At 45.6% G+C, this 575,768-nt stretch overlaps 2 protein-coding genes and 3 pseudogenes across 2 annotated transcripts; 3 read left to right on the top strand and 2 right to left on the bottom strand.

Moving 5' to 3' along the window:
- Positions 1-14,797: 14,797 nt before the first annotated feature.
- LOC116755064 lies at positions 14,798-18,205 on the bottom strand (annotated as a pseudogene).
- PALLD (palladin, cytoskeletal associated protein) lies at positions 17,314-402,458 on the bottom strand. The gene is given in 22 exon segments (XM_032634913.1): positions 17,314-19,258; positions 20,344-20,477; positions 20,878-21,043; positions 23,100-23,307; positions 27,700-27,832; positions 29,757-29,851; positions 38,304-38,453; positions 42,430-42,651; positions 44,251-44,349; positions 47,336-47,471; positions 210,187-210,526; positions 212,524-212,643; positions 227,292-227,315; positions 227,911-228,052; positions 232,151-232,225; positions 233,539-233,644; positions 240,931-240,997; positions 252,756-252,934; positions 401,555-402,275; positions 402,278-402,358; positions 402,361-402,397; positions 402,399-402,458. Coding segments are annotated over 22 exon segments (3,468 nt in total). The 3' UTR covers positions 17,314-19,085.
- LOC116755442 lies at positions 188,401-188,768 on the top strand (annotated as a pseudogene).
- A 1,464-nt stretch (positions 402,459-403,922) lies between the features above and the next one.
- Positions 403,923-405,084, top strand: LOC116755065 (annotated as a pseudogene).
- Positions 405,085-457,962: 52,878 nt separating this feature from the next.
- Positions 457,963-540,465, top strand: DDX60 (DExD/H-box helicase 60). The gene is made up of 38 exons (XM_032635905.1): positions 457,963-458,062; positions 461,942-462,044; positions 462,220-462,289; positions 463,862-464,051; positions 465,966-466,307; positions 468,116-468,232; positions 469,140-469,301; positions 470,631-470,789; positions 478,796-478,937; positions 479,899-480,054; positions 482,819-482,924; positions 483,375-483,490; positions 485,093-485,253; positions 489,000-489,252; positions 491,303-491,469; positions 492,014-492,172; positions 493,773-493,922; positions 496,188-496,307; positions 497,635-497,730; positions 500,769-500,884; positions 501,721-501,863; positions 501,963-502,072; positions 506,899-507,003; positions 507,551-507,679; positions 508,725-508,849; positions 510,765-510,923; positions 514,885-515,032; positions 516,405-516,557; positions 518,600-518,704; positions 520,263-520,463; positions 524,701-524,805; positions 525,582-525,723; positions 527,366-527,487; positions 532,825-532,972; positions 534,276-534,418; positions 536,542-536,693; positions 537,848-537,910; positions 539,742-540,465. The coding sequence occupies exons 2-38, from the start codon at positions 462,041-462,043 to the stop codon at positions 539,839-539,841; spliced, it is 5,139 nt and encodes a 1,712-aa protein (XP_032491796.1). The 5' UTR covers positions 457,963-458,062; positions 461,942-462,040; the 3' UTR covers positions 539,842-540,465.
- The last annotated feature ends 35,303 nt before the right edge of the window (positions 540,466-575,768 follow it).

Below are 575,768 nucleotides of genomic sequence, written 5' to 3' on the forward strand. Positions count from 1 at the left end.
ATTCATTCAGCTACACTTTGCCTTTTGATTGGAGAATTTAGAATATTTACATTTAAAGTAATTATTGATAGGTATGTATTTATTGCCATTTTGTGTGTTCTGGTTGTTTTGAATTCCTATGTTCCTTTCTTCTTCTCTTGCTCTCTTCTTCTATGATTTGATCATTTTCTGTAGTGTTGTGCTTAGATTCCTTGATCTTTTGTGTATCTACTATAGGTTTTTGCTTCGAGGTTACCAAGAGGCTTACATAAGATATGTTTCTCAGTCAATTTTAAGTTGATAGCACCTTAAATTTAAATGCATTTTAAAGATCTGTATTTTTTCTCTCTCCCACCCATTTTATGTTTTTAATGTCACGATTTACAGCATTTTATCTTCTGTATTCCTTAACAATTATTGTAGTTATATTTATTCCTTTTGTCTTTTAACCTTCATACTAGCTTTATAAGTGGTTAACCCACACCTTTACTATATGTTTACCTTTACTGGTGAGATTTATACTTTCATGTGCTTTCTTGTTACTAATTAGCACCCTTTCTTTTCAACTAAAAGAAGTCCCTTTAACATTTCTTGTAAGGCTGGTTTAGTAGTGATGAACTCTGTTAGCTTTTGGTTATATAGAAAACTCTTTCTCCTTTAATTCTGAATGATACCTTTGCCAGGTAGAGTATTACTGGTTGGAATTAAAAATTTTTTTTTCTTTCAGCATGTTGAATATGCAGTGCTACTCTGGCCTGCAAACTTTCTGATGGAAAATATATTGATAGTCTTATGCGGGTTCCCTTGCATGTAAAAAGTTCTTTTTCTGTTGCTGCTTTTAAGATAATCTCCTTTCTTTTAATTTTTAACATTGTCTTTATAATGTGTCTTGATATGGGCTCTTTGGGTTCATCTTATTTGGAAATCTCTGGGCTTCTTCCATCTGATTTCTTATTTGGAAATCTCTGGGCTTCTTGCATCTGGAGACTGGTTCTTTCCCTAACCTGTCTCTTCCCATCCCAGGTTAGGGAAATTTTCAGCCATTATTGCTTCAAATAAATTTTCTGCCCATTTCTCTCTTCTTTCTGGGACCCTTGTGATGTGAATGTTGGTCCACTTGATGTTGTCCCATAAATTCCTTAAGCTATCATCACTCTTTTCATTCTTTTTGTTGTTGTTGTTTAGTGGGATATGTTCTCTACCCCGTCTTCGAGTTCACCAGTCTCCTTCTGCCTCATCTAGTCTGCTTTGAATGCATCAGTCATAATTTTCAGTTCAGTTATTGTATTTTTTCAGCTCTGTGAGTTCCACTTGGTGCTTTCTTATACTTTCTGTCCCTTGCTGAAGTACTCACTTTGTTCATTCATTGTTGGCCAAGAGGGTAAGCATACTTGTCTTTTTTTTTTTTTTTGGCATTGCAAAGTATGTCTTTTTTTTTTTTTTTTTAACTGGAGTATAGTTGATTTACAACGTTGTATTAGTTTTAGGTGTACAGAAAAGTGAATCAGGTATACATATACATATGTCCATTTTTCTTAGATTGCTTTCCCATATAGGTTATTACAGAATATTGAGTAGAGTTCCCTGTGCTATATAGTAGGTACTTACACATTTTATATATAGCGTGGATATGTTAATGCCAATATCCTGATTTATCCCTTTCCCCCCTTTCTTGTTTGTAACCAGAAGTTTGGTTTCTACATCTGTGAGTCTATGTCTGTTTTGTAAATAAGTTCATTTGTACCATTTTGTTAGATTCCACATATAAGGGATATCATAGGGTATTTGTCTTTCTCGTTCTTACTTCACTTAGTATGATAATCTCTAGGTCCATCCATGTTGCTGCAAATGGCATTAGTTTGATATTTTTTATGGCTAATATTTCATTGAATATATGTACCACATCTTCCTTATCCATTCCTCTGTCCATTGATATTTAGGTTGCTTCCATGTCTTGGCTATTGTAAATAGTGCTGCGATGAATATTGGGGTGTATGTATCTTTTCGAATTATGGTTTACTCTGGATATATGCCCAGGAGTGGGATTGATGGGGATCGTAATTTTGTTCTATATTTAGTTTTTAAAGCAACCTCCATACTGTTCTCCATAGTGGCTGCACTAATTTACATTCCCAGCAAGAGTGTAGGAAGGTTCCCTTTTCTCCACAATTTCTCCAGCATTTATTGTTTGTAGACTTTTTATGTTGGCCAATCTGACCAGTGTGAGGTGGTACCTCATTGTAGTTTTCAGTTGCATTTGTGTAATAATTAGTGATGTTGAGCATCTTTCCATGTGCTTTTTGGCCACCTGTATGTCTTCCTTGGAGACATGTCTATTTAGATCTTCCACCCATTTATTGTTTGGGTTATTTGGTTTTTTATGATATTGAGCTGCATGAGCAGTTTGTATATTTGGAGATTAGTCCCTGTTGGTCACTTCATTTGGAAATACTTTGTCCCATTCTATAGATTGTCTTTTTGTTTTGTTTATGCTTTCCTTTGGTGGTCAAAAGCTCTTAAGTTTAATTATGTCCCATTTGTTTATTTTTGTTTTCATTACTTTAGGAGGAGAATAAAAAAGATATTCCTGCAATTTCTGTCAGAGAGTGTTCTGCTTATGTTTTCCTCTAAGATTTTTATAGTGTCCAGCCTTACATTTGAGTCTTTAATCCATTTTGGTTTATTTTTGTGTATGGTGTTAGGGAGTGTGGTAATTTCATTCTTTTACATGTAGCTTTTACATGTAGTCCAGATTTCCCAGCACCACTTATTGAAGAGACTGTTTTCTCCATGTGTATTCTTGCCTCATTCATCATAGATTAGTTGATCATATGTGTGTGGGTCTATCACTGGACTTTCTATCCCATTCCAGTGATCTATAGTTCTGTTTTTGTGGCAGTACCATACTATTTTGATTACTGTAGCTTTGTAATACAGTCTGACGTCTGGGAGCCTGATTCCTCCAGCTCTGTTTTTCTTTCTGAAGATTGCTTTGGCAATTTGGGGTCTTTTTTTTTTTAAGGGTTCTTTAAAAATTGTGTTGAATTGGAGTATAGTTGATTTACAATGTTGTGGAAGTTTCAGTTGTACAGGAGAGTGAATCAGTTATACATATACATATATCTACTCTTTTTTTAGATTCTTTTCCCATATAGGTCATTACAGAGTATTGAGTAGAGGTCCCTGTGTTATACAGTAGGTCCTTATTAGTTACCTATTTTATATATAGTAGTGTTATATGTCAATCCCAATCTACTAATTTATCCCTCCCCCCATCCGGTAACCATAAGTTTGTTTTCTATATCTGTGACTCTACTTTTGTTTTATAAATAAGTTCATTTGTACTGTTGTTTTTTGTTTTCTAAGATTCCACATATAAGCAATATCATATATTTGTCTTTCTGTGTCTGACTTTACTCAGTATGACAGTCGCTAGGTCCACCCATGTATATTTTGTTCTTTTTTATGGCTGAGTAACATTCCATTGTATATATGTGTCACATCTTCTTTATCCATTCCTCTGTTGATGGGCATTTAGGTTACTTCCATGTCTTGACTATTGTAAATAGTGCTGTAGTGAACATTGGGGTGCATGTATCATTCTGAATTATGGAATTGCTGGGTCATATGGTAGTTCTATTTTTAGTTTTTTAAGGAACCTCCATACTGTTCTCCATAGTGGCTATATCAATTTACATTTGCACCAACAGTGTAAACAATACACTGTTGAATTGTAGAATTCAACAGTGATTGTAGAATTCTTTAGTGATATTCTGACTGGTGTGAGGTATCATTGTTGTCTTGATCTGCATTTCCCTAATAGTGATATTGAGCATCTTTTCTGGTGCTTTTCAGCCATCTGTATGTCTCTTTGGAGAAATATCTATTTAGATCTTCCACCCATTTTTTGATTGGGTTGCTTTATTGATACTGAGCTGCATGAGCTGTTCTTATATTTTGGAGATTAATCCCTTGTCGGTTGGTTCATTTGCCAATATTTTCTCCCATTCTGAGGTCGTCTTTTTGTTTTCTTTATGGTTTCCTTTGCTGTACAATAGTTTATAAGTTTAATTAGGGCCCCTTTGTTTATTTTTCTTTTCAATATTCTATTTTTCTTATATCTTTATTGGAGTATAATTGCTTTATAATGTTGTGTTAGTTGCTGCTGTATAACAAAGTGAATCAGCCAGGGGCTTCCCTGGTGGTGCAGTGGTTGAGAGTCTGCCTGCCGATGCAGGGGACACGGGTTCGTGCCCTGGTCTGGGAAGATCCCACGTGCCGCGGAGCGGCTGGGCCCGTGAGCCATGGCCACTGAACCTGCGTGTCAGGAGCGTGTGCTCTGTGGCGGGAGAGGCCACAGCGGTGAGAGGCCCGTGTACCGCAAAAAAAAAAAAAAAAAAAAAAGTGAATCAGCCATATGCATACATATGTCCCCATATCCCCTCCCTCTTGTGTCTCCCTCCCACCCTCCCTATCCCCCCCATCTAGGTGGTCACAAAGCACCAAGCTGATCTCCCTGTGCTATGCGGCTACTTCCCACTAGCTATCTAATTTACATTTGGTAGTGTACATATGTCAGTGCTACACTCTCACTTCGTCCCAGCTTACCCTTCCCCCTCCCCGTGTCCTCAAGTCCATTCTCTAGGCCTCTGTCTTTATTGCTGTCCTGTCCCTAGGTTCATCAGAACCATCTTGATTTTTTTAGATTCCATATATATGTGTTAGCATATGGTATTTTTTAAATTAAATTTTATTTTTTTATACAACAGGTTCTTATTAGTTATCCATTTTATACATATGGACATCCTTGTCTCGTTCCTGATCTTAGAGGAAATGCTTTCAGTTTTTACCATTGAGAATGATGTTTGCTGTGAGTTTGTGCTATATGGCCTTTATTATGTTGAGGTAGGTTCCCTCTATGCCCACTTTCTGGAGAGTTTTTATCATAAATGTGTGTTGAATTTTGTCAAAAGCTTTTTCTGCATCTATTGAGATGATCATTTGGTTTTTCTTCTTCAATTTGTTAATATGGTGTATCACATTGATTGATTTGCGTATATTGAAGAACGCTTGCATCCCTGGGATGAATCTCACTTGATCATGGTGTATGATCCTTTTAATGTGTTGTTGGATTCTGTTTGCTAGTATTTTGTTGAGGAGTTTTGCATCTATGTTCATGAGTGATATTGGTCTGTAATTTTCTTTTTTTGTAGTATCTTTGTCCGGTTTTGGTATCAGGGTGATGGTGGCCTCATAGAATGAGTTTGGGAGTGTTCCTTCCTCTGCAATTTTTAGGAAGAGTTTGAGAAGGATGGGTGTTAGCTCTTCTCTAAATGTTTGATAGAATTCACCTGTGAAGCCATCTGGTCCTGGACTTTTGTTTGTTGGAAGACTTTTAATCACAGTTTCAATTACATTACTTGTGATTGGTCTGTTGATTGGTCTGTTCATATTTTCTATTTCTTCCTGGTTCAGTCTTGGAAGGTTATAGCTTTCTAAGAATTTGTCCATTTCTTCCAGGTTGTCCATTTTATTGGCATAGAGTTGCTTGTAGTAGTCTCTTAGGATGCTTTGTATTTCTTTGGTGTCTGTTGTAACTTCTTTTACTGACATCTTTTACAGAAACTCCTTTTTCATTTCTAATTTTATTGATTTGAGTTCTCTCCCTCTTTTTCTTGATGAGTCTGGTTAATGGTTTATCAATTTTGTGTATCTTCTCAAAGAACCAACTTTTAGTTTTATTGATCTTTGCTACTGTTTTCTTTGTTTCGATTTATTTCTGCTCTGATCTTTATGATTTCTTTCCTTCTACTAACTTTGTGTTTTGTTTTTCTTTCTCTTGTTCCTTTTGGTGTAAGGTTAGATTGTTTGAGATATTTGTTGCTTCTTGAGGTAGGATTGTATTGTTATAAACTTCCCTCTTAGAACTCCTTTTGTTGCATCCCGTAGTTTTCCATTGTCATTTTTCTCTAGGTATTTTTTTATTTCCTCTTTGATTTCTTCAGTGTTCTCTTGGTTATTTAGTAACTTATTGTTTAGCCTCCTTGTGTTTGTGTTTTTTACATTTTTTCCCCTGTAATTGACTTCTAATCTCATAGTGTTGTGGTCTGAAAAGATGCTTGATATGCTTTCAATTTTCTTATTTTACTGAGGCTTGATTTGTGACCTAAGATGTGATCTGTCCTGGAGAATGTTCCGTGTGCACTTGAGAAGAAAGTGTAATCTGTTGTTTTGGGGTGGAATTTCCTATAAATATCAATCAAATCTCTCTGGTCTATTGTGTCATTTAAAGCTTGTGTTTCCTTATTAATTTTCTGTCTGGATGATCTGTCCATTGGTGCAAGTGAGGTGTTAAAGTCCCCCACTATTATTGTGTTACTGTCGATTTCCTCTTTTATAGCTGTTAGTAGTTGGCTTATGTATTGAGGTGCTCCCATGTTGGGTGCATAAATATTTACAATTGTTATATCTTCTTGGATTGATCCCTTGATCATTATGTGGTGTCATTCCTTGTCTCTTGTAACATTCTTTCTTTTAAAGTCTGTTTTATCTGATATGAGTATTGCTACTCCCACTTTCTTTGGATTTCCATTTGCGTGGAATATCTTCTTCTTTCCGCTCGCTTTCAGTCTGTATGTGTCCCTAGGTCTGAAGTGGGTCTCTTGTAGACAGATATATGGGTCTTGTTTTTGTATCCTTTCAGCGAGCCTGTGTCTTTTGGTTGGAGCATTTAATCCATTCACATTTAACGTAATTATCGATATGTATGTTCCTATTACCACTTTTTAAATTGTTTTGGGTTTGTTTTTGTAGATCCTTTTCTTCTCTTGTTTTTCCCACTTACAGAACTTCCTTTAGCATTTGTTGTAGAGCTGGTTTGGTGGTGCTGAATTCTCTTAGCTTTTGCTTGTCTGTAAAGCTTTTGATTTCTCCATCGAATCTGAATGAGATCCTTGCCGGGTAATCTTGGTTGTAGGTTCTTCTCTTTCATCACTTTAAGTATATCATGCCACTCCCTTCTGTCTTGTAGAGTTTCGGCTGAGAAATCAGCTGTTAACCTTATGGGAGTTCCCTTGTATATTATTTGTCGTTTTTCCCTTCCTGCTTTCAATAATTTTTCTTTGTCTTTAATTTTTGCCAGTTTCATTACTATGTGTCTCGGCGTGTTTCTCCTTGGGTTTATCCTGCCTGGGATTCTCTATGCTTCCTAGACTTGGGTGGCTATTTCCTTTCCCATGTTAGGGAAGTTTTCGACTATAATCTCTTCAAATATTTTCTCTGGTCCTTTCTCTCTCTCTCCTCCTTCTGGGACCCCTATAATGTGAATGTTGTTGCGTTTAATGTTGTCCCAGAGGTCCCTTAGGCTGTCTTCATTTCTTTTGTTTTTTCTTTATTCTGTTCCGCAGCAGTGAATTCCACCATTCTGTCTTCCAGGTCACTTATCCATTCTTCCGCCTCAGTTATTCTGCTATTGGCTCCTTCTAGTGTAGTTTTCATTTCAGTTATTGTGTTGTTCATCTCTGTTTGTTCTTTAATTCTTCTAGGTCTTTGTTAAACATTTCTTGCATCTTCTCGACCTTTGCCTCCATTCTTCTTCCGAGGTCCTGGATCTTCTTCACTCTCATTATTCTGAATTCTTTTTCTGGAAGGTTTCCTATCTCCACTTCATTTAGTTGTTTTTCTGAGGTTTTATCTTGTTCCTTCATTTGGTACATAGCCCTCTGCCTTTTCATCTTGTCTTTTTGTGAATGTGGTTTCTGTTCCACAGGCTACATGATTGTAGTTCTTCTTGTTTCTGTTGTCTGCCTTTCTGGTGGATGAGGGTATCTAAGAGGCTTTGCCAGCTTCCTGATGGGAGGGACTGGTGGTGGGTAGAGCTGGCTGTTCCTCTGGTGGGCAGAGCTCAGTAAAACTTTAATCCGCTTGTCTGATGATGCGTGGGGCTGGGTTCCTTCCCCGTTGGTTGTTTGGCCTGAGGTGACCCAACACTGGAGCCTATGGGGCTCTTTGGTGGGGCTAATGGCAGACTCTGGGAGGCCTCACACCAAGGAGTACTTCCCAGGACTTCTGCTGCCAGTGTCCTTGTACTCATGGTGAGCCACAGCCACCCCCAACCTCTGCAGAAGACCCTCCAACACTAGCAGGTAGGTCTGGTTCAGTCTCCTATGGGGTCACTCCTCCTTCCCCTGGGTCCCTATGCACACACTACTTCGTGTGTGCCCTCCAAGAGTGGAGTCTCTGTTTCCCCCAGTTCTCTCGAAGTCTTGCAGTCAAATCCTGCTAGCCTTCAAAGTCTGATTCTCTTGGAATTCCTCCTCTGTTCCGGACCCCCAGGTTGGGAAGCCTGACGTGGGGCTCAGAACCTTCACTCCAGTGGATGGACTTCTGTGGTATAAGTGTTCTCCTGTTTTTGAGTCACCCACCCAGCAGTTATGGGATTTGGTTTTACTGTGATTGCGCCCCTCCTACCGTCTCATTGCGGCGTCTCCTTTGTCTCTGGATGTGGGGTATCTTTTTTGGTGAGTTTGTGTCTTCCTGTCGATGATTGTTCAGCAGTTAGTTGTGATTCCAGTGCTCTTGCAAGAGGGAGTGAGAGCATGTCCTTCTACTCAGCCATCTTGAACCATTCTCATGGTATTTGTTTTTCTTCTTCTGACTTACTTCACTCTGTATGACAGACTCTAGGTTCATCCACCTCATTACAAATAGCTGAATTTCGTTTCTTTTTATGGCTGAGTAATATTCCATTGTATATATGTGCCACATCTTCTTTATCCATTCATCTGTTGATGAACACTTAGGTTGCTTCCATGTCCTGGCTATTGTAAATAGAGCTACAGTGCACATTGTGGTACATGACTCTTTTTGAATTATGCTTTTCTCAGGGTATATGCCAAGTAGTGGGATTACTGGGTCATATGGCAGTTCTATTTTTAGTTTTTAAGGAACCTACATACTGTTCTCCATAGTGGCTGTATCAATTTACATTCCCACCAAGAGTGCAAGAGGGTTCCCTTTTCTCCACACCCTCTCCAGCATTTGTTGTTCGTAGACTTTTTGATGATGGCCCTTCTGACCGATGTGAGGTGATACCTCACTGTAGTTTTGATTTGCATTTCTCTAATGATTAGTGATGTTGAGCATCCTTTCGTGTGCTTTTTGGCAATCTGTATATCTTCTTTGGAGCAATGTGTGTTTAGGTCTTCTGCCCATTTTTTGGATTGGGTGTTTGTGTTTTTGATATTGAGCTGCATGAGCTGCTTGTATATTTTGGAGATTAATCCTTTAATTAATCCTTTACTCAGTTGCTTCATTTACAAATATTTTCTCCCATTCTGAGGGTTGTCCTTTTGTCTTGTTTATGGTTTCCTTTGCTGTGCAATAGTTTTTAAGTTTAATTAGGTCCCATTTTTAAATTTTTGTTTTTATTTTCTGTACTCTAGTAAGTGGATCATAAAAGATCTTGCTGTGTTTTATGTTAGAGTGTTTATCTTTTTTTCTAAGAGTTTTATAGTGTCTGCCCTGACATTTAGGTCTTCAATCCATTGTGAGTTTATTTTTGTGTATGGTGTTAGGGAGTGTTGTAGTTTCATTCTTTTACATGTGGCTGTCCCATTTTCCCAGCACCACTTATTGAAGAGGCTGTCTTTTCTCCACTGTATAGTCTTGCCTTTTTCATCATAGATTAGTTGACCATATGTTCCTGGTTTATCTCCGGATTTCTGTCCTGTTCCAGTGGTGCATATGTCAGTTTTTGTGACAGTACCATACTGTTTTGATATATTACCTTTGTAATATAGTGTGAAGTCAGGGAGTCTGATTCTTCCACCCTTGTTTATCTTTCTCAAGATTGGTTTGGCTATTAGGGGTGTATTTTTTTTTTTTTTTTGTATAAGGGTTCTTTTTTTAAAAAAAATTATTGGAGTATAGATTTACAATGTTGTGTAAGTTTCAGGTGTACAGCAAAGTGAATGAGTTATACATATACATATATCCACTCTTTTAAAGATTCTTTTCCTATATAGGTCATTACGGTGTATGGAGTAGAGTTCCCTGTGCTATACAGTAGGTCCTTATTACTTACCTATTTTATATATAGTAGTGTGTATATGTCAATGCCAATCTCCCAATTTATCCATACCCCATTTTCCCCCCTTTTCTCCAAACAAATCCTAGGTTTGTTTTCTACATCTGTGACTGTTTCTGTTTTGTAAATCAGTTCATTTGCACCTTTTTTTTTCTCCCGCTGAAGCTGTGTTTGATGCTGGGATCAACATTAACTTCCCAACTTTTGAAGTTGCAGGTTTCAGGGGCAGACTATGGGGTAAAACTAGGTTAGGTACATTAAAGGGGGTGGAGCTGATATAAATCCTGGTCAGGGAGATACAGGGATCAGCTGATTGATTTAAAGGCCAATCACATGACTTAAAGGGTGGTTGAGTGGAGGGAGCCCTAAAATGTTTCTTTTCTTTCTCTGGCCAAGGACATCATATTATAACTTTGAAATTTTTATGACCTGTAAAACTAGAGCTGTTTCTATTTGGAAACAAAAAGAAAAATACAGTATTTCAATTTCGTTCTTGAAACAAACTTCTCATGGTTAACATGTACTGATTAAAAGATCTTCCTTCTGAGTAAGTCAGAAAGAAAAAGACAAATAGCGTATGCTAACACATATATATGGAATTTAAGGGGAAAAAATGTCATGAAGAACCTAGGGGTAAGACAGGAATAAAGACGCAGACCTACTGGAGAACGGACTTGAGGATATGGGGAGGGGGAAGGGTGAGCTTTGACAGGGCGAGAGAGAGTCATGGACATATACACACTAACAAACGTAGTAAGGTAGATAGGTAGGCGGAAGCAGCCGCAAGGCACAGGGATATTAGCTCGGTGCTTTGTGACAGCCTGGAGGGGTGGGATAGGGAGAGTGGGAGGGAGGGAGATGCAAGAGAGAAGACATATGGGAACATATGTATATGTATAACTGATTCACTTTGTTATAAAGCAGAAACTAACACACCACTGTAAAGCAATTATACCCCAATAAAGATGTTTAAAAAAAAAAAAAAAGATCTTCCTTCTGGAGAGATCCTGAAACTCTGTAGGTGACTTTATTGTGATTACAAAAAGAAGGGGAATGTAATCAGGCTGGAAGGTGCCCAAGGCCAGTGCAGCCAGCTGGGGAGCGGGGGGGCAGGAGGAAGGGTTCAAAACTGCAGTTAGAGAGGACAGCCACTAGAGGGTGACAGAGCACCGGCATCGTGCACATGCAGCTCCCAGTTTGGACCTCCAGAATGTGAGATGGGGTTGCTCTAACCTTAGGGAGGTGCCTGGACAGGAGGGGTTGGTTGCTGTGCGCCTGTGACTGGCCCAGTTGGCTCCCTTCTCGGAGGGACACAGGTTGGCTAACTATATCCTATCCGGAAGTTACAGACAGATCGAGGGGCACAGTGGCCAGACAACCTGGCAGGCTGTCTGTGCTCTGACTGCATTTTCTCTCACCAGAGGCAGGACTCTGGGCAGAGAAATATTTTGCTTGACTCTTGGTCTTCAAGCTGTAGGCCTCCGTGAATGCTGGCATCTGGAAAACAGAGCGGGTGGTTGTGAACCTGGAGTGTGTAAAACCAGTGGTATTCTGGAGGGCAGGCTGTGCTCCTCTCTGTGCCTTACTGTCCAGAGTTCTCCCCAAACTTCTTTCTTCCCTGAGTCTCTTCTACCTGTCTGCACTCCGGTAACCTGAGCCCTGAGTGATCACAGCCTGTATGCCCAAGAGACATCATACGGTGTTTGTCTCTCTCTGTCTGGCTGACTGCATGCACTATGACCGTCTCTAGGTCCACCCATGTTGTCTCAAATGGCATTATTTCATTCTTCTTTATGGCTGAGTAATATTCCATTGTATATATTTGCCACACCGTCTTTATCCATTCATCTGTCGATGGACACTTAGGTTGCTTCCATGTCCTGGCTGTTGTAAATAGTGCTGCAATGAACATTGGGTTCATGTGTCTTTCCGAATTATGGTTTTCTCCAGATATATGCCCAGGAGTGAGTTAGCTAGAGTGTATGATAGTTCTGTATGTAGTTTAAAAAAAAATTTTATTGGAGTATAGTTGATTTACAATGTTGTGTAAGTTTCCGGTGTAGAGCAAAGTGAATCACTTATACATATATCCACTCTTCGTATTTTTAGATTCTTTTCCCATATAGGTCATTACAGAGTGTTGAGTAGAGGTCCCTGTGCTGTACAGTAGGTCTTTACTAGTCATTTTATATACAGTAGTGTGTATATGTCAATCCCAATATCCTAATTTATCCCTGCCCCCTCCCATCCCCTGGTAACCATAAGTTTGTTTTCTACATCCGTGACCCTATTTCTGTTTTGTAAATGAGTTCATTTGTAATTTGTTTTTAAGATTCCACATATAAACAATATCATAGGATATTTGTCTTTCTGTGTCTGACTTCACACAGTATGACAATCTCTAGGTCCACTCATGTTGCTGCGAATGGCATTATTTTGTTCTTTTTTATGGCTAACATTCCAGTGTATGTGTGTATATACACATACACACACATATAAACACCACATCTTTATCCATTCATCTGTCAGTGGGCATTTAGGTTGCTTCCATGTCTTGACTATTGTAAACAGTGCTACAGTGAACATTGGGGTGCATGTATCATTCTGAATTATGGTTTTCTCCAGGTATATGCCCAGGAGTGGGATTGCTGGGTCATACGGTAGTTCTCTTTTTAGTTTTTTAAGGAACCTCTATACTGTTCTCCATAGTGGCTGCACCAATTCACATTCCCACCAACAGCATAGGAGGGTTCCCTTTTCTCCATACCTACTCCAGCATTTATTGTTTGTAGATTTTTTGATGCTGGCCACTCTGACCAGTATGAGGGAATACCTCATTGTAGTTTTGATTTGCATTTCTCTAATAATTAGTGATTTTGATCATCTTTTCATGTACCTCTTGGCTATCTGTATGTCTCTTTGGAGAAATGTCTATTCAGGTCTTCTGTCCATTTTTTGATTGGGTTGTTTGATTTTTTGATATTGAGCTGCATAAGTTTGTGTATTTTGGAGATTAATCCCTTGTTGGTTGCATTGTTGGCAAATATTTTCTCCCAGTCCATAGGTTGTCTTTTCGTTTTGTTTATCGTTTCCTTTGCTATGCAATAGTTTTTAAGTTTAATTAGGTTCCATTTGTTTATTGTTGTTTTTATTTTCAGTACTCTAGGAAGTGGATCAAAAAAGATCTTGCTGGGGCTTCCCTGGTGGCACAGTGGTTGAGTCCGCCTGCCGATGCAGGGGACATGGGTTCATGCCCTGGTCTGGGAGGATCCCACATGTCGCAGAGCGGCTGGGCCCGTGAGCCATGGCCGCTGAGCCTGCGCGTCCGGAGCCTGTGCTCCGCAACGGGAGAGGCCACAACAGTGAGAGGCCCGCGTACCGCAAAAAAAAAAAAAAGATCTTGCTGTGTTTTATGTTAAAGAGTGTTCTGCCTATGTTTTTTCCTAAGAGTTTTATAATGTCTGGCCTTACATTTATATCTTTAATCCATTTTGAGTTTATTTTTGTGTATGGTGTTAGGGAGTGTTGTAATTTCATTCTTTTACATGTAGCTGTCCACTTTTCCCAGCACCGCTTATTGAAGAGACTGTGTTTTCCCAATTGTATATTCTTGCCTTGTTCATCATAGATTGATTGACCATATGTATGTGGGTATATCACTGGACTTTCTATCCTGTTCCACTGATCTGTATTTCAGTCTTTGTGACAGTACCATACTGTTCTGATTACTTGAGATTTGTAGTACAAAGTCAGGTATAGTCTGATTCCTCCAGCTCTGTTTTTTTTTCTCAAGATTCCTTTGGCTATTTGAGGTCTTCTCTGTCTCCATAGAAATTATAAAATATTTTTGTTCTAATTCTTTAAGAAATATCATAGGGATTGCATTGAATCTGTAGATTGCTTTGGGTAGTATAGTCACTTTCATAATATTGATTCTTCCAATCCAAAAATGTGGTATATCTCTCCATTTGTTTGTGTTGTCTCTGATTTCTTTCATCAGTGTCTTGTAGTTTTCTGAGTACAGGTCTTTTGCTTTCTTAGGTAGGTTTATTCTTAGGTATTTGATTCTTTTTGTTGTGATGGTCAGTGGGATTTTTCCCTTAATTTCTCCTTCTGATCTTTTGTTGTTAGTGTACAGGAATGCAAGAGATTTCTGTGTATTATTTTTGTATCCTGCAACTTTACCAAATTCACTGATGAGCTCCAGTAGTTTTCTGGTAATATATTTAGGATTTTCTACGTGTAGTATCATGTCACCTGCAAACAGTGACAGTTTTAGTACTTCTTTTCCAATTTGTATTCCTTTTATTTCTTTTTCTTCTAATTGCCATGGCTAGGACTTCCAAAACTATGTTGAATAATAGTGGTGAGAGTGGACATCCTTGTCTCGTTCCTGATCGTAGAGGAAATGCTTTCAGTTTTTCACCATTGAGAATGATGTTGGCTGTGGGATTGTCATATATGACCTTTACTATGTTGAGGTAGGTTCCCTCTATGCCCACTTTCTGGAGAGTTTTTATCATAAGTGGCTGTTGAATTTTGTCAAAAGCCTTTTCTGTGTCTATTGAGATGATGCTTTTTTTTGGGGGGGGGGTACCAAATTACTTTATTTGAAGGAATGGTACTAAGGAAAGGACTTGTAGATGTTTTGGTACAACTTACAGAAAAGGTAAATGTAACCCAAACATGCATGCACTGCCTTGGTGACCAGGGAAGTCACCCCCTGTGGCTACGGGAAGCCAGCCTAAGGCTTAGCTCTCATTATCACTATTTCCCAGGGTGTGCTTGTCCAAGAGATACTGTGCCATGCCAGATTCGGGGGCCCCCATCGTGCGCAAGTTGGTTGCGTGGTCACCCAATTCTTTAATGGATTTCACCTGTTCATTCAGATAATGAGTCTCAATGAAATCACACAAATGGGGGTCATTTTTCTCCGTGGCCAGCTGGTGCAGTTCCAGTAGTGACTGAGTCACACTTTTTTCCCAGTGTAGCGCACATTCCATTGCATTCAGCCCATTCTCCCAGTCATCACGGTCTGGTTTCTTGATATCCCGAAGGAAGATTCGGCCACCCCGTTGGTTCTGCAGCTTCATCAGATTCTCAGCATGTTCCCTCTCCTCACGAGACTGGTGAAGAAAGTATTTGGCAAAGTTCTTCAAAGCCTCATCATCGTGGTCAAAATAGTACGACACGGACAGGTAGACGTAGGCGGCGTAGAGCTCCGGGTTGATCTGACGGTTGATGGCGGCCTCCGAGCCCTGGTGGTAGTTCTGGCGCACCTGCGAGGGGGACGCGGTCGTCGTGGCCGGCGGCTGAGGTGAAACGGTGGCGGTGGCTGCGCGGCGCTGTAACGGCGGCGGGGACCTTGGGGCGGTCGGAGGGCGCTGTGAGGTGGCGGCGAGGGCTGGCTCTGAGCGGCCGGCCGGAGCGGGGGACGAGCGCCGGGTTGCGTCCAAGCACTGTTGAAGCAAGAAACTGCGGCGACTCTCCGCGAGGACTGTCGAGATGATGCTCTTTGTTTTTCGATTTGTTAATATGGTGTGTCACATTGATTGATTTGCGTATATTGAAGAACGCTTGCATCCCTGGGATGAATCCCACTTGATCATGGTGAATGATCCTTCTAATGTGCTGTTGGATTCTGTTTGCTAGTATTTTGTTGAGGGTTTTTGCCTCTATGTTCATCGGTGATATTGGCCTGTAATTTCCTTTTTTTGTGATATCTCTGTCTGGTTTTGGTATCAGGGTGATGATGGTGGCCTTGTAGAATGAGCTTGGGAGTGTTCCTTCCTCTGCAATTTTTGGGAAGAGTTTGAGGATGGGTGTTAGCTCTTCTCTAAATGTTTGATTGAATTCACCTGGGAAGCCTTATGGTCCTGGACTTTTGTCGGGAAGATTTAAAATCACAGTGGGTGGCAGCCACACCTGGTTGCTACTCATGTACCCACTCCTTGCTTCGAGACACAGGTGAACTGGGACAGGGCCCCCCTCTGGAGAGGGTTGCAGTCGGCCCCTAGGTGTGTGTTTAATTAGAAGCCTGCCCCTTATGCCATAGCTGTGAAGACCACTGCCCTGTGTCACAGAGAGAGTGGGGTGCTTCAGTGTGCTGCCTGTGTGCTCTGCCCCGGGGGATAGCAGGGTAAGAACTGTTTCTCTGTTATAGACTTATGGGACTCGCAAATGTAAGCCCCCCTGGCCGGCAGAGCTAGGCCATTCAGGTGTCCCCTGGGCCCCAGGCCAGTGCACGGGCCCCTTTACGGGAGCTAGTGGCAATCTGGAGGCAGAGGGATGGCGTGAGGACAGCGCCTGCCCTTGGGGGTTTCTGGAGAGCACTCGGGTTGGCCTGACACGTGTCCAGCTAGATGTCTGTCCCTCAGGCTGAACGTAAGCAAAGAAGCCTCTTTCACAGAGGGTCTGGGCGCTTTTCAGTCGGCGGCCTCTGTGCTGGCCCAGTCCATGCAGCCCTGGAAGAAGCATCTCCCAGTGCCCCACAGCCTTGTCTCATGGACAGAAGCCCCGTTGGCTTTCCAAGCTACACGTCTTGGGGGCTGGTCTCAGAGGCAGGCCTTAAAAGGTGGGGTCCTGGTGAGGGGTTCAAACCCTTCACTCCCCGGGGAAAGCTTGGGGTTGAGTTCCCTCCTCACTGTGGGTCACCGTGCCGGGCAGTGGGGGTCACAGTGAGGCTGTGCCTCAGCCCCTCCTGTTGTGACGTGGGTCTGTTCTCATTCACCTGAGGTTTCTTTCGGAGGAAATGGGTCTGTATGTAGTAGCGGATCTGGTGTGTCTGGGGGAGGACCTCTTGAGCCAGAACCCCGTATACTTAATCCCTAAGAGAGCGGCTATGGTGTGTGGCTGCAGGACGCTTTCCCGGGGGATCACAGGATCCAGTTACTCACGGGCACGTGTCTGGTAAACTGCTGAGGCAGGCAGGGTTCTGAGCCGGCTGCCAGCGTCCCCCACCCTGGGGTGCACCCCCCTTCTCTCTCACCCACACGCAGATCCCAGATCAGATGGTCCCTTAAAAGGCACGGGACTCTCCCTGACCACAGTCAAAGCGTGAGAGGGATTTGTCCCCAGGGAGATTCTCACTGCCGGTTTTGGTGAGGTAGGGGGGGTGACGCGGCCGGTAGCAGCCCAGTGCCCCCGCTGACAGACCACGTGGGACCCCGTCCTACGGCCACAAGGAGCCCAGTTCTGTCCCAGGCGCTTGCGCTCGGGTGAGAATGCACCTGCAGCAGACACAGTGGTTCTAGTCTGTACCAGTTTATTACAGCAAGCAATAGAAAATGAAAACGACTGAGTATTTGCTTCACAAAATTGCAACTATTATTTGTTAAATATTTATTGATGTTAAATCCACAACAATCCAGAGTGGTAAGATCGTACTTGTTTCTTTATAAATACACGAAAGGTGGCAAAGTAATGCTACTTAATCCCAAACCCAGCAAATCAGCAAGAAGTCACATTCAGAAAAATTTGGCAAGTAAGAGATGATGTTAAGTCATAATTCTACACTATAGAAAGGTCCAGGAGAGACTTCGCACGGTGTCTGAAATCCGACATCAGCAATGCACGTACGTGTGGTCAGAGACACGTGTGCCACTCTGCTCCGAACGTGGGCACCGGAGCTCCAGCCTGGCATTTAAAGCTCGCTTGGTTGGTGCTCTTACAAGGAAGTAGAAAGCTGTCCATGTGAAGCAGTGCGATGGGATATACACGGTGGCACACAGATACAAAAGTACTTAAAAAATACTACGTATTGAATGGAGTAACTGAGCTAAGAGAGTTCAACATTTGTATTATAAATAACGAGAGAGAAATGTGTTTTGCATAAGGCATACAGTGTGTGTTCTCTTCGTAGGAAAGTACCATTAAAGACTCAGGTTTTATAATATCAGCCCAAATTTGCTTTTTTCTCCTTTTTAAAGTTTATTGGTTCTGACTTAAAACCGTCAAGTCTGGTCAGAATCCACTCCATCTAGTTGATGCAGAATCACAGGCATTCAGAATGCAGTCTTTGCCGAGATGCCTTTACAAACTACTTGGAACCCAGCACCTTCTTAAGGCAAAAGGTCTCGTGGCAGCAGGGAAGTGAATAGTTTCCACCCACCGTATGGCGGTGCCATGGAGAAAATGCATGCTGGCACCCCCGTCTTTGTCTCCCCAAGTAGACTAGCGCCCACAGGCTGTCTCTGATCCATGACAATCTCGCAGCTCAGCCCATATTCAACTTGCAGTGTGCACCTCAACCTCCCGCTGCGGCGCCAGCTCCGACACTGCAGTGTCCCGAGCACGAGGTTCCCTCCGGCTGACCCTCGAGTTCCCGACTTGGGAATGGCGGTGTCTTGTCGCTTCTATTTTAGGTTAAGTGTGAAGAAAAGCAAAGAAAAGCCTGGCCTTTGCCGTCTCGTGCTCCGCCGCTTTCACCTAAGTGAGCGCAGTCTGTCTGGTCGTGCTTCCTTTCCCTCTCCTCTCCGCCCCTTCCAGACCCGTCTCCTCCAGATACTACACACCTCGGTCACTTGGGTGGTTGGGATGCCCTTCGTGGAATGGACTGCAATATGCCTCTTCTTTATTCAGAGTACTTCGCATTCTTTTAATATGGTTTGTAGGTAAGCGCCCTACCAAGGTAACAAGAAAAGAAAATACTACACGTAAAGAAAAAAAGGTTAAGAACGAGGGTCTTGACCTAGTTAGAAGACACTCGGGACAACACAGGTCGTGGTCACCTTTTTTCCGTTAGCACTTTGGCATTTCAGACCCCCTGAACTGCAGCACTTCCCAAAGTTTAAAATTGGCTGATGAATGTGAATTCTCCGTGCAAGGTGTGCATTCCTATCAATCAGCATCGCGTACGCAGCCTCTACGTCTGCTTTACCAGGAAGAAAAGTAGGATTTTGGTGTCCTTTTGTTTCTTAGAGCCAAAGGTATGTTTCTGCCTTTTACGTCCCGTGACAGAGGAGGGTGTGGGTCAAGGCAGCAGTGGTTTCAGTGTCTGGGCTCCGCGGAGAGCGCCAGCTCACAGGTCCTCGCTCTCCACCAGGCCGGGGCTCAGCATCAGGTGGGACGGGCTGGCCTCGGGCTGGAACGCAGCCCTGATGTCGAGTCCCTGGTCCGAGAGCGCGGCGTAGCGGCTGGCCGAGGGCCGCACCCGCTTCGGCTTGGTGCTCGGCGGGGGCTGCTGCCACTGGGCTGCAAGACACAACACGGAACTCAGAATCTGTAACCAGGCAGCAGGGCTCTGGCTGTGTACCAGGCACGCGTTCTTTGCAAAAGACCGAACACGTCCATGGTAGAAGTCCTAAAGTGTACGGGTGGTTCTGCCGTCTCCTCACATGTTGCAGATTTACTGCCTACACAGGGCGGTGGGCCTACAGCAGCTCGGGAACAGAGACAGCGTGTGGTTTATCTTGATAGTCAGTGCTCACTGCATGCAGCTCGGGGAGTCCTCTGAAATGGCGGCTACACTTCCTGATTCTCACTTCGAAAAAAACTTCAAAGCTCAAAATGTGTAAATGCCACAGTAATGGCAGTCATCAGGTATTCTGGATGGGTGTTCTAACACAAATTGTTTGAAAGGAACCGGGCGATAGGGAAGGTTGAGGCCAGTCCTTTCTTATGTGTGAAACCAGTTCTGAATTTTTCCTAGTGGTGTTCTTGTCACTAGATCACATAATGCTACTGGGCTAGTTTGTAAACTTAGTAAGAACTTTCTTCTTTCAACCTGGGATGCATGTACACAAATACACGTACACAAACACTCACAAACCGACTGCTGAACTGCTTAAGATATGTTAACACAAAGCACTGAGCCACAGAAAGGATGCATTCCGGGTTCCACGGGCCACACGTTCAGAGTGAATTAAGATGCTGTGACAGGATCACAGCTTAGGGAGAAATGTTAAAAGGCAGTCATTTGCACAAGGCAGTCACAAAATGTGAAAAATCTGTGCTTATGCCTTTGCCTGGTGTTAACCCCTAAGGGTGCTGGGTAAGAAAGCCACAGCTGGGTAGCCGACACCAGAGAAATCCACATGCACGTTTTGCTAAAAACGCAAAGTTCCTGAGTGATACTTGGGCACTGTTCTTCTGGCGAGGTTCACTATTAATGTTGAGAAACTATAAATAGAAAGAGAAAGAGCAGTGTGAAATTTCTGGCAAATGAAGCGCTAGAGTTGTTGATCCGATCAGAGTAACGTGACTAGGTGTGCTGACGCCCGCCTTGTCGTAACTGAAGGAACCAATAATGCATCGAGGCGAGAGGGAGGGGTACTCACTGTAGACGTCCAGCCGGGCCGTGCAGGACACGATCCCGGCCTCGTTCTTGGCCGACACCGTGTACCAGCCAGCGTCGTCCTTGGTGGCTCCCTGGATGAGTAGACACACGTAGCCGTAGTTGTCCTGGTGCAGGCTGCAAGAGACAGACACGGTCATAGGGCTCGAAATGTTTCAGGACACGAAGCATCGCTTCTCATTAGCTCATGAGCAACAGAACTGTGCAAGCAGCGGATAACAGGGTCCTCCTAATTCTGCAGAGGCCGCCAGCCCGTGACAGCTAATGAGAGAGCGGAGAGGCCGGGAGGCTGAAGGAAGCCGAGCACTTAATTCCCAGGGGGAGCATCTGCCCCCGCAAAGCACTGCCTGCGTTAGGCGGGGAGCCGCCGCACCACACAGGCGGGGCAGCCTCCGCAAAGCGCAGGCGCGGGGGCGGGGGCTGGCCCGGGGGCTGCGCCCACAGGCGCGTGCTGTGCACCTTCCTTTGGGACCATCGGGACCCCCCGCGGGTGGGGGGCGGCCCCGTGGGCTCTCACCTCACGCGGTCCGTGCTGTGAGTGAGCGACTCGTTTTCCTTCTTCCAAAATATCTGCGGCGGCGGCACCCCGGACACCCGGCATTCCAGCCGCACCGGGTACCCGTCCGCCACCCCCGTGTTCTGCAGCTTCTCGAGGAACACGGGGGGCTTGTGCGCTTCCTTAGCTGCAAAGACACGAGACGGATTACCTACCCGTGACGGGCGCAAAAGGTACCACAGAAGAACGGAGGTGCTTTCAGCAATACCGCTCAACTTGGCTGACGTCGTTGTCCCCTTCCGGTGGCAGGATGCTGGTCCTCTCTCCAAGTTACCCCTCCTCCACCAAGAGGGGTTCCTACCCTTCATTCCACGCCTTTCTCTCCTCAATCAGTACAAGTCCGACAGGCCCGCACCTGCTCCCCAGAGCGCCTGCCTGCGTGCTCTCGGGGGACCTCCGTCAGGCTGGTGACTGATGAGGGTCCCTGCCTCAGCCCACCGCTGCCACCTAGCGGCGCTGATCCCTTAGATTCCCACCCTGCTGGCCGAGACACTCTGAGATTTCTAGGTCCTGGCTTAAGAGAGACATACCACAGGCTACAAAGGGGCAAACGAGGAGAGGCAGCTTTAACTAGTTACCTCAACACTAGGAACGTGCATTCTACACAAGTTCCAATTTGTATTTCTTTGAAGAAAGCTATGAAAACGACGACTATTACCCAGTCTGGACAAATCAGAACTGTTAGTAACACTCTCAGTGTTCCCTTGGATCTGCGGTGGCAACAGTCCCAGAGGAAGAGGAAGCCTTAGCTACCATCATCCTAGCTGCCAACAATGAGTCTGAGTGCGGCCTTCTGCACTCCCTCCTCTGTGACAAATAATAGCAAAGCAAAGGTGAACGTTCTACCTGAGATTTTTAAAAACCTACGGCCCTCTATGACCTTGAATTACGTAGAGGGTTAATTTTTATTGGACCTTCTGTGGTCACTTGACCTGGGCTACTCTGGGAAGAGACCTCACTCGGTGCTCTTCCTTGGGTCCCAGTTTTCAAAAGAGCATAAATGTGTAAGACGGGCCTTGGGTCGCAGCCACCCTCCACAGTAGTCTCACAGCTACCTCTGGAGCTTGGCTAGGCAGGCGCGTGGGCACGCAGAGCTCCACAGGATTTCGTCCTTGTGCCACGACTTAGTCCTTCAACTCTGAGCATCACGGCCCCCCTTTTCCTTTCGGGGACGCTCAGCTGCAGAGGCGGGCCTGCCAGAGGACACAGCCGGAAAACGAGGGCTGGGCTGGGAGCCGAGCCCCGACTTCCCCCGGAAGTGCCGACGGGGGCACCTCGGGCGGGGGGACCCCAACAGTTGAGTTTTGAGGCGGGCGGGCTGGAGGAAGGAGTGAAACTGAAGCGGGTCTGACACACAGGCTGCACGCTGCCCATGTTTTTGTGTGAACACGTCTGGGTGTTTGTTGTCACGAGAATCCCCAGCCCGGACTGTAGCCGGGCCGCCCGCTGCGTCCCCGCTGCTGCTGTCTCCCCCAGGAGCTCGAAGGCTCCCGGCACCAGAGGGGCACCGCAGCCTGGCCCCTGGGAAAGTCACTTCCTCTCTCCTAATTCCCACTGGCTGGCTGCCTCATGGGGCTGCCGTGGGGACCAAGTGAGCGCTTTGCGTGCAGTGGTGAGAAATAAACGCTGTTCTGCTGTTTTCAGATGAGCACCGAGAACAGGCTCTCAACTCAGGCTCAGCTCCTGCGGACACCGAACCTTTCCATAAACTCATTTCCCATACCTGAGGGCAGAACTTTATTCTGGTAGGTGAATTTCGTAAAGATATATAGTCAATTGAAAAGCAAGCCTGAGTTGAATCTGTCCATGACGTGCGGGGTAGATGACAGTGTTTCAAAGTTTTGAATTCTGAAATCACTGCACATGGCTTCAAAAGCTAGGTCTACGTGCAGAACTTGCCACGTGAGCACATTCTCCCACCTCGTCTGGTTCCTGGGGGCCCAGGAGAAGGGGAATGGCCCAGAAAAACTGCTCAAACCCTCTTCTCTGGCTGCCAGGCTGACGGGGGAAGGGAAGAAAAATAACTATGGCTACAGCGAAGAAAAAGTGATGTTTCTGACTTGCCAGGTCTTAACACGTTGATGATAATGGTCTATTTTTTTCAGCGGTTTGATGTACTTTCCACATGGGTTAGTTTGCTTCTACATCTGACGCTCACCCTGGGAGAGGTTCCCGGGACTTACCTGCGACCACGAGTTCCAGGCTGAAGGAGTTGTGTCCAGCCCGGTTGGTGGCCATGCACGTGTAGACACCGGCGTCCCGGGCCGTGACGGGCTCAATGATCAGAGAGTGCACCCCGTTCTCTCGCACCAGCATCTTGTGGGTGCTGTCCTGGCGGATGGGCTTGCCGTCCAGCAGCCAGCTGAGATCGGGGGTTGGCAGCCCACTGACCTAAACCGGGAAGAAATGCGAATGAATTCCTCTGCTACAGAAACAGAGCGAAGTCACGAACACCTAAGACACCGGCACAGACTCCTCCTTCAGGACATGAGGCTCTTAGCATCAGGTCACGTTTCTTACTCACTTATTTATTTACTTTTGGCTGCGTTGGGTCTTTGTTGCGGTGCGCGGGCTTCTCAGTGCAATGGCTTCTCTTGTTGCGGAGCACGGGCTCTAGGCGCATGCGCTTCAGTAGTTGTGGCACGTGGGCTCAGTAGTTATGGCTCGTGGGCTCTAGAGCACAGGCTCAGTAGTTGTGGTGCACGGGCTTAGTTGCTCCGTGGCATGTGGGATCTTCCCGGACCAGGGCTCGAACCCGTGTCCCCTGCATTGGTGGGCGGATTCTTAACCACTGCACCACCACCAGGGAAGCCCACATTTCTCTTTTGCTTAAAATCTTTGAATAGTTTCTCGGCACACACGGGCTCACTTCTAAACATTTCTTATAGAGCAACCCAGAGAAAAGTGAGATGGGGACTAAAAACATTCGCCATCGTCTTTCCTCACCCAGGTTATAGATGCTGAGGGTGATGTCAGCCCAGGGCTCTGAGCCCTTTGGAAAAAAGATGTCCAACCATGACAAGGACTCACACTCAGCTCACACGGTTCACGACAAAGCCTCTCATCAAGGCTGCTGTAGCTGCGGAGACATTAGTTAATGCAGCCATTAAGACACAGGGCTGTTATTATTTTATAATCCTTGAAAGTAATAGGAGCCATACGAAATTACCCAGAAAGCCATCTCAACAAATAAGCCTCACAATAGAAACGTTAAAAAAAAAAAAAAAACAGAAAAACCACTCTCCAGACCATGACAGTCGTGCTGACCAGAGATCAGACAAAAGCACGTTTAATGGCTAATAGTATGGTGTTCAGTGAGGGGAGGGGTGGCCACTGTCTGTCAGCTCTTTACTCTAGGGCCCTGCATTCTGAACGGGAAGAAAAGCACCAGTAAGGAAGGCCCTTTCACCCCTACCCCAAATGTACCAGTGGGAAATCACATACGGAAAGATGTCAGTGGGACTGTAAAGCAATTCTTCTGAGAATCAGCTCTGCCAAAATCAGCCAGAGAACTCACAAATTGCACTCGTGCTGTGTGACGCTCACGTATACTGCCCCCAAGATGCCTCACCCCCAACAAACACACACAGCAAAGGCCTAGGGATTTACAGAAAACAAATCACTGGCTAAAAGCGGGCCAGGCTCTGCAGCCTCCCATCCGTCCACCTGCCGCCCCGGCGCTCCACGCCCGCTCTACCTGTCGGGCCAGCTCAGGTGCACGGAGGAAGGGAGTGGGCTTTCCCGCCCGGGGCTGCACACCTGGCCCTCCTGGCCGGTCAGGTACCGGCGAGGCCGCAGCAGGTTTAGGAGGGAGACGCCGCACGCACTCTGGGCCCACCTGGGCCAGAGCTGCGCGGCCGGGCAGAGGGGAAGGCCGAGTCCTCTCCCTCTGAGGCCCAGCAAGGCGAGCCTGACCTCAGGAACTGGGTCACTGTAAGCGGGCCCCAGCCTGGACAGGTGGGCGGCTCTGGCTGCCGTGGGAACGGGGGGAAGCAGAGGCGTTTACTCCCGGAGGCTGAGAGCCGGCCGGGGCAGTCAGTGTCCGGGGAGCGAGTCGGGGGCCCAGCAGCTGCCTTAGCGACTGGCCTGTTCCCATGATTCTTTTTTCCCTCTTAAAGCGTAAATACACTGGAAAAGATTTTCCACATTTCTCCTGGTCTGATCATAACAGTAAAATCAACAGATTACCTTTTGTTTCCAATATTCTTTTAAAGGCAGGCATTTCAAGGACAGCTGTGTCACTCGCAGAAAAATTAAGTGCTATGATTTCTTTCTTAAATGCGATCAAAAGTAGAGCCGATAATATTGTGAATCTCCGTGTAGCCATCACCTAGATTCGCTCTCTTTTCTAATTTTTCATATTTTAAAAATAGACCCCAAACTTTATACTTGAGACTTTATGAAGTATCGTTCTAAAAGAACAGATTTTTCTTACAGAGTCACAGTTCCCTTTTTATACCTAAAATTAAAATTAATAGTAATCCCTTGGTATCATCTAATTTTCTAAAAGAAAATTTCCCCTGTGGACTCAAATGTCATTTTACGGGTGGTCTGTATGAATTCTCAGTTACAGACCCCAAATAAATACACACGTATAAATATATACACGCTGTATATATATAAACTCAATCTGTATACTTATACTGTAAAAAGAATTGTTGCAAACACTGCAGCTGACAAGGAATTAATCTCCAAAATGTACAAGTAGCTCACATGGCTCAATAACAAAAAAAACCAAAAAACAAACATCAAACAACCACCCAATCAAAAAATGGGCCAAAGCCCTAAACAGACATTTTTCCAAAGGAGACATACACAGGCACACGAAAAGATGCTCAACACTGCTGATTACTAGAGAAATGCATAATCACAACTACAGTGAGGTATCACCTCACACCAGTCAGAAGGGCCATCATCAAAAAGTCTACAAACAATAAATGCTGGAGAGGGGGTGGAGAAAAGGGAACACTCTTGCACTGCTGGTGGGAATGTAAATTGATACAGCCACTATGGAGAACAGTATGGAGGTTCCTTAAAAAACTAAAAATAGACCTACCATATGACCCAGCAACCCCACTACTGGGCATATACCCTGAGAAGACCATAATTCAAAGAGTCATGTACCACAACGTTCACTGCAGCTCTATTTACAATAGCCAGGACATGGAAGCAACCTAAGTGTCCCTTAACAGATGAATGGATAAAGAAGATGTGGCACATACATACGATGGAGTATTACTCAGCCATAAAAAAGAATGAAATAATGCCATTTGCAGCAACATGGATGGACCTGGAGATGATCATACTGAGGGAAGTAAGTCAGACAGAGAAAGACCATATGTGGAATCTAAAAACTGATACAAATGAACTAATTTACAAAACACGCTCACAGACTTAGAGAATGAACTTATGGTTACCAGGGGGGAAGGGTGGGGGCAGGGAGGGATGAATTGGGAGACTGGGGCTCACATGTACACACTACTGTTTACGAAACAGATAACCAACAAGGACCTGCTGTACTGAGCACAGGGAACTCTGCTCCACACTCTGTAATAACCTAAATGGGAAAAGAACTTGGAAAAAGAATAGATACATGCATATGCATAACTGAATCACTTTGCTGTACACCTGAAACTAACAACACTGTTAATCAACTATAGTTCAATATAAAATAAAAATTTAAAAAATTACGCTGGAGGGACTTCCCTGGTGGTGCAGTAGTTAAGAACCCACCTGCCAATGCAAGGGACACCGGTCTGATCCCTAGTCTGGGAAGATCTCACATGACACGGAGCAACTGAGCCCGTGCGCCACAACTACTGAGCCTGCGCTCTAGAGCCCGCGAGCCACAACTACTGAGCCCACGTACCACAACTACTGAACCCGCACGCCTAGGGCCTGTGCTCCAAAATGAGAAGCCACCGCAATGAGAAGCCCATGCACAGCAACGAAAACCCAACGCAGCCAAAAAATAAATTTATATTGAAAAATTACGCTGGAAAGTATTTTATACATTTCTACAAGCTTTTTATACATTTCTACAAGCCCAGAGTTAACCCTCTAAGTGCCTTACATCTTGCGTTCTGCAATTCCAGAGACAACCGGCAGAGAGAGCCCAAATTGCTTTTTTAAAAGCGTATTCATATTTCAGAGCTAAAATTTAAATTTAAGGTCAATAAATAATGGGGCAAAAACACAAAACAATCAAAAAATTTCAGACCAGTGATTCCTACACATTTTTGGCCTCGAGGTCCTCTGGGAAGCTGATGGCAGGTGTACCACATACAACCTCCCGTGTAATTTCAGGCCCACACACCTGATGAGACCTGCTCACCCCAGGACCTGGTTACGAAGCCCTACTGTCGATGGAATGAAGGTGCTGCTTGGATGTCTCTTAGAAACAGGAAATGGGAGGCCAGAGATAGTAGGTGTGTGCATACAGAATTTGTATGAAAACAGAGTAAATATAAGTAAGATCAGGACAGAGAACAGATTCAACACAGTCATTACTTCAACAAAAAGGGCGACTCAGAGATAAAACCTCCCAGTTCACTTTCTGGAGTATGGTACACAGGGTTCTCGGTAAAGGACATATTCAACAAAAACTTAAAAATCAAGGAAAAGAATGATTTGAAACATATATAAATAATTAGTATGTTCCGCTCATTTTCTCTCCTCTTCTGCTAGGAAACATTTTAAAGATGTATACTTTGCATAATTTCCCCAAAAGGAACTAAAGGGAAGCGGTATTGCAGGGAGAAGGGAGGCACCCAAGCCCCTCACCTTACAGTCCATCCTGCAGAGCCTGCCCTCCTGGACCGTCAGGTCCCCGGGAGCCTGCAGGAAGTGCGGTCGGAAGAATCGCTCCTGAATCGGTTCACCTTCGTCGGCACTGTCCCTGGATCTCGAACGAGACCTTCGGACGAGAGAGAAAACCAACAGATGGAAAGAAAGATGGGGGAGGGGAGGGAGAACGCCACAAAGACAGACAATATAGACAGATGGAAAGAAAGATGGGGGCAGAGAGAGAGGGAGGGAGAATGCCACACAGATACACACAGAGGGAAAGATGGGGGAGGGGAGGGAGAATGCCTCAAATATAGTTAAATAGATGGAAAGAAAGATGGGGGCAGACAAAGAGGGAGGGAGAATGACACATAGATAAATACAGACAGATGGAAAGAAGGGGGAGGAGGAGGAAGGAGAACGACACATAAATGATAGGTAATATACATAAACAGACAGTAGGTATTGTCAGGTTCTTAGCTATCTCTTCTCTGTAACACATGGGGCAATAATATAATTTCCTTACCTGCTTCCCTAGCTCCTAATCCCAGGGTTCACACCATAAAGAAAGTTAGTAAAACAAAATCTTGTTTCGTTCGGAAGTTTATTATACATTTAATAATCTGCTAATTGCAGACTTCAAATAATCTGCTATCCTAACCCTTACAGCTAGCATAAATCGTGAAAGGGGGAAATGGGGAACTAACAGTAACCTATTTACTTTTTGCTAAATAAATATTTTTAAAGCTGTATTTGAAGCGGCAGCAACTGTTGCTCATTAATTACCGACTATTTTTCAACAGAAATCAGGACAGCTTCCACTGTGACTGTAAACTTGCAGGAAATTAAAAGAATGAATATCATTCTAATAAAAATTTCTTTTCATATTAACCAGGAAAACAAATCACACTTCAGGCAGGTTTTCTTCTGTATCCGTTAACCATATGCCTCAGGCAGTCATTTTTCTTCTTTTCTTTTGCTTTAACATAAAATTGTGCACATCTCCCAGATTTTGTGCACCTTTCTTGGTTTTGAGTGTGCTACCAGAGCCGCCTTTAAGAGCAGTATGATTTAAAGTGACTGCAGGGAAGACTTAGGAGTGAGGGGTGGAAACGTTATAACCCTGCCGGAGATCACTGGGAGGTAAGTTAAGAAACACTTCAGTAGCAAAAGTAGGAGCAAAGCAAATGAAAAATTCGTATAATACGCTAGTAATCACCGGCCTTCACCCATCAGGTCTCATTTACGAGCACAATGCCCTTTCGGGAGTCAGCGGCCCACAAAGGGCTGAAATGCACGGAAGGCCCCGAGTGAGGCCGGAGAGAACGGACCTGCTGCAGCTGTGCTGTGCTCACAGGCGCGGGGGCAGGTGATGCCGTGCGCCAAGCCCCGCCCCAAGAAGCCTGCATCAGACCTGCGAGTGCTGAGGCCGGAGCTGCCTCCCAAACGCCGGCACAAGCCCGCGTGGGGCGTGGGCCTGCCCGCTGCAGCTTGCCGTGTCCTGCTCCTCCGGTGGCCTCACTGGCATGTCCTCCCTTGTGCTAGGCCCAGGGGCCGGATGGCCCAGTCACCGGCCCCATCTGTAGCCACGTGTGTCCCTGAGAACCACGGCCCCGCTGCCCATCCTCACGTGCACTCGCTCGGGGGCACGGGGCAAGTCTGACCTACGAGGCTAGGGTCTGAGACAAGCTTGTGACCTAAGCGACCGGACAAGGAACCTTCGCACACGAGCCGATCTTAGGAAACCCAGGGGGCAGCCCACGTGATGCTGGTGAGGAAAGCGTGGCTAGAGCCTGGGTGCCACCGACCAGCGTGTCCGCGGTGACGTGGCTGCCGCCCGCCCACACGCGGCACGTGTCGGAGGGCGCCGGGCCCAGCCGGTACGTCCTCCACCCCGCCCCCAACTAGAAAGGAGCCACACGCCACCACGCTTCCTGCTGTGTCCCCATCCCGTCCCCCAAGTACGTTCTCTCCTGTGGTGTCCCCGAGATGCTGGCAGCGCTGGGTTATAGTGACAGTGAGGAGCGGCGCCCGGGAAGGGACGCGAGAGATACCTTCTGCCGTGAGGCTGGCCGGCGGGCGAGCGGGGGCTGCGGCCTCTCTGGTTCACGGCCTGCACCATCAGCCGTCCCGTGCAGCTGACGCGGCCCTGCGGGGACAGAGGGGACCGACGGTTAGCGGCCAGCGCCCCAGCACCGCCCCCGTCACCGCCACGGCTGCCCTGGTCTCCACAGGGCGCTCTTCCCCGCAGACCTGCGCGCCGCAGCAGCGCGCCCCCAGCCTGTCTCTGAAACACGCCCCCCGGGACGTCTTGGGATGAGGCCACTTTCAAGGCTACATACCTACTGCGTGGAGCTAACTCTGAAATCAAACCAGATCATTTCAGTCTTCTTTTTAGTTACATGTTTATTAAATGTTCGTGGTATCCCTTCCCAAACCGCACACTGAAAGGGCGGCCGGCATGAAAAAAGAAGCGTTACGTGACAAGCATGCCTGGGGCAAGGAGCATGACGACTATGGGACACCCTGGCCCCATAAAGTGAGAATATTTGAGCTTTTTTTTTTTTTTTTTTTGCGGTATGTGGGCCTCTCACTGTTGCGGCCTCTCCCATTGCGGAGCACAGGCTCCGGACGCGCAGGCTCAGTGGCCATGGCTCACAGGCCCAGCCGCTCCGCGGCATGTGGGATCTTCCTGGACCGGGGCACGAACCCATGTCCCCTGCATCGACAGGCGGACTCTCACCCACTGCGCCACCAGGGAAGCCCCAATATTTGAGCTTTTAAAACCGGAACCAGTTAATGCCTGAACCCATGACGGTCACATGATAAGGACCTAATTCTAACGAAAAGCTGTATTTTATAATCTTTAAAGAAAATTTTTATTTGAAGTATAAAGTCTACAGCCACCCCACCCTGAACACACCTGATCTTGTCTGAAGTATCCTTCACGTAACAATATTATATTAGTTTCAGGTGTAAAACACAGTGAGTCAATAGTTCTAGAGATTATACCCCATATAAAGTTATGGTAACATCTGGCTACACGCGCTGTCTTCTCCCTCAAATTTGTCGACTGGGAATCGGATAAGTGCCGTCTCGGGACACACAGCAACACTTAGAGGGGCCGGGCGACAGGAACCAATGGCCCTGCCACTTCGCCTTCTGATCTGGACTCATCTCTCCCTGCGTCCAGCAGAGCAGCAAAGCAGATGGTCTCCTCCGCTCGCTCCTCGCCGGGCCCCGGAGGACGAGCAGGAGGACACCTAAACCCTGACGATGACCGAGAGGGAGTACGCGGGGCGGGGACATGAGACGCAGACTGATTCTTCACCCGAGTTCTATAGCTCCAGGCTGAAGGGAGCGCTTCGAGTCAAAGTAAAGTTGACCCCTGACCCCCACTGCCACTGCAGGTGGCCAAACAGGTGACCAAAGCAGAGGGGTTCTGTGGGTCCTGAACCGCCTTCTGAGTCCCCCCCCTTGAGAGGACGCTGGCGGGGACACGGAGGGGGACCCCACGGCAGGATGCAGGGAGGCGCCCTCGGGGTCTCCCCAAAGCCTGGACCTCTTCAGGCCACAGTCACCAGGAAAGGCAAAGACACAGTACCGGTGCGGACGGGAGGGTGAGGAAGGACCCAGGAGCTGTTGTCAACACACAGACTCAAGCGGTCTTGTACCGCGGGACACGCACCTTCCTCCACTGAGGCCACAAGCGCTGCCTTTCCCGAAAATGTCCAAGTATAATGAAATATAACTTTACGAGGGGAGTTATTTCCAACTCAGATCAACTGTATCTGAAGTTCAGGCCACACGATACGAATTCTCTCACGCTGAGCTTACAAACACTTGGGATTCCCTAAAGTAGCTTGAAATCTGTACACCAATTCCATCGAACCCCTCCCGGTCTGTACTTGCTACAGAAAATCTGGACATAACTTGCTTAGAAGAGCCCGTTATAAATTACACAACTGATGTGTCATACGGCTGGGACACGAAGACCCATGATTCCTTTTGGAGCTTGAGGACAAGGGACTGTATGTTTTGTTTTCACACAAACAGCTTCCACTGAACTGATGATATGGTTTCCTTACTATCTGCTTCGGCAAATAATTTTAATTTGGAGAGATTTAAAGAGTTACGTCATTTGGGTGGATTCTTCCTTGTGGTATAAAACCCAGAGGATCCACCAAGGCAGTTAGTATTAACTAATGATTTATGTAGTCAGATAAAGATAAAAGTTATATTCAACCTTTAACCTTGAATTTGGGGAAGCAGATAATGGTGCTAAAAAAAAAAAACTCCTCTAACCTGGATTTGAGTTTTGACTTTTCTCCTAAAGCTTTGGGCAAATCCTAAATTTATTCAAGCCTACATTTCTTCTTTTGTAAAAGGTGGGGCACTATACCTCACAAGGGTGCTGCAAAGATTAAATGATATAATCCATGATGATCTTGTTAGTAGTAGACGTACTTGATGTCATCATCACTGCTAACTCTGCCGCCACTAACTCTGCTGGTACTGTGTTTCTCTGGGTCTGTGACATCAGGTGTGTACATTAAGGTGATTTTTATGGGCCCAGCAGCTTGTCTGACTCCAGTGAAATCTTCCAAGTAGACGTATTTTGCTCGCGGTATGTTCTTACCTTGTTTGGTTCCTTCAGAGGCCTCTTTTAACCAGTGTCCCCTGGCCCCTCAGGGCTCTCAGTGCTGGGATGAGCCCCAGATACCTGCCCTTGGCTCCTTCGCCCTGGGTTTGTAACCAGCTCTGTCCCTTACGGTGGAAAGACGAGGCAGGCGACATACCCCTAGGTGAGGGTCCTCACCTGCGGAACAGGACCCTGCTGGTCATCCTGCAGGGAGGGGCTCTTATGATGATTCAACGAGTTAACAGGGGTCAAGTACTTGGTGGTGTGTCTGGCACATGCTAAACGCTCAAAATGTTAAATTTTTATAGCACTGGATACAGATGTAACCATAACAACCACCACATGGATAGGAACTGTTTTGTTCAACACCATTTTTTTCCATACGAATGGAGTTTCCTTCCTTCCCTCCTTCCACCCACCCTCCCTTCCTTCTTTCCTTTTCCTTCCTCTCGTCTTTGCTCTCTCTCTCTCTCTCTTTTTGGTATTAGGATGCAGTTTACTCCAGAGGAAAAGCCAAGTACTCCAAGCGTAGGAGGGAGACTGTGGAGAGCAGACCAACCTTTCCCCACCTCACGCTGGTGCCTGCAGGGCGCCACACACACAGGTACCTCCCAGGTGTCTGACAGCTGCGTCCGAGGCCCAGGAGGAAAGGGGTCCTGCCCAACCCTAAGCACTGCCTGTGCCTGGGATGCACTTTGTCTCCTTTCCCCGCTCCCAAACACACGGTGACAGGTCGGCGTGCCGCTCCGTGAAAAGCACACACTTCCAGCACGCTTTCAAGACCTTTACTGCGATTGCTTAGAACCCTACAAATCCTGCCCCAGAATCTTCCTTAACTTCCCGAACTTAAGAAAACGGCATATGTTGTCAGTTATCACCTTTTTATTCCCACACCGTCCTCCACTTTGGAACAGAAAGGGGAAAGGGCCTGGAATTCAGGAGGCAGACCTGTGAGTCTGATAATATACCGATACTGGCGAACTATATTACTAATAACAAGTGAACAGGACTACTTAGAAAGCAACCAAAGTAGCGAGTGGTATAATTCTGACATTTTCAGTCCAGAACCCAGGGAAGCATTTTTGAAAAGATGCCTCCAGTGTGCACGGCAGGAAGCTGAGATTTTCGAGTCTGAATGTTTTCTGAGGAAGGTCATCCAAAACGAGCATTCGGTGATTTTAATCCTACAACCGCCGTCACTGCAGGCTCAGGGGTACACTAACGCTGTCTGTTCGCTTTCAACCGTCTCGTTTCTTTTTGCTTTATCATTAACACATGAAGGAATAACGGAAGTGAATGTCTGAAGGGAAGCTTGGAAGGTGCCAGAAAACCTTATAACGTTGAGACACACACAACCGACAAACCAGCCTTTTAAATTGAACTCAGCTGCTCACTGCTTTTCTATTCCAGACAAGTCCTCAGTGTTTAAAGCTATGGCGCAAACCAGGCGTTTGAATTCTTAAGGTGGTTCTCTGTTAACCGTCCAGCTTGTAATGCGTATCTGAGGCCTCCTGCAAGGCCAGTGATTTATGTGCTACGGACAAAACATCTGCATTTCCCGGTTGATGACATCTAACTTGCGGCCCGCAAGCCTCAGGGAAGCCGGCCGCTTGCACACACGATGCAACTGGAGGACCCAAGTGCACGACAGCCGTTCCAGACCAGAGGGCAGGACAGGGGAACCTAGCAACGCAGCAAAACAAAGTCAAACATTTGTGTTTCGATTCCGCCGCCGTGTCTTCAGGATGGGATTAGAGGCGGACGTAGGCGGAGCCTGTGGCCCGGGTTCGGCGGCCGCCTGCTGTAACGCGTCACAGTCCCTCACGGTCCCACTCAACTGTGCGCCTGTCTCCCGGGAGCTGCCGGGCTGAGGATGCTCCACGGCCGGTGCCGGCCCAGAGCAGTGTGTTCTGTCCCAGGGGGAAACTGCACGCCATCAACGACGTCTAACGTGTTCCTTATTCCCTGAAGACTGACCCAGGTGGAAAATTATTCTATAAACTAACCTGCTGACCGTGTTTTCCTCTTTCCGTGCTTCTCACCCCTTCTGTTGGCTCTCGGGAATTACCTTCCGCTGCTCTGGAGAGCTCGGCCGTCCGTGTTTCATTACCGAACTCATTTTTCCATCAGCCCTTTCCTCTTTCCCTCGGTCACTTCACATCGTGGAGGCCACGGTGCACCAGAAAAGAGATGGAGCTGTCTCCCTCCCAAACCCACGTCCTTCCATAACGTGGGAAAAAACGAAGGTATCAAAGGGCATCAAGGAAGCAGGGAGCCCAGGTCAGCGGACCCCACGCTATGCTTCTGGGACTAACGCATTTTGAAAAACTTAGTGTTTACTTTTGAGATTTATTTTCAGTGCCTATTTACATCATGCTTCTTTTAAACCGTGTTTTCATTCACAAATTACAAGAATGGCCAAGTCCTTTACTATATACTGCTTCTGAAGTTGAGACTATGGAGCGTGAAGCATTTCTGTCACCGTGTTCCTACAGCAACAAGCGACAACCTGCAGCACGGAGCAGGTAGAGCAACAGGGCGTGGCCCGTCAGGGCTGAAATGCCACTTTGTTTTCCTAAGTGGGTAGGAAGTTCACTCCAGTTTCTCGGTGATGACTCACAAAACCCACACCTGGCAGGTGTGGACACACCTGCTACTGAAGAGCCGGCTGGAGGAGGAGTCTCACCCCTGCGCGGACATCAACCAGGCGACTCACTCAGAAACTTGCAAGAGCGACTGCCAAGTACCGTAAACACCAAGACTCACAACCGTGTCAGGCTGAGGCCCAGCGCCCACGCTTAGCATGTCCTCAGATTCCCCTCGGGAGCCTCGCCTCAGACGCCTGCCTTTCGGTCATTTCAGTAGGAAAGGAGACGCTTAGTTCCGAGAACGCACCCCGTTAATGAGGATCCTCGGGGGCCCGACCTCGAGAGCCAGCGGGATTCTGGCATCAGGACCTGCCCTGTCCCGGGGCCTCGAGGGCTCTGGGGCCCAGGGCGGCCACACCGCTGCTTGCTTGACTCACAGACAGGACGGGCGAGTCTGCTAGAAGAGCCGGGCTTCCGGCGAGCTGAGGTAAACGGCCGCTCCTCATTTCTCTGTCTCGCCTCCGAAAGGTGAAGGGCGAAGAACCAGACGGGGCGAGCCACGGGGGGCGTGGCCACGACTCCGGCGAAGCGGCGGAGCGCACGGCCGGCACGAGGGCAGCGCCCGCCGTGGGTGGTCCCCCTCCCGGCCGCGGCGCGGCTCCCGCCAGCCCAGCTGTGCACGTGGAGGAGCGGAGCCCTCCTCCCAGGGCCCGGGCCGTGCAGTCGCGACCGGGCCGCCCCTGCCGGGAACGCCTCTCCCAGGGTGGAGGCTGGAAGCGCCCGCGCCAGCACCGCGCTGGGGAGAGGTTCCAGCCCGCACTGACTTCTGGACTCACGGCGCTGAGGGAGGGACACAGCCGGGCTCCACGGCCCCTGCCAGCTCAGGGTGCTGCTCCGAGAAGGGGGACTAGCGTCCTCGAACTTCAACAGTGGCAACAACCTGCGCTTACTGGAAGCCGGTCACACGCCAGGTAAACCAAGCGCTCTACATGCATCGTTTAAGTTCGTATTATTTTTCTCACTTCATGGACGAGGAAGCGGGCGCAGAGGTTCAGGACTTGCTAAAGGCCACGCGGCCAGAACCCAACTCAGACCTGCCCGGTGCCGGGGGCTGGCTCTGCACCCCCGACTCTTCCGAATTGTCCCTACGTCTCCACTCCTGGTCTTCGTTGCGTCACTTCCGTCTTCTGACTTTGCCCCTCCTCCTTTTCCATGTTGAACGGGCATCTTCAGCCCTCCTTCACCTGGTTGGTCAGGGGTTTAATAACCATGCAGAGACTGCCACCCTGGAGCCCAGCCGCCTGCCCGCTGCCACGTGCCTGGTCCTTCCCGTTAGAACTTCCCCACACGGAAAGCTACGTCACCTGAAGAGACTAGAAGCAGACTCAGAACTGCAGTGTGACATTTCTCTTGTTCTATCTATAAAACCGCTCACTCCAGTAACAGTTCAAAACATTCACTAGGAAAAACGCCTTGAGGTGGACAGCGGGACCCCAGGAATGGTGAGCACATAAGGAAGGAACACAGTGAATGTTCTAGCTCCATAACCCACCCTAGCCTTTCCAGGGCACAAGAGAAATAAAGAACCCAGGGCGAAGAAAAATTCTGGATTTTGTTATGCACTCCACTACTTTTTTAAGAGGCAGAAAACTGAAAATCGAAATTGCTTAATAGAGTTGTAGTAGTAACATCAAAGATCGCAGACCACCATAACAAATGTAATAATAATTAAAAAGTTTGAAATATAACAAGAATTACGAAATGTAACACAGACATGTAAAGTGAGCAAATGCTGTTAGAAAAACAGCAGTGATAGACTTACTCAACACAGGTTTGCCACAAAACTTCAATTTGTAAGAAACGCAATATCTACAAAGTGCAGTAAAGATGCAATTAAAAAAAAAGCAGTCAAGGAAACATACTAAAGATATGATTAAAAAAAGAGAAAGTTCCACTTTCGTTCCCTCAGATACAAACAACATGAACACAAATAAGCATTAAAATGTAACTTATTAGCAAAGGTTGTGATTCTGACTGTTTTTCAAAGGGATGGTCATGTGTTCGTTGGTTGAAAAGTTAGAACCTCAAGAAGGCGTTAACTTGGAAACTTTCTTGTCAGTGCAGAGTCAGCTGTCCTGTATCACAGCCTGATTTGTGGGCAATTTCAGTTTCACTCTTACCATCACTGCAGAAATGTATCTTTACATGACAATGTAACCCGAGGACAGTATAACACTGTACAAACTTTCAGAAGTCTGTACGCTTTGCTAAAATTATTTGTATCGTTTTCTAACACTTAATATTTCCTTCAAAAGAAATAATGAAATAGGGAATGATATAAATAGATCAGAGATTTTTTAAAAAGATAACTTCTGGGCAATCTTCATCAGTTACATAATAAAACTGTTAACTTTAGCTTTCTTTTTTAAAAAAGAGTGTTTTTTACCAAACTGGGAAAAGAATTTGAAAAAGAATATATATATATATGTGTCAGTGAATCACTGCTGTACAACTGAAGCTAACACAACATTGTAAATCAACTATAGTCTAATATAAAAGAAAAATTTTTTTTAAAAGTGCGTCATTTACATGATTTCTGCAGACTTCATAAAATACCCAGTCAGATGTTGAGCTCGTAAGGCACAAAATCACTTCTTACATATTTGTGTACCCAGTATAGCACCTAAAATATACAAGATACTCAATAAAAAAGAATTTGCAGGCTTGAACTGGGAACATGGTACCCAGTAGCTGTCTGTTAAATTCTAAGTAGTCAACCGATTTTTTGACCCTAAATCTAAGGGCAACTACAAAACATCTGGGTGTAAACAAACAAAAATCCTGAATGCTGTATGTATGTTCTATCGAAATTATAATTTGTCCACACTTACACATTACTTAAATTCCACTGAATTAGGTGTGCGTGTATTTCTTCTAAATATTTTCCTTTCTGAGTTTTCCTACCACAGCTTATCCATACCCCTCACTCTCCTTTCTCCTGAGAACATAACCCTACCTGCAATCACATGGTTTATGCATTTGTTTACTGGCTTATCTTCTGTCTCGGGGCCTCATCCCCTGAAGCACTGCAGCTCCATCACCCACATGACAGGTGTACATATCAAGCTCTCAATAATATTTATGGAAAGAATGCACATCTGCACCGGAACTATTCACGTAGACAAACATCTCACGGAATAGATAAATATTAAGAAAGAATGTTTCTATCCTGGGAAAACACGCTGGATGGAGAATTGGGAAAACAGTTTCAAGTCAAAGAGGCATGACTCCCCGTCAGCCAAGCAGCAGCTCCTCTGCCCGGGAAACCCCACCACCCTGGACACAGGCCCGAGGCCACCGCGCATCCCCACCTGAGGGCTCGAAGCCATGATCGTGTAATTCCCGTCATCGTCCAGGGTGGAGGCCGCGGTATGCAGAGAGCAGGTGCCGTCAGGGTCACTCCGGATGCTGTAGTGATCGTTCTTGGGAGAGATCTGCTTCCCATCTTTAAACCAGTAGGTCTGAGGGGGAAGGCAGAGATGAAGGTGAGGTCCTGTGAGTGGAGGGGCACGGGCCGCCCTGAGCTCCCGAGTTAAAGCGCGAGGCAGGACGTCAGGGCAGGACCTTGGCTTCTGAGGGAAAAGGGTAGGTGGCAAGCAAGTTGAATTCTATTTCAGTTTTAGAAGTTACATAGCTGCTTTTTATTTTTAAGGAGACATCTATAAAGCAGGCATTTACATTCATCCACTATTTACATGAAGGACAGTGATGGTTTCAGCGCTGGCACCCAGTTTGCTTTTTGCTTCTATTTCAAGTGTCCCGAATGAAACTGTATTACTTGTAAAGGTAAAAAGGTTGTTGTAGACAACAAAACCACAACCTAAACCCCAGCGATTCCTTGGAATCGTGTCAAACAGAACAGGGTGTGAGGACCTGGGGCAAGTGAGGGGGGTGATGGGGGAACCCTATCACTTTAATTCCCAGCCGAGGGGCACAGGACGGAGGGTTACAGTTCCTTAGCTCCACTGCGTTAAAGAAAACACAGTGGTATTGAAATGTGTAATAATTTTCAAATAACATTTTAACTTGGGGTGATGGAAAATTAAATGTGAGAAATAAAGTAAAAATCTTAACTAAATAAGAAAATTCTAAATGGTCAAACGAGCTTTTCTACGGGTCGTCCTTCCCTCCCTCACGTTTAAGCAAGATCCTGGGTCCGTGGGTCTCTCATGGTTTGGTTATTATTTCAGACTTGATCGTGAACTGCACAGCTGAAGGCGGGCCACAGTTTGGGTCACAGAGCCGGCAGCCCTAACACAGCCAGCATGCTGCACTGGCCCCTCCACACTTGCCATCGGGAGGGAAATACATCCTCCCTTTTCAAACCATAGCAGGCTCTCTGTGGTCACTTTTGTTCCTTGCAACCAAAAGCATTCCTGATTCCCAACAGAAGAAACTTAGTTCCGAGCTTGCAGTTTTTTTTTTTTTTTTTTTTTTTTTTTTTTTTTTATGCGTTACGCGGGCCTCTCACTGCTGTGGCCTCTCCCGTTGCGGAGGACAGGCTCCGGACGCGCAGGCTCAGCGGCCATGGCTCACGGGCCCAGCCGCTCCGCGGCATGTGGGATCCTCCCAGACCGGGGCACGAACCCGTGTCCCCTGCATCGGCAGGCGGACTCTCAACCACTGCGCCACCAGGGAAGCCCCGAGCTTGCAGTTTTAAAATGAAATTCTTCCTGCATGTAAATCAATATGTCAGTTGAGACCACAGCTGGCCTTCCAATTCCACTCCCTGTCAAAGCCTCTGAATCTGAAAAATCTTTCTTGAAACTTCCATGTCTAAGATAGGGAAAGGCTAAAAATAGATGGCAGGAAATAAGTGCAAGAACAATCAGGATCTGACCGCTGTAGCTTTTCCTACCCTTAGTTTTCAGTCAGGTCGTTTATAGGAACTATATTATTAATCTCCAGAACCTAAAAGTTCACCATCGAACAGACTAATAACTTTCAGTTCTAAAAGTTACGTTACATAAGGCGTGATACTCTGTAATTATCATACTCTTAGTGGTTGGATTATTTCCAATGGAACAAAGAAGCTGTGATTAGTACATAATATCTCCCTTTTGCATTCTTGCCTCTATGCCAGTTCTTTAGAATTAATTTTCTCCTTTTTTTTTTTGCAGTACGTGCGCCTCTCGCTGTTGTGGCCTCTCCCGCTGTGGAGTACAGGCTCCGGACGCGCAGGCTCAGCGGCCATGGCTCACGGGCCCAGCCGCTCCGCGGCATGTGGGATCTTCCCGGACCGGGGCACGAACCCGTGTCCCCTGCATCGGCAGGCGGACTCTCAACCACTGCGCCACCAGGGAAGCCCTATTTCTCTCCTTTAATCATATTTTTCACATCTATTGTACTTGGAATACAACTTTCAAATGAGATTAAGAGACAGTTCCAAAACTTGACCAAGACTGCTAAGAGACAGGACAGGAAGGGTACAAGAGATGAAAACAGGGTGAACTAGAAATTCTCTTCCATCTTCTCATATCTCAATGGAACAAGCATGTCAAGGGCAGAATAAAAAAATTAAAAAAAAATAAGCTAAAAAAATATTTTTAAACACGATGAGTATTCCATACTCCAACAATCCTAATATAATTGCTAGAACATGTGCAGGAGAAACAGGTCTCAATAAACCAGGGAGGGAAGAAAAAGAATGGCAGCCAGGAAAACAGAAGAACATCTAACAGGAAAAAGCTCTGGAAAATCAACCTCTTAACGGCCGTGAAACATCCAAGGTTGTAGGAGAACAAGACAGTCACGTCAAAACAAAAGCCCGCCTCTCGGGCGAACATAACGTTCTTTAAGAACAGGATTCAGTGATCTTAGAAGCCCATCAGTAATCGTGCCTTGAGTAAGGCTGAAAAAGAATGTGGGGTTCTTTTTTGACTATTTTGGAAGTTCATGATATAATTACGAGTTCCACTCGTAAGCTGCATGTTTATTTTTAATACGTGCATTTGATATCATGTTTGTGAACACACACCAATGATCCGATTATGTCAAGATAATACAGACGTGTGTTCTCTGACAACAGTTGATTTGTGAAATCTCATTAGGAGGTGGCAATGGCTCTGAAAATATAAAGCTAATTTTTCTGGTCTATGTTTTTCTGACTGTGGGGCTGGGATTCGGTTTTAGGGAACGAGTACGGTGGTAAAACTTTCCTTACTGTGAAAACAGAACAACGGATGGAGCTACGGAGCATGAGCCCCTCAAAGTTTCAGGTGTGGTACTGGCCCGGCCCCTTCTCCTGTCTCACTCAGTCTCTTTCCGGCTCTTTTACACCAGCCCCTGTTAAAATGTTAATTTCAGGGAGTATAGTTTTCATTTTTGCATGCTTATTTTTACATGTGCCTTGTCTCTGGTCCTATTCTTTCACTAAAGTGTCTATTCCTTTTAGAATTGTTTCCATCACTTTAAACACAGTGATTTCAGAGGAGTCCCCTCAAGACGGCTCTATCCCGTGTGGCACCGTGGCTTCTGTTCTCCCGTTTCTTTTGCTGTGGACCCTGTTTGCTCGCAGGGTCTGTGAGTTTTTCTCGTGAACTCGCTTTTTCCCCCTCCTGCCCCGTAGATGTCTGACAGGCCCCAGTGTGGAAGTCCTTTACGGGGCAGTTTTTACTTGCTTCTGCCAGAAACCTTAGGATTATAATCATCCTGGACTAAATCTCATATTAACTTCTCAGCTTTGGGCTCTGTATCCTGTGAGAGTGTGAATCTGGAGTTTCAGCTTCTCATGGGTGCCTCTTTTATTCTCTTCTCTCAAGTTCTAGGGCAAAGTGTAGTCCTGTTTGCCACTCTGCGGGGCCAGCGAGCAGTGATTCCAGTCTCTCCTTAAAGAGAGGGCCACCCTCCCTCCTTCCAGCATCCCCACATGCTTGCAGGAACCGGGCTCCGGCCAGGCCGGCCTCATCCTCGGTACCGGAAGCTTCTCGAAGGACCCTTTCTCACAGTATTCCTGCTTCCGCTGCCTCTGTAAACACAGGAGGCCTTGGTTTTGCAGACTGAAGATCTGCAGTTTCCATCACCTGTGGTAGCTTTATTCCTCTGTCTGGTACAGAGCACGGGCGGATTCAAGTTCAAGCCTGGCCACTCACAGCTTTCTGACCCGGGGAAAGTTCATTAACCCCCCTGAGCTCAGCCCGGTCGCCTGCAATTTGGGTGTAACAATGGCAACATCATATGAGTAAATGATGTGGGTCATGAAAAGCTCCTTGTCCATTATCCTACTATTCTATTCTGTCCTGTCCTGTTCTACTCTTCTACCCTCGCTGGTTTCCAGTGCCTCCTGAGGACGGCCCTGAACTCGAGCGTTTTACACCACGGGTACTGAGAAGCTCAGTCTGCACCTGTTCCCCCGAACGCTGCAATGGCGTGTGGCACGCTGGAAGCCAAACTCATCCTCGGGGAACGTAACTCTTAAGAAGCCTTGTTGCAGCTCACCTTCGGCTTTGGATTCCCGGTCACTCTGCATGTGAAGGTCACGGGCATCCCCTCAAAGATCTTGAAATGCTTCAGCTTCGTCTCGAAGAATGGGGCCACTCCGCTCTCCACAGACGCGTCCCCACAGGGAGCCTCTTCCCCTGACTCCTCCACGGGGGACCTTTCCAGCCTGTACTCGATTTCACTGATGAGCCTCTGCTCGCAGCTGGAGACTTTGTACTCCTAAATCAGAGAGAAGGGTCCCGTCACCGACCTCGGTCCACGCGGTACCAAGTCCCCCAAGCCCCACGTCTCATTATCCCCTCTCCAGCAAGGCGCCCAGAAGACAGTGATGTTTTTACCACAGAGCCCTCAGCTCTGCGGCTCTGAGCAACCATTCTCCTCCCGAGGACTGACGGTCCCGTCAAAGGTTTGGTGAAAAACACAGGAGCAGAGCAAAGTCCCCATCGCCATCCTCTGGTGGTGAAGGGGGAGCCTGCAGACCTCTTGCTGACAAAGTACAGTAAAAGACAAGGCAGCCCATTATGGGATATTCTCCATTTAACATTAAATGAAAGGTTGTTTTAACGAGGTTTTCCCTTAAGGTACTCAACCTTTACAAAACAGTCTGTGGCCTTGAAGGAAGAAATTCAACGGTATGAATAAAACTGCAAAAAATACACAAGTTGTCTTGTCCAAATAGTATCAAATCGGTCAGTTTAAGAATTAGCTCTTTTTCCCCTACAAAGGTTTAACAAATGAGAAACTTTGCACAATTTGAAATCCAGAGTAGCCACAAAGGACAGAATCAAATTCAAGTTTGTAAATAAATGACAAGAAAATCACACCGCAGTTCATTCTGTCCATCTGATACTAAATGAAAATAGACACTGGTCGGAGTACTTAGAGTTAATGTGTGGCAGTGAACTATATACACAGGTAAACGAGGAAGAAGAGAAGAAACAGATACAGGGAAAGACTGGGAAGAAAAGAAAGGTGAAAGCGTGACCTTTTGACCATCCAGAGGACTCCCTACAGAAGCATGAGGAGACCCAGGGTCCTGTAATGGTAGAAAAAAAAGAAGTGAAGCCCAGTACAGAAGCAGCAAGCATCTCACAAGATTTCCAGCTTTAAGTGAAGCTGTGGTGGCAGCAGTATTTAACACAGAGCAACTTTCCGATTTTGAAGGCTGATCCATTTCTTAAGAGATACGAGAAAGAGTTTACTTGATCCTTTAAACTTGCGTTACAAAGCTTTCTTTTATCTCAGAACTACATCTGCAGACTCCAAACAGAAGCGGTGGAGATTATAAAACAGTTTATTTACATCACGTCCACGAAGTGGCTTATTTTTTGGTGTTAACAGGGGAACAAAATGTTAGCATTTTAGGTTCTCTGCTGATGAGTGCTTTATAACTACATCCGTGAAGGAAAACAGAGTCTTTTCTGTACATAGGTATTTTACCTGGACGAGATATTAAGAACATAATTGGAAACAGTCACTAGTGATTTCAGACAATGTCAGTGAACATATGTTCCTCCACACAAACCTATTCTGCACTACAGCCCAGGACAGGAAAAACAGAAAGATACTTGAAAGGAGAGAAACGAATCGCTAAGAAGATAAAACGAACAGGTGTCACCAACTGAAATAAATCCCATCACTCACTCAGCACAGTACGTGCTCAATAAACGCTGGCTGGGAGGCTGACTTGATGACAGTGTCCTTCCTCTGACCCGCCCTCTGCTCTCCACAGAGCTGACCCCAAGACTGTCCGTAAGGAGGGCAGGGAGAGGGGACAGGGTAATCTGCTTCCCTGGGGAGCCAGGAGGAATGGGGTACCTGGCTGGCCGCCTCCTCTTCAGGCTCCTGGACGTTGAAGACGGTCGCGCTGTCGGCACCCAGCAGCCGCCGAGCCATCCTTTCCTCGTACGTCAACCTCTAGACAAAGCAAGTCACAGAAATCAGAAAAATCACAATGCTACCACACCTTAAGAAAAAGAGTTGAAAAAGGAAACACGCTGGCCGTTCTCTGTAGCTGCTCCCTCTCCGCCTTGACGCCTGTACGCACAGGAGTCCTCTCCTCCCCTTGTTCAGCTGCTCTCACCGGCCCTTCTGGTCCTGACCCTGGGTTGGGAGGTGGGGTGACCCATCCTGAGAGCCACCAACTGACAGAGCACAGACTGAGCAACAGGGGAGAAGTCACTTAAAAGTACGAGTCATATATTTACCCCTGACGATAAACCCAGAGACAAAAGATATTGAAACAGCAAAATGTTCTTTTTACAGGAAATGTTATTTTCATAGCCATCCACAGGCTTCAGAACTGCCTGATGAGGGAGTTTCAGGCCAGCGGGCAGTGACGGTCCTCTCTGCTTTGACAGCACTTCCCAGGGGCTGGGTATCCGAGGTGAACACAAGCACATGCAATAACCCACAAAGGATGACTACACATGTGGACTCGGCAGAGGGGCCGTGACAGATGCCTGCTGAGCTGATACCCACGACTCACGAGCCTACTTGCGGAGACTGTCTGCAAAGAGGGCTGTGAGGCTTCTGCACTGACCGGCCGGCGCTTTGGGCCAAACACGAGAGAAATGTCCACGTTCGTGTTCTGTCTGCTGGGCGGATGGCCGCTCTTGAGCGCTGGCTCTAATATGACCATCGGCCCATCGGGGGCATTTTAAAAACAAGCATTTGATTCAAGACAGAGAGTAACTAGCATGGCAGAATCAAAAAAAAAAAAAAAAAAAAAAAAAAACCCCAAAAAAACAACCCCCCCCCCCCAAAATCCTGCACAAGTTATTTCAGATAAACTTCCAAACTTGTGAATCTAGACACAAATTCTACTGGAAACGATCTCATCAGGAAAATATGTTGGGTAAACTGCTGACTTCCAGCAATTGCTGGTTCCAGTCCCAGCGGAGACCGGGAAGAGAAATGAGACAAGTGCCAGACGACAGAAGACCTGAAGTTCCAGTTATTTCATTTTGTAAAGAAGGGGCCGAGGATGAGAAGAGGCGGGGGCCGCGTCTGCTACATGCAATGTCTCGTGCAGTAGGTGCTGTTTAATCTTCTCACGTGTGTTAAAAAATCATGAATTCAGTTTTCAGAGAGAGTTTTAAATACCTGCTCTCTTCAAAAGCCTTCCTAACGTCTGCAGGGACGACTACAGCAGCGTCCCAGCGAGGACTGGAGCGATGTCACCCCGTTCCTTTGGAGCAGAAGCATCGCCTGACACCCAGGCCTCCACCACATGTACCTGCTCCCGCCAGGAAGCAAAGTCACTTCATAGTTTTGTCTCTAAACTACTACGCTGTTTGGACAGACGAGCTCTAAGAAGCCAGAAGCAAGTACGGAATGATGTGCAACATCAGGAAAAGGCTATTTCAGTGTCTCATTTTCTAAGAAAGGAAACCTTACTTTTCTTGTCTTTTTTAAACTCTCAAATGTGGAAATCTATGGAAAATACTGGAAATGTCATTCACTGCTAAACAGACAAATACCAGAAATATATATTTATACGCGAGACACATGATATATATATAACAAAAATAAATACACATAGTATAACGTAAGGGCTTATAGAAGTCTTACTTTTTAACCAAGAGTTAGTCCATAAGGAATATTTAAACAAACAACCAAAAGAAAAAGAAAAAAGCCTGGAGAGATGCCTTTACCTGGATTGAAGAAGTTCCCTTAAGTATTTGTTTTAATCTATCAAAGGCTCTGGTTGACAGAGCCAGGGCAAACCTCCAGAATATGTACACTTACACGTGCAACCACTTATTTCAGGGAGAATATATTCTCCCTGGGTGGAAATCTTCTCTTCGAAATCACTAACCAATACAGGAACTCATTAGCATTTTAACCTTCCTGAGCTCAGGTCAGGATCCTGAGAATTAAAACCAGCATCCAGCACCCTCCTCTAGTCACCATCTTCCCGGTCAGATGCAGCCTGTGCTCACACTTTTATCCATCAACGCTTGATAATTACAATTCCTAGAAAACTTAATTAGTACAGAGACTCTCTCTCCTGAAAAAGGTGTGTGAGGGAGATTTTATACAAAGAGGCCCTTTTCTGCTTCTACTTAAGAGCTGCGCAAATTTCCCCATAATAAAGCACAAAAGGCTCCTTTCCCCTACCTGAGATCTCCTTTGCTAGACTTGCTTTTCCTGTCCCCTTGAAGTACTCTGATGTGATAAGAAAAGGGTCGGTAACCCCCAAAACCGAACAAAAAAGACTGGCAAGGAAACACTAGGTCCACTGGAGGAAACATCTGTCCACACTGTCACCAGAGCTACTCTGGTCGACTTCACAATTCTGCAGCCTTGAAACAGAATTACTATTTTCTCCTTGAGCTGAGCTGTCCTGCCCTGACAGGCTAGAACGAGGATGGGAAGCAAGCCTCCTCTTTCAGGTGACGGAATCCGTGTCTCCTAACACTCTAGACTCCAGCCATGGTCTCCTAAGGAAAGATACTTTTTCTGCAGAAGCATTGCAGGGCCTGGAATCCAAATTCTGCTTCTGGAACTTTAATTCCGATTCACTGCTTCCGGCAGACAGGTCACCGGGGGGCATGGCTCTCCCCACACCTACCCCTCCAGTGGGATTTGTTCCTTTTTCTCTGTAAGGTTGCAGGTCCTCACTGCCCTACCCCCGGCCTCACCCTCAGTCCTTCCTCCCTCCCTTCCCTCCAACCTGCTGTGATGCCCCAGGAATGGTCCATGACAGGAGGCAGCAGAAAGCAGCCTTCTCCCCTCCCCACTTCCCGGACCCAAGCCTCAACACGCAGTGGAACGTTGGGGGCTCGGGGTACCGGGCCAGCGGCGAGGACGTGCGACTCGGGACCCTAGGCCTGGGGGAGGGGGAAGGGCTCGGGGGCAGCTCCAGACCCCGCCCACCCCAGCACACCCCGCCCTGTACCGGCTGCCCGTTGTTCAGCAGGTCCTCCTTGAAGCGCAACTTCCGCTCCAGGTCCTGGATGACGGCATCCTTCGAGCCCTGGATCTCCTCGTCCGAGGCGATGCGGGCAGTTCTGCTGGCCTTCTTGGGAAATCCCCTGTGGGCAAGCACACAGCGCGGTCAGGGTCACGGTCAGGGTCAGGGCCGGGGCCAGGCACGCACACCCATCCCCCCCAGCCCAGCACCACCCACCCTGATGGCCACGCCTGTCCCGCTGGGTGTGGGACCAGTGACGCTGACGGCAACCAGTCCCCAGAGAAAGTCCGTACACCCAGGGCGCACCCGCCAGGGTGAGATGAGGGCCAAGGCCGGGGAAGCAGCAACAAATACGTGGCACTGTTTATACCCAGACCTGGGTTTCCACCGTGTTAGGTCTGTGACTTTGTGCAAGCTTCCCAGCACGTGTCATGAACAGGTGTAACAATACCCACCACCACATGAGACCATCAAGAGGGTTTCAGGAAGAACAGACTTCTGCATCCTTTCCTCAACTCAGCCCTCTGGTCCTCCGCTGCCAGTTTATTCTGCATCAGTGCCCCGCCCGCCCTGAGCAAACGTGAGTCCTGCCCACTCCGCCCTCCTCTTCTGTCCTGGTCTGGCTGGGCTGCAGGGTGCAGGCCTGACTGGTGGACTGAAGCCACGTGCTGCCTAGTTTACTTCTTCCTCCCTCACAGGGCTGTGGGTAAAGATAAGTGAGAAACGAACACCGTCCAACAGTGGAAAAGAAGGATGCGTATCACCAAAGGTGAATTTCAAAGATATAATGTCAAGGTTAAAAAAGAGCAAGTTAGAGAAGAATGCACACAATACACTTTCAGGTGGGAGGTGTGAGGATGCAGGCGGGCAGGGTCACGGGTGGGAGGTGTGGGGATGCAGGCGGGCATCACAGCAAAAAGGGTGAAGAGGCCAGCATCGCCCTTTACAGAAAGACTGGGCCAGTTAGCAAATGGCTCGTGCTTCCACCTCCTCCTCCGTAAAGTGCAAAATGTGGGAACTAAAGGCACAGGTCTCCCAGGATTATGGGGAAAACCAGGGCCTGCAGGAGGGGCTCTGGGGCAGTTGACAGAGACCACCCTGCGGGGCGGCGGATCATGGAGGGACTGGCCAAGGGAGGCCGGGGGCAGTGAAGAGGACCCCAGGATGCTGAGCAGAGCCCCCAAGAGCTTGCCCACACCCCCGCAGACCCACTGGTCAGGGCCCTGCTCGGCTCTGGGGGCCAGGGACACACGTAGAGCAGACTGAGGTCATGACTCCTGCAAAAATCAGCTTCTACAGTGGGGACGGCAGAGGGGGAGGGAGGGAGGACCCGGTGGGAGGCCAGGTGACAGAAGCGGGTCCACAAGGAGCTGGACCGGGGTGACCACAGGGAGGGCCACCAGAGCCAGCCCGGGGGTCAACAGGGCACCGGGCACCTCGGGGAGACGGGTCCAGGCCACGGCGCTGTCGCTTAGTTTAATACGGAACCTTTTTTTCTGACAGTATCTCATTTGGACTAATTATTAACGCAATTCAGAAAACACTAAGAAACTTTATTAAAAACTGAGCACACAGTAAGGGCGAAGATCTGAGATCAGGGCAGAAACCAAGATGGAGCATTTGGAAAGGGGAGGCGCCCAGCAAGAACAGCGGTTACAAACTTTTGACGCCAAGTTTTGACAACGGAGGGCTATCCTGTAAGAGGAATCCTGTTGTAAACGGCTGTGGTCTGCTCCCCAGCGTGGCACCAACTCTGATGAACAAAGAGCAACTCGTCAGGAATAAAAAGAGCATCTGGTGACAAACAGATGCTTTCCCTTCTTTAAAAAAAAATTTTTCTTTTTCTTTTTTTGCGTGGCCTGCGGGATCTTACTTCCCCGACTAGGGATCAAACTCAGAGCCCTAGAAGTGAGAGTGCCAAGTCCTAAATACGGGACCGCCAGGGAAGTCCTGAGATGCTTTCCCTTCATAATGGTTTGTACAGTTAAAAATTAAAACGCCTATTTAACGTAAACTGTTACCCAAACCAGAACTGTTCACAAAACCCCGCGCTCAGCGCACAGGAACCAGGGGCATCCCTACGTGTCTTACGTGCTGACTGCTCCTGGGCTCAGCCCAAGCATGCAGACGCACCCTGTCCTGTCTACACCAGCTTCAATGTGACGCCACTGACTATGTTAAATAAAACTCACGTCGCTGGGGGTAAAAACAGCTCAACCATATACACACGCATGTGGAAAGTAAAACCCTCCAGATTCAACCACGCCAAATCCCAGGAAGTTGTCTTCTTTTTCCTTGACTACTGAATGACCTTGAGAGCATCCTCCCTTGATGGACTGTTCCAGGTCAACACTGTCCGTGCTCAGAGACGCAGCGCAGAGCACATGACGTAGGAGGTCCTTGGCCTGTCTGGCCACCGGAGAATTTTTTAAACGAAGAGCCCCCGTATGCTCCTCTTCCCATACTCAGCGAAATCGAAGGGAAACTAAACTTCACACAGTTGAAGAGTGAGCAAAATCAACAACATGCTGTGAGGAATCCCTCACATCCAAGAATGTAACTCAGAAATTAATGTATAAAAGAGGGAATTCCCTGGCATCCACTGTTTAGGACTCCGTGCTTTCACTGCCAAAGAGGCCCAGGTTCAATCCCTGGTCGGGAAACAAAGATCCTGCAAGCTGCGTGGCCAAAAAAAAAATTAATGTATAAAAGAGCCTGAGAGATGGGCTTCCCTGGTGGTGCAGTGGTTGAGAGTCCACCTGCCGATGCAGGGGACACGGGTTCGTGCCCCGGTCAGGGAAGATCCATGCCGCAGAGCGGCTGGGCCCGTGAGCCATGGCCGCTGAGCCTGCGCGTCTGGAGCCTGTGCTCCGCAACGGGAGAGGCCACAACAGTGAGAGGCCCGCGTACCGCAAAAAAAAAAAAAAAAAGAGCCCGAGAGAGATTGGTTCAAGATGGCCGACTAGAAGGACGTGCTCTCACTCCCTCTTGCGAGAGCACCAGAATCACAACTAACTGCCGAACAGTCATGGACAGGAAGACACTGGAACTCACCAGAAAAGATACCCCACATGCAAAGGCAAAGGAGAAGCCACAATGAGACGGTAGGAGGGGTGCAATCCCAGTAAAATCAAATCCCATAACCACTGGGTGGGTGACTCACAGACTGGAGAACGCATACCACAGAAGTCCACCCACTGGAGTGAAGGTTCTGAGCCCCACGTCAGGCTTCCCAACCTGGGCGTCCGGCAACAGGAGGAGGAATTCCTAGAGAATCAGACTTTGAAGGCTAGTGGGATTTGATTGCAGGACTTCGACAGGACTGGGGGAAACAGAGACTCCACTCTTGGAGGGCACACACAAAGTAGCGTACATAGGGACCCAAGGGAAGGAGCAGTGACCCCATAGGAGACTGAAACAGACCTACCTGCTAGTGTTGGAGGGTCTCCTGCAGAGGTGGGGGGTGGCTGTGGCTCATCGTGGGGACAAGGACACTGGCAGCAGAAGTTCTGGGAAGTACTCCTTGGCAGGAGCCCTCCCAGAGTCTGCCATTAGCCCCACCAAAGAGCCCAGGTAGACGCCAGTGTTGGGTTGCCTCAGGCCAAACAACCAACAGGGAGGGAACCCAGCCCCACCCACCAGCAGACAAGTGGATTAAAGTTCTACTGAGCTCTGCCCACCAGAGCAACAGCCACCACCAGTCCCTCCCATCAGGAAACTTGCTCAAGCCTCTTAGACAGCCTCATCCACCAGAGGGCAGACAGCAGAGGCAAGAAGAACTACAGTCCTGCAGCCTGTGGAACAAAAACCATTCACAGAAAGACAGACAAGATGAAAAGGCAGAGGGCTATGTACCAGAGGAAGGAACAAGATAAAACCCCAGAAAAACAACTAAATGAAGTGGAGATAGGCAACCTTCCAGAAAAAGAATTCAGAATAATAATAATGAAGAAGATCCAGGACCTCGGAAAAAGAATGGAGGCAAAGATCGAGAAGATGCAAGAGATGTTTAACAAAGACCTACAAGAATTAAAGAACAAACAAACAGAGATGAACAATACAATAACTGAAATGAAAACTACACTAGAAGGAATCCATAGCAGAATAACTGAGGCAGAAGAATAGATAAGTGACCTGGAAGAGAGAGTGGTGGAATTCACTGCTGTGGAACAGAATAAAGAAAAAAGAATGAAAAGAAATGAAGACAGCTTAAGAGACCTCTGGGACAACATGAAACGCAACAACATTCGCATTATAGGGGTTCCAGAAGGAGAAGAGAGAGAGAAACGACCCAAGAAAATATCTGAAAAGATTATAGTTGAAAATTTCCCTATCATGGGAAAGGAAATAGCCACCCAAGTCCAGGAAGCGCAGAGAGTCCCATACAGGATAAACCCAAGGAGAAACACGCCGAGAACCACAGAAATCAAATTGGCAAAAATTAAAGACAAAGAAAAATTATTGAAAGCAGCAAGGGAAAAACGACGAATAACACATAAGGGAACTCCCATAAGGTTAACAGATGATTTCTCAGCAGAAACTCTACAAGCCAGAAGGGAGTGGCATGATATATTTAAAGTGATAAAAGAGAAGAAGCTACAACCAAGATTACTCTACCCGGCAAGGATCTCATTCAGATTTGATGGAGAAATCAAAATCTTTACAGACAAGGAAAAGCTAAGAGAATTCAGCACCACCAAACCAGCTCTACAGCAAATGCTAAAAGAACTTCTCTAAGTGGGAAACACAAGAGAAGAAAAGGACTGACAAAAACAAACCCATAGCAATGAAGAAAATAGTAATAGGAACATATATATCAATAATTACCTTAAACGTGAATGGATTAAATGCTCCAACCAAAAGACATGGGCTTGCTGAATGGATACAAAAACAAGACATATATGCTGTCTACAAGACACCCACTTCAGACCTAGGGACACATACAGACTGAAAGTGAGGGGATGGAAAAACATAGTCCATGTAAATGGAAATCAAAAGAAAGCTGGAGTAGCAATACTCATATCAGATAAAATAGACTTTTTTTTTTTTTTTTTTTTTTTTGCGGTACGCGGGCCTCTCACCGCTGTGGCCTCTCCCGCTGCGGAGCACAGGCTCCGGACACGCAGGCCCAGCGGCCACGGCCCACGGGCCCAGCCGCTCCGCGGCACGTGGGATCCTCCCGGACCGGGGCACGAACCCGCGCCCCCCGCATCAGCAGGCGGACCCTCAACCACTGCGCCACCAGGGAAGCCCTAAAATAGACTTTAAAAGAAAGAATGTTACAAGAGACAAGGAAGGACACTACATAACGATCAATGGATCAATCCAAGAAGAAGATATAACAATTATAAATATATATGCACCCAACATAGGAGCACCGCAATACGTAAGGCAACTGCTAACAGCTATGAAAGAGTAAATCGACAGTAACACAATAATAGTGGGGGACTTTAACACCTCACTTACACCAATGGACAGATCATCCAAACAGAAAATTGAAAAGGAAACGCAAACTTTAAATGACACAATAGACCAGATAGGTTTAATTGATATTTATAGGACATTCCATCCAAAAACAGCAGATTTCATTTTCTTCTCAAGCACACATGGAACATTATCCAGGATAGATCACATCTTGGGTCACAAATCAAGCCTCAGTAAATTTAAGAAAACTGAAATCGTATCAAGCATCTTTTCTGACCACAACGTTATGAGATTAGAAATGAATTACAGGGAAAAAAACACAAACACATGGAGGCTAAACAATATGTTACTAAATAACCAAGAGATCACTGCAAATCAAAGAGGAAATAAAAAACTGATCTAGAGACAAGTGACAATGAAAACACGACAATCCAAAACCTATGGGATGCAACAAAAGCAGTTCTAAGAGGAAAGTTTATAGCAATACAAGCCTACATCAAGAACCAAGAAAAATCTCAAATAAACAATCTAACCTTACACCTGAAGGAACAAGAACAAACAAAACCCAAAGTTAGTAGAAGGAAAGAAATCATAAAGATCAGACAAGAAATAAATGAAACAGAAACAAAGAAAACAATAGCAAAGATCAATAAAACTAAAAGCTGGTTCTTTGAGGAGATAAACAAAATTGATAAACCATTAGCCAGACTCATCAAGAAAAAGAGGGAGAAGACTCAAATCAATAACATTAGAAATGAAAAAGGAGAAACTACAACAGACACCGCAGAAATACAAAGCATCCTAAGAGACTACTACAAGCAACTCTATGCCAATAAAATGGACAACCTGGAAGAAATGGACAAATTCTTAGAAAGCTATAACCTTCCAAGACTGAACCAGGAAGAAACAGAAAATATGAACAGACCAATCACAAGCAATGAAACTGAAACTGTGATTAAAAATCTTCCAAAAAAAAAAAAAAAAAATCTTCCAACAGGGCTTCCCTGGTGGCACAGTGGTTGGGGCTCCGCCTGCCAATGCAGGGGACGTGGGTTCATGCCCCGGTCCAGGAAGATCCCACATGCCACGGAGCGGCTGGGCCCGTGACCCATGGCCGCTGAGCCTGCGCGTCCGGAGCCTGTGCTCTGCGGCGGGAGAGGCTGCAACAGTGAGAGGCCCGCGTATGGCAAAAAAAAAAAAAAAAAATCTTCCAACAAACAAAAGTCCAGGACCATAAGGCTTCACAGATGAATTCAATCAAACATTTAGAGAAGAGCTAACACTCATCCTTCTCAAACTCTTCCAAAAAATGGCAGAGGAAGGAACACTCCCAAACTCATTCTATGAGGCCACCATCACCCTGATACCAAAACCAGACAAAGATACTATAAAAAAAGAAAATTACCAACCAATATCACTAATGAATATAGATGGCAAACATCCTCAACAAAATAGTACCAAACAGAACCCAACAACACATTAACAGGATCATACACTATGATCAAATGAGATTTATGCCAGGGATGCAAGGATTCAACATACACAAATCAATCAATGTAATACACCATATTAACAAATCGAAGAATAACAAACATGATCATCTCAACAGACACAGAAAAGGCTTTTGAGAAAATTCAACAGCCATTTATGATAAAAATTCTCCAGAAAGTGAGCATAGAGGGAACCTACCTCAACATAATAAAGGCCATATACGACAAACCCACAGCCAACATCATTCTCAATGGTGAAAAACTGAAAGCATTTCCTCTAAGATCAGGAACGAGACAAGGATGTCCTGTCTCACCACTATTATTCAACATACTTTTGGAAGTCCGAGCCACAGCAATCAGAGAAGAAAAATAAATAAAAGGAATACAAATTGGAAAAGAAGAAGTAAAGCTGTCACCGTGTGCAGATGATACTATACGTAGAGAATCCTAAAGATGTCACCAGAAAACTACTAGAGCTCATCAATGAATCTGGTAATGTTGCAGGATGCAAAATTAATGCACAGTAATCTCTTGCATTCCTATACACTAACAACGAAAAATCAGAAAGAGAAATTAAGGAAACAATCCCATTCACCACTGCAACAAAAAGAATAAAATACCTAGCAATAAACCTCCCTAGGGAGACATAAGACCTGTATGCAGAAAACTATAAGACACTGATGATAGAAATTAAAAATGATACAAACAGATGGAGAGATATACCATGTTCTTGGATTAGAAGAATCAATATTGTGAAAATGACTATACTACCCAAAGCAATCTACAGATTCAATGCAATCCCTATCAAATTACTAATGGCATTTTTTACAGAACTAGAACAAAAAATCTTAAAATTTGTATGGAGACACAAAAGACCCCGAATAGCCAAAGCAGTCTTGATGGAAAAAAACGGAGCTGGAGGAATCAGACTCCGTGACTTCAGACTCTAATACAAAGCTACGGTAATCAAGACAATATGGCACTGGCACGAAAACAGAAATATAGATCAATGGAACAGGATATAAAGCCCAGAGATAAACCCACACACCTATGGTCAACTAATCTATGACAAAGGAGGCAAGCACACACAATGGAGAAAAGACAGCCTCTTCAGTAAGTGGTGCTGGGAAAACTGGACAGCTACATGTAAAAGAATGAAATTAGAACACTCCCTAATACCATACACAAAAATACACTCAAAATGGATGAGAGACCTAAATGTAAGACTGGACACTATAAAACTCTTAGAGGAAAACATAGGAAGAACACACTTTGACATAAATCACAGCAAGATCTTTTTTGATCTACCTCCTGGAGTAATGGAAATAACAACAGAAATAAACAAATGGGACCTAATGAAACTTAAACGCTTTTGCAAAGCAAAGGAAGCTACAAAGAAGACGAAATATTTTCTCCCCTTCCTCAGAAGGGGAGAAAATATTTGCAAATGATTCAATGAACCAAGGATGAACAAAGGATTAATCTCCAAAATATACAAACAGCTCATGCAGCTCAATATTAAAAAAACAAACAACCCAATCCAAAAATGGGCAGAGGATCTAAATAGACATTTCTCCAAAGAAGACATACATATGGCCAAGAAGCACATGAAAAGCTGCTCAACATCACTAATTATTAGGGAAAGGCAGATCAAAACTACAATGAGGTATCACCTCACACCAGTTAGAATGGGCATCATCGGAAAATCTACAAACGACAAATGCTGGAGAGGGTGTGGAGAAAAGGGAACCCTCTTGCACTGTTGGTGGGAATGTAAATTGATACAGCCACCATGGAGAACAGTATGGAGGTTCCTTAAAAAACTAAAAATAGAACTACCATTCGACCCAGCAATCCCACTACTGGGCATATACCCTGAGAAAACCATAATCCAAAAAGAGTCATGTACCACAACGTTCACTGCAGCACTATTTACAACAGCCAGGTCATGGAAGAAACCTAAACGCCCATCAACAGACGAATGGATAAAGAAGATGTGATTCGTATATACAACGGAATATCACTCAGCCATAAAAATGAACGAAATTGGGTCATTTGCAGAGATGTGGATGGATCTAGAGACTGTCATACAGAGTGAAGTAAGTCAGAAAGAGAAAAACAAATATAGTATATTAACGCATATATGTGGAACCTAGAAAAATGGTACAGATGAACTGGTCTGCAGGGCAGAAATAGACACACAGATGTAGAGAACAAACGTATGGACACCAAGGGGGGAAAGTGGTGAGGGGGTGGTGGTGGGATGAACTGGGGGATTGGGATTGACATGTATACAGTAATATGTATAAAACGGAGAGCTAATAGGAACCTGCTGTATAAAAAAATAAATAAAATTCAAAAAAAAAAATAGAGCCGCAGATACGTAAACTAAGTTTGTGTACATCGATTCTATTATTTTTACTGATTTTTATCGTGAAGCCAAAGCTGTTGGCGTCCAGTTGGGCACCTGAAGCTCATGCTTCAAGGAGAGCACGTAACTTTACACCAATGTTACACCCTCTCCACGTTGCCTTTGGGCCCTGGCACACGTGTGTGCACTGTGCCCGCCCGCGCACCCTGTGCAGGGTCACCCAGGACCGAGGTGTTCTTCCAGCGGCTCCTGGGGCAGGTAGCTGAACAGAACCATCACCCGAGACCCGGCCTGCTACTTTCTGGGGAATACTTGCTTGGGACTGGACGCGCGTTTTTGTGGAATCCTCTAAGATGCTGGACCCCAGTGAGCCCAATGACAAGACCCTCGGGGCCTCCGCCTCTACCTGTTTCCTGTGGCCAAGTCCACTGCCGGTTCTGTCTTTTCTGTTAGTTACTATCTAACCACGGTCCCGATTTGTACACGTCTAAACTACAATGGAATCCATTACAAACTTTTCCTTAAGACTTGGGGGTTTTTGTTGGTCTGCAGTCTTTAACCTCAGTCAAAAAACATTAGACATCAGACTGATTACAGATCAGCCTGGGCCACACCCCAAGGCGAAGTCACTCCTCGCTCGGGCTAATTCCAGAACCCTGGGAAACCCGCCCCCTCCTGGTCTCTCACCTTGAAGGGAGAATGATGGCGTTGTCCCCACCTACCTGTTTCCTATAAGTCAGGGAGGAAGAGAGGACAAGGAGATACTGCCTATCAAGAGCTGAGAGGCTGCAGGATAAAAGCTCTCAACGCACGTGCATCACAGCTCCTAATGACACATGCTTTTCTGCTGACAAACGCAGCGAAGCCTGCTTATTATAAAAGAGGTAGTTCAGAGTATAAAACATTGGAGCACCGTGGCTACCTGCTGCCTGAGGGCAGGTTCCAGGAGCGTGAAGGTGGGTGAGCAGTGCAGTGCCCAGCGGGCCATCTGGGTCGGGTCTGATCTGATCCACCTTGAGACTTGCCCAGCCACTCGGGACCGGCTAAGGCAGAGCTGCCGCCCTCTTTCCGGGCAGGGGGTGGCACTCCCAGATGCCCTGGATCCCCACCGCCTTTCGGGCTGATTCACTGAGCAGGGGACAGGAGTACAGCAATGGAAGCAGCGATTCCGAGAGGGGGGGGGATACATTCATTTTATAGAAGTGAGGCCCGTGCTCTTCCTCACGGCCTCCGTCTGAGAGATTTAGTCACCTGATCATCTGTGTCCGTCACCAGCTTTGAGGAAGCAGCATTTTCCCTACAGGTGACCCCACGGCCCGGGGAAGAGGCAGCAGTCTGCAGGAAAGGCACGAGGGGCCTGGATGCACAGAAGTCCCCCAAAGCCCACCCACGCGCGAGGACGCGTGCCGGCAGAGGCCGCTGTCCCGGGCCTCCCTGCCTCTGCCCCTTGCCTTGCCCTCCACTGCCCAGACGCGAGGAGCAGAACCTTATCTCCACAGACTACTTAGACCTACTCTTCGACAGATGAAAACAGGACGATGCTAAACATACAAACAACAGCCAGTACTACGACTGATGATTAGGAAAATTGAGGTATCTGAAATTTATACTCAATATTTTGGTACAACAGGTAGGCAAAAAAATACAACTACAAAAACCAACCCAACTACTGGATTTCTACTTCACTGAGTCACGTGTGACCGGTCCATTTAGTAGCACTTGACGTACATGGCAAAACTGTTCGACCAGAGAAACGACGTGTAAGTGAAACTGAGTGTGCTGTCACAATCACCACGAGCGCCCAATAACATATAAGTAAGTAATTGAAGAGAGTCACTTGACAAGAGTTCGGCAGTTCTGACAAATTCAAGGACGCCAAATGGTCATGGCAACCCTGAAAGGGACACTCGGTCTGCGGCAAATTATTTGAATGATTATGACGGATAAATAGCTACTTTTTTGTTTTTAATTCAGAATGCAAAACGAGAGATGCCACAATTCACCAGAGGAAAAGAATGTTTTGAAGGTCACACGTATCAAACCAAAAGAAGGAATTCTTCAAGTGTGTGCGATTTGGCAACAGGAAAACTTCTTGAAGACAAAAGGGTAACCACACAACAGCGCCTTCTGGGCTGGCACAGAGCTGGAAGCCTGGGGTTGCCACTGAACCCTGGTGTCACAGCGCCTACCTCCCTCTAGGATACGGTTTCCCACGGCACAAAACCAGCGTGATTGCTCCATTAACTTTTTCTTTTCTTCAACTTTTTATTCTGTATTGGAGTACAGCTGATTAACAACGTTGTGATGGTTTCACAGTGACTCAGCCCTACATATACATGTATCCATTCTTCCCCAATCCGGTAACTTTTAAGAAGCGGCAGGAGCTGCTGGACCCTCTCTGGGAACAATTATAAAATTATTTTGACTCCGTATGAGTAACTACGACAGATGCTGATAAGAGGCCAGCGCTTCTATGACTCGAGGTAAGCCCTTAGAACTGCTTAACGCGACAGAATTTCGAAGTCAAAAACCAGAATAAACCACTTTTTCTACTTGAGATGATAAAAGGTATGACCCCTCCACCACCAAGGCTTTTGGTAGACTCACCTTTGTTCAAATTCCAACTGAGAACTAATAGGCGGATGATTTATATAGGACTCGTCTTCCGGGAAGCAAGATTTGGTGCCATTTCTTAGTAAGGGAGGAGGGTGTCAGGTAACAACCCCCTCCCTTTCTAACAGCTAGCTTCTTTGAAGCAAGGTAATATTCATTCCCCAGCCGCCAAATAAAAGCTCAAACACAAAAGGAGGGGAGAGAGACAAAGGTTTTCTCAGGCCAGCGGACTGACTCAACTCTCAGCAGATGCCCATGATACATCCTTACCACCCAGACTCTCCTCCCTGATTCGACGTATTTATGTTGTCATTTGACTGAGCTTTTTCTAATAAAACTTTGACAAGGAGCCAGATTTCAAACATAGAATTCCCGCAGCCAGCATTTAGAAAGTGCCTAACAAAACAGGACGCAGCTAACAGGAGCTCCTGGACGCACCTTGTCGTGGGCAAAGAGCACACCCCAGGGTGGAAAGCGCGCACGTGAATGAGGAGGACTGGAATTCTAAGGTCTTCGCATTTTTATTCCAGTACTAAACCCTCCTTAGGATCTCCTTCTTCTCTCTCTGAACACTATTGGGATCCTGGCGAGCCCTGAAGCAAGATTCCAACAGGAAGGGCTGAGACAGGGAACTGGCCTGACCATGGCTAGCACACATTTCTGAACCCCTCAGTCAAAAGGGTGAGTTCTAGCGCTTACTCATTACACTTTACACGCACAGACACCTGCCCGTAGGTTTCTTTTGAAGGCCTTCCTCTACTTTTGTGGACATTATCTTATTTATCCTCAGAGTTTCTAAGTAAAGATTTCAGAAGGCTGTCATGTCACCGCTGTGACATAAAGAAAGCCATCCAGAAAGACTGGGACAGAGGATCGTGCAACTCCTGCAGAGATCATGGCTCCCCAGGGACAGGGCTAGCTCCATCATTTGCGGCTGGGGACAGGGCCGGCTCCATCATTTGCGGCTGGGGACAGGGCCGGCTCCATCATTTGCGGCTGGGGACAGGGCCGGCTCCATCATTTGTGGCTGGGGACAGGCCTGGCTCCACCATTTCTGGCCGGCTTGCACAGGGTCTCACTTTTTCTGCACCAACGTGAAGCTACTGACATGCCTGTCCCCTCCAGTCGGTACGTGTAAGATCTCACGTGTACGACATGTATGTGGGTGAGCTCATTTCTCGGTCCCGCGGACGCACGGGTTGCAATGCCCCTCAGGGAACCCAGCCCGGCTCCCCGCCCAGCCCTGCCCCGTCCAGTCCTGGCTGCTGGACCCCGCTACATATACACGAGGGCGGGCACTCACGTGGCAGGGGCGGCGCGGGGCAGGCCGAGCGCAGAGACGCTGGTGGAGACGCCGGCGGCGGCGGCGGGCGGCGGCGAGGGCAGCAGGGCGCGGAGCAGCGCGGCGGGCACGGGGCCGGGGCGCGCAGCGCGGGTGACGGGGCCCGGGCCGGGCGGCGGAGGCGGCGGCGGCGGCGGCGGGAAGGCGTCGGGCCCGGGGGCGGCCGCCGGCGGGCTGAGCGGCGGGGGCGGCGGCGGGAGCGCGCTCCACGGGGCCTCGGGCTCGGGGGGCGTCGGGGACGCGGGCGTCGGGGGCCGGGGCGCGCCGGGGCTCAGGCTCTGCGCGGCGATGAACTGCTTGGGGCGCGCGTAGCTGAAGGAGCCGGAGGCCTGCATGGCGGGCGCGGGGCGGGCGGCGAGCGCGCTCATGGGCTCCGAGCGCGGCTCCGGGGGCTCCGGGGACGCGGGCGGCGAGGAGCGCACGCGGGCCTCGCGCTCCAGGCGGATCTGCTGCTGCAGCTGCTGGATCTTGAGCGCGTCCCTGCGGGGAGAAAAGGACACCTTCAGACGGGCCGGGAGAGACGGGAGGCCCTGCGACCACCCCTCCCCATGCCCCCAGCCCCCTCCCCGCCCCGCGGGAGCCCGAGGTCCACCGAGGACACCGCTGATCTCGACGTCGAACTGAACTCGTACCCCAGGTGAGCCTGACCGGTTCACAGATGCCAGGGATGGACATTCTGTCTGACCCGCGGAAGCTGCACTGCATTTTAACAGAACCAGAAATACTAAGAGAACAGCTTCTGACCTGAGTCCTCAGCCCTCTCACCCGCAGCCGAGTTTTGGAAAAGTTCTATCACAATGGGGAAGTTAAAAGAAAGAAACACTTGATTTAAGTTACTTTGGGCAGATTTAGGTGAATCCAACTTCCCTACTTCGTTGCTGTCAACTCTGTAGTCAATAAATACCACAGGCGGATGCTGGGGGGGAAGACCTACTTTAATTTCTGCCTTTGCTCCCTAAAAAACATATGCAAAATCTACTCTACCCCCAATTTAGTAGGAAACCCTGAACTGCCCATCATTTCTACAAACCGTAGTACAAACTGACATTTGGTGCCATATCTGAAGCATGCCAACGACACCCATCTTTCACCTGCAGGGTTTTACAATAAGCAATAACGAATTATTAAGTTTACAGGAATGCAGTTTTAATTTCCCAAGTGTTTTCCATCAGGAAGGGACAGTTTGAATTTTAATTTTTGATAAAGAGGTTAGCAATAAAGCAGTTAGCAATCGGCTAAAACCTTACTCGTATCTTAACTCAAAAGCTTTCCCGTCTAGCTGTATTTTACATCTGAGACGTTTTCCTTTACCCACATCAGATAGTGACCCACAGCTGTGAGAAGAAACTTCAACGGAAGGTGGCACTAGAACAAGCGAATAAAATAGGAACAATCCGCAGAGACGCAAAGCTATGCTCCTAACTTGAAACCTTATAAAACTCAGAAGCAAAACCCCCAAGACCTCCTGTCCATAGGTATTTAACCTCCAAATTCAAAGCAATAAAAGGAACTGAAGCTGTTGATAAAAAGGTAAAAAACAAACAAAATAATCTAGATCTGTTACCAAGTATCACTGGATATGGCAGTATCTGTCAAGGAGTTCTAAATTCCTTCCCTTGTCTCTGATTCCCTGCTGTAATGATCCAGTACAGTGGTAACATTTAAGTCCGTGAAAAGACGCCTTCTTGGGAACTGAAAAGGGTAAGGGGAACATGGCTGTAGATGCTTAATCCAGGCAGAGCATCCACGATTCCAACAGCAATGAACCCTGGGTGGTCCTCTGGAGCTTAACTGGAGTCTTTTAAAAGCAGCTGTGCCAGTGCTAGGATCCATGGGATGCTGAAGTTCCACATGTCTGTGTGGTCTGGCAAGACTGCCCAGCCTTCATGTGTTTAGAACCGGCCCAGGAACAGGACTCATAAAAACCACCCACCAGTGCTCTCATTTTGAATCCCCAAATGCTCCTTTCTGATCTCCCTGCCTTTGCTTTCTCTTTCTTATTTCCTACCCACTGCAAAATGCATCCTATTCCTGGACCGTTTCTCCCCAACATTCAGCTGACCTGGGCACCGGGACTGGAAGTGATCTGTAGGGCCCTGCGGAAGGCACTGCTCCCTCCTCCGGGCCAGCAGGGTTCACCATGGCCAGAGCCTCAGCTGTATTTGCAGGTATTTCCAGCTCGGCTGTACGAAGCTGTATGGCTGTACGGCTCCAGACATCACATTGTGCCCTGTGTCTGCAGGGGGTTTCCTCTGCCCCAGGATTAGGGATGGCCCCGGAGAAGCCAGTCTCCAAAGAAGCCACACCAGGGAAGCTCTGACCACCACTGGTTCTAACTTTGTCCATGGGGTCAAGTCTACTCATTTGGGCATTAAAAAACCCATCAAGTTTGCTAGCTCAAGAGAGCTTAAAACTGCAAAGGAACTATCATCGAAACAAAAGGGCAGCGTACTGAATGGGAGAAGATACTTGCAAATCGTGTATCCCTTATACAAGGAGTTAATATCCAAAATATATAAAGAACGCAGACAACTCAACAACAAAAACACAAACAACCCAATTAAAAAATGGGCAGAGGTTCCGAATAGACATTTTTCCAGAAAAGACATGCAGATGGCCAACAGACACATGAAAAGATGCTCAACATAGCTACTCACCAGGGAAATGCACATCAAAACCACTATGAGATATCACCTCACACATGTCAGAATGGCCATCGTCAAAAAGAAGACATAACAAATGCTGGAACGGATGTGGGAAGGAGGGAAAATTTCTGTTGGGGGGAATGTAAATTGGTGCGGCCACTACGGAAAACAGTATGGAGGTACCTCAAGAAGTTAAAAATAGAGCTACAATATGATCTAGCAATTCCACTTCTGGTTATTTGTCTGAAGAAACTGAAAACACTAATTTGAAAAGATATATGCACCCCAATGTTCACTACAGCATATTTACGATAGCCAAGATATAGAATCAACCTAAGTGTCCACTGATAGGTGAATGGATAAAGAACATGTGATACATTAATATCTCTCTCTCTCTCTCTCTCTCTCACACACACACACACACACACACACACACACACTGGAATGCTATTCAGCCATAGAAGCAGAAAGAAATCCTGCCATTTGTGACAACATGGATGGATCTGGAGGGTAGTGTGCTAATAAGTGAAATAATTTAGAGAAAGACAGATACCACGTGATCTTACTCATACGTGGAATCTAAGTACACAAACACAACACAACACGGCACAGAGAGATTAGTCTAGTGGTTACCAGAGGGGAGGGGGTTTGGGGTGAGTAAAATGGGTGAAGGGTGAAGGGGGTCAAGTGTATGGTGATGGACGGTCACTAGACATGCGGTGGGGATCACTCTGCAGTGTGTATGATGGGGAACTATAATGCTTTACACCTGAAACTCACATAATAAAAATAAAATATTTAGTATTTGTAAAACACCTTTAAAAAAGTTATCACTTTTTTGGTTTCCCCATTTCTTTCTGCTGTCCTTTCTGAGAATGAAATGAGAATGCGAAACTGACCTGAATGTCTTGGAGACACTGTGTAAAGGTGGGAAAGTCAGGTTAAGAGTGCTGAGACTCAAGCAGGACAATGCGGTCCTCGTGTTAAAGTTGCCTCCATCTAGCCTCTCCCAGCTTTTTTCTCCTCTCCCCGCCAAACCCCCAACTCAGAAAGCCTAAGAAAACCTGCTCTCACCCCTCCTTCAATTCTCAAGGCTTCAATACCTCAGGGAATGAGCTGGCTAGACTCTTTGTGATGCACCTGCCACAGTCCTTTTACAGGCCAGGAACCCGTTAAGTAACTTGTTCAAGGTCACAGAGCAGGTACCTGCAGAGCCAGTCAGGTCAACATAAAAGAACCCGGACCTTCAATGTGGTTTTTAAAAAGTCTGTGGTCATCTTTCCCTCCTGGGGACCTCCGCTCTCATGCCTCTTTGCTGCCACAGCAACCAGGGTCTTTAGGATTGGAATCATCAAAGTTTTAAATACTTACACATTTAAGAATATATTTAAGATCTCTGACTTTGAACTTGATTCTTTCCAGGGTGAAATGGTGCAAAGACGAAGATCCTGGCAACCCAGGAAGGGCATGTGTCAGGACTAACTCAGGGGATTCCCTTCTTCATGACAGGAAATCACAAATCCTCGTCCTCCCACCCCGATGGTTTGGACACAGCTTTTAGCAACAACAGTTTCATGCTGGTTGGATGGGGAAGGTTCAGATTTGACAGGGATAAGTAGGGCTGTAGAAACCATTTTTACTTTCCAATTTGGTAATCTCTCCTGCCACCTGATTAAAGCAGTCTTGGAGAAAGCAGCCAGCCGGGCAGCAGTGTAGAGCAGGGGGCAAAGGCTGGCCGGGCAGGGGGACGGCGCTGGCCAGACGCATGCTGTCCCCGGGGTGAGCTCGACCGACTCCCAGAGACGAGCACGACTACATCCACCTTGGTTACCTTACAGAGCAGACCTTAGTGACGGAGATCACGTGCTTCCTGCAGGGACCTCCCTCTCCACGGGCAAGGGGACAGCAGTGGCGCATGGGAGGGGGGCCTGGAGACCGGGCTGGGGCCGGGCGCTGAGCCTGGGACCGGCCCCGCACCTACTGCTCACAAAGCCACGCGGGGTGGCAGGCGGGGGCCGACTCCTCCCCCACCCGGGCTGGCCTGACACAGCCCAGCAGCCCTGGGAGGATGGCTGAAAAATCCCCCATGGGTCATGTTAGCGAGGTCAGGGCAGAGCCTGGGGGCAAGGGCTCGTGCTATTGCCCATCACCCTGTCCAAAGTGCTCAGTAAACAGAAAAGGTTTATTAAAATGTTAGTTACGATTTCTACAGTTCGCTGTTGTCTCTGGGGACCTGCAGCCCAAGCTTAAAATGAACGACATGAAAGTAAACTTCTGGAAAACAACTTTTATGTAACCTGGAAATTCCCAGCACGTCCCTGTGGATCAAGGGCTGGGTTGCCAGCGTTCACGCTGACCAGGACGGAGCAATTACAATTGTCCGAGAGACTCTTGGGGTCGCGAAGCTGGAAAACATTCATGCTTTCAGGACAGATAGGCTGTGGGCTTATATATTTTCTTTCCCTTTTTACTGGCTGATACAGAAGCCACTGCACGGTGAGTTACAGACCTGCGCCCTCTGAACCGGGTCCTGCAGTTCGTAAGGACTCCGAAGGCAGGGCTGTGACCTGCAGCGTCCTCACAACACCCCGCCGCACACAGGCGAGGGACGCGTCACCGCCAAGCACACGCATCTGGTCAGTCCCGGCTGCCGTGCCCTGCCGGGTCCACGAGGTGTGCCCCGTCGGGCCGCCCTGGACTGCTGAATTCCCACCATTTCCACATGTAGGAAGGTAAGCGAACGACAGACAAACTGCTGGGTATTCCCACAAGGGAGTCCTCTCTGGATGGGATTGGCTCAGCACTGTCTGTATGAGAGCTCAACACATGAATTCTGGGAGCTTATAAACTAGACAGAATATAAAACTCCTACAGGGGCTTCAGTTCAAGAAGGACTAAGTTCCCTCTACGACTTTATGACGTTAGTCCCTCAATGGCCTCGTTCTACACTCAGGCTTCAGCGTGCGTCTTCCCAGCACAGCAAACCACGGCCGCTGGGTGAGGGTGGAGATCCAACACCTGACTATTGCCCCTGGTAACAGGTGCACAGATCACAGTCCTGAAGGCAATCATCTACACGCTCAAAATGAGTTCCTAGGAGCCAAATGAGGGTGTACTGCCTTGGGTTTAGGGGGGTCACAAGTGCAAAGACAACTGTGAATTTAAACGCACGCCCCTAAGGTTGGGGGAGAGAGCAGGGATAAAGATTTGGATGTTCTCTGAGCTTTAACGTGCCTTTAAGATCGTCAACACAGAACTTCTCTGAGATGTTAAAAGAATTGGGGGGAAAAGGATGGACAGATGCTTAACTGTCTGTCTTACAGTGAAATAAAGCATTTGGCATATTTTAAGGTTCCATGTGGTTCATGTTTCCTCGAATTACCATTTTATGATCGAGAGGCCCGTGCAGCCCATCTGGTCATTTTCACCTCAGGTATGTTTGCTGCCTTGAGTATCGGAAGCAGGGCTGTGCAGCCTGGCCCTGTACGAATAAGTTTTGACCAAGGGCAAAGTGTCCTGTTTTTCAAAAGAAACAACCATTACCCACTCACCAAATGGCTTTATTCTCCTGGAAGAACAAAAGGCATTCTCCCACTTCTCTCCCCTTCCAAACATTTTCAGTTTGGTATCTCCCTCTCTGCTCAAATGCAGGCACTCAACTAAATACTGGCTGCATTTAATTAAAGTCCCAGATTTCTGTCAAGTGGAAAACTAGCTGCTCCATCAGCCTCGCTGGCACTCGGGGCACCGCTGCGTCTTTCTAAGGGGTAAAGCCACCTTCTTGCAGACAAAGCCACTGCCACACAGGCCATTTACAAAGAGAAACAAGCAACCAGAGAGAGAAACGGTCAAACAGTTCAACGGCTTGGCCTCTAGCTTTCTAAGACTTTGGACAATTCACTTATCCTCTCTGGGGCCCAGTTTCGCAATCTTAAAACGGAAATCTATAGTGTAATATCTGCAAGGTCCTAACAAACTCTCAGATCTTATGATCCTTACTCTGAAAGCCCAGCAACATTTAAACATTATAAAGAACCTACTTTTAAAGGAACTTGTAAAGAACTAACCAAGTCCCAGTATGGGTTTATTTGTATTCATGTTAACCTCAAGCATCTCCTGTCTTCACATCCATTTCAAGGGGTTTGGAAACATGAACACAGCACGTTTTGGTAAACAGAAATAGATTTTAAAGGCATCAGAGTGGCAAACTAAAGTAATTCCACAGTACATCCTTTTCTAAGAGGAAAGACAGTTTTATACTGAATAATCATCACTTATTGGTTAACATTAGTTGCATTTCTTTTTCTTAAGACACATATACCTATAGATAAACTCCATCCAAAAATTAAGCAAAACAGCTTTTGGGTATTTTGTGGCTGGATGCGTTTCTGCTGTGATGTTCTCTCCTAGGGAAGTGTGAGCTCTTTCAGTGACTCAGTAGCCACTGTTGTGTTAATAAACCTTTCTCCTCGTCTTCTTTGTCCTCTGACCCGATTTTGTAAGCCTTCTACCAATTAATGTAAGGGGTTCCCTCACCCTAAAGGTAGGGCCTCACTCCGGCTGCCCTGCAGCCCCCGGCCCCGACGGTACCACCCTCCTTCCTGGAGCCATCTTCCCCCTGGCCTTTGACACCAGACCCATCCTCGCTCCCCAACCTTGGACACCCCGCCTCCCCCATGGTCTTGCCCAGCTCTCTGACTGTGGGTCCCACCACGATCTAGGGCTTCCTGATTTTCTCAGCATCACCCTCACCCCCCTGAGCCCAGACCTCAGTCCGGAATCCCAACTGGACGACCCACTTCCATGTATCAGAAACACGCTGCTTCACTTCCACTCAGCGTGTCTAAATCAGAGTCCCTCTCACCCCTTACCCACTGTCTCCCCCCAGAAAACATCTGATATTCAAGGGTAAATACGTGACCGGGCCAGGCCATCAGGAATCCACGCCGAGGATGACAGGAAGGCGTGTCCTCGCCCTCTGACAGCTGACTGACCACACGGGTGGGACCCCCCAGAGGGAAGGCAACAAAATGGGAGCCAGCAGGTAAAAAGAAGCCCAGAGAGAACAGCCTAAAGAAAGACAGTGACCACCGCCTGGGGCCAGATGACCCGAAGGCCAGTCTCATCTGAGCTTCACGTGCAGAACAGCTGCCTCCTCCACCCCCGCCCTTTCTACGGCTCACGTTATTTCAGACGCCCTCTAACTCGCTGAAGAAAGGGGCCTGGAGACCGACCAGCCCACTCTCCTTACTGTACAGGCACGCGAGACGTTACGTGGCCGCACAGGTTTTCAGCCGCTCGGGGCAAAGGCCTCATGGGAACATCTTGCTGGTGAAAACAACACTAAAGGTAATCTAGCTGCACCGTCTTTAGCTGATAAACCAGTGAGTGGACCGATATGTCCATTGTTCCTCAAGTTGTGGAAGAAACCATCCGAAGGACTAAAAACACACGGTCAACAGTGCTGACCTCTGGAGACGGAAACCTGAATGAGGTAGGGGGAAAGTCTTGTTTCTGCATTTTACAGTCTCTTACACTAGTGGTCTGATTACTTTTTAACCTTGTGTATATAAAAATATAGTGGGAAATTATAAAGTTCCCAAAACATAAATTTTAAACGTAAAAGTTTTAAGCCATATAAAACTCCAGAAGCTAGTACTTTACAGAAGGTCACGTCATAAAAGAAGACACAGTGCTGGCTCTTAGCAAATGCGCATCCCGGAAGCCTGAGGACGTCCATCCTGTGTACTGAAGCCACGGGGGCGGGGCTCATCCAAACAACGCGCTCAGTCAGGGCTGTCAGGGCTGCTGCTGGCACCTCCTGCATCCCTGCTAGTGATAACGGCTGTCACTAAGTACTTACTATGCACCCAACACGGCTCGAAGTGCTCAGTCTATACCGACTCATTTAATCTTTACAAAAACCACAGAAGATCTTACCATCTCCACTTTACGGATGAGGAAATGAAGGCACAAAGATACACCGAGTTGCTCAAGGTTACACAGCTGGGAAGCAGTGCAAATGGGCCTTGAACCAAAGAGGTCTGGCCGGTGGCTAGGATGCACGGCCTGGCCTCTCTCATCAAGGGAGCAGGGTTTGCCGGGACTCCACAGGCACTGGGATTTCTCCAGCCACAGAGGGCCTTTCTGATGTGGGTTCCGCCCACCTCGGGCTTGAACTCTGTCCCTCCTGTCCCCTTTGCTTCGTTGTTACTGGGATACAGACATTGCACTGGAGCTCCAAACAGCCACACAGACATAACCTGCTACATCCTGAAGACATCCCATGTGTACAGTGGAATTATAATGCCCAAGTAGGTAATGTTTACGTCTCCTCCGCCAGGCTTGACGAACTTTTACTCACTGGAGAAACTGTAAGAGTATACAAAGTAACTCAAAGGAGTTAGTTTAGAAACTAAGAAATTAATTTGTTCCCTGAATTTCTTATTCCTGTATTTGTATCATCAACCAGCAAACGTTACACCGAGAGACTAGTAAACGCTCAACCCCCACTAAGTAAACAGCTATTTACAGCTATACAATCTAAGTCGAAAACACAGAAGAGGGACAGGAAGATGAGACAAACTGGTGAAGATTCTCAGTGCATACTTCACAAGTTAAAAGTGAATCCAAATTTCTAATAACATTCAAAATACACACCACATAACAGTAATAAATCCCAGCATGGAGTTTCAGCGCACAGAAGTTCTCACATACTTTTAGTTCTGGCCTTTAGTGTGCTCTTTGAAGAAGATGCTCATTGTAGAAAAAATAAGAAGTACGAGAAGAATAATGTCGTACACAATTGGAATTGAACCCTTAAGGACGGCTTTGTTTCGGAAATCAGACAGCCTCCTCTGCCACTGGGCTGCAGAAGTGAGCGCGCCACCCACGACTTGGGTGGCCTTGACTGAGAGAGCTCTGAGCTTCCTCTTATCTGTGAAACGGAAAGTTGGACTATTTTTAAACCGTCCCTTTAAACACGTTTTTAAATGCTTCCAACTATAAAAGGCACTCTCTAGTCTTTCGAGACAGCAATCTGAACGTTACTCACTTGCTGCGTTACTCGATCTCGAGAGACTGCATCACTGAAGATGCTGGATTTTTAAAAAATCGTATCTTCTACATGCTGGCGGACAACACTAATTTATAAAGATGACTTCCTAGGTTTCTATTAACAAAGGCCCGCCACTGAAGAACTAAACGTTTCTGAATGAATAACAGTCTGCCGATACTTAAGCCCCCCAAGGGTAAAGCAGTGAAAGGAGTGCACAGCTGGACCCGGGTACCTGGCGTGATTTATCTCCTAGAAGTTGGCCGTCGCTAGTCTCAACGTTAATGGCCACAGGTTCACGGTGTGGATGCAGCCTCACCTGATCACGAGGCCCCAGTCCAAACCTCCCATCCAAGAGGGAAAACGTCCTTGAAACAACTCAAAAGTGCTCTTTGGCAAGCTTCGGAGATGTGTTCAATTAAAAGACTGGTGACCGTGTCAAGAATTGTCAGTTTTAAGTGGCTGTGACCTTTCTTACTTTGACCTGCTGACCCTGACATTCCTTAGCGGCTGGGGAATGAGACGCAGTGGTGATGGATCCGACAGACCCTCAAGAGGCAGACCCAACCCTTCCAGCAGCAAATGAAGTTTATCCAAATGTGTCCTGGGAAGAACTAATAAATGACGTTCCCTCCCTGAGAAATGACTGAAACCACCAAAATAATCCTTAGATAAAAAATCCAATTATTTACTGTAATGACTCTTAAGATAAATATGAGGTCAATTTATTATAGTTGCGGGATGTTTCCAACAGGGCTACATATAACTGTGTATAGTGAAGAGCCATTCATCCGGGCTTCCCTGGTGGCGCAGTGGTTGAGAGTCTGCCTGCCGATGCAGGGGACGCGGGTTCGTGCCCCGGTCCGGGAGGATCCCACATGCCGGGGAGCGGCTGGGCCCGTGAGCCGTGGCCGCTGAGCCTGCGCGTCCGGAGCCTGTGCTCCGCAACGACGGGAGAGGCCACAACAGTGAGAGGCCCGCGTACCGCAAAAAAAAAAAAAAGAGTCATTCATCTGGTATTCTAGCAAATGGAATTTTCTATATTATGGTCTTTAGGACCATCTCCAACACAACAAAAACCCTGCAACATCTTGAAATGCCTTTTGAAAGAAGAAAACTTTGCAGTACGCAGAGCTGTTGCACTTATTTTACCGAGCTTTGTTAATCTTTTCTAAAACGTACACACACACTGAAGTTCGTTACACACGTTGGGGTTTACGATTCTACTGTAATGCTTTATACACTAGGTGCCCTTCATCTAGGGAAACAGTATATACACCCGGATGTGCTGCTCCTTCCTTCTTTCCATTTTTTTTGGCCGTGCCACACAGCTTGAGGGATCTTAGTTCCTCGACCTGGGATTGAACCTGTGCTCCCGGCAGTGAGAACGCTGAGTCCTGACCACTGGACCACCAGGGAAGTCCCACAGTCTTTCTAAGATGTAAGACAAAATAATGGAAAAAAGCCAGTGAAGTGAGTACAGCATCCATGCGATGATGCGCACGGATCGGGTGAGGGATCACGCAGATGGAGGGGGGCCTGGATCGCCTCGTCCTACAGAGCAAGAAGCCACTCTGTGCAAGGCTGTGGGAGCTTAGGTGGGAAATGGGATTCCTCGCTCCAGCCTCTCGAGTGAAGACACCGAGGTACGAACGTCTTTCACTAGAAGGTTTTCACTAACAATTAAACCAAAAAGTCATTTCTAACAAGAATATACACAAACATCCCAAAGAGCAAAGGAAAGCCAGGGTCCAATTCAGTTGGGTTCCATCGAGGGCCACCTCTTCCCTGACGTGTGAGGGGTCAGCCCCACTTAGTAATGTAGAGCTGACTGTCCAGTGGGTCTGTGTCCGAGCCACACAGCCACATGGTCCGTGTGTGCGTGTGTGTGTGTGTGTCTGCATATATCCACACATGCGACTAGATATGGTAGTATCAGCATACTGCATATTTTCAGGCTCGAATATGACATTATTGTCTAAAGACTACAGTTTTGAGTAAAAATGATGCAGAATATATTTAATGACACTTTTATGCCTAACCTGACCTTTTAAGTATGATCTCCTACCTCGACTGCAGCTACCAGTAAAGAAAATGACATCTGTGAACTCAGAAGCATAAGTGATTCATACCAGGGAACAAGAGTAATATGTATTTTTGTTGTTGATGCCTTCTGAATAAACTCAGATTAATGTAATAGCTGTTAAGTACAGAAACAGAAAAGTATGAATTGACTAGTGGCTTTTTTCTTGCTGTGGAATTTGTCAATCTATAAAATTCGTTGTAAGACATTAAAGCCACTTGTGATATATGTTAATGACCTAATAAACTAAATTTTAGCAAGGGCACCACGCTGTCATCTTTTAAAAATTGTTACTATGTAGTATCAGGAGGACACCGGGACGCTGAAGGGGCAGGCGCTCCATCCTCCACCGTTTCCGGCGGGGGTGGGGCGCCCTCCTTGCCTGTATCCTTACCCCCCCTTCAGTGAGTGTGGGAGGTGGGTCTGTACGACGCACCTGTGAATGGGCAGGGAGGCCGCTCACCTCCAGGGTGTAGTATCAGCAAGCCCCCTCAGCCCGGCGACACACCCTTCTCCTCTAGTACAGACTTGAGGCTTCTTGGATTCCCTCTCTGTCTCCTCTGTTCATCACACGAATGGTCCCAAACTTGAACAGGGAGAAGGGATACCCCCTCGAACATCCATACATCGTTCACGCATTTCAAAGGTCTGAAAGAAACTGAGACATACGGGCCCCCTTGCGAATTAATAAAGCAGCTCAAACCAACAGTCATCATTTGTTCAGATTTATCACAGTGGCTATAACCCCAACTCTGGGAAAGGGCGGAGAAGGCGTGGGTGGGCTCAGATCGACTCAACGCAATGACAAAAAAAGCTTTAAACAGACCCACTCCCTCGTGGAAGGCAACTGGAGGACCATCTACTGATAATACCACACGTGCCTTCACGGGCAGGTCCCCCTCCTCACCTAAGGGCTGGGGAAGGGCGCGTCGTCCTCTCTGGCAAATACATGTTGATCGACATCTTTTCAGACCCGCCACAGTTCAGCATCCCTCCCCTCCCCTGAGGACAGAAAGGTTGTCTTTATCAATCCTTTTAAGTTCAGCTGATCTAAACAGTTTAAATTTACTGACACAGGGCTTGCAACATTTTACCTTTCCTGCCCTGTAACAAAATACTGCCATCAAATTTTGATTATGAAACTGGTGAAAACACAAGCATAAACATAATCTTTTGGACCGACAGAACCTAACTTTTATGGCTTTTAGTGTTAAAGCACAACAAGAGCTCCTACAAATGGATTCAGTCAAAACTTTTTCTCTGTAAAACTGAATTCATAACTGTAACTAACAACTGCACAGACTGCTACACAAGGTTTCTTTTTATCTCTTTTAAAATTAAACCCTATTTCCTTTTTCTTTTTTTTGGCGGTACGCGGGCCTCTCACTGTTGTGGCCTCTCCCGTTGTGGAGCACAGGGCCCGGACGCGCAGGCTCAGCGGCCATGGCTCACGGGCCCAGCCACTCCGCGGCACGTGGGATCTTCCCGGACCGGGGCACGAACCCGTGTCCCCTGCATCGGCAGGCGGACTCTAAACCACTGCGCCACCAGGGAAGCCCTAAATCCTATTTCTTAAACTTCACATGATAAAAAAAAAAAAAAGCCAAAAAAATCCTATTGGGTTTCCATATGCACAAAAGAAATAAACCCTCTTGACCCGCAATTCACACCTCATACAAAACTTAAATATGAACCTCAAACTATAAAATTTCAAGAAGAAAACACAGGAACATCTTTGTGACCATAAGTTAGGCAAAGATTTCTTTGACAGATACCAAAAAGTGTGATCCATAAAAGAACAAAAAACTTGGTAACTTGGACTTTTTACAATTAAAAACTTCTGCCCTTCAAAAGGCAAAAGGGACCAAAAGGACACCGTGAGAAGGATATTCTCCCTCTCCCTCCACTTTCTCTCCCCAGCATCCACCAGACACCCTGCCTATTGGCCCCTCCTGAGCCGCCCTGCAAGCAAGCAGCACACTAAGACGTGGTGGTTCTACTGCTCTTCGTAACAAGGTTGTTTTCAGAACACGAACTTCCACACTCGGTACACTTATTAATCACTCGGGTGCCACACTGCCTTCACTGGTCATGAACAGGATGGGGACCAAATGCTTTGGAAGTAATTTGTTTCAGAGTTTACTTAAGCAAATACGGAAAAGGAACAGATACAAAACTTTAGTTTGCCTCAGTTAAAACAAACATGAAACTTTCCTCAAGTATCCGTCTCCCTGCATTTTTGAGGCCATGCTCCACAGCTCAGTCAGCTGCTGGATCCTGGGGAGAGATGCTGTCATCTGGGCCTGGTACCAAAATGTTATTTGAAGTACACAGAAACCAGTCTCTTCAGTGGCTTCCATGTCTTTGGGTATGGGTGTCCTCCAATAACGCAATCCTCTCAAAGAAAACTGAGAATCTCTGTCGTCACTTTGATAATTAGAGAAAGAATTTGCCTCCGGCTGAACTGCAAACATGTCAACACTACAGAGCCCAGTTCACGCTTAATGGCCCATGTGATACCTAAGTGGACTAGAAGAGGACTCACGTCACCCTGGAACTCACCGTCCTGCTTTATGTCTTCACGGCGTTTACCACTGACATGATGGATCTTTTACACTCTCCGCCTGAATGCCAGCCCTCCACCCCACTTACTGCAGCCCTGGGAGGGCAGGGCCTTCCAGCCCCTTGGCCGTGGCTCAGGGTCTCGGGCAGGCCCTGACGCACAGTAGGTCCTGGGCTGATACTTCTGCACTGAAGAACCTCCATTTCTCCTACTGGGATTGGCCGCTACAGGTTTGCAAGTTCAGCAGATGTGACACAATTGGGATGGCCATTTAGAATATTTAACATTGCTTCTGCTACACTGATTTGGGGTGTAAAGGGCTGTGGGTTCCCTGCTTTACACCCTCGAGACCTGTGCTGTCCAAACACGGTGGCCACTGGCCAGATGTGGCTGCTGGGCCCTGGCCACGTGGCTGGTCCAGCCCGAGAGACGCTGTGAGTGTAAAAATGATCTCACTAACCATGTTTATGTTACATGGGGAGAAAATAATATTCTTAATCCTCTGGGTTAAACACAACGCATTAGTAAATCTAATTTCACTGCTGCTTTTTCCCTTGTGGTATGACTACTAACTGATACACTGAACCTCTGTATGTGGCCTGTGTCTGTACTTCACATCCTACTGCTCCTGGAGGCTTAGTTCTAAACGTTCCCTGCACCTCCGCCTGAGGGGACTGCCTCTCTCCCGTTAGATATGCACCGGGGTGGACACACTACAGGGCCTTGGGGTCTGAGGGCCCAGCCCTGGAGGCGCCAAGCCAGAGGCAGCAGACGGAGCTGCCACGACCGTGGCACAAAGCTGGCCGCCAATTTCTTACCCATCTTCTAGTTTGCCGACTTCCTGGCAAACGGTACCAGAAACTACTCTGACACTGTGTTTCTGACCCATTCCACTCTCTAAGACATTCACCCGGCTGCTTGGGGCCCCTGGTCAGGACGGGTGGGAATCCCCCCTCACCTCTGGCCCAGCGCCCCCTTCAGGCAGAAAGGGAGATCCCCAACTCCACAGAGAGCCTTCTACGCCCAGGGTCACACTGCAGGGCCTCGGGACGTGGCATCATCGGGGTGCGGGGCGGAGCTGCGAGGCAACAGGCCCGGGGCTGCGGGCTCGGGGAGTGGGGGCAGATGAACTCCACGGAACAGAGCAAAACCCCAAATGACGTAACATGTCAACCAGAGAGGGAACGACCGAGTCACGGAGCCGAGCTCTTATCTCAGATTTGATTTTTCCCTCCAGTTCATACAAACGTTTAAAGGAACATCACGCAGAAGCACAGAAACAACACCCTCCGCCTTGACATGCGCAGACTGTCATTACACTTGGAGTAGGTCTGGGGCGGGGGGAGAATCTAGATTGCATGCTGTGGGCAGGACAGGCTGGTCAGCATGACCTGAGAGACACCCTTGCAGTCGCTTCCTGCTGCAGTGTGTTCTGAAAAGTTAATAGCCTCCTCAGCGCTGGTGCCAGTATCTGTCTGTTGACCTGAAACACTGCATCTCAGAGAAGAGCTGCCAGGATAAGGAGAGATCGCAAAGGATACTGTTTCCATCCTCTGCGTAAAAGTTACAATGTTAATAAAAGTATTATTTATGCTTGATCAAACAGTATAAAGAGAGATGCCAGGAGAAACATCTTACAGTGCACCCAGGAGTGTAACACTTGGAAACATGCCTCCTGGTGTTACTAAGGCAGTTTGGCTACAAATAGCAAGCAGCCCCCAGCCCCCCTTGGCCGCCCACTTCCCCCTGGAATCCGGCTGATGGAAATAAAACATGTGGAGGGGCCTGACCCCCTCCACGAACATTACATCAGTCTTCCTTATTAGGAAAACTTCTTCCAACCTAACATTCGGCCCACCACAATCAGAGTTTAATTCTCAATGAGTTCTAGGAGAGCTGCCCTAACCAGAAGGGTCTAAACACCGGGAGGAATGTGGGCGTCAGGCAGGCTCCCTTCTACCACGGCAATTCTCAATGAGCAGTTCTAGGAGAGCTGCCCTAACCAGAAGGGTCTCAACACCGGGAGGAATGTGGGCGTCAGGCAGGCTCCCTTCTACCACGGCATTTTAACTCTCTGCACGGTGGCACCGTGATGGAAAGCATTAAGGAAGTACATGTTTCATGTTCCCTGAAGAAGGCACATTTAAAAAAGCACATTTACTCTTCCTCAAATGTTTCCTTTCTATATTCTTTCTGACATATGCGTGTTTACCGTGAACAGAGAGAGGAGAAATCAGAAATTCTTCGATTCTTAATTTATCATAATTGCAATATTGGTTCTGACCAAAGATTTTGGTATCTGACCTTAAGATGATGAGAAGATGATGTGGAAGTTAAGAAGCTGAGAAAGACCTCCCTCCCTCCCCCTCCCTGAACCTTTACTGTTATGTCTGATTTGCTAGACAACTCTGGGCTATCCTTTGGGCTCTGTTACCATATTAACATGTTAACCTGGCAACAAAAGCAAAAATTAACACGTGGGACTACATCTCAAACTAAAAAGTTTCTGCAGCAAAGGGAAACATCAACAAAGTGAAAAGGCAACCTATGGAACAGGAGAAAATATTTGTAAAACATCTATGTGATAAGGGGTCCATATCCAAAATACATAAAGAACTCAAAACAACTCAGCTGCAAAAAACACCCCAAACAGGGCTTCCCTGGTGGTGCAGTGGTTGGGGGTCTGCCTGCCGATGCAGGGTACGCGGGTTCATGCCCCGGTCCGGGAAGATCCCACGTGCCGCGGAGCGGCTGGGCCCGTGAGCCATGGCCGCTGAGCCTGCGCATCCGGAGCCTGTGCTCCGCAACGGGAGAGGCCACAACAGTGAGAGGCCCTCGTACAGCAAAAACAACAACAACAACAAACCCTGCCCCCAAAACAATCCAATTGATTACCAGCAGATTAACTAAATAGACATTTTTCCAAAGAAGACATTCAAATAGCCAACAGGCATGTGAAAAGATGCTCAGCATCACTAATCCTCAGGGAAATGCAGATCAAAATCAGAAGGAGATCTCACCTCACACCTGTCAGGATGGCTGTCACCAAAAAGAACACAAATACTGGGGAGGGTCTTTACTAAGGCAGTTCGGCTAAAAACAGAACACAAAGACTGGAGAGGGTACTGGATGAAGCCTCCTATATTGCTGGTGGGGAAGTAAATTGGTGCAGCCATTATGGAAAACAGCATGGAGGGTCCTCAAAAAATTAAAACTAGAGCTACTATATGATCCAGCAATTCCACTCCTGGGGATCTATCCAAAGGAAACGAATCTACTGTCTTGAAGAGTTACCTGCACACTCATGCTTACTGCAGCACTATTTACAGCATCCAAGACATGGAAACTACCTAAGTGTCCATGACCAGATGAATGGATAAAGGAGATGTGGCACATACACACGATGGAGTACTACTCGGTCATAAAAAAGAATGGAATTTTGCCATGTGCAGCAACATGGATGGCTTGGAGGGCATTATGCTAAGTGAAGTAAGTCAGACAGAGAACAACAAATGCTCTATGTTACCACTTACATGTGGAACCTTAAAAACAAACAAACACACACACACAAAACACAACAACAGTAACAAAAAAACACCTCAGGTTAATAGAGAACAGATTGGTGGTTGCCAGAGGTGGGGGAAATGGGTGAAGGTAGTCAAAGGGTACAAACTTCCAGTTGTCGGATAATAAGTCATGGGGATGTAATGCACAGCATGGTGACTATAGTTAGTAATACTGTATTGTATATTTGAAAGTTGTTGAGGGTAGATCTTAAAAGTTTTCATCACAAGAAAGAAAATTTGTAATGATGTAAGGTGATGGATGTTAACTTACTGTGGCGATCGTTTCACAACATGTACTTGTATCAAACCGTCGCATTGTACACCTAAAACTAGCAGTGTTATTCGTCAATTGTATCTCAATAAAACTGGAAAACAGAAAATCATACTTTAAAATGTTATACTATAAACTTGTTTTCAAAAAAATACGTTAACTGATCTAGACTTCTTGTTATGAAAGGTAAGACTTAAGAAGTTAAGATGTGCGTGTAAAATAAAAGTTAACGAAGGCAAACCTCTGCCTTCAACAATGGCCTTTCCGTGAGTATAAATAGGGTTATTTAGCAGTGTGCTGACATCCTTGGTATTCGACTTTTCTTTCATCTTGACATAAGAACTATTTTCATCGGAGAGAAGAAAGGGTTACAAAAAAGTCCTAAGTCTCCAGTCCACAACGGGGCAGTGGCGTTAACAAAGGTAACAGTACATCCTAAAGGGATTAATTTAGAAACAAGCAATTCTGAGCAGCAAGGGTCCAGGGCGTCCTGCTCTGTGTACAGCGAGCCCCTCTTGACAGGCAATCACTAACAGACTGCTTGCCCTCTCCCCGGCTTCCAGGGTGGGTCCCTGACGAAACCCAGTGAGTCACGTGTTCATGGAACCGGGGAGGGAAGAACGGCTTTCAGAGGAGGGTTGTGGACAGAAGGAAGACGGGCCTGGAGGGTGGCTGGGACAGCTCCAGGCTTGTACTTCGACAGCTAGCTCATGACTGAACTTTTCTAACTTGAATGTTTTCAAAGGCAAGAAAAACAAATACACCCGAATCTCTTCTGCTCAGGACCTCGACAGTCCTCACTGTTTCCATGATGGGCCGGGCACTGGTGCCCTGGGAAAGCAATTCCATTTAAGAACTCAAAGGGCTTTCCATCTCTGGGGAGTTTTCTCCACATCCTTCTTACCGCTTTAGGGATTAAAGGCGGTGTGTCCTTCTCAGGAGTGAGGCTCTGGGGTCAGACCACCTGGGTGAATTTACTGGCCGAGTGTCCTTGATCCCTTAACCTTCCTGAGCCCATTTCCTCATCCTGGAGCAGGGCTTACAACGGGATTTCCCTCCTGGGCTGCGAGGGTGAAGTGAGTTAGGACATATGGAATGCTTAGAGCTAAGCTCGAGCAAACCTTCAAGAAGTGTAGCAATTAATATCCAAGATGACCATGTAATTCAGTGTCCAAACGGGGACCTTTTTGTCCAGGAAAGACGTGACCTGGACAGGACTCGCCCCCAATAGGCAGACTGACAGTCCTGGGAAAAGTGGAACCTACGGTGATCCCAGTAACACTCCATGGTGCCGAAGCCCCACAGCGCAGATGTGAACTGATTTAGAAAATTAACAAAATGTGTGTGTCACTGGTACCAGACGGTCTGAGATCAGAAGAAGAATGCCTTAATTTTAAGAAAAACCAGTAACTGTAATGTAAGAGTGTTTATCTTAAAACAGACCTAACAGTTTTATGTGAACCACCCATTCTGCTGACCTCAGAACATTCCTTTTCAACATCATCCCAAATGCACTGCAAAGATTCATTTCAACGGTTTTGGCAACGTGGTCACTTCCTCAGAGCCCCTCCCCAGACATCAGGGAGCCGCGGAGGAGTAACCCGAAGAAAGAGGTGATGAGGGCACAAGTTCACATCCACAGACTCAGGCGTGCTCCACAGGTGTAGCTCTACGGGGAAGTGGGCCACTTCCCTCCTACCTGGGCAAGAGCCAGCACAGAAACATGTCTGTTAAAAATGAGCTTTTAACCTCACGCCGGTCAGAATGGGCATCATCAGAAAATCTACAAACAACAAATGCTGGAGAGGGTGTGGAGAAAAGGGAACCCTCTTGCACTGTTGGTGGGAATGTAAATTGATACAGCCACTGTGGAGAACAGTATGGAGGTTCCTTAAAAAACTACAAACAGAACTACCATACGACCCAGCAATCCCACTACTGGGCATATACCCTGAGAAAAACATAATTCAAAAAGAGTCATGTACCGCAGTGTTCACTGCAGCTCTATTTACAATAGACAAGACATGGAAGCAGCCTAACGGATGAATGGATAAAGAAGATGTGGCACATATATACAATGGAATATTACTCAGCCATAAAAAGAAACGAAATTGGGTCATTTGCAGAGACGTGGATGGATCTAGAGACTGTCACACAGAGTGAAGTAAGAAAGAGAAAAACAAATATCGTATATTAATGCATGTATGTGGAACCTAGAAAAATGGTACAGATGAACCGGTTTGCAGGGCAGAAATTGAGACACAGATGTAGACAACAAACGTATGGACACCAAGGCGGAAAAGCCGCGGTGGGGTGGTGGTGGTGGTGGTGGTGGTGGTGGGATGAATTGGGAGACTGGGATTGACATGTATACACTGATGTGTATAAAACAGATAACTAATAAGAACCTGCTGTATAAAAAATTAAATTAAATTAAAAAAAAAAGAGCTTTAGTGGAAAACGTTCAGCTGGCGTCCTCTTTCCTCCCTGGGCCCTTTGCAGCAGCTCCGTTATGGAAACTCTTTACTATATATAGTTGAGCAGGACTCTGGGACTTGACCTGTGTGCAGGCCGGCTGCCCGGGGCCCCCCCACCGCCTCGGGCCCGAGGGGGCCACACCCGCAAGACAGGAGAGCAGCCGGGACGGCACCCTGCTCTCTTCCAGGCCCCGATACCGTGGTGCTGTCTCCCCTGGGCCTTCAGCCTCCCCGAGGCCCACTTCTGACCTAACTCACCAGGGCTGCCTGTGGAACCTCGGAGAAGAACATCCGGGAAACAGTTTTTGCCCACTCAACAGTGTGCATCCTCCCCCGGACCGCGCCCTGCCCCCCACGTATCCATTCAAGAGTAATGCAAGAGCTAGAAGTCTCACGTTTCTGTCCAAGGCCCCAGACCTGCCGGCAGCACCCCCTGACTGGCCTGTCCACGCAAGGCCACTGCTCGTTTAGTTACTGTCTGTTTCCTCCTGAGACCGCGATCTCTCTAAGGGCAGGTCCACGTCTGCTTTACCCTTCAATCTGTCACCTGAAGTTCAGCACACCATCCATGAATGAATCCTTGAACCCGGAGAGGCAGGAGGAGAGGATGGCTATGGAAACTTAACAGATGCCAGACACCGCCCCGCTCTGCACACAGGCTTCCTCGCTCCCGTGTCTGTCTCTGCATCTGCAGGGATGCGTCACATGGCCCGTGTGTGTACGTACCTGTTCTCTGCAGTACCGACGAGCTGCACCAACCCTCCTCTCACCCGTGTAAGGGGAGGCAGCCAAGGACAGCGCTTGGCACACAGGTGTGCCGGGAGCTGCGGTCATCTCTCCTCCCCCCAGCAAACGGCACCATCACCGATGCAGCTCCTCCACCCAGCACCGCAGGACTCACCCCGCCCGGCCCTCCCTGGCCTCACCTCACCCGTCACCAAGCCATCTAACCCCACCACCCCTGCCTCTCCCGCTCCCAGACGACCTCCCACGCGCGCTGCCTCACGCCACCCAGAGGGGTTTTCAAACGGCACGTCTCATCTTGTAACTTCCCGACGCACATGGCCCCGGTCGCTTCGGCCTGCCCTCGGGACAAATCCTGAGTTCTCCGACCTGGGCCACCAGGCCTGGTGGGCTGGCTGTGGCCTCTCCCCACCACCCCATTCTCGGGGTCCAGCCCCGCGTCCTGGGCAGCAGCCCTTCCCCGTGCCCCCGAGCAGGGTGAGGGTCTCCGGCCTCCTGCCCTCACCCTGTCACAGCATCACCTGCGCGAGCACTCCCCGTGCGTCCTGCATCTGGTCTCTGAGACCCTGCATCCCCCTTACCCGGCCCTGGGGCTCTTCCAGCTCCAGCAACACGAGGACCAGGAAGCAGGTGATGGAAGAGACACGAGGGCTGGGCCAGGGGACACCCGGGTCTGCTGTGGCTCCCCAGGGTAGCCCTGTCTCCACTGCGTTCCCGTCTGTGACAACCGGTACCAGACTTTAAGGCCAAATTTTCCACTGAAGAAAATCTCTGTACACACAAGGAAGAAGCTCCCGATTACGCTGCATGACAGAAGTTACTACGAGGGGCGCTCGTCTGTGAGGTTCTCTCTCATCGCCCGTCTTCCTGCTGCTGTGCCTCCTCTCCATTCACACAACAATGTGGTCTCCCGTTTCACCCAAAAGACTAGAATTACGAAAACTCATGTTATGAATCCTAAAAGACTTTTTCTGGCAAAGTTTAACAGTGGATACAAACAAACGACCCAATCGAAAAATGGGCAGAAGACCTAAATAGACATTTCTCCGAAGAAGACACACAGATGGCCAACAGGCACATGAAAAGATGCTCAATATCACTAATTATTAGAGAAACGCAGATCAAAACCACAATGAGATAGTTTTGATTTTTGATGATGGCAATTTTGACACCGGTCAAAACTGCCATCATCAGAAAGTCAACAAATAATAAATGCTGGGAAGGTATGGCGAGAAGGGAACCCTCCTACACTGCTGGTGGGAATGGAAGTTGGTGCAGCCACTATGGAGAATGGTATGGAGGTTCCTTAAAAAACTAAAAATAGAGCTACTGGTAGCGCAGTGGTTGAGAGTCCGCAAAAAAAAAATAATAAAAATTAAAAAAATATAATAACAAAAATAGAGCTACCATATGATCCAGTAATCACGCTCACGGGCATATATCTGGAGAAAAACACGGTCTAAAAAGATACATGCACCCCAATGTTCACAGCAGCGCTACTAACAATAGCCAAGACTTGGAAGCAACCTAAATGTCCATCAACAGATGAATGGATAGAGACTTCCCTGGTGGCACAGGGGTTAAGAATCCGCCTGCCAATGCAGAGGACACGGGTTTGAGCCCCGGTCCGGGAAGATCCCACATGCCGCGGAGCAACTAAGCCCTGCGCCACAACTACTGAAGCCCGCACGCCTAGAGCCCGCGCTCCACAACAAGAGAAGCCACAGCAATGAGAAGCCCACGCACCGCAACGAAGAGTAGCCCCCGCTCGCCGCAACTAGAGAAAGCCTGTGCGCAGCAATGAAGACCCAACGCAGCCAAAAATAAATAAATTTATATATAAAAAAAGAAAGCTATAGTTTCTTTTTTCCACATCTAGCATTAATGGTTTTTGACCAATTACTTATTGAAGTGCTAAGGTATGAGTCTTTCAGTAGAAACTGGTTTGGGAGGAACACAAAAAGCCCACAGGGATTTTCCAATTTAATACAAGAGTTTGGACAACTGTCCTATTAACTTATCAAATAAAGTTTTATTGTGCCTCTTTCTTCTGTTTGACAATGTAGGTCACTTCTGATATATGGGGACGGGCGGGAAAAACGTATTCTGGGGACAGAGACAGGTCAGCAGCCTCTGGAGTAGAGAATAATGTTGGTACGACTGGTGGGGAAGACACATCTGGGAAGAAGGGAAGAGAGGGTGCGGCTCGAATGGAACAGAGGAAAGACAAGGAAAGAGGCTTCAGGAAGCAGCACGCATGGCAGGCCTGCCGGCCAGCTGGTGACACACCATCGACGTGTGGGCTGAACCTCAACACTGCCGTTCACTTAACCTCTGCAGGCCTCGGTGTCCTGTTCTTTAAAAGAGGGAACAGTAACACCGGCTTACGCGGCTTCTCGGCAGGTTTAAGCGAGGTCATGGATGTAAACATTTTAGTTTCCTGTCACTTTCCTTCAGTATTCAGAAAATATGAACATTAAGTTTGGTTTGTTCTGAGATCTCAGAATCTAGTGGAAAGCTTGAGGCAGAGGTTGAAAAGCAGATCTGAGCTCTCCACGGGTGTGTCAATGAACCCGTCGTGACCACGGGAACCGTCAGGACCCAGGACGGACAGCGCCCCGTGCGCTGTCCTCACATCCCTCACACCTGTGGGAAGGGGTGAGAAGCACCTCCCCGTCTGTCCTGAAGGTGGGTGGTGGCCTCATGGTGCATTTCAGGAGAAAGGCCATGTGTGTCTGCAGTGAACATACAAGTTAATCATGCTATGAATCAGGGGCAGAAGGAATGAATGAACATTACTTCTGTCGCGAAATCAGAGCTCCAAGTAGCTTTGGACACTGACTAAGTTAAAAAATGAAATATATTCACAAAGCTGAATCTTTCATTACTTTGCTAAAACTAGAATTCAGGCTATTTCATAAAATCAGATAACTTATCGATCAGGATATTTCAGGGAGAAATACATTTTGTGAATCCAAGCCTTTCCTTCCCACTGTTTACAGCACAGAATGAAAGTACACTCTGCTTGGAGAAAGCTTTCGACAAAATTCAACACCCATTTATGATAAAAACCCTGTAGAAAGTAGGCATAGAGGGAACTTTTCTCAACATAATAAAGGCCATATGTGACAAACCCACAGCCAACATCGTCCTCAGTGGTGAAAAACTGAAAGCATTTCCACTAAGATCAGGAACAAGACAAGGTTGCCCACTCTCACCACTCTTATTCAACATAGTTTTGGAAGTTTTAGCCACAGCAATCAGAGAAGAAAAGGAAATAAAAGGAATACAAATCGGAAAAGAAGAAGTAAAGCTGTCACTGTTTGCAGATGACATCATACTATACATAGAGAATCATAAAGATGCTACCAGAAAACTACTAGAGCTAATCAATGAATCTGGTAAAGTAGCAGCATACAAAATTAATGCACAGAAATCTCTGGCATTCCTATATACTAATGATGAAAAATCTGAAAGTGAAATCAAGGAAACACTCCCATTTACCATTGCAACAAAAAGAATAAAATATCTAGGAATAAACCTACCTAAGGAGACAAAAGACCTGTATGCAGAAAATTATAAGACACTGATGAAGGAAATTAAAGATGATACAAATAGATGGAGAGATATACCATGTTCTTGGACTGGAAGAATCAACATTGAGAAAATGACTCTACTACCCAAAGCAATCTACAGATTCAATGCAATCCCTATCAAACTACCACTGGCATTTTTCACAGAACTAGAACAAAAAATTTCACAATTTGTATGGAAACAGAAAAGACCCCGAATAGCCAAAGCAATCTTGAGAATGAAAAACGGAGCTGGAGGAATCAGGCTCCCTGACTTTAGACTATACTACAAAGGTACAGTAATCAAGACAGTATGGTACTGGCACAAAAACAGAAAGATAGATCAATGGAACAGGATAGAAAGCCCAGAGATAAACCCACGCACATATGGTCACCTTATCTTTGATAAAGGAGGCAGGAATGTACAGTGGAGAAAGGACAGCCTCTTCAATAAGTGGTGCTGGGAAAACTGGACAGGTACATGTAAAAGTATGAGATTAGATCACTCCCTAACACCATACATAAAAATAAGCTCAAAATGGATTAAAGACCTAAATGTAAGGCCAGAAACTATCAGACTCTTAGAGGAAAACACAGGCAGAACACTCTCTGACATACATCACAGCAAGGTCCTTTTTGACCCACCTCCTAGAGTAATGGAAGTAAAAACAAAAATAAACAAATGGGACCTAATGAAACTTCAAAGCTTTTGCACAGCAAAGGAAACCATAAACAAGACCAAAAGACAACCCTCAGAATGGGAGAAAATATTTGCAAATGAAGCAACTGACAAAGGATTAATTTCCAAAATTTATAAGCAGCTCATGCAGCTCAATAACAAAAAAACAAACAACCCAATCCAAAAATGGGCAGAAGACCTAAATAGACATTTTTCCAAAGAAGATATACAGACTGCCAACAAACACATGAAAGAATGCTCAACATCATTAATCATTAGAGAAATGCAAATCAAAACTACGAGATATCATCTCAAACCAGTCAGAATGGCCATCATCAAACAATCTAGAAACAATAAATGCTGGAGAGGGTGTGGAGAAAAGGGAACACTCTTGCACTGCTGGTGGGAATGTGAACTGGTACAGCCACTATGTAGAAAAGTATGGAGGCTCCTTAAAAAATTAAAAATAGTACTACCATACGACTCAGCAATCCCACTACTAGGCATATACCCTGAGAAAACCATAATTCAAAAAGAGTCATGGGGCTTCCCTGGTGGCGCAGTGGTTGGGAGTCCGCCTGCCGATGCGGGGGACACGGGTTCGTGCCCCGGTCTGGGGGGATCCCACATGCCGCGGAGCGGCTGGGCCCGTGAGCCATGGCCGCTGAGCCTGCGCGTCCGGAGCCTGTCCTCCGCAACGGGAGGGGCCACGGCAGTGAGAGGCCCGCGTAACGCATAAAAAAAAAAAAAAAAAAAAAAAAAAAAAAAAAAAAAAAAGAGTCATGTACCACAATGTTCACTGCAGTTCTATTTACAATAGCCCGGAGATGGAAACAACCTAAGTGTCCATCATCGGATGAATGGATAAAGAAGATGTGGCACATATATACAATGGAATATTACTCAGCCATAAAAAGAAATGAAATTGAGCTATTTGTAATGAGGTGGATGGACCTAGAGTCTGTCATACAGAGTGAAGTCAGTCAGAAAGAGAAAGACAAATACCGTATGCTAACACATATATATGGAATTTAAGAAAAGAAAATGTCATGAAGAACCTAGGGGTAAGACAGGAATAAAGACACAGACCGACTAGAGAATGGACTTGAGGATATGGGGAGGGGGAAGGGTGAGCTGTGACAAAACGAGAGAGAGGCATGGACATATATACACTAACAAACGTAAGGTAGATAGCTAGTGGGAAGCAGCTGCATAGCACAGGGAGATCAGCTCGGTGCTTTGTGACCGCCTAGAGGGGTGGGATAGGGAGGCTGGGAGGGCAGGAGACGCAAGAGGGAAGAGATATGGGAACATATGTATATGTATAACTGATTTACTTTGTTATAAGGCAGAAAATAACACACCACTGTAAAGCAATTATACTCCAGTAAAGATTAAAAAACAACAACAAAAAAAAAGAAAGTTCACTCTGCTTGAAGGTTTGAATTCTACCAGTGTTGACGGCTCAGAACGCAAATGACCGTAGTTCTAAGCTGAACAAGTACCTTGACTTTTTGTTTCCAGTACTGTCTCCTTTTATGCCCTCAGTGGTTTACATTTTGTGCCAAACATCTTATCAGTGATGGTGTGAGAAGCTTTCTTTTAAGAGAGAGAGGGACTTCCCTGGTGGTCCAGTGGTTAGGACTCTGTGCTTCCATTGCAGGGGGCCTGGGTTCACCCCCTGGTCGGGGAACTAAGATCCCACAAGCTGCATGACATGGTCAAAAAAAAAAAAAAAAAAAAAAAAAAGTAAAAAAGAAGAGAGAGAGAGAGAGACAGAGAGAAACAGAGAGAGATTCCAAGGACAGCCAGGCCCAAATTGCATGGTATCCTTGCTGGGTTGAAAGCCAGTGAACGACGCTTCCTGGTCAATATCCTCGTCTCCAGGCTCTGACCGCAGGGATGAGCACATTCAACCCCTAAACCGTACAAATGCCCCGATTTCCTTGTTGTCTCCGAACCCACAAGACAGGCCCTAAGACAAAGTGGTGGCTCCCAGCTGCAGGAGCGACCCTGGGTGATGATTCACAGCAGAAAGCCCCTTTGAGCGTGATTCCCTTTCACTCATGGCGGGGGGGTGTCTCTCTTCTTACTTCTCTGTCACAACCTGGGGGGTGCGCTCTCCCGTCTCAGCCCCTCGGGTTCAGTCTCCTCACAAGCAGAATTGGTAGGTGAGGTAACATTCTTGCTCTAAAACTTGGACTAGCTCTGCTATAGGGAAGTGGAACATAATCGTGAATAACACTGACCGGGAAATAGGAGATCAGGGTACCCGTGTCAGCTCTACTACTAATGAGCCGTCTCTTAATATTCCTGGAACTTAGTTTTCTTCTGAATTTTTTTTTTTCAAAAGGAATAAATATTCATTGTGGAAAACTCGAGTCCCAGAAAATCAAAGTACTAGGATAATAAAGTAAAAGTGAAGCTTCCTCCCCCAAACCACCCTTCCTCATAGGGTGCCAGCCCCAGGGAACAGCTCTGCTTGTGTCCAGCGCTCTCTTCCCAGAGCTTCCACTGTGCGGACACCTGCACACACAACACACGCATGTTTACAGGTAGGGCTTCTGTGTGATCACAGCAGCTGGATCACACGTGTGCATCTTCCTCTGCGATGCTTCATCCCCACGACCGTCACAGACGCCCCTCCCCGTCGCCACCCTGAACCCCTGCCCCAGCTGGGCTGTAGCCCACGTGTGCCCGGGCACAGACAGGCCGCCCCTTATCAACGACAGACACAGCCCCCTCAAGGACTCTCCAGTACAAGCAGTGGAGCAGCGAAGATCCTTGTACAACTCGAGTACGTATTTTGACTTTTCTGTGGGAAAAATTTCTAGAAATTGCGGGGTCAAAGGGTGTGTGAATTTCACATAAAATGTGAGGGCCACACTGCCCCTGAGAAGATCTTATGACCTTATCTATCTGAAGAAGGAGGAAAGAAGAGGTGATGCGTTTCCAATCTTTATCCAACTGAACCTTGAATTCAACTCAATTAAAGCTTTTCAAACCAGAATGGAAGATGGGGCGGGGCTCTGAGATCCAGTTGCCTTTCAGCAAGTCCACTCATTTGAAGCCCTGTCTTCACGAGCAAGTACTGAGACTTTGTTTTGCTTTGGTCTCAGTTGCCAAATTACACTGTTTTTCCCGTGGAATAACACTGTCTTTCGAGGTGGCAATACTGCTAGCCAGAAGTGAAAGTGCCGCTTACTTGTAGAGGCGGGTAGGAAACCATTTCCTGGCATTTGCTACGTCATCAGTTGCAAATCTCACTTATTTAAGGGTCAAAATACTCCCTCGCAGGTGTGGGTCTCAAACTTTAGTGAGCACGGCAGTCATCCAGAGCCTGAAAAAGCACAGACTGCAGGACCCACCCTCAGAGTTTCGGATTCAGTAGGTCTGGGACGGGGCCAGAAATTTCTGTTTCTAACAATTTCCCAGGTGATGCTGCTGCCGGTGGTCTGGGGAGCACGGCTTTTCAGAACGCTCTGTAATCACTGGGCACGCATTTGCAATTAGAGGGCCACGGTCTTACTCCGGGGAGACGGCGCTTGACATGAGTTGTCACCCTAATTACTACATGGAATCTTCTCTCTGCTACAGGTCACCACTGCGCAGGAAGGGGCAGGATGCCAGGACCACACGGGCGGCCCCAGAGTCACCCCTTCTGCCCAACACCTACTCTCGCACAGGAACCGGTGTTTAAAAGCACGTAAGACGACTGCAAGATAACTTCACCTTGTTCTCTGTCTTATAAAGGAGACTCTATTGATCAGATGGTGAAAGATACTGACGCTGATGCCTTCTGATAATCCCCAGGGACTTACAGCCACTTAAGTGACACACGTCAAACGGACAAATACAGCTCTCAGTTACCCAAGTTCTGAAAGCAAACACGAGAAGACAGACGACGTGAACCTGAACATTCACTCTGACTGCAGGCTGTGGATCTGCAGGGCACTGCCAACGTATTTCCTGTCCTAGATCTTGTATCCGACAACGACGGTAGTACAGTGTGCGGTGGGGGTAGAAGTGAACAAAGGAACAGGTTCACGTTTACATATTCGTGACGGGACAGTGAACTCTGCTGGACACGGCAGAAGGCAGACCACAGGAGAGAGAGCCGGACCTGCCGGGCGCACCGTCAGGTTGGAGGCTGTTCACTGGTCAGCTGTGATACACCTGGTTCACGGTGTGTTTTCAGAGTTGAAGTCGGAGCATGTTGAATTCACGTCAGAGGAGAGAGTTATGCAGTGACGGAAAGGAGAGAAGAAAGAGCAAAGACAGTGTCCTAGAGCAACACGGCGCCACCTGCGGTGACAGGCACAGGGAGCCTGCGTTCACCGCCGTCCCTCAGCAGCTCTGAAGGGGGCTCGTTGAACCGACTAGAGCTGTAGGCATGGGCAGGACCACCTCAAGTCCTCGGAGGCACACGTTACGTTATTCCCTAAGACCAGGCCTCTGCTTCTGGCCGGCCCTTTCGAAGTCTTGACTAGTCAAGTTCTTTATTTGAATAAATCTTTCTTAAAAAAAAAAAAATTATGATTTTAGAGGTTTTTAAACTCCTGACAACCTCTCTTATGGGTAATCAAAATCAGATACTGCTCCTGAAAAAAAGAACAAAGGGGTGAGGAAGAAGTGACAAGTAGGTCCCCAAATTCCTTTTTAAAGCGCCTAGAGAGATTCCACGGATTATACAGATATCCGGGAAGCGCTGCTCAACCTGTGAATGTATCCATTCAGACAAAGAGCTATTTGCATATTTTCCATGACTCTCTGCGTGGGACACAGTCCAGCCAGGCCTCCCTCACCCGCTCCCCGCGGGCCCCTCTCCGGCCAGGAAGCTGGACGCCCACCGTCCTGCAGAGGCGTGGCCTTCTGTCCACCCGTGTGGCCCAGTGGCCTTCTCCACCCAGGTTCACTTGATCAAACCTCCCCCCTGTCAGGCCTCGCTCGCTGTCTCCCGAATCTCCCCCCTGCTCCCAGGAGGGCTGGTCACCCCTCCCTGGGGTCTCCTCACCACCTGCTTCAACCTCGGGCCTCACCAGCCCTCTCTGCTGCCATTCCACGAGCCCACTCATTCGGGGACGCCTAAGTGTTCTGTGAGTCAGTGAGTGTTTGCTGAGTGAAGCAGTGACACTAATTTGTTTGCTCGCTTTTTAAAGTGTCAGGAAAGGTTTCCCAGCATGTCCTCCCCCAGCGGTCACGGAAGACAGGCCGTGGGCCGTTAAAGCTCCATTTCCGCGGCACAACTGTTTTCCCCTCATCGATTGTAAGAAATCTTAGATAACCGGAGAACTCTGTGGGTTACAGAAGGCCTCGGCCACCGCAGGGCTCTGTGCAGTGACAGCATGCTGCTTTAGGGGAGATGAACCCAGAGCGAGAAGCGCCTGCCCGCCTGGGGACGCCCCACCTCCGCGAGGTGCGTTTTCTTCCTTCTGGAAAAAGGAGATTTTATAATGTTTAAAAGGACAGACGATGGTCTCCCACGACTGTTCTGCAATTCAATAAAGTATGTATGTAAAACACTTTGAAAATTCAGTGTCCTTAACTATTTGTTGAATAAACGGATTAAGCAGTTCATGGGGACTTGAGTATGGAGAGAGACCAGCCAAGAGCAACCTTTACTACCAGGCATGTCCGATCATGAGCGCTCATTTCTGAAGGTGGTCTAGTCATGGTTTTCTGCAGGAATGTGCCCTAGGACAGAACAAAACAGAAGGGAACACAGGGCTCTCTGACCTCTTGGATACCCGATTTCCCCGTGGACGATGACTCAGGGTAAAAGCACTGCTGAGACCCAGCAGGGCAGGGCCTGCCCTCCCCACCTGCACAGACGCCCCTGGGAGACGCTGCGAGGACCTCCTAAGGCAAGAGGAGGGGAAGCAGGACTGGCAAAGCGCGCAGATTTGGCAGGAAGTCTGGATCTCCGCATCGCGGCTTCCGGCCCGGGGAGCTGCAGCCAGTCCCTCGGCCTGGGCTCACTCCCCGGTGACATCATCTGATCTCCACGCTGCAGCCCCACAGAAGCCTCCGCATCCGATGAGTCCCCACCTTCCAGCTCAGCTGCGTCTCCCCGAGCCTAATATGGAAGGCCCCTGAGTCACGGGAGGGACCTCCGCGGTTGTTAAAATAACAGAAGTGCTTATTAATCATAGTGGGAAACCGGTGCACGTACCACGGGGATGGCTCTCCAGCTCCGCCATCACCACTACCTGGAACGGTGGCTCTAAATCCGACCAGTGGACTCCTACAGCACACAAGGCCCACGTCAAATCTGGTCACCCTGCGGTCTAAGACAGGAGATCACTGAAAATCAAATGTAAACCTAACATGCTCTTCTTAAACTCTGTGAACTTTTCTCTTGAGCTCAACAGAGATCAACCCCTGACCACGTGGAACTGGTGATTTCTGTAACCTTTGTCCTGTGACCCGGCTTAGAGGTTACAGCAACTCATTAATTATCCCGTTTCCCAGATTACACTGTATCCGAAGGGCATTATCTCCCGAAATGTAAATTAGCATAAAACATTCCAAAAGGTTTGGCGGTCAGTCTCTTCCTTTTCCTACGTTGCCCTCGGTGGTAAACCTTGCTGCCGTCAGAATTCCCTTCTGGCAAGGACACAGTGGCCAAGCTGAGAAGCTGCACTTGGGTCAGATGACACCATACGTTCCCTGGTCTCCGTATACTAGGATATATATGCACAGCTAACGCAACTACACATTTATAAAGCACCTCTATCATCATTTTTGCAGGTCACGGGCACTTGGGATTTTTGTGAAGCTTGTATTTCTAATATAGTTTTGCGGACGACGCACAGGCTTATAATTTGAACGAGTGTGTGGCACTGCCTGCCTGAGATCCATCGTTGTACTTCTCCAAGGCCAGGGAACCATATCCCACAGAGTCACCAGCTTCCTGAGTGTCTCAGCCCAACCCTCCGTGAGAGCAGGCAAAGCTGCGGGGGAGGAAAGGCAGGGCCGCACGGGACGCCCTTCATCTCCCTCCCTACACGGTACGCAGACAACTCAGCTCGCCTCATCCGGTCTCTCACTTTATGGGAGGACAACAGAAACCCGGGGGCAACGCGGGTGGCCTGGGAAGGGACAGCTGGCCGTGCACAGCCCGAGCCAGGACCACCACGGCATCAGAAGACAGGCTTGGGATGACGGCCATTTCCTCGGCTGGTTCAGAAAATAAAGGAAGGCGGCCGAGAAAGACACGTGGGCAAGTCACAGATGCATCTAGCCTGTACTACATCATCATCGCAAGAGATCTATACCACATGCAGCCTTCCGGGTGGCCCCGGCCAACACCAGGTGTGTGCTGGCCTCGTCAGAAAACCCAGAGGTTCAGCCCGACCCTGTTGTTTCAAACACTGCAGCCTTTAACCTGTTTGCTGGGAGCTGCAGTGCCCTCACGATTTTCCTGCCTCATAATTTCAGCTGATGCCTCCTGGCAACAAAAGTGATTGCTGTTATTTATTTTTTTTAACGAAAATTGCAGAAGGGATATTGTATTTGAAACCAGATCTAATTACAGTGATGAAAGGATGAACTAGTTATCTCAAAGTCAGAACAGGACCCAAAAGCCATTTTGTAAAACAGACTCGAACCCAAGGGTCAGAGCAGACCCCACCGTACGACCAAACTTTGTTTTGAGATGTTCAGTCTTCACTATATTTTTTCCTGTTCAAGTGGCTGAATACTGAAAATGTAGCTGTACGACTCTGTGGTTGCACGTCATTATTTGGCTTACATAAAACGCAGTGAACCAACAATTGCTGTACTACGCACCATGACACTTCACGATCAGTGTGATTTTGAAATATATCCTAATTATAGATTTAAGTAGAAGGCTGTAGTAAAATGAAACTACTGCCACCATGAGAACACTGAGCGAACATGTAGGCGTCCAGTTTGATTATCCTTCTCTTTTATTTTCAGATTGGTGTTTGGCTTAATAGGTAGACAAAATCAAAAGGATCAGAGAGAAACTAAGCACGTAGGCAGACTGAGCTCTGAGCAGAGGGGCAGAGCCTGAGAGCTACAGCAGCAGAGACACACGGCGGGGGAGCAGCCGGAGCACCCGGGACTCGGCGGCCACCCCCCAGGGCTGGGCCGTCCACGCAAGGCGGCCAAGGCAACCCAACCAGATGCCTCCACTGGGATCACCTCCCCAAGTAAACTGGGCCTCAAGATTCTAAACATTAGCATTTACCCTTAAAAGCTTTCCTCCTGAACCTGCGTAATCAGCGTTCTCAATTTGACTTTGCCAGATTTGTCATCTGTGCAGAAGCTGCTGGAAATCCCTACAGCTGCCCTGGGTGCACATTTCCAAGTGTCACAATCCCACTGTACTTGGAGGGGAGGCCCCAAGGGCTGGAAAGAGAAACCAGCCAGAGCCTGAAGGCCCCGGTCCTCCTGTAACTGCACCTTCGGGAAGGTACAACCAAGTGCATGCTTTATACGTTTTCCAATCTGTCCAGCGGAGGGGTCAGGACACCCGCCCTGGAAAAGGCCCTGGACCGGCAAAGGCCCCGAAGTGTTAAATGAACGAGAGCTTGGCCCGGGTCTCACACTCTCGACCTTGATATGCCTGTGAAGGACGAACACTCTGGCTTTTCGAAATCTCGAAGTATAAAAATAATTCCAAGTAACTTTTCCATCGTTTGTACCCTGGGGCAAGGATGCCGACCTGGTAGAGGAAAGTATGGCTGGTGTTGGAGGTTACTGAGTGTCCACAGTGGCTGCTGAGTGGTTCTGAGGGGAAGCAGTGCAGTTCTGTACGTCTGCAAACTGACAACTCCCGCTGGCTGTGCACGAAGAGGGGCCAAGGATACCTGGACTCGGACAACTTCCGTCTCACCCCTGGATGATGTTTCTGCCTTTCAGAGAGATCGGCAGGCTTAGATACCGTTCTCTCTCGCGCAGATAAAAGCTCTGCTTTGGAGAGGCAACGTCCAGCCCCTCGTCCCGTCCTGGGTATCCTGCCCTCACCTGCTGGGACAGGCTTACAGGTGCTGGTGTGGACAGTGTGTGCTCAAACCTTCTGCTATGTGACACAACCTCATGACACGGAGGGCATCTGTTTTTGTTTTCTCTCTTAATAAGTGCCTCAGATAGAAATTTCTACAGATCCACACGTCACTTTATACAAACACATCTATTTATAGTTAGGAAGACAAGGAGAGAGGCTTTACCAAGAAAAACCACACATTTTTCCAACTCCAGCTATGAGTTAGTTCATCTGTGGTTTTACTGGGGTATGCTTTACTTCAACACTCTTTCACTGGGCAGGTTTTTCAGACCTTAACTTAGTCAAGTGACGTCACCTTCAAATAAAGAGAGTCAAGCTTCCTCACTGTCTGCTCTCCTGTGGGGCAGAGCCATCTCCTCCCAGGGCTTTCGCCGTGGTGATCATCCCCTCAGCTCTGTCCCCACTCTGACCTCTCAGAGCATCACACTGGGGTCCACCTGCCTCCCGGCTCACCTCTTTCTGGCCCAACACCTGAGCTGCCTCGCCCTCAGGGCCGCTCCACTTCCTGCCCGCTGCTCGGCAGGACCCTGGACGCAATCCCCCCGCCTCCCACCTCAAGACCATGAACGCCAAGGGCAGTCAAGTCCACCTTCTAACCCCAGTAAAGGGTGACTCCAACCCCTTCAATCAGTTCCTCTGCCACCAGCTTAGCTGAGACCAATGTCCATTTCCGGCATGATTCTAACCAGCCCGGTGGTTCTCCTGTCTCCCAGCCGACCACCTACCTACACCTGCCCCGGGAGGACGCCAAGCAACCAGGAGAGAGAAAGCAGAAGCAGAAGGCATCCCTGCTGTCCTCAACCGAGGCACCACGTGGAGCAGTGAGGTCTGAGTTAGGTCGCTGCCGGAGGGTGACACAGAAGAGCACACAATTAAGAGCTGTCTCATAGCCTAAGACTCGGGCTCAACACTGCAGAGACGAGATGAGCTGAGGAAGTAACGAGCCGTAGGTGGAACCGCTGTTTTAGGGAGTCCCTTCAAATAAAGAGAGTCAAGCTTGACTCTTGCACCCTTTTTAAGATGGGGGTGCTGACGGTACTTACTACATGGGACTGTGGTGACGACGAGACGACGTGAAGTGTGTTGAACATTTTTGCACATTTTCTGGTAGGAGGTAACTGCTCTGTGGTATTTATCCTGTCCTTATTCAGGATATGATAGGTGTACATCAGCATCTGAGTGGACCTGAAGTCTGTCCAGTCCCCAGGAGGTATTTGTTTGGGAATTTCGTGCACTGGCATCAAGGAGAAAAACAAAATGCCTGGAAGTTTGCTTTCTTGCTATTATTTAAGATTCCATTTAAAACCAACCCTGACTTGAAAAACACCGAACGGGCAGCTCACGGTGCTGATGCTCAGGTTCTAGAGTACAGATGATGTTCAGTACTTTAGTAAGGAAGTCATGTCACCCAGCAGGCAGCCCACGTCAACCGGCCACCAGAGCAGGTTCCCCGGCCCGGCTGATGGACCACGGGCCTCACCTCGGCCCTGTCACCCGTGTCCCTCCCCCTCTGGTGCCAGGTACTGCTGTCCCCACCCCCCAGCTCTCTGGTTCCAGGCTGCGGGGGGGGGGGGGGGGGGGGGGGTGTGTCTCTGTTAGCACGGGGGCAGTAGGAAAGGAAACGTATCTGTGTACCTTTATTTTCCCTTTAGGGTTTACACGGAAAAAGACAAGGTGGGGTCCTTCTTGCCATTGTTGCTGGCATTAAAAGTCGTCTAAAAAAAAAAATCAAGTTGGAGCTCTGAGTGCATTTTCCCACAAAACCATGTTATATATAATGGCTCTTTTCGATGATACTATGAGTAAAAGCAGGATACTCTGACCTGTCCTGGAACCCAACCACAAACTGACATGGTTTCAATGAAAGGGCGTGTTCGGAGTTCCCAGCGAAGGATTTACAAACGCACATTCGAAATCCAGCCCAGGTGAAAGCGGAGGGTGCTGACCCTCCGGGGTCTGACAGTTTCACAAAGGCAGCACACGTGTCATGACGCGGGGTACGATGCCTACGAGTCTCATGCACGGTGGTCCAGGGCTACTTCCTTCCAATGTGGATGGGCACCGGGTCCCCGCTCTCTGATACCAGGAAACGTGGTAGAGGATGCGGCACGCCCTGCAGGGTCTGGGGAGTGACAGCTGCTGAACCAAGGTTCCTTCTTCCCTCCCTGCCCACTGGTGAGACTTCCGTGTCTATTCTTCTTACTTGGTTTTGTCTGTTTTTTGTTTTTTTTTTTAATTAATTAATTAATTAATTAATTTATGGCTGCGTTGGGTCTTCGCTGCTGGGCGCGGGGCTTTCTCTAGTTGGGGCGAGTGGGGGCTACTCTTTGTTGCGGTGTGCGGGCTTCTCATTGCGGTGTCTTCTCTTGTTGTGGAGCATGGGCTCTAGGCGTGTGGGCTTCAGTAGTTGTGGCGCACGGGCTCAGTAGTTGTGGCGCACGGGCTCAGTAGTTGTGGCGCACGGGCTCAGTAGTTGTGGCACACAGGCTCTAGAGAGCAGGCGCAGTAGTTGTGGCGCACGGGCTTAGTTGCTCCGCGGCGTGTGGGATCTTCCTGGACCAGGGCTCGAAACCGTGTCCCCTGCCTTGGCAGACAGATTCTTAACCACTGTGCCACCAGGGAAGCCCCTTGTCTGTTTTCTTATGAGTCTATTTCTAACACTTCTATATGCAAAAAAAATTGCAAAGTTTTGCCAAAAAAAAAAAAAAAAAAAAAAAAAAAGGTCATTTCTTCTGGCTGACACATTTTGCCTGCAAATGGCAGCTTCTCCCTTAGGAGGAAATCTTTTCCATCAAGGAAGCCCTTCTGCCTTCCAGATGCCCAGGCCAAGATGGACACCAGCATCGTCGCTTCCCAGAGGGGGAAGCTCTGGCAGCTGGTCGCCCTGCACTCTGTGGAAGAACTCGGAGCTGCATGAACCAACCGCCCGAATTCTCAGCCTGCCTTCCGGTCCCTGTGATCCAAACACACAAGTAAGAGAGGCTCACCTAACCGGAACTGCGCGCGTCACCCGTCATGGTTGTCCCTAAAGCACACGAGAAGCAAGCAGTGAAGACGACTGCTCAGGGTGAAAGGCACCTTTAGGGGTCAGTGGGGCTGGGCCGAAAACTGTCCAGGGCACTGGCTTCAGGGGCCGTTTCTCCTTCCTGACCCCTCAGGCCCTCCTTCCTTCCCCTGTACCTCCCCACCTTCCCTACAAGGCGGGGCTAGCTCTCGCCAGTCCTACAGTCTCCATGGAGGAAGGCTTTCTCATCCAGCATCGCTCATTCTTCATCCTTTGACACAATCTGATACAGAGCTTCCCAGTGAGCGAGTGCAACCCCGTGAGCGAGTGCAACCTCGCTTTCGTAGAGCAACCCGAGAGGCGGAAAGGGGATGGCCCGAGGACCTCACTCGACCTCCTACCACCCTGTGTCTCAGAACATTTGCGGAGTGAGCTACTGTGTGTGAACGCAAGAACACGTCCACAGGAGACTGCAGTGCTCGTCAACGTATTTTTTTGGTGCCTACCTCCCCCATTTACTTGAAGAAGAGAGTCATTTTGCCAAATAAGAAATCGTATAGGCATTTTGAGAAGCACACTGAACTTCCATCACCTGATGTTTATCTGGATCTTCTGAAACAGCTGCTGAAAAAGCACATCACATGTTGATATGAAACTGTCTACAGGGAAATGTACGCAAAAGAGAAAGCAATGTCTAAAACATATTTTTACCGTTCCCAGTGACTGTGGAAAAAAAATCCGGAAAGTGGGGGAAGAAAAGCAACAGCGGTTTGGACAATCAACAGCTGTGTGACCAAATTAACAACTTCCTTTTGAAATGATGACTCCAGCACCTTGAGCAGTATGGACTCCTTGATAAGCTCCAAGAAATACTTTATACTTCAGTAATAATGCGGGATTTCAAAGATAGTAGAGTATAAGATTTACTACAGTCTAGGGAAAATATTTTGGGGAAAAAGAGCAACTATGCTCAAAAATAGTACAAAGATTACAGCTCTTGAGAAAACAACACAGTAAAGTTTTTTAAAGCTCAACTGCAAGGCAACGCAGTAGGTGGTTCAACTCTTACCAAAAAGCTTTCAAAGTCAACGAAAACCCAGAGCCCACAAGCCTATAATGAAGCACCCCAGGGCTCCTATAACCAGGACACCGACCTCTTGCTTTCCAAGTCAGTGTTCTCACCTGGGAACACACTGGGTGTGCACTTATTACACCACTTCAAGCATGCAGGCTACTTACTGGACCACACCAGCTGTCAGAACGTTATGATTCACGGGTTTCACAGCCACAGAAAACAGAGCCGTGTGATTGTCGACCACCTACCCCGAACTCTTCACCCAGAGCACCGAGTGTTCACACAGCCAAAAAGACGGTTAGGATGCTGGCGTGCTTGATTATTCGCTGTACGTGCCTAGTTTCTTAGTAATGGATGTGGTGCGGGCACCCGGCAACCCAGCCCAGTCCTTATTCAAAACCCAAAAACTAGAATGAGTGTCAGATCAATCTTATTTTATATAAAATAAATAGAAGAAATAAAAAACATAGCTTAGAGATTAGCTGGAAAATGTGTTGATTATATATTGATTATATACCTCTTGCCTATTTGTGATACACCCACTGTTAAGGATGGACTAACCACGTGACTTCCTCTCTCTTCAGGTCGGACTCCGGACTCTTCCAATCGCTCCAAGGCACGGGGACCCCTACTCTCACCCGCAACGACGCAAACCCACGTGAACAGACCAGGGAAAAAATAAAATTCACTCAAACCTCTCATCACTAAGTCAAAGTCCCCCAGCTCTTGAAAGAAAGAGTCCTCTTCCGCTGGGGATGGAGGAAGAGCGCACGAAGCGGCTACCTCTGCACCGTGAGCTCAGAAACATCCCCTACCGCTCTCCCCGATGACCCCGGCCAGTTCTCCCTCAGACAGTAGCAGTACTGCGACGGGACCCCTCATAACACCAACCGAGAAAATGTCCTCCACGGCAGAGCTGGGCAGAGTTTCCGAGTCTGCTGGGACCGCGGCTGAGCCTGGGGGGCGGGGCGTCGGGGGCGGCATCCCGAGGGCAGGTCACCCGGCAACCGAGCCTTCCCGCCTCCCAGGCGAGGGTCTGTCCGCTCGGCCCCTCCCTGGGGCCGCAGGGCACACGCAGCTCGGGCTGGCTCGGCTCCCGGGGACCGGGGTCGGGTGAGCTCCGCGCGCAGGGAGCCCCGGGCCGCCGTACTCCGCGCCCCGGAGCCCCGCACGCTCGCCGCCCCGAAGGGAAACCAGACCCGGGCGGCGGGACCGGAGCCGCGGGGGGCGCTGCCCGAGGGCCGCCGGCTCCGCGCCCCGCGCGCAGGCCACCCGGCCTCGCCGCTCCCCCAGGCCGGCGCCCACCCCCACTCCGTGCGCGGAGAGCACCAGCGCCCCGCAGAGAGAAGGGTGTGGGGGTGCGGGGCTCGGGAGGGACGGACCCCCTCACCACACTCCGCCGGCGGCAGGAGGAGATCACCGCCCGCCCCCTCCCCGCCAGCTCTGCCGGCCGTGGTCTGGGGCAGCCTAGCCTCTCCGGCCCCCGCACGGTCCGAGGCGCCCAAGCCCCTCTGGAGCCAAGCTCTCTGCGCCGCTCTCCAACCGCAGGGCAGGGAGGGCTCCGCCAGGGGCCGCGGCGGGGCGGGAACGCGGGGCTGCTGCCCGCCGGCCCCCTTTTCCTCCCTTACCCCACCCCCACACCGCCCTACCTGCCGTCCGGCCGTGCCCCGCCGCTCCGGGAACCCCAGCGTGCCGGGAGGACCCGCCGTGGACCGCGCGCCAGACCGGACGCCTCTGCGACTCTGGAGGCCTGACGCCCCGCCCGTGCGCCGGGGCAATAAGAGTCCACGGGGCCTCGAGGGCGGGGAGGGGGCGGGGCAGCCTGGGCCGAGTTGGGGGGAGGGGAGGGGAGTGGGGGCGAGAGGAGGGGGGAAGGGAGAAGCGGGCTGCCCGGCAGGTTGGCCTCGCGCCCGTCCCCAGTCCCCACCTCCCGGGTAGCAGCCCCCGCCCCGGGCAGCACCTGGACGAACGGGCTTTCCCGGAACTTCCAGGAGGGATGGATAACGGGAAAGAGTTTAACTTTTTTTCTAGGCCAGTAGGGATGTTGGCTGCATGTCGGATGATTTGCCCCAGGTTTTGGGTTTTCTCGTTTCTGGACTAAGAAGGAAAGTCCAGGACCTCTGCTCCAGGGCAGCATTCCAGCGGGATGGAGTGAAACCCGGCGGAGGCGGGGGCGGCCCGGGAAGAAGGGGCTGCGGGCGTCGGGCCGGGCCGGTGGGTCGGAGCCCAGCTCCTGCGCGCCATCAGGTACCATCAGAAAGCCTGTGCAGCACTTAAATCCCGAAGCGTGCTGATCGTGTGGAATGCTTCTTTCTTTTTTAAGGAAGAGAGAGGATAACTTCTAGAATTCCACGAAGTTTACTCTGTTCCGCTTGTCAACGAGTAACTGAATTGCGGGGCCCTGAGGGTAAAAGAAGCGCAAGGCGTTCTGGTTTAGCAACGGTGCCTATCTTGTGCTCTTCTGTCGTAAACTTCCAGAGACCCTGAGTCACTCGGAAGTTTCTATAGAACTGTTTTCAAGGAGGAAATGGACTCATTAATCCCACAATTAATTTCTTATGTAAAGTGTGCGACTTCCTGTGGGCTTAACCCTAAGTCCAGGTCGGCGACTTCTCCTTTCACTAACCCAGCTCAGGACGCCCCTGGCTCCGCACATCCCCTACAGTTGGGTTAGCAGTTATTTCTGGCCTGTTCCCCCTACACCGCGTACTCCTTGACCATCAAGTCCATATCTCCTCTACACACCACGAACTGTCACGAACATGAATGGATGAATGCTAATAGATCGCATATATTGAACACCCATGGTTGTGTCCAGCCCTTTCTGTAAAATGGTCACCAAGAAAACGCTAGTAGATGTCATCTAGGTTTGAATGCCAGTGGCCACAGTAACTAGTCTAGTAATTCTATCCCCGTCTTCAGTATTAATATCGAACAATAGGGTTTCTGGGTTCACAGCCCTGAGACAGAGACTCTACGTCTCTCTCTCTCCCAGAAATAGTGTTAATGATTTTTAGATTAAAAATGATGTCTGTAAAATACTCAAAACAGTAAACCCAAAGAGGATGGTTCCCTGTGATTCAACCCTCAGAGATAAACATTGTTAACAGCCTGCAGTATCCTCTTCCAGACTTTTCTGTTTGTGCATTTCAACACGTATTCAACACACAGATTAGATCATCATTTCCACATGATTCTGTAAACTACTTCTTTTTTAACCTACAATATACCATAGTCACCTTTCCAGGTCTACTACAAGGCATTATTCTCTTTTCAATTTCTGCAAGGAACAGGGGTAAAAAGCTCAGTACATCACTGTTTAACTTTGCTTTTCTTTCAAGTTTTGGTGTGCTCACTCCCGGGCAAATGGCCATTAGGGCTGCAAGAATGACATCAGTGGTGCCCTGCAGGGTTTTCCAGAAGGCTGCACTTGACAATCTGAAGTGGGAATTAGGACTTAGTGGTCTGTGCCATTAACCGTGGAAGTCTGTAGTCTTAAAACATTTTCATAGCAAGGGGATTGATTAATCTGATGAATTTTAAAGCTACAGTTCTTAAGTGTTGTGAGTTTATGATTTAGGAGTCCGTTCTCAACGTATGCGCAGAAAGAATGAAATGGATAAGGCTGAGTGACCAGCACCACAAGCTTGGGAGAGTGTGTAGGAGGAACTAGACCCAGGGGGTTGGTGAACTACCAGGAAACATCCAACTCCTGTCCTCTCCAGAGGCAGCAAGGAAGGATGACCCAGAGATCCGCCATCACTGCCTTACTGCTACCTATTATAGGAGCCCGGAAATGTCAAGCAGTTTCTACTTCTCACAGGTCAGATCCGGGAGGATTTCAGAACTGGTGCAAAACACTTAAGTGTTTTAATGCTTTCAACTTTTTAAAGATTTTAAGCGTGCAGTGGGGGAGGTGTGGGTACGTCTTATATATCACTTTGGCAAGTCCAAGATTTGTGACAACTGTTATCAGTACTGACAGCAATCCTGCCAAGCTTGAAAAGAACATGCATCCCCTTGTGTACTCCGAGGATCCTGAGAAGCAACCCTCTCCTTAGATTTTCTCCTCTCTCTCCCTGAGCTAAAACTTAGAGCTCTGTGGCTTTAGGGCAACAGGAAGGGGTGGAGAACGCACCTGCATCCACTCATACCCCCCAGGGGCTGCACTCCGGGACTCCCACTGGCCCCCGGGAGCATCTGGCTGAATCTCCTCTAAGGTTCCTGTCTCCAGGGTCACTTTTGCACACTTGGGCTCCAACACCTATGGCTTCAAACGTGCACATTTAATCTGAGATGAAGTCATTTGCTCAACTGTTTGGGGAGGAGCGTGGAATGGGTGAAGTTAATCCTTCAAATCATTCCTTGTTTCTCCTTTTCACATTCTCAGGAAAAGAATGAAGCTCAGGGTGGTTAAAAACTAAAACGGCAGCGAAAGACAGCTCAAAACAAATGGTACTCACTGAACAGACAAGGGAAGCCAGCCGCAGAGACCTGACAGCTGGCAGGGAGCACACGGCCCCTACCTCAAACATGCTCGGCATCGGTGACATAAAGTGGATACAATGAGCAAATCAAATCCATGCCTTCTCACCAAATGTCCACTAGAAAAACTACCACCACAAGTCACAGCGCCCAGCCAGGCTTTTCTAACATGTAAAGCCAAAATCTACATTCTCCTTCCTTTTATTTACAGGTATTAGTATATCTTCAGGCATTTTGCTTAAAATAATATTTTAACGAAAAGTACCAAAACCTTGAGATTTTCTCAGAAGATTCTTGGCCAGTGGGCTGGCACGTATTTCCGCCGAGGGATCGATGGTGAATATAACAGATGTTCTGATAGCAGTTCAGCGTAAGGGTCTATTTCCACTCACTTCTGGTGCTTTGATATTATTTTTAAAAACCTGTGGATTTAGCTCTTGCTGTATTTTTAAAAGGTACAAGATCTTGTCTCAGTGACCCATTTCTTCAGTTGTAGACATTACTTTTGCAAGGAATCCCAACCCCATTCAGCAAACAAGAACAGACTAGGAAAATGGTAGAGCAGTTACTGACTTTACCTGATACTGGTTCCAACTAATATTATTTTTCAGAAAATGTTTCTGAGAGGAGAAGGCTTAAGATCACCTTTCATTCTATTCATGTTTAAAATGAGCACCTTCAAGAAGCCTTGGACCACTTTGAATCTGCACTCTTTGTAATTAATTGCAGCATTTTTAAAGAAACGTATCTGTTTCCGTATCAACAACTACCAAATTATTTTAACGAAAGTGCGAAATCTTTAAAAACGTGGGTCTTCTCAGGAGGCTCAGCCCCGTGCACTATCTGACCATGAATGTGGACTCCTGGGGGAGAAGGAAAGGGCAAACCTCCAAGGACAATTCATACTTTCAACATAAAAACAGAGTGTGTATCCCTCTAACCAAGATAACTTTCTGGCTCTTTGGTTTGTACATAACTTTTTATTAAGGGCAGGCAGAAAGGCCAAGGGGAAAACAAAGGGGATTGTTTGTACTTGTGTAGAAGTGACTAGAGCCCAGTGGACGTAAAATACTAAGTGAGAGGGAACATGGTCCCCAGAAGGGCTGCAATCATGGAGGTTAAAGAAAGATCGTGAAGTTGTAAACAAAAGAACAGGTTGAGTTTGCCAGAGCAAACTAGGCCTTGAACCTGCAAAGGACTCCAGGGGAATCACAGATTCAGACCAGCGGGGGCCTGAGGAAGGGTGCCCGAAAGGGCTGGGCTCTGGAGACAAGATGGGCCGGGTCCATCCGAGGCTGCTGCCATGACCTTGAACTCACAGAGCTCCTGTGTTCTCATCTGTAAAGCGGAGGAAAGGCATTTCCCTTGGCCTGCCTAAAAGAAGATAAATGAGATGCTGCCTGGGCAACCGTAACACAGTGCTCAGCACATGGTGGGTGGCCTTGGTTTTCTTGCCCCTTTAATGTGTATGTTTATATCTTTACAGTATCTAAGGAATTTTTTTTTTTTTTTTTTTTTTTTTACAAAACACAGTACTTAGGAGCAGAGTAAAAGTAATAATCTGACATGACGCTGGTCATTTCACACACATTCTCCCATTTTATATGCCTGTACAACCCATGGGAGCTATGGCTGTTGCCATCACGCCCCCTTCATGGAGGGCAGTGACCACAGAAAGGTTAGTAACCTGCCCAAGGACACAGAGCAGGTCAGGGGAGGAGTAAGAGCATAAACTGTTGAGTCCAGAACCCAAACTCCAGGGATTCTTAACTCTGGAGTGAAAAGTACATACACACGGAAAGTCCCTTAACAACCTCGGGACACTAAGATCTCCATCAGTGAATCGTTCTCGCCAAGTTGCTCTGCGCACAAGAAGGTCTGCTTGACTTGAAATAGTTCAGGCAGCTCTAAACGTGTCCTGCTTCACCCACAGAAGAATCTGACTCATTACTGAGTATCCTCTTCCAAATCAAATGAGCTATGCTGGCTCCGATGGAATCACCACAGATTCCACACGGATTACTGAAAAGGCAGAGTGAAAAGTAGGCATTCGCCTTTTTCTGTGACCCTCCCGAGTGAATGATGAAATACTGCTATGAGCTGGCTTGTTAGTTTGACTCTATCCTGCATAAGAAAACCCTTCAGCTGAGTCCTGTAAATGTAGTCACTAATGACAGACACACAGGCCATAATGTCACATTTTATATTAATCGCAGTGGCAGTTCATGAAGTTACGGGTGAGATTTCTCTTAATACTGTTACCTCTGGTGACACCCTAACAAGGAATCTTGTGTTGCTTTTCGTGCAGCTTCCTTTGGATGCTTCGATAACCTGCGGACCAGCCATCATTCAACTGTTGCTCCCAGGAATACAGGATGTCAAACAACCTGGTGACGGATCTGCTGTGGGTGGTGCCATGGAAACCAAGGAGCCCAGCAGGGTGTAGCCGGGGCCACGTGTACAGCGAGGAAAAGACGGCTGTTTCCCACTCCTGAAACCCTCACTCTACCGAATCTGTCACTTCCTCAACTGGAGTATCCATCCATTCCCTTGAATTAATAAGCTAATCTTCTGGCTCAAATGAATGGCATTATGTTATCTGAAGCGCTTAATTTTCCTCCTTCGGGAAGTACACAGGAATTTGCTTGGGTGCTGCAGGGAAAGGCTTTCTAGCAGAGATTTCCACCTACAAAGAGGATCGTTGAGATTATTTTATGGCACAGATCTTTGACACAAAAAATGTGCAAACCTAGACTCTGGTACTGAAAAGGACGGAAGAGAGAGCGATAAGGGTAAGTCAAATATTCCAATTAAAGTTTCTCTAAGAATAGAAATTTAATAGATACATTTTATACTGGAAAATCACCTGACTGTATACCCTAAGACACATAGAGCAAATATTTGGTAACATCGGGAATTTAAGAAATTAACTTATCTGTATATAGTTTACGTGACTGATCGTTAAAACAACTGACTTAATATTGATACTGCCTGTTATGGGCCCCTGATAAAACGAAGTACTAGATTTCAAGAGAAAAAAAATCAAGACTTTTCCCTAAGATTCCATTAGGTATAAGGAATATTCCCATTGTTCAAAGAATTGAGATCACTGTTCTATATCAGTGTATCATCTTTTTCGCTTTGCTGATACTAACCTTAGAAAGAGCTAACCGATTTTGAGGTAATTTGGTCACATAATGGGATGATATCGTATCTTCAAAGAACGGGTCAAAGAACCGAGTGGCCCAGCAGTGTTTTCAGATGGACTTTTCTTTTTTTTTTTTTTATAATATGCAATGAATTGTGATGAAATGTGGCACATGAAGCACCCAAACAGAGAAGGCTGTGCTGACGGAAACTGGAGTTTAGGGCGCCCGTTTTAAAGTTGTACACAGTGCTCTGTGTGAAATAGATAACCAACGAGGACCTACTGTACAGCACAGGGAACTCTGCTCAATACTCTCTAATAACCTAAATGGGAAAAGATTTTGAAAAAGAATAGATACACGTATGTGTATAACTGAATTATTTTGCTGTACGCCTGAAACTAACACCACGTTGTTAATCAACCAGACTCCAATATAAAATAAAAAATTTTTTAAAAGATTAAAGGGTTTCCCCTGGTGGCGCAGTGGTTGAGAGTCCACCCGCCGATGCAGGGGACACGGGTTCGTGCCCCGGTCCGGAAGATCCCACGTGCCGTGGAGCGGCTGGGCCCGTGAGCCATGGCCACTGAGCCTACGCGTCCGGAGCCTGTGCTCCGCAATGGGAGAGGCCACAACAGTGAGAGGCCCGCGTACCGCCAAAAAAAAAAAGATTAATGAGAAAGAAAAACCTCAGTTTTCTCATCTATAAAATGAAGACACTATTATCTTCCTTGCATGATTGATGCAAAGATTAAATGAGTGTAAGTAAACACCTAAAAACAAACAAACAAAAAAGTTGTAATTTCAGAGCAAAGTTGACAAAGTGAGATTTGGAAAGTAAAGTTTTCAATGCAAGAAAAGCAGAAAGATAGCATCCACCATAAAGACTAACTTCAGCCCTACCTCCTTCAGACCAAGCCTCTGCAGAGCACGACCTCAATATTAAAAAGCCTCGCTGGAGATGGATGTATTAGCGACGGGTCTAGACACATCTCAGCCACTGTTGCTCTCAGGTCCTGAGCCGGCAGTGTTAGATTCCGCCTTCCCTTGTGCGCGGCGGGCAGAAACCTGGCCCAACTTTGTTGCCACTGTGTCCTCGTGACACCCTACAAAGCCTCTGTCCCAGCAGTGGATGGACTGGCCGGACAGTTCTCCTCTCAGATCGGCTCCATTTCAGAGCTCAGAGGCGCATCGCAGGGGGATTCATTTGGGATTCAGTGCCCTGCCTCGGGGTCAACGTGCCACGGCCCAGTGAGCAGCCCAGCGGGGCGTGCTGGCCGGGCCAGGAGGTGGTACTTACGGAGAAAGGGATCACCCAGTCCTCAACCCCCCTTTTGCTCGGAGAGAAGCATCTAGAAAAACAGAAGTGGAAGGGAGCTAGTTCTGGGTTACAAGGAGGGCAGCTGTGGTCAGGACGGTCATTGTCTGTAATCTTGGGCAGGGCCAGCTCATCCAACAGTGGGTGCCGGGGCTCAGGACCACACACTTGTGGCAGCCACAAAATTTTTTTAAAAATTTATATAATTTTAAACTCGGAAGAAAAAAAAATGAACATAAATGACCGTCGTCGTGATGACTATATAATAGTGAATCCAGCCTGGATTCCATCCATCTTTATGCCAATGCTGTTATCAAATATAATTCTATTTTTTTTTTAATGGAGAAAGGGACCCACGAAGGCAGAAGAGTCTGGGGCCCACGAAAGTCCCAGTGTAGCCCTAACTGTCGATCGTCTGCACCCTGCACACTTTCATTGGTTGTAAAGCACGTCTGCCCCCTCGCCTCCTTTCAGGGCTGTACTGTGTGTGAACCTAAGGCAGTAGGTGTCGCACGTTTTTAAAAGAAGAAAACAGGTCCTATGTTCTCAGGCTCCTTACCATCTAAGCGGGCGGACAGCGTCAGCTGTTAACAACTGGTGCTTTGCAGCCGCTCATTCATGTGAACGTTTCTCCCACTGAGAGTGAGTTACTGGCGTGTAGGTGAGGCCCAATCGTCAGTTCATTGGGACACCCTTAAAAGGCTTAACTGAAAGCTTGATGCGTTTAGAAGCTGGACATCCTTGGGTCTTGTCTGGAGAAGGAGGGAGGGCCAGGCTGAGGGTGGCGGGCGTGCCCCAGACCCCTGCGTGGCCCCCGATGCCATGTCTCCTGGAAGCCCTACCCATCCTGGGTTGGTCCACCTCATCTGCAGATGTTCTGCTTTTCACTTTTAAATCCCTCAAGAGTCCCTTTTCAATTTCAACTTGTTCGTGGTGTTAAGAGAGCACTTCCGCTACCAAAACACCACCTCTATTCGGAAAAACAATTCTAAGCTTGGTCCCTTGTCACCATGTACCTATTCAGATGACTGATTTATTTTATCTTTTCCAGCTTTATTAAAGTATAATTGACAAATAAAAAATTTTACTTGCTTAAGGGGTACAATGTGATGTAACTGTGTGTAATGATGACCACGATCAAGCTAAGTAACACACCATCACCTCGTGCGTGTGTTTGCACACATGCGTGCGCAAAATATACGTACACCAGGCTTTAAATATAACAAAAGATCTCATCCAGTCCTAAGTCCTCTTGGAAATGAGGTCTTTAGGGAAAGAAGTCCCTTAGTTTCCTGGTCTCCTTGTCTGCTCAGTGGAGGGGTTGGATGGTATGATCCCTAAGGGCTGTCTTCAGCGGGATGGTCCTGGGGTCAGGCCAAGGTCAACCCACTCTGGCCTGGGTGTAGGTAGGACTTTTGTAGCAACTCTTCCAGGGGGTGTTGGGGTATAGCAGAGAGCAAGGGTCTTCAGTGACAATCCACTGAGAAGTGACAGAAAAAGACTAAGACCTCTCCTTATGTTTATCTGATCCTTTAAATATTTGCATCTTTGTGTATATTTTTAATATATGCAACATAATACACGTATGTATTTTACATATACAGGTATGTGTACATATGCCTATATACGTATATATACGCACAGACAAACCTCAGAGATACTGTGGCTTCGGTTCCAGACCTCAGCAATAAAGTGAATGTTGCAGTAAAGCGAGTGACAGGAACCTTTTGGTTCCCCAGTGCATATACCAGTTATGTTTACACTATACTGCGGTCTGTCAAGCGTGCAACAGCATTGTGCCTCGCAAACAATGTTCCTACCTTAATTTAAAAATACTTCATTGCTAAAAAAGGCTAACCATCACCGGACAACGCAGGGCTGCCACAAACCTTCAGTTTGTAAAAAAAAAAACAGCCTACCTATGAAGCACGGTAAAGCAGAGCACAATAAAATGAGGTCTACCTGCACATACAAAGTATTTTACGAAAGGGGACGAACGACCCAAAAAACTTAGTATCCCGTGGTGTGACGGTACAAAGAAATATGGAAGCGATGCCATCCACCAGGTGACACGTGGCAGAGGGCTGGCTTGGAACACCCATCTCTAGGGTCAGCTTAGAGCTTCAAACGTGCAAATTTAATTTGAGACGAAGGACTGAGGTCGCTCTTCCACTACTCCGGGGAGGGGGATGAAATGAGTACAGAGACTTCCTTCAAACTATTCCTTCAGATGGAGATTCCACTAAATACCCCAGATAGCCGAAGACTTGAGAAGGTCACAAACCTGCCCCGCCTGGACCCCTGCCCCGTCCTCTAAGTTACCGAGTTGATTCTTACGGGTGCAGCTCCGGATGACCTATGTTTGGAACTTGGATGTTGTGGATAAGCAGAGCATCTGACCTGCCAAATCTCTGTCCCTACTGATGTGGAAGGACCCAGAAGCCACGAAAATACAGACATTTATTACTCCACAATTTTCACTGAGACCCTCACTTCATACGCAAGTGTGGCATTATCAGATTCCTTACTGATAACGTACACAACGTTTCAAAATTTACATGTCTGTCTCCCAAATTTTTACTGGTGCAGGTGATTTTTGGAGCTGCTTCTGTAACTATCATTCTCCTATTCGAACAGAGATTGCCACTTGGATACCTGGCTTCATTTTCTCAATGAAAGTGGACCTTCTTTCTCATACCTTCAGACACGTTCAAGAGAAGCGTCAGCTACTTGTGATACTTAGGTGTACCCTCCAAAGCTTTCATTCACACCTACTGAAGGAACGCATGTTCACGTTTAGGGGCTCGTGCTCTGGGTCTGCATCCCGATGTTGTCACTTGCTAGGATGTCTCTGGGCAGGTTGTGTAACCTCTCTGAGCCTCAGTTTCCCCCTCTGAGAAATGGGAACAGCAGTGCTGCCCACAACACGGGGCACAGTGAGGATTCACGGAGATGCCCAGGGTCACTAACAGCGCACAGGACACAGCTGCCAACACGGTTAGCGATTCCCGTTGTCACTGCTCAGAAACACGGCCACGTGCGGCCACTGAGGAGCTTATATTCTAAATGAGTAACTGGACGAAGCAAACCGCTAAGGCATTGCCTCAGCTGAGTCAAGAACATGGATTAAAGCTCCTTTAAACTCATAATCTATCAAAACAAGACTGATGGCAGCGCTCTCTGGGTCTCCACAGGAGGGGGCAAGTAGGGAAGGGCAGCAAGTGGAGCCCTGATAGAAAAACCTCCTTTAGGGACCTAAAGACAACATTCAACCCAGGTGCTGGCTACAGCATGAACCCACTGTGAGACCTCGCACAATTCACGTCAAGTCCTGTGTCTCAGTGTTCTAAACCTGCACCAGAGGGGGCTGGAGGAGATTACATCTAACATCTACAACTATTAAATAACTACTGTAAGTCATCATAGGAAATTCCGTCAAGATAGATTTATTTCTTTGCTCCTCCGCTTTTTGATACCAGGGCATGTAAACGATTTGTGTATTGTTCTAAGTCTGCATTAGCTTTTCCCTGTAAGTAGAATGATTCCAATGAGCTGACTTATGCGAAGTGCTTTCTCATCATTCAGAAGTCCTTGGAATTCCTTTCAGTAGTGGAGGGACCGTCCAGGCTGAAGCACCGACTGGAAGATCGGATGAACTGCTCTGGCTGCGAGCAGAGGTTTGCTACCCGACGCCGGTCAGCGCTTTGAGATCACCCTGTGCGGGCAACCTGTACCCTCTCCTCTTTAAACTGGGAGGGCTGCTGGCGAGGCTGGGGAACCCTGGACGGACCCCCAGGCCTGGTCACCCCACATTAACCAGATCACAGAGACATGGCCAGAAGTCTCTGCAGTTACATTTCCTTTGTTTTTCTCACAGACAACTACAGCTAGCTTTGTTTTTGTTTTTACAAATAACTGACATGTTATTAGTAAGTAGAAATCACCGTTCTCAAAATCACAAAGGCTGTTACAAGATCGTTAAGGACACACACAGAACTTTGTGAGCTTATCTGCTGTGCAGATAAAGTCTGAAATTTCAGTTCTTTCTTACCCTAGAAACTCTTGTTTTTTTTTTTAATGTAGTCGGTGTTTATTATGAAAAAGTACAACTCATAAAGGCAAGAAACACGTATCCATGTTCATAATGCTCTAACACTAATATTTTCTCCACGTTCTTTTCCTGTTTCCCGTCTTCGAAGCATAGCTGCGTGGATCGTGGGTCATTTTATAAACTTTTCAACGTTGTTACGTCTCATAAACGTACTTGCCTTCATGGTCTGACCCACAACTAGTTTTAGTGGCTGCGTAATATTCTATTCTTTGAGGACAAGGGAAGTAACATTCCACGTCTTTGCTCTAGTTTGCTTCTTTCTTCGAAATCGTAAAAAAAAAGCTATACAGGAGCCTTTTTCAGGTTATATGTTTATTTTCCTTTTTTGAATTATTTCCTCAGGGAACATACCAAAAAGTATGACTTTGAGATCAAATACTGTTTTGTATGACTCTTGACATTTACAGCTAAATTGCTTTTTTAAAACAAAAAGAAATTCACTTCTTTGTTTAGTGATGGTAAACATGTTTCTCACAAGGTTGCCATCTTCCTGAATAGGGAAGGCTCATCCAGTAGGGTTCATTCCTGAGTGTGGAGCGGTTATTTCTGAGACCAGACGTGCCCCTGAGCCCAGCCTGAAGCAGCGCTCTTGTGCCCTGGGGGGTTCCCCGCCCTTTTGCCCTGTGGCCAGCTCTCTCCTCAGACTCTCCCTTCCCACGAGGGCAGTGTTCTGGAAGTTCCAAACCAGTGTGGGCTGTCCAGTTGTGTATTTGGGGTGGGAGTGGAAGGGGGGGCTCCCTCCCTTGCCTACCTTCAAGTTGCCAACAGTCAAGTTACGGAGGATTTTTTAAAATTCTGATCCAGGATCAATGCCCTACATCTGTTCCTCGCTTTGAATATAAATATAGTGACTGTTTGGTGAACAGAAATCATTTCTCCGTGTTGGTTCTGTGGCACAAAAAGGTGTTTCTCAATCTGTTTAGGATTATCCTGAAATTCCTCTTCCAAAGCTCCGCCCTCCTCCACCCACACTACAAAAGGTGTCCAAATCAATGTTCATTCATATTACTAAGTAACAAAGATCATTGAACACTTTGGAGGGTCCTGGGAGATGAGGCTGAGGGGATCACATGAGGCTCCGATGCTCTCTCTGCATAATTTCCTTCTTTGACACCTTCACTACCTACCAACAAACACACCCTGGATCAAACGTTTCCCTCATTTGTGAAGAGGTTCGCTTTTTGCTCAAGGACACAACTAACGCTCCGTGTTCAGGATGCGTCTGAAAATGGGGGTCGAGATATCTTTGTGACGTCTTGGAACTTTCATCATCTTTGGCTAAAAGTTTCATGAACTATACATAAAGGAGGGCCACGGTGCTTCTAACGCACAGCTCGCGTTTCTTCCCCATGTTTAACGAGGGGATGCTGATTATTTCAGCTGCTCAAAGCGTTTCTAAACGTCTCTCCGTCGCTGGTCTGCAAAAGGGGAGAGAGGCAACGTGTATTTCTCACCCTGCCGAAAGACCAGAGATCCTGTTTTCCCCGATGTATTTTGTATAAGCAAGTGCCGCCACAATCCTGTGACATTTTTCTTTGCTTATTTTTCCTCTCCCAGATTGCCTCGGATCTCCGCTCGCTTCTATTCTGAAACCCTGCAGAGCCGATTTTCCTTATTTGGTTGCTAGAGCTGCTCTTTGTCTGGGTCAAACATTCTGCTAAGCTTGCAGCCTTGCTTCAACCCCGCCCCGCCCACTGCTCCACACACACACACACACCACACACACACACACACACACACACTCCCTCTCTCTCTCTCCCCACACCCCGCTCCCCCCCTCCCAAGCAGGTCACTGACTCAGCCTCCTTCGCCTTTACTCTCCAAGCATCCAGCACTTATGCCCATTTAGGGAGCGCCTTTTGGAAATCGTAAGGGGCCGGAGAGCCTGCAGCTGTTCGGAAAGTTTGCTGTTGCACGCGCTCCAAGTCACCGCAAAGCCTGTATCTCACACGCGTGCCCTCCTCATGGGGCCGGGCATCTTTCTGGAAAGAACAAAAAGCCCAGAACACTCCTGGTCGCCTGATTTGGGCTCACTGGATTCCTCAGTGTCCTGGCTCCTAATCTGGCTGAGGGGCGGAGTGGTTTTGTTTTGTCCGCCCCTTCCCCAACCTGGGGTGCCCGCGGGACACTCCCGTCCCAGATTTGAAGGAACGTAGTACTCAGGCCCAGCTGGACAGGCCGGGTCCTTCAGTGGAGGGCACGGGCTCCCAGCATCTGCCGTCTGCTCCGCTCTCTGGGGCTGCAAGCAGCTGGCGTCTCGAGGGCAGAAGGGTATTTTCTGCTTTCTGTACTCAGACGCGTGTGGGGAAAGCACAGCTCTCTGCATTCCCTATTTAAGAAAGGAGCTGCCAGGGCCCATCCCATAAAACACAGCCGTGTTTCTTCACATGTAAACAAGGGAGAAATTCCTTGGGCGAGCACACAGCCTTTTGGTTCCTGGAACAAAGCGGATGGTGGTATTTATTATGTCAAATAAACACATCATCCACGCTCCAAAAGGAAACCTGAAACAATCAGCTGAACAAAGCAGTTTTCAAGGTTTTAATCCTTTTGCAATTAGCTCTTGTCTAACTCCACAGAGAAATTCAGACTGAGCTATTTTCCCAGACAGAGGAGGCTGAGTGATTCAAGTCTGTTCCCAAGACTTGCTCTGAAAAGGAATGAGAGCTCGTTTCCCAAGGTAATTAATATAAACATACAGGATATCCTATCACTTGATATTATTCCTCATCTAGCACCAAAAATAGTCTGTACTTTCCTTTGTCCATTGTGCTAGTGATCGAAGCCCCGTTTTCATCAGGCGTCAGACTCGACGCTGTCACCAGGCTTCACAGTGGCCACGCTGACCATCACAAGGGGCAGACCAAACCCCACAGAAAGCACATTGTCTCCCGGCCCCTCACCATTCAGTCTGCTTATTCTGTTCACCATGGTGACCAGTGTGGAAATAGCATTCAGCTTAACAGAATTCCCAAAGTGTATTACCCTCTTTGTTCAGGACCGTCTTGACGGCTGGGATGAATTCTTGTTGGGAGAAGTCCTGATCCTCCTAGGAGATGGACAGGGTATGGATTATAAATATACTTTTCAATGACCTCCACTGGTTGTAACCTCAAGGAATCAGACGGGCCTTGAACACGGCTGGTGGGTTCAAACTTGTCCAGGGTTTAGAGCACAAGAAGTCACGACACTGTTCTACTTAATTCCATCACTGAAACGCCACAATGCTACTAGAAGAGAATGATTTGTATGCCGGCGATCGTGAAGCAGTCGCAAGCACATGTCCAAGAAAAAGAAATCTGTGAAAACCTATTTCTGAGCTTTTAAAACTAACGTTAACATTGGTGCATCCATCTCATTATCAAGAAGAAAGGTGGTAGCAGTCACTAAAAGATGAGAAAGTTCATTGTTTTAGAGGAGGAAAATTTTAAACTGAGAATATTGTACCTGATTGGGAAACACCATCCCTGTTCACTTTCAGCCCAGTGTTCTGGGAAGCGTCGTGCAGGAACAATGGCATCAAGACACTGGCCCCATATGCGTGATACCGCTTAAGTGCAGACCCAAAAAAAAAGATACAATGAACTTATTTACGAAGCAGAAACAGATTCACAGACTTAGAGAACGAACTTACGGTTGCGGGGGTTTGCGGGGGGGGGGAGCAGGGGAGGGATAGTTAGGGAATGACGTGTCCACACTGCTCTATTTAAAATAGATAACCAACAAGGACCTACTCTTCAGCACAGGGAACCCTGCTCAGTATTATGCAACAACCTAAATGGGAAAAGAATTTAAAAGAAAGAATAGATACATGTATAACTGAATCACTCTGCTGTACACCTGAAACTAACACAACATTGTTAATCAACTATACTCTGATATAAAATAAAAAGTTAAAAAAAAAAAAAAGAAAGTAGCCCAAGACTGGGTGTCCAGACCTGTTTTTGCGTCAGTTTTGCTGCAAAGCGGCTGTGTCACTTTTAAGTAAGTCATTTCATCCCTACGACCCTTATTTTCCACATCTCTGAAATGTGGACACCGTTTTAAATCAGAATTCCCAGTGTGGTGAGGTTTCCACATTCCCCCAAAGCCCAGCAGAAATGGTATATTTGCTCAAGACAGACCTTATAGGCTATTGCGTAATGGATTTCCACCCCCAGTGACCCTGCTCTGCTGGTAAATAAGTGGAGGAATCTGAAATATGAGCTCTTAGTGAAAAAAAAAATCGGAACAATTAGATTAACATAATTTCCAATAATTTCCCCAAGCCTAAACTGCTAAACTCTTAGAAGGAGAAAGGTGATTGGCTCTTAAGCTTTTATCCATGGTTCCCAAATTTAGCCAGAAATTTAGGCTGACTTACACCCATCCTTTCTCTGAGTGTTCTTGGGATCATGAAGTTTCTGAGGCTGGTTTACAACTTCTCAAAACTGCGGGCAAAACCTATTATTGACAGATTCTAAGTACATTTTTGGGTTGTTGCTTCATCCCACACTCTCCCGACTGAATCAGGAGTTCACTGGAGCTGGTTCTTTCTAGGCCGCGTGCCTGAATCTCCCTACCCCTCATGCCACACCGTGTCCGGGACACCGTGTCCGGGACACCTGAGGGATGCTGCGGGTCCCACGGTAAGGTGGAGCTCTGAGATGGGGAGAAAACTGCTGATGTGCACGGTACGTGATCCTAACAATAGCTTTAAGAAACGGAGAGAACGATCTGGGTTTTGTACTGGGGTGTCAAAATGGGATATAATCAGATTTACCAGTTAAAATAATCCTGACTATGCTTCAGTTTCCTCATTCTAAGTAGATGGTAACTGCCTTGTTCTGAAGCAGGGGAGGTTTCTCCAAAGAAGCCCTGCTTTTATGTCCCTGTACCTGGGAAAGTGCTGGTAGCACAAAGCAGCAAGAAGGGCACTGACTGGGAAGGGAGAAGACAATTAAATTCTGTGATTCTGGTAAAACTGATAATATTTTCATATCACCCCCCCTTCCACAGACGTGAACCTTTACCTGGAGTTAGAGTTCCCCTGAGAAAAAACAATGCATCATTTGGACCTTCAAACAGGAGTCAGGAAATAGATTCCAATTCCCTTTTCTTTTTTTCAAAATGATTACCTTTTTCAAAAGAAAAGAAACCCACACTAAGAACTCCGGGGCCAATGAGGCCTTCCGCACCAGCATTCCAAGCCCGGATTTGCTTCTGGGGAGGTCCCTCCCTGCCAGGCCCTGCATTCTTTCCGAGGGCCTGGCATTCAGGCTGGCGAGACGATGGGGGGCTGGGAGCCGGGGCCATATCCAGGCTTTGCTCTAATTTCCACGCCCATGTTTATACTGCAGGGTCTGATGGGGAAGAAGGAAAATGCTTGCCAGATGTTTCCCCACATTTGTTTCGAAAGCAAAAAGGAACCCCGACACACACTTCATGACAACACTGCAAGCGAACGAGTATAACAGAAGGGAGACACCCATCCCGGAGGCCCGGCTGCGGCTGCATGCTGCTCCCAGTGTAGCGTCTTCACGATAAGCTGCTCTTAGGAGGAGTCCCCCCCAGGGATGGAAAATCTTCGCACAGCAGCAGGCAGGAGAGAGCCTGCAGCCTAAATGGTGACCAGGAGCGTCTGGACACGTCCTCTCCCCTGGTGGCCGTGAGCCAGCCCGCCACCCTGGACGCGCGCTCGCTGGAACCCCTGCCCGGCTCTCTGTCCCCCAGACTGTGGCCCCCATCCATCAAGGCGGCTCGGCTCTCCACACCGCAGGCTCAGGGAGCGACCGCGGAGGCCCACGGGAAACACTGTCACGTGCGCTGTGCCCGCCAAGCCAACGTCAGCTGCCAACCTTCACGGCAGGGATGCCTAGTGAGGCCTGGGCCCCCCAGCAATGCCTGTCCTGACACGTTTCCAGGGACGGGAGGTCTGGACCAGAGGGTGGGGAGTAACCCTTATTTGGCCGGTACCGAGCTTCGGGTCCCAGGCTAAGGTTCGTTTCTCTGAACCCAGGTCCCTTCTTTGTCTCCACAATCGAAGACCAAGACAGGTTCTGTAAGGTCAGGGCTGGTGTGTGTCTCACCCAACATCAGAACACCTCTCACCGCAGCTCCTCCCCCCTCCGACAGGAAGATGCTGCTTTTCCGCACTCTGCTGTCCTCCTTCGAACCTCTGACCTTTTCTAGCTCCACAGTACCCACCAGTAGAGCTCCCAGAGCAGATCCGGTGGGACTGTCACCTCCCTTCTCTATTTCTCTCGGGCTTTCACGCTGCCGTTTCACACCCCGACTCTGAGCTGGACAGAACCTTCTCCCCTTAGAGCCTTCTTCATCTTCTGGGTTTCCTGTTTCTCCTCAGTTCAGTAGACATTTTTTTCTTTAATTTATTTTATTGAAGTATAGTTGCTTTACAATGTTGTGTCAGTTTCTGCTGTACAGTTATACACATAACTGTGACTCAGTTATACACATACATACATGCTTTTTCATATTCTTTTCCATTATGGTTTATCCCAGGGTATTGAATATAGTTCCCTGTGCTGTACAGTAGGACCTTATTGTTTGTCCATCCTATATGTACAAGTTTGCATCTGCTAATCCCAAACTCCGGGTCCATCCCTCCCCCACCCCCACCTCCTTGGCAACCACAAGTCTGTTCTCCACGTCTGTGAGTCTGTTTCTGTTTTGTAAATAAGTTCACTTGTATCATTTTTTAATTAGATGCCATATATGCGTGATTTCATATGATGTTTGTCTTTCTCTGTCTGACTTACTTCACTACGTATGATCATCTCCAGGTCCATCCCTGTTGTTGCAAATGGCATTAGTCCATTCTTTTTTTATTTACGGCTGAGTAATATTTCATTGTATACATGGACCACATCATCTTTATCCATTCATCTGTCGATGGGCATTTAGGTTGCTTCCATGTCTTGGCTATTGTAAATAGTGCTGCAGTGAACACTGGGGTGTATGTATCTTTTAAAATTACAGCTTTCGGTCTTTTCCAGATATATGCCCAGGAGTGGGATTGCTGGATCATATGAGCTCTATTTTTGGTGTTTTGAGAGGACATAACATTTTTTGAATATCCATTAGTTAAAAAAGACTTCTCCATATACTGATGACAGAAGAGAACCAAGGTATTTACCTTCCCCTCCAAGCAGAGGCAGCCACAATTCCATGGAACAGACACGGCTGCAACTGCAGGGAAGGGATCCGCGTGGAGCCCGCGTGGGGCTGTGGGACCCGGGGAGGTGGGGCAGGAGACCCGAGAGGCACCTGCGGCACGTGCTGGGCGGCCACGTGACTTTCCATATTCGCGGAGCCCCAGATCTGGGTGTGTCTGTCTCTTTTCGTGGCTCTTACTTTTGGGGGAGGGAGACAAAGCGCTGGTTCCTTACAAGGGTCCCTGCAATAAAGGTTGCTGCCCTTTCCCAATCTGCTCCAGCCCCCAGCTCTCTCCCCGTCTCTCACCACCTCTCTGTCCCGAGATCTCTATCGTCTGACCTGTGGTCGCTCAGCCTTCCCGTCCTCCACCTCTGACTTGGGAGGGGAAGTGCTTCCATCCGCCTGAAATACTACCCAAGCCCAACGTGTGTTCAAGACTCCTCTCCTTCCAGGCTCCTCCCAGGCCCACAGCCCACGGCCGTACTTTTGCTCTCCTGAACTTCCAACCCCCAAATCTCCTCCTCTCGTCAACGGGCTCCGGACAAACGCCTTTTGTCCTCAGATCACCTTCCAGTGACCTTCCCCCATCACTGAGGTGCCATTTTCCCCGTTCCATCACCAAATGCTGCGCAAGCTCAGCCTCCAGCCTCACTGTCTTCGTGTTCTCCTCTTCTCTTCCCTTCCCACCCTTCCCAGTCTTGCTTCGTCCCCTTGCACTGTGCTCACACCAGCCTGAGCAGGCCCTTAGTGGTCACTGGAGCACCAAACCCCAGAGCCTCTTTCTAACACTGCTCAGTCCCCAGCCCCCTGGGCCCAGCCCTGGCCTCCCCGGAGGCTGGTGGACCACACTACTCTTCCGGGTCTCTCCCACTGCCCTGGCCACTCCTGCTTGGTTTTGTCCACTAACAGCCCTTGTTCCTGCGTCTGACCCTAACCTGTAGGCACTTCTCAAGTGTCTGTCTCCTCTCTTCTCGTCCACCGGCTACCCCTGGGGTATTTCTCACACCCCATGTGTGCAGGGGGCGACTAGAATGCATCTCTTCTCAGTTCCAGAAACTTCTTTCCAACCCCCTATTATGACACATCCACCAGCACCTGGAGCACAAGCCCCAAATGGAACTTACCCTTCCCTGGATTCCACTCCAAGTGCCCGGGTTCAGATTTCCATCACTTACCCTTGGTACTATTACAGTTGCTTCCTAACTTTTCCCTCTAATACTCTATGTAGCTAGTTTCCTAAAACACAAATCTTGTTCTAGAACTTCTGTTTCATGTAAGAGGGCTGGCTAGGTATCTCGATCCTTCACTGAAAACAATTAAAAAATGAATGATGAATTATAAAAATCATTTTCTAACACACTGGAACACTGTCAAGAGTTAAGGATTTATAAAGGTGGGAACACAGAGTGGAGAGCAGAGCTCTGAAAGCTGCTTCACCCTGAGGGAACTTTCCAGAAGCTAGAGAATGAGCTTCAGGTTTCATGGCCTCATAAAAACAAGAGACAGAAGAAGAAACCCCACGCTGGCTTCAGGTGAGGAGCTCATAGACCCTTCCCTGGAAAGCTGAGACCTCTCCCCAAAAGGCCCCCAGTGTGGACCAGACATTAAAGCCGTCCACCCATGTGTGCTGCTGGGTCCTTGCAAAGGAAGTTACCTTGGTTTCAGGAGAGCAGGGGAGAAAATCAGTCCAGAGAAGGTGAAACCACAACTGACCTTTTGTGCAGATTTACAACCCAGATTGCCATCATCAGGATGATTTAAAAAAGGAAAACAAAATAACCCCCAGGCCTTGAATGCAGTTTAAAACAGCCCCAGAATGGTGATTTCTTTAGACACCTGGCAGAGCAGACCCTCTCTGGAAGAAGCCACCTTCATCTCAGGCCTCCAGGAATTCTTAGGAACAAACTTCCAAGGAATACCAGTGGTTTACAGTAAAAAAAAAAAAAAAAAAGCAAGTAAATAAAATCACAAAGGACGCATGGACACAAGGTATCGTGAGCAAGAAGCAGCAGAAATAACAGAAGAAACAGACCTATAGACCCTTCCAATACTGGATGTATTAGATACAGGGTATATAAAAATAATATGATGTTTACAGAAATGAGACGCATTTAAAAAAATTTCCTTGTTCAAAGCCCTTTAGTTGCTCCCCAGTGCAAATTGTAAAGACAGGCTGAGGATCTTCATCTGGAAACTCATCTGGATGTGTCTCCTCTCATGCACCTACTCAACTTTCAAAGCCCGGCTCAAAATGACACCACCTCCATGAAGTCCACTCAGATCTGCCCAGAAGGAATTGATGTATTTTCTCCTACGTTCTCACGGACGTGCCGCAGTACAGTGTGCGCATGTCACGTTACAGAGTGCTCTGTTTTCCTCACTGGACTGTAAGCTCTTGAGAATCTAAAGCTTCTCTTCGAAAAAAAACCTCTGAATGTGCCCGGTACTTTCTATACAATCGAAACCAACGAGTGTTTGCTGAATTTGGTTCAATCGAAAAATCACTCCCCAGGCTGAACGGTCTCTGTGGCCCTCAGATGCTGGCAGCGTAAAGTAACATTTGGTATTCAAGCTTTTTGCTGGCCCCCAAATCTCACTACGAAGCCTTCAGTCTCCTCACTGCCCCTTGTGAAGTCCTTGCTCACTTTTTTTTTTTTTTTTTTTGCGGTACGCGGGCCTCTCACCGCCACGGCCCCTCCCGTTGCGGAGCACAGGCTCCGGACGCGCAGGCTCAGCGGCCATGGCTCACGGGCCCAGCCGCTCCACAGCATGTGGGATCTTCCCGGACCGGGGCACGAACCCGCGTCCCCTGCATCGGCAGGTGGACTCTCAACCACTGAGCCACCAGGGAAGCCCCCCTTGCTCACTTTTTAACATCTGACTCTGGTTCATTTGTTTTCCCCTCTTTGAAGCTCCTTCCCTCCCTCTGCTCCTGGAAACGTTATCTTTTCCTCATTTTGCTTCTGGATCTGCATAAAAGTTTTACTCTGTTAGAAGCAGACAGTAATCAGTGACTAGCAGCCCGATTCTGCCTTTAAAAATGATAGGTGCCTGGATCTCTCTCTAAGGATACACAGCTAATGTCAGTAAGCATCTATGACGCTGTGCTGGTCGCTGGGCCAGACGCAAGAGCTGCAAATACAATCAAGGAGATCCAACTCCCTGACTCCCAAAATCTCACATTCCAACAGCGAATCAGAGATAAACGAGGACCTGTGATTATTAGGCACTAACGGCCATGACTTCCCAGGAGCTAAAGCAAGTGAGGCCACAGCGAGGACGTGAGACCGGGTGGCAGGGGGCGGCTTCCCGGGTCACAAGGCCCCTTTCGAGCTGCCCCGAGGATGAGTCAGGAGGAGTGTGTGGGTGGTTGGCGGCGAGCATCCCCGCTTGTGGGAAGACCGTGCCCAGAGGCGTGAGGTTGTGCAAGAGCCCTGCACACTCAAGAGCAGGGAATGAGCTCTAGCAGGAGCCCAAGGGGATTTGGGCAAGTCCCGGCACTGGGCTGAGGCTTGGGGCCCAGGACGCGAGATCAAAATTCCCTAAATATTTCCACTTTTCCCGCTCTCAGCCTCGCTTCCTTCCAAACCGTTCCCATGCTCAGGCCTCTGCTCCCGGAGCTTCGAGCTCTCCTGCATCTTCTCCCCGCTGGAGGGAAGGGCGCCAGGGCCTGACGCACCAGGGCTGCGTGCGGCCCCAGCGCTGACCCTGCACGCACAGCACGGCGGGCTCAGCCCCGCCTCGAGCTTTTGGTTGAGGCTTCCACTTGGGAACCTCTTCAGACAAAGTGAGAAGTCCTGGTGGCTTTCCTTTACAGAGAAAATACACACCTGCCTCTCTTTACCCTACATACAGGACTCTTGCCACGGAAAGAGCCGTTCCTTTTAGGACACACACAAGTTTGATGCTGTGGACCATAAAATATAATATTTACCTGATAACAGCCTACAGAAAACTAAGCAGTACGCTTCTTCAGTAAGAGGGCGGCTGCGGCCGCTGGAGACAGGTACTGTGACTGTTTAACCACGGCTGCCCCATAACTTAAAGTGAGGACCCCGGTTATGTGGCTCCGAGTCCACATTTGTCTTCACCATGAACCAGAAGTACCCACACGACCAGAGCTATGGAATCTCACAAAAGGGTCTTCACTACCACAGAAGCTCTTAACCTTACTCTAAACTGAGACATAACGGTCTTCAAATTCTGAATACCGTTCTGAAAAACATGTATTTGTGGGCCCTCCGCTTGTGTCCAGACAGTACCAGACCGGAGGTAAACCAGCTAGTTTCTGGGTTACACCAACTTCCGGACAAATACAAGGGGAAATGTCCCAGGTACTTCACCTCTGGGCTGTGAAGTATGGCGCGTTATTTCTGAGTTAATGTTATTTCCAATCTGCTTTAGGAGTGACATACTTCCTTCCTGACTTTCATCAGAAAAATCAGATCTGCACGGATGACTCTTCTCCCCGGGGCTGTCTGCGGCACAGTCCTCAAGAGCCATACATGTGTCACTAACACACATGGTCCCATGCACAGTGAGTCATCATTAAGAAGCCAAGCCCGTTCATGATGGTAACAGTTCGATACTATAAATGGAAAAGATGGCAGCACTTCACCAGCAGAGACGTGCCCGGACAGCCGTCCCAGGAGCCCTTCAGCTCAGGAAGACAGCTCCAGACAGCGGCCCCAGCCCCCCGTGGCTGTAAATCCTGTGCCGAGGCCCCCCACGAGGCCAAGGTCAGCAGAGGGCTCCCCCACCACGAGGCCAAGGTTAGCGGAGGGCTCCCCCACCACGAAGCCAAGGTCAGCGGAGGGCTTCCCCCACTCTCCCTGAACAAGCCGGTCCTGAAGCTGATCTATGAACCTCCCCAATCACAACCGTGACAGGTTCATAAAGAAAAACTAAAAAATCTCTGGAACAATTTCCAGCTGGTGGGAAGAAGCTGGTATTTCCGGGGGAGCCAGAGAGCGGTTTCTTGGGTCGGACGGATTCTTCCGGCAGAGCCCCACTATTGAGTACCTTTTGTGTTGCTTGTTCTCTGAGAATCTAGAATTAGGACCAGGTAGTACTTACTACACAGGTGAGTGAGGCAGGAGTCTTCTCATGACTAGGGATTCCCAGTAGGACTCCCCACTTTTGTAGGCCATCAAACACGCCCTAAACGGTGAGCGGATGGAGGGAATAAAGGTTTTGTGCTGACGTTGCTGGCTGATGCCCACTCAGCCAGACTACTCAGCTTCTTTTGCAGTTGAAACACTTACAAATCGGCCAGAAAAAGGAAGCACCGGGCACCGCCCAGATCCCACCCGTGCTGCACCTACCCTCTCCCGGAAGGAGAGTCTTCATTTGCTCACATGGACCCATTTCGCAGCTGGGGGCGGTTCCTGGTGTCAGCAGAGGGCTTGCCGGGGAGCGGGGTGTCTCGCCGGGGTGGGAATTCTCCGTGCAGCCGACTTCATCTGGGAGCTTTGGGGGTGGCTGTCTCCTTCTGTCTTGCAAGTAATTCTTAAACAATTTTTCTATCTGTATGTTTTTAAAAAAAACACTTACAGCTTAATAAAGACAAAGCAAATGTAACCAATGCCTGTAACCAATGCCCAGGTCAAGCCAGAGCAGGACAGGCCCTGCAGGCGTGACCCCTGGGCCCTCTTCAGCCTGACCTGTGTGACGTCCTTCATGCTCCGTTGTCCTCAGAGGTGGACTAATCTCCGGGTGCCCCTCTCAACAGTCCACTTCGCCCCCTTTAGCTGTACTGAAGGGGAATCATCCTGTATGTAGTCTTTTTCTCTGGCTTCTTTTGTTTTGCATTATGTTTGTAAGATGCATCCAGGTCGTGCTGGGCTATGGTTCATTTATTTTATTGGAAGCGTGGAGCCTTATCCACTGGAACTACCAGGGAAATCCCTGGTTCATTTATCTTAATTGCCGAATAATACGTCACTGGATGACCCTACCCCAGTTTCCGGGTCTGCTCTACTACTGACGGGCTTCTGAGATGTTTCCAGTTTGGGGCTGTTGTGAACAGGCCTCTTGTGTCCTGTACGTGCCCCTAAGAGTGGATTCTAGGTCACAGGGTGTGTGTAACATTGGGCCTATCGAATGATGCAAAGGTCTTTACCACGTGGTTTTTACAATTTCTACTCCCACCAGCAGAGTATGAAATAGCCTGTCACTTCAATCCTTGCCAGAACTTGGATTCGTGGGACTTTTTCATTTTTTGCCAATCAGGTGGGAAGGGAAGGTATCTCTCTGTTGTTTTAATTCATATTTTCCTCATTACCAATGAGGCAGAGTAACTTTTCTAGTTTATCGGCGATTTGAATCCCTTCTTTGGTGAAGTGGCTGTTCAGGTCTTTCACCCTTTTTTTTTTTTCCTTTCTTTCTTATTTGCCTGACTGCCGTCTTCGTACTGATTTGTGAGCTCTTTATTTCTTTGCAGCAATTGTTTATTTTGTAACTTGTGTATTCAGGTAGTGGTCCAGCGCTGTCTGTATGAGTTGAAAATATTCTCCACTCTGTGGCTTGTCTTTTTACTATCTTCATGGTGTCTTCTGATGATCAGGAGTTTTTTATTTTAATGAGCTTAAATGTATCACACATTTCCTTTTACGTCCTGCTTAATCCATCTGCAATTAATTTTTGTATATGGTGCAAGGAAGAAATTCGTTTAAAAACTGGAAGCACACAAGCTAACAAGTATCATTTATAAAAAGAGGAACCTTCAGAGGGAAGGCTTTATACTGTCCTCTTTTACTGCAGTTGCATAGCCTGCCTCTGATAAGAGGCAAACAGATAGAATATCTTGTTCAGGGACAGCAGAGTGTCGATCTGTAATTCCCTTGGGAAGTAAGAATACATATGTCAAAGGCTCCATGTAGGGAAATGTTCCCAAGGGTGCATATGTGTATGATTCACACTCATGGACAGGCTACACAAATGCTTGAAAATTCACGGACCGTTTTTGGAAAGATGCACAGGAAGCAGTTATAGTAGCTACCTGTGGGGAATGTATTTTTAAAATTTTGTGCCTTGGGGGGAAAATAATAGAATGTTTTAAGATTAAATTACTAGAATCGTTTAATAGGAAAGTAGCATCAGATATACCAAAATTTATTTACATATGTTCTTTCAGGAATCCATCAGACAGACATGCGGGTTTTCAGTGATTTCACATGTGCTTTTTCCATAGACCCAAAATACTGGCTACTTAAGAAGCACAGGGAACTACACTGAATTACGTGCTCCATCTTCCTTGAATTCCAAACACTACTGCCAAATCCATCCTCTGAATAAAAGATGGGGGAGACCAAGAGATAAGCAATTTGGTGAGTATGTAGCGTGATTTACACATTTGTGTTAGACATTTTTTTGATGTTAAGAGGCTCTGGTTGTCTTTCAATCAACTACCCTGGTTTAAGCAAGGAATAATGGTTCTTTTTCTTCCTTCTGCATTTTTTGCTGAACAATTTAGTTGCACAAGGAACCAACTGTGATTTCCCTCACCCTTTAACAAATGGGGCAGTTTACTTCAAGTCTGAACAATGAACAGCAAGGAGTTATTTAAGTATTATAGTCACAGCAAATACGTCAGAATATATACACGTTTAAAAACTTTAAAACATTTCAGTAGGTATTTGCTATATGTGATTGAGCAGGAAAAAATCACTATACATAGTATGGTCCTACCCTTAAAATATTTATATTTATGCAGTTAAAAAGTTAACAGTGATCACCTCTAGAGATGTTAGGTTATAGGATATTTATAATTTCCTCTTTGTGCTTTTCAGTTTCTGAAAATCTAAGGGAGATATTGTAGTAGAAACAAGACGGAAATTTTAACATGTGCCTTAGTTCTAAGCTAAGAAGCTTTTGCTTCTAATATTCTTATGAGAAATGAATGAATCTTACTGTATTACTTACTTCAGAAAATGGCATTGCAAATTTTTAAGTTCGAAACCAACTTTCTAAAACAGAAAACCTTCATTTTTAAGCTTTTATTCCTCTAAGTATAATTTAAATTTCTTCTAATGGCATCTTGATTCAGAGGAGTTTAGCAATTAGCCGCCTTACCTTTTACACGGGGGAGTGTTTAGGTAAACAAAGGTTCCCTGTCAGGGGAAGAACACATTTAGAAGTCTACTATCAAAATCTATTAATAATAGAGATTGTTCTGGAACATGGCCCACACATCACCTTGACCTCGGCTCTACTAGAGTTGTGACAAAGCAGGTGACCAGGCAGCCTTTTCATGAAGATATAGTGGACTTGTCTGCATACGAGTCTGAACTTGCACCCTTAATCAAAGTGTCTTTGGTTCTGATTTTGTAACACTGAACTCAAGAAAAATAGCCAGATTCAGAGGGAAAGTTCCTTGTCTAACTCAACATGTTGCAAAATTTCACGAGAGATTTACTGACTGTGGGATTAACATGTAGGGGTTGTGCTCTGTGGTTGGGGGGTGGGAAGCGTGTAGAATACAGCTGTCAAACAACAGCAACGAGACACAAATCTGATGGCAGCTACATCTGGAATTTGGCTGTGTGTTCGACTGTGAACTTGGTCTGGTTGTGAGCTAACATGAGGAGTGGTTCACCTCACCATGGAAACCGGCCAGTCTGTCTGTATCTGCCACTCCTTCCTAGCTCTCTCTTCAGGGTAAAGCTGAGACAACAAGCCAGTTCTCACACCTCTGGTTTCTTTTCCTTAAGGCACCTGCTCTTTTCCAAGGCGAAAATGCCTAAAATTTCCTTGGTCACGAAGTTATCTCAAAGTAACATAATTTAGGGTGATCTGATAAACTATATCAGGAATTACACAATTTCCTGCAAAGGATGAAGATGGACGGACAGATGAGTAGCTCTGTGTATCCCGTTTGGTTGTCTGGTGGTCTAAAGGTACAAAGTTTTTGGATGAGTCACAAATTTTGCTCCATAGTATTTGGTAAAGAAGGTTAGAATCAAAGTCAGGATCAGTGTGGTGTAGATACAGGGATTTCAAAACGAGCACACGTTCCTTCAAAAATATCTGAAAGTCATTTGATTCGTTCTTTTTTCTTTGCTAATCCAACTATGTCTTCTTCAAGCCAAGCAATTTTTCGGAGAGATAAAAATGTTAAAAATCTTCACAGATTTGACCAGATCAAAACCACAAGCAAGCTGACTGTGTACAATACCTACTGTACTGAGTTATGTTTTTGTAAGCCAAGTAAAGACAACCCCAACTTATCTTAGTGAGTTCCTTGGGAAGTGAAGTTTTCTCCTTGAAGTGATGCCCTGGCTTTTAGAGAACAGGTCAGGTGCCCACAATCATGTCCACTAGAAAACGCTCCTGCAGAACAAGTGGACTTTGCCCCTTGCGTTCTACGACAGGGAAAGTAAACCACGGTTTTTGCCACAAATTTACTGTCACCACCGAAAGGTGAGAGGAGGTCCCCTTGACTTGGTCAAACTGCATTGTTATGAGAAATTCTGTGATCTCATCCCCAGCAATATGGCTGTTTTGAAACTTCTCTTCAAATATCACATTGCTACTTTACGGCACAGGCAACTCTGGTCAATATTATATAACAACCTAAATGGGAAAAGAATCTGAAGAAGATACATGTATACGTATAACTGAATCACTTTGCTGTACACCTGAAACTAACACAACACCGTTAATCAACTACACTCCCATATAAAATTAAAAGTTCAAAAAAGAAAATAAAGCGAAGCGCAATAAAAAAAAAATAGACAGGAGATAAGCCATTTGAAAACCCGTCCGCCACCAGTAATTTCCACCTCGCGGATGTAACCCCCACTCACTCCACAGATACTTATGAGCAGAGGCTACGGCTCAGACCCCGGGTGGATGGACTGCCGTCTGGCCTCGCGTGTGTCTTGATTATCACGTGCTAACGCAGCGACATCAGTTAACTCCTTCCAAAGCCCTCACGGGACAAACAAAGCAGCCAACCTGACGGCAGCCGCGAGCCGTCACCCGGCGATGCCTCCCCTGCTAGCCCGCGAGGAACCCTCGGCCACGCAGGACTTGGGCCCTGTTCCTCACACGCCTGGGCCCACAACGCTCATTCCTGAGAATCACTTAGGGGAAGGCAGGGAACGGCCCAGCCAGTGTCTGGAGATGTCCTGCATCCCCTGCAGAGAGCAGGGGAATGGTGCCGTGCGCCCCTAGGATTCACTGCGCGCATGCTTCTTTCGCTGACTCCACATCCACTCACTTGTGAATTGTCGAGGAGGGAAACCTCAGACGCTGCGCTGTAGCCTGGCCGCTTCCAGCTTTTTTGACTGTAAGCAGTAACAAATACTTTTTTTTTTGGCACTCCGCGCGGCTTGTAGGATCTTAGTTCCCTGACCAGCGTACAATGGAAGCGTGGAGTCCTAACCACTAGACCGTTAGGGAAGTCCCAATAAACACATTTTTAATCTCAACATACACACACACACACACACCATGTGTACTTATTAATTTTAAAGCAAAAATTTCACAAAACGATACCCATTTTGAGACACGCATTCTCGATTTTCCTATGCTTTGATTTAAAAATTGCCACTTGAGAGCCTTTACTCTGACTTCCCAATAACTAGTGGTTCTAAAGAACACTCCTGCGGACTCTACTTCTCAGCTGATGAGAACGCTCTGTAGAGGCCTTAGGAGCCCCTAAGAAAAACTGACTTCTGCTACTGATGGGACGGACAGCCGAGTTTACTGAGCATTTACTATATGCTGAACATGGGGTCACACGCCTTCACGTTTGTTACCGGTTGTTAATGGCAAATCCTTCAGCCTCAGTTTTGACTGAGGCCTCTCTGGCTCTGGACAATAAAATCAACACCAGGGATGCCGCACACCTGCAGGAAAGTGCTGACCCGCCAGGCCAGAGACCAGAACAGGACACAGAAACCAGCTCTGTCTCCCTTGCCTGGATTACCCCTCCAGCTGAGGAAGGAGTAAGGCCTAAGGCCACTGAGGGGTGAGGGGTGAGGGGTGAGGGGTGAGGGGTGAGGGGTGAGGGGTGAGGGTGAGGGGCGACGGTTGAGGGGTGAGGAGTGAGGGGTGAGGGTGTGGGGTGAGGGTGAGGGGTGAGGGTGAAGGGTGAGGGGTGAGGGTGAAGGGTGAGGGGTGAGGGTGAGGGGTGAGGGGTGTGGGTGAGGGGTGAGGGGTGAGGGGTAAGGGGTGAGGGTGTGGGGTGAGGGTGAGGGTGTGGGTGTGGGTGAGGGTGAGGGGTGAGGGTGAAGGGTGAGGGTGTGGGGTGAGGGGTGAGGGTGTGGGGTGAGGGGTGAGGGTGAGGTGTGAGGGTGTGGGTGTGGGTGAGGGTGAGGGGTGAGGGTGAGGGTGAGGGGTGAGGGTGTGGGTGTCCTCAGACTCCGCCCTGGGGAGGGGAGGGCTGGAGAAAGTGCCCTGGAATCCAGGCTGCCAACCAGTGGCCTAGCCTGGCCTGGGAGGGAAGAGAGCCTGCCTGAGTCACTAGGAAAAGAACCCCACTTGTGAAGGAGGCCCCCTGAGAAGGCGGCTGGGTGGAGGGGCCCAGAGGAGGGGGACCACCCCATCCAGAGGAAAATGGGGAGGGGGGAGGAGAGCCCAACGGAGCAGGCCACCCCCACCCCTACTCCCCCTGCAGGTGCCCAGGCAGGATGGCCTTGATTGGGACAGGCTATAAGAGACGGGATCCTCAGTACTCTGGAGAGTAACGAGAGGAGAAAACCATCCGAAAGCTACTAGAAAGCTCTGGGGTCTTCTGGAATTTGGCCCAGCGCGGGGGGAAGAACAGAACAGCAGAGCAAGGCCTGCTGATGGTGGGGGGGCGGATGGGGGGTGGAGAAGGTTACTGCATCCTCGCGGGACTGAACGCATCTCGGTGTCAACCCTTTGACGACCCCGTGACACAAGTGCTTTGCTACTTGCTTTTTACGGACACGGACCCTGATCCTCAGGGAACAGTTCACTAATCTCTCACACAGGGGACTGGGGGTCGGGAGTGTGGCCTGGGCAGCCTCACGGCACACGCCCTGCCCTTCTGGCCGCACAGGATGGGGTGGGTGAGGGGGGCAGCAAGGTGGAGTTAGATCACCGAGGCAGCACGTCGCGAAAGCACTGGTCTCCATTCGGTATACTTATTTACCTGTAAATTATACACCCATATTCCAGAACTAATATGTGCATTTAAAACAGCGCCCTCAGGATCAATTTTAGAAGAATAAGATGAAATACATTTTTTTTTTCCCGCTGAGAACACACACTCGAACACAGACACATTTTGGAAGAGAAGCCCTCAACTGTGATACCACTGTAAACTCTGTCCCCAGAGGCCAGGAATATAAGGGTTTACCGTCCTCTTCTGTTTGGGTTACGTTTGTGGGAAAGCTGATGACCGGGAGGTTGGAGTTGAAGGGCAAGGAAACTTCTTGGTGTAGAGACGACTTAGGTTGGCCCGGAGGAGACCCAAATTTTGGGCCAGTGACGGGAAGCAGAGGTTGCCACTCAGAAGAGAGACTCAGAAATGGGGGCAGGGGGCGGGGAAGCTGCTGAGTGCAGACAACTTCCTTCCACTTGGCAATATTCCTAGGTCAGTTCCAACAGTTCTCCTCAACTCCCTGGGTACCATGTACAATTACTCTTATTTTATTTGTGTACTTTTTTCAGCAACCCTGTTGGTGAAGGAATATTTATCCTACAACAGGAGTGTGGTGACTTTGGGGGTCAGGTCCTGCACAGAGGCCTTTGCTCTGTGAGGTGACATGAGGTGTGACAAGGAAGCTAAAAGCACCTCAACCCGCCAGCTTCACGGAGCCCCCTTCCTTGAAATTGTCAACAAAACTGTATCATGTGCATGTGTGCATTTTCAGGGGAAAGGATCCACAGCTGTCATCAAATTTCTGAAGATTCCTTAATCCCAGAAGATAAGCATCGCTGAACTTGGCACTCATTGGATTAGCTCCTCCTTTAAAACAGATTGCATCTTGGGAGGGTGAAGGTGCTAGGAAAAGACTTTATGTTATAAAAGCAACAACTATTTGGAGAAAAATGAAACAAAACAGCAGGGAAACGTATAAAGTATCCCGATCCTACTGTCCAGAGGCATCGTTGTTGACAGTTTGGTGTCTAGGAGCTTAGAACAATCTCCAGAGGAATTATTTCAATCAGACAATCTACACTTAGCTTAAAACCTACAAGGGTCCCAAAGGGGAAACTGGAGCCTGACGTACGGTGGTGCTGGGAGAATCAAAAGGGGTCATTTTGAGAAAGGACTGTCCTGGAGAGGCACCCCTGGGTAGGACGTCCCGTGGGGTCTTGCGGGGGGGGTCACAGCATGCTGGAGGAAGTGGAGGTTAGGTCGGCTGTAAAGACAGATGCTCTGAGCCCTGGGGCTGTTCCTGTAGCTTCGATGCCAGTAGTTGATGGAAATGACAGGTCTGGTGGTCGCAAGAACATGAAGTAAAGATGCAAGGTCTACATGATGACGATGAGAAGACGTTACTGAGGGGAGTTAGGAAAAGGAGTGGCGGGACAGTCATCTTTGTGATGGGAAGATTCAGTGACCTAAAGCTGTCCATTCTCCACAAGATCAATGTTTAATTTGAAATCAATATCTCAAAATCGCAATGGAATTCTTTTCTGAAACTGACACATGTATGCGAAAGTTTATCTGAGAACAAACAGTAGAGAAGAAGGAATGCAAGTGTGTTGTTACATCTGTACTCACGGATTCAAACAGATTTTAAGGGTACAATAATCGAAACGGTGTGATACTGGCTCAAGTGTGGACAGAGAGGTCCAAGGAAGAGAAGAGAAACTCAGAAACATCCCCAAGCACGCATCCTTCACGGAATGATAAATGTGCCATTTCAAATCAATAAGTGTGGATTATTCAATAAACTGCAGGAAAACACAAATGCCACTCCATACCTCACACTATATTACAACATAAATTCCAGATGGTCTAAACTCTTAAACTAATTCTTAAACTCTTAAATTAAAAAATTAAACTACAGGGCTTCCCTGGTGGCGCAGTGGTTGAGGGTCCGCCTGCCGATGCAGGGGACATGGGTTCGTGCCCAGGTCCAGGAAGATCCCACATGCCTCGGAGCGGCTGGGCCCGTGAGCCATGGCCGCTGAGCCTGCGCGTCCGGAGCCTGTGCTCCGCAACGGGAGAGGCCACAACAGTGAGAGGCCCGCGTACCGCAAAAAAAAAAAAAAAAATTAAACTACAAAAATTTCAGTTTAGAGCTGTAATAGGATTTTGAGGTTTCCACATTCCTGGTCCTCACAAAACTGGAAAGAGCCAGGCCCACGGTTATTTTACAAAATTCCATTTTTGCCCCTAGCCAGGAGCACCCCCCATCAATAATAAGATATTTATGTATCAGTTAAATTCATCACTGAAATATCATTTAAATTCACTTATTTCAAAAATCGTGCTTCCTCAAGGACAGACAGGAGAAGGTAGCACATTAATTTTACATAACAATTTAAAATGGTACAAGTTTTAAAACCCTCAAAAGGAGAATTAAAGGGCTTCCCTGGTGGCGCAGTGGTTGAGAGTCCGCCTGCCGATGCAGGGGACACGGGTTTGTGCCCCGGTCCAGGAAGATCCCACATGCCGCGGAGCGGCTGGGCCCGTGAGCCATGGCCGCTGAGCCTGCGCGTCCGGAGCCTGTGCTCCGCAACGGGAGAGGCCACAACAGTGAGAGGCCCACGTACCACAAAAAAAAAAAAAAAAGTAGAATTATAACCACCAGCTCTCAGTGCCAGTTGCCTCCAGATCTGCCTGCCTCACCACACCTGCATAATAACGCCACTTGAATTTCAAGAAAAAAAGCACATGGGACTGCCCTGGTGGCGCAGTGGTTAAGAGTCCGCCCGCCAATGCAGGGGACACGCGTTCGAGCCCTGGTCCGGGAAGATCCCATATGCCGCGGAGCAACTAAGCCCGTGCGCCACAACTACTGAGCCCACGCTCTAGAGCCCGCGCGCCTAGAGCCTGTGCTCCACAACAAGAAAAGCCACCGCAATGAGAAGCCCGTGCACCGCGACGAAGAGAAGCCCCTGCTCGCCACAGCTAGAGAAAGCCTGCGCACAGCAATGAAGACCCAATGCCGCCAAAAATAAATAAATTAAAAAAAAAGAAAAAGCACCTGGGTCTTCACTTTATAATTATTTATTAAACTGAACATTACTCAAATGAAAGGTGGAAGAAGGTCATTTCACCTCCTGTCTGCTGCTGGAAGTCACTGAGATCTGGAGGGATTGTTTGCTACTCAGCAAAACCCAGTGAAAGCCAGCTCCTACAAAGGATGTCCGATTCATTACAATTCAACAGTTTAACACAACTGAGCATGGTTTCAACAAACTTTTCTGGTTGTGTTTTTGCAAACCTCATTTACAGTCTTTTCAAATCCACATTTAACCGAATGCACCTACACACACGAGTGTGTAAATGGGCTGAGTTGGCCCTTTGACGCCTGCCCTCTGGAGCACATGCTAACGTATATTGAAATTATCAAAAGCTTATTGCTTAGCTTAAAGCAATTTAAAAAAAGGTAGTTAACTACCAAGAAGCATCTGAGTTTTTCATAAATGAAGAGAAACATTGTGAAAAAAGCCTCCTTGCTCACAAGCATTCTCGGCAATTCTGTTCAGACCCCACCGCCCAGGAGACCTTTTTGTGACGGGGTCACTGCTCTACCCACAATGTCCACCGTGGTGGCCACAGGTGACTACTGAGCCCTTGAACTGTGGCTGGAGTGCCAGAGGAACTGAATTTCTAATTTAATTTAAGTTTAAATAGCCACACACGGCAAGTGCTTCTACACTGAACAGCGTAAGTTTAGACAGTGTCACCAATTCTGAAACATCACCCTTCTGGTCTCGAAAAAACACTACATTTTAAGACGACCACCTCTCTGGCACTTCTGGAGAAACTGCAAATATTATCAATCACGATTGTAGGTGGTCTCTCTTGACCTCTCCCATTGTAGACGAACATACAGAGGATGATCTGAAACAGAAAATGAGCAACGAAAACCATTCTAGCAATTTAATCTTGGGATTCCTACCGCACAGTATAATATCTGGCTCATAGTGGGTTCTTTTTTTTTTCAGTACGCAGGCCTCTCACTGCTGTGGCCTCTCCCGTTGCGGAGCACAGGCTCCAGACGCGCAGGCTTAGTGGCCATGGCTCACGGGCCCAGCCGCTCCACGGCACGTGGGATCTTCCCGGACCGGGGCACGAACCCGTGTCCCCTGCATTGGCAGGCGGACTCTCAACCACTGCGCCACCAGGGAAGCCCTCAGAGTGGGTTCTTAATAAATATTTGTGAAAAAGGGAACAAATCAGTTCATGAATGAATTGGCAGGCAACTTATTTCACTCCCTGACTGGGGGGAAAAATCTTACAGCAGAGGATAAACATTTCTTTGAAATTTAGAGCCCTTATCTCTCATCCTTTGACAAAGGGGTTTAACCAGACACACGTGTTAGAGTTAGATGGGTGGAAAGAAAGCTAGATTGACAGAGTGACAGGTAATTCATTTGATATGCGGACACTGGGAAAAGATGTTCCAGTGAAAACACACAACCAGCTCAAACTGGCCCCATCCTGTTTCTAACAAGATACTGAGTCGTTTTCCAGAGACAACGGAACAAAACCGCAAGTCAGACAGAGGAGAAGATTCTGACCTCAAACAGCACCCGGAACCAAAGGTCCAGGGTAGGACCGGAATCTGCACCAGGAGCCCTTTCAGAAGCGAAGGGTCCTGTCCAGGAAGATGGTGCTGAAGGCCCTTGACCACGTCTCCCCGTAAACGGCCAAGATCCAAAGCCCTGCGAGGAAACCAGCTGGTGTTCCCACGCCAACCCTCCTCCCTAACTCGTGAAAGGCCTGACCAAACCCCAGATGGGGACAGGAACCCTCGCTTCCTGACTCCCTGCTGGTTGGGCCCCCAGTCGAGCGTTTTATTTGGTCAAAGCCTGTGCCCTGGAACTGGCTCCTGTTCATCTCCTGGGGGCCCTCCATCCATCTCGCTTTGGGACCCTCTAAAAGGCTGCAGCCGAGACTCTCCTTGCCCTAACACCTACGTTGTTTTTTCCTGCTTCAGGAGAAGACAGTGCATTTTATGGAACGATTTTAAAATTATACACGTTAGTTTTTAAAACCCTCAAAATGAAAATGAAAACCGCCTGCAATATCACTGCCTGACGGAATCGTGGTCGGGGTTCTGTGGTCTATTCTATCCAGCCAGCCTTCTTTCTATTTTGCTGACTGTACAGACGTGTGCATGTAATATTCTAAAATACTCGAGAATTAAAATTGGGCTGTACTTAACAGTATATTCAATCTGCTTTTCAAATGTTCCAATACTGGTGTGCATATTTCTAGGCCAGTCAGTATGCCCACACCATGCTATTTTAATCGTTCTTATTGGCCTCACGGTATCCCAAAGAGTAATCTAATGTCATTACCAGATATTAATACTAATCCCAAACACTAATGTGGTTCCCCCGCTGGCTCTCCCAGTCTGCGCCAGTTTGCCTGTGGCTTTCTGATGCAACTTTATCTGTTCACACTAGTTTTAAAACGCTCCATAAATCTCCACGATTTATTAGAACTGACTCTACCCCCTCCTCCTTTATTTCAGAACCCACAGGGCAAACACTGGATCTCAGTTTGGTCACCATCGTGCTTCGAGATGGTGGGACCTCAGCTTTGAGAGTGAGATGGCTCATTGCAGGGCAGGATGCAGGACCTGGGGCACAGCTGCAGATCTCCCGGCCTGCAGGTGGGGTTTGGGAATTAGCAGGGAGACAGTTTCATCGCTGAAGCAAATATGGAAACTTCTAGAAGACTCCTGCAGAATTTCCAAGTAGTTACTGCTCCGCAGGGTATGGGGAACCTCCGCACGAAAGAGTACATGTCCAAACTCCCCACTATCGTTCAGGAACCACTGTTTTGTCTAACTCTGATCATTGGTACGAGAAATGAATTCCCACTGGATTAATTCGGTAATCCAGACGCATCTGCAGAGGAGATAGGGGTCCAAGGACGCACAGTTTGTTCCAGCCGAGGCACCAGCTTGGCACTCAAGGCAGGAGAGGACCGTGAGTCACCCCATCTTCTGGACAAAAAGCCAGTTCCTCATCCTGCACGTTCCCACGCCGGCAATGAAAGCACACAGTACCCCCCGACCCCGGTTAAAACGGAGCCCCCCGCCAGCTAGCCAACTGATTCACGAGGCTGCTAACTAATTCCAGGCTAACAGCTTAAATTAAAGGTTAATGAAACACAGCCAGTCCCCATTATGCTTCACTTGTAACAACCTTTCTTAAAAAACAAAACAAAACTGAGAGGAAGAAAAGAGCTGCGCCTTCAGTTAGAAGGAACAGGCTGGCACTTCATCCTGGGTTGGCCCGTGCCTCTAGCCGGCAGCATCCCTCAGCCGCCCCCCGCCACGTCCTGGAAAGTGCTCCTCTGAGGCGGGAAGGTGCCCGCACGGCGCTGTGACCAGACGGACCATGTGGCAGCAACGCTCGTGGCTCTGCAGGTCTGCTCTGGACCGCAGCGTCTGACCGCACGGCCCTCTGTGCCCTGACAACTCCACAGCCCTCCTGCATTTACAGGGAAGGGGGAGGGCACTCCTGGTCCTGTCTCCCCTCCAAATTCACACCGATCAGTGGACGTGTGAGTGAGTCGAGACCCAGCGCCCTGGCGTCCTCCTGCCTAGTTCCCTGCCTCGGCACTCAGTGTCACCCCTGTGCTGGTGGATCCCGAGTCTCTGTCTCCAGCCCCCTCCTCATGCAGCCGCGGCCTCCAGGCTCCTCCATGGGTGTTCCCAACAACAGCTGCCACATCCTTGCTTACTTCATCCCATGAGACAGCTCTCCTGCTGGCTTTCTTCCACGTCAGGGCCCCCGGATGCTGGAACCTGCGAGCTGCCTTTTACTCTCCTCCCTTACTCATCACCCTGAGGGCCAGGGACCATCACAAAGGCCCAGGGCGGGAGGTTCCCAGTGTCCTAAAACCAGTGGACACAGCAGGTTCTTGGCTCTGTAACTACGTGGCCAAAGTGCTTTTGGAAAATTGCTCTGCCCTCCATCGAACTCCACCTTCACGGTAATTTATTAAGTAATCTTTTCCTCTCCCGCCAGCACTTAGTTATCTGACAAATACTTGGACACTTCCCAGGTGCCAGGAACAGCTGCAGGTGTTTCAGCAACATGACCCTTTCTGTCCTCACGACAGCCCTGTAAGGAGCCCACGGTCACTGTCCCATCAAGGGATGAAGGGCTCCGAGGTGCAGACAGCACGACCCTTTCTCGGGCTGCCTGCTCACCCAGCCTCGCTTCTAACACCCGCCATTTTCTCCGGACGTGTCACCTGTTCACGCGCCCCCCTGCCCCACTCGCTGCCCCCAGGCTCACTCAGGGCTCCCCCCTCCCCTCACGTTCTGCAGGACGCTTGTTATTTGACTGGCGCGTTGCCCCAACTAGACTCCTAGACGTCAGAGGTCACCAAGATACTCGTTTATCTTTCTCGAGTGCTGAGTAAAAATATAGCTGGTACTCAGGAACTACTATTTAATGAAAGCAAAACGATACCTATCTATTGCCATTAGCCAAGATAAAAGAAAAAAGTTACCTAGAGTGCCTTTTGCTTTTCTATAGCTATGCTGAGTACGTATTTTTCTCTCTTCACTGGGAACAGCATACCACATATATCTGCGGGTAGAAATCCTGTTTTCTGGTTCCTCAGACGAGAGGCCGTGGTCCACATCCTCCCTGCCGCTGGCTTTCGTAGAGGAAGCTTCACTGGCACGCCACGCCCGCTTATTTATGTCGTGTCTGGGGCTGCACCCTCACTCCAGGGGACAGCTGACGGTTTGTCACAGAGCCCACGTGATGTGCAAACACCAAAGGATTTACTGTCTGTCCCTTTATGAGCAAAGTTGCTGACTCTTGTTAAAGACAAAACAAGCATTTGAATAGGAGACACTACTGCTCACTGTTTTCATTCTGAACTTGAATTTCCTTTTCTCTATGAATTTTCTTGACACTATTTGTGTACTTTTAAAATTAACCATCTACCTATGCTTTGGGATCAGAACCCAAGAACACAATTTACTCTGCATCCCAACACAGGTACAAGGGTACCCGGGAAGAGTGGACAAATGTGGTGAGCACTGAAAACTTTCTTTCCTTTTCGGAAAGCTTCTTCTGCATCCCAGTCTCCCGCTGTGATCCACATCTCTGAACGATTCACAAAGGCGTACAAAACCGTAAGTCCCAGTGACTGGTAGCGCTCTGGCCGAGTGTGCTTGTTGTCACCTAGATTTTCCGGGTCGAGGGAGGTGAGAAGAGGCTTGGTGATGTAAGCAGGTCATCCCCAAGCACCATCCCTGGTTCCGAGGGTGCAGACAGCGTTTAGCTCCAGTGGCTGCTCTAAGGCAATGACAGGACAGAGGGCCTTCTCATCACTCACGATCCATCACGTAAAGCCGTCAGGTGATGAATTAAAATCACACACTTTCAGTGTGAAGGTGGGGTGACGTCCAGGTGATGAGTTAAGATCACACACTTTCAGCGTGAAGGTGGGGTGACGTCCAGGTGATGACTTAAGATCACACACTTGCAGCGTGGAGGTGGGGTGACGTCCAGCTTTCACTTGAACTTGTCTGGGTCCAGCCTCATTCTTGGCTTCTGGGAACCACAACTGTCTGTCCTGGCCCTCACTTCTGATTCCACTGCCCGGAACCTGCTTGACTCCCTGCCCTCCCAGGACGTGACCCCAACAGCCCTCGGGAGCTCTGACTCTGATACCGGGGGAGGGTCTCCGCCATCTGCCGACAGCCAGCGCGGCTCCCTCTGAGCTCCAGCAGCACATGCCCCGGGCTCCCTGTCATCGTGGCCCCGGGCCCACTGTGCTGGGCACCCGCGCCCCTGGCTCTGGGGTCCTCCTGCCCGGGGTGGCAGCCACAACGAGACCTGCACGCGTCTCTGCTGGAGCCCGGGTGTCTCTCCACCCGCCCCGTCTCTGCCCCACTGCATCAATCTGCTCCCAGGAGATTGGACACAACTACGGGGTGGAGGAGAGTTCAAACGCTCACTCACCTTCTCGAATCTCGCACTGCTCCCTCCTCCATGGGGAACCACCACCCAGAACCGGCTAATTTTTATTCCACGCTGGCGTTAGGAAAGGCCCGGGGACCAGCGGCCTCACCTCTCGGAACCCACATCCAACAACTCGGTCGCCACGAACGCTAAGAACAAGGCAGCAGAGTATCGGTGGCTCTTTCTTCTGGGTAAGTTTCATTATGGTGACACTGAAATTTCTGAATGTTTTCAAATGCAAGTCTTGTCAACGGCTCTTTTTGAAGCAACACATATGCACGTATGCGTAGCCGTGTGCACACGGGGGTGTGTGCGGGTCACAGGTGTCATCTTTGGCACTGGCTTGTGGATAATCCTCACGTCTGACTACCCGGGGTGTCCGTGGCCAGTGGTCTCACAGCAACTCATTACGGAAGGGAAAAGGACCCCACGTGTGAGCGAAAATCCCAGAACAACCAAGCCGCTGATGGTATTACAGTAATATGTCTCAACAAGAAATAGGAAGATATTTACCTCGTCGCTAGTATTCCATAAGGTAAGGGAAGAGTGGGAAAGCTGGGTTAAGATCTTCAGAGGGGAAGCCAGCGGCAGCCAGGACCGCGGCTCCCGGTCAGCGCCCACCCGCGGTGCCTGGGGACACGGTCGGCAGGAGAAGGTCGTGCTCCGCACAGGATGGGGAAAGGACACCTCGACCGGCAGACGCGCAAAACCACGCTCAGAATTCACAGGACATCAGAAGTGAGGAAAAGGGGACAGGGCAGAATTCACGCCAAATTAAAGAAGGAACTGGAAGGGAAAGTGATAACGGTCGGAAAAGAGGAAATGAAATTACTGAGTCAAGTCATGACACTGACAATATTACGGGAGGTATTTGGAGTCTGGTACTGGTCTAAGGATGTTCCCCTAATTGGAGGCTCCGGTAAGTGGGTAGGAAATAGAATATATGACAGAGCGGCAGGAGTTTCGCCAGGTGGTGCATTCAACTCCAAAGTAATCACAGACTCTCATAACACGTGTTCATGGTTATCCCAGAATCCGTAAGGTTATGAAAGGGGTGTGTGGGTATCAGACACTGAAATTGAGTGTGTACTTCTAAACGGTAAAACTAGGCAATATTCCACCATCGAGATGAAAGAACCTTTTCTTCCCAACATTCTTTATATTCGAGAGTTTCAAATAAACAGTTCCTCAAGAAGAAGAGTGATTACAGGTTTGTAATGCAGTATACAAAAACTGAAAAACAAGATGGCAATAAGGTCCTTTTACTTCCATATAGAAAGAAGAGCAACAATGCTCTTTTAACCCAAAGGGTAATTCGGGGTAAGGGCTACAATGCAGTAAATATACGACTCCTTATGGATCAACTAAAATGGGACCATCAGCAGCGGGTAATTTAGGAAGAGGAGATACGGTCTGACGTCGCGCTTAACTCATTTAGATCAATGAAACCCTTGTAGGACCCCCATTTTTCTTGCTGAATCATATCATGATCTCGTAAGTGTTGATAACATTAAAAATTCAGTATCAGTATATTCTTAGCAAGTGTTAAGAGCCACTCTGCCTCGGTCCAGTGCCAGCTCCTGGCTTTAACAACTCAGACAATTTGTTCAGTCTCTCCTGGTGCAGTTTTCTCAACTGTAAAATGAAAATAATAGTGGCATCTTCCTTCCAGTGAGAGAGGAACAAATGAGCTGACATTTCTGAGGTATTTAGGACGGTGTCAGCACTACGTCGATTGAGTATCTACTGCCCTGAAAGGATTCAACAACAGCTCAATCACATTTAGGACCGAGTGTGCAAATATAAAAGCTTAAGCCTCTAGACTGATTCTTTAAATTTATATTCGAGTCCCATAATGGGCCAAGCACGCTGGATGCAGTGATTACGCGAGGCGCTTCATCTGTCTGCCCTGAACATAGCATACTGACAACTGGATCGCTTCTGTAGAGATTAGGACGTCCTTTCGGAGATGGCTGGGTGATGATTACATCTGCTAAAAGCTGTCCAGCCTCCCATGGTCTCCCAGGGCTCAGACTCTGTGAGTTACAAACAAGAGATCTCACTTTTCTGGAGAAAAAACACAGAAGAGATCAGAGGAAGGACGAGGTCCCTGGACTGGCGTCTCGCGCCCTCCCCCAGGCACCCCAAGTTCATCCACGAGGGAGAAAAGAGGACACGGAAGGATAGTCTGAGGTTGGGTGAGCCTGGGACCCCCTCTGGGTTCTTCGAGCTGACTGTAAATAGGCTGAGATTACTCTAAGCCTTCAGCAGAGGTATTTCCTTTCGCCCAAGCCAGCTGACTCCCTGAGTTTAGTGCAGGATGGAGATTCCAGGAGCGGGCGGGGCCCCCAGAAGTAAGTGCTAGTTAGACCCTGTCGAGTGAGAAGGTGATGAGCACCCCGGGGTGAGGGGGTGGGGAAGAGGGCAAAGTGAGCACCACTGAGACCTGTTCTCCCAGGAAGAAATCACTGCCAAACTGGGGCGGGGGGACTTGGGGAGAGAAAGGAAAGTCTGTTCTTGGATTAACAACTGAACCGTCTAGTCTTGGTTTTCTCATCCGTGAGCTGGGTGGGTCTCCAGGGGCTGACGGTCTCCAAGCCCCTGCCACCACGGGTATTATCTGAGTCGAACACACAAAGCCCTGGAAACCACTGGGTTTCTCTCCTTCCTGACCCCTCCAACTTCTGCTGTCACGAAGGTGTCCTGTCCTCACTCACCCCTTCAGACTGAAAATCTACCAGCCTGGAGGCCACATCTGCTAGGCTGAGCCTGAGGGATGTGAAATACACTGCTTTTCGTTGATGTGCTAATGAAGATGGCCAGAGGGCAGCCCTCTAACTCAACGTGGCATTTGTACATTTTCCTAAGCCCTGTCTCCCCTGACACGTTTATCTTGGGGCAGAGACGCTGTCTCGGGCCCAGGCAGCAGGAGAGCTTCCGTCAGGGCTGGCCTACGGAGCAATAAAAGAGACAGAGCAGCATTACAGCGTTCCCCAAACACACGGTGGCTGTGCCTTCAGCTGCTCCTCTGTATCTGTCCTCCCCAGGCTGCCCTGCGTCCTACTGAGCCATCTTAGTCTTATATTAACACTACTCGGAAGGCTGAAAGGCTCCTTGGCCTGTCTCCTCTCTCTCCCACTATTTTCCTGATAAACCTCCATCAGGACCAATCTCTGTGTGAGATGACAGACACTGTGTGTGTGTGTGTGTGTGTGTGTGTGTGTGTGTGTGTGTGTGTGTGTGTGAGAGAGAGAGAGAGAGTGTGTGTGTGTGTGTGTGTGTGTCCCTCTTTGCTTTTTTTTTTTTTTTTTTTTTTTGTGGTACGCGGGCCTCTCACTGTTGTGGCCTCTCCCATTGCGGAGCACAGGCTCCGGACGCGCAGGCTCAGCGGCCATGGCTCACGGGCCCAGCCGCTCCGCAGCATGTGGGATCTTCCCGGACCGGGGCACAAACCCGTGTCCCCTGCATCGGCAGGCGGACTCTCAACCACTAGGCCACCAGGGAAGCCCCCTCCTTGATTTTTCAATGATACTCGGCCAAAGTCATATGAATATTTAAAATGGAGGAAAAAACTATTACTTCTCGTCATCAAGTAAGCTGTGGCTAGCTTAACTGGAATTTAGTGCACAGAGATTAAATCTAACAGATTGGGAGTCCAAATTTTCAGTGTACTAGGAATATTTAAAATGTAAAGAAACTAAGCAAAATTTTAGCAAATCAAATCCAACTGTGTATATAAAGGATAAAACATCATGATGAAGTGGGGTCATTTAATACTTGAAAATCAATCAACATAATTCACCATATTTTAGAAAACTATATGATCATCTCAACAGAGGCAGAAAAAGGCATTTTACAAAATCTAACATTCTGATAAAAGTTCACAGTAAACTAGAAATAGAACGGGACTTCCTCAATCTGATAAAGAGTATCTATGGAAAACCACAGCTAACATCATACTTAATTATGAAAGACAATGCTTTCTCCTTAAGATCAGGAACAAGCCAGGGATGTCTGCTCTCACCACTTCTATTCAATGTCTTCTTGAAAGCTTGGCCACTGTCATATGGCACGAAAAAGAAATAACAGGCATCTAGTTTGGAAAGGAGAAGTAAAACTGTCCATTTGCAAACAACACTATAGCCTATGTAGAAAATCTGATGGAATTTATTTTTAAAAAGCTACTAGAATTAAGAAGCAAGTTTAGCAAGTTGCATATTATAGGATCAATATACAAAAATCGATTGTATTTCTATATACCAGGAATGAACAATCAGAAACTGAAATTAAAATACCCATTTATGACAGCATAGAAATACAAACCACTTAGGAATAAATCTAACAACAGATGTGCAGAATCTGACAACTACACACATAGCTCGGAGAAATTAAAGAAGACCTAGTAAATGCAGAGGCTTACTTTGCTCATGAGTCAGGAGACTCGATGTTTAAAAGATGTTGATTCTCCTCAAATTGATCTACAGATGCAACACAATCTCGATTCAAACCCCAGCAGGCTTCTTGATCGAAATTGACAAGCTCATTCTAAAATTCATATCGAAATGCAAAGGACCTAGAATAGCCAAAACAGCTGTGAAAAAGAAGAAAGGTGAAGGATGGATGTGATCTGTTGCAGGATGTGCTGTAAAGTGTCAGCAGCTGAAACAGTGTAGGATTGGCAAAAAGACAGACAGACTAATGGGACAGAAGAGAGTCCAGAAACAGACCCACACATCTATGGACAACCAACTTTGACACTTACAAAGGCAATGTAGCAGAGAAAGATAACCTTTTCAACAAATGGTGCTGGATATCCATATGATAGAGGAGAAGGAGAAGAAGGGGGTGAGGGGAAGGGGAAGAACTTCAATTTATACCTCACACCGTACACAAAAATTAACTCAAAATAGATTTTAGGTCTAAACCCAAAACATAAAACTATAATCTGTATGCCTGGAAGAAAACATAGGAGAAAATCTTTGTGAGTGGATTAGGCAAGATTTTCTTAGATATAACATCAAAAGTGTGATCCATGAAAGAAACTGATAGATCTGACTTCATCAAACTTAAAACTTCAGCTGTCATTGTTGGGAGAATTAAAAGATAATCCAGGCTTCCCTTGTGGCGCAGTCGTTGAGGGTCCGCCTGCCAATGCAGGGGACGCGGGTTCATGCCCCGGTCCAGGAGGATCCCACGTGCCGCGGAGCGGCTGGGCCCGTGAGCCATGGCCGCTGAGCCTGTGCGTCCGGAGCCTGTGCTCCGCAACGGGAGAGGCCACAGCAGTGAGAAGCCCACAAAAAAAAAAAAAAAAAAGATAATCCACACACAAGGAGAAAAAAATGTTCAAAGCACATATCTGATAAAAAAAACTTGTATCTAGAATATATAAATAATAAGAAACTCGATAAGAAAAGAATGAGAAAGCAAACAATCCAGTTAAAAATAGGCAAAAAGATTTAAACAGATACTTTACTAAGAAAGATATACAGGTGGCAAATGCATCACGAAAAGATGCTCTAATCATTAGTCATTAGGGAAATGCAAATTCAAATCACTGTGAAACACCACTACATACCTATTAAAATGGTTAAAATTAAGAAAAATTGATGATACCAAATACTGGCAAGGATGTGGAAGACCTGGAACTCTCACACACGGATTGCGGGAATGTAAAGTGATATATACCATTTTGGAAAACAGTTTGGTAGTTTTTTAAAAGTCAAAAAACATTCACCTGTTATACAGCTTAGCTGTTTCACTCCTAGGATTTTTTTTTTTTTGCGGTACGTGGGTCTCTCACTGTTGCGGCCTCTCCCCCTGCGGAGCACAGGTTCTGGACGTGCAGGCCCAGAGGCCATGGCTCACGGGCCTAGCCGCTCCGCGGCATGTGGGATCCTCCCGGACCGGGGCATGAACCCGTGTCCCCTGCATCGGCAGGCGGACTCTCAACCACTGCGCCACCAGGGAAGGCCCTTACTCCTAGGTTTTTATCCAAGAGAATAGCATAAGTCCACCTAAAGACTTGTAGACAGCAGGTTTCTTTTAATAATAAAAAATTGGAAACAATTTAAATATCTATCAACTGCATGTATAAACAAATTGTGATATATACATATATCATGTGTAGAGACGTATCACATACATTATATATATGTGTGTGTAGATATATTCCATTACATCTGTATTCCATGATATATATATGGAATCCAATTCATCAATAAAAAGAAATAAACTATTACACATGCAATATGGATGAAGTTTAAAATAATTATGCTGAGAGAAGGCAGACAGAAGAATGTTAGTACTAAAACATATAGTATTACTGCATTTATATAAAACTCTAGAAAGTGGAGGTGAATGTGTAGTGACAGAAAGCAGACGAGTGGTTTTCTGGGAGGACTGGGGGGCCGGAGGGGGGGTTCCCCAGGGGTGGGAAGACACTTTTCAGAATGGTGGGCGTATCTGCTACCTTGATTTTGGTGATGATTCCAAGGGTAAACACACATGTCAAAACTTATCTAACGGTACCCACTAGACACATGCTATATTTATTGTTTGACGATTAAATCTAAAAAATGTTAAAAATTACCTGAAATGAAAACAATCCACCAGGATGTGAATCCTGTAAGTTAGAGCAATGTGATCACTTTTCAGGGTGGCAGGGAAGTGGGGTGGACACATGGCAAGAGCTTTCTTGACCTGAGGGGTGATACCAGGGCACTTGTGTTATAGGCATTCATAGTCTGTGAATTCAGTGTATATTCAAGGTAGACAATGACTGTTTTTTATAATTATTAAGCCCTATATTTGTTTTGCATGGTTTTCTGTATCTGTGTTTTATTTAACAATAAAAAGATTTTTTAATCCTAAAAAAAAAAAAAAACCCAGCAAGTTAAGAAAATAGTGGCTTGAGAGGAAGAGACGCATAAAACGTTGACCAAGCTGATGATAGGCACATTTCCAGCCTTTATTCCCAAGGCTGCACAGGACTGAGGAAAAGGAAACTGAAATGATGTGTGGTCCAATTGAAAAGGACTTAAACAGACGTGTTCCAGGGCTGAGCATTTAATGACCATTTCCTCAGTGTGAGGGGAGCTCAGTAAATGCTATCTGAAGCGGGTGTGTCCCTGTGACCTCTCCGACCTGAGTGGGGACAGGCAGTGGGAGGGGTCTGCAGGGACCTTATCAGGGCTGAAGGGCGAGGGCAAAGAGAAATGCAGATCAAAACTACAGGGAGGTACCACCTCACACCGGTCAGAATGCCCATCATTAAAATGTTTACAAATAACAAATGCTGGAGAGGGTGTGGAGAAAAGGGAGCCCTCCTACACTGTTGTGGGAATGTAAATTGGTGCAGCCACTATGGAGAACAGTATGGAGGTTCCTCAGAAAACCAAAAATAGAGCTACCATATGATCCAGCAATCCCACTCCTGGGCATATACCTGGAAAAGATGAAAGCTGTAATTTTAAAAGATAAACGCACCCCAATGTTCATGGCAGCACTATTTACAATAGCCAAGACATGGAAGCAACCTAAATGTCCATCGACAGATGAATGGATAAAGAAGATGTGGTACGTATATACAATGGAATATTACTCAGTCATAAGAAGAACAAAATAATGCCATCTGCAGCAATATGGGTGGACCTAGAGATTATCCTACTAAGTGAAGTAAGTCAGACAAAGACAAATATATGATATCACTTATACGTGGAATCTAAAAAAATGATACAAACGAACTTATTTACAAAACAGAAACAGACTCACGGACATAGAAAACAAACTTATGGTTACCAAAGGGGAAAGGTGGTGGCGGGGAGGGATAAACTGGGAATTTGGGAATAACCTATACACATTACTATATATAAAACAGATATGCAGCTCAATATTAAAAAATCAAACAACCCAATCCAAAAATGGGCAGAAGACCTAAACAGACATTTCTCCAAAGAAGATATACAGAATGCCAACAAACACATGAAAGGATGCTCAACGTCACTAAACACTAGAGAAATGCAAATCAAAGCTACAATGAGGTATCACCTCACACCAGTCAGAATGGGCATCATCAGGAAATCTACAAACAACAAATGCTGGAGAGAGTGTGGAGAAAAGGGAATCCTCTTGCACTGTTGGTGGGAATGTAAATTGGTGCAGCCGCTATGGAGAACAGTATGGAGGTTCCTTAAAAAACTAAAAGTAGAACTACCATATGACCCAGCAATCCCAATACTGGGCATATACCCTGAGAAAACCATAATTCAAAAATACACATGCACCCCAACGTTCCCTGCAGCCCTATTTACACCAGGTCATGGAAGCAACCTAAATGCCCACCGACAGACGAATGGATAAAGAAGATGTGGTACATATATATAACAGAATATTACTCAGCCAAAAAAAGTATGGGTAAGCCATACTTACCCAACAAAACTGGGTCATTTGTAGAGACGTGGATGCATCTAGAGACTATCATATAGAGTGAAGTAAGTCAGAAAGAGAAAAACAAATATCGTATATTAACGCATGTATGTGGAACCTAGAAAATGGTACACATGAACCGGTTTGCAGGGCAGAAATGGAGACACAGATGTAGAGAACAAACTTATGGACACCAAGGGGGGAAAGCCGCGGCGGGGGGGTGGTGGTGGTGGTATGAATTGGGAGATTGGGACTGACATGTATACACTGATGTGTATAAAATGGATGACTAATAAGAAAATAAACAAACATTAAAAAACCAAAAAAAACCAAAAATAAAACAGATAAACACTAAGGACCTACTGTATAGCACAGGGAGCCCTACTCAATATCTTGTAATAACCTATATGGGAAAATAATCTGAAAAAGAATATATATGTGTGTATACACACACACACAGACACACATATATAACTGAATCACTTTGCTGTACACTAGAAACTAACACAACATTGTAAATCAACTATACTTCAATAAACAACAACAACAACAAAATCTAAAAAAAAAGGGGGGAGCAGGAACCCCCGCACTGGCAGTGTGTGACCAGCTGGGGTCGCAGTCTGATTCCACCCCCCGGAAGAGCGCTTGTCTGCCATCTGCCTCTCTTCCCTCATTCTTCACACGGTGACCCCGTATGAAATTTTGTGAGAATCAAGTGAGAAACGTCTATCCAGCACTAAGAGATGATGTCTGACATGCAGAAAACAGGTGACTAGTATCATAACTGAATTTTAAACTCACAAGCTTCACATCTTTGTAGCTAAACCAAGGAACGTGGTTTAAAAAGACCTCACTGCATCCCAGCCTGTTTCTAGGGCCGTGATAGGAACCTGCCAGAAGAAGCTCCTGCCAGGACATCCATTTAGAGCATGTTTCCACTGCGGCTGCTCCAGACACAAGGACTTTGGCAGACGGGGCAGCCTGGGCTGAAGTTCACGGCGCAGTTACACTCCTCACGCAGCAACTTCTGGGATTCAATCCTAAATATGGGTCTGAAGTTCAGGCAAAGAGAGGGTAGTATCCTTAAGTTCTAATTCTGCTTTTAAAATCTGCCATAATATTGAGGGTCATGCTCTGAATATTAAATTTGAAAAGCTCTACAGTAGGAGGTACGAACAAACATTTGTTTTTACTGTATTTTGCATACTTATGTCTAGGGATTCACGCGAACACGTGTCAAAGTAATGTGTTAACCATCTCTTCCAATGGAATAAGATAGGTACTTTTGAGGTGAGAATTCTGAGGATTACCTATTTGCATTTGGTTTCAGAGGCTGTTTTGGTTCTTAGGAATTTGTTCGTTGGTCCCTGAAGCTCTGGCTTTATCTAAGTGTATACAGAAAATGGGGCTTCTGGAGAACTTTGGAGATGTTCATGGAAAGTCATGGAGAATCACTTGATTGAGGGCTGGTTTGGGGAAGAGCAGAAAGGTCTGCTTCAGTGGAAAGAGAGAAGTACGGAAAAGACTCAGCACTCCGTGAAAACCAGAGCTGCTTCCTTCTCCAGGAAGGCAGAAGTGAAGGTGAGTCCTCTGCTTTGCTGGAATCGGCTCTGAGGGTCCACCTGCTGAACAAGTGGGCCGCACCGGAGAGCTCTGGGTCTGCGGCTCCCTGACTGCTGGTCGCCTACCTCCCGTGGCCCAGTACCGCGCTCAGACCTGGGGAGGGCCCCGCCCAAAGACACACAGACGTCTCTGCCCTGAACATCTGAACGAGGACCAAATCCCCGAACTAAGAAGCTTGTGGGCAATCAAGTTGGAAAGTTCCCAGCAAGGGCCTGACTCTGCACACCGGGTTTGGGAGCCCAGGCCGCTAGGGACGGGGCAGGGGCGCCGGGGGGTGGAACCACAGTGACTGGTTCTCCCTCGCCCCTTTTCTCTGACCCTGCGCCCCCCAAAGACCCTGGAAGAGCGGGAACAGACGGGGGGGCCTGCCTACCCCGTGAGAGCCCTGCACGCGCAAGGAGGCGTGTGCGGGCCGCAACTGGGAGGTGACAGGCGTGGACGGCGGGATGTATGTTCTCAATCTGGGATAAGTCAAGGCCGCAGGATTTCACACCAGGTTGTGCCACGAAGAACATCACCCACTCAGTGGAAACGCACGTGTCCTCCCCTGAGCCCTGTGGCTCCCTCAGTGCCCTCAGCCTCTTCTGGCTTCCTGCTCCCCTGGAGATCTGTCACCTGGGAGGGAGCCCCAGGGTCAGGTCGGGCCATGCATGGCAGATGTGAAGGGCTTCCTTCCGTCCCCAGGCCCCGCAGCGTCTGGAGCGGAGGCCGCCTCGGGCCGCGAGAGGCTCAGGCCCGGAGCAGGCAGGGTGCGTGGAGGGGCCCAGTGGCCTGCCGCCCAGACCCAGGGCCTCTCCAGCCTCCATGCTCAGCCGTCACCTAGGGGCTCTGCCCTCTCCCAGAGCTCACACGGACAAAGCACATCACCCAGTGTCGCTATGAGGACAGTGTGAACCAACGTCTCTGGACGGTGCTCGCTCGCAGGCAGATGTGCACATCCACGTGCTTCCAAGACTGAGCGAGCTTGAAAATCTAATTTATACGAGCAAGGAGAACAGCTTGTCTTTAATGATGGACTGGGGTAAAATAGATGTTCCTTACTGGAAAAGTCACCAACAGACACACAAAACACACGCCATTCAAATTAGCTGCCTTGGCCGCACTTATTTTTATATTAATGTAGTCTGTGTGCTCCAAAAATAAATCATGTCTGTTACACATTCTTAAGGAAAACAATTTTAATAAACAGAACGTATGCCTGTGAATCATGAACAGACAAGCGTATAAACGTTTGTAAGAAACTTTGCTCAAACCCATTGTCTTGAGTCTACCAAAGACTCTTCCTTCTATTGTTAACCTTGACCTTTATTCCAACAGCCCACCTGCCCTGTCTTAGAGCAAAGCGTCCCAGGTACAGGGTGATTAATCTGAGCATCAGAGATGAGCCACTGCCAGTACAGCGGCTGACGTAGCTCATCCTTTTTTGACCAGGACTTCAGATGCTACAGTTTGGCCAACTAGACTTTGCCCGTTGATGTTTGGCTCCCGGGGTGGGAACCCCCTCAGTTAGCACAGCCAGCTCTGTACTCTCACATGTTATAAATGATCTGTGTCCAAGAGCGGCAAAAATACAGCGAAGGGAACGGTGAGTTCTGATGGAAGGGGGATGGGAGAGGAAGTCAGGCAGGCTTCACAGAGGAGGTAATGTTTGAGGTGTGCATTGAAGGGTGAATAGGAGTTTTTAGGGAATAGGATGGGTAACAGCTGGGCAGTGGTCAGAGACAAGGCTGGAAAGCTTGGCCGTTGTAGGATGAAAACCAGCCCTCGACTGAGGTCTGCTTTGGGTACCAGGATGTTCGGAAGGGAAGTGACATCAGATACAGGGAGTGTCGTCAACATCAGCATGTAGGAAGACCATACACGTTGACATTTTTGTAAAAACTATTTTGTGTGAAGTGACATAAGCAAAGTTAACTGTTCTCTCTGGGTACTGCTACTCTGGAAGCTATTCTTTTAGTTTTTTACATTACCAGGAGTATACACTATATGTATTATGAAAGGGAAAAGTCATTAAACGTGCATGTATGGAACAGGGGACAAGTGAGTGAAGAGTAGTTGGCAATGGATGGAACCCGGTGGCATCAGCTGACCACTAACACGCTCTGCGGTCTGTGCCACACGGTAGCCGTGGCAGCTGAGACACTCACCTAAAGGAAGCACAGGGTCCAGATGACAGGCCCAACTCTTCTCACGTTCCCAAGGCTCCCACCTAGTCCTGGGGACAATTTAAAGAGATGGAGCTGTTTGTCCGGAAAAGGGCCGTCAGGATAAGGAGGCTGCCAGAAAGCCAAGTCATAAAAGGAAGATTTGTGATGGCCTGAGGTGCTTACCCTGAAGAAGGGATGGCTCACGGGGTTCACGGCCATGGTCAAATACTTGATGAGCTGCCACGGCAAGAGATAAGCCTCGGCCTCGATGAGAACCGACACCGAAGCGGGAACTTAGAGGGAGGACAGTTTTCGCTGGACACGGGAAAAACAAGGGTAAATCACAATATTACGGTGAGGGGAGACTGAGGTCATATCCCACAGCCTCATTGAGGGCAAAAGGGACTCATTTTGAGGCCCAGTGACTTGTCCCCAAGACCCTTGAGCGGGTCAGTAGGAGAACAAAGGCCAAAGCAATTCCCAGGCCTCCAAGGCCAACGCTCTTCTCCCCCTCACCCAGCCATGCGGCCTGCTAGCCCCTGCAGACACCCAAGAAACGGCTTGGCTTTCCCAGGAAGTGGCTCTCGGACTCCAGGTGTGTCCCAGCACAGGCTGTACGGCCACTTGCCAAGACAGCCCCCAGGTTATGTCTGTGATGGCGGAACGGATCTTCTCTAAGAGCGCTTTCAAGTCTAGCTGCTACTGCATGAATTTTGGAAATAACCTGACGATTAGGGTTGTGTTTAACAGAGCTCTCATGTTCATTAAAGAGCAGTCTAGTTGACTTACGATGTTGTGCTAATTTCTGCTGTACAGCAAGTTGACTCAGTTGCACACATACATACATCCTTTTTCATATTCTTTTCCATTATGGTTCATCTCAGGATACAGTTCCCTGTGCTGTACAGTAGGGCCTTGTTGCTTGCCCATCCTATGTATAATAGTTTGCATCTGCTTTCCCCAAACTCCCAATCCTTCCCTCCCCCTCCCCCTTGGCAACCACCAGTCTGTTCTCTATGTCCCTGATTCTATTTCTGTTTCGTAGACAGGCTCGTGTGTGTCATATTTTAGATTCCCCATAAGTGATCTATTTGTAATTCAAATATACTTCAATAAAAAATAAATTAAACAATAAAAAGGGAAGTCTAGGAACTTAGGAATGGTGGTTGGCATACAAAGAAGGTGGAGGAAAGGTCTTAGTAGTCGCCGGTTTCTCACCAGGACCCAACACGGTTAGGTTATCATCAGGACAATTATGTCGGTACTGCACCCCCATGCCTCACATTTGCTGGGAGCCAGGGGCGTGCTGAGTGAGAAGCAAACTGCCTTTCTGCTTCGCTCCCCGCCCTGCCAACTAGAAGGCATGACGTCCCTGCGGAAAGGGAGGGAGCGCAGATGGGCGTGCCCCGAGTGATGGCAGAGGGCCACCTGGAAATCGCAGGGCAGATTATAAAAACACTCCAAGTGGTTTCATTCACTTCGGCCCCTGCTGTCCTCTCCCCCTCCACCGTAGCCCCACACCCATTAGTAATTCAGCCGTTTGCCTGGCTCACAATCCTAGGAAAAGGGCTGAAGTGCTGACCTCACCAGCTGCCTATCCAGACCCTGAATCTACCCTTAAAGAAGGTCCAGCCCAGGATTTCCCTCCTAAACAGTGAACTGCAGATGGCAAGCTCATTCACTGAAGCTCTTTTCTGGCTCCCAGTATGTCTGTTCTCCAGGAAAGAGACGACGATCTTGGTGCAAAGCGAGCTGGCCCGCAAACCGGAACTGCTTCCGCGGCGTCAGCTGGCTCCGAACTTAACGTCCGAGAGCACGTGACGAAGTTCATCTCAGGCAGACGGTTCAAGAGATGCTTTTAGAGACGCTGGCACCTTCCCTCCAGGTCACTCTGCGTCCCGAGCCACCAGGCTCACCTGAATTGCCCTGAGCACCTCTAGATGAAACTCCCAGAGCATCCCTAACCCCGCCTTCCCTGTCCCTGCCACAGTGCGGCTGGTCCGCAGCTCGCGTCCTGGGGCCATGATCAGGCAGCCTAGGAGGCGGCAGCTCTGGTTACTGAAACCCACTTTCTCCTCTTCTGCAGCCTGTGCCATCACTTCCACATACTGAAGAACCTGCTTGTCAGATACCGCGCTGCCTCTCTGACACACGGTCTCTCACAGGTTCATCACCGCTTTTACTCTCATCGTCCAGATGATTAAGATAACTCACCCGAGCCACCGCTACCAACTGCTGGGGGTGGAGCCCAAACAAGCTACTTTGACTCCTGTGCCTGTTGCTGCAATAGACTGCCTGCCGGGAAGGACAGTCCTCCTCCTGTTTACACTGGACACTGTATTGAGGACAGTGTATGAAGCCCTGCTGCAAACGAGGAGAAGCTGTCATGCGGGAAAGCAAGTCTGGATGTGACGGAAACTCCACCCGAGAGGAGGGTGGTGGGGAGACGGGGCGGGATATGTGAGGACCCAAAGGTAAGGTGGAGAGAAAGGGCCACACGGGGGTCAGAGGGGCTGGAAGGCAGCTTTCTGCCCGACACATGCACGGCAGCTGCAAAGGGTTTAGGGTAAACGTTCCGAGGGGGATTTTTTGATCCAGAAAAAGAAACATACAATGTTCCTAAGGGCCAAGGTATACAGGGAGGCTTGTGGCCCAGAGGTGATATATTTACAAAATATATTTATATTAAATATCATGTGTAACATAGATAAAGTACCTACAGGAAAAAGAAAGAAAGAAAGAACCGGTCGTACATTAAATCATACTGCTCTAGGTCCACTGATGAGAGGCCGCCCTCACTGCTCCCTTAATTCACTCATCTGTTTATTCTTCAGCCCATCTCCCAGCATCGTTCCTGTAAGCCTGGGACTGGATTAAAAAGTCTGCCTTCGTTTCTGACATAGGCAGTATGCATGGATTAAAAAAGTAAATCAAAAATCACAACAGGGGCTTCCCTGGTGGCGCAGTGGTTGAGAGTCCACCCGCCGATGCAGGGGACACGGGTTCGTGCCCCGGTCCGGGAAGATCCCACATGCCGCGGAGCGGCTGGGCCCGTGAGCCATGGCCGCTGAGCCTGCGCGTCCGGAGCCTGTGCTCCGCAATGGGAGAGGCCACAACAGTGAGAAGCCCGCGTACTGCAAAAAAAAAAAAAAAAAAAAATCACAACAAAAGCGGGACTTGCCTGGTGGTCAGGGGTTAAGACACTGCCCTCCCAATACAGGGGGCCCGGGCTTGATTCCTGGTCAGGGAACTAGATCTCACATGCATGCCACAACTAAGAGTTAGCATGACACAACTAAGGAGACTGCATGCCACAAATAGGAAGCCCACGAGCTGTAACTAAGGAGACCACGAACCGTAACTAAGGAGTCAGCCTGCCACAACTAAGACCTGGTGCAACCAAATAAAAATTAATTAACTAAAAAATTACCAAAAAAAGTGATTCCCAAACAAAAGTGATTATATCTTTAAGTATATATAGGAAGGGTCAGATGCAAAATATATCCTTGAAATAGAACCAGAAGCAATAAAATCAGTTGATAATACAAGCCTTTCAGGAATTAGAAGCATGGGAATAAAACAGGCAAAGATAAACTGTTTTGTTAAAACTCTATTGTCTTAAAGGGAAGTGAAAAGCAGTATGATTGTTTTATCGCTCATTTAAACTGTTTATTTATTTTTGGGGGGGCTGCGTTGGGTGTTTGTTGTGGTGTGTGGGCTTCTCACTGTGGTGGCTTCTCTTGTTGCAGAGGATGGGCTCTAGGCGCGTGGGCTTCAGTAACTGTGGCACACAGCCTCAGTAGTAGTGGCTCTCGGGCTCTAGAGCACAGGGCTTCAGTAGTTGTGGCGCACGGGCTCAGTAGCTGTGGCTCGTGGGCTCTAGAGCGCAGGCTCAGTAGTTGTGGCGCACGGGCTCAGTTGCTCCGCGGCATGTGGGATCTTCCTGGACCAGGGATCGAACCCACCTCCCCTGCTTTGGCGGGCGGATTCTTAACCACTGCGCCACCAGGGAAGCCCCAATTTTTTAAAGTTTTAAGTTCAAAATGTGTAAATGCTCAATGAATCTTAGCATTGATATTATGGAGCAATTTAAAGAATCAGAATGAGTGAACATATGTGTTTGAGCTTTAAGTTATCTCACGCTGTTTACAATTATTATGAAACAAATTTCTACTGCCTCCTCAAAAACAGACCTGTCCTTCCTTCTTTCCCTGAAAACAAAAATCATAGGGAAATAAGACTTTTAGTTTCGAGAATGGAATAGAGAGCATTACACGGTAATAAGGTCTAAACACGGTTCATTAGGAAAGAATGCCTAGAATTATAACCCTTGGGCATCCAAGACAACAGGAGAAATAAAGAGAACACCACGGCCCCTGCAGACACGAGGGCAAAATGTTTCCTCAGGCCGTTTCCCAGGCATCTCCCGAGAAAGGAGCCACATGCCATACTGTCATTCGTGGGGAACAGTGAATGTGACCTTAACTGGAAAGAAAGGAGCTCAGAGTTTTACATGCGGACAAAGCGGGGACTCGAGAGCGTCCCTACAGAGGAGCACAGGCCCCGGGACTCAGCGGGGAAACTTCCAGTGGGAGGAAGGCTGCTGCCTGAGAGCCAACGGCGAAGTCCTTGGAAAACACGGTGGGAAAAACCCAGTCCACGGAAATGGGTGCCCTAAAGCTTTTCCATATGAAAAAGCAGAGACATTTCTTCTCCCCACAGGGCTCTAACGCCTAAGATGCTCAAGAACAAGAACTGCTGAGAGATTCGAGGTGACCTCTGTGACACCTGCACGTCCAGCAGCTTCTCTGGTTAAAAGAATGACTGAGAATAAGAAATGCGTCACATAATGTTCTACACGTCACGCCGCCTGCCTTCCTTCTGGTAATTCCCATTGCCCTACTGAGGCTGAGCCATTCACGCGTCCCGGGAGGTCAGAACTCAGAAGGTAGCACGGAAATCATTTAAAGTTATAGGAAAAGCAACAGGCACGCGTGTGTTCTGGGTTTCAATGTCAAGGGCCAGGCACCCAAGGGAGGAAATAGAAAAGCCTCCCCCCAGCCTCCCGCAGCTGGGCAGTGGGTGTCCAGCCTCAGTCATGGGGCATCAGAGAATTTCCCAACATGCTCGTGGGTGGGGCATCCTCCCTGCTGCAGCCCCTCGTTCCAGGCCTTCCTTTCCTCACAGGTGCCCCCCGCCTCCCAGGAGACAGACCCCAGGTAGGCAGGGTCTTTCAAGACTGAGCATCTACCCCAGAGACAGGAGTAACCTGGAAAAGCTGACGTGTGCATGGACCTAGAGATTATCCTACTAAGTGAAGTAAGCCAGACAGAGAAAGACAAATATCATATGATATCACTTATATGTGGAATCTAAAACATGAACTTACTTACAAAACAAAAATTGACCCACAGACGTAGAAAACAACCTATGGTTACCAAACGGGAAAGGAGGGGAGGGGGATAAATTAGGTGTTTGGGATTAACATATACACACTACTATATATAAAAGAGATAAACAACAAGGACCTGCTGTCTAGCACAGGGAACTCTACTCAATACTCTGTAATGGCCTATATGGGAAAAGAATCTTTAAAAAAAAAACAGTGGATATATGTATATATATACAACAGATTCACTTTGCTGTACACCTGGAACACAACATTGTAAATCCATTATACTTCAATTAAAAAAAAAAAAAACAAAAAAAACCAGGAGGAACCAAGATGGCGGAGCAGAAGGACGTGCTCTCGCTCCCTCTTGCGAGAACACCAGAATCACAACTAGCTGCTGGACAGTCATCGACAGGAAGACACTGGAACTCACCAAAGAAGATACTCCACGTCCAAAGACAAAGGAGAAGCCACAATGAGACGGTTGGAGGGGTGCAATCACAGTAAACCCAAATCCCATAACTGCTGGGTGGGTGACTCACAGACTGGAGAACACTTATACCACAGAAGTCTACCCACTGGAGTGAAGGTTCTGAGCCCCACGTCAGGCTTCCCAACCTGCGGGTGCGGCAACGGGAGGAGGAATTCCTAGAGAGTCAGACTTTGAAGCCTAGTGGGATTTGATTGCAGGACTCTGACAGGACTGGGAGAAACAGAGACTCCACTCTTGGAGGGCACACACAAAGTAGTGTGTGCATCGGGACCCAGGGGAAAGGATGAGTGACCCCAGGAGAGCTGAACCAGACCTACCTTTTAGTGTTGCAGGGTCTCCTGCAGAGGCAGGGGGTGGCTGTGGCTCACCGTGAGGACAAGGACACTGGCAGGAGAAGTTATGGGAAGTACTCCTTGGCATGAGCCCTCCCAGAGTCTGTCATTAGCCCAACCAAAGAGCCCAGGTAGACGCCAGCGTTGGGTTGCCTCAGGCCAAACAACCAACAGGGAAGGAACCCAGCCCCACCCAGCAGCATTCAAGCAGATTAAGGTTTTACTGAGCTCTGCCCACCAGAGCAACAGTCAGCTCTACCGACCACCAGTCCCTCCCATCAAGCCTCTTAGATAGCCTCATCCACAAGAGGGCAGACAGCAGAAGCAAGAAGTACAATCCTGCAGCCTGTGGAACAAAAACCACATTCACAGAAAGACAGACAAGATGAAAAGGCAGAGGGCTATGTACCAGATGAAGGAACGAGATAAAACCCCAGAAAAACAACTAAATGAAGTGGAGACAGACAAGCTTCCAGAAAAAGAATTCAGAATAATGATAGTGAAGATGATGCAGGACCTCGGAAAAAGAATGGGGGCAAAGATTGAGAAGATGCAAGAAATGCTTAACAAGGACCTGGAAGAATGGAAGAACAAACAAACAGAGATGAACAATACAATAACTGAAATGAAAACTACACTAGAAGGAACCAATAGCAGAATAACGGAGGCAGAAGAACGGATAAATCACCTGGAAGAGAGAATGGTGGAATACACTGCTGTGGAACAGAATAAAGAAAAAACAATTAAAAGAAATGAAGACAGCCTACGAGACCTCTGCGACAATGTTAAACGCAACAACATTCGCATTATAGGGGTCCCAGAAGGAGCAGAGAGAGAGAAAGGATCCAAGAAAATATCTGAAGAGATTATACTTGAAAACTTCCTTAACATGGGAAAGGAAATAGCCACCCAAGTACAGGAAGCACAGAGAGGCCCACACAGGATAAACCCAAGGAGAAACACGCTGAGACATATAGGAATCAACTTGGCAAAAATTAAAGACAAAGAAAAATTACTGAAAGCAGCAAGGGAAATATGACAAATAACATACAAGGGAACTCCCAAGAGGTTAACAGCTGATTCCTCAGCAGAAACTCTACAAGCCAGAAGGGAGTGGCATGATATACTTGAAGTGATGAAAGATAAGAACCTACAACCAAGATTACTCTATCCAGCAAGGATCTCATTCAGATTCGATGGAGAAATCAAAACCTTTACAGACCAGCAAAAGCTAAGAGAATTCAGCACTACCAAACCAGCTCTACAGCAAATGCTAAAGGAACTTCTCTAAGTGGGAAACACAAGAGAAGAAAAGGACCTAAAAAACCAAACCCAAAACATTAAGAAAATGGTCATAGGAACATACATATCGATAATTACCTTAAATGTGAATGGATTAAATGCTCCCATCAAAAGACACAGGCTCGCTGAATGGATACGAAAACAAGACCCGTCTATATGCTGTCTACAAGAGACCCACTTCAGACCTAGGGACACATACAGACTGAAAGTGAGGGGATGGAAAAAGATATTCCATGTAAATGGAAATCAAAAGAAAGCTGGAGTAGCTATACTCCTATCAAATAAAATAGACTTTAAAAGAAAGACTGTTACAAGAGACAAGGAAGGACACTACATAATGCTCAAGGGATCAATCCAAGAAGAAGATATAACAATTATAAATATTTATGCACCCAACATAGGAGCACCTCAGTACACAAGGCAACTGCTAACAGCTATAAAAGAGGAAATCGACAGTAACACAATAATAGTGGGGGACTTTAACACCTCACTTACACCAATGGACAGATCATCCAGACAGAAAATTAATAAGGAAACACAAGCTTTAAATGACACCTTAGACCAGATGGATTTAATTGCTACTTATAGGACATTTCATCCAAAAACAACAGATTACACTTTCTTCTCAAGTGCGCACGGAACATTCTCCTGGATAGATCACAACTTGGGTCACAAATCAAGCTTCAGTAAATTTAAGAATATTGAAATCATATCAAGCATCTTTTCTGACCACAACGCTATTAGATTAGAAATGAACTATAGGGAAAAATACATAAAAAACACAAACACATGGAGGCTAAACAATACGTGACTAAATAACCAAGAGATCACTGAAGAAATCAAAGAGAAAATAAAAAAATACCTACAGACAAATGACAATGAAAACACAACGATCCAAAACCTATGGGATGCAGCAAAAGCAGTTCTAAGAGGGAAGTTTACAGCTATACAAGCCTACCTCAAGAAACAAGAAAAATCTCAAGTAAACAATCTAACCCTACACCTAAAGGAAATGGAGAAAGAAGAACAAACAAAACCCAAAGAGCAGAAGGAAAGAAATCATAAAGACCAGAGCAGAAATCAATGAAATAGAAACAATAGCAAAGATCAATAAAACTAAAAGTCTGGTTCATTGAGAAGATAAACAAAATTGATAAACCATTAGCCAGACTCATCAAGAAAAAGAGGGAGAGGACTCAAATCAATAACATTAGAAATGAAAAAAGAGAAGTTACAACAGACACTGCAAAAGTACAAAGCGTCCTAAGAAACTACTACAAGCAACTCTATGCCAATAAAATGGACAACTTGGAAGAAATGGACAAATTCTTAGAAAGGTATAACCTTCCAAGACTGAACCAAGAAGAAACAGAAAATATGAACAGACCAATCACAAGTAATGAAATTGAAACTGTGATTAAAAATCTTCCAACAGGGCTTCCCTGGTGGCGCAGTGGTTGAGAGTCCGCCTGCCGATGCAGGGGACACGGGTTCGTGCCCCGGTCTGGGAGGATCCCACATGCCGCGGAGCGGCTGGGCCCGTGAGCCATGGCCGCTGAGCCTGCGCGTCCGGAGCCTGTCCTCCGCAACGGGAGAGGCCACAACAGTGAGAGGCCCGCGTAACGCATAAAAAAAAAAAAAAAAAAAAAAAAAAAAAAAAAAAATCTTCCAACAAACAAAAGTCCAGGACCAGATGGCTTCACAGGTGAATTCTATCAAACATTTAGAGAAGAGCTAACACCCATCCTTCTCAAACTCTTCCAAAAAATGGCAGAGGAAGGAACACTCCCAAACTCATTCTATGAGGCCACCATCAACCACCATGATACCAAAACCAGACAAAGGTACTTTAAAAAAAAGGAAAATACAGATCAATATCACTCATGAATATAGATGCAAAAATCCTCAACAAAGTACTAGCAAACAGAATCCAACAAAACATTAAAAGGATCATACACCATGATCAAGTGGGATTAAACCCAGAGATGCAAGGATTCTTCAATATACACAAACAAATCAATGTGATACAACATATTAACAAATTGAAGAAGAAAAACCATACAATCATCTCAATAGATGCAGAAAGAGCTTCTGACAAAATCCAACACCCACTTATGATAAAAACTCTCCATAAAGTGGGCATAGAGGGAACCTACCTCAACATAATAATGGCCATATATGACAAAGCCACAGCAAACATCATTCTCTATGGTGAAAAACTGAAAGCATTTCCTCTAAGATCAGGAAAGAGACAAGGAGGTCCACTCTCACCACTGTGATTCAACATAGTTATGGAAGTCGTACCCACGGCAATCAGAGAAGAAAAAGAAATAAAAGGAATACAAAATGGAAAAGAAGAAGCAAAACTGTCACTGTTTGCTGATGACATGATACTATACATAGAGAATCCTAAAAATGCCACCAGAAAACTACTAGAGCTAATCAATGAATCTGGTAAAGTTGCAGGATACAAAATCAATGCACAGAAATCGCTTTCATTCCTATACACTAATGATGAAAAATCTGAAAGAGAAATTATGGAAACACTCCCATTTACCATTGCAACAAAAAGAATAAAATACCTAGCAATAAACCTACCTAGGGAGACAAAAGACCTGTATACAGAAAACTATAAGACACTGATGAAAGAAATTAAAGACCATACGAACAGATGGAGAGATATACTACTATGTTCTTGGATTGGAAGAATCAATAATGTGAAAATGACTATACTACCCAAAGCAATCTACAGATTCAATGCAATCCCTATCAAATTACCATAGGCATTTTTTACAGAACTAGAACAAACCATCTTAAAATTTCTATGGAGACAAAAAAGACCCCGAATAGCCAAAGCTGTATTGAGGGAAAAAAACGGAGCTGGAGGAATCAGACTCCCTGAATTCAGACTATACTACAAAGCTACAGTAATCAGGACAATATGGTACTGGCACAGAAACAGAAACACAGATCAGTGTAACAAGATAGAAAGCCCAAAGATAAACCCACGCACCTATGGTCAACTAATCTATGACAAAGGAGGCAAAGATATATAATGGAGAAAAGACAGTCTCTTCAATAAGTGGTGCTGGGAGAACAGGACAACTACATTTAAAAGAATGAAATTGGAACCCTCCCTAACACCATACACAAAAATAAACTCAACATGGATTAGAGACCTAAATGTAAGACTGGACACTGTAACACTCTCAGAGGAAAATATAGGAAGAACACTCTTTGACATAAATCACAGCAAGATCTTTTTTGACCCACCTCCTAGAGTAATGGAAATAACAACAGAAATAAACAAATGGGACCTAACGAAACATCAAAGCTTTTGCACAGCAAAGGAAACCATAAACAAGACGAAAAGACAACCCTCAGAATGGGAGAAAATATTTGCAAACGAATCAATGGACAAAGGATCAATCTCCAAAATATGTAAACAGCTCATGCAGCTCAATATTAAACAAACAAACAACCCAATCCAAAAATGGGCAGAAGACCTAAAGAGACATTTCTCCAAAGAAGATATACAGATGGCCAAGAAGCACATGAAAAGGTGCTCCACATCACTAATTATTAGAGAAATGCAAATCAAAATTACAATGAGGTATCACCTCACACCAGAATGGCCATCATCAGAAAATCTACAAACAACAAATGCTGGAGAGGGTGTGGAGAAAAGGGAACCCTCTTGCACTGTTGGAGGGAATGTAAATTGATACAGCCACTATGGAGAACAGTATGGAGTTCCTTAAAAAACTAAAAATAGAATTACCATATGATCCAGCAATCCCACTACTGGGCATATACCCAGAGAAAACCGTAATTCAAAAAGGCACGTGCACCCCAATGTTCATTGCAGCACTATTCACAATAGCCAGGTCATGAAGCAACCTAAATGCCCATCGACAGACGAATGGATAAAGAAGATGTGGTACATATACACAATGGAATATTACTCAGCCATAAAAAGGAACGAAATTGAGTCATTTGTTGAGACGTGGATGGATCTAGAGACTGTCATACAGAGTGAAGTAAGTCAGAAAGAGAAAAGCAAATATCGTATGTTAACGCATATATGTGGAACCTAGAAACATGGTACAGATGAACCGGTTTGCAGGGCAGAAGTTGAGACACAGATGTAGAGAACAAAAGTATGGACACCAAGGGGGGGAAACTGCGGTGGGGTGGGGATGGTGGTGTGCTGAATTGGGCGATTGGGATTGACATGTATACACTGATGTGTGTAAAACTGATGACTAATGAGAACCTGCAGTAAAAAAAAACAAACCAACAAGAAAAACGACTAATACTAAACTTTCTTTGGGTTATTTTTATGGAAATATCTTAATATAAATGTTTCAGACATTACATAAAAAATGTAAAAATCTTATATGTTCTGGTATTATGTTATAAATCATAATTCTAGTTATTACTTTAAAATGTATATCTCAGAAATAACTAAATTTCCTTGTCAACTGCATTATTATGAACTTTCATCAAACCTTTAACCGTGGTCATTTTTAAGTCTTGTCATTTACAGACAGTTCTGGGTGTTCTCTGATGCTTTTGCAAAATTGTTCCTATAAAAGGGTTTCATCTTCAAGGAATTCATGGAAAAGACTCTGACAAGGAAGTTAACTGACTATACTGCGAATCTGAAAGAATAAGCATTTTAGAACTCTAATGGAAAACTGATGAATTCATAGAAGTGCTAACAAAAGAGGAAGATACAAAAAATTAATTACATGGGACTGAGTGAACGGATGAGGATGATAATAATTTTTGTGACTTTCTGTTTGAATAAAAAAAATAGAAAAAAAAAAAGCCTACAACTGAAGCAGGAAGGGACTCAGTTACCTGGAACATGTGAGCTGAGGTCCTCCTTCCCAACGAACAGAGCACACTGAGTTCACATGCTGTAAATAAAGGTGCTTTTCTGCACATGAATGGTCGTGTTTTTTAAAAAAATATTTTATTTAAAAATTTTTATTTTATGTTGGGGTATAGTTGATTTATGTGGTGGTGTGTTTTAACACCTCCCAGACACGAATACACGGTGGAATGTTGAACTGTGGGTGGAAACAGGATAAGGCTGGTGGGTCAGCATCACTGAGCACATGGCGTTTTTACACGTTGCACCTAATAATGCATTTGCACAGGTAGATCAATGGATCTGCAGTCTAGCATTTATTTTTTTGATGAGAGAAATGACTGACTGAAACGACATACAAGCAGTGGATGTGGGAGGGAAAAAAACATTGGAAACCTTTTCAATGTACTGTTGGTGGTTACAAGTTTCCTTAGGAGATATCTTTTTTCCCCGTTCTAAAAAAATAATTTGGACTAACCTCAGAAATCTGGGTTTCATGTTTCTCATACTTTTCCAAGCTGACTAAAATAGGAACAAGTCCATACCCACAGGGAGAGAGAGGTTCATGGTTCTCCAAGTTTGCATGATTCATGCTGATGAGCGTCCATGTATGAGATGCACGACGTGCCTTCTGAGCACAGGAGGGAAGGGGGGGCTCACCAGCCAAGGCTGCCTAACCTGGGGTCGCCTTCAAGACAGAGGAGTCGCCGGGGACGGCCGTTTCCCCATTCACTTCTTTTCTTTTGTATCTAAAATACATTATTTTATTTCAATTAATTAATTAAACATCTTTATTGCAGTATAATTGCTTTACAATGGTGTGTTAGTTTCTGCTGTATAACAAAGTGAATCAGCTATACATATACATACATCCCCATATCTCCTCCCTCTTGCGTCTCCCTCCCACCTTCCCCATCCCACTGATCTAGGTGGTCACAAGCCACCGAGCTGATCTCCATGTACTATGCGGCTGCTACCCACTAGCTATGTATTTTACTTTTTTTTTTTTTTTTTTTTGCGGTACACGCGCCTCTCACTGTTGTGGCCTCTCCCGTTGCGGAGCACAGGCTCCGGACGCGCAGGCTCAGCGGCCATGGCTCACGGTCCCAGCCGCTCTGCGGCATGTGGGATCTTCCCGGACCGGGGCACGAACCAGCATCCCCTGTATCGGCAGGCGGACACTCAACCACTGCGCCACCAGGGAGGCCCTCTATTTTACATTTGGTAGTGTATATATGTCCATGACACTCGCTCACTTCGTCCCAGCTTACCCTTACCCCTCCCCATGTCCTCACATCCATTCTCTGCCTCTGCGTCTTTATTCCTGTCCTGCCCCTAGGTTCTTCAGAACCATTTCTTTTTTTTTTCAGATTCCATATATATGCATTAGCATACAGTATTTGTTTTTCTCTTTCTGACTTACTTCACTCTGTATGACAGACTCTAGGTCCATCCACCTCGTTACAAATAACTGAATTTTGTTTCTTTTTATGGCTGAGTAATATTCCATTGTATATATGTGACACATCTTCTTTATCCATTCATCTGTCGATGAACACTTAGGTTGCTTCCATGTCCTGGCTATTGTAAATAGTGCTGAAATGAACATTGTGGTACATGACTCTTTTTGAATTATGGTTTTCTCATGGTATATGCCCAGTGGGATTGCTGGGTAATATGGTATTTCTATTTGTAGTTTTATAAGGAACCTCCATACTGTTCTCCATAGTGGCTGTATCAATTTACATTCCCACTAACAGTGCAAGAGGGTTCCCTTTTCTCCACACCCTCTCCAGCATTTATTATTTCTAGATTTTTTGATGATGGCCATTCTGACTGGTGTGAGGTGATACCTCACTGTAGTTTTGATTTGCATTTCTCTAATGGTTAGTGATGTTGAGCATCCTTTCATGTGCCTCTTGGCCATCTGTATGTCTTCTTTGGAGAAATATCTCTTTAGGTCCTCAGCCCATTTTTGGATTGGGTTGTTTGCTTTTTTGATATAGAGCTGCATGTATATTTGGGAGATTAATCCTTTGTCAGTTGCATCATTTGCAAATATTTTCTCCCATTCTCAGGGTTGTCTTTTCATCTTGTTTATGGTTTCCTTTGCTGTGCAAAAGCTTTTGAGTTTCATTAGGACCCATTTGTTTCTGTTTTTATTTCCATTTCTCTAGGAGGTGGGTCGAAAAGGATCTTGCTGTGAATTATGTCATAGAGTGTTCTTCCTACGTTTTCCTCTAAGAGAGTTGTATAGTGTCTGGCCTTACATTTAGGTCTCTAATCCACTTTGAGTTGATTTTTGTGTATGGTGTTAGGAAGTGTTCTACTTTCATTCCTTTACATGTAGCTGTCCAGTTTTCCCAGCACCACTTATTGAAGAGGCTGTCTTTTCTCCACTGTATATCCTTGCCTCCTTTGTCATAGATTATTTGACCACAGGTGCGTGGGTTTATCTCTGGGCTTTCTATCTTGTTCCATTGATCTGTGTTTCTGTTTTTGTGTCAGTACCATACTGCCTTCATTACCGTAGGTTTGTAGTATTGTCTGAATTCTGGGAGCCTGATTCCTCCAGCTCCATTTTTCTTTCTCAAGATTGCTTTGGCTATTTGGGGTCTTTTGTGTTTCCATATAAATTGTGAAATTTTTTGCTCTAGTTCTGTGAAAAGTGCCATTGGTAGTTTCATAAGGATTGCACTGAATCTGTAGATTGCTTGGGTAGTATAGTCATTTTCACAATCTTGATTCTTTCAGTCCAAGAACATGGTATATCTCTCCATCTGTTTGCATCATCTTTAATTTCTTTCAGCAGTATCTTATAGTTTTCTGCATACAGGTCTTTTGTCTCCCTAGGTAGGTTTATTCCTCAGTATTTAATTCTTTTTCTTTCAGTGGTAAATGGGAGTGTTTCCTTAATTTTTCTTTCAAATTTTTCACCATTAGTGTATAGGAATGCAAGAGATTTCTGTGCACTAATTTTGTATCCTGCTACTTTACCAAATTCATTGATTAGCTCTAGTAGTTTTCTGGTAGCATCTTTAGGATTCTCTACGTATAGTATCATGTCATCTGCAAACAGTGACAGCTTTACTTCTTCTTTTCCGATTTGGATTCCTTTTATTTCTTTTTCTTCTCTGATTTCTGTGGCTAAAACTTCCAAAGCTATGTCAAATAATAGTGGTGAAAGTGGGCAACCTTGTCTTGTTCCTGATCTTAGTGGAAATGGTTTCAGTTTTTCACCATTGAGAACAATGTTGGCTGTGGATTTGTCATATATGCCTTTATTATGTTGAGGTAAGTTCCCTCTATGCCTACTTTCTGGAGAGTTTTTATCATAAATGGGTGTTGAATCTTGTCAAAAGCTTTTTCTGCATCTATTGAGATGATCATATGGTTTTTCTCCTTCAATTTGTTAATACGGTGTATCACATTGATTGATTTGCATATACTGAAGAATCCTTGCATTCCTGGGATAAACCCCACGTGATCATGGTGTAGGATCCCCTTAATGTGCTGTTGGATTCTGTTTGCTAGCACTTTGTTGAGGATTTTTGCATCTATGTTCATCAGTGTTACTGGCCTGTAGTTTTTTTTTGTGACATCTTTGTTTGGTTTTGGTATCAGGGTGATGGTGGCCTCACAGAATGAGTTTGGAGTGTTCCTTCTTCTGCTACATTTTGGAAGATTTTGAGAAAGATAGGTGTTAGCTCATCTCTATGTGTTTGATAGAATTCACATGTGAAGCCATCTGCCTGGGCTTTTGTTTGTTGGAAGATTTTTAATCACAGTCTCAATTTCAGTGCTTGTGATTGGCCTGTTTATATTTTCTATTTCTTCCTGGTTTAGTCTCGAAAGGTGGTGCTTTTCTAAGAATTCGTCCATTTCTTCCAGGTTGTCCATTTTATTGGCATAGAGTTGCTTGTAGTAATCTCATGATCCTTTGTATTTCTTCAGTGTCACTTGCTACTTCTGCTTTTTTATTTCTAATTCTACTGATCTGAGTCTTCTCCCTTTTTTCTTGATGAGTCTGGCTATCAGTTTATCAATTTCGTTTATCTTCTCAAAGAACTGGCTTTTAGTTTTACTGATCTTTACTATCGTTTCCTTCATTTCTTTTTCATTTTTTTCTGATCTGATCTTTATGATTTCTTTCCTTCTGCTAACTTTGGGGTTTTTTTTGTTCTTCTTTCTCTAATTGCTTTAGGTGTAAGGTTAGACTGTTTATTTGAGATGTTTCTTGTTTCTTGAGGTAGGATTGTATTGGTATAAACTTCCTTCTTGCTTTTGCTGCATCCCATACGTTTTGGATCGTCCTGTTTTCATTGTCGTTTGTCTCTAGGTGTTTTTTGATTTCCTCTTTGATTTCTTCAGTGATCTCTTGGTTATTTAGTAGTGTGCTGTTTAGCCTCCATGTGTATGTATTTTTTACAGATATTTTCCTGTAATTGATATCTAGTCTCACAGTGTTGTGGTCGGAAAAGATACTTGATACGATTTCAATTTTCTTAGATTTACCAAGGCTTGATTTGTGACCCAAGATATGATCTATCCTGGAGAATGTTCCATGAGCACTTGAGAAGAAAATGTATTCTGTTGTTTTTGGATGGAAAGTCCTATAAATATCAATTAGGTCCATCTTGTTTAATGTATCATTTAAAGCTTGTGTTTCCTTATTCATTTTCATTTTGGATGATCTATCCATTGGTGAAAGTGGGGTGTTAAAGTCCCCTACTATGACTGTCGTACTGTCGATTTCCCCTTTTAGGGCTCTTAGCATTTACCTTATGTACTGACGTGCTCCTATGTTGGCAGCATAAATACTTACAATTGTTAGATCTTTTTTTGGGAATGATCCCTTGATCATTATGTAGTGTCCTTCTTTGTCTCTTGTAATAGTCTTTATTTTAAGTCTATTTTGTCTGATACGAGAATTGCTACTCCAGCTTTCTTTTGATTTCCACTTGCATGGAATATCTTTTTCTATTCCTTCACTTTCAGTCTGTATGTGTCCCTAGGTCTGAAGTCGGTCTCTTGTAGACAGCATATATACGGGTCTTGTTTTTGTATCCATTCAGCCAGTCTATGTCTTTTGGTTGGAGCATTTAATCCATTTACATTTAAGGTAATTATCGATATGTATGTTCATATTACCATTTTCTTAATTGTTTTGGGTTTGTTATTTTACATCTTTTCCTTCTCTTGTGTTTTCTGCCTGGAGAAGTTCCTCTAGCATTTGTTGTAAAGCTGGTTTGTTGGTGCTGAATTCTCTTAGCTTTTGCTTGTCTGTAAAGGTTAATTTCTTCATCAAATCTGAACGAGATCCTTGCTGGGTAGCGTAATCTTGGTTGTAGGTTTTTTCCCTTTCAACACTTTAAATATGTCTTGCCACCCCCTTCCGGCTTGCAGAGTTTCTGTGAAAGATCAGCTGTTAACCTTTTGGGGATTCCCTTGTATGTTATTTGGTGTTTTTCCCTTGCTGCTTTTTTCTTTGTATTTAACTTTTGATAGTTTGATTACTATGTGTCTTGGTGTGCTTCTCCTTGGATTTATCCTGTATGGGACTCTCTGCACTTTCTGGACTTGATTGACTATTTCCTTTCCCATATTAGGGAAATGTTCAACTATAATCTCTTCTAATATTTTCTCAGTCCCTTTTTTTTCCTCTTCTTCTTCTGGGACCCCTATATCAAATGTTGGTGCATTTAATGTTGTCCCAGAGGTCTCTGAGACTGTCCTCAATTCTTTTCATTCTTTTTTCTTTATTGTGCTCTGCAGTAGTTATTTCCACTATTTTACCTTCCAGGTCACTTACTTGTTCTTCTGCTTCAGTTATTCTGTTCTTCTATTCAGTTATTCTGCTGCTGATTCCTTCTAGAATTTTAAATTTCATTTCTTCTGCTGTTCATCATTGTTTGTTTGCTCTTTAGTTCTTCTAGGTCCTTGTTAAACGTTTCTTGTATTTTCTCCATTCTATTTCCAAGATTTTTGGATCATCTTTACTATCATTACTCTGAATTCTTTTTCAGGTAGACTGCTTATTTCCTCTTCATTTGCTTGGTCCGGTGGGTTTTTATCTTGCTCCTTCAACTGCTGTGTATTTCTCTGTCTTCTCATTTTACTTAACTTACTGTGTTCGGGGTCTCCTTTTGGCAGGCTGCAGGTTTGCAGTTCCCGGTTTTTTGGTGTCTTCTCCCAGTAGGTAAGGTTGGTTCAGTGGGTTGTGTAGGTTTCCTGGTGGAGGGGATTGGTGCTTGTGTTCTCTGGATGAGACTGGATCTTGTCTTTGTGATGGGCAGGACCACGTCCGGTGGTGTGTTTTGGAGTGCTTGTGAACTTATTATGAGTTTAGGCTGCCTCTGTGCTCATGGGTGGAGTTGTGTTCCTGTCTTGCTAGTTGTTTCACATAGGGTGTCCAGCAGTGTAGATTGCTGGTTGTTGAGTGGAGCTGGGTCTTAGTGTTGCGATGGTGACCTCTGGGAGAGCTTTCACTGTTTGATGCTATGCGGCGCTGGGAGGTCTCTGGTGGACCAATATCCTGAACTCGGCTCTCCCACCTCAGAGGCTCAGGCCTGAAACCCAGCCAGAGCACCAAGACCCTGTCAGCCATACAGCATGAAACTAATATGAAATCATGGTACCATGAAACTGGCAGACGTTCTTTCCTGCTCTTGACTGAAAGACTCTCCACCGAGGATCCTGGGTATCTTTTCTTTTATACTGCCCTGGATTCATCCACAGTAAATAATAACCACGATGATGATGATGATGTAATGTGTGGTATCTCTTGAAAATCCGAAGATTTTCTCATATGAAATCCCTGTATTTCTTCCCAATTCTTAGTTTTCCATTTGCTGACTGGTAGAAGCATCTCTGCACCAGCGTCTCTGAGGGCTGCTGCCCGCCTTGGCCCCAGCCCAGCAGCCCCTCGGCACCCAGGAAGTAGACCACGAAGCGCCAGTGGCGGCCCAGACATGCTCCAGCTGCTCGTGGGCACCTCAGAGGCCCCCATTCACTTCTGAGCCGCACAGGGACGCATTCTGGGAGCAGATGCAGAAACACGAGTTAGGCCAACATTTCACACATTCATTCACATCCTCTGCAAAGCGACAGTTCTTGAGCCTGAAGAGTTGAGCCTTAAATAAGACGAGGCAGGAAGGCATCACCAGGATCGCTGAGCTGTGATCAAAACTAATAGCTAACTGGATGTATCTGAAAGAGCATTTTCAATGGTCCCTATGACTAAACTTTTGTGAAGAGGCTTTGTAAATTCTAAAGTGGTACGATAACGTCGGTCACTCTTGCTGTTGTTCTCACAGTCCCTTCTGGTCAACGTACCTGGAGGTCTAGGTACAGACACACAGGATCTGTCCTGAGACTTCTTTCCGTCAGAAAATGAACACGATGATTGTCTGAAACACGAACACGGCTGGAAGCGATGAGTGTCAGTGGTTCTCATAATCAGATACTCAAATAATTTCTGGAAGTTTCTATTATTATTCCCAATCATCACACAGGCATCTGATGCAAACGATGCTCACGTGGCCCTTGGGCAGGAAAGATGGGTCACGGCCGGGTCACCAGCACTGGGGCAGCCCTTTTCTGTCAGGTTGTCTCTTCAGGCTTTTACTCCAAGGTATTTCTTTGACTTGGAAACGTAGGACCTCTGCCCCCTCTCTCTCACCTTGCAGATAAGAAATCTGAGGAAATGGAATTTCTAGCTGGGCTTTACATTGCTTTTCTGTTTGTTTTCAAAACAGACCCCTTGTAACATGTGTTTATATTCCCACCATCCATTCCCCTTCCTGGCACGTTCACGCGAGTTTCGGTCTCCACAATTCCTCTTGCTAGAGTCAACAGGACTGCATTTTGCCAAATCCAGTCCCCATTTCTCAGTAGCTCTGATGCGACCGTCTCTCATTTCTTCCGGAAACGCCTTCCTCCTTTTTCACTGTTCTCCGGGGTACCCTGTCTCACAGGGGGTACTCCTCACCCCTCGCTCCCGACGTCTGTGAGCAACTTTTGGATGAAGGATGGACGCTGGGAGCCACGGGCTGAGCAGAGGGATGGGGGTGAGTCCGGTGATGTCGTGTCATTTTGGTTGAATCCTGACTTTTGATTCTATCTAAAATCACACAACTGTTTTTCTTCAGACCGTGTCCCATATAAAAATCATCACCATGTCATAAGCTTAAGAAGCCCCAGAATGGAAAATAATAGTCACCATAATTTAACAGCATGTGGAAAACAATATTTGGAAAACCACAATTATGACCTTATCTCAGATTTGTTCTGGAAGACACTCATAGTAATTTTACTGCAAAACACGAAGGAATCTGCATTCAGAGCAACTCGTTTTAATGAACATAAATCCAGTCATTACTCTGGGCCTAGGAAATAAACCATATGACGAGAGAGTACACGAAAAGGTGTGCTCCTATATACAGTCTGAACTGAGAAAGGATGAGGAATACTTTAAAAACACAGGGTGGAACAGGGTTGATCATTTGCCCAGAAACGTTAGCCATGGATGAGGTTCTCAAAAGTAGATTAGCAGTGGCTTCTTATGAGTTCTGGTCTACTTCTCAGCTTCTTCTCACAACCAAGGAGAAAACCACTGGTGCATCCTTCTTAAATGTATACAGGGGCAATGATGAGAGGTTGCAAGCATTCAGGGGAAGTAAAATTCTTATCAAACAAAAAAAGCTTTGGACTTTTTAATCCCTAACTTTCTGAATTTTTTTCTTTTAAAGTACATGTATTACCGTTTCCAGGTGTACACACATTGTACAGTACGTATGTGTTGTGTATTTCCCCAAATCTTACTGGCGTAAAGCAACCACAAACATTCATTATCTCATCGTTTCTGCGGGGGCCAGAACCCGGCAGTGGTCCGGCTGGTCCAGCCGCAGCATCTCATGAGGCTGAGTCACAAAGTTGGCGGGGCTGTGGTCATCTGGGCTGGACTGTGGCTGGAGGCTCCCCCTTCCAAGGTGGGCAGATTGGGCCAGGTGGGAGGCAAGTCCCCGCCCATGCGGCCTCTGCACAGGGCTGCTGAGTGTTCTCACAAGACGGAGCCTGGCACCGAGGGGCCGAGCGGGAAGCCACAACACCTTTTCTAGGTCAGCCTCAGAAGTGACGCGTCACCTCCGCTAGACTACTGGTGACACAGGCCAACACGGAGGGGATGCGGTAGGTGACAGGGAGGCACGGACACCAGGAGGCAGGGCTCACGGGGGTCCATCCTGAATGCTCAGATAAAGTCATTCCCCTCAAATCCCTCCCGACTGGAAAGGAAGGAAACAACACGGGAACAGAGCAAGGGGGAAGCAAAAGAAGCAGAAGAGGGAGAAAGAAAACAAGAAGAAGGAGAAGAGGAAGAAGGAGGAGGAGACAGAGTGAAGGAGGGAGGGAGGGAAGGAGGAGGTGACTGGTAGAAACGTTGAGGCATCTGAATTTGGGACCAAGTGGACTTTCAAACGCCACAAGGATTAACTAGACGCACGTTCCATACTTCCTTCTTCCGCATGAAGTGAACCACAAGCTGGGCTTAGGTGACCGATAGCAATGGGGGACGGCTGCAGAGTCGTCATTTGTTCTTAGTCAAGAGGGGGGCTTTACGTCCTCCAAGGATCAGTGATGACAACAGTCTCAGCTTCGACTATCCGTCAAAACTCTCGCTCGCTTGCCCCCACCCCCCGCCCCGCTGCTGCAGGACCACACTGTTAGCGTATTTCAGGGCTTTTAGTCCCAACAAAAGCTTCGCCCATGATGGAGGCTGGTTCCTCTTTCTCCTTCTCCACGTTCGTCTCCTCTGCTTACTCTCTTCCTTCTAAATTCCGCCTCTACGTTCTTTTGTAATTATTTACACTTTCCATCTTAAAAGAGTTCAGACACTGAAAGCAGTAACGACCAAAATACATTGGCAATTTAAAGAAGTTTTGTGGTCACTAAAATCTAGCTGTGAGTTACGGAGGTCGCCAGGAGACATAAATGGCAAAAAAAAAAAAAAAAAAAAAAAAAAAATTACCATAATCTCAAAGCATCCCAGTGCTGATGCTAACAGTCACTGACAGTTATCAGGGATCGTTTACAAGGTTCTCAGAGGCCTATCGTGTGAAATCGGGAGGAAAGCAAGGGCAGCACAATCTCACCCAATCTCAGAGCACACAAGTGGGTGACAGACGCTTAAAGATACAAATTCATAACCATCTGAGCACCCAAGCCCTTGGAAATCAATTCCTCCCTCCCAGAGAAAAGCGCCGTCAACGCTTGCCTTGTTGTTTAGAAGCTGATTAGATTACCACAGGAATGCAGTAACTCCGGTGTGGCGCTCAAGCCACTGACTTTTAAGTCTGAGGCTGACCTTGTAAATGCCTGCACTTGGCAGGGCTCGGGACCGACGCAGGAGGTGGTGGTCCATCTGCAAACACTGCGGCCCTGAAACCCCGCGAGTAGCTCCTGTGCCCTCCTGTGCCCTCGTTGGTCTCAGAGCATCAACGTTGCCCTGGGCTCTGAGAACGTGACCAGACCCCCTGCCGGCTGCTGACTAAAGCAGGGTCCCCGGGTCCAGTCCCCCCACCCTCTCCTCTAGTCTTCTAACCAGCAAAGAGGGAGAGCGTCTGTAGACAACTGCAGTCTGTGTTTGCCAGGCCGCCTCCTCTTAAGCCAACCCGCCCTCCTTCCAGGGCTGAGCTGGGACTTGCGTCCTTGCCCTTGTGTGAGCTGTGCTGCTACTATCAGGAGACGTCACTGCTTCCACCCTGATGATAATAATGGCTTCATACTTATTAAGTAATGGCTATATTAAGGAAAGCGAGGTTTAGATACATTAAGCGTGGTGCCCAAGGCCACACACCGCTGGGCTGGGAATGGAGAAGTCGGGGGCTAAGGCTGACCCCAAGGCTGCTCCCACGGGACGTCACCCTCATGTGGAAACTTACACAGGACAGATTTCAGGAACTCAACACCTATGATTAGCTAATGGCTTTCACAGCTGTTAGCTAATAGCTTTTATAACTCAACAGTCCTTAATATTAGCGTATGTTATTCTGCTCCAAAGATATAAAATTCAATCTCATGGATGTAACATCTATCGTGTATTCCTTACATCCCGTTACTGAGTGAGGCTTTAATAATATAGAGAAGAATGGCACGGGTCTGTTTGCAAGAGAAAAATCATTTACCCCAATATCTGTAAAGTAACCCAGGGGAGGAGAATAATACTGGGGATTAGGATGAAGGAGGGCTCCAGTTAGAAGCGTGAGGAAAGGCCTTGTGCGGAGACTTTTAGTGGAACCCAGAAGAATGGCCAAGAGATGGTCTGGGAAGCCGGGGAAGAATGTTTATGTCAAAGCAGCTAAGGACGAGAACTTGTCTTAACCTCGCTGAATTCTTCTTGTACCTGGAAGAAAAAAAATCCATCTTTGGGGCTTTCCTGGTGGCACAGTGGTTAAGAATCCACCTGCCGATGCAGGCGACACGGGTTCGAGACCGGGTCCGGGAAGATCCCGCATGCCGCGGAGCAACTAAGCCTGTGCGCCACAACTACTGAGCCTGCACTCTGGAGCCCACAAGACACAACTACTGAGTCTGCACGCCTAGAGCCCACGAGCCACAACTACTGAGCCCGTGTGCCAAGACTACTGAGCCTGCACGCCTCGAGCCTGTGAGCCACAAGCCCACGTGCCACAACTACTGAGCCTGCACACCTAGTGCCCGTGAGCCACAACTACTGAGCCTGCGTGCCACAACTACTGAGCCCATGTGCCACAACTACTGAAGCCCATGCGCCTAGAGCCCGTGCTCCACAACAAGAGAAGCCACTGCCATGAGAAGCCCACGCACCGCAACGAAGAGTAGCCCCTGCTCACCGCAGCTAGAGAAAGACCGCGTGCAGCAACGAAGACCCAATGCAGCCAAAAATAAATAAGTAGATGTAACAATTTTTTAAAAATCCATCTTTGACCTCAACTTGCTAAGATTTCAGTGATTTACGAGATTACGTTTTCTTGAAAAAGATACTTTCCCAAATGTGTTTCATTTTATTTTTATTTTCAAAAATTTTTTCTAATTAAAAAAAATTTTAATTTATTCATTTTCTGGCCCCATGCAGCCTATGGGATCTTAGTTCCTCTACCAGGAATTGAACCCACACCCCCTGCAATGGAAGCACAGAGTCTTAACCACTGGACCACCAGGGAAGTCCCAAATGTGCTTCATTTTAAAAGAAAAAGTACACTAAGCAAGTTGTGGTCAATTTTGTAAAACAAATGATAATTTCTCCACGTGGTGAACATGCCCTGCAGTGACTGCAGGTCACACTCTGCCCCTGCGTACAGGCGTACAGGCGGGGCTGTCACTAGTTTCCAACCCTCAGTGGGTGGGGCAGGTGACAGGACACACCCACCTGACTGGCAAAGGCGGCGGGATATCGCCCCCACGACTGTGTCACCCAATGTGTGATGCCACGCGGACTAGAGGGAGACCGTCCCCTACCCTGGAGAGCTTTGAAGAAGCAAACTGGCCCCTGTGACTGGCTCTGGGGACGGCCACATGGCAGGAGTCCTGGGGACAAGGCAGCCTCCACCAATGGCGAGTCAGAAAGGGGCTCTCAGTCCTGCTCTGGAAGGAAGTGAACTCGGGCAACGGCCCGAAGGAGCCGGGAAGCAAATGCTCCCCGGTCGAGCTGCTGATGAGATGCTGCTGGGCTGACACCTCGACTGCAGCCTCGTGAGACCCTGAGCAGAGGACTCGGCCGACCTACGCTTGGACACCTGACCCATGGAAACTGTGACGTAACCAACAGGTGCCGTCTTAAGCCAGTGAATTTGTGGCGATTTGTTGCACAGCAAGAGGAAACTAACACACTGCAGAAATCAACAAAGCTTTCTTTTTTTTTTATAAAAAGGATTTGATGGGGGCTTCCCTGGTGGTGCAGTGGTTGAGAGTCCGCCTGCCGATGCAGGGGACACGGGTTCGTGCCCCGGTCTGGGAGGAGCCCACATGCCGCAGAGCGGCTGGGCCCGCGAGCCATGGCCGCTGAGCCTGCGCATCCGGAGCCTGTGCTCCGCAACGGGAGAGGCCACAGCAGTGAGAGTCCTGCGTACCGCCCAAAAAAAAAGGATTTGATGTATTCACTCCCATATTGCTCAGAATTATCTCCTAAATCAATGCTGCACCAGTGCTCAGAGTCGTCTGCAAGCCTGTTAAACTACACACTGCTGGTCCCCACCCTAAGGGTTTCTGATATAGCAGATTTGGGACAAGCCAAAGAATCCGCGTTTCCCACAAGTTCCTAGCTCATTCTGATACTGCTAGTTTGGGGGACCATATTTTGAAAACCGCTGATCTGTACCAATTTATTTTCTGAATATTTTTGGGTCAATTTACCTCTCTAAAGCAAAAGGATTACAACAAGCACTTTTCACATAAATTATCATCTAAAACGCTGCAGCCTTTGTTTCAACATGAACATTTTCTCCTGAACCTCCACCCCTTACCTGTATTTCTCTTTTCTGAAGAAACAATTACAAATAAACTCCGAGAACAGAACACAATGGGAATATGGGACAAGTGCTGATGAGAGAAGGGATCCGGCTACTTCCAATAATTGAGTTGTGACATGGTGGTTAAGACTTTGAAATTCTACTAAAATATTTTAGGCTCAGTACCTAGGGCAAAAATAATTCTTCTCTTTCTAGCAGTTGAAATCTTTCAAAATGTTGGAATTCCTCTGATGATATTTATAGTATCTTAACCACAAGATGTTAATATTCTCTAAAAAGCTAAAATTTGGCTTGGGCAAGCTGCGTGGCCCCCCTGAAACTAGGGGAAAGACAAGATGACCGGCCGCCCTGCCGCTCCGTCCCACAGCTTTACACAACGGGGACTGTGGTCTTTTTCTCTACACACGGTTCAATTTCCCTGTCTTCTCTACAGATGGGGACCGCACAGCCCGAATCTCCTCGCACAGCTGTAGACTCAGATCTGCTGTCTCATGGTCAAGTGCACGTGTCTGAATTTCTGACTTGAAATTGTGGCTGTCCCATTTACATCTTCCCCTGGTAAGAATAACACCGACTGCTGGAACTGGCCTACGCATCCTTTGCCTTTATTGTGTCCTGTCAATTTCTATGCCTTTGCTGAGAGCCGGACATGCTTTCACGCAGGAGTGAAAAACTGACACTCCTCAAACTGAAGGTGAAACGTCCTCCCAGACCTCACCCCCAGGGCAGGGTCCCGGACAGGACATCCTCTCTGGGGGATGACTTGTCTGCCTTTCCACGTGGCTGGTGTGAGCAGGACACCAACACTCCTGCACGGTAGCCGGGAAACCTTGACATACCAGCGATAAATAAGTAGTAACAACAGTAGCTACCTGCTGTGAAGTACCTATTGTGTGCCTCTCTACCTATACCTAGAGGCAATCTGTAGCAAATGGACTCCAGCTGGACCTGCAGTCGGCTTCATTTCAGATTTCAGCTCCAAAGTCTCCACTTAGCAGCGCTCGTTCTTGACGGCAGGCGTCCAGGTGTCAACACTTTCTCTGGACACCTCGCCAGCCTGGAATCCTGCAGATTCCTTTCTCAGACAAACACCAAGTCCCTCTTCTGAGACCCTTGCCCACGTCATCTTCACGGATGGCTCTCAGCCGTCAGCTACTCTCTCTACCTCCTTTGACTGTTTCCTCTTCCAGGCAGGGTCTTTATAACTGTAATATTTTCAAGTTGTTATCATTCACGTTTTTGACCTCTTGCTATACTTATTTCCTCTTTATTTTAACAGGCTATTTTTAAGAGCCGTTTTAGGTTCACAGCAAGATTGAGCAGAAGGTACAGAGATTTCCCAGATGTCCCCTGCCCCCCCCAAAACAAGCGCAGCCTTTCCCCCGCCATTGACATCCCCACCAGATGGGATGTTTGTTACAACTGATGAACCTACACTGACACATCACTGCCACCCAGAGTCCAGAGTTTACATGAGGCCTCACTCTTGGGGTTGTACATTCTATGGGTTTGGACAAATGTATAATGACCTGTATCCACCACTACGGTATCATACAGAGTAGTTTCCCTGCCCTAAAAATCCTCTGTGTTCTGCCTATTCATCCCTCCCTCTCCCAACCCCCGGCAATTCCTGATCTCTTTACTATCTTCATAGTTTTGTCTTTTCCAGACTAACATAGATTTGGAATCACGCAGTGCGTAATCTTTTCACGCTGGCTTCCTTCACTTAGTGATATGTGCATGTAAGGTTCCTGCATGTCTTTGCATAGCTTCATAGCTCATTTCTTTTTAGCAGTGAATCATATTCCATCATCTGGATGGACCACAGCTTGTTAATTCTGGGAGTAATGTCTAAGCCACTGAAATAATAACTTTCACAAGATCCATAGGTTCACAATATTCTCCTGCCCTGGGAAGAGAATTGCTGCAATACCCATAAACGGATTGGAGATGGAGAAAAGTTTGTTATTCATTCAAATATCTACTGAGAGGGTCTCCGCGCTAAGCACTGCTCATGCTGGAAACACGTGATAGTAAAACACGGCCTCTGCCCTCAAGGCTTCATCGTTTGTGTCACTGGTTTTCCTTCTCAGGCTTAACTGCAAATGCTGGAGTTCCAAGTCCCTCCTCCCAATGAAGGGAATGGTCTGATTAGGGTAATCCGATAATCCAAGCAGGCTTTTTAGAATTCGCATATGCATACTGTGTGCTTAAAGGGGGAAGAAAGAAAATAAGGAAACCGTGTCAGATTAAAAGACTAGATCCAAGCTGGTGAAAGAGGAGAGAAAAACAATGAAAATCAGGAACGTTTTATTGACTAGAAGGAGGTGGGGTGCAAACCTGATTTTATTTTGGACCCGTGACTTCCTGGCCTCAGTGTGGTTAGGATAAGATAAAACTTAATGAATGGGGGCTTCCCTGGTGGCGCAGTGGTTGGGAGTCTGCCTGCTAATGCAGGGGACACGGGTTCGAGCCCTGGTCTGGGAAGATCCCACATGCCGCGGAGCAACTAGGCCCGTGAGCCACAGCTACTGAGCCCGCGCATCTGGAGCTTGTGCTCTGCAGCGGGAGAGGCCACGATAGTGAGAGGCCCGCGCACCGCGATGAAGAGTGGCCCCCGCCCGCCGCAAATAGAGAAAGCCCTCGCACAGAAACGAAGACTCAACACAGCAAAAATAAATGAATTAATTAATAAACTCCTACCCCCAACATCTTCAAAAAAAAAAAAAAAAACTTAATGAATGGATCTGACCGTTCCTGAGCCCATACAGCAGGGAAAAAAATGTCAGTCTGGAAGTTTCATTCAACCCTCGTCTTCTGTACACAGGACTCAGCATCTCCCAAAGGTAAACGGTTCCTCTGGATTGTTTAGATCACATGCAAAATGGCTCCGGTGGTTCTTACGTCAACAATGCTTTTACGACCAACCGGAACAATCACTTGGAATCTTGTAAGTGGAATGTATTCAATTTTAAAAGTTGACTATGACAATACTGGAACGAAAAAGGAATGAAAACAGTAGGAGAGAACTCTTTCTAATACACACTTCGTGATACGTTAGAATATGTGCTTTTACAGGGAAACATTACTAAAATATAAATATGGGAATGTAGAAACACATAATCCAAAATAAAATTTCAGCTATTATCTCAATTCTCTTTTTAAGTGTTACCTTTTTTTTTTTAAAGAATGCATCATTATTTGCCCAGCATCTCAGTCTCTGAACTAATGACACTGCTTCTGTTTGTACTTTAACATACCCCGTAGAGTGGGGCACCCTCAAATATATTATATACAAAGATGAGTTATATACATTATACACAAAGATGCGTCAAAAGAATGGAGTAAAAGAAATACTGAACCAGGAAACTTGGGTCCTGGCTTTGATAGTGATGATGTTATGGATTTTTAGTCACTTACCAAGTGCCAGGCATTATGCTAAAAGCTTTTTTTTTGGCAGTACGCGGGCCTCTCACTGCCATGGCCTCTCCCGTTGCGGAGCACAGGCTCCGGACGTGCAGGCTCAGCGGCCATGGCTCACGGGCCCAGCCGCTCCGCGGCATGTGGGATCCTCCCGGACCGGGGCACGAACCCGCGTCCCCTGCATCGGCAGGCGGACTCTCAACCACCGCGCCACCAGGGGAGCCCTATGCTAAGAGCTTTACATGAGTGTTCTCTCAAGAGCCCTGCAAGTGTCGTTATTATGCCATTTTCTAGATGATAAAACTGAAGCTCAAAGAGGGTGAGGGACTCACTCAAGGTCACGGCCAAGGTCACGGCCAGAATAACGAGGTGGTGAAGATTCACGCTGAGGCCTGACCCCAGAGCCTGTACTGTCCTCTTCATCGTAAGACCTCACCTGCCAAGTCCCTTATGGTCAGCGGTCTCATCTTGTTTTCTAGAAAAACGGAGGCGTTGGAACAACGGACCTCGGAGGTTCCCTCCAGCTTTAAATCGTCTGAGTCCTTTGGTCCATTACTGGGAGACGGTGAGACTGGAGTCCTATTTTTCCCAGGGCTTTATCTTGGCCATGTTTGGCTCTGTTCTACACCCTTGAGAAATTCAGGGAGTCTGTCTGTAATCCCGAGATGGTGGTGGCTCTGCAGGTGCCCCGTGGACCGACCACGGTGCAGAGAATGGAGAACTGCTGTGAGGGGGATGCCCTTGCCTCCTGGTCTGTGTCCCTAAACAGGCCGACCCAGCAAAGCAAAGGGAAGCAGAAAGGAGAGGCCCCTGGGGGCCGCTCTGCAGCTCACCCTTTCCCCGGACCTGCAGGGCTCTCAAACTTTTATCAGACACCACTCTCTACCCCGAGGGTGGTCTCCCCTGGGTCATCTGGGGAGGGATCTGCTGGTCACAGGGAAACAATGGAACCAAGGCCATTGCCACTGAGGGTGGCCCTCTGGGCTGAGGGCTTTCCCGGGTTGGGGGTTGGTGGGTTCTGACATCAGGCTGCTTCCCCAACCCTGCTTTGCCAGGGAGGCCAAGGGCGGAGACCCCCGCGTAGCTTCCAGACTAGTTTCCCTCTGGGGTCCACTCTATCTGAAGCAAACACTTCCCAGACCAAGGAAGCAGCTGCCAGTCTCCTACGTTTGTAAATTACCAAATTCCCCCGCTTGCGCTGTGTTTGTTTTGGGAAATCCGGGAGATGTCCACAGATACACAGAGGGCTCCTGAGGGCGTTCTGAGCATTGCAAAACTGAATCACAATGAAAGTCAAACTGAAGCGAGCTTTTATTTTTGGGCTCCCTGCCAGGCCCGAACAAACAAAACAGGCAGAAAACAAGCAAGGTTAGAGGTCCCGTCAGCAACCTCATTCAAACCTTTTCTGTGCAGCAGAGACGGGGGATCTGTTCCAACCAAAGCTCTCTTTGACCTGAAGCTGCTTACAGACCTCAGATCCCATACTGCTCACTTACTAGCAATTGATTACAACCGGATCTTTCACGACAAGGTGAGAGGAATTTTGAGCAAAGGAGAGACTCCTCACAGCACTGCCTGATGACAGGACAGGAAGCTTCATCGTTACAGCCTTTAGCAAAATCTGTAGTGTCCCCATGTAAAAAACCTCAAGTGTAACTGAACTAAATTAAACTTCTGTCCTAGACACTGTGCTACTTGAGATGGCCGATGCCTCCATGGATAAGCTCCTCCTCCAGAATAGGACGGCCTAGCGACGTAAGCAGGCGTCAAATGGATAAATGCCACTCAGTGTGACATTTACATATAACCCGTCTGTTAAGCCCACTCATATTTACTGAGCGCCGACTGTGTGCTAAGGCTGGGGTAGGGCTGGGGCAAAGCTTACAGGGCGGACACAGCCTGGTGTCCGAGAACCTCTGGTCTCGTGGGGAGACCTCCTTCAGAGAGTAAAGACATGAGGGTCCCCAGGGCGGAAGCCCTCAGTCCAGCGGGGGCAGACGGCGACCTAAGGCAGTCTGTGCCTCTAGACAGCGGGGTATGGGCTGCTCGCGGGAGGGGCTGGCCAGGCAGCCGGAGGAGCACAGGTGAAAAGGCTGGGGGTCCAGGGGCAGCACCTGAGTCACTGAGAACAGGGAGGGAGACTGTCAAGGCGTCCTTGGTTGTTTAAAGGAAACCCAACTACATGCAATAAACGGCTTGCTTGTTTTCTCATCTGGTACTGAACAGGGGTGATAGCTGACTAACCTCCAGAGCTTCTGGTCAGCGTGGGGAGGGCTGGGCAGCGAACGAAGAGGGCTGTAGCCAAAGGCCAACAAACCCGGCATCCCAGCAGACCCGTGCAACCTGCGAGATCTTTCCAAACACTAAGCACTAGTCACAAACTCCTAGTACTGGTTTTCCTACACCCTCACTGGGAAACACTCTCCTAGCGGGTTGGTGTCTGAAGCATCGGAACGGTGCAAGACAGAACTCCTGCGTCAGGTGTGTTCCCAGAGCAGAAACTGGCTTTGTCCCCAAGACGCCGCGCGTGTGGTCGTCCAGCCAAATGAAGCATTTATAACGTACAACATCTCGATGCCGCCCCGATACTTTAAACACACAGTCTTCTCCTCCGCGTGAGTTTTTCCTTCTCCAGGACAAGTATGGCCTCGATACTGAGCCAGAGGTCAGAGAGCTATGGGCATCTCCTTTGTGGGAGAGCAGAGCCTGCCTGGGCCAGATAAAGGCGAAGGATGTGCGCGAGAGACACTGGGTACAAACTCGAGGAGGACTTGGAACCAGTGACAACTCCCAGGCTGACGCACAGAAGCCGCGAACTACGTGTAATTAAAACCCACTAATTTCCCTGCAGAGGCAAGTCAGGTGGGCACAGCACACACTGCCGTCCAGACTCCCCTCAGGAAAGCCAAGGGGACCTGTGGGAACCCAGCAGGCCTCGCTGGGGGCCAGCGCGTGGTGACTGCGCCGTCCCCGCGGCGTCCCGATCTGGAGGCCCAGCCGTGGGGCGTTCTGGCGAAGAGAAGAATCGAGTCGGCTGCGAATTAAGCGCATTCTCTCCCCTCTGCTGCCGACACAGTGCTCCTGGCTGCCCTCCAGGATTTGTCCAATATGATCTTCCTGGGACCGCTGGACCCCAGCAAAGAGGCACCCGCGTTCCAAGTTTTTACAGGGTGTACTGCTCGCTCCCACCCCTCGGGACAATTATTCTTATCAAAGGGATTCACACATCCAACACAAAGGCGAGGAAGGAAACTCTTCCAGCACTCGACTCCCTCACTAGCTCAGAAGCCAGCAACCTCTGTAACAGACGGGAAGGCACATGAAAACAGTTTCCGGAAGCGTCACTATTCCCTTTAACGTTTCTCCCATGTTTGATATCTCAGAAATATGACCGTGGCACCAACTGGCCACTGAGAGCTCCCACCACCCGGAGTTTGATTTGTACAGACGTGAGCCGACGGACCCTGAAGCCGATGGGAAAGTTACGACGTGGGATGAAGTTAATCAAGCCCATATGACACTTAACATTCTTCCCTATTAAATAAAGGTCACTTCTTCCAAGAGACTATTTCCAGCAAATGAGATTTCTGCAGTTTTGCAAGACTGAAGCTAATTAAACACCAGAGCAAAACGGAAAACAGATGTCACAGAACATTTTAAAAGATTTTAATGACATCCCGCCTGTTTTCTTAAACTCATTTGTAGTTGCTATCACCGTCTGCCCTGAAGTTCACAAGTGGTTGGGAGGGCAGGATTTGCATCATTTTCATGTCACTGGCGGTAGGAAAGCCATTCAAAGGGAAGTGTGCAAGGGGGAGTCTTGCAGAGTCTTTCTCTACACAACCTGGCCAGCTCTTTTGGCTTCAACTCCTGAACTCTTTTAAATTAACGTCTTCTGTCTTTCAAAAGAACTTTCCATCCCAGCTCCTCCAACTCTAGCTCTTTTTACAGTCCTTTCCAGTCGTCTTGTGCTCAATTATCCTGAACACACCTGCTACCTTGACTAAGAAACTTAGTATCTGTCAGTTCCGGCTCAGAAAAAAAACAGAGCATGATGACATTTTCCGGAGATGAAAGTCATAATGAACAAGCAGACACATCGACAATTAGACTTGGAATGTCTTTTCCCCATATTATATCCACCATTCAAAATGGCCACATCTTCCTGAAACAATCAAAATTTCGAATTAGACTGAGGGACGAAGCAGGTTTCCTCTCTTCAAGAGCGCGTTCACAGAAGGAAGACGCAGATGTGTAGGAGGGACCAGACAGGGAGCACAGGGCCTCGTCACCATTTTTCTTCTTCTATAATTTGTCTTTTCAAAAATCTTTTAGGGTGCTTCCCAGTGTCTGAGACCCTCTGATGATTGTGGACGTGCGTCCTTGAGTGGCTTACAACACCCACAAACGCTTGGTACACGGGGAGCTCAACCATCCATTGAGAACGGCCTGGACCATTTTCTCAAATCTTCCTGACACGGTAATTAACAAAGAAGAAGCAAGGGATACTGCGGCCGCCTGCTATGTATACAAGGTCCCTGTTCAACTACAAGTCAGGAGATGTTTTCCATGACCAAACAATGATGTCTGCTAACCAGGGAAGAGAGGACACAGGTAAATGCTGCAGGAGAACCAGAGAGGGGTTCCCTTTACAGCAGTGAGGACGCAGCCCCAAGACAAGCTCCCCACGGGGGACGGGACATGCGTCCTGGGCGACGGTGGCCCCCGCCAATGCTGCTCCCGTGTGCAGAGGGCAGCCCGCGGCTCCTGGGTTAGCTGTCATCAAAACGGGCCATTTTCCCTGCCTGGACATTAGGCTCGAAGGCCTTCTTTTCATTTTCTAAGAAAGCTTTATAACTGAAACTGTCCAATAAGTATTTTACTTATTCATTTTGCCATCTGCAACACGCGATCGTCTCGGTATTATATATGAAAGCAAAGAAGTAGAACAATGGAAACGCCAGCGACTGACTTGCTGTCAGCTGGGGTCGGTGTGAACGCGGGGTGTTTAAGAGGGTTAACGAGGGGAGAGGCAGGAGACAGAAGGAGCCGTCAGGATGAACTAGGACATCCAGGCCTGCGTCCGGTGGGGCGGCGGGAACGGCCTGGGGGTGTTGGGGTGGGAGGCGGGTGCGGATTAGAGAAACAAAGCTAAGATTACCCATGGCTGAGGGCTGTCTGTGACACCTCACATTCTGGCCTCCCCTGGGTGCTCCCTGCCATGCCGAGGTGCCACCTCCCGCCACACAGTCACGTCATTATCCTAAGCGTGTGTCTTCTGAGAGTGAGCTCTTAGTTACAGAAAACAACTCCTGCAGCATCACTGATTCCAAACCCTGACTCCCAACGGGTTTTGGGTTTTTTTTCCCAACCTGTTTTAAGCTCCCCTTTCTCCAATCGGTTTCTGGCCACAAACCAATGAAAAATATAGAGTGAAATGGCCTTGGAAGTTGAGAACTAGGACAAAGGTAATGTGGGTTAGAAATCAGAGCGAGGGGTCAGATGCCTTCCATGCCTGGAGTTCACAGATGCTGCCCTGGGGAGCAGGCTCGTGGCCAGGGACACAGACAGCCCGTGGCCACGCTGGCCTGAACCCCGGCCCTGCGGCCCCAAGAGTCGTGTCCGTCTTGGTCTTTGAAGCAAGACATTAACCTCCCAACGGCTGGATTGAAGGAGGAAGGGCTGAGCGATTCCTCTTTCAGCCTCTTGGTCCTGCTGGGTTTCAGGACTCTCGGGGCTGCCGGGGACTCAGGGAGCAAAGAGTCGCCCCCAAGAGGCTCTTAGTGAGTCGAGGGAGATATGGAGGGATTAGTGAGGCTGCCCACCTTCGTGGAAAGAACCAGAACCTCACCAACCTCACCAGGGAGTGCAGAGGACAGGTCGGGGGAAAACAGAACAGCGAGCTTTCAATTTTACCACCGAGCACCTTATGGGTAAAGGAATTTCTCCTAGAATAAAACCTTGCCATCTGCCATTTGTGTGACAGTGAACACGTTGTACGTAGAGAGAATCTTTTCCAAACTCCTCATGACCAGCAGAGCCGACTTCCTCCTCATGGGCCTGAATGTCGCCAAGTGTGTTTTCTTTAGTTTCTCACCCTACAGATGTCTTCTTCATCTGGTACTCAAAAATATCAATACTCACATACAGTTTTACTTTTTAAAAAAAAAAAGCAGCTTCCTTTCCAACCCCAGCCCAGCAGGATGGCTCCCGCAAAGAAGGGCAGTGAGGAGAAGCAGGGCCGGGCCGCCATCACCACAGTGGTGACCAGAGAACACACCATCCACATTCACAAGCGCCTCCATGAGTGGGTTTCAAGAAGCCTCCCCCTCGGGCACCCAGAGAAATCTGGAAATCTGCCATGAAGGGAACTGGAACTCCACCAGATGTATGCATCGACCCCAGCTGCTGCGCCAAAGGAATAAGCAGTGTCCCGTGTTGCGGCCAAGTGCAGTTGTCCAGAAAACGTAACGAGGGTGAAGATTCACCAAACCAGCTCTATACGGTGGTCACCTATGTAGCTGTCACCACTCTCAAAAGTCTACAGACAGTTCACGTGGATGAGAACTAACTGCTGAGGGTCCAATAAAGTTACAGAACCACCACCACCACAACAAAACAGCAGCCTCCAAATATGTTTGCCATCAACCCAGCTCAGAGTTCTCTGAGTTGTGTGAGCATCTTGTTCATTCCACAACCTTGAGGACTAATGCTGAACACAACCCGTGTCTGACCTACTCATTTTGGAGGGCAGATCAGATCCGGGTGTTTGAAGGAGAAGGGGACAGACTGGCATCTCACTTTGCGCGGAACCTCAGGCAGCGAACAGAGCAAACACGGGCATCCACCTGCATGCCTCCTTGGGCTCCAAAGGGCTCCGGAGGCCGCGTGGGAAAGAAAGAGGTTTCAGGAGAACCCCCGTGCAAACCCTCTTCACCCATCAGACAAGGCTTTGAACGGGTCACAGCTCACATCACTAACATCCCCCTGGCCCTCTGCAGCTGCCTCTAACCGTCTGCTTTTCTCCGTCTCTTCACCACGACTGGCAGCAGATTTTTGGACCCTGGGGTCACTAGTAATTGGAGGCAAGAACTTGAGGGCCTCTCTGGGAATGTTTTTAAACCTGCTGGGGCAGACGGGGATCCACTTGTGTGAGCTCCGTAGCAGCCGTCCGACTGCACCCATGTCGAATTCCGTTTTCTCAGATAACAGATGGAGAGTCCCTGAACACCGCACCCTCGGAGCTGTGCGTCGTCTCAGGAGTTGCGGTGACTCTACGCCCCGCCGCCGGTCCTCACTTTCCCACCCTTTCTGGGAAAGAAAAATGGACCCGAGACACAGTTGTGGTCAATGACACTTAGGGGAAAGTCTGCTGGAAAGGAATTTCTCCAGAATAAAAATAAACAGAGCCTCACAAGACATATGGCCTCTGCCCCATCCCTCCTGCTCTGGACACTGGTGTGAGGACAGGGTATTTGGGGCTGAAGCTGCCTCACAACCATGGGAACTCCAGACACACACTCACATCCCTGAGCTCCTGAAACAGGCCCGGCCGCTAGCACATGGATGTCGTGTGTGTGTGTGTGTGTGTGTGTGTGTGTGTGTGTGTGTGCACGCATGCCTCAGTATGTGTATACAGCAAAACTAAGGCATATTAATTATCAAGGCAAACGTTTTAAACTCACAAAATGATGCCATTTAAATATTTATTTATTTAGGCTGTGCCGGGTCTTAGTTGTGGCATGTGCGATCTTTAGTTGTGGCATGCAGACTTCTTAGCTGCGGCATGCAGACTTAGCTGTGGCACGTGGGGTCCAGTTCCCCGACCAGGGATCAAACCTGGATCCCCTGCATTGGGAGCGTGGAGTCTTATCCACTGGGCCACCAGGGAAGCCCCTGATACCATTCTTTGAGAAAGGAGAAATGAAAGCAAAACTGAGGCAGTGAGCTGAGCCCCACTAACCCGTGCTTGGAGGCAGAGGACCACTGGAGCTCCCCACATGACACCACTGGGCGGCTCCTGGGCCTTCGTCTGCATCTCCCTGGGCTAAGGTTTGTGTCAGTCTGTGCAAGTTGGTCAAATGCCCAGCTACCCGTAGGGGTCACTCCACTTTTCACACGGTGGCCATAAAAATAATTTGCAAACATGGGAGGAACAGGAACAGGGAAAGAGAAAGTCAGACAAAAATGATGCAGTGAACCCACACTTTTCCAGAAGAGACACTTCCAGCCCCCATCGGGGACACAGACCCAGAGCTAAAACCTACGGCTCCAGCCTCAAAGGAAACGGGGTTCCTCGCCGCGGGACTGTGGCCTGTGTAAATAGCAAGGCAACCTACTAGATGCACCCAACCAGCACCCAAGGGAAGGGAGGGATGGAAAAATATTAACACTTAGGGAAAGGAGCTTTAGCCTATGAGTGGTTTCCCCCCACCTCAGAAAGGCACAGCCCTGTCTGCGAGAGAGAGAAATCATCTACCCAGTAGATGGACTGGATGGAGAGGCACCCAGGCCTGGAGAGGAGGTGGGAGTGAGGATGTGAGGGCGGTGAGGCCTCCCGACGCCCTGGGAAGGGGCCTGGAGCGGAGTCTGGTCTGGCAACTGGGAAGGACGAGGCTGTCTTGACCTGTCTTCTGAGCTCAGTGCCGTGCTGACTGCACAGAGCACGACATCTTTAGGGACAAACAGCCCTAGATGTTATACTGCCCGAGCCCCTCAAAGGCTAACAGGCTCCATCTCTGATATTCATGACGTTGACCCTGACCTCCAGGAAGAGGACGCCATCGAGAGGCAGATGTTTCAGAACATTTCCAACATCACGAGCCGCCTCCTCTCCTTCTTTCCGCTTCTTTCTAATTTTGGGACTTAGAGGACTAGCGAGAGTTTTCCGGAAAGTTCCCTCTTAAAGAATATCGTGTTCCTCGAGGTTGCTTTTTAAAAACCGCTGCAGTAGCTTATCTGTGACAAAGGCTGATGAAAGCTGAAGACAGACGTGAAATAATATAAAAAAGCGGTTACCCAGAGCGGAACGAGGCTCAGACCAGAAATACGTCCCAACGAGAAACAAGGGAGACTGGCAACTCCGCACAATCTCAGGCTGCACCGTCCCCCGCCTCGTCCCCACCCCAAACCTTTCACCACGGAAACAAGGCAGGACATACCTAGACTGTGGCCTAACAAGGCAGGACATACCTAGACTGTGGCCTAACAAGGCAGGACATACCTAGACTGTGGCCTAGACACCCCGTGTGGGCTGTCGAGCTACTGACGAGCTTTGTGTAGCAGAGGCCCACGTGGTTCCCTCCACCCGCAGGACACGGATAACGTTCTCAGCTCGAAAGGAAACCAAACCCCAGGACTTACACCACTGTTTAACGTGGGACTTTAAGATACTAAGTACTGTTCTTAGAAATAAATGAGCTGCTGTAGTTAGCTGGGCTTCCTAATGAAGATGTGAATTTAAATCCTAGGTACAATTTCCAAAAAGTTCCCAGAGCTCGTGATTTTTAAAGGGTAAAATCGATGCCTCGGGTAATCAGGATTTGAGGTTTTTGCTAACGACAGTGATATGACTGGTGAAAACATTTCCCTTTTCATTTGTTGCTTATGACTAGAGCACACTAATATTTGATCATTAAAATTATGACTAAGCTGTACTCATCACGCTGGTCATATTTTTCAACACGTCTCAACAACTTAAAAAATGAATTATTTGGCACAAGAACCGACACATAGATCAGCGGAACAGGGCAGAGAGCCCTGATATAAACCCACGTACCTATGGTCAATTAATCTATGACAAAGGAGGCAAGGATATACAATGGAGAAAAGACAGTCTCTTCAATAAATGGTGCTGGAAAACTGGACAGCTACATGTAAAAGAATGAAATTAGAACACTCCCTAACACCAAACACAAAAATAAACTCAAAATGGATTAAAGGCCTAAATCTAAGACCAGAAACCATAAAACTCCTAGATAAAAACACAGGCAGACACACTTTGACATACATCATAGCAATGCTTTTCTTGGATATGTTTCCTAAGGCAAAGGAAATTAAAGCAAAAATAAAGAATGGGACCTAATTAAACTTAAAAGCTTTTGTACAGCAAAGGGAAGCATGAAGAAAATGAAAAGAGGACTTCTCTGGGGGCACAGTGGTTAAGAATCCACCTGAGCGAGAGAAACCAGACACCAAAGGTTACACATTGTATGATCCCATTTATATGAAGTATTCAGAACAGGCAAATCTATAGAGACCGAAGGCAAATTAGTGGCTGCTTTGGGATGGGAAATGGGAGTCTGGAAGGAAGGTATTCTCTAAAAGGCACAGGGTTTCTCTTGGATGATGAAAATGTTCTAAAGAGTGACTATGGCGATGGTTGGACCTACCTGTGACTACACTAAAAACCACTGAATTGTATACTTTAAATGAGGAAAGTGTACATACAGTATGTGAATTACGTCTCCATAAAGCTGTTAACAAAAGAAAAAAATGAATTAGGCAAACAGTTAATAAAAGCTACCTAACTTTCGGCACTTATCCACTTAAAAGGAAAACATAAAAGAATCATGTACATTTATAGAGTTTCAGGAATAGGAATGAAAATACTTTGTATTTAAGAGCTGAATTAAGAATACCAAGAATCCATGTTTACGTGAGGTCTGAAAAATTCTTTTGACCGTAAACTTCTAGTTTATCTGATTCATGTGCCCAATATCAACGTCCTCTTTGTAAGAGTGAGAAACACTTCCGTAAGTTTTCCAAGCTATTCCACCCTGAAAATGGAGCCCCCAGTTTCGGGATCATGTCCTAGTGAGCACTTGGTCTGTGTGAAGTAGTTTAGGTGGAGAAAACGATGCGGGGTGAAGAGTACACTATCAGATTATATAAAATAAACACATCATGCATATTTCAGTGTTTCCGATGAATCACGTCCTACTTCGGTGTAACACCTTGATCTGCCCTGAGATAACCTCAGCTTGACGAGGAATGGAATCATTCTAAGGGAAGAAAAGGGAAGAATTGCGCTTTGAGCTCACGTTTGCTCTTGGAACCATTAGTAAACGCCCTTTGCTTTACTAAAGTTGTTGGCTATGTTCTCTGGCCTTAGATAACATTTCCAACAGACCCGGAACTTCTGAACAGGAGTGGATAAGGGACCGCCTTTCCACGTCAACTCAGGTGGCTCTGGACTAACCCCCAACGATACAGACTCCATTTCCTCTGTATACAACGACTCAAGCCTTCTTCAGATCATCTCTCCATTTGTTTTTCAAGTTACTTACTACTTGGTGGAAGAGGGATTCTCCCAGGCCACAGACAAGGATGGGAGTTCTGGGTCGACTGTACTTTGCAGAGGTCTTTGTCACAGGAGGAGAGGTGGAGAGGCCTTGGTGAATTTAGAAACATCTCCCTAATGATGTTATCAGTCGGTTAGCAAAACAAAACGCTTTGAGGGCTCCAGCATTTCGTGAGAGCATGACAAGCAAGTAGGAAATGTCAGCCCTTAGCCAGCAGCGTGTGACAGGTCTTCTGTGGGTCTGTGAGCAGTGTTTCCTGCACAACTACAGATCTTAAGCTTGCACAAAAGAAGCAGCTGTGCACCCACACTTTGTAGCCTTCCATCAGCACTTTCCCCATTTCTGATATTCAGGGTGCTGAAGTTCATGCGTCTACTTTTCAGGAACCCTAGGGTGACCTGAATGAAAACAAAAGCTCCCAATCTGTCAGTGATTTTCCATCAATTTTTTTTCTCACTACATTTTTAAGGTGGAGGAAGAAAAAAGGAACGTAACCTAGGAAAAAGTCCCTTTTTTTTTTTTTTTTTGGCAAGTTTTGAAAGTTGCTTATTTCAGAAGCTTCCTGTATGTGCAGTCAAGGAACAAAAGAGTCATTGACCACATTCTCTTAATAATAATAATCAGAACAACGACAGGTAACATCAGTTGGGTACCCGCCCCGTGGCGCTGCTCTATGCCAGCACATCATTGCCTGGGACCACGGTCCTGTGAAGCAGGCACTCATCCCTCCCTTTACTCAAGACGAACCGACACTTGGGTCAGTGAGAGGCTTGCTCAAGGTCACCTCGTTAGGCAGAGATGGAGATTCTGTCCCTGTCTACACTGCTTTCTGAGGCTAGAAAGAGTCTCCCTTTCAAAACAAGGTCCAAAGTTGTAAACTGTCTTTTACTAACAAGTGGTGGATTGAATGGCTGCATTTTATTTTTGTTCCTTCCTTAGATCTGAGAGAGAGAAAGACAGAGAGACAGAGAGAACAACTGTGATTTCCCTGGAATATAAAGGGCAGGGAGCTGTCACTGACTTATGTGAGAAGACAGTGGAAACCAGGTGCCCACAGGAGGTGAAGCAAACAAGAAGGAAGCTCACGTGAGCAGCTGAAGGCCTGGCCACTAGACCGCTGTGAAGGTGGGGAGGGGTGGCTCTGAGTACAGGAGGACAGGCCAGCTCCACCTGCCCCTGGAAGCCCCTTGGCCATTCCTCCTTCTCGTCTTTAAGGGTCAGGAGGCTTCTGTTGTGGGGACAGAGAGCCAGCCAGAGTCAGACCCAGCGACGCTTGGCCCAGCAGAGAGAAGGGGCAAGAGAAGAGGCTGAAGACGAGTGTGGGAATTAAATGGGCATGTCCTCCGAGCGATGGAAGCCAGCCCTGTCCCCCTGCAGCTCCCAAATGCCGTCTGCCAAGCACGTCCCTGCCCCGTCCACCCTCAGCCAGGGAAGGAAACGGAATGCTTTTCTTTCTAGAGAAACTCATCAACCTACAAGGAAAGACCTGCAGAGGCTGACATTTTGGGTCCTTGCCAAGTCCTAGGTGATGCCTACTAGCTGGCAAACCCCCAGCAACAATAGTTTCCAGTCAACGTGTGGGTGCCAGTCAGCATGAGACGTTAAAGAAAACCTCAGACATGAAATTTAGCCCAAGTAGATTTAAAAAAAAAAACAAAGGAACTTGAGGGAATAGAGAAAATGCAGAAAATGGGGGTGGGGGACTAAGTAACAACAATGACAGTCAGCCCCCAAAAACCTCCAGTGATTAAGAGCTGCAAAGAGATAAAGGTCATTACAGCACACATGACAGGGTGAACTGACAGGATGCCACAGGAAATTTAGAGAATGAGAAGGAAGCCTTGGGAAATGAAAGTATGACAGCAGAAATGACAAATTCAGCAGGAAGCATGGAAGACAAAGGTGAAGAGATCTACAGAAAGTACAATGAAAATGGGCAAGAAAAGAAAATCAGAACCTCAGTTCTAATGTGGGAGTTGGAAATATCATAATACAAGTTTCAGAAAGGACAGAGAGAGTGGAAAGGAAATAAAAAAAATAATGAGAAAATTTCCATACTGTACACTCACGAGTTTTCCAACGGAAAGGGCAACTATCCTAGCTAAATATCCTGTACAATGTCTGAAAAATACTGCATATCACCAAACAAATTTCAGAGCACCGGGGATAAAGAGGAGATTCGACATACCTCCAGAATGAAAAAAATCATAGGTCACACACACACAAAGGGCCAGAAAGCAGGTTGGCATTGGACTCCTCTACGTTAGCACTAGAAACTAGAAGAATCTGAAGCAATTTCCTCAAAATTCTTAGGAAAACTCTATCATTCCAAACCAAGCCAAACTGTCATTTCAGTGTGAGGATAAAATAAAAAACATTTTTCAGACATGTAGGGCTTAGAAACCATTGGTCCTTCACACTTTCTGTGAAAGCTACTGGAGAGTTTGCTTCTGGCAAATGAGAGAGGAAAACAAAAAAAGTGAGACACATGGCATTTAGGAGCCAGGGAACCAGGAAAGGAATGAGGTGAAGACACATCCAGGATGACAGTGAAGCGGGGCTGAGGGGAACAGTTGTGTCCTGAGCGACAGAGCAGCTGGGCAAGAAGAGGAGAGGATGCGGGGACTCTCCTGCATTTCAGACATGTTCACGTCAGGACAATGACAATGAGAAACACAAGGTTTAATGCACCTCTATGTTCACTGCAGCACTATTCACAACAGCCAGGACATGGAAGCAACCTAAGTGTCCATCGACAGAGGAATGGATAAAGAAGATGTGGTACCTATATACAATGGAATATTAGCCATAAAAAAGAATGAATAATGCCATTTGCAGCTATGTGGATGGACCTAGAGAGTATCATACTGAATGAAGTCAGACAGAGAAAGACAAATACCATATGATACCACTAAAATAGGATACACATGAACTTATTTACAAAACAGAAACAGATTCACAGACATAGAGATCAGACTTGTGGTTGCCAAGGAGAGGGGGAGGGAAGGATTGGGAGTTTGGGATTAGCAGATGCAAACTATTATATAGGATGGATAAACAACAAGGTCCTACTGCAGAGCACAGGGAACTATATTCAATATCCTGTGATAAATCATAATGAAAAGAATACGAAAGAAGAATATATATGTGTATAACTGAATCACTTTGCTGTACAGCAGAAAGGAACACAACATTGTAAATCAACTAGACTTAAGAAAAAAGAAAAAAAGAAATGCTTTAGAAAATGCTGACTAGCTGCCCTGATGGTCCCAGTGAGACCCGACAAGGATACAGACAGTTCATCATAAAAACAAACCCACGACCGAGACAGGAAAACAGAGTGAGTGAGCCAGAGGGTTATCTTCCAAATGCATCGATAATTCATACTGGGCCACTTATACTTGCACAAAATCTCTGAAATAGTTTCTTTGTGACTTAAGCAATTCTTTATTTTGAAACGTCCCATCAATGCAACATGCCCAGGTTACGTAAGTAGCTGCAATTAAGACTTTCTGGAGGAAAAACGCCCAACACATGTACTAAGTCTACATGCAGGATGACACTAAGTGCTCTTATCGGAATAAATATCCACCCCGCCACCTGCCTTTGTCGGGCGTGGACCGTCTGGTGCACGGTGGAGACGCTTCTGCATGACTGTGTAGAGTGGTTTTTCATTCCTGTAGATTCCTCGGTAATCCTGTTGCACCTTTAGACAGTGTTCTGAGTTCACGCTGACGTCAACACGAACCATAAATGAGCAGACCGCCTCCTAGCACAAGACATGCTCACACCACAAGAAACCATCGACAAAACGAAAAGGCAACCCACCAAATCGGAGAAAATGTTTGCAGATGATACGACCAGTAAAGGGTTAATACCCAAAATATACGAAGAGCTCACACGACTCAACAGTGAAAAACGAAACAACCCGATTAAAAATGGGCACAGAGGACCCGAAGAGACATTTTTCCAAGGACGACATACAGAGGGACGACAGGCACGTGAAAAGATGCTCAACGTCGCTAATTATCAGACAAATACAAATGAAAACCACAATGAGGTATCACCTCACACCTGTCAGGATGGCCATCATCAAAATAACAAATAACAAGTTTCAGCGAGGATGTGTAGAAAAGGGAGCCCTTGTGCACTGTTGGCGGGAATGTAAACCAGCGCAGCCTCGATGGAAAACAATATGGAGGGTCCTCAAAACTCAAAAACAGAACTGCCATATGGTCCAGTGATTACACTTCTGGGTATTTCTCTTCAGGAAATGAAATCACTATTTTGAAGAGATATCTGCACCCCCATGTTTGTTGCAGCATTATTTATAGTAGCCAAGACACGGATGCAACCTAAGTGTCCACAGATGGATGAACGGATACAGAAATAAAGACGTTCCCTCTCTCTCCCTCTCCCTCCTCCCACACCTTACACACACACACAGGAATACTATTCAGCCATAAAAAGAAGGCAACCCTGCTATTTTCGACAACATGGATGGACCTTGACCGCATTATGCTACGTGACAGACTGAGAAAGACAAATACTGTATGATCTCATTTTTATGTGGAATCTTAAAAAAAAAAAAAAAAAAAAAGAAAAGCCCCAAAACAAAAAACTGAACTCATATACACAGAGAGGGGATGGTGTGGTAAGTGACATGGGTGGAGGGCCTCAAAAGGTACAAACTTCCAGTTATAAGATAACTTAAGTCCTGGGATGTAATGCACTGCATGGTGACAACAGATAGCAACACTGTGTTGTATATTTCAAAGCTGCTAAGAGAGTAGATTTTTCACGTTCTCATCACAAGGAAAAAAGCTTGTAACTCTGTGAGGTGATGGATATTAAACAGACATAGTGTGGTGACCATTTCACAATATACACATATATTGGAAACATGCTGCACACCTTAAATCAATATGGTGTTATATGTCAATTATAGCTCAAGAAAAAAATTTGATAAAAAAGACCCAAAAAGTTGATGTTTATAAATTTCATGTGAAAATAGATCGTGGAGGAAATCTGACACCAGGGGGAAAATGACTCACTGAGCTGGAAATAAATCCAGAAAAAATGACAGATCGCTCATAACCAAGTGGGATGCAGTCAGCTAGAGGGACTTGGTTATTTTCTCATATCACCCTAAATTAGTTTGTTCTAGACTCCGTGGAGGGTACACTGCAGACTGATAAGGACTTGGGAGGAAGAGAGGAATTCAAAACTTTAATTTATCCGTTTATAGATACTCACCGTGTCAGGGCAACTTCTAGTCACTTTTCAGAGGTCAAACTCTTAAGAAATCAGCTATCCAACTCAGGCCAGCCCCCCACCCAAACACCCGACACAGACCTGGCCTTGCAGGACCGCCTCCCCAAACACTCCCAATTGGGAGCTGTCATTGATGCCTCCTGTCTGCCTGGACCCCGCGTAGCCCCTTCATTCCACTCCAATCCAGGTCTATATGTTTGGGGCCTGAGCTGGGTCCAGGAGTAAGTCTGCGTCATCGCCTGCCTGCATCCATCCCTGCAAGATGGTCAGGTATGAGAAGACAGCGGAGGAGGTGCAGCCTGAGATGCAGAGCAAAGGTAGGACCGGCCAGGTGGGCCCCAGGCTCTAGAATCTGTTTCCATGGTGGCTTCCCTTGTCCTGACTGAAAGGACCCAGAACAGAGACAGCATTGAAGAGATGAACCTTCCTCATTCCATTCCAGTTGTTGTTGGAATTCCAGTTTACTGAGATTGCTTCCTACTGGCACCAAGAGTGCAAAACAGAACTTTGTTGTACAAAAGCAGCCTTTGGCCCTTTGTTATGTGCAAAATAACGACATGTGCATTTCCCTGCAGGTGATACCACGGTGAACACGGGAGCAGAGGTCCTCAGCAGAAATCAAATTCTCAAGTAATGGACACTCAGGGGACATCTGACTGCTTTCAGAAACCTCCCTCTGCCATTTCTTGGTAAAAATTGAAAATTCTTTATTATCTTTCTCTCCACTAAGGCAGCTGTTCAGTATCAGACTGTTAGAGTAATGACAAGACCAAACATAATTCTGCTCTTTTAAGACAGAATAATTAGAACACACATGAAGTGAAACTCCTGCTGTTATCCTAGAAGGTCCCATCGTGAAACCCTCTCCTCTGTGAGAATGCTTTGTGACAGAATAAAAATAAATGTGAACATTTCACATCTGATTTAGAGGACGCCCTTTGAAGAAAACAACTGCTACGAAGGAGAGGCGGATACCAGACAGGAAACACGATCACCCAGAGCGAGGCTTCACCCCCGTGACCAAAACTACTTGCAAGTCCAAGCTACAAACTCCATTTTAGAAACTACAGAAGACATTTTTACTTTGCAATGCACTGCACTCAGGCCATATTTCAGAGCTTTCTTTTTCTTCCCTACAAACAGTACTACATATAACGATACATCCCTGAAACCAGATGGCACAGGAACTATTTTCCAACAAAGAAAGAAACAAGGACGAGAAAATATTTGTGGTCTTTCCAGAAACCTTTCAAAACCTTCCCATTTAATGGCAATTGCTAGGAAAGCAGAAAGTTTGAAATGATAGCCGAGCCGTATAATTACCCATATTTGACCGATGTATAAACTCCTCTGAGAAAAAGAAGACCAGAGAGCTGGACCTACACTCCTTGTGGTCCCTGACGTGCATAGTGAAGTAAAAATATTTGGATAGTATGTCAGTGATTCCACGGTTTTACTAGCTTTGTATCAGGAGGCTCACAGCTGGAGCCCCTCAAAGGCCGCCTACAGAAGATACACCCGCCACTCCATGGACATAAAAAACCAGATCCGCAGGACACTGTGAAACAGAGCCAGGCACAGAGAAAGCACGCCCCAGGGTTTCTGAGTTGAGCTGGGGCAGAGAAGTGAGCTCTAGCAAACAGTGCGAACGGAGACAGCGACCCCAACTAAAGGTTCTTATTTACTAAGGCATTTCCCCGGAACTTCAGGAAAAACCCTGACAATCGCTGTGTATCCTCCTAACAGCCTTGACAGGAGGAGGTGCCCATACTTTCCTGGTGGGAACCTCTGCATCCAGGGGTCAGAAGACGTGAGCTTCGTACAGCAAAGTTGGAGGTTCTGACTGCAATTAATTTATAGTTTCCTTTTGAATAATGGGGCAAATTTGTGTGTGAATTTATGCGTGATTATCCAGCCAATGTGCTTCATGAAAATCTACATATTTTATCCAATTTGTTTAATATGTACCTTATTCTCAAAACCAAATGAAAGAACATCTAATTCCTTTTGAGTAGTGGAGCAAATCTGTGTCTCAATTTATGCGTGATAATCCAGCCAACATGTTTCATGGAAATCTATTTTATCCAATTCGTTTAATACGTACCTTATCCTTCAAACCAAATGAAAGAATATCTAGTTCCCTGCCACATATGGAAAAGGTTTTCAAAAACCAACATTGATTCCAGTGCTATCCACAAGGTTTGTGTAATCGTAACCTTAGTCGAGTAAGGAAACAGTCATTCTTAGGTTTGTTGAGAAAATGAACAGTCTGCTTTTACACATGTAAGAGGAACCAACTCAGATAAAGCTCCCTGGGACTCATGTTTTCACCATTAGGTGATGGCTTCATTTGAATGAAGGACTTACACATTCACAGAGAAAAAGAAATCAATGGTAAAAAAAAAAAAAAAAAAAGGGCAAGCTACGTACTTCAGCATGCAGCAGGCAAATAAATTCTCTCGTAGGGAACGCTGCAGACACAAACCAAAACCCAATATATATGGATTACAGACTCACGAGCCTTAGCTCAATTGTTCTTAAACGACTGCTTTCAAATATCAACATCTAGGAAAGAGGCGTGTTCAGTAAAAACCCAGCTCAAGGTCCTCCTTGGATAGAAGAGGTTAGTAACTACAGAACGGATCACGGTGCTACAGTGGAAACAAAGTGAGCAGGGACGAACAAAGAAGTACGAACCATACCAGAAATGACTCCTTCCACTTCTAACTACAGAGGCCCTGGGTTGCTCTTCGTGAAACACCAGCAGGTGATCCCAAGGGCGCTGTGACGTCCTTGCCCTCCCACCCACCTCCTCTGATGCAAACCCGGCCCTCCACTCTCCTCGCGGCCTTCCTTCTCCTCTTGCCCCCAGACCCCTCTTCTATGGGATTATCTGTGGGATTCTTTGTTTCTACCCAACATCCCACCTCCTCGGTGTCATCGGAAATGCTTCTGCGCTGACTGGAAGCTGGATTTCCTTGAGGACGTTACTAACCTCATCGTGATCTCCTCTGAGCAAGGAGAGTCCTGCATGGTTCCGGATCCCCAATGCACTCTTAGCACAGCTCCGCCATCACCCCTAGGCAGCTGCCTCTCCTTCCGTCTCTGTGCTCCTGTGTCGCGCTCCCTCTCCCCTGCCCATCACCAACGACCTTGGCCACGTCCTCACTTTGCTGATGGCTTCACTACTTCGCAGCACGTGGTTTCCTGCCACCCACTTTGGCCATCGTCCACATAAATGCTCCTTCTAAAGTGTCCACTTCATCGCTCCCTGACTGCTTCCTCCACTCCTGTGACCCTGACCTCCACTACCACTGGCTACTCAAACAGACACCACTGGAATTCCTCTACCACGTGGAAGTTCCTTCTTTCTTAAGGGTTTGAACGTTCAGAGTCTTCTCTGTAGTCACAACTTCTGTTCCCTTTTCCTGTTTTCCCATCTCACCCTCCGAGTCGTTTTCATTCTTGGTGTAACTTCCATTTTCTTCAGTTCGATCTCTTTTCCCCTTAAGCCCCGATTTGCCTTAACCTGCTTCCCTTTCTGACCCCACAAGGACACAGCTGGTGGTGCTGGCGTGTGGGGATGCATTGCTCCTACCACCTTCAGAGGGCTGATGATGGCTGAAACCAACTCCTGAGACCACAGTCACTGAATCCAACGTGGATCAGTCTCTAACTTCAAACGGGTTCTCACTATTTCTACAAAACATGCAGCACCGGTCCTGGAATTCCTTATCCTTTCTCATTGCTGTCTTCAGCCTTTTTCTCTCTTCATCTCCCACTAACCACAACTCCGCTCCCGCTTTCGGCGGTTATTTTACTGATAATATTGTTATTTGACTTGGAGCCTCAATTTCCCTTCTCGTATCTTTTCTCCCTCACTGTTGCTTCTGAGGGGAAAGTCTCATCCTACTTTCTGTGCAAGGCCTTGTATGGATTATCCGCTAAACACGGGTCTTTAAAATATTTGGCTTATTTTGGGCCTTAAAATGAAAAGTTATCTTACTCCTGTTACTTTTGTTTTTTAATTCAGTTTTATTACTCCTGTTACTTTTATCCCAACACCTGAGATGCGCAACTGGAGAAAGAGGGGTTGGGTTTGGGGGAGCAGAGCCAGTGTATGAGGGGCAGCATCACTCTGGAATATGGGGCGTTTTCTGGGGAGGGTCTTCCAGGATGGGTTGTCAAAGCCCAGATGGAATCCCAAAGCCCCTGACATCTAGGAGGAGAGGGGGGCTCCGGGCGGGGGCGGGGTGGGGTGGGGGGAGGGGCAAGAGCTCGCAGGGCCAGAACCTTCTGCGTCCAGCTGTGCTCAGTATGGTGGTCGCTGGCCTGAGGCTGAATGGAGAAGGACGGATGGGAGAGACAGGGTGCCAAGGGCTTACTGCTTTTAAAATAACACTTGTAGCCATGAAAGAACGCTTACTGTTGAAAATTCAGTTGGAAAATCAAGTCAACGGGAAAACACAGTCTGTTCAACAGTGCACCACGCAGACAGCTGTAACATTTGGTGCATTTCCTTCTAATACATAACACACATTTTATTTTATTATTTTTGGCCGTGTGGCTTGTGGGAGCTTAGTGCCCCGACCAGGGAATGAACCCAAGCCCACGGCAGTGCAAGCACCGAGTGTTCTAACCACTGGACCACCAGGGAATTCCCACATAATACACATATTGGTTGAAATAGTTTATATTTTTCCATTAAATTAGTCTTCAGCTCCACGTATCATTTTGCTTCTAGTATTTTTTGCTTAACGCTCTGTTGCTAATATTTGGACGGCAGACTTACAGCACGATCTCTGGGCATGTAGTTCATACGTGGCTCCCCCTTAAAAAAATAAAAGGTCTCTACCCAGCAGGGACTACATTTTTCAACTTACTCTGTAATCACCAAAGGGGCCCTCGTATGCGCTTAGGCCAGATGAGATGGACACACTGAAGAGAGATTGCATCATCATTTACTCTTTCACGGAAAGCACCCAATATTTGAGATGAGTATCTGGCACTTCCTCTGGATGGTTGAGAACTACTTCAAAACTATGTAGATTACCTGTAAGTATTTTCAGCTGTACTTTAGACACCAGATAAGGCTACCGGCCATAAAAAGGACTCAAGCTTCTTCAGGAAACGTAATTAAAACTTTACACTCACCAAGCGACTAGCCAGCAGAGCACTCATATCCTAACATCCAAGAATGTGACTCTGTGTCAGAGCCAATACTGAGGTGAAAAAACCCTGAGGAAGGAAGGATACATCGAGATGTTATTCCTTCCTGAAAAGCTTTAAGCTTCAGGAAGTTCCTTGATTGGACTTTGCATTCCTGGGAGGGGCTGCCTCAAAGTGATTCAACATCAACACTGTTCCTGCAAAGCCATCATCATATTATATCATGAAGAGTCCACACCCGCATGGCCAGGGGCCTCAGAATTAGGACCACGGTCCCACAAACACGCGGATGAGTGTGTGCCTGTGATTTTATAATGACAAATGGAAGAAGCTTCTTGCTGCCCTATTTTTTTGTCCTAATATTACTTTGAAAACCCTTCTGGTTCTATACTTTGCACTTCCACTGTCACTAAATTGCTTCGTTATTTGACTAGACTCAGCAGACACGGAAAATCGTTCGACCAGAAATGGAAGCTGGTGCCTATTAGGTTTTCGGAATCAGAAGCAGAGCGGCTTATCTTCCAAACGTCAAACTGGGAAGAGAAGGCATTTTGGATTGCATGGAAGCTAATCTAGGGACTGGTCATTCTACACGTCTGCGTGACGCTGACGGACGTGCAGAATTGTGTGTGTTCCTGCCAGTGTGATCTGAGCGGTACTCGGTCATAGATTACTCAAAGGTAACACCGCTGTCTTCTTCCTCTTTGTGCCTTGGGTGCCAGCATCACCCAACACTGCAGACACTCATCAGGAGTCAGGGAAGGACGCGTGAGCTAGATTCTCAGGACATTTCTGTACATTTTAGGACCTCCTGGGACTTCCCTGGTGGTCCAGTGGCTAAGACTCCATGCTCCCAACGCAGTGGGCCCGGGTTCTATCCCTGGTCCGGGGACTAGATCCCGCATGCCACAACTAAAAGACCCCACATGCTGCAACTAAAGATCCCGCGAGCTGCAACTAAAGATCCCACGAGCCGCAACTAAAGATCCCGCGAGCTGCAACGAAGGCTCGGCGCAGCCAAATGAATAAATAAATTTTTTTTTTTTAATTTTAAAAGAATGACCTCTTCACAACTGCTGGGAGAGGTCATCTCTCTGACCTTTGGTTCTTATTTTGACCTCAGTTGTTTTGCTTATCGTCTCTTTGTTTTGTGTGTGTGTTTAGACCTAGCAGGTAAGCCTCTACCTTGGATAGAACCTAAGAGACCATTGGTGTTCGAATGTCAAACAGTCACAGAGTGAGACCTTGAACCCCAACCGGCAGAGGTTCAAAGACGGAAAACATGCAACTTTCCCAGTTGCACTGACCGAGCCGCACCCGGGCTTGGGCCGCGTCCAACATCAACAGGACGTGCGGAGCAGCCCAGAAGCCCTCGGCCCGTCATCCAGCGTCTGCATCGGACGGGGTGCTGACACGTCAAGCCCACATACCTTGAACAGCAGTTTGCTTGTCCTCCAGCCAGTGGGGGGTGGACAGGAGAGTGACGGGTCCCTCGTTTTCCCAAACGTCTCGTTTGTGTCTACAACGTTTTAAAGTCAGACTTTCATGAAAGGAGAACATGGGAGAAATGAGAAAGGAATTGAAAAGGCTCCCAAATTAAGTACCCTGGACATCCTTTTCTAATGGGATTCTAGCCAATGGGATTCTTATTTAATCCTTCATCCTCATTCAGCTTATAGGATAAGGGTGTCAGCTGGGAGGTACTGTCAAGTGGGAAACGTCTGGGATGGGTGGGGTTGGAAAGTAGAAATCCCACGGTGCATGTGGGTCCAAGTTAAGCACAGTGAACGGCGTTGCTCTAAACGTGGGAGGCCTTCCTCTTCCTCCGTGTGGGTCTGTTCTTGCTTCTTTCATTCAGATCTTCCTGAGCGTTCACTGTCAGCCAGGCCGCAGGACCCGGCCAAAGAGCAGCGAAGAGACGGTCAAGGCCTTTCGCTCTAACCGTGGGGGAAAGCAACGCCCAAAGCAACATGCACGTAAATAAGCCACTGTGAGAAAGAATTCCGTGTTGTGCAGACAGCAGAGGGCGTGGTTTACGGGGCACGGCTGGGGGCCGCGGCAAGTGGGAAGACCAGCCGCCCTCAGCAGCGGGCAGGACGTGCCGGGGAGCGAACAGTCCACGCAAGGGAACCCCTGTGCCCCTCTTAGTGTCCGGGAGCGCGGAGGGGACCACAGGGAGGTCCCAGAGACAGCAAGCCTGGCCCAGCTGAGCCCCTGATGCGAGAGCGGTGCGGGCCGCCCCCTCCTCTCCTGCCTCTCTCCAGCACCCTCCCCCTTCTCCTCCTACTCTCACAGGGCTCACGGCCGCTCATCATCATGCACACGTCAGGGCAGAACTGCACGAGGTGACGCGTAAAACCCGACACCTAAGCAGCAGTGAGTTTACAGGACCTGCCCCTGTCCTCGAGACAAGCACTGCTGGAATAACCAGCTCTCTCAGGGTGGGTGCGAGAGAAAGTTGGAAGAGAGACGCAAAGGTCTGAGACGTGGCCGCTTTGAGAAGACTGATTCAGCCTGCAGTCATTGCACCATTTTCAGGTGGGAACTCCTGACACCATGTTTTCTTTAGCGGCCGAGGGAGGAGAGAGCAGGGAGGACAGGAACAAAGGGAGATGCACCCACACCTCGTTGGGCTGGTGATGGAGCAGGTGACCACGCTGTGAGCGCTTCAGGATCATTCTCCCATCCAAGGGCCTGGGCTTTGAGGGCCGGGAAATGTGCCTGGGACCGTTTCAGCCGCTGAGCTGTCCTGGGTCCAGTGCAGGAGCTTACCCACGGCCTCCCCTCTAGCCAGCCCCTCCTGGGTGCCTCATCTTGTTTCTTTCACGAGACGGACGACGAATATCAAAGAAGAGAGAAATGGGGTTTGAAAACAGCGGATGGGTCTTTCCATACTGCTTGGCCTAATTGAAGAGATGAGCTTAGTGGGAGAACAGGACCTGTAAAGCACCTGCTCGATCTGGCTCTAAAGTTTCCCTCCAGGGTTTAATCCTGGAGACCCTGCATACCCATGTCCTCCAGGCACTATGTTTTGGCAAGAAAAAAAGATCCTTGGGACTTGATTTCCTATTAACTGACAGAGTCGTGTATTTACGTTGAATCTTCGGGCATCATTTGTAGAGAGTGGGCAGCAACAGACTTACTTGGTGTGCCCTGAACAAAGACAATAATATAAAAAATAGTTCACAAAAGCTAGGCATATGCTCCTTCCTTCCTCCTTTTCTCTGACAAGAGCTATGATTTCAGCAGCACGTGGCTTCTTTTCTTTGCACTGCGCTGGACGGTGCTGAGCGTCCGACACCGAGTCACACAAACAACTCTCACAGGTGAGTTCCTTCCTGGGTGGAGTCTAAGTGCTCCTCTGGCCCACGGTGCGTTGTGTCTGGCACGTGGAACTCACTGAATGGCCCACATCCAATCATGTTTAACTCACACCCGAGGGGTGGTGTCTGAGCCAAAGACACTGAGAGATGCAGAAACGGGTGTGGACGTGGATCCCACGACCATGGGCCAGGAGCACAGATGCAGCTGGAAGCTGGAAGGGCGGCAAGACCCCTAGTGAGGATTTCTGCTGGAGGACCTTGCTGCAGAAGGGAATTCAGGACGTTTCTACCGTTTTGTTTCAGTCTCATTTTTTTCCCTTTCCGTAATAAATAGTGAGCTATTTGAGAGAAAAGAATGCAAAGAGATTTTCCTTCTGACAATGATAATTTTTCAGGAATCTGACAAATCAAACACCCTTTTCAGGTTCATTTATTAAGAGGACATATTTAAACTCCTATTATTTGTCCCCTCCTAATTGTTTCCTATTTGCCTACAAATGATTCAGATGAATGAAATGCCATAAAACCCCCCCAAATATAAGCCTCTCCTTTTTTCATGAAGAGTAGTAAAATCATGGGCCGATGAAAAAAGATTCAAGTACACCAGTTTTCCCACTGCCAACCACAAGACTCAAAACTTCATTCTTTCCCAATGTATGAAGGGAAGTAGACATGAACAGGAATTTTACTTTGCAGTGACATTAATCATCAATTCCTTGGATGTCATTCTACGTGATTTGCAGATGTCATTCAATGGCATTCCTACCAATGGATACAACTCCTGAAACAATGAGCAAACATTTTCTGAAAAGACCATGATAACAGAGAAAGGGTGGAAGACCTCGTACCAAACCATGACGCTGGTTACCTCAAGTACTTCTGTTTTGTTTGAATTGTCACCTTGAGCACGCACTTACTTTGTAATTAAAACAAAATCCAAAACAAGGATTGCAATTCATAAGAAAATTTTTAAATTGATACATATATTTGAAAGTGTCAATCACATGTTATTTCCTACCTAGTAACTGGCAGGTAATTATACAATATGAAAATCATGAAGTGATGCTCTAAGGACATATTTAAACACATAAAGATTTGAAAAAAAGGAAAGCAGCAGGAAAACCCGCTACTAGCAATGTTATTTCTAAGCTACCAGGTTTCCCTAAATTTCGACATGAAGGGAATTTAAACACTGAAATCCATTTTCCCTGTATTTTACTTTGTACCGAAAACCTGACTAAGAAGCAGATCATGACGCCACTCTTCAAACCTGTAGCTCCACAGCCTCTTAATAACCACCCAAGTGTTCTGTCTGCCTTTTACAGACAGCGCCCCACCCTCCCAGAGACACTAACCGCACCTAAGGTCCAGCTCAAAGCTGACGAGTTGTTCAAACTCCTGAGATAAGGGGGGCTGCAAGGGCATGTTAACAGCCCCTCCCGTTTGCTCTCCTGTGATTTACACTCACTTTCTGAGCTATTAGGGCAGTCACACTTCACTGAGAGCCCAGCCGGGGCCCAGTCAGTGGACACCCCGCCCGTTCTCACTCAGGAAGGCAGGTCCCTTATTTCATTACAAGCACTGCAAATACATATTCAAGATGCAAAGATAAAGGTAGCCAGCAGAGGCAGTTCATTCAGTGGGTTGGAGCTACAAGAGTATAAATCTCTCTTAAGGCTGCCACTTCTGAGCTCCTGCGACCTGCCCGGCATCTCAGCCCGCCTGGAGTCTAGGTATGGAACGTTCACTACCGTGCACAAAGCTAGCAGCCCTGCTGCCTACACAACGCGGGGTCGTAAAAGAGAGACTTCTGAAACTGCGACACAAGATTGTCACGGAGTTTACGTTTATAAAACTGCCCGCCCATCTGTTAACTTAAGCCATCTGTCTGGATGATTTGTTACTTGATTAGTCTAATAATGCTCATAAAATCGCCTAACACTAAAGTGATGTACGGATATAAGATATTATTCTAATTTGAATACCTTACCTATTCTCACCAATGAGCTGATGGAACGGAGAATAAAGCAGGCTGTTCAGTACCAGGGAAGCAAAGAGTAACCCCTACCCTGAAGCCATCCTTCCTGCCCCAAATCACAAAGCTCAGACATCACGGGGAAACGCAGGGCGCTTTCCCAGATCCTGGAGAATTCATTCTCAAGGAAATGTGGCCACGTAGACTATGTACACATTTGACGTGACTCTGACGTTTCCACCGACCTCCATCAGGGCAGTGATTCGAGGTCTGTTCTGTTAACTGATTCCTCCTCTCTGACACTGTGACAGCTCCGATCATCGCCACCCTCCCCGGTGTGGTGCCAACGGAAACAGCACACGCAAGGTTTATCATCCTAACAAGATAATGGAAACCAAATACGAAGGTGGTATCCGCGGAAACATGCCTTCTGTGGGTCCCAAAGCCCAGTGGGTCGGGCTGGGAAGCGCGCTCTGCACTCATTCCTTCCCTAGGGTCCGCACCCGCAACCTCCATCCTCAGCTTTCAGGCTTCCCGTGCTTATCTGTATCGGATTTGCTTACCGATTCTTAAATGTGAAACATTTGGAAATGCTTTTAATAGACAGCTCGGTGTAGTCCCTTCCCACCTCCTCTGGGGAGGGCTACACCCTTGCATATGTCAGAAGACTGCACCAGGCACAGATACTTTCACAGCTGAAACCAGTTACAGTTTTTAGCAAAAGGCAGATTTGACCAAGCTTCTCATTTACCTTCTTTACTTTGGGCTATCATTTATATTTTTGAAGGACCCCACTTGGTAGCAAGGTCACACCAGCCTGGGACAACTCGCCTGCAGGAGGGACCACTTGCCCCGTGGTGGAGCCGAGGCAAAACGGTTTCCCTGGCAACAGAGGCAATTCAGCGCAAGTACCACAGTGTGATCAAGCCGTACGGGAGTACTCACAGTTTCGGTTTGGCAAGCAGAGGGGGGGGCTCCTTTGTGGGTGACAGCAGGACGGCTGCGCTGGGAAGAGCTTTGCTGCCATCAGCTCTGCCGTTCATCACTCCATTCACTCCGTGGCCCGGGTGGACGCCGTTGGTTTCCCGCTCCGCGGCGGAATTGAACTCAAGGGCCGTCGAGCTCAGCCCGAACACGGGGCCGGTCACATGCTGGATCTCAGCTGGTTTCTGTGAAGCCAACTCGAAAGAGCCGGTGTCCCAGATTGGAGGGGGCAGCGGGGAGGGCTGGAAGCGGCCACTGCTGGCCTCTCCGGCTGAGTCGTAGCTGCAGGTGTCCATGTTGGCTGAGGGAGGAGACAGGAGGAAGACGCCATGATATGCTTAGGATCCACAGACCCTTCCCACCGTCACAGACAGCCTGGGAGCCCAGGGTCCTGTTAGCTGCTGATGGGGCAATGCCGAGGGGGGGCCTGGTTCCCCCAGGCTTGATTTCACTGCACCTGTTTCATTTCCTGAATGGCCCACCAGCTGGGAGACCAGCTACCAATTCATTAACAAATTTCAAACAAGAGCTAAAGATAGAACTTGGTTAAAACACACACACACAACACAAACAGCCTCAAAAAAAACAAATGACAACACAAACAGTACCAACTAATGATACTTTGTCTTCTTGCATTTCAGCCCATGGATCCAACAGAACATCCTACCTGAGCTTTGCTGACATTAGTGTAGGCTACAAAGGTTTTCTGTCCTGGGCGACGGGTATTCACTCATTCACTCATTCATTCATCCATCATAAAGCCAAGTGAAGCTCTGAGTCTAAGGGAAATGTCTTACAATCTCACGGATAATTTTTTCCGGTTCACATGACTGACACCAGCTGTAACTTGGTACAAAAGAAAGTTTTGCTTGTTACTATCAATGGCCTGAACGTATCTTAAGAGTATCTTTGGGGCTTCCCTGGTGGCGCAGTGGTTGAGAGTCCGCCTGCCGATGCAAGGGACACGGGTTCGTGCCCCGGTCCGGGAAGATCCCACATGCCGCGGAGCGGTTGGGCCCGTGAGCCATGGCCGTTGAGCCTGCGCGTCCGGAGCCTGTACTCCGCAACGGGAGAGGCCACAACAGTGAGAGGCCCGCAAAAAAAAAAAAAAAAAAAAAAAAAAGAGTATCTTTGTATTCCTTGCCTTGCGCAGAGTCCAGCAGAGCTCCAAAAAATGCCTACTGAGGTGAACAGAAAGCTCAAAAATAGCTCTTATGTTTGGTCTAGAGTAGATTTATCCCCGAGGAAAATGGGAAATACTGCATGTTAATTTCTGCCACGCGGACGAGGAGACCGGAGTTTTGGCCGCGTGGTTAGAGTACTGCACTCTTGCTGTGGCCATTTGCTGGGACCGTCTTCAACCCAAAATCAAAATACTGGGATCCTCCCTGGAGCTCTGATCATGACCCCGGAGTTTCCTGTTACCACTTAGAGCCCTCATTCCTATCCACTGGTGTCCCGTTAAGGTGAACTTTACGTTTCTTCTCTTAATGACGATGAAAAAGCACTAATTCCCCACCACAGCCCTAAACTGCTGGTTTTTTCTGTGTCTCTGCCGCCCCCTAGCACGAGTTCTCCCTGTTCTAGAGAAATCTACGTGCCACTTGGCTGCGTCTCCACTGCCTCCTAACCATGGTGCCCCGTACTGGGCTTGGCCAAAGAGGTATTTTAAAAACCATTGTAAAATAAACAGAAGTAAGGCCGTAAAGACCAGGTAAAGCTAATTAATAATAGTAGAAAACAGTTAACTAAAGGTCAAAGAAATAAAGGAAAAGAACTGTTTCAGGTTGCTTTCCCTAGCAGTAAGTTTCTGAGTTTAAAAAACTGCCCAGATATTTCTGAATGTTGGTTTTAATTAAAAAAATACATTCCTTTAGTTTTTCATAGGCGTCCAGTCTCAATGAAATCTGGTTTCTAAGATCTTGACAGCTTCTCTAGGTTTATCTAGTGGGTTAAACAGTGACTGATTTGCGCCAGTATCTCCAGACCCCGTGGACACTGGTGTGGGCATAGTTCCGGGCCAGCAGGAGGCCCTTGGGCAGCCATCGCATTGTTTCCAAGACCAAGATCCCAAGACTGAAGGAAGAGCCCCACGTGTGTTTCGCTACTACACCACCATCACCTTTGTGTTTTCATCTCCGCTTCCCCTCCCCCTCTCCCACCCCAGCCTTTTGTTTCGGTGATGAAACCCTGGTTGTAAGGATGACCCCCGGGGCAAAGCATTCCTGGAAGCTGAGCAGTCCTCCAGGTGGGTCCTTTCTGCCGCGGGGACCCGTCAACCCTTCGCTCCTCGCATACCTGAGGTGACCACCAGCTGGGCAGTGCTGGTCGCTGACCCGTAATCATTGCTCGCCGAGCACGTGAAGATCCCAGCGTCCTCGGGGAACGTCTCTGCTATAACGAGGGTGCAGATCTCCTCTGGAAGGAAGAGAACAGAGTAACTCATCAGAGGGTAACCATAAAGTTGGTCCAAAGAAGCCAGACCCTCTGCCTTTCTAAAACAAGCAAATTCAGTAACAATTATTACAGGGTCACTTTACGAAGTCGTCACAAGAGAATCTCTTGACATTTAATGAAGCTGTTGGCAAAAGCTTTGGAGTAGGACTCATTCTTTGTGATTTTTCATCAGCCTTGGTTTCCTCACCTATAAAACAGGGATAACATATACCTCACGAGTGTATCTGTGTAGAGGACACAAGAAGTTCGCAAAGTGTGTGCCTCTGTGCTAGGCACGTGGAAGATGCCAGCTCCTGCCTAGTTTGGTTGATGGTCATGGAAGGCCTTTCAACTACAACGTAGCTAGCTGTTCAACTGAAAAGCCACTGGTGGAGAAAATCAAGCTTCTCTGGAAAGCTGACAATGGGAAAAAAAGAACATAACATGGAAATGTTTGACTGCAGACAACTATTCTGGAAACTACTGTTACACAGTGCGGCCATGTTCTGTAGCATGCAAAGCCCGGACTCTGGGACCAGCTGCCGGGGCCTGAATGATGGCGCTGCCCCATGGGGCTTTTGTGACTTTGGTCCACCTCCCCGAACTTCAGAGCCCTTACCTAGAAGATGGAGATAATAACAGAACCTACCTTTTAGGATTTGTACGAATCATGACTCATAAATCAACCGTCACAGGGTCACCGTGAGGGGTGATCATGGTAACCATGACAACAGCTGACAGTTACGTAAGCCCTTCTCAGGCACTAGGTAACACTACCAGCACTGAATATAGATGAATTTAGATTTAACCCTCATGTCAACCTTATGAGTTACATTTACTACGCTTAGCCTGTCTTACAGACAGGAAAGCTGAAGCACAGTAAGGCTAATTGATTTACCCAAAGTCACGCAGCTCATGAGTGGCAACTTGAACCAAGATGGGCTCCAGACTCCACGCTCCACACGACCATCTATTCTTGTGACATGATACACACTGTTCTTAGGGTGCTGCCTGGTGCGTGCTAAATGCTTGTCGTCAGGAACTGTTAGCTGTTCCATTAAGAAGAAGCTCGATCTAGAGTGTATTAGCTACTTCTAATTAATGAATTAATGTATGTATGTACGTATGTATTATTATGGGAGTGCATTAACTATTTTTAAATTCAATGATTCTCTATATTGTACAAGTAACACAAGATGATTGTGTTGGTAAATGTTAAGAAAAGTCATATACACTAGGGGCTTCCCTAGTGGCACAGTGGTTAAGAATCCGCCTGCCAATGCAGGGGACACGGGTTCAAGCCCTGGTCTGGGAAGATCCCACATGCCGCGGAGCAACTAGGCCTGTGAGCCACAACTACTGAGCCTGCGCGTCTGGAGCCTGTGCTCTGCAACAAGAGAGGCCACAGCAGTGAGAGGCCCGCGCACCGCGATGAAGAGTGGCCCCTGCTCGCCGCAACTAGAGAAAGCCCTTGCACAGAACGAAGACCCAACACAGCCAAAAATAAATTAATTAATTAATTAAAAAAAAAAAAGTCATATACTTCTGATTCCCACAGAGCCTGTTGATTATTCACGCATTATGTGGGCCACGTGAGACTCTGTACCATAGATTTTTTGCAGGAATGGCTGCAGTTATCCCCTCCTGCATCCAGGCCCTACTGCAATGGGACTCTGCAGCCCCATCCCCTTCCCTAGCCCTGGGGTTCCGGCTGGCCTGACGGCTGTTTTAACCATGGAAGCGGTGGGAGTGATGTCTGTTCTGAGCCAAAGCCTCAGGTCCCCTCTGGTTCTGCTCCATCTCTAGGAGCCTGGCTGAACCCCTCAGGGATGGAGGCCATGGGGCTGGACAAAGGGGCCCCTGAGCAGAGATGGGCCACCACAACTGAGACCACCGGCTCATCCCTGCCAACCTGGAGGCCAGCCACAGCCCGTGGAGTGAGCCCACCTGGGTGGGCCAAGTCTGGTGCCCCACTGGGGGCTAAGCTCAGCGGCTGGCCCTCAGGATTAGGGACACGGGTGGTCACCACCTGGAGCCACCGATGTCTGGGCGGCCATGCTTTCAAGAACCAGGATGTGGGCAACTTCTCTTCCAAGCTCCTTCTCTAACAGCCCTGAGGGCAAGCTTTTCAGAATTTAGAGGAATGCGTCTCCCCTGGAGTCAAACATCAGTAATGAAAATTAGCAAACTTGCCCTCAAACATATGTTATGTTTGAAACACTGGGAGGGCAAAATGCTCACCGTGGGTAAAAGTCCTACCTTCTAATACAAACATTTTTAACTATTAAAATTACATGTCCATTTTTAAATACCAATAAAAGTAATAAACGCAAAGGTGAACCAATTAAACGATAAATAAAATGAAAGTGAGTCTTCCTTTATGTCCCAAGAGAGCTCGTGGGCATTGATTTCAATTACAAGATAGGCTGAGTTCTTAATAATGTGTTGCCTTGTTTCAAACAAACAAAAATATTTTCTCTTTTTGAAAGAATGGTATCCTTGAAGACTTCCTGTGCTAGAAATAGTGGGAAAATTCTGGTTACCACGCATTTTCTCTTCTATTTTATTATAAACTAGTGGTGGTTGCCACCCACTTCCATGGGTCATGATCCACAGTTTAAAAACACCGCGCTGTCGGACCCACCAGAGTTCCTGGCTCGAAAAACATCAAGGAACCCTGCTGAGGTGTTTGGCATATTAAGAAAAGAGTTTGCAGGTAAAGGCATCGGATACATTTTTTTTTTTTTAATTTTAAAAAAATTTTTGGCTGTGTTGGGTCTTCGTTGCTGTGCGCGGGCTTTCTCTAGTCGTGGTGAGCAGGGGCTACTCTTCGTTGCGGCGTGCAAGCTTCTCATTGTGGTGGCCTCTCTTGTTGTGGAGCACGGGCTCTAGCCACGCAGGCTTCGGTAGTTCAGGCACACGGGCTCAGTAGTTGTGGCTCACAGGCTCTAGAGCACAGGCTCAGTAGTTGTGGCACACGGGCTTGGTTGCTCTGGGGCATGTGGGATCTTCCCAGACCAGGGCTAGAACGTGTGTCCCCTGCATTGGCAAGTGGATTCTTAACCACTGCACCACCAGGGAAGTCCCAAGGCTTGAATACATTTAAAGAACACGATTATTGATAAAAAGGCTCCCTGAAGAGAAGGAAAATGACAGGATGACAGAGGGCGTGAAGGAAGGTACCCTGTGTGTTTCTGAGTGTACTGCACGCAGTTCGAGGCTTCTCAATCAAAGAGGAATGAAGTGTGGAAATAATTCAAGTCAGAGCTTCACATAAGATGAATCACTGGGAAAGTGAGATGTATCTGGAAAGGCAACGGGGACTGGGAATTTTAAATTGAATACATATGGTTACGAGATGAGTTAGAAGTGTCCTTAACCAGAGGAGGGTCAATAAAGCACAGGATATTACAGCTGTAAAGGACTGTATGTGGACGAGCCCAAGTTGCTCATTTCTTCAAGTGAGGTCCAAGGTCCAAAGGGATCCTCTCAAGGTCATGGTTAATGTTGAGGCCAAAATGCTGACAGTCACACCCCGTCCCCCACAAGCTCCTTCTTCCGACAGCACAAGGCCTCTTAGCTGTTCTGCATTTTTTCCTGGTCCAGGACATGAGAAACCCAATGTGAAATGAAGTAATAAAAGATTTAAGATGGGAAACAAGGAGTTTCCTGGATCTGAACGCTTCAATTACTCTCACTACCCAAGTAACTCACTAGAAACCCATCTGCCCAAGTAGGTGGGCTGTGTGTCCTCCAATATATGAGATACACTGGAAGGATACAAGCCCAGTCCAAAGGACACTGTCACGTGGCCATGACGGTGGGACAAGAAATGAACAGCCCAGTCTGTAGAGATTTGGGGAAAACCACCCCCCTCCCATCCTGGCTGTCCTCTGGGAGATGGGCTCCACCTTAGAGGACGCTGTTGGGAGCCTGGGGTCGTCAGCTGCCGTGGCTGACCTCTCCCTCCCTGCACTGTCCTCCCAGGGCTGATGCACATGAACGGTCTTCTCTCAGCCTGGAAAGATGGACTTTCTGGAGACACAGAGAAACGCCATTGCTCTCAATGCCTGAGAACACTTTCCCCGTAAACAGTGTTTACAGTTAACACAATTCTGTGCCCTGAACCTACATTTTAAATCAGGATAAAATCTTATCCAGCAGGGATAACAGAACGTGGCTTTGGAGTGATGATCTAGCCAACTCTTAGAGTGTCTTCTTGCGTTATCTACAATTTTGATTTTTTTTTTTGAGTTATGCCATTTTAAGAAAACCTGAGCTTGTTTATACGGTGGCCCCTTCTCCTCCAGAGGGCCCTTTTGAGAAGGAAAAGATTGCATGTTTCGAATCTGACTGAACTAACTTCATTTTCTATGAGTTTTCAGCAACGCTTCTATTGCATAAAATGAGGCAGATTCATGCACAGAGCTGATGACCGACTGGACAGTCTACATATGGAAGAAAAAATAAGAATAAAAAAGCACTGGCGAGTTCTTTCGGTGATCTTCGGACATTGCTATGTCTCAGGGACTTTTACTAGATAAAACATTAGTCCAATGCCCTAAAAGTTGTTCAGCTTTGATTCTCTTGGAAAATTTCATCCGAAAGTGACAAGAGGCTCACATTTTGCTGAGAGAAAGGAGCGTCTCAGCTGGGATGGCTCTGACATTACAGGGATGAAGAAAGCCAGCAGGACAGGAGATGAGCCCAGCTGCAGCACTGAATTTTCATCTAGTAACATCTTATTCGGACAAAGACCTTAAGATTTCTATGAAGTACCTTTTGGTGAGGGATGGGAATCAGGAAGTGACTGCTTGTCTCAAATAAAGGGAAATAGAGGCTCACTTATTTTTATTTAAAAAATGTCCTTTAAAAAATGCAAAAATTTAAAGTTATTAATAACTCTAAGTACAATCCTTTTTAATCCAATTTTCCTAACTGGTGACTTTTGATTTGAGGGCATATAATAACTTAGTAAACTGGAAACCATTTTTGCTGATGGTAAATTCTGCTTTCTAAAGTTGCCTAAAAATTACTTAATCACATAACTCTCTCTCAGAGGTTAACCCCAAATTTCACTCAAGTTCTTGGACATGCTGAACTCTTGGTTAAACACAAACAAAACCATTTTGTTTGCAGAAACATAAAATGATGACGCAGCAAGGATAATATTACTAAGTCCTCTGGGTAACGAGGGAACACGTTCATAAATGTCTTCCCTCACAGGTTTTTTTTACCCCCTTTGGGGGCCAGCCTAACTTAAAAAAAAAAAAAATCCAGCTTTTACCTTCCAAACCACATGGTTTGGCTAACGCAACTAATAAAAAGGACTCTGGGCTAAAATCAGCAAGATGAGATTCAGTGTGGGTAACTGTAAGCCTTGTACAAGGTTTTATAAAGGATTTTTTAAAACTTCAAACTGTATCATATATAGAGAACGATATTTAAAGTACACAGTTTAAGACTCACGGACATAGAGAACACACTTGTGGTTGCCAAAGAGGAGGGGGCTGGGGAAGGGATGGATTGGGAGTTTGGGGTTAGCAGATGTGAACTAGTACATATAGGATGGATAAACAACAAGGTCCTACTGTAGAGCACAGGGAACAATATTCAATATGCTGAGATGAACCATAATGGAAAAGGATATGAAAAAGACTATACATATGTATAACTGATTCACTTTGCTGGACAGCAGAAATAAACACATTATAAATCAACTATGCTTCAATAAAAAAATTTTTAATAAAAATGCACAGTTTAAGGAGTAACAATGAAATGAAACCCTGCATACCCATCAATAAGTCTAAGTAATAAAAGATGATCAATACTGCAGAATGCCCCATATGCCCTCCCCAGCTGAATCTTCCTTCCCCTTTAGAGATAATCACTCCTTAGATTTTCCTTATATGTTTACCACATATGTATGTATCCTTCAAAAATGTATTCTTTAGTTTTATTTTAATTTTTATTAGAGCATAGTTGATTTACAATGTTGTATTAGTTTCTGCTGTACAGCAAGTGATACATATATATATATATATATATATATATATATATATATATATATAATCTCCACTCTTTTTTAGATTCTTTTCCCACATAGGCCATTACAGAGTACTGAGTAGAGTTCCCTGTGCTATACAGTAGGTCCTTATCAGTCAACTATTTTACACATAGTAGTGTGTATATGTCAATCCCAATCTCCCATATTATCCCTTCCCCTTTTACCCCCTGGTAACCATAAGTTTTCTACATCTGTGACTCTATTTCTGTTTTGTAAATAGGTTCATTTGTACCATTTCTTTAGATTCCATGTATAAGTGATATCCTATGATATTTGTCTTTTTCTGTCTGACTTACTTCACTAAGTTTTTAAATGCTAACAAGCGTTTATCTTGTTGTGTAAAGAAAAGGCCACCTACAGCCTCTTCAATAAGTGGTGCTGGGAAAACTGGACAGCTACATGTAAAAGAATGAAATTAGAACACTCCCTAACACCATACACAAAAATAAACTCAAAATGGATAAAAGACCTAAATGTAAGGCCGGACACTATAAAACTCTTAGAGGAAAACATAGGAAGAACACTCTATGACATGTATCACAGCAAGGTCCTTTTTGGCCCATCTCCTAGAGAAATGGAAATAAAACCAAAAATGAACAAATGGGACTTAATGAAACTTAAAAGATTTTGCACAGCAAAAGAAAACATAAACAAGATGAAAAGACAACCCTCAGAATGGGAGAAAATATTTGCAAATGAAGCAACTGACAAAGGATTAATCTCCAAAATATACAAGCAGCTCATGCAGCTCAATATCAAATAAACAAACAACCCAATCCAAAAATGGGCAGAAGACCTAAACAGACATTTCTCCAAAGAAGATATACAGATTGCCAACAAACACATGAAAGGATACTCAACATCACTAATCATTAGAGAAATGCAAATCACAACTACAATGAGATATCACCTCGCACCAGTCAGAACGGCCATCATCAAAAAATCTACAAGCAATAAATGCTGGAGAGAGTGTGGAGAAGAGGGAACTCTCTTGCACTGTTGGTGGGAATGTAAATTGATACAGCCACTGTGGAGAACAGTATGCAGGCTCCTTATAAAACTAAAAATGGAATTACCATACAACCCAGCAATCCCACTACTGGGCATATATCATGAGAAAACCATAATTCTAAAAGACACATGCACCTCAATGTTCATTGCAGCTCTATTTACAATAGCCAGGACATGGAAGCAACCTAAGTGTCCACTGACAGATGAATGGATAAAGAAGATGTGGCACATATATACAATGGAATATTACTCAGCCATAAAAAGAAACGAAATTGAGCTATTTGTAATGAGGTGGATGGACCTAGAGTCTGTCATACAGAGTGAAGTAAGTCAGAAAGAGAAAAACAAATACCGTATGCTAACACATATATATGGAATCCAAAAAGGAAAAAAAAATGGTTCTGAAGAACCTAGGGGTAGGACAGGAATAAAGACGCAGATGTAGAGAATGGACTTGAGGACACGGGGAGGGGGAAGGGTAAGCTGGGATGAAGTGAGAGATTAGCACTGACATATATACACTACCATATGTAAAATGGATAGCTAGTGGGAAGCAGCCGCGTAGCACAGGGAGATAAGCTCGGTGCTTTGTGACCACCTAGAGGGGTGGGATAGGGAGAGTGGGAGGGAGACGCAAGACAGAGGGGATATACGTATGCATATAGCTGATTCACTTTGTTATACAGCAGAAACTAACACACCATTGTAAAGCAATTATACTACAATAAAGATGTTTAAAAAAAAAAAGGCCACCTTCCCACCGTCAGAAAAAAGTTCAGCTTCCCCAGACGTTTACCAAAGCCCTCAGGGGTAAGGGGTAGGCAAGGCCACGAGGTTTCCTGGGAAATCTGGGGCTCCCGGGGGTGGGTCGGTGGGTACCTGGAGGGGCTAAGCATGGGCAGGAACTGGACAGCCCGGAGGAATCACTGGTGGTGTCTGTGTCTCCGAAATCCCTCTTTTTAAGGTCAACATGGCCAACTTCCAGATCTCAGCACCGGGTCAAATCAGAGCACTTCCGTGGGCGGTAACAGGGTTCCCAACCGACCGGGCAGGCAGTGACAGGCCGGGCCAAGCAGAGATGCGACCTGGGGTCAGCTCACCCGCAACCGTCTGTTGTCAGGGCAGGAGATGGGCAGCGGCCCTGAGCTCTCAGGGATGAATGCCTTGCCGTGTCTGTCCTTGTCACACATCGATGTATAGCCATGCCTTCCGGGGACCCCGGCCTCTGGCTGCATTTGCTGTCATGTTCCTGTCCTCACATCTTGCTCTGGCTGGTGAATTCTCTCGCTGCAGGGAGCACACCCTACAGACAAGCTGTGGAGGAAAATCCCTGAGACCCTGCAACTCTGAAAAATCTTGACCACATCTCCTTATGGAGTTGGAGGTCATTTTACACCAGAATCTGGAAGGCGTTGCTTCGCCGTCTGTGTACCTAGTAAGCCTGCTGAGAAGTCCTAGGTCACTCTGATACTGTTAGTTTGCTGAGACCTGGTGCTTCCTCCCGGGACACGGAGAGAATCATGGCCTCGTCCTGGATGTTGTGGATTTCACAGCGGTGCACGCTGCTGTCAGTGTGTTTTCATACGTTGTGCTCTCAGCGGGTCCTTTCAATCTGGAAACTGATATCCTTCCGTTTGGGGAATGAAAAACAAATTTCATTGATAATCTCTCCCCTTTGTTCTCTCCTCCTGGAATCCTACTTATGAACGAGTAGTCTACCGGGGCGGGTCTCTACATGCTAATTTTCTTACCTTTTCTCTCTACATCCCTTCTCTGTCTTTTTCTCCTACTTTGAGAGACATTTCCTAACTTTCATGTCTGCTACCAGCTTTTTCATCGCAAGCATTCCTTGATTTCTGAACGTCCCTCCTCTCCTCCCCCCTCATACCTGTTATTTTTACTTCTTGGATGTGCTGATTTTCTTACCCCTCCGACGAGAGCGTTGCTTTGTTTTTACATCTTCTTCTCTTTTCAAGTCTGTTTCCTCCAAGCTGCTTTCTGGGGAGTTGCTCGCACCACAATCACTTACTAATGGATGTGTGTATCTGCTGGGAGGGCACAATCCCTCCTGGAATCAGATGGGACCCAGCCAGCCTGCTTTCACAGTCCACCTGATTTTCACGTGGGACTTGCTTTTTATCACACACACACCAAAAACTCAGTTTCACAAAGATATGACGTCACAGCAGAGAATGTAGAGTGATGTAACGTTGGAACTGTTTCAAGCCGGCAGTCGTCCCCATGAGATGTCAAGTGTCACTGTGTTTGTCAAAAATCTCCAGCATCTCCAGCACCTCTGCCGGACGGTGTGGCACCCAGGGCGCCTTGCCACACAGTTTGGGAACCACAGGCTTTACCCAACCCACTTTTGTTTACTCCAATCTTAACCTGGAATCGCATTCAAACACCCTCACCGTTGCCCTCCTACTGCCCAGCACCTCAGTACATTTAAACTATAATTTACTTCACATCGTGACTCACGGGACCAAAGCACAGATTCCACTCTCCAAGATCTAGGAGGGTGGGTGGCCCTGGATGCACACTGAAAGTCAGGGCACCGCACTTTTACATGCACCGTTCCCCAACCATAAGACACGTTGGTTTTTGGAGTTTCGATTTTGCGTGTCATGAGACAGTGCTATAGAAGTAACGCGATACAGTTTGTGGCTGTTTGCAGACGTATGAGTCAGGACCTGAGCGCGGACAGCTGTTGAAGGAGTCTTCTGTGGCTCTGCCCGCCCCCCAACTGGTCTTTGAAGGATGCAATCAGGGTAAAGTCGGAACGTCAACAAAGGAGGCCAGAGCAGGTACTATGACAGACACATGTGGGTTCTGAGTAAGCTGACTGCTATGGACTCACAAAGCTGTCTGAGAAGATGGGTGATGCAAGCTGACTTCTGTCTAGACAAGATAGGAGTGGAAAACGCATCAGACAGACCCAGCAGAGGAGTGACAAGAAAAACCTGTTTCCGTTGCACAAATGCATCGCAGGGAATGGGCTGTTTCCTTCCTTATCTAAACATCTAATCCCTACGGGGGCTGTGACCAGGCACTAGTGCATTTCAGTTTCATTTCTAGGGCTTTAAAATATCTTGCCCATGAATAAGAAAAAAGAAGGAGAGTGAAGAGAAGAAAAAAAGAGATATATAAATAAATGAGGGGGGGATATGGGGAAAGAAAGGGAGGGAGGGAGGGAGGCCAGCCAGCGGGGAGAGAGCACGAGTGATCATGTCAGGAAGGGGAGAGAGGGCAGGAAAACCATATGCTCCGGTATGTTCTGAATTTCAAAGGCTACTTACATTTTAGCATTTGGAGAATATCTCCGGCCTAGTTCTGTAAAATTCATCTCTTGCCTCAGATGTATCGTAGTCATGTCAATTTTTCTCCTCTCCATTTAACAGTGGCTAAAAAAACAGCCACAAGGGAAGCCAGTTCCTATGTACATTCTCTAAGGTTGAGTAGTTGAGAGGTCTGTGTATTGGATGCAATAGTCCATCAGGTCATTTAAGGACAGTGAAAGATTCAATACATGTTCTGTTTTTTCCCCTGGAAGCATCAATGGTCAACTTCAAGTAAATGTTAGAAAACATTCGCCTATTAGTAAAGGAATCGTAATCATACCTGGTTCTGTCAGGCAAGTCAGGACATTGTTTAACTACAAATGTGTCAGTGTGTGCTTGTTCTAAAGTTCTAACTCATGACAACTCATGTGAGCAGTCACTTGGACAGTCGTTCATGCGTGTGGATTTTATTTAATTCTCCGTGTCAAGTGTAGATTTCTGAGCAAGGGTATTTTTTTGTTTTCTGGCCACGCATCTCAGCTTGCAGTATTCTAGTTCCCTGACTAGGGATCAAACCCTGACCACGGCAGTGGAAGTGCCGACTCCCTGGACCACCAGGGAATTTCTCTGAGGCAGAGTGCTTTAATGGTCCTGTATGAAAAAAAGGAAGCAATTCCAACCGTGTCGTGGAGAATATAATTGTGGAGGAATTATCAGAGGTCGAGGAAGACTAGTGGTGTCTTGTTTTTCATAGCTCCTGACTATATACGTGTTTGCCTTGGATTGACAGATTTGCTTGAAATATCGCTCTATCAGGAATTATCTGTCTTCAGCAAGCGCTATTATTGTGGTTTGAACGGAGGAGTCTGTTTTCTTAAATGCTTCCAGATCGAACTTCCGATCGAAAATAGGAAACTTCAGTGAACACAGCGAGGGCAGACTTTTTCATACGCTGCCAGGACATGCAGTTTACGAGGAAGGCCTTCCGTCTCCCGCTCTTCTTGGCATGATTTTGCCACATTAAACCAAAAAGCATTTAAGAACATTCTAGAGGTCAGACTACCCCATGATGCTGCTGAGGACTGGTTTCACTAAATAATTCATGATCAAAACTATATTCTAGGGCTTCCCTGGTGGTGCAATGGTTGGGAGTCCACCTGCCGATGCAGGGGACGCGGGTTTGTGCCCCGGTCCGGGAAGATCCCACATGCCGCAGAGCGGCTGGGCCCGTGAGCCATGGCCGCTGAGCCTGCGTGTCCAGAGCCTGTGCTCCGCCACAGGAGAGGCCACAACAGTGAGAGGCCCACATACCGCAAAAACAACAACAACAACAACAACAAAAAAAACTATATTCTAGAAGCAAAACAGCAAACACGACTGAGACAGGCGTGTATGGGGTCTGAGGGGTGGTGGAGGGGCTGAAGGAGTTTCTCTCTTCCCTCCTCACCCAAATACTCCTTCTTAGTTGGTGTGTTGAGAGCTTTCAATTTTCAAACACACACATACTCAGAAACTAAACTATGCAATTTCTCCCCAGTGTTTTAAATTTTCAGGTGATGCTTAGTTTATGATTTTCCAACACAGATCACAGGAGACGTTAATAAGTCATATCACCTGTGTAGGTGATGACAATGGATAAAACACGATGAAAGAAGAGTTGCATGAACTCAAACAGAATCCAAAATGCAAGACCAAAGCAGTCTTAATCCATTCCACCAGGAATGCCTTCAGAATTTTTGGCCCAAGGTTTTAGTATTATTGTACATAAAGCACCTGAAGAGATAACCTACTCCATAGATTTGTTCACACAAACTTTCTTGTGGATAAAGGAGATATTTGGTTCCTACTTTTATACCTACCTACCTATCTATCTATCCATCTATCCATTCATCTATCTATCCATCTATCCATGTCTGCCTAGTCTACTTAAAATAGTAATGTAAAAGATATGCCTTAACCCCCTATAGGATTTCCACATCAGGTCATGCAGGAGACTGAGTCTCAGAAGTCCCCTGTATCAGGGAACAGCATTGTGCAATCTTAGACAAAGCCATGTCACAGCAAAACATGCAGTTGTGTTGTTTCCACAGTTTGAAAAGTGACCACAGTACCTGACGTGGGGACTGTACAGGTGGGCGGTGGGGTCTGGGTGTAACTCACAACAAGAAGGTATCCAATTAGCTTTTGCACAGCAAAGGAAACCATAAACAAAACGAAAAGACAGTCCACGGAATGGGAGAAAATATTTGCAAATGAAGCGAACAACAAGGGATTAGCCTCCAAAATATAAAAAACCCTCATGCAGCTCAACAGAAAAGAAAACCAAACAACCCAATCAAAACATGGGAGGAAGATCTAAATAGACCTTTCTCCAAAGATAACACACGGATGGCCAATACGCACATGAAAAGATGCTCAACATCACTAATCATCAGAGAAACGCAAGTCAAAACCACAATGAGGTATCACCTCACACTGGTCAGAATGGCCATCATCAAAAACTCACAAACAATAAATTCTGGAGAGAGTGTGGAGAAAAGGGAACCCTCCTACATTACTGGTGGGAATGTAAACTGGTACAGCCACTATGGAGAACAGTGTAGAGGTTCCTTAAAAAACCAAAAATACAGCTACCATATGATCCAGCAATTCCAGTTATGGGCATATATCCAGAGAAAACCGTAATTCAAAAAGAGACATGGACCCCAATGTTCACTGCAGCACTATTCACAATAGCCAGGTCATGGAAGCAACCTAACTGTCCATCGACAGAGGAATGGATAAAGAAGATGTGGCACCTATATACAATGGAATATTACTCACCCATAAAAAAGAACACAATAATGTCATTTGCAGCAACATGAATGGACCTAGAGATTGTCATACTGAGTGAAGTGTCAGAAAAAAACAAATATCATGTGATGTTACTTATATATGGAATCTAAAAACATGGTACAAATGAACTTATTTACAAAACAGAAGTAGAGTCACAGACAGAAAACAAACTTACGGTTACCAGGGGGTAAGGGGAGGGAAGGGATAAACTGGGAGATTGGGATCAACATATACACACTATCGTATATATATAATAGATAATAAGGCCCTACTGTATAGCACAGGGAACTCTATGAATACTCTGTAATGACTTCTATGGGAAAAGAACCTAAAAAAGAGTGGAGATATATACATGTGTATAACTGATTCACTTTGCTGTACACCTGAAACTACATAACACTGTAAATTAACTATATAATCCAATAAAAATTAATTAATTTTAAAAAAGAAGGCGTCAGATCAATTCCAGTTTTTCCCTCGGGATGACACTCAGCATCCCTTCCGCTTTGGACCCTAACAGGCTCACACTCTGCTTTCCAGGCCCCCGTGCGCGGGTGTAAGAGGCTCAGGACTGGCCTCGGTCTCTCTGACCAGGAGCCACCACGATCCCCGGGAAAGGCCAAGCCGGGTCTGGCTCCCAAGAGATGTGCAGCCGGGTCTGCGTGATGCTGAAGCAGAGACACACATTTTCCACCCTTTGGCAAGAAGGGAGTGAAACTGGTGACTTTGCTGATGGGAAAGATACTAAGAAAGTAGTCTTCGAGGTGGATGTACTGTGAAACATCCGGACAAAAATTTCTGCTTCTCTTATAAACATCGTTTTCGTCTATGAGGAGCCATAAAAATACAAGAAGTGCGAGGCGGGAGGGGAGGACACCTGGGCTTCTGGACCACATGGCTCTGACGAGGCCCAGGGATGTGCAATTCCAGGGCAAGATGTCTTTCCTCCTGGTGTAGCAGAGGAAGCGCTCATGGGTCAGGGCACATAAATGAGAGACGCCCGGTGGTCACTCTGCTGACATCCTTGGGCTGCTTTCCCGTGAGGTGCATTTCCAGGCTGGGGTCTAGCTGTTGGTGGCTTTTGGTCAACAGAAATATGCCGCAGATCACTCTTTTCTCCTGGAATCTTAGCAGGATGTTTTTTCATCTTGAGCTCAGCTTGCTTTCTGAGTATAACAGACTACAGTTTTAAAAGCCTTCAGTCACTGAGCCTGACCTTCTTGTCTGAATGGAACTTCATGTTTCCCTAATAAAGAACCTGATGTAAAACGCAGCGTGCAGACCCCACGATAAAGAAGATATTGTCTGTAAGGAGGTTTCACATTTCCAGGGAACTGCAAAAACACTGTTCTGCTGATGGCTTTAAAACGGAAACAAAGAGCTATTGAAACCAAAGAGATACATTACCAGAGAGAAAAAAAGAAAAAGCTTCTTACCAGGTTCAGCTGTGGATCGAGGTTCTGTTTCCCACATGAGAAAAAAAAGAAACCAAAACAGAGTATTAGACTGGGCTTCCGTTCATACTAAACCTACCCATCTTTTTCTGTGACCTTGTCTAGGACATGTCTGCAGAAATGGTGAAGACAAACTCCATCAGGGCGGCTTTAATGTGCTGCACCCTGCATGCCCTCCCCACTCGGAGAACAGAAATCTATGCATCTCACACTACAGTATATAAAATAGATCATCAACAAGGACCTACTATATGGCACAGGAAACTCTACTCAATATTCTGTAATATTCTACATGGGAAAAGACTCTGAAAAAGAATGACTATATGTATACACATAACTGAATCACCTTGCTGTACACCTGAAACTAACACAAAACTGTAAATCAACTATCTTCCAATATAAAGTAAAAATTAAATTAAATATTAAAACAAATAAAACGCAAAGAAAGAAGGAAGGAAGGAAGGAAGGGAGGGAGGGAGGGAGGGAGGGAGGAAGGAAGAAATCCATGCATCTCAGTGACTAAGCCCTTCCCGGTTCTCCTGGAGCTGGACAAGAGGGCTTGGTCAGACCTGGGGGTGGTGGGACGGGCCCCTCTCCTTACTTTTCTGGAGGATCCGGAAGTCTGGAGAGTCCTGGATTTCACTGCCTTGTCGGAACCACTGGACCTGCAGTGGGGGCGTGCCTCGGACCCGGCACTCCAGCACGGCTGCCTGTCCCTTGGAGGCTGAGATGCTTTGCAGCTCCTGAAATGCAAGGATCCGTGCACGTAAGGCCTTGGTGTGGTCTCACCCAGCTTCACAACAGAGAGCAACACCTCCCAACCTTAGAGAAGCAAACGCAGGCTTTGCATCATAAAATCAGCTCAGGAGAAACACCTTTAACTGCATGTAATGAAGTGAGTAAGGCTTCCCATGGGGTCGGCAGAAACGCTGGGCCCACCCTGCAAAGGTACGGCTCTAGTATTCATGGAATTTTACAGTAACGGGTACCTTTATCTACACTGAAGAGTGAGCTGGTGGAACGCAAACGTCTTTAAAGAATCGCACTCTATCTGAGTGTAGATTCCTGAGACCCAGACAGGAAGGCAAGGAGACCCCACTTGTCTCCCAAGCTCTGAGCTTGTCGCGGGGCACCACCTCTGCCCGCCAGCTTCCTGGGTCCGCTTTACCAGGATGAGGGTTGGCATTTTCTCATTTGGAGATTCTGAGTGAAATAAGAAGACAGGAGCACTTCCCCCACCTGACCTTCCTTGCCTCTTCCCCTGCTGTCACCCTGGTGCCACCTGCTCCAACTCCAGCCCAATAAATGTTTACAACCCAACAGACCAGAAATGCGTTTGCTTCACAGACGCAAAGACGTGAAGCTTGTAAACTGGCTATTAAATACTAAAGGAATAACTGGCCCCTTCCAGGTGTCCGCACTCTGCCCTTCCCCTCTGCAATCGCTTAGCCACGGGCCCACTGAAACTTTCTGGCTATCTACCCTTCTGACTACAGAGTATCGCATCTGATAAAGGACATGAAGAATTCTTAAAAGATGTCAAATATGATCAAGTAATTCACCTATGCAGAGACCCAAAGCAAACAAATTCACATCAGGAAGTTGGTTTTTTTTTTTTCTTCTATTTCTGTTTTTGCTTTTTACATTTTTCTGAAGCGCCAGCCAATGGTGTGCTGGGAACAACAGACCCTGCAGCAACTGGCCTGCAGTGTGTGTGCCCCGGCCCCGTGGGAATCCTCAAAGTCCATGATGCGGGCAGGACCATAAAAGTCTACTGCGAAGTCTGGGAAGGCATTTCATGAGAATTTTGGTGGCTAAGGTCTTTTTTTTTGTTTTGTTTTTAATGGAAAGGTGAAGATTATTACCTACTTCTGAGTGCATTCTTACTCCACCCTTATTTTTAACTGTAGGAAAATCTCTGGTTTTAAATGACTTTCACTTTCTGATTGGTCAAGAAAGCGCTAATTTAGCAGATCAGCAGGGAAGATATGGCCCACGGGGTCCAGCTTATGTGGACGGATGAATCAACGCCCCCGGCTCGTCCAGGAAGTGTTCACAGCATGTTACAGATGCTGCACAAGTATTCTTCATGTGTGAGCCTTCAGACACCACAGGGGGAACTCTTGTTTGCTCCTAGGATTATGCATTTTGTTCAAACACTGGAATATCACATAGGTGGTAAATGGGAAGATGCCAAAGACTTTATACAGTCAAACCTCTGCACTTAGCCCAGGTGTGCCACCTGGCCCCCCCTGGAGTGAGCTTTTTCTCTTGACAGAAGCCACTGTAAACATGGTTCGCTCGTAGGAACCACAGTGATGACCCCAAGGGAGGCCAAGGGTCACCTTCAGAGGCTGATCTTGGCAGTCAGGGTCGTCCACTCGGCAGACTCTGGGAACCCTGGGTGTTTCAGGGTCCACAGAAGAGCATCTCTCGTTGTCAGGTCCACCTGGTACTGAGATTCCTTGGAGGGTCTACCGCTCTGGGGAGAAACGCCACACGGAGCAGGCCGCTCTCCTGGCCCCATGTGTGTCCCTGTGACTCACAGCCCCGCTGTCCCCGCCAGCTCTGCGGCTCCGGCTCAGCCCCGGGGAACCTTTCCCAGCGACGTGGGAGAGCATGGATGGAGGCGCCAGTGGACATGCAAAGCCCAGGCCACCCCCTGTCACCACCATCCCCTCCGGAACCAGAGCCCAGGCCCCCAAAGGACAGTGCAGAGCAGGGAGAGGCACCGCCCACAGGGAAAGGGCACAGGTGCCAGTGAGGAAGAAGACGACCATGCAGAACGGGGGGACATCCACTGTCCAGACCCAGGACATGGAGCTGCAGGCACGGGGACATGGCCCTGAGCTCCGGCCACTCTACAGTTTGCAACTTAAAAACTCAAGCTTTGTAAAAATGCTGAATTCTGGTTTGCTTTTCTTTCTATTAAGCTCAGAGAACGCTTCCTGGTTTTCTCTGGGGAAGGGGGGACACTGCTGCTGGAACCTCTGTCTCAGGAGCTGGACTGCACTGCAGGGGAAAGGAACAGGGTGTGTGCCTGGGACTGAGGGTCTCTCATGGCCCTGGAGGAATTCCGCGGCCCTGAGGGAGGAAAGGAAACTCTCGGGGCCTCTCCCCTCCCTGGTGCCACCAGGACACGCTTGATCGGCTCTGGCTCCAAAATCAACTGTGTCCCCAGCAATAGTGTGGCAGGTAACACAGATTTCCCGGCTAGTTTCACGAGGCTGCTTGAGAAAAACTCTTAAACTACAGGTAAACGTGTCGTGCCCACCCCTCCGTAAACAACTCCTGCTCTAAGCACCAAAGGATGGACGACCTCATGGGCAGTTACACCGACACGGTTGTTGGCAGGTTTGACATGCCTTGTTTTCTTTCTTTTTGGGTATTTTATCCTGGGAGGCGACTTCAGTGTTGCTGTCAACAATTATCATTTGTTGCATCCTCCGGTCAATACCCTGTTTATGAAAAGGTCTTTAAGCAAGCTGGATGCAGGCTGGCTTAGGAAAGAGAAATCATTCCCTACATGAAGACTATTCAGATGCTCTTCTTGGCTGCCTTGCAGATTTATAGCTTTTAGATGATGGGTTTATAGAAACTGCTTTCACTTCTGTCTTTAGGTACTTGGAATTGATTTTTGTGAAAAGTGTGAGGTCGGGGCCCACCTCTGGAAGAACCCACCCCGCTCAGTGACCGTGGGTTGCTTGGGTGTCTTGTGGGCGCTCTCTGGGCCTCGTTCGTCCGTTTGTCTAGCCTTGAGCCAGCACTGCTCTCCTGATGCTCTGGCCTTGCGAAGTCTTGACATCTCAGATCCCTAACACCATTTCCTCCTGCTTGTGCAGGAGGGCCCTGGCTGCTCTGAGCCGCTTTTTCTTCCACAAAATATTTAGAATCGAACGGCCAAGTTCAACATCAAACACAAATAAAAACAAGGAACCTGTTGGAATTTGAGCTAGATTTGCATTGAATTTAGAGAGTGGTCTAGGGTCATGACTTCTGACAGTGTACTGGTACACAGGCATGGTGCACCTCTCCCTTGTGCCTTTTAAAATGTCTTTCAAAAAAAAAAAATGACACAATGAACTTATATACAAAACAGAAACAGACCCACAGACATAGAAAACTTATGATTACCAAAGGGGAAAGGAGGGGGGATAAATTAGGAGTTTGGGATTGACATGAACACACTATAATGTGTAAGAGACAGACAACGAGGACCTACTATATGACACAGTGAACTATACTCAATACTTTGTAATAACTTATAAGGGAAAAGAATCTGAAAAAAAGTCTATGTATAACAGAATCACTTTGCTGTACACCTAAAACTAACACAACACTGTAAATCAACTACACTCCAATAAAAAAAAATAAAGTTTATAACTTTCTCAAAAAGGGGGGTAGGAAACAGAGAAGAAATACTACATGGGACCATTTCTGAGCTGAACAGTTGACCAATGAAATGCATGTCATCAGCTTGGCAACACAAAACACCAACTTGGACAAACTGAAAATTAGTCAGTTTTTTAAAAAAATGTCTATAAAACTTGCCGGTTCTCCCAGTTCCCTACACAGCATTTTGTGTTGTTTCTTGTACTGTTTCCCAGTCTATTCTGAGCTCTGTCAGGTCCAACGTGAGCAGGGCCACCTCTCTCAGACCCTTTACAAATTACGGTCACACAGCAGCTACGCAACAAATATCTACTCAGCCCAAAGGTAACCATGAAAAGAGCCTACTCATCCACTCGTTGTAATTTTTAAACACTGCTCCACGAAGCCACAGGGGAATGGAACCTAAGGCCCAGAGCAGACCCACTGAATGAGACGCACAGATGCCAGACCTTGGTGAAAACAGGCGGGAAGCAGGCAGCTGTGGGTCCATCTGGCCGGCAGAGGCACGAGGTGGGGCTGGGAGCCTGAAAAGCAGAGGCACATGGGTCACACTTGGAACATACGAACCGCTGAAAAGATGGGCTCTATGACCTGGCGTTACTGGGACGGTGCCCAAGAGGGACCCGTGTGGGTGACAGCACGGCCGCTGACAGGGCCTAGCATTCATTACATACTTACCAATACTTAAATATCAAACACTAAAAGGAGTCCACTGCCTTAATCACAACTATTTCTGTAAAGTCCACTCTGGGTTAGGGGTTTAAAGGAAATATCTACTATACGTGCCATCGCTGAGTAACTTCTACTGGTTGGTTCTTTTCCAGTTTATGATCTCAGATGTGTTTTCTTCACTGGCTGTGTACGCTACACATCACAGAGTGAGTCACATACTAGAATTTCTAAAATACGCATGGGTGCCCAGTACCTGGAGGGCACACGGCTGTTCCTTAGACACACTTAGGAGGTAGGAATGAGTTCACATTTCAAAAGTGTTGGGTTTGAAGATACTCGTCACAGCACAAAGTATCACGGTTGATTCAGAAACATCTAGATTTTAATCTTTTACATTAAAAAAACCTTCATGTTTGTGTTTTGCAAAGTAAACTTACTACAATGACTTTCCAGTCATTTCTACTGCTTTTCTTTCTTGGATAAAGCAGTCTTACAATGAAATAAAAAAGCAGGATAAAACTGCATGGTGAAGGGAAGGAATGCGAATTTTTTTCTGTATTATCTGTTTAGCTCTTAGAGGACGGGAAAACTTTTGTCGGCAGGTGGACTTTTCTAGTCTTCTACTTTGTTTTAAAGGAGCTAATGAATTTGGCTACACAGAAGGTGGCACATACGGGGAGAATCCAACAGTAATAGCTAAAACAGATGCCATTTTATCAGAGTATTGCCTGCTAGAAAGAGAAATTCCCAAAGGAAATGCAGATATTGATTTATCGGTGGCATGTCTTTTTTTTTTTTTCTTTTTTTTGCGGTACGCGGGCCTCTCACTGCTGTGGCCTCTCCTGCTGCGGAGCACAGGCTCCGGACTCGCAGGCTCAGCGGCCATGACTCACGGGCCCAGCCGCTCCGCGGCATGTGGGATCCTCCCGGACCGGGGCACAAACCCGTGTCCCCTGAATCGTCAGGCGGACTCTCAACCACTGCGCCACCAGGGAGCCCCTGTGGCATGTCTTTGATTAGAGATTATTTTTAGTGCATTAAAAGGAAGAACTTTATTTACCATTTTCTTATCTCCCAGTTCTGTGTCCACTTAGAAAATATTTCAAGGGAGTACTAGTTATATTCTTCAGTGAGTTTGACTCCTTGTAGGCTGTGGAACACTTACCTGTTGAACAGGGACAGACAGTGGCTGAATCACGGCTGTGGTCACCCCTGTCTTTGGAGATGATGATCCTATCGTCAAGGAAACGGAAGTTGTTTTCTTCTGAGCCCTGGAAGATAAGGGGCCAAGGGTTCACTCAGAATTTTTTAAGCAGGAAGTATTCTTTGAAACATTTCCACAGAATAGCCCAGTTTCTTTATGTCTACTCAACCCGCTTCAACTGTAAGTGCTTCCGACATCAGGACCCACGACCTACAGTTAGAATAGCGGTGGTCAGTATAGGCACAGATGGCCCTAGACATTAGTAAACTAAACACACAGAAAAAGGAAAAATAGCGCATGTAACTATGTATCTCAGCTCTTACCAGAGAGCTGAAATTACTGAACTGGAAATCCTAAGAGAAAAGAAAATACTTGGAAAAAGGTCAGTCTCTAACACTAAGCAGATACGTAAAACGTGTAGGGTTGGGGGTTCTATATTTAATGCAGAGTTCTCATTGGCTATTTTCAGTCTAGCAGCTGTTCTTTGTTCTGGCTTCTCACTGTGTAAAGTCAAGAGTATCTTGGAATTTTTGCTTTGGTGCATAAAACTTAAGACTTGTTTCCAGGCCCAATTTTGCTAAGTCATGGGCTGTGTAATCTCAAGCGACTCGTGTCACTTCACTAAACCTGAGATAACTGACTGGATGCACAGGTGGCAGAGTATGTGATCTTATTAAGATCCCTTTTGATTCACTTTGTTATAAAGCAGAAACTAACACACCATTGTAAAGCAATTATACCCCAATAAAGATGTTTAAAAACAAAAAAGATCCCTTTAACATGAATATTCAGTGACTATTGGATGTTAAATGGCTATAATTATTATGTATATACTAGCAAATCAATGAAATGTATTACCACGATCTCGATGTCCATGGAGTTTTCTACAAAATTTCGGTAGATTTTACTTTATTTTTTATTTTTAAAAAACATCTTTATTGGAGTATAACTGCTTTACAATGGTGTGTTAGTTTCTGCTGTATAACGAAGTGAATCAGCTATCCCTATAACTCCTCCCTCTTGCGTCTCCTTCCCACCCTCCCTATCCCTCCCCTCTAGGTGGTCACAAAGCACCAAGCTGATCTCCCTGTGCTATGCGGCTGCTTCCCACTAGCTAGCTATTTTACATTTGGTGGTGTGTATAAGTCCATGAGACTCTCTCACTTTGTCCCAGCTTACCCTTCCCCCTCCCCGTGTCCTCAAGTCCATTCTCTACGTCTGCGTCTTTATTCCCGTCCTGCCCCTAGATTCTTCAAAACCTTTTTTTTTTTTAGATTCCATATATATATGTTAGCATACGGTATTTATTTTTCTCTTTCTGACTTACTTCACTGTGCATGACAGTCTCTAGGTCCATCCACCTCACTATAAATAGCTCAATTTCGTTTCTTTTTATGGCTGAGTAATATTCCACTGTATATACGTGACACATCTTCTTTATCTATTCATCTGTCGCTTCCATGTCCTGGCTATTTTAAATATAGCTGCAGTGAACACTGTGGTACATGACTCTTTGAATTATGGTTTTCTCAGGGCATATGCCCAGGAGTGGGATTGCTGGGTGGTATGCTAGTTCTAATTTTAGTTTTTTGTTTTTTTTTTGCGGTACGTGGGCCTCTCACTGTTGTGGCCTCTCCCGTTGCGATGCACAGGATCCGGACGCGCAGGCTCAGCGGCCATGGCTCACGGGCCCAGCCGCTCCACAGCACGTGGGATCCTCCCAGCCCGGGGCACAAACCCACGTCCCCTGCACTGGCAGGCGGACCCTCAACCACTGCGCCACCAGGGAAGCCCTAATTTTAGTTTTCTAAGGAACCTCCATACTGGTCTCCATAGTGACTGTATCAATTTACATTCCCACCAACAGTGCAAGAGAGTTCCCTTTTCTCCACACCCTCTCCAGCACTTATTGTTTGTAGATTTTTTGATGATGGCCATTCTGAGGGGTGTGAGCTGATACCTCATTGTAGTTTTGATTTGCATTTCGCTAATGATGGGTAATGTTGAGCATTCTTTCATGTGTTTGTTGGCAATCTGTATATCTTCTTTGTGGAAATGTCTAGTTAGGTCTTCTGTCCATTTTTGGATTGGGTTGTTTGTTTTTTTGATATTGAGCTGCATGAGCTGCTTGTAAATCTTGGACATTAATCCTTTGTCAGTTGCTTCATTTGCAAATATTTTCTCCCATTGTGAGGGTTGTCTTTTCATCTTGTTTATGGTTTCCTTTGCTGTGCAAAGGCTTTTAAGTTTAGTTAGGTCCCATTTGTTTATTTTTGTTTTTATTTCCATTTCTCTAGGAGGTGGGTCAAAAAGGATCTTGCTGTGATTGATGTGATAGAGTGTTCTGCCTATGTTTTCCTCTAAGAGTTTGATAGTGTCTGGCCTTACATTTAGGTCTTTAATCCATTTTGAGTGTATTTTTGTGTATGGTGTTAGGGAGTGCTCTAATTTCATTCTTTTACATGTAGTTGTCCAGTTTTCCCAGCACCACTTATTGAAGAAACTGTCTTTTCTCCATTGTATATTCTTGCCTCCTTTACCAAAAATAAAGTGGCCATATGTGCATGGGTTCATCTCTGGGCTTTCTATCCTGTTCCATTGATCTATATTTCTCTTTCTGTGCCAGTACCATACTATCTTGATTACTGTAGCTCTGTAGTAGAGTCTGAAGTCAGGGAGCCTGATTCCTCCAACTCCGTTTTTCTTTCTCAAGATTGGTTTGGCTATTCAGGATCTTTTTTGTTTCCATACAAATTGTGAAATTTTTTGTTCTAGCTCTGTGAAAAATGCCATTGGTAGTTTGACAGGGATTGCAATGAACCTATGGATTGCTCTGGGTAGTATAGTCATTTTCACGATGTTGATTCTTCCAATCCAAGAACATGGTGTATCTCTCCAACTGTTTGTAACATCTTTAATTTCTTTCATCAGTGACTTATAGTTTTCTGCATAAGGTCTTTTGCCTCCTTAGGTAGGTTTATTCCTAGGTATTTTATTCTTTTTGTTGCAGTGGTAAATGGGAGTGTTTCCTTAATTGCTCTTTCAGATTTTTCATCCTTAGTGTATAGGAATGCAAGAGATTTTTGTGCATTAATTTTGTATCCTGTTACTTTACCAAATTCGTTGATTAGCTCTAGTAGTTTTCTGGTAGCATCTTTAGGATTCTCTATGTATAGTATCATGTCATCTGCAAAGAGTGACAGCTTTACTTCTTCTTTTCCGATTTGGATTCCTTTTATTTCCTTTTCTTCTCTGATTGCTGTGGCTAAAACTTCCAAAACTATGTTGAGTAAGAGTGGTGAGAGTGGGCAATCTTGTCTTGTTCCTGATCTTGGTGGAAATGCTTTCAGTTTTTCACCATTGAGGATGCTGTTGGCTGTGGGTTTGTCATATATGGCCTTTATTATGTTGAGGAAAGTTCCCTCTATGCCTACTTTCTGCAGGGTTTTGATCATAAATGGGTGTTGAATTTTGTCAAAAGCTTTCTCTGCATCAATTGAGATGATCATATGGTTTTTCTCCTTCAATTTGTTAATATGGTGTATCACGTTGATTGATTTGCATATATTGAAGAATCCTTGCATTCCTGGAATAAACCCCACTTGATCATGGTGTATGATCCGTTTAATGTGCTGTTGGATTCTGTTTGCTAGTATTTTGTTGAGGATTTTTGCATCTATGTTCATCAGTGATATTGGCCTGTAGTTTTCTTTCTTTGTGGCATGTTTGCCTGGTTTTGGTATTAGGGTGATGGTGGCCTCGTAGAATGAGTTTGGGAGTGTTCCTCCCTCTGCGATATTTGGGAAGAGTTTGAGAAGGATCGGTGTTAGCTCTTCTCTAAATGTTTGACAGAATTCGCCTGTGAAGCCATCTGGTCCTGGGCTTTTGTTTGTTGAAAGATTTTTAATCACAGTCTCAATTTCAGTGCTTGTGATTGGTCTGTTTAAATTTTCTATTTCTTCCTGGTTCAGTCTCTGAAGGTTGTGCTTTTCTAAGAATTTGTCCATTTCTTCCAGGCTGTCCATTTTATTGGCATATAGTTGCTTGTAGTAATCTATGATCCTTTGTAGTTCTGCAGTGTCAGTTGTTACTTCTCCTTTTTCATTTCTAATTCTATTGATTTTTTTCCTTTTTCTTGATGAGTCTGGCTAATGGTTTATCAATTTTGTTTATCTTCTCAAACAACCAGCTTTTACTTTTATGGATCTTTGCTATTGTTTCCTTCATTTCTTTTTCATTTATTTCTGATCTGATCTTTATGATTTAGTTCCTTCTGCTAACTTTGGGGTTTTTTTAATTCTTCTTTCTCTAATTGCTTTAGGGGTAAGGTTAGGTTGTTTGAGATGTTTCTTGTTTCTTGAGGTAGGATTGTATTGCTCTAAACTTCCCTCTTAGAACTGCTTTTGCTGCATCCCATAGGTTTTGGGTCATCGTGTTTTAATTATCATTTGTTTCTAGGTATGTTTTGATTTCCTCTTTGATTTCTTCAGTGATCTCTTGGTTATTTAGTAGTATATGGTTTAGTCTTCATGTGTTTGTATTTTTTACTGATTTTTTCCTGTAATTGATATCTAGTCTCATAGTGTTGTGGTCAGAAAAATACTTGATACGATTTCAATTTTCTTAAATTCACCAAGGCTTGATGTGTGACCCAAGATATGATCTATCCTGAAGAATGTTCTGTGAGCACTTGAGAAGAAAGTGTATTCTGGTTTTTTTGGATGGAATACCTATAAATATTAAGTCAGTCTTGTTTAATGTATCATTTAAAGCTGTGTTTCCTTATTTATTTTCACTATGGATGATCTGTCCATTGGTGAAAGTGGGGTGTTAAAGTCCCCTACTATGATTGTGTTACTGCCAACTTCCCCTTTTAGGGCTGTTAGCATTTGCCTTATGTATTGGGGTGCTCCTATGTTGGGTGCATAAATATTTACAATTGTTGTATCTTCTTCTTGGATTGATCCCTTGATCATTATGTAGTGTCCTTCTTTGTCTCTTCTAATAGTCTTTATTTTAAAGTCTATTCTGTCTGGTATGAGAATTGCTCCTCCAGCTTTCTTTTGATTTCCATTTGCATGGAATATCTTTTTCCATCCCCTCACTTTCAGTCTGTATGTGTCCCTAGGGCTGAAGTGGGTCTCTTGTAGAGAGCATATATGTGGGTCTTGTTTTCGTATTCATTCAGCCAGTTTATGTCTTTTGACTGGAGCATTTAATCCATTTACATTTAAGGTAATTATTCATATGTATGATCCTATTACCATTTTCTTAATTGTTTTGAGTTTGTTTTTGTAGGTCTTTTCCTTCTCTTGTGTTTCCTGCCTAGAGAACTTCCTTTAGCATTTGTTATAAAGCTGGTTTGGTGGTGCTGAATTCTCTTAGCTTTTGCTTGTCTGTAAAAGGTTTAATTTCTCTATCAAATCTGAATGAGATCCTTGCTGGGTAGAGTAATCTTGGTTGTAGGTTTTTCCCTTTCATCACCTTAAATATGTCTTGCCACTCCCTTCTGGCTTGCAGAGTTCTTGCTGAAAGATCAGCTGTTAATCTTATGGGGATTCCCTTGTATGTTTTTTGTTGTTTTTCCCTTGCTGCTTTTAATATTTTTTCTATTTAATTTTTGATAGTTTGATTAATGTGTGTCTTGGTTTGTTTCTCCTTGGATTTATCCTGTATGGGACTCTCTGTGCTTCCTGGACTTGACTCTTTCTTTTCCCATATTAGGCAAGTTTTCCACTATAATCTCTTCATACATTTTCTCAGTCCCTTTCTTTTTCCTTCTTCTCCTGGGACCCCTATAATTCAAATGTTGGTGCATTTAATGTTGTCCCAGAGGTCTCCAAGACTGTCCTCAATTCTTTTCATTCTTTTCCCTTTATTCTGCTCTGCAGTTGTTATTTCCACTAATCTATCTTCCAGGTCACTTATCCGTTCTTCTGCCTCAGTTATTCTGCTATTGATTCCTTCCAGAGAATTTTTAATTTCATTCATTGTGTTGTCCATCATTGTTTGTTTGCTCTTTAGTTCTTCTAGGCCCTTGTTAAACGTTTCTTGTGTTTCCTCCATTCTATTTCCAAGATTTTGAATCATCTTTACTATCATTATCCTGAATTTTTTTTCAGGTAGACTGCCCATTTCCTCGTCATTTTTTTGGTCTGGTAGGTTTTTACCTTGCTCCTTCATTGGCTGTCTGTTTCTCTGTCTTCTCATTTTGCTTAACTTACTGTGTTTGGGGTCTCCTTTACGCAGGTTGCAGGTTTGTAGTTCCTGTTGTTTTTGGTGTCTGCTCCCAGTGGCTAAGGTTGGTTCAGTAGGTTGTGTAGGTTTCCTCGTGGAGGGGACTGGTGCCTGTGTTCTGGTGGATAAGGCTGGATCTTGTGTTTCTGGTGGGCAGGACTGCATCCAGTGGTGTGTTTTGGGGTGTCTGTGACCTTGTTATGATTTTAAGCAGCCTCTCTTCTAATGGGTGGGGCTGTGTTCCTGTCTTGCTAGTTTTTTGGCATAGGGTGTCCAGAACTGTAGCTTGCTGGTCTTTGATGGAGCTGGGTCTTAGCATTGAGATGGAGATCTCTGGGAGAGCTTCTGCTGTTTGATATTACGTGGAGCCGGGAGGTCTCTGGTGGTCCAATGTCCTGAACTCGGCTCTCCCACCTCAGACGCTCAGGCCTGACACAGGGTCAGGGCGCCAAGACACTGTCAGCCACATGGCAAAATTCACAACTGCTTGGATTCACAAATGCAGAATAAAATCCTTTAAATCTGAGGGCCCAACCCAGATGCCAGCTCTCTGGTGGTGGATCCTGGACATTGGTATTCTTCATGCCTCCTCAGATCTTCTGCAGCGAACGGCAGGCAGGACAAACGCGGTGGCAGTCGTTGCTCCCAGGGAGGATGGGAACAATTTTACTTTATTTTTGCAAAATGATTAAGATACTAACATTGTGGGTCTTCGTAGGAAAACCTAAATTTTGAGATTTTCATGACAAGATCTAACTAGAAATAGACTTCATCCAAATGGAAGCCCATTTCTGGCCTAATTAGATATGTTCTAATATGTATGGATAACTTGGCTGACATTTACGTTTTCCCTCAACACAAGTGTTCCTTTCATACATTTATAACCTGTTAGTTGTCATTGAAACTAACATGGTGGATGGTTAGACTCTGGCACATCGATGATGAAATGCGGATTTCAAAGTTCTAATTCATAAGTTAAAAACTGTGTTCTAGGTTCAAGCATTTGGTTCTTGATTGACATCAGCTGACCTCTTCAGAGTACAACACAAGTGGCATTACAGAGCACAATTCTGTTGACAGTCTTTGCTTATAATTGATGGAATTGTAGGTACTTACTGTGGCATGGCTCCAGGTTTTGATTTGAACGCTAAACTTTCACTGTCAGAATCTGTTGAACTGGCACCTGAGTGGGAAAAAAAAAAAAAAGATGTAAGCAGTACCTATAATTGCTTCCAAAGGTAATGCTCTTCACTCAGACAATAATGTACAAAGTCTTATTTTGAAATAGAGAATGGTTCAGACCATTTTTACTCAGACTGTTTTTTCAGATAATCATTTAAAAACAGAACTACCAAGAAAAGCTTTCTTCAAAGCAGTATGGGTTTAGTGTCAGATTTATTATCAGTTTCATTTTTGTCCCTTTGGCCATGATAACCACGATTTTAAATGGCTTCTCAACTATGAAATAAATGCATGTGTGTCTGTGTGTAAAACATCGTTTTAAACTTCAACTCTTTCCCAGAAGATTACATGGTGTGGATTATCAATACCTTCATTTCTCATTAATTAGGAGATGCTTTCTGACTCTGATATGGCTTCATTCTTGAATAGGAGGGTTTCTAATTTTGGATCATTCCTTCCCAAATTCATCTGCTTCGTTATTGCGTTTAGATTATGGGTCACCTTGTTGGATTTTTAGGCCAAAATGCAAACTGTCCTTACATTTTAATGCTCATGTATTTTGTGACAAGAGATTTTAGGTAATACTTAAAATAACTGTGATGGTTCGAAGTACATTCTTTTTTTTAAATTTATTTTTGGCTGCGTTGGGTCTTCATTGCTGTGCGCAGGCTTTCTCTAGTTGTAGCGAGCAGGGGCTACTCTTCGTTGTGGTGTGTGGGCTTCTCATCGCAGTAGCTTCTCTTGTTGCGGAGCACGGGCTCTATGTGTGCGGGCTCAGTAGCTGTGGCTCACGGGCTTAGTTGCTCCGCGGCATGTGGGATCTTCCTGGACCAGGGCTCAAACCCATGTCCCTGCATTGGCAGGCGGATTCTTAACCACTGCACCGCCAGGGAAGCCCCAGAAGTACATACTTGATACTTCTTTTAGGAGACATACTTAACTCGAGTTATTTAAATTATCTATTTAAAATATCTTAATGTAAAATAATACGCGCTTATAGAAAAGCAACCAAGTAGCACAGAATTGTGTGATATAATACTGAAGACCAGTAGGTCCCTTCCCTGGTGCCATTCTGCACATGCTAACGGCCTGGCTTGTATTTTTCAGATAAATTGAATGTATTAACAAACATACAGTGGCCTCCCCTTATTGAAGGGAGATAACATTCCAAGACCCCAAAACCACTGAGAGCACCAAATCCTGTTAGTACTATTTTTCCTAAATATACACACCTAAGATAAAGTTTAATTTGTAACTTAGGCACAGTAAGAGTTTAACAACAATAACTAATGATAAAATAAACAAACATAACAATATGATTATGATTATAAAAATGATAATAAAGTTATATGAATGTGGTCTCTCTCTCAAAATATCTTATTGTACAAATTTGATGCCTTTTCTAGCTTAACTAAGCACTTATGTATGCACTGTGGCTGTAACATTTAGGGTTTGAGGCACGACAGCAAAACGAACATGGATTTCTTTTTCCTTCTTCACAACGTGTCGGACAAAAGATTTGCTCTTACCGTATATCCTAGCAACCTTAGCATACTTTTTTTTTCTTTTCTTTCCTTATTAACTTTCACCTTTCACTTGAAGCACTGCACGGCTTCTCTGGCACATCCAAACTGCCAGTATCACTCCTCTGGTGCTTTCGGGCCATTTTTAGTATCAATAAAATCAGGGTGAGTGAACACGAGCGCTGGGACAGTCAGCATGACAACCTAGGTGACTAACAGGCCGCAACGCCGAACAAAGGGATGACTCAAATCCTGGCGGTCGAAGCTGAGGCAAGCGATTTCATCACACTGCTCACATGGCAAAATTGAAAACTGACCATTTATTTCTGGAATTTTCCATGAAATATTTTTGGATCACAGTTGACCGTGGTAACTGAAACTACGGAAAGTGAAACCTCGGATGAGGGGGGATGGCTGTATATTTGTGCGTGTATTTGTACAAATGCCATCACACTACATGTGCTTTTTTTGTTGTTTTTAACAGCTTTATTGGAGTGTAATTGCTTTACATTGTTGTGTTAGTTGCTGCTGTATACTTGTGCTCTTTGTAGTTGGTTCTATTTGCCTGTTGATACATTGAGAATGTACACGTTTACCTAATTCTCTTGGCAAGAGTGCCTTGTGCTCCCTCCCGTGACTGTTCTCTACCATGGCTTTCCTGCTATTACTGATGGTAAAAGCCCTGCTTAGGTGACTGCAGGGTGTTTGTGGTCCTTCCTATTTATTTCTACAGCAATCCCCAGTCTTGGACCATCACGACACACAGACCACCCTGTCCTCCCAAATCCCTCTCAAATTTGTCTTCATCTATGTCAGGTTAATCCTCCTGTAACACACCTTTCCTGTTTAAAACAAAACAATAAACTTAGATGAGCCATGAGTGCTGCTCAGTAAATTAAAAGCCTGCTATTTCCACTAGTCTCGTGCACACCCGGCTGTGTAACGAGGATGCTGGAGTGAGGAGCACACCCCTCCCTGCCCTTGGGGAGCTTCCATTCTACGCGGACACAGATGCAGACAAATAAACGCATGACGTGGTGGTTAGTGAAATGGGACGGCATAAAGCTGGGGGTCTGGGGAGGGATGGGAATGCAGGGTGCAAGGGAGCCTCTGCCAAGAGGGGCTCCAGATAAAGATCAGAGGAGCGGAGAGCTCCCCCTCCTGGCCTCTCCCCACGTCTGAACTTTTAATTACATCACCTGCTCTCGTGGGAAGCACCTACAGGGTCCCTCCTTGATTTCTGTCCTTTCCGAGTGGCCCAGACATGTTCTGTGCTGCCTCTTCGGAGCTGCTCAGCCACTCAGGACATCACACCTCTGAGGACGGGACTGAGGTGTGGCCAGGAAGGGCACACCCATTCTGAGTAGTGCCACGTGCCTGGCCGTCGGCCGGGTCGGCGTTTGGTCATTACGATGATGAGTCTCCCTAAGAGGGGAAGCTGCGTCCAACTACAGACCAGAGACCCGAGGAACCAGGGAGGGGAAGGGGCTGCGTGAGGTCACGGGACTGCACGGCAGTGGCACAGGGTCTGAACTTGAGGCCCCGGCTCCCCGAGACCACACGTCCCCGCCCCCAGCCGCCATCTCCGGTGCTCAGGGCAGGCTGGTGACTCTGCTGGGATGAGTGACAGGGGGTGAGCTGGGGGATGAGCGAGCAGCTGCGGGTTTGGTGGGGGGGTGGGGGAAGGCCAGGGACACAGGGTGGGTTTGCACACCGGCCAGCACGGCTGGACTTGGTGTCTGGGCACGAGCGTGGTCGAGGGGCAAACTACCTGTGCAGGAGGAACTAGGGAAACCGAGCAAGACAAACAGCAAAGCAGCAAAACCAGGTGACAGACAAGGAGAAACGCTGACACCCCAGGTCAGCAAGTCACCGTGGCCCGAGGGCGGGCAGCCCCCCAGACCCCGGAGAGCCCTCGGGAGCAGGTAGGCCCCAAGGACGGCACCAGAGACACTCAGCAGCCAGAAGCCGGGGAGAGGAATAGCTATTTTTCATCTGATTCCCAACGTTTAGATCACTGGAAAAATCCCCTCTGGTGACTAAAAAGCCATTATTGCTTTCGCTCTTTGTTGAGGCTTTTTCCTCACTGACTTGCCGGGAAACAAGGACCAGAGAGGTTCACATCCACTGGACAAGGATGCGCTTGCTGGTTTTGCACACCTGACCGAGCCTGCTGGGATCTCAATGTCACCTCCCACCTGGGGTGGGGACAGAGCTGCTCTGCAGGCCCCTTTCCCCCAGTGCGATCCCCCCTCACTCCCCTTCTGTTCCCACCCCTCGGTCCCCAGCTCTGCACCTACTGGGCAGGGGAGAACACCCCTGGCTCAGAGGGACATTCATCCGTGTCTGTTTCTCAAATCCCATCTAAAAGGGGCAGGGGCCCAGCGCTTGTGGTCACCCCCTGCCCGTCTGCTCATCAACCGTTCACCTCCCTACAGGTCACCTGTGTCTACACTCTTCTCCACGCAGTGGGGAATCAATGCTGGTGGTCCCTGAGCTGCTCTAGTGACGGAGAGCAGGCGGGAAAGTCACAACCATGAGCCTCCCATCTTGCCTTTCAAAGGTGCTCCCTCACCATTTTAAAAACTTACCCCGTGTAATACTTCCTTGTAGGAAAAGACCCAGAAAATGCACAATAGCAAAAATTAAAAAAATCATTCGGAATACCACCACCCAGACACGTTGGATCGTATCCTGCTGAAGTTTACCCCTGTGTACACGTATAGTAAACATAATGTTATGATGTAATACTGTTCAATTTCTGTTTTTCCCCCACTCAATACATTGTGAAGTGCCTTTCCACGTTAATAAACGTGCTTTACGGTTTTCTAATGGCTGCTTCAAATACATGTGTGGTGATTTACCAGAATTTGTTTCATTCTACTATCAACAGATGTATTTATTTCCATGTTAAACATCTCCCCAGAAAGGTGTGTAAAATAAAGATACAGTCGGCTCTCCATATCCACGGGTTCTGCATCCGTGGATTCAACCAACCGCAGGTCAAATATATACATAAAATTCCAGAAAGTTCTCCAAAGCAAACCTGCCTCTGCTGCCCACCAGTAGCTATTTACATAGCGTTACATTAGGTATTATAAGTAATGTAGAGATGATTTAGAGTTTACGTAGGTTATATGCTAATACTCTACCGTTTTAGATAAGGGACTTGAGCATCCTTGGACTTTGGTATCCCTGGGGGGGTCCTGAAACCAATCCTCTTGCGGATACTGAGGGACGACTGTATGTCGAAATGCCCATTTCCCCCATATTCATGGAAACACCATGTTTTAATTATTTTTATTTTTGTCAATCTAATATCTACCTTAGCAATATAGAAAAGGCTGTATTTCTGAGTGGAAGCAAACTGAATACGGCTTCAAATTCAGAAAATAGGAAGTCTTCCTAAAAGCAGGTATTAACCATTAAAAAAAAACTATCTATTTATCTTTCTTTCTTTATATTTACATTTTAAGTCCCTGAGTGACTTTAGTGAATCCAGCCATGGAGTTAGTTCATCGTTTGGTCCATGTTTGTTTTTCAAAATTAAGGTGTAAATACACTCTGCTCCCCACTCACGCTACTCATTTTTTCCCCTCTCCTTTCTCAGTTGCTATAATTACCGGAAACAATCGTTTGCTGTCTCAGGTAAGAGTAATTGAAGCAATGCCAATGATTTAAAAATTTATAAATGATGAATGACTATAAAAGCATTAAAATGAGTTTTAAAGAACTGCAATGACAGGCATAGATGTTCGTGACGGATTAAATTAAATTAAAAAAATATATACCAAAGAGTATGTAGAATATAATACACACATTTAGATAAAAGACTGAACAATAAAAATTTTTAAGAGTGGTGGACACAGGGTGGTGGGATTACACATGACTTTTATATCTTTATTTCCATGTTTTAGATTTTTTAAAATGAAAATGTGCTATTTCTATAGCAGCAACAATAGCTCACACTGTGTGTCGGTCCCCCTCTAGGGGATTAACTCACTCATTTCTTACGAGAACATCAATTTCTCCAGGCAGAGATGGAGAAACTGAAGCAAAGAGCCATCCAATCGCTGTTCTGGGTCTTGGAGCTGGGAGCTGGGCTGGCCAGAAAATACCAGGAAGGATATTTAAAAATGAATACTGTGGAGAATGCGCAAAGCTGAGCTTAGACTCCATCAGCTCCTCACAGCAAGTCTTCCAGATCCAGCAGAAGGAACCTTTCGCTCGGAGCGGTTTTGTCCTGCTGCAGCCACAGGGACCGTTCCTTGTATAACATTTCCACACACTTTGAAATGTCACTTAAAAGGGGCACACGTCTTATCTGATTGTGACAAGCTTGGAGAACCTACAAATAAACATCACACAGGGTCTGCCGGCGTGCGCCACGCTCAGAATTCCTGCCCTTCCCCACCGTCTTTATGCCGTCCCCTCTGCCCCCATCCAGCTCAATTCCCCGACCACGGGGTCAGGGTTGGGTGTAACCCAGCTTCCTCATCGCACACTTGGGAAACCCCCTCCTGCCCCCTTCGGTGCTCCCCGAGCTGTAAAGATCTGTGCCGTCCACGACAGGGTCAGGAGGGGCGGCAGGGATGCAAACGTGGGATGTCCACGTTTAGTTCACGTGTCTGTGCTCACCTGTCCCTTTTCTACCGTGCAACTGTTGAGGGCAGCTCTTCGCCACCTGCACACTGTGGGCAGAGGCCGTTTCCTTCTCTTTTTCCAGGAATTGGCTCCCTGGCATCTCACACTCCCCCCACCCCCCTGCAGGATCCGCGTTTTCTCGCTTGGACCATTTTCATCAGCATGGAAATATACTCTACAAATCCTGCTACGAAAACCCACAGGCAAACAGGCTCACAAAGCATCCTGACCCGGCGCTCCCGTCCAGATACCGAACCCTGGCTCTGCCGGTGCTTGGGCAGAACCTCCCTGGCGCCCCCCAACGCGCTCCCGTGCGTCCTTCCGGGTCCCGCAGACGTGCGGTGTTTGGACCCTCCAGGCTCTCCGAGCCCCTCTTACTAACATCCCCCACAGCAACCACACCTGCCCCTCCTGTCCTCAGCGCTGGCCTCCGGCAGCGGGGGACCCGAGCTGCACGGCCCTCCCCCCTCAAACACCGACCCGCCCCCCCCCAGCCTCCCCGCCCACGGGGCACCTCCTCCCGGAGCATCTGTGCGTGGGGAGGGTCGCTCAGGCTCAGACGCGGTCCCGCCCAGTCCCGTGTCTTCGGTTACCATCTACATCCTGAAGCTCCAAGTGCACGTCCTCGCCCTGGGCGCTCACTGCACCCGCATGGCCACCTGCCCACACCTGTGTCCACTCGGCCGTCCAAATGCGGCTGTGCAAACGGATCACCTACGTCCCTCTGTGCCCCAGCCCACTCCTCGCCCCCCCCTCACAGACGCCCAACGGTGGAGCCGAAATCCACGGGGTCTGCTCGTTCCTGTGGCCCCTCAGCCCACACCTAACCCTCCATGCGGCTTTGCAGCCTGCCTGCCTCTGCCCACATCTACACGGCGTGCTCCTGCAGCCCTGCCAGCTCCGTCCGGTCCTGCCATGGCACGCTTCTCACCGGGCTCCCGATTACAAGCCAAACTTCACTTTAAAAATGGAAATCAGATAATCTGACTTTTCAGTTTAAACGCTCCGCAAGTGGTGATTTTCGGTAGAATAAAGGCCGGCCGTCTAACAGTGACCACAAGGCGCCACGACCCGCGTGAGCTGCCTGCCGCCCAGCTGCCACCCTATGCGCTCCTGGACACACCCACCCCTCCTGCCAAGCCTCGCCCCTACTTCTGTCTGCAGCACTTGCCCCATCGGCCTCCCCATCGCTTCCTCTCAGAGTCCAGACTGAGGTCGGATGTCACCTCCTCAGGGAGGCCCTCCTCCCCCTACCCTCACCCACCTTTCTTCTCTTCCCAGCACCTGCTGGCTGGGGCTGGGGTTATTTATGAGGGGGGCCCGTCCCTCCTTTCCTGGAGTGTCGGCGCAGCGAGGACCGAGGCCTGCCTGTCCTGCCAAGTGTCCCCACCCAGTGCCTGGCCCACTGCCTGCCTTCCAGGGGACCTTCAGTGAACACGTGACCCATGACCAAAAGCTCAGTGGTGTCCTGAGATGTTCCAGGCACACATCCCAGGCCTGTTACTGGATGCAGATGACGACCCTGCTGCCCCAAGACCCAAGGTTCACCTGCATTTTCCCCTGTGGCTATTCAGACTTAAGGGGTCACACTGACTGGCTTTAGTCCTTGAAGCTCAGGGGAGTGTGAGTGTCTGTGTGAGGTCTGGGGCCCTACAAGTCTCCCTAAGCTGCCATTTCCTCAGCCACAGAATGGGGTGATTTTTGTAAGGATTAAATGAGATAATCCAGGTGAAAACGAAGACCAGGGCTCGGTTCCTAGTTAAAACTAGGAGATAAAAGTTAGTTCCTGGTTTTGGGTTTTTGTTTTTTTTTAATTTTTTTTTAATTTTTGGCTGCCTTGGGTCTTTGCTGCTGCACACGGGCTTTCTCTAGTTGCGGCAAGCGGGGGCTACTCTTCGTTGCGGTGCCAGGCTTCTCATTGCAGTGACTTCTCTTGTTACGGAGCACGGGCTCTAGACGCATGGGCTTCGGGAGTTGTGGCACGTGGGCTGAGCAGTTGTGGCTCTCGGGCTCTAGAGTGCAGGCTCAGTAGTTGTGGCTCACGGGCTCTAGAGTGCAGGCTCAGTAGTTGTGGCTCACGGGCTCTAGAGTGCAGGCTTAGTAGTTGTGGCATGCGGGCTCAGAAGTTGTGGCTCTCGGGCTCTAGAGTGCAGGCTCAGTAGTTGTGGCACACGGGCTCTAGAGCGCAGGCTCAGTAGTTGTGGCATGCGGGCTCAGAAGTTGTGGCTCTCGGGCTCTAGAGTGCAGGCTCAGTAGTTGTGGCTCACGGGCTCTAGAGCGCAGGCTTAGTAGTTGTGGCATGCGGGCTCAGAAGTTGTGGCTCTCGGGCTCTAGAGTGCAGGCTCAGTAGTTGTGGCACACGGGCTCTAGAGCGCAGGCTCAGTAGTTGTGGCATGCGGGCTCAGAAGTTGTGGCTCTCGGGCTCTAGAGTGCAGGCTCAGTAGTTGTGGCACACGGGCTCTAGAGCGCAGGCTCAGTAGTTGTGGCACGCGGGCTCAGAAGTTGTGGCTCTCGGGCTAGAGAGTGCAGGCTCAGTAGTTGTGGCTCACGGGCTCTTGAGCGCAGGCTCAGTAGTTGTGGTGCATGGCCTTAGCTGCTCTGCGGCATGTGGGATCTTCCCAGACCAGGGCTCGAACCTGTGTCCCCTGCATTGGCAGGCGGACTCTTAACCACTGCACCACCAGGCAAGCCCCTTAGTTACTGTTCTTAAACTGAAATTTCCTCGTTATCATTCTAAAAGTTGCTGTGCAAGGCAGTGAAATTTAGACAGTTTCCAACCAGTAGGTTGTTAAACTTCTAGGGAAGGTTTCCTCAAGGTTTTTAAATCTACAGAAAACTTCCTACCCTCTGGTACCCACCTCCACCCCCATCCTGCATGCTGACACAGCAACAGCAATGTGGTTTAGGGACAACAGAGATATTCCTAAGTCTAATTTAGTGCTGCAGTAAGGAAAACATAAACACTTCTTCCTTTCAGTCATAATAGGAGCCTAAGAATTGATGTGAAATTCTCTTCCATTTCATGTAATTGTTCTTAGGGATAAAAATACACCAAAACCAGGCTTTAAAAAAGTTATCACCCATATTTCATGGGGACGATGAGCCAGTTTCCTAACGCGCTTTCCAGGAGGCCTAGGAGGCTGATGCTTAAGGGCTCTTTATTCCGGCTCTGCCCAGACCCCTCCTCTCCTCAGCACAAAGATCTGAAGCCAGACCCGCAGCTGGTGGGCCGTCTAAGCCAGTGCAGGGTCCTCGGGTGCAAAAAGGGACACAGGGAACACCCGCCACCTCTGTGGAGCCCTGGGCATGGACCACACGTGGCAGGTAGAACTGGGGGCGCTTTTCCCACATTAAGTAGTTCGTGCAGAGACCCCGAAGGCAGGAGAGGACTGCACTGCAGGGGCTTCTACGTGGCAGAGCTCAATTTAATGAAATAAAGTTAAAGACCATGGCATGCATGTTTTGGACCTCCAGAGTCAGATCCTGAAGTGGTTTCCAAGGCAGAGAAATAGTTCCTCTTATTCTATGAAAGTTAGTGTGTCTTATATACCTTGCAGTTAATCTTTTAAGTTCATTGGTATCCTTATAACACTTTAAATATCTCTGTTATATCACTTATAACATCACTTACTTTATATTCTTTTTTAAAAAATGTGCCCATCTGGGCTGTTGGATTGGAAACTCCTTGATAGCAGGGCCCATCCCCATCATATCTGCACCAAGCTGTCTGGCACAGAGCAAGGCCTTAATAAACGTGGCTGAATCGAGCTGGTAGACTAGTACGTAAAACTGACATGATTTAATGTCTGTAGTACAGAAGCAATCCACACTGAAGTACCCATTTCTAGCAACCTTGAAAGCAAATAAAGCATTTAATTTTAAGCAGCTCTAGTTGACCTTGGTTTCGAAAGACAAATCTGACCATCATTAGCAAACGGGTTTTGTTTTTTTTTTAATGGAAGTTTAACTTTCCTCCTCTGTATTCTAAAATGCTTCAAGAAGTTTGCTCCACAGCCAGCCCATGACTGATACTCACTGCTCGCTTATTAAATGCTAAAAATCTTTTTGCCATTCTTTTCCTGTTCATTTAGCACTTTGAGATATATGTGACATAGCGAATAGGATATGGGCCCTGGAGTAAGACGGACTGGGTCCAAATCCTGGAGTGACTTTGGACAGGTCCCTTTCACCTCCCCAGGCTCAGTTTACCCATGTGTAAAAGGGGACCCTGATAACACCTCACAGGTTCACGGTGAGGTTTAAGTGACCATGTCTGCACGTGTGTGTACATGTAAGTGCCATGTAGTATCACTTATTGTTAATACAGAAGGTTTGCTCTTATTAGCGGGACAAAGTCCCCGAAGGAGCTCACAGACGCTTGCAAAGACAATGCAGGGGACCCTTTTATTAAAAGTAAAGGCACATAGTTTTAGTTGGCAGTGACAGTTACTTCTAAATTTTTTTGTTTTTTTACCAGTTCTTACAAGGGCTATAAATAATGGTTCACATCTTGCTTTCTTCTACTTTAAAAAACAAAGAAATTTAGTGCTATTAAAGAGTAAAAAAAAATTTAGTAAAAAGATGAAGATTAAGGTACTGGAGACCTCGAGGATTTCAATTTTCTCTCTGTGTTCCAACTACTATTTTTTTTTTTTTTTTTTGTGGTACACGGGCCTCTCACTGTTGTGGCCTCTCCTGTTGCGGAGCACAGGCTCCGGACGCGCAGGCTCAGCGGCCATGGCTCACGGGCCCAGCCGCTCCGCGGCATGTGGGATCCTCCCGGTCCGGGGCGCGAACCCGCGTCCCCTGCATCGGCAGGCGGACTCTCAACCACTGCGCCACCAGGGAAGCCCCAACTACTATTTTTAAATGCAAGCAATTACAAGGCTACTCACCAATTTATGGCTTTAGGGACACAGAACACTGGTATTTAAGCCACTTCCAAGTTAAGTGATTGATAGTGATAAAAATGCAACAGTGATGTAAACTATATACTTTGATAGCAAGTTTTCTAATTCCCTATAGGCTGAGTGTCGTCAAAAATGAACTGTTAGAACAATAGAGATAGTCTACTCTCTGCCCACCCCTCTTTAATGCAACATTGATTCTGGAAATTTTCTGACCTAGTGATTACAAGTTCATGGTACACTTAGCAGAAATAGCAGCATCCTAACAAAAAAGGAAAAGTTCTAGAATCTAATAGAAATGAGAACATTTAAAAATACTCAACTGCTTCATATCCCTGTGAATGATCTCCTAAGTCTTTGAGAGTTTAACTTTGGTTGACAGGTCTAGTATTTCTAGTATTTTAATATGCCCACATTCTTCGTCCACCAGAGAAACCAGAAATAAGTTGGACACTTAGTATTCTAAATAAATTCACGTAGCTGAAATGTTTTAAATGAAAAGGAACAAATGGTGACATCAGACATTGTCGACGTAGACATACACCCAAGTGTCAGAGCCACTCGATTTGTCTGTCCTGGAGGACAAATGAGGTTTGACTCCCAACGTTGGAAAACCACGTTCACAAGAAGCAATGGGCCCCTGCCCACTCGGCTGCCCACGCCCCCACCCCACATCCCTGGGTACCTTCAATGAACACCTCGGCCGATGTGGTGTCAGAGCCACCGGGGTTCGCGGCCAGGCAGGTGTAGCGCCCTGTGTCGTCCTCAAAGGCCTCGGCTATGACCAGCGTGTGCAGGTCGCCCCCGTCCCAGCGGATCCGGATGTCGGGACTGTCGTGCAGCTCGATCCCCTCACAGAACCATCTGCTGGCCAAACGGAAGTCCCAGGACAGGAGGGAGAGAAAGGAAAAGGGGACGTTTAAAATAATAAAGCAGAAGTGAAAGGCGAGATGCTATGTAACGAGATGCCTGTCTGATAAAAAAAAAAAGACCTGTGTCTGTGTTACTGACCTTACTAAATGCTATTACATTTGAGACCATGAAATGCATGGCTAGACAATTCCCATGGGTTTTCCTGGAAATAAGGGACATCATCACACTGGGAAAGACCATTTCAGTTACAAAATGAAAGGAACACAAGTTCCAAGTGTCTTACAAAAATGTTTTATCACCAGTGCCTCTCACGTCTGTTACAATTTTATCTATTGTTCTTATCTAAAGAAAAATATGAAAGTAATATAAATATTGCGCTCAAAACACTTAATGTACCGTATCAAGGGAGACATTGTCATGTTACAGACCCTGGGCAGCAATGTTCCTGTTGACATGGTCAGCTGGGCAGGAACAGAGTTAACGCCTTCCACATTTCCGATATTTAGAGAACCTTCCAGCAGCGTGCCCTGCCCCCATGATGCGGGCAGGGGCAGCAGTGCTCTGTAATTCATTCTTGCTGGTCTCACCCCTTCCCATCGACCAGGCCCTTGGTATGGGAGGTGACAGGTGGCCAGACTGTTTCTATGCAGGTTCCCCCTCACACCCTTTCCTTTATTCCCTGAGCACCTCAAACTCTCAACAGGATTTTTACAAAAAAACACGAAGCTGCCCTAACCCTCCTCCCCACAAATGTGATTTAGTTTTAAAGAAATACGAAGGAACATGCCACTGACAACTAAAAGGACTGAAGTCTCTGGGACAGAATTGTCCATTTAGCTCTTAATCAGCACTGAGAGATTTTCCCTGAGTCTGATCCTCTATAAAATTCTTTGGACTTGGCATCCTTTTTATGTCAGTGAAAACTAACCTTTTCTGCATTTAGATAGCATAATATAGGCTTCTGTCTATATTTAGTCTGAAAGTTAATAAAACAAGCCAGTTTGCTAATACTTAGCATATTAACTCCAGAAACTATATTAAAAAAAATAAGTACGGGATATTTGGAAAAGAACAGACATGACTTCGGGAATTAAAAACCATATAAAGGGCTTCCCTGGTGGCGCAGTGGTTGAGAGTCCGCCTGCCGATGCAGGGGACGCGGGTTCGTGCCCCAGTCCGGGAAGATCCCACATGCCGCGGGGCGGCTGGGCCCGTGAACCATGGCCGCTGAGCCTGCGCGTCCGGAGCCTGTGCTCCACAACGGGAGAGGCCACAACAGTGAGAGGCCCGCGTACCACAAAAACAAAAACAAAAACAAACATATAAAAGAACCAGCCAACTGAGCATCTATGCAATGCAAGGTATAACGCTTTTGAGGCAGTTAAGAAGGGCAGTATTTCATGATTCTGAGTAGTTTGTGATTTCCTTTGTTTTCGTAAAGTCTTGGAGAACATTCTGGCCAAGAACCATTTTCTAGTCCCTCCTTCTCTGCTCTTTCCACAGTCACAGGCCAGATCCTCACCCCGCCCCCCCGCCCAGAGAACTGTCTATGGCTCCAGGGTTACTTGACCTGAAGTCTTTTAATTGATCTCTTCATCCCTGGCAAGCTATGGAGTTTTTATCCTGTGGCAGGTGAAAGCACTCGACACTCTTCCCTACATGAACCATTCCCTAAACTTTAGATCTTTATTGTCTGCTTTCCTATAACTTGGCCCAGGTTTTCTTTTCTATCATGTTCCTATGCGAATCCTGTTTCTGTCAGATATCTGCGTGGAGATCTCGTTTCCTATGCAGCCCTCATGTATGACCTGTTTCCTCTCTGCTCCCTGCAATTCTCCCCTCACCCTCTGTGCCCATCCCACCCTGGAGCTGCTCTCCTCACAAGCAAGCGAAAGGTGCCTTCAACAGACTCAGCTCTACTGAGCACACGCTTGCCGGGCATCTTCCACATGGACAGCACCACATCAGGTACTAGAGGCCTGGAAGAGTCGAGCCTGGTGGACTCTGGAACCGGCCAGAGTCTAGGTGTCTGTACGTTACCTAGGGTGAGTTACGCTGCCATAAAAAGATAAGAACCAACTGTCAGAGGGAAAATGAGCAAGAAAAAATGCAAGTAAGGTTTAGAAGAGAAGACGATTGATTGCCTTGGTTAGATAAGCTCCTTGGGACACCCCTGCCGGCCACCCCAGGGCTGTGACACCCTGACCTCAGGCTGTGCACACAGCCTGCAGGCCACCACCTGCTTTCCTGAGGCCCGTGAGCCAAGCAATGGTTTCCATGTTTTTAAAGGTGAGGAAAAAAATCAGACAAGTATTTTGTGACACATGGAAATTATATAAAGGTCAGATTTCAGAGTCTATAAACAAAGTCTTGGGGGATCACAACCGTGCCCTTGAACTAACACAGTGTCTGTGGCCACCTTCGTGCTGCAGCGACAGCTGGGTTGTTGGGCCAGACTGCATGGCCCACAAATCCTGCAATAGTTATTATCTGGATTTTACAGGAAAAGTGTGGTCCTTGGACCAGTGGCATCAGCACCATTTAGGAGCTTGTTAGAAATGCAGAATCTCTGGAGGTCTCGCAGAAAACTGAAAATAGAACTACCACATGATCCAGCAATCCCACTCCTGGGCATATACCCTGAGAAAACTGTAATTCAAAAAGATACATGCACTCCAATGTTCTCTGCAGCATTGTTTACAATAGCCAGGACATGAAGACAACCTGAGTGTCCATCAACAGAGGAATGGATAAAGAAGATGTGGCACATATATACAATGGAATATTACTCAGCCATAAAAAAGAATGAAATAATACCACGTGCAGTAACATGGAAGGACCTGGAGATGATCACAGTAACTTAAGTAAGTCAGACAGAGAAAGACAAATATCCTATGATATCATTTATATGTAGAATCTAAAATATGACACAAATGAATCTGTCTATGAAACAGAAACAGACTCACAGACATAGAGAACAGACTGGCGGTTGCCAAGGGGGAGAGAGTAGCAGAGGGATGGATTGGGAGTTTGGGGTTAGCAGATATAAGCTTTTATATATAGAATGGATAAACAACAAGGTCCTACTGTAGAGCACAGGGAACTGTATTCAATATCCTATGATAAACCATAAAGGAAAAGAATACTTTAAAAAAGAATACATATATATATATATATATATGTGTAACTGAATCAGTTTGCCGTACAGCAAAAATTAACACAACATTGTAAATCAACTGTACTTCAATAAAAAAATTAAAAATTTAAAAAAATAAAAGAAACGCAGAATCTCGACCACCATCCCAAGCCCACTGAGTCGGTTCAGACCCCAGTGATTCACATTCACGTGAAGGGGAAGAAGTTCCGGTCTGTCACGCGTGGACCAGGCCAGCCTGCATCACGGGGCCTGCATTGTCACTTCTTGAGCAGAGAAGCCGTATTGTATGTGTTCTGTATCTGCAAAAATATGTTCTGTTTGTTTCTCTCTCCTCTACACTCAAAAAATTGTAGCCTTATTCACTTGACAATTGATAACTATGTCACTTCCCATCCTCGGTGGTGTTTCTTTATATCACGATTTGAGGCCTAATGCATTTAGGCCTTACTTCCTCATCCAGGAAATGGACTCTCTTTCATTGATCCATAGTGTACTGCACCTAGTTGGTGCTTTAAAAATACTTACTACCTGCCACTTGTTACTTTAGAATATGCTGCCCAAGAAAACAACAAATGGTGAAGGCTCTGTGGCCTAACAGATTTGGAAGATGCTACCTATTATATACGTGTATATGTATATATCGCTCCTTCATGTAATTAAGATTTTCTTATTAAAGGCCCTGAGAAGTCCTGCAGAAAACAAATTAGTGTTAATGTTGTCTAATCCAGCATTCATTCATCTTACTTGGCCATGCGACTCTTTCTCATTTTGCATCTCCTAACATCCCGTGTGTATGTTGCACGATGCTTTTCTGGCACATTCATCCCATAGAGCCTGCGGTTTTTAAAAACTGAATTAAGACCAATTATAATCTGGGACTTCCCTGGTGGTCCAGTGGTTAGGACGCGATGCTTTCACTGCCATGCCCCAGGTTCGACCCCCCGGTCGGGGACCTAAGACCCCGCAAGCCGCACGGTACAGACCAAAAAAAAAAGGACCGATTATAATCTGAGCAATGACGATAAGTGTAAGCCTGAAGAACATGATCGGTAAACACAATAAAGTACCTGAACTACACTGAGCACTGGCAGAAAGGTTCAGGTACAAATGCACTCTGGCCACAGCCTAACACACCTCTCTGGTCTAGGGGATGGTGCCTCGTGACACCAACATGGCACGTGGTGACGTGGGTGGTCCTTACAAACCCCAGGGATGACCTGGCTTTTGCTTTTTAAACACTCATGCTTTTTGTTCTCTAGCCCCACATAAGACATTTTTAAAGCATCTCAGGTTGCAGCACGTGGAGGAAACAGCGCAGACGACATTTTTAAAGCACCTCAGGTTGCAGCATGCGGAGGAAACAGCGCAGACGACATCTTTAAAGCATCTCAGGCTGCAGCACGCGGAGGAAACAGCGCAGACGACATCTTTAAAGCATCTCAGGCTGCAGCACGCGGAGGAAACAGCGCAGACGACATCTTTAAAGCATCTCAGGCTGCAGCACGCGGAGGAAACAGCGCAGACGACATCTTTAAAGCATCTCAGGCTGCAGCACGCGGAGGAAACAGCGCAGACGACATCTTTAAAGCATCTCAGGCTGCAGCACGTGGAGGAAACAGCGCAGACGACATTTTTAAAGCATCTCAGGTTGCAGCGCGCAAACATTTTTAAAGCATCTCAGGTTGCAGCACGTGGAGGAAACAGCGCAGACATTTTTAAAGCACCTCAGGTTGCAGCACGTGGAGGAAACAGCGCAGACGACATTTTTAAAGCACCTCAGGTTGCAGCACGTGGAGGAAACAGCGCAGGCAAAAGACTAAATTTGTCTATTTGTCTATCGGGCAGCAAGCCTAAGACGTAACGTGAGTCGTTCTGTGGCTTCCACACGGTCAGGGAAAGCCAGAGCGTTACGGGCCCAGGACCTGCCACGGGGCCAGTTCTACGCTGTCGGGATGGGGGCTGTCAGGGTGTGGCCTGGCGGAGGGGAGAGGCTGCAGATATTGAAATGAGGGCCTCCCTGGGGCACCAGGCAGGGCCCAGGGCTCCAGCCACTGTTCACATAAACGTGTGTCTGGTTCACGGCTGGAGCTGCAGTGGCCTCACGGGGACGTTCGGCAGAGACCGTTGAAAAGTCGTTCACCTTCCCAGTCCAGGCTCTTCATCTGAGGACAGGAGACCTCGCTATAAAGCTTCATAATTCTGAGGTTCTTGGTGAAATGAAAAGGTTGTATATTTAGTGAATGCATGAAAAATACTTTAAGAAATGATGGAGGAATTTGATGAAAGCTCTAAGTCATGAACAGCTTTGCTTCTTTGAAGGGTCCGAGGATATCGCGGTGTTTCTGAGGCTGTGCACCCACGTCGGGTCCCTGACCTTGTCATGACCCCCACTGAGTCCTTCACCTTCTACGGAATGAGCTCTGCCCCTGCCGTTCTCTCCCACGAGGACAGAGGCTTCGGCGGGGCCCGTCCTCATGGCCGTGCTCACACAGCTCCCCAGGGCTGTGAGCTCCAGCCCCGTATCCGCACACGGCTCCTACCTGGCACGTCTTTAACCGTCTGTGTTTCTGACGCTTTGACGTGCTGGCCTGCCTGACCTTGGAGACGTGGCCCCTCCCAGGGCTGCGGGTTCCTGGAGACGGTAAGTGACACCTTCAGGCTCCTTTCCAGTAAGACTCACCAACCCAGAGCCCATCCCCCACCCCCCGCAGGTCCTCCCACTCGGGCCACCGTGCACCTGCTCTAACGCCCACAGCCAGGCGGTGACAACCAGGACAGCCCCGAGTCCACAGCCGATGGCCCCATTCAGAGCAGCCCCGGGGCCTCCCCCTGCCCCACCCACCAACCCTTCCTGCAGGGACACAGTGAAGGCCCCCCCTCCCCTTCCGCTCTGCCTCCCGACCCACCCTGGGGACCCCCTGTCCTCCCCCACCCCATGGCGCAGGGAGCTCCCTGCTCTGGGGCCTGTGAGTAATACAAGCGTTTCAGAGGCATCTCCTCCTGACCTGTCAGCCTCACCACACCTGCATGATGACAACACCTGCTTTTTCATACACTGAACTCATCAGAGAAGAATGAGCTTACAAATGAAGACAGGCTGGAACAGAAAAATCGTTAAAATAACACCTATGGGGCTTCCCTGGTGGCGCAGCGGTTGAGAGTCCGCCTGCCGATGCAGGGGACGCGGGTTCGTGCCCCGGTCCGGGAGGATCCCACGTGCCGCGGAGCAGCTGGGCCCGTGAGCCATGGCCGCTGAGCCTGCGCGTCCGGAGCCTGTGCTCCGCAGAGGGAGGGGCCGCCAAAGTCGCATCTGGTCATTTCTGCCTGAAGATGTCCACAGAGGGAAGTTGATCTGCTCTCACCTACTCAAACTGAAGTGCAGCTACAAGGCATAGCATGAAACTCAAAATCATCAACTCCACGCATATATCAGAAGAGGAAACCGGTCTTCTCCGCTCTTCTGTAGCCGATCAAAGACACATCACCTTCTTATGTGACCTAAGAAATCCTGAAGGTTTGAAGTCTGGACACCACGAGGTAGCGGAGGAGCTAAAGTCACTTTATTTCATTAAATTTCTTAACATTTCCATCAGCTTCTGGGCAAAGAACTCCAAACACTTACTATTCTTTAAAGAAGAGGAAACGTCAGGGCTCTTGATTCAGTTTTGACCTGCAATTTATTCCCAATTAAATTCTTATTGCTAGCGTGGCTTCAGACAGTCTATGACGTAAACACACAAAATCAGCGCAGCCCGGGTGTGGGGAAGGCACGGCACGGTTGTGACACTCCGCCACCCCCCATCCCGAGGCGGACGTCATTAACAGACCAGAACGTCTTCAGCTAGTGGAACCGAGTGCCTCGGAGTGGCAGGCGACACAGCAACTGAAGCGCAAGTCTATAATGGAACACACTGCCGTCCTCCCCTTGGTCTCCTAGAAAACACATTTCACTTCCCTGCAGATCCTGAAAGCTGCTTCTATTTATTACAAGGTGAGAGTGGAAAGAGACCTTGGTTGAGATGCAGCCGTGTGGAAACATGTCCTGTGCCAAGACAGAGCCTACTCAGGTAGAATTCCGCTGAAGGGCACCTGGACATTTTTTCATCCCATTTCTGATACCTGGAAGCCATTTATTTAGGGGACAGGACACCGGACAGCATATTAGAAAATCAAATCCAGCTATCTATATACCCATTCTGTACCTCTGATAAATTTCAGCTTCCTGTCCTACTTCTAATCTGTTACTATAAAATGGTAAACCCGTATAATACAATCTCACAGTTAGGATGAGGTGATACAATGTTTGGGAACAGTGGTAGTTCTTAAGGGCTTATTTGATTCACATGAAGGGAAAGAGAATGAATACTTATTAAATGCCTATTATACGCTATGTGCTTTGCAAATATGGCCTCGTTTTACCTTCCACAACCTTGTGAAGTAGTTGTCACTGTACTGAAGATACAGGCAGCTCCCATTTATCTACAGAAAGTGGACGGTTAAATCCAGACAATCTGCACATTTCCTTTTCCTCAATACTTGTAGTTTCACCTTTCATGGAGCTTTTTACTATGGATAGAAACAAGCTGTAACAAAGTTTCCTGGTTCTTCCTCTAATCTCTGTGGAGCCACTAAGCTGCTAGGTAATTGCCACTCGACAGCAGGTGAGAAGCAAACGTTGCCCATCCGTGTGCCTGGTAAATCCCCAGTGAAAAGAATTAAGAGATGCTCGCGTCACAGCAACCCAGTCGAGACTGGTTGTCAGATTTTGAGGCCACTAAGTGAGGTATGAAAATAACCCTGCATTACTTAGAAATAAAATGTAAACGGGTTAGGAGATGCAGTCTCATTCATTCATCCATTCACTCATCAATCATTTATTCATCCATCAAGGGGCTGACTGCACTTAAATTCCAACCCAGGGACTGACCAGGGTACAGATGGAAGATAAACCGGGTTTTTCATCTCATGAGACTACTAGTAGGGAAAACGGAGAAGAAATCCCAATTATAGACATCAGCTCACCTAATGAAATTGGGTTTTCCTACCACATGGAAGCACGTACTGCTTCAAAAATCTTTCAAGATTGGTTATAGCCTCCAGCTTACAGATTCAGCTTGCTATGCATAGAATACTTAGGTTGAAATCAATTTATTAGAGACAGGGTAATGTTGATGGACTTGGTGAGTCTTGAATTTTTCCTTTTTATTCATAAAGGCTTATAACACGTACGGAAAAAAAGGACTGTAGTATTTAAAGCTCTATAAGATGGTGTATTTCTTTATATTATTCTGTGCTGGATTTTGAAATCAACAACATTTTAATATACATATACATGTATATTTCTTCTTGTGGCCTGTCTTTTTTTCCTCGGGACTTTTTTCAAACGTTCCAGCCTAAAAATGAGACAGTGCCAGAAATTCAAGGTTCCTATTACGGCACCAAGCGGGATGTGATAGGACTGAAATTCAAGAAGGTGTTTTACACAGAAGAGTTTCCTATTTAATTGTTCACTTTCTACATTTCGAGGTGAGGTTAAACGTAATGGCTGACTTGGTCTGAGTCCGATGTTGGAGGAGAACGCCTGCATCTGACTGCAGTCCTGGGAACTCCTCAGTTGGGGTGGAGAGGGGTCAGGAGAATAAGTAAAATCAGGGGCATCGCAGCTGCTTCTGAGCAAGCAGCTGTCTTTGGAGACCACCAGAGGTTTCCATTTTGGACAGCGTAGGACAATTTTAGCGTTTACAATGTGGCTTTCCTTGTTTCCTGCCCTTCTGACCCCTGGCACCTGGCAGGCTGGCTAAGAACTGCATACTGGAGCTGGGATATACGTCTGGGCAAGCTCAGAACACTCCGGTTTTCCAAGACAGGGGAAGAGTGCTGGTTTTTATGACACTAAATTCAACTGCTAAATGAGAGGAACTAACAAATCCACTGGCAAAGCAGAGTTTATACTTCCCAGCATGGGAGATGGATAGTTTATGTTAAAAAACCACATAGAGGGGCTTCCCTGGTGGCGCAGTGGTTGAGAGTCCGCCTGCCGATGCAGGGGACACGGGTTCGTGCCCCGGTCCGGGAAGATCCCACATGCCGCGGAGCGGCTGGGTCCGTGAGCCATGGCCGCTGAGCCTGCGCGTCCGGAGCCTGTCCTCCGCATCGGGAGAGGCCACAACAGCGAGAGGCCCGTACCACCAAAAAAAAAAAAAAAAAAAAAAAAAACCACATAGAGCACCACTCGGCTTCCAAGCTGACTAGTAATATCTATTCCAGTACTATCACTTAAAAGGAAATATATATTTTAGGACTCACAGTTTCTTTTGCTATCCTTATTTTTCTGTACCACAACGATGTGTCATGGAAATTTTCTGCACCCTGTATTTTAAACATGTGGCTTTTAAAACGAACAAATCTGACTTATAAAACTTACAAAGCTTCATCAGTGGAGCATGTCTAACATTCTCCAACGCTGCTAAGGAAAACGGTAAATCTCCGAAGTCAGTTAATTGAAACAAGGAGGCCTTATGAAATGAAAGCCTTTAAAAACAGTTGAGTTTTCATTCTCTCTTATAAGGCAGTTTCCTTACGCTCATGGGGAAACCGAGTTACAGTCAAAGTTTTCTGCTTTGCTTCTCCACTGATTCGTACTTCTCAGAAGAAGTCATCTGCAAAGGGTGTCAGTGGTGATCGCACAAAGGCAAATCCAGCCCACAGCGGCCCCTTCTCCAAAGCGCAAGCAGCCACGTGGCTTCATGCAATCGTGTGCTTGGAGAAAAGAAAGAAACCGGCTTCTTTAATGCTAATATAATGGAAATAAAGGGTAGAGAAAACACCAGGGACAGGAGTGGTTCAGCAATGGTCCCGTTTTCCAGGTGCCCTTTCTCCCAAAGGAAGGGCAGCTCTCTGCCCTGAGCTGGAGAATCACCAACATGAAACCGGCAACCTCTGCCCGGCACGAACCCCGCTCATGCCTACGCTCACAGGCAGGCCGTGTGCCAGTATCTCACTTCACGCATCCTCAATTAAGCACCAATTAATTTGTATGGAGCAGTTTTCGTCTTGTCACCAAAGATTTCTTAATTCTTTACATGTGTTCCCATGAACCACAAGACACACCATGTTTATCCTGTCGAGTGGATTTATAGGCAGACCAAAGTGAAGTTATTCCTTGGCTAAATCTACTATGGCTATAATTTCATGACCGCTTAGCTTGAGGGCCAACAGCTAAATCTGTGTGGACAACAGATGTACTTTAACCTTATGGTCCAAAAGAGACCAATAAATAGATTGATGTTTTGAAATTCAAAGCCCAGGAAATGATAAAATAGATTTTGAACTGAAACCAGACTCACGTCTAACAATTCAAACCTCTAATCATCACTTTATCTCCCAAGACAGGAAGATAAAAGATGTGGGGTGGCAGCGGGGGATCAAGTAGCCTAGAAAAAATGAAACTTCAAAAATAATTTGACCTTGTTTTGTTCTGACCATGAGAGGTCGCCTCATGTCTGGACACTGTGAAGAGGCAAATATTTAATCACTGTCCCTAACACACAACTGTAAAAACAGGCAAGCGGAATTTACACCAAGTCCGTGTGCTGCCAGAAGCTATTAAAACCTCAGGCTGCTTCTAATCGGTTCCACACTGAGAGGGTAGTTAGCGGATTAGGGCTGGGAGTCTGCAGTCCGGTTCTGGTTCTGCCTGGTCCGTAGACCAGCCCAGCTGAACAAGACCCAGTCCTTCTCTCTTCGGGGCTGAGCTTCCTTGTTTGGGAGGAATGAACTAGACCCCCGTTTCCTCCAATGTGTCCCTAGAAAGTAGTTCTGCAGCCAGTGGGCAGATGCCGTTGAAAAAGGCTTCTGCGGCCTATAGGTTTATGGAATACCAGGGAAACCAAGTTAAACATCTGTTTTTACTATATAACTTTTTAGCACTGTGTGCCAACGTGCACTGAATTTCCAAGGCGGAAAGATGGCAGGCATCACTCTCAATCCTACTGGACCACAGAACACGTGCCTCGAGGATCAGGCTGAAGATTTAGCGTGATGTGGACACACACTGGGTTGAATCATCACCCAGATCCCATCTAACCCTACGACAGTGACATTTGATACCTGCCTCCCCTTTATGAGTGCCTCTTCCAGTGCCCAGGATGGCATGAGTGAGATGCCTCTTTTTCCACCAGCCCCAGAACGGGTTGAGTCCTTCTCTGGGCAGCCACTCCCAGTTGGCTAGACTTGGCACCTGAATCGAGACATATTTGCCATGCTTGATTTCACAGGCTATGTTTAAACATCATTTTCTTAGGAGTCAATGTGACACGCTGATTGCTAACCTCCCAACTACCCCTGACTATTAACTCTAAGAATTTTCCTTCCCCTTTTTTCTGATAAGCTGCCATTTTGCCATGGCACGTGAAGTTACTGGGTTTTCCCTGCCTTTGGAAAATGCTCAAGGTGACCATACAATAAAATGTCCAAGTCAGGGCATTTCTGAGTGAAATGACAGGAGCACACAGGGACAGTGGCCAGCAAAGCCGTGTAGACTTCACTGCCAGAGCAACGTGAAAGTGTGGCTTTGGCTTTAGTGGCTATTTTCACTCTGTAAATGTGATTCATTCCCACGAGTGGACAAAAGCAAGTCTCACGAACACGAGGGGAGAAAGGTCCCCAAACCTCCTGTCGCTCATTCACCAATTCCCAGGTTAAAAAGTAGGTTCATCCTCACTGTTCATCTATGCAAGCGCAAAACTCAGTCAGCTTGACCTGACAGGTCGCTTCAAAGCTACCTGCATGATGAAAACACGCTGGATGTTTCCAAACCTTCCAAGCCTGGGAACCTGGAGGAGACGGCTTCACCAGACAGCAGAGGTGCAATTTCAGCTACTTTGTTGCTGCAGGTACAGCATGGAATCATTAGCTATCGTTGTAGCTCCAGCTGCACTCCAAAGGGAATAAAGTGGGAGGTGGTTTATTAGAAACACAGTCTTCTGTGCTTCTGGAACTTGTCCATTCCACACAATGATTGCCTCGGAATTAGGAAATCCCAAAGGGACTAAAACGAAGGCAGGGAAGGGGCAGCGGGCCCTCCTGCTTCCTCGATCCCACAGATGGATGGAAACACACACAGAACAGTTCTGTTCCGACTCCTGCACAGCCCCAGAGTTAACTGCGTGTGACAAACCACGACACTGAAGACGGCTTTCCCCTCGGCAGGCGAACACCCCTCCTCAAAGCAAGGCCCAGGAGGCCTCACCTCCCACTCTTCCCAGTGTGTGAGCTGGCCCCCGGTTTCCGGCCTTGATGGTGCTGAGGGGCAGAAGACGCAGGGGCACCCCTTTCTGGAAAAGCTGCACCTTTTAGGGTTGAAAGGGCTTCCTTCTTTGTCTCCCGTCTCATCCCCAGGGAGCTGCAGCCGCACGGGGAATGAGAGGCAGCCCCGGGCAGGCGGCTCCTCGGCAGAGGCTGGGGGCTCAGGACCTCCCGTACCTTGAACCTCACGAGCCCAGCCTCCCGAGCCTCCGTGAAGCTGACGTGGGCGCTGAGGAACCACAGACACGTGGAAAGCAGAGTGCGCGTGTGTGAAGTTCACGTGCATGCCGGCCTGCTCAGGGACCCTGTGCACACATGGGGCTCCAAGGTAAGTTTTTCCCAGGGGACCCCCAGCAAAGCCTCCCCATCCCAACGCCATCCCTTGAGCCCACTCTGTGTGCCTTCCAGCCGCGCTTGCAGACGCCAGCTTTCCAAGGAGACTATTCGATCACAGAAGGGTCAGGGGTGGAAGGAAGCTCACTGCTGGCAGGGGGTCTGCTCCCGTCAGTAGCAACTAGACACAGAGTGCCTTCCGCACGTGCAGTACACACAGCCACACACAAACACACACAACCATACACACAACCACAACCACACACACACAACCATACACACACACACAACCACATCAGCCACGACCACACACACAACCATACACACACAGACACACAACCACAGACACAACCACACACACACCACACACATACACACACGGCCACAACCCCCCACACACACACCCCTGGATTCAAGGTCTGACTCACGCCTGGAATCAAGTTCCGGGAAGAGCCTCACACACCCTGGAGATGCTGTTTGCAGTTACCTTTCAGACTACAGCCACACAGGCGGTCCACAGCAGCAGCTGTCCCCTTCCTCCCAACAACCTGGAGTGAATACAGACTCTTGCATGTGCAGAAAAGTGAGCTGTTTTCCGGGACAGCCACCGGCCCCGCTCCGAGCCTGGAGGACCTGCACCAGGGCGGGAGGGGCCGCAGGTGTGAGCGGGGCGGGCCGACCGGACCGCACCCCGTTTTATTTGGCTGTTTGAACAACAAACAAAGTGGCAGGTTCCGCTGCAGTGAGCTTTTCTGAGCAAATTACCTACAGCAGGTATTTCATCCCAACAGGCTACATTTCTAAAAAGTGTTAAAATTAATGTTACAATCGGATGCAGACTTAAACCCTTTTCTTTGAAAAATGTATAGACTTCCATGATGAGAAAGCTCTCCTTTCTGACCCCCACCTGCATGCCATTATTTAGAGCTTACATTCTGCACGCCCCGAAGCTACTGTGATCACACAACACACAGCTTGTGAACTTCAGAGGGACTTGAAGACTTGGCATAAGACAAAACAGGACAAAAAACTCTGAAGCCCTCGTGCAGCGGGGTCAAGGGGCAAGCCTTTAGCGAACGGTGTTTACTAGTTACAGAAAACAGTAACAGTTCCTCTGCTTGGATAGCAAAGAAAAATCTGTGCTTTTTGCATTTTAAAAATGTCACTGCTGAGAAGGCCTCCATGTGTGTGCTGTGCAGGAAAAGGACAATATGCTCGAAATGTGTCTTGTGGAGGATTCTGATTCCCACAGCCCAATATGTGTCTGGGGACGTCCAGAGCCTATGAGCTCTGCCTCGGCCGCCCCTCTCTGGGGCTCCTAAGCATCGCTTGGGAAGAGGAAGAGTGACCAGTAGCTCACTCAGTCCTTTCCAGTCTGTGCACCTCGTGAGAAAGCCTTTCCTCACTACCTATCATTCTGGCAGTTCATCGGCTGGGGAGATAAGAGTTTACTCTGCTCTGCACAAAGGTGCAGGGTCCGAGCTACACCTGAACGCTGTTTCACACTCATGCCTTTTCTCAATTCCTTTGCTAAGAATTATCAGTCTCCCTCTGATCTTAATGTTTCGCTGGTCCAGTTTTTCCAGGTTATATGAATCTAGGCTTAAAAACATTTGCCCCGTGTACTAGGTCAGATCAATTTTGAAGGATCTAAAAAAGTTCCCTGAGGTTTCTTATGGCTAAAATGATTCCCTACACCCAGAGCTGAAACAGATAGAAATGAGCTACTGAGTTCCTTGTCACGAGATCTACTGAAGGTGGAAGAACAGGTGGCAGGTCCTGTAGAGAGGATCCAAGAACTGGATGGATAATCGGTTGGGAGACTAGGACGCCTCAGGCTCTAGCCTTTCTCTTAGCAAACAACAGCAGCTGATGAATTCAAGTGGGACAAAAGATCTAAGTCTGCTGCACTGAATACTGAACTAATAAGAACCTGCTGTATAAAAAAATAAATAAAACTCAAAAAAAAAGAAAGGCACAATCCTCTTAACTATGATGCACTGATGAGATTAGCCTAATTTAATCAAGATAATGAACTTTCTGGGGGTTTTTTAATTAGGATGGTTTATTAGGGATGTATTAACTGTTAAGTGGAACTTATACTCAGCACACAGACTGCTACAACGTTTCCTCGTTTCTAAACAGTTTGTATCACACAGTATCTTTTAACAAAGGATTTCACACTTCCTACAAAAACCTGGGTCAATGAGAGTATTTCCTCTAAAAGAATGGCTTTCAAAATTTAGTCATATTCCTTATTCATTTGATGTGTACTAAAGTTTCCATTTTCTTTTGCTGAGGTCCGTGTTTTAGCTTTGTTTCACAGACTTTAAACATGTTTGTTAGGAAATCACATGCTCAAATTCAAATCCAACATGGTGTCATTTAATTTTTCAAAAGTGCATTTGAGAGCTCTGAAGAGACATACAAATGTTTGTCATTTAACTAAAGAATAATTTTCATGAAATTTATTTTGCAAATGTACTTTGATGGTTTTCTGAATATCCTACACTTCCCCCCACCTCCATTTTTTATGTCATTCTTATTTTTCCAACACTCTTCTTGGAGAAGAATCACACCACCCAAAAGGAAAGAGAAATCCCGACTTCTGCTTGGTATTCGACCACCGGCAGAGGCGTCTGTATTCTCTGCAGGTGTGTGTGTGTGTGTGTGTGTGCGTGCGCGTGTGTGTGTTCACAAGCTCCGTTCCCCCCCCCAGCATTGCAACCCCCCAGGCTTCTAGCTTCTGTGCAGAAGTTCCCACCTGCCTCTGCCCTGTCATGTGTTGTCCATTCTCAGTGCTGACGGAAAACAAAACTAAAGTAAAACCAGCCCTTTAGGGCATTGTGCAGCATCACTCATCTTTAAATTTTCACTTTTTTTTTTTGCGGTACGCGGGCCTCTCACTGCTGTGGCCACTCCCGTTGTGGAGCACAGGCTCCGGACACGCAGGCTCAGCGGCCATGGCTCACGGGCCCAGCCGCTCCGCGGCATGTGGGATCTTCCCGGACCGGGGCACGAACCCGCGTCCCCTGCATCGGCAGGCGGACTCTCAACCACTGCGCCACCAGGGAAGCCCTAAATTTTCACTCTTGTTCAAAAGTAACTCTCCTGAATACAATGCAAAATGTGTATTTGTGCTCGACATGCGTAATAGGCAGACACTCATCCTCACGACCTCTCACTTTCTGAACCGACCCCCCTGCCACTGAGGAGTAGAAATTCCTCCCTCTCCCTACCCTCTTCTACCCGTAAAGCATCATTATATTTCTAAGTGACTAAGAACTAAAGTATTTAATAGCTCTGAAGTTCTGGTAGGATTAGAAAGAGGTTTTTGGCCAGTGACTAAGGAGTTAAACTTAGACATTTAAAGAAACGGTTAAATCTGTTGCCAGGTCGATTGCTGCAAAGTTAAAAGAATGAATTTGCCCAACACTCTGGAGCCTAATAACGTAATTGTAGCTAATATGCTGAGGAGATGGAACGCTTCTCACACAGCTTCCCATGTGATTTACTGACCTCCGCACAGTAATTCTTCAGCGGTTCGTAACACCAGAATTCACAGATTTATTCCTAACTTCAGGAAAAACTGACCTCACTCTTGAACTCTATGCCTTCTTGCATCAATCTCTGAATCGTAAATTAGCTAGGCTAAATCATGATCCCGAGAAGGCCTCCCCCGCACTTCCTGGGGGACAGAATCCGGTTTTCCAAAGTTGGGACTGTATCACCTCATCTTTGGAAAGCCGTTTGTAAGTACATTTATATATTTAGCAAATAACATCATCAGAATGCACACACTTCACGTGAAGGAGGACAGAAAGGGATAGTCAGGAAGTGTTGTTATATGATGTGTGTAGGGTGTGCAGGATTCTTGGGGGCAGGTGGAGGAGGCCAGGGGCAGGAGTTTCCCACTTGGGAGCTGTTTGAGCATCTAAAAGGAAATGATAAAAATATAAGCTAACACTCTTATGCATTGAAAATGATTGTAACTAATATGGGACTAGGAATTGGTGTAACCTTTTAAGAAGAGTATTTGGCAACACGAGCATTTAGATACCCAGGCATCTGACCCACTGGTCTCATTTCTGGAAAGTTAGGTTCACACGAGGGCACAGGACACATGAAACATATATGTACATAGATGTGTGTCTTAGCATTTTTTAAGTATTAGGAAAACACTCATCTTGCCTCAAATGTCCTTGAGAGAGGAAATGGCCGTTCGATTTTGGCATTCCACACAAGGCAGACTTTAAAAATCCTGTTAGATGAAGCTGTCAAAAGTGCCTTGTCCAGCCGTGGAGCAGCTAAGCCCGTGCGCCACAACTACAGAGCCCACATGCCACGACTACTGAAGCCTGAGCGCCTAGAGCCCATGCTCTGCAACGAGAGAAGCCGCCGCAATGAGAAGCCCATGCACCACAACGAAGACTAGCCCCCGCTCACCGCAACTAGAGAAAGCCTGCGTGCAGCAACAAAGATCCAGCGCAGCCAAAAATAAATAAATTTGTTTAAAAAAAAAATGCATCGTCCAGTAAAACCGTAAGAGTAGAGACGGGGACTAGACTTCTGGGGGGGGTCAGACAAGAAACCTGTAGCTTTTCGGTTATACTGAGCGGAGGGACTGAGGCTGAGCAAAGACAGAGGACTCTTCACTTTTCATTGGGGAGCTTCCTGTATGATTTTTTTTTTTAACCATAAGCAAATATTCCTTATACACATTAAACTTATTAAAAATGTACAAAAAGGACCCTAAAGAAAAAAAAAAAAACATGGCACTATTAGAATATCCAATCTATACAGCATTTTAAAAACTGAAAAGGAAATCTATACTTTTTAGGACAATGATGTCCTGTTAAAGGACTTGCATTATCGTTTTGTCAACTTCTTGTGGTCTTCGACCCGTATTCTATTTGTCCCTACCGCGTAAGGTTGTTAGAAGGCTTAAACAAGGTAATGCATGTCTAACCTTTGGTATGAGGCTGGATGCACTCGACTCGAAAAAGGCTAGCCAGCTGATGCAACTTCTGACAAAAGCTAAGGGGAGCACCCATCGTCGGGGCACAGGAGACAAGAAAAGTCTCTGACTCTGGGTGAACACAACGGAATGCACGTCCTCTAGGTCAGCTACCTACACCCGGCTTATATCCTAATGTGCTTGAAATATTTGCCTTTATTCTTTGTCTGTGAAGCTTCCCACTGCTAGGAGGGCCACTGCGTGCTTTCTAAAAACATGGTCCCGGTAAGAATTAAAGAGACTTGATTAAAGAAAACAAATGTTAGCATATTGTCCTATACACTTAAGCAGACGGTCCTGAGACTGGATCTCGTGATGCAAAGAGATGCTAAAAAAAATTCACACCAGCCAGGGGATGCTCTCATCTTGCTTCCGGGAGTGGGTGAAAATACCAAGTGCCTCAGAAATGAGCATCTGTAGAATGTGGCACGTTAGGGTTGAATTCTGTTGTGTTTCCTTAACGACCAAGCAGTAGTTTACAGGAAAATTCTTGGCTCTGCTGAGTCAATGTCCCAAGAACAGGATGCCTTTTAACCACAGAGTGATGCTTGCAGAGCTCACAGGGACCTGGGTTGGATCGTGAAGATCTAGCTGGGAGGACGCAACAGCTCCCCCTGGAGCAAACACAGGCCCGGCTGTGACGAGCCGAGGCCCTGCTCACACACAGTTTTACTCCGGGGGGTAGCGTTTGGACAAGGAGCTGCAAGCACACAGGCTACATAAAGTTTCCAGACACGGCCACGCGACTGTAGGTACGTTAGGAAGGTAGCTGTGGACTAGTGAGGTTGCTTCCAGCTACAGCAGTGCAAATGGTGCTCTGTGTAGGAAGAGAGGTATCAGCACCTGGAAGGAGCATCTGTGAGGGGACCTTGAAAGCAGATGCTTGATGCAAAAGTATTCACGCCAAGCGGTTCTCTATTGATTCTTTGTTGTTGTTGTTGTTGTTGTTTTGGCAGCGCTGTACAGCTTACGGGATCCTAGTTGCCCGACCAGGGATGGAAGCCGGGCCACCACAGTGACAGGTGGCGTCCTAACCACTGGACCGCCAGGGAATTCCCCAAGACATTCTCTAATAATTCCCCTCCTTGGATGTATTAGGACTAACTGGCAAACCTCTCACTTTCTAGGCGAACAGAATTTACACCTTGTTTCCTGAGAGCATCCTCTTCTAATAATTTATACCCATCAGGGCCAAGAAGCTTTCACTTATGACTTAACAGAGAACTCGCGTCTGTCTCTACAGTGCAAGGGCCCACGTTCTCCCTCTCTTCTGCCACAGGGTTCTGATTTTTCTCTCTCAGGCTGTGAAATAGCTGCTTCTGATGAATACAGACAGATGTCAAAACTGAAGCTGCTATTACTGAATTAGGAGCATTTCTCCAGCAGCCTCTGCAAACAGTTCAGTGTTCTCCTTTGTCTGGAATGTCGGAGGCTCTGGTGGGTGAGAGAAGGAGAAAAAGTAGCTTATGGGACTTCCCAGTGAGAACTGATTCTGGAAGTCTCTGGAGCATATCAGCTCTTTACAGGAAGCAGACAAACCAGAAAAAAAGGAGACAGTTCATGTCACATCACCTTTGGAAGCTGTTGCAACCCCAGAGAGCAGTCTGAGTGGATTGAAACGGGGAAGGGAAAAAGCAAAGTGGAACAGCCTTGTTCTAAGTGTAGAGTTTGGATAAATAAGGAAAATGTGCAACTCAGTTTGTGGGAGGGAGTCGTTTCCCCAAGGGGTGCACTGAACAACTATTTACGTCCTGCAGGCCTGTGGGGCTTTTCGGCAAGTACTTTTGGGTGCACATATGCCACCCCCCAACCTGTTCAAGGGCCCTTCTCCCACAAAGCTTCTTACTGTTGTTGGAATCTACTGTTGCGATGTGTCTTCCCAGCAGCCTGAAACACATCTTTTCCTGTAAATTTTTTTTTTTTTTTTTTGCGGTACGCAGGCCTCTCACCGTTGTGGCCTCTCCCGTCGCGGAGCACAGGCTCTGGACGCGCAGGCTCAGCGGCCATGGCTCACGGGCCCAGCCGCTCCGCGGCACGTGGGATCCTCCCAGACCAGGGCACGAACCCGTGTCCCCTGCATCGGCAGGCGGACTCTCAACCACTGCGCCACCAGGGAAGCCCATTTTTCTGTAAATTTTTAATAATTAATCCTGCATTCTTAAGAAAAACAAATGAATAAATATATTCCACTGGAAAAAGTGATCCAGAGAATCTCGCCTGCATTGTAGTCAACACAGTCAGCCAAACCTTTCTGAAGAACTTAACTAAGTATCCAAGGAAATATTTTAATTCTAATCTTCACCCTTTTCCAGGACCTCTTACGGCTTTAAAAGGCTACTGCAAAAAAATGGGCAGAAGACCTAAATAGACATTTTTCCAAAGAAGACATACAGATGGCCAAGACACACATGAAAAGATGCTCAACATCGCTAATTATTAGAGAAATGCAAATCAAAACTACAAAGAGGTATCACCTCACACCGGTCAGGATGGCCATCATCAAAAAGTCTACGAACAATAAATGCTGGAGAGGGTGTGGAGAGAAGGGAACCCTCTTGCACTGCTGGTGGGAATGTAAATTGATACAGCTACTATGGAGAACAGTATGGAGGTTCCTTAAAAAAAACTAAAAATAGAATTACCATATGACCCAGCAATCCCACTACTGGGCATATATCCAGATAAAAACATGCTTCTAAAGGACACATGCAGCCCAATGTTCACTGCAGCACTAGCTACAATAGCCAAGACATGGAAGCAACCTAAATGTCCATCAATAGAGGAATGGATAAAGAAGATGTGGCACATACATACAATGGAATACTCCTCAGCCATAAAAAAGAATGAAGTAATGCCATTTGCAGCAACATGGATGGACCTGGAGATGATCATACTAAGTGAAGTGAGTCAGACAGAGAAAGACAAATGTCATATGAAATCACGCACATATGGAATCTAATTAAAAATGACACAAACGAACTTATTTACAAAACCGACTCACAGACTTAGAGAACAAACTTATGGTTACAAGGGGGAAGGGTGTGGGGGAGGGATAGATGGGGAGTTTGGGATTGACATGTACTCACTACTATGTCTACAACAGATAACCAACAAGGACCTGCTATACAGCACAGGGACCTATAGTCAATACTCTGTAATAACTTAAGTGGGAAAAGAATTTGAAAAAGGATAGATACGTGTGTGTATATATAACCAAATCACTTTGCTGTACACCCGAAAAAATAAAATATTGTTAATCAGCTATACTCCAATATAAAAAAAATTTTTTAAACGTCAAAACAAAAAATCTGATCAATTAACCTGTAAGATATAATTCCAGCTAAAAGGAATTTTCTCCCAGAAGGTCTGAGAAACTGTTTTGATTATGTAATCATCTTGCAAATATTCCTGGGAAGAAGATTAGAGAATTATTTCTCTCACCTCTATGTACTTTCTATATATCAAAACATTTTTGGGCTTTAAGAATATCTCCAGAGCACACATTTCCTAAAGGGTTAGGAAGAATAATTTTTAGAATGAATGATGTTTTTCAATCACTTTAATTTGCACAGCAATTTCATTTATTTTGTAGTATTTTTCAGCAATTGGAAAAAATCACTTTGCTATACGCCTGAAACGAATACAACACGGTTAATCAACTGTACTTCAATATAAAATTAAAAAGTTTTTAAAAGCTACTTACTGTAGGGCTTCCGTGGTGGCGCAGTGGTTAAGAATCTGCCTGCCAATGCAGGGGACATGGGTTCAATCCCTGGTCCGGGAAGATCCCACATGCCGTGGAGCAACTAAGTCCGCGAGCCACAACTACTGAGCCCACGTGCCACAACTACTGAGCCCATGTGCCACAACTACTGAGCCCATGCACCTAGAGCCCATGCTCCACAGTGACAAGCCACCGCAATGAGAAGCCCACGCACCACAACGAAGAGTAGCCCCTGCTCGCCGCAACTAGAGAAAGCCCGCACACAGCAACGAAGACCCAACCGCAGCCAAAAATAAATAAATAAATTTATTTAAATAAAAGAAAAAAAGGCTACTGCAATGTTCATTTCCTTTTATATCTGATGATCAGCAGAGTACCTCTGAGCTGGCTGAAGAAAGGAGGGTCCTCAAGAAAGAAGTGACACCACACATTCTTGAGTGGTGGGCTTTCCGGTTTTTTCTTTCCCACACTATTTTTGCTATGTAAATTGAGAAGCAAACTATGTTTTCATAATACTTTATGCGTAAGTATTCTTTTATGTGCTCTTAACCTAAATACCTTCAGTTTTTTTTAAGTAGTTTTGAGGACTGAGATCTTATCACATTTATACCATCATGTGCAGAAGGTATCTGTATTTTTACAATAAATTGTACTGTTACCAGAAAAGTATAAATACACGTTATGTGTCACGGAGCGCTATACTCTCGAATGATGAAACTCACGCACACACGTTATTCTCACCTCCTGAGACTTTGGAATGTAAGCCTCATGGCTAAGACACTATTGATTTTGTGGCTGTTTCTAGAATCACTGCTTGGAACTCTGGACATTAATCTTACGTCACTGATATCAAGGGGAAAGCAGAGGCCTTCAGCGCCATGGAGGCAGAGGGCAAGGTATGGATTCATCCTTGGAAGGCCGTGTCCACCATTTCACAAGAGGTCCCTGGAGCCCCCTCTAAGTAGATCTCATCATGGGGTCAGGATGGTTCCAGAGAGAGGAATGTTCCAGGGGTGGGTGGTAAAGGTCTACGTAGGGGCCGACGGGCCGCTGTCTCTCTCACGCTCGTCAAGGCCTGGGCACCACACCTGCTGGAGTCCTGCGCAGAGGTGGACAGCGGTGGCACCCCTGGCACCAAAGGGCTCACAGTCAGGTCTCTGACTCAGGCCCACCCCCCAGCTCTCTGCAGGGAGCCCCGGGCTACGCAGGCCTGGTGCCTGGCCTGGGACCCCGGCCTCCCCATCCTCTGTCGTCTACGTGGACGAGCCAGGAAGAGGGCATGCATGGCCGGGGTCTGCTGAGGTGAAGCCACACGCCCCGTCCCTGGAGCACAGCCCAGACCCCCTCCATCCCCTGCTGATGGACTCGCCTGTCCCGTGTCCTCTTAGGACAGCAAGTGACACCCGGTGCTTGGTGTCCTGGTGGGGTCACCTCCTAGTTAATAATTCCTTGTCTTCGCTTAGCGCCTTTTTCCTCCTCCAAGAGCTGACTGTCAGGCTTTCCCATCTGTTCCCCCGCCTGGGCGGGGCGGGGCATGGCACTAACGGGGCGTGGTCAGCACCCGCCCTCCCCGCCCGGGGAGCTGCCCCGTCCACACCGAGAGGATCTGCTTCTCGGCTTCTCTGCAACAGCTCACCACGACCTTGTTCTTTTACAGGGCTTCCAAGAGGCCACAAAGATAACAGATGACGATGATTAGTGATAATAATGGCCCCTCGCACTTCATGCACGCTCACCCTGCCAGGCATTCTCTAAGTGTGTATCCCATGTAACTAACGAGGCTCTCCCGAGCACCAGGAGAGAAGGACGACCGTCAGGCCCATTTTAAAGAAGAGGAAACTGAGGCCCAGGGGTTTGGTAACGCGCCCCCATCACACAGGGAGTGTCTGAGCAGGGATTTCACCCCCATCCGTCTGCTGAAAGGGATCAAACACCTGACTACTGGTCCACACCGCCCCTCCCCCGTAAGCCACACTGTGGATGGTACAGCTCAGGACACAGACTCCATACTGTGTCTGTACGTTAAGCTCAACTTACTGATGCAGAGCACAGGGCGGGGGCTGAGAGGAGGGATGCAGTGGACAGTGAAAGGGCAGGGCTGACCGTGAGTCCGGGGCTGTGCTGTCCCCTCGCCCCCTCTCTGCAGGGACAGCCAAGGCGGGTGCAACTGCTCCCACTTCACAGCACAGGGCGCCTCGGGGCCCAGAGGCTCGGGAATTTGAACAGTGATGTTGGTGGGACAGCCCCCAGGAGAGCAGAAATCTGTCCGCTGGCACTGCACCGGCTACTTTCCTGAATCTGCGGGTGACACTCCTAATCTAGTGGAAGGAAATACTACCTCTGAGACAAAGGTGAGCTCTGGAGGAGATGAAGCGTGACCGTAAGCGAGGGCGTCCAGCACCAAAGCCACAGCAGGACTCTCGCACTGCTGCGTCCCGTCCTGCACCACCAACGGCTTTTCTCTAGCCCTTCTCATATACCACGGCCAAACAGATGACAAGTCACCCCATGGCCAGAGAGGCCGTGCTGGGTGATGGGAGCGGACAGGAGGCGGCGCACCAGGAAAGCAGGGACCCCAGAGCCTACTCGATTTGTTCACGGAGAGGATTCGAGGACGCCCCTGTCTAAAAACCGGGACAGACTCAGCGCTCCACCAAGGCTTAAAGGACGCCTACATCCAAAGAGCTCCTGGCTGTCACCTGAAGCAAATGGCTGTAACCACTGCCCCCTCTGGAGGCTCCAAGGGCTTTTGAAAGAACGGCCTCAGACGGTGGGTTCTGTGTCAGGCGAGAACCCCGGCTCTGTCTTTCCCTCCAGGAACTCAGGCAAGTTCTGAGCTTTGGTCCCTCATCTGCAAAAGGCGGATAACAACAGTACCTCTGTCCCGGGAGTATTAGACTGAGGGAGAAAACGCACGCACAGAGGCTGCCAATCAGACCTTAGTGAAGGCTCTTGTCACGAAGGTGAAGATCTTGAGGAGAAACTCCAGTGGACACTCTGCTTCCCTCCCGGCCTCCATGAGACCGCCCGATCGCACATGGGCCTTCCCCGGAGCTGCCACTCTGCTCCCTCCGACTCCTAACCAGCCTGCTTTCTTAAACGTGCTCATTCGTGGAGGGAAACGTGGCTTTTTCAGCAGATAGAGTTTCAAAGTGCCCGGGCAGGGCGCGCCGGCTGCCTTGATGCCTGGCTCAGGAGATCCCCACGTTGTAATAATAACCAGCACCTGTGCACCGGAAACCGACCCGGCCTGCTGTGCACACGCCTTTCGATACACACAGCAAGAGCCTGAACAGGAACGCTCTGGCCAGTGTGCCACGATCACCGCTAACGCCACAAACACCAGTTTCTGGGTTGCAAGTTCCTGGTAGCTTATCAACACCGAAAGAAGGAAAGAAAGAAAAAAACCCCAACTGTTTCCTGCGCATTATCCTCAGGTCAGACAATCTGGGTATGAGCTCTACCCAAAAGCAATACTGTCCCTGCAGTTAGCAAACCAGACTGCGTTTCCTTTTTAGTTTAATTTGACCTAATCAAGGATAGGGCGGCAGACTCTGCCGTAATGCTCTGAGATCCTTTAACAAGTATCCTTCTGCAGCTAGCCAAGTCATAATATAAAAGGGAACTGCTTATTTCAGCAAAACTTCAGCTTTCACACACGGATAATATTCCAAGGCTCTAAGGCAGGGCTCCACCAAGTTCCAAACTCCCCTCTCCCTGCAGCCCCCAATACTCTGCTGTCTCCTCAACGAGCTCTCACATCTGCTCACGATAAGGCAACACACACACCTGACAATCACTCAGGAGGCTTATGTCTGGAAATTTCCCTTCTGAGTGTCACAAGATAGCCGGGACCAAAGTGTGGGGTATGGTGGGGAGGGGGAATGCCGTCTTCGCATTGCACCCTTGATTGTCAAAGCATCTTATTACTTCCTGTGTCACCATCACAATCGGGATGTTTCTTAAGAAGTGCCGGAAGAGTTAGCCTCTTTTGCAGGAACAGGAGTATGAAAGGGACAGCGTGTGGGACGCGCCCCCCCAAGCCTGGGAGGCCACTGGGTCCCACAGAAACGGTCAACCAAGCTACAAATCTGCTTTGACCCCAGAAACTCTTTTCTTCAGCGCTGCACTTCCTCAATTAAACAAGCATAAAAGGGGCTTCCCTGGTGGCACAGTGGTTAAGAATCCGCCTGCCAATGCGGGGAACACGGGTTCGAGCCCTGGTCCGGGAAGATCCCACATGCCGCGGAGCAACTAAGCCCACGTGCCACAACTACTGAGCCTGCGCTCTAGAGCCCATGAGCCACAACTACTGAGCCTGCGAGCCACAGGTGCTGAGCCTGTGCTCTAGAGCCCGTGCTCCGCAACAAGAGCAGCCGCCACAATGAGAAGCCCGTGCACCGCAACGAAGAGTAGCCCCCGCTCGCCACAACTAGAGAAAGCCCACGCGCAGCAACGAAGACCCAACGCAGCCAAAAATAAAATAAATAAGTTTATTTATAAAAACCATGCATACAAGAATTCAGGCAGGAATCTCACAGATTTGGTGAACCCGCAAGCCTTCAGTGACTCACAGGTGGCAGGACCAGCACTTGTAATTCACTGAGCACAGAATCTCCAAGGGCCCTGAGATGGCAAACGGGCCCCAGGTGTAACCACCTGGACACGCTGCTTATCAGTGAAGGGCCATAAGATACACGTCACAGAAAGCAGCCAGCGCAGTGCCTGGCGTGCTGTGGGTCCCTTATGGATGCCAGCCGCACCACCTGGTCACCGGCTGCTCCACTGGAGTCACCAGGTTTTCAAAGAACAAGGGGATGTGAGCTTTCTGAGTGGCAGGACTGCAGGACCCAGGATGTCTCTTTTGAGGGAGTTGGCTGGGACCTTTCCCTTAGAGAGATAAGTGATGTCCGGCTGGGGTGCACGGGACTGGAGGGTCCCCAGGGGAACCTGCTGGAGGGAGAGTCATCAGATGCCCTCTTGTGACCCAGAGTCCAGGTCAGCCACGTGGCTCCATCTGGAAAGGCTTCCGGGAGATTGGTTTTCTGACCTGGAGCTGCAGAGACGGACAGAATCGGGGGCCAGAGCTTCCCCAAGAGCTGAGTGGGGATCCGAGGCAGGGTCCTTGAGACAGGAGTCCAACACGCAAAGTGAAGGGGCAGGATGGAGCCAGGGCTGGGCGGCTGGTCTGGAAGCCGCAGTCATGGTCCAGGGGGCAGGGCGCCTGGATGAGGGGACGCCCGCGGCTGGTTTTTGTGTGCCCGCTGTGTCGTAGGGCAGAGGCGGACGTCTGTATTTAAAGAGTCTATTCTAGAAAGTATAGTTTAAATACGGAGAGTTTCTTCAAGTCTGGTCTGCTGACACCTCGGGAGCCTCGGGGGTGCTCGTGCAAATGCAGATTCCAAGGCTTCCCTCGGGCTTCACGGATCAATGTGATTTGGAGCCAGGACCTCGGAATCCGTATTTCTGACAAGCAACCCCACGGCCCACGGATGGGATTTTAGGAATGCTAAGGTTTTAAACCATTGATGTATAAAGCAGGAAGCTCGAGTTCTAAGCATGGCTGTGTGACCTTGGAAGTCACTGGACCTCACGGAGCCTTAGTTCTTCATCTGTAAAGTGGGGACAATGCGTTTCTTCACAAGGGTGGTTTAAGCGGATGGGTATCAAAGTGCAATCTATCCACGCGAAGGCTTGTCATTATTGTGTTTCTGAGCCCAAGCGAAATCTTAGAGACTCCCAGCCCTGGGGCTAAGACAGCTGTGGGTTTGGGTCGCCTGTCTCCGAATGGACCACGGGGACAGCCCCTGGCTACAAGTCTCCAGGAAGGCTCTCCAACAGGCTCTTACCTCATCCAGCACTTTCTTCTCTGGCCGATGGTCGGTGTGAGGGCCCCACGTTGAGAGATGGATCCACGCTTTTCAAATCCTGGAGTCACCAGGGAGAAGTGCTCTGAGGGGCTGGCAGTCTCGGCGGTCTGCTCCCACGTGGGTGAATTCCAGGGACACTGAACGTGCTAAGCTCCTTGGGCCAGTAGCCGGGGCTAAGCACTGAGAGGCGGAAGCGCAGGATGAGAGTCCCGGATGAGCTGATCAATCGGAGACATGGTGAGGAACATAGGAAAAAACAGCTCAGTAGGAAAAACTCTGCATGATCCAGGGGGAAATGATTATTATCACAAACACGGGCTGAGCCATGTCCAGCCAAAGGAGGGTAATAGGCTCAAAACGACCCAGCGAGGCCCGGCTGGCACTTACAGTGAGAGGTGGCCGCACCCCCGAAGCCCCAGGTGGAAGCAGCGTCAGGTCATGGTCGGTTTATCACACCTGTGCAACGCCTCCATCCAGCTCTGGGCTTCACAGTTCGAGAGGCATGGAGCATTGGACACAGTTCAACGAACAGAAAGAAAGATGACGCAATTGTTGGAGAGCAGAACTCAGAAAAAGCAAAGAGCTCTGGTATTACTTAACCCAGAGGTGGAGAGCTGAGGGGAGACCTAAGTCTCTGGTCCCTGAAGGAGAGCCCAGCGCGACTGGTGCTCTTCACATCCAGTTGAGGTGAGCTTGGCAGGAGGGGGTATGTCAAGGAAAAGAAAACAATGTCTGTCCTGAATGTTCAGAGTCTGCACAGGCTCTTGTGGCAGAGGAAAGACAGCTGCCCGACACCGGCCCAGGGGTCCCACCAGCCTGGGCAGGTGGAGGTGATGAAACGTTCATTCAAACCATCTTGAGAACTGTAAGGAAAGACAGTACCAAGTGGATTTGGAATCAGCCCCAGCTCTGGCCCAGAGCTGTGATTTGGGACAAGCAGTTAACCTCTCCGGGCCTCAGTATCCACATCTGTAAAGTAAAGGTCACGGTCCGGACGGCCTCCCGGGTCCCCCTCAGCCCGCAAAATTCACCTTATTGGGTTCAGGGGGAACACGGTGGCTGTACTTAACACATTAAATGTTTCCTTCCAAGGAAGCAAGGACAGGACCCGTGCAGTGGGAGAGGAGGCCTGACCTGGGCCGGACAGTGAGTGAGGAGCTGCGTGGTCCTGTGCGGGGTCATGTGCTTCCGGGCGGCAGGCAGGGAAGAGGGCGGGGCAGGCCCGAGCGGAATGGATCACAGGGAGGCCAAGGAGCCAGCTTGGACTGAGGAGGAGGCAGGGCGGTGTGCGGTCAGGGCAGCTGATGGAGAGGAGGACCCAGCAAAGCCCGAGCATCCCATGCAGACGGGGCAGCTGACGAGGCCACTCCAGGGGCTGCAGGAGGCCAGCTGCAGCCTGAAAGCAAGAGGACAGGTCTGTTCCGTAGGGAAGGCCCTGGTTCTTTGCACGGGTCTAGGCCAGCGGGGTCTCTATTTTGTCTCTGCTACTTATTAGCCTGTGATCCTGGGTAAGACACTCACTCTTGTTGGAACACCATTTCCACATAACAAAATGGGAGTAACGGATCCACTCCATGCTACTTTTGTGAGGATGAAACGTGATTACGTGCCTGACACCTAGCAGGTACGGAAAAACTACTGTCGTTCTGATGTGGGCCTGGGGATGGAATTAAGGCAGAATAAGAAGAAACCTCCGTGACTCGCGGCTTATGGAAAAGACCTGAGACCGGGCTGCTTCCAGAGAGTGCCCCTTCCTCTGATCCTCAGCAGTGTTACACTTCCAGAGCGGGTTATTTTTACTCCCCCACTTCAGGGGGGAGATGCTGAGGGGCAGGACAGCTGACGCCTCACGGAGATCAGTTAGTAAGCTGTCGAGTTGTGGCGGTCACTCAGCCACCCGGCTCCAAAGGTCTTCCCTTTTTCCTATCCTCTGTTTCATGGGAGAGAAACAAGGAGAATATGGGAGACAGATTCGTGTTTTAAAATGACAACCAAGTGAGTTGAACAACTTGGAATGTGAGGCTGGGCTGGTCATTCATCTGAAGGCTGACCCTAACCCTAACCCTAGCCCTGACCCTTATCTTGGAAGGCGGCCAGAGCCTCTACCTGGAGCTGGGAGGTGGGGACACGGTGGAGCTCACACCGGGCAGGTCCCAGAACCGTCTCAGGGACAAGGCTGTCCTCCCAGCCCCCTCTGCCCCCAAACAAAGGGAGGACGAGGGCAGCCCAACTTTCCGTTCGTCACGCTCACTGGATGAAGAGGACTCTTCTGTTGTGCCTTTAAATGGAACCGTGGCGGCTTCTCTTGTTGCGGAGCATGGGCTCTAGGCACCCGGGCTTCAGTAGCTGTGGCACGTGGGCTCAGTAGTTGTGGCTCACCGGCTCTAGAGCGCAGGCTCAGTAGTTGTGGTGCACAGGCTTAGTTGCTCCGCGGCATGTGGGATCTTCCCGGACCGGGGCTCGAACCCGTGTCCCCTGCATTGGCAGGCGGATTCGTAACCCCTGCGCCACCAGGGAAGTCCCTGGATGAAGAGGGCTCTTCTGTTGCGTCTTTAAATGGAACCACGACCCCTGAGGCGCAGTCATGGCTCTCTCCAGGAGCCCATAACGAGCTTGAAGGCTGTCCCTGAGTCCCTGTGCTCTCTTTCCCTCTTGGCAGGGCGACCATCTCTGACCTCTCCCCACCGAATTCCCTTCCAGGCACAAAGCGTGTCTGCGACTCTCCTGTCCTGCTTCACGGGCGGATCCCAGGACGGGACACTCTCGTCTGCTGAGGGAAGATGCACAGCTTCTGGGACTCGACAGTAGGTCGTAGGCCCTCTTTTTTCTTTCTCTCCCCAGAACGCACTCTCACACTCCCCTGCTCTGGGAATGTTAAAAAATAATAATAATAAAGCGGGGGTGGGGAGAGTGACATTTTCTTTTCAGAATAGTTTAGATAGATTCCTGCTGCAAGCAAGGAATATGACTAAATGATTTCTTCGAGTCCCTTCCAGCCAGTGATTCATCAGACATAGAATTTTCAGCTGGAATGGACCGTTATATTCTGGGCCAAATGTCTCATTTTTGCAAACAAGGAGAGTGAGGTCCGTGGAGGTTAAGGATCATGGGGGCCACTTTCTGCCACGGAAAGAACATGGGATTTGAAGTTAGAAGCTCCGTGTGTGAGGCCAGACTCAGCTGGCCGCGCACTGTGTCACCTGGAGCAGGGAGAAGGACACCCTACTCCTCCTGCTTCCGAGCCTTGGCCTAAGTATCAGATGACAGCACATCCACGAAGGACACGAGAAAATGTTGCAAAGGGCTTTATCAATACACTGCAAGGTGAAGTGGCTTGTTCAGGGTCACCCTGCAGTAGAACCAGGATCGTTCAATTCCCATCACACGATGCCACCTTCCTGACGTTTTGCCAATCCTCTCGTTAGGAGATTTTCTCATAAACCACACTAATTTGATCTCCACATGCTTTCTTTTAAACCCCTGGGTACACAGACTCAAACTGTGGGAATCCAGACTGGCTTGGAGGGACCACAGGCTTCCGCTACCTCACGGTCACGGCCCTCAGACCTTGGGCTGCGAGCTTTCCCCAAGCCTCTCTAACTGGTTTCATGGCCCCAGATGGGATGCTGGAGAGGGCTATTTGGTAGCTTTTAGTGGACTATTAATTAAGCTACAGCTTGAACACTGGAATTCGATGAGGGTGATGAAGCGATAATAGAGCCTCCAAGTTCACACTGGACAGAGATTTGGGAACTCGTTCAGCCATAAAAGGTGGCTGACTTGCCAGTTTGTGGCCGGCCACAGAGGAGAGGCAGAAGATGGCAGCCGAGTCTCAGGGGTGACGTGTGGACCACGAAGGGCTCCGAGCCCTGCCATCACTGCTGGTGCCTTGAAAAGGTCGACCGTGCTCCTCTAACCCATCGCTGACCACAGGGCGCAATGAGTTCTCAGGAAGTGGGCCGGCACCCCTCTCGCAATCATCAGGAGATGCACACATCCCGCAGGTGCTGAGAGTCTAGCCCTCCAGTCCATGGGGGCTGCCTGGACCTGCCCCTTTCCTAACTGACGCCTCCCTACACTTGACACGGCGGCGCTCCCCTTCACACTGGAGAGAGCTGAGCCTCTTCAGCAACAGTCTTTGGCCCTTGAAGAGCACAGCACACAAGTCCCATTTTCCCTGTTTTCTGAAGCAGGAAGAATGTTTCAAATTTCAGGAATAATTTTGAGGTCAAGCCTACAAGAAATAGAGAGTATAGCTCTTTTTGCTCTAAGCAATAAAAAAGCAAAGATGGGGAAAATCCCGTGAGCCAGTTCAGCCAACAATTTCCACGTTAAATAAAAAGTGCAAGTTGGAGCCATGTGGTCTCAATAAAGTAGTAAAATATATTTTCTTTACCCTACACTTCATGTGCCTATAACCTTCCTTTTAAATCATCTCCAACCAGCCCCAAATCACCCCGACCGCAAATCACGTGGTAGCTTTGGTCTCCAGGCAGTGGAATGTGCTGGAGTGGACCAGCCGCTACCCGGGGCGCCCAGGGGGAGCCCCCCAAACCCGCAAGGCTGAGTGTGCGCATGACATCAGAGCTCAGCCATCCAGGAAAGAGCTGCGAGGGCCGCAAACCACAGCAGGCAGATAAAGCTGGGAACGGCCCTTCTTAGCAAAACATTCGCCAATACCACAGGCAGCTGGCAGAGGCACGTTTTAATTACATTCACAGAAAGCCACTGTATCCTCAGCCCCACGGGCTTGGAGCTGACCAGCCACTGGGGAGCTCACCGGAGCCCAGCTGGGCAACGGGAAAGCAGCAGAGCTGTGGGTTGGTCACTGCAATTCCCGGTCTGTGTCACGCCTTGATTCGCCCCAGCTGTGGAACCACTGGATAGGCTTTGAAAGGGTTTCCAAGTGAACCAGACCTCAGGAGTAACCTATCCTTCACTTTATAGCTGGAGATTAAGAGCAGCCCAAGGTGTGAGACGTCAATTATGCAGTTCATGATTAATTGAAGAGACGCCCAGCTTGTCCCGGGCATAAACAAAGCTGCAGCGACTGCCTCGTGCCATCCCATCAGAGGATCCAGTGTTGTATTTTGCAAGTGCCATTGGAGCTTTTGCTTATTTACTTTTTTTAAGGAACCATTTAAAGAGTTAAGTATATAGACTTTGAAGGGCTGGTAAACGTACTGGGTGTGCCTTTGGGCACCTCAGAGGAACAAAGTTCAACAGGCATTGGTAAAGCATGATTAAAGCTCAAGGGAAAAACACGGGTCCAAATATAAATGCTCTTTTAAAGAGTACTTAAGCATCATCTTACAATAATTGCTAAAGTTGGAGTTTGAGAAGAGACTGCAGAAATCTTTTATGAGACAAGAAGGATATGCCTGGAAAGTTCCGTTGGCTTTTCTAATTTTAGCCCCAGAGAGCAATGGTTGCTGCTAATTCTGGTTTGTGATTTCACATAAGTGAAGGGAAATTTTCAATACCAAGAAGGAAAAAAAGGCCCAGCAAAGGCACACAACAAACAACAAATGAAAACACTGCTGATCGAAGCAGGTCTCCTCCCTAAAGGGACAGTGAAAAACTACACAGCCGTTAGCCGCGCTAGTGTCTATTGCCTACAGTCTCTTCAGAAACATGCTACTTTACAGCCGGTACCTATCTGGCAATAATCTTCACCAGACACCCAAGGATAACTGTCCATTTCAGGAGGGGGGAGGGGAGGGCCCAAATGCGCGCTCACAGTATCTTCATGGAACCTCTAAACGGCGGGAGAAAATGCAAGGCTCTTGGGTTACTGAAAATAACCTGTTTGCCATTGTGTGGGCAATTAAGGAGCTACCACCTGCGTTTGGAAATCGCTGGGTTCGTGAGATTTCCCACAGATTTATCAGCAGCAGAAATAAACAAGCACCCACTGAGCTCCACCTGGAAGTGTGAGAAGGGCCATGGAAAGTCTTTTCATCACGTGGAGAGAAATTCAAGGTAACCTGCCAGGGTGTTAAACGACATTCCAGAACCCTGAGGATTCTCTTCTTCATCAGGCAGTTGAAAACAAGCTCCAGCCCCCTCCTCAGGTGGTCCCCCACCCCCAGGCCTTCCCACACACCACCTCACCGCTTCTATCAACAGTCTTCCAGCCTGTCAGGAGAGCGGTGACTTCAATATCCCTGGGAGCCCAGGCGTCAGGGTTTTTACGCTCCTAGTGCTGGTAGATTGGGGGAATTCTCTCCTTCAAACTCATGCTGGTTACCTCTGGGTTAGCTGATTTGAAGAATTCACCAACACTGAGTACTTATAAAACAGCGACAGTAACGCTTTCCATGAAAACTGTCAGATTTTCAGCTTAATCTTTCCACGGTAGACGAGTCATCAGGAATGCATTCTTCCCTATTGTGTTCTGCCCGCCACTTGTTCCCTGAGACCACAGCCAACTGAACGCTAACCAAGACGGGGACCCAGTCCAAGGGGCTTCCAGGGGAACAGGAGGACGAGCGTCCATCATCTGACTTTGTTAGACAAAGGACTGCAGTCGGGTGAAACCCAAGAAAACAAGCAAACAAACAACTTTCAGGCAGCTGAAGGGCACCAACTGTGAAGGCGCCCAGATTTCTCGCGGGAAACATCACCAAACATCCGGTGAAGTGTAGCCAGCTGAAGCTCATTCAGCGGCTGAGCAGCAGTTAGGCTGTCAGAGATCGCTCGCCCTGGGAAAGCTTCCTTCGACTTCAACCAGGGATGGAGCAGATTAACGAAGAAATCCGGCTACAAACAAACCCGGCGCAAACCGCTCCAGGCACGCAAACGCTTGCAAGAGCCTCTGTCAAAGTGTCACTTTTTAAGCGGGAGAGCTTCAGCCTCTTGCCTCTCTCCCCTCCCCCACCCCAGCTCTTAAACGCAGGGAAGTCTCGGGAGCGGGACCCCCTTCCCCGACCCCCCGAGCGGACGGACTGGGAAGAAGAGCCGGGGACCGCCTCGAACCCCCGCCGGGAGCGCGCACGGCTCCGGGCACGCGCGGACCTCCCGGGAAGGCGGCACCTGGGCCCCCGCGCCCACTCACCAGCCAGCGGCGAACACCTTCGACCCCTGAACCAGCTCGTCTCGGGTCTCTCAGCGCTCAGCCTTCCCGGCTCGCAGAGCCCGACCTCTGAATCCGGTCTCGTTGGCGGAGCGCCGCGCACAAAACGAGCCCGCAGCCCGCGACCAGAAGCCCGGCGCACGGGCGGCGGGAAGACGTCTTGGCGTCGTCGGCCTGGCGGCCTCGGGCGGAGGGGGCCTGCGTGCTGGGGAGGGGCGGGGGCGGGGGTGTGTCCTGGGGCTACTGGGGAGGGGGCGGGGTTGTGTCCTGGGGGCTGCTGGGGACGGGGGAGGGGGTGTGTCCTGAGGCTGCTGGGGAGGGGGCGGGGTGTCCTGAGGCTGCTGGGGAGGGGGCGGAGTTGTGTCCTGAGGCTGCTGGGGAGGGGGCGGGGTTGTGTCCTGGGGGCTGCAGAGGAGGGGGTGGGGTTGTATCCTAGGGCCGCTGGGGGGGGAGGGGTTGTGTCCTGGGGGCTGCAGGGGAGGGGGCGGGGTTGTGTCCTGGGGGCTGCAGGGGAGGGGGTGGGGTTGTATCCTAGGGCCGCTGGGGAGGTGGGAGGGGTGTCCTGAGGCTGGGCGGGGGAGGGGGCGGGGTGTGTCCTGGCTCTGGGACGGGGTGCGTCCTAGGGCTGCAGGGGAGGGGGTGGGGTGCGTCCTGGGGGCTGCAGGGGAGGCGGAGGGGGTGTCCTAGAGAGCAAAGCCGCTAACTTTCGAAAGAACGCTGAGGGGACCGAAGGCGAGCCTCTGGGGCTCCAAGCCGTCAGCACACCTGGTGGGACCTTCACCTGGGCCGGGGTAGCGCTCACGGCGGAGCAGGTAATAAGCAAGTTCCACCCACGGTTTCGGAAGCCTGTCCCAAAGACCTCTGTTCAGTTAGTCAGCTTCGCGCCTCTCAAGACACCTTGGCTGGGGGGTGAAATCCAGGTAGTAACTAGTAATGAATCTGTATTATTTGTGGAAGAAATCACCTTCTGTTCCATCTTCCTCACAGACCCTCCCATGCGGGGGTATGTTCAGTAACACTCTCCATCTGCATTGCTCCTCGTGAATTAAATTGCTTCTCTGATGTTGCCTTACTGCAGAGCTATAAATTAATTACATTACCCCCCAAGCCCCTAGGAAGAGGAATGCCAAGAATAAACGTGGGCTTTGTTCTTTTTTATGTTGAACAAGTCTGTCATTAATCAAGCCTTCCCACCCCAACTAGGGAACAGACCCAAGACTGCAAGATGTGTGTATGTCTGGTCGTCCTGCTGTCTTTCTCTGCAGCTTTATGTCATAGTGACTCAGCTACCACACAGACGGATATTGTGGGGAAACAATAGGACAGACAGGACAAACCATTTAATAAAGACCTACTTACCAACTATAAGTGATTGGCAGACACAGCCTCATTTTTAAACGTTTACAAAGATTATTTCACCACTTCTAGTGTTTCCCATCTTTGAGTCACAGAACTGCTTGTGATTGGTCAGTCTGAGAGACAGCCAGAATTGTATTTGGAAATTTAAGGAAAAAATTCATAAGGGACCCATGAAGCTATTAATTTAAATGTAGCATATAACATGTCAAAGGCATGACAGGTTCTTGAAGTCAATTAGAAACCATATCAGAAAGTGTGTTCCAGAAATAGAATCATCTTGAAAGGTCCAAAACAGAGAGAGTGCAAAAAACATTTTTTGAAATAAAAGTAAAATGTTGAGAGTCTAGTTCATGTCTTCATTTTTCATATCCTAAGGAAATGACGGGTCATGAAATATTGGATTTTTTTCTCATTAAATCTCCCCCTTTCTTTGGGAATCAAAGTAAAGTTAATAAGGATAAGGTTGCTTTTCAAAGGGGAAATATTTTGGCAGGTTCAGTCCCTTTTTGTGTGTGATTAGGTCCTTCTATTTTTTTCCCCTACACCTGTTCCTCGAGTCTCTGAATAACAGAGGAAAAGACTTGGTTTCTCTGGAAGCATTCCGGTGAAGCAGGTGGCCTTGCTGGGGCGGGTAGGCGGGTGTCACTAATATACATTTCAGGTCCTAACCACCTTCCTCATCTCCAGGAAGGGGAGTTAAAAAGATCTTTCCTCTGTGAATTAGGAGGAACACTTTACTGATGACCATGCCCAGGCTAAAGCAGGAGGAACAGTTGGGCGTGAGGCAGGGGGTCGTTCAGCGTGTGGTCACCAGGATCACAGATGACCTGTAGCCCCTCTGCTCACACTGTGGAGTGTTTAGGAGCCTGAAGTGCATGAGACACCCACTGAACTGCCTCAGTCAAAGATGACGCCCCCTGGGGGTCCTGTGCGCAAGTGTGGGCGAGGCTGAGGCGCGGATGGACTTCCCGTGTCCCTCCACATGGTACGCACCAGGAGGCCACCTGTGGGTGCGGCTCTCAGTTCCAAAGGTCCCTGGAGACTCTGCCCTCCTTTCCCAACGCTGAATGGTCTGTTGAGTTTCTTGGGCTGGGAGAGGGAGAGGTGAGTGTTCTCAGGGTGAGGTCTGCAGCATACCAGTCTCCAAGAGGGGTGCGGAGCTTCCTGAAAATGCAGATTCCTTGGGCCCTGCTCAGAACTCGTAAATCAGGATCTTTCTGCCTGGGGGCTCTAATGTCAGTGTGTGCATGTGTTGTGTGTATGTGTGCATAATTGAATGTTTTGAATAAGAAATATTCACGTAATTTAAATAAAGGTCTATACAAGCCAGTCTTCTTCCTACCAGGTTTCCATCTGTTCAGTCCGTACCCCTCCCTGAAGGTAACCACCAGTACTAACTTTTTTTTTTTGGTACGCGGGCCTCTCGCTGTTGTGGCCTCTCCCATTGCAGAGCACAGGCTCCGGACGCGCAGACTCAGCGGCCATGGCTCACGGGCCCAGCCGCTCCGGGGCATGCGGGATCTTCCCGGACCGGGGCACGAACCCGTGTCCCCTGCATCGGCAGGTGGACTCTCAACCACTGCGCCACCAGGGAAGCCCACCAGTACTAATTTTTTTTCTGCAGACTTCTAAGTTTCTTTATACATATACCTGCAAATACTCTTTCTCTGTTTCTTAAAAATACTACATGCAGAACAATTACTGTCTTTTAACGTGCTCTCTCACTTAAATATGCTTTTGGATCTTTTCTATACCATATGCTCAATCATTCATTCATTTGGAAACAAACAATTATTAAGCACCCACTGTATATGCCAAGTACTACTGTATATTATAGGGATATGGAAGTCAAAAAATTGAAAAAATTTCCGCCCCGCATCATTTATATCTGGGGGGGGGCAGATAAAGCAGATGATAAACGTAAGTTATACATGTGTTACAATATAAGAAGAGTAATTTAAAAAATAGAGCAAGATAGTGGAGATTGGGAATGTCAGGTGGGAGATTTTAATTTTAAATGGAGTGGTCAGAGGTGGCCTTACTGAGAAAGCGACATTTAAGCAAAGAGTGAATGGTGGCGAGGGAGTGAGCTTTGGGATTCTTTGGGGAGTATGGGGATCCAGGCAGAGGGAACATCGCTTGCAAAGGCCCTGAGGTGGGAGTTTGACTAGTCTGTTTGAGGAACAGGGAAAAGGCCTTGTGGCTGGAGAAAAGCGAGGTGGAATGTCAAAGGAGCACGGAGGGCAACAGGGGGCGATGGGCAGCCGTTGGAGGGTCTTGGGAAGAGGAGAGGCAGGATGCATATCACGCTCACGTTTAATGTCTCGTAGCATCCTCTAGGACAGATGCAGCACTATTTATTTAAGCAGGACCAGGATGACAGACATTGGAGTTGTTTCCAATATGCTGCTATTAAACAATGTTACAAGCTTTACACATGACATTTTACACTTGTGCAAGTCTATCTAAGGTATTCGTTCCCCCAAGTAGGATTACTGGGGGTTGCATTCCTTGTTCTGGTGGACATGGCCCCATTGCCCTTCAAAGAGCCTGGCCAGCACACACAATGCTGACCAGTGCCTGTTCCCCACGGTCTTGCCCGCAGAGCACAGCGGCAAACGTCGGGGCATCCACCAGCCTGATGGGTGAAAAGTGACGTCTCAAGCAGATTCGCAGATATCGAAATCAAATTTATGGTGACCAAAGGGGAAACATGGGGGAAGTGGTAAGTTAGGAGACTGGGATTAACATACACACACTATGATATATAAAATATTGATGGCGGCTTCCCTGGTGGTGCAGTGGTTAAGAACCCACCTGCCAATGCAGGGGACACGGGTTCGAGCCCTGGTCTGGGAAGATGCCACATGCCGCAGAGCAACTAAGCCTGTGCGCCACGACTACTGAGCCTGTGCTGTAGAGGCCGCGAGCCACAACTACTGAAGCCCACGTGCCTAGAGCCCATGCTCCACAACAAGAGAAGCCACCACAATGAGAAGCCCATGCACCGCAATGAAGAGTAGCCCCCACTCACTGCGACTAGAGAAAGCCCACGCAGCAACAAAGACCCAATGCAACCAAAAATTTAAAAAGTAAATAAAAATAAATTAAAAAATAAAATATTGATCGATAACCAACAAGGACCTACTGCATAGACCAGGGAACTCTACTGAATATTCTGTAATAACCTATAATGGAAAAGAATCTGAAAAAGAATACATATATATGTGTGTGTGTATATATATATATATATATATATATATAAAACTGAATCACTTTGCTGTACACCTGAAACTAACACAACATTGTAAATCAGCTATACTTCAATAAAAAGTTAAAAGAAATTTAAAAAAATTTTTAAAAAGGTGGTTCTGGCTGCCTTTCTCTGATTCTGTTTTATTTTGCTCCAAGGAATAAACCAGTTGCCTCACGACCACTTAAAAAAATAATTTAAAAATATTGAATTGTGGTAAAAAAACACATAATGTAAAATTGACCACTTCAACCATTTTTAAGTGTACGGTTCAGAAGCTTCAAGTACGTTCACACTGTTGTGCAACAGATCTCTAGAAATTCTTCATCTTATAAAACTGACGCTTGGGGCTTCCCTGGTGGCGCAGTGGTTGAGAGTCCGCCTGCCGATGCAGGGGACGCGGGTTCGTGCCCCGGTCCGGGAAGATCCCACATGCCGCGGAGCAGCTGGACCCGTGAGCCATGGCCGCTGAGCCTGCGCGTCCGGAGCCTGTGCTCCGCAACGGGAGAGGCCACAACAGTGAGAGGCCCGCGTACCGCAAAAAAAAAAAAAAAAAAAAAAAAAAAAAAAAAAAAACTGACGCTTGGGACTCCCCTAGTGGTCCAGTGGTTAAGAATCCTCCTTCCAATGCAGGGGACGCGGGTTTGATCCCTGGTCAGGGAACTAAGATCCCACATGCCGTGGAGCAATTAAGCCCGTGCGCCACAACTACTGAGCTCAGGTGCCTCAATTAGAGAGCCCACGTGCCGCAACTAAGACCTGACACAGCCAAATAAGTAAATATTAAAAAAAACAACAACCTGACACACCGTCCCATTGAACAACAATTTCCTACTCTCCCTCCCTGCACCCCCAGCAGCCACCACTCTACTTTCTGTCTCTATGAATTTGACGACTTTAGATCCTTCATATAAGTGGAATCATACAGTATTTGTCTTTTTCTGACTGGCTTACTTCACTTAGCATAATGTCCTCAAGGTTCATCCATGGAGTGGCATGTGACAGGATTTCCTTCCATTTAAAGGCTGAATAATACTCCATTGTATGGATGGACCACATTTTCTTTATCTTCCATCTGTCCTCAGACATCTGTGTTGCCTGCACCTCTTGGCTATTGTGAATAGTGCTGCTGTGAACATGGGTGTACAAATATCTATTTGAAATCCTGCTTTCAATTCTTTGGGATATATACCCAGAAGTGGGATTGCCAATTTTTAATTTTTTGAGGAACCTCTATATGCTGTTTTCCACAACAGCTGTACCATTTTATGTTCCCACCAACAGTGCACATGGGTTCCGATTTCTCCACATCCTAATAAATTAACATTTGTTATTTTCTACTTTTGTTTTGTTTTTAAATGTCTATTTACTTATTTAGTTATTTTGGCTGCACCAGGTCTTAGTTGCGGAACTCAGGATCTTTGTTGCGGCATGCAGGCTTCTCTCTAGTTGCAGCATGTGGACTCTCTAGTTGTGGCTCGCATGCTCAGTAGTTGTGGCGTGCAGGCTTAGTTGCCCCTCAGCATGTGGGATCTTAGTTCCCCAACCAGGGATCGAACACATGTCCTCTGCATTGGAAGGCAATTCTTAACCACTGGACCACCAGGGAAGTCCCCTATTTTGTTTTGTTTTGTTTTTTGATAGTGGCTATCCTAATGGGTATGAGGTGACATCTCATTGTGATTTTGATTTGAATTTCTCTAACGATTAATGATGTTGAACATCTTTTCATATGCTAGTTGGCTACTTGAATATGATCTTTAGAGAAATATCTACTCAAGTCTTTTCCCATTTAAAAACATTTATTTTTTTAATTTTTATTTTATGTATTTTTGGCTGCTTTCGGCCTTCGTTGCTGCGCGCGGGCTTTCTGTAGTTGTGGCGAGCGGGGGCTACTCTTCGTTGCGGTGCGCAGGCTTCCCATTGTGGTGGCTTCTCTTGTTGCGGAGCACAGGCTCTAGGTGCATGGGCTTCAGTAGTTGTGGCTCACAGGCTCTATAGCTCAGGCTCCATAGTTGTGGCGCACGGGCTTAGTTGCTCCGTGGCACATGGGATCTTCCCGGACCAGGGCTCGAACCCATGTCCCCTGCATTGGCAGGCGGATCCTTAACCACTGTGCCACCAGGGAAGTCCCCCTTTCCCGTTTTAAAATCATGTTATTTTTATTGTTGTTGAGCATAAGAATGCTTTATATATTCTGGATATTGACCCCACATCAGATACATGATTTGCAAATACTTTCTCCTATTTTATAGGCTGGCTTTTCACCCTGTGGGTTGTGTCCTTCGATGCACAGAAGTTGTGAAGTTTGATGTAGTTCCGCTTGTCTGTTTTTGTTTCCATTGCCTGTGCTTTGTTCCACTACCACTTTGTGATAGTAATCTTCTACCTACGGTTTTGAGATGCCATTTTCATCATGTATAAAATTCCTGTATATAGTTGGGTCTATTTCTGAACATCATATTCTGTTTCAGTAGTTGATCTTAGTTCAAGTGTCACTGCCCCACTGTGTTAATTATTGAGGCTTTTGCTTTTAATATCCAGTGAGGCTAATTCTCTCATTGCTCTTCCCTCTCAGAGTTTCCAGGCTCTTCTTACTTTCCCATATGAATTGTGGAGTAAACAAATAATAATAATAGAACTCTTAATAATATTTTCATTATTAGAATTAAATTTACATAATTAACAGAGAGAGAATCAACATCTTTAGTTATCAAGTTTTCCTAGCTGAGAAAAACAGAGGTCTTTCCATTTGTTCAAACTTACTTTGTGTCCTTTATAAATGTTTTATAGTTTTCTTCATATGTGTCTTGCACATTTTTTGTTACATTTATTCCTAGGTATTTTATCTTTTTATTACTATTATAAATGCGGTCTTTTAAAATTTTTTTTTAATTTATTTTTTTATTGATGTATAGTTGATTTACAATGTTGTGTTCATTTCTACTGTACAGCAAAGTGACTCAGTCATACACATATATACATTCTTTTTTATATTCTTTTCCATTATGGTTTATCCAAGGGTATTGAATATAGTGCCCTGTGCTATACAGTAGGACCTTGTTGTTTACCCATTCTGTATGTAACAGTTTGCATCTACTAACCCCAAGCTAGGATAAATGGGGTCTTTTATCTCCTTTCATCTTCTTACTGAATATAATCAACTAATTATAGTGTATTCATTTTGTACCATTCTATGTTACTAAATTCTCTTATTATTCATATATATTTCTCTCATATTCCTAACTATGTAATAACATCATCTAATAATAAAGATTAACTCCGCTCTCCAATTTTTATACTTAAAATTTTTCTCTCTTCTAATTTCATTGCCTATTAGGAACAACGTTAAATAACTGTAGTGATAGTGGACATTCTTGCCTTATATTTGATTTTAATGGGGAAATGCCTCCAGCGTTTCCCCAAGAGGTGTGGAATGGGCTTTTGGCTGAGAACAATATATTTTGTTATGCTAAGGGAGTATTAATTTATTCTTAATTTATTGAGGGCTTTTTTTTGGGTCAAGTATGATTACTGGCTTTGATCCAAATGCTTTTTTTTAAAGTATCTTTACAAATGATCATATAATTTTTCTCCTTAGAGCTGTTAATTTGACAGAATATAATAAATTTCCTAGTAATGAACTATCCTGGCATTCCTGTAATAAACTCCACTTAGTCATGGTAATTATTTTTTTAATGTGCTGATAGATGCTATTTGCTAATATTTTATTTAGAATTTTTGCATAGGTATTCATGAGTGAGATTCTGACAAATTTTTGTGTCATTGCATTGTGATCAAAGAATATCATCTGTGATGTTTCTATCTATTGGGATCGACTGACTTTCTGTGTGGCCTAACTTATGGACAATTTTTATGTATGTTCCTTGGTCACTTGTAAAAACACTGTTGTCTATATTTTCAGGATGTAGACCTGAATAACATATATCTTATTACTGATGTTATTTATGTCTTCTTTGAACTTCAGATATTTTGACTTGATTTATAGTAGACTGAGAGAGTTTTCATTTATGTATATTTCTCCTTGCATCTGTTGTTATTTCTGCTTTATAAGGTGGGTGCTACGTTATTTGGTGAATATATATTCATAATTGTCACAGTTTCATTTTGAGTTGTATCGTTTGGTGTTACAAGGTGCCCTTTCTCTTGATATGTTTATTCATTGGCTTGCATTCCGCCTCAGTGGATGGTGAGGTCACAGCCTTCCTTTGTTTTCTGTTCCCCTTGCCTGGTGTGTCTCTCCTTACAGTTTCACTCTGCGTCCTGAATCACTTGGACCTGTGTGTGTCTCTCGTGGACAGGGTTTCAATCTGCGATGGCCTCTCCTGCCACCACTCTGCTGACCACTTCCTGTGCCCGCTGTCACCAGACAAGGGATGTAGCTTTCTGCTTCAGCTCTTCAGATGACCCTCCTCTTCAGGGGGAGAAGCTTTTTCCTGGTGCTTTGTGGGATCTCAACAGCTAGTTTGCTTACCTGAGTAGCTACATGCTGTTTTGTGAACAAAATGTTTGTATCTGTCGATTAGGCTTGTATTTATGGTATTGTTTTTCAGGAGTCCCCATTATTTCTATAATAGAGTAAATTTAAACAGCAGCTCTCAGACTCAGCTTAGAATGATGGTTTTGGGGGGTGGTACGAATAACACATCCCTTGGGCAGCCTGACACATGATCCCTTTTGGTCCTTCCCATCACACTGGGTTTGCAGAGCGAGGACCCTGATCATACAGATGGGAGAGAGTGAAGTAAGGCTTCTCAGTATTGTACTTCCTCATCCTTTCTCACACAAGCAGTCAGACGATTCAGCTGTCAGGTACGCTACGGAAGGGCCTGGATGTGGGGAGACATGCTTTCCAGGGTCTCCAAGGCAGAGCTTCATAATTATAAGAAGTAGAGTGAGCGTAGGTTTAGCTCTCTTCTGAAAACGCTCACGTTGTTCAAACACTGGAGGGGTTTCTTGCTGGAATCTGCCTTTCCGGGTAAACTTTAAAAGAAAAGAGACCCTTATCTCTTGAGGACGGTGTGAGTGTGGTCCTGCCCCCGGGCTCAGGGGTCTGGGTGACCTCCAGGGTCCCCTTGCTCCGGATGCTCAGATAGGACATCTCAGGGTCCAGATGTGTCGTTTTCAAACTTCGGCCCCAGAAGTATGATCTGTCAGGAGACGGTAATCAATGATATTCAGATCTAAAAGCATCCAGTGGTTGTGTAACAAGATGCTACCTCATGGAGAAACGGAAGTCAGGACCAAATCTCAGCACCTCTCTTTCAGGGTTAGGGACGGGCACATGACAATCCACTTCAAACTGCCGTGTGTTAAAGGAAACAGAAGAATTTCCACATTTCTTTTTCTGGGATGAAAGCAAAACGGTAAAGGGGGGAAATATATGGAAATCTTTCACATTGAGACACTTCAGGATCATGTTCTCTTCTGACCAGAAATTCCAGAGTTGTCCCAAGATTCAACCTCTGAATCATGTCGACTAGGGAGACATTGTCTGAGCAGGACTGGGATTCCGAACATTCTTAGAGGCCTCATAAAAATCCCGAAACGAGGGACATTTACATTGTGGTCACACAAAGAAAAGCCCCCTCGTGATTTGGGATTGAGTTTGTGCGTTTTATATTTATAGTATCAACAGCAGAGGAATGCAGAGTTTGGCGTGGGGAGAGGCTGGGGCATGAGGGGTGAGTGAGGAATGAGGAGGGTGGGGTGCAAGTTTTCACCGAGAGCCTGTGCGTACCGGGAGGGGCCGTGTCTGGTGGCTGGTTGTTCGTTTTTATTTTGTGGTACGCGGACCTCTCACTGTTGTGGCCTCTCCCGTTGCGGAGCACAGGCTCCGGACGCGCAGGCTCCGGACGCGCAGGCTCAGCGACCATGGCTCACTGGCCCAGCCGCTCTGCGGCATGTGGGATCTTCCCGGACCGGGGCACGAACCCGTGTCCCCTGCATCGGCAGGCGGACTCTCAACCACTGCACCACCAGAGAAGCCCTGGTTGTTCGTTTTTAGAGCAGAATCTTCCTCAGGTCTCCAGGGTGAGGGACGACGGGCAGCATCCTTTACTGCTCTTGTCTGCTCACAAGGAGAGCTTGGCTTCTGCCTTTGGCCCCCCCAAGCCCTGGGCGCCCACGTAAGTTGACACACGGAGCTTGTGTTCACAGACCTGCAGGATCCCTCCTCTTTGCCTGCAAGGGGCTCTGGAGCATCAGTTCAGGATGGTCCACTCCCGAGAAGCACAGGCAGGTCAGAGGTTACTGGAATTCCCAGCCCAGGCCACTCACCCAGCACCTCACAAGATGACAGAGCCCGGGGGCCACACTTGCCAAGAGAGGGGTTGTCAGGTGGCAAAAGAGACATTCCTTTCACCACTTGTCATGCGATGTTTATACATTTGGGACAGGGACTTACACAGCAAAACAAGGGCATCTGGGAATACGGTCTTTGCAGACTTGCTAAAATTGGACCTGAGTTCCAGACAAAAAGACATGTTTCCGTAAACAGCAAAGCATGAAGTAAGTACACAAGAGAACAATTTCTTGTACCCAAATCTCAAGCCTGGGGTGGAGGGCGGAGGGTAGGAAGGCCAGGAGGATACAGCAGGGGCCAGGCATCCTGCCCCCCTCGTTCAGGTCTGTGTTGAGCCGCTGCCCCAAGCGGGTCCATAGCTCTTTACCTGGAGGCTAAGAAATCCCTCCCTCTCCCCAGAAATAAGCTTCAGACAGGGATTTATAGGACAATGACGATGGTGGGTGAACAAGCCGCGAGTCTCGTAGGGATGAGGGAAGACTCACAGGACAACGTCATCTGCGCGCTCTTAGGTCATCCATTATTTATTCTTTCTTTATATGGAACCCAGCCTCTGCTGGCTCATCTGAAGGAAAACCCAGCCCTTGACTTTCAGAGGTTTAGGCAGGGCTGGGGAAGAGGAGAAACACAGCCAAACGAACCGACGGGCACTGAAGCAGCTGCAGAATAATTAAGTCTGTCTGTGCTGATCTATAGCGTGGTTTTCAAGGCGTGTGCGTCTGAATCAAAGGGTCTTGAAGAAATGCAGATTCCTGGGCCCTGCTACTGGGCCTCAGAGGGCAGGGCCGGGTTATTTGGGTTTCAAAGCAGTATCCTCAGTGAGTTGATGGCAACGAGCCCGACACCTACTCTGCGAATCACTGGTCTAGAGCGCGCTGTGACTTTATCACAGAAGAGGTGGGAGGGGAGTAACCCTGGTCGAGTTCTTACTACCCGGAGTGTTTGCACACACCTGTCACTTAATTCTGAGGAAGACTCGGGGGCAGGCGTCCACAGTAGAGCCGGGAATCTGGTCAGGGTCAGCAGCTGAAGTCTAGACTGTGCTCCTGGGGGCGTGTGCCCTGGCTGAGACGGGAGGGCGTCTGGGTGAGCAGGAGACGGCGTCCCTGGGTAGGCGAGCCTGTCCCCACCACATGCCCTGGGCCAGCCTCCGTGCCACTCCCAAAGCCACCCAGTAGATGCAGACCTGACCGTGGCACTGCACGATGTGTCCTTATGAGGCTCCTTATGTATCCTCTGAGGATCCTGTTTTCACTGAGCAGTGTCACGCAGACATCGTTTTGGTTGGGCTCCCTGATGTTTTGTCTGAGGAAGGACAATTGTTTTGGAACTGCCATTCGTGCGACACAGAAAGGAAGCATCGTTAATCACGCGTGCTGACTGCATCGTTAGCTGGGGTGCCCTGTGACTTGGATTCCACGGATTTTGTCCTGTTCCGTGGCAGCTGTGCATTTCACCCGCTGGTCGTCCTGAAGCAGGGGAGTGTGAGGACGGGTGGGCAGGGCAGGGGCGCGTCACCACCCCTGGGAGAGCTGAGAGCATGCACCCTGCCACGGCTGGTCAGACCTGAGTTCTTCATCCCCAGGCCCTGTGGTCTTGTTTACGACTCAGTTTGGTTACAGGTGAAGCTCAGGTTTGAGAGGGCTGGCAGGAGAGGCCTGGGGTGGCCCAAATTCGTGGATTCTGTTCTTTTAAGGAATCCATTAGCAGCGAGAAGATTCCGCGGTGTCAGCTCGATCCCGATCAGACATCGTGTGTGAGATAACCCCAGAGCTTGTCATAAATTATAAAGACATTCCTCAGTCACTCTCATCCCCCCGTTAAGGCCCCACTGATCCGAGCGGGTTCTGCGGAAAGATCCCCATCGCAGTGTGAGAAACAGCAGATGCCAAAGCCCTCCGACTCGGCCGTCGCCAGCCCGCCCTGCGCCCCAGACAAGTCGTGGGTGGTGTCGGGTCGTCCTTGGTTCCCACAAGAAGGCAGCTGCCCGTTGCGGTGAGACTGAAAACAAAGTCTTTTCAAGGCTCACGGGACGTGGGGATGCACTGCTGCTTCTCCAGTTCCGCTTCCTTCCTCCTTCCAGCTCTTGGTCTCCATCGGCCCCTTCCCGCCAGGGCCTCGGCACCAGCTTCTCCCCACCCGGCCAGGCTTAGCTCCTAACTCTTCTACCTGCCCGGAAAGTGGGCTCTGCTTTGCCACCACCCAGCGAAGACGCCCTGCAGCTCTGAGTGAGGGGCAGGTTCCCACCCGAGGCCGACCCCCAGCCCGTCCCCGGCCCCGGGGGAGGGCAGCCAGGCCTGGCCACGTCTGGGCCTCCACCTCCCTGAGACCCACGTGCAGGGCACTGAGCGTAGCGAGGAAGAGCCTTTTGTATTCGATCACAAGCTCATCACGAAGGGATGTGGCCTAGAAGCTTAAATTCCACATAATGGTCCGTCTCTGGGGACCCTGCCTCCCAGGTAACAAGCATTCGGCTAAAATACCTGTGATTAGCTCCCAGGAAACCTCCCGACCAGGCCCACCTGTGAATGAGGGCGGGAAGGAGAAATTAACACCTCCCCTCCGGAGGCTGACGGAAACCAGGAAGTACTTGGCTTCACGTCCTCCCCTTTTAGTATAAAAGGGGTCCGAGGGCTTCCCTGGTGGCGCAGTGGTTGAGAGTCCGCCTGCCGATGCAGGGGACGCGGGTTTGTGCCCCGGTCCGGGAAGATCCCACGTGCCGCGGAGTGGCTGGGCCCGTGAGCCATGGCCGCTGAGCCTGCGCGTCCGGAGCCTGTGCTCCGCAATGGGAGAGGCCACAACAGTGAGAGGCCCGCAAACCCAAAAAAAAAAAAAAAAAAAAAAAAGCCTCATGCGGCCATTAGGATCCCTTCTCCCCATGATTTAAAATATACCAAGTTAGAAAGAAAAGAGGGGAGGGAGTGGACAGCATGAAGGCACGGTGTCTATGGTGACAGATTCTTTGGTCACAAAATTAAGGTTGACTCCTTGAAATACAGCCCGGTTCAAATTCACAGCCAAAAGGCATATGTAAAGAAAAGGCAAAAAATACTGTAACCGTCCTCAAAACCCAAGGACTGTTTTCAAAAAAAAAAAAAAAAGGAGAGGAAAAATGGTACCACTATCATGCCTTCCTGAACAATCACATCATATACAGCCTCTCCCAGCCAGCAACAAACGCTTTCCATCCACAGGCTCGAGGCAGAGCCCTCATAAATTGACTGCGATATACTCTTCCCCTGCTTGACCACAAGGCAGTGATTATTTAAACACGAAGGCTCCTGCTGATGAGGTTTTCAGAGCAAGTCCCTGGTGGGGTTCAGAACGACTGATGTCCATCGCTTTGGAGGCTAATACGTCAAGGATACCATGAGAGGAATCACGAGTCCCCTCCCCCCGCCCGCTGGCTGCAGCCACGGGGCCTTCAGATGTCACCACCCTCAGCCCTGAGGTTCCCCCTGGGGACGGCGTCCAGGCCACCACCGGTGAGCTGCGAGGTGTGCTTTTGATTATCTCAAGAGAGTGAACATAAAAAGCAATACCTCAGCCCGGGAGGAATGGAAGCCCGGCCTCTGTGCCCGCTGAAATGTATGGTCAGAACTTCACAGTCCCTGTTCCACGCCGACCCTCGGAGCCCCTGCTCTGCTGTTTCCCTTGTGAAATGTGAGGAGATGGTCTTCATGACCCCAAGGTGTGTGTGGCTAGATTGTAATCAGGATGAATCGTGTTCTCCTTGCCTGGTACCCCAGCGCTGGGGTACAGGCCACAAAGTAGCTTTTTTATTTTTTATTTATTTGATTTATTTTGCCTGCATTGTGTCTTCGTTGCCGCACGCAGGCTCTCTCGAGTTGCGGCGAGCGGGGGCTACTCTTCCTTGCAGTGCACGGGCTTCTCACTGCAGTGGCTTCTCTTGTTGTGGAGCCCGGGCTCCAGGTGTGCGGGCTCAGTAGTTGTGGCACGCGGGCTCAGCAGTTGTGGCTCGTGGGCTCTAGAGCGCAGGCTCAGTAGTTGTGGCGCACGGGCTTAGTTGCTCCGCAGCATGTGGGATCTTCCTGGACCAGGGCTCGAACCCGTGTGCCCTGCATTGGCAGGCAGATTCTTAACCACTGTGCCACCGGGAAAGCCCACAAAGTAGCTTTAAAAGAATAAAAATCATGTATCTATTTTCATGATGTTTGGACAGAAAGTGTGTGAAACTAAAGCATGAATATGATATCTATTCTCAATGTCTTTCGTATGAATTTTAAAAGTAATGGTTTATAAAGGCTTCGTTTTCCTTTTTAATTTAGCACCCTCCCTAGGAATTAGGGCAAAAGTCCTCAAAAGATGCCTTGCAAGAAGGATGGGCCAAACCCCATACACAGCAGTCCACTCTCTTAGCTGCTCCCTTGACCATGAGACTCCAATCCAGCAGCCTCTTCCATCCGGGCATCAGCACCTGTGGGCCCAGCTACGCCTGGGTGAAGGAATCTTGCTGCCATCGTGTCTTAAATACCTAGAGCCTTTCAGAATATCACTCCTGCTGTTTTCATCCCGGTATTCGGTTTTGGAGGATCCCAATAGGTCCTTGAAATGGCACTGCCCACGGGGACGGGGCCCACCCTGCAGGGCTGCAGAGGGACAGGCTTTTGGAAAGAAGACGGGCCCTTGTTGTTAGGATCCAGTTCTATTCATTATCCTCCTGGCTCCTTTTCCAGCATTAGGGTCTTTTCTTATGATCTTTGTAAAAATATAATGAATAGTGAACCATAAACCGTAGGCAGTGGACAGAATGGGGGCCTGGCCACATCTGGAAGTGGGGTTGAACAGGGAAGGTCACCCACAAAACGAACGCAAGATGAGACCGTTCAATAAATAAACACTTGTAAAAGCATGCATGGGACGTACGAAGCTTTTTTCGCCAGAGTTCCATTTGTTTATTGCTGCTTTATGGTTTTCCAGATTAGACAGAGATTTCAGACCTGGATGACGCACACATGAGCTGGTTCCAGAGAAGAGATCTTTGGCAGAAACCTACTCGCAGCCCCAGGGTGGCTGCCCTGCCCCTCAGTAGGGGCCATGTGGCGGCTTCAGGGCCCTCCCTCGGGCAGCACTGTTACTGTCCCATGAGTTTATTGCTCTGATTATTTTTTAAATATGAGTAACAGAGTCCACAGTGTCTTTTTTTAATAATAGTGAAGTCCAGGACTTTTAAGAAAAAGTGATTCAGACCAACGTAGTGTCACATGATCCCCTCAAAAAGACGACCAAGAGGCAGAAACCAAGCCAAGAGGTAAAGAGACGTTGCATTTCCTTCAAGACACTAGAGATTCTCAACTAGCTTACGCGGGGCGCCATCCTCACAGTTTTATCTGATGGACGTTACTTATGACGTTCCTTAAGCAGGGCAAGAACAGCTGAAACCAAACTCTCCAAATTCTCCAGCCCTTAAATGAATTCCCAGCTACAAACCAGGAGACTCGCACTGTTAGGTCTTCAGGGCCCCGGGATCGGAGCTACACGACTCAGCTTTTTTGTACAACGCTGGCATGACTTTGTGGGATCCATGTATAATTTAGGTGGTGCCGGTACCGTGTTTTAAAATAATGTTTGGACCTCTGCCCATGAATTAGTTCAATCTGACTCTCCCGCTTTTATCCCTAATGAGTCCTCATGTTTATAGCCTGCGTGACCGGGGGCACACTGACACTCGGCGTATCTTGGAGGACAGATCTTGGGGTCATCCCAGAGCCTCATCATTTCTAACGACTTCATATCCGAATGGGCGGTGCTGTGCTCACTCCCCAAACCCCCCAAAGGGAGGGAGGGGTCTTCTCTCCACCACTTTCCTCTAGAATATAACTATGTATGTTTCACAACCAGACGCTGGCAGCCAAACCCTAAAGCCTGCATCCATTGCTGGCACCGTCATCTGGAATTCAGGGTGCAGCACAATTAACTTGGGAGAGCAATGACACGTATCCAAAGATGAGGAAAAGAGTATGTGGATAGGTAAAGACGAAGGCTGGGGATTCTGAAAAGAATGACGGTAGATGTGCTCTGATGTACTGCAGCCATCCAAAACATCTGGTGCCTTGGTCAAGATGCTCATCTTAGCAATACTGCAGTGAGTCTGTTCATCTCGGGTGTGGAACTAGGGTGACCAACTCATCCGCGTTTGTTCCGAACTTTCTTGGTTTCGGCACTGAATGTCCTGCATCCCAGGAGACCCCTCAGTCCTAGTCAAAATCGGGATGTGTGGTTACCCTCCAAGGAACAGAGGCATTTGAGATGTAAACGCAGGCAATGCATTTCAAAGAGTGACATTAAAGTTAGTTTTTCTGCGGTGCCTTCTCCCAGGACATTTCCGTTATTCTCCACTTGTTACTGAAGGAAGATGGCAAAGAAGAGCAGTCAGGAAATGGAACCGGGCTTCTCTGGTGGCGCAGTGGTTGAGAGGCCGCCTGCCGATGCAGGGGACACGGGTTCGTGCCCGAGTCCGGGAGGATCCCACATGCCGCGGAGCAGCTGGGCTCGTGAGCCATGGCCGCTGAGCCTGCGCGTCCGGAGCCTGTGCTCCGCAGCGGGAGAGGCCACAGCAGAGAGAGGCCCGCGTACCGCAAAAAAAAAAAAAAAAAAAAGAAGTGGAACCTTCAGCCATTACACTAGCCAGATGGACTTCTTCGTGGTGTAAGCTGGGTCGTTCTGAGGACAAAGCGCAGACAGCCTTTTGACTTCATGGTTTCAGGGACCCCCATCCTCAGTGTAAGCCCCCACTGTCCTCCCACACCTTCTCCTTCTACAGAGGGTTCTGTGCTGTGCTGTCCGACTGCCAGGCCCGAGCAGGAGATTTTCCGGGAGTTCAGCTCTAGGAAGCACTGTGTCATCTCCCCCGCCTCAACCTCCAGTAAAACAGGAAAATCACTTTTTCCTTAAGATATTTTCGGTGACATGCTTCTGTTTCTCTTGGATGGGTCGCCCTGTTGAGACAGACTTGGAAGCAGGGAAAAGGGAGTCTGGTTTAATTCAGCTTACATTGGGGGGCAAATGCCTTGGATTTTGGACGCAAAGACTCATGCACAGCTGCACCCTGGATAAAATCATTGCCTCAGAACGCAATGGAGAAATACTTGCACCGTTGCTCAGCTGTTGGAAATACAGAGCAAGGGCTCAACTGGACACAAGCTGTGATGGTCCTTGGAGCATCATCTTCAAATCAGAGAAGACTGGAGATTTCCCTGGGGTCAAATTACCACCGTTATCATGAGAAAGGTGTATGCTGAGGATGGATGGACCACATGAACTGCCACGTGTAGATGGCGACATATGAGTTCCCCGAATTAGAAGGCGTTGAGGAGACGATCTGAGAAATTATAGGCTGAGTGTTTTTTTAAACCCAGATTTCAAAGACACTGCTCTGGACTGAACACTTGTGTCCCCACAAAATTCAGAGGTTGAAACCCTAACCCCAAGGGGATGGCATTTGGAGGTGGGGCCTCTGAGGGGGCAGTTAGGATGCAGAGGTGAAAGCTTCATGATGGGACCAGAGCCTTGATAAAGAGAGATAAGGGCTTGCTTCCCCCCACTTTTCTCTCTCTCTCCCCCCTCCCCCCCGCCATGTGAGAACACAGCGAGGAGGTAGCCATCTGCAAACCAGGCACCGATCACCCTGGCACGCGGATCTCAGGCCTCCAGCCTCCAGACGGTGGGGAGTAAGTTCTGTGCTTTAAGCCCCCCGTCTGTGGTGAGTTGTCACAGCGGCCGGAGCTGACCGAGACAGACACCCCCCCCCCCCCCCCCGCTTATTTCTTAACAAGATGCAGCCATTTCAGCAAGCGGAGGAATCGGTGTGGTCGTGTTGGGACCGGCCTGTCTCCTTTCCTTCATGGAAACCGTGGTGAAGGGCACACGCTCCCAGAAACTAGAAACATTTGCAAAGAGTGTGAGACCAGGCTCCAGGGAATTGTGCTTTAAAGAGGAGCCAGAAAGGCACAACCTCAAGACAGACAGACACCAGAAGTTCGGTGTCGCCTGCAGGCTCTCTCATTAGGACTGTCCACAGCATAAGACCTCACGGCCTCAGTTCTGGTCACAGATAGTCTAACGGTCCTGGAGGAGATATCCGCCCAGTAGAAGAGTGGACGGGGCTCCCGTGTGGAGGGTTTTAGTTTATTTGCTCTGTTGTCTTGTCGCACATGAGCGGGAGTGGGGAGACAGGCCCTCCTTGTGTGTTTGGGCTTCGAGACTCTGGCAGCTGCCCCGGCAGGGGGGATGGGACGTTTTATAGGATCAGAGACGCCCACCTCAGGCTCGAGGGGAGGGATCACAGCAGAGGGTTCCGGGACAAGCCTGGCCTTCCCCCGACACTGCTGGAGTGGCCTGGTTTCCTCTGCTGGGGGCGCTCATCAGAGGGAAGGAGGGAAACAGGATCATGGTGGAGTCTGGTCTCAGCTCTTGGAGCGAACCTGAGAGCCTGAAGGTAACTGTTTGCCGTTACCAGATCCAGACAGCAGGGGCCTGGCCCTGACGACCGAGGGTCCAGCTGGAGTTGTGGGGAGCATCAGGATTTGCTTCCAGGGCTCAGCACACACGGCTCAGGGGCTGAAGTCCGCAGGTGGAGATTGCATATGGTTTGTGGGGACGGAGTCCCACACCCGGCGCCTTCCTTGTGGCAGGGGGTCATCTGTGTCCGTGGATGAAAGGACACCATTAACGCGCGTGTCCCGTCCTTACTGACGGAGCTGCTGGGTGCCACTCGTGAGCCCGACTCGGGGGGCATTGATGTGGGGAGGCTCTCAGACCCAGAGTCAGCTCAAGAGCTGGGAGAGACCCCCAAGGAGACAGAGGTAGCTGGGTCAGAAAGTACATGTGAAAATGTGGACAAAGTGGAGGAGGGCTGGACCGCAGGAGGGGCCCGGGCTGGGGGCAGTCGTGTCTCTGCCCCGGGGTCTGCACGGTTGGGGCTTTGCTGATGGGCGGGGGAGGACCCCTTGGTGGGCGGAAAGCTGACAACCAGACGTCCAGGCCGCCTGGACCCCCAGGCATCGCCGACCCCACCATCCTCCCCTCAGGGAGTGCCCCCAAGGCACAGGGCCCCGGTACGGGCAGAGGGTGCTGAACACATGCTTCTGGGATCCTGGCCCTAAGGAGGGCCCCTGGGGAGGGCTTCCACCTCTTCCCAGAGACCCTCCGTCACCATGGTGCTGTCAGGAGAATAAGCTCCTCAGGGGAGAGTAAAGAGGTACCCTGAGCGGGACAGCTGACCCGGGGGAAACACACCTGATGGCCCAAGAGGTGAGGGGACGTGCTGCAGATGGGGAACAGCAGCGAGCATCACAGGGACCCGACTGGAGGGGTCACGGGAGGAGGCAGACTCGTGGGAGTAAATGCTGTACAAGAATCGAATGACAGGCTGGGCGTAGGAAGGCAAAAAATGAGTTGGCGTGCAGGAAGACTGGGTGCTGGATTGCTCCAAGGGAATCGGAAAGGGACAAGGAAACAGACTCTGTAAAAGGAAACTACACCTTATGGGGGATCATGTCACCCACGCAGACCCAGGAGCCATCATCCCAGAAGAGAAGAGAATAAACTGAGGGGTGACGTTTATAAGAAGAAATAACAGAGTTTCCCCTAATGAAGGAAGCATGTAAAGATGTCCGATTCAGTAGGTCTGGATCTACATCCCACCCTTCCCGTAGCCACTGCCTGCGGCACCGTGCCCACGCCCCGAGCTGCCCCCAGGTTCCTGGGATGCGAGGCTGGGGGTGCCCACGCAGTGCCCGGCTCGGGAAGCGTTGAGGTGCCGCCCACAGCTCAGGTGCCCCTGTCCAGTGTGCGCGGGACTGGTGCGTGAGCACACTCCTCTCACCTGTGCGCGGAGGTTCTGAAGCGCCCAAGGGGTCCCGCACCTCGCCGTGCACCTGGGAATCCTCCCTTCTACCCGCGTTCATGTCCGCTTTCCGACCTTCCTGTCTCCTGGGGCCACTGTTGGATGAGTTGGGCCCTGGACCCACATCTTCAGCTCTCTGAGGCCAGGCTCCGTGGTATATGAAAAAACACCCCGTGCTGAGTAAAGCCACTGCCAGCTGGGTTTTCTGTTACTCACAGATGGACATAATTCCGGTGAATCCACATCTCACCGCGAGATGCAGCTCAGTCCCGCTGCTGAAGGTTCGACCTCAGGATCTTTCTCGATGCCCCAGCTTTATGGAGAGGCCCTGCTCTCAGCACCTCGGAAGGAGTTCCACTTGGCTCAGCAGACGACAGGAGGGAAGTCGGGGTGGGCGTTGGGACAGGATGGGAGAAACCCTGGGTGCCCCGTGTGGACGGTCCCTGCTTGGTGGAAACTAGGAGAGTTTCAGGAAGATGAAATTTGGTAAGGCTGCCCCTTCCTCATCCTCTAATGCCTGGCATATAGATCACGGCAGCGGGAGGGAAGGTACCCAAAAGGGCCAGAGCAAGTCACATAAGTTGGGGCGCAGAACAAAACCATCCGAACAAAAAACCCAAAACGCACAACCACCACCGGCTCTGGAGGTGGGAGAAGAGCTCACAGACAAAAGCGGGGTCTGGGGCGGAAGAGGAGAAACATCTGGTGAGGATTTTTCTATGACGTCACGCCTGCCCACGCCACTGCCGGAAACTCCAGTGAGCACGTACGTTGTCGTTCAAGGGCTTTGGCCACGGGTTTGTGTTTCTTCGCGAAGCGAGATCATGCCGATAGAGGTCGTGAGGTCTCAGTCTCGGGAAGACGAACACTCTAATGTTTCAGGAACGTTACAGCGTTTGGGAGAAGGTTAAACCAGCCCGAGAAGCAGACGCATTAGCTGAGGCTGTGGGCACGCTTCAGCTGGGCGTCCCCGGGAGCATCCGGGCCACTTTGGTTACACGGCATGGAGTTGGTCACGTGCTATTTGTCCCCTGTGGGCCTCTCCATCCAGACCACGTACTGTCAGCTGCTGCTCCCGAGGGGACCCTGCGCTAAGGGCCAAGCTGGTTCTTTAATGGAGGGATGGTGCCCGGCCAGATGGACCAGCCAGAATTCTCTCTGGAATTGTGCAGGTGAGACCCACGGAGAGGGAGTCGGCTCTTCAAGGGGTGGGACCTACAATGGCCACACGAGGGGGCAGGCTGTGGCCATGCTCTCCACGCCATGGCCCAGGAGACGGACGAGGGGTCAGAGTTGAGAAGGCAGAATCCCCGTTACATCCCTGTCGTCGGGCTCTCTTACCCGAACAGTACAATTTTATTTCACTGGTGCCAGCATACGTTGACTTTATGTTCTCATAACCAAAAGAGTTCTCTCAAAACACTCACAAATGGGGAGGTGGGATGAAGAGGACAGATTGGGAAGACCCTGAGCTCACCTCCTCTTGTGGACACACCAGAGCCACGACCACACATGGAACAACTCCCTCTGAGAACCACCTGAAGACGGGCAGCACGGCTCTTCTGCCACCAAGGATGTAAAGGAAAAACCACACGCAGACGGGTAGGAGGGCCAGAGACGTGACCCGGTCAGGACCCCAGCAGGCGACGCATGGTGGGAGGGGACATCACACGTGCAGAGCCCTCCCTGAGGAGTGAGGGGTTCAAGCCCCACGCTGGGCACCCCCGTTCTGGGGACCTACCTGCCCTGGGAAAGTGAGCACCCTTACCTGGGTGTGAAAATCAGCAGGGCTTGAGAGCCAGAGGGTGGTGGGAAACCAAGACTTTACTATTAAAGGTCAGGTACACCAACTCCCTTCCTCTGAGTCCCTGCACAGAGGCAGCGGATGGAGAAGCACCTGGTACCCCTCTGCTCCAGCGAACCACCCGTCCCCACCAAGGTGGCCCCCGATGCGCCTGAGAGAAGCTGTAGCCTGTGACGGGCTTCGGCTTCAGCACCCTCCCAATACCACCAAGGCGGCAGCTTCTGACGTGCCCTGGGAGAAACACCTGCCCCGCTGGGCTCCAGCTCTGCCTGCCCGCACCGAGGCAGTGGCCTGAAAAATCCACGGCCTGCCCTTGCTTCAGCTCCAGCCCCCCGCCAAAGCCACCAGCACGTGCAGTCGGCACAGGGATACTCCTTCACAAGGACACACTTTCAGGACAGGCAGAGGTAACTGTTTCACCTAATCATAGAGACAAACAGAGAAAGTCAAATAAAATGAGAGGACTGAGGAATACGTTCCAAATGAAAGAACAGGATAAGACCCCAGAAAAATCCCTAGTGCAATGGAGGTAACTGACCTGATAAAAAGTTCAAAGCAACAATCATAAAATTGCTCACTGAACTTGGGAGAATAGAGGAACACAGTGAGGACTTCAACAAAGAATCAAAAAATACAAAAAAGAACCAATCAGAGCTGAAGAATACAATCACTGAAATGAAAAACAGGCCACAGGGAATCAACAGCACGTTAGATGATGGAGAAGAACTAATCAGTGATCTGGAAGATAGGATAGTGGAAATCACCCGGTCACAACAGCAGAAAGAAAAACATAATTAGAAACAGTGAGGACAGTTTAAGGGCCTCTGAGACAACATTAACAACTCACATTAGCATGACGGGGGTCCCCAAAGGAGAAGAGGGAAAGAAGGGGGCTGAGGACATATTTGATGCAATAATGGCCGAAAACTTCCCTAACTGGGGGATGGAAACAGACATGCAGATATAGAAGGCACAGAGAGTCCCAAACAAGAGAAACTCAAAGGGGTGTTCACCAAGACGTACTACAATTAAAATGGCAAAAGTTACAGAGAGAATTTTAAATGCAGCAATAAAAAACAAAGAGTCACGTATCAGGGAACCCCCGTAAGGTTCTCAGCTGACTTTCCAGCGGAAACTCTGCAGGCCGTAAGGGAGTGGTACAATATAGTTCAAGTGATGGAAGGAAACAAACCCTAAAACCAAGAATAGTCTACCCAGCGTGTCTAGCCTGATATGCAAAGAAATGCAAATTAAAACAACAAGTGTTCATACTGGTAAGGATTCAGGCAACTTGCACTTTAGAGGCAAGAACATGGAGAAGGGGCCTTGCTTCCAGCAGTTAGAACTAATACACTCCTCACGGAAGGCCCTTCGGCAATTATTATAGGAATTTAAAACGTATCTACCCTTTGATTGAAAAAAAATTACATTTCTAGAAACTTGTCCTAAGAAAATAATTAGGCAAACTTTCAAGCATGTACCAAACCTATATGTCCATTTGCACAGCAAAGTCTCAACACCAAACTATATGCAGTAAGTTCCTCTGGTGGCAAGAATTCCTTTTTAATATATTTTATGCAACCTACAATTTTTCATGAGATGAAAAAGATTTTGTTTTAATTTTGGGGGTGATGGTGGTGCTGAGAGTCATGTAGTAGCAGCCACAGAGACGGGGTGGGGTTGGTGGGGCACTGCGGGCCCGGGGGTCACCAGCCCAGCCCCCAGAACACTCTGCAGGGCGCATCCTTGGTCCAGCTTCCTTGCCTCATCTGCGGGTCATTTTCTTAGATGCTATGGACTAACCTTCACCCCCCAGCTTTCAGGTCCCTCGCCTCCCTGCCGCCCAGTGCTGGCTGGAGCCCTGGCCGGGAGCTTCGTCTTCACACTTAGCTCCCTGGACGTTTGGGTCCTCACTGGAGAGCAGACAGCCTACCCACTTACGAGTCCTGGTGGAATATCAATTTGGGGATACTTCATTTAGAATCACCTGGAGAACTTTTAACAGATACAGATTCCATCCCCAAAGATTCTAACTCTGGTCCAGGTCGGGTACAGGCATGGGTAGTGTTACATCTCCCAAATAAATCCAATGGGTGGCCAGGCCTGAGGACTTCAGCCACAGGGGCTGAGAACAGGGCCCAGGTCGGAGCACGGGTGAGATTCTGGAAGGGCTCGCAGTGACCGCCAGACGTTCCGTAAGGTGGGTCGTGACCTGCCCGATACTGCTCCTGAACTGGGATTAAAGTTCTCGACACAAACATCTTTAGTTTCGGAAGGCATCCGAATGAAGGATTTCAATTAAAAATGAAACTGTGGGAATGGCCATCATCAAAAAATCTAGAAACAATAAATGCTGGAGAGGGTGTGGAGAAAAGGGGACACTCTTGCACTGCTGGTGGGAATGTGAATTGGTTCAGCCACTGTGGAGAACAGTATGGAGGTTCCTTAAAAAACTACAAATAGAATTACCATATGACCCAGCAATCCCACTACTTGGCATATACCCTGAGAAAACCAAAATTCAAAAAGAGTCAGGTACTAAAATGTTCTTTGCAGCTCTATTTACAATAGCCAGGACATGGAAACAACCTAAGCGCCCATCATCGGATGAATGGATAAAGAAGATGTGGCACATATACACAATGGAATATTACTCAGCCTTAAAAAGAAATGAAATTGAGCTATTTGTAATGAGATGGATAGACCTAGAGTCTGTCATACAGAGTGAAGTAAGTCAGAAAGAAAAAGACAAATACCGTATGCTAACACATATATATGGAATTTAAGGGAAAAAAATGCCATGAAGAACCTAGGGGTAAGATAGGAATAAAGACGCAGACCTACTGGAGAACGGACTTGAGGGTATGGGGAGGGGGAGGGGTGAGTTTTGACAGGGCGAGAGAGAGTCATGGACATATACACACTAACAAACGTAGTAAGGTAGATAGCTGGGGGGAAGCAGCCGCAAGGCACAGGGATATTAACTCGGTGCTTTGTGACAGCCTGGAAGGGTGGGATGGGGAGAGTGGGAGGGAGGGAGACGCAAGAGGGAAGACATATGGGAACATATGTATATGTATAGCTGATTCACTTTGTTATAAAGCAGAAACTAACACACCATTGTAAAGCAATTATACCCCAATAAAGATGTTTAAAAAAAAAAAAAAAAAAAATGAAACTGTGGTGCTTTTCTTCCTTGCAGTGGCCAAAGTGGTCACTGGCAGTCACATGGACATCTGACCAGCGTGAGGCTGTGTCACATGTGTGGGAAGAGCAGAGCATCGCAGAAACGAATCAGCCGAGAGCTCTGTCTTGCCCTCTGTTTACCAGGCATCCGTTTCGGCTGATCACCACCAAGGGCGCTGCTGGGTAGCAGGCGCTGCCCCACGAAAGCCCTCCCCACTGGTCACAGCAGGAATTCTGAGACACGCACTTTGTTCACCTCTTGCCTATTAATCACATGCACTCTTAATATTCATATTGCAACATCGTTAAATTACACTTTATAGAAATACGTTCTCTGTTCCCTCCAAATTCTCTGCACCTCCATCAGGCATGGGGAGTCTACGAACGTAGCTCTTCTTTTCTTATGTCTAGAGACGTTCAGACTCGGACGCTATTCCATCAGTTTTTCAGATGGTGGGGCTTATTGTTAAGCTGGCCATGTGGCGCTCTCCATTTATAAGAGTTTATGAGATTCCTCCTCATGTTGAGACTCCTCCTTTGATTGGCCGCCGATCTTGTTTAAACTAAATTAGAACCCAGAAAAATAATAACGATGGATGTAGGGTTTGCTCTGGTCCCTGTGACGCTCCTGGATCAAGAGGCACTCGATCTGGCTTGGGATCTGGAAGCGCCTTTGCCCATCTGGGTTTAGCTGGCGCACCGGGGATTACTGCCCAGCCCTCAGCTCCCGTAGACCTTGTCAGCTGCCTTAACTTTTCTGCCCTCCTTGTTTCCCATCACATCTCTCATAACCTCATTTCTAAAGGAGGGTTTTCAGACGTATTTTCCTGAATTACTGTAAGGTAAGGCACCCAATGTAGGGTAGCATTTACCAGACTGTGTTCCATGATTAACCCCACAAGGTGCTTCTGGATCTCAAAGATTCCGTGCTCAAGGATGTTTGGGACCCAAAAGCTCTTTACGTTTGATTCCAACGCTTCCCAAACTACTTTGACGCTAGAACCCTTTTCGGCACCCTAGGACCTTTGGGGAAGTGCTGCAGGAGACCAGCTCTACCACACTGGGCAAGCTCCGTAACCTGGTACAACCTACCTGCCTCATTTGTGATAAGGGAATAATACGTGTCCCTACCAGCTTGTGAGAACAACTTGTAACCTGAGAATTACCCTAAAAATAATGAGAAACACCCCGAGGAGAACAAAACAGCAAACCTAAAGAGTGAGTTAACACGGAGATGGTTTTGTATTCTGAAAAAAACAAGTTCTTTCCTATAATTGGTGATGAGCCGTATTTATCATGCTTCTGATAAAATTGTACATTCACAATTAACTGGGCACATTTTCATCTCAAGGACAGTTACTCTCCTGCATGTCTACTCAGGAGCAAACCGACAGCCTTAAAAATACTTCAGGATATAAAATTTACTACATAAATATTCTTAGATGAAGAAAAGACTGCTGCATTATTTTTCCTCGGGAAAATAAATCCTCAGACATTGTGAACTGTCACTTAGCCAGGTCAGGAATGTTTGGTCTATGAGAGTGTGGATGAACACTACAAGTTTCCAGGTGGCTCTGGGCTGCACAGACTTCAAATCCTCCACAGTCAGTGCACAAATTAGAGGCCAGCCTGGACTTGAGAGGAACAGAATTCCTACTGAGGGCGGTTCATCCAGAGCTGGGGCATCACAGCACGGTTTTAAGATACTTCCCCCAAAGCTGCCTTCCAGGAGCCACATTTTTCTGCAGTTCCACAGATAATAACAGTCCCTTACTTCAGTTTCTCTCCCAGCATCCGAGATGACCGAAAAGGGATCTGGACGCTGAGGCCCACGAACGTGGCTGAGGTGGGCAGAGCTGAGCCGCTGGGGTTGAGCCCACGGGTGACCCACCTGGGCCATCGCTCCCGGGGCCACTTCTGAGTGGGGGCTTCCCTCCCCGCTTTGCTTCCCCTAATTGGTGGAACAGCTCCAAGTTCACGGCCCCCAGAATCTCCCCCAGAAGCCAGAGTCTCGCTTCTCTGGCTGCTGAACGCGTGTCCCTCACGCTACTTCTCACATGGACGACACCTGTGTGTGTACCTGCCCATCGCCCACACTGGAGGCTAAGGGCCTGCGGTTGGAGGCTGTGTGTTAACCTGTGTTCACTGTGCAGCCTGTGTGAACACGGACAGGCGTTCCCCGACGGCTGGACGGCCGAGCGAGTGAGGGTCTGCCCGTGCTGGACGGAGGCCTGTCCCTCCCAGAGTCACACCCCCAAGGCTCCTCAAGGCTTAGGCACCGGGCTCTGTGCCTGTGACTCGGCCACTCTTGCCCTGACAGCCAGAACCACCATCCGGACACCTGCAGGCTCGCCATGGCCACAAGGATTCTCTGTCCTGGCCTGTCCCTCCTGGCCCCGTGGGAGGCACGTGGGCAGAAAGGAGAGAGGACAGAGGGCCTGGAGGCCCAGAGGCCCTGCAGACAGCAGGTGACTGTGCCACGGGCGCTGAGCCGGGCCCTCTTCGAGCGCGAAGGGAACGCGCACATCCCCAGAGCAGGCTGTGCAGCGGCCAAGGCCTTGCTTTCCTACACATCCCTGTGTCCTCCTATTAACCTTCTCTTGATCGTGCGACCGAAGCTTGTTCGGTTACCAGGCAAAGAACTCTTCCTTCTTTTTGTTCAGATCAGGCAGCTGAGGGACGGGGTAGGCATGGCTCTGTGAGGGCAGCCTTTCTCCCAGGCAGGCCTCCAGCTCTTGGGGCGAGGCTCTCTTAGTGGGGCTCCCAGTCAGTGCAGGAGGTGCTGGGGCCTGGGTCTTCCTAACGAGCTGGGCGCGGCCTTGCTACACACAAGGAGTACAAGAGGGAAGAACCACAGCTCTGCAGGGTGAGGAGAGAAGGGAAGCCTCCTGCACTGTTGGTGGGAAGGTAAACTGGTGCAGCCACTGTGGAGAACAGTATGGAGGTTCCTGAAAAAACTAAAACTAGAACCACCATATGACTGAGCAAGCCCACTCCTGGGCATATATCCAGAAAAAACCGAAAACTCTCATTCGAAAAGATACATGCACCCCTATGTTCACTGCAGCACTATTTACAATATCTAAGACATGGAAGCAACCTAAATGTCCATTGACAGATGAATGGATAAAGACGATGTGGTACATATATACAATGGAATATTACTCAGCCATAAAAAAGAACAAAATAACACCATTGGCAGCAACATGGATGGACCTATAGATTACCACACTAAGTGAAGTAAGTCAGACAGAGAAAGACAAATATCAAATGATATCACTTATATGTGGAATCCAAAAAACTGATATAAATGAACTTATTTACAAAAGAGAAACAGACTCACATATTTCGAAAACAAACTTATGGTTACCAAAGGGGAAGGCGGGAGAGGGATAAATTAGGAGTGTGGGATTAACGTATACACACTATTATATATAAAATAGATAATCAACAAGGACCAACTGTACAGCACAGGGAACTATACTCAACGCCTTGTAATAACCTATAATGAAAAGAATCTGAAAAATTATGTATATATGTATAACTGAATCACTTTGCTGTACACCTGAAACTAATACAACATTGTAAATCAGCTATACTCCAATACATAAAAAAAGAAAGAGTGGGCTTCCCTGGTGGCGCAGTGGTTGAGAGTCCACCTGCTGATGCAGGGGACATGGGTTCGTGCCCCAGTCTGGGAGGATCCCACATGCCGTGGAGCAGCTAGGCCCGTGAGCCATGGTCGCTGAGCCTGCGCATCCGGAGCCTGTGCTCCACAATGGGAGAGGCCACAACAGTGAGAGGCCCGCGTACTGGTAAAAAAAAAAGAAAGAAAGAAAGAGTCACTGCCCTAACGCACATGGACTGAGCTAATGCCCTCAAGATGCTCTGGACCAAAGTGGCTACAACCCGTCTCACGGACCTGGGGTCACTGATGCCCAAACAGGTCTGCTTCGAAACAAGCCGTTCAGTCTGCTCCATTCTGTCAGGCTATAGATTCATTATGTATTGGATCTTTTTTTTTCTTTTTAAATAAATGACTTGTCAAAAAGCTAGAATTTTTGGACCTAGGTTGTAACTAGGTAAGAATATTTTTAAAAAAAGAAAGAAAGAAAGAGGGAGGGAGAAAGAAAGAAAGAAAGAGAGGGAGGGAGGGAGAAAGAAGAAAGGAAGGAAGGAAGGAAGGAAGGAAGGAAGGAAGGAAGGAAGGAAGGAAGGAAGGAAGAAGGAAAGAAATGGTCCATGGCAAATCCAAACTTGCAGAAAGGAAAACAGTGAGACATAGGAAATAGTGCTAAATCATGGATTTCTCAATATCCTTGCATCACTTAGAATCTGAGTCTAGGAAGGACGCTCCCAGCCAGCCTCTCCCTGGCAGAGCTGACACTGCATCCCGGATGTTGCACCCTCATTCAGGAGTTACTTTCTTCTTTTCCACAAAGACCCCCTGCAAATGTTCTAGAATACACCCACTACCCTCCTGAGATGACTCCAAGTTTTCCAGCCTCTTGTCCCCTGACAGCCACCACTTACAGGGCGGAATTTCCTTATATCCCCTGCTGGATCAGAATACCCGCCCCTCAACGTAACAACTACTCTGGTTTCAGAACAAAAGGCCTTACATCGTCCTGACCATCCAGTCATCGTGGCACTTTACTCTAAAGGCATTATTCAAGGGATCCTGACAAATTCTGGGTTTACTTTTGTCCTAAAGTTTGGTCACGAGATTGAGATGAATACAGAGCAATCAGAGAAAAAAACCCAAATAACAGAGAATAGTGAGAAGGGGTGTCGGCTGTTCTCTAGGGGATGTGCTTTTATTTAACGTTTAAGAAAGATGTGTCTGTATATATATACGATGGAATATTAGCCATAAAAAGGAATGAAATAGTGCCGTTTGCAGAGGTGTGGATGGACCTAGAGACTGTCATACAGAGTGAAGTAAGTCAGAAAGAGAAAAACAAATCTGTATAATATTGCTTATATGTGGAATCTAGAAAAATGGTACAGATGAACTTATTTGCAAAGCAGAAATAGAGACACAGAGGTAGAGAACAAATGTATGGACACCAAGGGGGGAAAGGCCGGGGGGTGGTAGGATGAATTGGGAGATTGGGATTGACATATATACACTACTATGTATAAAACAGATAACTAATGAGGACCTGCTGTACAGCTCAGGGAACTCTACTCAGTGCTCTGTGGTGACCTATATGGGAAGGAAATCCAAAAAGGAGGCGAAATATGTATACATATAACTGAATCACTTTGCCGTACAGCAGAAACTAACACATATTGTAAAGCAACTAGACTCCAATAAAAATTAAGGAAAAAAAAAGATGTGTTTAAAGGTAGAAAGTAGTAATTTGTGCATGAGAAGTCACAGAAATAATTTTTGAGCAGAGGTTTAAAACATTTTTATTATAAAAATCAAACGTTTTGTTTTACAAAGGGAGGAAATAGTATAAAAATATACAAATAAAAAAATACAAATATTTATAAGTGGAAGTCCTCTGTCCTCTTAGTACAAGCCCCAGAAGTGGCCACTATAAATAGGACAATGCGTGCTTATGCAGAAATTGTCTACGTAAATGTAATTATACAATATATGAACTCAGTCATGGCTGAGTTACATATACTGCTTCACAATTGACTTTTTCCGTTAAAAAAGTTGTATATTTACCTCTGTATCTACCTCTATATCCATCTATCTATCTATTATCTATCTATCTATCCAGTTATCTATCTACGTATCTATCTACCTGTATCTCTGTACCTATCTACATGCCTATGACTTATTCTGATCATGGTACAGATATCCATAACTATTTTTACTAGTCCTTTATTAGCACTTGGAGCGTTTCCATTTTATCCTCTGTCCCATTCTTATATATAAATTTCCGTCCACCTGTGAGAGTCCACCTGCCGAGTGAATTACTGGGAGTGGAAATGTAGGCTCCAAGGAGGCGTGAATATAAACTTTCGTAGGTCCTGCCAAATTCTCCTCTGAATATGTGACTAGCCTTTCTTTCTTTCTTTTTTTTTTTTTTTGCGGTACGCGGGCCTCTCACTGTTGTGGCCTCTCCCGTTGCGGAGCACAGGCTCCGGACGCGCAGGCTCAGCGGCCATGGCTCACGGGCCCAGCCGCTCCGCGGCATGTGGGATCCTCCCGGACCGGGGCACGAACCCATGTCCCCGGCATCGGCAGGCGGACTCTCAACCGCTGCGCCACCAGGGAAGCCCCGTGACTAGCCTTTCTATCTATGGTGAGCTGATCAGTTTTCAGCTTCAGATCCCCTCACTTCCACGGGCTTCTCCCAAGGCCTGGGGCCTTGAAACGTGTAGATGTTTCTAATATTTTTGTGAAATTAGCACAGGGAGATGTTTAAACTATAATCGCCTGTGATGAGCGTCTCTGCAAGTGACCCTTCTGCCATCATACCTGCCGGGCGGAGTTAGAGGGACTGCTGGGCATTGGGGGTCAGGCTTACAGGAAGGTGAGTTGGGAGTATGCCATTTTAAGTGACATTGGTAGAGGCCTTTTAGACTCACTGGCAAGCCCCTTCTCACCCCTAAGTCCCACTTCAAAGGCTTCCCACGGAGCCATGAACCTCCCTCTCACTGGTGAGTCCCCCACATTCGGTCACAGTATCCCCGCAGCACGTGACACAACATTACAGCATAATGTGTTCTGTGCACGATTCCTCCTCCACGTTAGACCAGGAGCTTCTGTAGGTTGGGCTGTGCCTCGTCCATCTTCAAATCCAGAGAGCCCAGCATGGGGTCTGGCACTAACAGGACATTCTTAAGGCGTGTGCACAAGACCTTTAAATATGATTTAAAGGGAAGGTGAAGTAGTGCACCGAACCACAAGGAAATCTTATTACAGGATGTTTATCACAGCAGAAGTGGGCGTGGGTAGTTATTTGGTGATGAGTGATCATAGGATGCTCTGTTGAGTGGGTAGAAGTAAAGCCTGCAGGGGCAGACTTTCACGCTCAGGTGTCTTGCACCTGCGCCCCAAGACTGAGGGCACCCATTCACTGTCCTGCTCAAGGACATCCCCCGCATGGCGGGTGGAGACACAGGCTTGCTTCACTCTCAACGGGTCAACGCGTTGACTCTGATACAATCACCCTTTACGTTAGGTGAGACCGCTAACATCCAGAGAGGCATGATTTTGGCATCAAAGTGACAGTACACTGACTTCAGTAAATACTCACTGATATGGGGCCTCCCTGGTGGCACAGCGGTTAAGAATCCGCCTGCCAATGCTGGGGTCACGGGTTCAAACCCTGGTCCAGGAAGATCCCACAAGCTGCGGAGCAGCTAAGCTCGTGTGCCACAACTACTGAACCCTGCACACCTGGAGCCCGTGCTCCGCAACAAGAGAAGTCACGGCAGTGAAAAGCCCGTGCACCACAACAAAGAGTAGCCCCCGCTCGCCGCAACTAGAGAAAGCCCGCGCGCAGCAACAAAGACCCAGTGCAGCCAAAAATAAATAGATTTATTTTAAAAAGTACTCGCTGATATGATTACACATAGTAAATGTCTTGGACTAAGGCTTCAAAGCCTTTGAACCATTTATGGTAAATGATGTGATCTGCAGCGGAAAGCAGATCCTGGTGGCAGGAGGGGTGGAGGTGAGTGGACGGCACCACACCACGTGCTTCTGGCGTCACCCCACCTGTTTATTACGCAGTACAGACCTCAGTAAATCCTTGGGCTTTCGAGGTGTAAGTTTCTCATTTATCCTTGCCGAAGTGCAGCAGAGTTGGAGGAGTTAAAACAGCCTGCTACTTACTTGGTTCTATACCTGCCCCATAACAGGTGTTGCTGAGGAATCCAAATTCCCGATTCCAGGAAGAGAGGAGATACCTCAGGATCCTCTCCGTGCAGACCAGGCACAAGGAGAGACTCACTGGTTCTTTAACGGATTCTCGTCCCTGTATCTGATCCACGGCCTTCTGCGCGTTATCATTCACGCGGGAAAATGAGTCCCGCTGGGACTAGTTCAGATGCATTTGACCTTTAGCTGTAAAACAGACAATTCATGTGCTTGGAATGGATAACTCTCTAAGAAGATTCTGTTCACTAGGATTCCTCTTTGAAAGTCCTAACTCCAGCAAAGTTTCTACGAAGAGTTAGTTAGGTTTACCCTGTTCTCCATCTACTATAAATTTGCATGTACTGGAGATTAACAGCATCCACTGAAAATGGGACAGCTTCGAACACCGCAGACCTATCGCCGGACACATAACCTGTAAGGTGTTACTGGCAGATTTCAAAAACCTGCTAAGTGTCAGTTACTGAATGTCCAGTCGACACCAGCTGTGCGTGATACCCTCCCGGTGACGCAGTGTGCTGGTGTGTAATATAAGCCACCTGAGGACCAGAGAGGTTAATCCATTCATCCAAGGTTACAGAACAGAGCCCGAGTTCAAATCCAGGCCAGTTTGACCCCCAGTGCGTGCTCTTCCCACTCTGCTGGTTCCACTACTTCCTGTGTTGCCGACATCTGTGGATAGTTTATAGGACCCTACCTCCCCTCACAAACCCCTGCTTTTCAAGGTCACTCCTTAAACACTACCCTGCTTGCCCTGTGCAGTAACTAAACAGCCAGGAATGAGGTGTCACCTGGGGACCAGGATAAGGGGTTGGTCCCTCTCCCTGTTTCCACCTGCCTTGCTTATACCCGGAGACTTTCTTCTCTCCCACTTACCCTGTCATCAAGTAACTCCTTCCTTTCCTGCTCTTTTTCAAAGCTTTCCCAGTCCTTTAACAATAAACACACAGCCCCTTTTCCTGTAACCTCTGCTTCTAAGTTTTGACCTGTCACTCCACCAGTTTCCCCCCATGACCGAGAAGGGTAAGAGAGCCAAGAACAAGCCACTTAAAACCGGGGGCCGTGAACACCCCGAGCTCTGCACCTGCCCAGACAGCCCGTAAACCCATCTGACTCAACGTCTTCCCAGAAGCTCAGCACTTCTGAAAAATAATAATAAAAAGCCCCTTTTATGTCTTACAATCTTCGTGCCTCTCCCTGCAGCTGTGTTGGTTCCTTCTACTTTTTCACTTCAAGCTCACATGCCCACAGAGGCCACACAAGACCCAATCAGGAGGGGTTTCGTGGTGCGTCAGCTCCGTAAACATGATTTCTAATAGAAAACGTATTCTGGTTCCAAACCAGTAAGCTGTGGCACATCGCGTTTGAATATAGGGGGACCCTTGTGTTCTGTTTCAGTAGAGATGCACGTTTGCGTTTTGTCTGTCTGTGGACGACCCTTTTTTTTTTTTTTTTTTTTGTGGTACGCGGGCCTCTCACTGTTGTGACCGCTCCCGCTGCGGAGCACAGGCTCCGGACGCGCAGGCTCAGCGGCCATGGCTCACGGGCCCAGCCGCTCCGCGGCACGTGGGATCTTCCCACACCGGGGCACGAACCCGCGTCCCCTGCATCGGCAGGCGGACTCTCAACCACTGCGCCACCAGGGAAGCCCTGACCTCTTTCTTAAACAGAGAACTTTCCTTGACTGAGCAGGATTACCCTAAGGAGGGTGCACTCAGCTGCCCTCTCCCTCCTGGGACTTCAAACAGACCCAGCGAGGGGAGCTTGGAGTGAGGAGCCCCGGTGTTTGAAAGAATCCAGGAACCTTCAACTGTGGTTGGAAAATAGCTTAGTTCAAAGATGAGAATTTACTAGTGTGGAGAGGGAAAACCTTATGAAAGTATGAGAGTCCATTAACCATAAACATTTAAACAATGTATATCATGATTTGTAAAAATCCAGCAGAGACTATAAAATAAACGTTACAGAGAAGATTATCTGGGAGGCAGTCATCGCAGTGTGCTATACTTTGTTGAGTCTCTTGTAGTAATTTCTGCATTAGTGACTACTTTTTAAAGGAAGGGGTCAATGATAATGCCTTTTACTCAACTGTAAATCTCAAAAGCCGAGCCTTCATTCCTGTGACCGGGTGGCATGGTTCTAGACATGGAGATGTCTTCTGAATTACACAGCTCAGCTCCATCATGACAAGGACCTTGATTCCTGTCCAAGTCTGGTCCTGCAGGGCACTGCCCCACATGCCTCACTAGCACTATTCTTTTATCCCTTGGCTTCGAGACAGATGAGACCAAGTTAGAAAAAACACACGTTGTGGGTAAAAATGAGCTTTAATAAACTACCTCCAGGGGTCTCCCCTGGTGGTGCAATGGTTAAGAGTCCACCTGCCAATGCAGGGGACACGAGTTCGAGCCCAGGTCCAGGAAGATCCCACATGTTGTGAAGCAACTAAGCCCGTACGCCACAACTACTGAGCCTGCGCTCTAGAGCCCAAGAGCCACAACGACTGAGCCCACATGCCACAACTACTGAGCCTGAGTGCCACAACTACTGAGCCTGTGCTCTAGAGCCCAAGAGCCACAGCTACTGAGCCCACATGTCACAACTACTGAGCCTGAGTGCCACAACTACTGAAGCCTGTGCACCTAGAGCCCGTGCACCACAAAGAAGAGTAGCCCCCGCTCACTGCAACTAGAGAAAGCCCACACACAGCAATGAAGACCCAAGTCAGCCAAAAATAAAAAAAAAACTACCTCCAATTTCTTCCTCGACAATAGTCATCTGATGTCTAAGGAATAAGCCACCATAGAAGAGTTATTGTCAAACGGCAAAATCGAGTAAGATATTTTAACTTGATTTTTTGCTGCAACTTGGCCATCTCCATGCAGTGGAGTTCCTGAATTTTGGAACAGATCAATTTATTAAATTGTATACTCCTTTTCTAACAACTGGCTTTTTTTTTTTGTTTTTTTTTTTTTTTGCCTCTCCCGTTGCAGAGCACAGGGTCCGGACGCGCAGGCTCAGTGGCCATGGCTCACGGGCCCAGCTGCTCCGCGGCATGTGGGATCTTCCCGAACCGGTGAATGAACTCGTGTCCCCTGCATCGGCAGGCGAACTCTCAACCACCGTGCCACCAGGGAAGCCCTAACAACTGGTTTTTGAAACACATCTCAGTATGACTTCGTTTTTGAGGTCTCAAAATAAAAACACTTCCAGATACTTAGGTTCTGAATCGTTTATCTTGTTCTTAGAACAACAGTGTTTTTTTTCCCCCGCTGGACACTTCGTTCCCTTTTATGCATTTCCTATGGCATTTTGGGGAGTCTTCTTCACGGGCTTTTTGAGTCTATAATAATCCACAGTAGTATGACAAGCGGTATTTTTTCCACGGCTTATTTCATTCATTCGTGTTTTGGAAATTATCTCTCCAATGAACAAATGACTTTTTAGGAGGATATTGTTATTACTTTAGTTAAATTCTTTTAAGGGAGAAGATGTAATACCATTTCAGGCCAGGAATTTTACATCAGAAATCATACCATATTTTGGATTTTCTCAAAACACAGTTTAAAAAGATACACCAATATTATATAGAAATGGAAGTGATCATACACAAATGTAGAGCTGATATTATTGAATGAATTTCCCAGGTTATACTCAGGGTTGGAGGTGAGTTTTCGTGAAAGGTTGCTTGCACTGCTGATGAGAAAGATTCTACGGTAGTAAAAATTGTGACTACCTTTTATGGAGTGTCTACTATATCCCAAGCTATACCATAACCTGTATCTCTAATTCTCAGCCCAATTTTATAGGGAGATGTTATGCGCTCTCTTCATAAATTGGGAAATCCTGGCTTAGAGAGAATAGGGACCCACTTAGAATTAAATGGTGGGTGTCTGGCTCACTGGGATTTGAACTCATCACCCGACTACAAAATGCTGTGCTGTCTGTACCCTGGTGCAGACTCAGGCTATTACTGCAATCTCTCTAACGCCATTGTGTGGACGTGGCACTGCGATAGCTCAGCTGGCAAATGTGGCAGAAAGTACACCCTTTCTAGACCCCCTTCGGGTGAAGAGAAAATGCCCTTCATTGTCTACTTGGCCCCACTCTTTGCTCCATGGTGCGCTGTCCTCCTGCACTGAAGCATGGGTTTGCTCAGTTAGCAACTGGATCAGTTATCACCAACACCACAGAGTGCTACCAACACATGCTACAAGCCCAGCCGGTCCCTTGCCATCCTGTCCTGGTGGCCTGGGGTAGTCACCAGGCAACATCCCTTACTGCTCCTGGGAAAATAACTCAAGACCACATGCCCTGATACTTAGAAGGCACTAAATACGTGATCGTTAAAGAGATGATATGAATTAGCGTTGTGCCATTGCCGTATAGAAAGGCAGTGCTATCCTTGTGGATCTCTAATGATATTGTAACAGGATGGTTCTACGTGGCCTCAGAATTTCTCTGAGGAAGAGTGTTATTTGTTGGAAAAACTTGAAATATACACTGGAGACCAGCTGACACAAAGACTTGCTGGGAGGGTTAAGACTTCTGGCCAACTTGGGGAAAGAACCTGGAGGGACGTGCGCCAGTCCCGAGGGCTCAGCAAATTCTCTCCCCAGGTGGGATTTGGTGCACATGGACGTCCTTGTAAACACTGATGAAAGGCTGCGTTTTACACCTGGGTTGACACGGGGCCAAACAGAGGAGGCACACACGCGTGCAGGATGGAAGCAAGGGGATTGTGGAAGAAAAAGCAGTCGGGGGTTCTCAGACGCCTTCAAGGGGGTAAGGTCTCCCCAGGCTTGGCACCTGGAGCCCATGAGGTGTGATTCTCTCAGCAGCAAGAAGGCTCAGCTAAGGTCCGGATTACCATACAATTTGGCAACGAAGCCTCTTCTCCGGAACAGCTCCCTGAACTTCTGTTTCCTGTATTTCACGTGAAGTGTCAATAGTGAATAGAAATTTCAGCTTGTTCCCTTCACACTTGAGCTTTCAAAGATGAACAGACAGACTTGGCCCCACCTTGGTGGTGGTGGGATGTGAGGAGATGCAACGGGCTTTGCCCAGGAAACATCTCAGGGCTACAGGACCCTCCTGTAGTCCCAGGAGGAAATGAGTAACAAATTGCCTTTAAAACCCTGACTCAGAATTCTGACTCTGAGGGACCCGGGACAAGTTGTGATCTCATCCTGAAGCTTCCTGAAGCCCCCGGGCTTTCCCTGGGGGTCTCCCACCTGGACAGGGGCCCAGGCCACACCTGTTTGGCACCGAGGGGATGAGCTGGTGAGAACCCTGCCCGCAGCTGCTCCCGTTACATCACACAGGGACCAGGGAGATCACTTCTGCGGGGCACAGCTTACCACCTCCTTCTACCAGGAATGACACAGCAGGGCACACGAGAGCGCTTTCACAAGGAAGCACTTCTGAGGGGGCCAGATCTGAGAGCCAGTGACGTCGTGTTTGACGAGAGCTGGCTTTGCCCTAGAAACGTCCTAGCGTTCAGTGCTTTCCAAAAACCCTCGCTTCCAGTTCGAGTTTCGATCCAAACAGGAAAACGTGCTGTCGACGAACACATGACGTTTTCACAAACTGAGAAATTGATTTCATCTGAGGGTGAAAGGAACGCTTGAAAGAAGAAATTGGCTGAAGGGAAAGCATTTTACCGGAAGGGGTTTTCGATGGAGATCGAACAAGGCCACTCATCAAAATATCTCGCTCTTTCTCCATTAACAGTTTTTTGATTTGATGAAGGAACCAGAGAAGAACTGTTAACCACAGTCTGCTGAAAAAGTATCTGAAGCTACTTCCTGTTCATAGAAAAGTCTACAGACAGCCCACCAGTGTGACTGGGTAGTGAAGAGGCTTTAAGAGGCTTCCCTCTTTCTCTGGCCCACATTCTTCCACCTTTGAAGGGTCTCAGAATAATTTCAGAGCTTAAGGGGTTTCAAAAATCCACACTCCCAGAGCTGCCAACGATCCTGCTAGGAGCCTGGGAATGGGGTCGGGGAGAAAAAAGCAAACCAGGGACGAACTTACGAGATCACCGCTGAGAGGGATAACCTTCCACAGCCTCTCAGACCACACTCAAGACTCGGCCGGCCCAGCAGGGCCAGTCAGCACCAGCCTCATCCCAGGAATGACCCAACCGGGCTTCTGGCTAAACGCATGTGGCTCTCGGGAGAAAGGCACAGGGGGGTGACTTCTGAGACCCCCCGCCAGCCTTCCTGCTCTCTTTTTTCCCACCCGCAGGCTCACCTTCCCCTTTGAATCTCCCCACACCCTTCCCACACTTTCCGCTGCCTTGCACGAGTCACCTGAGGGCTCCCAGGCCAGGTGGGGACGCTGCTCCCTGCTACTGAGAAGGGCAGGAGGGTTGCCCGACCCAGAACCGCGGGTTTCGGGGTGCGGGACGTGGCGAGCAGTGACATTCTGACTCCCCGCATGCTGGGTGGGGAGCAGAAGAGGGAGTACAGAGTTAACCCCAGCCTTAGCACAAGGCAATCCGAGGTTTGGGAACGCAATGGAGAAGTGGGGCCGTCCTGCAAAACCGCCTGGGGGCGGCCCTCGTGCCCACTCCGCCCGGCGCTGAGGCTGCCGTGCGCCGGGGCATCCCGGCAGGGCCCGCACTGGGCAGTCTTTCCCAGGAAACCTGTTGCCTCGTCTAAGCCGAGCTGCTACTGGATGATGCGAGCAGTTCCCTCCTTCCAGGCAAAGGATGTGTTCCAGCGAACCAAGAGAAAGGTGAGGAACATTTCCATGTGTACGCCGGCGTGACCAGATGCCACCTTCAAACACCTTCTCCTTTGGTGACGTACTCTCACCCCCACATTCCTGGACTCTTGGAGACATTCCCAGGGGCCATCACTTGAAAGGTGTCTATCTCTACACCCCAGATTTCTCCACTGGGCACTGCTGACATTGGGGATGGATGATTTCTCTACTGGGGGAGCTTCCCGGTGAATTATATGTTTGACCTCCCAGTTGTCAGGACCAAAAATCTCTCCAGACAGTGACAAGTGTCTCTTGGGGGCAAAATCCCCTCCCATTGAGAAGCACCCCCTGTTCCACACACACACTGGCCGGGACGCTGCAATCTTTCTTTTCACTCTCTCGTCACAAGTGTCCCTGGCCATATCTCCTGGCCCTGAGGGAACTTTGGATTTTTTAGAAAAAAAAATCCAGGAGAGAATGTCTTTCAATTCTAAAAAAGAATTAATGGAGAAGTGAGAGGCTGAACTGATGATTTAGTCTATTAGGGTTTTTTTTAAGAGCCCTGGTGTTTAAATTAGGCCTGTTCCACAAACACCCTCAAAAGCAGGACCCCGTTGAACCCAGGGAACAGCAAACTCTGCTGTTAGGGTCCCTGGGCTGGCTGATGGCCAGACATTGGATTGATAAGTACAACCCAATCTGGATTCTGACCCACGCTTGGGCATTCATTCAACTTGCACGTGAGAGTGACAAGGCTATGAATCTTTGGTCCCCTCGCCCCTCTCCACAATCCCTGAGTTAACGCGGCCAGCGCCCAGGCAACGGTCCATTCTGAGCTGTGCTGGCGGACGGAGTGCCTAGGAGTCATGAGGTGGGTACAAATGTGCTGTGTCCTCGTGAAGGGCGCCGCCATGCCAGTTAGGGACGTTTCTGGTCCCTTCCAGCTTGCCATGAGTTTGAGGACCACTGGAATCCAGGGATGGAGGGTCTCCGCTTTCTCTTTGGCGGGGCGGACAGGCACGGCTTGGATGTTCAGGTCTCTGGGGACCCGGGGAGATGATGTGGCTGCTGGTCGGCGGCCGTTGGAAGCGCTCAAATATTCAGGCTAAACCAAAACATTTCAGAGACATTTCTTCCAGTCTCAGGCCAAAGTGTCAGAATATCGGCCAGCTGGTAACATCCAAGCACAGCTTTAATGCAGGTAGACCCGCAGTCGTCATCAACGTCACTGGGCTTCAGGGAAGGGAGTTTATCTCACCATCGCTGCTTTCCTGCCATCCTGCCACGGAAGAGACTCCAGATAGAAAATTTTAAACAGTCTGTCATGGTGTGAAAATCACAGATCTGGTCTCCTAAAGGACTTCAGAGGATTCCCCGAGTCACCTCTCTCATTGTTCTGGGAACCCAGCTCATCTCCGCAGTGGGAAGGAGGCTTGGTTCCACCTGGGGCCAGAAGCTCTCATCAGGTACCCCATCCACATGCTCCCACCCTGTTGTCCCAGAAAACAACAGGTGTTCAGCAGACCGGCCCCGAGCCCTTGGAATTAAAGTGCTGGGGTCAGGGGCACACAAGGCGCCTGCACGGGGTCTTCGCCCAAAGTGTGTGCTCTCATGCAGCCATCACTGTGCAGGGGACCGCAGGATGGGTCTGACCTCTGCCTCACGGTGGGTCGTACAGGGGCTGGGTTGGGGGAGAGAAGTGATGGGGACCACCAGGCTGGTTTCAGGTCCCCTTTCTGGGACCCACCCACACGCTGCAGGTTCACTGCTGTCACACCTCCACTGTCCTCATCCGTGAAATGGGCAAATAACGTCTCTCTCCTTCCACCCCCAAGCCCCGCACGGACACACACACATTGTCACGCTCACACACACACCACTCACAAGGACATCAGGAGAAACGGATTAGACATTGGTCATGAAACTGCTGGAAAAACCTCAGGTGCTACAAACTCGAAGCTCTCATAGTCATTGTGCGTCACAGACGGTACGTCCTGGAGTCCTCACATCTTTAAGAGGCTTCTCAATACAATGGCGATGCTGTTACCTCTGTGATCAAATAGAATTTTTTTCTAAAACAAACACGTTTTCTTGTCAATTAGAATGTCTATCATATGTGCTACTTACCATCTTCGTCATAAAAAACCGTTATATCAGAATTGGTACAAAATAGCCAAAAGAGTAAAAAAGACTGCAGTAGACATTCCAAATAGATGTACTTTCTTTGTGTGTGCATGTGTGTGTGTGCGCACGCATGTGTGTGTGGTACTCTGTTGAGGGAATGTTTTGTTCACTGCCACACTTGCAGTACCTGGTCCAGAACAAATGTTTGCTAAATAAATGAATGAAAATATACAATAACTTTCCATCAAACCACTTGCCTCAAATCCACCCACGTTCTCAGCCGTCAGAGAAGTTTCCATCACACACGCTCCACATTTGAACGTTCGTGTCCTGAAACACAGCTGGATGTTCCTAAAGTTTACTCATTTCTGGATGGCAGAAACAAAGCCCAGACTGCAGCAGAAGACATTCAGACCACGTCTCTGATAGGCTCTGGCGACTGGATAGAAAACAATCCTTTAGATGCTTTTAAAGTGACTATTTTCTATGCCCCACTTTTCATTAAGCAAATCATACAAATGAAGAGGGTTAACACGTATTCTAATAAAGGATTAAGTTGAAATCTAAATGAAAAGATGACAAAACACAAAATAATGATTTGGGGTTGAGATCCAAGAAAGAGGATTCATGCCCAGCGCCCCGTGCTGGTTTTCAACCTTCACTTCCTTGTCTCTTACTCCAGGGCCTTCCAGGGGTGTCTCCTTTAGCAAAGATCAGCTTCGCCCCTTTCTTTTCCCAAATTGCCTCTCCATCTTCACACCTGTCCCTCACACAACAGGCACCCTCTTCCGCGGAAAGGGAAGGGAAATTGCAAACGCTTTGGATATATTTTAATACCTTCTCATGTAATGAAAGCTTGAATTAAACGGCACCGAAAAGTACTGCTCTATTGTGAATAAGGCCTGTTTATCTGTGTCTCTTCACATCATTTAAAATGAATATACCAAACCTCATAGAAAGTAAGACCTTCCATACTTTATCTACCAGTCGTCTTACGTTCCACAGAGAAATAAATGCTACCAGTGACTGCTGTAAGTATCATGGGTGGCTAGAGGTCTTCCAGTTCTAGGGATATTAAAATATGAAAAAAGTACATCTTAGAGACAATGAAATATACTAGTATTTTCTTATATATTCTCTGTGTAGCTTATATTTTTCAGACAGTTGTAGTTATACAAAAATTCCACAAATGATTTCGTTCTTTCTAGACCAGTTTTCCTTCAAAGGTGGACCACGGATCGTCTATAATAGAATCACCTGGGGCTGCTCATTAAAAAGACAGATTTCTGGGACTTCCCTGGCGGTCCAGTGGTTAAGACTCCCTCCTTCCAATGCAAAGGCCGCGGAGTTAATCCCTGGTGGGGGAGCTAAGATCCCACATGCCGCATATCGTGGCAAAAAGAAAAAAAAAAAAAAGACAGATTTCTGGGCCCCGGTGCAGGCCTAGTAGAGCAGAATCTCGTGGCAGGATCTGGGTAGCACGATTTTTTAAAGCTTTTCAGATGATTCTAATAATCAGCCAGAGAGGAGAACTTAAAAGTGGTCCCAGACCAATAGCAATGGCGTCACTTGGGCGCTTCTTAGAAATACAGAACCTCAACGGCCAGCCCAGGCACGCTGCAGCCAGATACGCATATTAGCCACATGCCTAGGTTATCAGGGGTGCATCGAAGCCAGAAGAGCCTCACACCCCGGGCTTCGCAAGGAGCGGTTTCTGGTCCCGCAGCAGCATCACCAGGGCCTTGTTAGAAATGCAGATTCTCAAGCCTCCACCCAGACATCATTCAGAAACTTGGGGGCTGGGGCGGGGTGGAGCCCAAGTTACCTGTGTTTTTTGTTTGTTTGTTTTTGCGGTACGCGGGCCTCTCTCTGCTGTGGCCTCTCCCGTTGCGGAGCACAGGCTCCGGACGCGCAGGCTCAGCGGCCATGGCTCACAGGCCCGGCCGCTCCGCGGCATGTGGGATCCTCCTGGACCGGGGCACGAACCCGTGTCCCCTGCATCGGCAGGCGGACCCTCAACCACTGCGCCACCAGGGAAGCCCTTTACCTGTGTTTTAATAAGCCTCCAGGTTATTCTGATGCATGATAAAGTGGGGGACCCCGGCTGTCACCCAGCCTTTCCTTGGACACACCCGATGACAAGGGCACCAGGTAACTCAAGGCAAAGGGATCAGGCTGGGCACAGGGACCTGTTTTGCAGTCATGGTGATTAAGAGGCATTAACCAGCATCTCGAGGGCTAAGTAAGCCTTTAATCCCAGATGTTCAACTAATAGCAGATATAACAAACGGGAAAGACAGGTAGTCAAATACTGGTGAATGTCCAGCTCTCATTTTTAAGTGAGTCAGAGCGTGATAAGTACACTCTAAGCCTGAGGAATCTTTCCAGCTTTCATCTTTGGCCTCAGCATTTTTTTCCCCTGACGCTTCAAAGCATCTGTTGACAAAACCATCTAATTACGAGTTCTCTGTAGAATCTAAAAAGTTCTACTTACAAATGCTGCCAACCTCCAACTGAAATTCAGGGTGAACGAGGAGGTCCTGAACATTCCTTTCCCCGCTTACATAAAGGAGGGCGTTGATGCTGTGAAGGGTCTGGGGAATGATTCATCATTTGGACCATTCTTAGCATCCGCTAAGAATGGATGCTAAGAATTCAAGATAAAAGGGCAGCTTCTTCCTTCAAGGAGCACACAGTCTATTAGGGAGACAGACACAGCACTAAACAATTTCACTACAATACGATGCCCTGTATACTGAAGGCATGAAAGGATCGTTTATTGTATAACCACTGGCCAAACAGCAGTTTGAAGATTTGAGGATGGTGAGACTAGCAAGGAGAAGATCAGGAAAAACTACTGTAAGAGTTTAAAGCAGGACGCTGGGCAGTAACAAAATGTGGAAGGGACATTCACACGAGCGTCTTCTAAACACAATGACTTACAACCAGCGATGCATCCACTGCACTTGCAGGGGCTAAGAAGTGACTCAGGTGATTCAAAATCATTCTTATAAAAATCTCTGACTTTGGAAAGTTTTATAAACATCATTTTTTTTTTTTTTTTTTTTTTTTTTTTGCGGTACGCGCACCTCTCACTGCTGTGGCCTCTCCCGTTGTGGAGCACAGGCTCCGGACGCGCAGGCTCAGCGGCCATGGCTCACGGGCCCAGCCGCTCCGCGGCATGTGGGATCTTCCCGGACCGGGGCACGAACCCACGTCCCCTGCATCGGCAGGCAGACTCTCAACCACTGCGCCACCAGGGAAGCCCCTTAAACATCATATTTTAAACTCTCCAATAAATGTCTGCTGCTTCTCGACACACCCTTTTTATTGTGTCTAGCATTCTGTGACTACCCTGTTTATGCCAGTAGCATGCTTAATTAAGTGCCGTGACAACACCAATAAGAATCAGAGAGCTAGACACGGTACACAGCATCCAAAAAATGGAAGGTTCATCCTGGCACACCAAGGATAAACCTTACAAGAAAAGAAATGTTTCCCAGAAACCGTTTTCCCTCTGACTAAAAGATCCAAAAGTAAGAGGTGATATTCCAAGGATAAATGACCACAGTGACCGTGTCTCCTGCATTTAGGGATAGCGCCAGGGTTCATATTCCACAGCAACGACCTGACGCTGCTTCATACATTCGAAGAAGAACGCTCCTCGGCCTGTTTTCTTTCTTTTCATTAAGAACCATGTATTTTATACAGTTCGTGTGTTTCAACCACTGGGGTCGTTGTATTTTACCGCTCAAATTGTCCCCTCTTAGCCCAGCAGGGGCCTCTTCAGTTGGATCTGTGTCCTGTTGAGATGACCCCACTGTTCTCTGACAGCTTTCCTCCTTTCTGGCACAAAAGATATCCTAAGCTTGACTTGTCCCTTTCCTGCCCCGGGATTAAAAGCAGTAGTTTCTCCAAAAGGCTTGAGTCCTCCTGTGGCAATTGGTATTCAGAAACCTTGATTTGAGGTGCTGGGGGGTGCATATAACTTTTGGGGCGCCATTGCTTCCAGGCCTTTAAAGTGGATGGAACTAGGAAGCATGGGCGGTTTTGTAAGAGAAAGAATATCATTAGGCTTTTCCAATTGAAGCTTCAGTTTATGGAGTTTTAACTTCGCATACGTTTTCTATGACACAGAAAATCTTGGTTCCTAAGGGCACAATCATTTGTTCTTCCTACAATGGAGCACGAATGGTTTCAAGGTAACAGTGCTAGTATCATTGCTAGCAATAAAACTACTGAATAATAAACAAGATGAAAAGACAACCCTCAGAATGGGAGAAAATACTTGTTAATGAAGCAACTGACAAAGGATTCATCTCCAAAATTTACAAGCAGCTCATGCAGCTCAATATCAGAAAAACAAACAGCCCAATCCAAAAATGGGCAGAAGACCTAAATAGACATTTCACCAAAGAAGATATACAGAATGCCAACAAACACATGAAAGGATGCTCAACATCATTAATCATCAGAGAAATGCAAATCAAAACTACAATGGGATATCATCTCATACTAGTCAGAATGGCCATCATCAAAAAATCTAGAAACAATAAATGCTGGAGAGGGTGTGGAGAAAAGGGAACCCTCTTGCACTGCCGGTGGGAATGTGAATTGATACAGCCACTGTGGAGAACAGTATGGAGGTTCCTTATAAAACTAAAAATAGAATTACCATATGATCCAGCAATCCCACTACTGGGCATATACCCTGAGAAAACCATAATTCAAAAAGAGTAAGTTGCAGCTCTATTTATAATAGCCAGGACATGGAAGGAACCTAAGTGTCCATCGACAGATGAATGGGTAAAGAAGATGTGGCACATATATACAATGGAATATTACTCAGCCATGAAAAGAAATGAAATTGAGTTATTTGTAGTGAGGTGGATAGACTTAGAGTCTGTCATACAGAGTGAAGTAAGTCAGAAAGAGAAAAGCAAATACCATATGCTAACACATACATATGGAATCTAAAAAAAGGAAATGGTTCTGAAGAACCTAGGGGCAGGACAAGGATAAAGACACAGACGTGGAGAATGGACTTGAGGACACGGGGAGGGGGAAGGGTAAGTTGGGACAAAGTGAGAGAGTGGCATGGACATACATACACTACCAAACGTAAAATAGATAGCTAGTGGGAAGCAGCCGCATAGCCCAGGGAGATCAGCTTGGTGCTTTGTGACCACCTAGAGGGGTGGGATAGGGAGGGTGGGAGGGAGGGAGACACAAGAGGGAGGAGATATGGGGATATATGTATATGCATAGCTGCTTCACTCTGTTATAAAGCAGAAACTAGCACACCACTGTAAAGCAATTATACTCCAATAATGATGTTAAAAAACAATAAACAACTACTGAATGGGACAAGATTTCTTTGTGACTCTTTTTTATTGAGGTATCATTGGCATATAACATTATATTAATTTCTGGCATATGACATAATGATTCGATACTTGTATACATTGTGAAATGACCACTACAAGAAGTCCAGTGACCAGCCATCACCTCACCTAGGCACAAATATTTTTTCCCTGTGATGAGAACTTTAAAGGTCTACTATCTTAGCAACTGTGAAATATATCGACACAATGAAGTACTGTTAACTACAATCACATGCTGTGCGTGACGTCAACTAGAAGTTTATACCTTTTGACCCCCTCCACCCATTTGACGTCCAAGCAGGTGTTCATGTGTGGACAAATGGGTTTGAAGGACCACTACACATCCAGAGCTCCCAGAAGGGCTCTAGAACCAGGACAAACCCAATGGGGGAGAGTCCTCCCAATATTTTCCTGTCACTACACAAACATGGTTAGGATCCCGGCCTTTGGAGGAGACGGACCTGAGTCTGCAGCCCAGATTTCTTAGCGAATCAGACCTGCCACCGTGGATCACTACCCTCCTTGAGTCTCTGTTTTCCTGTCTGGCAAATACGGACCCTAGGGACTGTGGTGAAGTTGAAATTAGATATCCCACTCCCGGGCACATACCTGGAGAAAACCATAATTCCAAAACCTACATGCACCGCAATGTTCACTGCAGCACTCTTTACAATAGCCGGGACATGGAAGCAACCTAGGTGTCCATCGACAGAGGACTGGATAAAGAAGATGTGGTACATATATACAATGGAATATTACTCAGCCATAGAAAAGAATGAAATAATGTGACTTGCAACAACGTGGATGGACCTATAGATTGTCATACTGAGTGAAGTAAGTCAGAAAGAGAAAAACAAATACTGTATAGTATCGATTACATGTGGAATCTAGAAAAATGATACTGATGAACTTATTTGCAAAGCAGAAATAGAGTCATAGACGTAGAGAACAAACTTATGGTCACCAAGGGGGGCAGGGGAGAGAGATGAATTGGGAGATATACACTATTGATACTATGTATAAAATAGATAACTAATGAGAACCTACAGGGAACTCTACTCCGGGCTCTGTGGTGACCTAAATGGGAAGGAAATCCAAAAAAGAGGGGATATATGTATACGTATAGCTGATTCACTTTGCTGTACAGCAGAAACTAACACAATAATTGTAAAGCAATTATACATCAATAAAAATTAATTAAAAAAAATTAGATTGTGTAGACGAAGCGTGTACTGAGACGTTGGATCACAGTGAGTGTGGGGCCACGATGCCCCAACCTGAGAACCGGGTCATGTGGGGTGGACATGTCACTGGGACAGTGCAGGGGGTGCTTCACGGGCGAGGGGAGGGCTGTGTCCACTGCCCCGGGATCTGCATCCAGCAGGAGGGGAGGCAAGTTCTCGGTGAGCAGGTGCTTTACGTTTCACTATTTTCAGATCTCAAAAGCCTCTTGCCCAAGTGACCTACTGTTTGTGTAAGCTGTTCCCCTGATCATGAATAAAATGTTCTAGTTTTTTTTTTTTTGTATAGGAGGCTTTTAAAAATTTTACTGTAATATACATAACAAAAAATGTACATTATAACCACACTTAACTGTCAGTTCAGTGGCATGAAATACATTCACATTGTTGTGGATCCGTCACCACCATCCATTTCCAAAAATACTTTCATCTTCTAAAACTGAGACTCTGTAGCCATTTTACAAGGTCTCACTCACCCAGAGACAGCACCCACTACCCTCCTTTCTGCCTGTATGAACTGACTCCCCCAGGGACCTCATATAAGTGGAATCAAACAGGATTTGTCCTTTGTGATTGACATTTCACTGAGTACAACGACTGAAAGATTCATCTGTGTTGCAGCGTGTGTCAGGGTCCAGTTCCTGTAAACCTAACCCTAACCCCAATCCTAGCACTAGCCCTAACCCTGTCACTAGCTCTAACCCTAACCCTAACCCCAATCCTAGCACTAGCCCGAACCCTAGTACTAGCTGTAACCCTAACCCTAACCCTAGCCCTAGTACTAGCCCTAACCCTAACCCTAACCCTAACCCTAATCCTAGCACTAGCCTGAACCCTAGTACTAGCTCTAACCCTAACCCTAACCCGTACCCTAACCCTGACCCTAACCCGTACCCTAATCCTAACCCATCCACTAACCCGTACCCTAACACGTACCCTAACCTTAACCCGTTGTCGTACCCTAAACGGTACCCTAACCCTAACCCTAACCCTAACCCAAAGCCTTACCCTAAGCCGTAACCTAATCCTAACCCATACACTAACACTAACCCATACCCTAACATGTACCCTAACCCTAACCCGTTGTCATACCCTAAGCTGTACCCTAAACCGTACCCTAACCCTAACCCTAACCCTTACCCTAACTCGTACCCTAATCCTAACCCGTACACTAACACTAACCCGTACCCTAACATGTACCCTAACCCTAACCCGTTGTCGTACCCTAACCTGTACCCTAAACCGTACCCGTTGCCTAACCCTAACCCTCACCCCAACCCTAACCCTGACCCTGACCCTAACCCTAGCCCTAACCCTAACCCTAACCCTGACCCTGACCCTAGCCCTAGGGATCCTACTCCTTTGCGTGTACGACCACATCACGTCTGCCTCTTTACCTGCCTGTGGGCACTTGGGTTGCTTCCACCTTTTGGTTACTGTAAGTAAGGCTGCTCTGAAGACAGCTGTGCTGTACTGGAGGACTTATGAGGTGGTATAAATATTCAGTTACCTATTAATTCATTTACTCATTTTCTCTCTGAACAAATATCTCCCAAGTGCCTGCTCACACTGGCACTGGTGGTGTTTATCCACAAATGTCCATGCCTCCATCAGTGTTTGCGGTTTTCTCAAGAGACAATAGAATTGTTCAGAACATAAACTTCTCTCCAGGTGTACAATCCACACAGGAAACGTGAAGACCCTTTCGTCCAGCAATCCACTCGGTAAGCAATTTTTCAAAGCTGCTGTTGCATGTGGCACGAAATTTGCCTCAGTCTTTAGTTCTGCCACACAAAACCGGACTTCTAAAAATGCTAACAACTGTCTATGGATGACGAGGAGAATAAAGAGAACAGAATGACATGTCTTGTCTAGTAGTCGAAGTTCTGGGTCTATGGAAAGTACCCTTCATTTTTGGAGTCAACTGGAATTTAAATGAAGTCAAGGATTGCCATTCAAATTTTTTCCTTAGATACACCTTAAACTACTAACTGGTTGAGACGTTATATCAATATTAACGTTGTGTTTATGGTAGCAAACCGACTGTTGAAGTGGGTGAACCTGATCGATAACTTGGAGAGTACGCATACGTTTAGAGAAAAGACAAGTTCTCTTGTTACAGGATGAATCCGGGGAGCGTCTTCTGCTTGGAGTTCACAGGAATCCACATGGAACAGACAGATGCTAGGCTGGTGAGGGTAGAGCGTGGGCCACAGGATAAATGAGGCTTAGCAGAAGGCAATGGTAAATGGCAGAGGAAGGGAAAGGTGAGGAAGGAACAGGGAAGATGGGAGGGGGCAGGGCCATGGGGAGGGGAGTCCAGCCAAAGGTATGAGATCTCTGTGCTTCTTTCTTCAGACCAGAAGCCTGCCATTATTTTTAAAGAAGAGAGCAAAGGCTATGGTCCAGAGAACGACAATCAAGATGACAAAACGGGGGCTTCCCTGGTGGCGCAGTGGTTGGGAGTCCGCCTGCTGATGCGGGGGACGCGGGTTCGTGCCCCGGTCCGGGAAGATCCCACATGCCGCGGAGCGGCTGGGCCCGTGGGCCATGGCCGCTGAGCCTGCGCGTCCGGAGCCTGTGCTCCGCAACGGGAGAGGCCACAACAGTGAGAGGCCCGCGTACAACCAAAAAAAAAAAAAAAACGTGACAAAACGGAGCCAGGCAGAAAGCCTAAATAACGCTCCAGAAGGCCTACGTTCTATTCACCTCCTTGTTATCCGTAAAATGTGATGGGAGGAAAGTTCTCCATTTTGAGGTATGTTGTCGGGAAAGGACTGATCAATATTCAGGAATTAAGGAAAGTGTGAACCCAGGACAGAGATGCCTGTGAACAGCTGTGTTCCACAGTCTGACCTCGGGACGTTGGATGTTTAGTACTTCCATAATATGACTGTAAAAAAATATGTCCCGCTAGCCTTATTTGCTTTCCTTAATGGATAATGCTGCTGGTTTGGATCCTTGTGTGGAAAAAAGGATCTTTTGTCTCATAAAATGTTACAGATGCTGCCATGGTAACACACTTTAACTGTATTCCTATCTCAGAAGATAAACATGGAAAAATGCAACTGGCAACTTAATCTACTATTTAAGATTAGGTCCACAGAGCATTTGGGGGTTTGTTTTTAAGGAACATTGGCACTTTTGTTATCCCGCTGTACTCAATTAAGCAGAATCCTCAGCCCCGTCTGAAAGGTATTCCGTTGCCAGCTTAAAAATACCACGTGGCCAAGTTTCAAAACCCACAAGGGAAAGAAAGCACGCTGCTTCTATGACAAAATTCTTAGGTGGCCAGAACGAGTTTGCATTTGTGGGAATCTTCTTCTGGGCTCAAAACAAAACCCACAAACATCTCAGCGTTTATAAAGTCGGTATCCATTTGGTTGGAAATAAAACCCATCAGCTAACTAGAGAGACAGTCACTGAATGTTTTTTCCTATAGTAAACCATGTGACATATGGCATTAATGCTTGGACGTGAAAGTACGTTGTTTACCTCGCCCTCAGTAAATAACCAAATGATTGCACCTGGAAGAGGTGTTGTGAAGCCCAGAGTCCCTGTCGAGCTGCAACAATACACGCTGAGGCAGGGCAGAGCGGCGAGTGTGCCTGCCAGCAACCTAAAACAAGGTGCAAAGCCCGAGGAGGGGACAGACACAGGGGACAGGGTGGGCGATGCTGGGCGGGATGAAATCAGGGCATTTCCTTTGGAATGACAAGGACAAACCAGCCCCCAGTGGCTCCTCTCTGAGTTCCTCTCAATTCGCCATTTCATGGATTTTCCTCTTCTGCCCCCAGAAAGCAACAAAGGGCGAGGTCCCTGCACGCAAATTTCCAGTGACAATCAGGCTGCCAGCTGCTGCCCAGGGCTCGGAACCATGTGCCCGGTCTGCTCATTAACTCTGTGTCATTTCGGTCGTTCTAGATCTTTCTAGAATCACAGAAGTTATCACTATGATGGATTCGCACCCCGGCATTTAGAAATACCCACAAAGAATAGGCGTGCACCACAGTGCTTTACAGACGCCACAACATGGACAAATGCCAGGGACTGCAGTGAGTGCCTACCCAGGCTGCTCTGGGAGCACAGCGTCAGCACTCGGTAATACTTTCCCTTCAGAAAAGTCCCCGAGAATTTACAGTCTGCAGATGAGATCATAGTGTGAAATGGTCAAGATCAGACACGAGGGGAAGGAGCACGAGGGATTGTTCACATCAGCACTCCTGGTGCTGCAAAGCCTCCCGGCACCATCCGGCAGCTCGCTGGTCCCTGGGCGTCAGGAACAATATTTGCCCGTTGCTATGTGGAGAAGGCGGCTGCCAGCTCCTGCACTCAGCCCGAGCCTGGCCTCTGCAGATAAGAGCCCTTACCGCTCCACTGAATGTGTCTGCTGATAAGATGCTCACCCACGAAGGGGAAAGAGAGACTTTTCTTTCATGCCAAACCATGCAGCTGCTTTGGACATCTCTCTGCCACTGTCTGAGTCCGAACAGCTGGTGCAGAAAGTAAGCCAAGGGATGACTTCTTCTTTTCTTTGTTTAGTTAGACTTTGCTCTTTCAGGAATGCACAACTGAAAAGATCACACCTAAGTGCTTTCTAACAAAGGACACTATACCTGAAATACATTTAGAAGAAGAATTCACCCACCCCAACTCTGAGAACCCATTAAAATATAATTAAATCATTCCATGGTACCTTTATATATGTGTGTGTGTATATATACATTATATTTATTATTATTATCATTTAGTGGAGATTTACATTAGGAAAATTTCCCCAAATTTCAAGGGCAGCAGTTTGGACTTGACAGGTATACACACACACACACCCCCATCCCCAAACCATGTGAGCACACATAATGCACACACATGCGTGCAAGTTTCAGCAACACAGGACTAATGTAAAGCACATGCTAATTTAGGCAGGATTTTAAAAGTTCAAAGGCAGATGTTTTTCTTTTTGCATTTAGAGAAACATCCTACTATTTTTTCAACTTGTACTGAGTGTGAGTGCATTTTTGTGGGATTGTGTGAAGACTGTTTAGACCCTGAATTGAAGTTCATATAATGAACACAGGCACAGGAAAACAAGCACGTTAGAAATTCTTTTTTTTTTTTGCGGTACGCGGGCCTCTCACTGTTGTGGCCTCTCCCATTGCGGAGCACAGGCTCCGGACATGCAGGCTCAGCGGCCATGGCTCACGGGCCCAGCCACTCCGCGGCATGCGGGATCCTCCCAGACCGGGGCCCGAACCCGTATCCCCTGCATCGGCAGGCGGACTCTCAACCACTGCGCCACCAGGGAAGCCCAGAAATTCTTTAACAAATAATTTTCGGTAATGATCTCTGCGTGCCAAATACTAAGAGAAAAATGGAATCAATTCTTTTTCTTAACAAGCAGGATGCTTTTTAGCGCTCAGCTGTAAAATTCCTCAAAAAGATCATTCACTATGATGTTATCTATGTACCTCTAATTTGCTCTTTATCACTAGTGAAGTAAAGCACGATGGATTTTTTTTTTGCTATATATTTGCTTATTGGTTATTAATAGAAATAAAAACTAATAAAATAATAGGTTCATAACAGATTAATAAACTTTCTCATAGAACCAGAAGGGACCGTGGTGCTTTAAGTTCTGCATTAGAATACTGAGGAATTTCAACTTTCATCCTGGGTATTTTTCAAAATTAAAATGAAAAAGTTTTCAGATAATTGAAAAGAACCTTCGTGGACAACCCAAAAGGTGAAGTTTCTGGAATAAGAAAAAAAAACTCTTGAGCTCAAACATATGAGGACTCAGTGAGGCTACTAAAATGTGGCTATTTCTAAAAAGGAACTACAGGGACAGTGACAGGGCAAGCGAAGAACTAATGCTTGTAGCTAGCAAGGAGGCTGTGGGTGTGGCTCCAGCGTTTTCCTGAGTTGCCTCCCCGGTTAGGACTTTTCCAAGGAACATTCTGGTGCATCCCCGGCCTCAGTACATTTGCTGACCTCTGCTGAGCCTGGCCAGTGCAAGCTACGTGGAGACCCTTCATTCTGTGGGCACGAAAAACACACCCCAAATGAACCCAATGTTTCTATCAACATACAACTCTGTTAAAAGGGAGCCTTCCTACACTGTTGGTGAGAATGTAAGTTGGTGCAGCCACTACGGAGAACAGTACAGAGGTTCCTCAAAAAACTAAAAACTAAAAAACATATGATCCAGCAATCTCAATCCTGGACATATATCCGGACAAAACTCTGACTCGAAAAGATACATGCACCCCAATGTTCATGGCAGCACTATTCACAATAGCCAAGACATGGAAGCATCCTGAATGTCCATCGACAGAGGGATGGATAAAGAAGATGTGGTACATGTATACAATGGAATATTACTCAGCCATAAAAAAGAATGAAATAATGCTGTTTGCAGCAACATGGATGGACTTGGAGATGATCATATTAAGTGAAGTAAGTCAGAAAGAGAAAGACAAATATCATATGATATCACTTATATGTGGAATCTAAAATACAACACAAATCTTATCTATGAAACAGAAACAGACTCACTGACACAGAGAACAGACTTGTGGTTGCCAAGGGTGTGGGTGGGGAGGGATGGCCTGGGAGTTTGGGGTTCGCAGATGCAAACTAGTATCTAGAGAATGGATAAGCAAGGTCCTACTGTAGAGCACAGGGAACTACATTCAGTATCCTGTGATAAACCACAATGGAAAAGAATATAAAAAAGAATGTATGATTGATACATGTATAACTGACTCACCGTGCCGTACAGCAGAAATGAATACAACATTGTAAATCAACTAGACTTCAATTAAAAAAAAAAATACGACGCTTGCCCAGCACGCCCCTGCAACACCTGGTTAAGACTAGGGCTAGAAGGAAAGATCGAGATTGCCATCCTCCCGTGCCCACGGAAAGAACCGTGTTTATTAAACACAATATATTTTCATGGATTCACGTGTCAAGACAACTTCCAAAATACAGGTACTTAGATTTGGTCATGATAGGTGTCTCCCTATAAAAACTGGAAAAATTGTATCCTTTATAGCAAAGTCTAAATCTAGAAAAGAGTGTGAGCTGAAGTTGATGTGTCTAAAAATATATTACTTCTTAGTAACTGTTACTCTGGCACTCCCAGAGAAAGTTTTCTGTTGGATGATGGCCAAAGAGATTAGCTAAATGACAGACCCTTTTTCTTACATTATCTCTGATCTATTTCACACTATTATAATCAAAATACCCCTTCTGTGTCCAGAATTTGGTCACAAGGCAGGTCAAAAGTTCTATGGGTATTTTAGGAAAGAAGAAAAGAAGCGCTCTACAAAGTAAACCACACCAATTCTGCAACAGACACCAGCACTATTTGGCTACGTTTAGAAGACAAAAGTTTCTCAGAGCTGTAAAGTTTCATGCAGCATATAAACAGACAGCAAGGAATCAGCTTTTCGATTATGGCACAGCTCTTCCTTTCAATTCAAAACAGATCCTCTTTTATGAGTTCTTCCTTTTTTTTTTTTTTTTTTCCCACGGCAGGGTGACGGGGACAAGGTAAAGTACATGACTCAGTAACAAACTAGAAATGCTGTGAAACAACAGACTCTTGCATCCGGGAATGGTCTTTTCGGAGTGTAAACCTGACCGTGCACTTTCCTGCTTGAAGCCATGGCTCCCTTGTCCTCCGGCTGACTTTGGAACTGGCCACCCGCCCTCTCCAGCCTCACCCTGTCCCTCTCTGGAGCTCGCCTGCTGCAGGCCAGTTGGACTGGTTTTGGAATGAATGCCCCGGACTCCGGCTTTCACACACGTGACTCCTGTGGCCTGAAGCTGAAACACCTGCCTTCCGTGCTTCTCTCCTTGACTCCTCTCCAGGCCCCCAGGTCTCAGCCGGCGTGTGCACGGCCCCCTGGTCTATCCTGCCGGAGCCCTCAGGGTTTCCTTCTCATACTGCACACCACATGCGTCGTTACTTGTATGCGAAGGGCAGGAACGGGCTCCCAATGTCCCCTGCCGCATCCTTAGAGCCTGTGACAACGCCCAGCTGGTGCATGGTAAACCCTCAATAGGTATTTGTTTAAGGAACAAGAGTTTGGACAGGACTAGATGTTATGTTGGTGGCACTGGTCAGAAAAAAAAACCCTAAAGGACCAGAGTTTTCTCCTGGGCAATAAAATATTGACTTTAGGGAAACACGTGGCTTCTTTGGGGAGCAAAGGTCATGAGAGTGGATCTGCTTTTGATCAGTCCAGAGCCCTAGGACTTAATTCTAATCTGGAGTGATTTTCTCTAAAAACACGGAGATGCAGACCTCCAGTTAGTACTTACATAAATCCCTGCGGAATCGTGGAGAGATGTCATAGACAACGTTATCTACCTTATTGTTCTCATTGTTTCCATTCCTGGGTTCAGCCCCCAAATTTCTAATTCCTCCATGGATTTCTGTGGCTAGCCTCCATCAAGAATGTGACCGGCCGTTGTATATTCTCTCACAGGCCACATACAGATTATATCTTGTTGTGTCTCCGCGACGTGAGATTTCATCTTTTCTAACGAGCCCTTGAACAGCCAAGCACAGGGTTCTGCTACAGACTCCCCAGATCCCCACAAAGCAGACAGACAAATGAATAAAAAGCTGTTACATCTTTACAGAAAGAATTATAAGGAGACTGTTAAAACGCACAGTAGACAAGGTTGGACCAGGTCACCTCACTTGGGACACGGGTTGCATTGGCCTCTCCTGGCCTTATGGAATCTCACCTTCGTAAGAAACGCCGGCTGTGTTAACTTTGGAACAGGAGGCCTGGGAATGCTCACTCGGGTGTCTCGGTAGAAGCGCCCTAAATGCATGGGAGTCACAGCTGGAGACGTGAAGGACGATGCCGCCCCAGGAAGGACCACGCTCATCCTCCTGTCCTGTGAAACCCAGGCAACCCCGCCTGCCAGGTGCGTCTGGAGTTGCTGCCGTAGGACGCAGACTGAAAATCAGAGCCCTGGCCAAGAGACTGGACCGCGGGAGCTGTCTCGATCCCTCCGGGGAGATCCTGGCTTGTAATTCCCTCACAGGAGGCAACCCTTCCCGCGTGCGATCTATAAACGGGGAGCCCGCGCGTCCTCACAGGCATCTTAACTGAGGAAGAAGAGGTTTTTCTCGCTAGGACTTCACGCCTTGAAATCTATAGTCGCTTGAAGGACGCGCGTGTTAAAAAATGACTAACGTAAAGAAAAGCCGAGGGAGGAAATGAACCCACCGTCTTCTACTGGGGGGACCTGGGGGTTCTGAGCGTGCTCGCTTGTGATGAGGTGTGGCTTCCATCACTGAGATGCGGCGGGAAGTCGGCTGACGTCCCGGCGCCTCAGCCTGTGATCAGTGTGTCCCTCAGGACGGACGCCCCGCGGGACGTGCAGTTTGTTTCCCAGCATGTGGACCCCGTGGCTCCAGGGCTCCGAGCGCCTGTATGGCCACCTCCCGACCCTTGGCCTGGCTCCACACTTCGGGCTGAGCTGCAGGCTCTTCTGTCCTGAGTCCCAGGGATCTCGGCCTAGGTCCCCAGTAGGAATCCGCCACCTCCCATCTGCACAGAAATCCTGGGCCCCGTTTCCGCCCCCAGGCCGGCCGCCCGCTCGCCGCGCGGCCCGCATTACCCACTGCCCCGCGCTCAGCAAGTCCTCCCGGCTCTGCCTGCAGAAACTGCAGGGAGCGCTCCTCTCCCGGCCTCCACGGCCACGGCGGGCCCCGCTCTCCCACACGTCCTCTCGCGCAGTCTGTCCTCAGCCTCCCCCGACAGCGAAACTCAGGTCCCCTTCTGTCTCAGCACCCCCTCGTGGCCTCCCACGGAAACCAAACAAGAGCACCGGCTCCACGCAGGGTCCGTCTCTCCCCGCGCCCCTCTCACCCCAGCCAGGACCCCCTCTCTGCTGAGCCGCGCACCTCGGGACGTCCCCGGACCGCACGCACCACGTGAGGGACCTGCATCCCGGGTCTGCTCACCGGCAGCATCCTTCTCTACCTTAAGCGTTAGCACCGTTTGAAATGATGCTCCTTACTTATGCATTGCTTTGCGGACTCTGTCCTCCTCCCGGAGGACAACTTCTTGAAGGCAGGAACTTGACCTGTCCCATTCCTCACGACCCCAGGGTGCCCTGGACCATGGCTTACCCTGCAGCCCCTGCCCCTTTAGTGATGGATGAAGGAATGAAAGAATCTCAGCCATTTCTCATCTTCTCCGGCCTCTGGCTCCTACCTTGCATGTTGCAGGTTCAGAGATGATGCATGATATCACCCAGCGCAGTGTCAGAAACATAAAGCACCTGAAGCGAGGTTTGGTGTGTCTGTAGGAAGATGTCCTTCCCGCACTCAGCACGCACTGGGGGGCGACCTGGCACAGGAAGGGGTGCTTGGAGGTATGGCCTGAGTTCCTGTTTATGTTACTGTCTCTGTGACTCGGGAGCCCATGTTCAGCTTCCCTAAGGCTTGGTTTCTTCATCTATAAAATAATAACCCGGCTGTGAGGAGGACAGAGCTTAGGTGATATTGGTGAAGCGCTGAGCAGGCTTGGAAGTGAAATACTGATATTCTGTGGGACAGTCTGTCGATCATGACGGGAGGGGCTGAGGTACCTGATTCTTTCCACTGACTTTTCCCTTGAAATAGTCTGGAATCTCAAAACTGACCCCACTTCAGATGGACTGGAGCATGCACGCGGATGGCTGGATCTCCTGTCGGTCAAGGCGGGAAGCTTGGGGACCTCCGTGAAGAAGGAGTACAGCTCTGCAAGTGGTGAGTAGGGCCGAGAGTTTTCAGTGACTAAGAGAGAAGCTTATGGAAATGTTTTGAACGTCCTCTTTCTAACTTGAAAACGACTTTGGAAAATCGGTCACTTGCTCACCTGCCCTGACCCGGTGGCTCGCTGCTCACAAGCCCCTTCCCCAGCTTCCTCCTGGGGAAGCTTTGGGAGCGGGGCTCCTGCATCCCAGTTCCTCCGTGGCTGCACCCTGAGGCCCGGGTCCGCGGATGCTGGACACAGATGCCCCCAGCTGCTTCCTCCTGTTCCCCCACCGACAGCCGTCCTAGGCTCCCGCAGGCAGCTCTGCTTCCCCAAGCAGACCGGTCATGACGGTCTTAGTCCGACTGGGCGGCTGTAACAAAATACCACAGACTGGGAGGCTTATAGACGACGCACACTCATTTCCTACTGCTCTGGAGCTGGGACATCCAAGACCAGGGTGCCAGCCTGATCGGGTGCTGGGGAAGGCCCTCTTCCAGGCTTCAGATGCCGACTTCCCCCTGTGTCCTCACCACGTGAGGGGCGAGGGAGCTCTCGGGGGGGTGGGGGGGTGGCACGGAGGGCCTGTTTCATAAGGGCACTAATCCCACCGGAAGGGCTCTGCCTTCATGATCTCATCACCTCCACAGGCCCCACCTGCTCACAGCATCACCTTGGGCATGAGGTTTGCAGCATATGAATGGTGGGGAGACACAAACATTCAGTTCATAGCCCTCTGTATATATTCGTCAGAGTCTTCCAGAGAAACAGAGCCAGTAGGCTATAACTGTATCTATCTACCTATGCCCATACCTATCTATCCAGGCCCCATCTATCTATCTCTATCTCTATCTAAAGAGGAGATTTATTATGCAAAATGCTTTATGCAATTATGGATGCCGAGACATGCCACCATAGGCCAACATCAGCCCGAGGGCCGGGAGCTCTGATGTCCAAGGATGGGAGAAGATGGGCGTCCAGCTCAAGAGGAAAGACAGGGAGAGAGCCCATCCTCCCTTGGCCTTTCTGTTCCGTTCAGGCCTCAAGATTGGATGTTGCCTCCCACCCTGGGGAGGGTGGGTTTTCCTTACTGAGCCTACGGATTCAGTGCTGGTCTCCTCTGGAAACGCCCTCAGGAGCCACACCCAGAAATGATGTTTTACCAGCTCTCTGGGCCTCCTTTAGCCCGGCCAGGTCGACACAGAAAATTAACCATCACAGCAAGCAACAGCCTAGTTGTGCTATTATACGTGTGTATGCGTTTTTCAACAGAATAAAACCTTCGTCCATTTCTAGCTTGGATATCCAAATGGCGAATGTGCTTTCTGTGAAAAGGTATTTAAGGGTAAAGCTCCCTGAGGATAGAATCGGGTCTGCCTTCCTCAAAGCTGACACACCTGGTCTTTACTACACACCTGGCCCTTACTAGATGTTCAGTAAATGGTCACTGGATGAAGGTCTGAATGGTTCAGTGAGATTCTCCCTTGACCTCCCGAAGGCTAGATCACAGAAACAGGTATCGTGGCAACAGATACTCCTCGGGAAGGTACTATGACCGACTTAAACCATTTTAGTGTTTTTCATTTATTTTGATTACTCATAATAATTTCTGTCCTGCTAATTGTACTCTCCGGCTTGCAGCGTAAGGAAAACCTTTCAGAGGAAGTTTCAAAAGAAATCTGTCTCTTTGGGATTTTGTGTGAATCTGATCCATTCAGGATCCCTCAACCATCCCGCTTCAAAGCAAGCTACACATCTCATTGCTGGTCTTCGAAAGAATATTCTATGACCTGTTTCAGGTCACCTGTCTGGAAGTTACTGCATTGATAACCACTCTCCTTCCAATTCCACCTGACATTATATTTTAAGGGCATCTTGTATCAGCTTCATTAAAATATATGTTGAAATCTCTAAAAGATGCCATTTAAAATTCATATGGACTCAACTATTTTTAAAGTAAGTATCAGGTGAGATGCTTATCTATTGTTTTCTTTAAGAGACTCAAAATTTCCCTTCAAGCAGCTCTTAAGATTGTCACAGCAATAAAGCCCCTTCATGAGAAACATGCACATACAGGCGTTATCTTTTTTAAGATTTTTTTTTATGTGGACCATTTTTGAAGTCTTTATTGAAGTTCTTACAATATTGCTTCTGTTTCATATTTTAGTTTTTTGGCAGTGAGGCGGGTGGGATCTTAGCTCCCCAACCAGGGGTTGAACCTGTACCCCCTGCATTGGAAGGCGAAGTCTTAACCACTGGACCACCAGGGAAGTCCCTAAGCAAATTATCTTAAAATGTTTCAGCTCTGTTTGAATTTTGATATAATTCTACTTTCTAGTGAACAAAATCCAGTGTCAGGGTGGGGCCATAGTTTACCCCATTCAAAAGCAAACAGTTTTTGCATCATTTTTCAGAAGGGATGGGCCAATACCCCATGCTCTGTACCCTACTGACCCCTCTTTTCAGAAAAACCGTCCTGAGTGTCTCCATTTTCTTGTCGTCTTGCTATGGCATCGGCTTGCTAAACCTGTTACACTGACCTGAGTTTTCAGAGATTAAAGACTCAGTATGAAAAGAACCTTAAGACAGGTACTTTATGGGAAACTATAAAGTGTGAAAAACTTGTTATGGCTCAAAATCCAGGGTTTCTTTTGCACTCCACTGTGTCTTCCTGGAGAACAAATTTCTGCTTTTGTTAAAGGCATTTGTGATTTCAGGTGAATCAAAAGGAGGATTTCCAGCATCGTGCTAGAACCGGAGGAGCTCTTCTACAGCAGATCAAATCACAAGGATAATCCATCCGTTCTACCTGGCCCTGCAGGAACCTCTTAGCCTGTGATTTGCCCTGTGGAAAGTTACATTGTGAACCTTGCCATTTCAGACACAGAAAGAAGACACACCTGAGTCATGTTTTACAATACAGGACAGAACATTATTGCTTCCTTTGGTATTTCCTCTATAACACTGATGATGATGAACACCTGGCGCCGTGACAATGGATGCCATTCCAAAGAAGTGCCATGTTCACTTATGTAATAGGATGTTAGGCTCCTGCTTCAACTGAAGCACAAGTGTGGTAGACGTCAGGTCCCCATGCCTGTGTGACACAAATCCACATAATCTGGGTGTTCAAAGAAAATAGGTAAGAGCCATTTCAAGAGTCTCGGGCCCTCCCGGTAGCAAAGACTATGAACAGTGGTCAGAGTTTGGAGAGAGGAAAGACGGTTGAGGGGTTGACCTGACAGAACTGTCGCAAGGTGTGTCTCCCTTGCTGGGGGGGAAAGGGCCACCTCTAGAGCTTGGAAATATGCTGCTCACACATGGGACACACAGAGGATCGGTGCCTGACCTGTGCTGCAAAGCTGATGCCATGGCTCAGCACTCACACGGAGAAACACGACCTCGAGAGCTGGGAGTGATGTGGTCTGGAATGGCCTCGGGCCTCCCGGAACACTCTCAGACGAAGGACCTCCATAGGGCAACGCACAGTGAGCACGTAGCCATGGAAACAGGAGAGGATGGAGCACCCATCCTTCAGGGGCACGAGAGCATCAGGGCAGTGCCCTGCACTTTGACACTATTCCTCACGCCTTCTCTCCAGCACTGATTTTCGTTCTCTCCTATTTCCTCAGTCCTTGTTGAACAACTCTGACTTAGGATGTGATGACGTGAGACTGGTGTTAATAATGCTGTTCTTCTTAGCTGTGACTTACAGGACTCAGAGGGTCACACAGGCTTGAGTGTGGGATGGATATTTCTGGCTTTTTCAGGTCGGGCTACCGAAGAGATCCACGTGCACACACCAACGGCATTCTGCTATGCTCTGCTCATCCGGGTACTCTGCTTCCAGAAGGCCCATTTTTTTTATTTTTTATTTATTTATTATTATTATTTTTTGCGGTACGCGGGCCTCTCTCACTGCTGCGGCCTCTCCCATTGCGGAGCACAGGCTCCGGACGTGCAGGCTCAGCGGCCATGGCTCACGGGCGCAGCCGCTCTGCGGCATGTGGGATCGTCCCAGACCGGGGCACGAACCCGTGTCTGCTGCATCGGCAGGCGGACTCTCAACCACTGCGCCACCAGGGAAGCCCCAGAAGGCCCATTTTTAAGAAATGGAAAATGCATGTGGGCAGAAGAGGAAAATGCTTTACCTTCTTAGAAGTTCCCCTTTTTAAGAGGCACCCATCATATGAGCACAAAGTACGTGCTGGGAACTGTGTTAAAAGGCTGTAAGCGCTTTCTCTCTAATCTATAGGACTTGGGGACTTGCCTAGTGGTGCAGTGGTTAAGAATCCACCTGCCAATGCAAGGGACACGGGTTCAAGCCCTGGTCTGGGAAGATCCCACATGCCGCGGAGCAACTAAGCCCATGTGCCACAACTACTGAGCCTGGGCTCTAGAGCCTGCGAGCCACAACTACTGAGCCCGCGCCTTAGGGCCCACGTGCCACAATTACCGAAGCACACGCGCTTTGAGCCTGTGCCCCGCAACAAGAGAAGCCACCGCAATGAGAAGCCTGTGCACCGCAACGAAGAGTAGCCCCCACTTGCCACAACTAGAGAAAACCCGTGCACAGCAGCGAAGACCCAACACAGCCAAAAATTTTTTTAAATAATTAAATTTTTAAATTACAGGACTGACCTTCACGTTGTTCTATCCACATTTGACAAAAGAGAAAATGAAGTTTGAGACGGTTAAATAACGTCTTGAGTCACACCCCGTTTTCATCTGGGATTGATCCTGTCTTTTCGAGGGGATTCCCTACCTCTTAACGACTATGCTGGACAAAGTTAAGCTTTGGAATAAATGATTACTAAGGCGTCAAGACAGGTCATGGTAATGAATACAAGAGGGATGCAGTCAACGGCCTTGGAATGAACTGCATCTTGTTTCCAAATCCGTTACACTTTGCAGCTCTGCTCAGAAAAGGAGCGGCGGGCCGGCCCCCTCGGGTGGTGATGGACCTCACGCTGGCTTCTCTGTGGAACAGAGAGCAGAGGAAGGGGATAATGGATCTGCTTGTATCAAGTCCCTCCCGCTATTACTCAGATCCAGACGTCTAAGCCATGTGGGCGGAGCCTAGCGGCGGATCTGGAACTAACCCAGGGAGAAGCAAGTCATCCCAGCAGGCGGCTCAGCGCCTGGGTCTGAATAAGGGGGCTCCAGCCCTGCGAGCGTCCACCCACAGGCAGGTCCCGGCTTCTACCCCATTAGCTGGGAAGGGCCACAAGCCCGTGGGGCTTATTCCTGGGACTCAACCTTCTGGAGCAGTTTTGGGTCCATTCTCTATGCTCTCTTCCTATATGACATATATCCAGTGATATATACTCACTCAGCAATCCCTGCAGGTGTTCAGAACTTATTAGCAAGTTCAATTCACTGAAAAAAAAAAAATGGGGGCAATCCTCAATCACGGTGGCCTTCCATGTCACACACGTATCTTTCACATCTCATTAGAAGACTAGACTCCAGTGAAATAAACTAAATACCTTTATTATTTACATTTTCTGCCTGATGATAAATGTATCTCATTGCATATAATTAAAAAATTCTGAAACATATACAGAAAAATCACGCTACCCAGAGGCAGAAACTGTTTTCATTTTGATGTATTTTCTTCCACTTGGTGTCACTTATATTTTACTTGACTGAAATCATACGGCATGAATAGGTGATGCCGGTGATAGGTTTGTCCTTTAAATATTGGGTTAACCCGAACGAACTTTTTGGCCAATGCAATATCACTGAGCTCTTGAGATAACCTGAAAGTTGATGATTTATTTTGAGAAGCTCAAGGATTAAATTCAGGTACTTTCTGAAAACCAGGATAATTATTAGAAAAACATAAGAGCAAAATATGAAAAAAATTTCTTTATGTATGGAATATTGAGGACTGTCAGATTGCTTCATAATACAAATCTTTAAAATAATTAATTAAGGGCTTAGTCTTAAAGAGCTCACTCTATTTATACTCTTCTCACCCCATACACGCAGAAAAAGTTTTGCAGCAGAATTGTAATCACAGATCATCAAGGCTGCTTTACGGTTTGGTAATTAATAATGGTTATTTTTACTTTAAAAAATTCTGAAGATACAGGTGTCACGCGTTGCTCTAAGGCTGAATGTCTGTGTGATAGTGCAACAGGGGACCCAGCGTCTCTGAGGGTTCTGCTGAGGGTTTATAACTCCACAACATCTCCATGCTGAGCTGGGGACAGTGCCTTCGCTGCATGTTTGTGGATTTCCGCGCTGACTGTAGAAAGCGAAAACTGAGTCAGCTCTCCTAACCACTCGGGCTGCCAGAAGCAACCCTCTCTTGGTACAGAGGAGAAACTCACACAATAAAAGCAAGGAACGCGCATGACCCAATAACCATTTTTCGAGTACCAGATATTTCGTAAAGGACCGTGGCCAGATGGTTCCCGTCCCCTAAAGCGGAGCCCGTCGGCCTCATCTGTGAGCAGAAGGGTTTCTTACATTGAACGGGGACCCTGAGATGGTGCACGTGTGTCAGGCCCTGTGCTGTGCTTGCCGGAACTCACAGGCAGACACGTTCAATGGATAGTTTTAAAAATCACTGCGGTCATAGGTACCAGAAGGAGCAACACGTGTAACAGAGAGTCCTCCCAGAATTTAGGGTTGCCTGGTTTAGCAAGTAAAGGTACAGGATGCCCCGCCCTTCCCACAATGCCTTTCCCCTGAGTGGTAGTTGGTGGGGAGGAGGGGGCATTCCAGGCAGAGGGAAATGCGCATTCCGGCCCCGCCCTGCCCCCCCCCCACCCTCCCCCCACCTCACGGGAAGCAGCTTTGGGCACTTAGGGATCTAAGTTAGATATAAGAAAACAAAAACCCAAAACAAAGGCAGGCCAGGTGGAAACAGCTGAGTAAATTACCTAGTGATTTTTAAAAAAATTTTTATTGGAGTATAGTTGATTTACAAGGTTGTGTTAGTTTCTGCTGTACAGCAAAGTCTATCAGTTATACATAAACATATCTCCACTCTTTTTTAGATTCTTTTCCCACATAGGCCATTACAGAGTATTGAGTAGAGTCTCCTGTGCTGTAGAGTAGGTCCTCATTAGTTATCTATTTTATATACAGTAGTGTGTATATGTCAGTCCCAATCTCCCAGTTTATCCCTACCCCACTTTCCTGCCTGGTAGCCATAAGATTGTTTTCTATATCTGTGACTCTATTTCTGTTTTGTAAATGAGTTTGTTCGTATCATTTTTTAAGATTCCACACATTTTTAACAAGTGTAGATGGAGATTTATTGCACAGACTTAGTCTGATGGACCCCAGTCCTTTTTCCTGACAGCTACAGTGAGGGCTCTGCTGCAGGCGGACATAGTCCTCGTTCTTTAGTGCCAACCCAAGCACTGAAATGTTCCCCCCAAGTAATCTGCTTTCCTTACTCCACTGATCACAGACATGTTCTTTATCAGTCTATCTGAACATCTGCGTATTCTTTTTTTAAAAATTAATTTATATATGTATTTATTTTTGGCTGCATTGGGTCTTTGTTGCTGCGCACGGGCTTTCTCTAGTTGCAGCGAATGGGGGCTACTCTTCGTTGCGGTGCGCGGGCTTCTCATTGCGGTGGCTTCTCTTGTTGCAGAGCACGGGCTCTAGGCACGTGGGCTTCAGTAGTTGTGGCACGCAGGCTCAGTAGTTGTGCCTCACGGGCTTCAGTAGTTGTGGCGCGCGGGCTTAGTTGCTCCGCGGCATGTGGGATCTTCCCGGACCAGGGCTTGAACCCATGTTCCCGTGCACTGGCAGGCGGATTCTTAGCCACTGTGCCACCAGGGAAGTGCCCTGAACATCTGCATTTTCAACATCTTCAATGGTTGCATCACTGGCATTAATGACTTCTATAAGGGATTACCTTCTGCTGGAGTTGGTAACTCTACTGGCTTTAACTTTATCTGTCTCTACCTCTTGTGGGTTTTCCCAGGAACCTAGCAGGCTTTCTCTTTCCAGACTGACCTTGCCTTCCTCACAGCCACTCAAGTCCCTTCATGGCTGTGCTTCCTCCTTTGATCATATCTGGGAGCAGGAAAGGGTAGTCTCTCAGTTACACTGGTCTCAATTCCAAACTCCTCACTTACAGGCTGGGTAATCGTGGGTGACTACCTACACCTCTGAGACTCAGTTTTCACATCTTTAAAATGGCATTATGCTAAGTGAAATAAGTCAGACAGAAAGGCAAATTCTGTATGGTATCACTCAAATGTGGAATCTAAAAAATACAACAAACTAGTGCATATAACAAAAAAGAAGCAGACTCACAGATACAGAGGACAAGCTAGTGGTTACCAGTGGGGAGAGGGAAGGGGGGAGGGGCAAGACAGTGATAGGAGAGTAGGAGGTACAAACTATTAGGTATAAAATAAGCTACAAGGACATACTGTACAACACAAGAGACACAGCCAACATTTTACAATAACTATAAATGGAGTATAATCTTTAAAAATTGTGAATCAATATATCATACACCTGTAACCTGTAATATTACTGGACATCAACTACACTGCAATAAAAATTAATTAATTAATTAAATGGGCCAATGATACGAGAGATTTAGCTCCTAAGGTGGTTGTGCTGCTTTAATAAATTCCACACAATTTGCAAGGTTTTAGCATGAGGCCTAACACCTATTAAATACATAACGAGTGTTAGCTTTTAAAATTTCCCTTAAGATTTCCACAGCTTTCTTACTATGGTGTGTTGTGATTGTGTACCAGGTGGGATAACGTTCACCATTGAGTTTCCAAACAGGAAAACTGAGCGGATGAACTGGCCTGATTTCTGCTGGCGAGTAAGTACTCAGAGCTCCTGCACCACATGGGTGGGGTGAGATAGCTCTTGGGTTCCAGGGATTCGTAATCTCCCAGTATTAAACTTCTTTAAACATATAATCTCACACTTGTCCACATTGAAATCTGTCTCCCTCTTTTTTGCTAACGTGAAAAACCAAACCGACCAAACTTCCCATCTCTTCCCACCACAAAAAAGAAAACTCAGGGCAGCTTAATGTTATTTGCACATTGGAAATGTCACTGCCCACTTCCTCTCCGAAGCATTACTGCAGCATTAAAGTCCTCTGTTTCCGGCACTGGTCATGAGGGAACACTACTGCTTAATCTCCTTCATTTAACGTATATCTGTCCTTGGTTTCCTACCTCCAAACCAGTTCACTATCTGTGGAAAGGCTGCTTTAAGCCCACGGTTCATACTGACTGTTTTTCAGCAAGTTACAAAATGTGGCCAACAGCTTCCCAGTCCAATTAAAAGACAAGAAAACCAAGCAGTGCAAAGCAAAGTACTACCCTTGTTATTCGGAGCTGCAGTCCAGGCTTTCGAAGGTCTTAATAAATTTATCTCCAGTTTTGTACACCTCCTCCCTCAAAGAGTAGATAACCAGTTATTCAATCACAGTTACTCTTTCTCAAATTTTCCTACTGGATTTCTCTTAATAACTAATGTACAAAGTACTCAAGAATCCTCCTTGTACACAAAAAATTGTGACTCCTGATTTATAGTTTGAGGTATAGTAATGGAACCTTCTTATGAATGAGGCCACATTGCCAGTTAAAAAAAAGGTAGTTATGGGCTTCCCTGGTGGCGCAGTGGTTGAGAGTCCGCCTGCCGATGCAGGGGACACGGGTTCGTGCCCCGGTCCGGGAAGATCCCCCATGCTGCGGAGCGGCTGGGCCCGTGAGCCATGGCCGCTGAGCCTGTGTGTCGGGAGAGGCCACAGCAGTGAGAGGCCTGCGTACCGCAAAAAAAAAAAAAAAAAAAGGCAGTTAACAACTCCCTAATTTTAGCCTTGAGTTTCTTTAAATTACTGACATGACAGGCAAAATCTGAGCAAACAATTCACAAAAGAGAAAAATCAGAAGATGGATAAACATTTTAAAATGTAGTTAATATTCAAAGAATGCAAATAAAAATAGATTTACTTTTTATCCATTAAATTAACAGAGACTGAAAAAAAGTAGATTCTTCAATTCAGGCAAGAATACAATGATCCGATTTTCTCCTGAATTGGCTGGTATAAGGATACATTGGAATAACCTTTTGGAAAACAGTGTTTGCAATAAGTTTATGAGAGGTACAAAAAATTTATACTATAGAACAAAGTCAAAAGTTATAGAGCAGAGATAACCCTAAACTTTTGTCACTGAATTTATCAAATGTAAAACTTCTTGAAGCATCTGAGGACTTTGTAGTGGCTACACACCAGCGTTGGCAAATTCTCCAGTAACTCAAAACATGCACTTCAGCCCTAGAAACAAGATACTTGGTTAGAGACCACTTTTTTTTTTGGCCCACAAAGTAATGGTGGCATGGAAGTGAAACATTACAGGTTAATGAAAGACATGAATTTGGGAGAGAATATCAAACTGAAAAGCAAAGCTAAATTAATAATTGAAGACTTCATGACACGCACCCCTAAGCAGACACAACTAAAATACTGACCTTCTCCTGTAAGAGAGGATAATCTGCAGAGCACAGATTCGATTTTGAAAGCCCAGAATGATTAGCAAACCCACAGACGAGTGAACCGACTAGTGGGTGATGAGTCCAATCTCACAAGTCCAAGCAAGTGTCTGGTGCAGAGACCCTTAGATGCTCATAAACGTCTCCACCTTGAAGTCCACGTTGGTTTTAGGGACTTACTGTGTTTCATCGATTTGCCAAAGAAGTCAATTTTGCTTCAATTCCACATTTGACTTTCCCTGTGTCTTGAAAGGTTTTCATTCTATTTTATCCCCGAGGAGCTAGAATAACTTAAGATATTTGAGGCTGAGGAAGCTCAGGTGACTTGGGTGTGGGAGTTCTCTCCGGTGGGTGGTATGATTCCTTAGCTCTTTTTTGTTTGTTTTCTATTTTGATGAAGATTTTGTGGTTTGACGTTGACTCAGACACAGGAAAGTCATCCCTCTTAGGTGAGGATTGTTCCTGAGGACCCCCTCTTCCCCTTTTATGATTGTGCCCTTTTCCCAAGCCCTCTCGAATCCCAGCCCCACATCTATCCTGGGCATTTAACGGGATGTCTGGGTACCAGGGAAACGCACCGTGCTTTGAGAGAAAATTGGGGACTTTGATCCCCAATGTTCTGTATTCTCTCTGGCTAATGCATAAGTTATTTAATTACTCTGATTTATTTTCTCTCTTTATGAGATGCTTACACAACGAGGTCGGGAGGAAAAAGGGTATGAAAGTCCTTTGTAAATAGTATAATTCTACACACACGGATTACTGTCAGCCTCATAGCCACCTTCTTCATTTTGGGGATAGGATTTCTTTGTCTTTTGACAACTGTTACTATAAAATAAGATATTTTAAAACCTCTTGGTTTCCTAAGGGTTAGAGAGTTGGTTTTTAAGTTCCAACTCTCATTTTTCTCCCTTGAACACATGGCCACAAATGTCTAATGGGTACCTTCTCTAAAACTGAATAACCATTTGATGGACATCTTTGGTTTTGCATCTCTCACCAGAATATTGAAATAAATTGTGGGATATATTTTCCCTAGAAATAGGATACCTCCCTTTTATTTTTTTAATAGCTGGGTGAAGTCTTAATAAGAGGGAGGGATTGGACCAGGTTAAAAATGTCAAGATCCTGTAGGACTAGACATTGGAAGATTCCATGGGAATAAAGGATAGATGAGGTAAATTAATCAAGTAGTTGATTTTAACAGTATGTTGCTTACCTAACTGACATTATCATTTCGAACAAGCATTTAGATATATAAACTGTTAGCTCAAATCTGTGTTTTGAGACTGTAAAAACACTTATATGGAGACATCTGATTAAAAAAAATCGTTTGCGTACCCACCAGGATGCACATCTGTCTTCCATTGACTGCCCTGTGCTTTGGGCTTAGATGCTGTAACACTGACTTTTTAAAAAAGAGATGTGGTATTGCAGTCACTTAACAATTATTACAGGAATATCTTTGTAAAAGAAAATAAATTCACTCTAAAAGTAGAGTACGTGGCAGTTTAATTAAACAGTGGGTGACATTCACCCGGTTTAAATCATCTGGTGGGTGTTTTTGTTTTCTGAGATAGTTATTTTCTCCTTTAGCTTTAATAGTAACTTTCATTTCATCTGCACCTCTCCAAATTGTATTTAAATAGTTAACTTCTCGCCTGCCGATGCAGGGGACGCGGGTTCGTGCCCCGGTCCGGGAGGATCCCACATGCCGTGGAACGGCTGGGCCCGTGAGCCATGGCTGCTGAGCCTGCGCGTCCGGAGCCTGTGCTTCGCAATGGTACAGCAAAAAAAAAAAAAAAAATAGTTAACTTCAAGAATAGAGATATTTAAGGTAATAATTTCAAAGAACCTTTAAAAGAAGCCAACCCGTAGGAGAGTACTTTATAGTGACTTCCCTGTACCTTTAGTATCCAGTATTGTTTCCTAGGGCTCTCCCGCACAGAGCTTTCACCTTTGACTTTTGCCGGGATTTGTCTTTCCTACAGTGACTCCCAACTGGGCCCACCCAGTTGGATCCCCCGATGATGCTGGGTCCCACCCACACCATTTCAATCGGAGTCCGTTGGTTGGGGGTCACACAGCAGCCTCTTCTGAGACTCAACTTGGGGACTCTCTTCAGATCAAACGAATCACTAGGAAGAATGTAGTCTTCAAAAATCTTCTCAAATGATCGCTTCTTTTCTCTGGATACGCCAGAAAACAAAGTATAAAAAATAAGATCTGCTGAGAGCATTTGTTTTTCCGGTTTTTTTTTTTCCCCCTGCGTCAGAAGGAAATGATCCCTTTTCCCATTCTTTATCTAAGAGCAGAGAAACATCTCTTTCCCTCTTTGAATCCGAGCAATAATAGTAAATATCAGCTCGTAGGAGTTGAACTCTCCCATCCGCTTTCATCTTTAAATTTCTCATCCATTGATGCAGGGAAGACGCGTGTGTCTCATTACTTTTTGTACGTCGAGCGCCTGGTGCAGTTGGTCTGGGAGCAAGTAGGTGCTCGGGAAGCAATAGCAGGTGCGGGGCAGAGGTTTCTGAGCCCCTGCAAGGGCCTCACTCTCTCTGCGGCCTCATCACAGGGTTCTTTTGTTCTCCCAGAATAGGGGGTGCTAAGCTTGCTAGTAGTACAGACATTTACAATTTACGTAACAATTATTTTAGCTGAAAAAGCCGATTTCGCAAGTGTGTGTGTGTGTGTGTGTGTGTGCGTGTGTGTGCGTGTACTTGGTTTTCACAATAATCCCGGGCAAATTTACCAGAGGTTGGTTTCTCCATTTCACAAGTGGGGAAACTGGCGCAGCATGGTGCGATGAGCGCCCCAGCGCAGGGACACCAGCTCCGGGCCGGTGTGGGTGGACATCCCTGCCTGACAGCCCTGTCCCCTCCCTCCTTCACAACACCTACACCCCCTCGCAGGGTGAAGACCTGTGGATCAAATCTGCAGCTGGCCCAAGGGACGGTGGAATCAGAACTCTAAAATATCTCAACAGGTTGGAATGATGGACAAGAAAACCCCAGAGATGAAATTTAATGGGGAAAAGATAACGTCCTAGATTCAGATTACAAAACCAAATTCAGAAGGGCAGATTTGGGAGGGCAAGAGGCGCCCTAGCCTGTTCACGTGAAACAAATCTATGACTGTGAGCGAAGCTCCTGATGAACGGAAATGCTTAGGCGGCTTTCAGAGCACTGATGGGAGTAGAGGTCGTTCCAGGAGGGGAGAGGGGTCCCACTGCTTCTCCGCGGTGCAGGTTAGCCGTCAACGTTTCATGCTCTGCTGTAGCCACCATGTTTGAGAGGACAGTGACCAAACTGGTGTTTGTTTGGAGGAGGGGGACCACTGTCACCCACACGTCAAATGGCATCTTCAAAACCCGGGTCCTCCTGGACCACCCGCTCCCATCCCAGCACCTCCGGAGAGTTTAATGACCTTAAGAAACATCTGTGAGTTCGCAGGGGCTTAACTTTCTTGGAAACGTCCGGCTCTGAGCTCCTGTTTCTTTCAAGTTGAATCCCGGGGTCCTGAGGCCGGGCTCTTCCTGGTCTCTTCCCCGCTGACCCAGCGAGCTTGGCTTCTTGTTCCGATCTACCACAGGATCTTTCGTGCTAAGATGTTTTGCTGATAGTTTGGGGCGACAAGGAAGGTTGATGCAGCAGGAGCAATAAACCTTTTAAACTGAAAAGCAGACATCCCTCTTCTTAGAACCGTTTATCCGGCCAGCCTGCCTCTGGGAATTCCTCCCGTCTGCAGACTGCTCTCTGTGCTCCCCGTACTTCCCCTCGATTTCCCGCGGGGCCCCATGTGTTTCTCCCATCACCGCCCACGGCGGCCCACCGTGCTCCAGCCCGGCTCCCAGCTCGGCCCCGCCAACCTGTGCACGAACGAGTCTGTTCGCACGCTGGGCGATGCCAAAGCGTCCCCCCAGCCCCGCCCCGCTCGCTCGTCACCTAGCAGGAGCCATTCTCTCTAGAATGGACTTGTGCGTTGAAGTGTCACTTTATTCCTCTGTTAAGCCAGGGAAATGAAGCGTTTGAAAACAGCAGCTTCCTAGCATGTATGTTTAACTCATTTCAAGCAATTAGCTCATTTCAAATTGCTGTGTGAGGGAACATTCCCCCTCCCCCATCGTAATCACATATGAATAGAAACTGTTCTTCATTCTGACTGTAGAAAATGCATCTTAGGTGAACTCGGTTGTTTTGCCATGACAAATGAACACTGGTTGGGGGGTTTACAACAATACAATCTTTGAGATCAGGAAAGAATAGCATCCACCCATGGGATGGATCTGGGTCAGCTGTAGGAACAGGATTCACAAGAGACTCGGGCTGAAATGGAGGGAAAGGTGAGCGAAAGTTTGTATACGATCGGCTACGTCTGAGCTGGAAGTAGCAGAAGAGAAACAGAGAATCTTGAGTTCAATTAAAAGGAAGTAAATGAGATAGTCACTTAGGGCTGGGGACTCAGGCTTTAGACTCTAGGAAAGGAACCTGAGTTTTGGAAACCAGAGAGGATGAAAATTTAAAAACAAAGAAAAAAGAAAAAAGCTCCTGGCGAAAACAGTCCGAGCAGTGGGTTGTTTCTGGAGAACACCATTTGCTTCCCTTTCACAGGCTGTTTGTCCAAGGCCTGGAGGGGCCGACCTGCGAGACCAGACTTGCATTTGGCCGGATGACAAGGGCCTCTGCCGGGCTGGGTGGCAGCCGTTCATAGGCGCATGGGGGGTGTTTGTGCCCGAACAGCTCCAGAGATGTGAAGTCGCTTTTGCCCTCCAGCCCCCGGGGGTGCCTGAGAGGTGCTGATGTGTCTGCTGAGAGCTGCAGTCCGGGGGTCGTCGGCCATGAAGCACATCTGCAGACTCTGGGTTTGTCACCACGGCTTGAAAGGCTGGAGGGCGCCCGTGGGGTGTGTGCGGCCGGTGCCTTTCCCCAGCTCGTCAGGTGGGGAGACACCCTTCAAATAAGGGCTCACGCTCTAGGGATCGGGTTAGTAGGAGCCATGTATGCCTAAAAGTCATGCTTTAGCTGTACGATAGGTCTCTGGATTTCGCTGTTGGAAATGCTCATCTGAACAATGACAGAAAAGCAAAAACTAGAGAAAAAAGTAAAAACCCAAACATCAGACACATTGACGACGCCTAATTCCTGCTGAATTCAGGACCGAACCTCTCCATTTACCGCATCCTAAGCAACGAGTCCGCATACCTGCATAAACGCTGCGGTGTGTTTGTGCCACATTTTCCATTGTTTTCAGTGTAAATGTCGTTGAAATGAACTGCACTTATTGGGAGGGAGACCGAGCCATGCATCACCTTTGCGCACAGGGAATTCAGAGACCACTACAGTCTCCACGGCAAGTCAAGTTTCTAGGACAAACGTGCAAAGGGGGAGGAGGGCGGGGTGGGGAGAGGAGCAGGACCGAATAAAAACTCCAGCTCCTTGCCGCGGATTCCGTATTATTCCGGGGCCAATGCCCTGCATCCTCCTCGGGCGGGAAGCCCCTCCCACCGACAGGAAGCTCCTCCCACCCGCGGGAAGCTCAGAGCCCCTGGGGACACAGGCGCATGCGCAGCTCCCGCCGTACGTCCTGGCGAAGGAGGGGCTATCCCCTTTCAATCTTAAGGAGTCTTTAAAAGGTAGAGCCGGAAGACGTGAAAAAATACAAACACCTCTGTTCTTCCCTGAAACATGCACAACGAAGGGCGGGCTGGAACTCTTTCCAAACCGTTCCGTGTCTCCAGCCGGAACTCCGGGCCCGCTCACCCTTGGCCGGGCCCCGGCCTCCCGACGCCCGTGCGGGGCGGGGACACGGTCAGGCCGCCTCCGCGGGGAGGGCGCAGGACAAGCTGACCCCTGGGGGGAGCGTTTCCCTCGCAGCCCCGCCCGCGCGCGCACAGCTGGACGCGGGGCGAGGGGGGCGGCGGAAGCTTCTGCGGACGAGGAAAGCCTGGGGCTCAGGTCCCCGTCCCAAGCCTCGAGGGGCCTGGGGCTGACGCTGCCACCGGAAATGCGCCTTCCCGGCCTCAGCCGGCCATCAGATTCTTGGTTGCAGGCGGGTTGCCTCCGCACAAAGCCCTGAGTCTGTGCAGCCGTGCCTTAGTCCGGAAGAGGCAGCCGGGGCTGGGGAAGGAGCCCGAGCGCCCGCGCCCGTCCGCTGACTCCGCAGAGGACGTGAGGGGCCGCTGCCGACCCCGCAGGTTCTCCGATGCCTCCGGACTTAAACTGCGACAGTGAAACAACAGACTTTCGCTTTCCTAGCTGACACATGCTGACAAGTTACTTCTTTCCCTGAGCCTCGGTTTTCCTCATCGGTAAAAAGGGACAGCACAGCTATTGTGAGGATTAAATGAAATAAATGATGCCAGTAAAATTCATCCATGTAGTAGGGGCTCGGCATGCTTAAGAAATAAATCCCAAATTACAATTCTGGAAGCGAGCTTTGTTGCACATTTTACACTTACCGAGATCTGTGGCAAAGGTCTGTTTTTTTACACTCCATAAGATGAGCCTTTTTTGGTGGGGTTGGAGGGAGGGCTACAGCCTGACCACGGGAGCAAGACGTCACCCCATCTGAAACTCGAGAGACGTTGCAGAGACAGAGGAGAGACTTAACATTGCGAAGATTTTTTCCCAAAGGACTGGAATTATTCCAAAAGTATTCCCGGTGTAATTTGAAATTCCATAGGAAACCAAAATTTTGTGTTCACCTTTGTGTGACAGCCTCTGTTCTGCAGATCAAGAACAAGCTGTAGGGCTTCCCTGGTGGCGCAGCGGTTGATAGTCCGCCTGCTGATACAGAGGACACGGGTTCGTGCCCCGGTCCGGGAAGATCCCCCATGCCGCGGAGCGGCTGGGCCCGTGAGCCATGGCCGCTGAGCCTGTGCGTCCGGAGCCTGTGCTCCGCAACAGGAGAGGCCACAACAGTGAGAGGCCCGCGTACCGGAAAAAAAAAAAAAAGCTGTAACAGGACAGTGCAGGTAGGACTGAAACATGGGCCATTTGAAAGACAGGGTCTAGGTCTAAAATTAATTTAATTTCATAATTTTATTTAAATTTAAAATAAATTTGACCTGAACTAGGAATGTCATGACTGTCACTTTTTCTCATTCTGTTAAATCTTCAGATTCTCTTTGTAGACTCACCTTTTCATTTTAGAGGCGAGGGCTTTAGCACATTTGACTATATTCCAGGTAGAAAAGAGGGAGACGATTGTTAACTGACTCAGAATAATTGGTTCTATGCTTCCAATCAGGAGGCACATTTCATAATTGTGTACGTTATCCACAATCATTCCTATTTTGCTTCAACTCACATGTATCTTTATCTTACTTAATACCATACTTGTTTAAATACTTCACTAAGTATTTACTTATAATGTCTATATATTAGAACAATTCAAATAAAAGACACAGCTAGCTTTGGTATTGCCACTCTCATGTGTTAAAACATGGAAGGGATCCAAGAATATAAAATATCTTGCAGAAAGTGTCTTGAATGGTTAGTCTCACTTTAAGGGGATTTATGACAATAGAAACGGGTTACGCATGAAGGTGGCAATAGGCGTAAATTATGTTGAACTGGTTTTAAAGAAAACAAACTTTTCCTTCTGGTGAACTTTCACCCATTTTGAAGCTCTGATATATGTGGATAAAATTTTCTCCCCCATTTTCATCTGCCTTTTTAGTCTGAGTTTGAGCCAGGAATTGAAGAAGACATCCTGGGCTTTTGCGAAAAAAGCTTGTTCCCACAAGATTGCCAGCCAAATTCTGCAGACTCAAGATGTTTAGAGAGTCTGGGTGATCACCACAATTTTTGGCCACCTATCTGAGGTGAACAGTAATGCCAAACCTTGAGTGTCTCGGTATTAGTGTCAGCAGGATTCAATAGGCATTTCTGTTCTTGGCTGGTTGACAGAAGATAATTATATGGTTTCTTAATTGAAATTAATTGCAAATACAAAGTGATACGTGTTGGTTTATAAAGCATCCGAGCTAAACAATTTGCTCTGTAAACCAGACAAGCAGAAAACAAATTAACACGTTCTCAGAACTGCTAAGTGACAGTTATGTAGAATAACCGGTCCGGTGTTTGAAAAGATTTTATTGATTGATGGAGTAAAACAGTTGTTGGTTGTCACAGAGATAAAGTCTAGGAAGTGTTTGTCAATGCTAAGCATTTTAAAAGTTAATACAGGGGGGTAACAATGGAAGAGGAAATGGGAGATGGGTGGTTTCACGCCTTAAATGCCAAGAGGACTTGATCTGCATGGGCAATAACTTGCCACAAAGTTTGCTGCAACCTGAGGGGGTAAAAAAGTCTCCATAGCCTGTCATTTCCTTTTCTTTTGTTTTGCTGAAAGGGCAGAGGGCATTCAACTGGGCTAAAGGACAGACAGAAACCAAGGGTGTTTTGTGAAAGTTCTGAGAAGCAGAAGAGAGTCGTCGGTTTGGGGAAATTCGAGGATTGAACCTAATATTCAAAAAAAGAGGAGCAGAAACCTTCTACCCTTAAGAAAAGGTTCAGGGCAGTTCTACTTAACTCTCCTTTTTATTAAGACATCTTTATTATTAAAGGTGCTTAGAGACCTTTAACTCTCGTAAATTACACACATATTGCTTATGGGATTATTTACGGGATGGTGCAATGGTTATGTTTTTCTGTAGAAAGAACATGAACCTGGACTGTGGGCTGAGTCCCTGCCTTTGCTCTGTCACCTCCTGTAACTGACTTATATCCTCTGAGACTAGTTTTTGGACACTTGCCTTTCGTATGTTTACTTTCTTTTTAAGGATAACGGCTCAAACAACAAGGTCCTACTGTAGAGCACAGGGAACTATATTCAATATCCTGTGATAAACCATAATGGAAAAGAATATGAAGAAGAATGTGTGTATATATATGTATACACACACACACCCTCACGTATAACTGAGTCACTTTGCTGTACAGCAGAAATTAATACAACATTGTAATTCAACTATACGTCAATTAACGAGAATAATGGCTAAAAGTGTGGAATGATTATTTTGTAGATTTTTGATACAGCTGTCATAAGCGAAGATCATTTATCAGACAGCCGCAGGGCGACTGTAACCCCCTTTGCTTGCCTAGCCTCGTGAAGTCTCTCCATTGATACTCGGGTGGGTTAGTTCTCACTGTCCTGCTTCCAGTGCGGCACGCTGTTCCACCCCAAGCACCACAAACATCTTCTCTCCGTTGGGATGACCCACGGCGGGATAACCCTCCCCTTTCCACCCGCTGCTTACAGAGGGTATATGCCCTCAGGCTCCACCACCCCACCCCTGCTACCACCCCCTGAGAACCACCGGCCTACGATATGACGTTTAGTTCTCTGAATCCCAATTACTACAGAAAATGAACAGCAGTGCAGATAGTAGAAGGAGAACCCAATGAGGACTCAAGAAATCGGGACTGAAGTGTTAATACTGAATCTTTTGGGGAAAAAAAAATCACTGAATTCCTTGAACCTCAATTTACCCATCTGTTAAATGGTAATAAACTTTCTCTCCTAGTGAAGAAATTCTTATGAAAATCAAGAGCTCTTATGTACATTAAAATGCTTTAAAAATATGTATAGAAATCTATATAGGGAAATACTATGACTATTCCTCAGCAGTCTTTATCTTTGGGTAATGAAGCTGATGATAATCAATTAGCAGGAAAGTACTTACTATGTTTTAGACACTGTTCTAGGGGCTGTAGAGGGTTAAAAGCAGAATAAGGCATGGATCATATGTGTGTATCTTATACTCCAGAGGAAAAGATAAATGTCTATGGTCAAAGAGATGACAACAGAGATAGCAAATGATTAGAACCATGTATGCGATGTTAGCAACACATACTAGAGAAGTTTAATAGAGAAAACTTGTTTAATGGAAGATGGGAAAACCTAAGAATTGAGAAGGAAACACCTACCCCGTTAGACTGTTTGAGATGCACGGTTCTCTTTCATCATAATACAAATAGAAAAGTCTCAATCTTCGCTATATAAATTTTTTATAGGTCGTAGATCTTGGGAATATAAATGATTAAAACTGTCGTCTGTGGGAAATACTAGCGGGTGACAACTCATTTTAGGAAGACAGAGGACGGCTGTGAGAACTCCTCAGGGCAGCAGCTACGATGTCCTCTGACCCCTGGTGCCCTCTCTCTGGCCCTGGTCCTCTCCTGCTGGCTTCGGTCCCTGTGCCCTGGCACCCGGCCCAGCCCTCCCCTTGGACTGGGCACCCTTGGATGTGGTCTGACCTCAACCGGGAACCCTGGAGACCCACCCCTAAGGGTCTGCCTCTGACTGAAAAACCTTTTTTTTTTTTTTGCGGTACGCGGGCCTCTCACCGTTGTGGCCTCTCCCATTGCGGAGCACAGGCTCCGGACGCGCAGGCTCAGCGGCCATGGCTCACGGGCCCAGCCGCTCCGCGGCATGTGGGATCTTCCCGGACCGGGGCACGAACCCGTGTCCCCTGCATCGTCAGGCGGACTCTCAACCACTGCGCCACCAGGGAAGCCCTGATGAACCATTTAATATATTACGTACGTTTATTTGACCATTCACATATTCATTCATCTGAAATTTCTCATTGTCAGTGGCCCACACTTGCATTTCTATTCTCCTCTGCCTTCTCATGGGGCAAACCCTTCCCCACTGTTGAGAAGGCCCGTCTTTAGCCTTGACACCGAGCTCCCTGTATTCGTCCCCCTTTGACCTCTCCTGCCACTGGCCCCTCGGCCCTAAGTGGGGGGGCTTCCCACGAGGCGCACACACCAGGATTTGTGACCCTGGCCCACCCCTCCCAGGGCCCGTCTGTCTCTCTGTACCTGACACCATCCCCAGCTACCACCTCCCTGTCAGACTAGGCGAGACCTTTCGGGCGAATGTTCTACCTGGAGCTCAGAGTCAAGATGAACATATGATTGCCTTGTCCCTAACGTCCACAATAAGTCTGCATAATCCTTCACCTAGCCATTCAGACTAGGAATTTTAGGAATCGTCTTTATCGTTTCTGTTTTATTCTTAATTTCAATAACTTACCAAATCATCAAACCTATTTTCAAAATGTTCCCTGAATCTGGCCTCTCCTTTCTATCACGCCAGCTTTTTTTCTCCCTCAGTTTCTTGCTGCAACTCTCGTGATAACCTTCTAACTGATTTATCAGCCTCGAATCTCTTTCCCCAGCAATTAATTCTATTCACTGCTGCCAGAGTTAATGTTTTCTTTCACAATAATGAATTAAGAAGTAATAAAAGATTATTGTAAAAATTCAAACAACAGCAGGGTATAAAGGAAAAAGTGAGCTTTCTCTTGACTTCCCTGAGCTCCCAAAGGTCTGACGGGTATTCTTCCAGACATCGTTCTAAAACATATGCACAGAAATATGACTGCCCTCAGGGTTCTGTTGAAAGGTTGGGGGTCAGCCTGAGTCTTCCTTTGGGTAACCTATTTTGATTCTTGAGAAGCTTTCAGCATTTTCCCTTCATCTTGAGATTGCCTCAAGAGCTCTGTAAGTCTTTTAACATTCATTCTGCCCAAGTTCTGTCTGAAGACGCCTGTGTTTCTTCAGCAAAGACTGATCTTCTATTATTTCCCTTGGTGTTCTCCTTCCCCTACATCTTCTCTTTCTTCTCCTTAACCTGCTGGACGGACCTTGGCCTCATGACTCTCCCTCGGGTTTCTATCCTTTTGCCCGCATTTATCATCTCTTTTTCTTTGTGATCTACATTCTCAGAACTTTCAAAACTTTTCCTTCCTTATAAGATAATTAGTCTTCTCCTTTGATTATTCCCACGACCCACTGAAATTTTTATTTTTGTAATTCTATTTTAAATTTCCCCATGTCTTGTTTTTTTCTTTCCTCCAAACAACACATTTTTATTTTACCAGTGCTATATCTTCTTATTGTTAACTAGGGGAAAAAAAAAAAACAACTCCTTAAAATTTGTTCTTAAGCTACCTTAGCTGCTTCTTGTGATCATCCTATTTGTTCATCTTGATGAGCAGGGAGAAGTAAAGTTCTTTCATGCTATTTATCTTCCTATAATGCATGGCTATTCTTGGTGGTTAGATCATACTAATGAATCAAGGCCTAGGATGGCTGGCACGAGTAACGCGCTGTTTCCCCCGCAGCAGTAAAGACCTTATTTCCCTGTGGGTTCTTTGCAATAAGAGTAGGGCCTATGGATGGGAAGACTCCCCCTGGAAGACGCCCTATCCCACCTTCGAAACATCAAGGCAGGAAAGGATTTACCCCACGGATACAGGGCTTTTCTGTTGGACACGCCCTCGGGAGGACAGCTGTTTCTGTTGACGTGATGTCCACGCCATGTCTATGCAGACAGCGCTGCGTCCGCCCTGTATCTGCCTTGCATCAGCATTAAGTGGAGGGAGGACTTTCCATCAGCGTCTTAAGGTTTCAGTGAGTATTTCCGAAGTGTGGCTGGGCTCTTTGGGTTCATCTCTAACCTCTACATCCTCAGGCTCTTAGGCCACGTTCACTGGAGCTGAGTCAGAAGGTGGGGGAGTGTCACCACCCAGAGTCACACCCACATCACTCCTGACTCTGCAGCTTCGCTCCGGGTCAGCAGGTGGTGCTTTGTCATTGCTCTGCTTTAGGGGGAGTGACATCCACATTCTCTCCAGAGACTTGGAGGCACAGCCTTCATTCCCGGTAACTTGTTCAAGCAAAATAATCATAAGGTCCTGGGCCTAACCATTAATTTCAGATTCATCACCAGCGGCTTAAAAATTATATCCAGTCTTCCTAAGCAATGTTGTTTGTTATTCTGAAACAGCCTTATTACCAAGTATTACAACAAATGGTAGAAGAAGAAAAAAGTCATCCCATAGTCCCCCAATTATACATATTCATGTATATATATACATATCCATAAATGTAAAATCAATAAATTTCATTATTATAACCCATCACTAATAATAAAATATTTTTTTATTACTCATACCTTGAAGTAGGGGTATGTGATACGAGGGAAACTATTTTAAAATACGATTTCTAGTTTATACAAGAATTTATTTTAAGTAGAGAATTCTCAGTGGGAAATATCTAGGTGTCAGATATCCGGAAAAGATGAAAACTATAATTCGAAAAGATCCCTGCACCCCAATGTTCATAGCAGCACTATTTACAATAATCAAGACATGGAAGCAACCTAAGTGTCCATCAACAGAGGAATGGATAAAGAAGATGTGGTACATATATACAACGGAATACTACTCAGCCATAAAAAAGAATGAAATAATGCCCTTTGTAGCAACACAGATGGACCTAGAGATTATCACACTAAGTGAAGTAAGTCAGACAAAGACAAATATCATATGATATCACTCATATGTGGAATCTAAAAACGTGACACAAATGAACTTACTTACAAAACAGGAGCAGACTCACAGACACAGAAAACAAACTTATGGTTACCAAAGGGGAAAGGGGGGGAGGGATAAATTAGGAGTTTGGGATTAACACACACACACTGCTATATAAAAAATAACCAACAAGGAGCTACTGTAGAGCACAGGGAACTATAGTCAATATTTTGTAATAACTTATAAGGGAAAAGAATCTGAAAAAGAATAGATATATGAAGTACATATACATATTTATGTATAACTGAATCGCTTTGCTGTATAGCGGAAATTAACACAACTATATTCCAGTTAAAAACCAAAGATGGTACCACAGCTTCAGAGGAGGGGAACGTTGTGTCATCTATTAGAGGAAAATCATTCAGAGCTTCTAATGGTGCCCAAGTGAGAAGGAGGTTGAGCAGTGAGGGTCAGAGAGGCGAGAGCAAGATGCGGAGGGGCCAAGAGCGGGCAGATCCGGTGACGCTTACGGTGGCGTTTCGTCCCCAGCTTATCCGCCCTCTTAGCTCACATACACTGCGGTGTTCCTGTGATCTCTCATCTGTTTGCTTTCACACCAGTTTCGTGAAGATGATCCGGCTCACGAATGAAAACATTTCAAACGTGGAACTTGGGGAGATGCTGAATTCCCACCCCTGAGCCCCTGGGAGCAGCAGGTGCAGGGACAGGAGCCCCGGGGGTGAGGGGAGAGACCAAGGAAACCCTAGGGTGCGCTCTGGACTTTCTCAAACGCTGCAACTGGCAAGAGCGGGAGACGATTATGTCTCCCTCCTGAGAGGCAGGAGCCTCCAATTACAAGTGACTGTGATTGTCTGCCTCCCTCCTGAAATTCCACGTTTCCTGGCTGATGGACCACGTCCTTGTACCTCTGACGCCTGACAGAATTTGACCGTCGGGGCGTGTTTGTCAAGGTTCACCCCCTGAATAACACATTCCAAATCCATGTGACAGACCTTCGGTAACAACATGAGTGGAAAGGCAGAGGGCCACTTGCAATGAAGTCTTCATTTAGGGAGAAGGTTGAGATTACTGGATAAAATACTGGACCCCCCGTCTTTGAGTTCTTAGTGAGCTGTCCTCCGTTGCCGACTGCAGTGGATAAATTAGCGTTAACTATTGTTATTCTACTTCTGTCTGAATAGATTTATCTGCTCTTCTGGAGAGTAAATCATCATCAAGGATATCGTTCAATTCTTTCGATGTGTAATTATTCTTACACAGAACCTGAGGACCACAGCACTTGGTGAAATAAAATATTTTAAAATGGTTCAGAAACGTGAACCTACTTTGAAAAGTACACATACTGCATGGAAGTCAGTTTTCATTAAAATGAATATAAACGTCTGGGCCAATATTTTAGGTGAAGGAGGTATATATTTTGCTTTGATTTCTTTAAACATTTATTTTCATTTATTTAACCGGGCTTTTATTTTGAAAAACAAAAATGTTAATACTCAGTCATTTAGTTTGTAATTATTTGACTTAAAATTGCACCCACTTCCTTTGGTTTTGTGATTGTCTGTGACCGTGCCCTGAGACCTTCCACCAGAGAAGCTTTGGTTGACCTGCATCTTAGGTAGTTTTTGAACATGAAATGTCTCATTTTTTTTCATATTAAATAAGTCTTTCGTTTTAATAAATCAGATGCAAGTTAAAAGGAGCAATTTATCAGGTTAATTTTCTGGAGGGGAAAGCTAGCTGTGGTCTCTCTATCTGCGTCTTGGTCGTTGGAGTCTGAGGGCCCCTCGTAACTGTGTGTGTCCTGCCCTCCTTCTGGCCTCACACCTGCGCTTGGACTGGGCTTCGACTCACGTAACCGAGGAGGGGTCAAGCTCTGGAGGGCAGAGCACAGAACTCCAAGGCGTTCCTGCTTCTCATGCTGGGTACTTCCTCCTTACCCTTGATCTGCACTCGTCTTCCTGGTTCAAACTATAACCCTGCTGTACCACCCCTCATCCTCACCCCATGACACCCCGTGTCCTGTACTCACACTGGAGTCCACTCCGTGCAGGATAACAGGCGCGGAACCAATGTCTAAGATACACCTGTGGTGCAAGTCCTCAAGTGGACTAGAAAGTGGAAGAAGATAATAATGGTTGCTTTCGGTTACTGAGCTTTGGGGCGGTTTGTTACGCACCATTAGGTATGCAGAAAACCACTTCAAATACATGAACCATCAAGGATCAGCAAGGCCGTCGAATAGCCAACCTTTGGCCTTAGTAATCCCTGATACACCATTAACCAGGTTTACGGCTTTGGGTAATTCCTCACCTCTTTGAGTCTCAGTTTCCTCCGTGTAAAATGATGATACAAGAGTGATGGAACCCACCCCAGGGAGCTCTTGTGAGGACTGGAGGAGAGAATGGATGTGAAATCCTTAGAGAAATGCCGGGTGTATATAATGCTCAGTTCGGCGTTACTCATTCTTTTGCTCACTGACAGAGAATGCACAAACAAGGACATTCCGTGAATGACATCAAATGTGTTTTGCACCTTCACATCAATGTGGTTCTTTTTACCAAATTGGAGTTCAAGTTTAATTAAAAAGCCTACAACATGGGCTTCCCTGGTGGCGCAGTGGTTGAGAGTCTGCCTGCCGATGCAGGGGACACGGTTTCGTGCCCCGGTCCGGGAGGATCCCACATGCCGCAGAGCGGCTGGGCCCGTGAGCCATGGCCGCTGAGCCTGCCCGTCCGGAGCCTGTGCTCCGCAACGGGAGAGGCCACAACAGTGAGAGGCCCTCATACCGCAAAAAAAAAAAAAAAAAAAAAAGCCTAAAACAGTGAGACATGAAAGGGAGCAAAGAGCTGAAAAAATAACTTCTGAGCCGTGAGTAGCCCAGCATTCACCTTAGCAATTTCAGGGTAAAGGGCTTCAGGACCCAGTCATGCTGCCACATCTGGGTTATGAGGACTATGGGTCATCTTCTCACAAAGGAATGGGCGATCAGACGGAGGGTGTGTCCGTGTGGTCCAAGCTAGGAAGCGAGGACGCACCACATCCCAGATAACACAAGGAGGGTTTCGTGAAAGGACGGGATCGAAAGATGTCATCAGGGTTTCAGGAAAGCCCAGGGATGACACGTCACCCGAGGGCTGCAGGGAGAAACAGCCTCCTTAACGGGGACCTTCACTGGATGGAGGTTAAACACCTAGGGAGGAAGCCAGGGGTCTAAGTACCTTGAATTCCTCTCCTTCTTTCCTCTGCCAGGGCTCCCCAGCTGGGAGCTGCACCCAGCCAGAGCCTGGAGGCTGTTGTGGTCCAGGCAGGTCACAGGGCAGGAGAGTTGGGTGAAGGAGTGGAAGGGAGGCCCGATACCCGGGTCAAAAGTGCCAGGAGCAGACTAACGGATCCTCTTGTTGAAATACTTGTATTTTTATAACCTCACTGCAATTTTGTGGCAGCTTGGACCAAAGGGATATTTGCAGGTTTCTTTTCTGATCCACGAAGGAGACTCTGTGAAGGCACAGGGACCCCAAGGGGGCCCCTCTCCGCGTCCCTGGGCCCTGGGCTCTAGGCCATCAGGACCAACCGTGGGCATCGCTCCATCACTTGGGAAGCACTGCGGTCAAGGGCTGTGGGGAGCAGCTCCCAAAGCCACAGCTGGGCAGCAAGGGGAGGCTCACTTGTTAACGGACCTGTCTGATCAGCCCCTGTCTTATCTGGAAGCAGCTGGCCTCTGGCTGTCCTGATGGCCCCCAGCACGCCACTCTCTCCAGCACTGGCTTTTCTTCTTGGAGCAGCTTCTGATGCCTCTTTCCGATTCTCTTTTTGGAGTCTTCATTTGCCTCTGTAGGTTTTTTAACCTGACTTCAAGTTTGCTCACTGCTCTGATAATCTAAGCTCCATGGACCGTGTCTGGTGGACTAAACAGCCGTGAGTGAGGGTCTGAGGGCCACTCTCCAGGCCAGAGCCCCGGGCGGTTTCCAATACACATCCCCCATCACCCTCAGCATGAAGTGGCGGGCATGGGCACAGCCGTGGGCTGTGTCTGATGCTGAGAGGAAACCAAGTCGTGTTTCTGCAGATCCACCCGAGGGGCAAGCCGGCCTCCTAGACCAAAGGGAGGCCAGGGGATGAAATACAGAGTTGATCTGCAAGCTGGGCATGCGAGGGAAGGTGGACCCAACTCCTGCTTCAGCTTGGGTCATAATTTACTCTGATTCCATAGATGGGAGAAAATAACATTTCAACCCGAGCAAACTGTAATGAAAGACAGGTTTTGCCTGGGTTTGATCTCTTTCTGATTTGTCACAATCCGAAAGCCAGAAAACCATCAAAAGGAGAAGAGAAACATGTGTGACAGTTGAGAACTTGAGGAAGACCTGTGAAGTCAGGGACCGCTGAGGTCCCCAGGGTGGCCGAGAGGGCAGCTGCGCTCTTGGGGAGCCCAGGCGGTGTGGGCAGCTGGATCCCGAGCTGGAAGGCAATGGGCGGCCTACAGGTCTCCTCCGAAGACACACCTTTAAATTCCAAAGGGCTAAAGCCATTTTACGCAGCACGCTGGATGAATGCATGCTAAGATCTTAAGATTTACAGATGAAAGGGACCGGGTGCATAATTTTTTAATTGCCAACATAAGTATCACAGGTATACATTGTCTATTATACGGTGTTAATAAGGGTACTTTGATTTGGGGTGGGAGAGACACACCTCGTTAACGGATTCATCTTTCTACCTGTATCGGCCTGTTAGGAATTGGAAAGAAACACAGTCCAAGCCCAACAGCTCTCACACCAGAGTGGTTCTACAGGTTGTTTTCCTGTGGTGTAGCTGTTATTTAACTGAGAACAGCGCCATCTCCGACTTGAGGTAACACGTTGCCTTTTTCCCTTAACAAAGAGTAGAACGAATGGGGCACTTAAAACAGATGCTCCAATTCCCTCCTATTAAACTTGTTTTCTCAAATTTTAGGACCTAGGATAGAAGTGCATTGGCCAAGATGTCTGTGGAATGGAGCGAATACAGCAAGGTAACCCGTACTTCCTGCAAGTGAAATTGACCCAAACCTGAGGAAAAGTTGGCATTTTCCCGGAGAATGCCCAGCTTCACAGGTATCACCTGCCCCCCTGGGTCCACACACCATACAGCCCCTGGGGTTTTTTTTGCTGGGCTGAGGTGTATCTGCCATTTGACTGTTCACGTGGACCTTTCATGCTCTCACGACGCCCATCCTACGTGTTGCCCAGAAGCCCAGCTAATTTCTTCAGTAAGGATACTTCCCTCTTAATAGCCGCCTGTTCAAAGTTTTATTCTGTGAAAAGGTACCCATTGTGTTTTAAGTTACAGTGGCCTTTTTTAGAGAAGATCTACCTGAAATCAATTGCACTAACAGGCTGGTGTTCTTGAGGCCTGTTCCCCCTGTACCTCAGGCAGCGAAGATCTGTCCTTGCTCTTGGAGAGGGATGGCCCTGTGTGTCGGATTCTGGCCATCGATACATTCTTAATTAAAATGCCGGCCACTAAACACACAAATTAAATAGTACCTCAGCGGACTACAAAGCACATCTGTATGTGCTGCTTGCGAGTACTGCTCTGTTTACCCGAGAGACCGGGCTAAGCGGCTTTGCCAGGGGAGGTTACGGTCCACCCCGCATAAGCTGCGTCAGCGCAAAGATGCTGACGCCCCCGCCCACGTCCACACCGTGATGGACTGGGAGTGGACACCATGCACTGCTTCCTCAGGAGGACCAGTGATCCCTTCCCTTTCCAGGTTTCCTTAATCTTGTCTGGGGCAATGAAAAGAAGCCATTCACGGGCATTTTGCTTTTAGAGAGATAGTGACTCCTGTGTTGGGCGTTTGTAATGGTAAACGGGCTCACCTCTCTGTTTGGGGGTGCCGTTGTGTAAGAAGGGCTGTACACCCCACCCTGCTTTCTGTGGCAGAATTGTGTAGTGGACAATTGGGCAATTTTCCTCAACTATTCATGTCTTAGTGTAAGAGGGAAGAACAAATCTGACTCCGTATTGGATCTGTCTCTTTTACTTTCACCTTTGTATTCTATTGCCTTTGCTACAAGCTAATCCCTAAAAGAATGCTGCCTATAGCCTGAGATATATAGGAAACCCATTCTCAAGGCTCTGACCTTTAAAGGCATAACACTTTTCCATTCATAGAGAGATAAAAAGTTGCAGAACAGAGAATAACATTTGTCTTGTTGGACGTTTACAGGAACATCACGACCTGACCTGCGTGGAGGGATGTGGGAACAAAGGATTCCGACACCAAGAAGTCTGCAACGACCAGTCACGCGCTTCCCCTTTTAGTATAAAAGAAGCCTGAATTCTAACTCAGAGAAGAGGGTTCTTTGGGACACTGGTCCATCTTCTCCATCTGCTGGCTTTCTGAAAAAGTCACTATTCTTTGCCCCAACAACATGTCTCTCGATTTAATGGCCTGTCCTGCAGCAAGCAGTACGAGCTTGAACTCGGTAACATTAGTTCCTTGTTTTGAAAATGGAGATAATAATATTGCAGTTCATTGGACGTAACATGCCACTCACCGTAAGGCACCATTATTTTGTAAACCATGAAGAAAGAACACAAGAGCATGTAGTAACTACGATGCAGATAACTAAAACAACAGCAAAATAAACAGCTCTGACCAAGTCTGTGTGTGTACACGCAAAGAAACCACATCACGACTGTGGTCTGACGGTGACTGTAAAACGCCCTTTACGGCAAGATGCCTTCCGATTACAGAGACGAGAAAATGTGACAAAATGCATCTTAGAATCCAAGAAATAAGGTAGCATCTAGGATGAAGTGAGTTTATAAATAAAAACCTCTCAGGAGTGTCTGGCACATGCTAAGTACTCAAGAAATGTTGGCTGTTAATGGTAGTATACTTATTATGATTACTGGGGGATGACTTCAACTTTCGTGACGTTTCAACGTCAGTAGCTCTGTAAGAAACATAAAGAGGAATTATAAGCACATGATAACATGGGGCTGAGAATGATAAGCCAAGGGCTGAGAAGGATAAAGTGACATCGTAGCATCAGCTCCCTACACTCTGGTGACTCTGCATAAGGATGCAGAGACACACGTGGTGCTGGTCACACGCCAGTCAGTCTCTGTGTTGACTTTCAAAGTCTCCTAATCAGGGCATGGCCAGGCCCTGGACAGGTATGAGTGGGCCGAGCAAAGCCCTTACCCTTGACCTAGTCCTTGTGTCAGTGCTGTTATTCTAGGAATCCTGCTGGTCCGTATCGGTCCCTTTCATCATCACCAAATTCAAGCAACGATGTGGAGAATTCTTAATCTCTGTCGGTGGTGGTTTAAAACCCAAAACGGAAACAGAAGCATTTGCTACCTCACCTCCCAGACTTCAGGTCTATCACCCTTTCTATGCAGAAGCACAGCTGGAACATTCTCTGATAATGCAACTGGTCTGTGATAACTTCTGTGACGGCAAAATTGATTTTGAAGATCTTTCTAGCTTTTAAAGGAAGAACCAACGACCTCCAAACGTGAATTTTCTTCTCCCCCCTACCCCGCTCCCCTGCCCTTCCTTTTTCTTTCTTCTCCTGCTTCTTCAAAGATTCTCCTCCATTACTTGGAAATCCTTTCCCCACGCTTGTTTTCTATTTTTCTGTTAAAAAATACGTCTCCATTCCAGCAATCAAGGCTAAAAACTGTTACCTTAGGGAAAAAAATCCCGACTTTATTTTATTTAGGGTTTCTAGCCCACATGCGGATTATATAACCAGTGATTGGAAACTCGTTTCTGTGGCCTAGTTTACCACATTCTGGTACACAGAACCGGACTTCACTGTTAGAGCTCATAACCAAGTTTCCACTTGCAACTAGTAATTTTTCTGCCAGGAAACACGTTGATTGGGTTTATCAATACTCAGGTGACTAGCAGTTTACTCCTATTCCAGCAGATATTAAATAGGACACTACTTGGCTCAAAGAAACTGCAAGTAGGTTCCAGTCTTTTTTTTAATCGACGGCTGCTCAGCAGTTAGTTGTGATTTTGGTGTTCTCATGAGAGGAGGTGAGCTCAGGTCCTTCTATCCACCATCATGTCTCCAAAAGCTCTCAGAGAAACTAAAATTAAATAGGAAAGAGTCATGTCTATGGCTACACACCAACTGGTATGACATTTTTGCACGTCCGTCAGCACGAGAGCCGTATCAAGTTGCAGACTTATCACTGTATTTGCTACAGTTGTGCTTATAAAGTAACTTCATCAAAAGAAAGCAGCTTCCAAGCAGAGCTGGAGAATTGCTGGGATTATGCCTAAACAGACTCAGGGGTCCACGTGCGGTGTGGCCCCAGGCAAACGAAGAAACTGCAGGGGTCCTTAGAGCAGCTCTGCAGAAAGGAGTCCAGATGCTGAGCAGTTTTGAGGTGAAAGTATCTGAAACTTGAGTCAAATTCTTTCCAAACAATTGTTTCACAGTAGTCTGCGTAAGAGTCAATGAAACTTCCAAAAAGCACATGCTTTTCCTTGTGAGAGCTTTGCTGTATGGTAGAATACTCAGCAGGAAGAAATTACAAAGCCAAAGCCAATTTGTGTAGCTGGGGGAATAGCCTGCCTTTGTCACCTAAATTGCCTTTGGAGTTTTCTTGCTGCTGAAATTACTGGAATACAAAAACAGGGAGTGGCTGAATCGTAAGGGAACCCTTTTCAACAGGCTTTAGCAAATATTTAACAAGGAACCGTGAAGTAAACTCAGGAAAACTGTTAAACAGTTTAAAAAGCAGCAAGAAAACAACAGTTGAAGAGATCTGACTTTTGGAAGACTGTCCAAGCTGACAGTAATGCGCGAAAAGGCTGACATTTGGAAACAGAGGATGGGCAGATAATCAGCTGTGCCAGGGAGGAGTAGAGGACACCTCCAAGACATACTGTACTCCTTAACAATCATCTGTTTAGCCTGTAATGCTGAAATGTTCCCTTGCCATAAACGATATCATCGTGAGTACTTAGCAGTACAAAAGAGAGCTGCAGCATGAAGACTTTGAAGAAATGAAACAGATCCAAAGATTTTTGAGAAGCCAGCACACAGGGACTTTACACCAAATCAATGACAATAAACAATAAAGCGAATGCTTTGCAATAATAATACATAATTTAATAATACCTTAATATTTATCAAGATGCTACTATGTGTCTGGCACAGTTTTAAACTCTTTCCCTGTGTTCACTGACTCAACGCTCATCATAACCCCAGAGGTAGGTACTTTCGTTATTCCCATTTTACCAACAAGGAAACTGTGGCACAGAAAGGGTAAATGACTTGCCAAGGTGACCTGAGATTCACACTCTTGTTCCAGAAGCTGACTGTCAGACACTAGCTCTTTCGCGCTTTGTTCCACAAGTGAATATATATATATATATATATATATACACACACACACACTTTATGCACAAATTTTTTTTTTTTTTTTTTTTTTTTTTTTTGTGTTATGCGAGCCTCTCACTGTTGTGGCCTTTCCCGTTGCGGAGCACGGGCTCCGGACGCGCAGGCTCAGGGGCCGTGGCTCACGGGCCCAGCCGCTCCGCGGCATGTGGGATCTTCCCGGACCGGGCCACGAACCCGCGTCCCCTGCATCGGCAGGCGGACTCTCAACCACTGCGCCACCAGGGAAGCCCCACAAACATATTTTTAATTCTAAAGGGATTCTCTGTGACTACCTTTATTTCTTAGGAAAATTTACATTAGTGTTTGTTTATGGATTGCTTTTCTTGTTAAATCCAGAAACTTGGCCATTGAGGTGGTCCCTGAAATGATGGAATCAATTCTTTAGAACAAGTGCTACTGTCTCATTTGGCTACTGCTACTTTATGGCTGGAGACCGATGACTTATAATGGATTCAAATTTCTGGCTAGGGCAACACCCCACATTTGCCTTGGACATCAAATGTGCTTCTTGGTTCATGGAGCTGTCAGATGTGTAGCATCATCACACGAAGTAGAGTGGGCCTGTCACAGCACTGTGGGTCGCGGGTTGACCAGGGAGTGGTAACAGGCTAGCTGCTGTCACTCTGCAATGTTCAAACCATGGAACAGCCGCTTCACACAACAGGGGCAATGTTTCCCGGGCTCAGGAGTTGATACTTGTCCCACTTCTCTCACGGGTCGACAGAAGCATCAGTGCCAATGTCTTCAGGTGGTTGAAGTGTTGTAGAGATAGGACCAACTTTTCAAGCGAGATTTACAAGGGGGCAGATACTGGGGGGAAACAGGGATTGAGAAGGAAGGCAAAGGGTGGGGAAGAGGCCAAACAGTGTGATTGGTTGTATCCTGTTAATTGATTAACTCCCAGAAAGGAACCCTGTGGAGGAATCAGACATAAGCCTGTATCTTCACTGCAGTGAAAATGAAGGTACCACCCTGTTGCTTCACCTCTTCTGGCTTCTGGTTCATTGGAGGTTTAAGAGAACATTTATTGTAAAATATAAAACACTCAGTTTTTCAACTCAGTGCAAACGTACAGAAAAGAAAAAAATGTTTCTAATGAATTAAAGGAAATGATACTTAAGTATGAGTAGGAAACTATAAAATCAAGTGGTGTCATTTCCCTTGGATTCTGTCCCATTTGGCTTGCTCTTGTCACCCAAACATGGTGATGGGGGTGGGGTTGGGTTGTTTTGGCGAGCTGCTGATATGCCACTCTCAGTAATCTTCAAACTTTTGCTAATTTTACTATTTTATATATATATATATTTTTTTGCGGTACGTGAGCCTCTCACTGTTGTGGCCTCTCCCGGTGCGGAGCACAGGCTCCGGATGCGCAGGCTCAGCGGCCATGGCTCACGGGCCCAGCCACTCTGCGGCATGTGGGATCTTCCCGGACCGGGGCACAAACCCGCGTCCCCTGCATCGGCAGGCGGACTCTCAACCACTGCGCCACCATGGAAGCCCACGTTTGCTAATTTTAAAAAGGTACCATGTATGTGTGTGTATTTGCATGTGTATATGTCTGTGTGTCTAAATATGGACATTCCTTCTTAAGAATGAGAGGCTCACAGACAAGTTTTTGTACCCTCGGCAGCCAAGAAACTGCGTAGATGACACCATAAAAGATCTTTGGCACAGGACAAAATACATGTAGTGTTCTAGGAAGAACATCATGAGTGTAAAATAAGAACAATTTTAAAAGCTCAAAAAATAAGCTCCAAATGGATTAAAGGCCTAAATGTAAGGCCAGACACTATAAAACTCTTAGAGGAAAACACAGACAGAACACTCTTTGCCATAAATCACAGCAAGATCCTTTTTGACCCACCTGCTAGAGAAATGGAAATAAAAGCAAAAACAAACAAATGGGACCTAATGAAACAAAAGCTTTTGCACAGCAAAGGAAACTATAAACAAGACGAAAAGACAACCCTCAGAACGGGAGAAAATATTTGCAAACGAAACAACTGACAAAGGATTAATCTCCAAAATATACAAGCAGCTCATGCAGCTCAATATCAAAAAAAAGACAACCCAGTCCAAAAATGGGCAGAAGACCTAAATAGACATTTCTCCGAAGAAGATATACAGACTGCCAACAAACACATGAAAGGACGCTCAACATCACTAATCATTAGAGAAATGCAAATCAAAACTACAATGAGGTACCACCTCACACCAGTTAGAATGGGCGTCATCAAAAAATCTACAAACAATAAATGCTGGAGAGGGTGTGGAGAAAAGGGAACCCTCTTGCACTGTTGGTGGAAATGTAAATTGATACAGCCACTATGGAGAACAGTATGCAGGTTCCTTAAAAAACTAAAAGTAGACCTACCATTCGACCGAGCAATCCCACTACTGGGCATATACATATACCCTGAGAAAACCATAATTCAAAAAGAGTCATGTACCACAGTGTTCATTGAAGCTATATTTAAAATAGCCAGGACATAGAAGCAACCTAAGTGTCCACTGCCAGATGAATGGATAAAGAAGATGTGGCACATATATACAATGGAATATTACTCAGCCATAAAAAGAAATGAAATTGAGTTATTTGTAGGGTCTGTCATACAGAGTGAAGTAAGTGAGAAAGAGAAAAACAAATACCGTATGCTAACACATATATATGGAATCTGAAAAAAAAAATGGTTCTGAAGAACCTAGGGGCAGGACAGGAATAAAGACACAGACATAGAGAATGGACGTGAGGACACGGGGAAGGGGAAGGGTGATAAGCTGGGACGAAGTGAAAGTGTAGCATTGACATATATACACTACCAAACGTAAAATAGATAGCTAGTGGGAAGCAGCCGCACAGCACAGGGAGATCAGCTCGGTGCTTTGTGACCACCTAGAGGGGTGGGATAGGGAGGGTGGGAGGGAGACACAAGAGGGAGGAGATATGGGGATATATGTATATGTATAGCTGATTCACTTTGTTATAAAGCAGAAACTAACACACCATTGTAAAGCAATTATACTCCAATAATGAGGTTAATAAATAAATAAATAAATAAAAGTTCTGAAATATAACTAAAACAAGCCAGAAAATGGATTAACTTAAAACTCATGAGGGCAAAAGTGTAAGAGCCAACTGAGTTCATTCTCACTGTTTAACACTGAGACATTTTCTGGATGTGTTTATGGGTCAAACATGCCATTCATTAGAAACACTGCTATAGAAAGTACCAAATACATACTTGGGCTGGTAGAGGGAAATAAAAAGTCAATAATTTTCAATAAGTAAATAATAAGATAATTTACACCTGTGTCTCCACTGCCCACCTTAAGATGTGACACATTGCCAGCACGGTTGCAGCCCCTGTGCCTTCCCTACTGACCACATTCTCTGCAACATGAAGCAGTGTGGAGGTGCCTCAAAAAAGGAAAAAATAGGACAACGACACAATCCAGCAATCCCACTCCTGGTATTTTTTTTTTTTTGGAGTATAGTTGCTTTACAATATTGTATTAGTTTATACTGTACAGCAAAGTGAATCAGCTATACATATACATATATGCCCTCTTTTTTGGATTTCCATCCCATTTAGGTCACCAGAGAGCACTGAGTAAAGTTCCCTGTGATATACAGTAGGTTCTCATTAGTTATCTATTTTATATATAGTATCAATATATTGTATACAAGTGTATATTTGTGAATCCTAATCTCCCAATTCATCCCACCCCCCTGCCTTGGTATCCATACGTTTGTTCCCTACATGTGTCTCTTTCTGCTTTGTAAATAAGATAGTCTATACCAATTTTTCCAGGTTTCACATTTATGCGTTAATACACGATATTTGTTTTTCTCTTTCTGACTTACTTCACCCCGTATGGCAGTCTCTAGGTCCACTCATGTTGCTGCAAATGGCAATATTTCATTCTTTTTTACGGCTGAGTAATATTCCATTGTATATATGTACCACATCTTCTTTATCCATTCATCTGTCGATGGACACTTAGGTTGCTTCCATGTCCTGGCTACTGTAAATAGAGCTGCAGTGAACACTGGGGTGAATGTGTCTTTTTGAATTATGGTTTTCTCTGGGTATATGACCAGTAGTGGGATTGCTGGTCATAGGGTAATTCTATTTTTGGTTTTTTAAGGAACCTCCATACTGTTCTCCATAGTGGTTGTATCAATTTACATTCCTACCAACAATGCATGAGGGTTCCCTTTCCTCCACCCCCTCTCCAGCATTTATTGTTTGTACATTTTTTGATGATGGCTGTTCTGACCGGTGTGAGGTGATACCTCATTGTAGTCTTGATTTGCATTTCTCTAATAATTAGTGACGTTGAGCATCTTTTCATGTGTTCTTTGGCCATCTCTATGTCTTCTTTTGGAGAAATGTCTATTTAGGTCTTCCACCCATTTTTTATTTTCTTTTCTTTTTTACATCTTTATTGGAGTATAATTGCTTTACAGTGGTGTGTTAGTTTCTGCTTTATAACAAAGTGAATCAGTTATACATATACGTATGTTCCCATATCTCTTCCCTCTTGCATCTCCCTCCCTTCCACCTTCCCTATCCCACCCTTCCAGGTGGTCACAAAGCACCGAGCTGATCTCCCTGTGCTATGCAGCTGCTTCCCACTAGCTATCTATTTTACGTTTGGTAGTCTATATATGTCCATGCCTCTCTCTCACTTTGTCACAGCTTACCCTTCCCCCACTCCATATCCTCAAGTCCATTCTCTAGTAGGTCTGTGTCTTTATTCCTGTCTTACCCCTAGGGTCTTCATAACAATTTTTTTTCTTAGATTCCATATATATGTGTTAGCGTACGGTATTTGTCTTTCTCTTTCTGACTTACTTCACTCTGTATGACAGACTCTAGGTCCATCCACCTCGCTACAAATAACTCAATTTTGTTTCTTTATATGGCTGAGTAATATTCCGTATGTGCCACATCTTCTTTATCCATTCATCCAGTGATGGACACATAGGTTGTTTCCATCTCCTGGCTATTGTAAATAGAGCTGCAATGAACATTTTGGTACATGACTCTTTTTGAATTATGTTTTTCTCAGGGTATATGCCCAGTAGTGGGATTACTGGGTCATATGGTAGTTCTATTTGTAGTTTTTTAAGGAACCTCCATACTGTTCTCCATAGTGGCTGTACCAATTCACATTCCCACCAGCAGTGCAAGAGTGTTCCCTTTTCTCCACACCCTCTCCAGCATTTATTTTTCCTAGATTCTTTGATGATGGCCAGTCTGACCGGTGTGAGACGATATCTCATTGTGGTTTTGATTTGCATTTCTCTAATGATGTTGAGAATTCTTTCATGTATTTGTTGGCAGTCTGTATATCTTCTTTGGAGAAATGTCTGTTTAGGTCTTCTGCCCATTTTTGGATTGGGTTGTTTGTTTTTTTGTTATTGAGCTGCATGAGCTGCTTGTAAATCTTAGAGATTAATCCTTTGTCAGTTGTTTCATTTGCAAATATGTTCTCCCATTCTGAGGGTTGTCTTTTGGTCTTGTTTATGGTTTCCTTTGCTGTGCAAAAGCGTTGAAGTTTCATTAGGTCCCGTTTGTTTATTTTTGTTTTTATTTCCATTTCTCTAGGAGGTGGGTCAAAAAGGATCTTGCTGTGATTTATGTCATAGGGTGTTCTGCCTATGTTTTCCTCTAAGAGTTTGATAGTTTCTGGCCTTACATTTAGGTCTTTAATCCATTTTGAGCTCTCTTTGTGTAAGGTGTTAGGGAGTGTTCTGATCTCATACTTTTACACGTATCTGTCCAGTTTTCCCAGCACCACTTATTGAAGAGGCTGCCCTTTCTCCACTGTACATTCCTGCCTCCTTTATCAAAGATAAGGTGACCATATGTGCATGGGTTTATCTCTGGGCTTTCTATCCTGTTCCATTGATCTATATTTCTGCTTTTGTGCCAGTACCATACTGTCTTATTACTGTAGCTTTGTAGTAGAGTCTGAAGTCAGGGAGCCTGATTCCTCCAGCTCCATTTTTCATTCTCAAGATTGTTTTGGCTATTCGGGGTCTTTTGTGTTTCCATACAAATTGTGAAATTTTTTGTTCTAGTTCTGTGAAAAATGTCAGTGGTAGTTTGATAGGGATTGCATTGAATCTGTAGATTGCTTTGGGTAGTAGAGTCATGTTCACAGTGTTGATTCTTCCAATCCAAGAACATAGTATATCTCTCCATCTATTTGTATCATCTTTAATTTCTTTCCTCAGTGTCTTATAATTTTCTGCATACAGGTCTTTTGTCTCCTTAGGTAAGTCTATTCCTAGATATTTTATTCTTTTTGTTGCAATGGTAAATGGGAGTGTTTTCTTGATTTCACTTTCAGATTTTTCATCCTTAGTGTATAGGAATGCCAGAGATTTCTGTGCATTAATTTTGTATGCTGCTACTTTACCAAATTCATTGATAAGCTCTAGTAGTTTTCTGGTAGCATCTTTAGGATTCTCTATGTATAGTATCATGTCATCTGCAAAGAGTGACAGCTTTACTTCTTCTTTTCTGGTTTGGATTCCTTTTATTTCCTTTTCTTCTCTGATTGCTGTGGCTAAAACTTCCAAAACTATGTTGAATAAGAGTGGTGAGAGTGGGCAACCTTGTCTTGTTCCTGATCTTAGTGGAAATGCTTTCAGTTTTTCACCATTGAGGACGCTGTTGGCTGTGGGTTTGTCATATATAGCCTTTATTATGTTGAGGAAAGTTCCCTCTATGCCTACTTTCTGGAGGGTTTTTATCATAAATGTTCCACCCATTTTTTGATTGGGTTGTTTGTTTGTTTGATATTGCCACTCCTGGTATTTATCTGAAAGAAATGAAATCACTCTCTCATAGAGATGTGCACTTTCTTTCTGATGACCATTTAGGTCCTTTCCAGTTTTGGAAACAATGCTGCTATGACCACGCGTGTCCATGCATCCCTGTCCACATGGTTACCTCCTCCAGGTATAAACACACACCTGGGAGCGGGACTCATTCATTCATTTACTCAGCACATGCCTACGGGGCACCTGTTACCTGCAGGCACCATTATGGGCCCAGGGACACAACGGCAAAAATCAGCTGGAGGTCTCGACACTCGCGGGGTTCATATTTTACTGAGGGAGACAGTAAAATAAATGAAGCAACTGTAGAGTATATCAGTAAGTTCTAGGGGAAAACCAAAATGGAGCCTAAAAAATGATATAAATGACCTTATTTACAAAACAGAAATAAACTCACAGACACAGGAAACAAACTTATGGTTCCCAAAGGGGAAAGAGGGGGAGGGTTAAATTAGGAACTTGGGATTGACATATACACATTACTATGTATAAAACAGATAAACAACAAGGGTTTACTGTATAACACAGGGAACTACACTCAGTATCTACTAGTAACCCATAATGGAAAAGAATCTGTAAAAGAATAGATACATGTGTATGTATAACTGAATCACTTTACTGTACACCTGAAAGTAACACAACATTGTAAATCAACTCTACTTCAATTAAAACAAAACAAGAGAGTGGAGTGGGCAGGCCCTGTTCTTTTCCGCAGGGCAGTCATGGAAGCCTGGCTTTGACGGGACATCCAAGGATAGAGATGGAGGGTCCAGGATTGCGTGGATCTGGGGAAGAGAAGCCCAGGTGGAGGGAACAGCAGGTGTGGAGACCCTGGGCATGCAGGGTCCTGCAAGGACACGTCTATGGTACAGTGGCAGGGCTGCGAATCAGGGGTGGCATCAGAGAGACAGGGCCTTCTCACTGTTTAAAGGACTACAGGTTTCCCTCTGAGAGCAACCAGTAGGCCCTGGACAGCTTTGCACTCGGTTGTGATCACAATTTCATAGAAAAGAACTGTGCCGGGTGTGGTGTGGACAGTGATGGGCCGGGGTGGGAACAGGGCATGGATTAAGGCAGGTGGTGCAGACACCCAGGGGAAGATGCTGGCGGCGGGGACCAGAGCCGCACTCATGGAGGAGGCGTGAGGCGGTCAGGTTGAGGGAAACAGAGGTCGAGGTTTTGTCCATGAACGGCTGGCAGGAGGGCTGTCATTTGCTGGCCTGGGGAAGAGTTAGGAAGACAGGGTTTCGGAGGACAGGAGACTCAGGGACTCACTTTTGGATACATTACACTGGATGCACCTGTTAGGTACCCAAGCAGAGACCCAAGTAGACAACTGGGTATCACACAAAGTTCAGAGAATGCACGTCTTTGATTTCCTGTGGATCCCAGCACTGTCCCCACGTTGTTTGTACCTACTCACATGTGATGCTGCAGCGACACCTGTGCTGTCAGTTGTCATACGGCTCCTCTGAGGCTACCGTCTGCTGTCAGTGTTGACAACCCTCTTCAAGAAAAACAGCCCTGCTGGGCTAAGCCATCTGGATCGTGATTTTACAAGTGCGGCAGCTTCACTACCTACTGGCCACGCTCTCATGAACTGATGCGGCTACGAAACAGGACACACCACACCCTGATCCCCTGAGTGAGAAAAGTGGGTCGGTGGCTTGTTTCCATGTCTGTTTTCTTTTGAGGAGATGGAAGTTTCTGCCGACAGCATTGCACAGGTCTCATAGGGCTAATCCTCTTGTTTTGGCTTTTGATGGTGATCAAAGCTTCACTAATATAAACTAATTAGAGGTCTTGCAGGTGCTGGGGTTTGATTATAAAAAGAAGGAATTTAATTACTTTCAATTACGTATATTAATTGAAATTTTATTAGGCTAATAATGATGACCTAATAGCCATCTCATGATTATGTCTAGGTATGAGTCATTGTACTAAAAGATTACAGATGCCTGGACCATTGGTCGACTCCACTTTTACTGCAGTAAGTGGGTGTTTAAAAGTGGTTTTTCCACAGCCAACATCGTTCCCAATGGTGAAAAACTGAAACCATTTCCACTAAGATCAGGAACAAGACAAGGTTGTCCACCCTCACCACTATTATTCACATAGTTTTGGAAGTTTTAGCCACAGCAATCGGGGAAGAGAAAGAAATAAAAGGAATCCAAATCGGAAAAGAAGAAGTGAAGCTGTCACTATTTGCAGATGACATGATACTATACATAGAGAATCCTAAGATGCTACCAGAAAACTACTAGAGCTAATCAATGAATTTGGTAAAGTAGCAGGATACAAAATTAATGCACAGAAATCTCTGACATTCCTATACATTAATGATGAAAAATCTGAAAGAGAAATTAAGGACATACTCCCATTTACCCTTGCAACAAAAAGAATAAAATACCTAGGAATAAACCTACCTAAGGAGACAAAAGACCTGTATGCAGAAAACTATGAGACACTGATGAAAGAAATTAAAGATGATACAAACAGATGGAGAGATACACCATGTTCTTGGACTGGAAGAATCAACACTGTAAACATGACTGTACTACCTAAAGCAATCTACAGATTCAGTGCAATCCCTATCAACCTACCAATGGCATTTTTCACAGAACTAGAACAAAAAATTTCACAATGTGTATGGAAACACAAAAGACCTTGAATAGCCAAAGTAATCTTGAGAACGAAAAACGGAGCTGGAGGAATCAGGCTCCCTGACTTCAGACTATAGTACAAAGCTACAGTAATCAAGACAGTATGGTACTGGCAAAAAAAAAAGAAATATAGATCAATAGAACAGGATAGAGAGCCCAGAGATGAACACATACACACATGGTCACCTTATTTTTATGTATTTATTTATTTATTTTTTTGCGGTACGCAGGCCTCTCACCATTGTGGCCTCTCCTGCTGGGGAGCAGAGGCTCTGCACGCGCAGGCTCAGCAGCCATGGCTCACAGGCCCAGCTGCTCCGTGGCATGTGGGATCCTCCCGGACCGGGGCACAAACCCATGTCCCCCGCATCGGCAGGCTGACTTTCAACCACTGGGCCACCAGGGAAGCCCAGTGAGGCCTCATTTTTATCATACCAGAGGTACTTCTGGATTAGAATTCTTCATGAATTTTTCACCAACTCCCAAAAGTTGAGAGTGGAGAGAAGGGGAGGTGAGGGGGGTGAGGGAACATGTCTTTGTCCTGTTGTCAAGCCGTGCAAGAGAAACAGGGACCATCTGATGTGATCTGGTTTTATGCAATAATTCAAATTGCTAACAAGTAATTTGCATGTAAGTTGTGTTGTAAATTGTATGTAACTTTAATGATTGAACAGAAGCTTTAGTTCCATCAGCTTGTCTCTGCTTTGCTGGGGTTTTGGTGGAATCATGCAAAAGTGAAGGAAAACGGGATTTTTTCAGTCCTGGTTGTGGTTATAATTGGTATTTGTGCCAGTTACACTTGGGCGGGCTGGGGGGTGAAGGGACTGGATATAAGGTGGAAATGCCTTGAACCGTGTTCCCATCAGTCCCACTTCAGCTGGGCTACTTCGTCTGCCTCCTGCCCCGGTCCAGATGGCTGCTACTTGGGCCAAACGTAAGAAGCTCCAGGCCCGCAACTTCGTGGCCCACACGTCAGTCTGGCCATTGGCCCCCATCTGGTCCCCGTGCGAGTTGGTCAGGGACGTGTCCCTCACTCAGCCCCGTCTGAGTCTTTGTCTCTGTGACTCGAGTCTTGAATGGCAGATCTAGGTCCCCCCGCACCCCTGCTCTCCACGAGTCCTGTCACCTGCTCCCGGGGCCCTGGGAGGTGGCCCATCGATCACCAGGCCTTCCCAGTCTTGGGTCCTGAGCCTCCCGGACCGACTCGGTGGGAGCTAGGTTCTAAAATGCCCCAGTGCAGGCAACTCTGTACTAAAGGTTTTCTTCCATATACAAAATTCCCTTTAAAGATTTCCTCTTTGGCCTCTCCTAGGTCTCACGTGGAAAAGAAGCTCAAAGTTCTTAGGCATTTGGTGCATTTACCAATGCATGGCAGAGGAGCCAAGATCTTTGGAACAGATATTAAGAAAAATTTAATGTACATTTATACATTTCCCCCTTAAAAAACCCTCAAAGGATACAAAAACGGCCAGCTAACTTTAAACAACGGCACAGTCTCATCAGAAGCTTAATTTCTCTAGAAGAGCACAATTTGTAATGACTAAGGAACATGGCTCACGGGCCTTGGAAGACCGGGAGATGACAAGAGAAACTAGTTAATAATCCTGTAGCTACTCACTAAATTAGTCCTCCCCTCCCACTGTAAGAAGAAAAGAGGCAGAAGCATGACCTTGATGGCCCCCAAGTTACAAAATGGTTAAATGAACTGTAACACAGGAGTTAGGATCTGCTCACCTGAATTAATCCTTTGATGGTAAATGGGTCACCTTTTGTGGTTTTTGCAAGGGTGTGGTGCGCACAGAATACATTTGAAACAGGCCTATTTTGGGAGTAAACCTAAGCGGGGCCGTATGTAGTTTGAAAACCTGTGGAACTCTTTTGAGTGACACGCGAGCGTATTTCGAACGAAGAATTACTTGTTCCCAAGATTAGTGGGTTACAAAAAAAATCTAAACAGAATCCAGAAGAAATACTCCATTTCATTTCTATCACAGGAAAAACGATAAGAAAAAAATCTTTACGTAAAATATACATAAATGCAGAATTTAAGATGACATATTTAATTACATGAATGCATCAGGAAGTTTCGTACTGCCCTCTGCTGTCAGTTTCTAAAAGAAATATAGTAGACTTACTGTAAAAACGGACGCAGGGTGGATTAGTTGAACAAACCGGTTTGAAAAAAATTCCCTGCCCCTAATTCCACCACTTTCCAGCCAGTAATGCTGATTTACTTCACGTCTGTGTGTAGTGATCTGTCAGCCCAAGGAACCAGCTCCAGCAAAGTGTGTGTCAGTGGATGTACCGTGAGTGGTAAAGTTTGTGATTTGGGAGATGCTACATTAATAAGAAATTATCAGCCTTGCAATTCGTAGTCAATGGTGTCTTCCTTAACTTTGCGCCAAATTTCTTAATTTTGAATTTACTTTTGCATATTTACATAATTTAGGCAAAACACTCTTCATTAATAAAAGCAAAACCTTCCAGATAAATGCATTAATGGCTTATTTTCTGTAGTACAATCCTGCCTTGAACTGTTATTTTCATTTCGGCATATGAAATTAAGAAATGAGAAATAATAACAATAATAGGTAACAGCAAAGTGGCAGTTACTAGGTGCAAGGCACTGTTTTATTTTTTCCACATATTATTTTATTTAGTCATAAAACAGAATGGGGGCGGTGGGTATTATAATTCCCATTTCGCAGGTGAATAAACTGAGTCACAAAATAACTTGTCGACGGATGCATTTGGTGAAAGGTGAAGCCGTGATGGGAAACCCTGGAATCTGACCCCAGGGTCTCTCCTCTTAAGCTCTCTGCACAGAAGGTACAAATGCTGCATTTACGGAGGAAGAATGTAGAGAAATTACAGTGGCTACCGACGGCACACTCCCCGCCTGCTGTTTGTCTGCTGTCCACCCTCTCGTGGCCGGAGCCTGGGCATGGACAACAGGCCTGTCCACGTCCAGCCTGGTATCTATGTCTGTCTTGTGGGAAAGTTCTGCCACGTTGAAGGTGCGGTGCGCTCAGCATAGGAGCATCTGCCAGTGGAGCCCATGCCTCAGACCAGACACATCCGGGGCCGCCCTCGTGGTTGGCCGCACATACCCGTGCTTTTCATCTGCCAGACAACTTCTGGCTTCCGGCACACTTTCAACGATCTCCAGCAACTCATATTCAAATTATGCACTGCACTTGAATCTATCAGTTGGGCATCCTAAGTTCCCCCCTTAGCCAGCAGCACCGGTTCATGACGACAGATCCAACCCACCAGGGACAACCAGCACAGCTACTACTTGCCATTCCAGGTTGCCTCTGCCTTGCAAGTACTTGGAAAATACGACCTCGGGCTCCAGAGGGCTGACTCTACAGGAAGTGAAACAGCACGTAAAACACTGACGTGCTTGAATTCGTTTGCCTCCTTAAATAGGCTGTGGATTGATCAAACCTTGAGTTACTTTACAGAGACAGCACTGCTCATATGTAAGAGGGGAACCCACGTCTCCAGGATGACCTGCAACCAAGAATCTTCAGTCTGCGGAACCCAAAGAATAGAAATGTTGCCATCAGAGCCCTTTATGAATCAAGGCATCCCTCAAGGAGGAAAACCAGGCTCCCGGCACAAGGAGCTAACACCAGCTGATTAGCAAGTCAGCTTCAAGTTTGAAATTCCCTGAACCCCTTAAATTATGCCCTGATTCCTGGAGCAGGGAGACAGATTTGAGCTGTGCCTCCTGTCTCCTTGCTGGTGGACCTCACAATAATGCACTTTTTTTCCTCAAAAGCTGGGGCCATTGTATTGGCTCCTATGTGTGTCCAGCAGCCAGCCCTTGCTCGGTAACAATTTTTGGTGACCACGAAGGGACCCATGTCTTGTGACCAACTGTCCGTGGCTCTGAAGCCCCCGGGGTGTGTGGGCCTTCACCACTGATCCTGAGTGGCCACCTAGACTGCCCGTGTCCAGAGGGTGGGGTTTCAGATTCTTGCTTTCCCACCATGGGACTCCAGGCTCCTCAGGCTACTTTCCCCTTTGACAAAAGAAAGTGCTCCTGGATCAGATGTCTTTTGGGTGAGTAACCTTGTTAAAACATGCCTGTGCCTAAATTGTCTAAAAACCTCATCAGGATCATGGGTTAGAGTCCCACCCTGGGGGGAAATCTGAAAGGTCCTCAAAAGTTCAGGTTAGACATAAATCGCAGCAGTATCTTTTTTGATCCACCTCCTAGAGTAATGAAAATAAAAACAAAAATAAACAAATGGGCCCTAATTAAACTTAAAAGCTTTTGCACAGCAAAGGAAACCATAAACAAAACGAAAAGACAACCCACAGAATGGGAGAAAATATTTCCAAATGAAGCAAACACCAAGGAATTAATCTCCAAAATATACAAACAGCTCATGGAGCTCTATGTCAAAAAACAACCCAGTCAAAAGATGGGCAGAAGATCTAAATAGATATTTCTCCAAAGAAGACATACAGATGGCCAAAAAGCACATGAAAAGATGCTCAGCATCACTAATTATCAGAGAAATGCAGATCAAAACTACAATGAGGTACCACCTCACAGCGGTTAGAATGGCCATCATCAAAAAGTCTACAAACAGGGCTTCCCTGGTGGCGCAGTGGTTGAGAGTCCGCCTGCCGATGCAGGGGACACGGGTTCGTGCCCCGGTCCAGGAGGATCCCACATGCCACGGAGCGGCTGCGCCCATGAGCCATGGCCGCTGGGCCTGAGCGTCCGGAGCCTGTGCTCCGCAACGGGAGAGGCCACAACAGTGAGAGGCCCACGTATCACCAAAAAAAAAAAAAAAAAAAAGTCTACAAACAGTAAATGCTGGAGAGGGTGTGGAGAAAAGGAATCCCTTCTGCATTGTTGGTGGGAATGTAAATTGATACAGCCACTATGGAGAACAGTTTGGAGGTTCCTTAAAAAACTAAAAATAGAACTACCATATGACTCAACAACTCCACTCCTTGGCATATATACAGAGAAAACCATAATTCGAAAAGACACTTGCACCTCAATGTTCACTGCAGCATTCTTTACAATAGCCAAGATAAGGAAGCAACCTAAATGTCCATCGACAGAGGAATGGATAAAGAAGACATGGTACATATATACCATGGAATTGTATATATTACTCAACCATAAAAAGAACAAAATACTGCAGCAACACCCATTTCCAGCAACATGGATAGACCTAGAGATTATTATACTAAGTATAATTATTATACTAATTACTATTATTATAATAAGTCTTATTATACTAAGACCTAGAGATTATACTATATTATACTAAGATTATTATACCATTTCCAGCAACATGGATAGACCTAGAGATTATTATACTAAGTGAAGTAACTCAGACAGAGAAAGACAAATATCATATATCACTCATATGTGGAATCTAATTTTTAAAAATGATACAAATGAACTTATTTACAAAACAGAAATAAACTCACCGATTTCAAAAACAAACTTATGGTTACCAAAGGGGAAATGTGGGTGGGGGAGGGATAAATTAGGAGATTGGGATTGACATATACATGCCACTATATATAGAATGGATAACTAACAAGGACCTACTGTATGGCACAAGGAGCTCTACTCAGTATTCTGTAATAACCTATACCGGAAAAGTATCTGATAAAGAATGAATATATGTATATGTATAACTGAATCACTTTGCTGTACACTTGAAACTAACACAACATTGTAAATCAACTATCCTCCAATAAAATTTTTAAAAATAGTTCAGGTTAGAGTCCTGAACCCTGGGTTAAAGTCCCAGAGTCTTGGATTTCTTTGTCTGTCCAGGTTGGTCTAAGTCTGTTGAATTTGTTAGGATTGGCCAATAGGGGGAGGCCCTTGGATGTCTGTAGCAAAACTTTATTAAACCTGATTTAACGAAGGTCCCCGACTCAGGAGATAGAAGACTTTGCTCCCTGACTGGAAACTCTGCCTCATGGAAGTGTCGGGGGTTTTCCCCCATCGTGTGCAGTGGCTTCACAGGAACCCACCCCAGAAGAACATACCCCATGCCTGGGTTAAAGGCATTTCCAACCAAAACACCTCCTTGGTGTCATTTTGCTCTGGTCATCCTGAGAGGAACCTTTCAAATGAGGAACATTAATAGTATACCTGACTGTAGTCCTTTGGGATGTATTCTTCAAAACTGGTCAATGTTTAGCTATGAGCCGATGGAAAAGAAGACAATGATTTTCTCTGTGACACTGCCTGGCCTCAGTATCAGCTGGAATCAGGGGGAAATGGCTGGAGAATGGGTCTTCGAACTATGATACTATCTTATAATTCGATTTGTTTTGTTAGAGAGAGGAAAACTGGGACGAAATCCCATTGCACAGTCATTTATGTCCTTATATCAGAATAAGAATTTGCAGAAGAGATGTAAAATTGTGATTCAGAGGGAAGAACCTCAGAAAAAGCCTGTTTCAATTGAGTCAAAACCAAACCATGATCCTGACCTACTACATCCAGTCCCTCCGTCAGCCCCTCCGTCAGCCCCTCTTGTGGTTTCCCTGTCTTATGAAGGAGGTCTGCCTGTAGTCAGTGCAAAGGGTCCTACCAGCCCTCCTAGGGCTGCTAGTCCGGCTCTGTACTGCCCATACCAGATGGTCACAAAGGAACACTCTTTCTTCCCCATACCCACCAGGGTATTCAGTTTGGCCCAGGGAACACTCTACCTCAGGCAGGGCATTTCCGTTAAGACAGGTCCCAGCAGGCTTAGATGGCCAAGGCCAACCCAGGGGATTCTCCTGTATCAGCCTTGGATTTATACAACTGGAGAAATAATAAGCCATCTTATTGAGATGAGCCTCAGAAAACGGAGAATCTCTTTACATCCGTTTTGCCACTCATCACCCTAACTGGGCTGACATACAGGCCCTCATGAATACCCGACTGTGGAGGCGCATAGGATGGTATTAGAGAAGGCTGCCAGGAAGCTGAAAGTTTCCCTGAATCACAACCAAATCATCCAGTCAGAACTCGGGTGGCACAGGCCACACCCGGAGCTGAACCAGGATGCTGGGACCCGAAAGACCCAAGGGAACTGAGCAAGCCTGAATCATCATAAGGGGTGTTTAATAACCAGACTTCAACAGGAGCCCCCAAACAGCAGGGCTTGAATAAGATCCAGGAAGTACAGCAAGGACCCCAGGAGAACCCGTCCACCTTCCTCGAGGCGGTTTTTGAGGCTTACAGATGATAAGCAGCTAGGGATCTCGAACAGCCAGCTGTAACTGCTCAAACGCCCTGTTCCCTTTTTGGGGAAATTAAATGCGCTCCCACATCAAGCCTCTGCCCCACAGGCTGCCCCATTACGATCGGGAGACCAAGCCTCCCCCCAGAAGCCCCTGAAGAAATTCTGCAAAAGGTAAGCGTGGATGTTTGGGCTGATGGGAGGCCAGGAAGAGACAAGACGGCTTACCTAGTAGTAGTAAAACTCCGTCCAGAGGCCAAGACTCCGAATGTGAAGCAACAGGCATTTGAAAGAAGGTATAAAGCCTCCGACGACCACCTTTCTTAAATGCCAATTATTCTGACCTTGTCAATCCTCATATAACACTCCCATCCTGTCGGTTCAAAAACCCGGGACCAGCGATGACTTTTACACAGGATTTGAGGGCTGTTAACCAAACTGTAGAGGATATACATCTGGTGATGCCAAATCTTTATACTTTACTTACAACTTTATCCGGAGACTTTTGCTGGTTTACAGTTCTGGAGTTAAAAGATGCCCTTTACTGCATACCCCTAAGTCCTGAGACCCAGGGGTTTGCCTTTGAATGGGACGATCCAGAGTCTGACGTAAAACAACGATACCGCGGGTTGGGACTCCCACAAGGATTGAAGCAGGACCCCACCATCTTCGGGGAAGCCTTAGCCACGGATTGAAGGGATCTCCAATTAAATGAGGGAGTCTTACTCCAATATGTGGATGGTATACTAACTGCTCGTAGAACTAAGGAAGCGTTAGGACCAAAATACTGCAAGGGAAAAGCACAAATTTCTCAACCAACTCTAAAATATTTAGGATTTGAGGTATCCAAAGGACAAAGAAACATTGCCAGATGGAAGAGAAGCAATAGTTATGGTTACTGTAGCCACTACCAGAAGGCATTCTTGAGAATTCTTAGGAATCGCTGCGTTTTGTCGTACTTGGATTCCTAACTTTGAACTCTGCGACAACATGAGGCTCTTAAAGGAAGTGACAATACGCCATTAAGCTGGACTCCGAGATGCCATAATGAGTTCCACACCGTCACGGAGAAGCTTTTCACAGCCCAGCACTTGGTCGCCCAGGCATTTTGTGTCTGAAAGACAGGGCGTGAGTCTTGGAATGCAAACTCAATGTTTAGGTACCTCCGGAAGGCCAGCAGTTTACTTTTCTTGAGTCCAACAATCGGGCGTGTACGTCAAGTATGGCCAGTTTGCCTCTGGGCTGTGGCTGCAACCTATGACCTTTCACAGGAGGCTGAAAAATGTACCCTGAGCCAGCCGGCCACTGTGCATGCCCCGCGCAGTGTGCCACCTTTACTTGAACGAAACGGCGGATGTAGGCTTACTTCGGGGAGGCTGGGCAAATACCAGGCCACACCACCTGACACCCCAAATGTCACATTACAGGTGGCGTCCACTCTAAAGCCAGCCACTCTGCTCCCCAGGACGACAGGAGAGCCTGCTCACGACTGTATACAAATAACTGAATACAACCTGACTGATGAGCCTTTAGAAAATCTGGAAATGGAAATATTCACGGACGCGAGCAGCTTCACGGACGAGGCGGGGCTTGGAAAGGCCGGGTGTACAGCTGTAGCTCATCAGGAAGCCCTAGAAGCAGAAGCCCCTGTCCAGGTCCGTCTGCCCAGAAGGCCGAGCTCACAGCCCGCACAGACCCCTGAGCCTTGGAGCTAAGGAAAAGGTGACTATCTATACCAATTCCAAGTTTGCCTTCTCTGTCCCACGTGCACACGGGGCCACCTGGAAAGACTGGTCTACTGACATCAGGCGGAAAGAAATTCAACATGCAGAGGAGATACCAGCCTTATTAGATGCTGTTTTATATATATACACACATATTTATATGTATAGATGCTGGAATAAGTAGCCATAGGACATTGCCTGGGCCACCCAAACACCGATCGTTATATAACTAACAGAAATTAGGCTGATCAGACAGAAAAACAGGCAGCCAGAACGAAAAACCCAGATCCTAAGGCTTCAGCACTCATGCCAAGTGTGCACCTATCCCTGTTTAAGCCTCAGATCTGGAAATGGATCTCGAGAGAGCAGATGCATGGGGATTTCATGCGGACTCCCGAGACTTAGACGGTGATCAGGACCAAACAACCACAGAGGCTGGATTTCTAATGAGCTTATGCATGACCATGTGGTGCAAGGAGCTATTACTCACCTACATCAAGGTACCCATGCTCACCTACATTAACTATTACTCACCTACATCAAGGTACCCATGATGGGAGGGCCGCACAAGTTTATTGCTGGCCTATAAATGCAAACGACCACCCAAAAGGTAACACAAAATTGCCTGATCTGCACCGGAAACAATCCTAAAACTGGGCCACCCCTGATGATAAAAGGGGTGCAAACCTGAGGGACAGAACCAGGGGATGACTGGTAAACAGACTTTACTGTTAGGCCAAGAATCAGGGAACACTGTAGATACGCGCTGGTGTTGGTGATACCCCTGCACAGAACGGGGCAAAGCTTCTCCACGCAGGACAGAGAATGCTTCCTAGGTAACAAAGGCCTTCCTCAAAGAAATGATCCCTCGTTTGGGGCCACATCTTTCAATTCAAAGTGACAACAGAGGAGCCTTCATAGCCAAAGTGACTCAAAGGTGTCTGGGGCCCTCGGAACACGATGGAATTTCATGCTTCCTGGAGACCTCAGTCTATGGGGAGGACTGAAATGATGAATCATTCCTTGAAAGAGACAGTCACCAAAACAGGCCAAGAAACCAACGTGACTTGGGATAAGGTCTTACCAGCTGCCCTGCTGAGGGTCAGAGTGGCCCCTAGAAGCAAGCTTCAGTTGAGCCTTTATGCAATGTTCTCTGGGGAGACCTCCCTTAAGGTCTCATGTGGTAACAGAATTAGATTTGATAAAATGTGTACAGTCTCTCAGTGGTGTCGTACCTTCTATACATAAAACGCATCTAGTCCGTTAATGCTTCCCACGGACGTCCCCCCGCATTGCACAAGCCCAGGGACTGGGTCCTCTTTGAACCTGGACAAACCAACAGCCTGAGGACCAGTGAAGCCCGTGTGGAACGGCTCCTATGACGTCCTTCTGGTTACATATCCTCCAGTAAAGCTACAAAGAGTCAAGCCTTGGGTCTCCTACTCCCAGAAACCTTAAATCACTTTTCAGAAGGAAACAGAACAGCTAAGACTCCACCTGGCTGTGACGAGAAGATAATGATGTCTCGACAGTAGCCTGTTTCTGCCCAAGAGTCTGGACCAGGCCTACCTGAATCCAAATTCAATCACTAAAATGTTAAAAAATAACATGTTTTCACGGATTCCCAAAGTCGCAGTTCTGTGTATCTTAGGGTCAAACCCTCTTTACTCATCAAATTTGTCCTCGTGGTCCATCTTGTATTTTTAAAAAGTCCTCTCCCCCACTCGCAGGATGACTGCCCCAGACTTCAGAGTTCAAGGCGGGACTCGGGAATGCTTACAAGTAAGTGCAAAACAATTTCGTTCCTCTTATAAAGATCCACGCCCCTCATCAGCCGAAAGTAGGTAGCCGGGTCCTCGCCCCTACTTCCCTCCAGACCGAGGAATGCACAAAGGAGACGCAGGTAAAACATCGCCCAGCTTAAGCTCGTTCGCCCCCTTAATAAGTACGTTCATTGCACAAACCTGAAGTTATTTTACAGAGACAGCCCTGCGCATGTGCAAGACGGGTACGGGCGTCTCCAGGATGACCCCAACAGCACGAGGAGCTTTTTTGGACTGATTAGCAAGGCAGCTTCCAAGCCTGAAATTCTCTAAACCCTTAAATTCCGGTCGGGAGATGGATTATGAGCCGGGCCTTCTGTCTCCTTGCTGGTCGACCTCACAATGAAGCTTTTTCTTTTCACAAAAGACAGGGCCACCCATCTTAGTTTAGGCATGCGGGATCTAATTCCCCAACCAGGGATCCAACCGGGTCCCCTGCATTGAGAGCGCGGAGGTTTACCCACTGGACCACCAAGGAAGTCCGCATGCAGCAACTATGACCCAGCGCAGCCTGAAAGAGTAAAAAAAAAAAAAACAAAAAAACAAACCCGGGGCCATAATATTGACTTCTATGCCCTTCCGGGAGCCAGCCCTTGCTGGGTAACAGAAATCTCTTCTTTCACATTAAAGTAAAGCCAAAAGACCACGCGCATCATCTCATAGCACCTCCACAACCAAAGAGTCGTACCTGACCCGAGGAGGTGGGTTCCCGGCGACTCTGCACTCGAGGTACACCCGACTTCCTTCTGCCACCTCTTGGCTCCGCAGCTTCTGGATGAACCGGGGAGCGGCCAGCAGGTGGCGGGCGGCCGGGGGAGAGGGGCTCCGGCTCGGCTGGACCACGTCCCGGGCCGCCGCGGGGTGATGCCCGGGCTCCAGGGGCTCGGCCCCGGCTTCCACCTCCTGCTGGTCCCCGGTTGGGCTCCGGCTGGCCGAGGCGCTCATCGGGGCTGACAGCTGGTTCTTAGGGGACAGGTACCCGCTGTCCGGGGATGAGGACTCCCCGTTGGGGTTCCTGGTTCTCGGCTTGGAGGTTTCTCTGAAGATGGCCGTCAGCTCCTCGATGAGGGTGGCCGCCTTGTTGCACAGCGGGCTCTGGGGCCCGGCCCTGCCCCCGTGCGTGGCTCTGGGCTTGGCACTGGCGCTGGGGGCTTTGGCACCGTGTTTCCCTGCCCTGCGGAGACTCCGGATGTAGCTGGGCCGGGCCAGCAGGGGCGAGACGCCGGGCTTCCTCCTGGACGCAGGCGAGGAGATGCGCTCGGCTCGTTCTGCTGGCAGCGGCGGGACAGGTGTGGGCTTGTGTGCGCCAGGCGTCCCTGGGGACAGGTGCTCACCCGGCCTGGCCCCCTGAGGGGGAGGCGACCCCCAGAGGCTCCCAGGAGAAGGGGCTGAAATCTGTGAGTCCTCCCTTCCGAGTCGCAGTCCTCCGTCTCTGAGTTGGCTATGGCTCTGCGGGCCAGGTCCAGACTCTTGTTTATCTCCTCCTGGCTGAGAAGGCCGACAGGCCGGGCAAGAAGTCTGCGTTCTCGCCAATCTTCCGCCACGTCCGACAGGGAGTCGTAGAAGGAGTCACGGGAGGACATGTTGGACATAGTCGAGAGGCGCCATGCACTCTGTTCTGCTTTAGACAGGAAGGCAGGGGCCTGGAAACCAGCTCTGAAGGACAAGAGACACAACTGCAGTTAGTAGGAGCAAGTGGGGTGCGTGTGTGTGTGTGTGGTGTGTTTGTGTGTGTAATCACAATACTGCCCATCCCACAAGTTGGGAGAAACAGTAGGCAAACATATATGCTTTTTAAGTCATTTCCCTATAAATTGGAGGAAACGTCAAGCACCCTTGTGTTTATCATTTTAATTCGGTATTTGCCCTGTGACTGAATACTAATCGTCTCACTAAGCATCATTAAATAACTCAGGAGGGCCACGCCTGCTGTGGAGCTGTGAGCGGACCAGGGCCCCCTTCCCTCCCCCCTCCCGCCTCCCCCCCTTACACCTCTAATTTCATGATGTTATGAGAACAGGAGTCTGTTGATATTTTAAGCAAATCTGACACTTGCTTATGTCACCCTAAACCAGGAAATGCATTCTGATTGCAATTTTCACTGGATTTTAGTTTTCGGTGAAATTTGCAAACCTTTTCTTTTCCTGGTGTCCAGACATGTGTATTCACATTCATTCATTCACTAGTTAATTCAAGGCAGAGTTGAAATCGCTTACTAAATTTCAGGTGCAGAGGGACAGTTGTGCTCTAGACCAGGGGTTGGCAAACTTCCCCACAAACGGGCGGATGACCCCAGACCCCTCAGCGTGAGGGGGCATTGTGCCGACAGCGCTCTGCAGATTATTTCACTTAAAACCCTCACTAACTGGCGGCCTCAGTTTAGAAAGGGAAAAAAACTGAGCCAGAGGATGTGAGAACAAGAGCCCAGACGACGAACCCAGAGCCCCACGCCTTCGCGCATATGCTTCCCTACCATCATATCATCGTGTCACAGCCGAGGTCCCAGCAATGGATCCGACTAAGAAAACGTGGGTCAGAAATCAGAGTTCTGCTATTAAGGATAGTTAGTGCAAAGGGTGAAAATAACATGATAGATTTTAAAACCTCACAAAAAAGCACTGTCCGAGGAAGCTAGAGAGCACACTTCTGAATGGTGAAACAACTTTAAATTCTTTTTTTTTAAATAGGGAGTGTCTGCCCAGATTAAATCACCTGTTTATTAATTTATATTTTGGTTTTAAAGAGGCACCATCTGACAGGATCCAGTTGTCCCGATTAGGTGTAGCTTAGAAACCACTTGCACAGTGAAAAGAAAACAACAGCAGGAAGGTATATATGGTCCGGGTTTAAGTCTGCAAACCCCGACATTGCCGCCTGAACATGCACGTGGGCTCGGGAAAGCGCTCATAGCATGGATGAAAGCGGAGGTTTCCACGTGGCCCAAACTCACCAGAAAATTATGCTTCAGAGATGTCCGTGTTATTCAACCTTCACATTAAAAGGTCGTAATCAAAGAGATACAACTGCAAACATTTCCGTTATTGCCCTGGGATTTCATGTGTTATTTCACACAGCGCTTCCGGCAATTCCGTGCTGGTGACATCCATACAGAAAATGCAACACACCGGCAGCGCCGCAGAGCTAGTGGAGGGCCCGGGGGCTCCGGGCGGCAGACGTCCCGTGGCTCCACGCGCCCCCCGGCCCCCGCCGCCGCCATGGCCGGATCGCCGGCGCCCAGCTCGCAGGAGGCGCTTCTGCTGGAGCTCAAGGGGCTGCAGCAGGAGCCGGTGGAGGGCGTCCCGCTGAGCCCGGTGGACGAGGGCCGCCTGCCTACCTGGGCGGTGGCCATCTGCGGCCCTGACACCTACGACGAGGGCGGCTACTTCAAGGCGCCTCGAGAGCCCCCTCGACGACCACCGGCCTGTTAGTCCCTGACCAAGATGTGGCACGCCGACATCTACGGGACTGGGGACGTGAGCGTCGCCGTCCTCCGCCCACCCCAGTCCATGATGCCCTCAGAGCGGCGGAGCCCCGCCCAGAACGTCAGGACTCCGCCCCAGAGCGCCGTCTCCCTACCCCTCAGACCCAACACCTCTCCCGCCCACGGGGGCGCCTACGTGATCCACGGGAAGCGGGAAAAGAGCAAAGGCTAGTACCGCGAGTACACTGACAGCAACCGGAAGCAGGTCCCGGGGACCACGGTGCACGCGGAGCGGGGCGGCGTGCAGGTGCCCACCACGCCGTCCGGGTCCTGCGTGAAGCCTGGGACCCCGGAGCCCGCGGGGACGCAGAGCTCTTCCACGAGGACGGCGAGGCCGAGGCCGACCGCTGCTTCTGGGACGACTCGCGGGACTTGGGCACCGAGAAGCCCTCACACCGCATCTTACCTCAGCCACCCGCCTGTCTGACGCCGCCACCACCTCCGGGCGCCGGGCGGCCCGGGGTCCCCCAGCCCACGTCTCCTCCGCCTCCGCCTCCAGGGAGGCCACCGCCCTCGAGGCCCTGGGCCCCGCGTGGGCTGCAGCCAGACTCAGGGTCCCGCCTCGTGAGTGGATGGGTTGACTCAGGGTCATCTCTTCTCTCTCCTTTGGTTTGTTTGGAATCTAAGTAAAGCAACTTTATGAGAAAAAGAAAATGCAACACACTAAAAAAGAACTAATGTGTAAAAAGGAGTAAGGAAGGGGTGAGGTCAGTGTCCACTTGCGCAAGCAGGGTTGACGATTGGAAAGTGTGAGGCATAAAGTGTCTATAAATCTTTGCCGCCTGCCTCTGTCCTCTTTTCTGAGGGAAGTCGAATTGCCTGGAAATTCCCTCTTCTCCTCTGCGTCTCCTTCATCGCTTCCTCATTAGTTTGGTTTAGTTGTCGTTTCCCCTAAAACTCCCGTAAGCTGCCACTATTTTCTGTTTTCTTTGGCTTCCTGCGGGTCCAGCTTCTTCGTGTGGAGAAATGGCCCTTCCCAGTTTAGTCACTCTTCCTCTACCGGAATGATAAATTGACCATGAATTCCACTTACTATGTGCAAGGGAAGCTTCCAGGAGGGTGAAGACGAGCCAGGCATGGTCTCTTCTGGAACCATCTTTACAATCCAGGAGGAGGGATTAGGCAAGAGTCAAGAATGACCCAAAGACAAGGAGGAAAATGATGATTCCTGTTAAAATAGGAGATCAGAAAAAAAAAAAATAGGAGATCGGATGGTGAGAGAAATCACACTTAGGAATTTGGCGGTGCCATTCCTTTGCTGCCTTTTTTGCCAGTGGTCCCCTGGCTAATAAGAGAAGGTCCAAACGGGGCAGGCAGGTTACCTGTGCGCCCCTGGATGGTCAGCGAGATGTGAAGTCTCAGGCCTCGTCCCCCACGATCACTGTGACAGGCGCTGCGCCCACGCCCAGCCACCTGTTCCCGCTCTGAACGTCGTCTTCTTTCACGTCCCTGAGCTTTGCACACGTGGTTTCTTTCGCCATTCCCGTCTCTTCTGTTTTTCCAACTCCAGCTCATCCTTGAAAAATACTTAATTTCACTTCTTGTTGGTACTTTCTACGATCCTCCAGTCAATACAATTCACTCCTTCTTTTGAACATGACACTCTGCAGGAATTTTGTTGTAACATTCATTTTGTTGAACTATAAGGATTAGTTAAGAACCCTGCGAAGGCCAGGAAAGCAGGTGTTGCCTGACAGCTTTTCTGTGCTGGACGCCTGGCAGTGTCTGGGTCACGATCGTGGCAGGTGAAGGAGAAAACCACACCTAGTGTTTGAACCAGTTTTGAGCCCTGGGTGGGAATTGACAGGAGAGGGAGCCACGCATCCACAGCAGACACGGGACACTCTGCAGGCTTATCTTGTCCCCTCCTGTCCTGGAGGCCACTTCTTGTCCCCTCCACTCACTCTCAGCCCCAGGCCCCGTAGCACCTCCCTGGACAGGCTGTCTTCGGTGAGGAATCGTTCTGCTCTTTGTGCAGCTTTGTCACCTGTCTTTTCAATGGTCACTCATCGCCAGGGCTCTGCTTTCTGAGAAGAACTTGATAAAGTAATCAGTGCTGCATGTTCGTAGCTGTTAATGAACACACATAAAATACACATTACATGTCCTTGTACCAGTACAAAATGGTACTGGTACAAATGACACCACGTTAAAAAAAAAAGTAGACAGTGATTTGTATGGTTTTCATTACCCTCAAAGAAAGTTTGTCATGAAAAAATTCAGAACCGGAACGACATTTGTTTTCTGGCATCCCTGCTATTAGACGTCGGGAATTCTCTAAATGTTGACACTCTTCGACGTGTGGATACCGGTGAGCTCAGGGTTAAATTCTGAGTCATAGAAATATTGGGTTGGCCCAAAAGTTCATTCAGGTTTTTCTGTAACCAACTTTTTGGCCAACCCAATACAAATCATGTTTCTGGCTTACGTCCTCTGTTGTCTTATTCATCAGCATCGATGCGTTGAGTGCCGGCTATGCGCTAGGCGCCTCTTCTGCAGGCTGGGGACACAGCCGTGAGGAAGATGGGCTTCTCTGCCCTAAGAAGCTGCCATTTTAACAGGAAAAAAAGACAAAAGTAGGAAACCAAGGAAATGTCAGGTTCTGATTTTCTTATACTTGGTTTGGTCTCAAATCTTTTGTTAGTTGATTTTGGGAAACTGTACTGTGCTTTTATCCCTCAGATCATCTTTCAGAGTTGTTAGGGTACAAGTGGGATGGGACGGGATGGACGGATGCTTGCGGGCTCCCATCGGTGTCCGTAGACCGTAGCAGTTCTGGACAGCTCGCTGTGGGTGGGAGGGGCTGACGGTAACAGCAGGAGGACACTTCAGGCCGGCGGTGCCTCAGACTCTGGGACTGTGCAGTGAAGGAACTGCGGGCACCCTGGGGGTTCTCTGAAGGCAGACCCCTCCAGCAGGTGATGATGCCAAACCCTCAGGCATTAGCAAACGTGGTAAAGCACAGGCTTGGGAGGGCCTGCAAATAGTGGGAGGCGTTATAGCTGCCCGCCCACCTTGACCTTCAGCAGACCTATCAGGGTCTGGCGTATCCCAAGGAAATTTTGCTATCAGATGTCAGCTTCCATGGTCACCTATGTCGTTACATCCCTGTGCACATTTCATCCATTCTCATGGAATTTTATGCCATTTAGTTGATAGGTTATTTCTCATGGTTCATTTTACGGTTCTCAGCTTCGCCCTAAGTTCACATTATCTGAATTCTGTTGGACCCATATTCCACTATGAAATACAGAGCGTGTAAGTTTTCACTGAACATTTAATGTTTCATATATCACACATTCTGACATAAGCAATTTTATCATCTTAAATTGTCTTGGCATTATGATCTTGGTATTTGGGAAAACATTTGTTTTTGAGCTCCTGAATACGTAGTAGACATATAAATCCATATGATTCACATACGTATATACAAATAATAGAAAAAAATAGACAAATTTTTAACTTATGAATAACATTTGTTTTTAGAGTTGCTGACTTTGGAGGATAATTATCTGAAAACAAGATCTGTGCTATCGAGGACAACCTTCTATTTTGTCGGTCAGAAAATACTTGTGGGACACCCCCTGCACCGTCCCCAGTGGCAAGGAACATAGGCTGTTGAAATGTAAACAAATTCCCCCACTTGAGAGGAGGTTGGGGAAGACAAGGCACCTCATGAGAAGCAGCAGAGTCCAGGAGGAAGAATAATTCAGTTGCAAACGACAAAAGCTTGGTTTCCAAGTTTTGAGCTGCAGGCTTTCCTGTAAAGATGATCCGACTTGCGATGGTTAGACTAATCAACTTTACGATGATGTGAAAGTGATAGGCCTTTGGTAGAATCCGTACTTGGAATTTTGAGCTTTTATCTTTTCCCAGGCCAGTGATGTGCAGTCTGATCCTTTCTCTGGGCGGCGGCCGCCGTGCCCAGCCAGCTCCGCGATCAGGAGGGTAAACAACCGATGTACTTAAAACCCTCTGGACCCAGACAACCACTCTGCTTTTCACTGTCATTACGGTATGCAATCAATTACATGGGATATTCAGCATTTTGTTAGAAAACAGGCTTTGTGTTAGATGATTTCGCCCAACTGCAGACTGATGGAAGTGTTCTGGGCACCTTGAAGGTGAGACAGGCTGGGACCCGGGACCCTTTGCTGCAGGGCTTGCACTGGACACACCTCTCCTCGAGCAATAAAATACAAGGAAACTGTAAGGGACTAAAAACAACTGTGTGCATGCACCGTCAGGGCAAACTCTGGACAAAAGATACAAAAGACCAAAAAACCCAACTGCCACTTCTGAAGAGCCCGGGAGAAAAGCAGGGTGTCGGGAGCAAAAGCAGAGTACTGCGCATGCCCCCTGCACACACCACCATCAAAGGGATGGGCAAAACACCTATGCCACCCCTCCTGACGACCCCTGGACACACTCCTACCCTCACCCCATATAAGGAACCATCGTGCCCCGCCATCAGCGTGCGAGCAAGGACACCTGTTTCTTGTTTCGCTTCCCCTGTTGCAGCAGCGGCCCCCATAAAGCCTTGCCTGAATTTCTCGTCTGGCCTCTTATCAGTTTCTATTGATTAAGGAGGCCGAGAGCCCTGGTCGGTAACAAAGGTGGGCTGGGCTAAGCTGTGACCTTCGGTAGGTAAGTGAGGCGTATTCAGTGCATTTTCAACGTGCGATAGGTCTGCCAGGAGGGAGCCCCACCATGAGCTCAGGAAGATCTGTCGTGAACCATTGGATCCTGAGAATAATAGATGGGGTGAACACTATGTTTTTTTATTATTTTGATTACCCAACCTACAGCATAAAAACATTCAATTGTTTAGCCAAAGTTGAACCAGGAAATGGTAGACATGGTTGAAACTGGCATGGAACTGCCACGTTGTCTTTCGCACTTGGTGTGTTATGGGTATTTACTTGAATAATTTAAACAAGGGGAGGACTTTTGCAATAGTTTATGGAATCCTTTGCAGAGACTTTGATGAGCTGCTACAATTTTGAAAGGAAAAATCTTTGATGTTAGAAAAAGACTGACAGGCACCAAGGATCATTCAGTATCCCAAACCACACGGGCCAGGTGCTTTAGAGAGTCCAGACAGGGGTAGCAACGTTTCACTAGGCGTTTAAGATGTGTATACAGTTAGAGATAAATACAGGAGGAAGGTTGGAAGATGGTGCGTCGAGCAGTGGGTGCTGATTACGTCTGCGGTGGGTTGAGGATGGGGTTGTTAGGGGAATCTTTGGTTGCTGTTTTCACATTCTTTGGGAAAAAAAGTGGAAATTCTGCGTGATTTTAATATTGAACTTAGCATTTTGTTTCTGTTTATTTTCGTATTTAAACAATTACTAAAAGTAATAAAAACTATGGGTACAAAGATTCAAGACTAAAAATATTTTAAAATAAAACCCAAACTATGAAAACCAAACTTGAAAAAGCTTTAAAACTTCTTTTTCCTTGTTCTGGAAGCACATGCAATTCCTAGACGAAATTTCTTCCTTCTGTTGAAATAACTTTTTAGGTCCAAGATGGAGCTGCTCCTGCCTGGGAGCCATGTCAGCAACCCGAAGCTTAGGGAACTTTTGTGTCCCTATGAACACTCTGCTTGAACAGAAACTCATGCATCCGGTCAGCCAGCCCCAAGCCAGACCAGCATTGGTTTCCTTACTTACCTCCTTCCTCCGTCTCACCACAGAAAGGTGAGTCTGCAGCCCCAGCCAGTCAAGTACTTTCTATTTCTCTCTCCCTTGTTCTTTATCCTATAAAAGCTTCCTGTCTTCCTCTTCATGGTGAGGCTCTTCCAAAAGAGACTGTCCACTTCATGAAGGGTTAAACAAAGTGTGTTTGTATCACCTAAATTGTCTTCTTTAATCATCATTTTAAAATCCATCCTTCCTTCCTTCTTCCTTCCTTCCTTCCTTCCTTCCCTCCCTCCTTCCCTCCCTATAGGGCTAAAGTCAAATATGAAAAATTTATTAAACCCTTTTTGATGCAAAAAGATGAACAGTAATTTTATAATCCACTTCTTAATAAATACATGTGGATTCCACTCTTTCCTAATCTTTAAGTAAATTGTCATTACAGGGAGGCATGGCATATTTTTACTTCAGTTTTTAAATTCTCCCCAGACGGTATATTGTATCTCAACTGCAGAGACATAACATAATAGCTGATTTCATGCCCACAACAGCCATATAAAGTGTTTCCAGAGAGAGTACTTGGAGTTACTGGTGTCCTCTTTGTATACTATCTTTATTCACCATATTGAATCCATTCTAGATTTTACTTCCAGACCATCCATGTCTACTGCCACTGTCCTTATTCTGGTCTTCATTCCCTCACCTAAATTCAAAGCCTATTTACCAGACTTGTATCTGTGTTCTCTCATATGATATAACACATCCAAGTCAGAGCTGCTCTGCTCAGTCTTTATTTCCTTTGCTGGAATTTAACCAGGACTCGGCCATCGCCTCCATGCCTGAATTCCTGGCTGGAGCTCAGATAACACAATTCCCTTTGATGTCTTATACACACACACACACACACACACATATTAGCAAAGTGTAGACTCTTGTCGTGGCCTTGGAGATTTCAGGTGGTATCTCTTTAAGAACGTGTCAGATTTATTTTGAAACTTGACTAATGCTACCCTCTGCATTTTAAAAAAAAAGGAGGTAAAGAAATCAAAGTGATTGTAATTGTCCCGTGTAATCCAGATCTCTATTATAATGTAAAGTATGCTATGACCCTTTTAATTTTCAGTTTTAACAACCAACAGCAGCTCAGACAGAGAACTGACACGGGGCCCCTAAATCCATATCGGACACAGGAATGCAGAAGGACAGATTTGTATTCTGGGTATATGTAATCATATATTCACAGCATACGTATTGCCTTGATAAGTCTCTTAGGCCTTGTCTACTGTTAGCAATAATTTGTCAAATAGACTCTGATTTTTAAAATCTGGATAACAGGTGAGCATTCAAGTTCTGTCTTAGAGGAAAAAGTATATTGGAAAGTATATCTGTTCTGTAATAAGGATGTGATTTCTGCACATTCATGACTGAACGGACTTGGTCAGTGTTATATTGTCAGGCAATGGGCTCTGGATGTCGACACATTACTCGTACTAGAAGGTAATTAGTATTTTTAGCAAATGTTGAAAAAGTAACATGAGCCTGAAGTCATTCTGTATCAACCTCATCTATTGGATTCAAGACAATTTCATGTGTAACTTACAGCCATGTGTTGTAGAATTATACTGTAAGTTTTCAATTTGACTGGACCATAGTTTCCCTTAGGAAGTTTTCTCTTTTAAAAAAATATGCAAACTTTATGCATAGTTAGGATTTTAAATGTCTGCCTTGACTCTCAACTCATTTAAAAAGTTCTTCGAAAGTGTAATTAACAACTTAAAAATGTTACTAAAACCGGAAGTATATCATTTTAACCCATCGGTATTTAGCTTAAGTATAGGCAAGGTTTGAGTTAGCTGCATTCTTATTCTCTATAAAACATAGACATGATCTTGACAAATATGGGCTCCATCAGTACATTTAATCCTTTTGGGATTAATAGCCCCAATTTAGTTTTAAGATTTTAATAGAAAAGGCAGCTCTCTGACAGCATAGGTAGAAATAAAACCCTGCAGGTAAATCTCATGTACTTTCTGTTTTGGAAAGGACTGCAAAATTCCCATTACTTTTCCTCTCCAAATAAAAGAAAAATCAAGACATCTTCTAAACAGTGTTACATCTTCTAGCAAACTCCTATTGTATTTTTTAGCTTTTAATAAAGAGCTTTAAAAATGTTGTTTTACTAGTTAGTATATTAAGATATATTTTACAGACCTTTTCAATCCTTGGTTACTTTGAAGACTCCCAAAAGGTGATGGATTTCAGAGGAGCGTTTCTTCTTTTCTGGGGGAGTGAAGGTGGCCTTGTTTATTCATGACACACTGCTTGGTCCGTGGTCACTTTGAGGCAGCTCTGGGCTCAGACCCCATCTGTCCTCTTCCTCCACTCAACTATATTTGGTAACTGAACTCATGTTTCCCCAGACGGCCCTGGCCAGAGATTCCAGAAGCCAGCTCTAAGGGCTGGGTTCTTAGAAAATTAAAAGCACTTAGAGTAGAGAGAACTATATTTGTGGATCTAATAAACATGGGATTGACACATGTTCCTCTACTCTCTGACCTTGTGACGGGAAATCCCCACCTGTCTTTTAAATGTATTCTTAATCAATTAAATGCTCAGTGTGTGACTCTGAGAAGAAAAAGCCGTACTCCTAAAGAAGGCTCTTCTAACTATAATCTTCGGCTCTGTGCATTTAACTTAGTCACATGGTAGATTATCTGAAAATATCCAGTAACTATTTAAAAATTAAGCCACCTGTCAAATTGAGTGGAGAGCCCCACTGGCCTCTCACTTCCATTTGTTAATTAACAATTATGATATGACTTTGTGTGGGTTGAGGACATTGTCCATCTTGCGATTAAATAGACATGCACACACAGGGCCTGAATCTTCCACACATTGCAACGCCGAGCTCTCAGCCCAAGGTTCAGCACATCCTGACCATCCAGCAAATATTTGTGGATGAAATAAATAAATGTGGAACGGATACTGTTCAGGACAATATGAACCCTTTCACAGCTGTAAAAAAAAAAAAAAAAAAGTCTCACAACCGTCTCATTACTTATTCTGTAGCATATCGTTATAACATATTCTAATATTTTGAACTTCCAAATAACAAAACACAAAAATTCTTCTGTTCCAAGGTCAGGCAGTGGAGCCAAATATAAGTGGCGGAAAATAATAACACAAAACTTCCTGGTGCGGTAAATTTGGAAATGAAGTGCCTAGTCTTTCTTCGTCTGGATAATATCGTTCTAGTCGATGCAGGTTCTTACCTAAAGAAGTTTTTTCTCATGGTGGACCACTTAGGAAGGGCTCCTCTGAAACTTTACAGGCAACGCTGGTCCTTTATAATCGGTCCTTCTTGAAAATACCAATAGATACATTCGTGGGCTGTTTCACTGCTTATAGGGAGGAGAAACCCCTCTGGCCGGTAAAAAAAAAAATGCGCTTATGTCTTCTTCTTACTAAAACCCTTAAGATAAGAGTAAAAACCCAAAAGGATAAAAATTGGGAGCGAAGGCAGTAAAAGACTCCAGAAATGGACAAAATGGCTGGGAAATGGTTAATAGAAAGATAAGTGGTCTAATTAAACTGGAAAGTAAGTGGCTGGAGGGGGAGGTGCCCGTGGGAAGCAGTGATGGCCCCGAGGCACAGAAAGGCTGGAATTGGAGGCACCTGGCCTCTTCCTGAAGCTCATTCTAACTGGCAAGTTTGGTGAGGCCGGTGCTGAGACAGGGCATTGGCTGAAAGAGCCCCAAGCGAGCAGTCAGAACTGCCGCCCGTTTCCACATCCTGCACACCATCCGTCACCCTCGCAGAAGAGCAGGCATCTTGTTCTCTGGAGCATAAGACGGTGTCCAGGACCAGGGCCGTGGACACAGCGGACGGAAAGGGTGAGGCCCGGAAAGTCATTTCTGGGAGCTGGGTGGGGGGAGGAAACAGAGGCTTGGACTAGTGCCGTACTTCTAGAACAGAGGAGTGATGGGAATGTGGAAAAACAGTAACATTTGATACAGCTTGGCATCGTTGTGTCTGTGACATTAATATCTGTACCTTTGGCGTTTGAAAATGTCATGATCAAAAGTTAAAAACCTCTGTTGTGTCCTGAGGCAAAGTGCAGGTGGAAGAGATTATAGGAATCAAAATGTTGTGACCGTTCCATGACGTTACCTTACTTGTTACCTTAGTTAAGGAAAGAGTCGCTGAGAGCAAGGACACAAGTGGCTACAAATGCCACTAGACAATGAATAATCTCTCCCTCCTCCCCCGCCCCTCCCCCTTCTTCATTTAAAGATAAATGGATGCTAACTGTATGACCCAAGCTTCCCCTAAATGTCTTAACAGATTTTATTGTTGTATTAATAGTAAATTATGCAGGAGCCACTAGGCATTTTCTCCCTCTGCAGCAGACACCACCTAGGCAATAACTTTTGTAAATCCCGGGGTTCATTTTTACAAGCCGACCTAAAGTGTGTGTTGGGGACCTGCGCACTCATACTAACATCTCCTATGAAGACACTACCAGGAAGATGCACATCCTTGCAGTTTCTAGAAAGAGATGGGAATGCAACCGGGTGAATGTTCACTGCAGAGTGACAAAAGGATTCATAATCTGTTATTGGTAAACTAGGGACTCATCCTTTTCTGTTGTTGTGGAGTCATTCCCAAACCAGTGACAGGACGCTTCCCGTTCCTCTTTCCAGGAAGAGTCGCCAAGTTATATTATGTTTACTGTGTCTTGGTCACAGGAGAAAATTCACACCTTTTTGTAGAAATAAAAAGTTGAAGGTTGCAGGTGTGAAAACCGTCATAAAGATGTTGATTGGTGTGTATGATGGAAACGCTGTTGTGTTGTCTACAGGGATATGGGGGCTGGTGCTTCTGGGGGAGATGCTGGTCCCAGCCCAGGAGAGAGCAGAGTTTTTGGAGCCTGGAGGGACACAGGGGTAGGGGGTTCGTGCAGGATAGCACAGGGGCTCATCAGAGCGAGGTCTGACCGTGGACGCCTGGGCACTGAGCATTAGGCACGGTGGCCTGGGGGGGCTGAGTGACAGCAGTGGGAGCCTCTGTGTGCTAAAGGCCACGGGGCCAGAACATTGTGTCACCATGAATCTCGGTGGTGGGCATGCTGGTTCACGGACCAGAGAGGCCTCGCCCTCGTGTCCCTGGAGCGCCCGGTTCCCAAAGCCTGGGGTAACACCTGGGAAGTGATGAAGCTTTGAGAAGAATAAAGAAAAAAGAAAGAAAAAGGTAGCTGTGGTCCTGAGAAGCCTCAAAGATAGATACGATTTTATTCAAAAAGACAAAAGTGCAGCAAACCATGCTTGTTTAACAAGTATTATAAGAATCTGAACACAAAAGTTCTTTTCCTTAGGAGAGATTCTTGATCAAGTCTCTTAAGTTATTACAGGAAGGTTCTGGGGATGTTACGGATGAGACCTGTGCATACGCAGGTGTATGGTGTGTGGTCCACTTTTATTTACCCCCAGAGCCCATTTCTGTGAGCACCGAGGTCAGGGTGGGGCTGTGACCCCTCCACTGGATCTTAGTTCATCTTCCAAATGGTTACTTCTTCTTCTTTGTATAAAACTTCCTGCTCTCTCCAAGGCCTGCACTGAGGGGCCCACCCTCCGTCCACATGTTTTCAATTAAGACTTGGGCTCTGGTTGAGCTCCTGCTTCTCCCCACTCCAGGTGCATCCCGTGCCCTGGTGACATCAGCCTGTTTGTCTATTTCCTCCGCACCCATGTGTATTCTACCTGCCTAGCTCTAGCCATCTTCATCTCCCTTCTCTTTACAGATGACCTGGGGGGACCGCTCCCCCTCTCTCAACCTGCTTCATAGCAAATTATTAAAAAATTCATGTCTCAGAACAATAAATATTAATCATCTCACAGCGTTTCTGTGTGTCGGGAATGCAGTAGGGTCTGAGCCTGGTGATTCCGGGTCAGGGTATAGTGACACTGACGTACAGACGTTTCCCAAGGCTCCTTTCCTCTGAAAGCAGGACTGGACTTGGGACTCTGAGGCAGCCGGATTCACCTAGAGTGAGTGACTCAAGAAAGGGCAAGGTCCAAGCCCCCATGTCATTTATGACCCGGCCTTGAGGTCACATTCCTTCCTGTCTGCAGCATCCCCGGTTACACAAGTCACACCGCTCCCTGTGCGAGGGGGCTCCACAGGGGTGTGGCTACGAAGAGGCAAGATCATCTGTGGTCTTGTTGGAGGCTGTCCACCACACCTTTATTCCATTGGCCGCACCTGGACATGCTCCCTTTTCAAAACTGCAAATTCAAGCGTCTCCGTATTTAAGCGGAAACTTCCATCCTTGAGGGCTCTCACTGTTGTTTCTTTGTCACCGAGGCTTCCAGGCTGTGGTCAGTCTATTTCCATATTCCCCATCTGCCCGCTTTACAGTTTCAGGCTGAGTAACGACACGGCATATTTTGGTGCACAGGTATACAAACTTCCGTTTAGAAGGTGAGAACCTTGGTTGTTCAGACAAACTCTAGGCAAAAGTAATCAAAGCTTCTGTGATGGAAGGGGTGTGAAAAGGAGTGTGCAGACCTGCCCCTTCATCCTTCTTTGATCTTTTCTCACCCTGGGGGCCCAGGAAGCTCCGAAAATCCTCTGATTCTCCAGGAGCTGGTCCCCTTACCCATTCTGGACACTTTCTTTCCCCCTTCATTCCTGGCATGGGCTACCAGCAAACAGGGATCATAGGGCAGTACAAAAAATAGTTAACTGAGAAACCTGATCAGGAAACAAATAAAATTAGAGGCATAAAATGCTTGCAGAATTGTCCGAATGAGCCACTTATTGGCCCATTTGGTGATTCTGGGAGCAAGTGTCCTGCAAACCATGGCCAGTCTTCCTACTTCTTCCTCTTACTTTGTATGTGGCTTGGACACATGCCACAGAATCAGGAGTGCCCCAGAGCCTTGTTTGATTAAACACGTTGTTATGTTCATCTGTACACAGCAGCGAACTTCAGATTTGTCCCTCATGAGTTCTATTTTATGAACTGTGGTTAAATCTGCTGCGTACGTGTAGCCTAAGCCTGTGGGTGGTCTTTTGATCATAGGCTTCTGCTACTTGGGATGTTTGCCAATTTTTGTATGCGCACAAAAATGAATAGAATTTTATCACAATAGCAGTAAATGGAGAGTTGACATTGAGAATAGATTTCTCCATGCACGTTATCAATGGATATTGGGGCACAGTTAGTAATTATGATCTTAAGCAGAGATAATATCATTTTCAGCTTGGTTCTTAGGGTCCGGCTGTAGAGAAGTTTTATTCCTCTGGGCTTAAAAGCCAGTAACATTAATTTCAAGGCATTTTTTTTATTGAATTCAAGCAAAATATGTTTAACATTTCTTTATAAAGAATAACATGGATATCAAGTTGAATAAAGAGAGAGAAGTGCAGACTGGTGTTTGGAATAGTAACATAAAATCTGGAAAAATTATTGGTAATAGAAGAATACACCATGGACAACTGGGTTTTATCCAAGTTATAAAGGTTGGTTTAATTAACACCCAAAGATCTAATACTTAATTCTCCATATTGATAAGTCAAAAGAGAAAAGCTCTGTGGCTATAATTAACACCCAAAGATCTAATACTTAATTCTCCATATTGATAAGTCAAAAGAGAAAAGCTCTGTGGCTATCTCCATAGATTATTCATGAGCCTTTGGACACAATTTAAGATCCATTCTCAGTTAAAAAACTACCTTAGTGGGGTGGGGAGGGAAGGGGTCTACTGTAACGTAATACATTAATTATATTAAAGCATATGTGTACGTGGTCCAGTTGTGGTCATACACACATTTATTCACACACACCTAAGATGCAACACGTAGTGACACAAGGTAAAACCCCAAGGAACACAAACCATAGAATGCACATCTTAACCTACTCTGAGGAAAAGGAGGGAACAGAGTACGGGAATAAATGGAATGCTATGGGAAGAACTGATTTTGTAGCGTAAACAATTCTCCATAAAGATATTATACAAATGTTATAGAACCTCAATTAAAACAGCATTTGTGTGTGTGTGTGTGTGTGTGTGTGTAACTTGATAAACTGATGTGGGTTTGTCTGGAGGAATTAGCATGGCAAAATAAACAGGAAGATTGTGAGAAAAGGGACAGGACTGGATGGGTAGCAGCCCTTCGAGACTGCTGGTGTGCACACCAGCTCCTTATGGAAAACAGGGATGGGATGATGGCTTGAATGCGATGACAGATCTTTTCTCGTACGAGAAGCACATTACATCAAGATGTCAGCACATATTCAATAACTACATCCATTTCTTGTTCGCATCGAAATCCACTGACCTGGCCGCATTGCGGTTTAAAGAGCTGGAGGCCCACTCGCTTCCTGCAGCAAAATGAGAGTTCGTTTGGCTCACGCAAACCGGCGGGAGAAAAGGATGCGGGATGAGTCAATAAGTATGCGGTTACAGGACTATATTCAAGACAGGATTAGGATAAAAATAATGTACATTTCAGTGTTTGTAGGATCATCATTATATATGTATATAATATATGTATGTATATATATATCCGTAAATCTATACTGATATCTGTTATTTCTCTCTCTTTTCTGGCACATAAATGACACATTTTAAAGTTTTCCTGGAGGGTGACATTGGGCAACCAGGGAACGAGCGCCCTCTGACCGGGTGTGAGCAGGGCTGAGCGGGACATGGCCCCAAGGTGGCTGTACAGTGTTACTTCTAAAAATGGCATCAGAGATTATCTTGACTATAACTGTTCTTCCTCCTTATTCTTTGCCTAATTTATCATCATAATTTTTAACATGTACTTTTTAACATACCAAGAAGTGAAACGGAAAAGGTGTCCCAAATGTACTGTTAAGGGAAACAAGCACGTTGCATCCTGGTTATTCTACCTGGAGGGTGAGATTAAAGAAAACTTTCAATCCTTTTTTTCCCTTTTTATATCTGAAATTTGTGTGCTTGCACTACACTCACCATCAAAAAAAAAAAAAAAAAAAATGAAGCCTAAAAGGTTACCCACACACTGAGCTAAAGTCATTTTAACCTTTCAACATTGTTTCTTGACCGACGAACCTATGAGAGTAAAAAATTTTGAAGTCGTTTCGGTACAAAATAGGGAATAATCAATTCAAGAGATTCTGGATTCAGTATGTTTCAGTTCAGAGAATTACAAATAAACTTCACTGATTTTAGAACCTTAAACCAGAGCCCCTCTGCTGCGGGGTGGCCCTGGCCTGTGGATTGGCCCGTCGGATCCGAGCACAGTGGGCCGTGTGCTGTGTCTGTGAACCATCCTTTTCGCCTGGCTGACATCAAAATGGCACGTCTTTTGACCCACTCAGTCCCAGGTCTGTTCCGAGGACACAATCTCAACTACAGGAAGAGCTTTACTCAAAAACACGTAACAATTCCACATCACTTATAGTAGCAGAAAACTGAAGCAACTTTGATACAATTTATGGAACAGTTTAGCAAACTCAGGAAATTTTGAAGGGGCCATAAAAAGTGACTTTTTGAAGTGTTTACATTATTTAGAAAAAAGGAAAACAGGAAGGAAACCAATAGTTTTTACAGCTTGAATATAAATTAAAGCTTAAGAATCTTCGCATGGCTGAAAGTTCTGATGGTTGACATGGAAATGGTTTGGTATTTTTTTAAAAAGTAAAGACTTCCCTAAACCGTAAGAGGCCATTTGATTTGTTTTTTCTCCATCAGAGGGGAAAGGCAGATCTACCAGGATAATACGATATTTAAAAAGCGGCTTCGAGACTTCTTTGACGTAAACCACCACGGACAGCCCCTGTTTCTCCTAAAGTTCGCATTTTCGCTGCCTCAGGGAGTCTCGGGGCGGGGGAGCATCAGACTTGCACAGGGAGCGTTTGCTGCAGGACAGGCGGGGACAGGGGGACAGCTGCCCCCAGCTTCAGGGGCCGCCCCCCGAGGAGCCTGCCCTGGACCATGCGGCCGTCACTCCCGGGAAAGCAGAAAGGAAGGAAGAATGTGACCAAGGGGGAAACCAGCTGTTGGAGCAAAGAAGGATTTAGACGCTGAAAAAACGCCAGCGTGGAGGACAGTTGCTCTGGCACGGAAATCCCGGGTCTGCCCTCGCCTGCTTCTGCTGGACTCGCTGTTTCTCAGCGCTTGCCCTTCTGGGAAGGAATTTGCTCCGAGCTGGTGCGCCTTTAGCCCCGAGGTTTCTTCTGACGGACGGAGGAGCAGGTGTTGCAGAAGCCTGCGGCAGAAATGGCGCTGACCCGGGGGCTCATCTGACGCCTGTCACTCTTACTGTAGTTTGGCTGGAGCGTATCGTTTCTTATCCAGGAGTCTTTCTGCAGGAGAAAAGCCAAGCCAACTATTTATAACACTTATGGGCAATTGCTTGTCCATAGACACAGACTATGCTTTTAATACCATGTTTATTTCTGATTTATAAATTGAAACTTATACTCATGAATGCACGACTGAAACGTACATGAATGTGATTCAGGATGACCTTTTCAAAGAAAGGGTGTTGATATTTTCATCCTAAAAGATATTAAACTCTCTTGGCTTAATTTTATCTCCCCAGCAAATTTTCAGAAAAGCCCTTGGTCGGAAAGCCCATGGTCATATCGGTATTAGAGGGAAAAAAAAGCGTATGTAGAATGTTAGATTGTCAAACACTTGAGGAGTTTAATTTCTTATACTATTTTTATACTGTTTCATTTCTTGATTGTTTTTAAGAAATTTTTTCCAAAGCAAAAGAAATGCGTGTATGAATTATTCACATTTTCAGTAAAGACAAGGAAACTTAAATAAGGCCAAAATGTCCAACATATTTACGAGGCCGAGCCTTCCTATCATGTTCAGAGTGAGAGCCGATGTCCTCCTGGGGTGCCTGGGGTCTGCTTCCTAGCTTTATCTTGGTGGTTTCCCCTGGTTCCACGCTCACCCTGGTCTTTCCGTTCAAGCACACAGAGCTTTCTGCTGTCCCTGGACCGTCACGCTGCCTCGGGGCTGGGCTGTCCCTCAGTCAGACGTGGCACCTCCCAGAGAACAGAATACGCTGGACCCTCCCTTCACATCTTTCGTCAAAAGTCAAGCTCTTAGCTGGCTTTTCTGTCCACCCATCTACAATCTAACCTCCGTTCTCCTTCTGTGCTTTATAACCCCTGGTCCCTTATTCTCTTGTTTAGCTAACAATGTTCTTCTTGCTTCTCTTATTATTATTTATATTCTCCACCAGAACATAAGCTCTAAAGGAGGGGTTTTTAAATTTTGTTTACTTTTCCATCATCTGTGTATAACAAGTGCCCGGGACATAGTAGGTCCTCAATAAATGCCTAGAAAGGGAGGCCTTGAAAATATGACGTTTGGGTGCAATTGGTCTGATGCTACTGTTACCACTCAACCCGAGGAGTTTAAGGCTTGCATTTGCCTCACAGCTCAGGGAAGGACCTGCCATCCAGTGCCCCATTCAGGTTTCCTGAGGAGAATAATAATAATAATAATAATGATAATAATAATAATACCTGCATCCTAGTGCTTTGTGCTTGGCCTCTTTACAAGAACTAATTCATTCAATCCTTTAACACCTCCGCGAGTTGGGCCCTGTTATCTAGATCGATTTCATAGATGAGAAATTGAGGCCAGTTCCCTGACTCACCCGCTATCTTGGAGCTAACATGACGGGGGACTGGTATGAGATAGATCATCAGAATCAAAATACGCATTTGTCACTGTGAAGCTATGGTGTTCAGGAGAGCCAAAAAGGGATGAAATGTAAGCAGGCAGATCTAATCTGAAAGCAATGAAGAAATGTTAATGGATTTTAAACCAGGGAGTGACATAATTAGGCTTGTGTGTTGGAGGAATTACGCAGGCGGCAGAGTGGAAAAAGAAAAGGAGAGAACAGATGACATGAACCAGATGACAGAATACAGAACTCATTGTCATCAGGGGAAGAGGTGATACAAAAGGAGAGTAGAATTCAGCTGTGCGTGAGCCAGAATCCACTGGGGGCTGGGTAGAGCGAGGACCCAGCAGCGGCTTCCAGGTTTCTTACTTAAGCAGCTAGAAATAGATGATGGAGCCATTAATCCCGACTAGGGATGTAAGAAGAGTAGATTTGGAAGGGAACAGTATAGCTGAAATCAAGGGAGAAGAGGCCCTTTCAAAGAAAAGATGGCATGAAAATCTCAAATATTGCCAAGAGGTCAATAAGCACTAAACAGCGCTGTATGGATTTGGCAATCAGTAGCTCACAGTTGGTGACGTTTGGCAGGGGGGCTGAAGGGCAGACTCCGGTCTAATGGTAGGTCAGCTCAATCATCTTTAGGAGTTTGAAGGGGAAGAAGTAGAGATGGTGCGTGTACACCCTACGAGTTTCCACACGGAAAGAGAAGCGGTGGAACAGGGCAGGGGCTCATTCTTACCTGTGTTTCAAGGATGGGAGTGACTTGATTGTTTTAATGGAATTGATGGTAAATGCCAGTTGTACTGAATTCTTGTTGTTGCTGTAGCATATCACCACAAACTTATTGGCTTAAAACACACAAATTTGTTCTCTTTCAATTCTGAAAGTCAAAAGTCTAAAATCAAGGGGTTGGCAGGGCTGTGTTACACCTGGGGGCTTCGGGAGGGACATCTGTTGCCTTGTCTTTTCCAGCTTTCAGAGGTGTCTGCATCACCTGTCCTCTGCCCCCTGGCCCTCCATCTATAGGCAGCAGCATGGCACTTCTCTCCCCTCTGACCTCCTGCCTCTCCCTTATAAGGATTCTTGAAATCACGTCGGGGCCCCCCCCCCCCCCGGATAATCCAGGATAATCTTGCATCTCAAAATCCTTAAATCAATCACATATGCAAGTTCTTTTTGCCGTATAAGGTAACATTCACAGGTTCTGGGCATTAGGGTATGGACATTTTGGGGGCCATTTATTTGTCTACCACAGTCCACCCTCTGTCCCAAAAGACTCTCATTTATTTTATATGCAAAATACATTCACCCCATTCCAAAGTCTCCCAAAGCCTCAACTCAAGTCCAAAAATTTCATCTAAATCTCATCAGCTCAAAAGATCCAAATCCCATCACCTAAATTAGGTAAATCAGGTATGGGTGAGACTGCCTATGAACCACCCTCAGACAAAATTCCCCTCCATCAATGTAGCTTGGAAGCTAGAAAGCAAGTTATCTGCTCCCAAAATAGAGTGTTGGGACAGGGATAGGGTACCAGTTATAAACATCCCTGTTCAAGAAGGAAGAAAATGGAAGAAGAAAAAAGGGCACTTGTGGGTCCCAAGAAATTAAAAAATCCAGAAAGGCAAACACCATCAGATTTCAAGGCTTGGAAACAATCCTTTGTGGCTCTGGGCTCTGCTTTCTTGGCTTGAGGCTCTTCTCTTGGATACATCCTTCCTTTTGAACGAAAGGTAGCACATGTTTGCAGCCGAGTAGTTTAACAGATGGTGGCCTGCCTACAGAATTTTGCGAGTCCTGCAGCCTTTTGCATTTCTCTGTCCCTTTCAGCGCAACCTGGCAGTGCTTCTGCTGATCGAATGTTCTTAGGTACCTTGTGGGTCTTCTGTGCACTCACAGGGATTCACTCCATGGAACAAGAGTCTTTCCTGAAAATCCTACGTAAATCCTGCCTTTTACTGAGAAGGCTGGAGGGACCCAGGGGTCACATGTCCCCCTCTTCAGAAGCGCCCTGTGTGCTTGATTCCTCTTTTGATCTTTTCAAGGCACTAGCCAAAGGTCATCCAGCCAAACTCTTGGCTTTCTTGTCAGAATATGCTTTCTGGACAGTGAATTTCCTCATTGTAATACCTTTTGCAATCTGGACAGGCTGAGAATTTCCCAAGTCATCAAGTCCTGGTTCTTTTTCGTTTAACAGTTCTGTCTTCTTATATGGACCCTTGTGATCATGCAGGTCCGCCCAGATAATACAAAGCAATCTCCCCATCTCAAGGTTTTTAGCTTGATCGCATCTGCAAAGTTCTTTTGCTGTGTAAGGTGGCATATTCACAGGTTGGAGGATTAGGTCATGGACATTTCGGGACCATTATTCAGCCTACCACATCAGTAGACGGGGAGAGATTAATGATACAGGAAATTAAAGGAGAAGGGGGTGATAATCTTGAAGAAGCTAGAGGCAATTAAATCCAAGTCAAAGGGGGTTATTTGTGTGGCGTAAGGAGCGCCGCACAGTCCCGGGTAGGCTGTAAGTCACTTCCTGCTCCTGTGTATGGAGCCCTGATGGTTGCTTTCCTGACATAACCCTTTGGGGGCCAGCTCATGGTTTATTCAGGAATCCAACTCACTAAGAAACATGTCAACTCCTGAGTTCATTGGCCCTAAGTTAGTTCCCTCTACTGGTAACTACGTCTGCATCTTTAATTCCCACGCACCTCTCTCAAATTAGTGGAGTCTATCTTAAGTTTATTTGAAAATCTTGCCTGGGAAAACAACATCTTCATCTGACTTCTGCAGTAAGGCTAAGATCTTTTGTTTAACTAAGAATCCTTTATGGGTCTTTGTCGAGCAAGGTTTTTTTTTTTTTCCTCCCCTTCCAGTCTTATCGCTGTTTATTTGGGATACAGAAATATTTGCCTTGAGAGACCTTCTTTCTTCTAATTCTTTCAAACCAGCTGGTTCTTTCCTAACATATTTTTCTTTCCCTCTCTTCTTTGGTAATAGCTCCCTAAAAACAGCAAATAAAAGGCAGTGGGCGCTGATGAACTGTCCAGTCACTTTCCCTAGAGCATGACTCAGTTGGCATGTGATCAGCTTACTAGTTTTGCAAGAAATAGTTGGTTTTGGTTTTTTTTTTTTTGAAGAGTCTGTGCTTTTTCTTAAAATTTATTTTATTTATTTATTATTTTTGGCTGTGTTGGGTCTTTTTTACTGTGCGTGGGCTTCTCATTGAGGTGGCTTCTCTTGTTGCAGAGCGTGGGCTCTAGGCACTCAGGCTTCAGTAGTTGTGGCACGTGGGCTCAGTAGCTGTGGCGTACGGGCTCTAGAGTGCAGGCTCAGTACTTGTGGTGCACGGGCTTAGTTGCTCTGCGGCATGTGGGGTCTTCCCGGACCAAGGCTTGAACCCATGTCCCCTGCACTGGCAGGTGGATTCCTAACCAATGCGCCACCAGGAAAGTCCCTGTGATATATTTTGAATTAAATTTTTTGTGTATGTGGTTTGAGTTATGAGACCCAGTTATTCCAGCATCAACGGTTGAGAAGATTTTTCTCCCTTCAGTGGATTACTTTGTTGTTGTTTTGGTGAAAAATGAAATGACTGAATATGTGAGTTTACTTCTGGGCTCTCTACTCTATTTCATCAAAGGATTTAATGTTACTTTTTGCCAGTACCACAATGTCCTAATCAACATAACTTTGTCGTAAGTCTTGAAATCAACTTTGTTCTTTGTTCAGCTTTGGCTATTCTAGGTGCTATGCACTTCCACATGAATTTTGCAGTCAGCTTCTCAATTTTTATTTATAAAAAAGCTTGATGGAATTATAATTGATATTCATTAAATCTGTAGAGTCTTTCAATGAATGAATATGGTATACATCTCCATTTACTTAGATCTTCTCTAGTTTCTGTCACCAATTGTGTGTAGTTTTTTTTTTTTTGTGTGTGTGTGTAGTTTTAAGTGTGAAGGCCTTGCACATCTTTTCTTAAATATATTTATATTTCATTTAAAAAATTATCGATCGAATTTTTAATTTTTTTCTGCTAGTGTACAGAAATATAATTGATTTTTGCATATTGACCTAGTATCCTGCGATCTTGCTAAACTAACATTAATTTTAATCACTCATTTGTATATTCTTTAGGATTTTCTATATGTCTTTAGTGAATAAATGCATTCTTATTTCTTCTTCTTCAATTTTATGCCTTTTTTTCCTGGCTTATTACACTGGTTGGTACCTTCAATAAAGATTGAAGTGGAGTGGGTGAGCATCTTTACTCTGTCCTTGATCTTAAAGGGAAAGTGTTCATTATTTTACCATTTTGTATTGTGTTATCTGTAGTTATTTTGTAGATAACTTTATCAGATTGAGGAAATCCCCTTTATTTTCTGAGAGATTTCTTTATCACAAATAGGTGTTAATTTTTTTCAAATGCTTTTTCTACATGTGTTACATACTTTTCCTCTTTTATTTTTTTTTATTTTGGTGTATTACATTGACTGATTTTGGAGTATTAATTCAACCTTTTATTCCTGGGAGAATTCTACTTGGCCATATTTTTTAAAAAATACATAAGTGGATTTGATTTCCTAATATTTTGTGTGTGTGTGTATTATTCATTCATGAGGGACATTCATCTGTAATTTTCTTTTTCTATAATATCTGTCTGGTTCTTCTGGTATCAGTATTAGGCTGAGCTAGTAAAATGCATTGGAAATTCATTTCTCCTCCTCTATTTTCTAAGTCTTTGTAAGACTGGTATTACTTTCTCCTTAGATGAATTTGATAAAATTTGATAAATTTCCTTTAAAACCATCTGGGTCTGGAATTTTTTGTGTGTGAAGATTTTTGATAACAAATTCAATTTCTTTAATAGATATAGGGGCTTTTCAACATTCTGTTTTACCTTGCTCATTGTGTATGTCAAAGAATTTGTTCATCTTATCTAAATTGTCTAATATTTTGGCATAAAATTGTTTATAGTATTCTCATATATTCCTTTTAATGTTTGAAGATTTGTAGTAAGGTTTCCTTTTTCATTCTTTATATTGCTAATTTGTGTCTTCTCTCATATGTTATTGATTAATCTATCTAGTGGTTTATTAATTTTGTTGATGTTCTCAAAGACCCAGATTTGGCTTTATTATTTTCCCAGGAGTCTGTCTGTTTTCTAAAAAATTAATTAATTTCTACTCTTAACTTTGTTCTTTCTTTCTCTTGGAGTTGCTTTTACATTCCCCCGACCAGCCTCTTAAATTGAAACCTTAAGTCAAGACCTTTCTTCTTTATGATTTTGAACATTTAAACTTTCTTTGTAATCACTGCTTTAGCTATACATCACAAATTTGCATCTATTGGTTTTTTCTTTTCCATTGAACTGGACATACTTTGAAAATACCTTGTGATTCTTCTTTGACAATGGATTAGTTAGAAGTGTGCTATTTTAATTTATAAATACTTGTTTTTTTCTAGATATGTTATTGATATGTAATGTAATTCCATTGTGTTCAGAGAAGTCATTTCTGTATAATTTAAGTCTTTTTTAAGATGTTGGGGCTTGTTTTATGACCCAACATATGGCCTATTTGGGTGAATGTACCATGTGTTCTAGAAGAAAATATATCTTCTGCAGTTTCTGAATGTACTGTTCTGGAAATGTCATTAGGTCAAAGTGGCTGAGAGCTGAAATTCATTTTCATTTGGGTTGATGGATCTCTATTTTAAGGACAGCCAGAAACATGAGGAAGGAGAAGAAATTTCATCAGCAGACTTTTTCCTGTCTAGATGCCCATCTTTAAATTCTAGGAAGCACTTTAGACTTCAAAACTCAGCAGGAATTTTATTTACAGAACAGTAGAATGGCACCTTCAACAGAGGCACTATGCTTCTCATAATTTGCTTTATATTAAATAACCCCAACAAAGTAATTTTCTGCCTTTTAAAAATTACAAATCGAATGGGTTTCAATTTTAACAAATCTCAATCCAAATACAGAATTTCTCCTATCCTACTCCCCGGAAGCAATTATTGCCTTACTCTCAAGCATTCTGCTATATATCTGTTCAAACTTTATTAACACGTTCTCTTGTTTGGATTGGTTTGTTTTAACATTACTAAAGGTGTAAGTGGTATTCTTTTTGATATGTACAGAAAAGTCGGGGTCCTGGCAATCTAGACTGACAATCTAGACTACTTCACTTAAAAATGGAAATTTTGATCTGCTGATTAAAGACTTGTGTTTTTTAAGGAGGAGATACATTACCTGAAATACTACGTTTTATCTATCGATAGTGACCCACATCAGCTTCCCAATTCAGGTAAAACATATCCATCCACTTGCTACTTTCACCCCTGTTTGAACTTGGAGCATAAAAGAATTGGAAGTTGAGAAGTGAAATTGATAGGTGCTCTAAGTAGTGTATGTCTGCTTAAATATAGAAGACAAATCTATTTAATCCGCATTTTGACCTATGGCCTACACTTGTTAAATGACAGTTGGGGATTAATTATATCCTTGGCTATATTTCAGAGCAAAACAATTGAGCCCCACTGATTCTGATCCTATAAACCTTTGTTCTCAAACTAATAAAATTAACAGCCTCGAACTGAAGATTTCAAAATCGTGTACTTTTTTTTTCCTCACTGAAAGAAGCTGAATGTTTATATTTTGATCTCTTGAACTTCTTTCACTGAGGACTGCTTCAACTCTCTGTCTTCAATATAGTGCTAACACTGGTGTTCAAACGGGGTTTTCTGGATGCCTCTCATGAGAGCAGAGATCATTCTTGGAACAGCATTGCCCATATTTTCTGATAGTTTCAAAGGAAGCCTGGATGACCTCAAACACCCCTTTTTAACTTCTTAATCATACTCTCCTGGGGGTAATGTTGTGTTTTCACCAGGGCAAGAAACGGATAGCCTTAGACGTTATGCATATATTATGCAGCGCACAGAAAGAAACAAAAAATTTTTAAGAGGTAATGTACATGAACGGTTCTCATTGTTTTGTCCTGATTTTTTATTTTATTTCTCACAATGACAACTCAATACTCCTTCCATCTTTTTTTTTTTTTTTTTTTTTTTTTTGCGGTACGTGGGCCTCTCCCTGCTGTGGCCTCTCCCGTTGCGGAGCACAGGCTCCAGACACGCAGGCTCAGTGGCCATGGTTCATGGGCCCAGCCGCTCCGCGGCATGTGGGATCTTCCCGGACCGGGGCATGAACCCGTGTCCCCTGCATCGGCAGGCGGACTCTCAACGACTGCGCCACCAGGGAAGCCCTCCTTCCATCTTTTTAATGAGACTTACCATAGATAGTCTCAGAAGAGGTAATAAATTCAGTAATAGTAACAATTATTTATGATAGTTCCTTTCCATGAATAATCTCTTTTAATTCTCAGAATAATCCTATGAGCTACATGATACTATCATATCTATTTACTTATTCATATCTGTTTATGGTATTATCACATCACCTGTAAAAGGGTACTTGGAGTATGGAAATAATTTTCTCAAGTTAAATACCTAATGAAAGGTGGACAATGGATTAAAAAAAATTTTTTTTTAATTTATTTATTTCGTTTTTGGCTGTGTTGGGTCTTCATTGCTGCATGTGGGCTTTCTCTAGTTGCAGAGAGTGGGGGCTACTCTTGACTGCATTTTGCAGGCATCTCATTGCGGTGGCTTCTCTTGTTGCAGAGCATGGGCTCTAGGCACGTGAGCTTCAGTAGTTGTGGCACGTGGGCTCAGTAGTTGTGACTTGCAGGTTCTAGAGCGCAGGCTCGGTAGTTGTGGCACATAGGCTTAGTTGCTCCGTGGCATGTGGGATCTTCCTGGACCAGGGCTTGAACCCGTGTCCCCTCCATTGGCAGGTAGACTCAACCACTGCGTCACCAGGAAAGCTCTGGAGTTTTTTCTTTTTTAACTTTTACTTTATATTGGAGTGTAGCTGATTGACAATGTTGTGTTAGTTTCAGGTGCGCAGCCAAGGGACTCAGTCACACATACACGTGTATCTGTTCTTAACAAAGGGTTTCAGCAGAGAAGTGCGACTCCAACCTCTGTACATTTAGCCACCTGGGTACCCTGCCTCCCAGACAGTGGAAAGCTAGAAAGTCAACTGGAGGTCCATGGGTTTAGAGGTTCATGTATTTAAGACAGGCATTAAAATGATGGTGAGCATGGAGGGCCTTTAATGAGAAAGAAATGAAAAGGTTGACGAAGAAGGAAGTGATGAGATGATTTCACTTCTTGACATTGTCATCAAGTCTGCAGAATTTTCAAATTATGATTCCATGATATCTTTGTTATTTTGATATATCTTGTATAGGTTTATACAGCAATTACTGTATAACACTTTGGAGTTAAAAATGCACTAATATATGGCTATAGCCAAGAGAGTGGAGTCAGAAGGCTCTGAGCTCACCTCCTCCCATGAGCAAACCAAAATTATAATTATTTACAGAGCAACTACCTATAAGATTGTCCAGAAGACCAGCAGAAAATATCTTCCACAACTAAAGATAGAAAGAAGGAACCATAACGAGACAGGTAGGAGGGGTGGACACACAGTAGAGTCAAGACCCACGGGATGGTAGGTGACCCACGATGGAAGGATAATCACAGTTGTAGAGGTTCTCACCAAGGAGCAGGGAGTCTGAGCCCCACATGGGGCTCCCCAGCCCAGGAGTCCTGCACTGGGCAGATGAGCCCCCAGAAAGTTTGGCTTTGAAGACCAGTAAGGGGTTGCATATGGGAGAGCTGGAAGGCTGTAGAAAACAAAGACTTAGCTCTTAAAGGGTGCACACAAAATCTCATATGCTCTGAGTCCCAACACAGACACAGTAATTTGAAAAGAGTCTGAGTCATGGGACTTCCCTGGTGGTCCAGTGGTTAAGAATCTGCCTTCAATGCAGGGGACGTGGGTTCAATCCCTGGTTGGAGAACTAAGATCCCACTCACCATGGGGCAACTAAGACCACGTGTCACAACTAGAGATCCCGCGTGCCACAGCTACAGAGGCCACGCACCACAACGAAAGATCCCGTATGCCGCAACTAAGACCCGACACAGCCAAAAATAAAAATCATAAATAAATAAATATTTGAAAAGAGCCTGGGTCAGGCCCACCTGCTGATCTTGGAGAGCCTCCTGGAGAGGCAGGATGGAATGGGGACTCCCACTGGGGAAACAGATGTGAACAGCAGTCATTTTTGGAAGCACCGTATTAGAGTCTTCCTTCCAGCCTGTTAGCACTGGGGGCTTACCTGCTTGCCAGAAGGCAAGCACCACCCCAGGACCCCCAGGGACCAGCAGCCAGCCCTCTGGGGACCAGGTCCCACCCACCAGCAGGCCAGCACCAGCCTCAGGCCCATCCTGGGCCACCCAGGAAGTCATGCCAGGACTTAGTGGCACGTTCTTTGACATTGGTCTTAGCAGTAATTTTTGGATATGTCTCCTCAGGCGAGGGAAACAAAAGCAGAAATGAACAAATCGGACTACTTCACACTAAAAGGCTTTTGCACACTGAAGGAAGTCATAAAGAAAACAAAAAGGCAACCTACTGAATGAGAGAAGGTATTTGCAATGATGTGTCTGATTAGGGGTTATATCAAAAATACATGAAGAACTCATACAACTCAATATCAAAAAAACAAACAATCCAATTAAAAATGGGTAGAGTAACTAAATAGACATTTTCCAAAAGAAGACACACAGATGGCAAAAAGGCACATGGAAAGATGCTCAACATCACGAATCATCAGGAAAACGCAAATCAAAACCTCAGTGAGATATCAACTCACACCTGTCAGAATGGATTTCATCAAAAAGACCAGAGATAACAAGTGCTGGTGAGGATGTGGTTAAAAGGAAACACTTGTGTATCATCAGTAAATTGGTGCAGCCACTGTGGAGAACAGTATGGATATTCCTCAAAAAATTAAAAGTAGAACAACATAAGACCCAGCAATTCCTCTTCTGGGTATTTGTCTGAAGAAAACAAAAACACTAATTTGAAAAGATATATGCATGCCGATTGTATGATTTACCATAGCCAAGATATGGAAGCAGCATAAGAGTTTATAAGTAAATGGATAAAGAAGATGTGTGTGTGGGGTGTGTGTGTGTGTAGGGCTGAGTATTATATATTCTATATGTTAATATAATGGAATATTAGTCATAAAAAATGAAAGCTTGCCATTTGGAACAACATGGGTGTACCTAGATGGTATTATACTAAGTGAGACAAGTCAGAGAAAGAAAAATACCTTATTATTTCACTTATATGTGTAACCTTAAAAACAAAACAAACAGACAAACAAAACAAAACAGAAACAGACTCATAGATACAGAGAACAAACTGGTGGTTGCCGGAGGGGGAGGGGGATGGGGAATCAGTGAAATAGGTGAAGGGGATTAAGAGGTACAAACTTCCAGTTATAAAATAAATGTCACAGGGGTGTAATGTAGAGCAGAGGTAGTGTAGTCAATAATATTGTAGTAAGTTTGGTGACAGATGGTAACTAGACAGCTGGTCATCATTTTGTAATGCATAAAAATATGGAGTCACTATGTTGTATATGCAAAACTAACATAATATTGTGAGCCAACTATACTTTTTTTTTTCATTTTAACATCTTTATTGGAGTATAATTGCTTTACAATGGTATGTTAGTTTCAGCTTCACAACAAAATGAATCAGTTATACATATACATATGTTCCCATATCTCTTCCCTCTTGCGTCTCCTGCCCTCCCACCCTCCCTATCCCACCCCTCCAGGCGGTCACAAAGCACTGAGCTGATCTCCCTGTGCTATGCGGCTGCTTCCCACTAGCTATCTACCTTAACTTTGGTAGTGTATATATGTCCATGCCTCTCTCTCGCTTTGTCACAGCTTACCCTTCCCCCTCCCCATAGCCTCAAGTCCATTCTCTAGTAAGTCTCTGTCTTTATTCCTGTTTCACCCCTAGGTTTTTCATGACATTCTTTCCCTTAAATTCCATATATATGTGTTAGCATACGGTATTTGTCTCTCTCTTTCTGACTTACTTCACTCTGTATGACAGACTCTAGGTCTATCTACCTCATTACAAATAGCTCAATTTCATTTCTTTTTATGGCTGAGTAATATTCCATTGTATATCTGTGCCACATCTTCTTTATCCATTCATCCGATGATGGACGCTTAGGTTGTTTCCATCTCTGGGCTATTGTAAACAGAGCTGCAATGAACATTTTGGTACACGACTCTTTTTGAATTATGGTTTTCTCAGGGTATATGCCCAGTAGTGGGATTGCTGGGTCATATGGCAGTTCTATTTGTAGTTTTTTAAGGAACCTCCATACTGTTCTCCACAGTGGCTGTATCAATTTACATTCCCACCAACAGTGTAAGAGGGTTCCCTTTTCTCCACACCCTCTCCAGCATTTATTGTTTCTAGATTTTTTGATGATGGCCATTCTGACTGGTGTGAGATGATATCTCATTGTAGTTTTGATTTGCATTTCTCTAATGATTAGTGATGTTGAGCATTCTTTCATGTGTTTGTTGGCAGTCTGTATATCTTCTTTGGAGAAATGTCTATTTAGGTCTTCTGCCCATTTTGGGATTGGGTTGTTTGTTTTTTTGTTATTAAGCTGCATGAGCTGCTTGTAAATTTTGGAGATTAATCCTTTGTCAGTTGCTTCGTTTGCAAATATGTTCTCCCATTCTGAGGGTTGTCTTTTGGTCTTCTTTATGGTTTCCTTTGCTGCACAAAAGCTTTGAAGTTTCATTAGGTCCCATTTGTTTATTTTTGTTTTTATTTCCATTTCTCTAGGAGGTGGGTCAAAAAGGATCTTGCTGTGATCTGTGTCATAGAGTGTCCTGCCTATGTTTTCCTCTAAGAGTTTGATAGTTTCTGGCCTTACATTTAGGTCTTTAATCCATTTTGAGCTTATTTTTGTGTATGGTGTTAGGGAGTGATCTAATCTCATACTTTTACATATAGCTGTCCAGTTTTCCCAGCACCACTTATTGAAGAGGCTGTCCTTTCTCCACTGTACATTCCTGCCACCTTTATCAAAGATAAGGTGTCCATATGTGCGTGGGTTTATCTCTGGGCTTTCTATCCTGTTCCATTGCTCTATATTTCTGTTTTTGTGCCAGTACCATACTGTCTTGATTACTGTAGCTTTGTACTATAGTCTGAAGTCAGGAAGCCTGATTCCTCCAGCTCCGTTTTTCGTTCTCAAGATTGCTTTGGCTATTCGGGGTCTTTTGTGTTTCCATACAAATTGTGAAATTTTTTGTTCTAGTTCTGTGAAAAATGCCAGTGGTAGTTTGATAGGGATTGCATTGAATCTGTAGATTGCTTTGGGTAGTAGAGTCATTTTCACAATGTTGATTCTTCCAGTCCAAGAACATGGTATATCTCTCCATCTATTTGTATCATCTTTAATTTCTTTCCTCAGTGTCTTATAATTTTCTGCATACAGGTCTTTTGTCTCCTTAGGTAGGTTTATTCCTAGATATTTTATTCTTTTTGTTGCAATGGTAAATGGGAGTGTTTTCTTGATTTCACTTTCAGATTTTTCATCCTTAGTGTATAGGAATGCCAGAGATTTCTGTGCATTAATTTTGTATCCTGCTACTTTACCAAATTCATTGATTAGCTCTAGTAGTTTTCTGGTAGCATCTTTAGGATTCTCTATGTATAGTATCATGTCATCTGCAAAGAGTGACAGCTTTACTTCTTCTTTCCCGATTTGGATTCCTTTTATTTCCTTTTCTTCTCTGATTGCTGTGGCTAAAACTTCCAAAACTATGTTGAATAAGAGTGGTGAGAGTGGGCAACCTTGTCTTGTTCCTGATATTAGTGGAAATGCTTTCAGGTTTTCACCATTGAGGATGCTGTTGGCTGCGGGTTTGTCATATATGGCCTTTATTATGTTGAGGAAAGTTCCCTGTATGCCTACTTTCTGCAGAATTTTGATCATAAATGGGTGTTGAATTTTGTCAAAAGCTTTCTCTGCATCTATTGAGATGATCATATGGTTTTTCTCCTTCAATTTGTTAATATGGTGTATCACGTTGATTGATTTGCGTATATTGAAGAATGCTTGCATTCCTGGAATAAACCCCACTTGATCATGGTGTATGATCCATTTAATGTGCTGTTGGATTCTGTTTGCTAGTATTTTCTTGAGGATTTTTGCATCTATGTTCATCAGTGATATTGGCCTGTATTTTTCTTTCTTTGTGACATCCTTGTCTGGTTTTGGTGTCAGGGTGATGGTGGCCTCGTAGAATGAGTTTGGGAGTGTTCCTCCCTCTGCTATATTTTGGAAGAGTTTGAGAAGGATAGGTGATAGCTCTTCTCTAAATGTTTGATAGAATTCGCCTGTGAAGCCATCTGGTCCTGGGGTTTTGCTTGTTGGAAGATTTTTAATCACAGTTTCAATTTCAGTGCTTGTGATTGGTCTGTTCATATTTTCTATTTCTTCCTGATTCAGTCTTGGCAGGTTGTGCCTTTCTAAGAATTTGTCCATTTCTTCCAGGTTGTCCATTTTATTGGCATAGAGTTGCTTGTAGTAATCTCTCATGATCTTTTGTATTTCTGCAGTGTCAGTTGTTACTTCTCCTTTTTCATTTCTAATTCTATTTATTTGAGTCTTCTCCCTTTTTTTCTTGGTGAGTCTGGCTAATGGTTTATCAATATTGTTTATCCTTTCAAAGAACCAGCTTTTAGTTTTATTGATCTTTGCTATCATTTCCTGCATTGCCTTTTCATTTATTTCTGATCTGATTTTTATGATTTCTTTCCTTCTGCTAACTTTGGGGGTTTTTTGTTCTTCTTTCTCTAATTGCTTTAGGTGCAAAGTTAGGTTGTTTATTCGAGATGTTTCCTGTTTCTTAAGGTAGGATTGTATTGCTATAAACTTCCCTCTTAGAACTGCTTTTGCTGCATCCCACAGGTTTTCGGTCTTTGTGTCTCCATTGTCATTTGTTTCTAGGTATTTTTTGATTTCCTCTTTCATTTCTTCAGTGATCACTTCGTTATTAAGCAGTGTATTGTTTAGCCTCCATGTGTTTGTATTTTTTACAGATCTTTTCCTGTAATTGATATCTAGTCTCATAGCGTTGTGGTCGGAAAAGATACTTGATACAATTTCAATTTTCTTAAATTTACCCTTAAATCAAGGGCTTGATTTGTGACCTAAGATATGATCTATCCTGGAGAATGTTCCATGAGCACTTGAGAAAAATGTGTATTCTGTTGTTTTTGGATGGAATGTCCTATAAATATCAATTAAGTCCATCTTGTTTAATGTATCATTTAAAGCTTGTGTTTCCTTATTTATTTTCATTTTGGATGATCTGTCCATTGGTGAAAGTGGGGTGTTAAAGTCCCCTACTATGAATGTGTTACTGTCGATTTCCCCTTTTATGGCTGTTAGTATTTGCCTTATGTATTGAGGTGCTCCTATGTTGGGTGCATAAATATTTACAATTGTTTTATCTTCTTCTTGGATCGATCCCTTGATCATTATGTAGTGTCCTTCTTTGACTCTTCTAATAGTCTTTATTTTAAAGTCTAATTTGTCTGATATGAGAATTGCTACTCCAGCTTTCTTTTGATTTCCATTTGCATGAAATACCTTTTTCCATCCCCTTACTTTCAGTCTGTATGTGTCTCTAGGTCTGAAGTGGGTCTCTTGTAGACAGCACATATATGGATCTTGTTTTTGTATCCATTCAGCCAATCTGTGTCTTTTGGTGGGAGCATTTAGTCTATTTACATTTAAGGTAATTATCGCTATGTATGTTCCCATTCCCATTTTCTTAATTGTTTTGGGTTCGTTATTGTAGGTCTTTTCCTTCTTTTGTGTTTCTTGCCTAGAGAAGTTCCTTTAGCAGTTGTTGTAAAGCTGGTTTGGTGGTGCTGAACTCTCTCAGCTTTTGCTTGTCTGTAAAGGTTTTAATTTCTCCATCAAATCTGAATGAGATCCTTGCTGGGTGGAGTAATCTTGGTTGCAGGTTTTTCTCCTTCAGCACTTTCAATATGTCCTGCCACTCCCTTCTGGCTTGCAGAGTTTCTGCTGAAAGATCAGCTGTTAACCTTATGGGGATTCCCTTGTGTGTTATTTGTTGTTTTTCCCTTGCTGCTTTTAATATGCTTTCTTTGTATTTAATTTCTGACAGTTTGATTAATATGTGTCTTGGCGTATTTCTCCTTGGATTTATCTTGTATGGGACTCTCTGTGCTTCCTGGACTTGATTAACTATTTCCTTTCCCATATTAGGGAAGTTTTCTACTATAATCTCTTCAAATATTTTCTCAGTCCCTTTCTTTGTCTCTTCTTCTTCTGGAACCCCTATAATTCGAATGTTGGTGCGTTTAATGTTGTCCCAGAGGTCTCTGAGACTGTCCTCAGTTCTTTTCATTCTTTTTTCTTTATTCTGCTCTGCATTAGTTATTTCCACTATTTTATCTTCCAGGTCCCTTATCCGTTCTTCTGCCTCAGTTATTCTGCTATTGATCCCATCTAGAGTATTTTTCATTTCATTTATTGTGTTGTTCATCATTGTTTGTTTCATCTTTTGTTCTTCTAGGTCCTTGTTAACTGTTTCTTGCATTTTGTCTATTCTATTTCCAAGATTTTGGGTCATCTTTACTATCATTATTCTGAATTCTTTTTCAGGTAGACTGCCTATTTCCTCTTCATTTGTTAGGTCTGGTAGGTTTTTATCTTGCTCCTTCATCTGCTGTGTGTTTTTCTGTCTTCTCATTTTGCTTATCTTACTGTATTTGGGGTCTCCTTTTTGCAGCCTGAAGGTTCGTAGTTCCTGTTGTTTTTAGTGTCTGTCCCCAGTGGCTAAGGTTGGTTCAGTGGGTTGTGTAGGCTTCCTGGTGGAGGGTACTAGTGCCTGTGTTCTGGTGGATGAGGCTGGATCTTGTCTTTCTGGTTGGCAGGTCCACGTCTGGTGGTGTGTTTTGGGGTGTCTGTGGCCATATTATGATTTTGGGCAGCCTCTCTGCTAATGGGTGGGGTTGTGTTCCTGTCTTGCTAGTTGTTTGGCATAGGATGTCCAGCACTGTAGCTTGCTGGTCGTTGAGTGAAGCTGGGTGCTGGCGTTGAGATGGAGATCTCTGGGAGATTTTCATCGTTTGATATTATGTGCAGCTGGGAGGCCTCTTGTGGACCAGTGTCCTGAAGTTGGCTCTCCCACCCTAGAGGCACAGCACTAACTCCTGGCTGCAGCACCAAGAGCCTTTCATCCACAGGGCTCCTTAATTTGGGATGATTCGTTGTCTATTCATGTATTCCACAGATGCAGGGTACATCAAGTTGATTGTGGAGCTTTAATCCGCTGCTTCTGAGGCTGCTGTGAGAGATTTCCCTTTCTCTTCTTTGTTCTCACAGCTCCCAGGGGCTCAGCTTTGGATTTGGCCCCGCCTGTGCGTGTAGGTCGCCGGAGGGCGTCTGTTCTTTGCTCAGACAGGACGGGGTTAAAGGAGCCGCTGATTCGGAGGCTCTGGCTCACTCAAAACTAACATAATATTGTGAGCCAACTATACTTTTTTTTGAAATATTTATTTATTTATCCATTTGGCAGCGTTGGGTGTTAGTTGCGGCTCACTGGATCTTCATGACGGCATGCAGGATCTTTCATTGTGGTGTGCAGGCTTCTCTCGAGTTGCGGCACACGGGATCTTTCATTGTGGCGTGTGGGCTCTGTAGTTGCGGTGCGCAGGCTCTCTAGTTGCCCCGCGGCATACAGGCTCTTAGTCCTCCGACCAGGATCGAACCCGCGACCCCTGCATTGGAAGGCGAATTCTTAACCACTGGACCGCCAGGGAAGTCCCAAGCCAATTACAGTTAAAAAAAAGACTTCCCTGGGGCTTCACTGGTGGTGCAGTGCTTGAGAGTCTGCCTGCCGATGCCGGGGACATGGGTTCGGGCCCCTGTCAGGGAAGATCCCACATGCCGCGGAGCAGCTGGGCCCGTGAGCCATGGCCGCTGAGCCTGTGCGTCTGGAGCCTGTGCTCTGCAACGGGAGAGGCCGCAACAGTGAGAGGCCTGCGTACCACAAAAAAAAAAAAAAAAAAAAAGACTTCCCCAAAATACAAGCTGAGAAAAAACCACGGAAAAAACTTCATTACCTTTTCTAGTTAAAGGAGAAAAAAAATCTAATATAAAATGAAAAGAAAATATGACCTACTCCCATCATATTGAGTCACTTTTTTTTTTGTTTGGCTTTTATTTCTTTTTAATCTTTCTCTTTTTAAATAGAATGCGGAGTCAGAAAACTGGAAGAGTGGCAGAGACACTGAGCACACAGAACTGCTACAGGACCTCTAAGAACAGAGCTCACTGGTGAGGCTACTTCCTGTCTTTTGATAAAGTGCCAATAGGTGACTCATGGTCCTACGACAATGGTAATTAAAGGTAACTAAAAAAATGCATTCACGGTCTTATGAGTCAATCTAGTTTTCTTTAAATTTCACATTTTAAAGTAAATTTTGATATGGAGGACAGTCAATATTTCATCAAAAGTTATCTTTTAATATAATTCATATTTTTTCCTTAATTGCAGCAAATCTCTACCTTCTTGGAATTGTGACCCCATATTTTTTAAAAATTTATTTTATTGAAGTCTAATTGATTTACAATGTTGTGTCAATTTCTGCTGTACAGCAGAGTGGTTCAGTTATGTATATACATATTATTTTTCATATTCTTTTCCATTATGGTTTATCCCTGGGTATTGAATATAGTTCCCTGTCCTCTGCAGTAAGACCTCGTTGTTTATCTGTCCTATGTATACTAGTTTACATCTGCTAATCCCAAACTCCCAGTCCATCCCTCTACCCGCTTCCCCTTGGTAACCACAAGTCTGTTCTCTGTGTCCCTGAGTCTATTTCTGTTTTGTAAATAAGTTCATTTGTATCATATTTTAGATTCCACATACAAGTGATATCATATGGTATTTGTCTTTCTCTTTCTGATTTACTTTGCATACTATGATAATCTCTAGGTCCATCAATGCTGCTGAAAATGGCACTATTTCTTTTTTATGGCTGCATAGTACTCCATTGTATATATGTATCACATCTTCCTTATCCATTCACCTCTCAATAGACATTTAGTTTGCTTCCATGTCTTGGCTATTGTAAATAGGGCCGCAGTGGATATTGGGGTGCGTGTGTCTTTTTGAATCATAGTTTTGTCTGGATATATACCCAGGAGTGGGATTGCTGGTAACTCTATTTTTACTTTTTTGAGGAACCTCATACTGTTTTCTGTAGTGGCTGCACCAATTTACATTCCCAGCCCCACACTGCTTTTTGTTTCAGTTTGAAAGCCACCTTCTAAATGTATAATACGGTAAAAAAAAAAATCAATTAAAATTCACTGTGTTTTGTGAGACATCCTTCATGACAATTGGTGACATGCATAATGTCCTGCTTTTAGATTCGTTATTTGCTTTAGTGTTATCTCTGTCATTAAAAAATTTCTCAGGTTTTAAAAAACTTTAGAATTTATTTTCGTGTTGGGAGAAGGTACAGCCATCAGTAAATCTTTATTTTGTCTGAGAAATACCAGACTCGGACTCTTAAAAATGCAGTATTATTACCCTGTTTGGTCTCTCTTTAAGAATGACGGTTTTTTTTAATTGAGGGTTTTATTTTCTATAAAATTATATCCAATCCATTGACTATAGCCACTTCCCTAAAAGAAATTATTTTATTCATCACCCTTTGGACTGTTAGTCTATGAATGCACGTTACAATTGTGTTATATGTTGATAATTGAGGCTGGATGATGGGTATATGGATGGAGGTCATGCTATTTTCTATACTTTTGAAAACTTCATAATCAAAATAACCCATTATATTTTTAAATAAAGATTAATTTGGCAAAGAGGAAATATGCATCTTTGTCAGAGCTTAAACAGTATTGTCCCAAAGACACATGGAGGTGACTTTACTTAGTATACATTGTAACATATACAGAATTTAAATGTCTCATTTTTTTGTAGTTGGAAAACTGAACTATTCAAAACCATCATTTTAGAGAACTCTACATAGCTAAGATCTCTACTGGATATTACACACTAATTAAAAATATTGCAGGGCTCTGTTTCCTCATTTAAAAAGCCTGTTGCATAATATTGATAATTCAGAATCTGGGCTCTGGAAATAGGACTGGCTGCAAATCTAGGTTTCCCTTTGTTACTGTGTAACTTCAGCTAAGACATTTGAAGAGTCAATTCTCTTCCGTGTAAACACCGGGAGAGTAACCGTGTGCTTCCTCACAGGGTTTTTGTAAAAACTAAATGTGATCATCGCTGTAATGTAGCTAGACTCTGCTCAGCATATCGTAAGCCCTTGATAAGTGTGACCTGTTATGAGCTATTTCTTTATACTATCCCAGCTCTGTGTATTGAAAGCTGCTTGTGAGCACATGCTAGACATTCAATAATTAGCTGATTCGATGAATAAATATTCATTTTCAGTCAGCAAAACGATGAAACTGCAACTCAGTCAAATCGAAACAAAGGAAAGAATCAAGAAGGAAGAAGCACAAAGAACTCGCTGTGTTTCTCTTCTCCACTGTCCACGGTGCCCCAGCTTTTGCGTGTGTTTGCGTCCTTGCTTGCTTCCTTGAGCGGTTGGAAGGATGCTGCTGCCCTTTCCTGGGACTGGAGAGAGCCAGGAAGCCCCAAGTTTGAGGCCTTTAGTTCCAGGCGTCTTAAATTTGAGATGCCCACTACACATCCAAGTGGAAATATTGGTAGGCAATCGGATATGTGTCTGGAGTTCTTCTACTAATTTCAGAGACACGAACACTGCCTCCTGAGGTGTGTGCTGTCAATTGGGTGGACATCGTGTCTATGTCTTCTCTGTCCCCAAACTGTGTATCATGTCACCAAGAGCGAAGGAAATGCCTCATGAAAACATGCTGATAGATTTTGAAAACTGACAACACTCAGGATTCCCTGGTGGCTCAGTGGTTGTGGCACATGGGCTCAGTAGTTGTGGCTCGTGGGCTCTAGAGCGCAGGCTCTGAATTTAAGTCATCTTTCTGACTTATGTGATGAGCATTCGTTAAAGAGTACTGCCTTTTACTTTGAAATTGAAGATACTCAAGGTAACAGCTTAATATGTATTAAAATGATATCATCCAATAAGAAATGAACAGAAATTATTTAAATCCTTCTGAACATTCCAATACATACCACAGCAACATTTTTGCTTCTTGCAAAACTCTGCATGTGTACATACTTATCACATTTTCTGCCTTTTCTTCACTTAGTATTATTCCAAAAATTGAGTTTGATGCCTCTATATATTCTGTAAAGTCTCCAGAAAGCTATGTTTTAATTATTTAGTAAAAGAAATTGTAAGCTTCACCTGTGGTGGTAATTCCGCCACGACATGGCAAATGGAGCTGCATCCCATCTGCCTGTATTAGTTTCCTGTGGCTGCTGAAACAGATCGCTACACGTCCAGGGGCTTAAAACCACAGACGTTTATTTTCTCACAGTTTGGAGGTCAGAAATCCAAAATCACTACCACTGGGCTGGAATCAGTGTGGCAGGCCCCTGCTCGCGTCTGATGGCTCCCGGGGGACGTTCACATTCCTTGACTTACGGCCCCATAACTCTCGTCTCGGCCCCCTCTTCTGTGTCCCAGATCTCCTCTGCCTCTCCCTCATTACAGCCGCCCTGGATATCCAAAAATAATCTCCCCACGTAAAGATCTTTAATCACATCGGCAAAGTTTAAAAATGTTAAAAAAATTTACGTTCCAGGGATTAAGGCCTGATACCTTTGGGGGCCACTGTTCAGCCTGCTACACTGCTCTCTTCCCAATGAGTTTGTCATTAAATTTGATACATGACCTACTGATTACTCATTGATGAACAGGTTGTTAATGGGATCGAAATGTTTCAGCCTCAGTATTACTTTAAAATTTAATCGGCATCATTAATATTTTCTCTGTTGATTTCTTAAGTCTAGACCTGTGCTGTCCAGTACAACTGCCACTGGAAGCCTGGCTCTGGGGCACCTGAAATGTGGCTGGTTTGAATCGAGATGTGCTTTGAGTGTAAGATACACACCAGAATTTGAAGAGTTAGTACAACAAAAGAATGTAAAAAGTATCATTAGTTACTTTATATTGATTACATGGAAATGAGAATATTTTGGACATACCTGGGTTAAATAAAATATGCTATTTAATTTTAAAAAATTGTGAGCTTATGTGTGGCATACAGTCCTTCATTGTTTTAGGGAATAATTTACTTATGGCAGGGAACTGGCTTACAGGATCTTACGGTCTTGCTAGGCAAGTCCAAAATCCGTAGGGCAGGCCTTGAGGAAGGGTGAGCTGCAACTTTCAGGCAAGAGCTGCAATTAAAGTTCATGAAGTTAATTCTTCTTCAGGGAAACTTCAGTCCTGCTCTTAAGGACCTGGAACTGATTGGATGAGGTCCACCAGCTTATCCAGGGTAGTATTCCTTAGACTAATGGATTACTGGCTTTAATTGCAACTGCAAAATGCCTCCACAACACCCAGCTTAAGTCTGATGGAATAACTGGGTCTGGGGGGCAGCCATACACAGTTTCTTAAATGGCTCTTAATCTCCAAGTAAAGGCGATAAGAAAGCCACACTTCGCCCACATGGTACAAGCATCCCTCATACAACCAAAGACATGTTAACTCTTCTCAGATGAGGACGCCGCATTCGTAGCTGGTTTTCAGCCTTCTACTTTGATATCCTGCAACTTAATGACCTTGATGCAAAGTTTACCACTGTTAACATGTCTTATGTAAACTGATAAGGGAAGAAAGTGATGAAAATGTTTACTTAAAGTATACACATAGTCATAGCCAAATAAGGAGGAGATACCTGTAACTATTCCAAACCCCATTTCTGTAACAGTCACGTGTAACAGCTGGTGTTTAACTGCCTTCCCCTCTGCCTGTTCCGTACACCCTTTGCTCTCAGCAAGCACCTCAGCCGGTCACGGTTCTTTACCAGGTGGGGTGTATTCGTCTCCTACCGCCACGATAACAAAATACCACAGACTTGGTGGCTTAAAACAACGGAAGTTTATTCCCTCACAGCCCTGAAATCAAGGCACCTACGGGGTCAGTTCACAGCCACGCATGCCTCCGTATCAGCTGCTGCTGATTGCTGGCAATCCTTGTGTTCGCTGGGCCGGTGGGTGCATCCTTCCCATCTCTGTCTCCAGTTCCCGTGCTATTCTTTCCTCTGTGTCTGTGCCTGTGTCCAAATTTCTTCTGGAGACAAGAGTCACTGGGCTAGGGTCCACTCAAATCCAGACTGACCTCATCTCACTTGATGACACCGGCAGAGACTTTACTTCAAAACGGTCATGTTCACAGGTGCTGGGGCTTAGGACTTGATCATGTCTTTTGGAGGAAGGCAGTTCAACCTACAACATGGGGTGACCCAAACCTTTTTTCCTGAAGGATCTGGACCATTAGAGCCCTGTCTGAATGGAGTTGTTGTAGCCTTCTGTTGACTTTAACCGTCCAGTTCCCCCATGGTCAGGACCAGTCACGGCATCCAGCACAGTGACTCCCTTCTTTGTTGTCGATTCAGAGGCACGAGGGGCTCTAAGTGGTGGGATGGTCGTCTCAACTTCCCGGTCAATGGAATCACTGTTGTGTTTCCCGGTGGCAACATTCCTCCTTGGGAACTAAGACCTCTAGACAAGCAGAACACAGGGTTGCCAGAACAGGAAGCAGAAATTTTCCTAGAGCATCCCTGGTGGCAACGGTGTGTGGACCATCTCCCTTCCCACCCCGTGAAGCTTGATTTGGTGAATCCTGGCTATGAGAGAAGCAGAACCATGTATCGGATGCTGATTCAGGACAAACACAGCCTCCTGGGGAAGTTTGCCCCAGCCCCGCAAGGCATGGCAACCTAGCTGATACTGAACTAAGTCTTCCAAAGGGCATTCGACCATTCTGTTTCAGGATGATGGGGCCACAGTAAGACCAGTGAGTCCCGTGAGCAGGGGCCCATCTCATACTTCACTTGCTGTAAAGTGAGTTTCTTGATCGGAAGTAATGCTGTGTCTATTACCATAATGGTGGCAAAGGCATTCTACAAGCCCAAGGATGGTGTTTGGGTTTTTTTTTTTGGTTTTGGGGTTTTTTTTGCGGTACGCGGGCCTCTCACCGTTGTGGCCTCTCCCGTTGCGGAGCACAGGCTCCGGAGGCGCAGGCTGAGCGGCCATGGCTCACGGGGCCCAGCCGCTCCGCGGCATGTGGGATCCTCCCGGACCGGGGCACGAACCCGTGTCCCCTGCATCGTCAGGCGGACTCTCAACCACTGCGCCACCAGGGCAGCCCAGGATGGTGGTTTTGGTTGAAGCATTGTGTGCAAGGAAGGTAAGTCTCTACCCGGAGTAAGTGTCTGTTCCAGTACGAACAGAGAATTCCCCTCCCATGACGGAAACACTGCAATGTAATCAGCTACCGGCCATCAGGCAGTTCGCCGGCCACCTGGGGAGTGGTGCCCTATCACAGACCCGGTGTTGGCCTCCCTGTTGGCATGTAGGACACTCAGCAATGGCTGTGGCCAAGTGCCCTCGGTGACTGGAAGTCCATGTTGCCGAGTTCACGCATTAGCCTCCATCTCGGGCACCACGGCCGCTCTGTGAACAAGCCCATTGGCTAATGATGGGAGTGGCTGGGAAAGAAGTTGACTGGGATCCATAGGATGGATCATTCCATCCCCTTGACTTTTAAATTTCCTCTTAGCTGAGATTACCCTTTGGTGAGCATTTCCACAGGGCACTAATATGTTCATGTCTTTGCCCTTTCAGTGAGGACTGTCACAGACCTCTTCACAGACCTCCAGTTTTTTCCAGTCATATTCCTTCCAAGTCGCTGACCATCCAGCCAAACCATCTGTCATAAACACGAGCCAGTAGAGATTACCTCTGGCCATTTCTCTCCCCAAGCACAGTGAATGGCCAGGTGCCCTGCTCAGAGGTCTGTCCACTGGAGAACTTCCCTTCGCCGGGTCCTCGGGAATGTCCTCCTGAGGGGCTGTAGTGCTGAAGCTGCTCCCTTTCGGGTGGTGCCTGTATACGGTGCAGAACCTTCTCCGAGCCCAGCCTGAATGCCTTCCGCAGTTCACTGGTTGCAGGGAGCTGAGAGGCCGCGGGTGTGGCCTGGGAGGGAGAAGGTAATGCGATAGGAGAAGGGGCTAGAGGCACCGCAGCCACTTCTTTACGTGTGTCGCTCACGCCTTCAGGTCCTGTCTGCCTGACTGTGGCCACATCACTTCCGTCTGATGGAGAAGTGCTGCTGTGTAGGCTCTGCTCTGTGGCTGCTGCGTCAGCGAGTTCATGATGGCAAACTCAGGTCACATGATCATCGGTGGTAAAGCATTTAGCCTCTACTCAGACCCAGTAGCGAATAAGAAGCTACTTCTCAAAAGGAGAGTGATTTTCTGCAGAGGATGCCAGGACCTTGCTTCAAAATCCTAAGGTTCTGTGCTGTGATACATCTATAGGGACCCGCCAGAGGCTTCGGACAACACCTGTATCTTCCGCCGACACTTCGAGCTTCTGCTGGATCACGTGGTCCTCGTGGTTGAGCAGCTCGCACTGCATCCTGGACCTGCTGCAGGGCCCCAACCAACACCAGCAGCTTCTCAGGTCACTCAGTAAAGGGGCCAGGGTAGGACACATAAATAAGGAATATGTTGCCTCCAATATCCAAAGAGGCCCAGTACGCACTGTGCCTCTTTTTTTTTGCTGAAGGAGACACTTACTCCGGGTAGAGACTTACCTTCCCTGCACACAATGCTTCAACCAAAACCACCATCCTGGGCTGCCCTGGTGGCGCAGTGGTTGAGAGGTGCAGCAACGTGTTCTTCACCTTAGAAAGGATATCTTGTCAGGCCCCACGCCACTGGGGCCCGAGACATTTCACTGAGGTATAAGCTCCCTGAACTTTCGTTGGATCTATTTCCCACTGTCAACATACACACGCCTTATCAATATGTCGACTAATTTCTACTTCTTCCTCACAAGCTCCAGTCAGCATAACATCATCGATGTAATGGACCAGTGCAGTGTCTTAAGGAAGAGAAAGGTGATCGAGGTCCCTGGGTACTGAACTGTGACCCAGGGCTGCAGAGTTGATGTAGCCCTGAGGTAGGACGGTGTGCTGCTGACCTTGCCAGGTGAAAGCAAGCGTCTGCTGGTGGTCCTTATTAACAGGGACTGGGAACAGAGCATTTTCCAGATCAGTAGGTGCATATCAGGTGCCGGGGATGCATTAGTTTGTTCACACAACAGAGTCACGGCTAGAGCAGCAGCTGCAGTTGAAATCACCATCTGGATAAACTTACAATAGGCCACTATCAATCTCCAAGACCCAGCTGTGTTCCATGCAGGCCAAAGAGTCGAGTTGAGTGGGAAGGTGATGAGAATCACCACCCCTGTATCTTTCAAGTCCTCCTGGTGGCGCTGATCTCTGCTCTCCCTGTAGGACTGTGGGGTTGCTTCTGCTGAACTACTTTTCCAAGTACAGTTACAGTGGCTTCCATGACGGCCCTCAGTCCAGGGGTCAAGGAGCCAGTGGGGTGGGGGGATGCTGTCAGTGGCTGAGGAGGGCTGTTCTAATTTTACATCCTGGAACTGGTGAGACAAGCATGAGACAGGTTCAGGGACCCCCTGTGAGGTTGACACGAGCGAAAACACCATCAGTGACCTGGCTGCCATCAGCCCCTACTCTGACTGATGGTCACAGTGACAGCCTGAATCTCCTGGAATTGACATCAGTTCAGAACCAGTGTCCAACAATGCCCTGAAAAGTCTGATTAGTTCCCTTTCTCCAGGACACAGTTACCTTGGTTAATGGCTGTGGGTTCCTTTGGGGAAAACAGAGAGAAAGACGAACGCTATACGTTTGGCAGCGTTTTTCCTCAAGAGGGTTCAGCCTCTTCTTCAATCAAGGGGTTCTGGGTCTCTAAAGTGGCTCAAGTCTGGGAACTCACGGAGGACGCGTGATTCTGTTTTGTTGATTCAAGTTAGACTTCTGTTCACTCAACCTCAAACTTCCCCTCATACAGATCAACTTGGAATTAGTAGACTGCCCACCTGTTTCAGTTGGTTGTACCCACCACGACCAGATGGCCATGCTGCAGGTCTCTGTGACTGAGATCATTCAGATTACTGCTCTGATTCCACTGTCCATCATGGTACCCATGACCGTCTTTGACCCCAGACACCCCTGGATGCAGCTGTCCCCACTGCAGTTAGGGATCCCAGCTTGAGGGTCAGCAGTTTCCACTGGAATTTCTGACCTACAGAGAAGAGTGACCACAGCTCTGCAGAGATGCTGGGGCTCCTGTCACAATTTCTCTCTCACAGTTGTTGTCAAAAGTGTGTCTCCTGCACTGTCATGGGGTGAGTGGGCAGATCTCACGCGACGAATCCATGCTAACATCCCTGTCTCTCTAAGCCTTTGGAGACTTGAGGCCAATCACGTGTCCAGTTGGAGTTTCAGAAGCAGAAGACAAACAAGGTTGGGTGGTGATGACTGAAAAATTTCCTGAATGGATGAAAGACACGAATCTTGGATTCAGGATGCACAGTGAATCTCACGTAGGACACCCCACCCTGCTGCCACACACACACACACACACACACACACAACTAGACACACCACAGTGCCCCTCAGCACACCAAAACCAAAGTTCTCCAAAGAATCAGAGAGAAACAGTAGCCTATAAAAGAGCAGAAATTAGACTGTTAGCAGACTTCCCAACAACAACAATAGAAGCAAGAAAATAATGGAGTAACGAGACAAAGTAACAGTCACTGGAGCATCTGGCACCCAGAAAAAGCACAATTTAAGAAACGGACACAACACAGGTGCTTTCGGATACACAATAAGTAAGTAGCCTTACACCCTCATTAAGGATATTTGTACAAGATATAATTCAGGGAGAAGGAATGACGTCAAAGGGGCAGGAGGAGTGCAGATGGGAATTTTGGATACATCAACAGAAGAATATTTTCCAGACTTTAGGGCTTGGGGAGGAGAAAGAGTATAATAATTTTTATTCATCGATCATTATGAAAAACACTGAATAAAAAAAATCCATCCGTCCATTATCATATCCAGCATGTGAGCCATATATAGAAACTGTGAAAATAAAAATCCGAGGAGGCCCTGAAGAGTATTCAGTGATAGATAAAGCAATCGCATTATTAATTTTTTTCCTATTTCTTTTGTCTTTTTATTTTCACGCAGGCCTCTGTGTAGGTGAACTCTGAGTTAATCTTCGTTCAAGTGCTGTTATTCCTGTACCGTGACATAGGAGATAATAAAAGAAAGTGCATTCAGAAATAAAAATCCTGTATGTTTATCTATCTATTGATCTATCTGCAACCATCTATACACCCATCTATGTATACGGCTACATACTATTTCTTTATATTCTACCTTGCTACAAAACATTTGGTGTGAGGCATATCACATCGGGAAGAACAAACTTGGAAAACGTTAATGAAACTCGTGCAAAATATTATGTTTGTGGAATTTTGAAAATAACACTCAAAATCCTTATAGAATAGTTGTGCATTTCTTCCCAATTTAATTTTACATTTGTTTTCGAAAATCTCCTTGGAAAAGATGCCTCACTGGGGTTTTATTCCAGTGGCGTCTGCTGTATTTGACACGTTTGTCAGAGGTATGGAGAAGGATTTGCCATATTCTGAAGAGGTACAGAGTTAACAGACTGCCTGCTATAGACTCTAAATCACTGTGGAATGAGTGTCCAGGTGTCCGATCCATTGAATCCAGTAGATCAGATGTACTACTGTGACTGTAACCTAAATATATTGGCGTGAATTTAATATCTAATATATCGTCAGTGTGACTTGAGCGTTACTAGATAAAAATCTATATTGTTTTGAACTTACAGTAAGATTACTGCAGCTTTTTAAGGCTTAATAAATAGTGGTTGATGACAATGTTGCTGTTGAAGGAATGGTAGAGATCCACAGTTCTGTGTCCCTTAAAAACCACTGAGATTTCACAACTGACGTCATAGGATAGAAATAGAAAAAGGGGGTGTAGGATCTCTACGTTGTCATGGGCTGACATTTATCTTCTGTATTGTTATAGGCTGAATCTGTTAAGCTGCATGAGAAGGGCCTAAATTTATTTATACCTATGATAAAATATAAACGTACCTGAAATATATTTTACTGTGATGATCCAGCCCTTACGTCACTAGGTAAACAAAAGGGATGGGATGAACTTTGGCACTGGCCCGCTCGGCTCTCAGACCCTTTGGCAGTGGCCCTGACAAGACCAGGTGTCAGTTTCACTTTGTCTTTTTTTTTTTTTTCACTTTCACTTTGATGGTGAGCTCTACGACTATAATAAAAGGAGCTTATATACAAAGGCCTTTTCGGCTCCTCACTGAACAGTGAAGAAGTATTATATTAGAAAGAAAGATTACATTTTGGATGAGATTAGTACATACGTAACTGGGGAAGCACTTTAGGAGGTCAACTCTCTGGAAAAAAAGAAAAAAACATTCTGTTGCCTGGTGTGCATGTGTAGATGCAGGCAGATGTAGCTGTTATTTCAAATAGAGGCTTATTTGAAGTACACGTACACGGCATTGTCACTAAAAATATCGGATGCTGTTACAAGTGGGAAAGATCATTTATGCTCTTAGGAATCTGTCTGTGCCTAGAAGTAACAATGCTGATATCACCCTAGCCTTCCTAGAAATTTCCGCTCTCTGCACGCACACATTTTCCAGTGTTTACGTGCTGTAAATACCAGCATCACGTACCCACAGCAAGTCAGTACTGAGGAGGAGCTGAGCCTGCAGTGAAGCGAGCCCGTGAAACCATGAAAATTGGGTCCTTGGGGGATCTTTTCTTCTTGGTTCGTTCTCTACCTTTAGTGCATCTTCCTCCTGCCCCGTGTTCCTTTCCACCTTTCTTAGGACGACAAGACTTCTTTTCAGAAGAATCCAGAAATACATAAAGTAAGCTCAGAATTGCATATATGAAGAAGACTATTTGTATAACTAGCTACCAAGTTTCTGCATGAGGTACCTGTAGAACGGTTTGATTTGTGGTCACATATAAATAGAGACACAGAAAACAAAAATCCAGCAGAACACCAGCTCATCTATGGCTTTTATGTTTGTAAAGAGTGTTCATCAGATTGAGAGAGAGTCTAACCTTGTTTGCTGGAAGTTTCTGTGTCATTTGAGTTTCTCAATGTGAAAGATAATGGGTAGGAGTTTTGCTCAGCTGTAAGCTCCTGAACCTTGGGCTGTGGCCAGACTAGTGGTTTTCCTTTTCAGGAATATTCTAGATCAGGGATCCACAAACTTTCTTCAAGGGCCAGGTAGTTGATATTTTAGGCTTTGGAAGCCAGGAGACAAAATGAGGCTCTGACGTAGGTACTTGTATAGCCATTTAAATGTAAAGAACATGCTTAGCTTGAAAACCAAAACAAACAAACAAAATCCCCCCCCCCCCCCCCCCAAACAGGTGCTGGTCAGACTTGCCCTCGTGGGTCTTACTCTGCTGACCTCTGTTCTGAATGAGCCCCTACCTGCCTCTCCTCCGCTGCCCTGTCCCGGGCAGCGTCCAAGTCCTCCTGGAGTGGGCCTTAGCAGAGCTCTTTGCTCAGATAAGGAATTATTTTTGTGTCATGTTCTAATCTGACCTCATTAGCAAAGGTTATCAGACTAAATGTTTCGGAGTTAAAAAAAATAACGTGTGGGTGAGAAGGTGCAGAGAGGTAGTGAGGACATCGTATCACTACGTAGCTGTGCTTTTAAATACATTTTAAGTCTTTTTATTTCAGAAAAATCTAGAGATCCAAGGGTTCTTGATGTCAGGGAAAAGAATCAGACGAATGAGCAAGTTTATGGGAAATGATTAGAAACAATCTCTTCAAAAGTCATTGTAACTGAGCTACCCAGTGAAAGGAGGATTGTGAAATATCACAGGTAGATTCCATATATTTTAACTCTTTTTTTTTTTTTTTTTACATTGTTTCCTTTCCTTAAACCGATGTTTGTCTCTGGAGATTTTTTCCCCCATGCTTTTCTTTCTTACGTTTGCTTACAAATGAGTTATTAGTTTACTTATTTGCTGTTATAAATTCCAATAAGATTACATCTTATCCTCTTTCTGTTATAGAAGATAGACTTATCTGATAAAGAATCTAAGGCATGAAAGCATTCAAAGCCTGGATTTAGAATTGCCGACTTTAAGTTAAAAGAAACATTTATTTATTAGTTTATTAGAATGAAAATCTTTTTACAGGTAGTTGCTCAGAACAGGTCTAACATACTCATCTGCTTTGTTATTTTGTCTGAATTTTGAAAACTGTCTAAACGTTTATGAATTATTTATGCGGTTCATCTCTTGGGGACTTCTGTGTGGGCTGAAGGTGAGAGCAGCTTTCCTGCTGAGAGGGCGGGGCTCCTGCAAACCTATTTCTTTCCTCGGGGGAAATGATCTTCTGCCCTCTGCCCTGGGCTATACTTGGGCACGTATAGACCCCCGGAATTCAACAAACATTTGAAAGAGGTAACGTTATTTTCTACTGAAAAGGAAATGAAAGAGATTTAAACTCTGGAATAAAAAGCCTGGAAGGTTTTTAAAAATCCTAACGCAGTGAAATTTCAAATAGAAATGATCGGGTTAATTGCCGGCTTAAAAGCACGGGAAGAACATTGCCCTCGTGAAGGTATGTGACTTTCTAGTATAAGGTAGAGTAAGAAATGACTCTTTCAGGGCTTCCCTGGCGGCGCAGTGGTTGAGATTCCGCCTGCCGATGCAGGGGACACGGCTTCGTGCCCCGGTCCAGGAAGATCCCCTATGCAGCGGAACGGCTGAGCCCGTGAGCCATGGCCGCTGAGCCTGCGCGTCCGGAGCCTGTGCTCCGCAACGGGAGAGGCCACGACAGTGAGAGGCCCGCGTACCGCAAAAACAAAAAAAACAAAACAAAACAAAAAAGACTTCCAGACAGGTGGACGGAATTAAGAGGCCCAGCAGGCAGGCTGAGGCCCCGCAGCGGGAAGGGCCCTCAGAGAAGGGAGGCCACCCCACGGGGGTCTGGACCTTGCCGCTGGACGGGATTTGCCAGGGGCCTTGCTTTTTTCCCAGACTGTTTTCATGGATGTTTGCAAAGTGAGCAGCCTTGTGGGTGCTCTAAAAATGGTCCACATCAGAAAAAAAATCTTGTAAGTATGGAGCGGTTTTATTTTTATTTATTTATTTTTTGGAGCTGTTTTAATTATCACTTAAACCTGGGGCTGCTTTAGTTACCAGATGGTGTCTCCTTCCAGAGAAAAGGCCAGGTTTTTTTTTTGCTCTGCAGGGTAATAAAGAAAACGTCTCTCTCGGGGCAAAGGGGCAGGCTTGCCTGAGCCCATCAACAGAAAATTTGGCTTTTCCAAGTTCAGGATTCTTAGTGGGGACACAATGCACTGTGCGTGCTGCTCCTCCCTGGGACCAGGGGGGCGACCCCGCGATGCTACTGCCGCTGGCTGAGCCGGGTGACACAGCCCTTCGTCTGTCCCAGGAGTGTCCTGCCTTGGCCAGCGCCCCTGCAACGACGGCAGAGTAAGTGCTTAGCTCGCTAACGCGGTCCATCTCAGCCCCTTGGTCACTCTGGACGGGACAGGGGAAGAGGGATTTCTGGCCAGGAGCTGTGGCTCGGGGCCAGAGTGGACCGGGCGCTTCCAGACTGGCCGGCCGGGAGAGGCCGGGCGGCAGTGGGCGGGCCTGAGCATCCCGCGTGCTCCCGGGAGTTTCCCAGGCTCTCGTGCCTACTTTGCTGCATCTCCGGCACCTGGTCCGCAGGCATCTTGTGGCATCGCAGAGCTTGTCTCCAGCCGGGCTGCTCGGCCTGAGGACCCTGGCAGGTGTGTGCGGGGAACCGTCTAGAAGGAGAGTGCCGGCATGTGCCCTGGTGCTGTAGGCGCGCGCTACCGTGAGCTCCCAGGGTGGCCTGTTGGATTCTGTTTGCTAGTATTTTGTTGAGTATTTTTGCATCTATTGCATTCATGAGTGATATTGCTAGTATTTTGTTGAGGATTTTTGCATCTATTGCATTCATGAGTGATATTGGTCTGTAATTTTCTTTTTTTGTAGTATCTTTGTATGGTTTTGGTATCAGGGTAATGGTGGCCTCGCAAAATGAGTTTGGGAGTGTTCCTTTCTCTGCAATTTTTTGGAAGAGTTTGAGAAGGATGGGTGTTAGCTCTTCTCTAAATTTTTGATGGAATTCACCTGTGAAGCCATCTGGTCCTGGACTTCTGTTTGTTGGAAGTTTTTTTTTGTTGTGGTTTTTTTTTTTTTTTTTTTTCGGTGTGCGGGCCTCTCACTGTTGTGGCCTCTCCCATTGTGGAGCACAGTCTCCGGACGCACAGGCTCAGCGGCCATGGCTCATGGGCCCAGCTGCTCCGCGGCATGTGGGATCTTCCCGGACCGGGGCACGAACCCGTGTCCCCTGCATCGGCAGGCGGACTCTCAACCACTGCGCCACCAGAGAAGCCCTGCTGGAAGATTTTTAATCACAGTTTCTATTTCCTTACTTGCGATCGGTCTGTTCATATTTTCTCTTTCTTCCTGGTTCAGCCTTGGAAAGGTATACCTTTCTAAGAATTTGTCCATTTCTTCCAGGTTGTCCATTTTATTGGCATAGAGTTGCTTGTAGTAGTCTCTCAGGATGCTTTGTATTTCTGCAGTGTCTGTTGTAACTTCTCCTTTTTCAGTTCTAATTTTAGTGATTTGAGTCCTCTCCCTCTTTTTCTTGATGAGTCTGGCTAATGGTTTAATCAATTTTGTTTATTTTCTCAAAGAAGCAGCTTTTAGTTTTATCGATCTTTGCTATTGTTTTCTTTGTTTCTATTTCATTTATTTCTGCTCTGATCGTTATGATTTCTTTCCTTCTACTAACTTTGGGTTTTGTTTGTTCTCCTTGCTCTAGTTCCTTTCAGTGTAAGGTTAGATTGTTTGAGATTTTTCTTGTTTCCTGAGGTAGGATTGTATTGCTATAAAGTTCCCTCTTAGAACTGCTTTTGCTGCATCGCATAGGTTTTGGATCATAGAGTTTTCATGGTCATTTGTGTCTAGATAGTTTTTGATTTCCTCTTTGATTTCTTCGGTGATCTCTTGGTTATTTAGTAATGTATTGTTCAGCCTTCTGCCTCTTTGGCCCTGTGTTCCCCATCTCTGGTGATGAGGATGCCCTCTGTCCTCTGGTCCCAGGGGATGGGGGGTGAGGGGTATCCCCTGATTTCAGGGAAGAATGTAAAGGTGGTGGTTGGAGTGACCTTTCTGCTTCTTGCCGTCCAGCTGAGATGCTCCACGTGCTGAGGTGCCATATTTTGGGGAAGCTTCACTGCCTTGACATCCTCGACATCTTTGAGCCTCCCGGGGATCCCTGAGTTCCTCCAGGGGCACATATGCTCCCTGGGGGGCTTGTCAGGTGAGAGCAGATATACCCCCATGCCCGACACCCCAACCCCGGCCAGTTCCTCTGTCCTCCAGATCAGCTGCATTTACCCAGGAGTTGTCACTCCCTGACCACCAGCACGATTATTTCAGCAAGCAATCACGACTTCCCAAGGGAACCAGGGTCACCCCACCCTCTGGTTATGACCAAGTCTGCCTTCTACAGTCCCACCTGGTGACTTTGCTCCCCGGTCCTGGCCTGTGTGCCCTGCCTGGGGGGCTGGCTCCTTCCGGGGCTGTGAGTACATGGAACAAGTCACCTGTCAATCACGTCTGTCCAGGACAGGGGTCCTGCGCTTGGCTGTGGGCCCTGACTCAAGGGCGGGTGGAAGGAGACCTATCAAATGGTTGGAGGCCCCCAAAGAGGAAGGACTAGTAGGCTGCTTTAATCCAGAAGCAATGAGGAAGCATTGGAGTGTGTTCAACAGGGACCGGACAGGCTCCATTTTCCATGCTCACTGGTGGAAATGGGATGGAGGGGCCGACTGCAGTCCGGCAGGGAAGAGCTGTTTCAGCCATCCAGGTGAGAAGTGGTGATGCCCTCACTGGCCTGTGGAAAATGGCAGCACAGAGGTGCCAGATTCCATCCATGTTAGGAGCTCAAGTTCACTGGGATTTGAGTGAACATTCAACAACAGTCCCCAGGCTCTGATTTGAACAACTGTTACGTGATCACCCCATTAATCCCAAGAGATGGGAGGGAAAGAAATAGATCTAAAGAATACTGTAACTGAAACCTAGGGAGAAGAGGCTCTTAGGAAAAGAGAGATTGGCTAAAATCTTTCAAAATTTTCAGAGAGAGAAGTCAGTGAATCGTGGACCGGAGGACCATTATCCTGATTTCTCAATCAATGACTCATCGCTGGTCTCTGACAGAGCAGTTTCAAGGCAGATCTGGAATAAAGGGGTTCAAGGACTCGGCGGAGGGGAAGAGGTGTAGACAGTGCATGTAGACCACGAGAGGCCACCATGCCAAAAAGAAGGTGGCTTCCACCTCCCTCTGGTAAGGACCCTCCGAGCCCCCTGGGTAAGTACCAATCATTTCCTCAGCTCCAGAGCCTTACTTCAGTCCATCCTGCCAAGTATTGATACCTTTGCTCTGAGCTCATGGGTGTCAGGAGTCAGGACACTGACCTTTGGGCAGGAGGAGGGAGGGGCATCGCCCAGCTGGTCCCAGGCAAGCGCCTTAGAGAGCTTGGCGAAGGAGGGACACAAACGGAGTGTCACTTTAGACCAGTCAGGTGTCAAGTTCCAGGTTCTCTTGTTTTCTTTCTCACTATCATCACAAGAAACACATCACAAACTTGCAAATAAATAGTAAGTAAAAGCCTGATGGCTGTGAGGAGTGTCCACCTTCTCGGCCCCTGCCCTTTTCTCCAGTCGATGGCCATCTGTCTGTTTTCCCCTGTGGAGCAGTGAGAGCCTGGACCGCTCTTCGTTTCTTGCGGACAGAGCAGTTCCTGGCTTCCCAATGTCGCTAAGATTCCCCCACCCACCACTTCCTGGAATTCCAGCGTATTTGCACGTTTATGGCGTTCATGAAGTTCATGAAATTAAGTACGTGAGCACGGTAAGCAACTGCAAACATCAGCAGGCAGAAATTACGTAAAAATAACATCAATTAAAGTGAGAAATAAGGAATTCCCTGGCCGTCCAGCCGTCAGGACTCTGCCTTTCCACTGCCTGGGTTTCAGTCCCCTGGTGGGGGAACTAAGATCCCACAGGCTACCTGGTGCGGCAAAAAAAACCGTGAGAATGTTGCGCTTTCGATTTCACAGAAAGATGTTTCTCGGTCCATGAAAGCTCCAAATATAGTTGACACAGGACGGTAATTCTCAGCTTCTCATCACAGAAACTCCAAGTTCACGCGTTCTTAACTGGTTTTTTTCTTTTTGCATAAAGGTGGAATTTCAGATTCCACAGTACCTTACATTTGAGAAATGGAATATTTCCTGCCACATCATTAAACAAAGAACGTCACAGTCATCAGCGATTGCAGCCCTCCACAGTGAGCCGGTGAGCCCTGAGGGAACTCAGGAAGGAAAAGAATACCTGCCATCTAGCAGCCGTCAGACTGCAGCCACTCCCTGCGGTGAGCCATGCGGAAACTCAGGATGTGAAAACATTGGCCCCAGAGAGCTGAGGTGCAGATCCAAGGAATGATTTCAGTGAGCCCAGACTCTTGCATCTTCCCATATATAGAAAAGCACTAATTTCCTTAACTTGGGATATCTGGTTTTCCTTAATTAACAATAATCTTCTGACGTTCAGACTCCCTGCCCTTTCTTGCAAAAACTATGTAATCTGGCTCCGCCCCCCTCACCTCCTCAGAGCAGTTTCTCAGGGTTTCTTGAGATGCTGCCTCCTGGGCTTGAAGTCCTAAAAATTCCTGCCGAGTAAAACGTAACTCTCAACTTCTAGGTTGTGAACATTTTTTAGGTGGACACATTTCACCTATTTCTAATTCCGCCTCTTCTTGATTTTATCTTGTTTAGATAGATGTCCCGGATTTCTCTGCCTCATTTCCCTCTATTTCATGCCCAAATCCCAAAGTCCTCTCCTGCCTCTTGCTGGATGTTGTGACGGAAGGATGCTCAAACCACCTACCAGCTCACACAACTGAAGCGCGGTGAAACGAAACTTGAAACTGAAGTCCTGGAAACAAGAAAGGAAACCGAAAGTCTCCCAGACCTCTGAGCTTCCGGGGCCCCGCCCCGCCCCGCCCCGTCCGACCCCTACACAGGTTCTACGCTCCGCGCCCTCCTGCTTCTCTGCGGTGCGCTCAGATGCCCTTCAGACGCTGCGGGTCCGGCTCCAGGTTCGGCCCGGGGTAAAGGGTATGAGGGCGTCTCGCGGGTCCCGGGGCGCTGCGGTCTCGCAGGGGCTCGAGGTCTTTGACCTGATGGGCGGGGAGGTGCCCGGCGCGGGCGCTGGGCGCCGGGGATGCAGGGCGGGGGCGAGGGATGCGCGATGCTGCGGGGGGCGGCGCGTCGCAGAGCTCCGGAGTTGCAAGGGGGAAGTGGGCGCTGAGGTCTGAGGAGGGAGACGAGTGCTCAGGCACTAAGGGTCCTCTTCGGAGAAAGGGTGGGCGTGGGGCTACTGGGGAGACCAAAGCGCGTCAGAGGCGGGCAGGGCCGGTGAGCCCTGGACGGGGCAGCGCCAAGCAGCTTCCTCATCCCTGCGGAGCCTCGGACCCAAACCAAACTTGCAGAATCAGAGTCTGCATTTTCATAAGGTCTCCCAGGTGATTCCTACATTTCAGTGGCTTAGCGCTGTAAGAATTTTTTTTTTTAACGAAGTATTCACGGTCAAGGGGTACGCATTCGTTTGCTATTGCTGTGAAACAAATGATCACCCCTTCGGTGGCTGAAGTCCGTCGAAATTCACCGCGTTAAGAGTTTCAGTGGATGGGAAGTCCAGGCAGGGGGCTGAGCCCCGGACCTGCCCACGCCCAGGGGACAGGTTATGGGGGGCGGGGCACACCGGGGAGGCTGGGGTCTCAGAGGCCACCCTCAAGTCCTGCCCACTGCGGGTCAGCTCCTCTGCAGGCCTTGTTTCAGGAGCGGTCCCCTTGTGTGCTCCACCATCACCTGGACCGTGTTCTCTGGCTTTGGCTGTCACTCCTCCAACGTGTAGTCCACGATTCCTCTTTGTTTTCCCCTTCTTTCGATTTAAGATTTTAAAATCAGAAGCCAAACAACGTTCTGACACTACTGTGTTTGGAAGTTTGTTACCATCTCTTTCATCCTCTTGCAATTTATTTCTTAATAAGCTGGGGGTTTTTGTTTGAAAGTTTATATTGGTGGTGGTTTTTCTTTTGTTTTTTTTTTTAATTAATTAATTTATTTTTGTCTGCGTTGCGTCTTTGTTGCTGCTCAAGGGCATTCTCTAGTTGCTGCGAGCAGGGGCTACTCTTCCTTGCGGTGCGCAGGCTTCTCATTGCAGTGGCTTCTCGTTGCGGAGCATGGGCTCTAGGCACGTGGGCTTCAGTAGTTGTGGCGCGCAGGCTCAGTAGTTGTGGCGCACGGGCTTACCTGCTCCGCGGCATGTGGGATATTCCCCGACCAGAGCTCGAACCACTGTCCCCGGCATTGGCAGACGGATTCTTAATCACTGCGCCACCAGGGAAGTCCCTGACTTCTTAAATGCCTAGTAGTACTGTCTTTTCCCCCTCCTGATGAATTGAATGACTGTTTGGATACAGAATTCTTAGTTCAAAACATTTTCCTCTCAGAACTTTGAAAGTATTCTTTTCTTTTATCAAGACATCCAGTAATGCTCTCATTTTGATGTGTTGTATCTGTGTGCCAGGTACTGTTTTAATCCATTTGTATGCATCAGCTGATACTTTTAAATGGCTTGCAAACACAGCCAGGGGGAGTAATATGATTGTCCGATGAGTGGATGAGTGAAGTGAGACAGAGAACGTAACTTACCTCAACTGTAGTATGTTCACAACTGGGGTGAGAAGCCCGGCGTCCCGCTGGCAGCGCCCATGTTCTCTCTGCTCACATCTGCCTTACACCTCTTTGTGGTGCTTCCGTCTTTCTCTGTATTCCTGGAGCTCTTCGGTTTTCACAAGCTGTGTGTAAGCATGGTTTTCTCATTTGCCATTATTTCTGCTCAGTGCTTGGAAAAACTTTTCAATCTAAAAAAGTATATTTTTCTTTAACTCTGGCCTAATATTGTTATGTTATGCTAACTATTATATCTTTGATTACTTTTAATTTATCCCCACCCCACTTTGCAATCGTACTTCTCTGTGACTGGAATTACTGTGAAATGGACTTAGAACTTGTTGATCTCTCCTCCACATTTTAGTAATTTTTCTATTTTCCATCTCTTTGATTTTCTCTTCTCTCCTCTAAGAAATTTCCTGGATTTTAACCCCTAGATCCGCTAACTTGAAATTTCAGCATGCCCATTCCGTTCTGTGCATAAATTATTTTTCTGAAATTGTATTTAAAATTTTTATGAGCATTTACTTTTTTTTGCTGTAGCAACCTGTTACTGTTTTATTAGTTAATGTCACTGTCATTATTGAGGACTCTAACTGGAGTTTTTTTTTTTAAGGACTATTCTGTCCTTGAATCACGTTTGTTCTTCTGGTTTCATATTTTTTTTTTCTTCCCCCTTAAATGTCGAGCGATTCTAATGTTTTCTACATATTCACTCGTGGTTATTATGATAGGTAGCTGGTTTTGTTTTACTTAGCATGTTTCTCCCTTACATGAGAGAGAACTGAGCGTAATGATTGTGGATTCTGTGTGATGTTTAGGTGAGAACCAGTTTGGGGTAAAGTTTAATATGGAAAGCTTCCTGTGAGGGTTGGGGAACAGGCCGGGAGTCCCTTACCTGTCAGATGAAGGAGGCTTTATTCTGCCAACATAGCTGTGGTTGAAAATCTGCCCAGTGCCCAGCATGCACTCATGTCCCATTAGTCATTGTTAGTTAATTTCAAAACCTATATTATCTCTTTCAGTTTATGTGCATTATATTTTCAAATGAAGGTGTTAGGACTTAATTTGTTTGGAGCTCACTGCTTAATACATGAACTATTAGGAATTCATTTTGTCTTAGGAGTACGATTTAAAAAAAAAAAAGTCCTGAGACGTTAAGGGCACCCGCGAACCTCTGGGATGCTGTGATTGAACCCATCTCGTCTCGTGTGTCTGATACTGTCTTTCCTGATGCTGTGTCTCTCTGTCCGAGCGACTTCTTCCACACCGGTGGCCTCACTTAACCATAACACTGAAACTGCTCTCACACTGAGGTCTAGCGCAGACCTCGTGTTTGATCTCTAGACCTGTACATTTAATTACTTACAGGACATATCCCATAGTAAGTCGAACCCAGGCTGACCACAAATGGACTTAGGATCTTTCCCTGACGTTGGCCGCATCCCAAGGTTTCCAGCCCAGGGAGCAGCCTCGCCTTGCATTGCGATTGCATCAGGTGGAATCCGAAGGGGCTCCTCTTCTCTATCCGTAGCTGATCCATGACCTCGTCATGTCAAACTCACCTTCTGAGTATCTGAGATGAACATGTGCCTCAAACTACTGTCCAGCTACACTGCATGCAGCTACTCCCATTGCTCTAGAACAGTGGCTTTCTCTCCGCCTCCCTAGCGGGGTCTTTGCTTCACCCCATCTGTTCTCTGTACTGGAGCCAGTGTAATCTTCCAAGATGCACAGTCAATCACATTACTCCCTGCGTAAAATCCATCCGTGGATTTTAGGATGACAAACATGCGCTCAGAGGCTCTGCATAACTGTGTTTCTGCGCTCCAGCGCGGCTGGCTTCTTCTCAGGACCTAGAACCATCCACACACTTTCCCGCCACAAGGCTTTTTGCGCCAGGTGTTCTGGGTTCTCTCTGCCTGCAGTGCTACCCACCCCACCCCTTTGTTTAATTAATTCTCCTCTCATCCTTCAGAACTCAGCTCAAGCATTGCTTCTTTAGGGAAGTTTCCACTGACCTTTTGACTTTGTCACATTTGCAATGTTCCGTTGTTCGTGTGATTATCTGATAGATATTTATCTTTCCTGGTAAATTTTAAGTTTCATGGGAACTGACAGCATTTTGACTTTTGTTCATTCTTGTATTCCCAGTGCCTAAAGTTTTGTTTAACACACAATAGTCATTCAGTACCGTCTGTTGATGGAATAATTCATTTCTAATTTTTCTTTCTTTGTAGGTCTGCCGTTTTCATTAGCATCTACCACTTAGAGGTACCACAGTAAAGGCTATTTGCTGTATTTAATATTTTCCATCAGGTTGCAGGCACGTGGCAAGAATGGGTAATTTTCAATTTAAAATATTTATAAATTGTAACATAATGACTCTGCGAGCTACACAGATTTAATAGAATTAACTTTATGACTTTTTTCTTTCTCAAATAGTCTGTAAATGATAGCTCTTTTAAAAAGGATTGATTGAAAATAATTCATTCTCTTTCTCTCTCTCTTTTTTTAGGTTTAGAAAAGTACCTGAAGCTTTTGGAGAAAATGTCACAGTTGATTTTGGATCAGATGGCAGAAGCTGAGTGAGTGTTGTAGTAATAAATCAAGAGATATAAAGTTCTACATCTTATTCCCTGTGTGTCGGATTGGCCTTAAAGCGATTATCTACCTTTCATCTATCTATCATCTACCGTCTGTCTACTATCTATCTATCCATCCATCCTTCCATCTATCCACATATCTAATCTATTTATCATTTATCTTAGTATATGTATTATAGTATTGTATATATATGTATATATATATATATATATATATATATATATATGAGATTGTTGAACACAGAACTTTTAGAGCTGTTTGATGGTCAGTGGAGACAGTCTTCTCTTGCTTTATTGTCCATGGCTGTCAATGAACCCATCATTTTATGAAAGGATGAGATTTTTTTTTTTCCCGTATTTGAGAGCATTTATTCAGTCTTCTGAAAATCATGCTTACAATTTCCATGTATTTTTTTTTTAAACATCTTTATCGGAGTATAATTGCTTTACACTGGTGTGTTAGTTTCTGCTTTATAACAAAATGAATCAGCTATACATACACATATGTTCGCATGTCTCCTCCCGCTACAGTAATTCTCTTTTTTTTTTAAACATCTTTATTGGAGTATAATTGCTTTACAGTGGTGTGTTAGTTTCTGCTTTATAACAAAGTGAATCAGTTATACATATACACATGTTCCCATGTCTCCTCCCTCTACAGTAATCTCTTTTTTTTAACATCTTTATTGGCGTATAATTGCTTTACAGTGGTGTGTTAGTTTCTGCTTTATAACAAAGTGACTCAGTTATACATATACATATGTTCCCATATCTCTTCCCTCTTGCGTCTCCCTCCCTCCCACCCTCCCTATCCCACCCCTCTAGGTGGTCACAAAGCACCAAGCTGATCTCCCTGTGCTATGCAGCTGCTTCCCACTAGCTATCTGTTTTACGTTTGGTAGTCTATATATGTCCATGCCACTCTCTCACTTTGTCCCAGCTTACCCTTCCCCCTCCCCGTATCCTCAAGTCCATTCTCTAGCAGGTCTGTGTCTTTATTCTTTATTCCGTCTTGTCCCTAGGTTCTTCATGCCTTTTTGTTTTTTTATTTTAGATTCCATATATATGTGTTAGCATACGGTATTTGTTTTTCTCTGACTTACTTCACTCTGTATGACAGGCTCTAGGTCCATCCACCTCACTACAAATAACTCAATTTCGTTTCTTTTTATGGCTGAGTAATATTCCATTGTATGTATGTGCCACATCTTCTTTAGAAAGGATGAGATTGATGAAGCAGGAAGGTCTATATTCAGATATAGGTGTTCAGTCCCTGAGTCCGGCCCACATTTTGGCCTTAGATAACGTGCTCTGTCTTCGAGCCTCAGTTTCCTTCCCTGTTGAGCGGAGGTGATGCCGATTCCTCCTGTGAAGAACACTCGTGCGTGTGGGTGTCTTTGGCGAGTCAGTGTAGAGACCAACGTGAAAGAATTACTCAGTAAATCAAGCTATTGATGACAGTGATGGTGAAGATGATAATGATAGTAAAGCTGCTGCCGTCGGGGCCTGATTTCATCTTCGTGTAATTTTTCCTTTTCACTGTTTGTATTTTAGTTATGACAGTCTGTTGAATGATTTTGTTGAGTCTGAGTTTTTCCTGATTGATGGAGACTCACTGCTGATGACATACATCTGTGAGAAATCCTTGCGGCCTGAACAGGGCCTGCACTTCTTTTACCTGGTTGAATGCTACCTTGTGGATCTAATTCATAAAGGAGGACATTTTGCCGTCGTTTTCTTCAAGGTAATGTGACAGTTGGGTTCTTTTCTATGATTTGAGAACTGAGACTACAGTGACATTGTCGTATAAGTAGGTTTTTTTTCTTATTTCAAAGTGAAGTAGATCTATAAAAATTCAGCAAATTTAAAGGGAAGAACAGAAAAAAAAGTGACCCAGGATCCCAGTATTCAGAAATTACTACGTTGAGGATTATTATTATTATTTTCATTGGGGTATAGTTGTTTTACAATGTTGTGTTAGTTTCTGGTGTGCAGTGAAGTGAAGTAGGGTTTCTCTCTGCTATATAGTAGGTTCTCATTAGTTATCTATTTTATACATACTGGTGTATATATATCAATCCCAATTACCCAGTTCTTCCCGCTCCCCCCTTTCCCCCCTTGGTGTCCATACGTTTGTTTCTATTTCTTTGTCTCTATTTCTGCCCTGCAAACCGGTTCATCTGTACCATTTTTCTAGGTTCCACATATATGCGTTAATATACGATATTTGTTTTTCTCTTTCTGACTTACTTCACTCTGTATGACAGTCTCTAGGTCCATCCACGTCTCTACAGATGACCCAGTTCAAAAAGAAACATGCACCCCAGTGTTCATTGCAGCACTGTTTACAATAGCCAGGTCAACGTAAATGTCCATCACAGACGAACGGAGAAAGAAGATGTGGTACATATACACAATGGAATATTACTCAGCCATAAAAAGGAATGAAATTGGGTCATTTGTAGAGGATTATTTTTTATTTGCCCTCATGGAGCTTTCCTGTGAGGACACACAGGACCCTGGAGGAGGGGGAGGGGTGTCCTGGAAGCGACTGAGCTGATCTCCGGGTTCTAATCTCCCAACTCCAAGTAGGTCCACCTCTGTCTTCAAAACTCAACAGTTTGTGGGGGCTTCCCTGGTGGCGCAGTGGTTGAGAGTCTGCCTGCTAATGCGGGGGACGTGGGCTCGGGCCCCGGTCTGGGAGGATCCCACATGCCGCGGAGCAACTAGGCCTGTGAGCCACAGCTACTGAGCCTGTGTGTCTGGAGCCTGTGCTCCGCGACGGGAGAGGACGCGATAGTGAGAGGCCCCCGCGCCGCGATAGTGAGAGGCCCCTGCTTGCCACAACTAGAGAAAGCCCTCGCACAGAAACGAAGACCCCACGCAGCAAAAATAAATTAATAAACTCCTACTCCCAGCAACTAAAAAAAACAAAAAAACCAAAAAAAAAAAAAACAGTTTGTTTGAGCCCAGAGGTGGATCAAACTCACCAATGTTGCTTTGTTCTTATTTGCTCTGAAGTAAATACATCCAAGGGAAGATACCTGGTCTTCCTTGATTTGAATGTGCGTATAACTCATGAAATTTTAACAGTTTCAAATACATGTATGTATCATACCACCACCACCTCCTCATTCTATCCCTAAAGGTAACCAGTGTGTTATTCTTGGAGGTTTTAGTGCATGTCTGTTCAGTTCTTTTGTGATCCATATTATTGTTAGATATTTGAGCCTTGCTGACTGCCTGCGAGCAATGCATGAACTGTGGACTTTTGATAAAAACCGGTGCTACTTCCGGGTGACCTGGGACTGTCCCTGCAGCGCGATCCACCCCAGCTTTCCCCATGGACGCTTTATAGCTACCATTTGCTTTTACATATTTTTCTTTCCTTTTTCTTTTTGAAGTGAGATTGGAGAGGAGAAGGATTAGAATGGGAAGGGAAAGTGTGAGTTAAAGCGGACACATGTATTTAAACCCAAATTGTGATTTGTGGCGTGTATCTGCAAAATGACAGTCAAGGATCGAGGGTCTATGTTCTGACTATAGAACAGAATACAACTGTGTTGGAACCTATTCCTTTAATGACTTTCATGGTATGTGTTAACCAGCAAAACTAGTAGACGGCGAAATGATGATTTCAAAATTGTCTACCCCACAGGATGTTGAACACGCATACAACAGCATCCCCGAACTGCTTCCTCTGAGAACGGCGTTAATTCTCCACCTTCAGCATAATACCAGCATTGATGTCCGAACAGATTTTTCTGGGTGCTTCTCACAAGAGTGGAAAAGTTTCTTGGAAGACAGTTACCCATATTTTCTGATCGTTGCCGATGAAAGCCTGAGCCATCTACAAGTACACCTTTTCAACTTTTTAATCATTCAGTCCTGGGCGATGAATGTCAATGCCGTGCTCTTCTCGGGCCAAGCATCCGATGTCCTTCGACTTTACGCGTACTTTATGCCGAGCAAGTACGAACACCAGTTGATTTTCCAGAAGGTAGTTTGCACCTAAAAGACAAACTTTGAGAATTTCACGAAATTTTCTGCATTACTTGACTCAGTTTTATTTCTCCCTCTTTTATGGAAATTATCATAGGTTTAACAGAGAGGTGTAGAAAAATAGAAATGATAATAATAAAACAAAAATGCAGTCACTTATTGGGCAGTTGTTGTCATAACAATAGTGCTTGGTGCTTCCCATGAGTCATTTTATCTAACCTTCACAGTGACCCTGTGAGGGAGGTGTTAGTGTTGTCTATGTTTTGCAGATGATGAAATAGATACTTGAACAAATAATCTGCCCATTGTCAATTCCAAATCCAGTAATACAGCCTGGATTTTAAAAGAGGCAGCCTGACCCCAGCACTTCGGTGCTTAAGTGTCTCATGCGGTTCCATCTCCACTTAGGAAGGCCAGACACGCGTCCACATACTAGTGAAATGATGGTGAATGTGGTAGCTTTTCGTGAGAAAACAATGGTGAAAGTTGATGAAATACAATTTAAAAAAAAATTAAAAGAATATTTTGGCTGTACTGCATGGCGCATAGGGTCTTGTTTCCCTGACCAGGGATCCAGCCTGTGCCCCCTGCATCGGAAGCATGGAGTCTTAATCACTGGACCGCCAGGGAGGTCCCTGAAATAAAATTATTTCTTAATATTAAATCATTAATAGAATTTTCAAAGTATTTAGAATTTTAATCCTGTGATCTTATTATTTTGCTGTATTGGTATAATTGGTAATGACTGTATTGAACGTTCGGGAGTTCAAAAATGCTCACCAATTTTAGAAATAAGTTTGGTTTCTGTCTAATTTTCACTACTTATAGTGAATTTAGAATGTGAAGACAATTCTATATATCATCAAAATGATCTTTGTGTCAGTTAGCATTTTCACTTTTTGAGTTTAGGGTCACACCCCTCGTGGCACTGGCCACATCTGGATGGTTATCACAAAATCCAATAAGATAGTTTACTTTGCTTTCGTTAGAACTTCAGTCATTAAACTATTTCCAACTCTGGTTGCCTGTTGTGAGTAGGAACAGCCTCGTGTGTGTATTTTTTTTTTAATTAAAAAATTATTTTTTGTAGTGACAGGAGGTCCTGTAATCCGTTCATTTCATTTTTTATTCTGTTAGAGCAATTTCTGAATCTGTGTTTGAAGAGTCCCTACAAACTTCCTTGCCAGTCTTTTCTCAAGAAAGACATTTTCTAATGGAGGATTTTATTTCTGGTAAAATAATTTATTTCCTAGTTTATGGAACACTCACCTTAAAGAGGTGATTTCATTGACCAATTTGAGGACTGTATGAAATGTGTATAAAGATGCCATGCATGTTGATAATGGCTGTTGCTGGTTGTTCATTACCTGGGGAAGGCGGTTATGCTATTCTCTCTGTGTCTCTTTGAATTTTTTTCTAATAAAATCTAGTGCGTTAAATGGGTAAATTGTTTCTTTCTGAGATATTGAAAATGTTCTAAAATTAGATTATGGCGATGGTTGCACAACTCTGTAAATTTACCCAAAGCCGTTGAACTGTACCCTTAAAGTGAGGGGATTTTGTGTCATGTTAGTTATACCTTGATGAAGTTGTTAAAAAATAAAATGGACCTTGACAAAAATTAATTTGGTGAAGACAGGCAGGCTTTAAAAGCATTGTTGATGATCTGTAATTACATTAGTGTATTTTTTTTTAACTTAGGAATATATTGTAACAATATTGTCTTCAATATATGATTTTCTTTAGTTGGAAAGTAATGTGATATATTATTTATGACGATTTATGTGACTTGCCTTCCTTTTGCAGCATGAAAAGCACTTTGAGAATGCTTATAAAACCCTGATGAAGCAATTGAAGGAATGTAGAGTTTTAGCATTAGGACGTCTTTTTGGAAATTTAAAATGGAAAGATATGATGGAAGAGGTACTGAAACTTTTAAAAATCTTTTTATTTGAACGAATTGTTTAATTACTAAAAAAATGCAAACATAGTTCGGAGTTCTCATATACCTCTCACCCAGCTTCCGCCCCCAGTGTTAAGATCTGATGTAACCAAGGTACGTTTGTCAAACCAGGAAATTAATATCACTATAATAATATTAACAGACAAACATATTAATAACAGACTTTAATACACCACTTTTTCCGATTATCAGAAAAATTATTCACAAATTTTATTTTTACTGGTTGCCTAATATTTCTCTAATGCGGAACATTTAAATTGTTTGAAAATTGGCTTTAACAGATAACTTTGTGATGAACATCTTGGAGCATAAATCTTGGTACACATTTTGTATAACTTACCTAGCCTACATACCTAGAACTTGCATAGTCAATCAGAAAGTATCAACATACATAATGATAACCATATGTATTGCCACATAGCTTTGCAGTAACTCTGTGCCTGTGTATACTCTGATTTGCAAATATAAGAGAAATGACACATCACATGATTTCCAGTGCTATTATCCTTAGAATATACTTTGCTAATTTGAAAGTAAAAATATGCTATCTAATTGTCCTTTTTGTTACTGAAATGATTGAACACTTTTATTAATATTTGTATTTTGTGAATTATCTGCTCATCTCTTATTAAAGGCTTAGATGTTTTATTGATATATAGGAGCTCTTTACATATTTAAACTTGTAATAATTTCATTGAAATACTTATTATGTTCCCATTTTGAATTTTGTTTCTTCCTTTAAACAGAAATGTTTTTGTGTAGTCGTATCTATTTTTCTCTTCGGTATGAGTTCTTCTAGTAAGATCATTTATGATTGAAAACACTTTTCTAAATACCACGACATTTTACAATTTCCTTCTGTGACAGGCATGTGAAACTATTTCTCTGCTTAAGCAACTGTGGCCGGAAGGATCTGACATTCGGCAAGTTCTTTGTGTTACTTCGTGCTCCTTGTCTTTGAGTTTATACCATCACTTTTTAGAGAACAGATCGAAGACCACTGATGCTCAGAAAGCTAACATCCAACAGGTATGATGAGTTTACTGTGAAACACCAGTGAAATTTTATTTATTTGATTTTACTGAAACATCTGTTGTGCTGTTAGATGGGTTGGTGTTCTACTCACAGATGTTTCCCTTAGTACATTTTTAGTCAAATGTGTCCAGCCCTCCAGCGGAAGATAAAAAAGTGGCCCTTGGTGAGAGTTTACCCCCTTATGATGTTCTGGGCTCTTACATGCCTTGTGCCATTAAGTCTTCACGACAGCAGTTTAAGGGAGGTGCTGTGATTCTTACTGAGGTTCAGAGAGTCCAGGGAACATTCGTCAAACCCAAGGATGAAATACAGTGTGGATTGAAACCAGGTCTGTCTGTCTTATTCACGCTCCACTCTGTCCACTGCCTTGTGCAAGGAGCTTCCTGCTGTCCTGGCTGGACAGATGCTAAAGCCACAACTTCTGTAGGGCTGACAGAGGCCATTGAGACTCTGTAGACTGGTGTGGGTTTGTTCGCCAACCAACTAGCCATCCCTGTGTGTCTGCACACGTGCACGCATGCACTCAGACACACACGTGTACACGTACTGTGTTGTTTACACCCTGAGTGCTGGGGAACTCCTGGTTGAAGATTCTTATGAAAGAGAAACGCAGTTTGGTCTCTTTCTTTCATAGTTTCAGAAACGAGCAGGGCTCGTCATCCTTCTCCTGTGTCCTTTAGGTCTGCTTGAATAGTGTCTTTGCCAAATAACGTAGATGGCTAGGCGTGCCATTTTAAATGATCACAAAAGTGATACTAAACCACTTGTCTCTCTGGGGCTTCTCATCGTTCGACCCCCCGTCTGGCCCTGTGGAGGCACACTGAATGAGCCTCAGTCTGGTTCCAGTGACAGCCCTGCAAACATTGTCTCATCAGGTTAAATATGCCCACTGCTTTACCCTGTTTCCACTTGGGTACGTTTTCAGATGGTACCGGTTTCCTCACCCTGGTAGTTTTCAATAGAACCTTTAAAATAGGACGCCTGGGAGAAAAGGGATGGAGCGTTTCATGTGCGGCCGCGCCGTGCAGAATCCTGTGGGCTCCTGACGTCATGCGCTGCTGGGTCAGCTCATGTGAAGTTGGGCTCAACTAAGGACACAGGAAGTTGCTTCCTGTAAACTGCGACTAAGCTGGCGGTTCCCTGTCTCTCTTACCGAACGTGTGTGTTATGTGAAGAAAAGAACTTCTGCAAAGATGCAGAGTGAACAGCGTAAGAGCGTGTGGTTCCTGCCCACGTGGTGCCGCTGCACCTTCTCTGAGGTGCCCAGGCATCAGGTGGTGTCCTGGCCACGGTCCTCTGACCCACCTTCTTTATCTGATGCAGGTGGAGACGAACTGCCCCACCCTGGAGGGGGTGACAGATTGGTGTAGACTGCACTGTCTCAGCGTGGCATTTCTTCTCCACTTACCTCTTTCCCAAAGAGCACGTACCAGATTCATCACTTCCCACTGGATTAAGGACATTCGGACTTTCTTAACAATGGTAAGTATACTCTTGATTAGTTTATTTTTATTTTTTTATTATTATTATTTTTTTGCGGTACGCGGGCCTCGCACTGCTGTGGCCTCTCCCGTTGCGGAGCACAGGCTCCGGACGCGCAGGCCCAGCGGCCATGGCTCACGGGCCCAGCCGCTCCGCGGCATGCGGCATCTTCCCGGACCGGGGCACGAACCCGTGTCCCCTGCATCGGCAGGCGGACTCTCAACCACTGCGCCACCAGGGAAGCCCTAGTGGATCAATTGAAACGGACATTTTTTAAGGATCTTGATACTTATAGTCAGAAGGTCCAAGGAAAGTGTTTTAGAACCAATCAGTTAGGAAGCCGGTCCGCAAATATTTATTTAATGCACGCGCTTCGTGTGGATCACAGGAAAAGAAGGTGTTCACCCACCCCGCCCAGCACTTTCACAGAGCTACATTTTGCAGGGAGAGAAAGATAAGGAATTTTTAAAACTACTCCTGGACGCTTTCGAATCTGATACTAAAAGGACAACTCAGTCTGAAAAGGATGCCTTCTCTTAAGAAATGAAGAGAAGTTAAGTAACCCAAGGCTGTGCGTAGGAGTTAGCAGGTTGGAGGGAGGCGGCACACCAGATTCTAGGAGGTAAAGCAGCCTGTGTGATCGTGCCGAGGGTGGTGTGACGGAGCGTCCCTGGATGAGAAAGGACACAGGAAAGGGACAAAGTGGAAGGGACGGGTCAGAGGCAGACCCTGTGGCCCCTTCAGGTGCTGTTAGGAGGGTGGAGACGTAACCTGATGCCAAGCACAGCGAGAGGCAGCTGGATGGTCTCTAGGTCAGTGGCACTTTCATTCCAAAACAGGTGTCTCAGGTGCAGTGCAGAGGGTGCATCAGAGAGGTGAAACGTGGACTCGGGAAGCCAGTTAGGTGACTGTCACCTCCGTGCCTGGAAGTGGTGCTGATGTTGGGGACAAGGGCATGGGCAGAGGGCTGGACAGCAGTGGGCAGTCGATCATGATTTGAGGTGTGGAGTTGACAGGTTTAGTGAGTGAGCGGCGGGGGCAGGGAAGAGTCGGGGGGACAGTCTTCTCTTGAGCCTCCAGGGGGAGGGGAGGGTGCCATGGTCCACGGGACACTGGTGGAGGCCGCCGTGTGTTCAGTTTTGGAAAGAGTGCGTTTGAGGGCCCAAGGACATACCCAGATGGAGGTGCCAGGTGAGCTGTGTTAATACTGGTTTGGAGCTCCGCAGAGTGGGATGCGTTGGACGTAAAGATTGGGAGTCATCAGCCCACGGATGTTCATGTAGTGGACGAAATTATGTTGGGAGAGAGATGATAAGAGGGCCCGGGGCAGAGACCCGAGAAAGTCCATCGTGCAGTGGTCCCACATAGGCTGAGGTGCTGGGAAGGAACTGCTGAAATGGACGGAGAGGAGAGAGGGGAACGGATGGCTCTGAGAGACGGGAACCGTGTCTCCAAATGTGGGCGTGGCTAATAGGATCAGGTGTGTCGAGAGCTGTAGGGGGTTAAGGACTGAGCACAGTCCACTGGGTTTGAGGGCACAGGGCTCACTGCTGCTGGGAATCAAGAGGCAGGTGAGCAGAGTGGTGGGGAGGAAAGTCAGCATCAGTGGTTCAGAGGTGAGTGGGAGGGAAAACATAACGGTGGAGAGAACTTTCTGTGTAAGAGCCTGAGAATAAGGGAACGGCAAAGGGCAGAGCTGGCACCTGGGTCAATGGAGAGCGCTTTGCAGCCAAGACATAGAATCAACGTAAATGTCCATCAACAGAGGAATGGATAAAGAAGATGTGGCACACATGTACAATGGAATATCACTCAGCCCTAAAAGTGAATGAAATAATGTTATTTGCAGCAACGTGGATGGACCTAGAGATTGTCATACTGAGTGAAGTAAGTCAGACAGAGAGAGACAAATACCATGTGATATCACTTATATGTGGAATCTAAAAAGATGATACAAATGAACTTATTTACAAAACAGAAGCAGACTCACAGACATAGAATACAATCCTATGGTTACCAGGGTGTGTAAGGCGGGAGGGATAAATTGGGAGATTGGGATTGACATATCCACACTACTCTATATAAAATAGATAACTAATAAGGACCTCTGTGTGGCACAGAGAACTCTACCCGATATTCTGTAATGACGTATACAGGAAAAGAATCTAAAAATGAGTGGCTACTCTTTTATATGTGTACACTTATATGTATAAGTGAATCACTTTGCTGTACACCTGAAACTAACACAACAGAGTAAATAACTGTACTCCAGTATAAAATAAAAACTAAAAAAAGAGCGCTTTTAAAATGACAGATGGAGCATGTCTAAATGCTGATCATGGAAACTAAGAGAGGATGGGATGAAAATACAGGGAGAGTCAGGTGAGGGGTCGGGCATGTGGAGGATGCCCTTTTATGGAGGGAGGGGTATGGCCGTTCTTACAGGAGAGAGAGAAAGAATGGTACAGATCGGCCGTGACGGAGGTTGTGGGGTCTGTTTACGGTTCCCGCTTGCTGGTGTGAATTTCCTCTGTGAAGTAGAGACAAAGTCATGTGCTCAAAGTCATGGCGAGGAAGCAGGCCCGGAAGTGTAAGAACAGTGAAATATGTGGGAGATATTTACTGGAGGTGGGGGAGAGTAAGCTCTACTGAGAGGGACATACCACCCTGTCCTGCCTGGTACTTTGGAGGCTTCCCTTGACATATTTGACAAAAGAATTATAGTGGCACCCGTATGTGTTATCATGTACTTTTCCGTGCCCCGTGGGTCCTAACCACATGGCCGCAGGCACAAGGAAGCCAGCTGATGGCATGATATGTACAGAAAGGAACAAGAGAGTTTAGGCGGGGCGGACGCCCTTGGTGGATTTGTACCATTTTATGGAAAAGAAGACAGGAAAAGAGGTTTCCGTATCTTTGCGAGGGGGTGGTGCAATTGCTGGGCTAGGAAACAAAGCACCAGAGACAAGCTACAAGGACCCTATCGTGCAGGGGGAGAGCAGAGGGGCTGCTGACCTGGGGGACCTGGTGTGATCAGTGAAGGGGTGTGATGGCCATTACACAGGGCTGGAAGGATGGGCCGGCGGTGGGCGTGACGAACCCCTCTTCGGGGCTTGGCAGGCAGACAGACTGTCGTTCCCTGGCCCGTCTCTCCCTCTCCTTTACTTCCCATCTTACTGTAAATGCCTGCCATTCTCTGCCTGAAGGTTTGATCTTCTGGGTCTGAAATGCTGGGGTGTAAGCCCCACCGACGGCAGGTGAGGGCTGGGTGCAGGAGACCCCAGCTTCCTTACACGTCGGGGCAGGTAACCCTGAAACGTGCTCTACGCTCTCAGAATTCCCCAGTGGAATTAAGCTCTGGTTGTCCACAGGGGTCATGGGTTGGACAACATGGTCCTTACTGGTTTTCTTTTCTTTCCCGTCTCATTTCTGCATCCCCTCACGGGCGCCTCTTGAGAGCAGTCACAAATTAGTACTTTTCCATAAAGTTGAGGCTCGGAGTCTGCTTCATGGGGGAGCCCAAACCAAGGCAAGGACGGAGAGCAGGTCCTGGTGGTGGCAGGCATGGGTATGTTGGGGAGAATGTGACCTGGGTCAGAGGGGTGAGGGGGATCACTGGATACAAGACATTTGAGAAATGTCGATGGTATCGTCTTCTTGGAGGCCGAAGTTATCTGTGGTGCTGGTGAAGCTGCGCCAGGCAGGAAAGTCATCGTTATTTGGGTACGTGGGGGACCTAGGAGCTTCCAGATGGAGCAGACGGATGGCGGCAGGCTTTTGGGCCGGGGTAGGAGGATAGATCGGAAGTGACGAGAGCACCCCCTCTTCTCCATCCTGGGGTCAAGCCATGCATGGAGCCAGGTGGCAGGGGAGGTGCTTGTTCATCGGGAAACGCCGCGATCTGCACTGTGGTCCCCTCTTCCTCGCTTTTCCATCCTCAGCAGACAGGTGTGTCAGAACCAGGCAAAAAGGAATTATTCAGGGCTTCTTAGCCTTTTTGTTCTGGGGCCCCTGTGGCTATCTGATGAATGCTATGGCCCCTTCCTCAGAATAATATAAATGCCTCAAATAAGGTTCTTAGGGAAATCAGTTATGGTGAAATACTGTTATAAAATGTTATAACTGTATCGTTTGTGATATAGTAACACATGTGCTTCTTTGTTACTACATTAGATAATCAGATAAATACCGTACTTTCAATGGATGGTGAGTGTCAACAATATCTCGATATGTTTGCAGTGCTTATAATGAAAACATCTGTGATCCCTACTGGTGCCCAATCCCAGCTACTGCCTGGGAGGGACGGTATTTTGTCTGGGTTTGCAACGGAAGAAAATACAAATTTTGCCACAGGTTAGCAAAAATAAAAATGTAATTTTCTGACCCAAGTTCATGGACTCCCCGAATTCTATCAGGTGAAGAACGTCTGTGAAAACCCCTTTTCTGCACTACCTCTCCCTCATAAGCCTGGCCTCCGGCTAGACTGGCAGGTGCCCTTACTTTGGGGATTGGAAAAACAAAAGCCAAATTCCTGGCTTTTAAAAGAATAATACAGTAAGTTCCCTACATACAAACCTTCACGTTTCGAACTTTCAAAGATGTGGACGTGTGTTCGCACGTCCAGTCACGTAAGTTAGTTCACGTGTCTGGCATGCATTGTCCTGTGCGTGGTTCCTCTACAAGTGGTTGTGCGCTTTTGTGCACTTTACTATCCTGTGTTTGTTTTTTATGTATTCTTTGTGTGAAAAGTATTATAAATCTATGACAGTACATACCATATAGCCGACTGAGTTAGTTGGGTACCTAGGCTAACTTTGTTGGACTTACGAACAAATTGGACTGACGAACAAGCTCTTGGAATAGAACTCGTTCGTATGTAGGGGACTTGCTGTACACTGATGCATGTTTAACAAATATTATTGAAAAGACCACTGTCTTCTTCTGCCCCCACTGCGCCTCCCTCCCCCTTCCCATAGAGTGTCCGTGAGTGAGGAGGGGACCCCGTTGGAGAATAAGTGAAGGGTCCCCTGCGTGGGGTGGGCAGCATGATGGAGTCCGCCCTGAGGTTTCGGGCTCTGTGACAGAGAGGACATGTCGGCAGCATGGAGACTGGGAGACGGTGGCCTCACCGAGAGACCTGGGGCCACGTGTGCCAGATGACTGGTCTAGAAAATGCAAGCTGCAGCCCGGGTGCAGACAAGTCCGTCGATGCGTACCTGGGTCATACTTGTGAACATTCACAACTGCTCTGACAGAAGTTTTAAACGGTTTTGTGAGGTGGTGGACACAGTGTCACGGGGGTTGCTGACACTCCAGTGAAAGCATTCTCCTGGGTCCCAGGTCCCCCTGGGGAGCTTTGCTCTAGGCGTTTTTGGCTCTGTCAGGCAGAGGTGGACTGTGGCTAATTAAAAGGTTTATGAAGACTCCATTCCTGGTTCCCATTTAATTCACTTCAGACATTTTAATATAAGTCGTGCCAGTTTAATACGCTGAGCCTCTGGATACAGCATGTCAGATCCTGAAATAACACATTATAGCATCGACAGTATTGTGCTCTGTGGTAATTTTATTTCTGAGAAATACTTAATTTTTGGTCAACTTTATTGAGGTTGAATTACATGTGCTCAACTATTGAATAGTATGAATGTGTTAACTGTGGTGTTGATTTACAGATTTAAAGGAATGCTCTGAATGTATACTTCTCATTTATAGAGAGTTTTATAAACAATTTCTTATGTACGGTGAGCACAAGTTGAAAAGAACGTTACAAAATCTTTCTGCCTTATGGAATGTTCTAAGATGGCCCTGCAGGACATTCCTTGTGGCTTTGGCTGGTAGAAGACATCACCTTTAATTAGGATGGCGTGGACCGCTGGATGTGGTGGGAGGGTCTACCGTTTATTCTGTGTGTGTCCTTGACCTCTGTTGCCTCACTCAGACACATCACTCATCACTCCTCCTCTGTCCTCATTTTACTAACGAAAACTTGGGCTCAGAAGGGCTGCGGGGCCCATTAGCACAGCTAATAAGTGACCAAGCCGAGGTCCACCTTCATCTCTGCCCAGCTTCCCAGTCTGTGCCCTTCCTCATCTTCTCCTCTCCCGACGTGGGGAGGGCTGACTGTCACCTGGGTGAGCCCCCCCTTGATCTGTCTTCACCACTCTCCATGCTTCACTTTGGTAGCACCTGGGAGCTAGAAGCCTAAGTTCGTAACCTAATTTCAGCCTCTGAAACGTTCACAGTGAAGGGCATATCCTCAGGCTTCTGGGGAAGGTAGCTCAGGACGTGGAAGAGAGAGTTTCATGTTGGCTCAAATCTTGACACTTGGGGATGACATGGAGGTACCTCTCAGATGAAGTGGCTCCAGCGAGGAAGCTTTGGTGCCCTGTTTTCGCATATTTCTGTTTACTCAGCGGTGTTATGGGAAAGGCTCTGTGGCCCGGGGGTGGGGACAGCCCTTACATGGCAGTGGTACCCAAAGTACAGCCCCCTGACCAATAGCATCCTAAGAACAGGTTAGAAATGCAGTTTCTTGGGCTCCGCCCAGACCTACTGGATCAGCCTCTGGGGATGCTGCCTAGCAAGCTGTCTTCTCTTTTTTTTTTTTCTTTTTTCTTCTTCTTTTTTTTTTTTTTGGCTGTACGCGGGCCTCTCACTGTTGCGGCCTCTCCCGTTGCGGAGCACAGGCCCCGGACGCGTAGGCCCAGCGACCATGGCTCACGGGCCCAGCCGCTCCGCGGCATGTGGGATCTTCCCGGACCGGGGCACGAACCCGCGTCCCCCGCATCGGCAGGCGGACTCCCAACCACTGCGCCACCAGGGAAGCCCTGTCTTCTCTTTAATAATCTTTCCAGGGGAGGTTTTGCAGCAGTTTGAGGACCACAGCTTTATGGCCCTGAAGAGAGCTCGTTCGTGTTTTATTTGTAGGTAAAACTCCACCCTAGGTACCGGGTTCCTGATTCTTTGACACCTGTGACCTCATCAGGAACCCTATCCAGCCATCCTCAGTCACCTGGTTAGAGCTGGGCCGTCCAGGGTAGGAGCCAATCGCCACACTTGGGTATTAGGCACTTGAAACATGCCTAAGTCTAAAAGAGACATCAGATTTCATAACCTTTGTGTGAAAAGCATGTAAACTATTCTGTGAATATTTTTATATTGATTACACATTGAAATGACAATATTTTGGGTATGTTGGGTTGAATAAAATAAAATGAATTTCAGCTTTTTTTTTTTTTAATGTGAGAAAAGTTTAAGAAACATATGGAAGTTTAAGGTAACGTATGCAGCTTGCCTGCGTTCCACTTCTATTGGATAACGCTGTTAAAGTTCCACATCCATATAGATAAAGAGATTATTCACGTTTGGAGAGCCTGGGTGTGTTATCGTGTGTGGAGCAGAGAAGACTCCGTTTTTCCCTCTCAACCCAGCTCCCCAAACTCGAACGCTGACTAAAGGGATGACCAGGTTTGTGCGCTGCGGTTGCTTGAGTCGCGGTTGCCCTGTTCTGAGCTCAGTGCTGCCGCTGAAGACATTCTGCCCGTGACAGGCGGGAACACAGCTGCCCAGGGATGTAGGTGGATGGGGATCTTTGTGAAGGATCCCCTAAACAATCAAACGCTCTTTTTTAAAATGCTGTTTTGACCTGAAGGTAACATTGGAAGCATTAAACCCTGAGGAAAGAACAGAGGCACATTTGAAAGCAGAAGTATTTCTCTAGTCCTGTATCTGTGGGAGAAAAGTTGTAAGAGTCAAGTACGGATTATCTGTGACTGGGAATAAGGACTATGCTGAATCATTCTTGGTCAGCCTGATTTTATTTTAACTTTAAATCTTTCAAGGTGTGACGCATTCGTTATGACCCAGCCTGGAAGGGCTCACGTCGGTAAGAATGGAAAAGCCCAGCCCCACTTGCCTTTCAGTTGGATTATTGAGATGTTTGAAGTCTTCTAGGGTCTTGCTAATGTAAAAATTGTCACTAACTTGGTATTTATTTCCAATTTCAGAAAAAGTGGTGTGAATACTTCATCCTAAGTAATACAGACGTTTTTGAATTTTGGAATCTGGATTTAACTCACCTTTCCGACTTAAGTGATGAGCTTTTATTGAAGAATATAGCATTTTACTATGAAAATGAAAGTGTTCAAGGTACCACCCTAGTATCTTATAATAATTATGCCTTTACCCAGAGATAAACATTATAAAGGATTTAAAGCTTCAAAATTATTTTCCTGTACTTGCAACATATAGCAGTCATTTTCTTTCAGGTATTTATTTATGCGTGTATATAAGTTTTACTTAGTTGCAATCAGAGTGAATGTTGTATTTAAAAATATTTTTAACTTAATATTACTCCACAAGTATTTTTGGAAAAAATACATCTTTGGGAACTTGGCATTTCTAGATAATTTTAACAGGTGAATTTTTCAGTTGAATATACGCAGAACATTTTTCAGAATATTTACTCTAATTAATGTAATCATGTACTACTATTAGATATTTAGGGAATTTTAAGTTTTTCCAAAGATAAAGCTGATTTATATATTTGCTGTATATAATTAATTTTTCTTTCTTTGAATAATTTTATTAGAAGAAATCTTCTGCTGTTTATTCGTAGTCAAAGAAAAATAAAAGACATTTTAAGAGAACTACAACTGATTGAGCATTATTGAAGCTTCTTTGACCTCTAAGATTTGGTTCCTACATATTGCAATTGTTAGAATGAGTTAGCTACAAATAGATTTAGCAATCCTCTACAAACTTTCTCATTTTTGAAAAATCATAGTTTTATTCTGTTTTATTGATTATAAAGTTATGTGTGACATAACATTTTCTGTTACCTTGAAGAATAGTTAGATATTCACCATCTGTTATTGTTAGTTAAGGCAGTTATAATGTTAATGGTTATCAAATAGGGAAACAGGATAAACTTTAAAGTCTCCAGGCCCACAGTCAACACTAGGGACCGTTTGGCTCTAGGTTCAGTGTGGCACTCACAGAAAATTTCACTGTTTGACAAGTATTTCAGAGCTCTGTGAATTTAGTTAAAATGTGTGCTTCTGTGTATGTGTGAATGACTTTCAGTGTTTACTACTTTGAACTCATGTAGGGCTACATTTGAATTTGGGAAACGGCATTATGAAAGATTATGAACATCTCTGGGATACTGTATCAAAGTTGGTCACAAAGTTTGATGTTGGAAAGCCATTTCCTCTGAGAACAGAACAATTTCCTTTTCTTAAAAAGGATCCATCACCAATCAGAGGTAATAAATCTCTAAATTAATTTGAAATAAAAGCATCGTTCCTCTGAAAATGTTTTGAAAGCACCAGTAACTAAACGTTGCAAGTATAAGTAATTTTCAGGTACTATGCATTTAAAATGACCTATACTGTCATATCCTTGGGGAGATAATCCTTTGAGTATAATTTTGAACAGTGATGTGTTTTCCTTGTAACTGACGTTGTTGCCAATTTTTAAGAAAGCCGGTGACTTCCATTTCTATCAATCTGAAGTGTAGAGCAAGTGAAAAATCTCCTGTGCGTAATGATGGAAAAGTTAGATAAGAGACACCAAACACCTTTTTACAAAATCGTAAGTAAGCTCAAAACAATAGGAGGGAAATTCCAGGAGCCAAACGTGAAGGGAGAGACTGATCTCTGGGTCACTCTGAGAATTTCTAATTGTCGGTCTGCCCTCCTAAGAATCTGGGTTTCAGTGTACTCAGTCAGCAGAGTCAAGACAACTCTAAGCCGGAAAATAACCTTCAAGCGATCAAAGGAATCTGGCGTGTTCTCTGTAGAGGAACATCCTCACATACCCTGATTTTACAGGGCTTCTCTGCCACATACGAGTGCACATGCAAATTTATAAACAGCAGAGAAATAAGCCCCCGGACAAACTGTAAGCTGCAAAACGAGAACTCTTAAGTATTTCAGATTTTGTAATTATCACAAGTAGAATATACTATATGTGTGTTTAAAAATGCTTGAAGAAATAAAATGTGAAATTTGAAACGTGAAAAACAAAATGATAGAAAACATCTTCACATTTTAAAATATTCAGAGTTGTTGAAATGAAAAGACTGTCAATGGATAGGTTCAAAAGCTGATTGGATTTGGCTAAAGAGAGAACTTGTGAGCTAGAAATAGATCAAAAGAACTACAGGTACAATAGTGATGAACACATTACATACCTTAAATTTACACAGGGTTGTATGTCAGTTCTATCTCAAGCTGGAGAAATTTTAAAAGAACCGGAAAACAAACAAAAGAAATAGAGATAAAAAATGATAAAATACATGTTAAAAGACATGGAAGACAGAATGAAGCTGTCTAATCTTTCATTCATTTGGAGATTTGGAAGGAGAGGCCAAGCCAGTGTAGATTGGGCCATATTTGACGAGACCGTGGCTGGCGTTTGCCTGGACGATGAAAGACAGGGATTTGCGCACTCAGGGCATATGATGAGTCCCGAGCGGGACAAAGCAAACGTATGCACACGCACACGTACAAATACACACACTAGGCACGATGCAGGGGGATTAGAGAATGTAAAAACGAAATATCTTAAAAGGACCAGAGTTACTTACAAAGGAATAAAAATTAGTATCTAATAATAGACTTTCCCAAATATCATTATAGAAGTCAGAACATAATGAGATCATATGTTATTCTTAAAATACAGTTTTAAGAAATGAGAAGCTTAGACATTTTTCAAAATACAAACGCTGATTTATCCATCATCCTGTCGTCACTGGAGACATTTCTATATCATGAATTTCAGGAAGAATAAAATGACCCCAGATGGAAAGTGACAAAGAAAGCTAAGGGATGTATATGTATAACTGATTCACTTTGTTATAAAGCAAACTAACACACCATTGTAAAGCAGTTATACCCCAATAAAGATGTTAAAATTAAAAAAAAAAGAAGAAGAAGAAAGCTAAGGGGGGTTGGGGATGTATTGATACAAGTGTATTTTTCAGAGTGCAGGGGAAGAATATATATCCCCTTTCATTATGTCAGAATGAGTTCCACCAGACAAAGACGCTTGAGAGCAAGGAGTTGATTGTTCCCAGGAGGATCCAATAAGGGAGTGCTTAGGTAATACCAGGAAGAAAACACAGTCGGTGCAGGCTGTGTTAATGCATAGGTTTCCACGTGGGCAACTACAGGTAAGTTTTACTGGGAATCCTAAAACTGTGTGCACGCCACTTTGGAGATGTCTTACCCGAAGAGCAAGGTAGCTGGGGTATTTACCTTGTGAGTTTCGTCAAGTCTCGGGGGGCGTGAAATCCTGAGGACTCTGCCTGCGCCCAAGGCTGTAAGAAGAAAGCGCTCAGGGAGAGTTGTAGGGACTCATAGGAAGGTTTCAGGCAAACGCAGGAACGGTGGACGTCGAGGAAATACCGAGCAGAGCAATTGCAGCTCACCTAGAATTATGAACCAGACACTGGATAAAGGGACATTTGTTAGCCAGCTGTTGTGTATACGATCAGTATGTGACGTGTGATATCCATCTATCATATGTAGGTGTACATGGGCATAACATCAAGGAGGATGTAAGAGAAGACTAATGATGTAACATAGTTTCATTGACATCTGTATTTTCCCCCTACTTCTTTTTTATTTTTATCAAAGCATATATGAGATTTATGAGTGAGACCTCCATATTTAAATTCCTTGTTTCATAATAGGAAATAAGAAAAGGAACAAACATTTGAAATAGGAAACATAGGTGTTTTTCCGTCAGTGTATCTGTTCATCCATCCATCCATCCATCCGTCTATCTATCCTTCTATCTACCTACCTACATGCCCAATTGCTGCCTATTTCTTTATATTCTGCCGTGTTCCAGAATGTTTTAATGTGGAAAATAGCTTTATGGGAAGGGCTAGAATTGATTAACGTAAATAAATAAGATCAATGAAACATGATGTTCTTTTAAACGTGAAATTTTAGAAAATGATATCTAACATTGCTGTATGAAAGTTTCACATTTGACCTTGTCGTACTACTTTTTTACAGATACCTCCAAGGAAAAGATGGCTAATTTGGGTTTTATTCCAGTGTCATGTCAGGTGGTTGATAAGTTTGCCGGGGACATTTTGAAAGATTTGCCTTTCCTAACGAGGTATGGGAGCCCCTGGGTGGAATGGATGAATGACTCATTAGAGCTTTTACAAAGTTGGACAGATTATTTATAAAGAGGTTCTATTAGATGTAACCTGTGTTTGTAACACATGATGAGTTTAGTTTCAAGCTTACCGATGTCTTGTGATCCTAACTAGCTTAAAACTCAACATACTTTTAACCTTAGAGTAAAATCATTCCAGCTCCGTGTTTGTAATTAATGGATGAGTGGATGAATATTTGTTGATGTCGATGGCGCGAGATACGGGGTGGATTCTGGATTCTGAAGCCCCATTAAACTGCTCTTTGGATTCTATCACCCACATTATATCTCGGAAAGAGGAAAAGTGGCTATGATTTTTTAAAAAAATTTTTTTAAATGAGATCTATGCTGTGCTATATTTGGAGGCACGCAGTTTAAAACGCGCCTATATTTCTTTTCATCTCATAGCGATGATCCTATTGTAACTTCACTGGTCAAGCAGAAAGAATTTGATGAGCTTGTGCACTGGCATTCCCACAGACCCCTTAGTGATGATTATGACAGGACAAAGGGTCAGTTTGATGGTGAGTTCTGCGATTCTGGTGAAATACCTTAAAATCGATTTCACTTTCTGCCTTTTATGTTACAATGAAAAATTATTCTATTTCTTGGATAACGATAATGTACAAGATATGTAGATATATGTCAGTAAAGAGGGTGAGGAAAGAGCCCCCCTTTGCTGACCGTCATGTGTACAGGGGCACACAGCTGTCTTAGGAGCAAGTGCAGAGAGATGGCATTTGTCCCACAAAAGTTAGAAGCTGGTTTAAGCTAAGACAGTTTATAGTTTAAGACATCTGTGTGCTCCTTGATGGCAGGAATATTGAGGCTATAGGCTTGCAAGCAGTTGCAGCGGCTTTCACGTCACCCATAACAAGGGCAGCAGCTTACCCACCTTCACGCTCGGGATGGAGGCTGTGGCACCCCTGAGAGCAAGTTAGCCGAGACTGACTTAGGGACCCTTTTCCCCGGCTCATCCCTTGTCTTCTTTGGTCTACCCCATGCTCACCCCCACCCTGCTTCCAGTGGACAGAACTTACCTTCAGAAGAATCTCAGAGTGGACCTAGTAAGCATGTTCCCACGGAACACTTCCCAGCCTGCTGTTAGAAACAGCCACTAATATCCTGAAAAATACAAGGGAGTTTTTAGATCAATCATTAACATCCTTTGGAGCCGTTTGATTTACATATGTAGATACAGATATAGAAAAATCAGCCTGCTTAACAATCCCTTGAAGTGAGTGCTGTAGTTTTCTCTGGGGATGGGAGTAAGTCATACCTTGAGTGTTGGGATTTCCTGTGTCACTGGAGTTTTCCACAGTGAGTCTTTCTGAGCTGCCAAGTTCTTGGCTCTGTGGCCATGGTCTGGAGTAAGGATTTTTCTGTCAAGTGATACAAGAAGCCATGATACCCTAGATGGACATCTTCCTGATTTGGCCTTAACCTTCCCCCTTCTTTTTTTTAAAATTAATTTATTTATTTATATTTTTGGCTGCATTGGGTCTCAGTTGCTGCGTGCGGGCTTTCTCTCGTTGCGGCGAGCGGGGGCTAGTCTTCGTTGTGGTGCACGGGATTCTCACTGTGGTGGCTTCTCTTGTTGCGGAGTGTGGGCTTCAGTAGCTGTGGCACGTGGGCTCAGTAGTTGTGGCTCGCAGGCTCTAGAGCACAGGCTCAGTAGTTGTGGTGCACGGGCTTAGTTGCTCCGCAGCGCGTGGGATCTTCCCAGACCAGGGCCTGAACCCATGTCCCCTGCGTTGGCAGTGGACTCTCAACCACTGCGCCACCAGGGAAGCCCTACCTTCCCCCTTCTTAACTTCATTCACAGGGCACAAAACAGAAGTAATGGCCAGAATCTCTCATTCTTTGTAGCATCTTGATATTTGCTTTGAGAGGTGTACAATAAAAGAGTGTTTTGTCCCTTGCATCCTTTAAATAAAGTAAGGAATCATTCTGTGGACAAGATATGGTGTGATTTAAGATTCCTTCTTTAACAAAAGTCATCAGCCTAAGTTACTGTTCCAAAGTAAAAAGAAAAGTGCACGTGTGTGTGGGATGGTGTGAGGGATTAGTGAGAACGCTGTTGAAAATATGTAGTAGTGTTGCATTTTAAGCCTTTTCTTTTCCAGAAAAATCTAGAGATCCTCGTCATCTTAGATCTGTGCAAACGTATCATCGTTTTCAACAATTTTATGGGAAGTCATTAGAATCAGTCACTTCAAAATTTGTTGTACCTCAAGCTATCAAGCCAAGGAAGAATTTCTGTGAACCCAAGAGCAAAAAGATACAGGTAGGTTATGTTCATTCTATCAATTTTTTTTTTTACTTTTCATTGTTCTTTATTGTTATTTGTTCAATCCCTTTGATAGTTGCTTTCCATGCTACGTTTTTAGAAAAGTAAAGGGATGAGAAAGATACTCCATGCAAATGGAAACCAAAAGAAAGCAGGGGTAGCTATACTTATACCATAGAAAATAGACTTTAATACAAAGACTGTGATAAGGGAGATAGAAGGTCATTATATAATGATAAAGCTGAAAACCTGAAAGCTTTTTCTCTAAGATCAGGAACAAGACAAGGATGCCCAGTCTCACCACTTGTATTCAACATAGGACTGGAAGTTTTAGCCAGAGCAGTGAGGCAAGTAAAAGAAATAAAAGGCATCTACATTGGAAAGGAAGAAGTAACACTGCCTGTTTGCAGATGACATTATATTATATAAAAACCCCACCAAAAAACTGTCAGAACTAATAAATGAATTCAGTAAAGTCACAGGATACAAAATCAATATACAAAAATCTGTTGTGTTTCTATACACTAATGATGAACTATCAGGAGCAGAAATTAAGAAAACAATCCCAATTACAATTGCATCAAAGAGAATAAAATACCTAGGAATAAATTTAACCAAGGAGGTTACAGTACATTGAAAACTACAAGACAGTGATGAAAGAAATTGAAGAGGATACAAATAAATGGAAAGATATTCTGCGCTCATGGATTGGAAGAAAGAATATTGTTAAAATGTCCTCACTGCCCAGTGCAATCTATAGATTTAATGCAATCCCTATCAAAATTCCAATGGCATTTTCCACAGAAATAGAGCAAACAATCCTAAAATTTGTATGGAGCCATAAAACACCCTGAATAGCCAAAACAATCTTCAGGAAAAAGAAGAAATCTACAGGCATCACACTCCCTGATTTCAAGCTATATTACAAAGTTATAGTAATCAAAACAGTATGGTATTGGCATAAAAACAGGCACATGGGTCAATGGAACAGAATAGAGAGCCCAGAAATAAACTCAAGCATGTATGGTCAATTAATTTATGACAAAGGAGGTAAGAATATACAATAGAGAAAAGACAGCCTCTTCAATAAATGGTGTTGGGAAACCTGGACAGCTACATGCAAAAGAACGAGGCTTGGAACCCTATCTTATACTATACACAAGAATTAACTCAAAATGGATCAAAGACTTCAAGACCTGAAACTGTAAAAGTCCTAGAAGAAAGCATAAGCTGTAAGCTCCTTAACATTGGTCTTGGTGATGATTTTTTGGATTTGACACCAATGGCAAAGGTAACAAAAGCAAAAATAGACAAGTGAGATTGTATCAAACTAAGAAGATTCTTCATAGCAGAGGAAACCATCAAAGAAATGAATAGGCAACTAACTACAAAATGGGAGAAAATATTTGCAAATCATATATTTGATAAGGGGTTGCTATCTAAAATATACAAAAAACTCATACAACTCAATAGCAAAAATTAGAACAATCTGATTAAAAAGTAGGCAGAGTAACTAAATGGATATTTTTCCAAAGAAGACATGCAGATGGCTAACAGGCACATGAGAAGATGCTCAACGTCACTAGTCATAGGGGAAATCAAATCAAAACCACAATGAGATATCGACTCACACCTGTCAGAATGGCCATCATCAAAAGGGCAAGAAACAACAAGTGTTGGCCAGGATGTGGAGAAAAGGGAGCCCTTGTGCACTGTTGGTGGAAATGTAAATTGGTGCAGCCACTATGGAAAATGGTATATTTCCTCCAAATATTAAAAATAAAACTACTATATAGTCCTGCATTCCCATTTCTGGTATTTATCCCAGAAAAGAAAACAGGATGTAGAAGAGATCTCTGCACTCCCATGTTCATTACAGTATTATTCACAGCAGCCAAGATACGGAAACAATGTAAGCGTCCAGCAAGGGACGAATGGATAAAGAAGATGTGGTCTATATATATATTGGAATATTATTCAGTTACAAGGAGGAAATTCTGCCATTTGTGACAGCGTGGTTGAACCTAGAGGTGCTAAGTGATGTAGGTCAGACAGACAAGGCAGGTACTGCGTGGTGTAACTTACACGTGGAATCCAAAAGAAAAAAAAGGTCGAACTCATAGAAACAGAGAGGAGGAACATGGTGACTAGAGTGGATAACCCTACATCATATCATTGAATTTGCTAAGAGAGTAGATTTTAAATATTCTCCCCTCCCCTCCTCCCCCAAAAGATAAATATGTGAGTTGATGAGTGGGTTAATTAACTCAGTGGGGAGAACCCTTCCACAATGTACATGTATATCAAGCCACTGTGATGTACACTTTCAATATCCTACAATTTTTCAATTATACCTAAAGTTAAAAAATTATTTGAGCAGACATGAGGACTTTTGCTTTAATAGTCAACAAGCAGCCACCTCAGGTCCAGCTTGGTGGTCCTTGTTTTTCTCCTCGTGGCGACAACCTCCTTTTTATTTTCACAGCCAATTTGATCTTTAGTGAGACCATCCAATTACAACTATTCCTTTTTTATTTACTGAAAAGCTTCTTCTGTATAGTTTTTTTTCGAGAGAGAGGTTATAAAATAGAAAGTTGGCAAAAATTCTAATTACCTAGTGTAAGGTATAAAGACTGAAAAAAGTCTCATGTTTTTTTTATCTTCTACATTATTGGAAATTAAGTAAATTATCTCGTGGAGATTAAACAACCTAAGCACAGTGTAAATGTGCTCTTCCAGCAACACTTCAAGCTAAAACAAACCCACTGTACCTGGCAAAGAGCCAGGGCTTGTTCTTGTCCTAACTGAGACAGAACCACGCCGAGTTATCGCAGGACAGGACAGGACATTTGGGAAGTTGAAACATTGGAGAAGCTCCGGTGATTCGAATTAAATACTGAGAGGGTGATGACAATGAAAATTGACTTCGTTAAAGGCAAAGTTTAGATACGAGTTTCATGACTAAGCAGAATAATGGAAGGTTTGTCAGTGTTCTCTTATGGATACAACAGTTCTCTAATTTTCTTTGCACATTAATAAGTCAAGTAGGTAAAAGGGTAGTAGGAGTGGGTCTATATTGTGTGTGAGTTGGTTGGAAATGCTTGTCTAGACAGAGCAAACCGGTTTATTTACGATGTTCCTTCCTACCTGCCCCTTCCTCATTCACCCGTAAAAGAGGATGAACTTGTGCTGTGCTTGGGACACACCAACAACTCTGGCACGTTCCTGTCTCATGACAAGGAAAATCACAACTGCATTGCATGTGATGAGCATTTGATAGAGAGACGTCTGGGCAGGGGAGGAATACGTACTCAGGCTGGGAGAGTTGAGCAAGGCTTTGTGGAAGAAATATCTAGAAGCACAAGTTGGGGTAGAGAGGTGACCATGGGGAATGAAAGAGGAAAACCAATTCCCGAGAGATCAGGAGACAGAAAAACCAGGGTCCTGGTGTTTCTGATTGTATTACATTTACTCTTCAATTTATAACCTACACCACTTAGAAATCTAGAAAAATTATCTGCACAGAGGCTTTATAGTCATTAAGTTGGATTGTCCAAAGATTTCAATTCACAGAGGCTTCAGTGTTAAGAAGCAGACACTGAAATGAAGATTGTGCCTTGTCAAGAATGGGATGCCGTTCAAAATAATCAATATACACTTAAAACTATCGTCTCATTCATGCAATGGCATCTTGGACTATTTCCAACTTATTTTATGACATGTTTCCTTCTTTTTGGGGGCAGGAGACCAAGGCTGAAAAAATTACTAGAGAGAATAAGGAGAGGCTATTTGCCAAGGAGGAAGAAAAAGAAGAGAAAAAATGGAATGTTCTGTCCTTTTCTATTGAGGAGGAAATGAAAGAGAATTTAAACTCTGGAATAAAGAACCTAGAAGAGTTTTTGAAATCATGTAAAAGTAGCTCAGTGAAATTTCGAGTTGAAATGGTGGGGATTACTGCCTGCTTGAGAGCGTGGAAAGAACATTGCCGTGGTGAAGGTATGTGGCTGTGAGTTCCTGTTGATTTGTTTGTTTGAATACATTGGAAAAGAATAAAAATCTAATGATGATAACTTATTTATTAACTGGAAGTCTGTTAGAAGGCTTAGGGAAGCCTTGGATGCATTATCTGATTTTGTCCTTGGAGAAGTCCTCTAAGTACTACTGCCTCTATTTTATCAATGAGCAGTGAAGTCTCAAAGGGGGCCCCAGTAGCAAAGATACAGCACATTCATAAGCAAATTCAAATCAATTCCTTATCACTTACATGTGGGATCTAAAATATGGCACTAATGAACTTACCTACGAAACAGAAACAGACATGCAGACATAGAGATCAGACTTGTGGTTGCCAAGGAGAGGGGGAGGGGAGGATTGGGAGTTGGGGATTAGCAGATGCAAACTAGTACATAGAGGATGGATAAACAACAAGGTCCTACTGTAGAGCACAGGGAACTATTGGAAAAGAATATGAAAAAGAATGTGTATGTATAACTGAATCACTTTGCTGTATAGCAGAAATTAACACAACAATGTAAGTCAACTACACTCCGATAAAAATATTCAAATCAATTCCCAGTCAGAGTTTACAAACAACCACTTAGAGAGTTGTGGGCCTCGTTAAGGGGACCCACAGATGGCGAGGTCCCAGGGAGAGTCTGTCGTTCATCTCTGACATCTGAAGCGTGAGCATTTTCTTTCTGGGCAAAACTCGGATCATGTTCACCTGGCATGCTGAGTTCTTCCAGAAGTTGCTGTGGTTTCCATGTGCTCTACTTTACAACTGCTACAATAGATAGTAGAAAAGAGAAGAAGAGGCAGGAAGAGGCAGGTAAGAGAGAAACATGGCTGGATAGAGACGTGTAAGTTGATGGCAGGTGAGATGATGAGGGGCCAGCATGCCTCCAGACAGTACTTCCGAGTACACCTCGTTGACCTGTCTATCTTGGTCGTCTCCACACTTGAATCCGTTGAACACGGGGTCACTGGGGGTTCTTCTCCCCCCTACCCCGTCATTCTACAAACTTCAGTCTGCCCCTGCAACGACAGACTTCGCTGAGGATTTCATCCCAGTGAGAAGCATAAGACTTGGCCTCTGTGGGTCTCTCTAAGATGTTGTGTCAGGATTTGCCGTTGCCCTGAGAGAGATCAGGATTAACAGTGGCTTACGTTTCTTTTGTAGCCTTTATAGCATCAGTATGTGTTTGGTAATATTTGTTAAATAGATAAAATGTAGGTTGATTGGAAGAAAGGGCGAATCAAAACTGCCCTAACGTGTGAAGTATGAAAAGACCAACCGTGAGGGGGACAAGAAAGGATGTAAGTGACTGTAAAGAAATGGACAGGGGTTAGCAAGGTTTGGATCTGGTAGGTGTAACAGACTGATTGAATTTAAAGGCTCCAGTGATTACACCAGACTCTTATCTCTGGTCACCATTAGGGTTCAATAAATGTTGCCAAGTTTTTTTTTTTTTTTTGCGGTACGCGGGCCTCTTACTGTCGTGGCCTCTCCCGTTGCGGAGCACAGGCTGCGGACGCGCAGGCTCAGCGGCCATGGCTCACGGGCCCAGCCGCTCCGCGGCATGTGGGATCTTCCCGGACCGGGGCACGAAGCCGCGTCCCCTGCATCGGCAGGCGGACTCTCAACCACTGCGCCACCAGGGAAGCCCAGGTTTTTAACCAGATATTTAGACTCATCTGGACATTTTTCTTTGAACATAGTAGAGAAGACATGGAAAGATTTGTATTCCTTAGAACTTAGACCAACTTGGGCTTTAGTGATCTTATTTCTATCATGAGCTACAAGATTGTCCTTTTCCCCCCGACACTTACAGAGCTACATCTCAGTTATCCACAGAGACGTCGGAATGTGTTTAGTTGCACTTTCATTTTATTGAGTTTTCTGTATTCCAAAACCTCCATTAATGCTAAGTAAGACAGTGAATTTAATTGGGTCATGTTAATAGCCTGAGTGAATAATCTTGGACAATCAAACATTTATTATTTTTGATGGCCTTTATAACAGTTTTGCTGTTTATTCTTTACCAAGGTGAAACCACAAAAGATTTAAGTATAGCTGTTCAAATGATGAAAAGGATCTACTCCGTGATGGAAAAATACCCAGAACTTTTGCAAGAGGCAGATCGGCAACTCATAGCCAGATGCCTTAGGTACTTAGGATTTGAGGAGTTGGCAAGTACTTTGCATCCAGCGCAGGTAATGTTTTCAGAATAGCTCCATTCTAGTAGAGTAATTATTAGGTGCACCTCAAGTGTCTTATAAGCACAGTTACCTGGGTTTTTTTTTTTCACTGAAAATATTTACTCCAAGTTCATAATCATTATTAGTAATCCAGCTCCCCCAACTTGAAGTAACCTAGAATTAGAAAATTTTACAAAAGCTTCTCTGGACAAAAATGCCAGGTAGTCTCTGCAGACCCTCAAAACTAATCCTGTGTTTAATTCTAGCAAAACATTTAAAAACTATATTGCGACTGTTCAGTTGTCTTGATATCAGATTGTAGCTCAAGTGCCGTGATGGATATCTGAAGATCTTGATGTGTGCTATTTACTCTTAGTTAAGATAATGATTTGGGTGGTAAGAGATCTCTTCAATAAATATTGCAAACTTTGAAAGATGGTAAAATGCTTTTCTCGTAAAAATTAGTTTTCAGTTATTTTATTTTAAAAAATATTTTTAATCATTTAAAGGATGTTGTAATTTACAATCACTTTCAAAATGGGCTTGTAAACTCCTGTAGGTCACAGAAAATGACATGAAGGAGAAGAAGAAGAACAAATACTCAGTTGGCATTGGGCCGGCTCGGTTTCAGCTGCAGTACATGGGCCAGTATTTGGTACGAGATGAGAGGAAAGATCCAGACCCCAGAGTCCAGGACTTTATTCCTGACACCTGGCAGGTAATGACTGGATGAAAGAAACATTTTTGTATTTCATTATTAAATCTGATCTCAGGAGCTTCTCATGATTCCACATAGCACATCTGGCATGAAGTTCTTCATGTTGAGTCATCTTATTTAAAATTGTCATGGGAAATGTCAAATGTAGACTTTTTCCCATTTAAAGAAAGTGAATTTTTCATATCATCCATTTTTCATAAATAGACCATTTTCTTGGAGGTACTCTGATGGAGTCACACATATATATTTGAAGTTCTGTCTTTGTCATCCGACTGTATCATTATGGAGGCTTCCCTGTGTCTGCAGGATATCCTATGTAAAATGTGACAGAGACATTCAAGGAGTTTAAACAGTAGAGACAGTTGTTTAGATATTTACAGCCTGTACCCGTGACCATAGTAGCTACTTTTCTATAAATAAGTGTAAAATTAATATTGATGGCTAGAAAATTAGGAATAAAAGGGTGCGTTTCTGCATTGATTCAACCTTATGAAATTGCCTCGAACCTTATCAGTTAAACATGTTTGGCTATGAAAATGCCATTTCAGAGGTTCAGTCTAACAGATGGTCTTATCAGAATCTGACTTTATCGTCCTTGTGTTGATGATGCTGGAGTGCCTCAGAAACTCCCTGCCTGCTGTTCTGGGGCAGGGGGACCAGGTCCTTCCTTCCTGAAGCGCAGAACACGAAGCAGCTAAGGGCCCTCCAGGTATCTACGCCTGCCTCCGCTGCGCTTCTTCTGATGTCGCCTTTGCTCTGAGGTGCGGCCCAGAGTGGACCAGGATTCAGAGAGTGTGCAGGATGGGGCTTTGGGGGGCTTTTCCATCTTCTGCCCATCACACAGGCTAATGATCCTTTCACTAGTCCTCATTTTGATGAATAAAAGCATAGGCTAAATGGATGAGGGTCTGTTTTTGTGTGTGTGTGTGTGTTACGCGGGCCTCTCACTGTTGTGGCCTCTCCCGTTGCGGAGCACAGGCTCCGGACGCGCAGGCTCAGCGGCCATGGCTCACGGGCCCAGCCGCTCTGCGGCATGTGGGATCTTCCCGGACCGGGGCACGAAGCCATGTCCCCTGCGTCGGCAGGCGGACTCTCAACCACTGTGCCACCAGGGGAGTCCCGGGAGTCTGTTTTAATGAAGGTCCCACATGCCCTCCAAAGTAGGGGCTGGCATCCTTCTATTTAGAAAGTACAAGATAAGTAGTAAAATGATTAATCCTTGATTTTTTTGTTTTCTGTTCAGCTACTTTTTCACCCTTACAAAAATACATACTCTTAGATCTTCATTTCTCAGAGCCGTCATGCGCTTAGTCAATGACAAGTAATCAGAAAGAATATCTACCCAAGGACAAGATATTTTGTTCAGGCCCTCTCTGCATTTTTCACACACAAACCCACCTCCAGACGCTCAAAAGTGCTGCAATTCTCTCTTCTGGGAGAGGCCGTGAGTTCTTCACAAGTTCCCGTGTATCTTTTGGTGTGTTTTCAACTCGCAGCCACTCCTTTGCGGCTCAGAGAATTATGCTGGAAGTGTCTTAAGGTATTTGTTTTGCTAACGTGCTTCTCGTGGCTCTGACACAACGGTGCTCTGACCCTGCAGCGAGAGCTCTTGGACGTCGTGGACAAGAATGAGTCTGCGGTCATAGTGGCCCCCACGTCCTCAGGGAAGACCTACGCCTCCTACTACTGCATGGAGAAGGTGCTACGGGAGGGCGACGATGGGGTGGTCGTGTACGTGGCCCCCACCAAGGTAGGTCTGGGGGCTGGGGGGTTGTTCAAGTGACTTACATTTTCTCTTTCACTCCCGAACCTCCTCTTTTAGTTTAATGCCTGTAGTCATGTGGTAGATCTAGCTCTCTTTATTTTTTTTCGCAATTTATTTTTTTCCACTTTTATTGAGATAAAACGGATGTGTAACCTGTTAGTTTCGTGTGTACAGCATAATGGTCAATATTTGTATGTATTGTTAAATGATCACCCCTATAATTCTAGTGAACATGAATCGTGAATCACCTCATATAGTTAAACATTTTGTGTTTCCTTGTGATGAGAACTTTTAAGATCTGCTCTCTTAGAAACTGTCAGGTACACAATACCGTATTGTTAACAATAGTCACTGTTACATCCCCAGACTTATTTATCTTATAACTGGAACTTTGTACCTTTTGACCACCCTCACCTGTTCTCCCCGCCCTTAGCCCCACCCTAGCCAACCACCAGCCTGTTCTGTTTCCACGCATCTCACTTTATTTTCTAACCTGCATTTTCTCCTTCCAGTCTGAGAGGCCAAAGTAATACTTCCCTTAGAACACTGTGAGGCAGAGGTCTGGTCCTGTGATCTTGTCATTCAGCTTTTTGCTCGAACTGAGAGAAGCATCCCGACTATGTCGGGCAACGTTGAGTCTTTAGGAACCCCGCGTTGCGTCTGCCCTTGATGGGATGCATCCTGTCTGCTCTTGGGTGTCAGTGCCTGATGTGTTTCTCATGCCAGGTGGTTTTGCCATATTTCTTTTATGGCTGGAACCACCTAATGCCAAGCTTAAATACAGAAAGTGTAACCTGTCATTTAGGAGAAAGGCTGATTTACAGGAAGTATAAGTTTGCATATCCTCATTTACAACCCCTTGTTTTTAATGCGATTACTCTTAAGAAAGGCAGATTTACTTGGGATAACTTTGATTCTGCAGATTAAAATGAGATCTCATTCCATTTTAGTTTCTAGGAAAATGTGGCGTTGAGTGACTTGGGATCGGGCTCAGAACCAGACTGATCAACATGATTAGTTGAAATTAGCACTTTAGTTTTGATTGTAACTTTTTCGTTTTTCATGGTTACGAAAGCAGTAAGTGTTCATAGCAGGAAATTAATAAAATACATCAAGAAAAATGAAGCTTACTGGAGGTGGAATTGGTAATTCAACACAATACATATTCCTCTTCTAAAAGTTTTAGAACCCAAAGGTTTTAGAAGCCAAATTACTCTTCTAAAAGTTTAAATCCATTTTTATTCCCTCTGACAGTATATGGAAGTATATATATCCTCTTATTTTTTTCCAACATTCGTATGATCTTTAAACATTTTTTGCCATACTGCTAGGTAAAAATTTCCATCTCATAATAAATCTGCATTTCTGTGATCACTGATTGGGGAGCCTTTCCATATGATTTCTGGGCAGTGATATTTCTTTAATCGTGAACTACTTGTTCATGACATCTGCCCATTTTCTTTTTCTTGTAGTGGAAGGGCATTGCCTTTTTATTGATTGGCCAGAAGTCTGTATAATAAGTATATTACTTTTTCTCTGTAAAGTATAACCGATATACTTTTGTCATTTCATCTTTTTGCTATATTACGGTTATATCAGTGGTACTTTGTTAATATCTTTGTGTAGTCAGATCTATCAGTATTTCCGTTTAGTGTTTCCGAGTGTGCTCAAATATATGAAAGTGTCCACTTTCTAGTATCTTTATGCTTATGTTTTAAAGTTTACATTTTAATCTAGGTGAGACTTTTTTGGGCATAGAGTGTGAAATACGGAGATGTGTATAGGTTTGCACACGCTCAGATTTCTCTGGCTACCACCTGCCTAGTCCGGGGTGTGGGTCCCCTGTACACTCGCAGGTAGAGGTCTGGGGATGCCCCCAAATACGAGAACCACACGTCCATCCCGGCTGCCCTCCTTGGCCGTTCTACATCGACTCACGGTTTCTTTCTAAGCCTTGGTGGCCCAGGTATCAGCTGTTTGTTTGTCACGCGTGGGCAACATTTCCTGCTTTTTCCCTCTGATGAAGCCGGGTTTTCCCATTTTACATTGGGTTGAGGTTATAAGTGTGTTCACGTGTAGTCACAGAGCTCAAAGACAGCCCGTGGGTTAGGCAGATGGTAGGAGAAAGGGGTGATGAAGCTTCCTGCCCTCCCAGCAGTACGTAATTTTAGACAGTGCCTGTCGTTCTCTCTCTGAGGTTTCCCCTGTACTTTATTATGTGATTAATGGATATTTTCCCCTGTCAATCAGGCCCTTGTCAATCAGGTGGCAGCAACCGTTGAGAATCGTTTCAGCAAAAATCTGCCAAAAGGTGGATCTCTGTGCGGTGTTTTTACACGGGAGTATCGTCATGAGGCTCTAAACTCTCAGGTAGGACATACACTAATTAATGCATTTGTTATTGAATTATATGATAGTACTCAGAAGTCTCTTTCAGTAGAAATGCAGTATCTTGACAAGGGCTTGTAGAAGTAATTTTCTTGAATTTATAAAAGATGAAGTGGCTTGGGCTTCCCTGGTGGCGCAGTGGTTGAGAGTCCGCCTGCCGATGCAGGGGACACGGGTTTGTGCCCCGGTCCGGGAGGATCCCACATGCCGTGGAGCGGCTGGGCCCGTGAGCCATGGCCGCTGGGCCTGTGTGTCCGGAGCCTGTGCTCCACGGCGGGAGAGGCCACAACAGTGAGAGGCCCGCGTACCGCAAAAAAAAAAAAAAAAAAAAAAAAGATGAAGTGGCTTTAGAGAAAATTGAACAGTGTTATATTCCAGAGAGTAAGAAATGGAGCTCATCTTTCTCAAGGACACTTAGCTTTTGATTGCAGATTTCAGTTATATTTCATGGCATCATCTTGGTTTATAAGTGGATCGAAAATGATCTGAAGAACCCCATGTTATAAAAACTGACAAACTGATTTCCATTCAGGATAACTGTTTCTTGACCTTTCTTGATGTGAAGGATACTCATCATAGTTTCAGAATGTTGTATTTATGGATGGACTTCATGGTGTTAAGTAAATCAGACAGTTTCCCTCCTTATTAAGCTCACTGAAAACAGTTAGAGCTAAACAGAAAGTGAAAACGTGACTATAGCACATTGCATGGTGGATGTGAGATGTGACGCCCACATCGCCATTTGTAAGAGCACCGCTGCCCAGGGGCGGGGCGTGAGGTCCGGCAGAGGCCTGCTGTCGGGCCCTGTGCTGCCCCGCTTTCGGCACCCTGGGACTGAGCGGGGCTGGGGCAGAGACACTGGCCATTTCGGCTGCGTGTGGAGTAGCACTGATGGCCGCCATGCGCTCCAGAGTCCAAGCTAGATGGGCCAGCGTCACCAGGTGTGTTCTGAAGTTCACCTTCTCACTCTGCCCCATCCTCTCCCAACTTCCATAGTTGTTCATTTTGAATAAATGGTGTTCAACCTAAACTGAACCTCGGGGTCAGATTTTGAAGGAATAAACCTGCGACAATGAACTCTTCCTATTATTACCGTGAATGCTTATAAGTAAGAATTTAAACTTCAAATCTGATATCTTACCATTTTGACCTATAAAAATTGCAGTGTCACAAGATTCAAACGAATATATCATATTCTACTTAATCAGCAGGTCCATTCAGGAGTTTTAACTCTCTCTTTTATATTCTTAGAACTACATCTTGGTGTAGCAAGTGCTCAAAAGTGTTTGCGCAATGCTCTTGTTTTTAGGTACTTGTCACAGTGCCTGCCTGCTTTGAAATTCTGCTGCTAGCTCCGCATCGCCAGGCGTGGGTGAAAAGGATCAGATATGTTATATTTGATGAGGTAGGTTTGGTATTATTTCTCTGGGTTGAGTTCCTGGTTGCGTAAGCGCCACACTGAAGACATTTGCTGCTTCGGGGCATTCATCGTCTGCGTGGAGTTTCGGTTGCAGAGGACATTGTCTTTCCCCTGTGAATCACGCCAGTCTTTGGGCTCCGTTTTCCTGTTCTGGCTCAGGACAGGGTATCTGTGTCTGCGGACCTCTGGATGGCAGAGGAGCTGTCTTTGGTGACCACCGTTTCAGAGGAGTAGAACTCACCACTAGGGCATAAGTTTTCCTGGACAGAGATTCCGAAAATCTGATCTTTGATCTCCAGAGCAAGGAGTTTGGGGCTATAACAATGATGTCAGTTATGTACAGTATCTTGTCAGTCATGGTCCCAGCAGGAAACAGACGACACACACAAAATGGAAGAATTCAAGAAGAGCTTTTTGCAAAGGTGTGTGGGCGGGGGGGAACTGTGCCGTTAGTGCAGTAGCCCAGGGCGAGGGGGTTACCCCTCAGCCTAAAGGGACAAGGAAAGATATGGTCAATGAGACCCACGGGAAGATTGAGTGTGCTGGCCACTTTGCAAGGGGCAGCTGCCTTAGCCGAGGAGCACACCTGGCTCAGGGTAACCTGCCAGGAAGGCAGCCAGTGGCACAAAGACCTCACCCTCATTCCCTTCAGGTCTCTTGTCCAGGCTCTCCTTTGGCCAAAGCCAGTGGAACCAGAGAGCATTGGAGCTCTTTTGAAGTAGCCTCTGTGGGTCAGTTTCCCTGGGCAGAGAGAGCAGGTTGGAAAATGATGGACATTTATAGAGCAAATGAAGGTTATTGAGAAAGTTTTTACAGCAGAATTAAGAATATTTATTCAAAGAGACTTAAAGCATTATAAAAGAATTCTTTTGCTCCAAGGGGCTTTCAGTTTAAAGGGGAAAATGATGATAAGCCTGTATTTCACTTAATTTTTCCTGTTGTAAGCTTGAAGCTACCAAGAGAGCTGTGCTTTTGATTGGTTTGAACCTGACTTACTGTGTTTTATTTTTTGCTCATTCTGTATATGCTACATCCTGAAGGCCTTGAATATTCATATTGAAAAAAAAAAATCCAACAGCTTTGTCTTGGCAGTCTAGAACCTTGAATTGTACTCTGGTCTCAAAGCTTTGAAATGCTGTGACATGGGGTACCTCAGTTTCCCCAATTTTATGTCAGGGTAACGCTGACGGGCTGGTGTATTATCTGACTAGGGCAAAGCCAAATGGGCAGGGGAAGTTTTTTCTTTTTTTTAATTGTCTGCCTCTGATGGTACGTTCTTTCCAGTTGATTGCCAGGTGTCATAGTTTAATCTGTTTAAAGGAGACCATATTTGAGAATCTTCCCTAAATCTAGTTCCATTTGCTTTATTTGGTCAAAGGACATTCGTTAATTCAGCAAATATATAAGGAGTATCTCCACAATTCCAGGCACTGTTGGTGCTGGGAATGCCCAGGGTAAGTCACAGAATCATTGGAAAAAAGGGGGTAGACAGCTACGCCTACCCATGACGGTGGCAGCCCGCATCAGTGTGTATGGTGAAGAGATGGATCAGTGTGACCCCACTGTGGTGATGGCAGGGAGACAGCAGGGGGACGGCTCTGCGGTGGCTGGTCAGAAAGTCTTCCCATGGGGCGACATTGAACCGAACTCTGCAAGTTCAAAAGGGGGTAAGAGCAGAAGGAACAATATATGTGGAAGCTCCGGGGTAGGAAAGATGTGGTCAGGGAACAAAGCAAAGTTCAGTGTGTCTGGAGGAAAGTGAGGGCAGGATGGGAGAGAGGCTTGAATGAAGCTGGAGAGGCAGGTGGGGGGCGGTTACTCCCAGCACAACATATACGCCCTGTTCAGGAGTTTATATTTTGTTCCACATGCAATGGGAAGATATTGAAGAAATTTAATTGTGGACATGGCCTGATGGAATTCATCCTTGAGACGTATCTGTTGGCTGTGATGTGAAGTGTTCAGGGGATGGCCTGGGAAGCTAGGAGGGTGGCCAGGAGGGTATCGTGATTGACTTGGGGGCCGTGGACATGGAGAAAATACTTAGATCTGAAAGACACTTTGGAAAGTAAGATAAAGAGGAATTATTGATGGATCGGTTATGGGAATTAAAAGAATTTGTGTCAAGATTTTCTCTTGCCTGAATTTGCCAATATTTACGTAAACTTGGCATGGTTGATTAAAGGTAATTGGAGACCATGTATGATGATTCAGGTTCCCCTGTCTTATTTTCATTCGCTGATTTTAAATCAACTGAAAAATTATTTAATTTATTTAAACTAGACTAAAACAAACAAAAGCAGTCCACCCGTTTCTCCCATGCCCACCTGTTGCAAATGCCTATTTGTTCTCTATGTCTTTGAGCTTGTTTTTTTGTGTGTGTGGGTTTTTTTTAAGATTTCACATGTGAGATCATTATTTGTCTTTTTATGTCTCATTTGTTGATTTATTTCACTTAGCATAATGCCCTTGACGTCCTTCCATGTTGTCACAAATGGGAAGATTTCATTCTTTTTTATGGCTGAATAATATTCCATTCTGCATATACATACCACAGTTTCTTTATCCACTCATCCTTCAGTGGACACTTAGATCGCTTCATATCTTGGCTGTTATACATAGTGCTGCAATTAACATGGGGGATGCTTATATCTTTTGGTATTCTTCGGATAAATACCCCGAAGTGGAATTGCTGGGTCATATGGTAACTCTATTTTTAGGTTTTTGAGGAACCTCCATACTGTTTTCTGCAGTGGCTGCACCAATATACATTCCCACCAACAGTGCACAAGCGTTCTCTTTTCTCCACATTCTTGCCAACACTTGTTATTTGTGTTCTTTTTGATGGTGGCCGTTCTGACAGATGCGAGTGATATCTCATGTGGTTTTGATTTTCATTTCTCGATGACTGGTGATGTTGAGCATCTTGCCATGTGCCTGTTGGCCATCTGTTTGTTTTCTTTGGAAAAATATCTCTTCAGACCTTCTGCTCATTTTTAATGGAGAATTTTTGTCTTTAATAGGTCCACTGTCTTGGTGGAGAAATTGGAGCAGAAGTCTGGGAGCATCTCCTTGTCATGATCCGCTGTCCCTTCCTGGCCCTTTCTGCTACCATCAGCAACCCGGAGCATCTCACCGAGTAGGCATTAGCTTCTAGTCCGGATACAATGCTTATCTATTTTGAATGTTTGAATGTCATGCTTTCTATCTGGGTTCTGGAGAGTTTCATAACTTTCTGGTGAATTTATTACCTTATCTCTGGATATTCAAGGAACAGAGTCACCTCTCCTGGCAGGTGCTGAGCAAGCCCACACTCTATAAAGGAAAATCAAGGGTTCTCCCAGCTGGATCTGCAGCTGACTAGGAAATATCCCCCGTATCTCAAAAAAGGTTCACCGGAAGTTATCAATTTATGTTTCTTTTTCTTTGTCCTTTACCAAGAAATAAAATTAAAATGGTATAATGACATGCTCTGCCATGGACCTTGAGATTTCTTACGTTGTCCCACTTTGTAGATGTTTAGAAAGATAGTGAAGCCTTATTAGTTGAAAACCCCATATTATTTATCCACGGGGCTAGATTTTTACCCACTAACAGCAACAATTATAGCAAAGACTCCTATTTGCCAGGTGCTCTTCTAAGTGCTTTGCATATGTTAATTTATTTTAAATGGCCAACAACCCTTACGATTTATTATTTTCATTACTACTGTTAGATAGTCTTTTCCATACTGCTATTATTATTTCCATTTTAAATGTGGAAAATGAGGCCCAGAGAGATTTTGTGATGCAACCGAGAGCTTCAGCCCATGGTAAGGAGGCTGGGATTCGATCTTAGGTCATCTGGCTCCAGGGCCTATTCCCTTAAGTAATTTTTAAGGCACATAAAATTTTCTTTATTTAAAGTACTTTAAAATCCTTTCACAGGAAGTGGTTCCATGTTCTGCCTAAATAATATGTGATTTAAATTTTTAAGGTGGCTACGATCCATAAAACAGTACTGGAAACAAACAGACAGTATGATAGAAAAAAATACTGCTTCTTCAAGAAATGCCAACTGCCGCGCCAGTTCTCACCGAGACTACTTACTGAGGAAGCAGTCGTATAAAGTGAGACTTGGTATGTTTGACATAGTCATAGGAATTTTATCTTTTCTTTTCAAGTTATTCCAGCCATTGTGTGTTCATTCATTTGGAAATCCTTGCTCTTCATTTCCAGTGCTCTATGCAGAGAGATACAATGATTTAGAGAAGCACGTATGTTCAGTAAACAATCATGACATCTCCTTTGACCATTTTCACCCTTGCGCTGCGCTGACCGTGGACCATGTGAGTGATGGTTCCGCCATGTTTGTTCTGAGCCACATCGGTGGTTTGTATCATATTGCAAAGCTGCCTGGGCGACACTCATCAGAATTACAGAATCGATGCTCTGTAACGGATATTGAACCTGAGTTTTAAGAGTAACAGGAGTTTTCATCTGCTCCTCAGTGGTGCCTACATCTGCAAAGCTTAGGAATGACTGAACATCTTAACCTGAAGTTTCTTGGGGTCGATTTTCTTTATTCTTTGCCCATTTTCCTTCTTCTCAGCACCTGTGTCCCATCTGTCCACCTTCAAGGACACTAACTCTCCTCTTAATGCAGCTACAACTGTGTGTGGACAGTACCTTGTACGTGTGAGAATCTGATTGCTGTGAATTAGGTCAAACAAGGAAAAGACACTTTTCACTAACATAGCAATCACATGACTTTTGGGTAGTGAATCAGTAAGGTGGAGGTCTTAAGGGGACCTCATGTGGCGCACTGGGGTTTGAGTGGGGGAAGATTTCTTAATTTTTCTGGCTTTTCTCTGGAACCGGCAAAAGGCACAGCTCCTTAGCTAGGCTTCCCAGGTCTTCTAGGAACTGGCCCCAAGTCCTTTCTGTTCATCCACTTGATGGATTTTACCTGGAAGCCCTCATGATTTATATATAAACTGGAGCGTTTCAGCACAGATGCAAAGTGCCTGTTGTCCAGACTCTGTTCATCTTTGATGATTCTTCTAATGGGAAACCTCTCCAGAATCCTCTGTGACTTCCTTAGCTGGATGGAATCTTCTCTCCATAGCACCTTGTCTATATTTTTCTTGTATGATAACAGTTACGGCCAGCTTGCTGCTGAAGTTCTTTACGTGCTTGTCTTCTTACTAGACTAAGTCCTTGAAGACAGATTTTGTGTCCTTGTAGTTTGTAACTAACTGCTATGTATATAAAATTAAAATGTATATTACACAAATATAGCCAACCCAAATGGGGAACTTACTTTGGGTTCTAAGAATTTTATGTATTTTGTCTCTTTTAACCATCACAATTTTAGGATACATGCTGTACTGATATTCCCATTCGGCAAGTGAGGAAGGTGGGGCAGAGAGAACTTGGACCACTGAGGAAGGGGTGGGGCTGGGATGCAGTCTCAGGTAGACCGATTCCAGAGCCTGCTGTCATATCACTGTATTCTGGACAATCTGGTGGACAAACGCCTGGGTGAGGGAGTGAGTGAGAATCGCTTTATAGCCTTTGGGCTGTGATGCAGTAGCTTCTAAAAGCAACGGAATGAATCCTAGCGATGGTAATTTTCCAACAGGATTTTATTATGGAACTTTCTCTTTTGTGTGGCAGTGGCTCAAATGTGGACAAAATTCCTGTGACCTAACTCACATCCCCAAACTAGAATAGTGATGATAACCCAAAAATTGATAACAAGACTCCTTTCTCTGTCTTTCTCTCCTTTTCTCTTCTCTCTCCACGTTATTTCCTGGTGTTTTTAAGTAGCGTAGTATTTTCACAGTCACTTGTTGTGTTTAGATGGTTCAGGGAAGGTTGTCTTTAAACAGCAGTGAGCACGGTGGTTGGGAGAACTTGGCGAGGTGGGCATTTTGGTCCAAGTGCCTTTCCTCTATCTCAGTACCTATTAATGAATCAGCTGGGAAGCTGCTCCAGCTCCTGTAACCCCATGTGACCTCTGCAAACGTCACACTGCTGCATGAGTCTCCTTCAGGCTCCCGGACATCGGCAGTAGGAATGGGGCTTGGACAGTGTTAAATATGTATTTTGGCAGCTGTGTGTATGGGATGTTTCCTAAAGCATCAGTGATAAAAAAGCAAGTCGGCCTTTCTGAACAAGGAGATGCTTCCTGATCTTGTGTAGTAGACCTCAGATTGATGTGCGAGAGTGGGTGGCGTGGAAAAGTGTAACGAACTGTGGCAACGTAAAGAGAAGTGCCGTCCCCCTTGGGCGTCCGCTCTGTAGCTCTGTCACAAGGGTGGTCCCAGAAGGGAGGGGGGCAGGATGAGTGAGGTGAGGGAGTGCCCACCTTCACATGAGGCTCGTTTCTGGCAAAGTGGAGAGTTATCCGGCCCCGCAGGGACAGCTGCAGGCTGCCGCGGGGTGGGGTGGGCTGACGGTGTCAGCCCCAGCAAGTGTGGGAGGAGCCGAGCCACTGGTCTTTTTCGCCTGCACGTGGAGCAGTGCTTCCGTCACCTGCGAGGTTGGGGACGATGTGATTTGCCCAAACAACATCGTGAGTAATGCTGTGTGTTCATAAGTGAAGGAGGGTGTGAATCTGTGACCTTTTATGTCTCTTCCTTTTACACCTGGGCTGGCTCAGTTTTTTACCAGCTCGTAAGTTATCGTATCGTGAAGACCAGCTGAAGGGAATGCCCAGCTTTTAGCCACCGAGTCCTGAAATTGATTAAAAACATTAAGACCTGGGGGCTTCCCTGGTGGCGCAGTGGTTGAAGGTCTGCCTGCCGATGCAGGGGACGCGGGTTCGTGCCCCGGTCCGGGAAGATCCCACATGCCGCGGAGCGGCTGGGCCCGTGAGCCATGGCCACTGAGCCTGCGCGTCCGGAGCCTGTGCTCCGCAACGGGAGAGGCCACAACAGGGAGAGGCCCGCGTACCACAAAAAAAAAAACAACAAAAATACATTAAGACCTGTAGGTTGGTCATTCATCAGTCACAGCGAGAGTTGAGGCATCGATCACGTGCCAGGCGGTTTACTAGGCCTATGCCACGTATTACGTAACTTAATTCTGACAACAAATCCGTGGCAAAGGCAGAATTGCCCTCCATGGTAGAAATAAGGACACGCAGGCTTTTTTAAAAGCTTAAAAGCCCTAAGAAATCATAAGCATTCTCGTGACCAATACAGAAGATTTGTGTCTTAAAAATTATGATAGTTCTTGGATTTATTTTATTTAGGCAAATACTTTGCCACTTTTAAGTAGTAATAATAAGAGAAGAAAATGCTAACATTCCAAAATAACATATTCACGTACTATTTGGCAAAATGTAGTTTTTTCTGTTCAGTCAGTTCAGCTCAGACTGAGATGCTAAACGGTGATTCCAGGAAATCACCTGCATCCTATAGATTCTTACAAGCCTCATTCAAAGCCTGGCTGATTATTTTAATTGAAATACATTTGACATAAAACCTTGTATAAGTTTAAGGGGTGCAGCATGTTGATTTGATACATTTATTTTGCAGTGTGTCTGCCACCTGTGTCAAGTCTGAGTCCTCATCCCCTTTTTTTTTTCTTTAACATCTTTTACTTTTTATTATTTTTTAAAATTTATTTATCTATTTTTGGCCGCGTCGAGTCTTTGTTGCTGCGCGCAGGCTTTCTCTAGTTGTGGCAAGCTTGGGCTACTGTTCGTTGTGGTGCGAGGGCTTTTCATTGCAGTGGCTTCTCTTGTTGCGGAACACGGGCTCTAGGCGTGCGGGCTCAGTAATTGTGGTGCACGGGCTTAATTGCTCCACGGTATGTGTCACCTTCTCGGACCAGGGATAGAACCCATGGCCCCTGCATTGTCAGGCGTATTCTTAACCACTGAGCCACCAGGGAAACCCCGTATCCCTTTTTTGTGGTGGGACAATTAAGATCTAGTCTCTTAGCATGTTTGGTGTTCATAATACAGCTTTGTTTTCTGTAATCACCATACTGGGCATTAGCTCTTCAAGACTTATTTATCTACTAGTTTAAAAAGTTTTAAAAAACCTGTACTGATGTATTTATCTTGTTTGCTTTTAGCACAGTCTGTAAGGTGGCAGGACAGATATTTTGATCCTATATTGTAGATGAGGAACTGGCATTTAGAGGTAGAATTAGAACTAGATCTTCTGATTTCAAACTTGATTGCACTTTCCATCCTACTAAACAATTTTTTTCAGCTGTATTGTTTGGGGTGGCTTCTTTTAGCCCAGAACTTCCAAACCTGAGTTTCATAACTTAGTAGCTGTTTACGAAAACAAGTTCCTTATTGTCAAATAATTTTGGAGAAATCTGGATACTGTAGTCCCCTTCGTGGAGATTTAACGTTTCCAGTGAGAACCCTTGAGGAAGCCTATTCCCCCCTGTCCTCAACTTTTCTTTTGAAGAAAACCTGCCAGCGTCTCAGGGATCATAGTTTCACAGGCAGTGGATTCGTAGCAACAGTGGTTGAATCCAGTAGCATTTACTGCAGTAAAAGGGTTTTGGAGAACAGGAATTTTTAATTTATATTTTAAAATATAAATATTTTATATTTACATAAATATTTTATATTTAAATATAAATATTTAAAATATTTTTTAAAATATTTTAAAATATTTGTGGAAAAATAATGACGTGGATATCCAGAAAGCTTAGCAGAACCAAGTCAGTAACCTGGGGAGAAGTTTCCTTGAGTGTCGTGAAGGTGACCTTCAAGTTATCATAGGACTTTGAGAAAATCAGATTTGCCCCTTTTAGCCTGGCTTGGTGCTCCAAAGCCAGGAATCATATTCATAGTTAAATCAGTTCCACTTCCAGTTACAGGGTGGAGGCTGTGTGTTCTTGTCTAAACTGAGTCCACAGACCTTTGAGCCTCCCAGCCCTCATAAGAGAATTGGCTGAGCTGAAAACTCTTAGGAAATATACAAACCTTCCGGTGGGCTTTTGGGTTTTCTTCTCTCTTAGTAAATCAGGGACGCTCTCGGTTAGTATTGTGTTTGCGCTGAGCCATTGCTGAGCATGTTAGATCAGTGCTGTTTTCAGTGTCTTTGGGTTCATGATAATGAGTGATGCTGAGGTAGAGGATGGAACGTCAGATGGAATAGAAGGAATATTAAATTTTTCAATTTTATTTTAAACATAGATTGAAAAGTTTGGATTCCCTTCTGATCTTACCCTTTCGCCTCGAGAAATGATCCAGCTTTATGATACCATGTTTGAATTCTGGGAAGGTTGGCCCAGGGCTCAGGTAAATAGTAATTCTGCAATTATTTTGAATTGATTGAAGTGGATGGTAACTGCCGCTCACAAAGACAAGCTCTCACCCTTTCTAATCACTTGCATCTGATCTTTGAAAGTTACCTGTGGACTCTTTCCAAAATAAGGTCGCCCCTTCTCTAGACAGCCTTCCTCCTGACGGTCTGTGTTTTCCTGTAACTGGGCGGAATGCCCCTGAACCCCTGAGCACGCTTCCTCTTTCACTTTCTGTGATAGGACAATCCTTTCATCTCCCCTCCTATGTGCTGGGTCCTGGGTTTCTGTTCCTGCCTTTCTCTCTTCTCACGCCCCTCCCTTCTCTCTGTCCATCTTTGTTCACCTCCTGTTTGGTTTCGCTACACGGTCTGCCTGAAGAGTTCACCATCCTGTTAGGTTTACACACCAGAAATGATGGGGAGATAGAAGTTCATCCTCTACTCTCAAGACGCTTGTAATTCTGTTCATGAGACGTATTGCTGAGAAACACTTTTGGATTTTCTTGCATGATTTTCTTGAATTTTGTGGTGTTCCTTTTCAAGGAGTTGTGTCCGGAGGAATTCGTTCATTTTAAGAATAAAATAGTCATTCGAAAGGTGGATGCTAGAAAGTATGAAGAGAGCCTAAAGGCAGAACTGACGGGCTGGGTGAAGAGCGGTCACGTCAACGAGGTAATGATCACACATGTTTTGGGTGAAGCACCTCTGTGTTCTTGTCCCCCTGGGTTGTGCTGTGCAGTCATTACTATTTTCTGGCTTTCTTTAATCTTCAGCTTCCATTGTAGGATTTTCAGTTGAGCACGAAGTCCGGTGATTCTGAGATAGACTAGAGAGAGAGAAAGGACCTATGTCCTTGTCTTGTCTTCTGTCCCTGCCCTGGCGTGTGCTCCACGTTCTGACGGATGAGGACAGAGGGGCCCTTTCCTGGTCATGATGCTTGGGAATCACAGTGACAGCAGCTGAGGAGAGCTTTTCATCCCTTTATCTCTTTTTCATCTGGAAAGTTTTTTTTTTCTTTTATGATTTTTATTTTAATTTGTAGGAACTACTTTTGTATTACAACCTTAGTCCGGGGTCGTATGAGTTATGCATATTTGTTTTAAGTAAGTGGCTGGTCTTTTTATTTTGGAGTTTGCTCTGTTGTCACCTATTAAGGTTTCTGATTTTGGGGGTGTGACATATATTAGAGTTTTCTCAGGTGAGTTTTTCCCATTCTATTTTAACTAACCTCCTGCTCCTATATAATTATATTTTATTCCACTTATTTTGTCAAGAAAAACCTTTAAAATGTATTTGTAAGTGATACGTGATACAGAGAGAAGCTTATGTCATGTATATATATATGTTACATGATGTAGAGAGAACCTGATTTACCCCGCCTCCTGCCGTGTAGTGGAACCAGTATCATTTACCGAATAATCCTCTTCCCGACTGATTCATGTTGCCTTAAAAACTTGCATGTGTGCACGTGCGTGGGTATTACTGCTTATCTTTTTGTTCTCTCATATATGATATATAAATGTTGACTTATATATTTCTTTGATGGTTCTTTTGCAATGTTTTATCTTATACTTTCATTATTTTTGTTTTTGTTACACAGTCTATTAAAGAACCACAGAAATATAGATTAGATAACTATGAAAATGTTTTAGCCAGAGGCAGGAATTCACGTCTTCATTACGCAGAACTGACCATAATTTTCTTGTCACCGCTACAGGCCAGAATGGTCCTGAGGAATCTTCGTCCTCCTTCGGTTGTTAGTTCAGAAAACATGGCACGTATGTTTCCACGTCTTGTTGAAAAGCTGAGACAAATGGAGAAGTTACCTGCACTGTTTTTTTTGTAAGTCATTTAATTTGGTTTTGGTTGTGATTTGTATTAGATGCATTCTTTTAAGTAGAGCGAAGTTCCGCAAACTTGACTCTTGTAAAATAGTGTTCGATACGATTTTTGGTGCCCTTTTGTTATTAGGGTGCCTATTCAAAACTACACCTTTCTAGTTTAGTTCTTACAAAAATAATTTTACTTGTGCTGTTACATATCACCTTCTTTATTTGGTTTTCCTTTTCCATTTCCTATAAACGAGTGTATTTTTAATTAGGTCTTGTTAATTTTCAGTCAATACCTAGGTTTTTTACAAAAGAGATCGAATGTTTATGCACACAATTACCCCACATCAAATTAAAGTAGCCTTGCAATATGCTAGTTTAAATCCCAAGGGGCCAGGAAGTCTGGACCATATGTCCCTAGGTATTTCCATTTCAAAAGGTATAAAGCCCAGACTCTGGAGACATTTCTGGGTTGTAGAGGCCAGTAACCCCTGGGTTAACCTGGTCCCTAGAAAGAAATAGTCACAATCCAAGAAGTTAGGATGAAAACCCCCAATTCTCTCCATCCTGCCTAAAAGAGCAAAATTTTACTGTACGATCTCACTTGTATGTGGAATCTGAAAAAGCCTTACTCATAGAAACAGAGTAGATTAGTGGTTGCCAGGGACATGGGGGTGAGAGAAAGGGAGGAGATGCTGGTCAAAGGTACAGACTTCCAGTTATGTAATGAATGAGTCCTGAGGATCTAATTCCATCATGGTGACTACAGGTAACAATACTGTATTGCATACTTGAAAGTGGCTGAGAGTAGATTTGAAATGTTCTCACCACAAAAGGAAAAAAAGGTAACTTTGTGAGGTGGTGGTTTTGTGAACTAACCTTATTACAGTCATCATTTTGCTATGTTTACCTTTATCAGCTTGTCATGTTTTGTATAACTTAAACGTTTGCAGCGTTATACGTCAATTATGTCTCGATAAAACTGAAAACAAAAACACGCAGAGAATAGCAAAGGAGGCACTAAAATTCACAAAAGATTTGGCCGTCAAGAAATCTGACTTATTTCACTAACCATAATATTCTCTAGTGAAATAAGTCAGACAGAGAAAGACGAATACTGTATGCTATCACTTATATGTGGAATCTAAAAAATAATACAAATGAATGTGTAAGTAAAACAGAAACGGTCACACAGACATAGAAAACACTTACGGTTACCAAAGGGAAGAGGAAAAGTGGGGAGGGACAAATGAGGGGTTTGGGATTAACAGATGCAAACTACTATATATTAGATAGGCAACAAGGACCTACTGTATAGCACAGGGAATGATAGCCCTGATCTTGTAATAACCTAAATGGAATAGAATTTTCAAAAATACTGAGTTACTATGTTGTACAACTGAAACTAACATGATATTGTAAATCAACTATACTTGGGAAAACAAAATATCTGGACTTACATATATTTATCTAACACTAACGGTCTTTGATGCTGTTACAAGACAGACCTAAAGACCAGTGGAATTAGACACAAAAACAACTAAACAATAAAAATAAATAAAAAGGAGTAAAACAATTTTTTCTCACCTCTTAAGAGAGGAAGAAGGAACATCTCTCTTCTGTAAATAGAGAAAATCCATTGTTATCTGTTCCTTGCCTGTGGCGTGCCTGACCCCTCTTCCAGGAGAAATCTCTGGGGGCTCTGCTTGTCATTGCCCCAGGGGGGGACTTCTTGTTTCCTGTAAGGCGGTTAATGATGGGTCTGCCGACCCAGGACACCTCGTGTGCCTGTTCAGGATGAAGCTCATAAAAGTGGAGATTAAAAACTCAACAGCTGTGTGTCAGGATGCCAGCAGTGGATGGCTATATGACTGAATTGTATTTATCACATTACTTTCAAGGCAAGCGTTCTTTTCCTTTGTTTCCAGATTTAATTTAGGGGCTGTAGAGAGAAGCGCTACAAGTGTGAAAAGGTTCCTAGAGATAAAGCAACAGAGCAGAAGGCCCCTCAAGGCTGATAAGGAGGCCTATGACATGGAGAGCAAACTTCGAAAAGTTAGAAAATCCCTTGAGACACAGAAGACCATGTGAGTATGTGACTCAACACACTGGTGGTTGGAAGGCTCTGAAATACGTCGCAAGTCCCAACAGGAATGTACACTGAGCTATACAGACATCCTAGCTGCCCCTTATTTCCAGGCCGGTTCTGTGCTTCGGAGAACTGTGTGTGCTCCTGGCTCGTGCCTTGTTCTCGGTGTCTAATTCTGATGACTCTGCGTCTGAGATGCGTCTTTCCTTCCTCCCACCCTCCCATCCTCAGTGGCAGCCTGGTCTGGACGGGCCTGCATCTTCCTTGGGCGATCACAGAGGTCTTCTTCTTGGACTTGGGAGCTCCGAGGCTCACCACCCTGCGGTGTAGCTGACACCACTCTGGCTGACATTCTCATTGATTAACTTACCCACACTCACTGTTCCTTCTCCTGGGCCATTGTTGGTGGACCACCACGTTTGGAGTTTTGCCCTCACTTTTTCAGATCACGTCCTACTACTCTCATCCTTCAATACTCAATATTTACTCTTCTCCCTGCGTGCCACGTCCTCCTGCACTTTCCCGTGACATGGCCCTTCTGCCTTGAGGTCCCTGCTCCCCGCTCGCCCCCAGAGCTTCTGCTCATGAGTTCGCTGTGCCTCTCTGAAGCTTGCCCTCATGACCCACTTAGATTTAGTGCCCTTTCTCCCGGGCTCTTGTTACGCTGCAGTATTTAGTAGGTCGATTACGATGTGTTGCTGTCTTATTCCTAAATCGTTAAGCTCTCTCACAGCAGGGACCGTGCATTTTCCTCTTTTATTAATCTGTCCAGTTGTTATCGAATGACTCGGGTCCTAATTCTCGCTGGACCCGATTACATACTCACAGATGTCGGCAGAAAGGAAAGGTTCCTTTAATCAGGATGCCGGCAACGTGGGGAGATGGTGGACTCAGTGTTCCCCCAAAACCACCTCTGAGATTCTGTTTGGCCATGGAAGTTTTAAAGGGAAGGAGGGGAGTAATCTCAGGTAATCACTGAGATGGGGGGTCAGGGTCATCGCCGTCCCCCACTGTGTGCAGGCTCGTGGAATCCTCGTCATCTTCCTCTAGGTGTTCTCTCCATCACGCCGTTCGTTGGGGAGATTACTGAAGGGGAAGCTTGGGAAGAGATCTGGTCACCTGTTAATTACTGACTCTTCTCTCCTCCTTCTTTGATCTGCAGAAAGAACCGATATGTTAGGCAAAGTATTGTGTGATCTAAAGACTTGAAAGGTGTACTTGGGCGGGAGATGAGTAGAGCATGGGGTGCCTGGTGAAAAGTCACGATACGGCTCTGCTAAAGTGACAGGGAAAGGGGCTTCCTGCTGAGGGCGGTTTCCTGTAAAGAGCTGCTTACAGTCTTAACACATTGCTTGGCAGGTCACAGCTGGTCCATAAATATTTTGCAATGATTGGTAGTTACTTCCCTGAAAGTTGAAACAGCTTTTAGAGCTTCTCGGGCTCAGATTTTTCACATTCCGGAGCAGGTCAGAATTTCATGCTGACACTTCTGTGACTCTTCCTTCTGCCTGTTACGCTGTTTCCCTGGAAGTGATGGTAGGTGTCAGCCTTTTCAGTCACTAGACAGCTTAGACACTTAGCTTTTCTTCAGGACGCTGGCAGTCACGACGTCACGTTGCATTAGTGACCAACAAGCCAAGCTTTAAAAATAAGACGAATGTTTTCGTGAACTAAGAGTGCTGCTGTCATATCGGTAAACAAAGGACGTTGCAGACAGCAAGCCTCCACGTTCCCCGGCAGCGTGCCCTGAGGGGGCTCAGGATGGGAAAGCACAGGACACTGGCCCCAGAGAGCTGAGGCGCACATCAAAGGAATGATTCCAGTGAGTCCAGACTTTGCATCTTCCCATACACAGAAAAGCGCTAAATTCCTTAAAGTGGAGGTGTCTGGTTTTCTTTCATTAGCAGTGATCCTTTGATGTTCGGACCACCTGGTCTTTGTTGCGGAAACTCTTGTGCGTCCTGGCTCCTCCCATCACCTCCTCGGAGCAGTCTCTCAGAGTTATTTGAGATGCTGTCTCCTGGGCTCGAAGTCCTAAGAATGTCCACCGAATAGAACGTAATTCTCAACTTCTAGGTTGTCCATTTTCTTTCCGTCAGCATTTTCCTACCTCGTTCAGCACCATGATTACACTGAGGGTGTTGGGACCCTTGCCCTGGGCCCTGTGCTTCAGAGAACCCCAAGCCGGCCTCCCCATTTGCAGCCATTCCCTTAAAATGAGGAGTTGGTGCAGCTCAGGAGACATCCCCCTGGAGCTCCCTCTCACCCTTCAGATTCCAGGTGGTTACGGAGCTTTATCTGTCGGGGTAGGAGGAGGATGTATTTTATCTGAAAGTTTGGTACCTCAATTTAAAACTTAGAAATCCTTAGACAACAGTATGGGGGCCTCCATTAGCCCTCTGCCTGTGCTGGTCCCGGCATTGCCCCTGGAGGTGAAGGGAATGTCCTAGGAAGTGAGTTGGTGGCGCGTCTACTGCTTGGTCTTTTTTTCTCACCCCTGAAATGGAGTTAGACGGGACACTGGTTAGCACATATTCTCATATTAGGAGCTGTCTTATGTGCAAAGGCGAGAGTGTCGACTGAAAAAAAAAAGCACAACCTAAAAGTTGAGAATTAGGTTTTATTTGCTGGACGTTCTAAGGACTTAAGCCCGGGACGCAGCCTCTCAGACAGCTCTGAGGGGCTGCTCCCAAGAGGTAAGGGGGGAGCCAGGATGTAGAGGAGTTTTTGCAACGAAGGCCAGGTAGTCGGAACATCAAAAGATGACTCTTAATTAAAGGAAACCAGACATCTCAAGTTAAGGAGTAGCACTTTTCAGTGTATGGGAAGATGCAAGAGTCTGGGCTCACTGGAATCATTCCTTTGATCTGCACCTCAGCGCTGGGGCCAGTGTCCTGTGCTTTGCCATCCTGAGTCCCCTCGGGGTGCACCACGGAGGCGGGCTGCAGAGGCTGCGGACTTGGCGGTGGGCAGCCCGTGGGTCTCCGTCCTGAGTTCCCTCAGGGTTCACCGTCGGGGTGACTGTAGTGGCTTGATGGATGCAGCATCCTTTGTTTACTGAGAGGGCAGCAGCTTTTCTCATTCACCAAAGACAAACCAAGAAAGGACGAGAGTTGTGGGTGTCTGTGAAAGGCGGTTCCCATGGAGTGATAGATAACGCGCTTTGGTGACTGAGTCCAAGCCAGTGTTTGTGGGGCAGTGTCTTAGGCCAGATTCCCCGCAGAGATCTGAGATGGGACCTCATGGAAGTGATCTGTGGAAGAGGTGTGCTTGAGCAGGACCTGCAAGAAAGCGACGAAGCAACAGAGGGAAAGTGAGGAAGAGGCGTAAGGGTGTGGTGTTGCTGGAATATTGCTGACCCCGGCCAACCGGGAGGCCTGGGTGCACTGCGGGATGGTGCCAGTGTGGGTCGAGGGGGCTGTTTCCTGTACCTCTTATCAGTCAGGTACTGGCTGGGGGCTACATTCCCAGTCCCAAGAGGTGTTGTAACCTTACAGGCATTTCTTGGGAGCTCTTGTCAGCAGAGGGCAATTCTTCAGGGGATGGTGTCGCCAAGAGCCCTTGGCAACCAGACTCAGAGCTGCTGTAGCAGGAGGAGAGAAGGAGCTGGCCTGCATTCGGCCATGTGGAGCCGGGGGCACCTACCTTCCTCCAAGCCTGTGAAAGAGAAAATGCTTATCACTTTAGCACGGGACAGGGGGGTCATATTGGGAGAACTGGATTTGGCAAGAAGGATGCTTAGAGTAGGAGGAAGGGAGGGGAATATTCAGACACAATAGGGGACTTTTCTGATGAGGGGCCACCAGTTCCAGAAGCTTCCGAGGGAGAAGGTTGGTTCAGGGTGGTCTGGGGGTATGTAGCAGTGCATGTCTGGGTGATGAGGGGATCAAGGATGTCCCGGGCTTCCTGTGGCGGCCAAATGTGGCCGTTCATTACTTAAAATTTGTTTTTATAAACAGAGATAAAAGAAGCCAGAAAAATCCCAGAAATATGGATCAAAGCCTAATCCATGAAGCTGAATGTGCTAATCTCCTCAAGCGTCTTGAGAAGAACTTGGAGATCCCTCAGGACTGCACATATGCTGATCAGAAGGCCATAGATGCTGAGGTGAGTCCTTAGGGTGGAGCAATGCTCCTGGAAATCATTTCACACGCCCGCTACTACCACGCAGCTCCAGACGCTCCTGGGTGTGATACCTCAGTGCCGTCGCTTCCAGAATAGAAATCCTTGTGCATGGCCTTCTGTCTGTACCTAACCCTGAGGGCTCTGCGGAGCATGTTTGAAGAAGACAGGATTAGGTTTGTAGAAGATTTCTTGCTTGTTAATAGTTAACCCCTGGGGGTGGCTGCCCTTCTGTTATTTCTTCCTGCAGTACTGTTTTTCACAGCCTGAATTCTACTCTCCGGTCTCACACGCCTCAACCGAATATTTCGGTACATGTGGTCCAATACGCTTGAAATAATACATACACAGTTTCTCTAAAGCTCAGGATTTCTGTGTTACAGTCAAAACATGCCACCAAAAAGACATTGAAATATCTAAATGTGGTATGCCGTTTCTTCTTCAAAATGTTTCATAGTGTAAATAATGCATGCGTTTGGTAGACGGATTTGAAAATACGAATTAGTAACAAGAAAAGCCATGCCAACCGTCGGAAGTAATCACTGCCCTTCTGGATGAACCTTTCGTGTCTTTGTGACCACACACACACGCCTGCAGACACGTGCACACGCATACATGCACACATGCACACACACATACATACACACATAAGTGCATACAGGCATATGCCTGTGTGCGTATATGTGCATTCTATCGTATACATTCTTTTGTAAATTTCACGGTTTCCTCCTTTTCGGGAACCATCATCATTTCATGGGTCCTTGATATCCCATTGTGTAGTTGACTGTACATGGAGGGTATTTTGCTTTTGGATTTAGGGTTTGGGGTTTTTTTCTTTTCTCCTCTCTTTCATAAGCAGTGTTTATTTTAGCACATAAAACTCTGCATGCAAGTGGATTTCCTCCTTAGGGCAGGGATATTTTTAAGGCTATCTGTGACCAATTTACAGTGAGAAGGAAGCCTTCCCAGACCATGTAAGGTAAGGAACCTGCGCTGCTTGGAGAAATCCCTCTCCCCAGGGAGAACTCCTAGGGCTGATCTGACCTCCCTCAGGCTGGAGCGGCTACACTCACACCTCCTCTGGGGATTGTCTACTGCTTGGTCAGTACTTCTCACCCCTGAAATGGGGTGAAACAGCGCGAGACATTCTGCTCCAAGACTTTGGAACATGTCTGATAGTTACTGTTGTTCCCATAAAATGGTTTTTATATGTAGAGTTAATTTCAAATAATTGGCCTCATTTAGCTAAATTATTATATAGTGTGCCTGTTATTTTCATTTCACCATTTTAAATTCTGATTTAAATTAAAATTAGATAAGAGATGATCAAAATCCCTAAAACTCTTGCTCCTTTCAGACTTTGCAGAGGGTGTTTAACCGAGTGAAATTCTCAAGGAAAGGCGCCGAACTGAAGGCTTTGGCAGCAAGAGGGATTGGATATCATCACAGCTCTTTGAGCGCCAAAGAAAAGCAGTTAGTTGAGATTCTTTTTAGGAAAGGATTTATTAGGGTAAGTAAAGTTCTTCATTTTATAACTTGAAACTCTGTCTGTATGAAGCTGAGCACCCATAACGAATGGAAAATAACCTTTTTTTCCAATCTAATTATGTCTTTTTTTTTTTTTTAACGTCCCACAATACCACTGCATTTTCCATCTCATTTAGTTGAGGGAGGGGGTTTGAAATCTCTCACTCAGTTTATCTCTTTTTCGTGAGGTTCAAGTATCCCCTAAACAAGTACTGTTCCAACTATTTCCAACTGTGTTTGAAATACACCTGTGGCGATCTAGGAATAAACGCCCACTTTTCATTTATAATGTTCATGGCATTTTGTCAGCCGTTCATGTGATTTTGGCTGTAGATGTCTTTTCATGGGTGTGGAGGACGTTCAGGGTAGCATTTCGATCAGATCTTTTCCCGGTGTACTAGGAGAAATAAGAACAAGGATGTACTGCTTCCCCGGGGCCAGCTGCACGGCTCGGCAGACTTTAGCGGTACCATCCTCATACTCTGTCCTGTCCCTGGTGGCGGACAGGAGGAAGGTTCCCTGAATCACTTGACACCCAGCCCTTGTTATGTATTTGGTGTGTCCCATAAAGATGTGAGGGGATCCCCTGGATACATTCACGAAGAGGGTTTATATGATTTCCTAGTTAATTTAGACATTGAGTAATATTTTAAAATAGACCCTGACTTTTTCTAATTTGCCACATTAATTTTTTGAATTATGTACATTGTATTTGTGTGTGGTGGGGAGGGGAGAGATAGATTCTGTTACTCTAGGGAGTATCGTTTAGTCTTAATAAATAAATCTTGAAGAAAAATCTGACATCCTAATTTAAGGGTAATTCTGTAATCTGGAAAAAAACCCAAAATGTATCATTAACAACTTTGTTTAGCTTTTTTTCTTAACTGATAACAAGTTTTTTATTTATTTTAAAAGTCAATAACCAGAAACAAAATTTTTTACATGATTATGAATTGAGGTAAGGAGGCACAACTATTTTGATCAGCATATCCTGGGTCTAAAATAGTATCTTATATAGTAGTTGCTCAATTACCAGTAGCTTAGTAAATGGATAACTAGATCCCGCTAGGCAGAGTGCTGTGGAAACAGAGATAGCTTTGTTATTGAGAACACATTTTTCAAAAGGTATTTATTCTAGTTATAGTATAAATTTAATATTCTTTCTTTTCCCATTCATGTTCTTATTGAAGAACGTTATAAAAGCAGTTAATAAATGGGGTGTTTCATTTTGACAGAGTACCGATATCAGGTTCAGAATAATTAAAGAAAATTATTCCATATACTTCACCATTAACCTCAACTATGACTTTATGATAATCAATAGAAATAGAAATAACAATTGGAAATACCCAGCATTATATGTAAAGAAAATGAGTAAAAATAGATTATTTAAGAAACTGTAAAATTTTCCCTACTCCTTTTCTGGTCAGTTATTATGGCAATTCAGGGAAAAAGGTGAAACTTAATTTGCTCTATTACTTAGATAATTTATTTCCATAGAAATAGTCTTCACAGATAAGTTATAGTGGGTGAGGCTGGCCACTGCCCGTAAGTGGGTCTATAACAGTATCATTCCCTGTTGTGGGAAGTTCCCTTTCTAGTCATTTATTACAGAGTATTTCCTGAGCACCTGTCATATGCCTGGTACTCTTTTTCGGGGGTGGGGTACACGATAGTGAAAGGGGCTTGGAGTCTGAGGCAGGACAGTAAACACACAGATGATACACTTGAGGTTGTCATTAATGCCATGAGTAGGCATAATGAGGACGGGGCCATCATTTTGGATGTGGTGGTCCAGAAATTTCTATTTGACATTTGAGCGGGGGACTGAACAAACCAGATAAATGGATACGTGGGAGAAGAGTATTCTGGGCAGAGAAGAGTGAGGGGCAAGGCCCTGAGCAGTGAAATATGACATAGCAAGAACGCCAACGTTCTAGATCCTGTAGTGCAAGGCTTTCAGTCACTCCATGGCATTCCACTGAAATGTTATTTTATGAAGTAACTGTTTTATTCTCCTTCTAGGTGGTGACCGCCACGGGGACACTTGCTTTAGGAATCAACATGCCTTGTAAATCTGTGGTTTTTGCTCAAAACTCAGTCTATCTGGATGCTTTAAACTACAGACAGGTATTGTGATATGCAGAAACTCCCCATTGCATTGCTAACATAGGGCAATAAAAGAGTAAGAAAGGCGAGCCTTTGGTTTGCAAACGTGCTGCGATTCACGGGGACTTTCCTGCAAACCTGACAGTCACATTTAGCTGTGGTATAGCGGGCCGGCCTCGGGCTTGGTGTTACGTGACCTTGGGTGAGATCTCTAACCTGCCTGGTCCTCCTTTGCTATCTCCCCGAATAAGAACGGTCCCATGGCATTTGCAAGAATTCAATGAAGTGATTTGTAGGGAAGACACAGGTGCAAGGTGCTTGAGGACTCCCTCCTCGTCCGGCCCCTTTGCCCCTGAGTTTACGCCCTGGGGTTCTCGTTCATGCTTCTCTTGTCTTTTCCCCTGCTGTGCATCGTGCTACCAAGCCGACTTTGTTATTCTCCAGTGGTTTTGATTTTGGCCTTGCAATTTCCATTTCCGCCGTCTTTCGTCATACATTTCGAGCTTGTAGTCATTAAACAGTTTTCCTGATTTTCAGGCCTCCTGACTCCACTGTGTCCTGAACGCAGACGGTTTACCTGCTCAGGATCACTTGGTGAATATTTCTGCTACATCTGTCAGCCAACATTACAGGTTTTATCCAAATGCCCCCCCCCACCCCACTTCCTCACAGAACACTTCCTTTCTATTCCCTGATGGGCCTTGTTCCTACCCAATACAACATCCTTAGTTTTTCCTCCATTTTACCAACCCCTGTCCTTTGGGTTTCTCCTTCTGCTGCTGTGCTGGGCATGAACCCTCCCCCCATATCATCTTTGGGAATCTCTCATTTAGGGGTCTGGGGCCGGCATCACGGATCGTGAACTTGGCAGTGGAAATGCCAGGGTTGGAGTCCTGGGTCTTTCGCTTCTTGGTGTTTGCCTACAGTGAGTTTCTTATTTCCCAAGCCCCAGTTACTCTACTGTAAAATGCAGACAATGATAACACTCTCCTCATGGGGTAGTGGTTGTAGGGTCTTTATAAAAAAGGTGTAAAGGACTTAGCACATTCTGAGCACTTACTAAAGGAGAACTAATATAACTTCTGTAAAGAGTTTGTTCTTAACTTCCTTTGTACAAGTGGCGTTTCTGAATGTTATCTCGCTCTTGCATCTCCTCAGTTTGTGCACAGTTTTTATGGTGATTTGTCACTCAGCCCACATGTGTGTAGGGGAGAGAGAGAAAAGGGACAAAGGGGGGGGTGGGAAGGAAGAGAGGAAGACTCGTAAGTTCAGCTGTAAGTGAACTGGAAGCCAGGGTCTCGTCTTTTTTTCTTCTTGCTGTATATCATTATACAAATACCTAGCACAGTTTTGGGACTGAAATAAGCACATCAGGATGACGAATGTCTCATTTTCAGCTCTGTCTCAGCCACGGTGAATTTCCTGCCTGGTACCCAGTTGGATTTTAGTCTCAGTTCTGTAACGGTTGGACGTCTTCACAGTGTACTTGCTCTAATGCAGTATAAAAGGCTCAGTTCTTATACTGTGATGGAGAAACTGTTCAGGAAAGGTTTACTTTGTGCTTCTATTCTGTTTGCAGATGTCTGGACGGGCCGGACGACGAGGTCAAGACCTGGGGGGAGATGTGTATTTCTTTGGTATTCCACTCCCTAAAGTCGAAAAGCTCATCAAATCCAACGTCCCTGAACTGAGAGGGCAGTTCCCTCTCAGCATCTCCCTGATCCTGAGACTCATGCTTCTGGCTTCCAAGGCAGATGACCCCGAGGACGCTAAGGCAAAGGTACTGTGGGGATGGTTTCTGGGGCTGAGTCTCCATTACTGGCCGGGCTCTTTTTTACATCCGTAGTGATAGCTTCTTGGAGTCAGCAGTCCTTAATGCTTGCTAGTGTCTTGGCTGGTAGAGAACTGGGGGTGGGTGGGGAGAGTAATAATTAGCTTTGTTGTCTCTGTCAGTCATAGAATTTATGGCCAATGGGCATTTGGAGTTGCCCCCAGATTACTATTTTCACGTATGATAAACATTGCCCCATAGGAGTGAAGGGTGCTAGCTATGGATTTTAAAAGATCGGGGTTACAAAAAGATTTGTGTTCATGATTTTGTAATAAAAGAGTTTATTTTTCGTAAAGAAAGTAACCCAGGTTCATCAAAGAATATTTGGATAATGCAGAAAGTTGAAGGAAGAAAAAAAGCACCTACACCTAGTTTGGCTCTCGTGTTGAGCAGCCTCTTGTCATGTTGTTGACGCCCCTACAGACCAGGTGCATATCATTGTAGACCAAAACTTCCCCATGTTGGAGTTCTTATCTTTTACCTCTATACAGGAGAGAAGCATACGTCTTCTTGCAAACTTTTAAATTTTTTTCAAAAAGGTTTTGAGGGCTTCCCTGGTGGCGCAGTGGTTGAGAGTCCGCCTGCCGATGCAGGGGACGCGGGTTCGTGCCCCGGTCTGGGAGGATCCCACATGCCGCGGAGCGGCTGGGCCCGTGGGCCATGGCCGCTGGGCCTGCGCGTCCGGAGCCTGTCCTCCGCAACGGGAGAGGCCACGACAGTGAGAGGCCCACGTAACGCATAAAAAAAAAAAAAAGGTTTTGAGTCGCTGGTCTTCTTTGCCTTGGCCTGTGTGAGGAGCTCTCTCGGTAACCTTCACACATAAAAGACTCAAGTGTGGGCATAAATTTCTTGGGCTATTCTTTTTACTTACCACATCAAGCTAGAATCACTTCCCTGCCCTCTGGCATTTACTGTCATAGAGGAACAGACTCTTGAAATCTCCTCTAGAGGAACTGTGCTAATTCCTGTTTCCTTATAGTTTATTTCTTTCTGCCTATGTGATTATATGAGTATTTTAAAAAGTCTGTATATTTAAATTCTTTTCCCCAGAATTTTCTATCTTGTGTGTCTTTCCTTTTATGTTTTATTGACGTTCTAGTTATTACATGATGAAAACTTTCAGTCTTCATGCTCAGAAGTTTTTATCGCGGTAAAATACATGTAACACTAAATTTGCCATCTTAACCGGTTTTAAGTGTACAATTCAGTAGTGTTAAGAACCTCGGCATCGTGCAGGGCTCAGGTCGTTCTGGAGCTAAGAAAAGATTTCTTAAGTTAGATCTTTGCTTCCGTTTCGATCAGTTTCCAGAAAAAGTTATAACTTTTAAAATCGAAAGTCGTCTTCCTGTTCTCCGCTGTTGTTTTTCTTCATTATGAGAGAACACTTGAGTTCATCTCCTGCGTCTCTCATGCACTCTCAAGTTTCAGATCTACTCCTTAGGGACACCGTGTCGATGTTCATTCTGCTGCTGGACTTGTTTCCCTGAGATTGTGCACTGCTTCCGATGTCACCCTTTCACATCATAATCATGTATTATTTTTTAAATGTCAGTTTATATTGTCCATTTACCTTACGCGGTCGTGCCTTGTTTCATAGGAGGTCGTATCTTTTGGCTTCCGTTGAGAATGCCAAAGAATTTTTCCAAAAGGCGTTTTTCTGAAAAAAACCATTTTCATAGGTCAGATTACTTTTGAGTAGAAGCCAATGTTCTCGTGATGGTCTGTAAGTTTCTCCAGAGCCTGGTCCCAGGCTCCCTTGTTGGGCTCACCACGTCCTGCTCTCCTGCACGAGCCCACCACCTGCTCCACCGACAGCAGGCACGTAACGCTCCCAGGGGCACGGCTTTGCTGTTTCTGCTGCTTCCAGAACCTTCCCCCAGATGTGTGCGCGGTCTCACTCTTCCATCTTGTTCAGTTTCTTGCTCTGCTGTTAGCCTGTTGCCATGACTCCTCCTGCGCTGTCGATGGACCCCCGTCTGCCGTGCCGACTGGGACCCCCGCTCATTTGTACATGGCACACGCCACGCCTTACACAGCTGCAAGTCTCCGTCTCTGTCTCTATCTACCATCTCTATCATGTTTATTTTCTCTGTATTTCCCACTGGAACGTAAGCACCCGAGGCCAGAGTTGTTCGTTTGTCTTAATTCTTGGTGTAGACGCCCAATAGTTGTAGCATGACTGAGTAATTTTAGGAAGTTGGTCTGTTTTCTTAAAAGAACTGATCTCTTGTGGGTTTTTCTGTTCTCTCACTTTTGAAGGAAAGTACATCCCTTCAAAGCTGGTGGTTTGCCAAGAAAGCGGGTGCATGCTTTTTCTTTTGGTTTCACTCTCTGCTCGCTTCAGTGCGGTTTAAATACCCTTTTAAACGTGAAGCTAGATGAATATAGCTTTTGGCCCAAACCTCGGCATTTAGCATATTTTCAAATTATGTAGCTTTCTGGACTGAAAGTTCATCTTCTGCCAGTGTCACTGACAGACTGGTCCGCAGGCTGGTCCTGTGGAGGCCATTCGTCACCAGGAACTGCAGCAGGCACTGCAGTCAGAGCTCTTCCTGTCGTGATAAGACTTCAGTGACGTGGTCTGCATCTCCGGAGTTACAGTGAACCACCAGAGGTCGCTCACCCTCTAGTACTCTGCTGTTTCCTGCCTGTTGCTCTACATGTAGAGCCAGAGAGAGGAGAAGTTGTAGGAAAGGGCATTTTTGGCTCCCTGAAAACTTATCACCCCAAAGTAGAGGTGATGGATGGTATACCCCATCCCCTCCTTCTTTCTCCCCCCTCCCTCCCTGCCCCTCTCCCTTCCTTCCTTCTCCCTCCTTCCCTCCCTGCCCCTCGCCCTTCCTTCCTTCTCTCTCCTTCCCTCCCTGCCCCTCTCCCTTCCTTCCCCCCCCGCCCCCTCCCTCCCTCCCTGCCCCTCTCCCTTCCTTCCTTCTCCCTCCTTCCCCCACTGCCCCTCGCCCTTCCTTCCTTCTCCCTCCTTCCCCCACTGCCCCTCTCCCTTCCTTCCTTCTCCCTCCTTTCCCTCCCTGCCCCTCTCCCTTCCTTCCTTCTCCCACCTTCCCCCCCTGCCCCTCGCCCTTCCTTCCTTCTCCCTCCTAGTCCCCTGGCCTTACATTGACTAGAGATTCTTCCCAGGTACTATGAACTCTCAGGCCTAAAGGCAGCCACGTTTAATTTCGGTGATGTTGGGAAATTCTCCTTTTACTTGAACCTCATAAACGTTGTAGTGGGCAGTTGGAAGATATCTGAACTGTTAACCTCGATGCTGTCTTACTATCTCAATATTTTTATTACTTTGACCTTAATCAACGTAATTCCATCGTTTTTACAACGATACTGCAGGACATGGGATAATGTATCAATAATATCGTATTTTCTTCCAGAACAACCCAAGATTGTAAGCTCTTAAACTGGATCCACATATATTACCAGATTATTTGGCAACATGTTTCATTTCCAGTGATTCTGTTTTATATGTTCCGTTTTGTTAGGGGAAGGGTGTGCCATGTAAGAATATGGTAAAATGTGAAATCCCACTGAATCTTAGGTGGGTCTGGTATCTGTGGGGTAAAATGGATATTAGTAATATATATTTGATTGTTTTATATTCTTTTATGAGCTGGTCAGTCGGATGTGGCCACAGGAGGAGACAGACGAGAGGCTCAGGGAAACAAAGTAGAAACTCAAGAGGTCCTAGAAATGCAGGCAGGGTGCACCATGCAGGGCTTCATGAGACCCCAGGATGGTCGGGAGGCAAGAGACACGAGTGGAGGGAGAGGGTCCATGGGAAGGGCAAGGCATCTCAGAGTAAATAGTTTGGGACTGGGTAGTTGGAATCATTCGGGTGGGCTTTAGGAGCTGTGGTGGTCTCTATTTGCCTAGCACCTGGGGTGCTTTAGGACAGGGGAATATTGGCTTGGTGTGTGAGCTTCAGGTAAGGCAGCAGGTGGGGCGTAAAGTCGGCATTGGTTGGTTTGTAGAGGAAAAGCAGGCTTTGTCAAGTTGTTGTTACCTTTAGGAAGTAGCCCTGGGAGGATCAGTCTCTCCCCAGCCAGCAAGGTTTTTAAGATGTCAAAGCATCGTGATGTGCAGGAAAACATGTTAAATTCCAATGCACCTCTCTTGTCATCCAGGAGTGTGTTTCTTAGCAGGAGCACGGTGTGAATTAACATCCTCCTCTCCTCAGGTTCTGTCGGTGCTCAAGCACTCACTGATCTCCTTCAAGCAGCCCCGGGCACTGGAGATGCTGCAACTGTACTTTCTGTTCTCCCTGCAATTCCTGGTCAAGGAGGTAGGACCGTGTTTGCCTTTTTGTGAGATGGGATCGGTGCCATCTCTGTTTCTCATCATCTTGAACTAATTCCAGTCTCTCCAAGGTTATAGCCAAGGATTCCTGCTACTTACAGTTGATTTAATTGTCAAAGTGGGCCAGGTAATGAGTACTCATCTCTCTTATGTTGGTATTGTGGACTGAAAAAAAAAGCACAACCTGAAAGTTGAGAATTCTGTTTTATTCGGTGGACATTCTTAGGACTTCAAGCCCAGGACATAGCATCTCAAATAACACTTGAGGGACTGCTCCCAAGAGGCAAGGGAGGAGCTAGGATATATAGGGGATTTTGCAGTAAAGACCAGGTAGTCAGAACTTCAGAAGATGACTGTTCATTAAAGAAAGCCAGACATCTCAAGTTAAGGAGTTTAGCGCTTTTCTGTGTATGGGAAGACGCAAGAGTCTGGGCTCACTGCAATCATTGCTTTGATCTGCACCTCAGCTCTCTGGGGCCAGCGTCCTGAGTGTCCTCAGGTGCACCGTTGCGGGGGCTGCAGTGGCTGAGGGCTTGATGGTGGAGCAGCTTGTCTCCATCCTGAGTTCCCTCAGGGCTCACCATCCAGGCTGCTGGAATGTGACGGCTTGATGGCTGCAACATCTTTTGGTTACTGTTATGGCAGCCATGTTTTAGTTCTCAGTATTAAGTACTGTTTTAAACTGGCATTTAATAAGCTGTCTGTTCATTAAGGTACGTGGTTGAGTTGAGTCAAACTAATACATCATGTCTGTTCTTTAAGGGCTATTTAGATCAAGAAGGTAATCCTACAGGCTTTGCTGGACTTGTGTCACATCTGCATTATCACGAGCCTTCCAATTTTGTTTTCGTCAGTTTTCTTGTAAGAGGCCTTTTCCATAATCTCTGTCAGCCAACCAGGAAAGGTAAGCTTGACGTTTCATACGTATGGTCTAAAAACAGCACAGATGCTATAGTGAAGCTAACACTTCAGGAAATTTTTTTTTTCTACAAAGGGAATGCAAGTTAATATTTAGATAATTTGGAGATACCAAATTAGATAAAATAAAGTTTTATATACCTACTAATATAGATTACATAGGAGAAAGCCATATTTGGTGGCAACTATTTAAAAATAACAACTTCTTATTAACTTGAGAGATGCCTTGATTCCAGGATTCAGAAATATTAATATATGATTTTTTGGTAAATATTTTTCTAATTAAATGTAATATATGCTCATCGTAGAAAAAGGGTATAGGAAACCATCATGTTAAAAAAATATTCACTGTTGATATTTGTGAATATTTTCCTCCAATCATATTTTCTTTGAATATAATCCTATAGTGTATTTAAATAGCTGATATCATATTAGTTGCATGATCTAGAAACTTGTTTTCCCCCAGAGTTGCTTTTGTCAAATTGTGTACATTTTTTGTGAATTCCATTTGTAAAGCCCATCTAATGTTTCATTTAATGCAGTTTTTATAAAAGCCTTTGATTTTTATAACTAAACCATAGATCTTTAAACTATGTCCCTAAAAGAAGTATTTCTGTCTCTGTGCTTAAGTTCGTTGTAGTTCCTGATGCCTGGTGATTTTCTTGCCTTTCACAGCATAACTTTGCTTTATCTTCCATTGTTAACTGGCAGGGACACACTGTTTTACACAATGTCGCTAGGCTCTGAATGTGCATTGTTCTGTGAAACAAGGATCCTCAGGAAGTTCTGTCTCCCAGGAGCTCTATAAGAGGAGAAATAATTTCAGGCAACAAGAAGTGCAGTTGTGTTTATTGCTCTGTGTGTGTGTGTGTAGGGAGGTGTGTGCGGTTATAAACATGGAGACAGAAGCTTTATGAGGTAGATAATATGGACGTTGCTATTTTGTACACGAGGAAACAGAGAAGTTAGACAAATTGCCATGGTCACAAAACCTAAATATTGTAAGTCTTGAGCCAAGATTCGAATATGAGCAAGTTATTAAAGGTGGCACTTTTTAACACGACCATGTACCAGTGCTGTGGAGGATGGGAGTGAGTTAGGTTGATGGGATATATATATATATATATATGAGTATAGTTGCTTTACCATGTTTTGTTGGGGTTGACAGTATATTAACATGAGTGGCAGGGAGGGGAGGGGAGGGGCCTGAGGGGTTATTTGTGGGTTAGTTTTGGAAACCCTTACGTGCTTGGCTGAGGAGATTGGATTTTGTTTATGAGGCACTGAGATGCAATCAGAGGCTTTTGAGGAGGTGAGGTCATGATCATTAAATGCTTAAGAAAACCAATCATAGACTAAAGAGGAAGGTCCCAGGTAAGGGGACAAGGGTCTTTGGTTGGAGTTACAAGAGTCTGAAGTAGAGGGGGAGCGGCAAGAAGGAAAAAGGAGGCACAGGTGTAAAACTGTCAGCAGAGAGAGTCATTCCCTAGTCGCTACACTTGTTACAAGTTTCTAGTCTCCGTGAAATAACATGCGATATAACATTCAATTTGTATCGTTCAATTGAAACATTAAAAATGGGATTAATGCACTTTTTATGTTTATGACAAGATATTTTATTTGTATAGGCTCGAAACATTTTTCTCAAGATGTTATGGAAAAGCTAGTGTTAGTATTGGCAAATCTGTTTGGCAGAAAATATCTTCCAGCAAAGTTCCAAGATGCTACGCTCAAGTTTTATCAATCCAAGGTAAAATTTATGATTCTGATAACACTAAATGATTAAGATAATTTAACAGATCCTACCGTAAATGATTCCACAGCAGTAGAATTTTATTAATATAGAGTTCATTTGTTTTATAGAAATAATTTCTTCTTCTGTAATCAGTGTTATATTTAATCTGTAATTCACATGTCTCCTCTATAAATCTATCAGAAGATTAAATGCCTTGAGGAAAAATGGGATAAAAAGTTCTGCTCATGTTTTCTGTTGGATTCTATAAACGTGTAGCAATCAGTGGCTAAAGAAAAAAATGTACGTAATTATACATTAAATGAACTAATAGTTCCCATCATTGAATCTCTAGTTCTTTTAGCGTCTTTTTACCTTGCAGTAGGTCTATGGACAGGAAGCGTATGCTGTGAACTATAACGTTCTCACTGAAAAAATATTAGAATAGTCATCTAAGAAATCATCCCTTGACACACAGACTGTTGTCCGATTTTATTTGCAATGACTTCTTTGATCATGATTTCCTGTCATTAAATCAGCATCAAATATTATCACTAATGTATTTCACTAGAATCTGAGAAAGTGGGAAGGGCTGGTTATTATACCAGATAACCTTGGTAAAAGGTGACAAAGAGGAACAAAAAGAGAAGAGTTCATCTATATTGTCTAACATCACAATGTTAAGTTACCATTCTTAGCCCTCACAGAGTGTTCTCTAGACCAGTGAACACAATTTTAGTCACTGACTTTTCATCTTCATATCTTTTTCATCACATGTACATTCTTGGACTGTTATTTGTTTTGGTTAAATAAACTTATTTTTCTTACAAAAGACAAGTCAGTATCTCTGTTCTTACACAGATGGTTATGATAGAAAAAAGTACAATAAAAGAAGATTTTGAGTGGAGGCCTCCTGTTTCTCTCTCTTTTTTCCTTTAAAGATTATTAGAAATTTGAGCAGTTCCAGGTGGGACATGCTAGGTGGCCATCACTCCTGTTGCAACAGAGAGCTGTGGAAGGGATGAGGATTATATTGGCTAAAATGATAAAATGGCAAGAACTTATCCAAGGTGTCATTGGACTCTCCAACCATGATTTTTCTCTCAAAGAACTTGTTGATTCTGGACGAGGTTGAAAGTTGTACTTAGCATATCCAGAGAGCCTCTCCTGTGAGATAAAAAACACAACACAACAATAAAGCTTTTAGTGATTCCATGGGGCTGGAGTGACAGACTAGACACTTGAGAGAGTGTTAACTCAGGACATTCACTGGGTCATATCTGCATGAAATGTCAGGGTGTTACACCAAATTTCTTGCAGTCTTGTAGCATTTACTAAATAAAAACCCACTAGAGGGAAGAGTTTGAATGTATTCATAGGCTTATATTACCCTCAAGGCATTTTTAAAGCCATCTAGGGCTGGAATATATAAATGTAGGTTATGAAGCTCTACAGGAACGAAGTGGATCTTTGGGAATCTTTTAGGGCTGAGAAGTCTGAGACCCACCAGCCTCATACTCAAAACCCAAGAGGGCTTAAGAGCAGAGATGCACCAGATGTAGACTGAGACTTATTAAAACTGGAAAACAGTATCAATCCACTTCAATCTCTACTTAGACCGAGGTGATCACATCTTCACTCACTTGGCCAAACACAAAATTGGGGAGCTCACTCCAGTGGAAGATAACATTGTTTGAAGTCTGTCAGGTCCTTTTACAAACACTTCTGGTGAAAGGAAAAAAAAAAAACCTAAAGAAGTGAGTAAGCGAGAACATATGACCAATTAGCAGGAATGAAAGCAGGCGATAATAATCAACACAAAGATGATTCAGATATTGAAGTTAGAATATAAGGACTGCTCAAGAAAATGGGGGAAGAGATAGAACTGATGAAAGGATGGAGACTTTCACTAGATAATTACAAAATTGATGAGAGAATAGAGAATTTCACCAGCTAATTAATTGGACCGTCCAGAATTGAAAAATGTACTGTCTGATCAGAATATACATATCAGAAGTCAAAATCAGTGAGTTGACTGATAGCTCAATAAAAGGTATCTGAATTGTAGCACAGGGAGAAAAAAATGAAAATAAAAACAATAGCATATGAGAATGTGGATCACATTCAAAAGGGTTAATGTAATATAATGGCAATCCCAGAAGAAGAGGAGGGAGAAGAATGGCCGGAGGGTATTCAAAAATAATAGCTGGGAATTTTCCCAAGCTGATGAAAGACAGCACTCTGTAGTTTCAAAAGATTAGTGAACTTCAAGAAGGATAAAGAAACATGAAACTAAAACTACTGAAAATCAGAAACAAAGAGAAAAACACAAATCAGCGAGAGCCGAAATAGACATTTCCTTGGAAAAAGCAATAATAAGATTGATAGCTGACTTTCTGACCAAAATAATGGAAGGTAGAAGAAAATGGGAATATAATTTTCACTCCACTCTTGTTTATTTTTATGCATGAATGTGTACAGATACTGAGCGTATGTTTTAAACATAAGTTAAAACAGGGTAAATATATTGTGATTGGTTTCATGACATATCAAGAGGATATGCATACCTTATTTTAAAAGTTTTTTGAGGTATAAGTGATATATAAAAATTGCATACGTTTAATATACACGTTAATGCGTTTGGACGTATGCATACACCTGTGATATCATTGCCTCAACAAAGGCGCTAAACATATCCACCATGTCCAAAATTTTTCTTCTGGTTTTATTTAGTTAGGAATACTTACCATGAGATTTATCCTCTTAATGTAGTTTAAAGTACACAGTACTGTATCGTTAACATAGGTACTATGTTGTAGAGAAGATCTACAGAAATTATTTAGCCTGCATAACAATAATTTATATTCAACGAGAAACAATTCCCCATTTCCACCTCCACCCAGCCCCTGACAATATTCTCTGCTTCTATGAGTATGACTGTTTTAGGTCCCCCATGTAAGTGGAATCATGCAGTATTTGTCCTTCTGTGAGGCTTATTTTACTTAACATAGTGTCCTCTAGGTACATCCATGTTGATCTCCTTTTTTAAGAATGAATAATATCCCACTGTATGTATCCAGCACGCTTTCTTATCAATTCATCTTGCTGATACACACTTGAGTTGTTTGTATGTCTTGCCTGTTGTGAATAATGTTTCGGTGAACGTGGATGTACAGGTATCTCTTCAACATCCTGATTGCAACCCTTTTGGATATATACCCAGATGTGGAATTGCTGGATCATATGATAGTTCCATTTTTAATGTTTTTAAAGAAAACTTTGTATGTTTTTCATAGTGGCTGCACCAGTTTACATTCCCACCAACAGTGTATAAGGTTCGAATTTTTCTACATTTAAAATTTTTCTTCAACCCTTATAATCTTGGTTTTTTTGATGATAGCTGTTCTAACAGGCATGAGGTGCTATCTCATTGTGGTTTTGATCTGCATTTCCCTGATTAGTGATGCTGAGCAACTTTTAATGTACATGATGGCAGATTGTATGCCTTCTTTGAAGAAATGTCTTTTCAAGTCCTTTGCCCGTTTTCCTTTTGTTTTTGTTTGTTTGTTTTGCTATTGAGTTGTACTAGATTCTTAGGTATTTTGGATATTATCCCTTATCAGATGGTTGGTTCAGAAATATTTTCTCCCATTCCAGAAATGCCTTTTCACTCTGTTGATTATTTCTTTTGCTGTGCAGAAGGTTTTTAGTTTGATGTAGTCCCACTTGTTTATTTTCACTTGTGTTGCCTATACTTTTGATGTTACATTAAAAAATCATGGCCCAAACCAATGTCGCTATATTTTCTTTTATTAATTTTACAGTTTTAGGTCTTACATTTAAGTCTTTAATCCGTTTTGAGTTTATTTTTATGTACAGCATATGGTAGGGGTCCAATTTCAATCTTTTACATGTATATATCATTTTGCCAGTACCGTTTTTGAAAAGACTATCCTTTCTCTATTGTGTGTTATTGGTACCTTTGTCAAACATATGCTGGTAATATATATATGTGAAATTTGTTTCTGGACCAGAAACACCTTAATTGCCTTAAAATTGAACAAACTCGTTTCATTTCTAAATACACATAAGACAAAAAATAAATAAAATGGAAATTATCAAATATTTTAGTTAAATGATAATGAAGAATACATACAAATATAAGATGTGATTTATGCAATGATTAGAGGGACATTTATAGCCTTTATAACCACATCTTAGAAAAGAAAACAGGCTGAAAAAAAATCAGTGATTTGACTTTTCAGCTTAAGGAGTTAGGAGAAAACAAAACAAAGCAAAATAAATAGAACAGAATATCTAACCTAAGGGAAATACAAGAAAAAGAATAATAAAATAAGAACAGAAATAAAGTAAATTGAGAACAATTGTAAAAAAAGGGAAATCAGCAAGGCCTAAGTTGCTTCTTCGTTAAGATTTATAATAAAGGTGATGAATACACAGCAAGACTCATTGACAAAGAAGGGAGAGAAAGCACAGATTACAATTATCAGGAAAGAAAATGAGACATTATTACAGATCTTATGTAGTACATCAAATGGAAAAAACATTTGACTATTTGGACAAAATGGGCAAATTCCTAGGAAATGCAACTTTCTAAAACTAACCAAGGACTATATGAATAATTTCATATCTGATAGCCATTAAAGAAATGTAACCAATTATTTTTTTTTAATTTCCCATTTAAAAAAACCCAGGTTCAGATGGCTTCAGTGGTGAACTTTTTTAAACATTTAAAGAATAACAGCAAATTTTCACAAACTCTTCTAGAGAATATAAAAAGAGGGAGCAAAACTTAAACTTAATATCAAAACTTGACAAGGACATTATAAAAAATTAGAGATGTATCTCTTATGAAAATATAGATAGAAGAATAATTAACAAAATATTAGAAGAATGAATCCAGTGGGGCTTTAAAGACCCTCACAATTGAGTGAGGTTTATTCCAGGCACAAAGGGGACTTTATATTGTTGCTTGCTTTCCAAACATGTCACTAGACTCTTTGAAATATTCACAAGTCTAATGTCATTTGAGGGCATACTTCTATTTAAAAGAGTTTTGATTAAATAGCATGAAAACAAATTTTTAAGAGCAAGGTATTGGTTTTTATAACACAAATAGGAATAAAAAATGAATTTCACCTGAATTTCATAGATGAAAGGATGGAACAGTTACATTACTGAATAGATAGATAACTATAGAATTATATTACATTGTTCTTTGCAGTTCTTCTAAACTTTCAGTTTTCAAGGATGGTACGTAGATCTCTCTGAAAAATATCTGGCCTCCAGTTTTTTGTTTTTGTTTGTTTTTTGATGACCTCTTTGATGATTTAGGTGTTTCTGGAGGATCTCCCTGAGGACTTCAAGGCCGCTCTAGATGAGTATAACACAAACGTGACAAAGGACTTTGCCTCTTTCCTACTGATTGTTTCCAAACTGGCTGATATGAAACAAGAACATCAGCTCCCATTGTCAAAAATAGGTAAGTGTATCTTAGCTCCATTGTGGGACAGTTTAAAAAATAAATAATCTTGCCAGAAGAATATTTTATCCCATAAGAAGAGTAGAGCCCTGGAAAGATCAGTCTGCCTTAGAATAAGGGGATCCTTTCTGCTCTCTCGAGGAAGATGGTATGATTATTAGAATTAAGTAAAGGACAGTGGAGAATGACATTGAATAGAGTCATTTATAAACCATCTGGATTAAAGGTTGGGTTTGGGACAAGCCTGGAAAATGGAGTAAGGACACCTATGAGATGAGGAGAAACAAGAAGCGATTCTGTCACTTTTTCCTTGAGAGGAGCATGGTGGTCATGAGCATAAACTCTCTGCCTTGTGACCTGAGTCCAAGCTCTGGCTCTGCTACTTGTTAGCAGTGGGACTCTGAGCAGGGGACTCCACATTCCTGCCTCGATTTTTCTCAACAGATAAATAAGGAGGATAACATTATCCGCCTAGTTTGGGTGAGCTTTAAATAGTTAAGCCAATGTCTGTAACTTATCTCCAAACAGCACGTAGCACGTAGTCAACACTCCTGATCTTTGCTCTTACTTTTCATGAGCTATTGGATGGAAATCTTCCGGGAGAAACTAAACTGGAAACGGTGACAGGGATACAGGGAAAGGGGTGAGCTCTGGGTAGCCATTTCCTGGTTTGGTAACATCCTCAGCTGGAAGAAGTCAGGGAGGAGGACCGTGTAGCTTCCTGGACAGCGTGAAAGCAGGAAGTAGACAGTGGCAGAGGGTGTGGCGAGCATCCAGAGGAGGAAGAAAAGGAACGGGAAGGTTCGGCCTCAGTCACTAACGAGAGCCGACTCTGAACGTGCCCTCCGGTGCTTTACAAAGGGAGGAATGGAAAACATACTTCTTCTCATACGCCATTTCCAAACCTGCTGATGGTGGCTGCTAGAATCAGCCTGTCTAGAAGGATTCTGCAGCCAAGTCTGAGTTCGGTGGGAAAAAGGACCAAGGTAAAAACAACAATTCTGGGCTAAAAGAGGATACAATTTAAATTTAGTCTTTTATGACCTGTTGATCAAAGCCACTAAAATATAATACAAAATTTTATACCGTGGATAATAGTATTAATAACTAACATTTATTGAAGGTATTCTATGCCAGGATGTGCTGCTTACTGTATGTGATCTGTCTTATCCAGTCTTCATTACAGTGTTGGTCCTTGAAAGTTGAATGGCTCCCCTTTGCCTCCTGGTCTAGAGCAGGTGTGTAAGGCTTGGCCGTCTGGCTTAATCTTCAAAGCTGATTTGTGTCAATCTCTTATGGCCAGATTTCTCAGGTCAAGAGTGTGAAGACTCACAACTTGTGTCTCACTTGATGAGCTGCAAGGAAGGAAGAATAGCCATTTCTCCGTTTGCCTGTCTCTCTGGGAACTCTGATGGCAGTTTGCTTCATCTAGAAACTTCAGACCATGTAAGTGGAAAACGAGGCTTATAAATAAAATGTCATTAAGAAAGAATTGGATTTATACTTCTGGGCAGCTTAGCAAGGACTTCAGATTCCCCAAATTGAAAAGAATTTCAGGTGTATCAACAGAAATATCCAGGAAAAGGTGCTCTTGAGACCAGTTTTTCACCCTGGCCTGAGGAACCCTGTTCCATTACACAGAAATCCAGGATCACCACTTTTCTGGAGATTCGCAGAGGTTTGCTGTGAAAAGAGCACATAAAACTATCTTCAGGCTTTCCCAGTGTTGCTGTAGACGCTGTAAATCCCATATATTCTGGATCGGTGATGTCAAAAATGAAGTATAGAGAACTAGATACATTTCAGATATGCTGGATAACCCATTTGAATGTTGGAATAAACTTGTGGAAATTTAAGTGTAGTTGATTTACAATGTTGTGTTAATTTCTTGTGTACAGCAAAGTGATTCAAGTACACACACACACCACACACACACACACACATATGCTTTTTCATATTCTTTTCTATTATGGTTCCTCACAGAATACTGAATATAGTTCCCGGTGCCATACAGTAGGACCTTGCTGTTTATCCATTCTCTATATAATAGTTTGCATCTGCTAATCCCAAACTCCCAAACCATCCCTCCTCTACCCCCTCCTCCCCTTTGGCAACAAGTCTGCTCTCTATGACTGTGTGTCTGTTTCTGTTTCATAGAGAGGTTCATTTGTGTCATATTTTAGATTCCACATATAAGTGATATCATCTGGTATTTGTCTTTCTCTTTCTGACTTTGCTTAATATGATAATCTCTAGGTCCGTCTGTGTAGCTGCAAATTACATTATTTTATTCTTTTTTATGGCTGAGTAGTATTCCATTGTATATATGTACCACATTTGCTTTATCCAGTCATCTGTTGATGGACATTGAAGTTGCTTCCATGCCTTCGCTATTGTAAATAGTGCTGCTGTGAACGCTGGGGTGCATGTATCTTTTCGAATCATGGTTTTTGTCTTTTCTGGATATATGCCCAGGAGTGGGATCACTGGATCATATGGTACCTCTATTTTTAGTTTTTTGAGAAACCTCCACCCTGTTTTCAAAGAATTTTGAAAAACTGTATAGACCCTTGTGCATTTTAAATGGACGCATATATTTTTATCATATATTTAAATAGTTTCTAATGATATAGATTGCATTTTCAGATAAATGTTGATATGTTAAAATAGAACCATTGCATCATCCTTTTAAATGTATAAAATGGAATATAAATACTAAAGTGTTTTAACACCCATAACTGTCAAGTTAAAAACAGTCAAGAATAACATTTTTAATGATTTAAATTTTGATGTAGTTCTTTTCCTCTTGTGTTCAGATTCTGCATCCCCCCACATCATTTTACCTTACTTATCCACCAATTCCCCTTGATTGCAAATCTTCCAGATTTTCGGGGTCAAAACGATTTTCTGGATCATAACGGAATAAGAATATTATAAGGACTTTGAATAATAACTTTCTGAGCTACTCCCCAGTCATTTTAGAAGGTTGCTGTACCAGTGTGCGCTCTGACTGGCCCTGCACTAGAGTTCCTGTTGACCCCATAGAGTTTTCAGAAAATCAGCAGACATGAAAGACTACTGATGTGCGTTCTTCCTTTTCTTATTTTCCTTTTTCTTTCCCCTCCATCTTCCTCCCTTTCCCTTTTGTTCCAGTAATTGGGATCCAAAGATTGTCAGAGTTACTCAGTTTAAGCCTTCTTTCCAGACATGCAAGGCACCAGCTCCCCGACACTGTGTACAAAGGTATTTCCTGCACCAATTAAGATACTGATAAAATTTCAAGTTAGCTTTTCTTTCCTAGTGAGCCTTGCTAGATTCTAGTGGCCGGGTAGTTAAAATTTTTATTGTACGTTGTGAGGCAGTGATGTTCATCGGTGGAGCCAGGCCATCCTACTGTCCTACTTGGGACAGCACTACCTCAGTGTGGATGAGAGACACCCTCTTCCTTCACTGTGAAGAGTGTGCTTTCAACATGTTGATTCTAGGAAGGAACTATGAAACACAATGTAAGAAATCATAAACTTTCTTTACACATAAATAGTAAATTAAGGAGAGCTCTATGTCTTCAGGTCACTCTGCGCACCATCGGCATTGATAGCACTCGGGCTCCTGTGCTGTGGCAACAGGAATTTGATCACCAAGGAAGAAGAATGCAGCTCAATGCTTACGCACTCGATTTCTATAAACACGGTTCCTTGACAGGATTGGTCCAGGACAACAGGTGTGTTTTATCTGTCTCCGTCTCCATCTCCCTCCCCAGCCATCCCCAGCATCCCCGTCATCCCCAGCATCCCCATCTCTACCTCTACCTCGCTCTATCCTTTTCACCTCTACCTCTCTCTCTCTGTCATTTCCACCTCTGCCTCTCCCTCTAGTTCTATTTCTATATCCGTCTTCACCTGCATCTTTACATCTAATAAATGAATGTAATGAATATTAGGCAAACACCTTCTTATAATTTCAAGTATAGGTTAATCGTGCGAAACATACTGAAATTTTTTCTTACAGACTAAGGGCAAGAGAAAATACATTTGGTGGTATTGTTGTTTGTGTTTGACCAGCAAAATCTTGAGACTTAGGCTGACTCACTTGACATAAAGATTTACACTACAGTTACCAATATTTGCACATGTTCACAGATGTTTTTTATTTAGTACTACTTATTATTATATATTTAAAAATGGATAACAATAACAAATAATGCCATGCTCTGCATCGTCTGACAGAAGTATATGAAAAGAATATAATTCACACATCTGAGGACTGAGACTATGACAGTTGTTTTAACTCCTTGGCAGGGAAACCATTTTCAAAAACAGGGTGCAGAGATTGACTGGGAATGGAGAAATTGGCCCAGTCACTGAGCACATGGATGTGTGTGTGGGTGTGTTGGGGGAGGAGAATTCTGCCACACCATCGGGAATTCAGTGTGCATTTTAAATACATTTTGAACAATCTTTAGTGAATTCAAGTATTTAAAACTTCTGACCCTCTTGAGAAACACCGATCATTTTTGACAGTAGGACTCATTATTGTAAATAAGGTAGTTGTGATACCCGTGAGTAATTCACTTGGTTCTTCTCTTTGACTCTCTGGTCCCATCCACGCTCCTGATCTTGACTTTGTGACTTGGGTTTCTCCTAGAAGGTCAGCCGCCCGTGTTCATTGATTATCTCTGGTTGTGAACTTGTGACTGGGGTTCATAATTGTCATTCTCACAGATTAAATCATCTGGGAGTCTTTGGTAGAAATGATTTTAGTAAATACATCTTGACAGACAAAAGTAATCCATTAATGACCAATCCAACATTTCAATATGAAATGAATTCTTTAATGTTTTTATACCATTAATTTTCAAAACGTTGTTTTGTTTAGGATAAATGAAGGAGCTGCTTATCAGTTGTTGAAAGATTTTTCCCTCACCATTCAATCTATCAGGTATGTTATACATTTTACATAGTGATTTCAGATTTTCTGATAATTTAATGGTAATTTGAAAAATGTTGAGCTCATACTTAAAGGTGCCCCTGAGCCTCTTAGGTGCAAAGCATTTCAACTCCCCAGAGACTTTGCAGACCTTCTCCTCAACTGTTGCATTGTTTATATAATAGAACTAGTTCCAAAATCCACCTAGACCATAGCCTCAGCCCAGGCACTTTAGACCAGCAGGCAGCAGTATCCCAAAGCTTCAAGAATCCCTAGACCCTCATGTTCTCAGTTTCCACAACCAAGGTTTCCATTTTAGTTAATGATACGTAAAAACATAGGCGGGAGGATGAGATCTGGGGACTGAGAACAAAAACCAGTGAGTTAGATGGTACGCGTCACATTGTATCTCTTGAATATTGTTCAGGAGAAATGTCCAGGAGTCACAATTGTGAGTCTGTAACTAGGAGGAAATTCAGTATTGTGGGTACAGAGCTGGTCATCCTTTGCGGTAGGTCCATGAAAACACCAGGGGAAAACTGGACCTCTAGTGGAATCAAGGCAGGTACAGATTACAAAAGGCTGATGAAAGGTCAGGTCCTGACTGTTCCCATTCCTTGATGAGCCCAGCTGCACTGTCCATTCTTGGATTTCCTCTCTCCATTCTCGTCACCTGTGTATCAGTTCCTTATTGCTGCTGTAACAAATGACCACAAACATAGTGTTTAAACCAACACATCTTTAGTGTCTTAACAGTTCTGGAGGTCAGAGGTCCAAAATGGGTCTCACTGGGCTGAAATCCAGGTGTTGTCACGGCTGCATTCCTTTCTGGAGCCTCTGGGACAATCTATTTGATTGTCCTTTCCAGCTTCTAGATGCTTTGATTTTGGCCCCTTCTGTCTTCAAAGCCAGCATTGGGAGGCAGATTCTTATATCAGGTCACTCTGACATTCACTCTCTCCTGCCCCCTGTCTTCCACTTAGAATGACCTTTGTGACAACAGTGGGCCGCCCAGATAATCCAGGTTAATTTCCCCACCTCAAGGTCAGCCAATTAGCAACTTCAATTCCATTTACAGCCTTAATTCTCCTTTGCCATGTAACCTAAGGATTTATAAATTTCTAGGGATTAGGACATGGATATCTTTGTGGGCCATTGTTTTGTTTATCACACCCTGTTTTCTTAATTTTCTCATACATCTAGGTAAAGGGAGGATTGTTTTGCTTTTTGTAGAGGTAGTTGCCTGTGGGTTTAAGTATATACTGAAAAAAAAAAAAAAAAACCCCACAAAATGACTCCGTAAAAAAAAAAATGTGGGGAAAAAGAAGGGCATTTGTGTTGCTATTATTGAAGGGAGGAGGGATCTGGTTACATGGGACTTGGTGGCCATTAAAATCCTCTTGGGGGCTTCCCTGGTGGCGCAGTGGTTGAGAGTCCACCTGCTGATGCAGGGGACACGGGTTCGTGCCCTGGTCTGGGAAGATCCCACATGCCGCGGAGCGGCTGGGCCCGTGGGCCATGGCCGCTGAGCCTGCGCGTCCGGAGCCTGTGCTCCGCAACGGGAGAGGCCACAGTGGTGAGAGGCCCGCGTACTGCAAAAAAAAAAAAACAACAAAAATCCTCTTGGTAAAATACAGGGAGGGGAGCTGCATGGTGATTTTCTTGACTGATTGATTCGTTGACAAGATGTTTTTAAGATAAATATGTTCCTTATGATTCTTTTCCTCATTTCATCATCTAGTGGGATTTACTTAGTTCTACCTCCCTGGGGAAAGCCCTTCCTATGATACCGACTCTCAGTAGAATGGGTGAGTTTTACGTGTATCTATATTTGCATTTACAGTGTTTCTTTGCGTGAACTATGTGAAAATGAAGAGGACAACGTGGTCTTAGCATTTGAACAACTGAGTGAAACCTTTAAAGAAAAATTTGAGAACATTTGAAAATGAAGTCTATCCAAACTAATTAAAAGATTGCCTTGGGCATTTTAAAAGTCATATTTTATGATTCTCATGCTTTTTGTTGGGAATACATATATGATGAGGTAGAAAGGGAAGCAGTTTGGAGTCAGGGTTCTGATCAAACTTGCCCTGCTCTCCTGTGAGCATCCTTGGATGAATCACTTAGTATCTCTGAACCTTGGCTTCTTTGTATCGTTTAGTAACAATGGTTATGTCTCAGCTAGTTTGTACATTGATTGAGAAATGCAAGGATTTTATATGAGATTGAAGAACAATGTTTGCTGTGAGGCCTAAACAAATATTACATTCTCAACAATTTTCTCCTCAATGTTATAATTTATAAAAAGTCTATTAAGGCTAGAATAAATGATTACAGTATCCTGACATTGAAATATATTCTATTTAATTTAAATGTGATTCCATGACTTAGATATGGCTGTTGGAAGAGTACCTTTTAGTGAACTTAAACTACTTTTTATAAAACATGATGGGAGTTTGGTATAAATTCCATGGTGCTTTAAATAAAACATACCTGATGATTTGGCTTGATTTTAATTCTACATAAGTAACTGAAAAACCACAAACAAATAAAATGGGTTTAATCTATTTGCCATTGGTCTCTTTGTGTTAAATTCACACGTCTTTCCATTCTCTGGCATACACATTTGCATTTTATAGAACATAGTTCATATATGGTCACTTTCCTGCCCCAGCCTAACCTCAGATTATCATTCTAGGACCTATTTTAGACCCTAAACGTGAACAGAGCATTTTTTCCTCAGCGCAAGGTCTGCTGTCTCCTACTATCAAGATGTCTTACTGAAAGATGATCCATCGTATGGCATTATTTATACACAGATTACATCGGCTTAGAAAACCCCTGTGGTTCATTTTGTCTGGAGATAGAAGAATACTCTTTTGCCTGGAACGGACCCATCCTTGCATGTGCCGTGTTAAGGGTCCCTCCTTTCTTTGGTGAAACCAAGTTTCATTATTTTAAAACGTGCAATACAACAATTTCTGAACACCCAGACATTTAGAAACCAAAGCAGTGTTTTTACTGCCCCTTAATCTCTACCAAACAGAATCCAACAACACAGTGAAAGGATCACACACCATGATTGAGTGGGATTTATCCCAGGAATACAAGGGTTCTTCAATATATGCACATCAATCAGTGTGATACACCATATAAACAAATGAAGGAATAAAAGCCATATGATCATCTCAATAGATGCAAAAAAAAACTTTTGACAAAATACAACACCCATTTATTATGAAAACTCTCCAGAAAATGGGCATAGAGGGAACCTACCTCAACATAATAAAGACCAGATATGACAAACCCACGGCAAACATCATTCTCAATGGAGAAAAACTGAAAGCATTTCCACTAAGATCAGGAACAAGACACGGATGTCCACTCTCGCCACTCTTAATTCAATAGTTTTGCAAGTTCTAACCACGGCAATCAGAGAAGAAAAAGGAATAAAAGGAAAATACAAATTGGAAAAGAAGAAGTAAAACTACCACTGTTTGCAGGTGACATGTTACTGTACATAGAAAATCGTAAAGATGCCACCAGAAAACTACTAGAACTAATCAATGAATTTGATAAGCTTGTAGGATACAAAATTAATGCACAGAAATCTCTGGCATTCCTATACACTGACAATGAAAATTCAGAATGAGAAATTAAGGAAACAATCCCATTTACCACCACAATAAAGAGAATAAAATACCTAGGAATAAACCTACCTAAGGAAACTATAAAACACTGATGAAAGAAATCAAAGATGACATAAACAGATGGAGAAATATACCATGTTCTTGGTTTGGAAGAATCAATATTGTGAAAATGACTGTACTACCCAAAGCAAATCTACAGATTCAGTGCAATCCCTATGAAACTACCAATGGCATTCTTCACAGAATGAGAGCAAAAAAGTTTACAATTTTTATGGAAACACGAAAGGCCCTGAATACCCAAAGCAATCTTGAGAAAGAAAAATGGAGCTGGAGGAATCAGACTCCCCACCTTGAAACTGTACTACAAAGCTACAGTAATGAAGACAGTATGGTACCGACGCAAAAGCAAATATAGATCAGTGGTACAAGGTAGAGAGCCCAGAGATAAACCCACACACCTGTGGTCACCTTATTTATGACAACAAAGGCAAAAACATACAATGGAGAAAAGACAGCCTCTTCAATAAGTGGTGCTGGGAAAATTGGACAGCTACATGTAAAAGAATGAAATTAGAACACTACCTAATACCATACACCAAACTAAACTCAAAATGGATTAAAAACCTAAGACTGGACACTCTGAAACTCTCAGAGGAAAACACACTTTGACATAAACCACAGCAAGATCTTTTTTGACCCACCTCCTAGAATAATGAAAAAAACAAAAATAAACAAATGGGACCAAGTTAAACTGAAAAGCTTTCACACAGCAAAGGAAACCATAAACAAGACAAAAAGACTATCCTCAGAATGGGAGAAAATATTCGCAAATGAAGCATCGGACAAAGGGTTAATCTGCAAAATATACAAACAGCTCATGGAGCTCAGTATCAAAAATACAACCCAATTAAAAAATAGCCAAGAGGGCTTCCCTGGTGGCGCAGTGGTTGCGAGTCCGCCTGCCGATGCAGGGGACGCGGGTTCGTGCCCCGGTCGGGGAGGATCCCACATGCCGCGGAGCGGCTGGGCCCGTGAGCCATGGCCGCTGAGCCTGCGCGTCCGGAGCCTGTGCTCCGCAACGGGAGAGGCCACAACAGTGAGAGGCCCGCGTACAGCATAAAAAAAAAAAAAAAAAAAAAAATAGCCAAGAGACCTAAGTAGACATTTCTCCAGAGAAGACATACAGATGGCCAAGAGGCACGTGAAAAGATGCTCAACAGCACTAATTAGACAAATGCAAATCAAAACTACAAGGAGGTATCACCTCACATTCGTCAGAATGGCCATCATCAAAAAAATCTACAAACAATAAATGCTGCTACAGAAGGTCTGGAGAAAAGGGAACCCTTTTATACTGTTGGTGGGAATGTAAATTGATGCAGCCACTATGGAGAACAGTATGGAGGTTCCTTAAAAAAGTAAAAATAGAACTACCATATGACCCAGCAATCCCACTACTGGGCATATACCCTGAGAAAACCATAATTCAAGAAGAGTCATGTACCACAATGTTCATTGCAGCTCTATTTACAATAGCCAGCATATGGAAACAACCTAAATGTCCAACAATAGATGAATGGGTAAAGAAGATGTAGTACATATATACAATGGAATATTACTCAGCCATAAAAAGGAATGAAATAGGGTTATTTGTAGAGATGTGGATGGACCCTACAGTCTGTCATGCAGAGTGAAGTAAGCCAGAAAGAGAAAAACAAATATTGTATATTAATGCATATATGTGGAACCTAGAAAAATGGTACAGATGAACCTATTTGTAGGGCAGGAATAGAGACGTATATGTAGAGAATGGACACGGAGGTAAGGGGAGGATGGGATGAATTGGGAGATTAGGTTTGACGTAAATACACTACCATGTGTAAAATAGGTAGCCAGTAGGAACCTGCAGTATAGCACAGGGAGCTCAGCTCGTTTCTCTGATGACATAGATGGGTGGGATAGGTGAGGATGGGAGGGAAGTCCAGGAGGGAGGGGATGTAGGTATCCATATAGCTGATTCACTTCATTGTACAGCGGAAAGTAACACAACATTGTAGAGCAATTATAGTCCAATCAAAAAGCAAAACAAAACTAAAACAATGGTACACAGTATTAATATATTGTTACATGGGTTTCCACCCTTTATTTGTAGTTTTGAAAGTCTGATGGAGACAAGAAGATTTTTTCCATATGACTGAGCCAATCTGACTTCCTAATTTTTAGGAGGAGAATAAAATTATTTCTTGTAACGTGGTATTCTCTTGCAAGAAGGAGTTACACCTAACCTCTTCCAGGTGGGTCTAATGGGCAGCTTCCTTTTTGATTTTTAGCAACAACCTTCAAGAGTAACTTGGAACAACTTATGAAGAATGAATTTACGTAGGAACTCCGAAAACAAAATGCTTTATGTTCCATTTGTTGTATCGATGTGAAATTTTTCTGAGAAACGTGTATAAAGACCTTGATGAGATTACTGGAAAATCATCATTCCCACCATAATTGATTCCCATCTTTTTCCCAAGAGAGGGAACATCATTTGCAATGGGCCTATAAAGGGTTTTCTGGAAGAGCCATTTATCAAAAATTTTTATTTTGGGAAAATTGTAGATGTTTATGGTATTATAAGAAATAATAAACCTATGCATGTATGGTCAACTACTTTACAACAGAGGAGGTAAGAATATGCAACATGGAAGGACAGTCTCTTCAATAAACGGTGCTTGGAAAACTGGACCACTATCCTGCACTGCACATAAAAATGAAAGTGGATTAAAGAGTTGAACATAAATCCTGAAACCATAAAACTCCTTGAGGAAAACATTGGGGTAAGCTCCTTGACGTAGGTTTTGCTAATGATATGTTGAATCTGACATTAAAAGCAAAAGCAACAAAAGGAAAATCAACAAGTGGGATTATGTCAAACTGAAAAGCTTCTGCACAGCAAAGGCAGCCATCAACAAAATTAAAAGGCAACTTACTGAATGGGAGTAAGTATTTGCAGATCATATATCTGATAAGAGGTTAATATCAAAAATATGTAAAGAACTCACACAAAAACCCCCAAGTACTTGATTGAAAAACGGGCAGAAGGTCTGAATAGACATTTTCACAAAGAAGACAGGCAAACAGCCAAAAAACACGTGAAAGCATGCTTAACATCCCTAATCATTAGGGAAATCTAAATCAAAACCTCATTGAGATATCATCTCACACCTGTCAGAATGGCCATCATCAAAAAGACAAGAGATAAGAAGTATTGGCAAGAATGTGGAGAAAAGGGAACCCTTGTGCACTGTTGTTAGTGGGATTGGAAATTGGTGCTGCCACTGTGGAAAGCAGTACGAAGATTCCTCAAAAAATTAAAATTACAGCTACCATATGATCCAGCAATCCCACTTGTGAGTGTTTATCTGAAAGACATGAAAACGCTAACTCAAAGATGTATGCACCCCCGTCTCCAATGAAGCATTATGGACGATAGCCAAGACATAAAAACAACTAGTGTACATTGATGGCCGAATAGATTAAAAATTATATATATATATACATTATATATGTGTATAAATATGTATATATATAAAATCAGCCCAAAAAAAAGAGTGAAACCTTGCCATTTATGACAACATAGATGGACCTTGAGGGCATTATGCTAAGTGACCTAAATCAGACAGAGAAAGACAAAGACTGTATGATCTCTTATGTGGAATCTAATAAAACAAAAAAACTGAACTCATAGATGTAGAGAAGAGATTGGTAGTTGTCAGAGGTGGGAGGTGAGTGAGCAAAACAGGTGAAGGGGGTCCAAGGAACAAACTTGCAGTTATAAAATCAGTCGTGTGGTGTAATGGATGGCATGGTGAATCTAGGTAATAATACTGTGTTGTCTACAGTTGTCCCATGGCATCTGTGGAGGACTGGTTCCAGGACCCTCTGCAGATACCGAAATCCTTGATGCTCAAGTCCCATAGTGGGTCCTTTGTATCCACAGACTCTGCGTCTGCAGATTCAGCCACGTGTGGATAGTAATCATGGCACACGATCCATGGCTGGTTGAACCTGTGGACACAGCGATGAGAATTCAGAGGGCCGACTCTGTATTTATTGAAAAAAAATCTAAGTGTAAGTGGACCTGTGCAGTTCAAACCCGTGTTGTTCAAGGATCAACTGTATTTGAAAGTCGCTGAGAGTTAATCTGAGAAGTTTCTGTCACCAAAACAATGTGTAATGATGTTTGGTGATGGATGTTACCTAGACAATGCGGTGATCATTTCACAATATATACAAGTATTGAATCATGTTGTGTGCCTGAAGCTAATATAATGTTATATGTAAATTACGTATCAAATACAAATGATAATGAAACAGAATAATACAGGGTGATCCCATATAGACTTGACCCAGTTTCCTAAATGGTAGATGCTTGCATCGGTATAGTATCAGAACCAGGTACAGTTCTGATTGGTACAGTATCAGAACCAGGAAATTGATACAAATATAATCCATTATAACTTATTTCATCAGCTTTACGTGCACGCATTTGTGTGTGAGCGTCTGGTTCTGTGCAGTGTTACTGCATGTGTAGGTTTGTGCATCCACTACCACAGGCAGGATACAGAACAGTCCATCCCCACAAAGAACCCTCCTCCTGCCCCTTTATAACTACAGCCAGCTCCCCACTGTAACCCCCCTCCCCCCTCCCCTTCCCACCCGACATCACATCCCTCCCACTGCTACCCACCTTCCCGTCCCTAACCTCTGCCAACCACTCATTACTCTCTATTTCTGCCCTGTTGTCATTTCAAGCCCCACATAAATAGAATCGTACAGTATGGAACCTTTGAGACTGGCGTTTTTTCATGCAGCGTAATTCGCCTGAGACGGATCCAAGTTGCTCCACGTTATCCGTACTGTGCTATTTCTTATTGCCGAGTACGGCTTCACAGTCTGGATGTACCACCGTTGGTTAACCCCATTCAACCCGTTCAAGGACACTGGCTTGGTTCCAGTTCTGGGCTCTTGGAAATAAAGCTGCTATTAATGTTCATGCTTCCTCTGTTTCTTGTTCTTCTGTTTCTCTTTTCTTCCCGTGAATTCCCTGAAAATTTTTGGATTCCCTGTTGATTTATTTACAGTGTTTTTGAGTATGTCACTTTGTACAGTTTTCTTAGTGGTGGCGACGTGCATCTGTAACTGGTCACAGTCTGCTGGTACGGAGGCCTTACCACCTTACTGCTACGTAGGTCCCTCTACCCTTCCCGCTTTTAAAATATAATTGTATATAAGTATTCTTTCGACGTACATTGAGCGTCACATCAGATGACATTAACATTTTTACTTCAACCATCAAATATGAGTTAAGCAGCCCATGAGAAGAATATTCTATGATATTTTTCTCTCTTTTACCCATTTTGATTTTTCTTTTCTGAAGGCTCAAGCTTCCTTTCCTTTCTGTTAGAGAACTTCCTTTACCCATTCTTGGAGGGTAGGTTTGCTAGTGATGAATTCTGGTCATTTTCCTTGAATGGACAGTTTTCCTCTTCAATCCTAAAGAATATTTTCACTGGTTATAAAATTCACTGGTTATAAAATTTATTTGACAGGTTTTAAAAATTTTCAGTTCTTGAAAAACATTGGGCCACTTGTGGCCAGCACGGCTTCAGATGAGAAATCCACGGGCACTTGAGTTGGTGTGCGCTGTGGGTTATGTGGTGTTTCTCTCTGTCTGCTTTCAGGATTTTTTCTTTGTCTTTAGTTTTCACAAGTTTAGTTAAGATGTTTTCGTTGTATGGTCTTTATTTGGGGTTTATTTAGCTTTTTTACTCTGTAGGTTCATGTCTTTTCCTAAATTTGGGAAGTTTTCAGCCATTATTTCTTTAAAAAATTTTTTAATTGAAGTATAGTTGATTTACAATGTGGTGTTAATTTCTGCTGTACAGCAAAGTGATTCAGTTACACATGTACATACATTCTTTTTCATATTCTTTTCTATTATGCTTTATCACAGGATATTGAATATCATTCCCTATGCTGTACAGTAGGACCTTGTTGCTTATCCATCCTATGTGTAATAATTTGCATCTGCTAATCCCACACTCCCACTCCACCCCCCCCCCACCCTCTCCCCCTTGGCAACCACAAGTCTGTTCTCTATGTCTGTGAGTCCGTTTCTGTTTCATAGAGAAGTTCATTTGTGTTGTATTTTAGATTCCACATATGTGATATCATTCGTCTTTCTCTTTCTGACTTATTTCACTTAGTACGATAATCTCTAGGTCCACCCCTGTTGCTACAAATGGCGTTATTTCATTCTTTTTTATGGCTGAGTAATATTCCATTGTATATATGTACCACATCTTTATGCATTTATCTGTTGATGGACATTTACGTTTTTTCCATGTCTTGGCTATTGTGAATGGTGCTGCTGTAAACATAAGGGTGTATGTATCTTTTTGAATTAGAATTTTGTCTGGATATAGGCCCAGGAGTGGGATTGCTGGATCATATGTCACCATTATTTCTTTAAATATCTTTTCAGCCCCACTCTTTTTCCCTCTCCTTCTGAGACTCCAGTGGTGTGAGTGTTAGCTTTTCTGTGTAGTCTCACAGGTCCCTGACACTCTTCATTTTCTTTTCAGTCCACTTTCTCTTATTCAGATTGGTGAAGGCTATTGACCTGTCCTCAGGTTCACACACACACACACACACACACACACACACACACACACACTCCCTTGCAGTGTACCTTGCAGCTCCCACAAGTCTTCTATTTTCCTTAAACTTTATATTCTCCATTTCATTCCACAACAAGCCCTAAAGGTAGTGTGGCAGTTTCTTTGATGGAAAAATATTGGAAGCGGTGAAGACTAAGGAGAGAAGCCAGACTTGATGACTGTGGCAACTTGTGACTCAGAAGCTACGAGGAGAAACCATATGAAGTATTTATTATAGGAATCTAGCAAAATACAGAACGATGCCAGCTAAATATATCGTTTGTTAAACTGACTTTTATTTCAACGTCAGTGTTCACTAAATGCACATCCGACTTGCACAAAACCAGCCAGGGCCAGGGAGTGAGCGTGCATTCCTTCCTAGGGTACGAAGCAGCTATGTAGAGCTGTATCAAGAGGGCAGGTCTGCATTCTTTGGTTTCCAGGTTTCTAAGCTACGATAAAGGCTTGTTATCAACTCAGCCTCACAGGGACGTGTGGTGCAAGCACGATCTATCAAGTACGAAGTTAGAGTAGGGTTCATCTTGGCATACCCATGTAAGTAACAAGAGCTAATTTGGTTTTACATCAACTGTTCATTAGACAGCACTTTTCCTAATAAGCACTCAACCTCCTAAGGACTTTTACCATGTGTGAGATCCATAAAGATGATAGAGTGAGCCTTCATTCGATAGGAAGACATAAAACAGGATCAAGAAAGGCTATTGAGAGAAGCAAAAGCTGGCTTTCAGAAAACTCTCAGGCTATGGAAGCCTTGCCCACCTGCCAGGAGACTTCCTGAACAGGGCAGAAATTATGAAATCATAACAGTCAGTTGAAGAAGTGAAGCCTTTCTCTTGTCCCAGTTATGGATTCACGTGAAAAATACAAAATCTAACTTTTCCCAACACGTCCAAACATTTCATTCTTTTAATAAAAATTCAAGACAGAGCAGCCCCGTGTCTCCTAGGTCTTTCTTCTTGGCAACAACAAGCCCTGGCCGTATCTCAAAAACAAGAATAGGGACGTTGAGACGTGAGGGATGACACGGCAGTGGATTCTCTGGGTTTCCTCATGCCTCCCATACGTCCAAGCAGCGTGAGGGGGGCCTCATCGCCGCTGTGCTTCCCCACTGTGTCATCAGGGCATCCAGCCTCCCCCAACCTGGCATCAGTGGGCATGAACAAGGCAGTCTGAGGTGGAGCTAATCAGAGCTCTGCTTTTATCTCCTTCCTCTACAATCTGGCGTCAAACTGTCTTTGGAGCCATATTGTCTACGCTTTGTCAACATGTTATATCTTTCATGATCTGGCCGAACTAAACGAGTTCACAGAAGGTCCTCCAGTATACGGTTTGTATTTTCCTCTTTTTAAGACCAATTATTTAGCTCTGAGTTTCCCTCCTCTTTATCTATATCTTAGCCATGCTTTAAAGCCCGTGTCAAATAGCACTTCTCTGTGTAGCATCCCACCAGATGATCTTTTCCCTTTATGGACCTATTAGGAAGGGGAAAACACAAAAGTACGTCTTGCAATACTGTTTTCCATAGTGTCTGCACTGATTTACTTTCCCACAGAGAGTGTGTAACGCCTCCCTCTTCTCCACATCTTTGCCAAGTTATTTCTTGCCTTTTTATGATAGCCATTCTGACAGGTGTGAGGTGATATCTCATTGTGGTTTTGATTTGCAGTTCCCTGATGATTAGTGATGTTGAGCATCTTTTCATGTGTCTATTGGCCATCTGTATGTCTTCTTTGGAAAAATGTCTATTCAGATCCTCTGTCCCCTTTTTAAATCAGATTGTTTGTTCTTTTAATTTTGTGTGTGTGAGGTTTTTTTTTTTATGTATTTTGGGATGTACGTATTTTACGTATCCCTTATGGGATATATCATTTGCAAATACAGGCATACCTCTGAGCTATTGAAGGTTCAGTTCCAGACCAATGCAATAAAGTGAATATCAAAGTAAAGCAAGTCACATATTTTTTTGATTTCATAATGAGTAAAAAGTTATGTTTACACTATGCTGTAGTCTCATGTTTGAAATAACATTATGTCTAAAATAACAATGTAAATACCTCAGTTAAAAATACTTTATTGCTAAAAAAATTCTAGCCATGATCTGAGCCTTCAGTGAGTCATACTCTTTCTGCTGGTAGAAGAGTTAAAATATTTTGAGAATTAAGAAAATGTGACACAGAGTCAGTCATAAAATGAGCAAATGTAGGAAAAATGGCTATAGACTTGCTGGTTGCCACAAATTTGTAAAAAATGCAAGATCTTCAAAGTGCAACAAAGCAAAGTGCAATAAAACAGGGTCTACCTGTATCTTCTCCTATTCATTAGGCTGGGTTTTCTGTCTTGTTGATGGTTTCCTTCACTGTGCAAAAGCCTGTAGTTTGATGAAGTCCCATTTGTTTACTTTTGCTTTTGTTTCCCTTGCCTGAGGAGAGAGACCCAAAGAAAATATTGCTAAGACTGATGTCAGAGAGTGTACTGCCTGTATTTTCTTCTAGGAGTTTTCTGGTTTCAAGTCTTACATTTAAGTCTTTAATCCATTTTGAATGTATTTTTGTATTTGGTGTGAGAAAGTAGTCCATTTTCATTCTTTTGCATGTAGCTGTCCAGTTTTCCCAACACCATTTATTGAAGAGATTGACTTTTCCCCATTGCATATTCTTGGTTCGTTTGTCAAAGATTGACCATATGAGTACGGGTTTATTTCTGGGCTCTCCATTCTGTGCCATTGATCTATGGTATACTTTTGCACCTGTAGCATACAGTTTTGGTTACTATAACTTTGTAGTATAGTTTGAAATCAGAGAGCATGACCAAGCGAAGCTTAATTTTCCTTTATTTAGATTGTTTTGGCTATTTGGGGTCTTCTGTGGTTCCATACAAATTTTAGAATTGTCTTTTGTAGTTCTGTGAAAAATGCCTTTGACATTTTTTTGTTTTGTTTTGTAGATTGAATCTCTAGATTACTTTCAATAGCATGGACATTTTAACAATATTAATTCTTCCAATCTTTGAGCATGGTATATCTTTCTATTTATTTGTGTAGTCTTCAGTTTCTTTCATTAGTGTCATAGTTTTCAGGATACAAGTCATTCACCCCCTTGGTTCAGTTTACTCCTAGGTATTTTATTCTTTTTGCAATTATAAATGGGATTGTTTTCTTCATTTAGCTTTCTGAAAATTCATTATTGGTATAGAAAAATCACCAGATTTCTGTATATTAACTTTGTACCGTGCAACTTCAGGGAATTCATTTACTAGTTCTAATGACTTTGGTTTGGTTCTGTATATTAATTTTGTACCCTGCAGCTTTACTGAATTCATTTACTAGTTGTAATGGGTTTTGGTGGGGTCTTTAGGGTTTTCTATATAGTATTATGTCATCTGCAATTAGTGAGTTGTACTTGTTACTTTCCAATTTGAATGACTTTTATCTCCTAGACTGTGTTAAATAAAAGTGACAAGCGTGAGCCTCTTTGTCTTGTTCCTGATCTTAGAGGAAAAGCTTTTAGCTTGTCACTCTTATGATGTTAGCTGTAGGTTTGTCATATATGGCCTCTATTATGTTGTGGTATATCCCCTCTTTACCCACTTTGTGGGAGTTCATGTCACAATGGATTTTGAATTTTGCCAGATGCTTTTTCTGCATCTATTGAGCTGATCATATGATTTTTTTCCCCGGTGGCTCCAAATTGATGTGTTCCTTTATTTAATCATTGCAGCTTCAAACATTTTTTAACATTTGTATGATTTCTCCACCTCCCCCAACCCAATCTAGAGTGATATTTAATCCTTTGCATTCTTCAAGCTCTCACAACTGCTGTTACAATTCACTAATATAAAGCATTGACCGCAGCTGACAGCTTGGCTAAAAATGGGCATCTTTCATCATATTGGTGCTATTCTGAAGACTGAGCTAGCCAGGAACTCTTTACCTTTAATTTGAAAGTAAAACGCACTTTGAAAATAGGCAGTGTGATTTGTTCAGCCAGAGCATTATGTAGTTACTTTCGCTTGAGATGATCATATGGTTTATCCTTGTTTTGTTAATGTGGTTTATCACATGGATTGATGTGTGGATATTGAACCATCCTTGCATCCGTGGGATAAATTCCACTTGATCTTGGTGTGCAGTCCTTTTATTGAATTGTATTTAGTTTGCCAGCATTTTGTTGAGGATATTTTATCTCTGTTCATCAAGGGTATTGGTCTGAAATGTTCTTGTGGTTTCTTTGTCTGGTTTTGGTAACTGGATGGTGGTGGCTTTGTGGAATGTGTTCAGGTGTTCCTTCCTCTTCAGTTGTTTTGGAAAAGTTTGAGAATGATAGGTGTTAATACATTTTGGGGTGTTTGGTAGCATTTACCTGTGAAGCTGTCTGGCCCTGAACTTTTGTTTGTTGGGAGTATTTTTATTACCAATTCAATTTCATAGCTGATAGTCAGTCTGTTCATGTTTTCTACTTCTTCCTGATTCAGTCTTGGGAGATTGTATGTTTCTAGGAATTTATTCTTTTCTTCTAGGTTATCCATTTTATTGGCATGTAATTGTTCATAGTAATCGCTTGTGATCCTTTGTATTTCTGTGGTATTGCTAACTTCTCTTTTGTTTCTGATTTTTATCAGCTGAAAAATCTGTTGATAATCTTATGGGGGTCCCTTGTAACAAGTTGTCTCTCTCTTTCTGCTTTTAATATTCTCTCCTTTGCTTTAACTTTTGATATTTTAATTACAGTATGTCTTGGTGTAGATCTCTTTGGGTTCTTTTTGTTTGGGACTCTGTGCTTCCTGGACTTGGATGTCTGCTACCGTACCTTCCAGATTGCTGGTATATTCTTCTGCATCCTCTGATCTGCCGTTGATTCCTTCTAGTGTATTTTTCATTTCAGTAACTGTATTCTTCAGTTCCTTGTTTTCTCTTTTATATTTTCTATCTCTCTGTTTACTTTCTTACTGATTTTATTTATTTTTCTCCCAAGTTCAGTGAGCATTTTTTGTGACTATTACTCTGAACCCTTCATCTGGTAAATTGCTTACACCATTTCATTTAGTGATTTTCCTGGGGTTTTGTTTTGTTCTCTCATTTGGAAGGTATTCCTTGTCTCCTCCTTTTGTGTTAACTCTGTGTTAATTTCCGTGATTAGGCATATCAGCTACATCTCTCACCCCTGAGAGAGTTGCCTTGTATAGGTGTCCTATGGGGTCCTTTGGCTCAATGCCCCCTGGTCCCCAAAGCCAGGTGCTCCTGAGGTACCTTCTTTGTGGGCTGTGTGTGCCCTCCCATTGTGGTTGTGGATGCACCAGTGGGCAGGGCTGGCCCCTAGCTCATCTGGCTGGTTGTCCCGACCATGACTGCTGTGGGTGTGCTGGTGTGCGGGGCCAGCCCTCTCTGGTGGGATCTGCTTTGGGGGGCATTGGTGCTGGCCAGGGCTGCCTGTCAGTTGAGTGGGGTAGGAGCTGCTTTGGAGAGGTGGGTTGGGTGGGGCGGGTCCTCAGGGGAACACCAGGGCAGGGCGCATGGTGTTAGGTAGGTTGATTGAGAGTGATAGAAACGGCCCCACCAGCACTGGGCCTGCTAGTTGGAAGGAGAGTAAAAAAAAGCTCTCCAGCCAGTACTTATGTCCTTGGAGAAAGTTTCCCCGGGTCCTTCCCTGCCTCGCATCCACCCTAATATTAGTCAGTGAATCTACTTCAAGAGTGGAGTCTCAGTTCCCCACAGCCCCCCAGCCTTCCCGGATAGAAGCCCCACTGATTTTCCGAGCCAGACGCGATGGGGGCTTGTCCTCCTGGAGCTGGTCAGACCCGTTGCTTCTCAGGGGAACGTTGCGGTTGTGATACCCTCCTGCTTGTGGGTCACTTACTTGGGGCTGTGGGTTCTGACTGGACTGCATCTATGCCCCTCCATCCCATCTCCGTGTGGCCCTTCTTCATATCCTTAGTCATAGAAAACCTGTCCTGCTGGTTTTCAGGTTGTCCTCAGAGAGTTGTTCTACGGGTACTTGTGGTTTTGGTGTGCCCGTTGGGGGAGTGGGGCTCAGGGTCTTCGAACTCTGCTCTCCTGATCTGGACTCTAGTCTCTAATAAGTTATTTTTTAATTCTATAAACAACTTTGAAAAGTAGTTATTCTTTTTTTTTTTTTTTTTAATTTATTTATTTTTGGCTGCTTTGGGTCTTTGCTGCTGTGCGTGGGCTTTCTCTAGTTGCGGCGAGCGGGGGCTACTCTTCGTTGTGGTGCGTGGGCTTCTCATTGTGGTGGCTTCTCTTGTTGCAGAGCACGGGCTCTAGGCGCACAGGCTCAGTAGTTGTGGCTTGAGGACTGTAGAGCACAGGCTCAGTAGTTGTGGTGCACAGGCATAGTTGCTCCGCGGCATGTGGGATCTTCCCGGAGCAGGGATGGAACCTGTGACCCCTGCGTTGGCAGGCGGATTCTCAACCACTGCGCCACCAGGGAAGCCCTGAAAAGTAGTTATTCTTACCAGCTTTGTTTTAAGATGAGAAAACTGAGGCTCAGAAGAACTCACAATCCGTGGTGTGAACCTAGATCTGTCTGGCTCCAAATCTCCTTTTCCTTTGATTACAAAACACTGACTCACATACAGGGTATTATTTTGTTATTGAATTCCTGCAAAGAGAAAGACATTATTCCAATTTCGGGGCTGAAGAAGCAAGTTAGAGACATTTGAGGTCTTCACAGAGTTTGGAAATTGCCAAGAAAAGACGTGAACTTATTTTGGAAGGGTTTTATAAACTATGTTTTATTTCTTTATACCTCGCTGGATAAGGTTTGCTATTATTTTATTTAGGATTTTGTTTAGGATTTTTCTTTGAGATATTTTGTTTAGGATTTTTATTTCTATATAAATTAATGACACAGACCTGAAAATTTCCTTTCCTATGTTTGATTTTTTTTTTTTGGTTGAAAAGTTTATTTTAGACTCAAAATAAATTGGGGAGCATTCTTTCTTTTTTATTTATCTTCTATTTATGAACTGTTTGATGGGATTGGAATAATATGTTCCTTGAATGATGCTTTTTATTTTTTTAATTGGAGAAGAGGATTGGGGTAAATTTTAAATGTTCGTTTATCAGTCTATTAAAGTTTTCTTAATAAATTTATTTATTTTATTTATTTTTGGCTGCATTGGGTCTTTGTTGCTGTGCGTGGGCTTTCTCTAGTTGTGGCGAGTCGGGGCTACTCTTCATTGCAGTACGTGGGCATCTCATTGCAGTGGCTTCTCTTGTTGTGGAGCATGGGCTGTACGTGTGCGGGCTTCAGTAGTTGTGGCACGCGGGCTCAGTAGTTGTGGCGCACAGGCTCTAGAGTGCAGGCTCAGTAGTTGTGGCTCATGGGCTTTGTTGCTCCATGGCGTGTGGGATCTTCCTGGACCAGGGCTCAAACCCGTGTCCCCTGCATTGGCAGGTGGATTCTTAACCACTGCACCACCAGGGAAGCCCTAAAGTTTTCTATTTCTTATTTAGCTTGGCATATCATACGAAAATTTCCACTTTATCTAAATATTCAAATTTCTTATGATATACCTGTTGATAGTACTTTTTCTAATTTGTAAAATTGCTGCCATTTTTGTAGTTCTGATCCCCCTTTTATTCCTAAAATTATTTATTTTTGTTATCTCTTTTTTTTTCCTGAGAAATGATGACAAACTGTGTTGATTTTATTATTTTCAAATAATTAGTTTTGGCTTTATCAATCCTTCTTTTTTACATGTCACTAAAATGTTAATCTTGATAATTTCTTCCTGTCGCTTTTTTTTTTTTTTTTTTTTTTTTTTTTTGCGGTACGCAGGCCTCTCACTGTTGTGGCCTCTCCCGTTGCGGAGCACAGGCTCCGGACGCGCAGGCCCAGCGGCCATGGCTCACGGGCCCAGCCGCTCCGCGGCACGTGGGATCCTCCCGGACCGGGGCACGAACCCGTGTCCCCTGCATCGGCAGGCGGACTCTCAACCACCGTGCCACCAGGGAAGCCCTATCACTTTCTTTAAAAATGTTCTCCTTTTAACTTCTTTAGCTAAGTTTCATGCTTAGCTCACTAACTTTTATTCTAACTTCTTTTCTAATATAAGCACTTAATGATATAAATTTCTGTCTATTCACAATTTTAGAGGCATTCAGTACATTTTTATGAATATTTTTGGTGTTATTTAAATTCAAGTATTTAAAAATTTTCCCATTAATTCTTTTTGCCCTGCAAAATTAATTAGAAGTGCTCTTATTAATTTGCACATGTAAGACATTTTGTTTTATTTTTCTTATTTATCTTCCATTATTGATTATGTGGTTAGGGAACATAGTGTCTAAGACACTATGAATTTTGTAGACTTACTTTGTTATTTACGATATTTCAAACATGTTCCTTATTTACTTGAGCAGAATGTATTCTATATTAGGAGTCATAGCAATCAGAGAAAGGTTTTTTAAAAAATTTTTATTGGAATATAGTTGATTTACAATGTCGTGTTAGTGTCAGGTGTACAGCAAAGTGAATGAGTTATACATATACATATATCCACTCTTTTTTAGATTCTTTTCCCGTATCGGTCATTACAGAGTATTGAGTAGAGTTCCCTGTGCTGTACAGCAGGTCCATATTAGTTATCTATTTTATATAGAGTAAGAGAAAGGTTTTTAATTAATATCCTCATTGTTCAAAAATTCCCTGACCTCCTTGATACCTGTAGCATGAAAAATATGAAGAAATATGCTTACGTCAGTGGTGTAGTATTTCTCTGTTCCATTAAAACCTTGAGGGAGGTTCGTTGGCCTTGTTCTCTGCATTTTGTTACCGAACAGAAACTCTCCACTGTGAGGTTTTATGCTCCATCGGACCGGCAGGTTATTTTTGAGCACATACGATGTTTTCAGTTCTAGTCCACACTGATCAGGACTTCTGAGTTGATGAAGAAGAATTCTCAGTGGATCTCAAGGCTCCAATTAATTGTCCCAAGATGTCCGGTGTCCTTGCTGTAATTCTTGTAGACTTTACAAGGTGGACAGCAGGAGGAGGTGGAGGAAGGTACGTGTAGTGTGCGGGGTGGCTGGGAGAGTCCTGGGAGAGGCTGGTAGGGGCGTGTGCAGACTGCAGCTGGCCCGAGGCAGGTGTGTGCATACACTTGACCTTTGCCTTCAGTGTCCTGTAAATGCACGTTCACAGAGGGTGTGGCCGAGGAAATGGGATGAAGCAGAGAAGCTGTGATAGCCTGCTTGCTCTTCCTCTTCTCTCAGCCTCTCCAGGAATCGAAACCTAAGGCAGGAGACTTGGCTGGTGTAGAGAGGGCACTGCCAGGGCCTTGGTCTGAGCAGCAGTGCGCTCTGTTCCAGGTCTCCCCAGGGCCTCCCAGGACACCTGACCCCATCCTGCAGCAGCTGCCGGCCGTTGGGTGTGAGGAGGGAACCACAGATCACAGGGAGGAGGGGGTTTGGTGCCTTGTTTACAGATGAGGCAGTGAAAAAAGTGAGCGCATGTGTTTGGGGATTGTTTAAGGAAAGAAGTGACTGCTAATAGCTGAGATAAACTTGAAAGTTAGACTCGGGGTGGCAGAATGGCGCTGCTTTCAGTCCCAAGACTAAGTCACTTATTTGAAAATAAATTAAGTCCAAATGTCCCCTTTGGATTGAATTCATATTTTTTAAGCATAGTAAGACTTGGTACCAGCTTGATTATTTTAAAAAACGTGATGCACAATTTTGCATTAAGTTTATAGCTGAATGTAACTGACAGACATGCGAAGGACACAAGCGTTTGTGTGAGTGTGTGTGTACGTGTGTGTATATGTGTGTGTATCTGCGTGTGTGTGTTTATATCAATGAGGAGCTTGGCAGCATTGATAGAGAAATAATGGCATTAACAAGTGAGAAATCTACCTTAAATGGTGGTTTGTAAACTTGGATTTAAAAATACTGTCAGCATAGTTTTCTTGACTGTATTTCTATGTTTAATAGCTAAGAATTGCCTTTTACTTTAGGGTAGGGGGTGATTTGTGACTCGGCTAAATTGGGGTTCTCTGAACAGCGAAGTGTGCTTGCAACGTTTCGGTGAAACTGGAAATCAAGGGCAAAGTCAGTTCTTGTCTGTAGTTGTTCTCCAAGTCCGACTGTGCGGCTCCCTGGAGCAGCTGCGTACCTGCCTGTGACCTCAGCAGCGCTGTTAGCCTCCTGGGAAAGATGGGGCGTGGCATCAGACAGACTCACCGCTTCAGCTTACTCGCAAGCTTTTACACAACCTCTCCGATCCTCTGATGACTCGCCTCTAAAATGAGAGATAATAACTCCAACAATATGACGTTATTCAGAGGGCTATGGGAGAATGTCTGGAAAAGACTTTTCAAAGAAACTCCTTTTATGTTAAAAACACTGATCTATTATGTGGTAGAATGCAACATTTATATGCATTTTTACTAGAAAAGGTAAAGTTAGAGGTTTCCCCAGATCCTGTGCCGTTGGGTATTTCAGGGGAAGCATGTGAGAAAAAAAATGTCATTTGTGCTCATCATTAAGACAAGCAGGATTGTCTAGGAGGATGTGCTGGCAGCTGTTTCTTGGTACAATTGGCCGGTGGGCTTAATCAAATAATGTTTACACGTATTCTGTCCGGGGACCAGGGAAGACCCTGACGCTCTGTGAGCAGCACACCTGGGGCGAGTCCAGGGTGGGGCTACATTCCTCAGAACTGCTGCCGCCCTGTTTCTCCAGAATACTCCTACCTGGGCTTTATCTGACAAACCCCTTCGAACTCAAGCTGAAGCATCCTCTCCCCTGAGAAGCCTACCCCCTGGTGTTCTGCTCTAAATACTTTGTTTACCAGCTGCAGTGCGGTCCTCATCACGTCATTTCTTAGCCTGCGAACTTGTCTCTCGCTTTCTCTAGACTGGGTTCTTCTAGACGCTAGCGGCCTTGAGAATATTGCCTAGAATAATATCTAATATTATATTAAATGCCCAATAAAAGATGATTGAGTGGATTACTAACGAATGAACATTCATCAAAGTGAAATTATATTTATGGGCAATTGCATTTGCTGAAAAAAGCCAGAAACAGGAAGGGTTGGAAATGCGGCAGAGTGGTCAACGCTTTTACTTCTTCTCACGTTATATTTATGCTTTCATGCTTTGTGAGGGAAATATATTTTTACTGCTATTTTAAAGAAAAGGAAACTGCAGCCCGGAGAGATCAAGTGATTGCCCACTTACTGCATTGGCAGTATCACAGTGATGCATTTTGATGATGTTAAAAAACAAAATTCAACTGAGTAGATTTGAAGGTCTAATTGGCTGTATTCAAAGACTCATGAATCAGGTACCATCCCATCCAGCAAGTAGAAAGGAGCTCCAAGGAGCTGTGCAAAATGGAAGGTTTTTAGAGACGTAAAGGGGCGAGATAAGAGAAGAGCAGATGACCTTATCTTTCTTTGGGCGATGGAAGGGGTCTGTCAGATGGATTGCCTCACCACTGCTGACCAGGAAATTCCAGACTGACTGGTTTTAGACCACGATTGAGGTACAATAAGTCCCCTATGTATGAATGAGTTCCGTTCCGAGAGCGCGTTCGTAAGTCCAGTTTATTGCTAAGTCCAACAAAGTTAGCCTAGGTACCTGACTAACACAGTCGGCTGTATAGGACCGTCCTGTAATAGGTTTATAGTACTTTTCACACAAATAATACATAAAAAACAATTTTTAAATCTTAGAGTACAGTACCTTGAAAAGTACAGTAGTCCAGTACAACAGCTGGCATTGAGGGAACAGGCAAGAAGAGTTACTGACTGGAGGGGGGGAGAGGAGGTGGGGGGAGATGGCAGAGCTGAAGAATCGTCAACGATAGGAGACGGAGGGCAAGCTGCAGTTTCACTCACGCCTGATCTTGATGGCACAGGTTCCGGTTCCTTGCTGGATTCAATTCTATCCACCCTCTTAAAAAAATGATCCAGTGATGTCTGGGTAGTACTGTACCAGCTACATCACTGCTGCTTTTACGCTTGCTTCCGGACATCCTGGGCTTGAAACAAAGATGCTGTACTACTGTGCTCTATACAGTTCTGTACAGTAAAGGACACGAAAGCACAACCACTTGTACGAGATGCATGCACGTGACAGTGTATGCCAGACACGTGTACTAACTTACGTGATTGGACATGCAAGCGCACGTTCGCATCTTTGAAAGTTTGCAACTTGAAGGTTCGTATGTAAGGGACTTACTGTGTATTTGAAACGAGAAGACATGAATGTTCAGTTTAACGGTAATTTGAAAATTTTGTTCTGGGAATTTTACTCATTGCAAGAGATAAAAATATGATAGTAGCATTGGATAAGTGAGCAGGGCGAGCAGGGAGCAGGGTAGAGTGGTGTAAACCCGGATTCCATCCCAGCCCTGCTACTTAGCACGTAGGTGGCCGTAATCAAATTTCTTCATCTGTCAACTGGGCATCATACCAGTACCTACTTCAGAGGATTGCTGTGAGGATTGAATTAGTGAGTATATGCAGTGGGCTCAGAGCAGTGCTTGGCATATAGGAAACAATACGTGTTAGTTAGATCTTATTTTCATAATTGTCATTATTTACGGACAAAATGACTGGCCCCTGAAAAAGACAAAAGAATCAGCAGAAAAATAAGTATTCAGATGCAGAATAGATTTAATGAAATGTATAGCTTTCCCATACACTAAAGTGATGAAGAAAATAAAGTGTGATGTAATCTCCCCAATAGTAGAAAATGGGAATTAACAAGATACTGCAGTCCACTCGTTAATCTGGCAAAGATTACAACGAACGGTTATGTTGATAGGATTGTACTTAGATGGATCCTTTACCAATATTCTTTACTATAGTATTTATACTATAAATTTATACTTAGAACTATATGTCCATCCAGGCTTTTAAAAATATTGCGACCCTGTGTCTCCCAGACTTGGTATCCTGTACTTGGGCTTTAACTAGTTACACATTCCCCTGGTAATTCTGAAGGACCTTCCCAAGGACTTTGCCGCTGTGGTAGAGGAACACAAGGACAGAATTCAAAAGAATTCTGCTTCCTTCCTCCCAACAGTTTCTAAGCTGGCTGACATGAGAAAAGAATACCAACTGCCTCTCTCAGAAATTGGTAAGGTTGAGAACGTCCACAAACAGACTGTGTAGTCAATAGCGGAAAATAAATGTCAATATTTTGAGATATTCAATAAAATTAAACTTTAGAATATGAGGAGAAAACTCTTGCAAAAAGAACGCTTAGGAAACGAACATAATCCTTCAGATCTATGCTGTGCAAAAGTTATACTGAAATATATTACTTGGATTTAGCTAAGCCACCATGGATTTGATTTGACACTAAATGCTTAAAATATTTTTACATTTTCTAGTGTCATTATAAACTAACAGACCATGCAATTGTCTAAATTTAGTCCAGACTCTCCCCTTTCCTCTTGATGCTATTTGTCTTTTGGTCAATATTGATGCTCTTCACTAGTTAAGCTTTCAAATCTGAATAACTTTGGAAATATAAGAAAAGGACTATTGGCATATTTATGGGGTTCATCAGTATGTTAGTACTTTCTTGAGTACTCCGGGGCGGGGGGCAACAAGGAAGTTGAGGCATTGCCCGTGCCTTTGAGGAAAGGACAGAGTAAAGGAAAAGAACATGACAAAAATATAAGGAAAATGCACTAATGTGTGCCAGAGGAAGTAAAGGCTTTGGAAGCAGAGAATACACTCACCCACCCCAGGATGAAAAAAGAAGAGGAGAGACCCCTAAGAGGAAAGGGAGAAGGGGGTGGAATTCTCTCCCTCATCTCCAGAAGCAAGGAGGAAAAAATGGAGCAGTGAGGGCTGCTTGGGTTTATTCATATTTCTGGATAGATTATTACACTGGAATGTGGAAGGCTTATGAGGAACAGAGAGAAAAGGGTCAGTTCATTCGATCATGGAATACGAAATTAGCTAGCAATGAGTCAACTTCATAGGAAAGAATTTATGTGCTTCCAGGAAATTGCCTACATTTGGGACTTAGAGGGGTGAATACATTTATCTTTTTTTGTTTTTCTCTGGGCCAATGTGTGTAGGCATAATAATGCCTCCTCCCCACGAAGGGGTCTGGGTCCTGATCCTGGGACCCTGTGAGCATGTGATGTAGCCAAAAGATAGTCTCTGTGTTGCTGTTAGAGAACGAGTTGAGAGGAAGGAGGGGATGCAGGGTGGGTACAGACACAGGGAGACCACGCGAGCCGTGGCAGTAGCTTCTCCTCCCAAGTTCACCTCTCAGGCCTGGGGGGCTCAATCAGAGCCCGTGGAGAGGGAGGTAGGAGTTTTCTCCCTTCTGCTGGGATATGAAGGGGAGAGATAGCCTAAGTGGGCAGCGATGCCAATTTTAACTCTGTTATGGGAAATCTTGCAGTTTTTGTAGCTCCATAGCATTTTTTAAAAATTATTGAAATGCAGTGATTTACAATGTTGTGTTAGCATCTTAAAAGCAATTAACTGATAATGAAATACGTTTTAAAGGACAGGCAGATGGTGCCTGAGATCCTCAGATCACTAGGGTCCAATGAAGTGCGTTTTCTGTTTTGTAAATGGCGTTCATCCCTTTTCTGGGTGATAGACACAGAGTTACCCCACTGGACCAGTCGATGAGGACAAATAACAGCACCTCTAACAGATGCCAGAATGAGTTTAGTTTAAGAAGAATGCCTTCCCAGTGATGGTCCGGCAGTATAATTCTTAAATTTTCATCTTAAATATTTTCCTTTCTAAACATCTTTAATCATTTGCTTAGTAATAATGGTATAAACAAGTCTGATCTGTTTTAAATAATTCGTGTTGAACAGGAGAACAATTTTCAACTCACTTCTTTGATTTTCCACTTCGTTTCTTACTAGACTTTTCAGGTCAAGAATGTGTGGACTCGGAGCTGGTCTGTCGTCTGATGCCCGGGGCAGACGGCAGGACGGCAGTCTCCCCATTTGTCTGGCTGTCCAACGTAACCAATCAAGATTTGTTTGACATCATTGTGGTAAAAGATGTACGTGAGTGTGTGGGTGCAGCTTTCTTTTATCTTGTTTATTCATTTAAGAGAAATAATTTTTACACGATGATAGTAGTAGCAAAGTGTCCACTCTACCAAAGCCATATTCTCGTATTCCAGAATAAGAATTCCAGCTTAAAAAAAAAGAATTCCAGCTTTTCACTGCAGTGGAAGAACAAATCTTTTTTTAAAAATACCTGAGTGGTTTTAAAATAGAAAATTAAATTAGGTAAGGAAGAGAATGTTACATTCTCAGTTAATCATCACGTACGGATTATGACTTACTGTGGGGATCATTACACCGGAGGCCCTGGCTGCTCACCTGTGGACCAGAGACCAGCACCAGTAGCGTTATTAGCATTACCTGCTGGAGATGCCATCCTATAACCACTGAGTTCCGACGCACATCAACATCGGGCACCCCTGTGATAGGCAGTTTGTGTTTGTCCTTATTTTTGTGATCCTTGCACCTACAGAAGAAGGTGTGTGATATACAGAGTAGAAACAACAAATATATAACGCACACTTTAATTTTTAAGATGAACACATGAGCCTCTGTTTCCTGTCACATGTGATTGGGGGTAATGAGTCTGCCGGCCAGTCCTGCCTGGGGCCCTGGTGACTTATCCACAGCATGTGGAGGGGCAATACATTCCTATTTTAATTTTGGATGGAAGGTTCTAGGAAATATTTCCTCGCTCTTTTTCTTTTAATTGAAGTATAGTTGATTTACAATGTTGTGTTAATTACTGCTGTACAGCAAAGTGATTCAGTTATACATATATATGCATTCTTTTTTTATATATTCTTTTCCGTTGTGGTTTATCATAGGCTACTGAATAGAGTTCTCTGGGCTATATAGTAGGACCTTGTTGTTTATCCATTCTATATATAAAAACTTATATCTACAACCCCAAACTCCCAATCTATCCCTCCTCCACCCCCCTCCCCCTTGGCAACCATAAGTCTCTTCTCTATGTCCGTGCTTCTGTTTCTGTTTCATAGATAGGTTGATTTTTGTCGTACTTTAGATTCCACACATAAGTGATATCGTATGGTATTTGTCTTTCTCTGTCTGACTGACTTAGTGTGATAATCTCCAAGTCCATCCATGTTGCTGCAAATGGCATTATTTCATTCTTTTTATGGCTGAGTAAGATTCCACCGTCTATATGTACCACATCTTCTTTATCCATTCATCGGTCATGGACACTTAGGTTGCTTCCATGTCTTGGCTATTGTGAGTAGTGCTGCTGTGAACATAAGGGTGCACGTACCTTTTCAAATTAGAGTTTTGTCTAGAATGGGATTGCGGGATCATATGGTAGCTCTATTTTTAGTTTTCTGAGGAACCTCCATACTCCTCTCCATAGTGGCTGCACCATCTTCCCACCAACAGTGTAGGAGGGTTTGATGGGCAGTACGTTCTAAATGACTGTGAGGACATCACTGGCCAAAGTCAGTTAATTATATTCGAAAGGCAGTTTAAGAAAAAATAGATGTATATGGAAAGGGGAATGCTATTCTTGTTATATGTAGCTGATACAAGATAAGTTTGTAAAGCCATGAATACTTTTTCAGGAAAAATGGGTTCAAAAAATTTTTGTAGTATAATTCCGGGATGATAAAAGTGACTGTGACTTCACATTTCTAGTAAATGAGAGACATTATGTCTATGATTTCAGAGTCAATATTTTGAGTATTGATTTTTTTAAACTGATTTTATTTGGTCATTTATATTAAAGTGGAGAAAACCTTAATAAACTGTTTGCATGTCTGACAATACTTCATTAAAATATAATGAGTTATTGTTTTAGTGAGCTAGATGTAAAGAACCAGAATGATCACATTTTAGAACAGACTAAGGCATATCTCAAAAGAAAGATACTAACAATCTAAAATCTCCGCATATCCTCACGCTACGTTACAAACGATTCATGTGGATGCAAAAAATATTCCTCTCCTTTGCTTGAATAAATATGATAAGAGTGGAAGGGGATGCCCTTTGAACAGTTACGTATTGAACTTCAACAAACACAGCTCCCTGTCGGCGCTGACCAAGGATAACTGGTATGCCCTTTTCTGTTTTAACATTCTTTATAGACAGGCGTGTGTGTTTGTGTAATGAATGCTGTTGCATTATGACTTACGAGAATAATTTCAAGATGCAATAATTTGGGTCATTAAGGTGTAATTTATTTCAAACAGTTTAAAAAACACCTTTTCAAATTATGATTGTGGTGAAGCTCACGTATCATAAAATTGACCCTTTGAAAGTGAAGAGTTCAGGGACATTTGATGCATTCATAATGAACAACGACCGCCTCTATCCAGGTATTAAACATTGTCATTGACCCAAGGGGAAAGTCTGGACCCCTGAAGCAGTGACTCCCCTCCCCTCCCTTGACTCTGGCACCTACTGTTCTGTGTCTATCTGTTCTCCATCTTGTGGATTTAACTAGTCTGGGTGAGTAATGAATGGAGTCATACAATTATGTGACTTTCTGTGTCTGACTTCTTTCACGAGGATATTTCGAGGTTCGCCCATGTTGGAGTGATAGCAGTACTTGACTCCTTTTCATGGCTGGATATTATTCCATTGTTTGTATATATACAATTTGTTTATCCAATAAATGAACATTTGGGTTGCTTCAGCTTTTGGCTTCTGTGAATAGTGCTGCAGTGAACAAGCGTGCACATGTATTTGTTTCAGTGCCTGTTTTCATTTCTTTTGTGTATAAACCTAGGAGTAGAACTGTTGGGTTATGCAGTAACTCCTTGTTCAACTTCTGTAGAACCGCTGAAATGTTTTCCACAGCAACAATTTTACACAACCAACTGCACTGTACAAGGGTTCTACTTTCTCCACAACCTCACCACACTTGTTGTTTTCCTTTTTTATAAAAAATTATAGCCATTCTGGTGTGTGTGAAGTGATCCATATCTCACTGTGGTTTTACTTTACGTTTCCCTAAACACTAAACATTTTGAGCTTAATTTTATGTTATGAAAGAGATGTATATAGTCTTTGGAAAAATGTCTATTCAAGTCCTTTGCCCGTAACTCTACAAGTCCTTGCCCTCCATAACTCTACAATTATGTTGTTTATCTTTTGTTGGTGAGTTGTAGAAGTTCTTTAGATATTCTAATACTAGACTCTTGTCAGATACATGATTTGCAAATATTTTCTCCGACTCTGTAAGTTATCTCTTATTTTCTTGATAATGCCCTTTGATGCACAAAATTTTTAATTTTGAGGAAATCCAACCTACCTAATTCTTCTTTTGTTACTCATCCTTTTGGTGTCATGTCTAAGAATTCATTCCCAAATCCAAGGTCATGAAGATTTCTCCCCATGTTTTCTTCTAAGAGCTCTTATATTTAGATTTTTGATCCATTTTGAATAGATTTAGTGTATGGTATGAGATAAGTTTACAACTTCATTCATCTGCATGTGGATTTACAGTTGCCCCAGAACCATTTGTTGAATTCTTTCTCCACCGAATGGGGTTGGTAACTCGTCAAACCTCAGCTGACAGATATGTGGGTTTATTTTTGAATTCTCAGTTCTATTCCGTTAGTCTGTCTGTCTATTTTCATGCCAGTACCAGCCTGTTTTGATAACTATAGCTTGTGAAATGTGTGGGTCTTCCACCTCTCTTTGTGTTCAGTACTGTTTTGGCTATTCAAGGTCCTTTGTAATTCCATATGAATTTGAGGATTGTCTTTTCCACTTCTGCAAAAAAGGCTGTAGGAGTTTGGATAAGGATTGCAATGATCTGTAGATCACTCTGAGTACTATTGGCATCTTAACAATATTGTCTTTCAATCCATAAACACAGGATCTCTTTCCATTTTTAGGCCGTCCTTAATTTCTTTCTGCAATGTTGTAGCTTCCAGTGTACAAGTCGTTGACCTCCTTTGTTAAATTTATTCCTAGGTATTTTATTCTTATGCATGCTATTGCAGTTGGAACTTTTTCCTTAATATTATTTTCAGGAAGTACCTCGCTTTCATGTAGAAACACAAATGGTTTTTGAGTATCGATCTTGTACTCTATGACTTTGTCAAATTTGTTTATTAGCTCTGATAGTTATTTTGTGGATTCTTCAGCATTTTCTACATAGGGGATCATGCCATCTGTGAAAAAAGGAGTTTTACTTGTTCCTTTCCAGTTTGAACGCCTTCTTTTTCTTCCTCTTACCTAAGGGCTCTGCCTAGTACTTCCAGTAAAGTGTTGATTAGCAATGGTGAAAGCAGACATCCTTGTTTTGTTCCTGATCTTCAGTCTTCTGTCATTGAATCTGACCTTAGCTGTGAGCTTTTCATAAATGTTCTTTATCATGATGAGATAGTTCCCTTATATTCTTAGTTTGCTGAGTATTTTTATGAAAGGACTTCTTTTTCAAATACTTATTCTGCACTAACTGAGGTGATCTGGTGGCTTTTTTCTTTTATTCTATTAATGTGGTGTGTTACATTGATTAGTTTTCTCATGTTGAATCATCCATGCATTCCTGGGGTAAATCTCACTGAGTCATAGTGTGTAATCTTTTAAATATACTTTTGGACTCAGTTTGTTGGTACTTTGCTGAGGATTTTTGCATCTATGTTCATAAGAGAAGTTGGTCTTTTCCTGTGATGTCTTAGTCTGGTTTTGGTATTAGGGTAAAATGGGCCTCATAGAATGAGTTAGGAAGCATTCCTTCCTCTTCTGTTTTTTTGCAACAGTTTGAAAAAAATTGGTGTTAATTCTTCTTTAAGTGTTTGGTAGAATTCACTACCAGCTGATCTGGACTTTTGTTTGTTAGGAGGGTTTTGATAACTGACTCAGTTTACTTAATTACTGTAGGCTTTATTAGATTTTCTATTTTTTTGAATCAGTATTGGTAATATGTATATTTCTAGAAATTCATCCATTTAACGTAGATTATCTAATTTTTTGTTGTAATGTTATTTGTTGATAATAACCTCACATAATCCTTTTTACTTCTGTAGCATCTTTCCCTATGTTTATTTCTGATTTTATTTGCGTCTTCTTTCTTTGTCAATCTAGCTAAAGATTTGGTCAATTTTGTTGATCTTTTCTGAGATCCAGCTTTTGTTTCACTGATTCTATTTTTCTATTATTTATTTCATTTTCCACCACACTAATCTTTATTATTTCCTTCCTTCTGCTAGCTTAGGTTTTAGATCACACTTGTTTCTCTAGTTCCTTAAGTGGAAAATTAGGTTGCTGATGTGAGATCTTCCATCTTTTTTAATTTGGGCATTAACTGGTATAAATTTCCTTCTGAGCAGCTTCATGTATCCCATAAATTTTGGTATGCTTTGCTTTTGCTGTCATTTGTCTTTGTTTTCTGATTCACCTGTGATTTCTTCTTTGACTCATTGTCTGTGTGCTGTTTAATTTCCATAGAGTTGTCAGTTTTCCTATTTTCCTTCTGTTAATGATTTCTAGCTTCATTCCGCTGTGCTCTGAAATGTGTCTGAAAAGACTTTGTGTGACTTCTGTAATTTTAAACGTGTTGAAACTTGTTTTGTAGCCTAACTTATGGTCTCTTCTGGAGAACATTTGATATGCTTATGAAGGGTGTAATCTGCTGCTGCTGTTGGGTGTGGGCTTTGAAATACGTCTGTTTTTTTTTTTTCCCCCGTAATTCATTTCTAATCTCATAACGCTGTGGTCAAAAAAGATGCTTGAGATGATTTCAGTTTTCTTAAATTTACTGAGGCTTGATTTGTGACCCAAGATGTGATCTATCCTGGAGAATGTTCCGTGTGCACTTGAGAAGAAAGTGTAATCTGCTGTTTTTGGATGGAATGTCCTATAAATATCAAGTAAATCTATCTGGTCTCTTGTGTCATTGAAAGCTTCTGTTTCCTTATTTATTTTCATTTAGGATCATCTGTCCATTGGTGTAAGTGAGGAGTTAAAGTCCCCCACTATTATTGTGTTACTGTCGATTTCCTCTTTTATAGCTGTTAGCAGTTGCCTTATGTATTGAGGTGCTTTTGTATTGGGTGCATATATATTTGTAATTCTCATATCTTCTTCTTGGATTGATCCCTTGATCATTATGTAGTGCCCTTCCTTGTCTCTTGCAACATTCTTTATTTTAAAGTCTATTTTGTCTGATATGAGAATTGCTACTCCAGCTTTCTTTTGATTTCCATTTACATGGGATATCTTTTTCCATCCCCTCACTTTCAGTCTGTATGTGTCCCTAGGTCTGAAGTGGGTCTCCTGTAGACAGCATATAGACGGGTCTTGTTTTTGTATCCATTCAGCGAGCCTGTGTCTTTTGATTGGAGCACTTAATCCATTCACATTTAAGGTAATTATCGATATGTATGTTCCTATGACCATTTTCTTCACTGTTTTAGGTTTCTTTTCGTAGGTCCTTTTCTTCTCTTGTGTTTCCCACTTATTGAAGTTCCTTTAGCATTTGTGGTAGAGCTGATTTGGTGGTGCTGAATTCTCTTAGCTTTTGCATGTCTGTAAAGCTTTTGATTTCTCCATCGAATCTGAATGAGATTCTTGCCAGGTAGAGTAATCTTGGTTGTAGGTTCTTCCCTTTCATCACTTTAAGTATATCATTCCACTCCCTTCTGGTTTGTAGAGTTTCTGCAGAGAAATCAGCTGTTAACCTTATGGGAGTTCCCTTGTATGTTATTTGTCATTTTTCCCTAGCTGCTTTCAATAATTTTTCTTTGTCTTTAATTTTTGCCATTTTGATTACTATGTGTCTTGGCATGTTTCTGCTTGGGTTTATCCTGTATGGGACTCACTGCACTTCCTGGACTTGGGTGGCTATTTCCTTTCCCATGTTAGGGAAGTTTTCGACTATAATCTCTTCAAGTATTTTCTCAGGTCCTTTCTCTCTCTCTTCTCCTTCTGGGACCCCTATAATGCGAATGCTGTTGCATTTAATGTTGTCGCAGAGGTCTCTTAGGCTGTCTTCATTTCTTTTGTTTTTTCTTTATTCTGTTCTGCAGCAGTGAATTCCACCATTCTGTCTTCCAGGTCACTTATCCATTCTTCCGCCTCAGTTATTCTGCTACTGGCTCCTTCTAGTGTAGTTTTCATTTCAGTTATTGTGTTGTTCATCTCTGTTTGTTCTTTAATTCTTCTAGGTCTTTGTTAAACATTTCTTGCATCTTCTCGATCTTTGCCTCCATTCTTTTTCCGAGGTCCTGGATCATTTTCACTATCATTATTCTGAATTCCTTTTCTGGAAGGTTGCCTATCTCCACTTCATTTAGTTGTTTTTTTTCTGGGGTTTTATCTTGTTCCTTCATCTGGTACACAGCCCTTGGCCTTTTCATCTTGTCTGTCTTTCTGTGAACGTGGTTTTTGTTCCACAGGCGGCAAGATTGTAGTTCTTCTTGCTTCTGCTGTCTGCCCTCTGGTGTATGAGGCTATCTAAGAGGCTTGAGCAAGTTTCCTGATATCTTAGATTAATTTTTAAGTGTATTTTCTGCCAAACTGTAGATGGCTACTGATGACCCAGTTTCAGTATTGAATAGCTGCCCTTTAGACTCTAGTTATTTTTGGAAAATCTCTCTCTTCAGAATGCAGCAATTCAGTGAGCACTGAGTTTTCCATGTGCCAAGCATACCTCCTATATACCAGCCACTCCTCTAAGGACTAGTCTAGAGGCACAGAGATGAAAAGAGCCTTTGCTGTCAGGGAGCTGGCATTCCAGTGAGGGAGACAATACATGAGGTGAAATTTTCTCAGACAAGTGAATGGTGAGCAGGCATCTTCTGTGTGACTGCTGGAGCCACTGGACTTGTCTAGTAGGATTCCCTGCTAGTGTTGGAGGGTCTCCTGCAGAGGCAGGGGTGGCTGTGGCTCACCGTGGGGATTAGGACAGTGACAGCAGAGGTTCTGGGAAGTACTCCTTGGCGTGAGCCCTCCCAGAGTCCCCTTTAACTACTGTTTTAGAGCTGTCACTTTCTCTCTTAAATTCTGTCAGTGTTTTGCCTCATATCTTTGGGGGAGTCTGTTATTTGGGGTCTATATGTTTATTGCATCTTCTAGATAAGTGTTATATCTTCTACATGAATCAATCCTTTTATCCACATATAATGTCTTTTTTGTCTCTTGTAACAGTTTGTACTTAAAGTCTATTTTTTTCTGATATTAGTACAGCCACCCCAGCTCTCTTCTATTTACTGTTTGCATGGAGTATCTTTTTCTATTCTTTCACTTTTCAACACCTTTGTATGTTTGTATCCAAAATTAGTCTCTTATAGACAGTAAATTGTTGGATCATGTGTTTTTTTTTTGTTTTTGCGGTACGCGGGCCTCTCACTGTTGCGGCCCCTCCCGTTGCGGAGCACAGGCTCCGGACGCGCAGGCTCAGCGGCCGTGGCTCACGGGCCCAGCCGCTCCGCGGCATGTGGGATCTTCCCGGACCGGGGCACGAACCCGCGTCCCCTGCATCGGCAGGCGGACTCTCAACCACTCTGCCACCAGGGAAGCCCTGATTATGTATTTTTTAATTCATTCTGCCAATCTTTTGATTGGAGAATTTAGTCCACTTACATTTAACGTAATTACTGATAAGGAAGGACTTACTTTTACCATTTTGATTTTTTTAAATAAGTCTTATGCTCTTTTTTGTTTCTCAGGGATAGTTTCTGGCAATTTTATCTGTCAATGGGTATACTTTCTAGTTTCTCTTTACGCTGCATACATTTTTTCTGAGCCCTGTACATTTTGAATACAATAATGTGGTAATTCTGGAATTGTCCCCCTTCTCAGGGTTTATGTTTCGAGGGGTCCGCTGTGGCGTTGTTTGGTTTAGTGACTTTTCTAAACTATTTTTATAAAAATCTGTGTATATTTTTCACCATGTATGGCCTCTGAAGTCCTTGTTTCTTTACTTTTTTAATTAAAAAAATATTTGTTTATTTATTTTGGCTGTGCTGGGTCTTAGTTGCGGCATGCAGACTTCTTAGTTGTGGCATGCGGACTTCTTAGTTGTGGCATGCATGCAGGATCTAGTTCCCCGACCAGGGATCGAACCCTGGCCCCCTTCACTGGGAGCGAGGAGTCTTACCCAGTGGACCACCAGGGAAGTCCCTGAAGTCCTTGTTTCCTTAGATTGTATTCAGCTAGTGTTTGGACAGAGATTTTTTTGAACGCAAGGGGGAGTGGGAGAGAGAGAGGAAGAAGAGAAACAAGAAGGAGGAAGAGCAGGAGAAGGAGAAACGGGAAGAAAATGAGAAGTAGGAGAAGGAGGAGAAGAAGAAAAGGAAAGAAAAATCTTCCTTCCGTTCTTTGCAGATTGGCTCTGTGCTGGAATCTCCTTCAACAGTGAAGCCGTTTATGACTCACCCTTCCCCCACATCCTGCTTGCACTCATCCTGGAGACCAGCATTAATGAAGGCTTGGGGTCTTCTCAGGTCTTTTCTAAGCATGTGTCCTGCCCTAGGCATCTGCATGGCTGTCTGAATTCCCCGACGTATGTGGGTTCACCTAGATTTTCCTCAGAGGTTTTCGTTACTCAGTTGTTTTGTCTTGTCACCTACAAATTGGCACTTGCCATCTACCTCTGCAAGGATCAGCTGCTGACCTTCAGCACCCCCTGAAGGGAGTTCAGGGTGGAGAGCAGAAATGAGGTGCTCTGGGCTCTGGGGAAAACAGGCAGAACAGGTCTTCAGATAGGTATTTTGAGGAGAAGATTTTTTTTTTTTTTTTTTTTTTTTTTTTTTGTGGTACACGGGCCTCTCACTGTTGTGGCCTCTCCTGTTGCGGAGCACAGGCTCCGGATGCACAGGCTCAGCGGCCATGGCTCACAGGCCCAGCCGCTCCACAGCATGTGGGATCTTCCCAGACCGGGGCACGAACCTGTGTCCCCTGCATCGCCAGGCAGGCTCTCAACCACTGCGCCACCAGGGAAGCCCGAGGAGAAGATTTTATGAGCCCAATTCTTGCATGTCCTCGTATCTAGCAAAGCACTAAAATCCTTCATGGTGAACTCTGCTCCTCGTGACCAGCGGTAACCTTCGTGAGACTAGCGGAAACCTTCTGCAAAAAATATGTGCTTGATTACATGTACTCCCCCTTCACCAAAATCACATCTATGCTGACTTCTCCGCCGCCTCTTCAGAGCTGTTTCTCAGAGCTCTCTGAAACGCTGTCTCCCGGGCTCTAGTCCTCATTTTGCCCCAGATAAAACTTAACTCACAACTCTCACGCTGTGCATTTTTTTCAGTCGACGGTCTCGACTGTCGTCTTTCACCCTCGGCAGCTGCCTCGCTATCTCCCTCCCTGACTGAGCTCTGAGCTCGGCCAAACAAAGACAAGCCCCTCACCTCAGTCCTTCCTGCAGCTCCCAGACAGGTTAGGACAGACAGATGAACAAGGCCGGCCCTGCTCCCTGGGGAATCGGGGAGTGGGAAGCAAGGCTGATGCTAAGCTGGAAGGAGGGTGGGGAAAGGGTGAATAAAAATGTCTCAGCGCTTTCCTACTTTTCTAACCTGTTCTTGACTCTGAGTTAAACCTGGGCTTATTTTCCACCCTTCTGGCAGCTTTTGCTTGAGTTTTTGATGTTTCTGTGCAGGGATGGGCCCTCCTTCTGCCTGCTCTGCCGTCTTTGGTGACATCACTCACATTTGGCACTGTTTTAACATGTAAAATAACAACTTTGGTCATAATAATGGGCTACTCTATAAGAGCACTAAAAGTCATGCTTCTTTAGCCAAACGATTAGCCTCTTTACTAGTTTGGTCACTTTAGGGCTACACGGAACAGAATAAGGCTCTGGATGCAAAGCGCAGGGGTATGTCCTGAGGTATCTCCACGTCTGGCTTTATTTTGTCTCTGGAAGGGCCAGCAATTCAGTGGTAATTTATCTTTTCCTTGGCTGTAGATTGAGAACCCATCAAAACAAAATGTATTCCTGTAATGTTACTCTCTTTTTTTCTATAGGTTAAACATGGGCAGTGCGTTTAAGTTAATCACAGATTTTGTGCCTGTCACTGAGACCATCAGGTAGAGTAAACGCCCCTGCATGTGAATTTCCTATAAGCAGCTGAACATCTTTAAGTACGAAAGACCATGATAATAATTGAAACGCTTCATCTCGTACAGGATCTCACTAAGTGAATTATGCGATGACAAAGATGACAACGTTGTGTTGGCATTTAAACAGCTAAGTGAAGCATTCGACAGAAAACTTGGGGGAAAAGTACGACCCTGACCGTGTCCAATTTTCCTGAGTCCTGTGCGCCTAGGAGACAGAGATAGCCAGAATGCCACCCTTTGTGTTTCAGGACATGGGTCACTTGCCCCTTCCTGCATAACTAAGAGGAGGCTTGCAAACAACCCCTTGTTCCCTGTGACCATCCTCAACACACCCTCCAAATTCTCATGCTTTGTCTCATAAAGGATTAGCTGAACTGCTTTCTCCTGCTGACCAACTGGGCAAAATACCTGCTGACTTGACCACATATTAGTCAGGCTTCTCCCGTCTGCCCCACAAGTCCCTGAACTTTAATCCACCCTTAGGCTCCTCCTGAAAGCTGCCCGGAGGGGTCCCCAGATCACCTGTCCCTGCCCCAACCCCAGGTCACTGTGAGGTCAACTGTGCAATCACACCACACACACCCCCATTCCCCCCTCACCTGATCATTTCCAGCCTTCTTTACTAATCCCTATAAATTGAAGATCTTTTTCTGCTGACCTTTGAGACCCCTGCACGTCCCACAGTCACAGTGTTTTCCCTTTGCAGTAGGCTGTTCCACTTACTGCAATGGTCTTTTCCAATAATTCTCTTCTTACCTAAGTCCAGATTTGTTTTTGATTCGATTTTCTCGCTGCGCTAAAGACGTAAAAGATATTGCTTAACTAAAGTATAGATTTCACAATTTATTCAACAGCGTATATAAAGATATCTTAGGGTGGAAAGTTTTTTGTTAGATTTCTAAGTTCTCATCAGGAATTCTAACATTTTTCTTCTTAGAGTTTTAGCTTGTGTAATAGCTATGCGAAATGTCTCAAACAATTACTACTTTGGCTTGAAATGCTAATGATTTTTTTAAAGGCAGAAATAAAACCCCAGTTAAAATTATACAGCATCATACACTGTACTACTTTCAAGAGTACAGCAGTGAGCTGAACTCTTGAAAGTAGTTTCAGATATCTAATTATTACATGTTTCTAAATGTCCTGCACTCTTCCCCCAGGCAGACCCCAGGTTCTGAGCACATTTTCCATGTCCCTGGGACCAGTGGGGACACATCTACAGAGACTAGGCTGTGAGCCATTGAGAGCTCTCCACGTGGAATAAAGCACATCCGCCAGTGTCACCAGTACGTCTAGATTTATTGCCTGCGAGTCCACATTAGCCTTGCTCGCCTTCCTTAACCGCTGCTTTCTGTGACCTCATTTGTGTGTCCCCCCTGCGTATCCTGGGAGCTTATCCCTTGGGCTCACCCATCTCTGTCCCTGCTTTT

This window comes from Phocoena sinus, chromosome 6 (genome assembly GCF_008692025.1).
Source record: "Phocoena sinus isolate mPhoSin1 chromosome 6, mPhoSin1.pri, whole genome shotgun sequence".
Lineage (NCBI taxonomy): Eukaryota > Metazoa > Chordata > Mammalia > Artiodactyla > Phocoenidae > Phocoena > Phocoena sinus.

Excerpts from the sequence above, each read along its gene's own strand:
- DDX60 (XM_032635905.1), top strand. Across the intron at positions 464,052-465,965 it reads TTGCCGTCGTTTTCTTCAAG|GATGTTGAACACGCATACAA; the intron begins GTAATGTGACAG and ends TCTACCCCACAG. Across the intron at positions 516,558-518,599 it reads TTAGGAAAGGATTTATTAGG|GTGGTGACCGCCACGGGGAC; the intron begins GTAAGTAAAGTT and ends TTCTCCTTCTAG.